General features: G+C 39.5%; 1 protein-coding gene and 1 long non-coding RNA gene across 24 annotated transcripts; one reads left to right on the top strand and one right to left on the bottom strand.

The window, feature by feature from the left end:
• Nucleotides 1-4,976: 4,976 nt before the first annotated feature.
• Nucleotides 4,977-441,774, bottom strand: ESR1 (estrogen receptor 1). Of its 23 annotated transcripts, XM_077999568.1 has the most exons (11): nucleotides 441,642-441,774; nucleotides 396,331-396,461; nucleotides 336,611-337,034; nucleotides 292,649-293,170; nucleotides 259,277-259,467; nucleotides 224,825-224,941; nucleotides 163,749-164,084; nucleotides 95,685-95,823; nucleotides 52,280-52,413; nucleotides 18,591-18,774; nucleotides 9,984-14,524 (listed from the first exon to the last, which is right to left on the bottom strand). In XM_077999568.1, the coding sequence occupies exons 4-11, from the start codon at nucleotides 293,098-293,100 to the stop codon at nucleotides 14,290-14,292; spliced, it is 1,788 nt and encodes a 595-aa protein (XP_077855694.1). In that variant the 5' UTR covers nucleotides 293,101-293,170; nucleotides 336,611-337,034; nucleotides 396,331-396,461; nucleotides 441,642-441,774; the 3' UTR covers nucleotides 9,984-14,289. The 23 variants fall into 23 exon arrangements, with proteins under 23 accessions (XP_077855697.1, XP_077855698.1, XP_077855696.1 ...); XM_015137107.3 differs by lacking the exon at nucleotides 336,611-337,034 and having other exon boundaries at nucleotides 259,271-259,467; XM_028847268.2 differs by lacking the exon at nucleotides 336,611-337,034.
• Nucleotides 135,735-153,410, top strand: LOC144340302 (uncharacterized). The gene is made up of 3 exons (XR_013416252.1): nucleotides 135,735-135,851; nucleotides 146,672-146,768; nucleotides 153,289-153,410. It is a non-coding gene; the product is annotated as an uncharacterized LOC144340302 (long non-coding RNA).
• Nucleotides 441,775-479,169: the final 37,395 nt, after the last annotated feature.

Below are 479,169 nucleotides of genomic sequence, written 5' to 3'. Positions count from 1 at the left end.
ATCTCCAGTGTCACAGAGTTGCTGGGGAAAGGAGGAACTCACTAGTCGGGGACTCTTGACTGGAAATGAGACACAGGAAATTTGAAAGGGCATCTATTTTATCTTTCTGCTTCTAAGCAATCACAGAAAATAGATGAAAAAAAATCTCCATATTGTTTCAAGCTCTCTGACGCTGCCTTTCCATTGTTTTTTAAACCTAGATCACAGTTTAGCTGCTTTTTCCATAGACAGAAGCCTGGAGCCACTTTGAGTTCGGTCCTTTTTGGGTTCAGGTCTTTCTGCTGCCTGGACCCAGGTTCTTGTGATGCTGGGCTAAAACCAGTGGGTACCAACGTTGCCAAGTAATTAAAATAAGCTTTTCCATCCAAACCTCCAGGCTTTTTATAAACCCACTTAATGTTTTTCTTTATCCACGTTTCTTTAGCATTCGGAATGGATTAGATTGTAGGGATTGTTAAAGGGTGTTTAAAAATATTTAGTAATAAATTCAAAGATGAATTGATGGAGTGTTTACTCTAGTTTATAATCCATTCTTAGGGAACCATCTGGCAGCTCCAATTTTGGCACCGTCAGCCCTTCCTTCCAATTGGAAGGAAATGCTTCCCTTGCTGGGGTTGAGCCCCAAAACTGGTCTGCGTCTGGCGTCCTCGAGGCACTGAGACCACATGTAAAGCAGCTACCAGAGACAGCGACACGGTTCCTGCTGCTGCCTGCACCCTCTCTCCGCCCTTCTCCCCTCCCTTCCAGCCTGTGGTCTGGGGCCCCGAGTATTGAAACATGTTCTTTCTGGTTGGAAATGTGGAAATACTCAGGAATCTTTACAACTTAAACTCCACTGAGTCTGGGGTGAACTTGAGAAGTTAATCGGCTTATAAAAATCTTAACCGGCTCACAAACCTTTCACTGGCCTTTCCCACAATGGCTGATTTCTCAATGAAAAGGCAGCTGATGGCAGGTTGCAGGTCTGCAGAAAGGCCTAGCAGCGCACTCAGTCTGGGAAGTCGCTCCGAGGGCTGTCTGTCCTGCAACGCTTGGGGCGACTGGCTCTTGGCAAAGGGCCTAGCGTCTGCCACTTTGGAGTACGTCCTGGGCACCCAGCCTGGCCTGGCCACTGAGGTCAGCCCACTCACTTTCGAAATCACTGTTTTAAATATTTGCCCAAAGGCTTCCTTGCTGCAGTTTTATCTTTTTTCACGTTCATTTAGTGAGGATGACCGTTCCTAGTTTGTCAGCTCTACATAGATGCCAAGTGCCTTTACGGTGGGCTGTGGTCCCTTCCTGGACCATGAGATGGTCTTGTGGCAATGGTGGGGGGCAGGTGAGCCTGCCCCAGAGACTGTCAGAAGCTGAAACAGGCCCTGCTGCTAGTGAGGATGCCACCGCTGTAGGCTTCAAGGTCTCAGGTCATCGGCTAGAAATAGAGCTCCTCCTGGTGCCAAGGTATAGAGGAAAATCACTCCTCAGCAGGAAGCAGATGCAGGAAGGGAGCCTGGTATGACCTCAGAAACCAAGAGCACTGGCACCACTAGGTGCCAGGAAGATGGTGGAAGTGCTCCTCAAGCTTCCCTACCCGACGGCTGCCCACCAAATAGATAGACGGGACACATTTCTCCAGGACTTGAGTGGCATAGCTTTCAGCATCCTGTCGAACGTGTCATATTTCTTTGATGAAATACTCCTTTTGCGTTAAAAGTTCATACGAGTTTTTATTTCTCCTCAGAAAATGTGAAAGCTTGTTTAAATGTGATTTTTTTTCAAAAAAAAAATTTATTTTGGCTTCAAGAGTACATGTGCAGGTTTGTTATGTAGGTAAACGTGTGTCATGGGGGTTTGGCGTACAGATTATTTTGTCACACAGGTATTAACCCATTCGTTATGTTTCCTGTTTGTCTCCCTCCTTCCACCCTGCACCCCCCAATAGGCCCCAGTGCGTGTTGTTCCCCTCTATGTGTCCCTATGTTCTCATCATTTAGCTCCCACTTACAAGTGAGAACATGCAATATTTGGTTTTCTGTTCCTGCATTAGTTTGCTAACGATAATGGCCTCCAGCTCCATCCATGTTCCTGCGGAGAACGTGGTCTCATTCTTTTTTATGGTGGCATAGTATCCCATGATATATATATACCACATTTTCTTTATCCAGTCTACCATTGATAGGCATTACATGCAAAACTAACATTCACTCTAGTCCTTGAGTAAAATTTCGTATGTACTCAGCAACTCTCAGTAATTCCTAGGAAGCTCAACCCTGGTCTAAGAAGTACCACTCTTACTGATGTTTAAAGTCAAGAAGACTAATTTCATGTCTGCCATTCACAAGATTTCTGACCTTTGAAAGTTGCTTAACTGTCTTAGGCCTCAGTTTCTTCATCTGTAAAATATAATAATTTATCCTTATATGGTAGCTGTGAGGATTACCTGAAAAAGTGGTGTAAAACTGGTACGTAGCTTTTGTGTGTATGAATGTGGGTGTGTATGCTGTCTCAGAGTAGAAAGAAAAATCAAAGATCATTCCATGTGCTGAGGGAAGCTTTTCAACAACATTGTAGCTTCATGGTTATGGATCCATTCAGAGGTGTTTCTTGTTGCAGGAAATTCTCCCCACCCTTCCCTTCAGCTGGCGCCCCAGGTTATCTATAGGCAGTTCTATTAGAAAGTGTATCTCTGTCTTGAATGAAGACCTTTTCTCTGGTCTCAGCTCCGCTCTTTTGGTGGTATTGACAAATATTGCAATTTTTTTTTTTTTTTTTTTTTTGGACAGAGTTTTGCTCTTGTTGCCCAGGCTGGAGTGCAATGGTGCGATCTCGGCTCACGGCAACCTCTGCCTCGTGGGTTCAAGTGATTCTCCTGACTCAGCCTCCCGAGAAGCTGGGATTACAGGCATGTGCCACCATGCCCAGCTAATTTTGTATGTACATATATTTTTTTTTAGTAGAGACGGGGTTTCTCCATGTTGCCCAGACTGGTCTCGAACTCCCGACCTCAGGTGATCCACCTGCCTCGGCCTCCCAAAGTGCTGGGATTACAGGCATGAGCCACTGCACCCAGCCCCAAATACTGCAATTGTAAGCCACCATGAATGTGAACTTAAAACTAGCTTCTTAATGCACATAGTCCAAATAATGAAAACTATGAAAATTTACTTCTTTAAGGCATATGATGTGGTTTGGATCTGTGTCCTCATCAAATCTCCTGTCAAATCGTAATCCCTAGAATCCCTAGTGTTGGAGGTGGGGCCTGGTGGGAGGTGATTGGATCATGGGGATGGAGTTCTCCTGAATGGGTTAGCACCATACCTTCTGGTGCTGTCCTTGTGATGGTAAGTGAGTTATTGTGAGATCTGGTTGTTGAAAAGTGTGTAGCACCTCCCCACCTCTCTCTGCCTTCTCCTTCCGGCAAAGTAGGAAGTGCCTGCTTCCCCTTCATCTTCTGCCATGATTGAAAGTTTCCTGAGGCCTCCCCAGAAGCCGAGCAGATGTTGCCATGCTTCCTGTACGGCCTGCAGAACTGTGAGCCAATTAAACCTCTTTTCTTTATAAATTACCCGGTCTCAGGTATTTCTTTGTAGCAGTGTGAGAATGGGCAAATAGGACATACATTCTGTATTTTTGGAGAAGCAAATCTAAACATGGTAAGTCTGCATTTAAATGTCCCCAATGGCTTAAGAATATCTAACATTGGAGAATGTGCTCTTTACCTAGTATGTAATCAAGCCCCAGTCAGACATTCCTACATTGACACACTCCAATGGGCACATTCAAAAGCTCCATAGATTGCTCAGTATTCTCTCAAAACCTTGCTGATCCCCAGAAATAACACATGGCATATGTAGACAAGTCTGCTCCTTGGTGTTCTGACAAGAGAAATAAAGGATGGACAGGGTATGTGGAGAGGTGAGACCCCTAGCTATGACTGAGAGTGTTGGTAAATCCTCACTCCAAAAAGAAACTATAAGGTTGAACAAAATTGACAAAAACAAGTATTTCAACACTCTGCAAGTTGACCAAAGATGTATAACAATCTGAGAAATGTTTATATTGAAAAATTGCTGAAATTTGCGTAAGTACAGTGCAGATTTGTGGTATTGTTGCCTGGGGGTGCTCCCACCCTTACCTTTCCCCTGTTTGTTCAGCACCAGAACAAGGCAGGTAGAAGGACTGACAGCTTTGTTGCTGCAATCACAGCAGAGCTCACTTGATTTGGTGGATGAGTGTGCAGGGCCAATGTCTTCACTAGCTTGAGGTTGTGGTTGTGGCAAGCATAGTCCTGGCTTAGGCTGCGAACATGCCTAGGGGAGATCAGAGCGTGCCCAGGCTAGCTAGCCCCCGAGTCCTGTCTGACTGTGAGGGCTGCATGCATGTGCAGAGGAGATGCAAAGGGGCCCAGCAAAAAATTGAGTCAGACTTGAAAACAGCCTGAAAATTGAATACATTCTCCAGCCACGTACAGATCCATTGGTGGAGGACAGAGGTCTTGCTGGATTAGGGTGTTTGAGCCTAGTCATTGGATGCACGCTCAGCTGTGGACATAGGGGCAACTCTGAGAAAGTCAGGGTTAAAAATAAAAACAGGAATAATAATTTAAGAACCTAGCAGAAACATCAGAGGCCAAACACAAGTAGAGGCAAGTCTCATATATTTAACTCAGGTGAGTTATTTAAAAAATGAATAAAAACAACAAAATCCAGCAGCAGCAACAAGCAGGGAAGAATAAGAATCCAGAGTTGCTACCATAGAGTATCTAAAATGTTCAGTTTTCAATAAAAATTAGATCATATGTAAAGAAACAGGGAAATGTGACTTCTACTCAGGAATAGCAGAGGTCAAAAGAAACTATGTGTTTCCCAGATGCTGGATTTAGCAAAGACTTCATGTAGCTATTATAAATATGCTTAAATATCTAATGGAAACCATGTTTAAAGAATTCAAGTATGACAACAATGCATCAACAAGTGGGAATTCTCAAGAGACAGAAATAAGTTTTAAAAACTTAATTTTTATTCTGTAGTGGAAATGTACAATAATGGAAATGAAAATTCACTAGAAGAGCTCAACCTCAGATTCAAGAAGGCAGAAGAAAAAAACCAGTCCCCTTGAAGATGAATGAATAGAAATTATGTAATTTGAAGAATAGAGAGGAAAAAAGGCAAAAGAAAATAAATAAATGCTCAGAAATTTGTGGGATGACATCAGACCTACCAACATATATGTAAAGAGAGTCTCAGCAAGGGAGGGGAGAGATAGAGGGGAAGAAAAAGTATTTGAACAAACAATGGCTGAAAACTTCCCAAGTTTGATGAAAAACATCACTTTACACATTCAAGAGGTTCAGTGACTCCCAAGTAGAATATATACAAAAAGATCTACACCTAAACACATTACAGTCATACTGTTCAAAGATAAAATCTTAAAAGCAATAAAGAAAATGTAACTTGTCAGATACAGGTAAGCATCAAAACACGGGTGGCTCTGATTCTGTATTGGAAGCAATGGAGGCTTGAAGGCAATGGGATGACATATACAAAGGCTGGGCAGGTCATGGTGGCTCACGCTTGTAATCTCAGCACCTTGGGAGGCCAAGGCGGGAGCGTTGCTTGAGCCCAGGAGTTCAAGATCAGCTTGGGCAACATAATGAGACCTCATCTCTGCAATAAATTAAAGAAACAAACAAAATTAGCTGGGTTTGGTGGGACATGCCTGTAGTTCCAGCTACTCGGGAGGCTGAGGTGGAAGGATCACTTGAGCCCGGAACATGGAGGCTGCAGTGAACTGAGACTGCGCCACTGCACTCCAGCCTGGGTGACAGAATGACATCCTGTCTCAAAAAAACAAAACAAAAGTGCTGAAAGAAACAAAAACATCAATGGCCATCAACCAGGAATTCCACATTCAGGAAAACTACAAACTGCTCTTCAAAAATGAAGGTAGAATTAATGTATTACCAGATAAACAAAGATCAAGATAATTCATTACTAGTAGACCTGCCTTACAAAAATGCTAAATGAATCCCTTCAGGCTAAAAGAAAATGACACCAGACAGTAACTCAAATCCACAGGAAGAAATGAGGCACACTGGAAATGGCAAATATGCAGATTCGTATTTCTAAAAAATAAATTTTTTCTGATTTCTTGTCAATTTTTTTTAAAAGATAGAAAGTAGTTTAAGGCAATAAATATAGTTGAGTTTATAGCATATATAGATATATATGGTAATAAGAGAATGGAGCTATGTTGGAGCAAAGATTTTTATGTCATCAGATTTAAATTACTATTAATTTGAAATATACTGTGATAGATTAAGATGCATACTGAGCAATCACTAAGAAAATAATTCAAAAAATAAATTGTCTGGGCACAGTGGCTCACACCTGTAATCCGAGCATTTTGGGAGGCTGAGGTGGGTGGATCACTTGAGGTCAGGAGTTCAAGACCAGCCTTTCCAACATGGTGAAACACTGTCTCTACTAAAAATATAAAAATTAGCCAGGTGTGGTGACACTCGCCTGTAATCTCAGCTACTCAGGAGGCTGAGGCAGGAGAATCGCTTGAACCCAGGAGGCAGAGGTTGCAGTGAGCCAAGATGGTGCCACTGCACTCCAGTCTGGGTGACAGAACAAAACTCCATGTCAAAAAAAAAAAAAAAAAAAAGATGAATTAAAATGACACCCTAAAAATATTTATTTAACAATTTGGGGGGAAAAGGTTAAAGGTTTTCTTTTAGATCCCACAAGTTAAGGGCTCAGTCCCACAAGACTGCCCTCCATCTCAGACACCAATTGCAAAGTAGTAAGTTGTCACCTATATCTCTGACCAGCCAGTTATAAATTGGAGTTTCCACAAACCCCTCCTTGGGCTTGATTCATTTGCTAGGGTGGCTCATAGAACTTAGGGAAACACTTATATTTATCTGTTTATTATCAAGGATAATGAAAAAGATAAAGATAGACAAATGAAAAGATGAAGAGAGCCAGGTATAGGGGAAGGTGCGAAGAGCCTCCGTGTCCTATCCAGGTGTGCGTCTTCCAGACACCTGCAAGTGTTCACCAATCTAGAAGCTCTCTCAACACTGTCCTCTTGGGTTTTTTATGGAGGCTTCATTACATAGACATGACTAATTACATCAGTGACCACTGATGATCTATTCAACCATCAGCCCCTCTCCAGAGCCTCTCAAGAGCCTCTCCAGAGGTCAAAGGGTAGAGCTGAAAGTCCCATCCCTTTAATCCCATGGCTGATTCCCCATCCTGACGTTATCCAGGAGCCCACCAGGAGCTGCCTCATTAGAACAAAAGAAGCTTCTATTGCCCAGGAAATTCCAAGGGATTTGGGAGCTCTGTGTTAGACACCAGGGTCAAAGACCAAATATTAGAAAAAAAGAGACTCCTAGCACCCCTGTCTATAAGAGTTTTAGAAATTGTCTCAGAAACTGGGGCCAGAGACCAAATGTATATTTCTTATTGTACCATAATATCACTAGAACAATGAAAGGCAGTAAGAAGAACAGAGGAACAAAGACAGGAGGCATGTACAAAATGATAATAAGGTGGAAAATGTAAATCTAACCATATCCATCATTCTATTAAATGTAGATGCTCAGACAGGGCAACAGTAATTGCGATAAAAATAGCTAACATGGACTGAGTGCTGACTATGTGCGGTACTATCCTGGGCACTTCACATGTCCACTCTTGTAATCTTCACAGTACCGCTATGGGGTATGTGCTATTCTTGTTTCTATTTTAGAAATGAGGAAACCAAAGAACACAAGGATTGAAGAACTTGCCAAGGGAATGCTTGGACAAGAAAATGAATTGGCTTCCCGGAATCCACGTGACTCAAACAATGTGAAGACCCTCAGCCCACCCTAATAAAGAAATGAGTCCTCCGTGCAGTTTTGGAAAACTCTGGAAAGGGCGAAGCAGTGTCAGCCACGGTCCTTCCATACTCTCCGTGAGCGAACCATGTGGTCTTCATAAGAACCCTTCCAGGCAGATGCATGTCATCTCTCTTTACAAGTGAAGAAACTGAGGCCCAGGGAAATTAACTTGCCCAAGGTGATGCCAAAAAAACAAAAAAAAAATGAGGATTCAAACAGTAATCTTGCTGCAGCGCCTGTGTGAATATTATGTTGCCTCTCAGTAAGTCCTATACCCAGCCCCTCCCAATTCATCAGTTAAATCAGAGAAAATGGATAAAGGAAGCATGCAGGTAGCTCTAAAAGGGAAGGGAGTCCTGAAATGGAAACCTGGGGTGGGGGTGGACCAATTGTTCCTGCTTTACCTTCAGGATGAGGGAGAGGTTTTTAAGCTAACTATATAGTTTCAGATCACTCATTCTTCCATTCACTCATTCATTCATAAATAACCACTCTCAGGCGTCCTTCTTCTCCCTCACAGGGAAGGAGTGGGGCCAGGCATTAGAAAATAGCAACTATGTTTAATGAGCATCTCAGTTAGTCCTCACCACCATCCTATGAATTAGGCATCATTATTATTATTATTTTGAGATGGAGTCTCCCTCTGTCGCCCAGGCTGGAGTGCAGTGACCAGATCTCAGCTCACTGCAAGCTCCGCCTCCTGGGTTTACGCCATTCTCCTGCCTCAGCCTCCCGAGTGGCTGGCACTACAGGCGCCCGCCACCTCGCCCGGCTATTTTTTTGTATTTTTTTTTTTTAACTTCTTTTTTTTTTTTTTTAATTTTATTTTTTTTTATTATTATACTTTAAGTTCTAGGGTACATGTGCATAACGTGCATGTTTGTTACATATGTATACTTGTGCCATGTTGGTGTGCTGCACCCATCAACTCGTCAGCACCCATCAACTCATCATTTACATCAGGTATAACTCCCAATGCAATCCCTCCCCCCTCCCCCCTCCCCATGATAGGCCCCGGTGTGTGATGTTCCCCTTCCCAAGTCCAAGTGATCTCATTGTTCAGTTCCCACCTATGAGTGAGAACATGCGGTGTTTGGTTTTCTGTTCTTGTGATAGTTTGCTAAGAATGATGGTTTCCAGCTGCATCCATGTCCCTACAAAGGACACAAACTCATCCTTTTTTATGGCTGCATAGTATTCCATGGTGTATATGTGCCACATTTTCTTAATCCAGTCTGCCACTGATGGACATTTGGGTTGATTCCAAGTCTTTGCTATTGTGAATAGTGCCACAATAATTTCGCAAAAGAAGACATTCATACAGCCAACAGACACATGAAAAAATGCTCATCATCACTGGCCATCGGAGAAATGCAAATCAAAACCACAATGAGATACCATCTGACACCAGTTAGAATGGCAATCATTAAAAAGTCAGGAAACAACAGGTGCTGGAGAGGATGTGGAGAAATAGGAACACTTTTACACTGTTGGTGGGATTGTAAACTAGTTCAACCATTATGGAAAACAGTATGGCGATTCCTCAAGGATCTAGAACTAGATGTACCATATGACCCAGCCATCCCGTTACTGGGTATATACCCAAGGGATTATAAATCATGCTGCTATAAAGACACATGCACACGTATGTTTATTGCGGCACTATTCACAATAGTTTTTTGTATTTTTTTAGTAGAGACGGGGTTTCACCATGTTAGTCAGGATGGTCTCGATCTCCTGACCTCGTGATCCGCCCATCTCGGCCTCCCAAAGTGCTGGGATTACAGGCTTGAGCCACCGCGCCTGGCCAGGCGTCATTATTTATCATCATATTGTTGATAAGGAAGTCGAAACTCTGAAAAATCAATTGCCAATGATCATAAAATTTGTAAAGGTGAAGCCAAGAATTGAGGCCAGGTCTGCCTGACCACAGTGTCCACACACTTCCTGATACACCTGAGGGTGTTGGGCAGAGGGAGTGAGGTGAGGAGAGGCCTTAGCATTCAGACTCGCTGTGTGTTACAGATTGTTTAACCACCTTGATTTTAGATGATCAGTGGCAAACTGCTAGCAAGAAGAGGAGCTTACAAAAAACAAACTTGTTGTCTTTAGTTTAATTCTTTATTTGAACATCAAATAGGTTGAGAAAATTGTTTACAGGTGCTCGAGCATCCCGCTGGATTCTTTTTCAAAGTGCAAAAGAGGTTTACAAGTGTGTTTCATTAAACAAAGCAAAGCTGCGACAAAACCGAGTCACGTCAGTAATAGTATGCATCAGCAAAAGGGCATATTAATCCATCAAACACAATTTGGCATTTGAGCCTTTTCCCATAAAACAAGAGCTCTACACTGAAGAGTATGAAGTGCACAAAAAGCATTGTTTATCACCTGTGAGAGAACAGAAACTGGCATAATGTCACTTATTAATTCAAGTCTCTATAACCAATGACCTCTCTGTGAATGCAAAGGGGTCTGTGTCTCAGGCACCTGCTCATGGGACAATATGTTGTTTCTAGGGTGCACAGCTCTAAACACACACACTGACGATGGGTTTGGAACATGGCAGCATTTACATATTTTAAAAGTTCAGGCACAATTGGATGCAAAAAAAGAATAGAAATTTTTCTTGAATCTCAAAAGACAGTGCAAAATTGAAGTGCCATAATAGAGGCAGCAATTACTTAGAAAACAATTTGAAATGACTAAAAACGAGGCCACACTTTAATTCAATTGGAAAGGAAATGCAGTTGGAAACAGAGCATAATAACGCTACTGAAAAGATGGATATTTGGGACCACAGTTCATTTGCTCCAGTTGAGAGTAACTTTTCAGGGGATTAACCTGGGAATGGTGCAGAGTCATCTAGATCACACTCCCAAGACCTGCACCAAACAGAATTATGGTTGCCTTTTGAGCTACTGTATGACTCTATTTGCCTTTCGCATAACTAGCTTCCCGAAGCAGATCTGCCTGTGAATATTAGACATTACTATGGTGTTAGTGATCATTCCCAGTACCCACGGTCCATCTCATAATTGGAAAGTATGAATAGGAAAGGATTTGTAATCAGTGTCATGCAGGGGAAGGAGTACTCTAAGCCAATGGCCCAAATCAATGGCCATTTCAATGTATCAGGTTTCAAGGTGAGAACACCTTAATGTGATCAAAAGTAAATTATCAGTAAGTCCCTCATTTGTTCAGCCCCCAAAAAGCATGGGATATGGCGTGGTTAAACATATCTGCAAGGTTACTAGGGAAATCAAATCAAAGACTGCACTTCCTTAGGGGTTAGATTTTACAACCTACGTTGATAGGGTCTTCTCTTTGGATGACCTAGTCTCTCATAATTGCTGCATGATGGCATTACAGAATCATTACGGCAAGCTAGGCAATGGGGAAAAGAAACACAGACCACTAGCTATTCCATGGACTTTACTGCTGATGTTGTTCTTTCTTCTCTAGAACTGAAGCTGCCATTTTAGAAATGGCTGTAAATGGAGCCAGTTGATGTGCGGTCTCCAGGGCAGAAGTGGACTACGGAACCCTGGTGCACACTCCAGGTGCCAGAATTAACAATTTTCCTCCAAATACTTTCAATACTTTTCTTCATATATTTGCCATTCCCCAAATTCCTGAATCTACTTCCCCACCATACCTGAGCCCCCAGATAAATCACATCTTTCAAATTTTAACTTGCCTCAGAGTGGGAGAAAGCAGAGGTAAGAGGTTTTTTTTGTCATGTCCCTACACCCAATACCAACATCAGCCAGAAAATATCTGCTGTCCATTAGTGGCACTTCAAGTAAGAATACAAAGAGATTTCCAAAGTTGCTGGAGACCCCTGGGCAAACATTTCAATCACTGATGTTCTCTGCCCATTTCAAATGTAGTAGTATCTTAACATGAATACAAACACATTGGATGAATAATGTAAAACCTTCCGCTGTATAATTGTTTGGCTTTAGCTGGTATTACATCATCTAGTCCTAGAAATTTTTTTTGTTTTATTTTAATTTTTTTAAAAGAAAATCTAAGTATAAACATTAAAAAGAACCCACTGACCCATTAACTACTGTCCAAAAATATTACTACTGATATTTTGGTAAAAGCAAAATTAGCTGCCCTGAATAATTTTCCTTTTCAGGCATAATCTTTGCTACATAAGATTGTCTGTCATTCAATATCCAACAATAGGCATCTGGATTAGTGCTATTTTGTCTACTGTGGATACAAAAGTTGATATGAAATGTGATCTTCATTTAAATGAATAATCACCAGGCTTTAGGCATAAATGACTGTATACATGACAAGGTAGCTTGAAAAGTATACAAAAAAAAAAAAAACAACTAAATATTTTTCCTTGGTTTTTGCATGTTAACCCAGTCAAATTAAATCCAGAACAGAAGTACTACATTCAATTGTCTGATAAACAAGCAATGTAATTTCAAAAAAATATATATTATACTATATAAGGTGCTTCTTAAACAAACTAAGGTGCTTCTTAAACAAACAGCAACAAAAGAATTATGTTCTTCAACATATCCTTAACACAGATACATAAAATTGTCCCCAAATTTAAGTGCACATAAAAACTTTTTTTTTTTTTTTTAATTCCCTCCCAGATTCTCAGTCCTTTGGTGATCACTTAACTGGACAATCAGAAATTAATGAAATCCACTTTTCCAAACAAGACATACCAAGGGAAGCCTGAGCAGCTCACCTGGGTCATTGGCTAACACAGACATCACCTCTCAGTAGGGTTTCAATTATAGACAATAAGGTCACCCAGAGGAAATCAAACATTCTTTTTTGTTAAGAAAAAGGAAGTAACCCATACTTGTGCTAGAGAAGCAAAGGCCCAGGGAAGGCTGCCCTGTGGCTGGAATGAGCCTTTCCTTTTTAGCCTATAAGTCAAAGGAAATTGAAGGAAATGAGCTGGCAGGAGTGGAGGCGATGGGAGTGGGGGAGGAAGGGGGAGGATTTTCTTCCCCAAACCAAACCCTGATTTTGGATTAGCTCTAAACAACCAAGGGCATATGTAATCTGACCAGGCCCCAGTCGGCCTGAGTAGTGACAGCAACGGTCCCCACCCTCCTCCCGTGCCCCAGGGTGCTGGGCCAGTTGTAGGAACACAGCTGTCTACGGCAGCTGTGACAGCTGCTTCTTCCAGCCAGGGCCACGCTGGGAAATGAAGAAGAGCTGGACTACCCCAGGGATCCCAGGGCACCCCCAAAGGGCAATGCGGGGTCTGCAAGGAATGTTCCTAGGTAGCTGCAGCCTGTGGCAGGGCCACCCTGAGCAAGTCTGACTGTGCCTCAGAACTGTATCCAGTTTCTGCCCTACTTTCCCTCTTGTTCTCTAGTAGCCACAACAATCCTGCACAAGCGCTGTTCAGCTCCATGCCCCAGGGCTAAATGCATCACTAGGGCCCCTGCTCCTTTCAACAACCCTTCACCCTTATCATGCATCACCACAGTGAACAGTTCACCCCTGTGTAAGGCACACACACGCCGGGAAGATCCAAGTACAGCACCCACCGAAACAGGTCCTGAAGCTGACCTAACTGCAAGTTCAGGGAGAGAGGGCTTTCTTTTGTAACACAAAAATAAAAACAAAAATCAAGAACTTATCCCTCATATAGGGAGACTTAACTAAGATCAACTTGCTGCTTTCCATAGGTCCATGGGAGGCACGAATGAACTGGAACCCATGACCGGAAAGCCAGAGGCAGAGCTCTCAGCACATCTGAAGCTGCAGTGTATCAAGTTAAAATAGTCTTGCCAACTAGAGGATCCACCTTCCTTGTGTGCCCCTTGTATTCCTATAGGGGAAATGAATTGACAGTCACCAGATATTCTGCTGCAGTCATATAAAAGCTTTAAGGTATACCACTTTCATAAAAGGATGCATTGCCATAGGAATACAAGAGGGTGCTATAATAAACCCTTGACCTAGCTTTCTCCAAGTCCCCAATTAAAGGAGCCACTTTAAATTCTTTGCTGTGGCTTATTCTTAAAGCCATTTAAAAAGTGCTTATCAGAGGTGAAATGTTTACTCTCCAGGCCTGGGTCTCTACAAGTAGCTTAAATGCACAGAGTCGTCTGAGCCCCAACCCGTAGACTGAGTTCAGCTGTGAAGAGCTACAGGAATCCTCACGCTTAGTAACATAGCACAGGGGGAACGAGAGCTGTTACAAAGATTTCGCCCTGGAATCCCTTTGGCTGTTCCCAACAGAAGACAGAAGATGTGCCACTAAGAACTGAGCAAGCAAATGAATGGCCACTCATCTAGAAAGCCATTGGTGGTGGATGCATGCCGGAGTGTATGCAGGAGACAGAATTTGGCTAAAGTGGTGCATGATGAGGGTAAAATGCAGCAGGGATTATCTGAACCGTGGGGGAGCCGGGGAGCTCTCAGACTGTGGCGGGGAAACCCTCTGCGTCCCCCGTGATGTAATACTTTTGCAAGGAATGCGATGAAGTAGAGCCCGCGGTGGCCAAGTGGCTTTGGTCCGTCTCCTCCATGGGCGCCCCTCCACGGCTAGTGGGCGCATGTAGGCGGTGGGCGTCCAGCATCTCCAGCAGCAGGTCGTAGAGGGGCACCACATTCTTGCACTTCATGCTGTACAGATGCTCCATGCCTTTGTTACTGTGGGTGGGAAGACACAGAGAGGACCACTTTAGAGCCAGCCCGAGCCCCAGGAGTGCTGAAATCCCTAGAAGGGGAAGGAAGAGGAACTCCAAAGACACACGGCAGCCAATCTTTCTTGCTGTTTAAAGACCCACTTTAGGATGGGAGCTGGGAAAGCTGAGGGCTTTCAGAGGCCCTAATCTGGAACTCATGGCTGTGAGGTTTTCATTTTCCACCTCCTACGTGGGTGGTCCCACCCTCACACTCTCCCTGCAGCCACTTTCAGGGTATTTGCTATGCAGGTGACTTCCACGGCCCTCCGCGGCCTCAAATGAGATCCTATTCCCTTCCAATAGGATCTAAATGCATTCAAATAGGATCGCCAGTGCATCTAAAAAGAGAACAGGAGATATTCAGCCATGAAGGAGCCGGTATTTTAAATGCGTAAAGCAGTTCAAGACGCTCCACTGTTAAATCTCTCACGTCACTTCCCATTTCACTCAGAATACAATCTAAATGTCTTTCCATGCTCTACAAGGCCCAACTGGCCCAGCTTCCATCCACATCTCCAAGCTCTTCCTGCCTGTCTCCCCTAACCCACTCTCCCTAGCCACACTGATTTTTGTGCTGCCCTTAAAGGAACTAAGCTCCCCCCAAGACTTAGGGGACCCACACTTGCTGTTCCTACTTCCTGGGATGCACCTTCCTCCAGTCTTCAAATGCCGCCTGCTCGGAAAGGTCTACCGCTACCCAGTGGCAGCGGCCTCAAGCCTCTGCAGTCTCAGCCTTCCTCTTTCACACTGGTCTGTTTCTCTTAGCATACTTATCACTACCTGAAATTCTCCTTTTTATTTATTTGTGTTTATTCTCTCCGCCTCCAAACACACACATGCACACACTCACACACTCAGGGCGAATTCCTAGAGAAGCAGGCTTTATCCTGTCCCCTGCTAGGCCTAAAACAGTGCCCAGAGCTCAGTTCATGTTCAGGAAAACAAGGGGGGAAATGGGCAGAGGGAAATGTAGGCACATGGCATTCTCCTTTCCCTACTCTCCTCCTCTGCTCTCCTCCACCAGCCACAACTCTGCTGCCCCACCACACTACTGGTGGCGGGGGTAGGGAGGAGAACAACTATTATCTAGTTTGAAATTTCTTTTAAAAGAAATATGTATCATGAGTAGCGAGGCCAAGAGAATGTCTTAGAAAACTTTGCATTTTTAGTAGGGGAAAATTCAGCTCAAGTTGGAGACCTGCCATGAAAACACAACATCAAAGCTATTCAGGGCCTACAACATGGTCTAAATTACTTGTTTAAGTGTTACTTTTTTTTCCCTCCCCCTCATTTAAAATGCTATAAAAGTTAAATGCCCCCTGGATCTGCCACTGTGTTCCTCGTGCAACCTGATGATTCACATTTACAGTCAGATGAAATCTGATATTGAATTCTCTGAGTAGCAACATATGGCTGGGGCCAAGCTTACTTAACAACATAGACTTCTGTGATTTAGATTGGCTGTAGTGAGGAACCAAAATATTATTATTATTACAATCGTGTGTGTGTGTGTGTGAGAGAGAGAGAGAGAGAGAAGCAACCTCTCTCCAGCTTTTCACACGATTCTAACAGAAACTACAGCACTTTCACCTTGCTGCTGCCCTCTGCCAGATGTGGCCAGTAAAATCAGCCAGGGTTGTATATTCAGTGCAAATTTACTTAGTATTAACTAATTAGGCTTGCTAATGCTGACAAGCAGTTAATGGATTTGAAAATTCAGCAATTCCTTTCAACAAATAGAAACACCCAACTGCAATGCATTGAATCTACAACATCACTGACATTCCCAGCTCAGAGTCAAAGCTAAGATGTTTTCCTCCAGGGTAAGGTTATTCTCTCAGCCAGGGATTTTGGCATCTAATCCACTCACGGCTTCCCTCTCTCTAATACTCATCAAAAGAAAAAGACAGGGAAGACTGGAAATGTATACTCTGAATGCAGTCACCTTCTCTACCTGACAGATGTGATTCCTCCGTCTGTTACACAGGGATCCTTGGGGAACCCTGAGAACAGAGACTGCAATCACCTTACCTACTGCAATTACCAAGTAGAAGCCGAATTCACAGGGCAGGGAAAAGCCTGCCATGAGTCATTTGTTCATTCATTCATTCCCTCATTTCTTCGTTCACTCACTCAGTAATAACGTTGTGGGCCTTTACCATATGTAAGTCTTCATATACGGCACTGTGAGGGATGCAAAGAAAATCAGATACATCTATTTTCCCAGGAGCTAATAATTTTTTAAGGTTGTCTCTGGAAAGGGTGGTGCCTGGGACTTTAATGAAGCAAACTTCTTGCCATTTGAATCATGGTCTCAGGATTTGAAGGTCCCTTAAAAATGATAGAATCCAACCTTCTTAAGACATCATAGGCCTTCCCTCACAGCCACTAAGAGAAGGAATCTCTTTCATTCCTAGGGGCCTGGTGTAAGCTCAAGGTCGTGTAGGCTTCATCACCCATGAGTACCTGTCCTAGTGTCATCACTTTGAATCATCGCTGTGGTCCTGCTGGAGTCTGCAATACATAACCCGGCAGTCTCCCCATCTCTTCCCTGCAGATAAGGTCTGCTCATGAGAATGGTATCCACTAAGCTTTTGGCCAAATTGCAGGACGATGGAATGGAAATGAGGCCACTTTCACCTTTTGGCATAGAAAGACTCTATTTTCTCTGCTGATATCCTTCCTTAGCTCTTACAGAAAACATTTGTTGAGTACTTACTATGTGCTCTGCACCGTGCTAGGTGATATTGGGTAAGCAAGCCATGGCTCACAGAGTTGTCAATCTAAACGGGCAGAAAAATAGTAAAATGGGCAGTAACCATAGGGAAGAACAGAGTATAAGTTCCAACTAGGTCTTAAGGGTTAGGAGATGCTTCCTTCAAGGAGTGAGATCTGAGCTATGACAGGTTAGATTATTGCTCAGAAATATTCATGCCCCTGGCAACATGTCCATCTTTGACTCTGGACTCCTCACATGCTTGCTTGGCCAATGAAATGTCAGTGGACATGAGTGAAAGAAAATAGTAAAATGCACTTGCCCAAACAGGATCGCTTTCTCATGCCTCTGCAGTTGCTATGAGAACATGTCCCAGCTAACATGTGGGTACAAGGAGGATAGGAGACATGAGACACAGAGCAGAGTCACCCTGGCCTCAGGCAGCTGCCTCCCAGATGTGTGAGTGAGCCCAGCTGAGGTCAGGAGGGCTGCCCGCCAATCTGCAGCCTGAAGAAGAACCTCCCCCAGATGACTCATCCAACAGTCAGCTATTATGGCTAGAGCTCAGACATGAGGAAGTCCTCGTAAGCTAAGTAAGGGCTGAATCATAAGGAGTAATAAAAACAAAGTGAAACGGTTTATACTTTTATCTAAAAGCAATGAGAAGCCACTGAAGGGTTTTAAGCAGGAGGATGACATCAGATTTGCTTCTAGAATGATCACTCTGGACACATCATGGAGAATGATCTAGAAAGGATCTAGATTACAGGCAGGCATACATGTTCAGTGACTGGCCCAGAAGTCCAACAGAAAATGATGGTGGCTTAGACTAGGGTAATGGCAGTGGGGGTGACAAGAAGGGGTTCAACAGGTATGAAGGAATCAACATTGACTCTCTGTGAGGCATCTGGCCCCAGGGTCTCTCATTTAGGATATCCAGGTGTGCACAGGGACCATAACAGATGTGCCCAGTGTCTTCAGGGGATGTGTACGCTCACAGGCTTCTCTTGATTGGCCCCCTCCTCCTATTTGCACACTGCACCCAATCTCTAAACCCCTGCCCCAAAGCACATGCTTTAAACCAAGCATAAGTATCGCTTCCTCTCTGCCTTCTCTGACACTTGCCCTGTGACCCATGCAGATTTAAAACATATCTCTCCTGTCCTCCCATAGCATTTATGCTTATTCTGTGCCAGGAACTCTCACAAGTGCGCTCTCCATATGCAGGCACCAGTCCTTCCTGGCCAGCTGTCACATAGGTTTGGGGGCGTGTTTTCTTTATGTCTCTCCTGTAGGAAGCCCACAGATGCCTCACCTCATGTGCCTGATGTGGGAGAGGATGAGGAGGAGCTGGGCCAGCCGCCGGTGCTGCTGCTGCAGGGTCAGGCCTGCCTTGGCCATCAGGTGGATCAAAGTGTCTGTGATCTTGTCCAGGACTCGGTGGATATGGTCCTTCTCTTCCAGAGACTTCAGGGTGCTGGACAGAAATGTGTACACTCCTGAATGTGCAGAGAGAGAGTGAGAGAGAGAAGCTCAAAGAGGATGAGGTCTAGGAGACCCAGAGTGTCCTTGGGATGTAATAACGAGCCAGTGGCCTTCCCCAGCACAGTAGTCTAGCATTGGGGATGCTCCAGACCCATTTGAAACCGAGTTACAATGTAAAATTCCTAAGGCATATGCAAGTTTCAGAGCACCAGCAAACCAGGGGGGGGCCCTTTATGTGAGCCATGACCCAGAAAGGGGCTGTTGGCCTTGGGGCCTGTCATGGTAACATGGGCCATCTTTTCTCAGACAGGTCTGACACCAACATGAATTGTCCATGTAATGTAATTGACCGTGTAATTGACAACCCTGTGAGCAGCCACTGCTGTTCCTTTTCACATCAAGAAACTAAAGGGCAGAGAAAGTCACTAAAGCCACTAACCTGCTAGGGAACTCGGATATAGGCAGGCAGAGCTTAGATGAAACCCAATCTGCTGACTCCACAGGTGGTAATGATAAAGGAGACGCTCTCTCGGGAGATGTGTGAAACTCGTGGTGAGATTCAGAGACAGAGAGTGATGAGCGATTGGCTAAGTGATTGGAAGGTGATGTTTCCAAGTAGGATTTCTGTTTTAGATCAAGTCTGAAGCCTAAGCACTTTTAATCAAGTTTGCACTTTAGATCAAGTTTGAAGTCTAAGCACTAAGCCTCAGCACAAAAGTTTAGGATGTGGATGGGTATAGGCCACCTTGAAAACCACTGGTTTTTTATGGCCACGTAAGTTTTTCCTCTCTGGCATATTTTCTGAAATAGATCCTGCTCTCTGGGCCCCACAGACAGATCCAGGACAGAAAGTGAGACCATCACGGCACCTGGTGTTTCTGGACAGCATTAGCCTCGAGCCAGAAAATAAGAGCCTATTTCTGAGATTGTATGTGAGGTTGTGAGACAAAAGTTCTTTCCTCTAGCATTGCTAAACTGGGAGGATGAGAATACAGGGCTCTGAATGGCCCTCTTCCCAGCACATGGAACTCCTGTCTGCAGAAAGGAAACTACTGACAACAAGCAGAGGTGATAGTGTGGGGGTGAAAGAGAGAAAGAAAGAGAGAGAGAGAGAGAGAGATCCAGGTAGTAGTCACAAGGTCTTAGTTTTTTCTTTTTCTTTCTTTTTTTTTTTTTTTGAGACAGAGTCTCCACTTTGTCACCCAGGCTGGAGTGCAGTGGCACGATCTCGACTCACTGCAACCTCTGCCTCCAGGGTTTAAACAGTTCTCTGCCTCAGCCTCCCAAGTAGCTGGAATTACAGGTGCCCGCCACCACACCCAGCTAATTTTTGTATTTTTAGTAGAGACAGGGCTTCACCATCTTTGGCAGGCTGGTCTTGAACTCCTGACCTCGTGATCCACCCACCTTGGCCTCCCAAAGTGCTGGGATTGCAGGCGTGAGCCACTGCACCTGGCCAAGTTCTTAGTTCTTACATTTTTTTCACTTGACCTTTGAGCTTTCATATATCCTTCCTAACAGTGTATCAGTGAATCCCCTTTTAGCTTAAGATAGTCAGAGTTGGATTTTTGTCGCTTGTAACTGAAAAAATTCTATTACAAGAAGTTGAGACCTCAACCCAAGGACAGGAAGAAAATGAGTGACAGTGGACTGAGAAGTATTGAGAACAAGAGATGGGCAGGATGGAACAGGCTTTTTGGGGACTACAAGGATGCATTTTCTAACACTGCAGAAATAAGCTCCATCCTGCCTAATCACACCACTTTGCAGGGAGCAGATGACAGTGTTTTGGTTTTTTTTCCCAGATTATGTGTATTTATAGCAACACTTATCGGTCATCCCACTATTCAGCCCACTGACCATCTCACAAACATATTCCTCCTCCTCTCCTCTCCCCTTCCTCATCAGCACCTTCAAGAGCTAAAGGCTCCCAAGTTTATCCATCCCTGACTTTATGCGGAAAACATGGTGACAAGTTACTGCTCACGTAGCAGCTTGTAGGTTGGAAATGGGAGAAACATCTACACAGAGGAACTCATAGTAAACAGAGTTGTAATTGCCCAGAATGGAAAATGGCTAAGGTTTAAAACTAGCATAACAATAACAACAAAACCAGAATGGTCGGGATCTTGGTTTCCACGCAGTTGAATAGGATAATGTAGCTTTTGGTACCCTGGGGCACTTTGATCTAAAGCAAACAGCACAGAAGAAGTAAGCAGCAGAGAGACAGCAGGTTAAGAAGGAAATTGCTGAATTACTTCACTTATGTTCCATGTGGGCTGCTGGTAGAGAAAGAATGTGTCTATCAGAAAAATAGGCAAATGTCCCATGGCCGTGGTGTTGGCCTGGAGGCGGCAGATAACAGAGGGTGTGAGCTGGGGGATTAGGGCTAGGAGGGCCTCAGTTTACCTCCCTTGTCTCCGCCTCTCACAGTCCTCTGTGACATCATACACAGTGCAGCCTCACATCCCCTAGAGCCCCTGCCTCCAGCTGGATATCCTAGGAACCCACCCAAGCCACAGAACTGAGTTAGACCAACTTGGATGATGTACTTTCTACCAATTTCCTTTTTTGTTCCCACCCAGGATGCCGGTCTCATTCTCCAATAATCCCTTTCTTGTTGAAGGAAACCACAGAATGGAGACTCAAACAGCTTGAATGTCCCTGCCTGGAAAGGTGACACGTGTGCATCACTTCTCTTGTTATTGTTTCCACGGCGAGAAAGCACGCTGTGCTGGGACCTCAGCAACCCCAAGAGCCAGCATTTCACCATGACCTTGTCAATGGAGGTCAAAGACACGGCACTCAGCCTCTGGGGAGTGACTTTTTTCTTGGGCTGCCAGTGTTCCATCCTCCTTAAGGTGCGTGTGGCTTCCTTTATCCAGCACGCACTTATTGAGAACCTAGTATGTGCATGACTATGCTAAGGATTCCAAGCCTTACTTCCTTTCAAGTGTTAATGTTTTAAGAGCAGATATTGCCTGCAGAGAGAGAATGTTCTTAACACGGACTCTCAGGATACAGGCCATTTGCAGAACAAGCCTGTTTTTCTAGTCCTGTTTTGGCATCAATACAGCTTATCATCTCATCCTTGTCAGCAGATGCTTCCTAGCTGTGCAAATATATTGAGAAATAAAAATAGGGTCCTGTTGAAATGCCAATAGTTGACAACAGAAGCCATCTTCTTTCTGGACTTCTCTGGCAAAATGTCGTCCATGTTTGCTGCCTGTTGCCCTTCAGGGGCCATTTGGGAGAAACAACAGAAATTCAGATTCCCAGAATGCTTCATGTGCTTTGGCAACCACCGCCAATAAGCAAGAGCAAAACAGGGCTGCTGGTAGTTTCCATATCCCAGGTGGTCTCTCCCACCCTGGATGGCCACACCACTGTGCCCAGCAGCACAAAGCAACTGAGCAGACAGTGTGGACCCGCAGAAATATTCTTGCAACAAGGTAGGCTTTTGCAACTCTGGAGATTGCTCCAAATCCCAATGATGGAAACAAACAAACAAAATCTATATGTCATTATCCAGTCTTGAGATGCTGCCAGCAAATCTGAGCTTCTAGGCATCCTGAATCTTATAGCCAATAAGGAGATATCTAGGAAGAGTCTGGGGAAACTGAGTGGTACAAACGAAAGGGGAGCGAAGCCACGAGGATACCCCTATGTACAAGACATCGCAATTTAGTCTCTTGCTCTCTCCCTCACTCTCAATTCTGCTGTCCCTCACCTTCTCTCATTTTGCTAGGACATTCTCTCTTCCTTTTCCTCTTTCCATCTCCACCCCAGAGGAACCCCGTTATCCGTTTCTCAGCACTTTTCTAGATAACGGAGTCTTCCGAAAGCTGGAGGAGGTGTGTCGTACACTGCAGTACCCGTGCGGTGTGGCTGTGCCCAGAAGGAAGCTCTAGTACAACCAGGGGTCCCCTTGCCATGGCCTCCATGGAGATGGGGGGCACATCTAAATGTCCCTGGAGAAGTAAGAGATGCTGATGCCTATGGCTTACCAGATGCTTGAGGACAAACTCTTCAAGCCAGGCCAGATTTTCTTTCTGTTCCCAAAGGAAGGATGTGACAGCAGACCCTAAGAGAGTCCTTCATTCTATTGCAGCTTGATCAAAAACAGAATGACTCAAAGGAAAAAGTGAAGAAAATTCCTCAAGTCACAGTTTAAGTAGTCTGGACCAGAAAGCTGCCACTCAGCTTGGAGAAGGAGGAGCTTTCAGCACTCACAGAGAGGTCCTAGGGATGAGTCACACATCAGCCTTTCGGGTGCCCCGCTGGGGACTCATTCTACAACCAAATAGCGTGCTTGCTCAAAAGTGCCACCGAAGCTGACCGTCTGATAAACACGTTTGTTGTATGCTTCTCCTATGATTGTGGTTCATTTGTGGTTCTGGGAGTGGCACTGTCCCTAACAGGGTGTTTGGACAGCCTGAGGCTGCTGTTGCCACTTCTTGGAAGGGACTATACTGGATGTCCTACAATGTGCAAGACAGTCCCTAACAATGAAGGATTTGTTCCAGTTCCTATGCCTCTCAAATGCCCTACTGAACTAAATCTACTACAAATAAAAATCTAGAGTGGCTGGATGCAGTGGCTCATGCCTGTAACCCCAGCACTCTGGGAGGCCGAGGCAGGCGAATCACTTGAGGTGAGGGGTTCAAGACCAGCCCGGCCAACATGGTGAAATCCTTTCTCTACTAAAAATACAAAAGTTAGTCACGCATGGTGTCAGGTGCCTGTAATCCCAACTACTCGGGAGGCTGAGGCAGGAGAATCGCTTGGACCTGGGAGGTGGAGGTTGCAGTGAGCCGAGATCGCACCACTGCACTCCAGCCTGGGTGACAGAGTGAGACTCCATCTCAAAAAAAAAAAAAAAAAAAAAAACAAGTAGTGAAAAGTTTCGAAAAGCTTTCACATGGCTGTGCCCAAAAGTTCCAGTATATTAATTGGTTATAGAGAAGGAAGTTTAAATGGAATAAAATTTCCCCAAATTATTAAATAATTTATTCACTTTATTTAGTTTGGCAATTGAATATATTATGTCAGCTTTTCAACCATGCATTTAATTGAAATGATTTCAGTGCAGTTGAACAGGTACCACAAAAACAATACAAATGGATGTAAATATGTAGACAGGAGCTGTAAGACTCTACTAAATAAAATTAGAGCCAACAATTATAAAATAGTGCACATCAATGAAATATTGTTATTGCCTCCTATATGTTTTAAAATAAATATGTAACATGATAAGAAATCCATTTTTGTGGGTACATATTAAAATCATTTTGAGGTTTGTATCTTTTTGTTTTACATTGACATCATCTCCAGAGTTTTTGTACACGCTTCCTGATAGCCTCTTACATGTTTTATTGTTCCTTTTTCCAATCCATCTTGTCTTCTCCACTGCTTATCCAAAGGATATAATCTCCAAGGCCTTGTTAAGTTCCAGAGACTGACTGAATATTTGCCTTGAATGTAGTGGGATATTAAGATAGGATAAATGTTTCTATCCACTTTGGCTCTTTTTCATCTTATAACAAAGGGAATCACTTTGACAATACACTTATAATAAAGCCAGACTCATTTGCAAAATTATTTCTTCATTTTTTATTCTTCTTTCACTTCCACAGTCTTTGAATTTTCTTGGCATGTGTTTTAGCCCATTTTCTGTTGTTTATAACAGAATACCTGAAACTGGGTAACTTACAAAGAAAAGGAATTCATTTCTTACAGTTGTGGAGGTTGGGAAGTCCTAGGCCAAGGGGACACCTTGGGTGAGGGCCTTCTTTCTGGTGGGGACTCTGCAGGATCCCGAGGTGGCTCCTATGGCAAGGGGGCTGAGTGTGCCAGTGCAGGTCTCTCTTCCTTCTCTTATAAAGCTACCAGTCCCACTTCTGGGATATTCCTTGATCCACCAGCGCGTTATTCGGTGAATGGTTTCAACCACTCATGAGTGCAGAACCTTCACGAACCAATCATCTCGTAAAGGTCCTACTTCTCAATACTGCCACATTGGGGATTAAATTTCAACATGAGTTTTGGAAGGGACAAATATTCAGACCACACAGTAGCATATTTTTACTAATCGATTTATTTTTTTTTCTCCTTTTATCATACACAAATAGGTTGGTTAGTTTTTAGTTTTCTCAATCTAGTGTCCATGTCTTTTTCTGCTTTTTCATATGCCTGTACTTCTTGGATAAAAAGCCTCTGATCATCTTCTCATATCCAAACATTCATTATAAGTATATATAAGCATTTTATTACTGTATTATGTTTCCTACTTTAGTCAAGCTTGGGCATCTGCATTGAAATATATATCATTTTATTTTAGTATAGTTTAATATTATTTCTCCTTTATATGATGGTTATAAAATACACTAAATTTTTAATTATATGTACAGGTAAATTATTACCTAGTTGTTTCATTTAAGAGTAGTCAAAGGAATATGTATGTTTTATTAGACTGGTAGTTTGTTACTGGCAATTGAAGGAGATTTTTCTCTTAAGGTTTGTGAATCTCAAACTTGGCTGTCTCTCAGAATCTCCTGTGGAGTTTTACAAGATGCAGCTGTCAGGTTCCATCAAAACCTCATGATTGGAAGCTGAGGGTGGAGCCCTGATATCTGTGCTTTTAAAAAAACTCTCCATTAACAGCCAGGATGACGAATCACAAGACTATCTTAGCTTCTTTGTATTGTGGCTACTGAAATGTAAAATCTTGAAAACATGGACTGAATCTTTGTTTTGTGAAAAGAGCCCTATCACGATGCTACGATGACTTTAAGAGGATGACTTATCCATGGATAGCCTTGCTCCTCCATGCCTGTTCTGCCTTTCTGCCTGGACTGGTTATAATGGAGATAACTCTTAGGATGACCTTGGAAGCCACCCATTCATGATGGCAGAGCCCTCAACAGCCTGACTCCCTGAGTGACCACATCAGAGAGGGTTATGATACTAACCTGTTCATGGACCCAGCATTGTTAAGTAAACAAGAAATAAACTTCTAGGTGTTTGAGCCATTATACATTTTGTAGCCTATTTGTTACAGTAGGTGTCCTACTCTGATGCAAGATGAGAAGTATTTTATGACTTACTGATGGGAAAGTGAATACATTTGTGAAAAGAGGAATAAAGCCAGAGGAATATTTTGTATGCCTCTTTTTGTTGCCATTTCCTACATTCTTAAGGCTTTAGGTTGCAAAGTTTACTTAGAAATCATTCTATTGCCTAATACCAATACTGCCACACTTCGTTATGGAAACCACAGTCTAAATTCTAGAACCAGCTAGACATCCCCCATCATGCCATCCATTCATTCTGAATACTAACATACTTCGTAGCAACCAATTTGTTCAAAGAACTAATGGGCAAGCCTAAGACACTTGAATGTCTAGTTTGTTATGATTTAAAGCCCTCAACATTACTAAAGACTTCAAAGAGATTGCTCTATGGCGTAGAGGAACTAACTTCTCATTATGTGAATTGAATAAAGAGATTACTGCTGTGGGAAATATTTGTTCATAGATAGGAAACTTCCATCCTTCTACTGATGTGTAATGTTTACCTGAAAGGTGAAGAGCGTGCTCATAACCCAATCCTTGAGCAAATGTGTATTGTTAGACTAGTGTGTATAAGACCATACACTTATCGAAGTCCTCTCTAAGAGGTCTCAAAGGGAGATGACAGTGAAGATGAGTGTTTTTGCTGGAACCCAGCAAGGGAACATGGCAGTCCTGTTCATTTGGTATTGCTATATACCCACTTGGCACAGATACTACATAACCAACCATATGCTTCTGATTCAGTGACATTTTTCAACTTGTATAATTTTTTATTGAAATCTACTAGATGTTCTAGAAAGTAAATACTTGGTGTATCAACACATTCACAGTGAAACTGATGAACTGATTCAGTTGACTTGAGAAAAAAAATCTTAAATGTGCACTTTTTAAGAAGAATTTAATATCTCACTTTTAAATGTAAAGTCCTAGTTTTTAATTTTTATAAGAAACATTGTATTTATTTAAATATTTAAGTATTAATTATTGATAATAAAATAAATATTAATTATTTAAATAAATATTAAATATTTATTTAAATAAATTTTGTAATAAATATTATAACCTTTGTAATAAAATATTATAGCCTTATACCTTTTAGGACAAAGCCATTACGTATCTATATTTTCCTTAGGAGCCTTCTTTTCATTAGTTGTATCTGTAATGTATTTTTAAACAGCCAGGGTTCTGGATTTCGTACTCCACAGTCAGTTACTATCTTTCCAAGGTCAGAAAAGATGCCCTAAAGACACACTTGGAAAATGCACAGTCCATCTATTGCAGAGGAGTTTGCAGAAAGTTCCATGTGGAACTTCTAGTCCCACTGGGATGACCTGGTCTCAGAGGCTTTGAGGGTTTCCTTTTTTCCCAGAAAAGGCAGACCAAAACATCCTGGGTATATTTGTTTCCCTGGATCCCACTCTTTCTTGCCTGGTACTTCAGTAATAACTAAGCCACAACGCAGAGCAGGAAGCCGCTCTTACACACTGGGGAAGATTGTGTTTTCCAAGGATGACCACACCAGTATCTCCTATCCACAAGTTTTTCTACAAGGTGTTCTTGGCACCCTTCCCATGAAGATATGGGATCTGGGCCCTCTCCCTTGAAACTGAGTGGACTCATGACTCACTTCTAATCAATAGAATGGGCTGGAAGTGACACATTACCACTTCTAAGTGCATTTCATAGAAGGCTATGAAACTTTTGTTTTGTCAGCTGGGACAGTTGCTTCTGGAGCCCTTGCCACTTTGTGAGAGGTCTAGTGTCCCATGCTGTGATATCAGACAGGTCTCCCATTTGACAGGTCCAGTTGATGTCCCAGCCAACAGCCAATATCAATTGCTAGCCTATGAATAAAGATACCTCAAGGTGGCTCCAGCCCATAACTCTCAAATTACCCCTGGTTGACAACTCTCCCCATCTAAGACTTCAGACATTGTGAACATGAGACAAGCCATTCCCTCTGTGTCTTATCCAAATTTATGATCTATAGAGTCCAAACATTTTTTTTCTAGCTGTTAAATTTAGCAGTCAGCAGCAGTAACCAGAACACGCCTGGACATCTTTTTTTCTTTTTCTTTTTCATTTTTTTTTAGAAAGAGAGACAGGGTCTTGCTCTCTCACCCAGGCTGGAGTGCAGTGGTGCAATCATGGCTCACTGCAGCCTCAAACTCCTGCGCTCAACCAATCCTCCCGCCTCAGCCTCTCAAGTAACTGGGTCTATAGGCACAAGCCACAATGCCCAGCTATACCTAGACATCTAAGCCAGATGCTTCAGGAGGAAAGTGATCCAGAAGAGGAAGATAGGAGATTTCACTCCTGACCTGATACATCAAGAGGTGGAATAGAATTTCAATGCTTCCTGCCCCATGTTATAAACTCTGACCTAGCCCTCATCCATGCAGTGATAAGGGCTTCGGTGCCCTGACCTAGCCCTCATCCATGCAGTGATAAGGGCTTCGGTGCATCCTATGAAGTGTGAAGTTAGTGGTTTTCATAGGAGACCTTTAGCCTAATCACCACCAAGGTGATTATCAAAACACATGGATCATCCCCTAACTGGTAACCCAAAAGATCTGTACTCCGGTTTCTCACCACGGAATAAATGACTTCGAGTTGTCAGTTGCACAGTCCTTGCCAAAGTCCTACTTGTGAGAAATAGACTTTGTAGAACTTTGTCTGAAAAGGAATTCTTATGTTGAATAACTGGTCTATTTTTTTTTAATTAAAAGCCTCTGAACCTTATAATAAAATGTGTTCTTTTTGTTTTGGCCAGGCAAACGAAATTTACAGCCAAACTGTAAAGATATACTTCTGTGTGTGTGCATCATTTTCATGCTGCTGTTAAAGACATACCCAAGACTGGGAAGAAAAAGAGGTGTCATTGGACTTACAGTTCTAAGGCTAGGAATGCCTTAGAATCATGGCGGGAGGTGAAAGGCACTTTTTTTTTCTTTTTATTATACTTTAAGTTCTAGGGTACATGTGCACAATGTGCAGGTTTGTTACATAGGTACACATGTGCCATGCTGGTTTGCTGCACCCATCAACTTGTCATTTACATTAGGTATTTCTCCTAATGCTATCCCTCCCCCACTCCCCCAACCCCCTGACAAGCCCCAGTATGTGATATTCCTCGCCCTGTGTCCATGTGTTCTCACTGTTCAACGCCCACCTGTGAGTGAGAACATGTGGTGTTTGGTTTCATGTCCTTGTGATAGTTTGCTTAGAATGATGGTTTCCAGCTTCATCCACGTCCCTGCAAAGGACATGAACTCATCCTTTTTTATTGGCTGCATAGTATTCCATGGTGTATATGTACCACATTTTCTTAATCCAGTCTATCATTGATGGACATTTGGGTTGGTTCTAAGTCTTTGCTATTGTAAATAGTGCTGCAATAAGCATACGTGTGCATGTGTCTTTATAGTAGCATGATTTATAATCCTTTGGGTATATACCCACTAATGAGATCGCTGGGTCAAATGGTATTTCTAGTTCTAGATCCTTGAGGAATTGCCACACTGTCTTCCACAATGGTTGAACTAATTTACACTCCCACCAACAGTGTAGAGGCATTCCTATTTCTCCACATCCTCTCCAGCATCTGTTGTTTGCTGACTTTTTAATGATTGCCATTCTAACTGGCATGAGATGGTATCTCATTGTGGTTTTGATTTGCATTTCTCTGATGACCAGTGATGATGAGTATTTTTTCATATGTCTGTTGGCTGCATAAATGTCTTGAGAAGTGTCTGTTCATATCTTTGCCCACTTTTTTGATGGATTTGTTTTTTTCCTGTAAATTTGTTTAAGTTTTTTGTAGATTCTACAAAGATATTACCCCTCTGTCAGATGGGTGGATTGCAAAAATTTTCTCCCATTCTGTAGGTTGCCTGTTCACTCTGATGATAGTTTCCTTTGCTGTGCAGAAGCTCTTTAGTTTAATTAGATCCAATTTGTCTATTTTGGCTTTTGTTGCCATTGCTTTTGGTGTTTTAGTCATGAAGTCTTTGCCCATGCCTATATCCTGAATGGTATTGTATAGGTTTTCTTCTATGTGTTAGGTCTTACATTTAAGCCTTTAGTCCTTCTTGAGTGAATTTTTGTATACAGTGTAAGGAAGGAATCCAGTTTCAGCTTTCTACATATGGCTAGCCAGTTTTCCCAGCACCATTTATTAAATAGGGAATCCTTTTCCCATTGCTTGTTTTTGTCAGGTTTGCCAAAGATCAGATGTGTGGTGCTATTTCTGAGGCCTCTGTTCTGTTCCATTGGTCTATATATCTGTTTTGGTACCAGTACCATGCTGTTTTCATTACTGTAGCCTTGTAGTATAGTTTGAAGTCAGGTAACGTGATGCCTCCAGCTTTGTTCTTTTTGCTTAGGATTGTCTTGGCTTTGCAGGCTGTTTTTTGGTTTCATGTGAACTTTAGTTTTTTTCAAGTCTGTGAAGAAAGTCAGTGGTAGCTTGATGGGGATAGCATTGAATCTATAAATTACTTTGGGCAGTATGACCATTTTCACAATATTGATTCTTCCTATCCATGAGCATGGAATGTTTTTCCATTTGTTTGTGTCCTCTTTTATTTTGTTGAGCAGTGGTTTGTAGTTCTCCTTGAAGAGGTCCTTCACATCCCTTGTAAGTTGGATTCCTAGGTATTTTATTCTCTTTGTAGTAATTGTGAATGGGAGTTCACTCATGATTTGGCTCTCTGTTTGTCTATTATTGGTGTACAGGAATGCCTGTGATTTTTGCACATTGATTTTGTATCCTTAGACTTTGCTGAAGTTGCTTATCAACTTAAGGAGATTTTGGGCTGAGACGATGGGGTTTTCTAAATATACAATCTTGTCATCTGCAAACAGAGACAATTTGACTTCCTCTTTTCCTAATTGAATATCCTTTATTTCTTTCTCTTGCCTGATTGCCCTAGCCAGAACTTCCAACACTATGTTGAATAGGAGTGGTGAGAGAGGGCGTTCTTATCTTGTGCTGGTTTTCAAAGGGAATGTTTCCAATTTTTGCCCATTCAGTATGATATTGGCTGTGGGTTTGTCATAAATAGCTCTTACTGTTTTGAGTTACGTTCCATCAATACCTAGTTTATTGAGAGTTTTTAGCATGAAGGCTCTTGGATTTTGTCAAAGACCTTTTCTGCATCTATTGACATAATCATGTGTTTTGGTTCTGTTTATGTGATGGATTACGTTTATTTATTTGCATATGTTGAACCAGCCTTGCATCCCAGGGATGAAGCTGACTTGGTTTTGGTGGATAAGCTTTTTGATGTGCTGTTGGGTTTGGTTTGCCAGTATTTTATTGAGGATTTTCACATGGATGTTCCTCAGGGATATTAGCCTAAAATTCTCTTTTTTGTTGTGTCTCTGCCAGGTTTTGGTATCCGGATGATGCTGGCCTCATAAAATGAGTTGGGGAGGATTCCCTCTTTTTCTGTTGATTGGAATAGTTTCAGAAGGAATGGTACCAGCTCCTCTTTGTACCTCTGGTAGAATTCGGCTGTGAATCTCTCTGGTCCTGGACATTTTTGGTTGGTAGGCTATTAATTATTGCCTCAATTTCAGAACCTGTTATTGGTCTATTCAGAGATTCAACTTCTTCCTGGTTGGGTCTTGGGAGGGTGTATGTGTCCAGGAATTTATCCATTTCTTCTAGATTTTCTAGTTTATTTGCATAGAGGAGTTTATAGTATTCTATGATGGTAGTTTGTATTTCTGTGGGATCGGTGGTGATATCCCCTTTATCATTTTTTATTGCGTCTATTTGATTCTTCTGTCTTTTCTTTATTAGTCTTGCTAGCGGTCTATCAATTTTGTTGATCTTTTCAAAAAACCAGCTCCTAGATTCATTGATTTTTTGAAGGGTTTTTTGTGTCTCTATTTCCTTCAGTTCTGCTCTGATCTTAGTTATTTCTTGCCTTCTGCTTGCTTTTGAATTTGTTTGCTCTTGCTTCTCTAGTTCTTTTAATTGTGATGTTAGGGTGTCAATTTTAGATCTTTCCTGCTTTCTCTTGTGAGCATTTAGTGCTATACGTTTCCCTCTACACACTGCTTTAAATGTGTCCCAGAAATTCTGGTACATTGTGTCTTTGTTCTCATTGGTTTCAAAGAACATCTTTATTTCTGCCTTCATTTCATTATGTACCCAGTAGTCATTCAGGAGCAGGTTGCTCAGTTGCCGTGTAGTTGTGTGGATTTGAGTGAATTTCTTAATTCTGAGTTCTAATTTGATTGCCCTGTGGTTTGAGAGACAGTTTGTTGTGACTTCTGTTCTTTTACATTTGCTGACGACTGTTTTACTTTCAATTATGTGGTCAATTTTAAAATAAGTGTGATGTGGTCCTGAGAAGAATGTATATTCTGTTGATTAGGGTGTAGAGTTCTGTAGATGTCTATTAGGTCTACTTGGTCCAGAGCTGAGTTCAAGTCCTGTATATCCTTGTTAACCTTCTGTCTTGTTGATCTGTTTAATATTGACAGTGGGGTTTTGAAGTCTCCCATTATTATTATGTGGGAGTCTGTCTCTTTGTAGATCTCTAAGGACTTGCTGTATGAATCTGGGTGCTCCTGTACTGGGTGCATATATATTTAGGGTAGTTAGCTCTTCTTGTTGAATTGATTTCTTTACCATTATGTAGTGGCTGTCTTTGTCTCTTTTGATCTTTGTTGGTTTAAATGCTGTTTTATCAGAGACTAGGATTGCAACCCCTGCTTTTTTTTTTTTTCTTTTTGCTTTCCATTTGCTTGGTAGATCTTCCTTCATCCCTTTATTTTGATCCTATGTGCATGTGAGATGGGTCTCCCGAGTACGGCGCACCAAAGGGTCTTGACTCTTTATCCAGTTTGCCAGTCTGTGTCTTTTAATTGGAGCATTTAGCCCATTTACATTTAAGGTTAATATTGTTGTGTTTGAATCTGATCCTGTCATTATTATGTCAGCTGGTTATTTTGCCCATTAATTGATGCAGTTTCTTCATAGCATCGATGGTCTTTACAATTTGGCATGTTCTTGCAGTGGCTGGGTACCAGTTGTTCCTTTCCATGTTTAGTGCTTCCTTCAGGAGCTCCTGTAAGGCAGGCCTGGTGGTGACAAAATCTCTCAGCATTTGCTTGTCTGTAAAGGGTTCTATTTCTCCTTCACTTATGACGCTTAGCTTGGCTGGATATAAGATTCTGGGTTGAAAATTCTAACAAACCTGCACGTTATGCACATGTACCCTACAACTTAAAGTATAATAATAATAAATAAATTAAAAAAAAAAAAAGATTTTTTAAGAATGTTGAATATTGGCCCCCACTCTCTTCTGGCTTGTAGGGTTTCTGCTGAGAGATCCCCCTGTTAGTCTGATGGGCTTCCCTTTATGGGTAACCTGACCCTTCTCTCTGGCTGCCCTTAACGTCTTTTTGCTTCATTTCAAACTTGTTTAATCTGAAAATTATGTGTCTTGGGGTTGCTCTTCTTGAGGAGTATCTTTGTGGTGTTCTCTGTATTTCCTGAATTTGAATGTTGGCCTGCCTTGCTAGGTTAGGGAAGTTATCCTGGATAATATCCTGAAGAGTGTTTTCTAACTTGGTTCCATTCTCCCCATCACTTTCCAGTACACCAATCAAACATGTATTTGGTTTCTTCACATAGTCCCATATTTCTTGGAGGCTTTGTTCATTTCTTTTCATTCCTTTTTTTCTCTCGTCTTGTCTTCTCACTTTATTTCATTAATTTGATTTTCAACCACTGATATCCTTTCTTCCACTTGATCAAATCAGCTATTGAAGTTTGTGCATATGTCACAAAGTTCTCATGCTGTGGTTTTCAGCTCCATCAAGTCATTTAAGGTCTTCTCTACACTGTTTATTCTAGTTAGACTTTCATCTAACCTTTTTTTCAAGGTTTTTAGCCTCCTTATGATGTGTTAGAACATGCTCCTTTAGCTTGGAGAAGTTCGTTATTACCGACCTTCTGAAGCCTACTTCTGTCAACTCACCAAAGTCATTCTCCATCCAGTTTTGTTCCCTTGCTGGTGAGGAGCTGCGATCCTTTGGAGGAGAAGAGGCACTCTGGTTTTTGGAATTTTCTGCTTTTCTGCTCTGGTTTCTCCCCATCTTTGTGGTTTTATCCACCTTTGATCTTTGATGTTGGTGACCTACAGATGGGGTTTTGGTGTGGATGTTCTGACTGTTGATGTTGATGCTCTTCCTTTCTGTTTATTAGTTTTCCTTCTAACAGTCAGGCCCCTCAGCTGCAGGTCTGTTGGAGTTTGCTGGAGGTCCACTCCAGACCCTGTTTGCCTGGGTATCACCTGTGGAGGCTGCAGAACAACAAATATTGCTGCCTGATCCTTCCTCTGGAAGCTTCGTCCCAGAGGGGCACCTGCCTGTTTGAGGTGTCTCCCAGTCAGGCTACATGGGGGTCAGGGACCTGCTTGAGGAGGCAGTCTCTCAGTTCTCAAAGCTCGAGCACTGTGCTGAGAGAACTACTGCTCTTTTCAGAGCTGTCAGACAGGGATGTTTAAGTCTGCAGAAGCTGTCTGCTGCCTTTTGTTCTGCTATGTGCTGCCCCCAGAGGTGGAATCTAGAGAGGCAGTAGGCCTTGCTGAGCTGCGGTGGGCTCTGCCCAGTTCGAGCTTCCCCACTGCTTTGTTTACACGATGAGCTACTCAAACCTCAGCAATGACAGACGCCCCTTCCCCCATCAAGCAGTAGCATTGCAGGTTGATCTCAGACTGCTGCGCTAGCAGTGAGCAAGGCTCCATGGGTGTGGGACCCACTGAGCCAAGCAAAGGAGGGTATCTCCTGGTCTTCCAGTTGCCAAGACTGTGGGGAAAAGTGCAGTATTTGGTCAGGAGTGTACTGTTTCTCCAGGTACAGTCTGTCATGGTTTCCCGTGGCTAAGAAAGGGAAATCCCCTGACCTCTTGCACTTTGTGGGTGAGGTGACACCCTGCCCTGCTTTGGCTCACCCTCTGTGGGCTGCACCCACTTTCCAACCAGTCCCAGTGAGATGAACCAGGTGCCTCAGTTGGAAATGCAGAAATCACCTGCCCTCTGCTTCTATCTCACTGGGAGCTGCAGACTGGAGCTATTCCTATATGGCCATCTTGGAAGTGACCAAAAGATTGGTTTTTAAATGGAAAAAAATATGTTTTCCTGACAGAGTATAAAAGAGCATCTAACCCACTGCAAAGAGAGGTCTTATGAAATTCAAGGGGTGTACCATGGCTTTCTGTGAAAAGAAAGGCCGTCTTGGTCAAAGTAAACATAGGCACTTGCAGTCCATATTGTCAGAAGAAGGACAGCCTGCAGGTCCAGCAAGGATACTTCTTCCCTATGCTTGTGAAAGGCACTTCTTACATGGCAGCAGCAAGAGAAAATGAGGAAGATGCAAAAGTAGAAACTGATAAAACCATCAGATCTCATGAGACTTACTACCACAAGATAGGGAAAACTGGCCTCATGATTCAAATTGTTTCCCACCAGGTCCCTCTCACAACACTTAGGAATTATGAGAGTATAATTCAAGATGAGATTTGGGTGGGGACACAGAGCCAAACCATAACATTCCACCCCTGGCCCCTCCAAATCTCATGTCCTCACATTTCAAAAGCAATCATGCCTTCCCAACAGTCCCCCAAAGTCTTCATTCATTTCAGAATTTATCAAAGTCCACAGTCCAAAGTCTCGTCTGAGACAAGGCAAGTCCCTTCTGCCTATGAGCCTGTAAAATCAAAAGCAAGCTAGTTACTTCTTAGATACAATGGGGGTTTAGGCATTGGGTAAATACAGCAGTTCCAAACGGGAGAAATTGGCCAAAACAAAGGGGTTACAGGGCCCATGCAAGTCTAAAATCCACCAGGGCAGTCAAATTCTAAAGCTTCAAAATATCTCCTTTGACTGAATGTCTCACATCCAGGTCATGCTGATGCAAGAGGTAGGTTCCCATAGTCTTGGGCAGCTCCGAACCTGTGGCTTTATAGGGTATAGCCAACACCACCTCCAACCATGATGGCTTTCACAGGCTGGCATTGAGTGTCTGTGGCTTTTCCAGTCACATGGTGCAAGCTGTCAGTGGATCTACCATTCTGGGGTCTGGAGGACAGTGGTCCTCCTCTCACAACTCCACTAGGCAGTGCCCTAGTGGGGACTCTGTGTGGGGGTTCCAACCCCACATTTCCCTTCCTCATTGCCCTAGCAAAGGTTCTCCATGAGGGCCCCATCCCTGCAGCAAATGTTTGCCTGGGTATCCAGGCATTTCCATACATCTTCTGAAATCTAAGTGGAGGTTCCCAAACCTAAATTCTTGACCTCTGTGTACCCACAGACTCAACACCACATGAAAACTGCCAAGGTTTTGGGCTTGCACCCTCTGAAACCATAGGCTGAGCTGTACCTTAGCCTCTTTTAGCAACAGCTGGAGTGGCTAAGATGCAGGACACCATGTTCCTAGGCGGCACACAGCATGGGGACCCTGGGACCAGCCAACAAAATTGTTTCTTTTCCTCGTAGGCTTCTGGGTCTGTGATGGGAGGGGCGTCCATGAAGACCTATGACATGCTCTGGAGACATTTTCCCCACTGTCTTGGGGATTAACATTGGCTCCTTGTTACTTATGCAAATTTCTGCAGCCAGCTTGAATTTCTCCTCAAAAAAATGGGTTTTTCTTTTCTACTGCATCGTCAGTCTGCAAATTTTTTGAACTTTTATGCTGCTTCCCTTTTAAAACAGAATGCTTTTAACAACACCCAAGTCACCTTTTGAATGTTTTGCTGCTTAGAAATTTCTTTTGCCAGATACCCCAAATCATTTCTCTCAAGTTCAAAGTTCCACAAATCTCCAGGGGAGGGGCAAAATGCCATTAGTCTCTTTGCTAAGACATAACAAGAGTCACCTTTGCTCCACTTCCCAACAATTTCTTCATCTCCATCTGAGACCACCTCAGCCTGGACCTTATTGTTCATATCATTATCAGCATTCTTCTCAAGGTCATTCAACAAGTCTCTAGGAGGTTCCAAACTTTCCCACATTTTCCTGTCCTCTTTTGAGCACTCCAAACTGCTCCAACCTCTCCTTGATATCCAGTTCCAAGATTGCTTCCACATTTTGGGGTATTTTTTTCAGCAACACCCCACTCCTGGAACCAATTTACTGTATTAGTCCATTTTCATGCTGCTGATAAAGACAGATCCGAGACTGGGAAGAAAAAGAGGTTTACTTGGATTTACAGTTCCCCATGGCTGGGGAGGGCTCCGAATCATAGTGGGAGGTAAAAGGCACTTCTTACATGGTGGTGGCAAGAGAAAAAATGAGGAAGATATAAAAGCGGAAACCCCTGATAAAACCATCAGATCTCATGAGACTTATTCACTACAGTGAGAACAGTCTGGAGGAAACCACTCCCATGATTCAAATTATCTTCCACTAGGTCCCTCCCACAACACATGGAAATTATGGGAGTACAATTCAAGATGAAATTTGGGTGGGGACACAGAGCCAAACCATATCAGTGTGCTAATCTGACTCCTGGATTTATTATTTTCTTCAGATTATCCTCAATTTATAATGATTGTGTCAAATATTGGTTTACCCCTTTACACTGCATAAAATTTGGTAAGGCATTTCAAATCTGCTGTGGAATAGTTAATATACAAATAAAATCATGAAAATGACACCCCTTCATTCCTTGCCAAATCAATGAACAATGTTAATATGAACAGAAGTGTTTATAAAACATCACGAAACACCTATCTGACACTTAGACTAAAATGCAGAAAAAAATGACATACAATCTGAGCATATATGATTGGCCAATGTGTGCATGTCCATATCACTCTGAACTGAACCGCCTGTTTAATAGCCTGCAATGCTTTGCACTAGTCACTAATAAATGACGGTCATATCATCTTGGTTCCGGTCTGCAAATTTATCACATGAACCAGAAACCTTCAAATATATTTTCCCTCTTTTTCCTAGGCTAGAATTGAAATGGCTGAGAGTTCTCTCTGATTATTGTGAAAAAGATACCTAGTGTTGAAAGTTCCTATTTTTGAGAGATGAGTGGGCATGTGAATGGTGCATATTCTTTAGGTGTATTGTTTCTATCTAAGTGAGCACTACGTGGATGAAAACTGTATTGAAAAAAATGTCACATGATTGTTTATAACAGGTTTATCTCATTTTTTTCTTAAGGAGAGGAAGGTTATATTACATTGCAAAAATAGAGCCACAGAATTCCAGAATCATAAATCTTAAAAGGGCCTTAAGATGATCATCAAGTTCAGTGGTATTTAAAACATTTTGAGAGTAAAAACCACATTTAAAACAAACAAAAAGGTGAACCTCATGTAAAGTCCTCAAATGCAATCTGGATGAAGTCAAACTTCTCTGATTAAAGCAAGAGAAATGTTGCGGGGTGGGGGCACCAGAGCCCATTCACTCCAACTTTCCCTCACTACCCTGTGCACCTATCCCCTGGTGACCCCATGGCTTCTTCCATAATATTTGGCTTCAGCAGAAGAAAGTGTAAAAACCACTGATCTCCAGAGAATGAGAAGACAAGCCACAGACTGGGAGAAAATATTTGCAAAAGACATACCTGCTAAATGACTGTTATCCAAAATATACAAAGAGCTTTTAAAACTCAACAATAAGAACACAAACAACCTGATTAAAAAATGGACCAAAGACTTTAACAGACACCTCACCACAGAAAATATGCAGATGGCAAATAAGCTTACTGAAAGATGCTCCGTGTGATATTATCTGAGAAATGCAAATTAAAACAAAATGAGATACCACAATACACCTGTCAGAATGGCCGAAATCCAGAATACTGACAACACCAAACACTGATGAGGATGTGGAGCAACAGGGACTCTCACTCATTGTTGGTGGAAATGGAAAATGGTACAGCCACTTGGGAAGATGGTTTGGCAGTTTCCTACAAAACTAAACATACTATACAATCCAGCAATTGTGCTCCTGAGTGTTTATTCAAAAGCATTAAAAACGTATATCTACACAATTACCTGCACATGGGTGTTTATAGCAACTTCATTCATAATTGCCAAAACTTGAATGCAATCAACACATCCTTCAGTAGGTGAATGTGTGTATAATAAAGTGTGTATAATCCAGACAATGGAGTAGTATTCAGTGATAAAAAGAAATGAGTTATCAAGCCATAAAAAGACATGGAGGAACCTTAAATGCATATCACTAAGTGAAAGAAGCCAATCTGAAAAGACTACAAACCTTATGATTCCAAGCATATGGCATTCTGAAGAAGGCAAAACTACGGAGACAGTAAAAATATCAGTATTGCCAGGAGTGGGGTGGAGGGAGGAATGAGTAGGAGGAGCACGGAGGATTTTTAGGGCAATGAAATTATTCTGTATGATATTACAATGGTGCATAAATGTGTCAAAAACCCTAAAATGCCCAACACCAGTGCAAACTATGCACTTTGGGTGATAATGATGTGTCAATGTAGGTTCATCGGCTGTAACCAATGTACCTCTCCGGTTGGGGATGCTGATAGTGAGGAAGACTGTGTATGTGTGGGGGCAGGGACTATATGGGAACTTTCTGTGCTTGCCATTCAGTTTCATTGCAAATCTAAATCTGTTATAAAAAATAAAGTCTTTAAAAACAAAGTAAAATTTAAAAATAAATAAATTTTAATGTAAAAAATGAAAAACACTGATTCAGTACAATTACTAGGAAATTATTAGGAAACTGAGGCAAAAGGAAGTGAAGGAAGTGGGGTTGCAGAGGTGACATCTGGAGGGGCTTGAGGCAGGGCCGCCAGCCTGGACTTGCCTGAGGTCGGCCAGTTGGTAAATAAGTGGTAGAGCTGGAACTAGAACCCAAATATCCCTCACTTCTGGCCCAGTGCTCAAAAGCTACACAAATAATTTCCTAACTTCAAGGTTTGTGAGAAACTAGAAATGACTGCCAATAGACTCGCCTCCAGAGATATTTGAGAAAACTAATAATTTTCCTGGAATGATTTAGAAACAATTCTGCATTTCAAAACAGGGTGCAGGATGGTGTGGAGAAAGGAAGAAGTGGCAGTGAACTGGCATCTTCTAAGAGTCTCTTTAATTAAGGATTTTCACCAAAATGTTGACAATGGTTACTTTTGTGTGGTGAAATTATGATTTCTTGGGAGATTATTTTGCTTGGTGGCTTTTCTGTATTTTCCAAGTTCTCTGCCTTGGTCATGCATTACTTTCGTAATTTGGTGGAGGAAAATGCTATTAAAAATACAAAATCAAAGTCCCTTTGATTCCTATTATTTCACGATCTTCGTCAACACCCGGACTGTTGAGAGGGAAAATATGGCTGATGAACAGATACTCCAAAGAAAAAGGAGTTTGCTGTACGGGTATGACTTATTACTATTTTCATAATATTTCTATCATCCTTAAGGCTGCTCCCATTTCTGAAACTCTTCAAGGCTGGTCGTTTTAGCAGGAAGTGGAGCTAACAAATTTGTAACCAAAGCGTCTGTGAATAACGTTCTTAGTTGGAAATACCTCTAGCGTGTCATCACTAGCCTGAGCTACACATGCAAGTACAAAAGATCAGCTTCAAAGATGAACAACACATCATCCTCAGAGGACTTGCAAGATGCTAAGAAAGCATGGCACTAAGATTTTTCTAGAAGGTGCTGAGTGTTTGGCTTTCACTGAATGTGAAGGCTACAATATCGAACTCAATGATTAATACTTGCTATTCCAGGAGAAAGGACAGAAGCGTTGCTTATCAAGATGAAAGTGAATTTCGCATTCTGGGTTTCATCCATCACTGTTGCTTCCAATTTTAAAGAATAAATAAATGTTCCCCTGCCAGTCCCCTCCTGACATTCATGCATAGCTGTCCTCAAAGCTAACTACCTGTTCCAACCTGGACCATGAAGCCCAAGTGTCTGCTTTCTGTTGCAGAGAATCTGGAGAGTAGACTGCACTTGGTCCTTCGGGCCTTAGTGGGATTAGACAGGGCACTGTCTGAACCAGCAGCTCCTTGATCACCAGAGAAAGGCACGGCTAGGTGATAGCACAGCCCCATGTTCAGTGCCGGGTCCAGCAGCTTCTTTCAAGCTCATTACTGACCAGGGACTGTCAATCATAGAAAGCAAAAGAAGTATTTGGAAGAGGTTATCCTTCCCTAGAAAAGTTTTTAAAGAGAGATACACTCACAACAAATCAACCCTCCTCTTTCTTAAAATATCACTTTAAAAAAAATCAGTGGCAAAGAGTCCAAAACAGAGGATAAGACATAAAATGCAAATGCTTGGGGAGCTTAGACTGGCTGAAATAAGCAGTTCATCAGCACTGTGTCCGTGCAAGTCACAAAATTTAAAATGAACATAGCAAGCAGCTATATAGATACTAAAATGAAGAAAATTCTCTGAGAGAAGATAATTTGTTTCACAAGGAGATGTTTATAATAGGATCTATGTAGAAATTCCTACTGTGGCTCTTTTAGAGCAGAGGGCAGTGGCTGAGCAGCCGGGAAGCTGTCTGCCCTCTGTAACTCTCCTCTGTCTCATGGCCCACATTGCATGATAAGGTTACACTCATGTGAATGCTTTCATACACTCTTGGTAAAAGAGAAATTGATAAAGTTTCCTGGGCCAGTAAGCAATATCTATCAAGAGCAGGCAGTATGTATCAAGAGCAGTAAAAATGTTTATACCCTTTTCACCAGCAAATCAATTTCTAGCAACATATACAAAGTAGCAATGAAAAGTGAGCAGAAAAGAATGCAAAACAAATGTTATTTATAATCCTGAAAGAGAAATCACTTATGTGTTTAACAGCATCAGATTTGTTGAATAAATCATGTTGTATCCTCATGACTGATTATATAGTTATTTAAAACCTTATTTTAAAAGAAAGTAGGGGTATATAATCCTAATTAGAATACATAAATATAAATATGAATATATGCATACACAGTATGGATGGAAAATAAAAGAGTACCTAATACAAATCGTTAGTTTAAGTAGGTATTGTTCTAAGAGCTAACTTGTATTAAAAATAGCCCTATGAGGTAGGCACTATTATAATCTCCATCTCATGGGCAAGCAAACAGAGGCACAATGGGTTTAAGCAACTTGTCCAAAGTCAGACAGCTAAGAAACAGCAGAAAGGGATTTGATCTTGGAATCAAAGTCCCTCGTTCTTAACCCTACACTCTTTCGCAGTAAGATAATCAGAACATCAACATGGTTGGCTAACGTCAGGTCGTTTTGTATTTCCTTAATTTATTATTTTCTTTCTATAAATTTGGTAAAAATCCAATTTAGTGAAAACTATTTTTATATCACAATTTTATATTTAAAAAGAACAATTTTCTTGTTATATCTGCCTTTATCATCAGATGATGAGGTCTCTGAGGTAGGAGCTGCCTTCCTAATTGTTACTACTATTGATATGAGCACAGGGTCACTATTATGGAGTTGTCCCTAGGTTCCAGGGAGCAGTCCCTATGCCTCACATAAACCACACCGTAGGAACTACTACTCTCTCTGTTTTACAGATGAAGCAAGTAAAGGTAACTTTGTATTTCTACCACTTAGCACAATGCCTGGAAAGTAGTAAACACTCAATAAATGGTGATCAGGCTAACAAACAACAGTTGACAAAGCCACAGACATCACTCAGTTCCATGGAATATTGCTGTCTTTCTTATATGCCAGAAGAAAAACACAACCTAAAAAGCACATCTAAAGTAAAAACTCAGAGGAAATGGAGCTGAATCCACCTCAATCAATTTCAATCTGCAAAAGCAGCCATGGGCCCTCTGGGAGAAAGTGCTGGAAGAGGTGGAAGCTGGTGGAGAGCTCAATGACCCCATGGGGCAGGCCATGCAGGGCAAGATGGAACTCAATGCAGGGAGTTTGCTTTTCCATCCTTCAGCCCAAGAGAAGCAGTTGGAGGGAGCAATGGGGCCATCAGTGGCAGATGCAGACGTACATATTCTCGCTTACTGCTGTGATTTTGGTCTAGACTCAAAACTTTACAGAACAGTTTGATGTTCCATTTCAATTTTTCAGGAAAGCATACATATTCTATTATGTATGAAAGCATACATATTCTATTATGTATGCTTTGAATACCCATTGAACAATTCATAGTATCTTGCGGGGAAAGAAAAATTCATTAAAAAACAATTATTTTACTTTTGGGCTCAGGAAATAAGTGGAATTTTGTTGTTTCCTTAAGGTTTTCTTTAGTTCAAGTTTTAAAGTCTTTTAGACTATATAGTTCAGTATGCTGGGAACAAGGACAGAGGGAGAGCATCTATGGCCTTTCCAAATATATGGCCTGATTGCAGCTCTAGTTCTTTGATTAGAGCAGGGAGGCCTTGACTTCAAAATTTTGGTAGGATATTAGACTGCTGAAGACTTTTTCCTTTGAAATAGAGAGTACAACAGAAATGATGATATTAACTTAGGTTTTTGCACTGTCTTATACATCACAACACTATCTCATACATCATAACTATAAGGTTGACAGTACTGCTTAGAAGTAGTTAGAGGTCCAGTGGCTTGATGAGACATTCACTAGTAGTTTAACGTTGTTGTCAGAAATTCCCTTGTGTCCTTCTGACTCCAGCTAATCCTACTCATCCTTGAAATCATCTTCATAAAATCAGTAAAACCAAATTACTAGGTTTTAAACAAAAACATAAGCTTTGAATAGAAACACAACTAAGCATTAACCAGCCTGCCCTATAGCCCAGAGGTCCTCAACCCCCTGGGTTGCAGACTGGTATCAGTCCGTGATCCATCAGGAACTGAGCCGCACAGCAAGAGGTAAGTGGTGGGCAAGTCAGCATCACTACCGGAGCTCTGCCATCTGTCAGATCAGCGGTGGCATTAGATTCTCATAGGAGTGTGAACTGCCCATGTGAGGGATCTAGGCTGTGTGCCCCTCATGAGAATCCAGATGCCTGATGATCTGAGGTGGATCAGTTTCATCCTGAAGCTATCCCCCACCCCACCCCACCCCATCTGTGGAAAAATTTTCTTCCATGAAACTGGTCCCTGGTACCAAAAAGGTTGAGGACTGCTGCTATAGCTCACTTTCTTATAGCCACTCACCACTTCGAAGTCACGTAGCCCCATCACAAAGTCCTAACTTCTATAGATAACATCTTTGATGTTTAAAAAAACAAACAAACAAACAAAAAACCCTCAAGTTTGCCGTTTTGAGATATTTTTCAGATCCTGCATTCCAATGAGTTCACTGCTGCCAGCCAGAGTGAGGACTCCCTCAAAAGGAACTGACCCAGTGCAAGAACGGAGTTTCTATATCGTTATTATCTCCTCCCCTATGTCCTAACCAATCAGTTACCCCCAGCTCCTCAGCCTCCTTCTTGCCAGAACTGCCTTAAAAAGCCAAGTCCCAGGCTTTTTCGAGAGGTGGATTTGAGGTTTCCTTGACTCCTTATTTGGCGGCCACACAATTATTAAACTCTTTCTCTGCTGCAACTCCTGCTGTTTGCTGTATTGGTCTGTTACCGTGCAACATGCCATCAAGCCTTGTGGTCCGATAATGTCCTCGTCACTCAGCAAAGGATCAGTCCTTAGCTAAGGACTCCTTTGTTGGGTCTCTGCAGCACTCAATGCTTACTTTCATTACAACCCTGAACTCATAATATTAAAATAATTGTTTAACTATCTTTGCCTCCTACCCAATCCAGTCCAGGGAGGAAGTGGACCTTACTCATTTTTACACGGGCTTGCCTGGCACAGTTCCAAGCATGATCAGTGGCTCCCCTGCAGTTTGCAGAATGGGTACTTTTCTAATATACTAGAGACTTATTTTATTTTATTGGAAATTCAATTATCTATGCCAGTAGTTTTCAAACTAGGTTCCACACGCTCCTGAGAATTAAAGATGGATTCTCATAGGTCTTTAAATTGTCTTTAAGAATTTTAAAATTGTATGCTTTTGTCTTAATGATATTCCAAAAGACACGAAGACATTAATATCAGAGTGCTCTGCATCAGTTAAGACAATGGTTCTAAATCCTGGTCACAAATTTTAGTCTTGGGGGATGGTTTTAAACAAATGTTGATATTAAGGCACCACTCCGGGATAATTACATAGGAATCTCTGGGTGTGGGTGCTCATACAGAGATTTTTCACAGAGTTCCCCTCCCCCATGCCCCCATTTGAATTGTGTGGTCAGTCTTAAGACACACCAATCTAGATAATCCATGGAACCCTGAACTGTTTCCTAAGTAACACATTTTTCACAGGTGCTTATGAATGCCTTAGAATCTAGCAGTTATATTTTAAGTATCTCAAATAAATACAGAACAGAAGCAAACAAAATGCATAAATGATGTGTTGCTGCCAAATCCAAATGACGGACGTTGCAGCACACTGGGCGAGCAAAGGTTTTGGCACCGTTCTGAGTGCAAGCAAGTGCTGCGAGAGCCCAGTTGGGGCCACATGCTGTGCAGCCTCCAATGTCAGATGCAAAGAGGCCAGGAGTCTGCCCCAGGCATGTTGCAAACAGCAACTTAATTACACAAAACATTGTTAGTATCAGTTTTCCTTTTAGTTTATATTTAATTTATGAAGTTGTTTTGCTTTTATACTTACATAAGAGCTATAAACATTTGCAGTTTATATTTGGTGCAGTTGTCAATTTAAGTAGAAGATACAATCATTCATATTTCAGCAACATTGGCATACTAAGAACATTTTAAGTCAGCACTGCGGGAATCAGGTGAGCATTTTTTCCTTTTGTCTTAAAATTTTTTTGAGATGGAGTTTTGCTCTTGTCACCCAGGCTGGAGCGCAACGATCTTGGCTCACTGCAACCTCTGCCTCCCAGGTTCAGGTGATTTTCCTGCCTTAGCCTCCCGAGTAGCTGGTATTACAGGTGCCTACCACCATGCCCAGCTAACTTTTTGTATTTTCAGTAGAGATGGGGTTTCACTATGTTGGCCAGGCTGGTCTGGAACTCCTGACCTCAGGCGATGCACCTGCCTCAGCCTCCCAAAGCATTTTTTTCCTTTTAACTGGGTCCATACATTATTCAAACTTAATGCCAATTTACATAATGTCTGGACCCTAGAGAAGGTAGGACAAAATGGTCATCAAATCGAGTATCTGGGAGATGGCATTCCCCTTTGTTGGTTCTCTTGAGGACACAAAATGATAGGCAGCTTCTCCTCCTGAGGTTCTGAATGTGAATGGAAAATGGCTGCTAACATCCAGAACAGTGCAAGGATTTCCCGTCTTTCAACACCTGCTGTCTTTTTTCACCTCCCATGAATTCACGCTAAAACTCCCTACATTTGCCCCAGGCTGCAGGCATTTGGCTGGTTTTCCTGGGTTTCAGAAGCTCCAAGAGAGCTCTGCAGCAAGATGCAGGACCAAATCCACACCATTTGGGACCTGAGATGATTCTATTCACAAGAACATCTTCATCATAAGAATGCAATCTTTTAACCCATAAGGGCAGGAGTGAAATTCTCCCACAGAATTTCCACGCACGACTTGATGTATTACCTGCTAAGAAGAGCAGAGTAATTTATTTCATAGTGACAAAAACTAAGGCTTTGTATTTGGAGGGCATAACATAAAAAGCTCAGTTACACTCATGTGCATCTACTGTATGCTAGGCACAGTGCAAGATGCTTTACTAACTGGTCATTCTTTCAATTGTCACAACAATTCTGTGAGTTAAGTGTCATTATTTCTATTTTTTAATTAGGCTCAGGGAAGCAGCTCATCAAAGGACATCGGTCATCCCCCTTCTGCCAAGGAAGTGGCAGAGTTGCCTCTCTTGAATTCAGTCCTCTCTCATGACAAAGTCCATGCCATAGCATGTTGTCAGGAAACTAACAGGGGACATGAGGCTTGCTTAAGGCAACACCAAAAGTTAGTAGCAGAGAAAGGCTCCAAAGTTGAGTGGCTGCCTACAGAATACAGTCAGCCAGAGAAGAGACAATGAACCACTTAATACTATGAAGTGCCATTTCTCTCAAAATAATGACAATAAGCAAGCTCCCTGGAGAGGAAGCTTGGCATTACAAAGGACTCCAGAGAGAATAGAATCCAATCTCCAATGTGACAACAATGGGCATACCTGACAATGTGTCCATTTACAATTTCCAAGGGCTGTTCCTGTCAGAAACCTTCGACTGTTGAGAATTAATGATTTTCAATGTTTACAGTCAATGTGTTTAAAAAATATTCTTTCGTCTAAATACAGGGACTCTCTGAATCATTGTGTTATTTCTAAACTTAAAAACATAAACGCTCCGAGTAATTGTCTAATAATATAAAGTGAGTGCAAATAATCCAGATCTGGAGAGAGAAAATAATCTTTGTGATGAGAACTTGTTATAATTAACTATGAAACAAATACTTCCTTGACCAGAGAGTGGCTTCTGATCAAAGCAAACAGAATGGCATCGGCTTCAGCATCCTTCGTTTCACGAGGGCACCATCATGGCAAGACATGCCACGTTAACAAAGCATGACTAGATGGCAGACAGCAGCTGGCACTGCTTCGTGTTTATGTTTAACATATATGTTCCTGTTTGACATTCCATAGTCCCATTTTTGCTAAACACTAAAGTACACATTTTAGAGATGTTGCCATAATTCTTTCTCCTATCTTGTTTTCCCTTAACTTTTCACGTGGGGTATTTAAATGTCTATGAATTTTGACCCGTATTCCCCTTTATTATTCCATCAATTGAAAGAGAAACGTTGTCTGAGGATCAGTTTTGGATGAACAGATGAGCAAGGCTATAGCACTTCAAGAGCATAAGACATACCCAGGGGAACAAGTGGCCCTGCTAACAGTGATGCAGAAGCTAGCAGCACACAGAGGGCACCTGGGTAACTGGAGGTTTGTGGAGTCGGGAGAGAAAAAGAGGAACTGCGGTTGAAGAGAGGACAGAGGGCTGGAATCACGGTCTGGCTGGTTCTCCAGGGAGAGAAATAGATAAAGTTACCAGGGCGAGATGTGCATGAGGCTCTTCAGAATTAAATATATAGAACTGTGGTCAAAGGGGTTCGGAAAAGAGGTAGAAATCATTATTAAATTGAATGTGAAGGCCAAACCAAATATTTATTAGAGAGTATAGATTTTTACATAGAAAGCTTTGACATATGAATTTTTCTGAGCCTTGAGGAACATTCACTGAAAGGGTGGTTTTCTGATAGAAGTGGGTTCTGAGGGGTTATGAGGTTAAGCAAAACCACAGCCCACTGATGAATGATGTGCCTACCTATGAGACGCCACAGCAGTTCACCAGAGAGTTTTCATCAAGGTCTCTCAACAGTAAGTTCCAATCACAATCAATTCTTTTCCACAAGATAAATGTTGCTCTCAATTTTCTCTAAATCTAATTACGTGGCATAATTAACAGTCTCAGGATAACAGCTATGGTGGTCTCTATTGTTGGTGTTGCACTGGAGTCCCCACATTTTTGTATTGTAAGCCTTGCTAAAGGCCTTTAAGCTAAAACACTTCATTACACTGAAAAAAAGGCATGAACCTACTCCATTTAAGCCAGAGATTCTCATCGGTGATGATGATAGCTGTTGTTGACTAAGGGCCTAATGTGGTCCATGAACTGCAACACACGCTTCATACACAATTTCCCCCTTATCCACAATAACCCAAGGAGATGGGTCTTGCTTTTTCCATTTAATAATTTGATATCATCTAGATCTGTGGAGCACTCAAGAGCATGATACATTTCAGAATGGTAAGAACAGATGGGAAAAATGAGGACTTTCCAGGTCCTCCTGGCCATGTCTAGCAAATAAGCATCTATTAAATGACTGAATGATGTAACATCTGTTGACAGTCCACAGGCTAAATAGACTGTGAGGAATCAAAAAAAAATACAAATAGTTTATAGGGAGATTAGGAAATATGTGCATAAAGAGTGAGAGAAAAATCCAGGTTAACATAAAAAATGCAAAGAAAAAAATTCCACACAACAGTAACATTCTTTTTTGTGTATGTGGCACAAAGTCCATAGTAGGAACTCAATAAACATTGAATTATTTAATAAATGAATGAAATCAACCAACTAACCAAATGCTAGATTGTGGGGTAGTGACTCTAAGAATTGAAATAGTCTAGAGAGGAAATTTATTATGGACTGGAGTAGTGAGCTGGGCCTAGAAAAATGAGAAACATTTGAATGATATACAGGAAAACTGAATTCCCACTGGGTACAAGAGATACCGTGGGGAGGCCCAGACCCTGTACCATGGCCCGCTTTGCAGCTCCAGCTCCCATCCTTTCTCTACAGCTGCTGCTTCGTGGGCTTTTGCCTTGAGCCCATCGCTTCTGTTCCGATTTGCCCTACACTTGAGCTCTGCCCAGCTAGTTCTCAGAATGTCTTGAAGTTGGCATCTTTGGATTAACCAGGAATGCCTCTGTCCTTTGGTGTGGAGTGGAAAAATAAACAATGTGTGTCCTATGGATGATTCTGGGTTTTTGCAAGCAAAGTAATAAATTATTCTAAATGGGGCAGAAATGATGACGAATATCTCCCACTCCCAAGCAGCTGTGAAGATGGCTTCCCATGGAAATTTTGGCATTGGAGAGACCCTCTCCAAACTTCCAGAAAGACATTCCGAGCAGGTCCTCACAACAACCTTTCAATTCCCCTTGTGCCTCGGCCACAAAATCGGGGCCAATATAAACCCAGCCTACTCAGACCTTGGCGACTGGGGCTCAACACAAAACCTTGGGTTCCTCCATACACTGAGGTTTTGTTTCCCAGGCGTCAGAAAGGCATCTTCTAGCTCAGGTTTCCTGAACTGTTTCCAGCTTGGCTTCTGTCAGAGATTCCTGGAGTCAGAGCCACTTGGTAATTGGTCTCATGATAGGTAAAGCTGCCCCATATCAGAGCCATGAATTGGTTGGACTTTTAGAAAAATACTTATCTCCAGTTGTGGGGAAAAATTGTTGATTGTGGTATGACCACATGCTTCATATGACCCGTTGCTTTTTTTATTTGAAAAAGGCTCCTAATGCTACAGCATTGTGTGTCAGAGTCTTGCCCTCTTTGATGCTGTTTTTCAGGAACAATAGGAGACACAAGGAGCCCTGCTCAGCAGCAGATCCACTTTTCTGCGGCACAGCTCACTTTTATAGGGAAGAGAGTGGTTTCGCTTTGTACAGGGTTGAGAAACAGCTTCTGTTTGCTTACGGCTCTCCTGAGCCAGCAGTACCGTCCTTGATAGAAAAGAGGAGCTGCCAGCCGCTGTGTTATCTCATGAAAAAGACAACTGTAAACTATGTCAGCATACAGTGCCTTGTATTTCTGCAACAGCGTTTCTGCCCTTCAAGAGCAAAGAAGTGCACAGAAGATCCTAAGAAATAAGTGAAGGAACAAGGACGGAGTATGAAACTTTAACTAGTCTGAGAAGGAGGCAGACAGGGGCCAAATCCTGCAGTGGGAAATACAGTCTTGAGGTTTGGGTGCCAGTCTTTAATAAAATACTTTCTTGTGAGGGCTGAAAGTTTTTCCCCCTGGGTTGTAAAAACCCTGGGTCTATGAATCCAATGTTTTGATGGCCAAAATCCTGATTTTTTTTGTATAATAGTTAAAAAAATTCACTCTGTCATAGGAGCAGAAACAAAACAATAATGCAGGAAAAGTCTATATGGATGTGGAGGAAATATTTTTTATTATCGAGATCAGAGCATCCACTATCTGGATCATACAACTCTGGCTAATTTTACTTCCTGTCTGGGGTACTTTTTCTTAGTAAAAGTGCGGGGTGGGGAGTCTTAACACTTAATAGGCCTGCCTTCCCTGAAGTTCCCAGATTGCCCACATGAAAGCTGTCAGCACGCGCCAGCCCTCCACCGAAGAAGGCACAGGTTCAGGACCTGGCACCATGTAGCCGAGTGGCACTGCTCCCAGAACTCTCATCCAATAAAGAGCCATTGTGGGATCTGGACCCTACAATGTACAGGACAAATGACCGAAATGAAAAGCACAATGCACTTGAGTGGAACCAGAAACTTGAATGGAGTGGTAATCACTTCCTTAGTGTGGATCACATCATTTATCATGGGACTTCATTCTGTAATTCAGTCCTTGCCTAGTGTAATAGTACAGATTTCCATTTATCAGTTGATAAGTGAGAATGATTACTGTGATAACCATTAAGCAACACAGGTTACTAGTGGTGGTGGGGAAGAGAAGTGGAAAATTGTCATGGGAGGTGGGAAGGGATCAGCACTCATCAGAAAGAGACAAAAACATCAGAAAAGAGAAGGAAGGGCTGATTCCATTAAGCAGCACCATTCCTAGCAGTGGTGGGGAAGAAAAATGAAAAATTGTTAGGGCAAGTGGGAAGGGATTGGCACTCATCAGAAAGAGACAAAAACACGTGCAAAGACAAGGAAGTGCTGATTCTCTATATATGTGATCAATACAAGCTGCAGTTGAGCTATTGAAGAATTTGAGACTATGTCTAATGGCATAAGAAACTAAGTCAGGCCCAGGGCTTCAAAATGGCTGTGATTTCTATGTGAGAATGAGGAATGAGGCACAAAGTGGAGTTAGAGCCAGGGGGAAAGGTGGAGCTTAAGGGGAGCTGCTGTACAGCTGATACCCAATGTGAGCTTTAGGTCCCAGAGGCTGTAGAGCTAGAGCTTAGATCCAAATACCAAGAGGCTGGGAGGAGTCAGTGCACTAAATCAGGCTGAACCATAGTTTCCATCTGGGTGACATAGAGTGACTCTTTCTTTATACAACAGCCAACCTCACTACATTAAAAAACAAAACAAACAAACAAAAAAAACCAGATGTTGCTCTTAGCTAAGCTTTCTCAAGTAAATAAATACGAAGGGGCAGTAGAATTAGACTTCATAGAGCAAATGGAAAATGCTCTGTCAGCTGGACAATTTATTGCATTCCACATTCTTCTGTTTTAGAAACAGGTTTTTCTATCTCTAAGCCAACTATATTTTTAGCTAATCAGTTTCGACCAGAAACATGGTCTGTCTCAAATAACCCTCTTTCTTTACTATCTGGAGCCTGGAATTGGTCACAATTTCTTAGCAGAGTTACTTGGTCTACTTATTTTCAGACATAATATAACTATCAACTAACATATGTCTATATACATGTACCATTTGAACAAAAACATCCTCATATCTGTGAAAGCATACAAAAATTTCAGCTCAAAGGCCATTTGATTTAATGCCAAATTACAATTTTTCATGCATCTATTCGGCTAGCATGGTTCTACCTCTATAAGGAATCTGCAATGTTGGTAAGTTATTTTAAATGTGTGTCAGTAGTTTCTTTCTATTTATGACATTATGCCTTTGGAGTGGGTAGATTGTATCTGGTTGAAAAATACAAATAAATGTTTAATCCAGCATTGAGTTCTCTCATGTTATCAACTCACCAGAATTAAGCAAAATAATAGATTTGAGGCACACAAACTCCTCTCCCTGCAGATTCATCATGCGGAACCGAGATGATGTGGCCAGTAACATGTCGAAGATCTCCACCATGCCCTCTACACATTTTCCCTGGTTCCTGTGAAAACATAGCAAAAACAAATAAAAAGATTAAAAAATAGAAAATCTTCCACAAGACATGAAAGGGTTCACATTCATAAAAATCCACTGGTTCTAAATCTTTAACAAAAAACTATCAGCCATTGTCTTCATGGAGTATGAACATTCATTTGAATTCCAGAAGGCAAAACAAAAATATAATTTCCCATCAATAAAACATTCTCATTTCAACTTCTTAGAAGAGGTAGATAGTTCAGTCCTCAAGTCTGCCATGTTAAATATGGAATTCTTCAACCTATGGGTAATTGAAAATGATGAAGATTTGGATAAATGATTTATCTAATACACATATATTGATCTGCTACTATATTCTAGACAATGCGGTAGTTCTGGGAATAAAAACATGGCCTCGGCTCAAGATGCTCATGGCCTTCAACTAATATAACAAGTCCTGATAGATGTGTTTCGTGGTACTTTTGAAGTACAAGAACAACTACAATAACTATGGGCTATGGTTGGGCTGAGTCCCTTGGTGTTGCAGGGGATGGTATGTAAGGATTCGCCTAATAGGTGGCATTCAAGTGGACGCTTTAAGATAATGTAGGGTTTCATCAAGCAGAGGTGCGAATGCCTCCTTGGAAGAGGGTCCTAAACATGTGAGGAGGAGCATGAAAGAACATAGAGCAGTGTGTTGGAAGTCAGGAGGTGGCAGATTAATCTGGGAAAACAGAAAAATGTCAGATCATGACATTTTTAGAAGTCCAGGCTTTTAACCTTGGCATCAAGAATTTAACATTAGTAGTTGCAACTATTAAATAAGCAAACCAAAGGTTCATAACATGCAGTACTTAAAAACATGTGTCTATATCTTTTCCATAGGGTTGTTGAAGAATTTGAATGAGATACTACACACGAAAGGAATTCATTCATTTTTTTTTTTTTTTTAATCACAGGTTGAATTTTGGCATGATGTGTTTGAGGGGGTTAGAAAGAAGTTAAAATATTTTATGCATGCACAGATATAGATTTGTGAAATATATAAACAATTAAAATAAATAAATTAAAACTAAACACATTGTTTAGCACCTTGTTTTGTTTCTAGTTAATAGATCTTGGAGTTCTCCATCAACTTTTTTTGACAGCTCAGTATGTTTTCACTGAACAGAATGCTAAACTTTCCTTAATCACTTCTTTCTTGGGTGACATTTCTTTCTTTTCAAGTATTTTGTCGTTAAAAACATTTCATTCAATGACTATCCTTGTGTTTATGTCTTTGGATACGTGTACAGATAGCTATAGAATAAATTCTTAGAAATAGAATTGCTAGATAAAAGGGCTTATGAATTTTAAATTTTGATAGTTCAAACATTGCTTTCAAATAGCTTATACAATAGACTGTTGATAAGAGAATATATTCGTATAGGCTTTCTCTAAACTGCCTGCTCTTGTCCTTTGCACATATTTTTCTGTTATATGTCATTGTCACATAGATTTTTAAGAGTTCTTTAAATACTATAGTAATAGGCCATTTGTCATATGTATTTTTAATTGTTTTTCTTAGGGTTTTTTTTGTTTTGTTTTTTCTTCTGTTTTTTTTTTCTGGTATTTTCTTCTGCAAAACATTTAATAGAGAATTAAATTTACCGAATGTTTCATTTATGGCTCTAGAACATTACATCTTGCTTTTAAAAGCAAAGACAAATAAAAAATTTACATATAAATATATATAACATAACATATAAAAATTATCTTATATTTCCTTCTAGTATACTTCCATGTTTTCATGTTTAAATTTTTGATCTTCTGGGGTTTATTCATTTGTATAACAATTTTATTGAAAGATAACCACATAACATATCATTTGCCCATTTAAAGAGTGTGAATCAATGGATTTCAGTATATTCACAATGTTGCGCAACCATTTTGGGGGATTTATTTTGGTGTAAGGTATGAGAAAAAGATCCAATTAATATTTTTTCAAGTAGCTCATTAGTTTTCCATCTTTTCCACAGATGTTCTTTTCTTTGACTTAAAAAATGTTGATTACTTCTGATATATTCATATACTTCTTACGAGTGACCTCTAAGATTAGCATTATTATTTCCATTTTCCAAATGAGGGGATTAGGACTCGAGATTGTTACGTCAAATCACATTGCTTACCAACCCAAAGAAAGAATTCCAACAAGAAGATCTTCTCTGTCTTTAATTCTTGCTCTACTTTAATTCATTCAACAAGATTTACTGAGAGCCTATTACATACTAGTCCTTATGCTCAACATTAGAGTACCGAGAAGAAAGCCATGGGCACTGTCAATAAAGAGATCTAGAATGGGAACAAGACAGACAAGGAGAAAGCCAGGTGCAAGACACAGGAAAAGGTCTAGAAAGAGAGCTTTTTGCATCTAACATCAGTCTCCCCAGATTCAACCCATCTCAATATTGAAGCAATTGTCATCCTGTTCCCAAATAAAGTGAAATGAGGTTTTTTATGTAAAGTTCATGGAATGGAGTGTGGCACACAGTAAGGACCACCTTTAAGTATTACCTATAGATATACTGATAAATACATGGATATGTCAAGGGAGAGGCTGGCCTTTTAACTTGAAGGAGTCAGAAAAAACTGCCATGTGCATTTTGCTTTGACTATGAAAATCTGGATGCATGGAAGCTCCATAGAAGCAGAGCAGGAACTTCGAGAGGTATGCTGCCCAACGTGGGGCCGACAGAGTGCTCACACCAAAGGCTCCACTGGCATTGAGTGGGGAGAACATACTACAAGTGGGTTCTTCTTGTCATGGAGTTGAATTTTTTTTAAAGTAGTTCATCTTCTTTCTAGTGAAAAAATAAACAAGGATAGGGGAAAATGTTTGGAGGATGAAGCTTTAAAAATAACAACTCATAGCCAAAATAGAGAAATGTTCCTTTCTCAGTATAAAGTCTCTGTTTACTTAACAGACTGCACACCGGCAGGGGAGGAAGTCTCAGTGTGGGAGGGAGCCTGTATTCACCTGCTGTGAGCAAAAGTTCAGTTCAGAAACTGAGAAAGTGGAGACTTAACAATTCTCCTTTCTTCTTGTCCTTTTTCAATCGTCTCCCATAGTTTCCCATGAAGAGCTCGTTCTTGACTCTTCCAGCAAGAGTGTATTTTTCTGAGCCTCTTCTCGTTGGATACCCTGTTATTCCTAACCAGCAATTATTACTTGTCAACAATATAACGCTTGCTCTACGGCACGCATTAGGAGCTGTAGACTGTACCCTCAGGGATGGTGTATACCCCAAACTCTCAATTCAGTTCTCACACACGTGTGTGTGTGTGTGTGTGTGTGTGTGTGTGTGTGTGTGTATGTTCCTTTAGGGGATGTGGAGAGGGCATATGTTGACTATTAATCATAGACATATTATGATAGGAAGACCCCAGAGCCTACCTTCCATGCAAACACATGTGTTTCATGTTTTGGTGGTGTGCATCTGAACTGCGAGGACTTCTGGGAGGATATTCAAAGCAATGAAGCTGCACTTTTCTAAGCAGTGCTGTTTAGAGGCTACAAGAAGTTTATCTTGATATACTCTTATGAATAAAATCACTCTGTTTTTCAATGGGAGCAACTTAGTTGGTCTAAGCACTTTAGCGAATCCACTATTTGTATAATAAGTAAAAATTATGTACTTTGATGACTCTGATGATAGTTTTGTTAAATTATCCAAATGTTGCCTGAGTCTCAATGACTGGCCAATTATGTGGTAACTATGGGTCTCTCACTAGTATTTTTACAAGGTGAAAAGGCTTGCCACGTGAGCTAGTGAAAAAGTGATTTGTCAACCTACAATCTGGCACAAATCTATGTGGACTTTGAAAATGAGATAGATACTTGTCACCTGCCTGATGCAAAGAAACTCTTCAGTGTCTACTGAGGTCATTATGCATTGTGGTCAGGGCTTCATTTTCAAAGTCTAGCCAAAATACTCTATACTAACTTCAAGGAGCAAGTCAGACTAGAGCTCAGTTTCAGTGGGTATGGATGGATCGCTGGCATCAGAAATGGGGTGATTACTACAAATCTGGAGGTAACATGACTGTAAAAGACAAAATTAGTCTAAATCCATGAAGTGCTCCTGAGGCTGAGAAGCACGTGGGGTATGGAAAAACAAGATTTATTTTTAAAGGAAGCACACAGCTCCAGTTATAGATCAGGAGTAGTTTATCAAGCAGACCAGCCTATGACTCCCGCTGTGAGACGTGACAGCCTGCGGTGATGAACTTCTCTACGGATTATGTCAGTCTGGTTTTCAGAGCACCTCAAAATCCCCTTGTGGGGAGCGTTGTTCTGCTACTTATCCTCTTCAAATGTGGTCCATTTGCACTTAAGTAATGGGGGAAAGAACTAGACTTGACAGAGCATTTGCTCGTGGCATGTTCTGGAAGTTTCTTCTCTATAAAAATAAAAGCCTGTTTTTTCAGAAGCTCTAAGGCATCTCTTCCTCCACATGGAAAATAAAGAGCTCTAATGAGGGTGTGCAGACCAAACTCTCACTTGTATATCTTCAAAAATATGCCTTACAAAATGTAAGGTTACCCATTAGCATCTCTTCATATAAAAGGAAACTGATAAATGGAAACTGAGAAAACCCAGGGGATCAACATAAGACATTTAATTTAGCTGTCCTGAAAAAAAGTACAATATGGTTTTTAAAAGGTAACAAATTAAGATGCTATTCAAAATCAATAGTGGCAAGATTGGATGTATTTAAAGAGCTTCTTTGTCTTCAACACTACAAAATCTCTCAGCATGTGCTCAAAATGCTGAGAATCCATAAATATTTATATGATCAAGAGGTTTACATATGCAGCTCTGAAGTATGGAAGAAAGTGATGAAGATGGAAACTGTAAGTGATATATCTTGAAAGATGCAAAATTTAAAATGAAAGTTGTTTAGACTCTTGAGTCCAGCTGCCTGGGTTCAAACCTTGATGCCGCTATTTACTAACTTTGTGACCTTGAACCAATTACTTAAACTCTGTGTGTCTGAATGAGTATATAGACAGAAACACCACATTGTACTGTCAGTTGCAATTAAGCCATTGGGATTTGATGGTTGTTTGATATAGCAGTTAGCCCATGTAAATTAAAAAAGAAATTGGTACTGGAAGTGAATACTGCCATGAAAAATGTTTATTCCTAATACCAGGTAGGAAGAAAACATAGCAAGCTAGGGAGCCCTGTTACAACATTGCAAACTATCTGCTCTGAAAGAACTTGGCAGGTAGACTACATGCCTGGGGAGGTGGTCAGAATGAGACCAATAGTGTGTAGTGGACACTCTGGCAGCCATTGGTAAGGTGTTGCAAGAAAGATGTGAGATTGGGCAAGAATTGAATGGTTCTCAAGCAAAAATGGAAGGGAATGGAGCAAGATCAAAGATAAATGGCCTTATAAGATTGGAAGAACCAACAGTTTTTGGCCATGAAATATTAAGAGATGAAATGTAAAAGGGTCTTGAGCATGGAAGACCAAGTAAAACTTCTTTGTTTACTAAGTGACTCCATCTTGTGGCAAAGGGTGACAGCAGAAGGGTATGTCCTCACCATCCCAACTAATTATTTCAAGTAGTCTCAAGCGAGTCACCATTAAGTCATGAGGGAAAAGCCGAAGCACTAAGAGGCAAATAAGAATATCAGGCTCGTTGGCGAGGACATGAGGAAAAGCAAACCCTGGCACATTGTTGTTGAATATGTAAATTACTAAAACCATTATGGAAGTACTACAGAGGACCCCGCCCAAAATTAGAAATATAATTATCATTTGATCCAATAATCCCACTACTGTGTATATATCCAAAGAAGATGAAATCAACATGTTGAAGAGATATCTGCACTCCCAAGTTCATTGTAGCATTATTCACAATAGCCAAGATATGGAATCAACCTGGGTGACCATCAACAGATGAATAGAAAAAAGAAAATGTGGAATATATGTACAACGGAATGCTATTCACCCTTTAACAAGAAGGAAATCCTGTCATTTGCAACAACATGGATGAACTTGGAGGACATTATGTTAGACATTGCTCCCAAATGACCAAAGGGCTATAAGAAATGTAATTCTATAGCACCCTGCTTTACAGATTTGAATCATTTCCAACTGGCATGATTAGTAAAGGAACAAATAGTATGTAGCATTTAATGTGGGTCTCAAAACGTTGACTGAGTGAGAAGGAAAGAAATTTGAGGAATTTCCAGAAAGATTAAATGGTATCAGAAAGGCCAAGAGGTGGGAGAAGAGAAGGCCTGTTCAGGGAATCTTGAGTGATCTAGTTGGTAGAGTTCGCTATTTGTAAAGACAGAAACTGGCAAAGAGGGCTGAGTCAGACTGTGAAGAGTGGTTAATAAAAGGCTCCTGAGATGAAACGGGAGATAATGTGTAAGGGAAGACCATTAAGAGCTTACCAGTGGGTGAAACGATCATGTAAACACTTTTGTTGTGACTAATTTGGCATCAGTGCACAAAGGAGAGTGGGGGAGAGAGAAGAGTCTGGAAGAGATGGCAGGTAGGAGGAAGGGGAGAGAAGACATGAGACAGCACCGTGGTGATAAAGAGAAATCAGGGCTGTTCTGAAAATCCTTTGTTGATCTGAAGGAAAAATCAACAGATTTTGGTGAATGATCCTGGGTGTTGGCAATGAGGAAGGATTTAAAGACTCCTCTGGAACTGTATGTTAGGATGGATGAAAAGATGATAAAAGAAAGCGAGAAATTAGCAGAAAGAGGGAAATTCAGAGATTTGTCATTTGCTAGTAGAAGAAAACAACTTCCCTTAAAAATGATTGAGCTAAAATTTCACGAGACTAAGTCAAGACAACAGAAAATTGATAACGTGGGTCTGAAACTTGAGAGAGGGACAGTGCTAAATATATCAATTTGATGAGTTTTTTTTTTCCCCACTTACTAAGAGTGGGCATCTTTTCAAATAAATTTGTTAAAATATACCTCATCCTTTAAATGGGTGCCTGGTATTTCACTGTGTTCACATGTATTTAAGGACTCTTATTATAGGCATTTATATTATTTCTAATTTTCAGCTACAACAAACAATGTGCAATTATTCCTATACATATATTTTCTACACTTACAAAAGTATGCAGAAAAAAAATCCTTACACATACAATAGCAGAATCAAGGGGTATAAACATTTAACCATTTACTAAGTATTGCCAAAACGCCTTCCAAAAAGGTTATACCAATTTACACTGCCCCCATGAAAGCATAAAATATCCAGAAATACAGATTTTGGAGATATCTGAATAGAAATCATTGAAACTGGAAAAGCGAGTGAGTTCACTAGGGAAGAAAGAGAGAGACAGAGACAGAGAGAAAGAAGGAGAGAGAAAGAGAGATGAGAGAAACAGATTGAGAGAGAGAAAGAGGGAGAGATTGAGAGAAAGAGAGGGTAAGAGAGAGAGGAAGAGAGATTAAGAGAAAGAGAATGGGAGAGAGACTGAGGAAGAGAAAGATTGAGAGAAGGGGAAAGAGAAAGAGAGATTGAGGGAGAGAAACATTGAAAGAGAGAGGGAGAGAGCAAAGGAGGAAGGGGTGAGAAACTGTCAGAGGGAGGCAATTTGGGAGCGACAGCATCTCCAGCATGAGAGGACGAGGTGAAATGGCCCAATCAAGAGGACAAATGGTTGAACGGTCAGAGGTGTGGCTGGACAGGAGCAACCAAGATGTTAAATGTCAGAAGGTCTAAAGGAATAGATGGTAGAATGAGACAGACTAAGGGAGGGACTGAGGGAGGGAGGGAAGGAGAGAGTAATGAAAACAGATGAATGCAGAATCAATATCATCACAGGACAGAAATACCTTTTTCTAACTCAAGGATATGAGAAGAAATAAATGTGAATGCAGAAATTCTGAGAGGTTAATTCTTTAGTAAACAAATGTGATATTATTTGCAGAGAATATGGGAAGGTAGCCTGAGGCTGGAGCCTCTAGGAACTCAGAAGCATCGGTGAAAGCTGCTAGGGCCCTGGATGGGCTAAGGCACAAACTCCTTAGCAATGCCCTTGGGTTTCTGGCCCTTGTCCAATCTCTTCAAGAGTCCATTTCTTACTTCCCACCTTGCAGTTTATACTGCAGGATACTTGTGAACAAAGGCAAGTTTTTCAGAACACCTGCCCGTGCTGTCTGCTTGGATCACCACTGCCCACCCCACCTCACCCACATCCTGCCCTTGGATGTGTCCTTCTCATCCTTCATGGCACAGACTGGGTCCAGGGAAACTTCTTTGCAGTTCCACTATGCTCTACTCTTCCCTCCTTTGGGTTATATGCTTTTTCTCTGTGCTGTGCGACTGTCCTTTATATCAGACTTTTTCTGTAAAAGACCACAGGACAACTATTTTAGGCTTTGTGGGGCCATTACAGTCTCTGTGGCATCTACTCAAGTCTGATGTGTGTTTTTTTTTGTTTGTTTGTTTTTGTTTGTTTGTTTTGAGATGGAGTCTCGCTCTGATGTTTTCATGCAAAAGCAGCTGTGAACAAAATGTAACCAATGATTACGACTGTATTTATTTATTTATTTTGTAAATAAATAAATTTACAAATTTATTTATTTGCCTAACTTGCCCCCCCGCCCCCACCTTCTATCACTGTTCTACATTCAGTGAGTTTATTGAGCACTGATAAAGTGTAGATGTGTGTCCCCTCCAAATCTCACATTGAAATTTGATGGCAGTGCTGGAGGTGGGGCCTGGTGGGAGGTGTTCGGGGTGGATCCCTCACAACTGGTTTGGTGCCATCTTTCCATAATGAGTGAGTTCTTCCTCTTTCAGTTCATGGGAGAGCAGGTTGTTTAAGGAGCCTGGCGTCTCTCTTGCTCTCTCCTTTGCCATGTGAAACGCCTGCTGTCTCTTTGCCTTCCACCATGAGTAAAAGCTTCCTCAGGCCTCACCAGAAGTAGATGCTGGCGCCACGCTTCTTGCACAGCTTGCAAAACCCTGAGCCAAATAAAACCTCTTTTCTTTATAAATTACCTGGTGTCAGGTATTCCTTTATAGCAGCACAAAATGGACTAACACAAGCCCCGACCACAGCCCCTACTCGTTGATAAGAATATAGTAATGACCAGGACAGCAATGTGTCTTTCTCAAAAGGAGCTTACAACATAGGCGGGCAGAAGATACTTTTTAAAACACAAAATAAAAAAAAGAAACAAAGTTGTAATTAGGGTATGAAGGGAAATGCATGGTATTTTAATATGCTATGGTAGTGAAAACCAGGGACTCTCTGTGGAAGGGAAGTTTGAAATGGTGAGGGACATCCACATGGACCTTAGCGAATTGTGGACCTGGAGCTCAGAGAAACACTGGGGTCTGGAGAAGCAGCTTTGGGGGTTGACAAGGGAGCCTGCCTGAGTGCACAGAGGGAGAGGAGAGATGGCATCTTGGGGGAAGACAGCCTAAGAGAAAGATGAGCCTGTAAAAGACACACAGAGCAGGGGGAGGTAGAAGAAAGCACTGAGGAGGAGGGGTGTCCCAGGTCAAGAGGAGGCATCAATTGTGTTGATGTCTAAAGAAGTCAAGGAAGAGAAGCATGGATTTGAAGACCAGACTGAGATCGTATCCAGTTTTTTGTTTTTGTTTTTGTTTGTTTCTTTGTTTTTGTTTTGTTTTCAGCAGGGTTGGGCAGCCTGGGGATCAAAGTGAAGAAAGTAGACAGTGGATGTGGCTCAAGGTGGATGACTGACTCTCTAAGTATGGAGAAAACTTGAGGGCATAGAAATTCTAGAAGGTAGTCTTGCAGTGACTTATTATGGGGCTTAGGATGAAACCAGAGGAAAATGAAATCAGAAAACTGTTTATGATAAAAGAATAGAAAGTATTATAGTAAGTATCAAAGATCAAGTAGGCTCAGAAAGAACAAGGGGTGGGAGAAGTGGAGGTTACAGAAATTATAGTCCTAAAGAGGGAGCTTCTAATCTAAGATACTGCTGGTAGTAGAGTTCCTGGAGGTGGCATCTACTCTACTCTACATCTATTCTACTAATGTAGAGGTAAAACTAAATAATGGAAATGTAAAAGCTTAAGAACGCTGAGACCACAGTGCCTATCCTTATAACAAAGCACAATATTAAACAAACAGTTGACTAACAATTGACAAAAGGCCTATTTTGAAAAATTACCCAGGACTCATTTGTTTCTGACTCTTCAACGACCTCCCAACTTTGAGGTGTTTCCCTCTGCCGATGATTCTGAACAAATGCAATGATCTGAAGGTTACAAGAATGGGATTGATGATCTCACCAGAAGGACAGCATGTCTCTCTCATGCCCAACCTTCCTTCTGCCCACCTGTCAACATGCAAAGCCAATGGCCTTGGGCAAAACTCTACAATTATATGTTAGTGTTCTTTAACTGTTGCGAGCTATGGGTCAAGGCAAATGGGCTAAAAATATATCATGATAACCCGCAAAAATGTCATTCCTCTTAGAGAAGGCAGTGTTTAGATAGAAAATGAAAGAAAAAATGGAAGAAAATTAAAAAAAATAGGAGAAATTTTTAAGATATGGCCAGAGGATCATCATCTCAGAGTTATTCTGAAAAAATGGAGATAAAAACCAGGTTGGATGATTCATTTAGAGGGATTGTATTTCAAGTGGAAATGACTTTTGGTCCATTAACTTGAGAACGGTTGGTATGAGACTGAAAGCCAGTCTATCTTCCCTGAGAGTTTGAGGAATAAATGCACGGAGCAATTTAGCAGCAGTTTAGAAATGTAAAGTTCTCAGAAGCCATGTTCCCAGTCAAGCAGACCTTGCTGAAGAAGCTGGGAAGTATGATTGCAGGAAAAAAGTTTCAGTTCCCCGCTTTTCCTAGCTAAAATCCATATTTCACTTTGTTGCTATTACTGTCTTTTTAAAATGTGGAACATAAAGGAATCTACGAAAGGAAGCCGACCAACAGTGGTGCCCAGTGGATAGACTTCCAGTGAAATGGGGGGACAAAAGCAAAAAGGATTCTTTTTGTGTAAAGAAGTCCATACTTGTTGAACACAAAGAAAGGAGAGAGTATTTCTCTCAGGCAGTATCATCAGGGTTTTTTAAGATTGAGACAGAAAAGTCATTCTCCTTCAGAGACCTGCCTTGTGGAGGCATTAAATCCCTTACTACTACGGGGTGGAAGTGGCTGTTACACATCAGCAGGTCATCCATACACATCTATTTCCACTTCCAACCCCTCGTAGGATGAAGGCCCTCCCAGAGTCCTCTAATCACATCCCTGGCACAAAGCCAAGAGGAACCTCACTTTCTCTTCCTCCCTCTTTTTTTGCAGCCTCCACAGGTGAACCTCAGCTTTACAAGAGTCACCATGAGCCTGCCTCCAAATCCTGGTGACAGAGGACAGTTAATTGATACACCCTTTACTCACCCAGAAGAATTCACACCCTCTCCATTTATGCTGGTGCAAATGGTTATTGCGGAAATTACAGAGGAAATGTTAGATCGGCCTATGGAAAAGATGTGTCTGGACTTCAGTTTGAATCATGTAGTCATATTATGTCCAATTGTCTTTCTTAAGCTGTCTGTCACACAAGAGTAAGACTCCATGCTACCCCTTGCTATTTACTTTTTTCACATCAGGGAGCTGATAGCCAAAAGAGTTCTTAAGCCAAGAACTCTTTATATATTTTCTTTTATATATTTTCTAATAAATAGAACAAGCCTTAACATGTCCTCTTTTCATATACTTTTGGGTGCTAAAGTGGTAAGAAAGGAGGTTAGAGTTGGTTATTACAGATGCTTCTGTCAGAATGTGTAAAACACACTTCTGGGTTTGAATGGTTTGCCAAAGGGAGATGAAATTCTACACTTCTATAGATAATGATCCACTTAAGTTTGCTTGTTCAGTTTATACAGTTTAAGAGCTAAAGTAAGTCCCTAGAGGAAAATTCTCTAATGGTTGTGTCTACTCAAATATCCAGCTGAAAGGAGATTCGATCAATCTTTTAAAATGCCCACATCAAGTATATACCATTGGGAAGAATATCACAGTTATTCACTTTTTGTTTAAATGTTTTGGAATTACACAGACACAGCAATTACAAAGTTTGTCTCCGCTCTTCTTAGATGAACAGATTCTGTTAACTGAAATGAAGGTAAATGAATGAAGAGAGTTCTGTGTTACGTATCTGAGAGCAGAGTCTCTGTTTTTGATACACCGACCATTGTTTCTCTGTAAAAAAATACAATTAATACTTCATCTGCTCATTAACTCAGTTCTAGTTGAATACTATTTTTTAGTCCATTGTATATGGCAGACTTTATGTTAGGCACGAAGGACATAAAGATTCACTGATTCCTTCACGCAGTAAATATTGAGTTGGAATCTCCTATGTTCCAGGCACTGAGTTAAGTGCTGAAGGTTTAACAGTGAGCCACACAGACACAGTTTTGCCTTCCTGCAGGGTACAGTTTAGTCAGGAAGCAGATATTAAACACACATATACACTCACAATGATAAAATAAAATAAAGCTGTTAATTTGATAAATGCCGAGAAGAAAAAGAATGGGGCTTATGAGAGAGTACAACAAGGGGTGCAACTTAAACCAGGGGGCAGGAGGGTATCTGAGAAGCCCGCTGGGAGGGAGTGATTTTTTTTTTTTTTTTTTTGAGATGGAATCTCGCTCTGTCTCTAGACTGGAGTGCAGTGGCACGATCTCAGCTCACTGCAATATCCGCCTCCCCGGTTCAAGCGATTCCCCTGCCTCAGCCTCCCGAGTAATTGGTACCTCAGGCATATGCCATCATGCCTGGCTAATATTTTTTGTACTTTTAGTAGAGACAGGGTTTCACTATGTTGGCCAGGATGGTCTTGATCTCTTGACCACGTGATCCGCCCACCTCAGCCTCCCAAAGTGCTGGGATTATAGGTGTGAGCCACTGAGCCCAGCCGAGGGACTGACATTTAATCTCAAACTAAATAACTAGGAATTAGCCAGGAAAAAAGTTGAGGAGAGTGTGCCAAGAAGAGAGACATGCATGTGGGCCTTGGAAGCCAAAAATAATAATAATAATAATAATAACAACAATAATAATAATGCTTGAGGAGTCGGAGAAGCTGAAAGAAGGCTGACATCCTGGAACCCTGTGACCCCAGGCACAGTGGCCCTGGATGAGGCTGGAGAGCTGGGAGCACACAATGGCCACAGGCCACAGCAAGAGGTCTTAATTCCCCCAGTCAAGTGACATCAGAGCAGTTTTCAGAGAGGAGTGACCAAGATTTGTGTTTCTCTTATTCTTTTCTTAAAATGTTTATAAATGTATAGGGTACAAATGCAGTGTTGTTACATGCATAGATTGCTTAGGGGTCAAATCAGGGCTTTCATGTATTCATGGATTTGTATTTTTCTCTGCCCTCAAGGAACTCACAGGGGAAATTTCCTTAAGTCTCTATAGCAGGATGAAAAGAAAATTCACATTTCTTAACCTGGCAAAGCCTTGTGCACACAAAACCAAAACAAAATGCGCCATACAATGTTTAGGGTCTATCATGGCCATTGAAATGCCTGAAGTAAAGACAATGCCTTTCTTTCCCTCTTCCTCTTATAAATAACCTTAATCCACTTACTATCCTTTCAGTGACACTTTTCCAATACAGAGTGTTGGAATTCCAATAACTAAACTAATGACCTAGGAATTTTCCTGTTGACTTCTCACAGGAATTCCAATCATTCACTTGTTAGAACTGTTAGATCAAGTTCTTACTAGGTCCTAAACACTTTGCTACTTAGTGAAGGTCCCTTACTTTCCATGAGCTTTCAGTCAAGCAGAGGCAAATATGAGACAAGAGACATGGACAAGGTAATCTCCAATTGTAGTATGTTCTACTAGAAAATAAAACAGAGAGTAGCAAGTAGGGGGCAATTTTAGTTTCCTTGTGGTTAAGGGTGTAGCATTGAAATGAAGGCCTGAGTGACAAGATGCTTGGAGATACTCCAGACTTCATTTTTAAAAGAGAAAATTTTAAAGTGTTCTTCATGAGGGTAAGAGGTGGTTATTTTCATGGTTGGTTCCAAGGTTAGGAAAAAGTGTCCTAGTTTTGAAATCCAGTAAGGGAGACCAACAGATGCAAAGCATTGTGCCAAGCAATGCAAGAAACTTGCAATGAAAAAGTAGAATTAAAAGTGGCCTAAACACTCCCTTCCTCTTAGAATCACCAGCCTTTTCATGCTGAATTTGGAGTTGCAGCTGTTAGGAGAGTAATGCTACCCGTGGAAGCCAGTTCACAAACGAGGTCTGTGAGCAGAGTCAATGGAAGATGGCAGGACTTCTCAGCCCACATTCAAAACAATCAATCCTGTTTTATTAAATACACCCTTCTTTTAAGATTACAACTCACTGGCAGTTCTTTTGTCTCTTTCTTTCTTATTTTGTCTTCTTTTACTTGGACAGTCTTTACCTTGAGTTCACCATATAATTTCTACTTTCTAACATCATTTCATGCTTCTCAATCTCTTCTAACCTCACTCAATAAAATACGGTGAATATGTAACCACGAAGTTAAATACCAGTTTGTTTCTTGAAACTCTTACATATAAGTACTGATTTAGAAGTGCACTTTAATTTTTTTCTTTTGATTATGCTAAAATCTGAAAAGTGCAATGATTTTGCACTGTACAGCAATAGGTAGCATTCATTGTGTAACTAGTAACAGGCACTGGACCAGCAAGGAGCAGGCTTTTGTTCCTGACCCCACTCTGTTAATATATGGTCTGCAACCTTGGAAAAATCACCTAACCTTTCCGTAATTCCATTTCCTCATATGCAAACAGAGAGGTTGGATCAAATCACTGGTTTTCAACCTATTTTTAGAAGTGGGATCCTCTTAATAAATGAAATTATATGTGATGCTGCAATTATAAAACAGAATCAATGTCCTCTGCTCTAGAAGAATTGGAAGGGTGTCCAAAGACCCACTCCCTTTGCCTTCTTTCAAGGCAACTCCTCAGCCGCTTCCACGAAAAGTCCCACAAGGCACAACTTGAAAACTACTGGCCTAAGTTTCAGATGTGATTCCAGTTCTAAAATAATGATTCAGTGACTTTTTAAGTGCAAATAGGACAATAAGAGCCTCCCAAATGAAATGCAGAATTAACATTTTGTAGACTTACTAACTTCAACAAGAAGGTAAAAGTGTTCACTCTTTTACTTTAATTACTAAGATCCGCTTCTGGTGACCAGACTTCTTAAAATACTGTTATTTTTTTCTTCATCTCAGCACCAACCTCATAGGTTAGGCGATTCAACTCCACCACCAACACTAAGAACAGTAATATAGTACCAACGAAAGCTAACCTTTATTGAGTTCTTACTCGGTGCTAACAAGCATAGTCTTGGTACTAGATATCTAATCACTACAACTCCATGAGAAAGGTACTGTTGTAATAGAAAAAAAAAATTGAGGCCCAGAGAGATTACGTGACTATGCAAAATCACACTGTAATTGGTGGCAGACCTCCACACTTCTAATAGTGTAGAGAACACTGACAGTCTGGCTGCAGAGTCTCGTGTCTCCAGTCTCTGCTATGCCTGATTCCATGTTGCCCAACCCTCTAAGAGGCCTCTCTGGGACTCCCCTAACTCCAGTGGATATGAAGACAGTGTGGAGTACCATGCCCTGGTTGATTCTCACGTTGTTCCTACACTGAGCCTTTGAAAGTTGCTACAACTCTTTATTCCACAGGTTGCAAAGTCTTTTCAATGCCCAAGTGCATGGTACCAATCCTGGGATGAAGACTTGGCAGCTTGGTACCAGGTTCATCAATTAAAGACTCCACTGCTCTTGCATCTTCTTCCTATGCCCCTGTAGTGAGCCATTCATCTGCTCACAGTTAAGTATCCCTTCTGTTTCTCCATGTACCATTCCACACTGCCACTTCTTCCGAGATTAAGACGGGGTTAACATGCACCCACAGACAGCGCTTATTACCTCTACCTCTCTCACTTGGCAGTTATCTAATTTATACTGATATAAGCCTTACATGTTTATGTAACTGTTTTCCTTTCTTCCAATAGATTACATACTCTCAGATAACAGCACTGAGTCATGTTTTACCCTATATCCCTAAAGCCTAGGGCGATGGTTAATATTGAATGTCAACTTGATTGAATTGAAGGATGCAAAGTATTATTCCTGGGTGTGTCTGTGAGGGTGTTGTCAAAGGAGATTATCATTTGAGTCAATGGACTGGAAGATGGAGATCCATCCTCAATCTGGATGGGCACCATCTAATCAGCTGCCAGCATGGTTAGGACAAAAGCAGGCACAGGAACATGGAAGGACTAGACTGGCTAAGTCTTCTGGCCTCCATCTTTCTCCTGTGCTGGATGCTTCCTGCCCTCGAACATTAGACTCCAAGTTCTTCAGTTTTTAGACTCATAGACCTACACCAGTGGTTTTCCAGGGGCTCTCAGGCCATTAGCCACAGACTGAAGGTTGCACTGTCAGCTTCCCTACTTTTGAGGTTTTTGCACTTGGACTGGCTTCCTTGCTCCTCAGCTTGCAGATGGCCTATTGTGGGACTTCACCTTGTGATAGTGTGAGTCAATTCTTAATAAACTGCCTTTTATATATACATCTCACTTATTAGTCCTGTCCCTCTAGAGAATCCTGACTAATACAGATTTTAGTACCAGGAGTGGAACAGAATTTTAAGGATGTATTTCTTTAGATGGTTTTGGGGTTTCTGGAGTTGCCTGCTTAATATGATTAGACCCCAAAATGCTAGGGACTCTACTTCTAAGAGTGTGGAGAACATTGATAGTCCTTGCCGTGAACTGCATACAGAGTTATGCAAAGTGAATGTATCTGATACTTCTGATTCACTGCTCATGAGAGGCAAGGAGTTTAGTGACTTTATGCCTAATACCTTTGACTATATGTGGAGAACCAAGGAATATAATGAAGCTAGTTGGTTGCTCCTAAGTTCACTAATCAAAGTGATGAAAAAAAATGATGAACTCAGGGATTCTATCTCCCAGCTCCAGAAGCACATTCTGAGCCTCAAATTTTCTAAGATTGCCCTGAGTTCGAGTCTTATCTCCTGTATAGAAAGAGCTGAAATTGTGGAAAATCAGACACAAGCTCTTATCACGTGAGTGGCTGACCTGCAACAAAAGGTGCATGCACAGCCTCACCAGGTGTTTACTGTTAAAGTGAGGGCATTGATTGAAAAAGAATGGGATCCTGCAACTTGGAATGGGGATGTGTGGGAGGACCCTGATGAGGCTGGGGGCATTGAGCTTCTAAATTCTGATGACCTTTTTGCCAGAGGAAACAGGCAACAGAGGGAAGGCAACATCCCCTCCTCCACCTGTGCTGCCATCAGGCTTTTCACCTTTGTCTGAAGAGTTTAACCCTGCACTGCCTAAGGCATCAGTGATGACCTCCCTTGAGGCAGTTGCCAGGCAAGACAATGTTGATTCTCCTAAGGACCCACCCTCAACACCCCTGCTTCTAGTTCTATAACTAGACTAAAGTCCCGGCAGGCCCCTAGAGATGAGGTTCAGAGTGTGACCCACAAGGAGGTGTGCTACACTCCAAAAGAACTGCTTGAGTTTTCTAATTTATATAAGCAGAAATCTGGAGAACAGGCATGGGAATGGGTATTAAGGGTGTGGAATAATGGTGGAAGGAACATAAAGTTGGATCAGGCTGAATTTATTGATTTGGGCCCACTAAGCAGGAATTCTGCATTTAATATTGCAGCTCAGAGAGTTAAAAAGGGTTATAATAGTTTATTTGATTGGTTAGCTGAAATATGGATCAAAAGGTGGTCCACTGTGAGCAAGCTGAAAATGCCTGATCTCCCTTGGTTTAACGTAGAGGAAGGGATCCAAAGGCTTAGGGAGATTGGAATGGTGGAGTGGATTAGTCATTTTAGACCTACTCATCCCAGCTGGGAGAGTCCAGAAGATATACCTTTCACCAATACTTTGTGAAATAGATTTGTGAGGGCAGCACCTGCATCCTTGAAGAGCTCTGTGATTGCTCTTCTCTGTATGCTAGATCCTATAGTGGGAACCACAGTCATTCAACTACAAAATTTAAATACAATGGGAATAACTGGATCCTGAGGTGGCATGGGCCAAGTGGTGGAACTCAACTATCAAAGGCAAGGTAGGTGCAATTACCATAATGGACAGCAGAGGCAAGGCAACCATCAGAATAGTCTGACTTGTGTAGAGCTCTGTCATTGGCTAAGTAATCCCAGTGTTCCTAAAAAGTGAAATTGACAAGAAGCCTACTGCATTCTTGCTTAATTTATATAAGCAGAAAACGTCCAGGTCAAGTAGACAGAAGACCAATTTAAACTAAAAATTATAAAAACAGAGAATCATGGTCCCTCAATCAATTTCCAGACTTGAACCAGTTTATAGACCCAGAACCTCTTGAATAAAGGGGAGGCTGGGTCCCCTTGAATGAAAGGGAGGCTGGGTCCCCTTGAGGAAGGACCCCACTACATTACTGACAATTTATGCAGTGAATCTTTCTCTCATCCTTCCCCAAGGAGACCTCTGGTCTTTTACCAGAGTAACAGTGCATTGGGGAAAGGGAAATGATCAGATATTTCAGAGACAACTAGACACTGGCTCTAAGCTGACGTTGAGTCCAGGGGTCCCAAAACATCATGTGGTCCTCCAGTTAAAGTAGGGGCTTTTGGAGGTCAGGTAATTAATAGAATTTTAGCTCAGGTCCAACTTACAGTGGGTCCAGTGGGTCCCCAGACTCATCCTGTGGTCATTTCCCTAGTGCCAGAATACATAATTGGCATAGACATACTTAGCAGCTGGCAGAACCCCCATATTGGCTCCCTGACTGGTAGGGTGAGGGCTATTATGGTGGGAAAGGTCAAATGGAAGCCATTACAGCTGCCTCTACCTAGAAAAATAGTAAATCAAACACAATATTGCATCCCTGGAGGGATTGCAGAGGTTAGTGCCACCATCAAGGGCTTGAAAGAAGCGGGAGTGGTGATTCCCACCACATCCCCACTCAACTCTCCTGTTTGGCCTGCGCAGAAGACAGATGGATCTTGTAAAATGACAGTGGATTATTGTAAGCTTAACCGAGCGGTGATTCCAATTGCAGCTGCTGTACCAGATGTGGTTTCATTGCTTGAGTAAATTAACACATCTCCTGGTGCCTGGTGTGCAGTCATCGACTTGGCAAATGCCTTTTTCTCCATTCCTGTCCATAAGGCCCACTAGAAGCAATTTGCCTTCAGCTGGCAAGGCCAGCAATATACCTTTACTGTCCTACCTCAGGGCTATATCAATTCTCCAGCTTTGTGTCATAATCTTGTTGGAGAGATCTTGATCGTTTTTCCCTTCCACAAGATATCACACTGGTCCATTACATTGATGACATTATGCTGATTGGATCCAATGAGCAAGAAGTAGCAAACATACTGGATTTATTGGTGAGACATTTGTGTGCCGGAGGATGGGAAATAAAATCGACTAAAATTTAGGGAACTTCTACCTTAGTAAAACTTCTACGGGTCCAGTTGTTTGGGGCCTGTCAAGATATTCCTTCTAAGATGAAGGATAAGTTGCTGCCTTTGGCCCCTCCGACAACTAAGAAAGAGGCACAATGCCTAGTGGGCCTATTTGGATTCCGGAGGCAACACATTCCTCATCTGGGTGAGTTACTCCAGCCCATTTATCAAGTGACCTGAAAGGCTGCCAGTTTTGAGTGGGATCCAGAACAGGAGAAGGCTCTGCAACAGGTCCAGGCTGCTGTGCAAGCTGCTTTGCCACTTGGGCCATATGACCCAGGAGATCCAATGGTGCTTGAGGTGTCAGTGGCAGACAGGGATCTGTTTGGAGCCTTTGGCAGGCCCCCATAGGTCAATCACAGGGGAGACCTCTAAGAATTTGGAGCGAGGCCCTGCATCTCCTACAGATAACTACTCTCATTTTGAGAGACAACTCTTGGCCTGGGCCTGTTACTGTGCTTTGGTAGAAACTGAATGTTTGACTATGGGTCATCAAATCGCCAAGCAACCTGAACTGCCTATCATGAACTAGGTGCTTTCTGACCCATCTAGCCATAAAGTGGGTTGTGCACAGCAGCATTCCATCATCAAATGGAAGTGGTATATACGTGATCAGGCTCAAGCAGGTCCCAAGGGAACAAGTACTTTACATGAGGAAGTAGCTCAAACGCCCATGGTCCCCACTCCTGCCTTCTCTCCCCCAGCCTGCACTGATGGCCTCATGAGGAGTTCCCTATGATCAACTGACTGACGAAGAGAAGACGAGCCTGGTTTACAGATGGCTCTGCATGATGCAGGCACCACCCAAAAGTGGATAGCTGCAGCACTACAGCCCCTTTCTAGGACATCCCTGAAGGACAGTGTTGAAGGGAAATCTTCCCAATACACAGAACTTTGAGCAGTGCACCTGGCTGTGCACTTTGCTTGGAAGGAGAAATGTCCAGATGTGTGATTATATACTGATTCATGGGAGGTAGCCAATGGTTTGGCTGGATGGTCAGGGACTTGAAAGAAGCATGATTGGAAAATTGATGACAATGAAATTTGGGGAAGAGGTATGTGGTTGCATGGACCTCTCTGAGTGGTCAAAAACTGTGAAGATATTTGTATCTTATGTTAGTGCTCACCAAAGGATGACCTCAGTAGAGGAGGATTTTAATAATCAAGTGGATAGGATGACTCGTTCTGTGGATACCACTCAGCCTCTTTCCCCAGCCACCACTATTATCACCCAATAGGCCCATGAACAAAGTGGCTGTGGTGGCAGGGATGAAGGTTATGCATGGGCTCAGCAACATGGACTTCCACGTACCAAGGCTGACCTGGCTACAGCCACCACTGAGTGCCCAATTTGCCAGCAGCAGAGACAAACACTGAGGCCGCAATATGGCACCATTCCTTGGGGTGATCAGCCAGCTATTTGGTGACAGGGATTATATCGAACCTCTTCCATCATGGAAAGAACAGCGGTTTGTCCTCACTGGAACGGACATTCACTCTAGATATGGGTTTGCCTATCCTGTAGGCAATGCTTCTGCCAAGACTATCACCCATGGACTTATGGAATGCTTTATCCACTGTCATGGTATTCCACACAGCATTGCCTCTGACCAAGGCACTCACTTTACGGCTAAAGAAGTGCGGCAGTGGGCTCATGCTCTTGGAATTCACTGGTTTTACCATGTTCCCCATCATCCTGAAGCAGCTGGATTGACAGAACGGTGGAATGGCCTTTCGAAGTCACAATTACAATGCCACCTAGGTGACAATACTTTGCAGGGCTGGGGCAAAGTTCTCCAGCAAGGCCGTGTATGCTCCAAATCAGTGCCCAGTATACGGTGCTGTTTCTCCCGTAGCCAGGATTCATGGGTCCAGGAATAAAGGGGTGCAAATGGAAGTGGCACCACTCACCATCACCCCTAGTGACCTGCTAGTAAAGTTTTTGCTTCTTGTTCCACAGCATTGTGTTCTGCTGGCCTAGAAGTCTCAGTTCCAGGGGACGAATGCTGCCACCAGGAGACACAACAATGATTTTATTAAACTGGAAATTAAGATTGCCATCTGGGGCTCCTCCTACCTCTAAGTCAACAGGCTAAGAAAGGAGTTACAGTGTTGGCTGGGGGACTTACTCAGCCTATCAAGATGAAATCAGTCTACTACTCCATAATGAAGGTAAGGAAGAATATGTGTGGAACACAGGAAATTCCTTAGGGTGTCTCTTAGTATTACCATGCCCTGTGATTAAGGTCAATAAGAAACGACAACAACCCAATCCAGGCAGGTCTACAATTGGCCCAGACCCTTCAGGAATGAAGGTTTGGGTCACTCCACCAGGTAAAAACCCATGACCTGCTGAGGTACTTGCTAGAGGCAAAGGGAAAACAGAATGGGTTATAGAAGAAAGTAGTCATCAGTACCAGCTACGACCATGTGATGAATTGCAGAAACCAGGTTACTGTAATTGTCATGAGTATTTCCTCCTTATTTTGTTAAGAACATGTTTCTGCATGTATACACTTGTACTAAGAAAATACCTTCATTTTACTTCCTTTCTTTCTCCTTTATCATGTGACATAAGATTTAGTGGCTCACACCTCGGAGGCTGAGGTGGGTGGATCACTTTGGGATCCACCACTTTGGGAGGCCGAGATGGGTGGATCACAAGGTCAGGAGTTCAAGACCAGCCTGGCCAAGATGGTGAAACCCCGTCTCTACTAAAAATACAAAAATTAGCCGGGTGTGGTGGTGGGTGCCTGTAATCCCAGCTACTCGGAAGGCTGAGGCAGAGAATTGCTTGAACTCGGGAGGCCGAGGTTGCAATAAGCCAAGATCGCACCACTGCACTCCAGCCTGGGTGACAGAGCAAGAATCCATCTTAAAAAAAAAAAAATTATTGACTTCATATCAGCATTTAAGTGTTGTTAACTTTATGTAATAACATTTGGTTTGGGAATTGGTGCATTTCCGGTTGTATGGACGATAGTTGTATTATGTTCGGTGTAATTATGACATGATTGTCTTTATTTGGAGATTATGTATGATTTAAGGAGATGTGTATGGGTTCAAGTTGACAAGGTGTGGACTTGTGATGGTTATTATTGAGTGTCAACTTGATTGTATTGAAGGAGGCAAAGTACTGTTCTTGGGTGTATCTGTGAGGCTGCTGCCAAAGATTAACATTTGTGTCAGTGGACTGGAAGATGAGAGACCCATCCTCAATCTGGGCAGGCACCATGCCAGCATGGCTAGGATAAAAGCAGGCAGAGGAACATGGAAGGACTAGACTGGCTAAGTCTTCTGGCCTCCATCTTTCTCCCATGCTGGATGCTTCCTGCCCTCGAACATTGGACTCCAAGCCCTTCAGCTTTTGGACTCTTGGAACTAACTAGTGGTTTGCCAGGAGTTCTTGGGCCTTTGGCCACAGGCTGAAGGCTGTACTGTCAGCTTCCCTACTTTTGAGGTTTTGGGATTCATACTGGCTTCCTGGCTCCTCAGCTTGCAGAGGGCCTATTGTGGGACTTCACCTTGTGATGGTGTGAGTCAATTCTCCTTAATAAACTCCCTTTCATATATACATCTATCCTATTAGTCCTGTCCCTCTAGATGACCCTGACTAATACACCTAGGAAAGTGTTGATATTAATTATCAACAATAATTATTAATAGTGGAGTGAAAAAGCACTGAAATTAGAGTGAAGAGTCTTGATTCTGCCACTCTCTAGCCTTGTGATCGTAACCAGCTAAACTTAACCACTATAAACGTCATTTTTCCAGCAGAAAGATGTGCTTTGTAAGGTCTATCTTCATGTCCTTAAAAAGCTGTTCTAGGATAATTGAGAAAATGTGTAGGGTAACACATTATGAACCACAAGCATGACACATACTACCAAATTATCACCACTTAACTCTTACCTTTATTTTCTAGAAGGAATGCCTCTAAGGCTTTTTAAAAAACAATGCAATATAGGGAAGGGAAGGGTAATAGCTCATAAATGCTTAGTAGAAACTGAAATGAAAAATGCACCGAGCTTCATTAACAGCAAAGTGCAACATCATCCATGTGATTTCAGAGGCCTGGTGAACCCTTTTTACTCCATCCAGAGGATATTTTATCTTTGCAGGCATTTGTACTTGCATTTTCAAGAAATAAATAAGAGAATGATCTTGGTATCTTGTATGGCTAAATATGTTTTCCTCATCATTCTTACTATAAAGGGCAATGTCTTGGTTTTTGTTTTGTTATTTGTTTGTATCTCTCTCTTTTGCATGCTCACTCTCTCCCCCTCCCTTCCTTCATTAAATATTTCCCAGGCTTTAGGCCCGTCCATACAGGTAGAACTGATATCCTTAGTCCAACAGAACAACATGAAACTAAGTCGATGCTATTGCTCTAATTTACCAGAAGCTTCTTAAAGAAATAAACGTGAAGTAGGGACTGAAGTATAATCCTACCATCTCATCCACAATTGGCGCGCTGCAATACATTATCCTGGAAACAACTGGTAAACACAGTGAGCCCATATGTGGGCTTTTAGAAAAACATTGCTCTCTTTTCTTTTCCCACCCAGTGTATTCCCAAGGACTTAATGCTGCACTCTGACCTAGCCCTCAATGATGGTTAAAATTGATTCACAACCAAAGTAAACAGGTTTCCTCCCCACGGCTTGGAGAGCTCCAGTCTGCAGAAAGCTAATGAAGCCCTTGAAGCAGTATCTTGCCTTCCACCCACACTTTATTGAAATGTTTTTGAGTCTTATTGTGTTGTAATTACATACTATAGAAAACTCCACCAACCTCTATTTCAAGGATTGGGCCCATGACTCTCACTAAAACATTTCAATTCCATTTTCCAGAACATACCATTTCTAAATGCATCTGTGAGGGCCCTCCACAAGTATTTTCAGTCCACATTTCAGAAAACTTGAAAGTGAGGCAGGTTCCTGACTTAGTTGATGGTGAGTAAAGGGAATGCCATTATGAGTGGTAGAGGTTGTTTTCTTTTTTCTTGCCATATTCTCAGTGTAATATTTGAGTCTTACAAAAGAAGTTTGATAATATAAACTGCATATTTTTAAAAGCATAATAAAAATAAGTATTTTTCCAGCAACCTGTTTTTTTGTTTGTTTGTTTCTTTGTTTTTTTGAGATGAGTCTCACTCTGTCGCCCAGGCTGGAGTGCAGTGGTGCCCTCTCAGCTCACTGCAAGCTCCGCCTCCCAGGTTCACGCCATTCTCCTGCCTCAGCCTCCCCAGTAGCTGGGACTACAGGCGCCCGCCACCTCGCCCGGCTAGTTTTTTGTATTTTTAGTAGAGATGGGGTTTCACTGTGTTAGCCAGGATGATCTCAATCTCCTGACCTCGTGACCCGCCTGCCTCGGCCTCCCAAAGTGCTGGGATTACAGGCATGAGCCACCACGCCTGGCCCTGTTTTTTTATTTTTATTTATTTATTTATTTATTTATTTATTTATTTATTTATTTATTTTGAGACAGAGTCTTGCTCTATCGCCCAGGCTGGAGTGCAGTGGCCAGATCTCAGCTCACTGCAAGCTCCGCCTCCCGGGTTCACGCCATTCTCCTGCCTCAGCCTCCTGAGTAGCTGGGACTACAGGCGCCCGCCACCTCGCCCGGCTAGTTTTTTGTATTTTTTAGTAGAGACGGGGTTTCACCGTGTTAGCCAGGATGGTCTCGATCTCCTGACCTCGTGATCCGCCCGTCTCGGCCTCCCAAAGTGCTGGGATTACAGGCTTGAGCCACCGCGTCCGGCCTGGCCCTGTTTTTTTAATTAAAGTTGTTGATTTTAAAAAGGTTGACTTCATTAATATTTCTTTTGTGGTTAGTGCTTTTGGTGCCATATTTGAAGACCTAATTCCCGACCCTGAGATAGGTATTTTTCTATATTTTCCCATAAAAGTTTTAGTTTTGGCTCTCAATTAAGTCCTACATTCATCTGGAATTAATTGTTTTTACATAGAATAAAGAAGGATTAAGGTTTTTTTTCTATGTAGATATCAATTGTGTCAGCACCATTAACTTACTAGTTCCTTTGTTCTCTTGTAGTCTCAATGCTCGTTCTGATATTGGTCAGTTTTTCATAAATGTAGAGGTTGGTTTCTTAACTGTATTTTCCATTTATTTAGTCAATGTGCTTATTTCTATGCCAATGCCATACTGTATTAATTATTATAGCTTTATGACTTTAGAACTGAATTATAGTTTGTTTGTTTTTTTACCCCATCTCTCAACTTTAATTTTCATCTTCAAAGAGCATTTGATTATCTTTGGTACTTAGCCTTTTACATATACATTTTAAATGAGCTAAATATTTTGATTGGATATGCACTGAATTTATAGGCCAATTTGTCAAGAATTGATGTATTTTCAATAGTGAATCTCTCTAACCATAAACATGGTATAGGTTTCTTTTTAATGTTTTATGATCTTACTGTCTTCCAATAGAGGTTCATACTTGTTTCTATAGAGGTCCTATTTCTTTATTAAATTCATCCCAAAATGCATGATAGTTTTGATTGCTACTATAAAATGTATATAATTATAAATTAAATTATATAAAATTATATATGTATAATTATGTTTTGTATATAAATAGATTTGATCTTTGGTATATTGATTAACTAGCCCTTCTTGTAGACATTTGGTGGGATTGCGTATTAGCAAATTAACAAAGGAAGTTCTTATCTAAGAATGTTTTAAATAGGGTATATTAAATCTGACTAAATTGCTCATGGTTTAATAAAAACTGGAATTTTTAATTTTATGGGATGCAGCTGCTAAAAGAAGGGGAAGTAATCTCACAGGCTTTCTATCTCATGACTAACAAAATACAAAGTTGTGTAGCATCAAACCTAACATGGCTTCCTCTAAGCAAATTTTTGTCACGTGCATAGTTTGCAAACATCTATCACTCCAAAAATCAAAATACATTGCAGAAAAGAGGGAGAATCCTTCTGAAGTTCCATGTGATAGTTCAGAATCTTTCCAGTGATGGATGATGCTGTGTTTGTTTGTACCCATTTTTAGCTTGTATGCTTTGCTAGTCGTTAGTAAAAACTTGGTTAAGATCTACAATTCATGGGGGTCTGCTTTGACAATTCGGCTCTTTGTGGCACTTCTGTCCACAAAGCAGATGAAACTAGCCCAGTTATTTCAGAATGAATTAAAAAGACTGAAGAATATGGTCAATGCTTTGAAATAGTTAGTTGCATATTTCAGAAACAGAAAACTCAGAAATCATATGGTCAGGCAACAGAAAAAAAAAATACAAGAAAAGAAACATTTTAGAACTGAATTTCTAAAAAAGGAAAAACATTCAGAACATAGACTTAATTATACAGGACACACAGCAGACAGACTCCATGGACAGCACAGTGACAGAAATAAAGGATGTGAAGATAAAAAGTAAAACAAAAGAATGAAAGGATTTAAGAGAAAGTCATATAGAAGACAGGTAAAGGGTATCCTTTGTATGGATGAACAGGCCCCTAAAGAAGAAAATCAAAGCAATGCAGCCAAACAAATATTTAAAACTATAAATCAAGAGAATCAAGAAGTCTGATTCGAGTCTACATATTCAAAAGACATTCTATGGACTTAGGAAAACAAACCTAAAATGTTTAATGCTGTGACATACCTTAATAAAAGCATTGCAATTTAAGTTTATACTTAAAAGTTGGACATTCAGACAAAAAGTCCAAATCACTAATGAGGGAAAGGAAATCAGACTGGAATCCAGCTTCTTGACAGCAATATTTTATACTACAAAACAATGAAGCAATCACTTAAAAATACTTGAGAAAAAATATAAGCCAGAGATTTTGTATGCAGCCAAATTTCTCAGCATAAAGGTCAGAGAAAAATAATTATAAACATTTTTAAACCAAAGAAAGAAGAGTTCTCATGAGCTTTTCCTGAAAATAAACAGAAAAAAAGTTCCAGACAACCAAAAACGATTAGAGAATCATCAGCATATAATCTGAAGGTGGACATTAAATATATTTAATAACAGAGCTAATGTCAAAAAATGGGGTTAGGGACTAAAGAAATGAGCGTATAAGTATTATAAGCTCTAACAATGTAAAAAAATATAAATAATAAAAATAAGATAAGAGGCTGGGCGCTGTGGTTTACACTCGTTAATTCCAGCACTTTGGGAAGCTGATGGGGGTGGATCACTTAGGTCAGGAGTTCGAGACCAGCTTGGCCAACATGGTGAAACTCTGTCTCTACTAAAAATACAAAATTAGCTGGGTGTGGTGGCTGGTGCCTGTAATCCCAGCTACTTGGGAGGCTGAGGCAGGAGAATTGCTTGAACCCAGGAGGCAGAGGTTGCAGTGAGCCAAGATCGTGCCACTGCACTCCAGCCTGGCAACAAGAGCGAAACTCCATCTCAAAAAAAAAAAAAAAGAGAGAAAAGAATAGTCATGGAAGTTATTATTAGCTCACAATTGCCTCATAGGTATGTGCTGGAAGTAAATTGATATCATTTGATTCTGACAAACCAAGTAATAGAGGCTTAAGTATAATTAATATTACAAAGTTTAACACTGCATTATTACTAGTGACTAGGATTGAAGAGTGCTCAGGAATTGGTAAGTTACTAGCTAATTTTACTACTGCTCATAGTAGAAAATGAATGCTTTATAAAGGAAGAGTTGGCTAAGTATGCATAAACCTAACAACCAGAACAAAAATACAAAATACCTGAAAGCAAAAGAAATTCAATAAACCAATAGCAAATAAAGAAGACAATTTAATATATTATAAACATAAAATAGTAGAACAGATCTTGAATTAAACAGTGTTGGTATCAATAAATATGTATTTGTATAACTCATCTTTTAAAAGTATTCTTAGATTGATTAATAAGTAAAATCCAATTGTAGACTATGTAAAATAGAGACCTAAAGCAAAACTCTTCTTGTGTTTAAAATAAAGATAGAAGAAAGATATGTTAAGTAAGTGAAAATAAAAAGGAATCAAGAGTCATGATCTTGATATTAGATAGGGTAAAATTCAGTCCTCCCAAAATATTAAATAAACCAATAGCTTTTTAACACAAAAGCCATAAGGCATAATAAAGACAAAGCAAACATAAATATGTAGGTAGCAGAAATTAGTTTTCAATAAGCAAAAATTATAAGAAGATAAATAAACAGGGGCATAGCTAATATTTTACCTTCTATCTTTATAAGGGTAAATAAACTTTCATTTCAAGTACACATGGAACATTTTTAAAAGCTGAAATTATATTAGACTACAAAAATATTCAATAATAATTGTAATACAAGCAGTATTCTCTGATCCCAAGGCCAAAAGTATTTATAAACAGTAGAACAAAAAACAAACAAACAAAAAATGCCCATCCAACCTGGAAATTAAACTGTCTATTAAACAACTATTGAATGACAGACAAAATAAAACGTGAAATTGCTGAATTTTTAGGGAATAATGATAATGAAAGTAAGATGTATTAGAATCTGTGGAGCCCAGCTAAAACAGTGCTTTGAGAAAATTCTGAGCATCAGTTACCTATATCATGAAACAAAAATAAATTCAGTATCAACTCAAAAAGCTAGAAAATGAACTAAAACATTAACCGACAGCAGAATGAAGGATTTAATAAAGCTAAAGGCATAACTTAATGAGTTAGAAAGCAGAAAACTAGTAGAACTAATAAAATAAACTCAAACTAGTTCTTTGAGGAAAAGAATCAAAATAGAGGAACCACTAGCTGACCTAAGTTTCTAAACGAAGCATAAATACACAAAATAAATTATAAGGTCAAAGTAACCATCAAACCAGAGAAAATTTTTAAACATCATCAGAAATCATTTTTCCAACTCAATAAGACAAATTAGAATACCCAGAAGAAATGGATAACCTTAACAGAAGATCTGCTATACAATATCTGACTCCAGAAGAAATAGAAAGTCTAAGGAGACCAATTACTACAGAAGAAATAAAGTTTCCAGAGAGCTCACCTATAAGAAGTCACCATGTCCAGGTGCTTCCAAAGGGGGAATTCCACCAATATTTTACATCTTAAAGATCAAATAATCCCAATGCTACTTACACCTTCCAGGACATAGAAAAAAAAAAAAAGAAAGAAAAACTTTCAAACCATTTTTGTAATGAATGTTTAACACTGGTTTAAAAATAAAAACAAACAAACAAAATAAACAAAAAAAAAACGTGATGAAGACTACACAAAGCACAAATTTGACACCAAACTTTCTTATCAATTTTGATGCAATAATGACAATAGCCTTCATTCCTATTAAAAGTACTTAGTAATTCAGAAATTCCTGTAAACTTTGTAACATGAATGAATATACAAGAATAAGAAAATGGTGCCTATGACTGCTACTATTTTTAGAAGATATTATAGGTGTCATCCAATGCCACTAGCTAAGAAAAAATCTTTTAGACACTTAGGGATAGAAAAGAAAAGGTACAACAATCTCTATTTGCAGACAATATGATTGTATACTAGGAAACCCCATGGACTTCCTAGTATATTTATATATGCATTTATATGTGTATAAACATACATATAATGTGTATATATGTATATATGTATACATAGATGTATATTTATAGATACACATATAAATACATATATAAATACAACTAATACATGTATATATTATATAATATATTAAAATATATGTATAACTACTTATATCATATATATTTTATATACTTATATAATATATATCTATACAAAAAGGTATAATCATTTTTTAACACTGCACGTGGCATCCAATAGGCACAATTATAAACATTTGTGCAAAATATACATAAGGATACTTGAAAACACTTCTGAAAGACACAAAGAATATTTAACAAATGAAAAGGCACACTTTGGTCTTACATATGAAGACAGCATCATAAAGATGTCAGTACTTCCTAAGCCAATTTATATTTTATGTAATTTCAATAAAATTATCAATAAATTTCCCTATGGAATTAAACAAGTTAATTCTAAAGGTCACATAGAAAAAGAAACAAGGAAGAATCCGTGGTAAAACTCTGAAAAATCAAAGGGCAATACTTGGTGGGATAGTGTGGCCAGAATTAAAACAATGTGCACCTTCTATAAACAAAGCTACGTGATATTGATCCATTAACAGATAAACAAATCTTAGTAGAGAATTAACATATTAGAAAAAGACAAGACTATAGAGAAATTTAGTGTGTAATTAAGGATACATCTCAAATCACTTGAGAAATACTGACTTTTTAATAAATGGTGTTGAGACAACTGAATATCCATTTGAAAAAATAGTTGAAAAATATCCTTTTGAAAAAATATAAAAGCCATTCTTTATTGCATACTGCATATGAAGAGAAATTCCAAATGGACCCCTAATATGTAAGAGTAAAACTTACTAGAAGAAAACAAGTGAATGTAATTATAACTTGGGGACAGGGAAACTCTTTCTATGACCCCAATATACGTAACAGTATTCCAGTAAGATTTTATTTACAAAAATGTAAGGGAGCCATATTTGGTAAGCAGGCTAAAGTATGCCAACCCCTGCTATGAGGCTAACTTCCACTTGCAGAAACACTGAGGATAGAGGAACAAGTTAAATGACACCACAAGGAAGCAGTCAGATACATCTAGACAGCTACAAAACAACTGACCTAATCTCCACAGAAGCTGGAGAAAATAAATTAAGGGGAAATTTTTATAAATTCAAATAGACAGACATTAATGACCTAATGTCTAATATATGGAACTTGTTTGGACTCTGAATTGAAAAAATCAACTATAAACAGGCATTTTTGATGTAGAAAAGAACTGGTTTTCAGATGATATCAAGGAATTATTATAAGTTTATTTGGTATGAGAATGGCATTGTGATTATCAAGACTTTTTTTGTAAATGCATACTGATGTGTGATATTTAGGATTTGTCTTTAAAATGTTTTAGCCAAAAATAAAGAAAAAGGACAAAATGAGATTAATGAATTAAGCAATGGGGCAAAATTTTAATAACTACTGAATTTGGATTATGGGGAGATGAGATTTCTTTGTATTATTCTCTTATTATTTCAGTTTGAAAAATTCATATTTTGGTTTAAAAAGTTCCATTTGATGCTGTTGCTATCAAAAACTAGAGCCCACTCTTTTCCTCACTGACAAATATCTCAAAGAGCTGGTTTACAATTCCTTTTTTCTAATATTCCACCCCCATTTTCTCTTTTATAAATTATACTTACATTTAACATATTATATGCATTCTATTCCTCCTTCATCTTTACTAAAAATGTTCCTTTTAGAAACAATGGGCTCCTTATGAGCAAATCTTTAGTCCTTTTCTTCTTACTCCTGTCCACCTCTCTGGTATTTGGCCTGATTCACCATCCTTTTTCTTTTTCTTTCTTTCTTTTCTTTTTTTTTTTTTTTGAGACAAATTTTCAGGTGCAATGGTGACAGCTCGGCTCACTGCAACCTCTGTCTCCCAGGTTCAAGTGATTCTCCTGCCTCAGTCTCCTGAGTAGCTGGGATTACAGGCATGCACCACCAAGCCTGGCTAATTTTGTATTTTTGAATTTGTAGTAGAGACAGCGTTTCTCCATGTTGGTCAGGCTGGTCTCGAATCCCTGACCTCAAGTGATTCATCAGCCTCGGCCTCCCAAAGTGCTGGGTTTACATGCCTGAGCCACCGCACCCGGCCCATCCTTTTTCTTTTGAAAGACACGCTTCCTTTGGAACAAGGAACTTTGTACCTCTACTTCTCAAAAACTGCCTTAACCCCAGGCTGGGACTCTTTTTCTACCTAAAACCCTGAAAAGCCAGTCTTTTAAGAGGTATTTCCTCAGCCCTTTGGACACCTTTCTCTTATTATCTTGTCTAGTCATCACATTTGTTCCACACTTTTAACAATGGAGCTGGCTCTCAAATTTTTTATCTTCAGCTCTGATGTCTCTTCTGAGCTCCAACTTTCTGCCTGGAATAACATTCAGGATATCTTCCCTGCACTTTAAACCCAACATGTATAAGGAAAATCTCCTTGGAGTAGCTCAACATCTACCTCTCTCCTGTCTTCCTAATCTCCATCAATAGCATTGCCATCCTTTCAGTTGCCAATATTGCAAATCTGGAAATCTTCCTTTCCACACTCCAAGTCACACACACTCTGAATTAAGCACGCTCTCAGGTTCTGCTTTCCTCAGAGGCTAAGGTGGCTCAATCCACAGGCTCAACTGCACACAGCAGTGATGCTTGTCATGACCACACTTGGAGATACATAACCCTTTTCTCTCGGGGGTCCGAAGTAGAAATCTAGTTTCCAAAGTGCCTGAGTATCCTGAGCATGCAGTGTATTAGTCCGTTTTCATGCTGCTGATAAAGACATACATGAGACTGGGTAATTTACAAAGAAAAGAGGTTTAATGGACTTACAGTTCCATATGGCTGGGGAGGCCTCACAATCATGGCAGAAGATGAAGGAGGAGCAAAGGGATGTCTTGCGTGGCAGCAGGCAAGAGAGAATGAGAGCCAAGTGAACGGGAAAACCCCTTATAAAACCATCAGGTCTTGTGAGACTTATGCGCTACCAGGAGAACAGGATGGGAGAAATCACCCCCATGATTGAATCACCTCCCACCGGGTCCCTCCCACAACATGTGGGAAGTATGGGGGCTACAATTCAGGATGAGATTTGGGTGGGGACACAGCCAAACCATATCATGCGGTAAGCAGCCTTCCGGTAACATCTAATCATGTTTGTTGCATCCCCTTTTCCAATGAGAAAGTCATGATGGATCTTAGAAATGGCACCATTGGAGAATGGTAAATAAGGAAGCAGGTTAAGAAACTGAATCTCTGCTGTGGTGTAACAAAGACATGGACAATGTGTTTTCTATATCTCCTTTCTATTTGATAAAAGAACACACTGGGTATATTAGTCAGGTTCTCTAGAGGGACAGAACTAATAGGATATATACAAAGGGGAGCTTATTAAGCATTAACTTACATGATCAGAAGGTCCCACAACAGACTGTCTGCAAGCTGAGCAGCAAGGAGAGCCAGTCCGAGTCCCAAAACTGAAGATCTTGGAGTCCAATGTTCAAGGGCAGGAAGCATCCAGCACGGGAGAAAGATGCAGGCTGGGAGGCTAGGCCAGTCTCCCCTTTCACGTTTTTCTGCCTGCCTTATATTCGCTGGCAGATAATTAGATCGAGCCCACCAGATTAACGGTGGGTGTGCCTTCCACAGCCCACTGACTCAAATGTTAATCTCCTTTGGCAACACCCTCACAGACACACCCAGGATTATTACTTTGTATCCTTCAGTCCAATCAAGTTGACACTCAGTCTTAACCATCACACTGGGAAATAGCAAATAAGAATATTAAATGACTTAATGAAGGTCTCTAAAAGCATTAAAAGAAAAACTTCATCTCTCTTTTTACATTAGGAGCCCACAGGGAGAAATCAGTTATACCAGCATAGAGATTAGAACTTAATTCTAGATCATTAAAGGCACATACCATGACACTAAAAATAAAAATTGCAAATTTTAAAAGAAACAGATATTCACAGACTAACTCCATTTATTTGAAACCAAACCTCTATCCACTCATCAAATTAAGAACCGATGGGCCGGGTGCGGTGGCTCACACCTGTAATCCCAGCACTTTGGGAGGCCAAGGCAGGCAGATCACTTGTGGCCAGGAGTTCCAGACCAGCCTGGCCAACATGGCAAAACCCCGTCTCTACTAAAAATGCAAAAATTAGCCAGGTGTGATGGCGCATGCCTGTAATCCCAGCTACTCTGTAGGCTGAGGCACAAGAATTGCTTGAACCCAGGAGGCAGAAATTGCAGTGAGCCGGGATTATACCACTGCACTCCTGTCTAGGTGACAGAGCAAGATCCTGTCTCAAAAAACAAAAGAAAAAAAAAAGGAAAAAGGAAAAAATAAGAACTGTTGTCATAGGAAGAGATCCAAGCAGTACTAACACATTGGCATTGGTAATATTTCAAAGATGTACAAACTGAGCTCATCTACCCTGATAGACCCCTGCCAACATACTCTGATTTCCCCCTGCCAGTTCAAAAGGACCAACATATGGAATGATCTTGCTTTTAGAGTTGTGTATATTACAGTATGCTTCTAGGCAGGATAAATGTATAATGAGTCTAGTTATACTAAATACTCCGCATGGCAATGTCAAGAATGAATTCATATATGCATACATGTATAAACCAGGAATTGGTTTTCACTCAGAATCCATAGCCTTTAGAAGGTGATGGAGGAGGATACACTAGATGTGAATGATGAGAGAGGCTGGTGAGGGCCTGCTTAGAATGCCCTGCTTTTGAGAACATTCATTTGTTTATTTGTATTACACTACCAGTCAATAGTAAACTCCTTGAGGGCAGGCGTGGCTCTTACACATCTTTTCTGTGTGTCCTCCAGTATCATACGGTGCCCTATGGATATGCTGGTACTTAGTAAATACCTACTGAGCTGGGTTAAACTGAATCCTAACTAACACAAACCTGAAAGTGGCCAACCCTCCCCTTTAAAGCTGGATTTTAGGGGCACCCATTAAAACAAATGAGGATCTTTCTAATACCATCATGGAGAGGTGGCAGTAATAAATACAGATGTCAGAGTGGAATTACTTGACTGTCCCTGCATAGTATACGTAACTTAAATATTATAAGAATTTTTAAAACTGTCAAAAATATTATTTTGATTATACTTTAATAAATTCAGTTAATAATAAATGGTGAATAAAACATAATGTGGTGTATAAAAATGTTAAGAAGAGTCAAATTAACCTCCTACACAGGACTAATACTTTGGTTGGGCTCATGCCTTTCCCTCTGGAGTAACTTTACATTAAGTGGATCCTTACTGCTTACAGGCTTAAGTCTCTTAAGAATTTTGACTTGTGGCTTAGCACATTTTATAATATAGTGCTGCTTAATTGCTTTTGTTTTTAAGGAGAAACTTTACTTTGATTTTTTTTTACCTTTATTCCAACAGAACCCTTCCAGGCACTTTGAAGACTGATAATCTTGTTGATCAAAGTGACTTTTCCTGGAATTTCAATATGTGTGTGTATGTGTGTGCCTGTGTTTAACACCTTTTTTGAGATATAGTTCAGGTATTGGCCCATTTAAAGTGCGTAATTCAATTGATATCTAGTCGAATGGATATTTTGACTCATCTTCAATATGAAGTAGCAATCATAATGGCAGTTTGGCTCACTTCCCCTATCTTTTGGTCTCAGTTTTTCTCCTTTACAGCTTTACAGTTTCATATTGCCAGAATTGGGCAATAAACCAAAGACTTTTAATAGTCAGTCAAGTGGCATCTGCAGCTGAGCAATTAAAGGCTCAGAACCAGAAAGAATCAACGGATCCACGGTCAAAATATAAACTAGCAAAACTCTTTCTTATCTGCATTCTCACACATTGAATGAAATACAGTTTAGAAGACAACACTGAACAGGGTCGTATACATTAAAGCAGTTAAGTAAGTGTTGGCTTCCTTTTTTTTTTTTTCTTTTTTCACTCAATTCCATATGATAGAGTGAAAAACAAAAATACTGTGCACAAAGTTCTTGAGGTATGAATGGAACCAAGATGCATGCAAATCCTTCAAGGGCCCAGGGCCTAAGCAGTCCTGGAAAGCGATGGTGGAATCCAGTAAGGCTGACAGTATTCCTAAAACCATCTCCTGCCCAGAACTGACTTTACTGAAAGGATCACTCACCGCTCCTCCCACCTCCAAAACCTGCTCCTCCTACCCCCATAACCCACTCCCCCAGCTACTACAATGTGTGCGGTCCTCCTTTGAGTGTAGCACACATTTTTCAGAGGGGAGAATTTGAAGAGGGAACATAAAGGGAGGTCCTTCTCTTCATGCCCCAAAAACATATGTGGATGAATTCAACTCATTTCAGAACTTTTTTGTTTTATTTTTCCAAGGAAAAAATCTGCCAAGAGGGCACCTGTAGTCCCAGCTACTCAGGAGGCTGAGGCAGGAGAATGGCGTGAACCCGGGAGGCGGAGCTTGCAGTGAGCTGAGATCTGGCCACTGCACTCCAGCCTGGGCGACAGAGCGAGACTCCGTCTCAAAAAAAAAAAAAAAAAAAAATCTGCCAAGAATTTACCTTAAGTTTTACATGGAGAAAAAGATAGCTGACAAATATGTTACTGGAAGCATTTATTATATTTTGGGGGGCATATTTTTATTTGCATGTTTTTTTCTGAAATATTTACAATAAACAACCTAAAATGAAAACGTTCTTGTTTGTAAAGAATGACTTTTTTTCTATTTAAAATGAGTTTATCATCAGAAAACAGTCTGCTATTTAGTAGAAGAGGCAAATGTTCTTTCTGATACAGCAACCTGTTTTTCTCTTAAGGAGGAGAATTTATTCCTATTTTATGCCTACAAGTAAAAGAACTTTCTGTTGTCCAATACTATTTCCTGCAGGCAGAGCCTCCTCATGCAGGAGTGATGGAAAGAACTAGAGCAACAACTCTCTGGCCAAAGGCTTAGTAGAGGGAATATTCTGCTTGTTGAATTGGTCCCTGCTTTTCAAATGGATGAATAGTTTTTTTCTCTGAGAGTAAATAGGAGTCAAAAGAGAGTGCTTTGGCTTCACTGAGAAATCCGCAAATATTTCTCAGAATTTGTTAGCATGGATGGCGCCAGTAAAACAGCTCCTTAGAAACTGAATCGTCTCACCAAACTGACAATTTGCATTGTTTCTTCTAACACCATTTACTAACATCTCTAACATCTCTTTGAAAGCAGAGACCCCACAAGGAATGAGTAGGATGAACACTTTTGCTCCTGTTTTCAGTCTATATTTTTCCATCATAAGCATTCAAGCAGGGCTAAATGAAGAGAGGCATTCCTAGTAGACACAGAGGACATATTTTGTGTTTTCTAGTGCCAAAACACACCAAAGGATTAGGTGCTAGAATGGAAAACAAGTTTTCTCCATTTCCTGATTACTTTCACAGGCATTCTTAGTATCTTTAACTTTCCTCTTGTAAAATATACACACACATGGACACACACACCCCAAGAGAAATCACTGGGTTCTTTATTTATACCTTATAATAACCTTTATTTCTTGGTTTTGACAGGAAGAGATGACTACATTAAGTGTTTGGAACTCAGTGCTGCAGGATACAGAGAAGAACTGGAAACTGTGAGTAGGCTAAGCATGGCAAGGATAAAATTGGCGTATAAGTATATGACTACTAGGAAAGTTACAAACTAACAGAATCAATGTATCATGGGTTGTCATCAGGAAGCCAATCAAGCAATCATCCTTTTAAATGGACACAAGACAGGAAATATATCCTCTGCTCACAAATGTGGGATGGCAGCAGGTTTTTTTTACTCCTATAATCACCAAACCCCATTTGCCAATACTAACATTTAAGCAATTACAAGGAAAGACTAGGGTAAATTCTAGCATCCTCATGGTATTGTAAGGGACTTACAAGATAGTCTTATAAATGCCTAGATTTGCAAAGATTTGAGAGAACAAGACATCATTACAACAACTGAAGATGAAATCCAGGCTCCAGTTAGCAACATTGGTAATCCATTGGTTGCAGGGCTCCTACTGACTTCAAGCTATCTTTCTCCCCTATTTCTACGCATATGAAAATAGCCTATGGAGGCAGTTGATCTTGCAGACCTTCCAGAGGTAGCATCACAATGCCTGAGATATGAGAAAAATGATGAAATTACCATCATCTGCCTCTCAGCTGTCAATCACTTAGCTTTGAAAGTTACAAGTATCTACCATTTGTTACTAAAATGTTTACTATGTACAATGTGATGGGACAAGAGCAAAAGGAAGACCCATGTGTCATGTGCATCAGAGAGCTATATTTTATTAAAGGGGTTAGGAACCTGTAGGGCAAAGACATAAATAGTGTTTTCAGCTGTCACTCAGAAGCTATCTTCTACATGTATAAAATCTCAGATGGGCTGTTGGTCACAATGTTTTACTGTTAATGCATCTATCAATGCCATCAAAAGTGGCTATCCTCAAACACCAAGATGGTAATTAAATAATATTGAAATTTAATAATATTTAGTGCATGTTAATGATTAGAAAAGTAGATAATTTTTAAAATTATAGATCATATTTTAATATCTTATGTTATTTGTAAATATCAATTATATTTAAATATAAATGTATATGTATTTATACACATTCCTTATCATTAACATATACCTAACATATTAGTTTGTTCTCATGCTGCTAATAAAGCCATACTTGAGACTGGGTAATATATAAAAGAAAGAGGTTTAATTGACTCAGAGTTTCACATGGCTGGGGAGGCCTCATAATCATGGCAGAAGGCAAGGAGGAGCAAAGTCACATCTTACATGGCGGCAGGCAAAAGAGCTTGTGCAGGGGGACTCCCATTTATAAAACCATCAGATCTCATAAAACTTATTCACTACCACACTAACAGTATGGGGAAAACATGATTTAATTATCTCCACCTGGCCCCACCCTTGACACCTGGGGATTATTACAATTCAAGGTGAGATTTGGGTAGGAACACAACCAAATCATATCATCTAATTATTCTAACCTGTAGTGAGACCTTAAGGATTTTGCTTCATAAAGGGTTTGGTTATGGTAAAGATAAGAGTCTTTGCTTTTCCCCATTTCAAAGTTGCATAACAAGTCGGTGGCATATAAGCAGACATATAAGCACATGCCAAATGCACTTATAGATTAAGAAAATCTTTCCAAAACACATAGATATGTATTTCTGCAATGTTTTTAAAGGAATAAGCCAGAAATTGATGAGTAGCAATGCACAAGAAGTGAGTTGGATGGAAGTAACAGCTGCCATGACTATCAGAAGATGTAGATTATTTTGATTTGACCACAAGCCACCTGGGTGACCTTGACCTGTGCAATTAACAAACATTCGTTGGGTATCGTGCAAGACTTTGTAAACTGGAGATCACATAAGATGAGCAAGATCTGGTTTTTGACCACAAGAAGTTTATGAGCTAGTAGGGAAGATAAGACATCCAATCATAACTAATATGGTGGAATGAAAATAATAAAGAGAAAAGAAAACCAACTACAATAGGAACTTGGAAAAGAAAGAAAAGCCTTTTGTATATAAAGGCTGAAGAGGAGAAAGTTTGAAGGAAGATTTTATAAAAAGACGGCACGTGAAATGAGCCTTATAGGTAGATATGATTCTGATAAGGAACCGCAATGGTGGAGGGTCTCTAGGAAGCAATGGAAGAGAAATTCAAATGTGTGAAGTTCTGAATTCAGCCACCAGGTGTTTTTAGCCTGGACAAGAGCTCACTGGGTCACCTATAACTCTTCAGAAATTTGTGTTTGAGACACTTGTTATAGAGATTCATGATTATTAGGATAAGAAGTCTACACAGACAGTATTTTCTTTTTTTCTTTTTTTTTTTTTTTTTTTTTTTGAGATGGAGTTTCATCCAGGCTGGAGGGCAATGGCACAATTTCAGCTCACCACAACCTCCGCCTCCCAGGTTCAAGTGATTCTCCTGCCTCAGCCTCTCAAGCAGCTGGAATTACAGGCATGCACCACCATGACCGGCTAATTTTGTATTTTTAGTAGAGACGGGGTTTCTCTGTGTTAAGAATTGAGCCACTGAAAGGTGAGTCAGGAAGTATCATGATCACAGCTGTGCCTTAGAAAGCTGTGCCTTCTCCAGCAGCACTATGGGAAATGGACGGAAAGAAGGAATAGCAGGACCAAGAAAGTGAGTCCGTGGTACAGAAGCAAGGAATCTGCAGCAGGGACAACCAGGACCTGTGCCATGCAGAGGAATGGGGATAGAGGGGAGGTCTGGATTTGGAAGCAGTTCATAGATAGTTAACTGGATAATTTGGTGAGGGAGAAGGTAGAATCCATGGGTAACTTAAAGCTTCTAGCTTTAGTGTCTAGGTGAGTGTTGATGTCACCAAGACAGAAAAGAAAAGAAAAGACAAAACAAACAGACTTGTTGCAGAAGATAAAGTGTTCAGTTTAGACTATAGTGTGTCTGAGGAGCCTATAGAACATTGAGTTGGGAAAGCATAGAGTGGTGATTCTCAACCAGGGACAATTTTACCTCTCCCACCCCTGACATAACAGAAGATAGTTAGAAATGATAGTTAGAAGATAGTTAGACATCGTTGGTTATTATAACTGGAGGAAGTGGATGTTGCTATTGGCAGCTAGCTGGTGAAGTCCAGGGATGCTGCTAAACATCCCAAAATGCACAATACAGCCTCTTGTATTAGTCTGTTCTCAAGCTGCTAATAAAGACATACCTGAGACTGGGTAATTTACAAAGAAAAAAGTTTAATGGACTCACAGTTCCTTGTGGCTGGGGAGGCCTCACAATCATGGTGGAAGGAGGAGCAAAGTCACATCTTACATGGCAACAGGCAAGAGAGAGAGCATGTGTAGGGGAACTCCCCTTTATAAAACCATCAGATATCATGAGAAATTCACCATCATGAGAACAGCAAGGGAAAGACCTTCCCTCATGTTTCAGTTACCTCCCACCAGGTCCCTCCCATGACACATGAAATTATGGGAGCTACAATTTGAGATTTGGATGAGAACACAGCCAAACAATATCAATGCCTCAACCAAGAAAGAATGAAAGAATGATCTGACCCAAAATGTCAATAGTAAAGAGATTGACAAATCCTGGTCTAGAGGGAATTAAAACTTCCAATCTGAAGTTTTAGTAAGTATGAATGAATAGAGATGAGAACTTTTAGTCAATCATACTTCTGTGAGAGATAGGAAAGAAAATTAGCTACCACTAGAGTGTAGAGAAAGGAAAGAGAAGGCTGTAGCTGATAAAATCCTAGGCCATATCACCTCATTGGGAATATGAGTGTGTTGGGTGCAGTAATGTCAAAAACCTTTACATATTCAAAATGCAATTATTTGATGACTGTCCTCAAGCAAGTGTGTACTTAAGAAGATAGGTATGACCACCACATATTATATGCATCAAAACATCACTATATACCCTATGAATCTGCACAATTGTGTCAATGTTATAAAAATTGAATTAAATTTTAAAAAAGAAGATAGATACAGATGAGGATGGGAATCAAGGAGCAAATGAGTTATGAATGTCCAGAAACCTAAACATGGTAGACACACTCCGGGCAGTAGGCAGGGAGATATTATGTGTGGTCTAAGATTTTCATCTGCAAACTTGATATCACCTGGTTACAAAACCACACTGCTATAGGACAAAAAAACTGAGAGGATAGGAGAAAGAAGGAAAGAGGAAAGCAAAGGAAAAGAGAGGAGAAATGAGATAGGAAAAAATGGAAAGGAAAACAAGAAATGGAAAGATAGAACACGGTAAAGACATCTTCTAGAAGGCTGACAGAATACATTGTGAGTACAGTTCTAAGGAACAAGACTAGTGGCCATTCTTGATAATTTTGTGAAACTGTGATATCAAAATATATTCCACAGACAGCAAAATCTGCTTCTTGAACTGTATCACCACTGTTTTTCAAAAGCTATGTTAACACAAAATGACAAAACAATAACCAACACCTTGTACAATTCTCCAGTACTTAAACAAATTTTGCTGCAACTCTGCTCCAGGCGCTTGGCAGGTGTAGAAATATAGTGAAATTCTCTGAAGTAAAGGACCATGCAGAGATGCACTGTGGGCAGCCTGGCAGCCTTAGACTGCTCGGCACAGAGGCAAAATAGGATTGCAAGAAACAACAAAATGGTTCTTTCTCATCCAAAATGTTATGTAGCCCACAAAGACAAGATTTACCTGGAAAACAGAATGCTGTGGCAGCAGACCAAAGGAGGCATCACTGAACAGGAAAGAGTGGGAAGACCATGTGCCCAGGACAGGAGGTAATAGAGCATACCAGAGCCAGAAAGATCTTGAATTTCAACTCTGTCTCCACCATTGGCGAGCTTTCTCCTTTTTGCAAGTAGCAGGATGTCTCTGAGAGTTAGTTTCCTTTCTGGTAAAACATGGACGATGGCATTCCTGTCTCCTGGGAGTCCAGTGATGATTAAATGAGATGATGTATGTAAAGTGTTTAGCATAGCAGCTGGTGCAGGGTGGAGACTCTGTCAGTGGCAGATGCTATTGAGTAATATCTAAATTCTATTACTCTAAGCAATGACTGAAAAAAAAAAAAAACAATGGGACCCACATTCCAAGGCAACCCCACAATGGTATGTTAATGAAGGTAACATATTTGAAAACGAAAATGAATTTGTCAACCTGGACGTGACCTTCAGAACTCTGGTCAAATTTTTTCATTTTACTGATGGGAAAATTGGAGAAGAAAATGAACAGACTATTGTGGTTTGGATGTACAAGAAGCAAAAATAGATTTTAATTAAAGAGAGATTATTATAATTTTTATATGACACAAGTTGAAGATGGAGTTAGAAAATTACCATTCATAATGAGTGTGTGTGTGTGTGTGTGTGTGTGTGTGTGTATGTGTTAGAAATATTAGAGTTCTTCTGAGGTGATGTCTAGAAGAAAGTTATCCTTAGCTTTCTGTGAATTTGACTAGCCTTCTTCACCCCCAGTGCACCCATAATAAAGTTCTCTGAAGCTTCACAGAGAGATGAATAAAATAGTTTCATGAATGAACTATGATCATAAAGAACATGCTTCTCCTAAGCTACAGCCAGGTCACTTACCTGTCCAAGAGCAAGTTAGGAGCAAACAGGAGCTTCCCTGGGTGCTCCATGGAGCGCCAGACGAGACCAATCATCAGGATCTCTAGCCAGGCACATTCTAGAAGGTGGACCTGATCATGGAGGGTCAAATCCACAAAGCCTGAAAACAAGCAAGAAAAACCCTGCTGACTCAAATGAAAAAGACTCATTACTGGTGAAATTAATGCAACAGGGATTTGAACTGACAAGGTCTATTTTCTACTAGACAGAGTAAATGCAATACGAACATACTTTATAGTGAAGTCAAGTAATTATTTTTAAAATCTAGCTATCTCAGTGAGTTTCAATGTGGCATTAAGTTCTTAGTGCCATAGTGTCACATCTACATAAATGTACCAACTTGAGTAACACACTTAGCTTTCTATAAAGTTATACTCAGTGTGAAAACTTGTGTGGATTCTATTTAGACTTATCATAGCACTCTGTGACTGTTCCTCATTTCTGTTTGAGTAGAAGATGCTAAGGTGCAAGAAATTTAAATTACTTGTCTTAGACCAAATAGGAATTGGAGCACAGGCAGAATGAAAGTCACCAAATTTCTATTTCTTTTCTACGTCCCTAAGTCACACTCATTTTTTGTAATATGTAAAAGAAAGACTCAGAAAACTCCACATTTAAATAAATCACTTGGGATAATGAGTCAGATGAAAAAAAAAAGGTGATACTATGATTACTTCAGGTAATAACCACCAAAATGTGTTCTTGTTTTCTAATGGTGAACTAGGAGATTAAAGCTTTTTCCAATCATTACTGATAGTATTGAGGTTACCTAATAATGTTAATGAGAAGGAGGAAGGAAGAAGGAAGGAGTAAAGGAAAAGGAAGAAGAGGAAGAGGAGAAGGAAGAAGAAGAAGAAGGAGGAGGAGGAGGAGAAGAGGAAGAAGAAGAAGGAAGTTTGTTGAGCCCTTAGAAGCAATCCTAATGTTTCTTATACACAATTATTTATGAATGCAACAACCTGAAGAGGTAGGAACTGATATTCCCATTGTACAGATGAGAAGACAGATGCTCAGAGAGCTTATTTGTCTGTTGAAGCCAAAACCTGTGTCCTTGACCACAATGGACACTATCTCTTCTGAGCTACACTTAATTAGAGAATTTGGATCAAGTGACTAAATAAATCACATACCATGCACACTAAGATATGCCAGTGACAGGGACATTAAATAAATCAAGTATCTATAAAGTTTGCTGCCTTCCAAATCAGTCCCCTATTCTTTTGCCCTAAGATATCCCATCGTAGTCTATTTCCCTCCCTTCTCTCTTTGCCCTCAACCCTTCCTTCCCTCTTATCCATGGGAATGGCTCTAGGAATCCCGTTGAGTATGTGTGTGTGTGTTCTTTTCTTTTTCTCTCACGAATATTACACTTTTATTAGCTAGCTATACTTGTGTTGATAAAAAAGACAAAATTGAATTTTGTTTTCCTTTAACAATCAAGTATGAATGGTCTGCTTACAGGATGTTTCTTCTTGGGGTTCTTGGAGGTAACAAAAGCTCAGCATTAAACAGGTAGCTTATCGTTTCTTACATGCTTAAGTACCATCTTTCAGATAATTGTTATATACAAAGAGATAATGATCCACATAGGGAAACCAAAGCTAGAGACAGACCTCAGAGTCTATGGCCCCCTCTCTTACCATCATTTCATAATCAAAGCTCATCAATTCTATCTTGAGGTAGCTATAATTTTCTCCTTTTTCATTGCCACTTTTAACACACTAATTCAGCTCCCTAACAGTCTCTTACCTTTTTGTCTGACTTCTTAACTCAGCATAATTAGTTTAAGACTTATCCATGTGGTTGCACGTATGATGAGGGGTTGATTCTTTTTATTGCCAAGTGGTATTCCATTGCATGGATATATCCCATAAATAAATACAATGTATGCTTTCATTGGACATTTGGGTTGTTTCTAGCTTTTGGCTATTACAAATAAAGCTACTACAAGCAATTTATATACAAGTTTTTGTATGTATATATGCTTTTATTCTCTTGATTAAATACATAAGAGTAGGATATCTGGATATAGTATGCCAGGTGGATGTTTTAACTTTTTAAGAAACTGTCAAACTGTTTTCAAAGTAGTTGTACCATTTACATTCTCACCAGCAATACATGAAAGCACGAGTTGGTCTACATCCTCACCAATGCTTGTTATGGTCAGTCTTTTTAGATTTTATACATTCTAATAGATGTACAGAGGCATCACTCAGGCATGGTGGTTTTATGTGCATTTTCCTAATGACTAATAATGTTGCACCTCTTCTCATGTGTTTTCTAACAGATCATTTTGCTACACTGTATTCAAATTAATCATGCATGTATCTGTAAATCCTGCTACAGCATATACTCATTGTAGGCACAAGATGCATGATTCCATCAAATATTGCTTTTTTAAAGTTTAAATTTATTGCACCTTCCACTACATCACTCAGCCATGCCAACGCTCATGACGGTGTAGCCTGTCTCAGAGCAGGTGTCTTTCCATTGAAAAGAGTGGATTCCACTCATGTAAAGAAGGACTTGGCATCAGGAAACATGAGAAAGTGGATGGCTTCGCTCATAAGAAAAAAGTAAAAGATGAAAAAGCAATGATTTGGTTTCAGATCCCCAGGAGGCTGGGGCAGGGAGGGAATAGGTATCTCCACAGTGTGCAGTGATTTACCTATGGGATGTTCTGGGTCAAAAGGAGCTGGCCTTGCTCTCGAGGAAACATCTCCTGATGCAGCAGTAAATGCTCCTCTTTCTCAAAACCCACGATCTAATCAGATAAGCCAAACCAGTTTTGGTTTAAGTCATCAGTACTTAAAATGAAAGCCCTCTGGGTTTCATTTCTTAATTTCATAATTCTTTAAGATTTCACCCCAATCTTTTAAGTCTCATAATAGTAATGTAAACTTATACTGTGAACTAAACTTACTTGCAGAAATGTTAACATTCAAAAGGGAGGCTTTTTCTCTCTTCTCATGACATTTGCTATATGTAGTATTGCCACCCATGATGAAACCTGCCCCAGATTATCTAACATCCTAAATAAACCTCAAAAAGAATCACACGGGATGAGATCTGGGGGTGTCTCATGAGTTAGAACTGCAGTTGACCATGTAACCAATCCATATGGAAAACCAAAGGCCCGCTTTCTGATGGCAACTTTACATGTTAAATGGAATTATAATTTTTAATTCCCACTTTACAATTCCAGTATTATTTAGGTCTGACAGTTTTAGTGGCCTTTTGGAAGACAAAGAAGCTCCTCATAAGCACTTGTGCCACATAAGTATGGTGATCATGGAATCTGTCTGAAGTATGTCTGTTGGTAATAGTTTTCAGTTGGAGGCCAGCAGGATTGCTCAATCCTTCTGTTGAAATGTTGTAGACCTCTCAAAAAGAGTCTATTTAATTATCTTTCCCAGCTGTGCATATTGCTTGCGGACAAGGGTTATTACATCTGTTGCACAGTGTGCTCTGCAAGTTCCTGGGTCAGGGTTGGGAGACAGTGTGCAGGAAAGGTTATCAACTAACCTTCTCAATGAATGTGAAGACTATGAAAGATTATTAGATGGAGTGTCTCTTTTCTTCCAATATACTGGTCTTGACTTTACCACACAACCTCTAACTACCTTTTCACCATTGAATAAATATACCATGAGATGCCTTCAGTTCATAGCCAATGGAGAAAAATAATGTAATAAATCCCAAGCAAAATTATATTGGGCCAACTATGGATAGACATTCAAGACCTTGGTTTATTTTCCTGATAAATAGGAAGAATGTTCTGATATGCAATTCCAAATGAACCTGCTATAATAACCTAGAGGCATTCAAAAAGTAAATCCCGTTCTCTCTTGAACACTAGAAATTGTCGCTAATAATAAAGTGGGAGTGTAGCAGCTGCTACGGGACATAAGGAGAGGTAACAGTGGTAGATATTCTCGCAAGTGGTAAGTGAGAGGTGAATCATCCCCTCATCACTTGAGGACCTCCATCTTAATGACATGGGGGCAGGTGCCCTGTGGCCTTCACACAGGAGGGACAGAATGCATATCGAAAAAGTAGTAACAATAGTTTGATAAGACTAGGTGAAATCAGTTGCTCAGAAATCTCATTTAATAAAACAAAACTTTTTTAAAAGCAAACTCAGGTTTTAATCCCTAGTCTATATTCACAAGTCCCAGTAATAGTGAATCCAGAAAGGATATATTGAAAACAGAGAGAAATGCCTTAGAATCCTCACTCCTCACCCCCTGTATGGGAAGTAATCTAGCTAATAAAATTGAGGCATGTCTCTTTTATGGCAAAATTTATCCCTCCATCATAAACCAGCTCACTACTTCCAGCTTCATCACCAAGCACAGACATTCCTGCCTTCTGCCTTCCATTATACAGTAATAGTTTTTCCTCCAAGATATGTTAACTTTGTGTTGACTGTGAAAGGAGCTCATGGGATGTCCACCTCCCTGCCCCAGTCCTCACGAGATCCTGAGCCCTCTTCTCCACTCTGCTTTGCTAGGGACTTCTTACAAATTGCCTAATTTGCCTTGGTACGCCAAGAGATTCTTGAAGCCTCACCCTCCTTTACTGGGTGTGGCAAGGCTCCTAGAAACGATGTTGAAAAGTGTACAGAGATCTCCAAGCAAAATGACTAACATAATCTAAATCCTGGTAAAGTTCCACACTACCTTGGAGGAAAAGATAAATCAGGGTGGCTCTTCAGTAGAGACATGAAAAGAAGTAAGTGCTATAGTCATTATATTCCTGCTTCCATGGGATACAGTCTATGAAGATTTAAAGCAGAAACACTACAAAAGAAAAAAGCAACATTTCCCTAAGGAGTGCTATTTACAAAAAGCTAGGTGGTTGGTTCCCTTCATAGATTCACTGGAGAAAATACTGGTTTCCTGACCTTCAAAAGAGATAATCATTTTCTCAGTCATATGATGACCCCAGTGTTCTCCAAAATGTCAGTCATGAAATTGCCTGTTGCATTTTTTTCTGTATTGGCTTTTTACTCAATAGAAGAAGAGTTGAATAATTCATCTCTTTCCTCTTCAATGCCAAAGACTCAGTGCAAGAGTACGGTATGGGAAAAAATAAATCATGGAAGGGAGACTGTGGCACAATGATGGCTATAAGCTAAATAAAACTTTGGATTTCTGGGAGAAAGCTTATAGAACATATAGTATCAGAAGAACTAGACTCCTATGTAAATACCAAGCAGTCTTCATGTCCTATATTTTGCAATTTATTCTCTAAAGAATAGTAACTTATTGCCACACCATGGATCATGGACCCTATCATACCTATAGTACAGTTGAAATGACCTTCCTTTTCTCCAAAAAAAAAATGTTTGGACTCTTTTATATGCAGACTCATTAAAGCTAGGATTCCCATTCTGTAACACTTTAAGCTGTCTTCAATAACAGGACAAACATTTTAAAAATTTCAGACAATGAGTTTAATCTATTTAAATAAAGAAAGTCACAAGCAACTCTTACCAAATATGTACTACTGTTAGAAAATAAAATAAATGCAATATCCATCACCAAAATAAATTGTAATGGAATAAATAATCACTTGTTTTGAAATATTGTGAGTCTCAATGCTAGAAGAACATGAGCTTTCTCTTGAACCTGCCCTCCATCACCATCACTGTGACTATTCTGGTTTTGCTCTGCTATAATAAGGGGGTGTGAGCAGCTCCCACCCTGACCCCCATCCCATATCATACCACCTGTCCAATGCTCTTATGCAGCTGCCATACTAAATAACCACCTTGCCAATACCAAGATGACTCTTTCTTTCTTGAAGCTACAATAGCCTTCGTCCTCTGGCCTGACGACTAGCTATTTCCAAATCACATCCCAACATGGGACTTTTTGATCATCTGAAGGGCACCCTCCCACCCATCTCCCAACAGAATGAGGAGGGCAGAAGTAATGAAGTCATGAGCTGAAAAGTCAAGAAGACCTGACTTTCAATTCTTCTGTGGTCTACAGCCAACTAATTAATATCTCTGAAAGCATTTCCTGTCTGTAAAATGCAGATGGACTGACCTACCACTTAGGGTTATTGTAAAAATTAAGGGGTTAGCAGATGTCCCAGAATGCCACGGTAGTTACTCAATAAATATTAGTTCTATTCTCTACTTCATCCCAACAGGCTGCAATTTCTGCCCAATAGAAGAAAGCAATGCTTTTGCAAAACACCAAGAGAAATGTTTTGTTTTAAAATATTTTAGGTTTATAACTTCAAACTTAAATTGGGCAGTTTGTGCTTGCCCTCATTCATGATGTCATATTGTGTTTTCTGTTTATGTTTTTCTTTTTATTAGGTTATTTTTATGTATAAATGAAAAGGATAAAAAGGCTTCCTGGACCTCGAATAGCCCTAAAAAACAACACTTTTCATGATTTAAAAGGAGAGGGAACAAGAGCATGTGGATTGTATTTTGCCTAAAATACATGTGCAAAGAAATGAGAAAGGAAAGCACGTTTTGGGTTTTATTACACTCCAAGCATTTCAAGAGGTTTAGCATGTCCAGAATGCAGCTGTCTTCATACACCCCCAATTAGAAATAGTTGATGGTTTTCTACTGAGCACAGCAGCCCTCCACACTATGTGTGCTGCTGTCTATTTGCCTTGGGATAGACAGAACAAAACTTGCCTTGTAGTGACTACTTGCCTTAGGAAACAAAGTGGTGTTCTTCGGGCAAACGCTACGCAGTAAAAATCAGTGGGGGAAAAAAAACCCAAAAAACTGAATTCATTAGAGAAAAAAAATTGAAGAATTTAGTCCAGAAGTTTTACGATAAACAAAGGTACTGCTTCTTCAAATAAATGGTGTATGCCTCAAATAAATACCCCATATTAAGATGACCATTTCTTGAAAGAAGTATGGATGATGAAAGTCATGATATCTATGTAAATCTGCAAACTTGCCAACTTTGACTATGCAATCTGATAACAGCACCGTGTATTACTTTATGTAATGTAATGAAGACATTTCTGACATTACCCATTCCTTCAGAACAGTGCAACAGAACTTACATCTTACTCTGAGAAGTTTTTTTTTTTTTTACGTATACAGATTCAAAGGTGATGTTTCTGTAGTATATCCCAACTAAAAGCCAATTGGATTGTTTGTGATAATTCTACTTCTTCCTCATTTTTATCTAAATGGAGGATAAAAACCAATAGAAGGCCTGCAGTATTTCCTGGACCTTTCTATTGTAATGCATACATGAGGTATAAACTACACGGTGAAGAAAGTCTCTCCTTTGCCAAGACCTTAAGTACAATGAGTGGCTAACTCATTGGAGACCAGTCGTTAAGAAAAGAAATCTAAAGACAAAACTGGTTTCAAGTCTGCTCAACCGTTGCTTGGTCTTTAACTCCAACCCAAGTAACCACACTCCTTATAATGCTCCTTTGAAAAATTATTGGTCTTAACCACAAAACTGTATTCTAACTTTACTTCAAAAATTCCTTAGCAGCTTTTCCCTGCTCTGGACATCAGCCCATGTGTACAGTTTAGTCATCCTGTGTGTTTGTGTGTGTAATATATTGTAGTTACATTCTACTCATCCACTAGTATTTGATTATTTTTACACATCAACATATAGGACATAAAAGCAGTGTATGAACTTCTTCTCTATTTAGAAAGAAAAATGAAGCATAAGCTTCTCAAGAAATTAAGGTTTTAGAATTTTATATTGTAAAATTTTACACATCAACATATAGGACATAAAAGCAGTGTATGAACTTCTTCTCTATTTAGAAATAAAAATGAAGCATAAGCCCCTCAAGAAATTAAGGTTTTAGAATTTTATATTGTAGCTTATACAGAATAACTATAATACAAAGAGAGAAATTATTCTTTACTTTAAATATAAATTTTATGAAATGTTTCCCATAACGTTTATTCATCAGTTTAGTTTACCACATACCTTTTAATGGCTAAATATATATATTTTTTCAAAAGCTGGATATATCTTAATTCTGATCATGATACATACAAACTTTTAAAATACCAGGTATATTCCTTTAAAAAGTTATGGGCCTCACTTTTTTGGAAGTTGATATGAGAAAATGTCACTTGTATCTTTGGCAAAGGGGAGTAAGAAGATATTAAGCAGTATCCCTCCTGTAAACATTCATTTCTTTGGCAAATTTCTCTCCAAATTTGGTAACAAGAAAAGGTCTTCCTCTCCTAAATAATTTACGCTCCTATTTGTTACCTAATAAGAATGATGAAACTACTTACAAGCTTCATGCAGCCCCACCATCAGGAAGCACAGGTGTTAATAAAATGTTCAAAAGCAATAACAATTGTACCTGTTTCATGGGAAAATGATCGCCTCATTCCTACTTGTTTCTGGATCTCATGCTTGACTGTATTATTGAATTACTAGGTACCTCACAGGAGACTTTGCAAAGTAGACAGATAAATAAATCATTAAAATATGTATATTTGTTTTCACACGCACACACATAATTACCCTTTTTCCCCTCCATTTAATAACAAGTAAGTTATTTGATTACAGGTGAGGAAGTAGTTTGTCAGAAGAAAAGAATTAGTCTCACAGCTCTATCTGACTCCAGAAACAAAAATAAGTCAAGACTGTCAGACTTGAGGATGAGACTTGGGGATCACAAAAAAAAAGTCCCTTAGAGAAAACAAAGCAGATGGCAATCCTACCTTGTTACCAGCCCCATCTGTATTACACTCAGAGCCTTGGTTTACGAAGAGATGGTTGTCATGACAATAAGCATTTGAGAAGAGTTCTGGAGAAGCTGATGGATTTAAGAGTATCTTCCAGCTTCCCAATTTTCCAAACACACACAAAAAAACCCATCCCCACCCTCATCCCCAAATAAACAATTCTATTACTTCTCATATTTGCTACAATTATTCTATGTAGATATCATGAAATTTTGCACTCTCTCTTATCAAAATCTCCTGGGAGTGACAGAGCAGATCCTTACTCTGATACTGCACAGCTTGAAGGTAAACTAGTCTTTTATTTTTGTTCAGCAAAGGCAATTGTATTAACCACAGCTTCTTCTTTTTTTTTTTTTTCTTACACGCTCAGAAAGAAATCAATTTCAGCCTAAATGAGAAAGAGGAAAATGGTAAAAGAAATTATTTTCCAGTTTCTGAGTAGATTGCAAACTAAAGAAGGAAAAAAAATTAATAAACTATGAAGTAAAGTACTTAAGACTGCCCTTTTAAGTGCTTGTCAAATGGACAGGAAGGACAGCCTCTGTGGAGTGATTCTGAGTTACCTGACAAAGAGCACAGACTGGCTGCATCCGAAAAGTCAACAAGCACTTGTACCTTGGAACATACATTCTTTCCATCAACCTAGAAGCAGACCTGCGAGCATTTCAAATACTATTGTCATCAGTCTGCATTTTCCAGATAACTGTATGCTCCTGGTAAACACTACAAATGTCATCAAAACAAAGACTAAAAGGAAAGTAGACAGTTTCTTTTTTAGAGCAAGTCTCCAAACCACATGGACAAGGATAGCTTCCTCCCATCTCCACTCAGCTCAAGACCCTCCATGAAGCCAAAATTGATGACAACACTGTCGTTTTAGTGAGATATTCCTCTCACACACACACACTCAATTTAAAATCTAGAGGAACACCTGTTGTTGCCAAGAACCCAGGGACTTATAGTTCTGGAATGGATTAAGAGCAAAAAAAGAGGCTTATATTTCCATTTTCTACTTAAGTTCAGAATGCCGAAATGGGAGTTTTATAAGGTAAAATTGCCATGAGGTCTCAGAAATGCTGAGCATCAAATCACATGACAATGCTTCAACTGGGAAGCCAGAGAAAAGCCCCACGGCTCCATGTACAGAAGGAGTGGGCCCAGCCAGTCAGGAGCCCTTTGGGGTCCAAGGGTCTCACAAGCACATGGGGTTTAATTTAGAAGAGACCTCTCCCTTCCTTCCAGTCTTTCTATAGTTCCCTATCTCCCACGTTCATTCCATTATTCTACACAAATTTCAGCAGCAAACAGAGAGAGCAACCAACCAAAGAAAGGAGAAAAATTTATTTCAGCCTCTTCCACCCCACCTTTGAAGTCGGTGATCACTGAACTTGTATATGCCATTCCAGAGAGAGGCCAAAAGGAGATTGGAAGCCAGAAACTATTTTTCTTTAACTCGTGGTGGATTCTTTTACAAGCACAGTGATCTTGCCAGGTCATTAAATAACCACTCTAAAAATAGAGTGGGTAGCTAGGTGCTACAGTTGGGATGTGGTTTGCCCCCACCAAAACTCATGTTGAAATTTAATTGCCTGTTACAATGTAACAGTGTACAGAGGTGAGGCCTTTAAGAAGTGATTCTGATGTTAAGATGTATTCATGTCTTTCTCATGAGAATAAATTAGTTCTCCAGGGAATGGATTAGTCTCGTCGTTACAAAGTGCATCAACCCCTTTTGTCCCCTCTCTTTCTCTTTGTGTGTGCCCATTTCTCCTTCCAATTCTCTGCTGTGTTCTGACACAGCATGGGGCCCTCATTAAAAGATGGCCAGATGTGGCTGTCTGATCTTGAACTTCCCAGCCTCTAGGATTGTGAGTCAAACAAATCCTTATAAGTTATACATTACCCGGTCTCAGGTGTTCTATTATAGCAACCGAAAATAGACTAAGACACCAGGCCACTCTATAAGAGAAACTCTCTAAATGCTAATTAGTTTGACAGTAAAAACTATCCTATTTCTTGCTAGCTCAACGTGGCCTCTAGCTTGGTACTGGGTCTCATCAACAATGTTGGCTCCCTAAGGATTACAACAGGAACTACAGCACTATCTCCTAATAAAGATAAAGAGTAACCGTACTAGTTTCCTAAGGTTGCCATAATCAAGCACTACAAATTGGGTGGCTCAAACCTGCCTTATATTTAGTAGTAAAAATGTATTCGGTCTTCAAGATTGCAAAGCCTCTTGTTCTAAGTATTTTAGGTCACAAATGAAAATAGTTTGGATTGGGGTTACTAAAAAAGACCAAAAAACAAACAAACAAACAAAAATAAACCCCTCCCACATACAAAACAATGGCACATACACCAAATTAAAGCAAAGTTTACAAATATTTAGCAAGGCAGAGAAGGAGGTATCTTTTCTTAGACACAAGGACATACAGGTGCCATCACTGAAATGACAGACTGTTGTTATTCCATCTCATGATGACAAGACTAGAGATTGTCCTAGAAGAGAATTTACTTATCTCAGGAAATCATTACCTGGGCTCTAATTTGCTAGAATTTTAAAAAGGCAGAATCACTCCTTTCCAGGAAAACCTAATTATATATCATATTTATATAAAGAGAAAAGTATCTGTTGACTACCTTCTTAGAGTTCCAAGTGTCTCAGCAGGACTGTTAAGTTTTTCTATATAGAATATATTATGAGGATGCAATGTGTGATAGAAAGGATAATGGGCTTTGTTGGGTTCAGCTTTGCCATTTATGAGTTAAGTGATTTGGGGTGAATTATTTAATTTCTGGTGCCTAGCAGAGTGCCTTCTCTTAGTGTATGCTCTATGGATATTTTTTGAATGAAAGAATGAATTGTTCTGGGTTTCAATTTCTTCATCTGCAAAATGAGAGTGGTAACACTATCCCTGCAGCATGTTATGGTGAAAACTAGAAAGAATATATAATTCCCTGGAAAATATGGGTGGTCAACAAATAAATGGTACCTATCATTGTATTATTTCCTTTTTCATTATAAAAAGTACCAAATATTATGCAGATAATAAGTTATCTACTTACCACCTAACCATGAGCTTCACATATAAAATTTATAGGTTGAAACACACACATAAGAGAGTTCTTAAATATTTTTATTCCATTTGGAAATCTGACATAGTCTACAGATGACTTCTCAGATTAAGGTTTTAAGTGCATAAAATAAACTATTTTTAAAAATCACAAAATGAAACAAGTTATACTGAAATCCAGTTCTTAAGAATGCCTGGGTACTTATGGACCCCAGGGTAAGAGCCCCTGATAGGATAAGGATCAAAGTCAATGACTTCCCAGATGATCAAAGGCTGCTGGAAGACTGACTGTCTCATTACATCTTTTCAGAAGACTGTAGGAAACGTTCTGATTCATTACATAGTTTCTCTCGAACCCCAAACACAACAGACTAAATAAGAATTTCATGCATCCTACAGTGCAAACAAGAAACCCCTTTCCCGATCTCCTGCTTTTCTTGCAATGCTCTCATAAAATGATTGAAGAGCTAAGAAAGTATTATTAACTATTGGAAATGCTTGTTATATATAAGACAAACAGATTTTTTAAAAAAGGTTTTAGTACAGATCTAGTAAAACAACTGCTATTTAAGAGCAGGTACAAGAGTTGGCCTTAATGACTCACTTTCAATGATGACTCACTTCATAAGCTATTAAAGGAAGTCATTAATATCCTTAACTAACTAAAGTCTGTGAAAATGCATCAAGATTTGAAGATTAAATGTAAATGGCAAGCCTTGAAATAGATTAATTCTTTGATAAATTATAAAATGATTTTGAGATATCAAAAACATTTCATTTACTTTTAAGTATAGCAAAATCTGTTAGTATGAAGCTATACATGAAATAAACAGGTAAAACCTCCAAAATACATGTTTCTTGTCTTTCAAATCTCTTGTAAAGATTTGCCTGAGCTATGAAGCTTTCTCTGGCACCTGAACAGACATGGCCAGCTGAGGACTGGTCAGAAGAACCAGGACAGCCACTCAGACATTGAGGCTGATACCACCATTACGAGGGTGTTTGGAACAGATGATGTAACTCTGTTGGACTGTCCACTCAGCCCATTCATTTTGCACAACTTCTGTGGGTTCTGTCCATGACATCTTAAATACCAATAAAAGTCCAAATTTAGGACTAGGAATCCATGGCAAAAAACAAATCATTCCAATGGCATGTAGCTACATGAAAGGATGCTGTTTTGGACAGCCAATGGAGGGGAAGGATACCTAAACTTTGGAATGTAAGTTAAGAGGAAGAAAACAGATCCTAAACATAAATACTTGAAAGGCCACCAAATATATGAGAATTAACTCCAGTTGTTTAAGAAAACAACTGATATAGTGATATAGTCTCTATCTGGGGTCTGCAAGATCATGCATGATTAATTAAATGCTTTCAGAAAAATGTAATTGGTTGAGTGAAAAAAGTTTCTGATCCTCTTCCTGAACCTTTCCCCAGTTCTAGAAGATACTCCTCCTCCAGTGCATGACTTCCTGAGTCATCTGTGTGCTGGACTCACTAGAAAGGAGGATGCATTTGTGCACTCGTCTTTACTTTTCCCAAAGAACCCAGCACGTTGCTTTTCACAAAATTAATATTCAAAAAGTATTCTGAGTGAATGTTTGCAAGAAGCTAAAAAAAGAACAGAAAAAAAAAAAAGAAATAATGCTGATTTTATTGGCAACTATAATATCCTCTTGGTATGGTCAGCTAGACTGGGCCTCATTATATTTGAAGATATGTGTAAATTGCATAATTACATGTAAATTTTACCTAACCATTGAATACCCCCACACTCCCACCCCAATTGGGATGCTTCAGAGAAATAACAAGGGTAAAGATAAAAAATTAATAATAGTCCTAACTGCACTGAAAATCTAAAGCCATAACATATGAGAGCAAATAATTTTATTAATAAGCCCAAGAAAAATATTTAATTTGTTAAGTGGGATATGAAACCAATGAGCTGATGTGAAATTTTAAAACAGAGATAACAAGCAACATGAAAGATTAACCAAAAGCTAACGTACAGAGGAACAAAATGCCAAGAAGTAACAAGAAGAGCTGGGGTTTCCCTCATCACTTCTGAAAGCTTTGGTGACACCTCTAAGTGCTCTTTCCCTCCCCGTGGCTTTTCTGGGCTTGCTTTCGAATCTTTTCAGGATGGTAGCATCTTTAAAGATTTTCCATTCTCCATTACTGCTTTTCTTTTATTTCTGTTTTTTCTCTTCTGCCACTCCATCCAGTGGAGTTTTAGCAAAGTGAACATGATTTAAAGTTTGAACTCTATCAGAAATTTCAGATAACTTTTGTCCTGCTAAAAACACAGTCAATGTCAAGAAAGAGGTGAAAGTGGAACCACGATATGCTGAAAAATAACTTAGGTTCATGGATCTATCTGCCTTCGTCAATCATATCTTTTCTGCACATTGCTTCTCAGGGCTTATTTTTCTCCCAATGCATCCATATTAACACTCATAATGTGTTATACTTGTCCATTTGAAGTACCTACAGCTACAATATTATCCTATGAGATACTTTGTATCTTCTGTCTCATTTTGCAACACTGGGGCTATGATCACAATTAAATGTTTATCAGAGTGTAGAAAGCATTCCAAGTTTCCTAAGGTTGCCACAAAAAGATTACAAGGGTTGGCTGGGTAATCCTAGCACTTTGGGAGGCTGAGGCGGGCGGATCACAAGGTCAGGAGATCGAGACCATCCTGGCTAACACGGTAAAACCCCGTCTCTACTAAAAACATAAAAAACTAGCTGGGCGTGGTGTAGTCCCAGCTACTTGGGAGGCTGAGGCAGGAGAATGGTGTGAACCCGGGAGGCGGAGCTTGCAGTGAGCCGAGATGCTGCCACTGCACTCCAGCCTGGGCAACAGAGCGAGACTCCATCTCAAAAAAAAAAAAAAAATAGATTACAAGGGTTGGGGTTTATAGTGACCTAATGTCTCAATTTCCATTTCTTGAAGGATCTACCATAGGGTCTTTCACTTATTTAGTAGTTGATTAGTAAATTTGGTGTTGATTGAATGGATTTAAAAATAAATAATTGTATTTTTGGAAAATTCAGAAGCCAGACATATGCCAGTACCAACTTCCTACAAACACTGATCAGATCCACTCCCATTAACTAGGTTTGCACACATCATCCAAAGCAATGAACGGTAAGATGCTCTTCACATTGTTTTTGTTTTGTGTTGCTTTGCGTTTTTGTTTTTGTTTTTGTTTTGGCCACGACTAGGAAGTCTACTTACATAGGGAGAGACAGTACCTGCTTTTTGGTGCTCATTGCCCCATTTTACTAGCTGGGATGAAGTAGTAGAATAACACCATTGGATGGTCTGGAACACATTTATCACTCAAATCTCTTTTGTTCTTAATAAATAGTGGATGGTCTCTACTTCTTTGAAATTACCCAAAAAATGGGATTCCCTGTACTTTAATCCAAGCATGGCACTTATGGATTTTCTCAGTCAAATCAATATATCAATAACAATTTCATTCCTCAAATAGTTACTGAAGACCTATTACATTCAATTTACTGTGTTAAGGATTGAAATTAGCATACTTTTACTTTTATTTTGTATATTGAGATGGACGAATCTCAAAGTTCTATTTTTACCCTGTACATGCATGCTTATCACTGTTTATTGCTAGAAAAGGAATGATATCTCAAGAGGCATATAACATGGTCTCATATTACTGGTATCAAAATAAGTCAGTGCAAGTCTTGGTACCCAATCCAGAGGCGCCATTTGCAAGCTAAGAAGAGCCCAGAGGAGAGGAGAATTGCTAGTGAATCAGTGGGGAGCCCACTAAGGCAGAGGGACTTTGGCACAGCCCAACAGACAGACAGAAATGAAGCTCTCAGGTCTCAAGAGGGGCTGCATTCCAGGCAGAAGAAGGATCATGGAAACCACACCAACAGGGACTTGCAGTCAGGAACAAACAGAACACATCTAGAGGACAGTGGGAAGTCCCCCTGGCTAAAGCACAGGGTGTATTGAGAGAAGGAAACCTTGCTCTCGATGGATCATAGGCAAACTGAGGAGGACTGTAACACCTTGCTGAGAAGTTGAATGTGATTCCTTGGTGACCACAGCAGGAGGTCCTGAAGTCCCTGTCCTTCGAGGCAAACAAGGAGGCTGTTCCATACAGACTATCAGGGAAAAAATGCACTGTTTATCAAAAGATATGAATGTTCTTGACAGGCAAAGCCCTCCTCAAATGAAATGGCAGTGCAGGGAGATGATATTCAGTGTGATGTAGCTGTGAGTAATTAAGAGTGTGGCCTGAACCCAGGACCTTGGATGAGATCCCAGCTCAGCTACTTCGTAGTGGAGACACTTTGAGAAAGATATGTAACTTCTCCGGGCCTTAGCTTCTTCATCTGAAAATGGAGCTTAACAAAAAAAGAGAGCACTTTCCTCATAGGGTTATCATGAAGAGGAAAGAAACCAGTAAGTATAAAGTGCTAGAACAGTGTCTGGTGCCTGGTCATTACTCATTAAGTGTTAGCGGCCTCTCTGGAGCAGTTGTTGTACTCATTGTGATTCAAGGTGATCCAATCAGTTGGTATAAATGCATTTTTAGGGCCCCACCTTCCTCTAAAATTCTTACCATTCTTGTGGAATAAATAAAATCAAGTAACAAAAATAATGATAACTCAAATGTTGAAGATTTGTAACTTCCAAAAAGTCTAACTAGAAAACAGAAATTAAGGACACGTTGTAGTTAGAATTTCAGTGTTGAACTTAAAAATACCTTTTTCAAACATCTGACGTATATCTTAAGTCATAATTTTACTTGAAGCAGGACTTCCCATATGGTATTTTTGCTAACCATTAGTTCATGTCCCTACAAGAACTGTGTAGAATTTTCTTTTGTGTCTCATACTTTCTGTCATGGAAGTGCTCAGTAAATCTTGGATGGATGGATGGAAGGATGGATGGATGAATAGACAAATGGATAGAAGGATGGATGGATGAGTGGATGGACAGATAGACTGATGGACAGATGTATGGAAAGATGGATAGGAGAAGGAAGAAAGGCAAACAGGCAGGCAAGCATGCCAGATGTCACTTGTTGTCCTGGAACAAGAAGTCAAAAGCCCTTTTATGGATTCAGGAGTTTTGGATCCAGGGCCACTACCCATGTTCCCAGGGGCTGCTTTTCATGCAGATTGTCAGCTTCCACAGGTAGCAAAGGGACTCATGACTTCACAGTGGCTGCTGAGTGTGTATTCCACATGGTCTCACCCTTCTTGTATCTTCCCTAAAACAGACTCCACAGCTGGGTTTAAGAAACACTAAAGACATGAGAAGGCATATGAAAGGCATTATGGTTTCCCCTTTGCATGTGGGAAAATGACATGATTTAATTATTATTTATAAAGATTGATTTATTAAGTCAAGATAAAATACCTGCCTTGGAAATTGATCTTTCCAATGATAATTTCTCAAATGAAAATACCCTAAGCACACATGTACAGGCTTGACTCTCTCCCTTGCTCATTCTTGCCCTCTTTATCAATGAGCATCTGTTTCTTGATATTTTTAAAATGAGATTTATAGGCACACTGCTAGCTAGCTGGAATGCGCTGTATTGCATTTTAGAGAAAAAGCAGCAAGGAAGACTCCTTACTTACTTTGATCCAGTTTCCTGGACTCACTTTTGATGAAGACACTCATTTGGGAGACTGCCCACTGTCACAGACGGAGCAACAAGTAGGACAGGGTTTGTCACCCACGGGTCCTAAGTCAGCAGCTGAGGAGCATATGAGGGCATCAGCTCACCCTTACAGTGTATCTGGAGGAATGTTTTACAATTTACTTCAGCAAGTTCTTAATGAGTATATATGTGCCTAGCATCGCTCATGCTCTGCGAGAGATACAAATGAGAGACCAGAGATTGTATTTGGACAGTTTACAGCAAATTTAGTAGAGGTTAGTTTTTTAAATGCCAAGCGTCAAGTCTTAAAGAGCCAGCATGAATGTCTTGCATATCATGTGGGCATAAAATACTCCCATCTTCAGGCTAGCAGGGACCTCAGAGTTGTATAGTGCTGTCCACTCGTTTTATACATGAGGAAACTGAGGTCTAGAAAGGAGAAAGGATTTGGCATAAACCATATCCATAGAACGTCTAAAATTCAAACTGAGAACTCTCAAACTTTTTTCACCAACCTGGCTGCTCTGTGACCTTGGGCAACTTATTTACCATCTCTATAACTCAGTTTCCCCACTTAAAACTGGTGATAATATTAGTAACTATCTTCTAGGGTTGTTAGGAGAATTAGGCAAGTTACTATAGATAAAGCAAATAATGCCGGGTGTAGAGACTGTATTCTAGAAGTATTCATTGTTATCATTATCATGATTTTGCAGTTTAAAAAAAGAGAGAGAGAGAGAGAGATCCATGGTAGAATTCCTCGTACTGCTTCATCTAGAAAGAAAAACTAAGTACCTTATTAAGTGGCAGTGTGACTAATGGAAGACATCGGTGCAGATCCTGGCTTTTCCACTAAGTAGCCGTGTGGCCTTGGGCAAGACACTCAACCTTTCTGAACCTCAATTTCATTATCTGTGCAAGGAGGACACTAACTAACACCCACTCTGCTTCCTGCCAGGTTGTTTAAAAGTTCTGTTGAGATATTGGATAATAAAGCAAGTTATAAATTGCCAGGTGCTGTACATGTCAGGAATAGTAGGGCAGAAAACTAGGATCAAAGCCAGAGAACTTGAAAAGAGTGGGATCTGCAAGGAGCCAGAGCTGGAGCTGGTCCCAGGGTCTGGGAATATGGCATGGGCCCTCGTGCTTCTCTGGTCCTTTCCTTAGCTTGTCTCCTTTGTGGTTTGAGTTGTACAATTTGGTAAGAAAGCTGTGACTTTTTTTTTTTTTTTTTTTTTTTTGAGATGGAGTCTCGCTCTGTCGGCCAGGCTGGAGTGCAGTGCCTGGATCTCAGCTCACTGCAAGCTCCGCCTCCCGGGTTTACATCATTCTCCTGCCTCAGCCTCCCGAGTAGCTGGGACTACAGGCGTCCACCACCTCGCCCGGCTAGTTTTTTGTATTTTTAGTAGAGACGGGGTTTCACCGTATTAGCCAGGATGGTCTCGATCTCCTGACCTCGTGATCCGCCCGCCTCGGCCTCCCAAAGTGCTGGGATTACAGGCTTGAGCCACCGCGCCCGGCCAAAGCTGTGACTTTTGAGAAGGGGATAGATAGGTCCTGTTCACTTGCTCTGGTCCAAGTCTGACCCAGAGAAGAGAAGTTAATATTAAGTAGATCAATACATCTAGCTCCACACCTTGCTGGCTGTAATGCAAAGGTGTTGGGTGTCCCATGGGACAGTAGGTCAGCAGCACTTTGGCAGCTGAATGTGGTTTTATTATCTCCACAGAGTTCAAGATGGTTTCTCTTTTATAGACTGGCAGTTTCCCAAGACAACTTTGTATTTTACGTATATATAAAAACCTTTAGATTACAGAAGAACCAGATGGCCTAATTTATAAATTAACCACTAAAACCACAACTCGTTTATTGTCATGAAGTATAGTTTACCAGAGAAAAAGATCCTTTTCCTCTTCATAATTTTATTTTTCAAACCTGTGAGTGGGGGAAGGTTGTCAGAGACTCCTCGTCTCCCTCATCAACATTTTGCAATTCAAGCCAAAATTATTGAAATTAGCGAGCTAGGTAGGCTTAACTAAACCAAAAAGCATGCTTCTGCACAGGCATTGTAAGTACTAGATAATATATGTTATAATAGACATATTTACAAAAAACTTGGCAGTCTCCATTTCCTCAGGTTCAGACCCCTTTTTAATCTGCTTCTCTTATCTACCACTGGGGTAGGTAACTAAGACAGGTAACTAAGACACATGAGTCACACACAAAAAAAATCATTCTATTAATAGATAAGGGTGCCCAGTGGTCCACCACTGCTTATGGAAGCAAATCCACACACTTCAAGAAACATATCACTTTTCCATCCTTTCCCCACCTACCTTGCCAACCTCGTCTTCCAAATTCCAAGCGATAGTGTCTCTGTCCTCAAGAAAGTGTCTTGAGTGTCCCTAGAATATGACATCCTATTTCTTTCTGGTCCTATGTTTTCACTCACAAAAACATTCATTGTCTTCTATATATTGGGTACTATCAAAGACAGAGAGATATAAAAACGCATAAGAAAACATAAAAGAACCTTGAAAACATTATGCCAAGTGAAACAAGCCAGGCACAAAAGGAAAAATGTTGGATGATTCCATCTACATGAGTAGTCAAATGCGTAGAAAGAGAAAGTAGATGAGAGGTTTCCTGAGGCTGAGGGCAGGAGGAAATGGAGAGCTATTGTGTCATGGGTACAGAGTTTGCCTGGGATGATGAGAAAGTTCTGGAGATGAATGGTGATAATGGTTGTACAACAATGTGAATGTACTTAACACCACTGAGCTATACACTTCAAGAGGTTAAAATGGTAAATTGTATGTTACTTCTATATTACCACAATACATTTTTAGGGCATAACAAGAAAAATGAATAAGACACAATATCTGCCCTCAAAGAGCTCACTGTTGAGTTGGAATGAGCAGAAACCCTTAAATCAAAATGGCAGATGCAGTAATACAGAAACCTTCCCTGACACCAGGGAGACTCCGCCTGGTGTCGGGGAAGTTTCCTGGAAGAGGTGATGCCTGCTCATGTCAGTTAAAAAGATGGAAGGACAAGTCAACCAGGAGTATGGGGATGTCTGGGACGAGATGAGTGGCCGGATAAGATGAGGAAGAGGATCCCTTGAGAAGGCACTCCTGTCTGACTGATGGAGCAGCCTGGAGGGGAAGAAAGCTCAGGGTTTGTGTGGGGAACTACACTCAACTTAGCGCTGCAGAAACAAGGGGAGAGGCAGAGTCCCAGACGTGAAGCAGAACTACTTCTAAGCTTTCGCTCATGGAATCATTTCCACCACTATGTCCTTTCCCATCTGGCCCCTGCTCCTCATGCCATTGAGACCAATCTGAATCATCTCCCCCAAATCAGTGTGGGGGCCATTTTCTCTGTGAAATTTTCTCTTCCCAGTTAACTCATTATTATCTCTCCTTTCTCTAAACTCTCATTTCTCTGCCACCGTTTTGCTCCTAATCATATACTATTTCTGGGTCTAATTTTCCCTCAACTGTATGTGGAGCCCCTTGAGGGCTCAAAATGTATTTTTTTTTTCCTTGCGGCACTTAGCAGGTGAGATTAGAAATTCTTTATAATAAATGTTTTTTTGGAGTCAAATTCTTCCTGAATTTCCAACTACCAGTGTCTAAGAAAATAAAAATGATATGCAAAACCAAATTCTACAGAAGAAATGTTTCTTCCTAAGAAGGAATTCATGTATGGTAAAGAAGTTCAGGAACATGAGGCTATTCAAGATCTTCAAATCTCAGAGTTACCCAAGTCAGGTCAGTATTTTCTCTGTCATCACAGAAAATCAAGAGTTATACATCCTGGAAATTAACTTACTATCATTATAGAGCCAAGTGAAATGGGCTTCTGGCTTAACATCCTCCTGTTAAACACCAGTCTCCTAAAGGATGTATTAGGCAAAAATTTAGTGCACTAAAGAAGTGTAGACCTGGATTTAGAAGGTATGGTTCCTAGACTTTCTCCTGGTGGTATTGTGTGGATTTGGGCAACTACATTCTTTCTTGTCATTTTTCTTTTTAGTATAGGAAACAAATTTATACATATGTTTATAGATAATCTCACCTATTCATATATGTATAATATGTGGCAGGTAAGCAAATTAAACTACAGAATTAAAAGTGGAAGGGAAAGGTGACCTAATTTTTCACTGACCTTTACTGATAATTATTCAAATACTTAAGTCGCAGGATGCTACATTGCCAAAGCTGAGAAGACGTCATTTCATTATCGTGTGGAGGATGGCTCTCACTGTCCACCGAAATTCAAGCTTCCCTTCCACAATGTACAGTAACCACTGGGAGGGGGCTTCTTATCCAGAGGCTACATTTCTCAGTCTCCCTTCTGCAACTATGGACCACCATGTCACTAGTTCTTCCCCATGGAATGGGAGCAAAAGAGATGTGTCAGGTCCAGGTCAAGGCAGTCAAGAGGGCTATATCCTCCACCTTCACTTTCCTCATCCTAAAGCTAGATGCAGAGGACTTCAAGGTTGCAAGGATTACACAGCCACAGAAGGAGGAAGACTGGTTCCCTGCATCACCATGTGGAATAGAGTCACCCATCAACAGGGAACACCAGCAATGGACTAAAAAATTTTTTTATGTACTGTGTTCAGCCAGTCAAATTTGAAGAATTTGGTAGGGTAGCTAACATTACTCTTTCTAACATAATATGCAGATATGTTTCTCTCCTTTCTCTTTGTACTACACACACACACACACACACACACACACACACACACACACACACACACATTCATTCCACAAAGGGAATATCACTGAAAAAAATTAAACAAGCAAAAAATACTGTACTAGTTATGGCTAATCATGATTTCTACTACATTTCAGAAGATGTTTAAATTATTGAAGTTCAGTAAACATATTTATTAACATCATGTTATTTATTATAATTTACATTTATTAACATTACTAATCAACCACTCATCTAACACTCTACTGAGGACTCATGAAGTGTATTTATATCAAAACATTGGAAGTCTACATGTTTTGTAGATGTAGATGATAGATGATGCATTTTTGTACATGGAAAGAAACACAAATTGGAGGACAGAAAGCATGTCATGTCACAGAAACAGATATGCTAACACAGAAAAAAATGTACATCTAACTCCCCCCTTAAGACATGTATACAAAGTATGGGTGAAAAACCAATTCTGATAGAAAGTTGATCCAAGTACTAAGTGTCAGTGTCATACATTAACATAAAGGTATATTCAAACTCATATAGATACTGGGAAAATGCACAGAATAATCCCTTTACTTACTTGCCATGAGATCCCAATGATCTGAGGACAACAATGTCATAATATGTTAATCGATTGTAGATGGAAGGTAACAGGATTCAATGCTATTTAGACCCTAAGCCAGTCTACACATATTTCAATTGCAGAAAAATATTAGTGACCAAATCTGATTCTGTGTTTATTACTACATTTCCTTTCATTGCCCTGTATGAACCATTTAAACATGAAATGGTTTTAAATATAATAATACTTTTGAAGTTGACTTTTTAGGTTCAGAGGTAACTATAAATGCCATAACATAAACACTACAATTTTGGGGGGAATTATTGAGCAAGACAGCATAAGAAAACTGTAGTAATGAGACGTGAATGTGCGATATTCACAAAACATTTCTTAAACTTGTGCTGGATCATCTTGTTTTTGATTAAGACATGTTTTTGACATTTTTTATCAACCAGACAATACTTACAAGAGAGAGAATATGTTGTTGATATTGGGTCTGCTTAACAGGCCTTAAATTTCATTTTTGAAGGCCTTAAGTGGGCAAGATCCAGTTAAAACAGTAATCAAATAAAAATATTCCCACTTAATTTACATGGACTAAATAACTCTCTCCACATTGACTTAATACATGAAGGCATGCATTCTAATTCAAGAATCTCATCTTATGAATTTTTCTGGAGCTGAAGATCCAGCTAGGAGATGCATCAGAATATTCAGGAACACATAGATCATCTTTATAAAGGTATTATTCCCCATGCCACTGTGTAATCTTTTAAAAAGTGCCTTTATCATCCAAGTCCTCAGTTTTGTAAAAAGTATTGGTGTAATTCCTAACCAATGTGCCTGACTTTAATGTTTGGAAAATAAAATGAAAAAAAAGATATATTCATTGGAAACTCATATACAAATATATTTATATATACAAATATATACTTATATACAAATATAACTCCAATGCAAATATATCCTTCTTGGGGGGAAATTTTTAACATTTATTTTAAGTTCTGGAGTACATGTGCAGGTTTCTCACATGGGTAAACTTGTGTCATGGGGGTTTGTTGTATAGATTACTTCAACACCCAGATATTAAGCCTAGTACACATTAGTTATTAATATTTTTTCTGATCATCTCCCTCCTCCCACCCTCCACCTTCCGAAAGGCCTCAGTGCCTATTGTTTCCCTCTATCAGTCCACAAACATATTCTTTAAAGCAGGGGTCCCCAACCCTGGTTAGGAACTGGGCTGCCCAACAGGAGGTGAGCAGGGGCAAGTGAAATTTCATCTGTATTTACAGCCGCTCCCCATTGCTCGCATTACTGCCTGAGCTCTGCCTCCTGTCAGATCAGTGGCAGCATTAGATTCTCATAGGAGCACGAATCCTATTGTGAACTGTGCACACAAGGGATCTAGGTTGCGCGCTCCTTATGAGAATCTAATGCCTGATAATCTGTCAGTGTTTCCCATCACCCCCAGCTGGGACCATCTAGTTGCAGGAAAAGAAGCTCAGGGCTCCACTGATTCTACATTATGGTAAGTTGTATAATTATTTCATTACGTATTGCAATGTAATAATAATAAAGTGCACAATTAATGTAATGTACTTGAATCATCTGGAACTACCCCCCAGCCCCTACACTGGTCCATGGAAAAATTGTCTTCCACAAAACCAGTCCCTGGTGCCAAAAGGGTTGGGGACTGCTGCTTTAAAACTATCTTAAGTTTAGACTTTTAATTCCACTGAATCCTGAATTAAACCCAAACAACAGGCAAGGGAGGTCATTATTTACACTCTTTGTCTTACTGGGGGAAGGATATACATATATATAAAGTCCAAGTAACAAAGCAGTAGATGCTTAAAAGTTAAAAGATAGACATGGCATACTCTTTAACACTAATAATCCAAAAGCCTTCTAAAAATAATGACAGCATACAAAAAGGAAAAATTCTTACAAGTGCCATCAACCAGAGGGATATGACATCAATCACCCAAAGACTTCGGTGAGCCGGGTGCAGTGGCTTACGTTTGTAATCCCAGCACTTTGGACCCAGGCTGCAGGATGAGAAATAATCTGTGAGGAAAGGTAAGTGATCTGCCTGGAAAAGACCCAGGTCTCAGAGGAGGAATCCTTCCCTGCAGGGGAGAGGGGTGGGGCAGCTGTTGTAACCAATCTTTCTAAAATAAAGTCTCCCATGCAAAATGGACCCCAGCAGATCACCTGAGGTCAGGAGTTCGAGATCAGCCTGACCAACATGGTGAAACCCTGTCTCTACTAAAAATACAAACATTATCTGGGTGTGGTGACACGTGCCTGTAGTCCCCACTACTCGGGAGGCTGAGGCAGGAGGATCACTTGAACCCGGGAGGTGGACGTTGCAGTGAGTCGAGACCATGCCACTGCACTCCAGCCTGGGCGACAGAGCGAGATTCTGTCTCAAAAAAAAAAAAAAAAAAAAAAAAAAAAAAAAAAAAAGACTTTGGTGAATTCCTGGAAGAGAAATGATTGCTGGGTGGGTGCAGTAGGAGGAGATGGAGCATCTCAACGAAACTCAGTCACAGCAAGCAGAGACCACAAGCCTGAGAGCCACTGTTCACAGCAAAGCCCATTTGGACCCAGGCTGCAGATGAGAAATAACCTGTGAGGAAATGTAAGTGATCCGCCTGGAAAAGACCCAGGTCTCAGAGAGGGAATCCTTCCCTGCAGAGGACATAGGTGGGGCAGCTGTCGTAACCAATTTTTCTAAAATAAAGACTGCCACGCAAAAATGGACCCATGGGCGCACACACACACACGCGCGCGCACACACACGCGCGCGCACACACGCTCACACACACACGTGCACACACATGCGCGCACACACGTTCACACACACATGCTCACACACGCGCGCGCGCACACACACACGCTCATATACATACTCCGTGGGCATACAACAAAAACAGAGAGGCAGAGAAAGAGGAAAGGAGAAGGGAGAGAGCAAATGATTCATATTCTTTAACTTTCATACCAAGATGTCAAGACATTCTGCGTGAAGTTGATAAAGCAAGAATTGGAGGCATCGGCAAATCATCAGAATTGTAAGAACTGGTCAAAAATTGTAAGAACTGGTCAAAAATGAAGACACAGAAGAGAATATGGGAGAAAGGGGACCTGACATTTTTTCATTTAATAGCCAACTGCACTTGAATTATTTTGCCTCATGCACATATCTAATGAGTTTTCAAAAATAGATCTAAAACGAGTTAGTCCACAAAATGTGCGTTATGCTCATTACATGTACAAACATGTACATTTCATTGCTCACTTTTATAATCTTACTAAGACAAATAAACTGCTTTCTCCATACCAAGGTACTCAGGGGATGCTCACAGGTGCAGGAGAACCAGAAGTTTAATTCAACATAAATGGTTATATTTGGGGAGGAGAAAAGTGAGAGCTTGTTTCTCCACTAAGTGATGGTGTGTTACCATACACCGAAAAAGAAAAGCAACAATGCCTTTATCTAACATTTTGACATTTTGCTCATCACAAATTTTTGCACTTAATTTTGATCTTTTTAAAATGTCATATTAAAATATTACCTCTTGAATTTGATTTTTCTTAAATTTTGTATCAAAACCAGTGCCTCATTCACCTCACAGACCTCACCCCAGTCCTGGTCCCGTTATGAGGATGAGGAAGGACCAGTTACATCCCTTCCGTACTATGCCTTCTCCACAGCAGCAGCACTGAGCCACTCACCGAGACCACACACATCAAAACACAACTGAAAATTAGGAAACGAAGAACCTTATCAACAGATTAACTGATTATGTCTAATGCCCGAGACAGTCATATACCCCACTTAAACAGCTACAACAATTGGGCCAGACACGGTGGCTCACGCCTGTAATCCCCGCCCTTTGGGAGGCTAAGGCAGATGGATCACCTGAGGTCAGGAGTTTGAGACCAGCCTGGACCAACATGGTGAAACTCTGTCTGTACTAAAAATACAAAAAATTAGCCAGTGATGGTGGTACACACCTGTAATCCCAGTTACTTGGGAGGCTGAGGCATGAGAATCGCTTGAACCCGGGAGGCAGTGGTTGCAGTGAGCCGAAAATGCACCACTGCACTCCAGCCTGGGGGACAGTGTGAGACACTGTCTCAAAACATAATTTTTTTAAAAAGTTATGACAATTGCCCTGTCCGACATAGTATAAGGCTGATACCTGACCTTACAACTCTTCACAAGATCCACTGACCTTGTCTATAGATCAGGCTTATTTTCTTTTTCTCTTTTTTTTTTTTTTTTCTTGAGACGGAGTCTCACTCTGTTGCCCAGGCTAGAGTGCAGTGGCACAATCTCAGCTCACTACAATCTTCACCTCCTGGGTTCAAGTGATTCTCCTGCCTCAGCCTCCCAAGTAGCTGGGATTACAGGCACATGCCACCATGCCCAGCTAACTTTTTTTATTTTTAGTAGAGACGGGGTTTCACCATGTTGGCCAAGCTGGTCTCAAACTCCTGACCTCAGGTGATCCGCCCATCTCAGCCTCCCAAAGTGCTGGGATTACAGGCATAAGCCACCATGCCTGGCCAGATCAGGCTTATTTTCAAAGATTGGTGTCCCATGAAGTCCAGTAGCACAGCCATCTCACCAGCATGAAATCCCGCTGGAGTGCAATCCAGTTGCAGGAAGCAGCACATACGTTATGCTGTGTGACACGTTTCATTTGTTTAGTACTCTGTGCGGGGCGACATTCATGCATACATTGATATGCTATTTCACTGCATATCAACTCCATGAAACAGGAATTGTTCTCTCCTATTTTAGTGATGATGAAATTAAGGATGAATGTGATTAAATTACTTGTGCAACATTAGAGAAGGGACTAGATCTTGAAATCAGGTTTCATGACCCCAGGATCAGTGCTGTTTCCTCCACAGTTGTCTCAAAATATCCAACTGTGGCAAACTAAAGTAGGGTAATATTTAGAATTCAAAGGAAAATTAAGTACTCTAAATATTTGTTAAAGCTGTCTGAGATTTCAGCATGAGTAGAGATTACGTTGTAAAAACAAGGGTCATAAAAGCAGAGTCTGTCTATAAGAAATTGAAGCAGCTTATTTAAGAAAGAAAGGCATTTCTAACACTGAGACAAAAAGAATCATAGAAGTAATATGTACAAATAACAGCCCATCAGTGCTCAGATTACACAGCCCAGGGTGGACTGCAGGTAGTGGAGCTGGACTATCTACTCAGACACAGCTAGTGTATAATAATAGAGGGAAAAATCACTGTGTGTAAAAAGTTCTGCATTTGTACATACAAGTGCCTTTACTCTTGATTTTAGCCTAACTTTGAGTCCCAACATTGATTACCGAGTTAGTTGTTGCTAGTGTTTGGTTCTCCAGGAAATCCTGCTTACATTATTTCCTCATAGTTGGGTTTAAATGGCATCTTACCCTTTTATGAAAGTCTCTGATTTCAGCTTAACCTATACATCTCAGAAGGTTAAAAAGAATTAAAATTGATGGGGAAGCAGCCTTAACATTAACAGCTGATGAGACAACAGATGTATGGATTAGATGACAGGAAAAGCCTCCGACAAATAGAAGGATGATGAGATACTGAAAACACAACCAAGGATAACAGCACAAATTTCCTTTACTGAATATTTTAAAAAGTAGACAATCATCTTGTAGCAAATTGTCTTGAGAATCTTTTGAGATGGGCCAGGCTGTTCTTGCCTGTGAGTTGTTCATTTGTGTGTGCGCCTCATCTTCAGGGAGAGTTGGTGGAAACAAATCAACAGGCAAAATCCATAGTCAACTGGATAGAAATCTGCAAATTGAGGAGTTTACTTGATCCTTACCAGGGACTTGAAATTTAAAAATAAGCGACCTGCTGAGGACTCTCTACTTAACTGGCAGAGGAATCAAGTGCTCTGACTTTAAATTTTCTATTTGTCTCAAGGACACGACTAACATCCTGGAAAGGTGACAAATAGCAACCACTTCTGCCATTGCCCCAGGTATTCAAGTAAAAGAGCTAAAGACAGGAATGGCATTTGACAGAATCCTGGTTGACAGCTGAAATGCCAACAAGCAAATGACAATAGACCTCAGAAGCCATCAAAAACTTTCTGTATGGGCCATGTCTTCTTGGCCAATCATAGGCAATAAGATGAGATCTATTTTTTTTTTTAAAAAAAAACCTTTCTTTCATTGGAAATAAATAGGCAAAGTAAATTTGTTTACAGCTCAAAAAAGTCCTATTCACAAGGTAACCTTGAAGGTGACAAGCTGGCAATCTAAGCTTCAGGAACCCACAGCATTTGGCACACCCACGATCACACACATATCCATCCTTTCTGAAAAATGGGCCCATGAATATTTAGACAGTAAGCTACTGGAGCTCAGGAACTATGTCTAACCAGCATCCAGACCCTGCATCTCCCAAAATTCATGTTCAATAAATTACTATTAAATAATCAAACAAGTCTACTGTTGCTCCTTCACGTGCTTTCAAAAGTTAGAATTGGAGCAGTCGCTCTCCTCCTCTCTACCTGGTGAATTTCTATTGGCTTTTCAAGACCCACTCCACTGATCCCATTCTTAACTTCCCGGAGCTCCCAGTTCATGTGTCTATTATAGCGCTCATTGCAGTGAACTGTCATTCTAAAGCTGTATTATCCAATATGACAGCCACTGGCCACCGGCGACTATTGCACACTGAAAATGTGGTCAGTGCAGCTCAGCAGCAGACTTTTTCCTTCAATGATGGTCATTAACTTACATTTTTAAATTGATAATTCAGTTATCAGAAACACTTTCAAGGATATCTGGAAGAACTTGGATATGTGAATTTACTTTTTCAACCCAAAAATATATGAAAGCTAAATAGAGATCAAATATCTCCAATGACAATTTAACATCAAAATTGAGATACACTGTCAGTATAAAATACAAATTGAAATTTAAAGATGATACAAAACAAAGAATGTGAAATAGGTGACTAATAATATATTCTATTGATGACATGTCGAAATGCTAATTTGTTTTATATAGGACTAAATGAATATATTATTAAATTAACGACCACACTGGCTAACACGGTGAAACCCCATCTCTACTAAAAATACAAAAAATTAGCCAGGCGTGGTGGTGGGCACCTGTAGTCCCAGCTACTCGGGAAGCTGAGGCAGGAGACAGGTTCGAACCCGGGAGGCGGAGCTTGCAGTGAGCCGAGATCACGCCACTGCACTCCAGCCTGGGCGACAGAGCGAGACTCCGTCTCAAAAAGAAAAGAAAAAAAAATTAACTTCGCCTGTTGCTTTTTACATTTTAATGTGGCTACTAGAAAATTTAAAATTACCTACATGACCTGAATTATACTTCTATTAGACAAGCACTGTTCTAGACATTCTATGAACACTTTCTAAAAGCTACTCACTGAAATAAGCATTTTGCATGTTAAACATACTTTATCAGTAAGGAAACGTAGGCGCCTTTAAAAAGTCATGGAATATACCCAGAAGCATATTAAAGTGAGCTTCGAGCCAGGTCGCCAGGGCTTCAGAGGCCCAGGTCTCATCCCTCTTTTTCCCTGGTGTTTAGGTGTGTCAGCCTGACCTTTAGGCTGTGAGCTCCTTCAGCACAGACGCTTGCCTTAATCATCTTTATATCTTCACCAACTTGCACACAGCAGGCAGCCAATATACATGTTTTTATTGAATGAATTAAACAGAGTGAATGAATAAAGTGAGATTGTCTATATAATTACATTGGTAACGTGTAAAGGAATCTGTGTGATCTTAAATTCAAGTTTAACACTACGTAGATGTTGATGAAATCGTAGGATGAAACGTAGGATGAAAATGAACCTTATTTGTCTAGACGCACAGCAGAACTCCTTAGCTTGATGTTTACATCTGACCCAAGAAATATGTCCCCTTTTGAGGAATACATGTTTATGAACGTGAAGAGTTTAGCCTAATGACAGACAGACAAACTGCTGGAAGCCAGGGGGGACAAAGAACTATGTCTACCAATGGAGTAAGTTGTACTAAAAGATTGCACACATTTGAATTTCTAAAGTTCAATATAGTTCCAATTTGCTCAAATTACAGCAGCAATAATTTATGTAAACAGACAATCTTACAGTCTTAGGTTTAATTTCAAAACAGAGTTTTTAACAGGCATCCTACACGTATTTCTCAAATCCATTCTACTGAATGTGATAGGCCATCAAACAATGCCTTATGTTTAAACGTGGATTTGTTTTTTAAGGAGAAAAACTCAGCATCCATCAGAAGAAAAAGAATATAGCAACGTTAGCCTTGATATTTCCCTTGGGTTGAAAGTTTCCATAATACTATTCTCTCTATTGTCATTTACTCTAAGGACAAATTCAATTCAATTCCACAAAAATTTCCAAATATCTGCTGGGGCACCACTCGCCGTTCTAGATGCTCTTATTAAAAAGTGAATAAGACCATGAATGAGAAACTCCTCCAGATCTCTGGTTTTATCATTTGTTTCCTTTCTGATCCACCCTTGAAAATGAGTCATTACTTTAGAAATGGCGATATAGGGGGAAAATAAAGCAAGGTGGTAAAGAAGCAAGGCAAGATAGAATACCTCCAAACCTTAAAATGCAAGATGAACAAGACTAGGACCACTGCACAGATACAAATAGAAACTTCTCAGAACATCCTGCACAGGATATGAGATGAAACATAACCCTAGAGTTCTCGGTCTGGTCATTTTCTCTAATCACTGGAAAATAAAATTAGTCTCCTACTAAGATACCTGCAGCCATTTTAAAACTTCAGATGGGCCAGGCGCAGTGGCTCACGCCTGTAATCCCAGCACTTTGGGAGGCCAAGACGGATGGATCACAAGGTCAGGAGTTTGAGACCAAACTAGCCAATATGCTGAAACCCTCTCGCTACTAAAAATACAAAAAGTATCTGGGTGTGGTGGCACGCGCCTGTAGTCCCAGCTGCTTGGGAGGCTGAGGCAAGAGAATCGCTTGAACCCAGGAGACAGAGGTTGCAATGAGCCGAGATCTTGCCACTGCACTCCAGCCTGGGTGACAGAGTGAGACTCTGTCTCAAAAAGAAAAACAAACTTCAGATGGCTCTGGTTTGCAAACTTCATCTATCTGAACTTCTTTTGGGAAAGGTAACCTAGACATGCTACATGACGCAGATGACTGATCTAATCCAGTCCTTAAGGGCTACTCCAAGCGAAAAGAATGCAGTGGTAGTTAACAACCAATGAGTCGTGTATCTTTTAGTCACCTATGCAGAAAAGAAAGTTTTAGATTTTTGTTTAAACAAACAAATAAGAAATGCCTCCTATTTAGGAAAAAACTTATGTTGTTTCCTTTATTGCTTCTCCCCCTCCTAAAATCCAGAAATTGTCCTTGAACAGACGCCAGACACTGAAAATTACTCAAAGCATTATAGTGACACATCAAAGAGAGAAGAGACTAGGAAATTAATTGCAACAATTTTTTGGACACTCTAACAAGCGCTTTAACTGGTGTGTAGGAGTGTCAAAATCCAAGAATGCAAACAGGGAGGACTTTAAAGAAGAATACGAATTGGAATGTAGCTGACCATTTGAATTTATTTTCTTTTCTGGTAAAATTAGTAAGTAACATGTTCCAAGAAAACCCATCACTTACCAGCCAACGAAACGGCTAATTTTTCCCTAAGAACCTTTTTGAAAAAGTGACAGCTAGAAGTACACTGTTTGTCTAAATCTTTCAACCTCAGGCAAGCAAATATGTAATGAAATGTCTTGTCATTAAAAAAAAAAAAAATACATGCAGATAGCTAGGCAATAGCATCATGCAATTTGGAAAATCTGTCCTGATTATTTTTAAGGTTCTTAATGACCACTCTGTAACAAAACAAAGTATTTCTTATTGAAAAACCATCAGCAAACAAAGACTCTGCTTGTTGAGATTACAGCAGTAAAAGCTCATTAAATTTTAATCTATGTGCAATTTGGTATTTACAAAGCAAACGTGTCTAAGATTTATGTTCCACTATCTAAGAAAAAGAGATTAATTTTTTTTAAAAAAAGCAACATTGCAAACATTTCTGAAAAGGAGGAATATTTACCCAGGTTAGAAGAGATTATTTTCAAGAACTTTAGAAGAATTATAGATAATTAATTTTTAATTGCCAATCATTCTTATCTATTCATTAAAGCAGGTTCCACACTCTGCCTTCCTAATTTGAGTTACTGTACATTCTCAAAAGTAAATTAAAATATGATTTTATGTGATTGTATTTCTTCAGAGGTCACAGTTTTACAGCATTAAAATAAGGGCATAACTCTTATGGTTATGAGACTAGTCATTTATTTTACTGAGTTTAAAAAAAAACATATCAAGTCATCAATAAAGTAATAAAGGAGGAAATGTGTATTTAATGCTCATTTTCTCCTAAAATCATCTTAGGATAAATAGCCACTTTGAATCCTTTAAACCAATTTCGTTCTTAAAAAAAAAAAAAGTAACTTTGTTCTCTACCTGTTCTGGAAGACGGGCTTTTGCTACAAAAGTTGTATTTATAATTGCTATCAGCTGGAATGTGTTCCCCCCCAAATTTATCTGTTGAAACTCTAGCCCCAAGTGGCTCAAAATGGGACCGTATTTGGAGATAGAACCTTTAAGAGGTATACAAGTTAAGTTAAAATGAGGTCATTAGGTGGACTCTAATTCTAATCTAACTGATGTCCTTGAAAGAAGAAAACATTTGGACACAAAAAAGACACCAGAGATGCAAGATGCATACGGCACTTCATCCTCCTCCTCCCAACTTACATACTATTATTGCTTCGTATTTTAGTTCTGCCTAATCATTTAACCTTCAAATTAGATAGTATCATTGCTTCATTGGTTATTCTTGTTTTTATTTCCTCACATATTTCTCAATATTTGACTTACCATTCTTTCTTGCATATCAGACATTCTTTCTAGAAACCTAAACTACATCCTCCAAAAGTTTCTTTAGTGATATTTGTTAGAAGAGATGGTTTTCATTGGATGTCATATACCACCCTCTTTTTTGAAATGTGATTTTACAATGTACACTATTTTAAGTTGAAAATTATATTCTCCCAACATACTGAAGGTGCACCACTGGCTTCTCATTTTCAGCTGGCATTGAGAACTCAGTCATCTGCTTGCCTCTTTGACTGTGACAGACTTTTTCTCTCTGGCTGCATTTTCAAGATAAGCTCTTCATCTCTTACGCTCTGCCAGTGCACAAAGATGGATCTTGTTGTGAATTTCTTTTTACTTTTTCTTGCAAATTGTAGGTTTCTGAATCTGAGGATTGGTGTCTTTCAATACTTCTGGAAGATTCTCAGCCACTACATTTTTTGAATTTTGTGTTTTTTCTTTCTCTTAACTATCTCCTCTTTAACTCCAGTTAGAATTTATTACACCTTCATACACTGTTCTCCATGTCTTTTAATGTTCATATTGACCATCTCTTTATCTCCCTAAGCTTAATTCTGGACCTATTCTTTGGATATATTTTTCATTTGACTAAATCTTTCTTCTGCTATATCCATTCTAGTAATTAACCCACCTAATAATTTTTTCACTATAATTATTATACTTTTTTATTTCCAGAAGCCCTCTATTGGGTTTTATTTTCAAATCTGCTTGGTCATTTTTTCAGCTGTTGACTTTGTGCATTTCAAGCACCCTTCTACATCTTAAACATATTTCACATACAACTTTTGTATAATGTATTTAAATCAAACTGTGAAGCCTCTGAGTCTGATCCATTTTATTTAATTTTTAAGTTTGGTAGGTATGAGTCTGATTCTATTCTCCCTCTCTTTCCTTGGTTTTTTTTTTTTTTTCTCTTTTTTTTTTTTTTTCCTGCTGTCTCACTCATGGTGGTTATTTTCGGAAGGGTCAGATGTTTTGTGATTTCTAAGGGTTGGTGCATATACTTGAAATTCTATTCCCCAGTAAAGATTTGTGTTTCCTCTTCCCAGTCCTCCGCAGTCACTTTTTTTTTTTTTTTTTCTCCCTGAGATGGAGTCTCACTCTGTTGCCCAGGCTAGAATGCAGTCGCGCAATTTTGGCTCACTGCAACCTCCGCCTCCTGGGTTCAAGCAATTCTTGTGCCTCAGCCTTCCAAGTAGCTGGGATTACAGGCACCCACCACCACTCTTGGCTAATTTTTATAGTTTTAGTAGATATAGGGTTTCACCATGTTGGCCAGGCTGGTCTCGAACTCCTGACCTCAGGTGATCCACCTGCCTCGGCCTCCCAAAGTACTGGGATTACAGGGGTGAGCCACTGCTTCTGGCTTTGCAGTCACTATTAGCCTGGGTCCACATTAAAGCACAAAATCTGGCTGTGGATTTTTTTTTTTTTCCCACTACACAGATAGCACCCATCCTAGCTGAAACATCTCATGAGGGCTAGCTTGTGGTTAACATTTCTCTAGGAAACTGTTTTCCTTTCCTCTACCCAGAGCCAAAGTTGTACGAGACAAGTGTTGTTACCGTTCCTTTCTGCACAGAGTTCATTTCTCAGTCACCCCAATGTCGCCATGGGTTTACCATTCAGAACCTCAGATTTCTGTGGGAATCTTTGACTGGACTACGTGCCAGTCAAAATGGAAACTTAAGGCCATCCAGTGTCATAAATATCTTCAGGCTCGCTTACCTCCTAGGATTCTGCCTTCACTTATTTTAACTCCACAATGGCATACTTTCTTGCCAGCTCAGTAACACATTTCCAAAGATATGTTTCAACATATAACCTGGTACTTACAGTTGTTTTCAGTGGGTTTTCCAGGGCATCTAGCCACCATACGTCCAACAAAAGAAGTCTCTAAATAAATTCTTGAAGTCTTCAAAAACCTCAGTTTAAAACTCCCTTACTATATTTAGTGGTAGATTTATTTTTTTAACTATATATTTTTATATTTACATATATTTCACACATATAGATGTATAGCAAATCTGTGAGTGCTAAAAGGGAGAGCATTATCAAAACTCTTTACTGCTAAGGGCATACCCAAGTAGAGAGGAAAACATTGCATAAAAGGTTAAATATTTAAGACATTAGGTCTTAAATAAACATAATTTAATCTCTATCAGTGGTTAAAGTTTTTTGAATTCTTATTAATTCTATGTTCTGTTTGTCTAAATAAGACAAATAATAACAAACAGCAAGAGAATTACAACTCTTATGATATTTCTCCATTAACCCATATCAGAACATATGAAATATTAATACTATTCTGATGAGATACTTCAGTGTACTTTCCAGACACTTAGAACCTCTAAAACCAAAAAAGTTTTATAGGCATGGTGTGAAAGCAAGCAGTTAAGTCAATTTGCTGCAAAAAAAAAAAAAAAAAAATAGTGAAATATCTGGCTTAGTGTTGTGTTAAATGCTCCCTCCCCACCAAAAGGTAACCAGAAGATGGATTCATTATTTTATTATTCAGTTAATATGGATAGTAGCTGAACTCAGCCCAAATCTCACATAAACAGAATAGAATCTCAGAGTCTTGGGTGAAAACAAGCTAACTCACGATGGTATCAAATAACAATCACACTTTTGTAGGCTATCCTCTTCTTCCCTGTTCTTCCGAGATTTGTTTTTTAATGAAAGAATAAAGCTTATTTTATTGAGCATTAAAAAAAAAACGGTCGAGCACGGTGGCTCATGCCTGTAATCCCAGCACTTTGGGAGGCCGAGGCAGGTGGATCACGAGGTCAGGAGATCACAACCATCCTGGCTAACACGGTGAAACCCCGTCTCTACTAAAAATACAAAAAAATTAGCCGGGTGTGGTGGCGGGTGCCTGTAATCCCAGCTACTCGGGAGGCTGAGGCAGGAGAATGGTGTGAACCCGGGAGGTGGAGCTTGCAGTGAACCAAGATCACGCCACTGCACTCCAGCCTGGGTGACAGAGCAAGACTCCTTCTAAAAAAAAAAAAAAAAAAAAAAAAATCTTGAAAGAGATGAGAACCACTTACAGTTCTGGGGCTGGTAAAAATAATATACACCATTACACCATCACCATCTCTATCCTTGGAAAACAATGCTCTTTGAAATTAGTCAATGTAATATTATATATATGAAGCCAAGCTGTAGGAACAGCGGCCAGTGGGTGAACAGTAAGGTCAAGCACACTGCAGATATTTCACACTGCCTACTGAGTTAAGGAGAGGCTCCTTGATCTCTGCATTCACAGGGAATTGTTCAGAATGACCAGCATTTCTCTAAACTGTAGGTTTATAGATAGCGTATAATGACAGAGTATGAATACCAAGTTTGCTGGCTAATTCTATATGCCAACCTGGCTAGACCATGGTGCCTAGTTGTTGGTCAAACACTAGTCTAAATGTTGCTGTGAAAGTACTTTTTAAATATAATTAATGTTTACAATCAGTAGACTTCAAGCAAAACAGATTATTCTCCATAATGTGTGTAGTCCTCATCCAATCAATCGAAAGCTTTAAGAATAAAGACTGAGGTTTCCCTAAGAAGAAGGAATTCTGCCTTGAGACTGTAGCACAGAAATCCTGCCTGAGCTTCCGGACAGTCAGCCTGCCCTACAGATTTCAGACTAGCCAATGACCACAATGGCATGGGTCAATTCCTTCCAAATAAATCTCTTTTTGTCTCGATAGATTGATTGATAGATCAATCAATTGATCCTACTGGTTCTGTTTCTCCAGAGAACCCTAACTACTACATCAAATTGATATAGAATTTTATTAGGAAAAAAATAAGCTAAGGGAAAAAAATAGTGAGGGGAGTTTACTAAGCACAATATTGTAAAGGGATTGCCTGAGTGAAAATGAGCAGTATTTAAAGTTGCCTCCATTCTTTTACTTTGTGTGAAGCACGGAGACAACCTTGTAGGAGATGTACGGCATTCCATCCTTAGAAGTGAGCTACTCATGTGTGGCCAGTGGTCAGGCCAAGGGGACTGAAGGGACTGAGAGAGAGGTGCCTCAAAACTGTGCCAGCCAGGTCAATCTTTAGCAAGATCTAGTTAAGTTCAGATCATAAATTTGAATTGTACAGTAACATCCCAGCCTCACGGCTACCGCATTTCCACCCAGTCTGAGTGATCTAGGAATATTTCAGGTGAAAAGAGTTTCATCTTGCTCAGCAAAGCAAAGGAAAGAGAAAAAATAGCTGACTTCCGCTGTGTAGTAGGGATGGGCCAAAATGCAGGAACAACAGCTCAAGCACGTAGAAAAGACTAGTGATGCTAGGCAGAGACAGAGCAAGTCAGAGAGGGAGCAAAATAGTGAAGATGGCTTTGGGGATCAACACCATCAAAAACCTGTTATAGTTTCAAGAATTTCACTGCTTGCCTTAAAATGTTTTATTTCACATAAGAAAAAAAAAAAAGACTAAGATGTATCCAAATGGCAGACTTATAATAAACATTTGTATGGTGTTTATAGTTTATAAAGCACATTCATATAGGCTTTTATCCTCACAGCAATCTCTAAGGTTGGGAGGGCAAGTCCTAGTATTATTCCTCTTTCACAGGTTGGAAAGCTGAGGCCCAGTTTTAACGTAATTTGGCATGGAATGGAGTTGGAATGTGAACCCAGATTTCTGATTGTAAGTCCTAGGCTCTTTCCTCTCAGGTCAGTATCACTATGATCTGTATAGGAGATCACGGATCCTGTAATCAGACCACGTGTTTCAATATATTGGTGACATGTGACCTCTGGCAGCCTCTGTAAGCTGGCTGTGACTTCGTTCCTTCCTCAGCAATAAACGAAGATAATAACAATATTTGCTTGATAAATCATAGAAAACATGTAAAGTGCTTAGCCCAGTGCCTGACACACAATACTCGAGAAGAGTTAGCACCACTCTTAACTCAATGATTAAATTAGATCGTTGTATCATCAGTGTGGTCATTTCCTGTTCAGTATATTTCAGAAATATATAGAAAACACAGAATCAAATGTAGTAGCATCTAATAGGCATAGCACATTTTGTTTTTGCTTTAAATCAGGGGTTGAAAAACTACAGCCCTGGCTGACCCCTCATTTTTAAATAAAGTTTTATCAGAACACAGCCATGCACATTCATTTACATATCAAATATGGCTGCTTTTGTGAGACCAAATACTCACAAAGGCTAAAATACTAACTACCTGGCCTTTACAGAAAAAGTTTATCAACTTCTGCTCTAAATCAATGATGAAAACTGAAAAACAACCCTTTTAGGTACCTGACATGAAGTAATAGCAATAACAGGGGCAGGAAGGGCCTCTGAGTCTGAATTATAAAAGCTGGGAAGCTATATTTTGCCAATCCTGCATCTATTCAGGAAGCATTTACTGAATGTCCACAGGACACAAATCTTCACTTTCTATCAAGGTGGCATTCATACTCATCGGCCCTTCTGTGAAATTGTGTTCTGCTTCTGGAAGCATTTGGAAAGTCGCGGTAACTTCTATAATGACTTTCTCAGTGCCTGCTGGAACACAAGAGGACAGAAAACGGGTAGACAGAGGTCCTGCAGAGGCTGGTGCTGGGAGCATAGTAGGCTCTCAGGAAATAACATCACTTTATAGCAGTGACAGCTTTGTGTTTCCAAAACACTCAGCCTGAGGAATTCCCTGGTATCTCCCAGAGTAAAATTGGTCACCTCTGCAGACTCTGTAGCACAGTTAGCCAAGTTATCAAAATAGGAGTAGACTGAACATCCAGTTGTATTCTTTAGCTTGTGTGCAATTCAGGAACAAATAAAGCAGCACACGCTTTGGAATGCAGACAGAACATAATGGCTCTACTATCTTCTACTATCTAGGTATTCTGGGCAAACTATTTAACCTGTCTAAGCCCACTTCCTCTTCACCAAAATGAAAATATATACCCACTACACAGAGCTGTTGTAAGGATTCAATGAGATAACCTTATGGTTGCTGTAATGATTAATATGGAATGTCAACTTGATTGGATTGAAGGATGCAAAGTATTGTTCCTGGGTGTATCTGTGAGGGTGTTGCCCAAGGAGATTAACATTTGAGTCAGTGAGCTGGGAGAGGCAGACCCACCCGCAATCTGGGTGGGCACCATCTAATCAGCTGCCAGCATGGCCAGGATAAAAGTAGGCAGAGGAACACGGAAGGATTAGACCGGTTTAGTCTTCTGGCCTCCATCTTTCTCCTGTGCTGGATGCTTCCTGCCCTCGAACTTCGGACTTGAAGTTCTTCAGCTTCGTGGACTCTTATACCACAGACTGAAGGCTGCACTGTCGGCTTCCCTACTTTCGAGGTTTCGGGACTCAGATTGGTTTCCTTGCTCTTCAGCTTGCAGATGGCCTATTGTGGGACCTCACCTTGTGATTCGTGTGAGTCAATACTTCTTAATAAACTCTCCTTTATATATATATATATTATCCTATTAGAGAGAGAGATATATATATCCTATTAGTTCTGTCCCTCTAGAGAACCCTAACTAATACAGGTGCCATTAACATCTACTTTTCCATGAAGACCATTCCACATATTTAAAAATTGTCATAATGGGATGCTGGATTTTGCCAAATGGCTTTTCTGCATCTATTGAGATGCTTATGTGATTTTTTAAAATTCTATTTATGTGGTGTATCACATTTATTGACTTGTGAAGGTTAAACCATCCCTGCATCACTGGTACAAAACCCCCCGAATAATGGCTGATTATCTTTTTGATATGCCATTGGATTCAGTTAGCTAGTATTTTGTTAAGGATTTTTGCATCTATATTTATCAGGGATATTGGGCTGTAGTTTCCTTTTTTGGTTATGTCCTTTCCTGATTTTGGTATTAGGGTGATACTGGCTTCATAAAATGATTTAGGGAGTATTACCTCTTTCTCTATCTTGTGCAATGGTTTCAATAGGATTGGTATCAATTTTTCTTTGAATGTCTGATAGAATTTAGCTGTGAATCTGTGTGGTCCTGGACTTTTTTTGTTGACAATTTTTTTATTACCATTTCAATCTTGCTACTTGCTATTGGTCAGTTCAGAGTTTCTAATTCTTCCTGGTTTAACCTAGGAGGGTTGTATATTTCCAGGAATTTACCCATCTCCTCTAAGCTTTCTAGTTTATGCGTGTAAAGATGTTCATAGTAGCTTCCAATGATCTTTGTTATTTCTGTGGTATTGGTTATAATAGCTCCTGTTTCGTTTCTCATTGAGCTTATTTGGATCTTCTCTCTTCCTAGTTAATTTCACTAGTGTTCCATCGATTTTATTTATCTTTTCAAAAAACCAGCTTTTTGTTTCATTCATCTTTGTATGTTTTTGTTGTTTGTTTCAATTTCATTTAGTTCTGCTCTGATCTTGGTTATGTCTTTCCTTCTGCTGGGTTTGGGTTTGATTTGTTCTTGTTTCCCTAGTTCTTTGAGGTGTGACCTTAGATTGTCTATTTCTGCTCTTTCAGACTTTTCGATGTAGGTATTTAATGCTATGAACTTGCCTCTTAGAACTGCTTTTGCTGTATCCCAGAAGTTTAGGTAAGTTGTATCGCTATTATCATTCAGTTCAAAGAATTTTTGAATTTCCATCCTGATATCATTGTTGACTTAATGATCATTCAGGAGCAGGCTGCTTCGTTTCCATAGTGCATGGTTTTGAGGGTTCTGGATGGAATTGGAGACCACTATTCTAAGTGAAGTAACTCGGGAATGAAAAACCATACCATATGTTCTCACTCATAAGTGGGAGCTAAGCTATAAGTATGTAAAGGCATAAGAATGATACAATGGACTTTGGGGACTCAGGAGAAAGGGAGGGAAAGGAGTGAGGGATAAAAAACTACAAACTGGATACAGTGTACACTGCTCATGTGATGGATGCACCAAAATCTCAGAATCACCACTAAAGAACTTATTCATGTAACCAAACACCACCTGTTCCTCAAACACGTATGGGAATAAAAAATAAATAAATAAGTAAAAATCCATTATCATTATGTCCCCCCAAGTCTCTACTAGCCAGGACAAGTAAATGGTAAAAGTTTAATACAAATGCAGCCAACAAGCATCTATTTATTATCTGTGGTGTATGAGGTGCTATGCTAGGCACTCATGGAGTACAAAAATGAATCAAATATGCCTACAGCCTGAAGGAAATCAGGCATGTCCACAAACAACTCCGGTATGGGTGAAATATAACAGAGTAAAGATACAAACAGCAAGATGAAATCAAAGGTTTTTATTGGGATAGAAGTGGAGAATGTCATAGACAAAATAGCATTTAAGCTTGGCCTTGCGGGATTTGAAACACAGAAATGGGCACTCTGAAGGGGAGAGAATGAGGTGGGGAAAGGCACAGAAGAGGTAAATGAGTGAATTCAACAGAATTGGAAGTTGTCTTGAACAGGAGTTTGGAGAGAGTGAGGAGAACAAAAAGCACTGTGCTAAACCGAGAAGAGGCTGACTGCTCTGCTGAAAAGCAGAGGCTTTGTTTCAAGCACAGGAGTCCTGGTCAGCTGTCTGGTGTTCCCCCATGTAATCTGTTATTAACAATGAAGTGTGAATAATTCCCTGCACAGCATAAATTAGAGGAGATTCAAGGTACTCTGTGCCATAGCATTTCTTTAGTTAACTGAGATCTGTCCTCAAATGGCGAAGTTCCATAAGCACTAGGGCCGTGACTACCCCATCACCAAGGTTACCTTCTGGAAGCCCAGGAAGACTCAACCTTGAAGGGATTTGCTTCCCTACCAATTTTTGTCTGTTCCCATAAAATTTGTATATGCTTGTGGGAGGGTTTCTCACCTGGAAGTTGCAACAGAAAGACAGAGATGCTGACTTGTATGCTACGACAGAAAGGCAGAGATGCTGAGGTCCTGGAGGAGAGGAACCTGTGACAGAAAGCACGCCTTCATTAACTGCTGTTTTCTACTAGCTGTACATCACTGGCCTTCCTTAACCTTATTTACTGAACGCTGAGCACTGTGCTAAGCAATTATGAGATCAAGGAATCATACGGGGATTCTATCTTGGAAAAGAGTCAGCTGCCATCATCATCAGAGCCACGGGAAGGGCCTTTCCAGGGCAGAGGGAAGAAAAAACGGGAAAGTGAAGCATCTAGAAGGCAGAATGTCAGCAAAGAGTCTTGTGCAAGAGTCCAGGACAGCTGGGAATGAACAACAGCAATATCACTAGAAAGGAGGGGACACACAAGGGAGGCAGCGAATAAGTTCATTTAAAATTAAAGAAAACAATTTGTTGTGTTTTAAAAGGAAAGCCAAGTGGAGAGAGAAACACACCACAAACAACAACAACAAAAGCATTGAATAGGATTGGAGATTTGGGGGAGACAATGAGTATAGTTGAATTTCATCAAGTTCCAGCATCCTGAAATGAAAAAATGTCTAAGGTGTTTATGGCTCACAATGGAAACAGGCTAAGCAAGCCAGCTAAAGCTGCCCCCACTGCTGTCTGCTACAAGAAGACAGGTAAGTGGGAGGGAAAAGTGCTTCCTGCTGACTCCATATTCTCTTCCTACTGTTGCCAAGGTTGCCTCCTGTTCAGATCCCCACCACAGCCACAGCACTGCACATGGAGAAGTTATGCCACCACCTGCCGCTGGCCCACTGTCTACTGGAATAATTGAAGGATGGGAGACATGGGGAAATGCCCTTGCATGTGTGTGCACACACACTCATTCCCACAAAGGGGCACTTGCTTGCTCTATATCTCAATGACTTATTTAGAAAAACATTTTACAGCATTTCAAAACACAGAACTCCATTTTGGTCTGCTACTTCCTTCTACATGAAAATAAAGGCCAATTTTTGATTATAGGGTTATAAAAGTTTGACTCTGGACCCAAGCACTAATATGGTATAATAATCAAGTTCATGAATCTATATAAATATACAATCTTTTAAAAAAATAAACCAATGGTGGGAAACGGAAGAGATGGATTGGCACAGAATTTAGAGCAGAGGGAACCACAACCCAACACATCAGAGATAACCAGGTTCTTCCTAGAAGCCAGAAGTTCATGAATGCAAAGAACCCTGGAGCAACTGTGTAGACAGTTTATTAATGCACTGCATTCAGAACAGCGTGGAGAACTGTGTCCTTCCCTACCACCCAATACTCCTGCCCTCCACTCAAAACCGAAGCTCTGCTTGCTAAAAGTGTGGGTGATCTGAGTGAGGAAGTTTCCTGCTGTGGGTTTTGAGGCCAGAGAGAGCTTAAGAACCTCCAGATCTTCACCACAGACAGAAAGAGGGATACAAATAAATCAAGATGGCAGCTCTGACCAGGACCTGGCACAGAGGAAGTCTTCTCCATTGACATGGTTTCAGTCCATGGCCCACATTGCTCCCACCAGCCTGAAAGAGTGCCTGCAAGAGGAAATGCTCCATCCACTGACCCGGAACCAGATCAGCTCGCCCAGTGTAGGGAGAAGCATGGCAAGGAAACTTATTCACATAACTGTAGTGGAGTCACCTTGACTCCCATTTGTAAATATGAACCCTACAAATAGACCACCATGGACCACTGGAAAATCGAGAGAAAGAAAGAGAGGACACAAGAGAACAAACATGATTAATATGTCATAAAAAATAAAATAGAGATCATTCTGGATATTAGCCATTTGTCAGATGGATAGATTGCAAAAATTTTCTCCCATTCTGTAGGTTGCCTGTTCACCCCGATGATAGTTTCTTTTGCTGTGCAGAAGCTCTTTAGTTTAATTAGATCCCATTTGTCAATTTTGACTTTTGTTGCCATTACTTTTTGGTGTTTTAGTCATGAAGTGTCTGCCCATGCCTATGTTCTGAATTGTACTGCCTAGGTTTTCTTCTAGGGTTTTTACGGTTTTAGGTCTTACATTTAAGTCTTTAATCCATCTTGAGTTGTATAACGTGTAAGGAAGGGGTCCAGTTTCAGTTTTCTGCATATGGCCAGTCAGTTTTCTAAAAACCATTTATTAAATAGGGAATCCTTTCCCCATTGTTTGTTTTTGTCAAGTTTGTCGAAGATCAGATGGTTGTAGATGTGTGGCATTATTTCTGAGGCCTCTGTTCTGTTCCATCAGTCTATGTATCTGTTTTGGTACTTAAACAAATTTACAAGAAAAAACAAACAAACAACCCCATCAAAAAGTGGGTGAAGTATATGAACAGACACTTCTCAAAAGAAGACATTTTTGTGGCCAAAAACATGTGAAAAAAAGCTGATCATCCCTGGTCATTAGAGAAATGCAAATCAAAACCACAATGACAAGCCATCTTACGCCAGTTAGAATGGCAATCACTAAAAAGTCAGCAAACAACAGATGCTGAGAGGATGTGGAGAAATAGGAATGCCTTTACACTGTTGACGGGAGTGTAAATTAGTTCAACCATTGTGGAAGACAGTGTGGCGATTCCTCAAGGATCTAGAACCAGAGATACAATTTGACCCAGCAATTCAATTACTGGGTATATACCCAAATAATTATAAATCATTCTACTATAAAGACACATGCACACGCATGTTTATTGTGGCACTATTCACAATAGTAAAGACTTGGAACCAACCCAAATGCCCATCAATGATAGGCTGGATAAAGAAAATGTGGCACATATACACAATGGAATACTATGCAGCCATAAAAAATGATGAGTTCATGTCCTTTCCAGGGACATGGATGAAGCTGGAAACCATCATTCTCAGCAAACTAACTCAGGAACAGAAAACCAAACACCACATGTTCTCACTCATAAGTGGGAGTTGAATAATGAGAACACATGGACACAGGGAGGGAAACATCACACACCGGGCCTGTCAAGGGGTGAGGGGCTAGGCGAGGGATAGCATTAGGAGAAATACCTAATGTAAATGATGGGTTTGTGGGTGCAGCAAACCACCATGGCACGTATATACCTATGTAACAAACCTGCATGTTCTGCACATGTATCCCAGAAGTTAAAGTATAATTTAAAAAAAAGAGATCATTCTGGCAGTAGAGTAGTTTTAAAATGTCCTTTTCCATCCTGAGCGATTGCAACAGCTTATTGCATCCATAAAACAGGAGAAAACCACAATGAAAAAGGAGGATGGTGGGAACAGATTCTTCCCCTTTCATAGCCTTTATTTTCCATCCCACTCTAAATAAGGGAATGTACAGCAGGATTGTCAATAGAGGTTTGAGCAATGATCACATGAAATAGGGATTTGCTTGTCTCACTACAGTGACAGCAAAGATGAAGCTGGAACTTCATTTAGAAGTGAGGCATAGAACAAAAGAGAAGAAGGGTTTCTGACGGAGGCAATAACTTCTGGGCATGGAGGCTTGAGGAGGACAGTAACAAAATGTTTGCCCATCGTGCCCTGCATTCAGAGTGTACTCCTAATCAGCTGTGGATAAGGGTGTGCTCTTTCTAAATATTGCAGAATATAAAAAGGTTTCAGGACAAAAGTACTATTAGCAAAATAGATTCTTAGAAATTAAAAATATGGTTGCAAAATTGAAAATTAAAAACTCACAGACTGAATAATAAAAAGGATATGACTGAAGATCTAGTAAGTGGTGTCTTATGTGTAAGAGAATTCTAAACATGGCAGAAAAAGAAAACAAAGAGAAAAATGTGGGATAATCTAAAAGACATGATAGATAATGGGAATTCTATATCTATCAGAAAGACATTCAAGGAGAAAATAGAGACAACAAAGGAGAAAAAGAAGCCAAAACATAACAAAAAATTTCACACAGCCCGAATAAAAGGAGACTTTAATTAAAAAGCCTATTGAGGATCTACAGGATTCAATGAAAGAAGCCCTAACACCTAGAGACATGATAGAGAAGGTTCATCATTCGGAAGATAAGTAATATTTTCCCAGAAGAAAATGCCAAGCGATATGAAAGAAATAAGAGTGAGACTGACACCAGAATTTCTCATTAGCAGCAATAGATTTTAGAATATATAATGGGGCAGTATCTTCAAAGCCATGAGGGGGAAAGAATTTGAAAGTAGAATTTGACACTCTGTCATACTATTAGCAAATGTGAAAGCAAATTTTTTGTGTACAAGAGAGTTCAGACAGTACATATTCATTCTGAAAAACTACTCGAGGATATACTGCAATCAAAAGAAAAGGAATCCAAGAAAGATGAGGTAAGGCATAGAAAAGGACTGCTGAGTTTGATCCAGAAGGAATGATCTGTATGCTTAGTAAATTCCTCCTTGAGCTTCACTGTGTGATAACAGTAACTAATATTTACATAATAATGTTGTGAATGCTAGTTGTATAATCAAATTTTACATAAATATGAAACAAATTTTATAACCACAGAACAGTAGCTATTATAAACCTTACCAACCTAAAAGCAATCATTTAACCAAAAAGGGGAGAATGGGTAGGGGAAAAGAACGGGAAAGAAAGGTAAATGTGCAAATTATTTCATCTCTCATCACAAGTCACCAATAGATATGTCTAAAGTTGGTAAGTCAAAAATATAGGTTTATTATAGATATATTATAAATATAGGTATATTATAAATATAGGCATATTATTTAACAGTGGGTGAACTGAAAAACTATAATCAAAATCATTAAGTAGGTAGAGGGTAGGAAAGTGAAAGGGAAGCTGTATATACTAAATTCCTTACTCACAATATTTGGAAGGCAATAAAATGATCTAAACTTCAGGGATGTATTATATAATGTTCTAAGGATAACCCTTTAGGTAATGAGACCGAGTGGATGAGAAGAGAGACTTGTACTTTTTCTATATATCCTTCCACATGAAATTTTTTTACCATTTGTACTCATTTATGTAATTCCAAAGCTAGACAAATATATTCAAAGAAATAAGCAAATAAGTAACTTATACACATATGTATATAACAATAAATATGTTTAAAAACTATAGCAGATTTGAAACATCCTTAGAGATATATACCATGGTTTGGAAAGACAGTCACTGCATATGAACTGAAAAATAGCGAGTTTTGGATCAGATGATACATGATCGCAACTGGGTAAAAACAAATTATGTGTATATGCGTATGAACATGCCTAGAAAATATCTGGAAGCAGATTCACAAAACTGTTTAACAATGTTCACCTACTAAGAAGTGGTTTTAGAGGAGTTGAGCATCATAGCTTTTGCCTCTTAATATATAAACTTCTTTATCATTTCCATGTTTTTCAACAAGCCCGTATATATCGCGTGATTAAGAAAATAGGGGCCGGGCGCGGTGGCTCACGCCTGTAATCCCAGCACTTTGCAAGGCTGAGGTGGGAGGATCAGGAGGTCAGGAGATCGAGATCATCCTGGCTAACATGGTGAAACCCTGTCTCTACTAAAAATACAAAAAAATTAGCCGGGCGTGGTGGGGAGGCGCCTGTAGTCAGTCCCAGCTACTCGGGAGGCTGAGGCAGGAGAATGGCGTGAACCCGGGAGGCGGAACTTGCAGTGAGCCAAGATCGGGTCACTGCACTCCAGCCTGGGCCACAGAGCCATCTCAAAAAACAAAAAACAAAAAAAAAAAAAAAAGGAAAGAAAATAGGGAAGTGAAATTTTCTCTGTTTGCTGATGACATATATACAGAAAGCACCAAAAATTTCATCTAAAAACTGATAAACAAATGTGGTAAATTTGCAGGATACAAAATCAACATGCAAAAATCAGTAGCTTTTCTATATAATAATAAAGAATTATCCAAAAAGGAAATTGAGAAAACAATTCCATTTACAATACCAAAACAGCAAAATACTTGGGGTAAATATAACCAAGGAGGTGAAACACCTGACTACCAAAAACTACAGAACACAGATAAAAGAAATGGAGGAAAACACAAATAAATGAAAAAAGTATACCTCTTCATGGAGTGGAAAAATTAATATTGTTAAAAAATCTATGCTATCCAAAGTGATCTACAGATTCAAGGCACTGCCTATCAAAATTCCAATGCCATTTTTCACAGAAATAGAAAAAATAATCTTTAAATCTGTATGGAACCAAAAAGACCCCAATTAACCAAAACAATCTTGAGCAAAAAGAACAAAGCTAGAGGCATCAAACTCTCTGATTTCAAGATATATTATAAAGCTACTGTAATCAAAGCAGTATGATACAGGCATAAAAACAGACACATAAATTAATGGAACAGAATAGAAGGCCCAGAAATAAACCCACATATGTAAGATCAATTTATTTATAACAAAAGTGCCAAGAATACACAATAGGGAAAGGACAGCCTCTTTAATAAATGGTGTTGGGAAAACTGGATATCCACGTATAAAAAAATGGAAGTGACACTTATGCCATATTAAAAATCCACTCAAAATGGATTAAAATTTTTAAAAAATAGCTGAAACTATATAACTACTAGAAGAAAATATAGGAGAAATGCTCGATGACATTGGTTTGGGAAATGAGTTTTTTGGATACAATCTTGAATGCACAGGCAACAAAAGCAAAAATAGTTTGATAGCATGAAACCAAAAAGCTTTCTGCACAGCAAAGTAAACAATTGACAAAGTGAAAAGACAACCCACAGAGTGGGGGAAAATATTTGCAACCATAAATCTAATAAGGGGTTAATATTCAAAATATATAAGGAATTCAAACAATTCAAAAGGAAGAAAACAAATAAGCTAATCAAAAATGGCCAAAGGACATGAATATCTGGAGTTTGATTTTCTTGAGAAAGATAATCTAAGGAGTTTCACACTTTGGAATACCAGCTGTGGTGAGGGTGGGTGAAGTCCCAGGACTGAAAACAAGCGACTACTAAGCTACTAAGTCTGCATTCTGAATGGTGGGATCACTCTTACCCACATTGTAACTTTCATGAAACAGACAACCAAGCTTTTACCCCCTGGAAAGAGACTGAAAAATTATAGATCTGGAGAAATCAATCCATTACAGAGAAAACATTGCAATGAAGCTCATTAATCCAAACACTCTGTTCAAGGAGCACACAGGGCTCCAATTAACATTTTTAGTTCCTTATGTAGAAAACGAATGGATGGTCAAATATTTATGACAAGCCTTCAAAATCAAGAGCAAGAGCAAAGGAAGGCAGGGAGGGAGGAAGGAAGGCAGGAATGGAGGAAGTCTAGAGAGAAGAGATAATTCGGGGACCAGAAAAAGTGTTTTTTAAAAAGCCTATAATGAATATCCTCAGAGAAATAAGGGAGCACTGTAACAACGAACCCAAATCTATGCAAATATATATATTTTCATTATTCATTTTATATATATTTATAAGAAACATTTAGAGGACAAAAAATATCTCTTGAAAATTAAAAACAGGACGGGCACAATTTTTAAAAATTCATTAGAACAACTGGAAGACAAAGTTGAAGAAATCTTTAAAAATAGTCCTGCCTACCCCTATCCCATAAAAGAAAACCAACTTGAAAGGGTCCATTAAGTATGTGCCCAGCATAATAAATGAAAAAGAGCACATGATTATGCAATTTCAGAACACCAAAATCAAAGAGCCACAAGGCTTGGGTGAGGTAGGAGGCTGTGGTAAGAAGCCACATACTTTTGTTTGTTTGGTTGGTTTGGTTTGGTTTTTCCCTTGGTCGTGGTTGTGGTTTGTAAGGGAAAGAAAACTCTATCACTATTTAATTTGTTGCCGGATTGCTGTAGTAAAAGATCCCATTTGAAAAGGAATGACATCAACCAGGGGCCCAACACTACATCCGGGATACATGTAGATGGCTGAGGTCAACACCCAAACAGGCAAGTGAGGGATGGCAGAGTGGAAACCCCATTTCAGGGTGCTGCCATGGTCCTCTCAGGGAACAGGGGGCAGAACTGGGATGGCTTAGGTAACCCACTTGGGTTTGAAGAAACCACAAAAATTCTTCCATCTGAGCCTCCTAAAGGGCCTCAGGATAAGAATAAAGGGAAAGCAGGTCTCTGGCAGTACTCCAAACACACCTAGGTGCATGTTTCAATACATCTATGCAGAACCCAACCTCAGAGACTCCCTTGAAGCAGCAGAATGCCTAGAAGATTCCAGAAGCTCTTGAGCCTAAATAAGAGACAAGCAATATACTAGTGGATCCTACTCCCTTTTCACTGTCCCCTACCCACTCAACATCTGCTCCCTCCTCACCTCCATTGCTTTCCACGGTCATTCATTAGCATCACTGCCTCACACACAGTTTCCACTTCCTGGTCCCTTTCTTGACTTATCATACTCATTTTTCAGAACTGCTGCCTTGTCAGATTCAACTGTCTGCCAGCCGCCCATGCAGATGATCCGACTGAAGAAGAATCCACAACTACACCTCACAACCCAACACCAGGTAGGCTAGTAACACAGCTCAGCAGCCATGTTATTTACTTTCCCTCCCTATTCTATTTACTTTCCCTCTCTCCTAAAAGACTGCTGCAACTACTCTTGCCACTTTGACCTCTCACACTGTCTGCCCCACATTCACTCTCAGCTGATGAACTTGCTCCGAATTCCCTGAAGAATCGAGGCTGTCAAAAGACAACATCCACAGAACCACATGTGCCCAGAGCAGCCCACTCTCCCTTCCTTCCTGTCCTCCTCTGTGAAGACATTCCCTCCTCCAGTGCACAGGGTTCCACCGTCCTATCTATGTGATGGCATCCCAGTAGCCATTCCCCATCTCCCTCCTTTGAAAGAGCTGCTTATACGGAAGGATGTTTCCAATACCTTCCGTCCCATTTTCTCATGAACTCATTCCAAGTATACCTCCACCCCCTCCCTCTATCACGGCTGCTGTTGACAAGATGGAAAATTATCAATTCTCACCCTACTTGACCCAATAGCAGCATTTGATACAGCTGATCACTTTTTCATTTTACACCATCTTCATTTGTCTTTCATGATGCCACAGTGAGATGGACTCCATTTCAATCTCCTTTGCTGGTTCCCTCTCTTTTTTCTGAGTGTTCCAAGGCTCAACCTTTGGTCTCCTTCCCTTTCCTTTTCACACTCACTACTGTGCTAATCTCATTCATCATCTCCATGCTGAGGACCCATAACATTATATCAAGTCCAGACTCTCTACCAAACTCCAGACATCTCCACTCAGATGGTCTAAAAACATCTCAAATTCAACATAGCCAACACTGAACTGATTTCCCTCCTCAAAAACTTATTCCACCTGTAGACTTCCCCATATCAGTTGTTGACTCAACTTTATCATTGATCAGGACAAAATAATCATCCATAACTGAATTCCTTCTCTCACTTACTACACCCAGACCATTGGGAAAATCCTGTCAGTTCTACCTCAAGATATATTTGAAACATGATCACTCCTCACCGTGTCTTCATTTCCACCCTTGTCAGAGTCACCATCGGTCTTCATTTCTCACCTAGATTGCTGGAACCTGTCCTACCTGCTCTCCCTGGCTCAATCTTTGGCTCCCTTTGGATGTCTTCTTAACCCAGCAGACAAAGAGAACACTTGTGACAAGTCAGATCGTGCTCTCAAAGTCCTGCAATGAGTTCTCATTTCCTTCAGAATAAAAGCCAAAATCTTAGTTGCCACAGGGACCCCCTTACTTTCCTGATCACATTTTCTCCCACTCCTGCTTCACTCTGCTCTAGCCACATTGGTCTTCTTCCTGTTTCTAGAATATTCCAGAACTGCTCTTGCTGTCAGGACTCTGCACTTGCTGGGTCATTTGCCCGGAATGCTGTTCCCTCCACATGGCTAACTTTCTCACCTCCTCCTTCAGGTGTTGCTCAAAGGATCTCTCAATGAGGCTTACTCTAACCTGACCCTCACCCTGCTCTGGCACTCCTAAACTGCTATCTCCAGCTCTTGTTTTCTTTTGTCCACAGTTCTTGTCAACTTTCAAAAATAGATAATTAAGTTGTCCACCATGTTTGCTTTCTTTCTGTCTCCCCCACTAGAACGTTAAGCACCAGTGAGGCAGGGCTTGGTGTATCCCAAAAACCAGAACACTGCTGGGCTCATAGCCTGTCCGGTGAAAAGTGCCGAATGAACAAAGTAATCAATGAACCTGGAGCTGCCATTTCCAACCAGACTATGGACACATTAAAGCAGTTTTTCTCTAAGCTTTTTTAAGTGTGGAGATTCCATTTGATTAATAAAATCTGAAGACCTACCCCTAATACCAGTATGTTTCAGGTACTGTTCTAGGAACAAAATGGATTAAAATTTCTGCCCTCATAGAACTTACATTTTATTGGCTCCATGGATTTATAAACATTTGAACACATAGTACATACATGTGTAAAACATATTATTTAATGTTTGGTGATCATATAGAGTAGTGAACATCTTACTTTAATGCATGCATTCTCAACAGGAGCAATTATTGTCTTTGATAGGACAAATGTTAGTTCTGGAGGTCAAGAAATCTTAAATATTACAGTGGCTTGTAGTCTCCCAAAGCTCAACCAACCTCAGTTTATTTTTGCTCTCACCAAATGCAGTTTGATACAAATTTTCTAATTTAAAAAAAAAAGAATTGAGACACCACAATAATGTGTCAGGCTTCCTGGGTTCATAGGTCTTAGCACCATCCATGCTCCAGAAAGACCCCCAGCTTGGCTGTGGAACCTCTAAGGTTTCAGGACTACAACCCCCTCAAAAGCTGATGGAGGTAGGAGCCTCCCACAGCACAGCGTTGGCACAGGGATGCTTCACTGAAATATAGGAATATAAAGATTAAGAAAAAGATGAGACTGGGGGCAAGGGAGAGACAAAGAAAAAGGCTGTGATTATTTATCCTAAGAAACTTTTTTAAAAAAGAAAAAATAAAAGCTCATGAGAAAATAAGCATTTGAGTCTGTTCATGGATAGAAAAAGATGTGTGCCGCACCAGTGATTCCTAACAATTAAGAACTTATGCTGTCACAAATGACTAAGTGATCTTTCACTAAGGTTGATTAATGACATGATTCAAACAAAGATGAAAGAGACAACCCAACCTCTACACCTGAGAAGGCAAGGGTTGAATAGGGGGCATTTCCTGCTAAATACTTAGTCTTGACATGGCCAGTTCACACATCAGGGAGTGTTTACACTTGCACACTTAGGTGGAGAGTTCTGGAGCTCGTCAGAGATGCCCATCCTGGCCTCCCAAGCCCTTCATCCCACTTTGCCCTCCTTGTTGATGGCAGCACCCCCTGCAGATGCATAGAACATCTCTCCGTAACCACACACACACACACACACACACACACACACACACACACACGGGAAGTTTTTCTCTTCCAATGGAAGCGGTAGAACTCGACTTCAAATTTATCATCTTTGAATCCCAAAGACGGGCAAAAGAGAAGTGATGCAAAAACTTCAGGTCATCAAAGCTGTTGGCTCGCAACCGGCACTGAGGCTGGGTTCTGAGGTACAGGGGAGTGATGCTTTCTGAAAACAGCTATTCAGTGTCTGTTCACCACTTGTACTCAAAACCACATTGTTCTCTCACGTACAGGTAATTTCCCTTCAATATAAGAACTGTTCTTAGAGGTAAATGAGTGTGTGCATTTTGACCTATAACATACATTTTTAGAAACATGCACACAGTACAATGTTATGTGCACAGAATCTCAACAGTCAAATTGTTTGAATGGCCAGAACTTTTCACAAAGCCACAAGATAACAATGAAATTCACAATGACCAACTGCCACATCCTGGAACACCTTCTGAATTACAAGATGAAGCAGCATTGTGCAATGGCCTTATGGGCGCACAGGAACCACACTGCCCAGAGCTCCACCTCTCTTTAGTCAAGCTACTTATCATCTCGATGCCTCTGTTTCTTTATCTGCAAAATGCCCACAAAAATAGTCCCTAACTCATAGGGATGTTGTGAAGATAATAAACACTCAATAAATGGTAGAGATTTTTTTTTCCCCCAAAAGAGCCTTAGTGTGAATTTTATATTACTGTGTTCTAATTCCTTTTCAAATTTATAATCTATCTATGGTATAAGTTGACACTCACCAAGTCAAAATATTCATTAAACAGGATACCTCATTCTAAAATTATGAAGTTTATTATTGTAGCAGAGACTGCTCTTTGCCCACCAAATATCCATTCAACTCTTTTTATTAAAAGAACTCATTTATTCCAGGTACAATGTGCACAGCTTAAAGACTGTATTTCCAGCATTCCTTTTAGACAGATGTATCTAAAGTTCTGACCAGTGGATATAACAGGAAGCACAGAGTGTGATGGCTGAAGCTCCAGTAGCCCCATTAGGCCAGGAGTCCACCTTGAGAATGGAAGCCTGTGCCAGGATAAGGGAACTGAAGGTCAGATGGGCTTGGGTCCCTTTGACTGTGGAGTTGCCATACCACTGGTAAAATATGTCTAGATTAATTTTATGTAAGGGAAAAAATAAACTGTGTCTTGGTTATGCCAAGGCTTTATCTTGAGGTTTTCTGTAATATGTGGTTGATTCAAATCCTAAAAGAGTCACATTTGAAATAGGATTTATTCTATAATAGATTCTATTTCTTACCTCTGTATTCTTGTACCTAATTCATTTAAGTATTTGCATGTATAAATACTTTAAGCTTGTAGGATAACTTAAAGCATTTAAATGTAGCCCCAAATCTAGTTAATATTAACTCCCAAAACTGGCAGGGGTCAATAGCTAGAATTTTTTTTTCTTAATTGTAACAACATGTAAAAACAAAACAATCAAATTTTAATCACTTTTGGTTAGTTGTAATAAGATTGTTAGAAAATAAAGGCATGAAAGCATGAAGGCAGATCACAAAACACATGTAAAAAGAAATACACAAGCTGAATGTTTAAAATGCTTTTTAGAAACTGGTTTCTATCCCAGTTTTGCAAAATTCCAGGTTCTCTCATGATTTTCTGTTCAGCTACGTAACAGTCTTAAAAACTTAGGCTCAAATTAATTATATTGAAATCCTCAAAACCACCAACAATGATAATAGCGAATATTTTTGAATCTTACTAGGGGACTGGGTTGCCCTATGGCAAAAGCTGTGTCCTTCAATGGCTGTAATATACAGACATGTATTTGTCACATGGAAGACAGAGAAAGGAGAAAGGTTTTTTTTTTTTTTTTTTTGGAAAAGAGCCAAATAATGATAAAATGATACAACTCTTTAAACATGCACAGTCACTTCTTTAGCCTATGCTAAGAGTTTCAATAAAAATGTCCTAGAATTCAAATTGTTTCCCTAATACTAAACTATTCTGTTATTAACCTTTCTCTACCTCAGTGGTGTCATCCATAAGTTGGCAATAAAATGGGGAAAATAAAAGCACTCGGCTGAGTTAATAGGGGTAAAATGCTTGAAACAGCACCTGGCACACAATTAGCTGCTATCTGCAACAGATAAATTAGTAAACTCTGCTCCATTTCTGCTCCTTCATGTGTGAAATGGGCAGATATTAATAACAGTATTCATATTCCTCATGAAATAACTGGTGCAGTAGAATGAAAGTTCCATGAAGGCAGAGATTTGGTCAATTTTGCTCTCTGGTGTATTTTCACACACAGAACTCAAAGAACTAAAAACAGAAGTACCATTCAACCAAGGAATCCCACTACTGGGTACATACTCAAAGGATTATATATCATTCTACCATAAAGACACATGCACGTGTATGTTCATTACAGCACTATTCACAATAGTAATGACATGGAAGCAACATAAATGTCCACCAATGGTAGACTGGAGGAAGAAAACGTGGTACATATACACCATGGAATACTCTGCAGCCATAAAGAGAAAGAAAGAGATCATGTCCTTTGCAGAAACATGGATGGAATTGGAGACCATTATCCTTAGCAAACTAACACAGAAGCAGAAAACCTGATAATGCATATTCTCACTTAGAAGTGGGAGCTAAATAATGAGAACACATGGGCAAAAAGAGGGGAGCAACAGACCCTGGGGCCTATATCAGGGAGGGTGAGAGGAGGAGAGGTTCAGAAAAAAAATACTGTTGGGTACTATGCTTAGTACCTGGGTGACAAATAATCTGTACGCCAAGCCCCAAGTCACGAGTTTGCCTATATAAAAAACTTGCACATGTACCCATGAATCTAAAATAAAAATTAAATATTTTTTAAAATAACAGTTCCTAGCACACAGGAGTTCATCAAAGAACTGTTAAATGAAATGAAACTGTTTGTACTATTATTATCAGATGCTGTCAGAGCCGCAAGTATCACCTATTTCTATTTATTTATTCTACCTTACTTCATTGGCTTATTGATTTATCTTCTTGCAATGTGTTTATATTCTTATCCAAGAATCAAATCTAAAGTTTTAGATAAGAGAAATCCCCTATGAATTTAATATTATTTTTATTCTATTTTTGCTATGAAATGTCTGTTTCTTTTTTATATATGCTACGAAAAGTCATATAACTTCATTTTGGTAAAATGTATATAACATAAGATTTACCATTTCAACCCTTTTTATGTATACAGTTTAATGGTAGTAAGTACATTCACACTGTTGCACAACCAACACCACTATCTAGCTCTAGAATATACCCTCTTTTTAAAAAATACCGCTTCTGTGATATGTGAAGTTTAGTTTATTAAAAGTAATCAAGGCAAAGCAAATAAAAAATTACTTAACTGGGCAATAATAACCATTTACCCATTTTGACAATCACTGTCATGCTAAAGATTCCGTCAAAGTGGTCTTGCTATTTGTTAGGCAAACAAATCTATTTAGGTAGATCTCTCTGATTTTACGAGATTGGGGCTACGTGTTTTGACATGTATATGTTAGATACCAATTGACTATTTGATTTTATTTGATTATACATCTACATATTTGTGAATCTTTTTAATTTGAAACCTCTCCTAACCAGGTTCAGTGGACCCTCCCACTTCCACAGACCCAGTGAAAAGGCAGCATTGGTCTGGATCGCGGTTCAGGGAGTTACAAGATCTACTTGGGAAGAGACAACATATTTTTCAGGCTATATCTCTGAATTGTAGACAGCAATAAAGAAAAAACCAAACCTGACTGTATTCCATTCTGCCTTATTGATGCAAAAAGAAAAACGCTGACAGATAGAACTTGAATGCATGTTTTGGAAGAAATTCTTCTATAGCTCAGGGCCTTGAATGAATTTTTATATTTAAACCATTCATCTACCTAGTTTTAAAATATGCATTTCAAATGCCATAAGCAAACATCTTGACCAGGTAAAAAGAACCAAATGTTATGATGTGCCATGTTATTCTATGAAGAGACACTTTTAACACCTCCAGAGAGGGAACTGCCCACCGTTTTATTGGGATCTGTATTTATGAAAGTCACATAATGAATACATGTAACACTACAAAAAGAAACTTTAATTCCCCCTAAGAAAAGGGTACTTCCATCGTTTTATTACATTTCCCCTTCATTTAGCAATCACACTTCTGCTTTTTCCTACTATTGTATTAGGGGCTCTGCTAGATGCAGCTAAGTGATGAATCCTAGACTAAAAGGACAAGGCCACTTGTTTTTAAAACTAAATCATGGTGAATTTGTCTCAAGAATTTTAAAACAGAACTTAGATTTTAACACGTCAAGCAATTTACTTACAAGGGAGAATGATCCTTAGAAGTACCCATTCGAAGTTGAGTAAACTGCATGGACCAGTTTAGTAACCAAGGCAACAGAATTGAAACCCTAAGATTCCCTGGAACTAGGGGTTCCCAATCAGGAATAGTTAATTTCGTCATGAATTAACATTCTATTTCAATGTGCAACCATGTTCTTGAGACAACCATGTTCTTGAGACAGGGGATTTAGTTCACGCTAGCAAGAAAAATGCCTAATGGGGGTAATTAAGAAAGGGCGGGGTAAGAGGAGAGAAGTAATAATTGTGCCAAAAATAAACAGTCAGTTTAGACTGTAGTCTAAAGTAAAGACAACCATGCAAATCTACAGGTTAGAGCTCTCTGGTTCCTGTGAAAGAAGGCAATAACATAAAAGTGGTATGAAACAAATTTCAAATATATTCAGTGAGCTTTCTCTAGGGAGTTATATAGGAAACAGGTGAATTCTTCTCTTTTAATTCTGCTCCACTGTAAGATTCCCTCCAAGGTCCTCACTGTATTCTTTTTTTTTTTAGGACGGAGTCTCACTCTGTCGCCCAGGCTGGAGTGCGGTGGCGCCATCTCAGCTCACTGCAAGCTCCGCCTCCCGGGTTCACGCCATTCTCCTGCCTCAGCCTCCCGAGTAGCTGGGACTACAGGCGCCTGCCACCACGCCTGGCTAATTTTTTGTATTTTTAGTAGAGACGGAGTTTCACCGTGTTGGCCAGGATGATCTTGATCTCTTGACCTTGTGATCCGCCCGCCTCTGCCTCCCAAAGTGCTGGGATTACAGGCGTGAGCCACCGCGCCCGGCCGGTCCTCACTGTTTTCTATTCTCTCACTCACTCACCTCTAATTAGAGGCCACACCTATTTTCTCCCCTTTTTGCAGTTCTCTGGTCTTCAACTCCTAAAGAAAATTAACCTCTTTCATCACTAAGATGTAACCTCCCTTGTAGGCAGTAAAGTTGGAACTTTGGCTTAGCTATGTTGATACTTAGGGACAGAGAGAGGTTAGCACACAATGGGTCTAAATATACACCACTGTGGGGGATAAATGGCTTCCAGGGATCTGGATGCAGAATAAATTAAGCCAGAAGGATTCAATGCAGTCACCTCAGAAAGTCCGTCACATGTATCTTGGAGAAGCCACATGGTTTCAGGGTCATTCTAAGAACGCAGCTATACTATAGTCAGCCCAAGTGGCCATCACATTAAGGAATCTCAATTTGTGAAAAATAATATTTCAATAAAAAAGGAGAACACTTGTTTTGTTAAAGAAGTGGTAACTTCACGTGGTTATTTGTCATAGGTTTTATTTAAATGAATGCTACCCTGACTACATTAAAATATGATTTATTTAATTTAAATTTATTTTGCACATATACAACTTTTAAAGAACAAGTTCACGGCTTAAGCAAATTAAACTCAGATTGTAGAAATACTTCTCATTTGCAAAGTCTTCTGGATAAAAATAGATACCCAGCCAATAAAGACTATTCACCTTTTCATTTCAAAAAGGAAATTCAACCATAATATAAACTCATCATCCAGCAACAAATATATCATGAAAGAAAGAAGAAAATAATTAAGAGTTATTATTGTGTCTTAGACCCCAGTGGATTCAGTCCTGCAAGATACTCTGGACCAAGGACTAGTTGTTCTGTAACAGCAAACTCAATTCAAAATTGTATTTGCTAAGCAGTTTGAAGTTTCAGAAAGGAGGTAGGAAGTCAGATGTCTCATTAGGGGAAAAAATGAGTAGAGAATCCGAATAGAGAGAAGGGAGTTCAGGGAATAAAACAAGGGAAAAATAAAATTAAGACATTATGTGAAGGGGAGAATGGCAGGGAAAAGGGTGGGCCAAGGAGATTGTCTGACTTAAGCAGATAATATTGGAAAGTAGAAATCAAATAAAATGGTCACCAGCCTTTTTACAAAGGTCTTTCCCAAGACTCTGTTGAAGAAAAGTTAACCTAGGGGTTAGGTACCCTGAGGCATAATCTGATTCTGCATTTTAAACTTTAGGGGATACTATTATTTACCTGTTAAAGCAATTACTAAGCTAAATAATAAAGTCCTAATGCCAAACTGTTAATTGAAGTGTTGTCTCTTCTAATATTCACGTCCACCTGAACCTTTACTTGTGATTGTATTTGGAGATCGGGTCTTTGCAGATGTAATCAAGTTAAGATGAAGTCATACCAGATTAGGGTGGGACCTAAATCCAAATGATAAAGTAGGATGTAGACCAAGCTGGTGACAGTGGAACAGGAAAGAAGCATAAATTTAGAGATGGTGAAGAGGAGGAGCCAGTGGTACACAGTAAAGAGGAGTCAGGCACAAAGATGATTCCACTGTCGAATAAGGAACAAGGATGGAGACCCTGGCAGAAGGGAGAGGAGTAGGAGAAGCAACTGAGTTTGATGGTAAAGGGACAAAGAGGGAAACAGCTAGTTTGTTTGCAGAGGCTAAAAGTTAACAGCTGAGGCTCTGAGTGGACTAACTTTTCAAGTTGGTTCAAAGCGGTAGGAAGAATGAAAGAATTTGGGAGGACAGATGGGAAAAGTGAGAATGGAACATCCTTTACTCTTGGGGAACAATTTTGATGTCCTATTACAAACAAATGGTACTTCACCGGATTACCTATCAGTACTGGTCTTATTTAAATGTCTCAAGTCTCATGGATTTCTATCTTTTATTTCTAAGATTAATTAAAAGTTACTAAATACGTCCAAGCAGGACACATGAATCACACTATCTATGCAGTTAATATAAATTAAGTGAAACTATAATTTTGAATAAATAAGTTTTTTTTAATTTTTGATTTCAGAATTGGAAAAAATAATCAAACAAGTAGGCCAATGGGTCATATCTTTCCCCCTACTTGGAAGCTCTTAACCAATAGTAAACTTGGAAGTCAAGTATAAAAGAAGTCTGAAAAATACTTCTGTAGGAGGCTGTTCAACAAATGAAATTGAAACAATGGTGGAGTCATCTGTATGAAAACCATGTTGGAGCCCCACCTCACATAGCATACCAGAATGAATTCAAATGCATCAAAGATGCAAAAAAAAGGATAAACTACTAAAGTACCAGAGGAAAACATTATTCTGAAGGTTAAAATCTTTTACAAGGTATTTATGAGGTAGATGCATGAAACTGTTACAATTATAAATCAACTTCTGATGCGTGAAACTCTTACAATTATAAATCAACTTCTAAGCCAGTTCAGTGAACCACTTGGGTGGCCAGAAAAGAAATACATGAGAGTAAATGATTAGCCAAGTCTCTACTAGATGAGCTAAACCTTCTTCCTTAAATCAATAGCTCCTTATTTCTTTTGCTTCAAAAATACAATAGAAGAAAATTCTATTTTTAATACACTTTGTATTAATTTCCAAGGGCTCCCATACAAAGTATCAAAAACTAGGTGGCTTCAAAAACAACAGAAATGTATGCCTCACAGTTCTGGAGGCTAGACATCTGAAATCAAGGCCATGCTCTCTCTCAAGGTTTCAGGGGAGATCCACTCTGGCCCCTTCTAGTTTCCAATGTTGGCCAGTAAACCTTGGCATTCCTCAGCTTGCAGACCCAGCACTCCAGTCACATGACTGTCCTCTCCCTGTGTCTCTTCATGTCATCTTCCTCTGTGCATGTCTATTTCTGTGTCTAAATTTCCACTTTCATTAGAATGCCGGTCCTTACTGGATTAGGGCTGGTGCTAATGACCTCACTTGAACTTGATTACCTATATAAAGGCACTATTTCCAAAGAAGGTCGGATTCTGAGATACTGGGGGTTAGGGCTTTAACATGCCTTTTTGAGGAGATGCAATTCAGCCTGTAACACACTTCAATCATAATATATCTATTACTTAAAACACACATTCTCCATGTCAAACCCCCTGGAAGTAGCAAAGCCACAGGCCAACCTTCCCCACAGGGTGCCCTGGGGACACCAAGCACCACGAGTCCACCATGTTCAACATAAACACAACCTGACCGAGACTCACTGTATTAGCCTGTTTTCACATTGCTCATAAAGACATATCCCAGGCCAGGCAATTTACAAAAGAAAGAGGTTTAATGGACATACAGTTCCATGTGGCTGGGGAAGCCTCACAATCATGGCCGAAGGTGGAAGGCACATCTCACATGGAGGCAGCCAAGAGAAGAAGAGCTTGTGCAGAAAAACTCCCCTTTTTCAAACCATCAGATCTCTTGAGACTTACTCACTATCACAGGAACACAGGAAAGACCTGCCCCCACGATTCAATTACCTACCACAGATCCCTCCCACAACAGATGGGAATTCAAGATGAAATTTGGGTGGGGACACAGGAAAACCATATCACCCAATGACACAGAACCTGGAGGAGGGTGGGCAAAATGCCCCTGACATGTTTCTCAAATACTGTCAAGATGAAAAAAGGATTTTTTAAGGTTTAATAGCATCTAGGCCAATAAGCATCTATGAGGCTTCAAAGTTTCATGTGAAAGAAAAATCCAGTCAGCAACAGCTGCTTTCCTTGAGTTTCACCAGAGCTTCCACAGGAGCAGTAGAAAGCTGGGTGGGGTGACTTGGACATGGAACACTTGCAAAAAAGCTGCATATTGCCAGTCCAGAGGGGTTGCTATCATGCCTGCTAGGGCGATTCCAGCCCAATCCTAAGGCTCTTATTATACAGTGGGTGCAAAATCTAAATGGCAAATCTTGTCCTTAAACAGAGGCTTCTGTCATCTCTCCAGGATGTCTCCCATACGTCCATGTCATGTTATCTTTCATTACCTTGCCAAAGCATGCTGCTGGACACCACAACAGCCTGACAGCAGGGTCTACTGGTCCAATGACAGGTTGGGAAGCAGAGTCCTGGGAAGCCCTCCTAAATCTCTGGAATCTACAGGGACCTCCCAGAATTGAGTGTGTGCCTTTGAAGATGCTCCCAATTCCCAGATTGAGGTGTTACATCCTCTCCCAGAACCCTCATCCCTACCCACTTTAAGTTTCCAATTTCATTCACTAAGTGAAACTCACTTGTAAATAGACAGTTGAAGCCTGCTAAAGTCCTCAGAGTGCATGGCTCCATATTCCTCTAGCTATTTCTCTGTCCCTTACAAAAGAGAGGTTGGAAATGGAATGGAGTCTCACTAAGGTGACTGTCCGGGAGATATCAGAACAACAGGTAGATTTTGAGGAGAAGAAAAAGGAGAAATGTCACAGCCTTAGAGAGCAGCTCTAGTTTATGGGAAAATTGAGCTGTAACAGGGCTCAGAGACTTCTGAAACTCAAGACTTTCAAAAATCACCTGTCATTTGTTCATTTATTCATTGATTCAAGCATTTCCTGAGCTCAAATCTGCTAATTTTAATGATGAGGATGAGGATGAGAGGCAGAGAAGCAAATTCCTGGATTCCTGGGGAACACAGACACAGAACGGGCCTTGAGCCCTGGAATAACTCACACAACCATGCATCCTCCAGACAACATAGAAACTGCCAAGAAACCTGAACTTGGGGCTGCTGGGAGGCATGTCCAGAAAGAGTAGATTGTCTACCCCTGGGGCCAAAACGGAGCAAGGAGGCCACCTGAAGTCAATGACAGGGAGTCAGGACTGAGGAGGAAGAGGGGCCTTCTAGAGTGTTGAGTAGAGGGGGACTCGGCAGGAAAGAGGAAGGAGAAGGTCACCTAGTTTGCCACTAAAAGAATGAGGAAGTGGTTAAGGTGGCATGTTTCACACAAAGCCAAGCTGCCACTGAACTGCCCCTTGTCCTCTCTTCCTCTTCCTGGGCCAACACTCTCAGTGTACTCTCTCAGATCTGTGCCCAGCAGCAGCTCATGAGGCTGTCACACTTTTGGTTATAAGTATTTAACAGGCAATAAAAAACTCAGGGCTAGACATCTATCAAAATCTTCATAAAATATGTAGAATTATAACACAAACTTGAAGTATAACATTGCTTTTGAGACATGTAAAATTATGGTGAATTTTGGAAAAGGCTTAACTTTTAATAAATCAAAAGGACACTGTGGTGACACAATTCAAGCTTCTGGGGAAAAAAATCTCAGATGTATTTCATTAACACCAAAACTAAGAATGAACCACTGAACGATGCAATTGAGTGTGATGCTGAAATCAAAAATACAACCACTCTTTCAGTCAGTCATATTTTTTCCTTTTTAACCTTCAGCTCAATGATATTACAGTTATTGACTAGTTTTACCATGTGTAGAATAATAGCAAATTAAGATTTAGTAATCTACTTTTTAAAAAACTGAATTTCTACCCAGGGATAAGGCTATAAAATTCCTATTAAAGATAAACAAATTTCAGCAAACAATAAGGAGAAAATCTTCTCTATAGATAAATATCAAAAAGTAGATTGTGTTATAAAAAAGCATCTTTTATCAGAGCTGGCTTTGTAGGTTTTATCATTCCTATTGCTACTGTTGTTTTTAAACTGCAAAGAGAAAAAAAAATCATTTCTTAAGGTCATCTTTATCCGGGTCTACTAGAAGTACTTTACAGATGGGAACTTGACTCTCACACTTTTATGATGCATTTTATCCTAAAGCTCTGCACATCTTAATTCTGAGTAGAGAAATGTATCAAGTCAAAAAATAAGCCCCAGGTATTAATGAAAAGGAAAATTCAATTTATAATCATCAACATTTGAAAAGTTTGATAATATTCTGTTAATTAAAAAGAAGAAGAAGAAAGCACTTCTAGAACTATTAAGATAGCCCAAAGTATGGACTATTTTTGTTAAAAATTCATCATTCAAAATGAAGTCAATTCATAGTTTTTGTTATATTGACAGATATTCTGAGGATTATCCAAATGATCCATGAGGGTTTTTGTATCATATAGCTAATTCTGGGTATTTCCAGAACTGAACTGTTTGCTATTCTTCTTACTAATGATGTTTACTATTTCCTTCTTTATTTATTTATTTAGAGACAGAGTCTCGTTGTTGCCCAGGCTGGAGTGCAGTTGTGGGATCTCGGCTCACTGCAGTCTCTGCCTCCCAGGTTCAAGCAATTCTCCCACCTCAACATCCCAAGTACCTGGGACTACAGATGTGTGCCACCAAGCCCACCTAATTTTTATATTTTTTTTGTAGAGACAGGGTTTTGCCATTTTAAAAGCCAGGCTGGTCTTGAACTCCTAACCTTAGGTAATTCACCCACCCACGCCTCCTGGGATTACAGGTGTGAGCCACTGTGCCCAGCCTATTTTCTCTTTTTAAAAATTACTATTATCATTGTCATTCTCAAGCTATTATCTCATAAACGTTATATTGTCTATATTAGATTTTCAGTGTGGGCTATATTTTTTAAATAACAGATGGTATTTGAATATATAAAAGATATAAATCCTTTTCAAAATGTTGCTTTGTGTATTTTTCTGAAAAGCTTGACAACCATCTGTAGAACTTTTGCAGAAGACTTTTTTCTTCCCTCATTTTTCATCTCTTTAAAATCAATGACTATTTTTATTCTGCTTGGTCAGACAAGTAGGCCTTTGATTTACAACAGCTGTATTCCCATGGAACACACACAAACACACACATATATAATTTCATTTTGCCTTTATAATTTTTTTTAATTATCCAGTAAGAAGACATAGTTTATTGGTCTAAGGATTTTGGAATCATGCAGGTCTTTTAAACTAACATGATGAAGTTATAGAGTGGTTTTATTACATATCTTATTGCCATAAGTTTGTCTAACTCTGGCTTTAATAATTATATTTTAACAATTGCTAGCCTGTGTATAATATTTTCCTTTCCTTGACTTCTCCATTTTATTCCTAAATTCAGAAGATTATTGATGTGAATTCTTCAACCGCTGGTAATGTATTTGAGCTTGATTCCAGTTGTTACTAATGCTCTTCGATAGTTTATTATTATAAAAATGCCATGACGAGAATCTACTGATATGTAAGAAAATGTCTATACTTCAGTTCAGCAGTACTCCAGAGCTAACATTACCAAGATTTCATGAGGGAAAATAAAACTGAATAGCAACCAAGAGTTGGCTCTCAAATATATGACCATTAGTTTCTTTGTTTGTTTCTCTTTCCCTAAAATATATGAACAAGGCAATAACAAATATAAAGAAAAAACTTACAGCCACATTACATTTATATTCCAACAATTAACTTATAATGTATCTGCTTCATATAAAAATGCCAAAATATGTAGGTACTCAAGAAAACTTTTCATTCTGAAGATGATCAGGAATTTTTGTTTGCCAGTTCGACTGACATTGAAAACCTACATTTGCCTATTATTCTCCATGCTTCCATGTAACCTAATAACCACCCAAACCACCAAAATGGTGGCCTCTAACAAGGCTGGGTTCTCGTACTGCTGGCTTCTTATTCTACAGCCCACATGTTTATATGCTGATAGATGCAAATACATGTAAGATTCTCTAAGGCCAGACATAAGTTCACTTGGCCTGTAACACAGCAGTGACCCTTGAAATGCAAGTACAAACTCCACATTTTTTAGTTTCATATTAAACATTTCATGCTTCGTAGGAAACAATTAATTTCATCTATTAAAAGAAACCAAATGAGAAAAACTCCAACTAAATCTATCACTCATTGAGTCTATAAGCCCAGAAAAAAATTTAACTTCCTCTTGCCTTGGTTCATCTACATTAGCTCCTGAATGGATACACTGGGGCAGGGAGAAAGCCATTTTCTAGTCTTGTTTCCATACAGACTTGAGTTCTTCTCCCTGAACAACAGGAGTAACAGTCCAATTTTACTATAACACCAGTTCTGAGAGAATCAGCTGAAGGAACAAGATATCACTTCAGCCACTGCGTCTTTCTAAAAGTTTCTTTCAGGGATGATACCTTAATTTATTTTTCCACTGCCTTTCTCTTTCTGCTAAAATACTAAGCATACACCAGGTTGGATAAATAATTGGCATTCAGTAAGTAAACTTATTATTATCTCTTTAATCCATAAAGATCTTTCTTAACTTTTTTTTTTGGTGTTTATTTTTTGAGACATGGTCTTGCTCTGTCACCCAGGCTGGGGTGCAGTGGCACTCCACAGAAACACGGTTCACTGTAGCTCCAACCTCCTGGACTCAAGCCATCCTCTCACCTCAGCCTCCCCAGTAGCTGGGACCACAGGTGTCTGCCACTGCACCCAGGTAATTTTTAAAAATTTTTTGTAGAGACAGGGTTTCGCCACATTGCCCTGGCTGGCCTCAAGTTCCTGGGCTCAAGCAATCCTCCCACTTCAGCCCCAAAAAGTGCTAGGATTACAGGCATGAGCCACCACACCCAATCTTAACAATCTTTTTAAGATAACATTGTTTTATTAATAATTGAGATGTTTTGAACAAAGGTCATTAATATTAAGAACTTTTGTAGATCATTTAGTGTTACAAGTTTCTGCGAATGTGAACATATACTATCAAATAGTTTTATCATGTAGTGTCCACCCTAAATCTTTCTGGTAAATAAGATGGGTTAAAAATAAATTATGTCAATTTAAAAATTTTAGTCTTCTGGATTTTTATTTTAAAATATTATTTCCTAATCTCCAGAAAAATTACAGTGTATTGATACTGAAAATGAACACATCTCCTATAACCTTGAAACCTATTACATAACGTGTTATTGCTTCTTTTTTCCCCACTATTTCTCCCATGACATCACAACCAGTTCTTGAAAAGCTATTGACTCTTAAAAGTTGAGCTTCGCATTCTTACCTGGCACCCTCTTTGCCCAGTTGATCATGTGAACCAGCTCCCTGTCTGCCAGGTTGGTCAGTAAGCCCATCATCGAAGCTTCACTGAAGGGTCTGGTAGGATCATACTCGGAATAGAGTATAGGGGGCTCAGCATCCAGCAAGGCACTGACCATCTGGTCGGCCGTCAGGGACAAGGCCGGGCTGTTCTTCTTAGAGTGCTTGATCATGAGCGGGCTTGGCCAAAGGTTGGCAGCTCTCATGTCTCCAGCGGACCCCACTTCACCCCTGCCCTCCCCATCATCTCTCTGGCGCTTGTGTTTCAACATTCTCCCTCCTCTTCGGTCTTTTCGTATCCCTGAAAACACAGGGGGAAGAAAAAACAATTAGTTTATTTTTTTCCCATGTAAACTTTTATACAAAAAATTTTCAAAGCTAACCGTCTTTCATTTTATTTGAAGAAATACTTTCAAGCACAGGTGAGCTGGTAAGTGTTTAACAAGTGGCTCTCCAAGAGAAGAAGAAAAAGACTTCTATTTGTAGCAGTTGCCAATTTTCATGGTGTAAATACTGCCACCATAACAAACTTCAGGCCACTTGTCTGACATCAAATGGCTTACAAAACTCCTGAAAATTGAACAGTAGGCTTTGGTGAGCCCGTACAAACTGACTCTGACACACCAGGTAGGGGTGTGTGTAGGTAATGAGTGTTATAAAAAGAACAAAATTCTAATTTTAGTTATTCTTAAAATATGATTTAGCATCAAAGACTACTTCTGCTAGGAATATTCTTTTAATAGTAAATTAAAAGGGCATTTTTAAAAGCATTTAGTCCAAGTAGACTTCTTAATGGGCAAGACTAAATAAGAATGACTTGCTCGTAAGGTATATTACAGCCTCTGGCCCCCTGGGGTGCTAAGTCCTTCACTGCTGCTAACCTGCTCCTCATCACCCTAGGATTACCACAAGTCCCTCAAGTCGTTTACTGGATTTTAAGCTTTTCACAAATGTGTTTGTTTTTTCCTAACATAAAAGTTGTAAACTTCTAAAAAGAGTTTGTTTTATTTGATAATTTCCCCCCAAAGGTTTACCCAGCTGTGGTTCTCACTAACTAAATTATGAAATGGGGTGAAGAGGGGTGATCCAATCTTTTTGCAGTGATTCTTTGAGGTTTGGGCTCAGCACCTTAACCTGAAAAAGGCCATACTGTGCTGCCGAAATGTATTAACATCTGCCAAAAACAACTATTTTAAAAAGACAAAGAGCTTCTATATTTTCAAAACAGTTAATCTCTCCAATATTTATCAGACAGCAATAATTCTTAGATTTAAATGAAGGAAGCAATCATTTTGATACAAAGTTAATACAACTATTTTTAATACCAAAGACATGAGAAATAAATGCTCTTTATAACATATCACTTGTTCTATCACTTTATAACAAATAACTAGTGTGAGAACTTTGTCTTGTTTTGTTTTAATTTGTAAACGTATTTGGACAAATGTGTAACTGAAATATATATATATATGTTTTATACATATAAATATATATATATAATATATTAAATGACACTTCAAAAACATAGAGAAGCCATGAACTCTTCCTATTTGCTCAGTATTAAAATAAGCATTTCTCATGAAATAGTAAACATTATAATAAAGATTATTATTAGTAATATGCATTCAGAACTTACTACATATTTTAAGCATTTACATACACTTTACATGGAAACACTTTAGAACTAATTTAGTTCTCACAATAATCTTGTAAGTTTGAGAAACCGTTACTTAAAGAGATGATCCAACTTGTACAAGATCATTCTCTATTAAGTATGATTCCAGATTCTGGCTCTGAAAAGAAGTTTGCTTTTGTTTTCAGTTAAGCAGAGATTTTGAATTTAATCTATTATGTAGGTACAAATTGAACAAGTTTCAGGACACTATGTAGGTACTAACTTAACAAACTGAGGGACATCTAAAAGTAAAAGATGAGAACAATGGCACCTGACCAGCCATTGTCCTTGGTCAGGCATTTCAACTTTTATTGCCAGATTTGCCAATGAGATCACAATATCTGAAGTAAGGGAGATGATATGTCCACTCTACTCTCAACTCATCAGAGCATACCTGATGTATCACACTCATTGCTGGATCCTGAAACTATAAGAAAAATAAGCCTACTCAAGTTAGAGTAACTAGACGGGTAAGGAGACATGAAATCAGGTCATATAGTGAGCAAATGAGGAACAAAGAAGGGTTAGCCTAGAGAAAGGAAAACATGGAGGAAACCTGAGCATCTCCTGTACATGAGTTGTTCTGCAGAAGACGGGTTCAACTTGTTCTTTATGAGCCCAAAGGCTAAAACAGAAGCAGGGTGTGGAAACTTTTTAGTTAGTTACAGCTCAATGTAAGGAAGCAGTTTGAAATAGTCAGAGCTGATGACAAAGATAGAAGCTCCCATCATAGGAAATGATGAGGGGGATCACTGGGGGTTTCCAAGAATAGGCTAGATGAAGACTTTCAAGGGATGTTCCCAAAGGATTCCATTATCCAGAAAGCATTTGCACTAGTTGACCTCCAGTAGCCTCTCCAATGCTGAGATTGTTCTATACGACTCTACCATCCTCTATTTGAAACACTAGAAAAAAAAATGTAAGAGCAAGAGACTTGCGGTGGAAACCAGGGAAAAAATGTCAAAAGCAAAGAATCTTTCTCGGTTCAGATTTCTCAGGAAATTCTGAGGTCAGAGTTTTGAGATGAGTTTTAACTTGTATTTCCCTACTTTGTGTGAGGGCTGGGGTAAGAAAATGCCTGGTTCTTCAGTATTAGTCAGTGTATTACCCAAGTACTATTTATACCCCTATTCTACAAGTTTACAAAGAAATTAATAATGTGATCAAGTCTTACAGGAAAGATGCAGCAGTGATTACAATCTTTCAATAGCAGATCTACAGAAAGAAATAAAAGCAAGTGATTTGACTAAAAAAGAAATGGTTAGAAGGTGATATTGTTTTTCCTAAGGTGAAATCAAGAGTTACCAAATTATAACTACACAAGCATTTTACCTTTTAAAACTAAAGTACTTTAAAAATAATATGCTTCTTTCATAAATGTAATTTATCTTCCTTTAAAAAGATTCCAAAGAAAAGCACTTAGGTTAATAAAGCAAACAAAATGTAGTGTTATCACCCACTTTAAAAGGCTTCAGCAGTCATACTAAAGCTAATCCACTTTCCAGCAGAAGAATTTTAGAATCAATTCAGAAACTGATATTGGCAGTTATCAAAAATATTTCATCAAAGTATTTCTTCATTTAGTAAAAATCCGTTCAATACTTACAATGTATATTCACGGAAGACGCAGTAGTAAACAAAGACAGATCATGTTACCCTCCATCAAGTTTTCAGCTTGGAGGGAGGAAGACATTGATCAAAAGTTATTCAATGTTCGTTGAATGAGTTAATGAATGAATGAACTGCCGAAAGCACAGTGGATGAGAGGAAGTGACTGGGGAAGAAGGAGACAAAGAAAACGTCTCTAAGAAAGGATGTCACATTTAAATCAAATCATGATATTTCCCTTCTTGGAGGAATTTAGGAGCAAACTACTTAGATGGCTTAGTTGTAGTACTATGTGAAGAAGTAAGTGGAACCACCACACCCATTTACATCTCACAACTGTATGATTCAGGTTGTTGAACACAAGACACACAGGTTTGGGCTTTAGAACAACAAAATGCAATTGGAAAGATGAGGAAAGAGATGACTATTTATAAAATCATCAAATAATCAAGTAGGTGAAAGTAGATTCACTTAGCACTAACAAATATTTTCTTTAATATACTGATATGCTTTGGCTGTGTCCCCATCCAAATCTCATCTGGAATTGTAGTTCCCATAGTCCCCACATGTTGTGGGAGGGGCTCAGTGGGAGGTAATTGAATCATGGGGGCACGTTTTTCCTGTGCTGTTCTCATGATAGTGAATAAGTCTCACGAGATCTGATGGTTTCATAAAGGGCAGTTCCCTTGCACATGCTCTCTTGCCTGCTGCCATATAAGACGTGCCTTTGCTTCCCCTTCACCTTCTGCCATGATTGTGAGGCCTCCCCAGCCATGTGGAACTGTGAGTTCATTATGCCTGTTTTTCTTTATAAATTACCCAGTCTCAGGTATTTCTTTATAGCAGTATGAAAATGGACTAATACATATACCCAAAATGTACTATATTTTCCAAATTCCAAAGTCCCTACAAAGTGTACAAACAAAAAAAAAATTAGAAAATTATACATAGTATATGATCAACTGCATGTGATAGGATCCCAAGGGTATGGTTGAATAAAGAATGGATACTCTTCTACATGGGAGTAGTAATTTTACACATTATTGGTGATAATATTGCACAGACATTTTATAGAAGTTCAAAAATATTTAACTAGAATTGAGTGGAAGAAGGTAAAAAAAAAAAAAAAAAATGACCTGACTTCTATTTCAGTTTTACCGCAGGTTAAGTGAAAACTGCAAATCAGAAACAACAGGTTGTGTCACTATGGAACATACAGCTTATTCTTAATTATATAGAATGGTGGACCACAGGAGTGGCATGGATAATTGAAATTCAAAGATCAAATTTAAAACTCATTCCTTGCTTCCTACCAAGACATTGTCTTGAATTGTTAGTAGACCAGTAACATAGAGTGATATGGATTTTACTTAAGTTCACCCCCCAACTGTCTAACTTTTGTTAACTCTCAGGGAAAAAGCCAAAAGGTCAAACTACCAGTTCATAAAGCAGAGGAAAAAACAAAAGAAACAATTCGTTTAGATCATGCAAATATTAAACAGGCAGCCTCTTGACGATCAAGAAGTTTACTTGCAGTGACCAACATGTTGGCTTGGAGTGCCATACACACAAGATACATTGTCATTCACACACGAGCATGCCATTTTCCAGAATGGTTGAGCAGTATATTCAATTGCACAACAGAGATATTGTGCCCTGGATAGCTAGTGTACACTGTCATTATCTCTCAAGTTACATAACTGACTAGACAATATTTGCATCAAAGCAAATTTCTTTGTACCTCTTTTCTAAATTTTAACCTTAAAAATGATTGAAGGATTTTTCTAACAAGACCCACCTGTTTTATATAAGGGATCAAGATACCAAGCTCTCTTTCATCCTGCAAGCCCACTGTAAGTGTGAAATGCCACCAGTTTGAATTTCATCTCCTTGGGTTAAAGCAACTGTAATATCCTCATCACATTGTTGTAAGGATTTAGAAAGGCTGAGTATAAAATTTCCACTTAGCAGAAATCAAGGTGGATTTGAATGATTCTAATCCACCTAGGAGGTATTAACTTAGGGGAATTTATTAAAGCAATAAACACCGGCAACAGGAATGAGGAGGAAAAGGAAAGAGATAGTACGGAGGGCACTCTCTAGGGGAGGTGAGCCCTAAGGAATCTCTTCAAAGTCTGCCTGGACTTGGAAGCTAGGTAGAAAGGCGGTATAGGGGACAACTTGTGACAAGGTGAAAGGAGCTGAAGACACATCAACTGCTTAAACAATTATGTCCTGGCCCTAAAATCAAAAGATCTGTCCTAATGAGTCAAATGCCTAATGAGGCATTTTCAAAGACTACCTCTAATTACTTCAGTTTGTTTAATCATCTGTTTTTTTTCATTCTTTAAATTTTTTGGCTTGGCTATTGTATCTCAGAAAAAGTTAACATACTGCCTGAGTATTCATTAGGAATAGAATTCATTGGATTATGCTTCTAATGCACTCTAATTTTTACATTTTCTTTCGTTGAAATGAGCTTTTTTCTTAATATGCTATGCTTCCAGAAAAAAACTAGTATAATATCAGTAAAGTTATTTCTCTCCAGTTTCCCATGACTACTTTCATGTATTATTAGATATTTTGAACATTTGCATAATCACTTTCTTTTGTTTCTCAATAATTCATGAGGTATTAAGAGGCAAGACAAAGAAATACACTGAGCTTTTAAATTCAACATGTTAAAGAAAACAGGAGTGCTGATTAATTAAGAATTAAATAAAGACAATAACTAATAAAACTTTCTCTGGAGAGACTCCCCAGTATCAATTCTAACACTCTCCCTTCAAATACTATAAGGTAAGTACTGTCATTGTCCCCCATTTAACAGAAAAGAAAGAAGTTCAGATTAACTACCATGCTCAAGGTCATACCACGGGCAGCACAGAGGTTTGAATCAAGGTCTGTCTGCCTCCAAAGCCTCAGTACCACAATGTCATTGATTGTAAAGCATTGGTAAGACCATTATATCATGATGTATCATTACACTATGTAATTCATGCAATTACAGATTATTATTATTATTAGTGTTATCACAGCCTCTAAATGTTTCAGGTCAAGGAACTATAAATTATCTGGTTCACTTAAAGCTACTTAATGTTCTTTCCTTCTCTCCTTTCATATCTACAAACTCACCTTAACCCACTGAGCATTTCCTTACATGTCCCTGCCTATAGTCCCCTCCTTGCTGTCTTTAAGCCTCCCTCCTAGTTCATAGGTTCTTTCTTGCCTAGATCATTGCAGCAGTTCCTAATTTGTCTTCTTGCCTATCTTCAGTCTTCCCTCCAACCCAATTAACTGATCTCACCTATCTTCAATCTTCTCTGCAACAATGACTGCCTTAGCCATCAGCAGGAATTAACTATACTCTGAAAACTCTTGGCAGTTCTACGGTGCTACTAGAGGTGGTGCTGTTGAGGTTTCTGGTCATCTCGTACCCCCCATTTTGTCTAAAGCAGCTATGCTTTTATATGTATTTTTTATGCTGGGATTAGGGGAAGAACTTATTTTAGATAGAGTTTACTGGTTTTATTTTACATTTTAAAAGCTACTGATCTCCTGAATAAAATCAAACTCTAAGATTCATGAATTTCCACAAATAGTCTCAAAGTACTTTTAAACCTATCTTTACAAATCCCCTCCAAAAGCCTTTGTTTTTTATAAAACAAGGATGAGCCTGTGCCTCTTTTTATAATACTTCCCAACACCACCTTGTTCTTTTTCTATGCCTCCTCTTGCATTGGCCTTGAAAACCCAATTAACACCCCGTTTCATCCATAGTGAATCTTAGACCCCACTCTAGTTTTATGGCTCTACTTCCCCTGTTCTTGTAGTTTTTCTTTCCTGTGCCATTCATTTGGCAACTATGATGTTCTACCCTATATATATACTTACACCTAGGTTCCTCCCAACTTGCTGTGGCCTGAAACTTCTCTCCAGGCTGGAAGCAATCAGAAGGCTCACCCCAATTTTTTTCCCTTTCTTATGAAATACCATCCTGCACTGATTGATGTCCAAGGTTTAAAGACAGCAGTGTCATGTCCAGTGTTTTGTCCAGGTTTTGTTTGCTTATTATATTTTCTGGTGGGAAGGTAAATGTAGCCTTTGTTACTCCACCTTGTCCAGAACCAGAAGTTTCCAGTAATTATTTTGGTCATCTGTTTAACAAAATCCTTTAACCTCGTCTTTTCTCATGAACAAACTGCCAATTTGAACTTCTTAGTTTCTTCTTCTAGAGTTTTGCTGGCATGGACCTTATTAGGATTTCCCTTTCTTTTCCCATAAAGTGTAACAAGTAAAAACAATTTCAAGCCCAACTGAGAAAAATTGGAGGGTGGGAAAGTGAAGATTACATTTAGTAGATAAAGGATGCCCGATTTACCATCCCCCAAATTCCCCCACATGGCAAGTTTAGGGGCCCCATTTCCTCAAAGCTGCTCTCCCCAAGTCTTAGAATGAACTAGGTTTCATTGATTCGGAGGAGCAAGTCCTGCCTTCCCCACCTGCTGACCATGGGAACATTTCCGTCTTCATTCATCTAATGATGCACTCTGATACAGATTACAATGACTGGGAGAGGGAGACAAGGTTGTTGTCTATCCCTTTACAGTGCAGCTAGGGAGTACAGCACGGTCCCGATGACCTCAGATGAGGGGTCACAGTGCAAATATAACTCTTCCTTTATTAAATGGGATGACACACCCTGTTGTAGGAGCAGGTTCCCAAGGTAAGTTGGAAAGGTCTTTCTGTTTCATGTTACATAATGAAAAAGGGCACGGACTGATGTGACTGTCAGGATTTGAATACATCCCAAAGTAAGACTCTTCAGTTTCAGAATCTTCTAGAAGTTCAGAATCACTAAGAAATTCAGAATCACCTAAAGTTACAGAAATTTAGAAAAGCTGATGACCAAGGAGAGATTTCATCATTTGTTGGAGTATATTAAAGTGAGCTGTTCTTTGTAGGATGTTTTTTGGAAAATATTGAAATCTGTAATGAATTAACTAATTGGTGTAACACTCACTTGTGAATTCTTGGTTTCCCAGCATCTTAGTTGCCTTCCTACATTTGGCGAATTCCCCAGTACCTGAGTTGGTGGTTGCCAGGACTTGCTTTCCATCACAAAAGCTATAAGGACAATTACTGTTGTCTGTGGCTCCGGACTCTAGGGTGAAGGTAGGTGACCTGGGCCCCACCTGCATGCAGCCTGTTCCCCTGCGACTGTGAAGTCTGGACACAGGACAATTCAGCCTGCTGTCCTGTGGTGGATCTGCAGTCCAGGAGTGAAGGCAGTGCCTCCTGCCAGGCTGCCCCCAAGGCATCACACTGATGAAGTGCTGGCTGCTATGCCATGCTGACTGCCTCTTGGTTTCTACCTGTTTTCCGAGCCTGGTTATTCATCCTTCACATTAAATCTGTGATCAAACCAAAATTACTTCAATAATTTCTTTTTCTGCTGAAGTGAGAAGCAGTTTGTCTTGCTTGCAATCAGTAATAATAATAATTATTATTATGATAAACTAACATTTATTGAGCACTTGCCAGATCCCAATTGCTCATCTAAGCTCTTGACTAAGTTACACCATGTAATTTTCAAAGCCACAATGTAAGGTAGGTGCTATTAGTATTCCTTTCTATAGCCAAGGAAACTGACACATGAAGATGGGGTTTGAACCCAGGCAGGCTGATTTCAGAGCCCATAATTTTAATTACCATGGCACAACTGCCTTAGGAAACACTGACTGGCACGATCTGTAGAAACCTACATGCACTGTCAATCAATATAAATCTGTTCTGTGTTTACATATGGGGTTCTAGAATCCTTAGAGGGCAAATTATTATATAAGCCAGGGCCTCTATTGATCCAGTATGGATACAATCATGATTCTGTAATTGCTGGAATTATCAGCTATAACATTTCTTATTAGAGATTTCAAAAATGCACACATTTTTGAAAAATAATTTCAAAAATAATTTCCCTGTTTTCCTCCTGATGCTTTTATTTTTGGAAATTATTTACCTGTTAATAGACTCTAGTGCTTAAATATCAGATGTAGTAAAATAGGTTATTATTCTGCACATGGAGCAGATAGACTAAAACTGCTATCTCCTGCCAAAATTAGTTCTCAAAATCATCTTCATGATGATTTTTTAAAGGTACTACAACTGGCTGAGAATGGTTAAGAGCCCCCAAGGAATGGAAGAATGTCATGTATCACTTATGTAAAATGTACACATGCTCATTCACTTTGAATCAGCTTTAATTTTATTCATTCACTTAATACAACAAAGTTATTGAGAGTCAGGCACTGCTCTGGGGCAAAAAGACAAATCCCTACCCTCACAACGTCATATTTTTATGAGGAAGATAGACAATAAACAAATAAACATATGATGTCTGATAATGGTAAGTGCTAGGAGAAAAAAACAAAGTGGAAAGCAGGGGAAGAGGATGTTTAGATCAGGGACTACCTCTCTGTGCTGTAGAAACCAGAATGAAGTGAGGAAGGTAAACGAGCAACACACAAATGCTGACACTGGGAAGGAAATGGGCTCGAAGGTTTCTAGCAAGAGCCAAAGACCAGGGAAGGTCACAGCAGCCTGAACAAGGGAAAAGTAAGACAAGGGAGGCCAATCCCACAGGGCCATGCCAGCTAAGGTGAGAGCTTGCATTGTACTCTAAAAGAGATGAGAAGCCACTGCTTTCCACAGAGCAGAGGAGTGCCAATGATAGAGTTTATAGTTTTGGAAGAACTCTTGGCTGTTGGAAGAACTCAAAGATCAAAAGTTACAAAATAAGTTAGGAAGTCATTGCAGTTGATGAGGTAACAGGGGTTTGTATTAGGGTTATTTCAAAAGTGGTGAGAAGTGCCTGAGTTTAATTTATTTTGAAAGTAAAGCCAATAAGACATGCTGATGGATTGGATGTGGAATGTCAGGAGAGAGATAAACAATTGTGATTAAGAGTTCAAGGGCTCTAATGGAAAAAGAAGACAACACACAATAAAAGATGGGTAATACGAGCAGAAAGATAGAAATTTTAAGAAAGAATCAAAAGCAAATGCTAGAAATGTAAAAATGGTATAATCAGTGAGCTGAAAGATAAGTCAACAGAAACGTCCCAAACTGAAACGTAAAGAGTCAAAAGAATGAAAAAGCAAAAAGTATAACAAACATATGCATAATTGGAATACCATAAAGAAAAAAAAAGAAAGGAGAAGAGAAAATATTTGAGGTAATGTTGACTGATAACTTTTCAAAATTAATGACAGACACCAAACCACAGATCCAGGAAGCTCAGAGAATATCAAGAAGATAAATACATGCCACTCCTTACAAAAAACAATAGAAACAACACCTAGGCATATTGTATTCAAACTGCAAAAAAAAACCAAAGACAAGGAGAAAATCTTGAAAAAGCCAGAGTCGGGGCAGGGAAACACCTAACTATAGAGAACAGGATGAAATACAGCAGATTTCTCTTCAGAAACCACACATTAATAAAGAAAGTGAAGTAAAATATATAAAATGTTGAAAAAAGTGACCAATCTAGAATTCTAGATGCAGGGAAATTATCCTTCAAAAGTGAAGATTAAAAAAAAAATCATGCAAAAATTCAGAGAATTCATCACCAGCAGACTTGCCCTGCAGAGTATGTTAAAAAATGTTCTTCAAGCAAGAGGAAGGTGATATAAGTCAGAAACTTGGATCTACATAAATCATGGAAGATAATCACAGAATGTGTAAATTAAGGTAAAATAAAAGGAAATTTATTTTAGAAAGGATTCTAAATTCTTTCCAAATTCTTAATTGATGTAAACAATAGGATTATAAGTCATGCTGCTATAAAGACATATGCACATGTATGTTTATTGCAGCACTATTCACAATAGCAAAGATTTGGAATCAACACAAATGTCCATCAGTGACAGACTGGATTAAGAAAATGTGGCACATATACACCATGGAATACTATGCAGCCACAAAAAAAGGATGAGTTTGTGTCCTTTGTAGGGACATGGATGCAGCTGGAAACCATCATTCTCATCAAACTATCGCAAGAACAGAAAACCAAATACCGCATGTTCTCACTCATAGGTGGAAATTGAACAATGAGATCACTTGGACACAAGAAGGGGAACATCACACACCGGGTCCTATTGTGGGGAGTGGGGAAGGCGGAGGGATAGCATTAGGAGATATACCTAATGTAAATGACGAGTTAATGGGTGCAGCACACCAATATGGCACATGTATACATATGTAACAAATCTGCACATTGTGCACATGTACCCTAGAACTTAAAGTATAATAATAAAAAAATTCATTGAATATTAAACACATAGTATAAGAAAACATATCATACTTAATTAAAATTTTTCATATTGATTACATGTGGAAATGATATTTTAGATATACTTGACTAAATAAAATATAATCTTAAAAAAAACAATAACTGCCTGTTTAAAATCATAATAGTAACAATGTATAGGTGATTATAGTATATAGGTAAGCAAAATGAATGACAGCTACATCACAAGGGACAGTAGGGAGGAACTGAGAATACTATGTTATAATATTCTTATATTTCATGCAAAGAGAAATAGTGTTATTTGAAGGTGTATTTAGAATAGTTAAAAATGTATACTGTGAACTTTAGGGGCACCAGTACAAAAATTCTTTAAAGAAGTATAGTTAGGCTGGGCGTGGTGGCTCACTCCTATAATCCCAGCACTTTGGGAGGCCAAGGCCGGTGGATCACCTGGGGTCAGGAGTTTGAGACCAGCCTTACCAACATGGAGAAACTCAGTCTCTACTAAAAATACAAAATTAGCCGGGCATGGCGGTACATGCCTGTAATTCCAGCTACTTGGGAGGCTGAGGCAGGAGAATCGCTTGAACCCAGGAGACAGAGTTTGCGGTGAGCCAAGATCACACCATTGCACTCCCACCTGAGCAACAAGAGCAAAACTCTGTCTCAAAAAAAAAAAGAAGTATAGTTAATACTCTAAGAGAAAAGATAAAATGGTATTACATACATTGCTCAAATAAAACTACGAAAGACCAAAAAGAAGCCTTTGACAACAAATATGAAACAGTTAACAAACATAGGTTTATTTTTATTCAAATATATCAATACTTGCTTTAAATATAAATTGTTTAAATATACCAATTAAAAGATGGAAGTTGTCAGATTGAATTTTAAGGAAGACCAAACTATACGTTGTCTACAACAAGCCCCATTTATTTATTTATTTATTTATTTATTTATTTATTTATTTTAATTCTCCTGCCTCAGCCTCCTGAGTAGCTGGGACTACAGGTGGCTGCCTCCACACCCAGCTAATTTATTTTTAATTTTTTATTTATTTTTATTTATTTCTTTTTTATTTTACTTTAAGTTCCAGGACACCTGTGCAGAATGTGCAGTTTTGTTACATATGTATACAAGTGCCATGGTGGTTTGCTGCACCTATTAACATAGGTTTATTTTTAAACCTGTCATCTAGGTTTTAAGCCCAGCATGCAAAATACTTTATTTGGTATTTGTTCTAATAACAATGCCCACTTTAAATATAATAACTCTGATATGTTAAAAGTAAAGGAATGGAGAAAGATATACCATGCTAACATTCATAAAAATAAAGCTGAAGTGGTTATATTAATTTCATGCAAAGCAGACTACCAAAGAAGGAAAAGTATCAAGGATAAAGATTATGATAAAGGGGTCAACTGTTCAAGATGATATAACAATGGTAAATATGTGTATATATGTGTGTACCTAACAAAAGTGAATCAAAACACATGAAGCAAAATGGTTGAAACTAAAAGGGGAAATAGACAAGTCCAAACCATTATTATACTTAGAAACTTCACCATTCCCCTGTCAGTAATTGCTAGTGTGAGCAGGCAGAAAATTAATACAGATATAGTTGACCTAAACGGTATGATTAATCAACATGATCTAATTAATATTTACAGAATACTCCATCAAACCACAACTGAATACACATTCTTCTCAAGCTCTGATGGAATACACACCAAGATAGACCACATTCTGGGTCACAAAACATCCTTAACACATTTAAAAGAATAGAAATTGTACAAAGTAGGCCTCACACCAAAGTGGAAATAAATTAGAAATCAACAGAAAGATAGCTGGAAAATTTCAAAATATTTAGAGATTAAACAACACACTTTTAAAGAACGTATGAGTCAAAGAAAAAGCCTCAAAAGGAATTGTAAACTATTTTGAACTAAATGAAAATAAAAATAGAACATCAAAATTTGTGGGACGCAGGAAAAGCAGTGCTTAGAGAAAAATTCATAGCATTAAGTAAATATATTAGATAAGAAAATTATATAATATCAAAAACCAACCTAAGCCACCGCCTTGGAAAACTAGAGAAGAAAAAACTAGATAAGCTTAAAGCAAGCAGAAGAGAAAGAATAATACAGACAGTTCCCAACTTAAGATGGTTTCATTTATGATTATTTTGACTTCACAATGGTGCAAAAGCAATATGCATGCATTCAGTAGAAACTGTATTTTGAATTTGCAATTTAGATCTTCCCCTGTGCTAGCAATATGTGGGACAATACTCTCAATTAATGCTGGGCAGCAGCAGCAAGCCACAGCTCTCAGTCAGCTATGTGATCCTCACGGTAAACCATCAATACTCCATAGTGTGTTTTGTTGCCAGATCATTTTGCTCAACTATAGGTTAATGTATGTGTTCTGAGCACATTTAAGGGAGGCTAGGCTAACCAATAATGTTCGGTAGGTCAGGTGCTTTAAATGCATTTTTGATTTATGATATTTTCAAATTACAATGGATTTATTGGGACACAAGCCTATCATAAGTCAAGGAGCATCTGAAATTAGAGCAGAAGGCAATAAAATTGAAAACAGAAACATAATAAAGAAACTCAGTGAAACAAAAACTGGTTCTTTTAAAAGATCAGTAAAATTGATAAACTTCTATTCAGGCTAATTAAGAAAAAGAAGCCGGGCACGGTGGCTCACGCCTGTAATCCCAGCACTTCGGGAGGCCGAGACAGGCAAAGCACTTGAGGCCGGGAGTTCAAAACCAACCTGGCCAAAATGGCGAAACCTCATCTCTACTAAAAATACAAAAAAAATTAGCCAAGTGTATTGGAGCATGCCTGTAATACCAGCTACTCGGGAGGCTGAGACATGAGAATCACTTGAACCCAAGAGGCAGAGGTTGCAGTGAGCAGAGATCACACCATTGCACTCCAGCCTGGGTGGCAGAGTAAGACACTGGCAAAAAAAAAGAGAGACAGAAAACATAAATTACCAATATCTTAAATGAAAAGAAGTCACCATGACACTGGTCTCTTGGAGATTAAAAGGCTAATAAAGGAATATTATGAACAACTCTACGCTCACAAATTTGATAATTTGGAGGAAATGGACCAATTCGTTGAAATACACAAACTACCAAAACTCACACATGGAGAAATAAATAACCTAAATGTCTCCATATATATTAAATATATTGATTCAATTACTAATTACCTTCCAATAAAGAAATCATCTGGCTCAGATGGTGGCAAGATTATTTCTAACAAATTTTCAAGAAAGAAATTGTGCCAATTCTCTACAATCTCTTTTAGTAAACAGAGGCAGAGGAAACACATCCTAACTCATTCTGAGTCTAGAATTATCCTAATACCAAAATCAGATAAAGATATTACAAGAAAGTAAAACTAGAGACCAATATCTCTCCTGAGCACTGGCACAAAATCTCAACAAAATATTAGCAAGACAGAACAAACAATGCATCAAATAAATTATACATCATGAACAAATGGGATTTATTCCATGTTTGAAGGCAAATTCAACATTTGAAAATAAATCAGTATAATCTGTCACATTAAGAGTGAAAATGGGAAAAGTCATATGATCATATTAATTGACACAGGAAAAGTATTTGACAAAATTCAACTGCTATTTATGATAAAAACTCAGCAAATTCAGAATAGACAAAAATTTCCTCAATTTCACAAAGGAAATTTTAAAAACCAATAGCTAACATTATCCTTAATGGTGAAAAACTAAACACTTTCCCCTGAAGATGAGGATAAGTCTAAGATATCTTATCTCATTCCTCCTATAATACATTATACTAGAAATACTAGCAAGTGCAATAAGGCAAAAAAATAAAAAATAAAAAAAATAAAAGATATATAGATTGGGAAGGAAGAAATAAAACATCTTTATTCACAGATGGCATGATTATCTATGCAGATAATTCCAACGAATTAACAACAACAAAAAACTCCACTGGAACTAATGAGTAATGATGCCAAGGTTAAAGGATCTAACGTCAATGTACAACAGTCAATTTCTTTCCTACATCTCATAATGAATAATAGGAATTCAAAGTTTAGAAAACAATACCATTTACCATAGTACATTCAATACAAAGATATATATTAACAAAGTATGTACAAGGCCTATATGTAAAAAACTATAAAACAATGAAAAATCAAAGAAGATCTTAAAAAGATGAAGAGATAATTAATAGTCAGAAATTGAAAGCTCAATATTGTTACATGTTCATATTATTCAATATTGATAAAATGTCAATTCTTCCCAACTTAACAGAGAGTAATCTAAATCCAAATCCCAATCATCTATTTTGTAGAAATTGACAATTGATTCTAACATGTTTAAAGAAAGGCAAAAGACCTAGAATAGCCTTTAATACTGAAGAAGAACTAAAATTCTGAAGAAGGTGGAGCACTTGCACTATTTCATTTCAAGACTTACCATAAAGGCTATAGTAATAAAGGTAGTATGGTAAAGGTTAAAGTATAGACAGATGGACCAGTGAAACAGAATAACAAGTCCAGAAATAGATCGACACAAATAAGGTCAACTGATCTTTGACAAAGAAGAAGAGCCAATTAAATGGGAAAAAGGTCATGTTTTCAGAAAATATTGCATTGATTATCCTTAAGATATACATAAAAAGAAAATGTTGCTGAAGCAACTGGACATCAATGTGGAAAAAGAAAAACTTATTCACAAACCTTACACCTTAAACAAAACTTAAAGCGAATCATTGATCTAAATATATAATGCAAAATTACAAAACTACTTCTTGAAGAAAACAGAAAAAATTCTATATGATATTGAATTTGGTGATAAGTTTGCATATACAACACCAATAGTACAATCTACAGAAGAAAAAAATTAATAAGTTGGACTTCATTAAAATTTAAATTTCTACTCTGAAAAAAAACAATTAAGAGAATAAAAAGATAAGCCACAAACTGGGAGAAATTATTTGTGAAATACATGGCTGATAAAAGACTTGTCATCGAAATATACAAAGAAAAAACTCCTCAAACTCAACAAAAAGAAAACAAAAAGCCGATTTTATGTATGTATGTATTTTGAGACGGAGTTTCGTTCTTGTTGCCCAGGCTGAAGTGCAATGGTTCAGTCTCGGCTCACGGCAACCTCTGCCTCCCGGGTTCCAGCGATTCTCCTGCCTCCGCCTCCCAAGTAACTGGGATTACAAGTGTCCGACACCATGCCTGACTAATTTTTGTGTTTTTAGTAGAGACGGGGTTTCACCATGTTGGCCAGAATGGTCTCGAACTCCTGACCTCAGGTGATCTGCCTGCCTTGGCTTCTCAAAGTGCTGGGATTACAGGCGTGAGCCACTGTGCCCAGCCCAAAACCCCACTTTTAAAATGGGCAAAAAAATCTGACATACACCTCATTGAAGAATATATACAGTTGGCAACAAATGAAAAAATGCTAAGTATCACTAATCATTAGAGAAATGTAAATTAAAGCCATGATGAGATACCATCTCACACCAGTCAGAATGGCTACTATTAAAAATTAAAAAAAAAAAAAAAAAAAAAAAAAAAAAGAAGACAGATGCTGGGGAAGTTATGGAGAAAAGGGAACACTCATACACTGCTGGTGGGAGTGTGAATTAGTTCACCCATTGTGGAAAGCAGTGTGGAAATTCCTCAAAGACCTAAAAGGAGAAGTACCATTAAACCCAGTAATCCCATTACTGTGTATATGCCCAGTGGAATATAAATTGTTCTACCATAAAGACACATACACATGTATGTTCATTGCAACACCATTCACAATAGCAAAAACATGGAACCAACCTAAATGTCCATCAATGGTAGGCAGGATTAAAAAAAAAAAATGAAGTACATAGACACCATGGAATACTATGCAGCCATTAAAAAACAAACAAACAACAAAAACAAAAAGAAAAACACGAGAGCATGTCCTGTACAGGAACAAGGATGGAGCTAGAGGACATTATCCTTAGCAAACTAACGCAGAAATGGAAAACCAAATACTGCATGTTCTCACTTTTAAGTGAGAGATAAATAATGAGAACCAATGGTCATAAAGAGGGGAACAAGAGACATTGGGGCCTATGTGAGGGAAGAGAGTGGAAGGAGCGAGAGGATCAGGAAAAAGAACTATCAAGAACTGTGCTTAGTACCTGGGTGAGAAGATGATCTGTACACCAAACACCTGTGACACAAATTTGCCTGTATTAACAAATGTACATACGTACCCCAAACCTAAAATAAAAGTTACAAAATAAAATAAAAAGAAAAATTAATTTTAAAAATATATAGTTGGCAAAAAAAACCTTGTGAAAATATCCTCAATATTTTTTGTCATTAAGAAATTGCAGGCCAGACTCGGTGGCTCATGCCGATAATCCCAGCACTTTGGGAGGCCGGGATGGGTAGATCACAAGGTCAGGTGTTCAAGACCAGCCTGGCCAGTATGGTGAAACCCCGTCTCTACTAAAAATACAAAAATTAGCCGGGCGCGGTGGCAGCCACCTGTAATCCCACCTACTCAGGAGGCTGAGGCAGAGAATTGCTTGAACCTGGGAGGCGGAGGTTGCCGTGAGCCAAGATCGCGGCACTGCACTCCAGCCTGGGCAATAGAGTGAGACTCCATCTCAAAAAAAAAAAAAAAAAAAAAAGAACTGCAAATTAAAACAATCAAATACTGCTACACATCTATTACAATAGTTAAAATCCAAAACACTGACAAAAATCAAATGCTGACAAGGATGTGGAGCATCAAGAACTCTCATTCATTGCTGGTGGGAATGCAAAATGGTACACCTATTTTGGAAGATAGGGGGGCAGTTTCTTAGGAAGCTAAACATGTTATTATCACAATGATGTAGAAATTGAATTGCTAGATATTTACCCAACTAATTCGAAAATACACGTGCACACGAAAACCTGCACAAAAATGTTTAGAGTAGTTTCATTCATAATTGCCATAAATTTAGAAGCAATCAAGAGGTCCTTCATCAGAGTGGATAAATAAAAGTATTATTCAGTGATGAAAAAGAAATGAGCTATCAGTCCATGAAAATATAAGGATGAAACTTACATGAATATTGCTAAGTGAAAGTGGCCAGTCTGAAAAAGCTACGTATTGTATGATTTCAATTAGGTGAAATTCTAGAAGAGACAAAAGAAAGGTATTAAACAGACCAGGGGTTGTCAGGAGTTCAAGGTGCGAAGGAGGGGTTGAATTAGTGAAACACAGGATATTTTATAGAGTAGAGAAACTATTCTATGCTACAGCAATAGAAACTATTCTATTCCACAGGAATTGTATTACTATAATGGTGATATGACACATTAAATACTTGTCAAAATCCATAAAGCTTTACAGAACAACGAATAGACCACAATGTATCCAAACTTTAAAAGTTAATTTAGGAGGTCAGGGGAAACTGGGATGGAATGCAAAATATTACAAAAGAATTTAAATGTATGACAAATATATGAAACAAACTCACTAAAAGACTTAGAAAAATAAGGCGCTAACCTAAGTAACTTGGAAAATGAGTAAGTGGACTCTGTCAGAATAAAGGCAAAGGAACTGTATATAAACACTATACTCCAGTTGATAAAGTTGTTTCTTACCTGAGTACAGATTAACAATTCTGAAACTTCCATACAAGTATACTGGAATTAAATAATTAAGTAAACAAATAGCAGGTGGTAGGAGCCAGGTTTCTCACTGTTGGTGTAGGAAGTGACAGATGAGTAAGAGGAGAAGGCTAGAATGTTCCATGATGTTGCAGGTTAGAGTTGGAGACATCAGTAAGTACTTAGGTTTAGCCTAAGACAGATACAGATGGTTACAAGTTGAAGTATTTTTATATGTGTGTAGATATATAGGTTGGTACACACACATACATCTTTTTGCACTATCAGCTTAGTGGATCTAGAAGTAACAACACCCAATAACAACAAGTACACCAACTGCCCATATCTTGGTTTTCATTGAAGGAAATTATTGCTCCTTGGAGAAGTGGCTGATCGTAGAACTGGGGCAAGAAATACAGAAGATAAGTCTGAACTATCTTGTAGTGACAGAAAGTAAGAAAAGGCTTTAAAAAAAACCTACAATGATATGTAAGAAGCCAAAGAGATATAGGAGCCAACTGAAAAAGCTCCCAATGGCCAAAGCTGGAACAAGATGAGTTATAAAATAAAATAGTATTGGACTGTACCCAAAGCATAAATATTCATGAGTTCTAGATGACTGACACTACTTGTTGACTAAACAAGTTAATGGAGGAGAATAGACACTTTCAAATAATTTATAGAGCTACTCCACCCTTAAAGAGGTAGAGCATATCTTCTCACTCCTTAAATATGAGCTCCATTTAAGTCTTTAATCCATCTTGAGCTAATTTTTGTATAAGGTGTAAGGAAGGGGTCCAGTTTCAATTTTCTGTATATGACTAGCCAGTTCTCCCAGCACCATTTATTAAATAGGCAATCCTTTCCCCATTGCTTGTTTTGGTCAGGTTCCTCGAAGATCAAATGATTGTAGATGTGCGGTCTTATTTCTGAGTTCTCTATTCTGTTCCTTTGGTCTATGTGTCTGTATTTGTACCAGTACCATGCTGTTTTGGTTATTGAAGCCTTGTACTATAGTTTGAGCCCCCTAGAAGAAAATCTAGGCAATAAATACCATTCAGGATATAGGCACAGGCAAAGATTTCATGACAAAACTGCCAAAAGCAATTGCAAAACAAGCCAAAATTGACAAATGAGATCTAATTAAACTAAAGATCTTCTGCACAGCAGAAGAAACTACCATCAGAGAAAACACGCAACCAAATAAGTGAGGGAAATTTTTTGCAATCTATCCATCTGACAAAGGTCCAATATCCAGAATCTACAGGGAAATTAGACAAATTTGCAAGAAAAAACAAACAACCCTATTAAAAAGTGGGCAGAGGACATGAACAGACACTTCTCAAAAAAAGACATTCATGAGGCCAACAAACATATGAAAAAAGCTCAACATCACTGATCATTAGAGAAACGCAAATCAAAACCACAATGAGATACCATCTCACACCAGTCAGAATGATGATTATTAAAAAGCCAAGAAACAACAGATGCTGACGAGATTGCAAAGAAATAGGAACACTTTTACACTGTTGGTTGGAACGTAAATTAATTAGTTCAACCATTGAGGAAGATGGTGTAGCGATTCCTCAAAGATCTAGCACTAGAAATACCATTCAATCTGGCAATCCCATTACTGGGTATATACCCAGTGAAATATAAATCACTCTATTACAAAGATACACGTATGCGTATGTTCACTGTAGCACTATTCACAATAGCAAAGGCATGGAATCAAATCAAATGCCTACCAGTGATAGACCGGATAAAGAAAATGTGGTACATATATACCATGGAATACTATGCAGCTATAAAAGGGAAGGAGATCATGTCCTTTGCAGGGACATGGATGGAGCCGGAAGCCATTATCCTCAGCAATCTAATGCAGGAACAGAGAACCAAATACCACATGTTCTCACTTATAAGTGGGAGCTGAACAATGAGAACACATGGACACAGGGAGGGAAACAACACACACTGGGACCCATCAGGTTGGTGTGGGGGGAGGGAGAGCATTAGGAAAAATAATGCATGTTGGGTTTAATACCTAGGTGATGGGTTGATAGGTGCAGCAAACCATCATGGCACACGTTTAACTATGTAACAAACCTACACGTGCTGCACATGTACCCCACAACTTAAAATAAAAAAAAATGAGCTGCACAAAATGGCTTCTTCCAAAAAGTACTGTATGGACAAGGAGAAGAAAAGAGTAACTGTATAATAAAGAAACCTAACAAATAGTATCTCAAGCCAGATGATCAAGGTTAACATCCACAGTGATAAGTCATAGGGACGGCATGTACCCTCGATACGATGTGATGACAATCACACTTAACCTCTGTGGTCTTCCTCCCCAAAACACATTAAACCCAGTCAAACCATGAGGAAAACATCAGACAAATTCAGACTGAGAGGCATTCTACAAAATGCCTAAACTACCTGGGTCATCAAAAACAGTGGAAGTCTCAGAAACTGTCACAACCATAGACAGCCTGGGAAGACAGGACAACTACGCATACCATATCCTGACGGGGTCCTGGGACAGAAAAAGAACATGAAATGAAAACTTAGAAAATCTGAATAAAGTATAGATTTAGTTACTAATAATGAAACAATATTGGTTCATTAGTTATGATAGATGTACCATACAATATAAGACATCAATAATAGAGGAAACTGGGTGAGGCATATATGAGAACTCTCTTACTATCCTTGCAATAATTCTATAAATCTAAAACTAACTTTTAAAGTTTATTTTCTTTAAAAAAAAAAAGGCAGTCAAGGGCAAGAAGTACTTTTATATAATATTAAAATTAGTTTTATGTTGCCCCTTCACTGTTGGGAATGACTAGTCTCTGCCATTCATGCTGCTATGTTGATGGCGCACAGCTGAATCATCCTACCTGAGAGTTTGAGTCAAAATATAATTTTATAATAATGATTGCATTGTATGTGTAGAAGACCATGACGTTGGTAAAGAGGAAAAATCAAAGTTGTCAGAAGAACCAGCCTATACATAAAAACTACAAAGATTCTATCCTTGCTGCTTAAAAAGCCTTTATCTCCATCTTTATGGTGCAAAATAAGCTTTGGTAATTGGGTATATAAGTTCAATCATGTTGCAGCTGTCTTTTTTTTTCTAAGGAAGACATATGCATATACATATACCTGTGTGTGTGTTTCTAGAACATTCTTCCTCCTTCATGTGTCCTCTTTTCCTCCTTGCCTACTTAACTCCTACTCATCTCTTTGAGTCCAGTCAAATGTTCCTTCCTCAAGTAAGTGTTCTCAGATCCTCTCTAATAATCAATCAACCAAATACTGCTTTCCCAACACCCACTGTTTTCTCCTTCAGAGTACTTATCAAAATTACAACTAAAATATCCACTGACACTTTAATGTTTAAATGACTGTGTAATGTCAAACGGATTATACTGATGGGGTCAACATGTTCGACATGGGGTCAACAATTTGTAACCTCAAAATCTAACACAATGCTGTAATGGGCCTCAATTAACATTTATTGGATGATAGATGTATGTGTGAATATATTACAGTGTTATCATTTTCAGAGCTACCACCTCTGAAAAGTTCTAAGACCACTAAAAACCTATTGTAATAAAATTGGTTCCCAGGTCGTCAATTACTTGATTTCAAAAATTCTAGCCTATTTTGGGCACTAAATTTTTCCTTAAATGAAAAAGGAAAACCCAGAAGTGTTACTGAGTCTCAGAAATGCACATTACATTTTTGTTCCTTTACACTGAACATAACACAAATTTAAATTAAAAGATTCTCCAATTAAGTAACTAAAACAATCACAATAAAATGTCAAAGACCATTCATTTGCAAATTGCATGAATGCAGGGACTGCATCTGTCTTGTTTACCATTGCTCGTGTCCAGAATATCTGTTACACTTCAACAGGTATGCGTCTGTTGAATACATAAATAAGCCTGAGCAGGACTTCATATTAAGGGACACATTAATGTTAATGACACAACTTTGATATATTTAAAATATCTTGCCTACTATCAGTTATCAAAATTTTATTATAGTTGTCTTCAAAATAGTCCTTTCTAATAAGGCAACTCATTTTAAATAATCAATGTAAGTAACAAATCTTATTGCTAAATAAAAGAAAGAAGTTAGGATCAGTCTTTCTGCATTAAATCCTTTGATCCAGTGGTATATCTTAATTTGCCTGTGATGTAATTTATGGCTTTATCCCTCCATCCCTTCTCCATATTGCCAAGCTTTATTTTCACTGTCTCATATAAGTTTGGAACAAATCTGTTAATAGTGAGAAGGAGGCTATACACATAGCGCAAGCAGGATTGGTTCATTAGTTCAGTTTTCTTAAAAGTTATTAATTGCCAATCTTTCCACCATGCTACTGTCACAACCACCAGTTAACCGAACTGTTGCAGATGCTGTTTACTAACTGCCTTTGTCCTTCCCTCTCATCCACTAGCATGTCTACCACCTTGTCAATAAACTAGCATATTTGTGTGTAACCATAACACCCCATGATGTCATCTGTCAGCACCCAAATTCAAATACACTGGCAAGTTCTCATAACACTATAGTCCTTTGGGGTGATACACCATTGTGAACCAACTGCCTTTGATAAGTCTCCTTAGGCACAGATGAACACTGATTTCTCCTGGGGGTGCAAATTATCCCCTTTCTTCCTTAATTAGAACTCCCCCACACCCTCTCTCATTGCTACACTTGCATGAGATGAAACTAGGGCCTACCAGGGTGGCAGATCAAGTTCCCCAAGCCCAGTCTGGATTCTCCTTCATCCCAGGCCCCAGAGTTAGGTTCCTACTTGCTGTGGCAGACTCAGCAGTGAGGGAAGGGAGCAGCTGCAACAGCATGACTGAAGAAAACTCAATTCGCATGCTGTCAGCCTTGCCTGCTTATGTCTGCCCCATCACTGGGCATCTGCCTACAAGTTTACAACAGCCCAAGCCTCTGCCCTGCTGAGCTGGAATGGACTGACCGAAAAGCACTTGACAAACACAAATTGCAGAATAATCACATGGATTCCCCTCTGCAATTAGCATGTGTTTGTATTTACAATTCATTTAAAAATATATGTTATTATTTTTAAAATTAATTCTCCTGCAAAGCAAATACATGGGGAGTGTTAATCTTCATCTTTTTGCTCAATGATATTGGCAAATTATCATTTACTTTGATGACACTTGTTTCCAACTTAATTTTAAAAAGTTACCACAACGTTCTTTTCCCAACTTGTTGCTCAGCACTGTTTAACAGAAGCAACTAAGGAGGTAGCCCTCATAAAGGAATGAATTGTTTTGGAATTTTCCGAGAAGTCCAGGCAGGGAGCATCAAGAATGGGAAATCAATCACAGGTTACCACACCTTTAACCGCATGTTAAATCATGTGACCTTATTCAACAACAAACAAGCAAGAGTCAAGGCCCAGATCAAGTAACTGGCAAGTAACATCCACATGTGTTCTACATGATACCTCTTATGACCTAAAACTATAATGTTCACTCTTAAAACTACTGTGTATTTTATTTTAATAAAAACATTTCTAGAGACAGCTGTGGCAGGCTGTTCTATAAGAATCTGATTTATTAATAACAAAATTTATGGGCTGAGAAGAAAGGGAATACATATTTTTCTTGCCTGGCTTCATTTCCCTGTAATATCTCAGTGATGAATCTCCTGCTGGCTGGCATTCTGTAGCCAAGAGGAATAACTAAGACACCAAGGTTCAGCCTGTGAAGTTCTCTATTCTGCCATTTCTTAGCAGTTTTGCAGCTCAGGAACTGCACTTTTCCTTCTCTAGCTTGTAAAAGAAACAGTAGTCTCCCCACTTTGCCATGGATCTCTTCTGTGTCTCATGCTGATTGGTGCAGAGCTGAGCACAAACCAAGTCCCTGTTGTCTTTAATTTGGTCATGGAGGAGTCTTCCCAGGATTGCTTGAGTCACCAACATCCAATTACATTCTCTTGGACAAGAAGTGCCTGCCAGTGGGATAGTCATCATACAACAATTCTACAATTGGGTCACAAACAAGTTCATGCTCGCTGGCGATTTAATAAAGCCTCAAGCGGGTGCACATCATACTTCTTGAGACTTAAAAACGGATATTCATTTTCATAAAGTCTCATTTGTGAACTCTGTCACCTTAAATATATTAGACATCTTTGACACACCCTAGATTATCAAGGCCAAGAGTACCAAAGTCCAGTGCTGGGCAAATTATGGACTCAATAAATACTTGTTACATGACAAAATTATGTCTTATCTAGTGGTTAATAGAAATCCCTGGGTTTAGCAAGCATGACTCTTTCCTAAAATATTGATCTGGGCAAGTCCTGGTATTAAATGATGATAAAATTAAGAATTATGAAGAGCCTGAATCATCAAAACGTTTTACCACTCAAATTTTAATAGAGAGGTCATCAAAATAAAATATCTCACTCTTCTCACTCATCTGCCACTCATCTGCCAGAAGCAATTCTTTCTCACCATGCTTATTCCAAAGGAGGTCCCTGTTGCCCCAAGTAGAGAATTTATCTCTGAAATATGCCACCTAAATTTAAAAATTTCTTAATAATAAGCACTGTGTCTAGTTCTCTGTATTTTCACTACGTAACTCTGAGTCTTGCCAATAGATTAGCTTTTCTAAATAATAATCAATGAATGTTTCATGTATTTAATTGAACCAGTGTCTTCAGAAAAGACAACATTCCACCAAGGACAGTAGTATTACCCCAGGGCCAGCCTCTCCTCTGTAGAATTTCCACGTTCCTTTTCTCTGACTATATTTCAGCATTAGCAACTCCCCATTAAAACCAAACAAAGTAGCAGATCTATTATACTGTGATTTGTTCCTGAATATCAAATATCTCACCCCATCTGATTTGAATTCCATTATTCATCCTCACAAGATCTTTTCCACTTTTCAGAAAAATTAACGCATCTTGATGCAGGCAGCATGTCCACATCTGTTCATTTCACCAATTACCAACTGGATCCTTTGCTTACAATTGCCAAAGCTGAAACTGTATTGAAAATATCTCAAACGAGCTTGTTTATCAAATGTCAAATGCTAAATATATGCTGCTCCAGAATACTTGTCCTTCAGTGGGAAGACACTAAGCAATCTGACATAACTACTGGTTTCCTATAAAGAGAGAGAGAGAGAGAGGAGCCTCCAGTCAAAATGCAAAGGCTGATGTCAGTGATATCTATAACAGGATAGCAGAAAAAATCCAAAATTAGTCATCCAGTCTTAAACCCAGATAAGATAGATACATAATATTTTCTTTAAATCTATAAAAACAGTTGTAGTCTTAGGTAACTTATCAGACATGGTTAATAGTCCAGTGATAAGTAGAACATACTAAAGCTAGCTCCATTTCATCATTTGATTTTTCGGAAGTCCTAGTACTTTGTAAAGATAATTAAGTGGTTCCCTGGCCCAATATGTATTGCATCTGTTTCCATTTCTAGAAGCCATTCATTCTGTTCATGGTTAGTAGAAGTCAGAAGTTACGATAAAGTCAGAAGTCAGAAGTTATGGTAAGAATCAGAATGAGAAGACTGTGGCCCAAATAAGGGGGAGATGCTCCTATTGCTATAATTTCAGAGAAAACTTAGACCTTATTCATAGCTTACAAAATTGAAAATAATTAGTATATTTCACAGAGAGACATAGATGGAGAAATTACTAAGCAGATTCCATGCATTCTTGGTAATGAAAGGGCTTTCCCAACAGCATAAAGGGAGAATGTAGAGGAATTTCACCCTTTTTTGTTTTGTTTTGTTTTTTGTTTTTCATTTCACTTTTGTTTTCTTTTGTTTTGTTTGAGACGGAATCTCACTCTGTCCCCAGGTTGGAGTGCAATGGCACGATCTCGGCTCACTGCAACCTCTGACTCCCTGGTTCAAGCGATTTTCCTGCCTCAGCCTCCTGAGTAGCTGGGATTACAGGCACACGCCACCACGCCCAGCTAATTTTTGTATTTTTAGTAGAGACAGCGGTTCACCATGTTAACCAGGATGGTCTTGAACTCCTGAACTTGTGATCCGCCCGCCTCAGCCTCCCAAAGTGCTGGGATTACAGGCGTCAGCCACTGCTCCTGGCCTCATCTCACTTTTAATTAACAAACAGTAATTATATATATTATATATTTATGGGGTACAACAGGATTTAACATTGTGGAATGATTAAATCAAGCTAATTAATAAATCCATCACCTCACATACTTCTCATTTTTTGTGGTAAAAACAATTAAAATCTACTCACTTAGCAATTTGGAAATACACAATTCATTATTATGTGTTGTAGTCACCATTCTGTGCAATACAACACTAAAGCTTATTCCTCCTATCTAACTAAAATTGTGTACTCTTTGATCAACATCTTCCTTTTCCCTACATACTCCCCTCCTTCAGCCTCTGTAACCACCATTCTGCATCTCTACTTCCATGAGTTCAACTGTTTTAGATTATACATATAAGATCATGCAGCATTTGTCTTTCTGTGCCTGCAATTGCTCCCTTTTTTCATGAGGGCTAGTGTCACACAGGCAGCTTCATCAAATTTTTTTGGTACTTGACAATTGGTAAGTGTATACCTTTTGCAAGATTACTATATTTTCGGAAGTAGTTATGGTATATTAAGTATTCTTTCATTGTGACTCTAGGTCTCCCATAAGCAATCTGAAAATCTGCTGTTTAAATTGGCAGAACTTTGATTCAATAAGAAAGATGCTATTACAGTTGAACCCATGGATTTTCAGGTGTATTCCTGGGATACCTCAGTGTCTGAGGCCTCGAGCCTTCCAGAAAAGCCCATGTAATTGCATGAAGCTAACGAAAACAGCCTGAATGCTTCAATTCAATAAAAGGAGGTAGAAGAGACCATTTCAAGTCAGGTAATAGACCTGTTTAATAACTGAATTAGAAATATTTTAAAAGCCAGAAACAATAGCTAGTTGAGATTTAATCAGATGGGATATTCAATCTAATGCTTTCGTTAGATTTGTTACCAACCTTGCAGTTGGTATAGGAAGTGAAAGGCAAGTTAACTACTCATGTTGTACACTTATCAAAAATGATTAAAACCTTCTCTTAATACATGGTTACAACTACGTTACAGTTTACCTGTCCTGAACTCAAAAGTGTACACTTTTTAAAAGGACAAGAATTACCTTATGGAGTGCTTATGGTATTATGTACTATGGAGGATGCTTTATATGTTACAACACTGAAACATCTGAGATGTTTACCCCCATTTTATAAACAAACAGCTCAGGGAGATAACAATGACTCAACCCAAAAGCATGTCATTAGGGACTGACAAAAGATTAGCAAGGCAGCTAATCCCAATGTCCATGCCCCTTTTTTCTACTACACTTCCTCCAGTACTAGTATGATTTGTTAAATCTCTAATAAAATGGTGATTTGCCTTTTGAACTTGTTAATCCAGTATATGATATACGCAGATTCTCATTATTATTATTTCTTGGTATTATGTCCATTATAAGCGATTTTTCTTCAACTTCATTGCTTACAATGCAGTCACCTGAATATGATAGAAAATTCTCTCACATTATGTGATGATTTTTAAGTCATTCAGAAGTTATACATTCAGTATGATGAAGTAAGGTGAAAAGTTTGGTTCAATCAATAAGCAGATGGGTTTTAAATATGGCAATATAAAGATGATAAAGTCAAAATAAGACCAAAGTCTTTTTTTTTAATGAAAAAGCAGACACAAGTACAAAGGATAATCTGAGAAGCTCAAAGAAATTGTGAGCCCTGAATTGCAGAGAATAGAGCAGAGTAAAAAGTTCCTTACAGTAGACAGAAGAAAAGGAAGAAAATTGGCTTGCAGAAAATGATGGGGGAATTGGAGACAGAGATAAGGAAATGATAGTTATTTTTCCTATGATTTTAAACTGAAGGAATAGAACACAGAGATCCTGAAACTAAAGATTTTATTTTGCAAGGAGAAAGCACATCAAGACCACGTACTGTAGAGGGAAGAAAAATCTAAGTTCTGATTAAATGGACTGAATGAAAACAAGAATAATTTTTTTTAATTTCTAAAATGATACTTTGAAAATTATAAGATTATCACAACTCTTTAACAGGAATCATTTTTAACTAAGAAGCAGAGTGTTAAAAGAATTTTCTAGTAATTTGATGGTGCTTATAATTGGTAGCCCAGTACTTAAAAAAAAATCTGATGCATGCTATTCTTCTTCATCATATTTTTGCAAAATCTGAAGTATCACACTGGACAAGACTCAGAGTTCTTTGGAAGAAGGAAATTAAAACTGAAGATGTATGGACTAAAATGGGAAAAAAGATCATTTTGGTAACCAAGTCCTATAGAATAAGTTGGCCTAATTAATCTCATAGGTATTCTAATAATCACAATTATGGACTACAATAACTGGCTTACCTGTCAAGGATATCAGTTAAATTGTCATTTTAATAATTCTTCCTTGCACCAGTGAATGCCACTATTCAAAATGGGGTGACACTTAACAGGATGAACTTGTTAAAAATAAAGTGTATGCATGTACAAAATCTTAATTATAATTACAGAGTCATTTGTGATCATTTTCAATAGTTCTTGGCAAAGACAGATGAGCATAATGAGGTCCATTCACAGACCTGTGTGTTCTGTTTACGTGTGGGGGAGGAACGTAATACAAGTGCCCTAAAGAGCAGAAGGCATGTGAAGTGACAAAGTAGGTGGAGGGGAAAATCGGCACGTGGCAAGAGTAAAGGCCGAGGGCCGTGAAGTTTCTAGTAATCTGAGAAAGTGATTTTCACCAAAAGTCAGTAAATACTCAACTGGTAAAATGGCTACTTTTGTTCTTTATTTTATTATTTTTTATTTCTTTTTTATTTTATTTTACTTTAAGTTCTGGGATGTATGTGCAGAACGCGTAGGTTTGTTACATAGGTATACATGTGCCATGGTGGTCTGCTGCACCTATCAGCCTGTCATCTAGGTTTTAAGCCCCGCATGCATTAGGTATTCGTCCTAATGCTCTCCCTCCCCTTGCCCCCACAACCCCGGACAGGCCCCGGTGTGTGATGTTCCCCTCCCTGTGTCCATGCGTTCTCATTGTTCAACTCCCACTTATGAGTGCGAACACGTGGTGTTTGGTTTTCTGTTCCTGTGTTAGTTTGCTGAGAATGATGGCTTCTGGCTTCATCCATGTCCCTGCAAAGGACATGAACTCATTCTGTGTTATGGCTGCCTTTTCACTTTTTAATAAGTGAAAAGAGTATTAAGGTCGATATTCTCCCACTCTTATTGTTCCTGATATCCTAAGACTCTTCTGTGGTGCCCTATTGAGATGTTTATACGGATGTATCATTAGAGCCTGAGATCCAGTCCTCTCTTGGATTTCACAAATATCATAGTACAAGGCAATTACTGACACCATATTTTCCTTTGGTGGGATTAGAAACCTTGAGGCTATTGTCACCAGCTGTTCACCTGTTCCACAAAACAATATGGATTGCAAAGGAGATAACCTCTATGATCAAATTGTTTTTAAATGGTCCATGCGCCAAAAAGAAGTTAGGGATTGAGTTAGATGCTGCTACGAACACTGTAACAAGGGAGACACATTAAACAAAGGTAAGCTATGCAAATTAAAGCAGGCATACTCCTTCACTTCAATGGACCAAAATCTGTTTCAACCGAATTTGAAAATTCAGAAATTCAAAAACTATGCTCCAAATATAATGTAACATAATGCTCCAAACATAATGTAAGCATTCAGCACCTGTCAGCCATGCTGAATGCTTCGGAGTTTCTCTTATATTCTGCCTTCTCTCCTTCACCTCTCCATTTCAGTGTTTCCAGTTGCTAGTACTATTATTCATCAGCACTCTCTGTGGTGATACAATATTGTGTAGTAGCACTGTCCAAAATGGTAGGCACCAACCTGTGGCTACTGAGCACTTGAATACAGAGAGTGCAACTGAGGAGTTGAACTTATAATACTATTTAATTTAAATTCATTTACATCTAAATGGCCGCATGTGGCTAGTGGCTACCTACTGGACCGTGCAGTAGACTAATGTGCAACAATCAAACAATATCCGACGCTGCTTTGCAGAGCTCGAGGATAACAAACAGCAGCCATGTCTGTGGTGCTCAACGCCCGGTGTGCGTCAGAATCACCTGGAGCTATGGGAACAATTCTGATCACTGGGAACTTCCTGCACAGAGTCTCAGCTAATTGGTTTTTTTTGGTGGGGTGGGCACTGGAAGTAGAATGGCCATTTCTAAAATCAGAACAATAAAGAAACTAAGTAAGGAAGAGGTTCCAAGGACCAGTCTTTCTGGCACTGTATTCATTTTACGTCATGCAGGAAGGCAGCTGTGAGTGGGGAGGGAGGCCTCCCAGAGACGAGTCAGAGCAGGTTATAAAGTGAGGCTGCCCAGTTTTGAAGTCTCTGATTGATTTGAGAGAATGTTCCAGGGAGCTGTAAAGATTCAGGGAAACGAACCATAGTAAAGAAATGGGAAGAAACAGGAAGGAAACTAACCATAGGAAAGAAATGGGAAGACTCATTGAGCATAAAACAGAATTATAAAACTAGTAACAACTGAACCCATTAATATAGTTATTGAAAACACAGTAAAGAAAAGCCATCCAATAACCATAACTTCCCGGTTATTATGTTATCAAAATATCTGAGACTAAAATGAACATTTAATCACATTGGTTAGCACAAAGGATAGCCTTTTCGATAAAATATGCTACTGACTAGAGAGTTCCATACTTCCTAAATTATATGTCTCTATTAGGAAAAAATATTTGAACAAACACTCTCAAGAAATGTACATATTTTAATTTTATTAATGCAGGGGTCCCCAACCCCCAGGCCACAGACTGGTATCACCAGTTCATGGCCTGTTAGGAACCAGGCCACACAGCAGGAGGTGAGCAGTGAGCAAGCATTACTGCCTGAGCCCCATCTCCTGTCAGATCAGCGGCAGCATTAAATTCTCATAAGTGCGCGGACCCTATTGTGAACTGCATTTGCAAGGGATCGAGGGTGTGTGCTCCTTATGAGAATCTAATAATGCCTGATGATCTGAGGTGGGTCAGTTTCATTCTGAAACCCTCCCCCCTGCAATCCATGGAAATACTGTCTTGCAGGAAACCAGTCCCTGGTGACAAAAAGTTTGGGGACCGCTGCATTAATATATTCATGTATTAATATATTATATGCATCTAAGACACACAGACTGAAATACAATTTTCATAATGAGACTTTAAAAAGTAAGAGATTCTATTATTTTCTTCCTGCACTTTAATAGATTGTGTTGCCAATGGCCTACTTCCAAAACCACTTTGAAAACAACGGCTATACAATTTGACAGGAATATTTAGAAACTGGCCCATTAACTACAGCTTGAGACAGATACTGATAAAATTTTCATCACCATTTTATAGATGGACAAACTGTGACACAATCCAAGTCTCAAAAATGAGTTCCTGGCTATCTCTGTGTTGAAACTCAACGATAACCTGATCACAAGCAAATGAGTTTGCATTTTATAAATTTCAAAATGAGTGCTATTTATGGTTGAATATATAGCCAACACTAAGAGTGCAGGCCCATTTGGGCTTTGTCCTGATAGTACGTTTATAATTGTTAATTTACATTGGATTTGCTGCTACCACCTACTCTAGTATCTAGATCTGTTCTGTTCAATCCAGTAACCACTAGCCACATGTTGCTACTTAAATTTAAATTAAAGTTAATTTAAATTGAATTAAAAATTTAGTTCCTCAGTCACACCAACAACAAATCAAGTGCCCAGTAGCCACTTGTGGCTAGTGGCTATCAAAATGGGTAACCACAGAACACTTCCGTCATTTCAGACAGTTCTATCAGACAGTGTCACACTAGATACATAGTATATCCTTCTGGAACTATGTCAGAGATAAAAAGGGTGGTACTGCCAATTGAATGTAATCTCTACACAGTTTTTCAATAATGATAATTGGTTACAGCATCCCTTCTTTGGTCCTTCTGTCTCCACGCTCGTAGATTCTTATGATTAGATTTGTTGGGGGTCCCCACCTACAGTTCAGTCCCTCCCTGACCCCAAGCCAGGTATGTCAACATTCCTAGCTTGGCGACCTGGTGAAGCTTATAATTCAGTCTGCCCACAGACACAGCAGACTCTACTTCCACAACCAAGGCCTGGGCAGACAGCTGGGTGGTTCACTACACATCTACTACTCCTCACCCACACCACTCCCTGATGGCTCAGTTGGTCAAGTTCCAGGGGTCATGCTTCTGCCCAAGCTTTCCCAGGTGCACCTCAGCCCTGAACGCAGTGGTGGCTGGGAGAACCTTTGATGACATTTACCCACGCTTCTTGCAGGAGCAGACCCCACCTCCAGCGCCCTCACCTGATGGAGGGTGTCCCATCCTTTATAGTCAGACATCCTGACACTGGTTTATGCAGCCACTGCCATCTGAAAACTTTCCTGGCGTCAGAAGCTCATTCTTTGCTATATGTATTGAATACAGTGCCTTAGGCTGACACCTACTTTCTGAAGCCAGTTCTGTTATTCTCATCCTCTGCTGTGCTGTGGCCTAAGGTGCTCTAGGGTCTCTCTACCCAGCCTCAGCGGATTCTCTTCCTTGGTCCCGCAACCAGATTCCAGGTGGAGACTCCCTAAGTCATGGCATAGTTCACTAAAACATCTCTACTCTTTTGCCTCGCTGTAAATGGCTAGCAGGCCAGGGAAGCTGAGCCAAAGAACAGGGTTTTTCCCTTGAGCTTGACTGCCCTGTAATGGGATAGAAACCATGACCTTGGTGTTATTAGCAGCAAGCTCTCACCGGCTAAGCTAACCGTCTCTAAGTTTCAGTGGAAGTTTAAGGTCACAGAGATTGAGTTGCCCTTTTCCATTTTACTCTCCAAAGATAGGGTGAATTACCTTGATTGCAAAGTTGCCCAAATAAAAATATTTCAACTTTGAGATTTTTCGGAACAGTATGAACTCGTAGTGAACGTGGAGCAAGCCGTCAGAGTGAGTTACCCCGTGTCAGTTACAGAATCTGTCTGAAAACAAACCCTGATGGCAGTGGGACGCTTTGCTATGAAAAAAAAAAATTGCTTTAAACATAAATCATCAAATCTTTGCCAGTTGTGGCCTTAAGAAAACACATTCAAATAAAAGGATAGGGCACAAGTTTTTGTTTCAGAACAAGTTTTTTTCTCAATTGTTTAGAAAGATTTCACGACTCATAGAAACTCTGTTCCTTAAATAGTGTTTTCCCAGTTACCTTCAAAAGAAACTTTGATATAGGGATAGAAAAGTTAACTTATTTCTCTACCGCATCATGAATTAACTTTTTAGGGAATGCACACCAATTATTCGTGCTTCAATTTTAAGCAAGGAGTGAGAAGAATATGCAGTTAGAGGCTTAGCTGTATTCTTGCTGTTTGCCTCAGTGGCTTCCTTGCATCACCAAAAAACACAAATGTAACCAACAAGCATATTAACACCCAAGAAACAAGTCATCTGCTATTGACATTTCAATATCATGATGATGACATAAAATGAACTCATTCAATAATATTTGTGAACTTGCCTAAAATAGAGTTAAGTATGAAATGGGGAATACAAAAATTAACAGTTGTGAATTTATCAGCAAGATACAATAATGATAATGCACGCAGGTGTTAAAAGTAGCCAGTCAATCTCACTCCTCAAGGAGAGAAATAAACATTAAAAAAAAAAAAAAAAAAAAAAAAGAACTTCCAAGAAGAAAGATTTCTAAAAATGAAACAAATGAAAGAGAAATGTTATGCTACTAAACCTATATAAGAATATCAAAGATTTTTATTCGTAAACGATTCATGTACATTGTTAAGAATATAAGAGTCAGGGAAGAAAAAAAGAAGAAAATAAAAGTCATACATAATTCCCTTCCCACAAGAAGAAAGATTTCTAAAAATGAAAGAAATGAAGGAGAAATGTTATCCTACTAAACCTATACAAGAATACCAAAGTTTTTCATTTTATTCGTAAACGATTCATGTACATTGTTAAAAAATATAAGAGGCAGGGAAGAAAAAAAGAAGAAAATAAAAGTCACACATAATTCCCTCCCCCAGGGCTAACCACTGTCAACCTTTTGCTACATACCCTTTCAGAATCACCTATTCATTCATTTATTCACCCTCTTTGTTATTGCTCAGTATAAGCCTATGTAACTTAAACTGCTGAAATACCATTTGTAATCGCTTTCTTCATGATATATTTCATGTCAATAAACACATTTCTATATGTCATAGTTTGTGATGCTTGTAGAGTAATCTTTTTATATGATGTACCACGATTTCTGAACAAATCACCATTGGTTCCAATAAAAAGTCATGAAAAAGTACATACCTTTTGACCCAGTGAAATAATTACTGCGGTGTGCAAGGATTTAGCAAGAAAGCTGTTCCCAGTCATGTTTAAAACTGTGTAGTCAGAAACAAAAATATACAATTTGGGAAATAATTAAATAAATTATAGTATGTCCATGAATATTAATGCAGCTCCTCTAATAATTTTGGCTTGAAGGATCTCCGACAGCATGGGAAAATGTTGAATGAAGAGGCAATGTAATCCCAAATTTGTAAAACTTCAAAAAAATATGACATACCTGAAACAATTTAATAATATAATTTTTAAAAAGATATGTCTTTAAAATACCAGTAAGATGAGATAGCTATGAGTAAATATTAATATGTAAGATATTTTGGAGAAAATTGAAAGACTTTATTAAAAGTCATTTAAAAAGACCTAAAATAAATGGAGAGTTATATAATGTTAATGGGTAGGAAGACTAAATATCATGAAGATGTCAATCCTCCCCAAATTAATTTATAAGTTTAATACAATCTCATTAAACTTTGATTTAAAAACTCATTTGAAAGCAAAAGTAGCCATAAATAGCCCAAACAATTTTGAAGAGGAACAAAGTCCCTTTCAAGAAGGATTATAAAGTCAAAGTAATTATAGAGACACAGAAATTAAAACTGGTTTTAGTGTAGACATGGACAAATAAAGAAATAGAAAAGAGAGCTCAGAATCAGATTCCCTTTCTACAGGAGAACTTCATGCCTAACTGAGGTAGCTTCACAGATCAACAGGGAAAGAATATAGTGCTTAATTGCTCTGGGAATATTTGGTTGTTCAAATGGAAAAAAATAAAGCTATCTTCCTACCTCACATAATACACAAAATTCTCTTTCGGGTGAAATTAGTAACACAATGTGAAAAAAAAGCAAAGCTTTATTCCTTTTAACAGAATACAGACAAATAACTTCATAGTATCCAGGCAAGGAAAGATTTATTAGACAGGCCTTAAAACACGAACTGTAAAGAAAAAATACCATAAATTCCACAACTTAAAATTTTCTGTGAAACAGATGATACCATAAAACAAAGTCAAGCTGCATACTAGATTACTACATTTATAATACATAAAATAAATTAAAAGTTAGAATTCAGAATATATAAATATCTCTAAAAAATTACTAAGAAGAGACTACCCAATGTTTCTGTGCATTTTTCTTGCCAGTATTTTGTTGCTATAGTATTTGGAAACAAAAATTCAGGCTGTTATATACGTCTCATTGAGGGATCATTTTTCTAAACCCAGGCAACTATTTTTTGATAATTGTTTAGTTCATTTTCATTAAATATTAAAAATGTTTTAAGAATCCTAGGTAAAATTCACTATCAACTTATTTTGAATGGTAATTACGTATTTTTCATTTCCATTTCAAGATTTTAAACTATTTCTTTCCTAACTAGGTCAAAATTAACCTTAACTAATACACTTAAAAAAAAAAAGCCTTCTGTTTTAACAAAAAAGGTATACTTTTAGTTTCCCGAATTGACTAAGTAAACTAATGTCATTTATAGGGTGGGGAGGAGATACAGTTGATTGTTAGAATTTGTCCTTCTCTACCTGTCCTACTACTTCTGTGGGTGGCTTTTTAAATATCTCATAGTTCTTAACCTCTTATAATTTAAAAAATATGGTGTGTCTTATTTAGTAGTTTATTTTACTTTCCAGCATTAACTTTTTGTTAACCCATTTATGCCGAGGTTGCAATTTTATGAATTTTTGCATGAGTGAAAACTCAGACCTTGGAGATGACCTTGAGCAGTAGGATATAAATAACTCCCACATGCTTAGCGTTCCAATAATGGAACATAAGGCATAAGTAGGCATAAGTAGGTTTAACATATTAATCTATTGCCCTTGAACTGTCTCACATCTGTCTTCAATCACTATTTCGGGCATGGTTGTGGGACATGCCAGTGAAAACTGATTTAGGTTTTTACATGTTAAGATAGTATTTTTCTGCTTTCAAACAGAAAAGGTTGTCTTGCCTATAAACTATGCTTGTGATTCTCATGAAATCTTTCTTATAGTTCTATATTTTTCCTTAAATTCTAATATGCCCCAAATATGGAGAAATAAACTCTAAGAGTAGTTAAACATCTTACTTTTAACGAAAGGTTCCTTTTTTTAATCAAAAAATACATTCTATTAGCCTGTCTTTCAGGATTATGCCCCAAATCTCAGACTTCTGTTAGAGGAATATTTCCTTTTATTAAGCAGCTTCGTTATTCTTTCTTAGATGACCTCTTCTCTGAGTTTAAATTGATTTTTTTTCTATTGTTAGGTCTACCAGTCCTGCCTCAGTTATCATCAGCTCTTCATGTAATTTACAATCAACCAAGTTTTAAGCCAAACATTTACTTGCATTTGCACACGGTCCTGATATTGTATCCTCTTCCAGTGTGTTTACTGCCTCTCACATTCTGAGGATATTCTAAGCATAACGCACTACATCAGTAATCTACCACTTTCCTTTTGTCAGCCCATACCTCTTTTTGTCCTTTCTGTTTTTAAAAGCAGTTTCAGGTCACTCGCACCTCCTTCCTAGGTTGTTTCACATCTGGGCAGTTGCTGGCTTTCCTTCACCAGCTCTGCCTTCTGCTGTCTGAGTTCTCTTTAATAAAACTGGGTGGTTCATTGGAGTGTTTTCATTTTTTAAATATTCTCAATGTTTTAAAAATTAATCTCACTGGAGTTTGCTGTTCTGCTTTTGTTTCTGTTCTTAGTTCTTTGGCCTTGTATCAGACAACTCTCTAATTTTTTAATTGGGTTTAGCTCAAAGAAATCACCCCACATTGTTGCTACTTTCCCATTGTCCCAGGGGATGCAAGTGCAAAATGCAATCAGTGAATAACAATAAATATAGATGAGCACTTTCCTGGCCCATTACCAGTACTAACTGCTAAAACCCAACATCTTCGGAGTAAATAATACATCCACATGAAACGAATCAATTCCACATGTACAATATTAAATTTGGGGAAGGACTTAACTGAATAAATGGTGAATTACAGCCCTAGAGTAAACATAATAACTTATTCCCAAATCCATTATTATTAAAATGCTTAGCGCATTTTAAATCTTTCATTTAATAAATTAAAACCATATTTATTGAGAGAGAAAGAATGTGCATGAACGTGTTAAAAACCGAAATCAGCTATTATCTGCTTGCACAAAAGAATACCTGGAAAATTCATGATGGAACTGTCATATTACAACTAATAATTTATAGGGAATCCCCAACTATGGCATAAAATGCATATTTTTGAATCCCCCACAAAACAAAATAATAAACATAAAAGTCTAATCTAAAGAAAGAAACACAGTAAAGATGTTATACCAAGAACTTCGCAGGATGAATATCTATATAGCAGTGTCATCCGCTAACAAAATAATTCATCTTACTTGTGATAGTGCATGTCATGAAAATATCTCAATAATAAGGGAATCTTACTTTGACTTAATTTTGGAAATGGCTTTACTACTCCCTAAAGGAGTGTACAGTTTTATTTATTTGTTATAACAGTTGCAATATTTGGTATTATTACATTTTATGCTTCAGATTACATCATAAATTTCCCACAGGTCTATGCACCATGCACAAACGAAAGCAAGAAATTGACAGAGACAGCAAGAGAGATCATTATGATATCATGGTTGTGATATTACTTCAGCCAAGCTTATGTGACCTGAATAATAGACTTATGTCAAGGTAATAGGTTAGCCAAGCACTGACATAAATCACCACTTCTCCTTTTTCCTTTATAATTTAAACTCACCACCAATAATAAATATTGACCAAAATATTGCTGTGCTGGAATTCAATAACACTGTGACTGTCTCTACCTCTAGACATTAAAAATTTAATTGGACAAATAGGAGATAAATATATTTTTTTCATACTGAGTTGTCAACTTGGCTCAACTTGATCTGGAACATGGAATATAATCCTATATCCCATTCAATTAAGTGTTCAATAAACAAACATACTTCACACGCAGTGCCAAGCAGTCAGCTGGGTGCTGGTGGGACAGCATAATCCAAGGGCCAGGGGCTCACTAGCAGGGGTGCTCTACTCAGTGAGAGGCCAGGTTGGCATGAGCCTCAATGAAGTATTGGGGTCAGAGCTGAGTGGCTGTCATATGCATGGATGATTAAGTCTAGCATTGAAAGAAAATAAGCAGTCAAGTAAATGACTTAAGTTCAAAATCAAAGCCTAGAGTAGATGGGGATCTCTGGCATGGCCAAGATTAGAACTGGAGGTGAGGTGGAGGGCAGAGGCTAAAATATATGTTAAAACCAGAATGAGGTCAAGCAGGTGTTTAGAACCAAAAGCTGTCACTTGTTGATGGAAACTGCTCTCTCACAGTTGCAAATCACTACACACCAACGCATCCAAGTTGTCCTCAAGCTGGCAGGGTACAAAGAGCTCGGTACCTGGATTAACACGGGAGCTGTGACGGCAGCTCACCTAACTTTCTGATTAGACACAGAGACAGAATATTATAGCAATTCAGAAGGAAAACGTGACAACTTCCAGGGAATTCTAAATGAGCTAAAGGGAAAGGCATTAGTAAATGCGGAAAGTCACTACTAATAAAAAAAATATTTAAAATGAGCTTCAGATGGAAGGGAGGCATACAGGACAAAATACATTCTGTAGTCAATGAAGACAACTGTTTCCTGGAGCCAAAGTCTTGCTAGGAAAGTGGGAGACAGTGCCTGAAAAAACAGGTGTAATTCAGAAGGTAGAGAACTTTGAATGCCAGGACTAGAGGGAGGCTAACTTGTAGGTTCCTTGGGGCAAGGTACTACATTTTATATATCACTAATTATCCAAATGGAACCAAAGTAATTAATTACTTAAGAATTATTGTTTCATTATAATGATGACAGTAAAGTGAAACTGCATTTTATTTGGAGATTAGATTAAATCCTTGTGGGAAAAATTGAACGTACTTTTCATTACCCATTGTAACCAATTTATATGAAGAACTCACTTTAAGCCAAATACAATAGAAACTTTACATGCCTCCTTATACATACTTATTAAGTTACTATTATTATTATCGTTATTTGACAAATAAAGAGACTAAGGTCTGAAGAGGTTAAGTATCTTGTTCAAGGTTACACACCTATCAAGAGAGCTAAAATTTGAATCCAAGTGGTCTGATTCCAACAGCTAAAACTTAAACCACAATGCTACATAACATATCAATGATATCTGACATCTGTATATCAATTTGTAATTATCAAAATATAGTTCATGTCTTTGAGTCTCAGAACAGCTTTATGGGGTAGTTGGTGTTTTCACACAGTTATGTTTTCTATGAGACTGTAACCCACAAAGAGAGAGAAATAGATCTAGGATGGGTACGACTTTAACCTGACAATAGAATATACCTCCAAGAACACGAGCCAGAAGTTGAAACCACAAATACCAAGGGCCAGCAACCTTGAGCTTCCTTGATCCCTGGGAGCAAGATCAAAACTGGGGGGTGAGGTGAAACAGCAGGAACTTTTAGGCCAACTCCAATCCTAGGTCCCTTGAGGAATGGAAGAAGTTTGGTCCTATTTTTTTGTGAATGGCCTCTTTTCACTTTTAGGTTGCCTGGATGTGGTGGTCAGTGATCACATCTTAAATTCCCTGTGTCAACAACACCTTCATGTAGTAAATGCTCAGTACAGGTTACCTGTAAACGATTTAGGCCAAGAAGTTTGGATTTGGCTCGGCATTTGTTACATCAAATTTTCAAAATAAAACCACCGAAACTTCAAACATAAAATAAATGTAATAGGTCAAGGCCTAAAAAATGGCAGATAGGAGGCAGGACTAGACTGCAGCTCTGACTCGGATGGACAGAGCAGTGTGTGGAAACTCACACCGTAAACTTCTGCTCCAGAACTACTGCAGGAATATACTAGGAAAGCCAAGATAATCCACAGACCCCGTGAAGAAAGCAGTTTGTTCCTGCAAGACCCAGGAGACACCCCAAATACTGTGAGTGTCCGAGCTGTGAAAGTAGGAAAGGCGGATTCCTCACTCCTGAACACACACCCTCACTGGAGAATCTGAAGCTCTAGATCACGGGAGAAGGATATGACCTTACCTGGAGCTGATTTAATTAGAAAGCTGAGTGAAATAAAGGGTAGAGAAAGCAAGGGGAAAAGCCCTGTGGGCTCTCTGGGTCCCCTAATAAGCCATTTCTGCTCTGTCTCACAGGGATCCTTGGGGAGGGCTGCCAGAGGAACCGGGAAAAGACCACAGGGAGAAGGAAACCTCCAGATGAACTCTGTAACAATTCCAAACATGAAGCCGCCTGGCCAGAACTTGGGGGAAGGAGTGAATCTGGTGTACAGATTCAACAGGCAGGGAGGCATGAAAACCCTACTTGCTTTCTTTGCTGGGAGGCTGGTAGCCTGGGGCAAGTTCTCAGCCTTGCTTGTCCTCTGCCTGGAAACAAACTTGATGCTGTTGATGGGGCACAGTAGGAGTGAGACTGGTTTTGGGGGTTGCAAGGGAGCTGGGTGACGCCTGTAACTGCCGGCTTTCCCCTACATTCCTGACAGCCTGTATGACACAGCAGAGGCAGCCATAATCCTCTGGGAACATAACTCCATTAACATGGGAACCTCACCCCCCTGCCCCACAGAAGCCTCAGCAAGACTCACCCAAGGAGAGTCTGAGCTCAGACAGGCCTAGCCTTGCCCCCACTTGATGGTCCTTCCCTATCCACCCTGGTAGCTGAAGGCAAAGGTCATACACTCTTGGGCGTTCTAAGGCTCTGCCCACTGCCTGATCCTCCCTATACTGCCACAGTGACGCTCTCTTGAAAGTGCCACCTACTGGCTGGATGCCAACCAGCACAAAAATAGTGCATTAAACAACAAAAGCTAAGGACCCCTGCAGAGTCCATTTCACTCCCCTGCCACCTCTATCCGAGCAGGTGCTGGAATCCAAGGCTGTGAGACCTGAAGACAGTCCACAGCACAGGACCCTGAGCAGACAACCCCCAATACCAGCTTGGAACCTGGTAGCCCTGCTGAATGGCTAGATCCAGAACAGAAATAACAATCAATACAGCTCGGCTCCCAGGAAGCCACATGTCTAAGAAAAGGGGGAGAGTACAACATCAAGAAAACAACCCGTGAAACAAAAGAATCTGAACAGCAGCCTTGAGCCTAGTACCTCCCTCTGACATAGCCTACCCAAATGAGAAGGAACCAGAAAAACAATCCTGGTAATACGACAAAACAAGGTTCTTTAATACCCCCCAAAAAATCACACTAGCTCACCAGCAATGGATCCAAACCAAGAAGAAATCCCCGATTTACCTAAAAAAGAATTCAGAAGGTGGATTGTTAAGCTAATCAAGGAGGCATCAGAGAAAGGTGAAGTCCAATTTAAGGAAGTCAAAAAAGTGATACAAGAAATGAGGGGAGAAATCTTCAGTGAAATAGTTAGTATAAATAAAAAACAATCACAACTTCAGGAAATGAAGGACACACTTAGAGAAATGCAAAATGTTCTTGAAAGTCTCCACAATAGAATAAAACAAGCATAAGAAAGAACTTCAGAGCTTGTCAAATTAACTCAATCCAACAAAGACAAAGAAAAAATAATTTAATAAATGAACAAAACCTCCAAGAAGTTTGGGATTGAATTAAACAACCAAACCTAAGAATAATCGTTGTTCCTGAGAAAGAAGAGAAATCTAAAAGTTTGGAAAAGATATTTGGGGGGATAATTGAGGAAAACTTCCTTAGCCTTGTTAGAGACCTAGATATCCAAAGACAAGAAGCTCAAATAACACCTGCAAAATTCATCACAAAGAGATCATTGCCTAGGCACATTGCCATAAGGTTATCTAAAGTTAAGATAAGAGAAAGAATCTGAAGAGCTATGAGGCAAAAGCAGCAGGTAACCTATAAAGGAAAACCTATCGGGTTAACAGATTTCTCAGCAGAAACCCTATAAACTAGAAGGGATTGGGGCCCTATCTTCAGCCTCCTTAAAGAAAACAATTAGCAGCCAAGAATTTTGTATCCAGCAAAACTAAGCTTCTTAAATGAAAGAGATAAAATCTGTTTCAGATTAAAAAAAAAATGCTGAGAGAATTCACCACTACCAAGCCAGCACTACATGACTACACGAACTGCTAAAAGGAGCTCCAAATCTTTAAACAAATGCTGGAAACACATCAAAACAGAACCTCCTTAATGTGTAAATCTCATAGGAGGTATAAAGCAAAAATACAATTAAAAAAAAAAAAAAAGCTAAGGTATACAGGCAACCACCAGCATGATGAATAGAATAGTACCTCACATCTCAATACTAATGTTGAATGTAAATAGCCTAAATGCTCTACTTAAAAGATACAGAATTGCAGAATGGATAAGAAATCACCAACCAAGTATCTGCCGCTTTCAATAGACTCACCTAACACATAAGGACTCACATAAAGTTAAGGTAAAGGTGTGGAAAAAGACATTCCATGCAATTGGACATCAAAAGCAAGTAGGAGTAGCTATTCTTATATCAGACGAAACAAACTTTAAAACAATAGCAATTAAAAAAGACAAATAAGAACATTATATAATGATGAAAGGCCTTGTCCAAAAGGAAAATATCATAATCCTAAATATATATGCACCTAACACTGGAACTCCCAAATATATAGAACAATTACTACTACACCTAAGTAATGAGACAGACAGCAATACAATAATAGAGGGGGACTTACATACTCCACTGACAATACTAGACAGGTCATCAAGACAGAAAATCAACAAAGAAACGATGGATTTAAATTATACCCTGGAACAAATGGACTTAACAGATCCTTACATAACATTCTACCCAACAATCACAGAATATACATTCTATTCATCAGCATATGCAAATTTCTCCAGGATAGACCCTATGATATGCCACAAACAAGTGTCAAAAAAATTAAGAAAATTACAATTATGTCAACTACTCTCTCAGTCCACAGTGGAATAAAACTGGAAATCAACTCCAAAAGGAAACTTCAAAAACACGCAAATACATGGAAGTTAAATAACCTGCTCCTGAATGATCACTGGGTCAACAAGGAAATGAAGACAAAAATTTTAAAATTCTTCAAATTGAACAATAATAGTGACACAACCATCCAAACCTCTGGGCTAGAGCAAAGGCAATCAAGAGGAAAGTTCATAGCCTTAAATGCCTACTCAAAAACTCTGACAGAGCACAAATAGACAATCTAAGGACACACCTCAAGGAACTAGAGAAATAAGAACAAATGAAACCCATACCCAGCAGAAGAAAGAAAATAACCAAGATCAGAGCAGAGATAAATGAAATTGAAAAAAAAAATACAAAAGATAAATGAAACAAAAAGCTGGTTATTTGAAAAGATAAATGAAATTGATAGACCATTAGCAAGATTAACCAAGAAAAGAAGAGAGAAGATCCAAATAAGCTCAATTAGAAATAAACAGGAGATATTACAACCAACACCACAGAAATACAAAAGATCATTCAAGGCTACTATGAAAACCTGTACACCCACAAACTAGAAAACCTAGAAGAGATAGGTAAATTTCTGGAAAGATACAACTCTCCTAGCTTAAATCAGGAAGAATTAGAAATCCTGAACAGGCCAATAACAAGCAGCAAGATTAAAATGGTAATTTTAAAATTACCAATGCAAAAAAGTCCAGGACCAGATGAATTCACAGCTGTATTCCACCAGACACTCAAAGAAGAATTGATATCAATCCTATTGACACTATTCCACAAGATGGAGAAAGAGGGAATCCTCCCTAAATCATTCTGTGAAGCCAGTATCACCCTTATAACAAAACCAAGAAAGAACATAACAAAGAAAGAAAACTACAGGCCAATATTCCTAATGAACATAGATGTAAAACTCTGGCCGGGCACTGTGGCTCACACCTGTAACCCCAACACTTTCGGAGGCCAAGGCGGGTAGATCACGAGGTCAGGAGTTTGAGACCAGCCTGGCCAACATGGTGAAACCCTGTCTCTACTAAAAATACAAAAATTAGCTGGGTGTGGTGGCGGGTGCCTGCAATCCTAGCTACTCAGGGAGCTGAGGCAGGAGAATTGCTTGAAACCAGAGTGGAGGTTGCAGTGCCACTGCACTCCAGCTTGGGCAACAAGAGCAAAACTCCACCTCAAAAAAAAAAAAAAAAAAAAATCCTTAACAAAACACTAGCTAACCAAATCCAACAGCATATCAAAAAGATAATCCACAATGATCAAGTGGGTTTCATATCAGGGATGCAGGGATGGTTTAACATATGCAAGTCAGTAAATGTGATACACCACCTAAACAAAATTAAAAACAAAAATTCCATGACCATCGCAATAATCGCAATAGATACAGAAAAAGCATTTGACAAAATCCAGCATCCCTTTATTATTGAAACCCTCAGCAAAATCAGTATACAAGGGACATACCTCATTGTAATAAAAGGCATTTATGATAAACCCACAGCCAACATAATATTGAATGGGGAAAAGTTGAAAGCATTTCCTCTGAGAATTGGAACAAAACAAAGATGCCCACTCTCACCACTTCTATTCAACATAGTACCAGAAGTCCTAGCTGGAGCAGACAAGAGAAAGAAATAAAGGGCATCCAAATCGGTAAAGAGGAAGTCAAACTGTTGCTGTTTCCTGATTATATGATTTTAAAACTAGAAAACCCGAAAGACTCCCCCAAAAAGCTCCTAGAACTGATTAATGAATTCAGCAGCGTTTCAGGATACAAAATTAATGTACACAAATCAGTAGCTCTGCTACACACCAACAGCAACCAAGGTACGAATCAAATCAAGAACTCACCCCCTTTTACAATAGCTGCAAAAAAAAAAAGAAAAAGAAAAAAAAAAAAAACCTAACCAAGAAGGTGAAGGACCTCTACAAAGAAAACTACAAAACACCTCTCAAAGACAGAAACCATAGATGACACAAACAAATGGAAACACATCTCATGCTCATGGATGAGTAGAATCAGTATTATGAAAATGACTATACTGCCAAAAGCAATCTACAAATTCAGTGCAATTCCCATCAAAATACCACCATCATACTTCACAGAACTAGAAAAAACAATCCTAAAATTCATATGGAACCAAAAAAGAGCTCGCATAGCCAAAGCAAGACTAAGCAAACAGAACAAATCTGGAGGCATCACATTACCTGATTTCAAACTATACTATAAGGCCATAGTCACCAAAACAGCATGCTACTGATATAAAAATAGGCACGTAGACCAAAGGAACAGAGTAGAGAACCCAGAAATAAACCCACTTACAGCCAACTGCTCTTTGCCAAAGCCAACAAAAACATAAAGCAGGGAAAGGACACCCTATTCAACAAATGGTACTGGGATAATTGCCAAACCACATGTAGGAGAATACAACTGGATCTTCATATCTTACTTTACACAAAAAATCAACTCAAGATGGATCAAGGACTTAAATCTAAGACCTGAAACTATAAAATTTTAGAAGTTAATGTCAGAAAAACCCTTCTAGACACGGGCTTAGGCAAAGATTTTATTACCAAAAACCCAAAAGCAAATGCAACAAAAACAAAATTAAATAAGCGGGACATAGTTAAACTAAAGAGCTTTTGCACAAAAGGAACAGCAGCAGAGTAAACAGACAACCCACAGAGATGGAAAAAATTTTCATAATCTATACATCTAACAAAGGATTAATATCCAGAATCTACAAGGAACTCAAACAAATTAGCAAGAAAAAAACAAACAATTCCATCAAAAAGTGGGCCAAGGACATGAACAGACAATTCTCAAAAGAAGATATACAAATGACCAACAAACATATGAAAAAATGCTCAACATCACTAATGATCAGGGAAATGCAAATCAAAACCACAATGCGATACCACCTTACTCCCACAAAGTGGCCATTTTCAAAAAATCAAAAAATAATAGACATTGGTGTGGATGTAGTGAAAAGTGAACATTTCTATTCTGCTGGTGGGAATGTAAACTAGTACAACTACTATGGAAAACAATGTGGAGCCAACTTCTTGCTTGATCCCTCACTCCTAAGTCTCTCTCCTCTAATCTGTGAGAACACCAGGATAGGTTCAAAATTAAGAAAGTCACTTCTCTGCTTAAGATCCTTTATGGCTCCCATATCCCTCAGGGATCTCAAACTCCTGGTTTGACAGATAAAGACTTCTATGTTGGTACTGCAGCCCAGCCTCAGCTCCAGCTGCCTCCTTAACCACAGCTCACATGGCCAAATGAGCATTGAAATATGGCTGGTCCAAATTGAGATGTAAGTGTGAAACACCTGGAGGATGTGGAAGTCTTAGTGAAAAAAAAAAAAACCATGCATAATAAATCAATACTTTTTAAATGTTGACTCCATATTGAAATACTATTTGGGGTATATTGGTTAAATGAAATATATCACAAAACTAAAAAAAAAGTAATGATGATTAGTCTTGTAAAGCAAGCCTTTAAAAATACAATCACCTAAAATATAAAAAATATAAATTTTATATATAAAATATAAAAAATATAATCACCTAAATATAATTCTGTATGTTCTTCACCAATTTTTATTTGCTGAATCAAGCACAAACTAAACCAAGTATTATCTCCAGGCATAACTAGAACATTTCTTTACTTTTTTTGAGATGGAGTTTCGCTCTGTTACCCAGGCTGGAGTGCAGTGGTGCCATCTTAACTCACTATAATCTCCACCTCCTGGGTTCAAGTGATTCCCTTGCCTCAGCCTCCCGAGTAGCTGGGATTACAGGCGCCCGCTGCCATGCCTGGCTAATTTTTTTTTTTTTTTTTGAGACGGAGTCTTGCTCTGTTGCCCAGTCTGGAGTGCAGCGGCGTGATCTTGGCTCACTGCAAGCTCCGCCTCTCAGGTTCATGCCATTCTCCTGCCTCAGCATCCCGAGTAGCTGGGACTACAGGTGCCCGTCACCACGCCCGGCTAATTTTTTAACATTTTTAGTAGAGATGGGGTTCACCGTGTTAGCCAGGCTGCTCTGGAACTTCTGACCTCAAATGATCCACCCAGCTCAGCCTCTCAAAGTGCTGGGATTACAGGCGTGAGCCATCACGCCCAGCCAACGAGAACATTTCTTTATAAATGACTCCCTCTGCTCTTCATCTTAGGATACCTCTTAAGGCTGGCATATATTCATGTAATTTCCAAAAAGACTGGCCTCAAGTGTGTTGGTTTATACCTACTGGATAAGTTTTCAAGCAAACATAACCAGACTAGCCTATGCGATATTTAATCAGGAACTTTCCAACATTCACTATCTTTTTTGGCTTCTTCCTTTCTCTTTCCACAAGGCAGAAACTAGAAAGTCTAACCAGCTCTTGGGATTCAAGTATGAGTCATGATTATTACATCTCTAACAGGAGAAAAAAAAAAAAAAAAAAAAAGCTTAGTTATCTTTTCAGAGTCCTGCCTCAACAAACTTGATTCTTGAATTTTTTCTTTTATGTTGCTGGAGATTCGTAGCAATATATGACCATCTTCTCATTTCACTATCATGAAAGCATCAAACTCATTTTTGTGACTCTCTCCGTTCAGAAGAGATTCACTTTCCACAATGCCTAGTGAAGAGAGTAACTTTGTCCATTCCTACCGGTTTTTACAGTTGCTAGCAGTTGTTCTAAATTGAGCTTGAAATGTAAATATGATAGCTGCAGCAGTTGCTTTCAACCACCAATATACACTTGCATATACTACCTTTAGCTTTGGATTCTAACCTTTCCATTATTAATCTGAACTTAGATCATAAAACATAAAATTTAAGATTTGAAAGATACTTTAGCTGGCATTTTTCAGAAGTAAAAACTGAGGGAAGAAAAATCATGTGATTTGCCCAAGGTTCCTAGGTAGTAGGTAGAGTCAAGCTTAATTGCATACTTGACCCTTAGCTGGGACTCCTATTTCACAAAATGATGTTTTTATATACCAGAATAGTCATTTTAAAACAAAATCAGACATTAAAAAATAGAATTATCTAAAAACAATGAAAACCTTGGCTGAAAGATAAAAATGCCCCTTTTAGATTATATTAAATATTAAATAATATTAGGTAATTAAATCTTAAGTAGGTCTTTTTAAAGTATCTGTGACACCATCCATAAAAATTTATTTTGGTACTTCTGTTGTGCAACTAAGCCGAATTCATTGATAGATGTTTTTGTTGAAGAGGAGTAAAAGCCCGTGCCCACCATAGTATTTCCTAAGTCACAGTTTTGGTTTATGGGATATTAATATCTTACTTATGCATGTGTCTATCTCTGATGACACTGTGTGTTACCAACAGGTCAGCCAGGCAGACGCGTAACAATGAAAGGAGCACTGAAGGAGACTTGATTTCCTGTCTGAGCAGTTAACTTAGCTTAGTGATTTGGACAAGAACAACTCAACTGAAAAACAAAAAGGTCCACTAGATGATCTCTAAAAGTTCGTTTCAGCTCTAAAAACTACTCATTAGCCTGATCGCAGCCATGGAAACAAAAAAACAAAAAAGCATATGGAAAGTCCTAGGGACTTACAGAATTTTAAAGTAGCAATTCTTTCATGGAATTACTGCCCCCACAGTTCTGCATTATATAGGTTCTATCTATGGAAAAAGTCCTTACATCATATCAAGAATCATTTATTTTTGCAAAAGAAAATTATAGGAACAAGATAAACCCTTTCTGAAATTTTTTTCCTGGCCTTGAATCACCGCCAGCATTTCTTCTAACATTCAAGGTGAGCTGAGTCATTCCTGAAAAGGTACACAAAGATGTACCTTTGGTCATTCCTGAAAAGGTACACAAAGATTCCTCATTTTTCTTCCAATAGAAATCAAAATGATCTCTTAATAAGCAATCAAATAAATTGAGTATTAAAAAATTAATCAAAGTTATGTTGTAAACAGTTGAACATAGCCTGGTATAACTATAAGATCTATTATGTAAGCCTTATGGCAATCACGAAGCAAAATCCTGTAGCAAATATACAAAAGGCAGAAAGTAAGAATTCAAAGCATACCACTATAGGAAATCACCTAATCACAAAGGAAGACAGCAAGATAGGAAGAAAGAGATACAGTGAGTAAATGGATTTAAAAATACAACACCCTGTTATATGATGTCTAGAAGAGATTCAATGCATGGTTAAGAAAACACAGAGAATGAAGGTGAACGGACCAAAAAAGACATTCTATGCAAATAGAAGCCAAAGGAAAGCAGAGGCAGCTATATTTATATCGGATAAAACAGGCTTTAAGTCACAAACTATAAAATAAGACAAAGAAGGCCATTAAATAATGAAAAGAGGGTCAATTCATTAAGAGGATATAACAGTTGAACATATATATGCACCCAACATCGGAGCACCTAAATGAATGAAGCAAATATTAATTGATATGAAAGGGAAGATAGACTGTAATACAATAATATTGGGGAAACTCAATACCACACTTTCAGCAATGGACAGATTATTCAGACAAAAAATCAATAAAAATGAAAGTTCAAACTTAAACTATACTTTAGCACAGATGGGCTTAACAGATATATACAGAATATTTCATCCAACAACAATAGAACACACATTCTTCTCAAATACACATGGAACATTATCCATTGAGTGTTAGGTAAAACAGTATAGATCATGGCCGGGTGCGATGGTTCACATCTGTAATCCCAGCACTTTGGGAGGTGAAGGTGGGTGAATCATTTGAGGTCAGGAGTTGGAGACCAGCCTGACCAACACGGTGAAACCCCGTCTCCACTAAAAAATACAAAAAGTTAGCCAGGCATGGTGATGTGCTCCTGTATTCCCAGCTACTCAGGAGGCTGAGGCATAAGAATAGCTTGAACCCAGGAGGTGGAGGTTGCAATGAATCAAGATTGAGCCACGGCACTCCAGCCTGGGCAACACAGCGAAACTCTGTCCCAAAAAAATGAAAAACAAAAAACAAAACAAAAAAAACAGTATAGCTCATATGTTAGGACACAAAATAAGTCTTAACAAATTTAAGAACATTGAAATCATGTCAAGTATTTTTTCCAACCATAAATAATGTGAAACTATAAATCAACAAGAATAATTTTGGAAAATTCACAAATATGTGAAAATAAAACAACATACTCAGAACCAACAAGTGGGTCAAAGCAGAAATAAAAAGGAAAGTTGAAAAATATCTTGAAACAAATGAAAATGGACACACAACATACCAAAATTTGTGGGATGCAGCAAGAGTACTTTCAAGAGGGAAGTTTATAGCAATAAATGTCTGCATCAAAGAAGAAGATCTCAAACAACCTAATGTTATACCTCAAATAACTAGAAAAATAAAAACAAAACCCCAAGTTAGTAGAAGGAAGAAAATAATAAAGATCAGAGGAAAAATAAATGAAATGGAGACTAGAAAAACAAAACAAAAAAAATCAATGAAACTATGAATTGGTTTTTTAAAAAGATAAACAAAATTGATTAACCTTTAACTAGACTAAGAAAAAAAGCAAGAAGACACAAATAAACTGAATCTGAAATCAAAGAGGAGACATTACAACTGATAGCACAGAAATGCAAAAAAATTATGAGTACTAGGATGAATTACATACCAACAACTTGGATAATCTAGAATAAATGGATAAAGTCTCAGACACATAAACCTAGCAAGTCTGAATCATGAAGAAATAGAAAGTCTGACCAGACCGGTAAGTAGAAAGAAGACTGAATCAGTAATAAAAAGTCCCCCATGGAAGAAAAGCCCAGGACCTAAAGGACTTTATTGCTGAACTCTGCCAAACATTTAAGGAACTAATACCAATCCTCAAACTCTTCCCAAAAATGGGAGAGGAGGAAATACTTCCAAACCTATTTTACAAGGCCAGCATCACTATGATACTAAAGCCAGACAAGAGTATTACAAGAAAATTAAATCTCATGCCAATATCCCTGATGAATATAGATGCAAAAATCCACAACAAAATACTAGCAAAATTGATTGTCACAACACATAAAATAATCATTCACCATGATCAAGTGGGATTTACCCAGGGATGCAACGATGGTTCAACATATGCAAATCTATAAATGTAGTACACACATTAACAGAATGAAGAACGAAAACCATATAGTCATCTCAATAGAGGGAAAAAAACGCATTTGACACAATTCAAAATCCTTTCATACCAAAAACTCTCAACAAATTAAATATAGAAGGAATGTACCTCAACACAATAAAGATCATATATGACAAGCCTACAGCTAACATCATACTCAATGGTGAAAATTTGAAAAGTCTTCCCCTAAGATCAATAACAAGACAAGGATGCCCACTCTCACCACTTCTATTCAACGTAGTACTGAGAACTCCTGCCAGAGCAATTATGCAAGAAAAAAAAATAAAGGCATGCCAATTGAAAAAGAAGAAGTTAAATTACCCCTGTTTGCTGATGACATGATTTTACATATAGAAAGCCCCAAAGACTTCACACAAAAAACTGTTAGAACTAATAAACAAATTCAGTAAAGTTTCAGAAGAGAAAATCAACATAAAGAAATCAGTAGTGTTTCTATACACTAACCACAAATTATCCAAAAAAAGAAATCCCATTTGTAATAGCTATAAAAATAAAACAAAATATTTGGGAATAAATTTAACCAAGGAAGTAAAGCAAGTGTATGCTGAAAGCTATAGACATCAATAAAAGAAACTGAAGAAGACACAAATAAATGGAAAGATATACCATGCATAGACTGGAAGAATTAATATTGTTGAAAATGTCCATATGACCCAAATCAATCTACAGATTCAATGCAATGCCTATCAAAATTGCAATGACATATTTTACAGAAGTGGAAAAACAATCAAAAAAATTGTATGGAACCACAAAAAAACCCTGAATAACCAAAGCAATCTGGAGCAAGAAGAAGAAAGGTAAAGGCATAATACTACCGGACTCAAAATATACTACAAAGCTATAGTAATTAAAACAGCATGGCACTGACATAGAAACAGACGTATTGACCAATGGAACAGAATAGAGAACCCAGAAATAAATTCTTTCATTTAGAGTCAATCAATTTTTGACAAAGTTGCTAAAAGCACACAATGGAAAAAGGATACTCTCTTTGATACATGTTTCTAGAGAAACTGGATATCTGCACACCGAAGAATGAAATTAGACACTTACCTCATTCCATATACAAAAATCAACTCAACCTGGATGAAAGACTTAAATGTTAGACCTGAAACTGTAAAAACTACTAGGAAAAAAAAAAAAAAAAAAAAACATAAGAAGAACATGGTCATTACAGGCATCATTGTGCTGCCTACACTCATGCTTCCTCCAGCTGAACTGACAGTCACAGAGGCTGACCTGCCTTCATCCCTAATAGGTAACAGAGGACCTTGATTTTCTTACCTAGAGGATGAAGGAGTTAGATTAGATCAGTGGCTTGCCAACTGTGTTCCTTGGAGCCCTAGGGTTCTAAGAAGGTTTCTCATGAACATCATACTGAATAAAGAAGGGGTATGCCAAATCAACTTTTATCTGTTTCATAGATGACTATCTGCTTCTGCTTGTGGAAATAAGAGCTTGATTGCTTTAAAATATTGTGAAACACTGGATTCATTAGTCTTTAAGGTCCACATGTGATTCACTTACTTGATTCAGTATATTTCTTTGTTTGCAAATAAAAATTACAATATGGGAACTTTTGAATAAATATCTATGTATGAATTAATAAAATAATATTTTCAATATCATAAATATATAGATTGCTGCTTAAAACAACCAGTCTCTCTTTGGTAAAGAGAAGTTAGCTTTTCTTTAACATTTTTCTTAAATTCAATCCTAAATACGAGCACCCCAACCTACCTTTTGAGGAAACCTAGATTCACATGCAGCTACAAATCTTCCACAATTATTGGGCAATCCAAAGAAAGTAATTCACATCTACATTTTTAACTTATTAATTTGATTCTATCATCATATACATTAATAATTGGTTGTATACTCTTTTATTTTTATTTTTATTTTAGATGGAGTCTCGCTCTGTCACCCAAACTGGAATGCAGTGGCAACCTCTATCTCCTGGGTTCAAGCAGTTCTCCTGCCTCAGGCTCCCAAATAGCTGGGATTACAGGTGGGCGCCGCTACACCCAACTAATTTTTTATTCTTAGTAGAGACAAGGTTCTGCCATGTTGTTCAGGCTGGTCTCAAACTCCTGACCTCAGGTGATCCACTTGCCTCGGCCTCCCAAAATGCTGTGATTACAGGTGTGAGCCACCACAGCCAGCCAGTTGTTTACTTTTGATGAAGGATAGCCAATGTAGGATTAAAGAGGATTCCAAACACAGTCACCAGGCTGGAAGTTTATCCATCAACAAAGCAAATGACAATAACTCATGGTGATAAATATTAAATCCAAGCAACAAGAAAATATTTTATTTTCCGGTATTTCTTTGGGCTTCTGAATCATTCTGGACACATGTATATTTCCCTATCTATATTAGTAGTATGTTATTTTCTCACTTTAAAATTATCCCATTAATTTTTGGATTTATTTGTTATTTTGGAATATTTCTAAAAATTACACTGAAACATTTGTTATTAAAATAAATAAAGACTAGTTGACAATTACTACTTTATCTCAAATTTCTTCTTAATGTGTTATAAGGAAACACAACCAGAATGGTCAGTGCAAGAGTCCTGCACATCAATTAATTTCCATGTCCCAATTTCCTCACTGCACAATGAAAACCTTGCCTCAAACACACCTCTGAGTCTATGGTAAGAAAAAACCTTTCACAAATTTGTGTAAATCTCTGGCATCATAAAAAGATAAATAACACATCGCATTCTTCATTCAGCTATATTCAGCATATGAGATCAGAAAACAAAAAAAAGCTTAGGTGTTTAAGCCAAGTTTTTATTCTCCACAAAGAAATTAGAAACTTTTATCTTGTAGAAGTGATGAGATTGCCATTCTCTTTCTTTCAGCTGAAAAAAAACCCAGCAGTGCTCGTATATGATGAAATTTTCAACTAAGATAGTAATTATTTTAAGACAAAAAAAAGATATGTAATAACTAACACTTGTGTGGCTCTTTAGATTTATATTTTCCCATGTTACGATTTGTCATCTTCATGACAAACTCATTAAGTAAAATTTATTTACTTATTTATTTATTTATTTATTTATTTATTTATTTTTGAGACAGAGTCTCGCTTTGTTGCCCAGGCTGGAGTGCAGTGGTGCAATCTTGGCTCACTGCAACCTCTGCCTCCCGTGTTCAAGTGATTCTCCTGCCTCATCCTCCTGAGTAGCTGGGATTATAGGTGCCTGCCATCACACCTGGCTAATTTTGTAGAGACGAGATTTCACTTTGTTGACCAGACTGGTCTTGAACTCCTGACATCAGGTGATCCACCCACCTTGGCCTCCCAAAGTGCTGGGATTACAGGCGTAAACCACCATGCTTGGACAGTAGAATTTATTTCTCTCCATTTCATATTCGAAATCAGTGAAGCTCATAAAAGTAACTAACAAGGTTGCTTAGCAAGTTTGAGGAGGAGCCAGCATTTGAACAGATTTATCTTGGGAAGAGTTCCTCTTTCTACCAAACTCAGCAAGAAGGCCAAATTCTTGAGTAATAGTATATGTCCTGGATGTCAGATGTCTGAGTAATATTCTGAGTTGGACTAAACCTGGGAGTGGCTGGTTAAAGCTCTAGACTCCTATTCTGATCATTCAATATTTGACATCTTGCAACCCTGTCTCCACTTGCTGTTGAGATTTTTATTTGCCACTTCCCATGCAAATGTTCTTTTTATACTGTGAGGACATTGAGGGAAGGGACTAGAATCTTATTCATATTTGCTTTATTCCCAAGGGTTTGCATATAAGAAGCCCTACACAAATAACTATTTAAATGAATTTAATCAATTTATTAATTAGTGCAAAAAAAGATACTTCTTGAACATCTGCCTTATGACTGATTTCATGTGAGATCAGTAAACGAGACACAGAGACCCCCCTGCCATCGTGGAGTTTATGGACCGTATATAAAGACAGACATTGAACGACTAATAATAATGGTGATGAGAGCTAAGAGAAGAGCTGTTTGCCATTAAAGATAGAACATGAATTTTCCAGCATCTTCATTTTGAACTTCGAGCCTCAGGAACTGTCAGGGAACTGTGTAGGCCTTCCTGAAGAAGAGACATGTAATCTACAATCTAAAGTTCAAGTGGAAGGAGACAAATGAAGAGGAAAAAGCAATGCAGAGAAACCAGCACACGTACTAGGATAGAAAAGCACATTCCCGAAAGTGCAATTCAAATCCTGCATCTTATAGAACTACCAAGATTCGAACCAAATCTAATAATGATGCTGGGATTTTCAGAGGCAATAAGTATTGTAACAGATTAAAATTGTTACTTCATGGAGATAAATCATGCACTCTTTTGAATCTTTACGACAGATCTTCAGTAAATTTTTTCAGCCTTGCTATAAAAGTAGGGAGTAGGTCTGTGGTTCTCTTTTAACTGAAACTAAACTTTTTGTTTCATAGTTAGAGTTTCAGTATCCTAATTGGTAACCAGCCCAGTTAAAGTGGATTGTTGTGAACCCTAATGGTTGAAAACACGTTGTAAAGATTTATTCCATCACAGCTGGTCTTTGCCATGTGACTGCACATTTTATAGTTAGTTATCATTGTACTTCCAGTTGTAAATTAAGTCTTTATTCAACGGGATTTTTCAAGTTGTTGTTATAGAAAGTATCCTGTGGCCATGTGTGGTATTCCATGTAGTAGAAAATACAATATATTATATTGCTTTATGGCAAGCACTTTATACATATCATTAAAATAAGATGTTCTCACGGGCTATAATTTTATGAATTTAAAGCTTCACTTAAAACTAATGTACATATAAAAACTGCCAGAAAGATACATGTTTTCATTACAGGTAGAGAAATACTGAACAATCGCTGAGTAATCCCTATGGGATATTTCCACATATGTTGAAACCTTACCCCCCGGGCCTCAGAATGTGACTGTATTTGGATATTGTACCTTAAGTGAGGTAATTAAGATTCAATGAGGTCTTGTGTGTGGGGTCCTAATCCGATATGACTGGTGTCTTTGTAAGAAGAGGAAGAAGCTGTGGACGCACGGAGAAAAGGCCGTGTGGGGACACAGAGAGAAGGCAGCCATCTGCAAGCCAAGGAGAGAGGCCTCAGGAAAAACCCAAACCTGCCAGCACCTTGGTCTCAGACTTCAGCCTCCAAAGCTGTGAGGCAATTGACTTCTGTTACTTAAGCCACCCAGTCTATGGTATTTTGGGAGGGCAGCCTGTTATGAACTGTGTCCCCAAAAAACTTGTATGTTGAAGCCCTAGCCCCTGGTATGACTACATTTGGAAATAGGGCCTTTTTGGAGGTAACTAAGGTTAAATGAGGTCATAAGGGTGGACCCCTAATCCAACAGGGCGTATGAGAAGAGGAAGAGATGCCAAGAGTGCTTGGACACAGAGGAAAGGCCATGTGAGGACACAGGGAGAAGACAGCTAGCCACAAGCCTAGAAGAGAGGCCTCACAAGCCAGGCCTGGTGGCTCACGCCTGTAATCCCAGCACTTTGGGAGGCCAAGGCGGGCGGATCACCAGAGGTCAGGAGTTCAAGACCAGCCTGGCCAACATATAGTGAAACTCCATCTCTACAAAAAAATACAAAAATTAGTTGGGTATGGTGGCATGCACCTGTAGTCCCAGCTACTTGGGAAGCTGAGGCAGGAGAATCGCCTGAACCTGGGAGGCAGAGGTTTCAGTGAGCCGAGATTGCACCACTGCACTCCATCCTGGCCAACAGAGCAAGACTCCGTCTCTCAAAAAAAAAAAAAAAAAAAGAGGGGGCTTACTAGAAACCAAATATTCCAGCACTTTGATTTTGTATGTCCAGCTTCCAGAATTGGGAGAAAATTAATTTCCATTGTTTAAGCCACCCAGCCTGTGGTATTTCATTATGGCAGCCCTAGAAAACTAATACGGATATATATATTTACAGTCATCAATATATATGTGCGAGTGTGTATGGATCTATCCACAGTCTGTCGTGTGCAGTCAAATTATCTAGATTTCTAGGTGAAAACAGTGGGGAGACTTTTATTATGTCTTTGCATATTCGAGTTTTTGTTAGATTAAAAATGAGAAGGCATAATTTATATTCATGTAGCCAAACCATATCTGGATATTAATTACAATAAAAACAGAATTGGTTTTATGAAGTGGGGTCAATGCGTGGGTACCCTCACATTTTAAAAATTGTTTTGGACATATTCACAACTTGATTATTTCAGCTTTCCAGGAGAATGTATATAAGAGCCTGTGCTTAACCTACCTATAATCGCCAAAGAAGAATATTAAACTTTGACTACACTGTTTCAAATTAAGCTTTTCTTATGCAGCTGTTATATTCCTGTCACTTATCAAGTTACCTTAAGAAGCATTTTGTGAGTTTAATTAAGCCTGACTAATTCTCCAACAGTACAAAGAAAGATGAATTCCTTAAATATTTAATCCATTTATGACTCAAGTGTCATTTTCTGAATGTACCTGTTAAATTCTTAGAATTAATTAGCCTTTGAATTAAAGCTGCTTTTTCAGATGTTCAAGATGTATAGTCAGTCACAGCTCACAGAATCTGCAAATTCAACATCGCATCTCTTCACCAGGAGAATTTATTCCAAATGCTGCATTCCAAACCTCAGCCTGTCCGGCTTGTTTATGAGCCCGGGACTAAGAAACCTGTCACTGTAAGCTTGTTAACCATCAAGCTTGCCTTCATAATAATCTCCATTCTTGGTCTTTCCTCTCCTTCCTCCTGCATCCAAGTAAGAATGATTTAAAGGTTAGCTGCCCACTACTTGCAAAATCACTATTCCTTTTCATTGAAATTTTGTTCTCCTTAAATCACCCCAAGCTTCACCTCCTTCAGAAAAGAAATGGGCTTTTCCCTATTATAATGAGCAGGTAGCACCATCATCAGCCCTGCCCTCCCCTCAGTATCCTTCTGAAACACTAAATGAATCCATGGCTGGCTTTATTTATTTATTTATTTATTTATTTATTTATTTATTTATTGAGACAGAGTCTCACTCTATCATCCAGGCTGGAGTGCAGTGGCACCATCTTGGTTCACTGCAACCTCCATCTCCCAGGTTCAAGCGATTCTCCTGCCTCTGCCTCCGGAGTAGCTGGGCCTACTGGCGCTCGTCACCATACCCAGCTAATTTTTGTATTTTCAGTAGAAATGGGGTTTCGCCATGTTGGCCAGGCTGGTCTCTAACTCCTGACCTCAGGTGATTTGCCCAACTCAGCCTTGTGACTTTATTTTAATTACACATTTTCTACGTGTTCTCTTCCACTACACTGAAGGCTATTGAAGACTAGAAGCAATATTCCTCAAGATGAGACTCCCAAGAATACAATGAGGTCGATCAGGCAACCACATTTATGGGGCTCCTAATATTCCCAGAACTGGGATTCAGTTTCCAGATTCCTGTATGAGAAAACTGGAGGACGGGATACATGAGAAGACAGAAAACCACACACACACACACACACACACACACACACAGCCACAAAGACACAAGCCCATAGTCACAAACCCTGCGTGCTTTGGTACTCGTTAGTGTAGTGCTCAGTAATCAACTATGCCAGCACCATGCTAGACACTGAGGTTAAGAAAATGGCTGGTTGACTCAGGTTCTGAAGGAGAAAACTGCCTTTTGATTGAAATTCACATTCCTTAAGGGATGATAAGAGACTAGAAGGCTATAAATTAGTTAGTTAGCTTTCACATTTACAAGTCTCAATTTGGGGAAAGTTTATCCTCAGATATCATTTTCTAGCATTTGCAATATAAACAGTAACTGAAAAATATTTCTGGAATAATTCACTAAGCACTCTTCATTTCCTTCCATCACTGCCTCCCACACACCTTTGATTTAAAATATAATTATTTACATTGAAAATCCAAACCACAAAATGCCATGTTAGAATTTCCAGTTCCAGACACTTCCACCTTTTTAAAATCAAATGGGTTATGAAAATACTTTTGTTGCAAAGAAAAATAAGAACAGAAAAAAAAATTAAAAGAAAAAAAACACAAAATTATCATGGTTGTATTCGAATGGGAAGAGCCAGCACTGGGCAGTGGCCAGGGCCGTCCCCAAGGGCCCCTGGGAGAGATGTACCTACCACCTTTCATCATTCCCACTTCGTAGCATTTGCGGAGCCGGCAGGCCTGGCAGCTCTTCCTCCTGTTCTTATCAATGGTGCACTGGTTGGTGGCTGGACACATATAGTCGTTATGTCCTGTTAAAAGCAAGAGGACAGAATTAATATTATTTCAGGAAACTTAGCCAGTCAGAATCCACAGGGAAACCTTTGGGAGGCTGTTTCCCTATCAATTCCTCAGCCTTACTATGGGGCTCCTCAGCCTGCCTGCCTTTTTCTGTCCTTCTTGAAGTGCAAACAAAACCCCTCATGGGCCAGGCACGCTGGCTCAAGCCTGTAATCCCAGCACTTTGGGAGGCCGAGGTGGGTGGATCACGAGGTCAGGAGTTTGAGACCAGCCTGACCAACATGGTGAAACTCCCGTCTCTACTAAAAATACAAAAATTATCCGGGTGTGGTGGTGCGTGCCTATAATCCCAGCTACTCAGGAAGCTGGGGCAGGAGAATCGCTTGAACTCAGGAGGCGGAGGTTGCAGTGAGCCAAATTGCGCCACTACACTCCAGCCTAGGCAACAGAGTGAGACTCCTCTCTCAAAAAAAAAAAAAAAAATCCTCTCGTGGACTTAATTTCTACAGCAGCTAATTGCTTCAGGAGTCCTTTGGGCAAGTCACCTTTAGTTCACACAGTCTGTATTTTGTAGCACCATATTTTATATGGTTATATTTTCTCAGCAGATAAGGTTTTTTGGGTTTGGTTTGGTTTGGTTTGGTTTGATCAAGGCTGCTTACCAAAATCGTTGTCAGGGTAGAGATATTAGAAATAGAATTTTCAGAGAGCGAGTTTCAAAGTAGCCCTTCTTAAAATATAATTTAATTAAGTCGGTAGTCACATGCAGCACAGAATACCCAAATTCAAGCCGGCTTGGTGGGCTGCGTGGTGACAAAGTTCAGTCCTTCAGTTCGTAAGTTAGTCCATCACTGACTGCCTGGAGAACTCTGAACAAGCTACCTTATGTTTCTAAGTCTCTCTTTCCTCCTCACTAACCTAGAGACAATCATGGAATCCACCACATCCAAAGATTCTAAGAATTGAACGTGAGAATGCAGGTCAGGAGTTTACCATCATTCTCTGGATATGGAAAACACTCAAAAGATGTTTGTTGTTGTTACTGTTATTTTATGATTAACCTTCTTTGTTTTCTCTCTTGTTGATTGACTCTCTCTCCCTCAAATGCTCCTTACTCATTGGCTTTGATCACATGCAAGACTGTCCTGTAAAACAGTCACCCTTGCCCCACATGCTCTCTAACTTCCATCTTCTATCTTGCCCCTCGTTCCTAGCTGAACTCAGAAATGTCTGCACATGAAATCTCCTTTTCTTCACCTCTCTTGCGGGGTCAACCCACGCCAATCTGTTTTCCACCTTAGTTGCCCCAAAAAAGCAACTTCCCTAAGATTATCAATGAATCCTGTTGCCAAATTTTATAGATATTTTTCGGTCCACATCCTACATAACCTATCTGAAGCAGCCTACAATGTTGATACCTCCCCTTCCCCCTTGAAAGAGGCTTTTTCCCTAGGCTTCCATAATCCTAAACACCCCAGTTGCTTCTGCCTCCAGGCTGCAGCCTCCAGGTCTTGTCTACAGATTCAATTTCCTCCATCCACCATTAAGCCAGAGCTGCTCAAGGCTCAGTCTTAGGTCTTCTTCTTCTCTTACTACTCCATATTCTCCCACAAGAGAATCTAGTGCATGTCCATGGCTTCCATCATCACCAAATGCAGATCACTCAGAATGTATGCTTCCAACCCAACCTTCTTCTCTGAGCTCCTGGTATATATATCCAGCTGCCCACAGGAAGTTTCTGCTCTAAGATTTAGAAGTCACCTCCATCCCTTTATCCCTCAAAAGAAATCTGATTTATAGGGAGCAGAATATTAAAATTCACAAACTAATAAATATTGGCATGTTTTTATAAAGTCTGTTTGCCTAAGTGTAAATTCTTACATATCTTGGGGAAATGTCCTGAATTTAGACTAAGGAAGTGATGTCTACTATGGTAAAACATGTTTCTCATTCTCCCACCCCAAATTTGAATATATATTTCACACTCTAATTCAGATTCTCTGCTTAAGTCTCTATTTTTTCCATTTACTAAGGGCAAGATGCAACAGGCAGTGAAATGTTTTAACTACAGAGCTCTTTGTTCTTTATTCAACTAAAGGGTCAGGCCCAATTAGAAGAGGGTGGAGTGAGGACTTGACCAGAAATGCTGCTCTCATAAAACTTGGCTTTCCATCTTTAAATATACATTATAAAAGTCACTGTATAAACGGGCTTCAGATCAAATTAACATTTGCACTCTTCTATTGCATAACAGAAACCAGCAAACTAGTCAGAGAGTTATAAACCGTAACTTCAGTAAAAGACCACACACTGACTCAGATATCCAGACATCGTTGTTATTTTTAGAATTGTCCTTATTAAGAGGGTCAAACTGAAGAAGTAATAGAACCAGAAACAAAACTTATCTGTGCAGATGCTAACTGCAAGCAAAAAGAGTATTCTTCTGATACCCTAAAGAAACTTTCAGTGTTTAGTCTCCTGTGGTATTTATGCAGTATATGCTGATATATTTCAGTTTTTAAAAAAAATGAGTATATGGCCAGGTGTGGCAGCTCATGCCTATAATTCCAGTACTTCAGGAAGCTGAGGTGGGAGGACAGCTTGAGACCAAGAGTTTTAGACCAGCTTGGGCAACATAACAATATCTTGTCTCTACAAAAAAAAAAAAAAAATTAAATTAAATATTAGCCTGGCATGATGGCACATGCCTGTAGTCCTAGCTACTCGGGAGGCTGAGACAGGAGATCGCTTGAGCCCAGGAGGTCAAGGCTGCAGTGAGCTGTGATTGCACCACTACACTCCAGCATAGACAACAGAGCGAGACCCTATCTCTCAAAAAAAAAAAAAAAAAAAGAATAAAATAAAAAATAAATTAGTATACATTAAGTTTCAGAGGAAAATAGTCAATAACCATTCAAACCAAATATTACTTTGACTCACTGTATCCCCAGAGTCAGTTACTTTGTAAGCCAGAAGAAGATAGGAGAACTGAATTGGGTCAGAGGCCAGTTGGCTGAGTCTCATGTTTGGATTGGCCATCCACTGTAGATAGGTTTCTTTGTAGAACCAAGTGAAATTCCTGAACTAACATGTTTAATGCATAAAATATACTAGATTTTTATAATTGAATTCATCTCTTAACAAAAATGGAAATAGACGTACAACAGAATCATGTTCATATTGCAAACCTTTTGTGACAAAGCTAGAATTGATAAACTGGCAAAAAGAAAAATTTAATAAATACATATTTGATATATGCAATTAAAACAAATTCTTCTTAAACAAACACCATTAACAACTATTTCTAAGTCTTCAGCTCATGTCAGAAGAAGAAAAACAACAAAGTAGTTTTTTTTCTTTTCTTTAACAAGTATAACTTGGTCAATATGTGTTATTAAAGCAATTGATTTAAGTTGCATTAAGAAGAAATTCTTTTTAAATTTTATTATCTGGTCTTCTCAAGATAATGCATGAGAAAATCTTACTGAAGTAGAGTTGATTTTCTAAAAAACAACTCACACCAATTGTCTTAGTGAAACAGCAGTGTGATTTTTTTTTTTTAACTGAAAACACAGGACTTGATGTACGTGACCAGATTGGCCCCAAAGTCCTTCTGTGCAGGCCCAGATGAACCAAGCCCAAAGGCCCAAAGCCATGATGTTCAGGTGAAGGTTTGGAAAAATAATCAGCACTATTTCCTTGCCCGCCAAAAGATAAAAATAAAAAGCCTCTGGAGGAATCTAAGGTTTGACTGGTAGGAAGTGGAGGTGACAGGTGGTGAATGAGATGGAACCAGAAAGACAGGAACAAGAAGAGAAAATGCCTCTCAGTAGGAATCACCAGGCCCACCCCAGGCCCTGCAGCAACAGAAAGACCCACATTCAGCTTTTCCCCAAGCTTCCCTTTTTCTTTTTCTTTTTCCTTCTCTTCTTATTTTCCCTCCTTTGGTAGCAGCTGGTTTAGCTTTGTTGTCATTACATAGAAAGTCTATATTTGTTAATTATGAAAATAAATAATGGCCCATACATATGCAGAGATTCAAAAGGAATATGAAGACAGGCCAAGCAGTTGCCTGAGAGAAAGCCAATATAATATTGCAGGTCTCTCTTTTTTCACCACTATTCCCTCAGTATTTTCTGGCGGTCACTTCAGACCAAATCTCTTTCCTGAGCTTCTGAATGTCCACCTGCCCCCGTCCATCAGGACTTGACTCTTTCACACTCGTCAAGATGGATGTGCCCCAGACAGAATGGATGACTCTCTTCTTTCCTTGCCAGTGTGTTCCTACTCACTTCCCAGCTGAACCAAGAAATGTCTGCACGTGAAGCCTGAAACATGGGCATTATTCTAGATTCGACCTTCTTCCTCACTTGACCCTCCCTCCCCACCTCCCACCACAGGCACACAGATCAAAACAAATATTTTCTGGTGATTTTTCAAAGCAAAACCAATTTTGCCTCGGGCATCACCATAGTCCCTACCTTCTCCAGCCCAGATGGTTACCACAGCCCACTGTGGGACCCTCTGCCTCCAGCCTTCCCCCACCAATCCTTCCCCACAGTGTGGCCACAGCGATTTTCCTAAAATCATATGCCATCCGGCCACTATCCTGCCTCAATGTTCTGAGGCTCCTCCAAGCTCTAAAAATGAAATCTAAATGCAATGCCTTCACACAGTTTGCAAAGCTCTTAATGTTTTTCCTTGCCTTCTCTCCCCCACTCTAACTCCCATCCAAGTTCCAGCCATGTCTTTCTGTTGACACATGCCATGCTTCTCACCCCCAGGACTTTGCACATGCTCTTCTTCCTCGTGGAAACACACTTTTTCTCCTCTTAGCCCAGCTGACTCCTACTAGGTCTAGGCATGGCAAGGGACGGACCATATCTGTCTCGTTTATTGCTATTGATCCTGAGCCCAGTGCATTCTCACACACATAGCGGAGCTCAACAAGTATCCAATATCTGAACAAAACTGAGATGCTAAAGCTCCCCTTACCCCCAACTTCATCTGTGGAGCACGGGCCTCTTGAGAGGAATGATTAGGGTTCTACAAAGGAAGTAATGAGTGGGAAGGTGAGGACCCTGAACAATATGATGGCCATTCTACCTCAGGACCCCAAAACTCAAATCCACAAGAACAAGGCTTGGTTCTAAGCAGGGGCAGTCTGCTCTTCAGCACTGGGGGGCGGAGGGGGGGTGGCAGACATGCACATAAAACAGATATTCATAGATGAAGAGGGCCAGGAAGGGATCCATGAAGCCATGCATTGCCCATGAATTATCCTACTCTTTCCATTTTGAGGCCTTGCCGCTTTCCTAATATGAGTGTATTTCATGATTGCCCCAAAGAAAAATCAATATATTCTAATTATTCCAAAGCTTGTTCTATATAGAAATGTTCTTCTGAATTAAAATGCTATTTTCCCCACTATAATATGTTGGTTATGTAGATATTTTAATATGGTTCATTTTACTAATAATGATTTGTTTTCATAGTGTGTTTTAACTTTTTAAAATTTCTATTCCAAGATTTTACTAAACTCTACAAGATTAGCAGTTTCCTTGAATCATCTCCCCATTCACCATCATCATCAGGAAACGCTTTAGCTTTAAATAAAGTAGGTCTATGGTATTATTTTCCTAGAAATAAAAATCCTTATAAATGAATTATTAACAAGACTGAAGAAAAAGCATATCTTGATCAAAGGGTTTCTTACATATAAACTACATAAACTGTCCTGTAACTGACTCATTTTATGAGAAGCTGAAGTTCAGAGTACTCCTCTCCTGGCTTCACAATTGAATAAGATACTAAAAATATTTGCTTCCATCACAGCCTACAAATTTGAAGATCCATTGTCCCAATAAGGCAATTCTATGCCATAAGTATGTGGTGTAGTTATTTCTCCTTTATCATAACTTCCTAACTTTATGGAGTCAGAAATCATACTTGAATGGTCCTTTCCCGTTATTTCCATCTTGAATTGATGCATTTCAAAGCGCTCCACAAACTTACAACACATCTAGGGATTTAATTTGTGACTAGAAAACTTCAAAACACAACACATCTATTCTTGCTTTATAATTTTTTAAATAAGTGCATTCCCTAAAGAGATACACAGTACTCTGAAAAAAAAAAATTAAAGTCAAGGAGACTTTCATAAGGTTAGATTAAAAGTCAAGTTATGTAAACTGGGAAAACGTGTTGTCTCATTAAGGAATAAACACTTAGCATTTCTTATCAACATATAATAGCATTTAGCTAACTGTTCATATTTTAAGGCTCAGAAATGAAAATGAATTCTAAAAGAAAAATGAACTCTCCAATGTTTAAGCACTCACACATCAAATAAGAGCCAGTTTTAGCTAATCCTGTCAACAAGCCTCATTGGAGGAGTCCAACAAAATGATATTTTATTTTCAAAGTCCTATTTTTTATACCCGATTGCCCCATAAATTTAGCTAACATATGTAAAGCTTGGCTACCTTTACAGTCTCCTTATTAAAGGCACTCATCAAATATTTACATAAAATTAACGATGATTTATCACATTTTGAAGCATCCAGGAAGTATAAATAGTTTAAGCTGACAAATAAGATGTCAAAATCTGAATTCCTTTCTACTTCTAAGCATCAATATGTTTTCACAGAGTGTTAAATACAGCTTTAAATCTGATGTGAAATCACAAGTTTCTATACATATTTGGCCAAAGGAAAACCTATGATATTTTAGTTTTATCAGTGAAAGACTATATTATCCTTTCAGTGTTGAGGTACAGAGAACATAGTTTTGAGCTGTAACATTTGGGAAAATAGTAAGAATCTGCACATGAATTTTCAAAGCACTGTTATATAAACCAGCAACTGCCCAGGCCTGAGTAGGCACTTGTAGGAGCTGTTCCTGCTCTGGCTTGTTCATTTCACACTTGTGCTCACTTCCTATCTGGGGGTAATTCCATAGGCTTGCCTGGCCAAACATTCTCTCTACCAAGGAAACTGAGTCTTCTAGATACTGAACATCACATGCCAGGAAGTGTGTTATACATTGATTGTTTCATTTAACCCCCTAGCAACTTTATGAGGGAGGAATTATATTAATCCTATTATACAGATGCAAAATTATAATCAAAGTTTAAAAGCCTGATCCAAGCCAGACAGCAAGCAGGTGGCAAGTGGGTTTTGAACCAAGGTCGCCTTTCATTCCAGAAGCTGAACTCTTACGCATTCTAACAACCTTCATATATGGAAAACCCAGCTTCTCCAAAGGGCAAGCTCTTCACTCAAGAATAGTATCTGCTTTCCAGATTGCAATCATGCAAGGAATCTCTGCAACTGTCTGACCACCAAGCGTTCTGCTTCCTAGGAAGCTCATGTATAAGAAAGAAAAAGTGAGGAATTGACACAGCCAACCCAATGTTACTGTCTTCTATTTAACATATCTACGAGACAAATACTTACTAAGACCACGCTAATATTAAATCATTTGGGCAATACGCTTTGACTTAATATGACAAGGATGAAATGCACAGTCCAACTCCCCAGCCACGATGATACAGAGAAACAGAAGTCTTTTCCTGCCTTACACTCTGAGAAAGATATTGACTTCCTGCAGTACCTAGTATCTGTATCTACCCCAACCCTTGACTCTTGAGTGATACTTTGCCTTGGTAGGGCCACCCACATTATCTACTGTAACCAAAGCAAAGAGGGGTTATGGGAATCGCAGCATAGAATTAGAAAACAGGTTCAAACAATGATATTGTTGGAACTCACTAGCAAAAAGGAAAGGAAGACTGGCAAGGAATTTGTTATAGAAAGAATTCAAAATGTTTTTACATGAAAGTGGGAATGTATGATTGTCATAAAACATGAAGGAGTAAAACTATTCACAGTTATGCCAAGGAAAAAAAATCATACCAAAACACCTACTAATCATCTTTGAGTAGTAAAATAGAAGAGGCAGAGAGAAGACGTGAAGAAGTTTTCAACAGCTTTGCCAAAGAGTTACTGCTAAAGGGAGGAGGAGGAGAAAGTCAAATATCCTAATAGTTTGTGCCAGGATGTTTTGAAAATTGTTCATACCATTAATCAAAAAAAGAGATCTGAATTGGGACAGAGGTGGCAATAAGTCGTATGGAACAATTTAAAACCTATTGATACGAGATTTCCATCATAAACTCAAAGCAACCGCCCAGCAGGCTACTGCAAATACAGTTCTGAAGCTTGGAAGTTGTGTCAAAATGAAGTGGGAGACCATGTTCCACTTGCAACAAGTGGAAGCGATACCACCTCCAACAATTCCGCTTTGGGGTGTAGATCCAAAATAATTGAAAACAGAAATTCAAATAGATATTTTTACACCCATGTTCACAGCAACATTACCCAGTATACCCACAGGGTGGAAATCATCCAAATGTCCATCGACAGACAAATGGATAAACAAAGTGTGGTCTATCCATACAGTGGATGATTATTCAGCCTTAAAAAGGAAGGAAACTGACACACGCTACAACATGAATGAATCATGAAGACATTATGCTAAGTGAAATAAGCCAGACACGAAAGGACAAATATCACCTAGGCGCACTTATATGACATACCTAGAATAGTTAAACTCACAGAGACAGAAAGTAGAAGAAGGGTTACCAGGAGGTGTGGGGAAGGGGAACTTGGAGTCATTGTTTAATGAGCACAGAGCTGGCTGGGCACAGTGGCTCACGCCTGTAATCTCAGCACTTTGGGAGGTGTAGGCAGGTGGATCACCTGAGGTCAGGAGTTAGAGATCAGCCTGCCGAACACAGCAAAACCCCATCTCTACTAAAAATACAAAAACTTGGCTGGGTGTGGTGGCGGGCACCTGTAATCTCAGCTACTTGGGAGGCTGAGGCAGGAGAATCTCTTGAACACAGGAAGATGAGGTTGCAGTGAGCCGAGATCGCACCACTGCACTCCAGGCTGGGAGACAAGAGTGAAACTCCGTCTCAAAAAATAAAATAAAATAAAAAATAAGTACAGAGCTTCAGTTTGGGAGGATGAAAAGTTCTGGTTGCACAAAAATGTGAATGTACTTAATGCCACTGAACCATACACTTAAAAATGATTAAAATAGTAAATTTCATATTACGTATATCTTATCACAATTTTATTTTTATTTTCAATATATATATTTTTAAATTTCAATAGCTTTTGGGGTACAAGTGGTTTCTGGTTACATGGATGAATTTTATAGTTTACCACAATTTTTTAAAATGGAGTTGAAGGCTGGGTGCAGAGGCCTATCATCCCAGCACTTTGGGAGGTTGAAGCGAGGGGATCACTTGAGTCCAGCAGTTTGAGAGCAGACAGGGCAACATAGTAAGACCCCAGCTCTACAAAAGTTTTTTAATTAGCCAGGCGTGGTAGTGTGAGCCTGTCATCCCAGTTACTCGGGAGGCTGAGGTGGGAGGATCACTTGAGCCTCGGAGGTTAAGGTTGCCCTGAGCTGTGGTTGTGCCACTGCACTTCAGCCTGGGGGACAGAGTGAGACCCTGTCGAGGAGGAGGAGGAAAAAGAAGAAGAAGAAGAAGAAGAAGAAGAAGAAGAAGAAGAAGAAGAAGAAGAAGAAGAAGAAGAAGAAGAAGAAGAAGAAGAAGAAGAAAAAGAAGGGGAGGAGGAGGAGGAGGAGGGAGGGAGGGGGAGGGGGAGGGGGAAGAGGGTGTAGGAAGCATCTACATGGGGTGGGTCAAGAACAGGAAGAAAGTTGGCCTGTTCAGATTCCCTTCTGTGCAACATGCACTGGGCCAAGGACTGGGTAGTAGCAGACCCCATGTGCTTCCCATGAACTGGGCGCTGGGCTAGGTGAACTCAGCATTTTGCCTCATCTAATCATCACAAGCAATGTGTTAGATTACCCCAGTTCCCATGTCACAGAAGCAGAAACTGAGACTCCAAGAGGTTGACTCACTTGTTCAAGTTCTCTTGGCTAGCAGGTGGCAAAGCCATGATTAAATCCAGGTCTGCCTCATTGACATCTTTCAGGAGTACCATGGTAGGGTTGGTGAGATAAAAAGAACTTGATGATGACTGAACAAGAACACCTAAATATTGTTATATTTTAAACTATAATAAAACTATTATTCCCTGATGGAATTACTATATGGTATCATTGGGAGGGCATTTCAGAAGCAGTAATAAAACTATTTCCAGAACCCATGATTCCTAACACTTCCACAGCTATATCTCCCAAAATATGGAAGAGTAACCACATAAAAAGTATTCATCCGTAAATTATGACATATGCAAATCTTTCTGGAAAACCTTTCCAATACTCAGAATAAAATAAAGAAAAAAAAGAAAAAGTAGAAAGCAAAGTATTAAGGAAATAAATAAGAAATTTATATTCTGTGACAGAACAACTGCAGTATTATGTTTGGAAATAAATTGTGACTCACATATTAAAGCGAATTTCTCCAATTTACAGCCGATGCAATGAGCCAAAGAAAATGAAATAGGATTTGGCTGTCTCAGTGAACACATTCCTAAAAATCCAGTGAGGACATTCAATGTGCCATGATTTGAACTATTTCACAACCACATCTGTACACAATGGCATGCAAATAAAAACGGCATGCCTTAATAATGCATCCCAAATTATATTTTTACAGCTAGTTAATTCTAGTTAATCTTGTCAGTGACAACCACCACCTTCCAGAGACATCTTACTTTTATTATTTAAGAGGAACAAAAATATATTATTTGCATCTAAGTAAATTTTCAAAGAAAAAAATATTTTTAAAAAGAAAATTCTAGAAAGAAAATTGTCCTGGAAAGTTTCTTTTTCTAAGTAATACAAAGTGAAGAGGAAAGCCTCTATCTATTTGCCCTCACTAGACCCCAGTCTGTTGAAATTTTGGCCAGGGCAGTGACATGATCCCTTTTTCCGTCCAGCCTCTAACTTACCATCTGCAAAACCACAATTGTTTTAAGCACCTGGCAAAGGATCAAACCAACAGCTGCAATAAAGGAAAACATAATGAAATCAGTGACCACCATCTTATTGTAATACCTCAGGGACAGTGAACCGCCTTCAGTAATGCTTCTCAGGGCTCAACAAATCAGCAAGTGCTATTCTACGGCCCAGGAAAGGACTTTCTGAAATTGTTCCCTTCTGGGACAATAGATAACCATCAAAGAGGAGAGAATTGTGACGATTGGTGTGATTACTTCAATGCCATGCAGCATTCAGCTCACCTGTAGACCCCTCTCATTCATTCTGTTCAATTATTTCCAGAGAATTATCCAAGCTTTCCTCCCACTTGCACTTATTTGAAATCTAAACTTTGGTGTCCAAAGTAGTAGAAACAATTTCAAAACTGTTCTTGTCCTAAGCTGAAGAAGCAAGGAAGAGGAAAATGGTCTCGCAATCAGAGCAAGAGGGTAAAACTCAGAAACCCTGAACAGGATTGTGCTTACTGCCCTGGCTTCCCACACTCGTAAAAAAGTCCATTCTCCGTCTTCCAATTCTGGGCCATTTTGGTGCTTTGGGAGAAAATAGAAAAGATAGTTCACTAAGCTCTGGTAGGGGGTGGAATATACATGTCTCTCAAGCTGTCACACCTGAGCGTTCCCTTGTACACTTTTGACCCTCTAAGTGCTTAATAAGGGGTTTCACTCATCTTCAGGAGCCCCCCCAAATTAACTTCCTAGGAGAAGTTCCTCCCAAGTATCCTGGTAAGAGTAATGAAAATAAATTGTTCTATTGAAAAGACACCTGCACCCATATGGTCATCAGAGCACTACTCAAAATAACAAAGTCATGGAATCAACCCGATTGCCCATCAGTTATCCTAGATAAAGAATATATGGGCCGGGCATGGCGGCTCACGCCTGTAATCCCAGCACTTTGGGAGGCCGAGGCGGGTGGATCACGAGGTCAGGAGCTCGAGACCATCCTGGCTAACACGGTGAAACCCCATCTCTACTAAAAGTACAAAAAATTAGCCGGGCATGGTGGCGGGTGCCTGTAGTCCCAGCTACTTGGGAGGCTGAGGCAGGAGAATGGCGGGAACGTGGGAGGCAGAGCCTGTAGTGAGCCGAGATCGCGCCACCGCACTCCAGCCTGGGCGACAGAGCGAAAATCCATCTCAAAAAAAAAAAAAATATATATGGTACATCTACACCATGGAATACTACACAGCCATAAAAAAAAAGAATGCAATCATGTCATTTGCAGCAACGAGGATGCAGTTGGAGGTCTATCTAAGCAAACTAGCATAGAAACAGAAAACCAAATACCACGTGTTCTCACTTATAAGTGGGAGCTAAACATTTAGTACACATGGACATAAAGACAGAAACAATAGACACTGGTGAGGATTAGAGGCAGGAAGGAGGAAGGGGCAAAGACTGCAAAACTATTATTGGGGGCCAGGCACGGTGGCTCACACCTGTAATCCCACCAATTTGGGAGGCGGAGGTGAGCAGATCATCTGAGGTCAGGAGTTCGAGACCAGCTTGGCCAATATGGTGAAACTCTGTCTCTACTAAAACTACAAAAATTAGAGAGGAATGGTGGTATGCGCCTGTAGTCCCAGCTACTTGGGAGGCTGAGGTAGGAGAATCGCTGGAATCCGGGAGGCGGAGGTTGCATTGAGCCGAGATCACACCACTGCACTCCAGCCTGGGTGACACAGCAAGACTCCAACTCAAAGAAAAAAAACAAAAAACAAAAAGCTATCTATTAGGTACTATGCTCATTACCTGGGTGACAGATTCATCCACATTCCAAACCTCAGCATCACTCAATATACCTTTGTAACATACCTGCATATGTACCACTGATTTTTAAAATAAAAGTTGAAAAATAAATTTTAAAAAATGCAAAAATAAAAAAGGAGTAATGAATGAACATTTGGGTGCTTCTGAATCAATGTCAAAGGGTTCCTCTAGCACACGATTAACACACAAGTTCAATCGTCCCTGTTTTTAAAATTGGTTTAAGTCCACTTCAGAAATAAGAAAACAAACTAAAAGATAGCCTGTCAGACCTAGAAATAACTACTAGTCATAGGTCCTTGAGGAATCGCCACACTGTCTTCCACAGTGGTTGAACTAATTTACACTCCCACCAACAGTATAAAAGCGCTCCTATTTCTCCACATCCTCTCCAGCATCTGTTGTTTCCTGACTTTTTAACGATCGCCATTCTAACTGGTGTGAGATAGTATGTCATTGTGGTTTTGATTTGCATTTCTCTTGACCAGTGATGATGAGCTTTTTTACATATGTTTGTTGGCAGCATATTTAGGTTGTTGGCAGCATAAATGTCTTCTTTTGAGAACTGTCTGTTCATATCCTTCACCCACTTTTTGATGGGGTTCTTTGTTTTTTTTTTTCTTTTTTTTCATGTAAATTTGTTTAAGTTCCTTCTACATTCTGGATATTAGCCCTTTGTTAGATGGATAGATTGCAAAAATTTTCTCCCATTCTATAGGTTGCCTGTTCACTCTGATGACAGTTTCTTTTGCTGTGCAGAAGTTCTTTAGTTTAATTCGATCCCATTTGTCAATTATAGCTTTTGTTGTCGTTGCTTTTGGTGTTTTAGTCATGAAGTCTTTGCCCATGCCTATGTTTTGAATTGTATTGCCTAGGTTTTCTTCTAGGGTTTTTATGGTTTTAGGTCTTACGTTTAAGTCTTTAATCCATCTTGAGTTAATTTTGTTACAAGGTGTAAGGAAGGGGTCCAGTTTCAGTTTTCTGCATATGGCTAGTCAGTTTTCCCAACACCCTTTATTAAATAGGGAATCCTTTCCTATTGCTTGTTTTGTCATGTTTGTCAAAGATCAGAGTGTTGTAGATGTTTGGCGTTATTTCTGAGCCCTCTGTTCTGTTCCAATGGTCTATATATCTGTTTCAGTACCAGTATCATGCTTTTTGGTTACTGTAGCCTTGTAGTATTTGACCCAGCAATCCCATTACTGGGTATATACCCAAAGGATTATAAATCATTCTACTCTAAAGACACATGCACATGTATGTTTACTGCAGCACTACTCACAATAGCAAAGACTTGGAACCAACCCAAATGCCCATCAAAGATAGACTGGATAAAGAAAATGTGGCTCATATACACGATGGAATACTATGCAACCATAAAAAAAGGATGTAATCATGTTCTTTATAGGGACATGGATGAAGCTGGAAACCATCATTCTCAGCAAACTAACACAGGAACAGAAAACCAAACACTGCATGTTCTCACACATAAGTAGGAGCTGAACAATGAGAACACATGGCCACAGGGAGGGGAACATCACACACTGGGGCCTGTCAGGGGGTGGGGGACTGGGGAGGGATAGCGTTAGCAGAAATACCTAATTTAGATGACAGGTTGATGGGTGCAGCAAACCACCATGGCATGTGTATATCTATGTAACAAACCTGCACGTTCTGCACATGTATCCCAGAACTTAAAGTATAATAAAAAAAAAAAAAAGAAAGAACTACTAGTCTACTTTCTTAGCTTAAATAACAATTTCTCCTAACAAACCAAAATAAATGAATGAATAAAACCTTTACAGGTTTGTTTGATGAACAAATACAATCTATGCATAAGAAGAAATGCTCTATATATACTTGCATGGTAAATTTAACCCAAACTAGCGTGGAAAATCTGGCGCACTTTATAGTTCTTCTGGTTGGGCACAGCTTCTTCGTTATTTGCTGTTTTGGCCTTGCACTCAGACAAAGAACTGAGTAAATATTAGATGTTCAGTAAACAAAAACAAGAGTAGTTTTAAGGTCTATACCACCTGGGCACCCAGACAGCTCGAGTCGCAGTGGTCATACTGCACTGGCAGGAGAGTTATCTCAGATGGGACGCATCCCACATCAGAAAGCAGAGTTCTCATTTCTCAAGGGTGTTTGGCTTCTCAAGCTGCATTCCATCCACATCCCACTCTAGCTGATGAGAAAAGAGAGCCCAGTAAATCTAGCATCTCCGTTTTCTCCCCTCTCCAGAGCTAGCCTCAGGAAAGAAAACGATCCAGCTGTGCGTCCTAAACATGCTACTTAAGGCCTGCAGGGCACACCCAGGTCCTCACTGGTGAAAGGAAAGAGATGTATCTGTTGTTCGTTAGTGACCATTCAGTTCTAAACTTCAATTATTCTCTTTTCTCACTCTCCTGAGGTCTATGTCTCCTTGTGGTCTGGCTTCTTGATGTTCCAGATTGGTGATCTTTTTACTGCTTTCAAAGAGTTTACCTAAATGTTGTGGTGGCTGCACCAAGTTGCAGGAATATGGGCCTGTTTAGGGAATGTTAGTTGTTGGATTCCCAAGCTCCATGGGATTCCTGATACGTCCATTGATGACTGCTATACAACCCAATGAAACAACATATGCAAACCCTCTGTCAACTGCAAAACTTTGCACCAATAAAAGGTATTATCACTCCATACTATGGACTTACATACAGCCATTAAAAATGAATGAGACCAGTATGTACTTATATGTGAAGATCTCTAATACACATCATTCGATGAGAAAAGCTAGGCACAGAATAATGTGTAGCACATAAGGCAGTGTATATTAACAAAATATCTATGTGTGGGGTGTGTGTGTGCGTGTGTGTGTACATATGTAATTTTCAGAAGAAATTCTTAATAGTGTTTACCTATTGAGAAAGGGACTGTAGACTTTTGAATGAGACCAGAGAAAGACTTTAACCTTTCATCATGTACAATGTTGTACTGCTTAACATTTAACCTTGTGTATTCATTTGCTGTTTTTGTTAATAATCCATAAAGAAGAACTGTATACTTAAAAAATTTCAAGCCAACACCAGCCCGGCATCTACAACCTTCTTTTATTTCCTTGTTCTGCTACCATCCCATCCTGTGGTTATTCCCCTACAATTCACAGACTAAGCAATGAACTTCACCACTAGAACCTTGTTAAGCAAGAGAAAGTTACCACAGTTCTTTCACACAGAATAGGAAAAAGGCTAAGTGTGAGCTGTGTTTTCAGTCTTCATACACCCCAGCAAAGAACAAGCAGCAGGTACCCAAACTGCAGATGAACACTGCAGTCTCTGTTTGTGGTCTGATCAGTCACAAATGTATTTATGACTCTCCTCCCCAAGCTGGGCCAATTGCCCTTGGCTTTTAGCTCACCCAAACCTTTATTCCTACAGGGCCTTAGTCTCCTCTCCAAATAGAGGATGGAGTCATCCTTAACCTTCATCCTACACCTGGTAGGATATAAGGAGACATACAGGAGCATCCTAGCATCTATCCATTGCACCGTAACAGCCCCGTTTCCCCTTGGCAATCAGAACTAACTGCGGCCAACTCTGTGGCCCCCTTCTGATGCCTGTTAACTTGGTGGGACGAGGAGCCAACTATGATGAGGTGACACTCCTCACTTCTAATGGCCTTTCTGGAAGCACTCCTTTCCCTTGGGGAAGGCAACAGAACACAATAGTTAAGAGTCAGGCTTTGCAGTCCGATTAGTCAGATTCAACACTGGTTTTGTTTCTTACACAACTTGGTTTCCTCATCTGAAAAGTGAGATTAATTACAATGCTGACTTCCTCAAATTTTATGGAGGATTAAATAAGATGATGCATCCAGGACACGTACCATAGAGTCCGGGGCAGGGCAAGTATTCATTAGACATTAACCATTATCATTACATACTAAATCTCCAAACCAACAGAGCTCAGATTCGTAAGGACAGCATCTAAACCACAATACTCTCAAACCAGTTTATAATAACATCATTTTCTCAGTAAACAATCCATTTTTACCCTTAAGTAATTTTCTTCACATCGTATAACTTGTTAGGCTACATTTATGCAGTCCATTGTAAATCATGCAAAACAGTTGGTCTTATGCAAAAAATCCACTCCAGTCAGCATAAGGCTAATTGTCAGGGCTGAAAACTATTCTAATGCTGGAAAAAGCAGGCAAAAAAAAAAAAAAAAAAAAAAAGTAAGAATAACAGTCATTTACTCAAGCCTCTGAACAAAATACATTCAAACACCTTTTTAAACAACCAGGAATTACAGTCTAAACTGTCCAGGAATGTGGGAAAGTCATAATAGGCCTCTTCCTGAGACTCTAACCCAGATGAACAACTCACTTCTGGGCTTTACCGTGAACGTGGTTGCCTCTGCTGCCCAGGAAGTTAAAGGACAATGCTCATCTACAGTTTGAAGTGAGCCCAAAACGATTAAGCCAATCTGCAGAACAGAAAAGTACTCTGATTCACGATTCATGTTACCTGAATTGTCCTCATTGCTTACAAATGAGAACAGGGAAGAGGAACTCTATTTTATTTAACAGAATATATTTCAAGAAGTGTTCAATTTGATATAATTACCTTTTTGCAATCTATTCTCCTTCTACTGATTAATAATTTGGTGCCATTCCAAACTCCATTTTGAAGTAGCAATTATAAAGGTTATTATGAAATTTAGCTTTTTAAAATTTACTACAAAATGCTCGGCTTGTTTGGAAGCAGGGTTCCAGTCCTTGGGACGGTTCTCATGGAAAGAGACACGGCAGGCTGAACGGACGATGCAGACTTACGCAGCCATAAGAGAAACGACATTTTAATAATTGATACATCCAACCAAATTTAACTTAAAGTTGTTTATCTTTAATTCCATACTGTGCAAATTAAACACCACCTTTGTTATTTTTTAAAGTATATTTTAAGTCAGGGAAGGCCAGTGAAAAACACAAAAACAGGCAATGTGGTAATCAAAGATAATATAGAAAATTCATTCAAGGAATTTTCTAAATCTCCCTATAGCTCAGAAACTGTATATTTGAGCCCAAGGATACAGGACCTCTGCTATCTAAAGCTTGGTGTTCATAAGGTTTAAAAACAAAAAAAGAACAAAGCTTAGGTAAGAGGTAGAAATCCACAGGGAAGTTTTTAAATGTTCTGATCTCTTCTTTCGATTTTATAGCAGAAATGGTAACACAGCATATAACCGGCTATGCTACATTTATACAGTCAATTGCAAATCATGCAAAACACGTGGCCCTATTATCAGGTGCTGGCTATGAGAAAGAAATTTGTGTCTAAGAAGTAAGGGACATGTTTATTTTGTGTCCAGCTTGTTTCACTTAATATAATGTCATCCAGGTTCATCCATGTTGTTGCAAACGGCAAGATCTCCTTTTTCAAAGCTGAATAATACCCCCTTGTGTATGTGTGCATGTATATACATATGTACATGTGTGTATGTGTGTGTAGATATACATACATATATATCACACAATTTATATGTGTATATATCACACTATATATATATCACACACACTATATATCTCTATCACACAATTTCAGGCATGGCATAGTGGAGAAAATGGAGAGATATTGGTCAAAGGGTACAGACTTGCAGTTATGTAGCACGAACAAGTCTAGAAATCCAATGTACAACATGATGACTATGTTTAACAATACTGTATTCCACACTGGAAATTTGCTGAGAGAGATTTCAGGTGCTCTCACTCCATGCCCCCCAAAATGATAAGTATGTGAGGAGATTGATAGGTTAATTAGCTTGATTGCAGTAATCATTTCACTACGTATATGTATATCAAAACATCTTGTATGCCTTAAATATATACAATTTTATTTTTTTAAATAATTAAAAGAATAAAAAGTAAAAAAGAAGAGGTAAGAGTGGATTTAGAAGCACGATAATTAAATGTGAAATTATTCTCTCTGCTTAGTCTCAGAGCAGAAAGATATCTACAGGGAATGGGATAGAGCCAACAGGAGGTAATGATGCCAATGACTCTTTATAGAGCACCTACTGTAGGTTAGGCATGAACTCTAATCACTACATCAATCCAGCAAGGTAGGAACCAGGGTGCCATTCACAACTGAGGAAACGGAAGTTCAGAGACATGAAACATAGTAGACATCAATGTTGGGGAGGGAGGTAGTGATTGGCTCACAATGATTTCACAGGGCGAGCCCCAGGGATCACCTCTGCACATGTTACTGCCTCCTGAGAACAACTCACTGGTCCAGAGGTGTGTCCCAAAGCTGGGCCAAGCAGAGTCCTTCCCTAATATTTGCTAACTGGAAGAATGTCACAGGAAGTAAATCCTGGCAGCTGTTGTCAACTCTGCTTCCCACCTCAGGGAAAACGCATATCTGCAGACAGAGAACGCGAAGTTGACACATGGAGAAGAATGGCGGTAAGGCTAAGGTCCTCACAGGGTCTGAGTCCCTGGGTCTGTGATCACTGAGGTCTGGTTGCACCCCACCATGTTTGCAATTAGCCAACACACCCAAGTAAACCTTTCACTGAAATCCACTCCTTTTCTTTTACCCCCACCTCTACCCAAAGCTAGTTTGAATTGGATGTTGCTCACTCAAAACTAAAAGCCCTAACTAATACATAAAATAATTTTTCTAAGACTAAACAGACAAATCATAACTATTTTTGTATAGTGATATAATAATTTGTATAAAAATGTGATCTGTAATTTGTAAAGCAAGCTCTCATGTAATAACCATTTTTATCAGCTACATTTTACAAATGGTGACAAAATACATTCTGGATTAAAAATTCAAAAATACATTGAAGGTAAAGAATAGGCATGCTGTCTTGCATATAAGACATGAAAGTTGAAAAAAATAGGTGAAAGAAAGGAAAAAGGAAAAGTTAAAGAACACGAAGGCCTGTTTTTCTGACCCTTCCATATCTACTGCCATAGTGGCAGGTACAAAGCAGATAGCTGCACAGTGACTACTCCTGTAGTTTTTCTTAGAAGAATACTACTGTAACCTTACCCATAGCCTTTTTATAACAGTTTACCCCACTTAACTGGTAACTGAAACAATGCCACTTATAAAGAAGGGAACAGCCTCTACTAAATCTTACAGAAGTAAATCGGCCTCCTCTGTTATTTCTTAGCATATGATTCAGTCTTTAATTTCTACACTTTTCATTTCAACTATACTATCAAGTATTTAAATAACTTCATACTGCACACTCTAAATCACAGTGATCCCTAATCCAGTTATAGTTTTAAGCAAAAGAGGAGTCCTAAACAAGATTGCACCAGACCAGTAATGATTGTGGTCTTGTTTCTAATTAAACAAAGCTAAACTCCTTAGGGAAAAAAAAAAAAATGAAGCAATGGAAAGTACTATTTTAATTCACAAAAAAAAAAACAGGAAAGGATCCAGAGGCAAGGTAGTGGGTCAGGACACACTGAAACAATGAAAATGAGGGGCAGGCACTGTTTCCAGGCTGATGAGTCAGTGGATCTAGTCTATGTGTGTAGCATGGTCTTCATATGTGTGTAGATCTGATGGCCAATATATGTGCAACTGCAATCAATGATCGATCACAACCCAAGAAGGCTAGCTCTTCCTCTCTGGAATATATAGCTAGGGTTAATAATCACTGGCTGCTGACTGAAACATTTTACCCTTGCCGGTGAGGCCAGCAGCTGTAAACACTTAGGTTCCTGGTGGTGCTCTATTATCAACACAGGCTTTCCTCTGCTATGATTTCTCAACAACCTAGAGGAATAATATTGTACTCGCCTCAGCTACCTAATGTCCACCTGACACAATTTCACTTGGGCTCATGGGTAATGAATGAAAGCTGAACTTCAGTGCAGATTTGATCTCTTATAAACAGACAGTAAAAATAATTTGCAAATAAAGTGTAAAGATTTGGTAAATACAGAATAATCTTTCTGTACTGAGGGAAGAGTAAAACAAATGCTAGTATACGATTAATCAATTTCAGCATGGATTTTTAAAATAAAGTTTTTATTACATAAGTAAAAGATGTTTACTATGGAAAAATAAAAATATAGATATGCAAAAAGAACAAAATTTATCCATAATCCTATCATTCAGAGATAGTCACTGCTAATATTTTGTAATACATATTTCAAAAGTCTATACACATTGTAACTGGGTGTGGTGGCTTACATCTGTAATCCCAGCAGTTTGGGAGACCCAGGTGGGCAGATCACTTGAGATCAGGAGTTCGAGACTAGCCTGGCCAACACGGTGAAACCCTGCCTCTACTAAAACTACAAAAATTAGCCAGGCATGGTGGCAGGCGCCTGTAATCCCAGCTACTTGGGAGGCTGAAGCAGGAGAATCACTTGAACCCAGAGGCGGACATGATGCTGAGCCAAGTTTGAGCCACTGCACTCCAGCCTGGGCGACAGAGTGAGACTTGGTCTCAAATTAAAAAAAAGAAAAAAAGTACATACACATTGGGGTGTGTGTGTGTGTGTGTGTGTGTGTGTGTGTGTGTGTGTGTGTATGAATATATATACAATGGCCCCTCAGGATCTGTGGGGGATTTGTTCCGAGACTCCCCAGATACCAAAATCCATAGATGCCACTTATATAAAATGGCATAACATTCGCATATAACCTATGCACATCCTCCCATATAGTTTAAAACATGTCTAGGTTACTAATAATACCTAATACAATGTCAATTCTATGTAAATAGTTGTTCTATTGCTTAGGGAATAACGACAAGGAAAAACTCTGTATATGTTCAGTACAGACACTACCATCCATTTTTTTCAAACATTTTTGATTCGCATTCGGTTGAATCCATGGGTATCGAACCCACAAACATGGGCAGTGGACTGTACTTATGTACAGACTTATGTACGTGTGCAGCTATATGTGAACACACACACACACAAAGTGTTTACAAGAAACTCTTGAATCAAACTTTTATCTTGCCTTATATTCAGAAACAAAGTAGCCACCAAAAAAGCACTTTATAAGTGATAAATGTTACTCAGAGCCCTTCAGAGTAGGGCCAAATATATCTTCAATCAGGAAGTCTGACACTGATGCCCTTACATGTTCAGTAAGGAGATATGGGAACAAAATCAGAAAAATAGAAGGGTACTTCATCCCCAAAGTTATGCTAGCACACACCTTACTCTTCCAGCTCCTCCCCGGGATTTACAGAAAGTCAGGAGAAATGTAGTCAGAACAGGTGGCAGAGTGAAAGAAGCCCATTGCTGGGACCTAGATTCATATTGTGCTATTATCTCATGTGTTTACAGCAAGTGCATCAATAGTACCAACCTTAAGAATATTATATAGGGAGAAAGAAGAAGAGAGGAACTGAAATCTTTCAAACATGCTGTATATAATTGATAAAAGCTGGCCAAAGAATTTTCTTCCTTCTCTGAGATCAGTTTTACTGCCACAATTTTAAAAATTCAAGAGTGTATCTAAGTTTATTATCTACTAACTGTTCATGTTGTGGAAAAGTTTATGTCAACTCTTAGAAGCAAAAGTCTCTAAGCATTTTTAAAAACATCCTCTAAGCATTTTAAAAAACATTTTTAAAAACATCTCTAAGCATTTTTAAAAACAAACTTCTCATAGAAGTAAAGCCAGAGGAAGAAAATCAAGGAAGTTGGAAACATAAAAATTATGGCATATAAGCTAAGCCTACCTAAATAAATCGTAGCTTGGGACTAGTTGTCTTCCTTCATATCATAATTAAAAAATCAAATACACTTACCTCTATAATAGCTACATTATCTATTGCTGCTCTTTAGGAGCAACTTTAGATTTTATTAATATCACTCCCATGTCAAACTTCAAAAGTAAGTTAAAATAGTACGTTACCCACATCCTAGAAGCAAAATATTATTCAATCTCTGGATACAAAACAGATTTACTGCTAATGACGATGAAACAGATACATATAAGAAATATGTTTGAATATATTACAAATAGTTTTTTTAAACCCACACTATTCTATTAGGTTGCTGCAAAAGTAATTGCGATTTGCCATAAAAATACACAGTTATTACACATGCAGAACTGGGCACGCAATGACTAACGACAAATCACAGGCCACTTACAGTTAAGTAGAACCCTCTTCATGGTTCTGTGGAAAGGTATCTGTTTAAACCACCTCCTCCCTAAAGTCTTTGCGCTTAACCTAGAGCATTCTGTCTTCTCTTGCCTCTGAACTCACTCCATTTTTTTTCCGAAATACCCCTTTGTCCCATTATGCTGCTTTGAGGCATCACTTGTAGTGCTGAATTTAACTCTTCTGTGGTTTAATGTGCATTATCACAACCTTTCACCTTGTGTATGAGCAGAACCCTTAGTTGGATTTCAGGGTCTATGGATGATATATCTTGGCATTTCTCCTAGAGCTAAAATAAAATAGTCATTCAACACATATCTGCTACATTTTATTTTAAATGTAAGTCTCTGAGCTCAACAAGTTAACCCTCTCTAGGGAAGAGAATGTGACAAACTTCAAAGGGAGGTCTCTAGATATGTACAGAGTACAAATATGCTCTGAAGAGTGAAACGGGGAGAAATGAAAAATGAAGTGAAGAGGGCAAAAATGGAGCTGGCCTGCAGGCACTTGTAGAATAGGAAGAGTAATCAGCATGCTAGCAATCAGAAAACAAACAAAATAAAATAAAGAGAAAAACCATCTCCATGGTGATTATAGTATACCATCATGGCTTAACTGGTTAATGGTGGTGGCAAAATATACTTTTAAATTATTTTAAAACAAGCCAGGCACAGTGGCTCATGCCTGTAATCCCAGCACTTTGGGAGGTCGAGGCGGGAGGACCATTTGAAGTCAGGAGTGCAAGACTAGTGTGGCCAACACAGTGAAACCTCATCCCCACTAAAAATACAAAAATTGGTCGGGTGTGGTGGCCCATGTCTGTGGTCCCAGCTACTCTGGAGGCTGAGGCAGGAGAAGCGCTTGAACCTGGGAGGCAGGGATTGCAATGAGCCAAGATCACACCACTGCACTCCAACCTGGGCAATAGAGCAAGACTGCGTCTCTAAATCAATAAATAAATATCATTTTAAAATGAAATCCCTTATTAGTAACTCTGAGGTGTCAAACGCATAAAATAATTAGGAATTTATACTATTTTATGAACTATAATTTATCTTTTATGATGTATAAGGAAAAATATTGTGCACAGCACTTAATGAAATGCCCTAAAGTGATGCAGCCATTCTTTTCAATCATTGCACTTAATACAAAACTCCTTATTTTTAAACATAATCTAGCCACCCACCATTGGCTGATAATTTAGAAATTCTCTACTCATTCACTCTGTACTTCCTAATACATAATTTTGAAACTGCCACACTAATCAGAGATAGATGATGCTTATTTGGATAAAATTGAAAATCCACATACTCTTTCTCAAGGAAAACAGAGAGAACAAGTGCGTATTACAGAAATAAATTGTAATTTAATAATTAAGCTGTTTTTTCTTTTGTTCCTTCATTTCTTAGCAACTGAAAAACTGAAATGTCTTTTTATTTCTGCTAAAGGAAAATGGAAACATGAGGAAAATAATAGGAGTGCTTTCCCCACTATATTCTTTTCTCAAGTAAGGCATATCTTTCACTTAAAAAAAAAAAATCAAATCTGCTCTCTAACCCACACATGAGTGGAAAATTAACAGAGTACCCAGAACAAGTTTTACAAAGCAAATGACAGATTTATGAAATAGATTTTCCTTACATGTTGTTATCTTTCAGCCAAAGAGCCAGGCAAGCAGGTTACAAGATAACCTATATAGTTCTGAAATAGGATAGTATATAGCTTATCATTAGCAACCTACATCTAAAATACTCATTTCTCTCAATGAGTATCAGAGATACAGGTCATTCTCTTTAAAAGGATATAAAGCTACTGACAGCAGTTCTCTATGGAGAAGAGAGAAGTTTGGTAGAATTAGGCCATGAACCACCATTGTAAGAACAGTGTCAGCACATAATTTTGAGGACTAGTTGATGCCTTTTGAAAATGTGCCCATTAAAACCTATCTATAATTTTTATGGGAAATTATTGCCACTGATAAACGAAGCTTTCTAATGGAACTGTTGATGAGCTTAACAACCATATGTGGGCACAAACTCTACTACTTTAATGGAAATAGTCAATGGCATGACCAGGACAGAACCACTTAGTAGGGAAATTGGAAATTTAATTTCAATCAGATGAACAAAAAATGAAGAAGAATGCTTGAAGTGGTAGCATAAAAAACACCAGCGATTAAAAACATTTGGAACCTTTGCTTACCCTTCAAAGGCATTTGTTGCCATGGTTTTTCAAGACCTCTGAAAGCTTCAGCTGTGTCCACAAAAGCTGCCAAGAAATAGGGGTTCTATACTGATTTTATTTGTCAGAGGCATTTTTGTCTTAATTATCTCCAAGATAAAGATTACTTTGGCCAAAGGGAAAGGAAAAAAGAAGAACTACCGTCATTTCACAGGTTGAAAGGCCATGATTTAACTCTTCTGAGCTCTTCTTCAAATGCATGCGTGCACGTGTGCACAAACACATCTAAGTTTCGCAGCATCACATTAACCACTAACAAGCACTTAACACTGGTAATGGGGATGTCATTCTTACATGGAATGAGGTTTTCAGGCCTTGACTTTCATGGTGTGTCCTTCTATTTCTCTGATGAGAAATAGGAGCCAAACACCAAGCAAATTTACCAATACCTGGAGTTAATGCCTTTCTTTCTTTCTTTCCTTCCTTCCTTCCTTCTCGCTCTCTCTCTCTTTTTTTTTTTTTTTTTTTTTTTTTTTTTGAGACAAGTCTCACTCTGTTGCCAGGCTGGAGTGCACTGGTGCAATCTCGGCTCACTACAACCTCCACCTCCCAGGTTCAAGCGATTCTCCTGCCTCCGCCTCCTGAGTAGCTGGGACTACAGGTGTGCACCACCACGCCTAGCTAATTTTTGTATTTTTAGTAGAGACAGGGTTTCATCATGTTGGCCAGGATGGTCTCAGTCTCTTGACCTCGTGATCTGCCTGCCTCGGCCTCCCAAAGTGCCGGGATTACAGGCGTGAGCCACCGCGCCCGACCATGCCTTTCTTTTAAAAAGTTTCATTGCAAAGGCTTTCACTTGAAAATTACATGAGAGTTCATATGTGTACACACTAAACCTATGCTGCCCTCAGCCTCCATAGTCATTTCTGTTGCATAATATGTATGTTAACACATGATGGAGAGTAAAAAATGTAAGTAGAAATAAGGGAAGGATTAAGCAAGCTCTGGGTCAGAAAAGGCTATGAACTCCCACAGTATAAATAATCTGCAAAAAAAAAAAAAAAAAAAAAAAACCAAAAACAACAAAAACAAAAAAACACCCACTTGGTTCTTGTTTGGACATCATAAAAATGCTTATATTTGTTTCTGCGGTTTACTATTTGTACAGCTTAATGTGCTGGTAGCAGCATGTTCTTTCTAAATTGTAGGCTCCCAGAGAGCAGCATTTGGCACTGTAGGACTAACTTATGATTTTCCTGTTTAGAAAGGGCCTTGCACATACACTTTTTATAATAAGAGTGTTTCCTACAAGGTTTGGTAAGATTCAGGGAATGCTTATATTATTATGAAAATCAAGAGGAAGGTTTTAGTTACTTCTCCATTATTAATAATGTGCAACCTTCAAGAAGTATTCAGCAGGGAAGTTTCTTTAAAATTAATTGAGGAAATTAATTCAAATCCCCAACCCTGGAATATCTGCAGAGAGCTGATTCTGTTTCTGTGGCTGCTGGATAATTCCATCTGGACATCCAGCTATCGTCTCAAACGCAGCATGTCTAGAATTGAACTTATCCTACTCCCCGATGACTGGTCTTCCTCTTTGTGTCCAAGTCATTCATTTCTCAGTTCATTCAGTCTATGTCTGAACCTCTTTAACTCCTTTCTCTCCTGGATAACCCATATTTAATCATCTTCAAGCAATGTATACCCTTTCATTATAATATCCTTTATTCTATTCCCTTTTCCATTTCACAAATACCAAAAAGTCCAGATTTTTAGTACATCTAAACTAGTTGAATATCAGCCAAATTGGTCTTCATGCTTTGATTCCCTCCCTTCTCTGGTCCCTTCTATATGTCTCTGCCAGATTAATCTGCATTAAAGACTCTTTCATCATTCCTCTCCCATGTTGAAAAAGTATAATGTTTTCATGTTGCTAAAGCACACAAACTGATCCTAATTTCCATTTAGTCTTTTATTTATTTATTGAGTGACTCTGAGAATATTGGGCCCTTACCTTTAAGGAGTTTAGAGTCAGTATGGGACCGAACATGGACAATCAAATATATGCAATATGATGGAATAAAGTAATACTGAGGTCCCAGGAGAGAGAGAACTTCTGCATTATCTTCAGAGGTTTAACAGCAGTCGCTTTTGATTAGGATTAGAAGAATTTTCACAGGTAAATCTGGAAAGAAATTCCCAGCAAAGAAATGGAATCATCATATTTGTAGAAGAACAAGTAATTCAGTGTGTCTGGAGTGCCTATTTCAGAAGTAGAAACAGTGACTTTAAAATGACTAGAAAAATAGGCTAGAACAAGATTGTGGCAGTCCTTGAATGCTTGTTTAAGGATCATTCCACGGGCTATGGAGGTCATTAAACGATCTTGTACCGAGTATTGACATGATCAGTGATTTGCTTTATGACCACTAATAGAGTGGCAATGTGCAGAATGTCTCGCAAGAAGAAAAAAGAAATAAACAAACGGCTTAGATGAAGGAGAAGGCAAATGGAAACAATAAATTATTGCAAGCATCCTGGTGAAAGGTAACGCAGCTAACTCAGCAATGGTAAGTGGATGAAAATGCATTTAAGAGATAGACTCAACAGAGCTATGCAAGAGCTCTGGAAATGTCAGAGGCAGAGGCTGCAATAAGAAACGATGGAAATAACTAACTCCCTGGTTTGAAGTATGGATGCCGGAGGGAGTGGCGAGGGAACTGACACATACAGCAGGCAGAAGGAGGGGCTGGTGGCAGAGGGAAACACAGGGGAGTCACTGAGAAATCAGGCTGGGGCAGGAGTCAGGAGCAAGGTTTGGGAGATATTAGTGCAGCTGTAACACTTTAGGCCCCAAATATTATGTTATTATATTAGTTTCCTAGGCACAAGCAATCTTTAGTGTTTCTCTTCTCTCTCCTCTCTCTCTCTCCCTCCCGCTCTCTCTCTCTTCTCTCTCTCTCTCTCTCTCCTCTCTCTCCTATCTCTCTCTCTCTGTCATCATATGACATTCTCTTCTCTGTGTCTGTGTCCAAATTTTCTTATTATTCTAAGGATATCAGTCACATTAGATTAAGGGTCCATATACTGAAGTATATACTGGAAATATACTCTAGGTTACACCACAGTATAACTTCATCTTAATTAATTACACCTGCAATGATGTTATTTCCAAATAGGGTCACATTCTGAGGCACTGAGGGTTAGGACTTCCACATATCTTTCTGGGAGACTCAATTCAGACACACATATATATCAGACACACATATATATGTGTGTGTGTGTGTGTGTGTGTGTGTGTGTGTATATATATATATATATATGATTCCCTAGGAAACAAGGTGGAAAAAGAAGGATGAAGGTGGAAAAAGAAGGATCTCAGCTTGATTGAAGACAGGAACCTGGAAAATGCCCACTTTAGAGGACTGAAGAGCGAAACAGAAGGAGAGGACAACAAGCCATGTGTTCTCTCAAGGCTGGCTTACTCAATTTCTCAATACTATTTCACATTTCTGGAATTCTCTTCCAAACTACTATTTATTTGCATGCTTATATCAGATGTACCACTTGCATTAACACTTCTCTTACCAGCCTAACCCACTGACATTTCTTCCTTCTCTGAGAGTCTCTAGCAGTTTTTATCTATTATTATTATTATTATTATTATTATTATTACTATTACTATTACTACTTTTGAGATGAAGTCAAGTCTCACTCTGTCGCCCAGGCTGGAGTGCAGTAGCGGAATCTCGGCTCACTGTAACCTCTGCCTCCCGGGTTCAAGTAATTCTCCTGCCTCAGCCTCCTGAGTGGCTGGGATTACAGGCGCACGCCATCACACCTGTCTAGTTTTTGTAGTTTTAGTAGAGACAGGGTTTCACCATGTTGGTCAGGCTGCTCTTGAATTCCTGACCTCGTAATCCACCCAGCTCGGCCTCCCAAAGTGTTGGGATTACAGGCATGAGCCAACACGCCTGGCCATCTATCATGATTTTGACCCTTTGCCATATTCTACTAATTAGCAGAGATGTGCCCAACATGACTAAAAGCACTGGAACTATAGCAACAAACAATTCTGACCAGAAATCAGTTGTCACTGAGTTTACATCCAAGTTTGTGTGGTACCTAATGCAGACAGACAATAATCAAACAAATGAATAAATAGAAAAACTTCAAAAGATTTTGAGAGCCGTAAAGAGAAGTAAGAGTAGTATTACTCATGGAAGGGTAATTGGAGAAGGCCTCTCTGAGAAAGTGACTTTGGGCAGAGTCTGAATGACAAGAAACCAGCCAAGTAAAGATCTGGGTATTCCAAGCAAAGAAAAAAAAAGCCAGTGTGCCTGGAATACAGTGAGTAGGGGAGAAGGAACAAGAGTGAGAATGTGTCAAATGTTTCCACCTGCAGAAGGAAAATTTTTCTCTTGAGAGTAAGATTTACACTAAGAGCTGTAAACTCCAGACCATAGGATCGGATTAATATATCTAAAATATCTCCCCTGATGTTGTATGGAAACTGAATTGTAGAAGAGCAAGTGTGGAAATACAGAGGCCAAAGGGTTAGGATCCCAACTGTATCTCTGAAAAGATAAAACAGCTATGTGATGGAAGGGCAGCCTCCACTTCTACCCCGTTCTCTAACCTTTTCCAGACATAGGGGCACACATCAAGCCAGAAGGTGACCAGACACAAATGTGAAAATAAATGTAAGAACTAATCTACTTTGAGTGAACAAGAGTGAGTCCCCAAGCCCAAAAGAACTAAGATCTCTTTTAACAGAGCTCTACAAAGCAGATGAAGCCAGCCAAATGGGCGAGTTCTTTAGCAAATAAGTGCCTGCTTACCGGCCGCAGCTGTTAAAGGAGCTATCCAGGGTGCTGGACTGTCTCACCCTGAAGCTTTCTAAGGCCTGGTGGATCAGGCTCTCAGTTATACTTGTAGGACTTAAGGTCCCCGCTGCACTGACCCATAACCAGACTCTACCCTGATACCATGTCTTACTGGCCAAAGATCACCTGTAAGTCAACACCCGCCTGGGCCACGTCTGTCTGATCCGATGAGCAGCTTCTGTTGGCACCTTATAAAAATAATATAAAATGGCAACATAGCTAGTGGTATATAGGTAGGCCTGAGCCCCCTCTGTGCCACACAACCTTCTGAAATAATAATGAAAGAGAAGCAGTGAGCTCAGTGGAGTCCTTTTTCCTTGAAATAATACTCAAAGGTAGTATCTGGCTGCTGAAGCTACAACCAGATCTGCTTATATAACTCATCCCAGAGACTCTGTCTAAAGCACATCTTAAGGAACACTACTTCTCTGCCTGCAATGATTAATAAATTCATAAAATATCCAATTTCGCCGCTTCTGACTTAAATAGCATCCTTCACTTTGCTTTTTAAAAAGAATGCGTTTCACTGGAGGCCATTACTCAATCTCTTAAGTAATCAAGTTTGTACACTAAGTAGTGGATGAAAATTTGTATGCTTTCAAGCCAAACACTTTACCTCTTCAACCAAAACACTTAGAACACGAGAATAATCTGATGTACACTCATTTCTAGCTCTCTTCTTAAGTAACAAGGAAAACAGGGAGAGCTGCGGCATCTTCAGAACTTCCCACCTACGTGTCAGACCCTTCACCATCCTTAAATGTGTTTGAGGGGCAGTGTGATTTATAAAGAGTCACAGACAATTTCAGCAAAAACTTTTTAGATCCAAGTTATCAAGACTATGATGAGAAAGCAGAACTAGAAACCCTTAAACTCGCTCTGGTATTTCCCTTTTATACATACAAACAAATCAAATACATGGAAATGCTTTTAAAGTATAAAGGAAATCAATTACTTGGTTTTTACACAGTCTAGAATTAAATCCATGGCCCAGAAATGTCTTTGTTTAACAGTACATTAATTATGTTAATTTTTATGCAAAGAATTCCCCAGGCTCTGCCTTTCTTCCTGGTCTTCACTCATGGACTCATTCACATGGCTGAACATGCATTCCCTCCTTCTTCACCATGCTCCCTTGACTCACCCTCCAGATTTAATCAGGAAACCTCTGAGAGCCAGACTCAACAACCACCAGGACTGAGTGGAGTTTGGATCCTATAAGATGCTGCCTTCACCTCTATCTTGGCACCATCATCTAATTGCTGGTTCATTAGTCTGTATCCCCCTTTACCTCACTAGTTTTATGAGGATAGGCCCAGGTTTTTCTATCATTGCATTTCCAGTGTCTTGCACAGGGCTTTGCTAGTAATGCTAGTCAATGAATAAATGAATGAATGAAGAACTGAATGGTTTTAAATTTCCTCCCTATATCTAAAAGTTAATAAGTCTGCCTTCTTTTTAGACTTCTTCCAGAACTTTGGACTCAACATTCATTCCATTTTAAAAACCTAAGATAAGTGACTTCACACTATGACATGAGAAGTTTCTGAAACCAAGTGGGAATTGCATTTTTATATGCTAAAGTTTCAGTAAAATTCTACTAGCTGGTCTGTGTATACAAGACGGAGATAAGAGTTTGTTATTGTTGTTTTTGTTTTGTTTGTTTTTTGAGACGGAGTCTCACTCTGTCACCAGACTGGAATGCAGTGGTGCGATCTTGGCTCACTGCAACCTCCGCCTCCCAGGTTCAAGCAATTATCCTGCCTCAGCCTCCCAAGTAGCTGGGACTACAGGTGTGCACCATCACGCTCAGCTAATTTTTGTATTTTTAGTAGAGATGGGATTTCACCACGTTGGCCAGGATGGTCTTGATCTCCTGACCTTGTGATCTGCTCACCGCAGCCTCACAAAGTGCTGGGATTACAAGCCTGAGCCACTAAGCCAGCCGAGATATTTGTTTTTAACTATGAAAGAGTAAGCAGAAATTTTTCAAAATATTTGAACTTGAGATAATGCCATACCAATGAAATATCTCACATTATATTCATTGATTTTTATAAATATATGCTGAATAAAAACGATGCAAAAAAATTGTGAGAGTATTGCCATTGTTTCTCGGAGGAAGATCATTTCCACTTTCAATCTTAATAATTTTAATTTATAACTGATATTTTCATTTCTTACATCCCTCTATTGTTTTCCTTATCTTTGTCATACAGGTAGGACTTTATCAATACTGACGTACTTTCTGATTGTATCATGAGAACAAGTACATTTACTTCCCCAAATAAATTTCCTAAATAAATTCTAAATTTTGTGGGATTATGGATTATGTCTTACACTTTTTTTATTATTTCTCTCAGAACATCTAATCAGGTGTAGAGTAAGTTCTCAGTAAAACGTGAATAATCAAAACTTTAGATTTAAAAATCCCCTATTCTCTTCCATAAATAAAGGTATTTAGATCAGAAAAATAAACATTAAAATCAGGGACCAGCCATGGGCTAGGGCTGGTCTGTTACCTATTTTGATAAATAAAGTTTTATTAGCACATAATCACTTCCATGTGTTTACAGGTTCCCTTACAGGCTATAATCCAGTTAAGTAGCTGCAACAGAGACTGTATGGCCCTTGTAAAGCCTAAAATAGTTATTATCTGGCTCTGTACAGAAAAACTTTGCCCACCACTGCTTCAAATCATTTTTACTGATGAGGAAACAGTCTCAGATCAATCCATCCAATTGTGCAGTTAGACCTATCTACTAACCATACCTCTGTCAGATGCTTTTTCACTGCCAAATTAAATGCTTGGTAAAAACAATGATAGTTTAGATTATATAAAATCAAATAAACAGTAAAACCACAAATTAAGAGAGTTGTCAAAAGACCTCTAAGGGCTTATACTAACCTAAATCAAAATATAAATGTCATTTTTTCTGAATTAAAATAGCATCATCTAATAGAAGTAAATAGACTGTGTGCATATATATATTTATTTATTTATGTTTAGAAAAATAGTAATAAATATATTAACTTACATTTAGAATTTATGTATATATACACACCCAGACAAAGATTACTATTGAGAATATCATTAATTTTATAAAAATACCAACAAAAAAGTTCATGTGTCTTAGAGCAGAGTTCTAAAAGATGTTAAAAGCAATGTGTTGAAGAAAATGCTTTTAAAACAGACCATGCTGACCTCACATGCTACTCGATTAAGATATGAACAGCTTTTTTTAAAAAAAAAAAAAAAAGAGTCCCACTGGCAATGGAAGGAAAAATAAATATTATGTACCATCCCCCAGCTTTCATCCCATATCAGGGCAGGAAAGAGCTATCACAGAAAGTCCATGAGAATAATTTCTTTGATCAATGCTTATTAACTTAGCGGACTCTGGTTTTCAACAAGTTACTTAAATCTGGGTTTTTATAGAAGGAATCACATGAAAACCCCAACAGAAATATTCTTAGTGTTTATATACTAACCTTCACTTAAGCTGAAAAGGTAAAGAATAAGAAGAGAGAAAAATGGCCCACACTTAAGATAAAAAAATGAATTTGGTTAGCCTAAGCTGCTGTCAGATCTCTGTTCCTGTCAGATAAAAGATATTTAGCATAGGTATTTTAGGCAGTAAAAATGAGTAGTGTTTCCCCAGGGTATCCTATTATAATGCAATAATAGAGACACTTCTGGAGTAGAAATAATGTATAGCTGACAGTATATTAGCTACAATTGGTAAACTATAGACAAGAAAAGATGGAGGCAGGCAGGAAAATGAAACGCTACAGGTAGATACTTAATAACTGTTTGGTAAAGATGATATCTCTCCCATTACAAGACACCAGGCACTGAGTCAGCTCATAGCAAAACGTCCTGCCATCCATTGAGACAAGAAAGAGATGGAAGAGAGGAAGGGGAGAACAAGCCAAACTAGAACAAAACAGAATATTTGCCTGGACAAGGCCAGAGTAGAGAGATAATTATGCATGGACAACTAGCAGCATATACCAGATCATACAGGCCAGGTTGCCTACCAAACATGAATGTCCATCTGGCATTCCCCAATCAGGGCACAGACATTTCTTTTTTCCTCAGAGATCCAGCTAGTGGAATTCCTCTGTAGAGTTGCTCAAGACTGTTTGAGTTTTGCCAAAAGAAGGAAGCAGAATTACACAGCCTCAGCTGCCCTGGCATGTGTCAACTCCTTCTCCTGAGATCCTGTCTCTTCTCCACGTTTCCACCAAAGATAGTAGTGGACCTACTAGGGATTCGTGTTTTGTACAAATGGCTGACTCTATGTCTTCCTTCCTCAGTCGCTTTGGCTCTTAGGATCTGCTCATAGGATCAAAAATAGAAGTCGTTTTCAACACACTATTACCTTGAATACTTCTCTTGAAGAAGGCCTTGCAGCCCTCACAGGACCAGACTCCATAATGGTAGCCTGAAGCATAGTCATTGCACACTGCACAGTAGCGAGTCTCCTTGGCAGATTCCATAGCCATACTTCCCTTGTCATTGGTACTGGCCAATCTCTCTCTGCCACCCTGGCGTCGATTATCTGAATTTGGCCTGGGGGGGAAAAAAACAGTAAATCCATTAACATTAGAAAAGCAAAACATGCACTCTCTGGGAGATGCAGCAGATCCACTTTATCCTGACATTTTGAAATAATGAATCATAATGTAAGCTAATCTTTCATTACCTCTTGCCGTCTGTTGCAACAAAAGGTGTTGCCTATTATATTAACCTTGAGGGGAAATTGTTTATTGCAAACTTGCTTTAAAAACATACTACCTGCACCAGAATATGTTATCTAGAAAAATGACAAAATGAAATTAGCTGGTCTCTAATAGACTTAATGTTTTTGCAGGAATTTACAATTATTTCAGAACCATTAGGGACCAGTGCTCATTCCAACTCTAGACCACACTCAGGGTCTTTTGGAAACAGAGACAAAGCATAAAACGGCTGGGACATTTGGAACTCAGGTGAACTGATGAACAACACGGAACACGTGTCAAAAAAAAAAAACAATTCAAATTTTTATGTCATTGCCACATAACCCTGGATATCAGTTTTTATAACTTGAATCTGTAATTTGAAAATACTGTTCTTCGATATTCAAAACTCCTCTTTAGGAACATGTAGAGACTGAGCATGGTGGTTCGTGCCTGGAATCCCAGCACTTTGGGAGGCCAAAGCAGGAGAATTGCTTAAGGCCTGGAGTTTGAGCCCAGCCTGCACGATATAGCAAGACTCCATCTCTATATAAATGCTTTTTAAAAAAATTAGCTGAGAATGGTGATATGCGACTGTAATCCTAGGTACTTGGAAGGCTGAGGTGGGAGGATCACTTGAGCCCAGGATGTCGAGGCTGCAGTAGGCTATGATCGATCATGCCAACTTCAGCCTGCGTGACAATCAGAGGAACACAGAAAAAAAAAATGTAGAAAGAGAGACAATCAGAGGAACACAGAAAGGAAACTGAAAATGAGCGGCAAGAAAATTCTAGGAAAACCAAGAAAATAAGGAAGTAAAATGCTTTAAGAAAGTAGAAAACTTTACGGAGAGGATGATCAAGGATGGCAAATAGGGCAGAGAAGTCCAACAAAGCAAAGACTGGTTAAGTGAATTCAGACCTGACAAAGCAGACTCTTAGCAGGGAGTTTCCTTAGACAGGTACAGGCACAAGCCAAACTCCAGCAGACGGAATGTAAGGAGATGAAAATGAGGGAAGGCATTCCTTTGAGAACTTGGAGAATAGGAAAGATACAGATAGGGTGGCAGCTGAAGAATATAAGACCCAAGAAAATGAATTGTTTAGAATGAAGAGACTTGAGAAGGCCTTGTGTAGACTGAAGGGCATGGGCCAGGAGAAAGGGAATGGTTGAAAGCACAAAGAAGAAGATAAAAGAATAAAGCCAAGAAGGAAACTAGAGCAATTGGGATTAAAAACACAGGTAAAAGAAACTGCCTCAATGAAGACAACTTGAAGAAGACCGGAAGGAAGGAGGTTAGGAAACTAGAGGAAGATGAGTTTGCATCTCTCACCTGACCAGGCATAGGAGTAGATGTTATATTGGCCCAGGACTTGGCAGGCATGTGCAATCAAATAAAGGTGGGATAAGAGCCTAGCACAGCGCCTGGTATGTAGTTGGCACTCCACAATATATTTAAATGAATGGAGAGAGTGTTCAAAGTTGTATAAGAAAGAAAGGTAAGCAGACATTGAAAGTATAGATGGAGCGGAGGTTCTTGTGAAAATTTTCAAAAACATGAAAATCCTAAGATGAGCTAAAGTCAATTGATGTTAGCCCTTCCAGGGTCTCTTGACAAAGGAAGCTCAAGCTTCCTGCTACCATTCCCCACCCAAATACCCAGACCACACTGACTTTCACTGGTCCTCTCTTCACAAGTCCTATCTTTCCTTTTAGCCCAAATAGTATAACCTCTCCCTGCCTTCTCGCTCATTATTATGGTTCACAATTTTGTGGTAGTGGTTCTCAAACTACATTTGCCATAATATTCACAAAATATTGGCTCCTTGGGCTGAGTACGTCTGACTTTGCCAATTTTTTTCCGTTCTAAATAACTTAGTTCTGAGGTTGGCAGCCTCAAATAGGAATTCTTTATTTTTTAATGTTCTTTAGAGAGCACTGGCTCACAGTTTTCAATTCTAGTTCGTATTCTGTTACCCATCTCTTTCCATTTCACCACCATGCTGTCGAACCCACCCTCATCAGCCTCAAATCTTTTTATTGTTTGTTTACTAATAACTTATGCATGATTCAAGTCAGTAGGAAGCAGCTATGAATACCTAACTGTAGAAGCTTAGTGCCTTTGGGGGTGGGAGTAGATATTTAGCAAGTATGAAACTGATGGATTCAATGTCTTATAAGCCTTATTAATTGTTGTATCTAGCTCAGTGCCCAGCACATAGCAAGCATTCAATACGTTTGTTGAAGGAATGAAGGAATGAGTGAGTCAACAGTATATGCATGGCCAGAAGTTCCAATGTGTCAAGTATCTTCCCACTCAGCCCTACATAATAAAATGCTATATTTTTTAAATCGTGGTAAGATATATATAACACAAAATTTACCATCATAACCACGTCTAAGTGTTCATCAATTCAATCGTGTTAGATATACTCACATCATCATGCAACCAATCTTCAGAACACTTTCATTTCACAAAACTGAAACTCCATACCCATTAAACAGTAATTCCCCATTTTCTCCTTTCCCTGTCTCCTTCTACTTTTGTTCTCTGTGAATCTGGCAATTCTAGATACCTCATTAAGTAGAACCCTACTTTTGCTTTTTGTGTCTGGCATATTTCAATTAGGATAATGTCCTGAAGGTCCATGAAGTGACTAATATGCCATTGTCTGTATATACTACACAGATTGTTTATCCGTTCATCCATCTAGAGGCATCTGGATTGTTTCTACTTTTTCGCTATTGTGAATAATGTTGCTATAACTATGGGTATAAAAATATTTCTTTAAGACCCAGATTTTTAATTCTTTTAGATATATATCCAGAAGTAGACTTACTGGATCATATGATAATTCTATTTTGATTTTTTGAGGAACCACCAGTGTTCCCACAGTGGCGGCACCATTTTACTTTCTCATCAACAAGGCATAAGGTTTCTATTTGCTCTATATCCTCTCCAATACTTACTCTCTTCTTGTTCTAATTTAGTAGCCTTCCTTATGAGTGTGAGGGGAATACTGCATTTTTATGTCACCTTTTGTCTGAAAACCTCTCTTACCAGCCACTCCTAATCCGCATAAACTTGAATTAACATCCCTGTTCTGAACTCTCTAGAAGGATTTTTTTACTTCTCTTCTGCTACTTACTATATTAATCTTCAATTGATTAATTCTCATTTCCATTACTACCTGCAAAGTTCCTTGTGTCTTATTCATCTTTAAAATGCCATATGCTTAGAGCATAGTGCCTCACTTGGAATAGGGACTGAACAATATTGATATCAAATAAATTAATCAATGACTGAATCATAAATTTATAGTTTTCACAATGGAGGTAGAATATGTAAATATTATTTTCATAAATATTGGCAAAAGATTTAACAGCGAGAGCCCATTTTCCTCAGAAATAGCAAAGATGTATGCTGTCAGCAAAATGCCATTCATCTACATTTTATCTCTAAGATGACCCCCAGCTTACTGAAAATCAACTGCAGACTTTGGGCATGGAAATAGAAGGCATCTAAAGAAGATGGGGAAACCACACGGGCTGCATTGACTACCCATAAAGCAACTTTTTTAGCCAACTTAGAAATCCACGTAAATAGTGTTGTCAATTATCATTTTGGCCCAGACTTACTCCATAAAGACTCTCAAAATGTTATTTAAAAAAAAAAAAAAAAATATATATATATATATATATATATATATATATATATATATATATGTAAACTAGATCAAGCTAAAAGGCAAGTGCCATCTTCCTCTGGGCTCCAAGACCCTGTGGCACGCTGAGATAATATTCACATTGAGTATCCATCAGACCAAGATACCATAACTTCCTCTAGACAGAGAGCTGTGTCCTCAGAATACAGACTAACACAGCCCAACCATGGACAGCAGGAAGGAACAGACTGGGAGGTGTCCATGTCTGGGCTCAAACCTGGCCATAAGAGTGGGTCAGCCACCAACCTGGGCTTCTCTGAGTACCTATGGCTAGATCAGTCCCAGCGGATAGGCCTAGGTACAGGTCCCCACCTTATCTCTTCCTGCTGCTCTCTACCTGGCCTTGGCCCACTGCACCTGTCATAGACCTGGCATTTTTAGCCTCACAGCTCTTTAGTAGAAAGTGCCTATACCATGACTAAGTCCATCCTTCTTCTGTTCCCTCAGCCTCAAAGGCCCTTTGTTTTTCTGTATTATCATAGAACCAAAATGAATGTCTCTCACTGGGCACATTGGCTCATGCCTGCAGTCCCAGCTACTCAGGAGGCTGGGACAGAAGGACCGCTTGAGCCCAGGCATTCAAGGCTGCAATGAGCTATGAATGCACCACTGCATTCCAGCCTGGGAGACAGAGTGAGAGTCTGTCTCTAAAAAATACATAAAATAAATTTTAAAAATTTATTTAAAAGACTCTTATTTTCCTTTTTTAAAAGACTCAAATGTTTCAGGGTCTGCCTTCCCAAGGGGAGACTTCACAAATCTTAACTGAGCCTTACCCCTTTATTATAAGTGAAGGTTTATCTACTTCTTTAGCAAAATCACTAAGCTACCTCCTTCCTTGTAAAATTCTTATCTTTTTCTCATTGACTTGTCACCAAACCTGTACCGTTTCTCATCTTGGGCACTTTCTCTTAAGACTCAGATAGGAAGCTGACTGGTTTACCAAGCTACACATTAAGACATTAGATGTCCTTCAGCCTAACAGATGCCTGTAAAGATTCTCTGGAAAGAAGTGGGGCTGAAGCTCGAATGAGAAATGAATGCATCTATGACAATGCATTATAGCCATGAAGCACCACGTGTAGCTAAGGAACGAAGAATAGCAGAAAAAAGGATGCCCAGAAGCATAAGAGATCATATAAAAAAGACACAAGACCACTGCATCTATGGAAATAGGAAGCTTAACTGCCTTGATCTAGTTCTGTTTTCATTACCTCAATTGACTACTAAATATTTTTAAATGAAAGCACCATTGATATTACATATTCAACATAATTAAGAGGGATGTCTGGGCTAGGCGTAGTGGCTCACGTCTGTAATCCCAGCACTTGGGGAGGCCGAAGCAGGTGAATCATGAGGTCAGGAGTTCAAGACCAGCCTGGCTGAGATGGTGAAGCCCTGTCTCTGGTAAAAATACAAAAATAAGCCAGGCATGGTGGCAGGCACCTGTAATCCCAGCTACTCGAGAGGCTGAGGCAGACAATTGCTTGGACTCAGGAGGCGGAGGTTGCAGTGAGCCTCGATCATGCCACTGCACTCCAGCCTGGGTGAAAAAAAAAAAGAGGGATGTCTGAAGGTATTCATATTGGGTCCAGAGAATAGACCCTCTTGGACCAAGTAGAAACAGAGCATAATAAAAACTATTGGCCAATAAAATTTTCATTAATCAAAGGAAAAGTTTAAAGCTCAATGTAATCAAATACTGTTGTTTTTCCAACCACAAATAATGATACCAGCTATCCAAAAGCATTATTCCCCTGATTAGCCAAGCAGTTTTAAAAATTCAAGAAGCCTTGGTTTTTAAAGGAAATATTTTTGTAAAGCCAAATTTAAAGAACCAACAGATAGATGTCCACTCCCTAGAAACGTGGTTTAATTCAGTTCTAGTGCAACACTTCATAAGGCTCCCTCACGAAATCAAGTCCCCAAAGCTATGTACACTCAAAATTCCCTATACTTGTTTTTCATGGCACATACTACAATTTCCAGTCCTGTATTTGGGTGATTATTAACAAACGTATGTTCCCCCAGTAAACAGTAAACTCCAAGAAGGCGAGAATCATGTCTCATTTGCTCCCAATTTTAACCATACACAGTAGGTTCTTGATATAGTTTGGCTGTGTCCCCACCTAAATCTTATCTTGAATTGCAGCTTCCATAATTCCCACATGTCCTGGGGGGACCTAGTGGGAGGTAACTAAATCATGGTGGCAGGTTTTTTCTGTGCTATTCTCACAATAGTGAATAACTCTCATGAGATCAAATGGTTTTATAAGGGCAGTTCCCTTGCACACACTCTCTTGCCTGCCACCATGTAAGACGTGACTTCGCTCCTCCTTTGCTTTATGCCATGATTGTGAGAGCTCCCCAGCCACGTGGAATTGTGAGTCCATTAAATCTCTTTTTCTTTATAATTTACCCAGTCTTGGGTATGTCTTTATTAGCAGCAGGAGAACAGATTAATACAGTCCTTAATAAATATTTGCTAAATACACCTCGTACATCTAACTCATTACCAAATTTCATCAAGTATTTCTTCAAAGCACTCTGCCTACCCTTCTTTGAATTCCTTGTTTTTTCATTTGTGTCTGAGAGACCAATAATACTCCATATTTGAATTACTAGAATTACTCTCTTGTCTCCAGTCATTCCTCAAACTCATCCTGCAAGCCACTGCCCAAAGAATTGTCACAAAGTACAACGTTCTCCTTTGAATACCTTGTCATTTCATGTATGTGTGACCACTGTCTTTTCTTTGGATCATAAACCTGTTTGAGAATGTAACAAAAACACTGAAACTATCTTTTCCAGAAAATACACATAAAACTCTCAAACTTCTGCCTATAGTCTGGGAGAGATAAACCGGGAGACTCAGGTTTTTTTTAAAAAATCAACATTATACAGACTTAAGTCCAAATTCTTGAATTCCTTGCACCAACTAGCATTGGTCTCTTTGTAGTTCCCTAAGCAAAATGTTATGGAATTCACCTCTGAGAAACTGCTCACACTACACTTGCCCACATATTCATTGCTTCCTGTCACCTTCACACATTTCATCTCTCCTGGAAAACCAAGCTCTAGCTCCACACAATTTATACGACTTATCTTAAGTATTACAGTTCACAGGGCTTCGACTTCGCATTCTTAGATCACGTAACACCTTCCCCACATCTCATGACATCTAGTTAGACACTAGCTTCTATGTGTGGCAACCACTCCATTTCCGTTCCCTTTGCAGTATTATCTTTCCCCAGCAGGCTCCTAAAAGCCAGTGTTCCTCAGGGCTCTGTCTTCAGCCTCTGCCATTCTCAGATGACATTTGCCCTTTGTGGAATCTCTGCCACACCCAACTCCTATCCCACACCCCTCCCCTGGACTTCAGACCTATGTGCTAAATACCCACTCTGCACCTCCACATGAAGAAACCAAAGAACCCTCAAACTCAATGCATGCAAAACTAAAATAAATATCTTTCCCAGAAAGCCCACTCCTACTCCTGCACTCCCATTATGCCCCTATGATCCAGCAGAGGCATTCCAGCATGCTGTTCCCTGTGCCTAGAACACCCTTCCTCTCCCCTGAAAAATTCCTGTTTATCCTCCCATTCTCAGCTTAAACTGCATTTCCTCCAGGGAGCTTTGCTGGCTCCTGGGGTTAAGTCACAGATCCCAAACTCTCCCTATTATAGTAGAGATCTTTTCACTCCCCTAACTCAAAGCCCTCAGCAGCTTCTCACCACAACAAGAGTAAAGCTCAAGTCCTTCCGTGACCTGGAAAGCCCCGCACGACTGCCTGCACCTTCACCCTCACCTGCCCACCCTCCTTCCCTTGCTCCCCAAGTTCCAGGTGCTACTACAGCTGTCCGGCTTTCTCACGCCCTGTCTGGCTTTCTCACACCATTCTAAACGAGTCTATTACTTTCCCTACTCTTACACTGGTTTGTTTTCTTTCTTTCTTTTTTTTTTTTAATTATACTTTAAGTTCTTGGATACCTGTGCAGAACGTACAGGTTTGTTACATAGGTGTATACATGTACCATGGTGGTTTGCTGCACCCATCAACCCGTCATCTACATTAGGTATTTCTCCTAATGCTATCACTCCCCTAGCCCTCAACCCCCCGACGGTCCCAGGTGTGTGATGTTCACCTCCCTGTGTCCATGTGTTCTCATTATTCAACTTCCACTTATGAGTGAGAACATGTGGTGTGTAGTTTTCTGTTCCTGTGTTAGTTTGCTGAGAATGATGGTTTCCAGCTTCACCCATGTCCCTGCAAAGGACATGAACTCATCCTTTTTTATGGCTACATAGTATTCCATGGTATTTATGTGCCACATTTTCGTTATCCAGTCTACCATTGATGGGTATTTGGGTTGGTTCCAAGTCTTTGCTATTGTGAACAATGCTGCAATAAACATACCATGCGCACGTGTCTTTTTAGTAGAATGATTTATAATCCTTTGGGTATATACCCAGTAATGGGATTGCTGGATCAAATGGTATGTCTGGTTCTAGATCCTTGAGGAATCGTCACACTGTCTTCCACAATGGTTGAACTAATTTACACTCCTGCCAACAGTGTAAAAGCGTTCCCATTTCTCCACATCCTCTCCAGCATCAGTGGTTTCCTGACTTTTTAATGATCACCATTCTAACTGGCGTGAGATGGTATGTCACTGTGGTTTTGATTTGCATTTCTCTAATGACCAGTGATGATGAGCTTTTTTTCATATGTTTGTTGGCTGCATAAATGGTTTGTTTTCTTTACAGCACTCACCACTCCCCAACATCAAGCCAAGCCAGATTTTAATGTGTTTATTATTGTCTGTCTTGCCCAGTGAAATGTAGGCTTCATTTCCTCCAGCACCTTGAAGACAGCTTGGCATAGAAATAATTGTTGAATCAACATATGCATAAGTAAATGATTGATGCAATGGGCAAATCCTTTGCAGTGCTCTTCTCTGCCTTACCTATATACCATGGCCTCCACTGTGGCAGGGACTGTGGTGACCTCACTTGTCATGGCCTCCCAGCTTATTCTTAGTGTCTGATACACAGTTCGATGATTAATAAATATTTGCCATCTAAGTGAGTGTGCGGACATGGTGAGTCCTCTGCCAATCCTCCCAACTCCATCCCTGCCACACCTCCACATTGCAAACCTCCCACACTGCAGCAAGAGCCAAGCAGGGTTCTACCATGAAAAATGGACCTTCGTGTCTCCTCCACGGCTACCCTAAGGCTTCAGAATCTTCTTTAGATGGTGGGCCCCAGAAAAGTAGCTTTAGCTTTGGTTATAGACTACAGATTTTGCTTATAATCTTAGGGCATTCACAGGTCTCTTGAAGTCCATGAATGTCCCACCCAAAAGACTTCAGAGTAAGACTCACTGGCCTACAGGATAAATGCAGTCTCCTTAGCATCAGCCCATTGTGACCTGGCCACGGTCTGCCTCTCCAGCCCTGCCCTTCCCTGTGATGGGTAATCTTATGTGTCACCCTGCCCTGACCAAGTTAGTACATCTCTAGCCTTCACTCATGCTCCTTTCTATATTGGTCGAAAGGCAAAAACCTCCTAAGTGACAATTACCCCTTCTCAGGTAGCAGCCAAAAAGAAAGTTAATTGTTTCTCATCAGAATGTGCATGTGGCCCCAGAGCATCGTGCATAGAACTATTCTGGAGTCCTTATCATCATCATATAACTATGTGTCCACTGTGCATCTCCAGAAAAGAGATCCTATTGTAGCCATCTTTGCTTCTCAGTTTCCACCACGATACTAACAATAGCAGTCATTCAACAGATGGTTGTGGAATGACTAAAATTCTGTGTTCTGTATGCCTTGCCTTCCCAACTAAGCTTTTCAAGAGTAAGGATGCTGTATTATAAGTATTTATATAACACCCACACACAGAGACGCATAAAGCACCTGGAATCGCACTTTTCAGACAGAAAATACCCAATAAATACTTACCGAATAAATTAATCAATAGAGAATTAAGAACCATTTTGCAAGAAGCATAGCTGAGTCTGTTGCTCTGACAAAATAATGTATTCAGGTAATGAGAAGCCAGTTATCAATGCTTGTGTGTGTGCCAACATCTGAGTCAATCTACATGTTGTTTCCTGTGTACCTCTCTCTGCTTTAAATATCACTATGGATGGACAGAAGTTGGAGGCAATTTGTGTCTGTGACCAGAACATGCCTCCTGGATATTTCTAATTGCTATGCAATTTTGTATTTATTTCTTTTGTATCTATTTATTTTCCACAAAAGTAAATGTATGTTCTTAAAAAGAATTGACAAGAAGGACTCTATTTAAAATGATAGAGTCTGGAGAGGAAAATCTTGATCCTCCTTTTTACAAAAGTTCAAGGTAAATGAGCCTGGGCCAGGTCTGGGCAAACCCTAACCACGAGGTAGCTACGTTCTGGGATAGGCAGGTCAAAAATTGTTTCCTGCACGAAAAAACAGATCCTCCCAACTTTTCGTGAATTACTCTAGCTCTTTTATATTGTTTATCTGAAAACTTAACATATCTATCTCTTATCTCATATTATCTACTTAGTAATACAATATTTATTTAATTTTCTTTGTAATCATTGTGTCTTTTAGTTAATAAGCCAAGGCAGGTAATGCTTGTCCCTCAAAAGTACAGAAGAAAATTTCTTCCAAAAAATGATTGGTGATATATGCGGTTCAAAGAAGCTCCACGAAATCATCTAGGGAGAAGTTATGGCTGCTATTTCAGCTTCTGTGCAAAGATTACACCACAACTTCGACTTCTGGAAAACCCGGCACGACCTTTGGTCTAATAAAGTAAAAGGGGCTGGCCAAGCAGGTGAGCAGGTTTTCATACTGAATTGATGGTTGTGGCAGGCACTATTTTAAGCGTTTTACATGGATTAATTCATTTAACCCTTGAAAGTATTCCACGCAGTACTATTACAACACCCGTTGTTTCAGAAATAGTAACCAAGGTAACCAAGGCACAGAGGAATTAGGCCACTCACCAAAGTTGTAAAATCAGAAAACAGGGAGTCAAGGATCCAGGCAGTCTGACCCCAGAGCCCAGGCTCCCAGAAGAGAGCAGCATCCTTGGGAGCTCACCCAAAGGGCTCACAAACCAAGGGCAAAGTATTTCACATCTGGAAACAAAGTCATTACCTCAGATCTCATCCTTAAACCCAGAAATACTAAATCCCATTAGAAATCACCTGCAATTATCCGGGCATGGTAGCTCACACCTGTAAGCTCACTGCTTTGGAAGGCTGAGGTGGGAGGAATGCTTCAGCCCAAGAGTTAGAGACCAGCCTGGGCAACATAGTGAGACCCCAACTCCACAAAAAAATTAAAAATTAGCCAGGTCTGGTGTGCACCTATAATTCTAGCTACTCAGGAGGTTGAGGTGGGAGGACTGCTTGAGCCCAGGAGGTCGAGGCTGCAGTGAGCTGTGACTGTGCCACTGCACTCCAGCCTGGGTGACAGAGAGAGAACCTGTCTCAAAAAAAAAAAAAAAGAGAGAGAGAGAGATTGTCTGCAATTATTTATTGTAAGGACAGCAATACTTTTTTGAGGGAAAATGCTAATTTAACTTGTAATGCAAAGGTTGAGAACTCTGCTGAGTTCCATGAAAACAGAGTTAATGGAGCCGACAGTCATACAAGAGAATGGCTTGATGAAAGTTTGAATGTTTCCTAAAAATATGATTACAGATAATACCTAGTTTAACTCACAAATAGAAAATGATGCATCATTAATGCTCTTATATACAAGTTCTGAAATTCTTTATGCACAAAGAACATTAGCATTCACCATTCAAAATTTAAGGCTCTCTGTAAAATGTCAAGAGGCTTTCCCACTCACTTAAGAAAAATGTCTTCACCCCAAAATACAAGCAAGTGTTGATTTTTCATGCTAATGGGAAACAAGAATAGCCTGGCAAAAGTTCCCTAAAAACCCATTTAGTCTGTACCTTTTTATCTTTTGTCAGTTACTAATGTGTAACCAAATGACCTAAGCTGAGTTTCATCACCTCTCCTTTCTTTATTCTTACCAATCTGTTCCAAGTGCTAATGAATGGTGAGGTCTGGGAGCCCAAAGATACAAGAGAGAAGGTATATGGATGATAGAAAAAAGGTAAGTCAAGAGAGAGAGAGAGAGCTGCAGTTTGACACCACATCTTTTTTTAAAAGCCTGGCTTCCAGTCTGATTTCCACAGAAAGCATGCCACTGTATTAGGAGATAATAACTTGATTTACCTGCAGAATTACTAAGAAATTCATTCATTTATTCAACAGCATTGAGTGAGCATCTAACTGAGACCACCCAGGGAAAGTACTGGGAAAAGGGACAGATACAAACGGAGGAGAAGAAAAGGGGGAAGCCTAAAAGAAAGGAGCCCAGAAGGAAGAGAAGGCATCCAACCTCCGCCTTGGAAAGCTGACAGCTCAAGGCAGAAGAGTTTGGCCCTTGGGAAATGCACTACAAGAGTCGTAAACCGCTGACTAACACAAAGGCACAGAACTCCAAATATAAAAACACACCTGCTTGCACACTGGTCCCTGGCCTGCTTTTGAATGTGATCTATAAATCATTTCATTTATGATCTATCCAAAAGATAGGACCAATATGTCATCACATAAAATTCCACACACACATGTCCAGAATTGCAAATGGAAATTTTTACTACAAAAATTATTTGGGAATCTGTGTGTCATTAGGGATCACATTGCTGTCAATGTGATAAATTTCAGGAAAAAGTAAGAGGAGCAGAGTATTGTAATGAAAGATCTAGACTGAGTCATACTCTTAAGTTCTGAACAGAAAGCCACCAATAACAATTGCATGCTTTAAACAAGTCACTAAACCTCTCTGGACCTCAGTATCTTCATCCGTAAAATGAGAAATTACAACTATGTTTGCTACATTCCCCATCTGGCTCTACAACTGTGTGACCATGATTCTAGCCCTTGCCTCCAACCAACAATAACATCTGTAGCCAGCTAGAATTTCTTCACTGCATCCAAGAGGGCACAGCCCATTTTTCAAACTCTTTCCTTAGAGAAATAAAATGGATAAAAGACGAGATGGGAAGGGGTGGTAGCCCTGCATTTAAGTCTTCTTAGCACTCGCATGACCAAGTAATGATGACAAATGGCCATTTCATCAGAGGAAGCTGTCAGTGATAAAAATCACTTTTCTAAAACGAGGCATGAGAAAACAGACAGAGAAAGGAAACTAAAGGAAAGGAAGGAACAGAGAGACAAAGAAAAGGGGGGAAACACTTCTGTATACCTAACATATTTCTAAGTTCAATGAACTCTATCAATAATGATGGAGGTGGGAACTTGACTAGAAGAAAAAAGAGCTGAGATATCAAAGACAAAGTAAACATAATTCATCTATTATGACATCGCCCAGGTTAGCACACATGGTTGGAAAGAGTCCCATAGCAAATGAGTGATTCTGGAATAAAAGAGACGTTGGATATGATGTAAAATTAAGAGAGGTTCTTTTTTCCACAGAATAACTCCAACAGTGGCAAGGCCGAATTCTTCAACATAATCACCCACCAGAAATTGTGACACCTCTGATTAGGTGCTAAGGGATCTCTTTGATGTGAAAATTCAAACTAAATCTTCTGGGTTACTCTTCCTTGACTTTCCTATCCACCCTACAGTGAGGTCAAAGAGCACCCTATCCTTTTGCTGCTCAAGTAACAAAGGAAAACAGTCTTGCTTACTTTTTTTTTTTTTTTTTTTTTGAGACGGAGTCTCGCTCTGTCCCCCTGACTGGAGCGCAGTGGTGCCATCTCAGCTCACTGCAAGCTCCGCCTCCCGGGTTCCCGCCATTCTCCTGCCTCAGCCTCCTGAGTAGCTGGGACTACAGGCGCCTGCCACTGCGCCCGGCTAATTTTTTGTATTTTTAGTAGAGACGGGGTTTCACTGTGGTCTCGATCTCCTGACCTTGTGATCCGCCCGCCTCGGCCTCCCAAAGTGCTGGGATTACAGGCATAAGCCACCGCGCCTGGCCTTGCTTACTTTTAAGAAGACATAGCAGAGCCTTCTGCAGTGCAGTTTGCAGACAAAGTCATCTGGAGACTCCAGGAACACATGCTGGGAAATGTACAGAGTTGCAGTTACACGGATGTCATGGTGAGAGAAGATTGGGTTGATATGTGTGATATGCCTTACCAAGGCAGTGATTCTATGATTTGTTTGGAGTTTTGGAGTTTGGACATGCTATTACGACCTCTTTGACTTAGAGTAATACCTACAAATTGTTCTCTGGAACACTTTAACCTCTTCCTCCAGATTCATCTCCTTCTGCTCCTTCACCCTCCTTCCATGTACTTTGCAGTCCAGCAACGAATTACATGACATTCCCAAATCTGCCATGCCTGTGCTTATCCTTAAGCCTTGGCTCATGTTTCTTTCCCTGCCAAGAATAACCTTTTCTAGCCCTTTCAAGTCTAGAGAAATCTTCATCACGTTGACTTAACTTTCATTCTGCTACCTCTTCTTTGTACCTCTACCTTCTCAGCCCTCATCACACTGCAATAAAACCTAAGTTACACAGGTTTTATACTTGTTAGACTATGCTGTTATACCTGTGAGCAGCATCTAATAAATAGGAGGCAGCCAATACATCATTTGAATGTACTTAAGTTGAATTTGATTCAAATGAATTATGTGGAACTCATTCCGTGATATCCCCGAAAATAATTAAAAATACCTTGAGAGGTCAGTAAATCAGTCCTAATATGTGCCCAGTTACCTGCACAAAGTTCCCATAGGCAACAAAAGACAATAGAGCAAAATGAATTTCAATTTTGGATAAGTCCCTTCCAGTTTACTAGGATTTTCTAAACCAGTATCTAAGGGACTTGAGACCAAGTTACATAATATGCAAATAATTCTGTGTCATTTTCCTCATTTGAAAATAAGAATAACAGCATTTTCTCTATCTGGAGAGATGATGACATTGTATAACATTTACGAAAAGAAGTTAAAACTCATGAAGCCAGACGCTTGATGTTAATCTTTAACACCGGCTTTGAAGTGCATCCATAGTAGTCTTTCAGTAAATGGACTATGCTGCAAAGGCTCTTAATTACCATGCAATACTTGACTCCTCTCTCATGTCACATCCAACCCGTCAGGAAATCTCATCAGCTCAACCTTCAAAGTGCGAATCAATACAAACTCTTGATATTTAAAGACATAGTGTTAACTTTTAAAATATAATGGTATTATAGTTGGGCTTTTAAAAATAGTCCTCATCCTTTGGAAGTGTATACGGAAATATTTACAAATGAAACATCATAGTTGAAGCTGCGCGATGTGTACATGAAGGATCATCATGCTCTTCCACTTCTGTAAAAGTTTGAAAATGTTCACAATAGAATGTCAGATCAGGTCATTCCTCTTTCAAACCTTTAACTCGATTTTCGACTCACTCAGAGTAAAAGCCAGAGTCCTGAGGATGCTGTCCCCCACGTTCGTCTTCTTAGCCATCTCCAACTTCTTTTTCTTCATTCTTTTTTCTTTCTTTCTTTTTTTGAGACAGGGTCTCACTCTGTCACCGTGATATGATCTCAGCTCACTGCAACCTCCAACTCCTGGACTCAAGTGATCCTCCCATCTCAGCCTCCCAAGTAATTGGGACTACAGATGCACACTACCACATCCGACTGATTTTCTTTGTATTTTTTTGGAGAGATGGGGTCTCACCATGTTGCCCAGGCTGGTCTCAAGCTCCTGGGCTCAGGTTATCCATCTGCCTCACCCTCCCAAAGTGTTGGAATTACAGGTGTGAGTCACCACGCTCGGCACCTCCAACTTCTTACTCCGTTCCAGCCATGCTGGCCTCTGTACCTCAAAGACACCAGGGATGTTCCCACATCAGGGCCTTTTCCCTGCTATGCCCTCAGCCTAAAATGCTTTTCACCAGGATATCCTCATGGTACTATTCCCTCCCCTATTCAAGACTGCTTAAATGTCACCTGTGTAATGGAAACTTTCCTAATTTGTCCCATCAGACAAATTGATCAATTGTTCACTGATCTATTCCCAGTTCTGATAACAGTACCTGGCATAGAATAGATGGTCAATGAATCTGTATTGAATGAATAAATGAGCAAACTGGGTCAGCCACCCCATGAAGCTAGCTGGAGGTTTTACAACATCAACAGAGAGATGTAAGAGCACGGGAGATGAGCCACCGTGATCACTGTAAACCAGGCTGCCAAACTGATTTCAATTACTGCTTACAAGGAGGAAGGACGAGGACCCCATGTGGTGCCTAGGAAGTCAACAAAGTTAATACAGCAGAGTTTTCTAGAGCCTGAGGATCAAGTATCCGTAGGAAAGCTGCCCTTTTACGCTTCAGAAACGTCTATCCCAAGTCTCGCAGCACAGGCTGACACATTCTAGCCTCTGCACTGGAAGAGCGTCCTCTCATTTCTAGACGCTATCCTCTCATGGTTTTGTCTAGACAGTGGAATCAGAAGCAACCTAAAATCTCTGAATACAAGGCTCAAATTCCCAGCCTGTACCTCATTCACTCTTATCTTCCTACAAGATTTGGCCTTGCACAGAAGAAAATCAACTATACATCTTTATTACCCTTATAGGTGGTATTTATAACTTTTTGTTTTGAGCTCAGAAATCCACTTCCTGATGCTCCTGCTGTAGTCTAAGCATGCTATGTGAAGCAAGGTGTGAGCATGCCATGAAGCCAAAGATAAACCACATGACCAACTTTCAATTCCTTCCCTCCCCCATCCCAGGGCTCTCTGCTCAACCTGGCTCATGTCCAACTGGGGCAAAATCACTCAGCTGTTACCTAGTTACCTCGACTCCCACCTGCAAAAGCAAACAATTTCCTAAGTACCCCAGAACCCTGGAGAACACATTTCTTTCTTTCTTTCTTTTCTTTTTCTTTTTTTTTTTTTTTAGACGGAGTCTTGCTCTGTCACCCAGGCTGCAGTGCAGTGGCATGATCTCGGCTCACTGCAACCTCCACCTCCACCTCCTGGGTCCAAGTGATTCTCCTGTCTCAGCCTCCTGAAGAGCTGGGATAACAGGTGTGTGCCACCACACTCGGCTAACTTTTGTATTTTTGGTAGAGACGAGGGTCCTCCATTTTGGCCGGGCTGATCTCAAACCCTGACCTCAGGTGATCCACCCACCTTGGCCTCCCAAAGTGCCTGGGATTACAGGCATGAGCCATCGTACCTGGCCAATAACACATTTCTAACCCTCACTCTGGCACTTACTCCCAAACATGCCTTCCATCATGACTCTGGGAATTCTTTAATGGCCTCAGGTTAGGACTGAGTAAAAGGAAATATTTTGAGGACCTGAGAATTCTCACTTCCATTCCTTTCCCAAAAAGACTTCGGAGAATTTTCCCCCAGAAAATGACACAAGTACAGTTAGTTATCTGACCTATATTCCAATAATTTCTGGAGCATTTCCTTGTCGCACTGTCTCTCACGCATATCCTTGTTCACACCATAGCCCTGATTTATTTACAAACCCAACCACATATTGGAGAACCCCAGTCCCACAAGCCCGGCTGTAGCCAGGAATCCCTCGTGCAGCACGCCATCTCCCAAGCCACCAGAGTCAAGGTCAAGCTCTACCAAGGCAGCCACCCCCAAAGTGTTGCAACCTGAATAGGTAGAGGAGGGGGAGTACAGATCTCTTTAATGTTTATCTAGATAGGAGGTTTGCTTTTGTCTTCTAAATGTTTCACACTTCAGAAAGCATTTCAGAGATTTATTTCTCTGAAATATTCTTCTCTGAAATCCAATTAGAAAATAGGATAATTTCCCCAAGACAACAAAGAAAGGTGTTATTTTTATAATACTTATGATCTTATGATCTTACTCATTCACAAAAGTTACCTAATCCATAGTTCTGAAAGCAAGAACTCTTTTTTTCTTTTTTTTTTCGAGACAGAGTCTTGCTCTCTTGCCCAGGCTGGAGTGCAGTGGTGCGATCTCAGCTCACTGCAACCTATGCCTCCTGGGTTCAAGAGGTTCTCCTGCCTCAGCCTCCCAAGCAGCTGGGACTGCAGGCATGTGCCACCATGCCTGGCTAATTTTTTGTATTTTTAGTAGAGATGAGGTTTCATCATGTTAGCCAGGATGGTCTCAATCTCCTGACCTTGTGATCCACCCGCCTTGGCCTCTGAAAAGCAAGAACTCTTTTTACCAGATGCTATTTCTTGATGTTCCCTTCATACATTGTACCATTTTCCCTTATATTTTAATTATCCTTCTTTACAATTAGCAATAATTATAATTATCTGAATGATAGCAATGTCATTGTATGTTTAGTCTAAACCTATGTCTTCTATTATAATCAATAATAATGACAAAAATAGGCATGCAAATTCTACATGCCTCCTCTCCTGGTAGGAAAGCAGGTAGAAATGGGCACCATAACAGAAAACCTCCAGGCTTCAAAACATTAAGCCCATTAAGCAGAGAGGCAACATGGCTAGGGCTGCCAGATTTAACCCACAAAAACACAGGACATTCAATTAAATTTGAATTTCAGTTAAACAACAAATAATATTTTAGTATAATATTGCATAGGACATGCTAAAATGTTATTTGCTGTTTAACTGAAATTCCAGTTTACCTGGGCATCCTATGTTTTATCTGACAACTCTACATATGGTTCTTCTAAGAAAAGGCAGCAGAGATGCACAAATCCGGCCACAATGACAGATCTGAGTTCAGGATGACAGAAAATCATCACACGTTTAACCATGCTTTTCTCATCAAGAGACAAAAGTCTGTTTCGGACATAATTAGGTGACTTTGAAGATGCACTAAATCTTGGGCCAGTGGGTATCACGTTAGGTTACTGTTCCTGTTTACTAAAATTATGTAGGAGTTTACGAAAAAGAAAAAGAAAAAAACTAATGACCCTTCTGATTCACGTAGCTTAGGTCACCAAAAAGAAACTCCCTCACCTTTAAGAACTCCCTGGCACAGCATCATGAGGCGTGCAGCTTTCATTTCTCTTTCTCACTTCCTCTCCACCTGCTGGAGCTCTCCTTCATGTAGATTCAAGTAGAAAGGGTTAGGCTGGACTTCGGGAAGATTTAAAATGATCATCTTCCAAGGAGAAGAAATACTGACTTAGAAAAAGTTCCCATTGACCTAATCTCCCTGTGTTTTAGCATCATCTGTCTCCAAGGAATCACCAGAATGCAGGATGCTGAGCAAAGCCTCTCAGAGTATCATGAGGGGAATGAGCTTTGTTTTCAGCTCCTTAGTGGAACTCATTTTGCTGCAAGGATCTTAATAGTACTTTCAAAACCAGAAGAAAATACATTTTGGCCTTCAGTTTTTCACAGAAAGGAAAAGAAATGTGAAGGACAATCTCAAGACGTCCACACTAACTTCTCCTACCTCAAATTGTTTTGCTTCTACATGTATAAAAGTCATAAACTATTGATATCAAGAACATATTAATTCCTACATTCTCTCTTTACAGCATTGTGAATTGTAAGATTTTTCATATCTCCTTTTAAAATTTTTTAACTGGCAATTCTAACAGTTCTTTGATTCATTTAAAAAAAATCAACGTGAAAAAACTGCTATAGTTTTGTTTAGTTATAAATTCTATCCTGATAAATATATATCTCTAAAGAACAAGTTGTGGCAAATCATCTTGGTGTCACACAGTTACAACCCACCAGCCATGCCTTTCTTTAACACATGTAACAGGGATATTAGTTATACTTCCGACATATGGGTCCATCAATTGCCATTCTTATTAAACTTTCATTTCATTTCCTGGAACAGTATTAAACTACAAGGGGAAAATTTAATAGTAAACAGTGTATAACCAACATCAGGCTTAGTCATTAGTCTTAGAGAAGACACATGTTTTTCACCATGTGGACCAGGTAACTAAAAATGTCTATCGTAACCTGGCTGCTAGATCAAGCACAGATCAAATTATGTTTTAAATTCTGTCAATACTAAAGTGAAATATCTATAATGAAATAATGCAAGTTCCATTTTCACATTGGTGATAGTGGACTAAAAATAGCACCCAACTGCTTCAGAAATCTGAAAGGAGACAGCGTAAGTCTCCAGGGAAATCTGGCAAGGTCACGCCTAACCTTTAAGCCCTGGAAACAGAAAAAAAAAAAAAAGAAAAACAAGGAAATCTCCAGTCCCAAAGTAAACAAGGTATAGTTATTAAATTGAGAGTAAATAATCGAAATAGAAGTATAGGAAATAAGTCATCACTAGAGAACTAACACTGACATGACAAACAGAGGTTAAAAATTCTCACATGAACCATATACCAATTAAACAGATGGCCTGTCTAGACAGGCATGGTTGGGGCATTCACTTTAGCCATCATTATAATGTTGTAGTGACCAGAATTAGGTATTCTGTGATCCTGCTTTGCTTGAGCTTCTACTATAAATGCTAGAACAGTAACAATGAGTATGGCATGGTCTGATGCCCTTGGTGAACAGGAACTGGCCATGCCTCCATCTATTAGGTGTGAGGTAGTGGTCAGGAGTCAGAATAGAGGATCTAGGACTACCTGGTTCTTTCTCTACCAGCTGGGAAACCTTGGGGGAAGTTCCTTCACCTTTCTGGACTTTGATTTCTTCACCTGGAAAATATAAAAGGTAGGATTCCATCATGTCTAAGGCCCCTCCTAGATGATAATACTGTGATTTTATGATTTTATTTATACAAAGAGAGGATTGCACCAAATTACACTATAATTTTATCCAGATTTTAAGTTCTCAGATGGGTTTCACATGCGAAGAAATTCCTAAGGTTGCTATCAGCAAGTCTTTGTAGAATTTCATTTATTGGCTCCTGATATTAGAAGGAAAAACATCCCCCTGCTTAATGGAAAATTGTTTAAACATGCTTTTAGCAAGGATCATAAAAATAGTCATTTCCCATAAAAAGAAAAGCAGCAGCCTCGGGACACAGTCTAAGATGAAAGCATTGTGACAACTAAAATAAAGACAAGGAATTAACAAACCAACTGCCAAGTAAATTGATCAGCAACAGAAAAATCCTGTCAATTTCTCTGCATAATGGAGTGGGTTAAAAGTTTAAGCTCCAGAGTCCAAATTCTAGATCTAGAATCCCTAATTCTCCAGTACTGGTTGTATGACCTTGGACAAGTCACTTCCCCTCTCCAAGTCTTAGTTTCTACATCCCATAAAATGAGAATAACAATAATACCAGCCTCTTATGAGCAATGTAAGGTTTAAACAAGATGATCATTAAGGTTTTCGGCAAGGCGCCTGGTACATTGTGTTCAAAAACTACTAGCTATCTGTGTTCTTCAAGTTATTTCTCTGATTCTTAACAATTTACCCTTATTTTATTAATTCAATATTTGGCTCTATAAGTTAGTAAGCATTTATTCTGTCCAAGGAACTGGGCTGGAGCTCTGAAGAGTACCACTCAGTTCCTCTTCACAACCTCGCCTGCCCTTCTTTGTCTGGCTAAATCCTCATTCTTAAAAAACTCAGTTGAAAGGGTCATTTGCTCTATTAAACCGTTTTGACCTCCATATCAATGGACCGAGATCCTCCATCTGGTTAAGTGCCTCTCCTCAATGCTCCTGGCTGTCTCTTTTCTATCACCTACTGTTTTTTCATTGTCTATCCACTTGTCATCTCTCTCACTCAACCATAAAATCCTTGATGACAATGTTCCCAATCTCTGTACCTACCACCAAAGCCAGTACACAGTCAACATCCCGTAATGCTTGCTGAGTGAATGAATATGATAAATGAATTAGTAAATTTATGAAATTACTCTAATAGGCTTTATAAGAGTGGTCCCCAACATTTTTGGCACCAGTTCCATGACCGGTTTCATGGAAGGCAATTTCTCCACAGACAGAACCAAGGATGGTTTTGGGATGATTCAAGTGCATCACATTTATTGTGTACTTTATTTCTATTAGTATTACATTGTAATATGTAATGAAATAATTATGCAACTCACCATAATGTAGAATCAGTGGGAACCCTGAGCTTGTTTTCCTGCCACTAGACAGTCCCATCTGGGGGTGATGGGACACAATGGCAGATCATCAAGAATTAGATTCTCCTAAGGAGAACCCGGATCCCTCACATGTGCAGTTCACAATAGGGTTCGCATTCCTATGAAAATCTAACGCTACCGCTGATCTGACAGGAGGCGGAGCTCAGGCAGTAATGAAAGCAATGGGGAGCAGCTGTAAATACAGAAGAAACTTCACTTGCATGCCCACTGCTCACCTCCTGCTGTGCGACCCAGTTCCTAACAGGCCCCAAACCAGTACCAGTCCACGGTCCAGAGGTTGGGGACCGCTGCTCTATACATTAATAAAATCTATTCCATAGACGGGGGAGACAACTCTATTTACAACTAAAATGAAAGGAATTCTCTGGTGATTACAACAAAAGTACCGGGAAAAGGTGCTATATGCACACAATGCACACTGAACAAACACCAGGTGGAAAATTCACCTGATAGGGATAGCATTTGAGCTGAACCTTGACTTCTGGGTAGAATCAGTCTAACAGAGATGGAACAAGAAGAAAGAAGGGTACATGGTACAGATGAAGATCACTATCAAGAACAGAAGTAGGAACATGCCATTTAAACATGGCTCTTTCAACAAGAGCTTCTTGGAGTAATAGCAGGAGATTGATTGGAATCAAAGTACAAGGGCTTGATTGCCACACCATGGAATATGCATGTTTTCTCTGACTAGCCTGAGGTCTTCTACACAGAGGAAGAACCAGATATATATATATATATAAATATCTGTGTGTGTGTGTGTGTGTACATACACACACTTCAGGTAGTACACTCTAGTAGCTTACGATTAATTACAGTTTGAAAGTTCAAAAGCTGAAAAACCAGTGAGGAACTCCTAACAGCGATAATAGAAAACTGACCCTGTGTAGAGAAAGGCGAGAATGACATGACAGACATATGAGAGGAAATTTCTCATCAGTGTTTTTAAGATGTCCTAGAAAATGACCGGTACTGCACTGTTGTCAACTACAGTCATTCAATATAAGAACTCTAGCAACAGAATGTTTCTACAAGTTACTTGATAACTTTGCTAGCTATTCCCTTATATCAAACACAGACTTCTTAGAAAAGGGTTGGACTTTTGATAGAAAAGCAACATTGGTTTCATTGATCATAATTGCTGAGCATCAAAAACAAAGAACCAAGACCCAGAGAGCCCTGGGCCAGGGGTTGATAATCCCTCATTGTGTGGAGCCCAGAACCTGATAGTCAAGTAGGGTGGGCACTAGAGGAGACCCACGTTCACTTCTCACCCAAACACTTGCATTTATCCATATTTCTGAGATTTCAAAGACTTGCTTTCAGCTGCTTATTCTGAGTTCACATGAGGAAATGAGCAGGCTTGAGGACTGAGGACCAGACAACCATGGGCTTCTATACCAAGCTGGAGTGCCTGAATGCCACTTCCCTCATCCATAAATTCATCTTCTACAATGCAGAAATTGGACTGGGGAAGCATTAAAAACCGCAGTCTATTTGTGGAAAGGATTTTGCAAATACATCAGAGGGAGGACACGAGGAGAGCTTTAGTTGAGTCCTCTTCCACATTTAAGACTGGTTCAAGGATTCAAACTTATAGAACTTTCCAACCATGCAACTGGAAATCTTATGCAATCAATAACTGTACTGATATTTGGGATTTTATAGTTGTATCAACAATGCTAGAGGTTATGTGTACCACTAATAGCCTGAATTGGTGGCAACTCTCTGATGAACCACAAGGAAAAAGAACCCTATGGAGGGAAGATATGAGGGCTTAAATTACCTTCAGTTATCTAAACACTTAACAAAAATCGAATTATGCAGGCTAACTGGCACAGGTGTGCATTTGTGTCCACATTTTAGATTGCTTCCTAATTTTATCTTCATACCTGGTATCAAAAATCTGCATCTTCATACTCTTCAGTCTACCTTCTTTGTATTTATTCCATATCAAATGCAACAGCGAGTCTTGAAACTTCTTTTGGAAAGCTGAGGAGTAGATTGAAAGCTACTGTGTTGGTTCTCCTCAGCACTCCTTTTACCCTCTGCTTCTGAAATCCAAGAGGCCCAAGGAAATGAAGACTTGGAAATCTAGGAGACCTGGGTTTGAATAGTGCTTCTCATGGTTAGAACACAGCAAAACCATGAGGCACATCGCTAGTCTCACTTCCCTCCATGTCTCCATCCTGAAGACTTAGATGGAAACATCCTCCGTCTAAAGTCGTAGGAAGAATAAATGAGCTACCACCTAGAGATATGCTGAGAAAATGCAAATCAGTGAGAAAAGCCCCAAAAGTTCTTTTGTTTGTTGTTTTTCTTAACTACTGACTCAAGCTTCAACCCAGAGCAATCGTCAGAACTGCTGAAATATGGCCTGGGTCTCGGGAGTTTTTTAATCATCTGGGTGATTCTGAAATCATCTTTGATTTGGATGTTCCAACCAAGGTGAAAAAGACATCCTTGTAGATGCTCTCTAAGCACAAGCTTCCAACTCTTTCTTTCTCCCAGTTCCCGTTTTTCCAAATCACAGAAAAATTCTCTCCTTGCCCTCTGTACATCACAGCTTCTCCGTAAGCTGCTTACCTCAGCTTCAACTACTTCCCTCTCTGGGATTGCTTCAGTCCACAATACTTAATGCCCCTCACTCTTTTTATTGATTGATTAATTTTTACTGATTTGGAGTCTTTGGTTTTTTTGTAGAGATAGGGTCTCATTGTGTTGCCCAGGCTGGTCTGGAACTCCTGGGCTCAAGCAATCCTCCCTTCAGCTCCTCAAAGTGCTGGGATTACAGGCATGAGCAGCTGCACACAGCCAAATTTGAAGGTTTTTTTACAGTTGTTTTGTTTTGTTTTTCTAGCACAGTACCTGGCATGTAATAAGCACTGCAAGAAATACTAGCTTCCTGCTTCCTTTTGGTTGCAGAAGTTTAACTTCTAATCACAATAGGGTATTAAAGTTAGTCACTTGAAGGCAAAATAAACAAATATAGGGACATTCCAGACTCATAGAAAATTCCCATACTCACCTTCTTCAGGGTATAGTTCTCAATTCCCTTCTGAAGCAGTAATAAAAAATAATGGCTTGCTATGTGCCAGGAATGTTATAAGCCCTAGACATCTATGAATTTGTTTAATCCTCACATCATCCAAACAATGTAGCATTTACAGATGAGAAAACTGAGGCACACAGTTAAGCAATTTGCCAGCAATGACAACTACACAGGAGTCATGCCAGAATAGAAATGTAGCTGCTGGCTCCCAGACCTGTGCTTTCATCACTCTATTATATAGAATCGATTCTCATTATTCATGGTACTCATATTCTATAAAGTCGCCTCAAACACTGAATGAGCAAATACCGAACCACTGCATTGAGGGGAAAACAGGGTAGGTTCCTGGCAGCCCATGGTCACAGCTTTTTTGCCAAATCATTAATACATACCCTTGTTGTCTATGTTTTTCTGTTCAAAAACACTTTATTAAATATATACTGTTGATTCTCTATCATTGAACTCATGGCCAACAGCATTGTAACTCATGCCTAAGCAAAGCTTATCAAACACATATTTTCTCTTAAGACACGTCAGAGCCTTGTTGCACTTAGAGTCCCTAGACAGTACTTCAGGACTATGCTTAGGGGCCATTTTAAACAGCAAAATCATCAACCGGAATTATGAAAATGCAAAAATCATGACGCTAAGTAGATCGCAAAAGGGACACTTGTTTATAGTCTGGGAGCTGCAAGAAGTCAGCCTTGCTCAGCCTCAGCTGGGAATGTATACGTCAGATAACTCAAATTTTTTTGCCATTGCGCACATGTCTGCAAAGGACTGAGAAAGCACCATGAGTATTGACTCGAAGGTTACAAATTAAATGTCAGTAAGTCAGCGAATTTGCAAATACAGAATCCAGGAATAATGAGGGCCGACTGTACTTGGAATGCTGTGTGGAGTCCTTTTTCTACTTTTGTTCCTGAGAAAGAGAGATTCACAGACTTCCCACATTCTTCCAGTGGCATCTAAGGATCCCTTCCTAAATGACCTTTCTCCCAGCCAATAGACTGAAGCAAACCATGTCCCTGATGCTTCCTGCCCACCACCGTCCATTCATTCAACCAACAGCTTCTCCCGGCTTTCACGTGGCATGCACTTTGCTAAGAGCTTGAGGGAAATACAGCAATGTAGAAGACATGGTATCTGTTTGGGCCAGCACTCAGGGATTCCTCCTATTAGAAATCAAAGAGGCTTCCGAAAGCCCTACAATTTTTTTTCCCTGTAACTAAAGAAAATAGCTTCTCAATGTAACTAAATTGTATCTCATATGCAAATTGGAATGTACGTCCTTTCACTCTGAATTGCTTGAAATATTCCAGGAGAAATAAATACAACTGTATGTAAGGTCTTCCAAAAAAGCAGAAGTCAAAGTCACCAGAAAGAACCTTTAAAATCAACTATGTTTCTGACAATGTTACTTTCGAAACTGTTACCCTCCCCCAGCAAAATCACCTTTGAAAACCACCTTTGTGATGTAAGTAAGATTAATCATGAATGCACTGAATGTTCAGAAATGAGTGTTTTTGTTGATTAAGTGGGAAATTACAGTTAGCAAAAATGCCTTGTACACGTTCACATGGATCTAAAACTCCTGACACCAAGTATACTGGGAGACAACAGTCAAGACTACACTGTTAGTTTACACATGCAGGAGATTCTCATATTAGAATCAATCTCACCCATTCATGCTATAAGACTTCCCAGCTGCTAGGTGCAATGCTGTTGCATGAACTGCTGGGAATGCAAAATCACATTTTATATAGTCTAAGCCCTCAGTGAATGACTCAATTTGGAATAAGGTAGCCAAATGAATGAATGAACAAGCTTTCAAAGAAATTCTACTAATTGAAAATTTCTTCTTTATGTTGTTGAAGTTTCTATCCTCAGAGACAAGAAAAACATCACTTTCTGAAACTTTTAATCTAGTTAATACCATTCTGAGTTATTAAGGCATATTCTTATATGGCTGAGGTAGGAACTCTGTTTAGCCCTGTTCCAAATTTCATTAAAATAACAGATGAGACAGGTCAATAAAGAAATAAACCAGAAAAGGTGAAAGAAAAATATCTGAGAATACACAGATGGAACAACTAAAACAGAAAAGAAAAAAGAAAGCTTAATAGGGTAAAATAGGCCAAAAACTCTTTAAATGCAGTTTAAACTTCTATGTATTAGAAAATAAAGCAAATGAAACAAGAAAATATGAGAATGGACTCAAAATTCTAAAAGACCTGCAGGAGAAAGAAGAAGTATGCCAATGCAAAGATGACTATTTCTAACATCATTTAATTGCAGGAAACTAAAAGAGAACATTGTCTTTTGCTTTCAGGGCCATAAAAGAAATCCCAAGCCGCCCAACAAGTCAAGGAGCCAAGAAAACTGCCCAGGAAGTAGTGCCAGGTATGCACAAGTTGGCTGCTGGGGCCCCTCACTTGCCACTGTTTAGGAACAGGCAGAATGAGCCCGGGACGGAAGGATGGAAGATGGAACTGGAACCAAGGATGGTGGACCTTAGGGCCTGGCCAGTTCTACGGCTTCGGAGCTGGAGATGAGAATCTGAATGATAAAACTGCAGAGGTCTTCATTCCTCCTGGGGTTGACAACATTTGGGGAGCTCTCAAAAATAACCCACCTGAGCTTTTCAAGGGCTCATTAGGAAACGTCTACTTCTGAACATTACTTAACGGATTTTATTAACTTTAAGTGAACTTTTAAAATGTTCGCAAGTGTAACTCATAGGATCTCCAAAAAATAGAACATTACCAAAGAAGTCTACTATCTTATTAAAGATGACACGTTTATTTAAAGTGGATGTTATAAGAACAAACTAATTTGTCCCTCTAAATAGTTCAGAGGAGAGACAAAAAATTTTCAGTCTTGCTTGGAATTTTGGGTTCTTTTAAATTTTTTTGTAGCAATTATAGGTACTTAAGTTTATAATATTATTGTAATAATATTGATAATATCATTATTAAAATTTTCAGACTATCAAATTAGAATTATACAACAATGAGCCAAGTAGATTTAAAGGATTGGATTTCTGCATAGGATGAACATCTCCAGGGTCCACAGGAGGCATCCAGAAATACTACCTACCCAAACTGATACGAAAACTTCATTTCCATCATCATCGTCATCATCAAAATCGTGGATCATTACCACTACCGTATCACTTACAAGTGGGTTGTAAGAAAGTCATACTCTTTCTTATTTGCCCACGTTTCTTGAAATTATTACTTTATTAAACTACATAAAATTTCGTCAGTTGAGACCAGAATAGTTGTCTTTCTATGCTTCCCATTTTTAATAGGGTCTAAAAATATACACATAATTTAAAACATTGTTGATTAATGCAAAACTTTCTTTAGAGTCCCTCATGATATTATCCAAGGCAGAGAACTGAGCAATTATGGTTTCTTCCCTCATAAGATTAAGGATACTATAAAGGTGCTTCCCGTAACCTCCAGCCCACTTAAGTCCTGGGATTTCAGAGATCACTGTGAGGATATTTTAGAGACGAAGTAGGAAACAGCTCAGACATACTTTTTTTTTTTTTTTTTTAAGTGACATTACACATCAAGTCATTGGCAGAGTTTAAAATATAAAACCCCTCAATAACTTTGATGAACTGCCTCCTTTCCATCAAATCCCTTACACTTTCGCTTTGGCTGGTTTGCATTCAAGTGGCTGTATTTTTTGGATTAATATAGCATCTTTCTCTGGAGTACGCATTTGGTTCGAAACAATTGTAGCCACTCTGTTTTCCTTTTTTTTAGATAAGCAAACTGAGACAGAATTAAACCAAAAGACTAATTTGCTCCTCTCCATTCAAAGTTGTCTGGAAAAGAAAGAAACGCACTTAGCACGCTGCTCTCTCTACTGGGTTCTTCTAAAGTTACATTAAAAATAATAATGAAGTCACAGGGAGGGGGTAAGATGTATTAATTTCATGCTGAGTATGGATTTTAGAAAATTTTAATTAAAATTCATATATTTCCTTATGTAAAATTGTTTACACATAATCAGGGTTTTGACATTTTTTCAATATATCTGTAAAATCAATGTTCTTTATGATAACCCAGTAAGCCAGGCTGCAGAAAAATGTTGCAGATGGTGATAAAGATTTTACTTAAATTTGACTTTCACAGGAAAAGATTTCATATAATCATCATTCCATATTTATAACAAAATTACTGACCACTTAAATCTGTTTTTTCCTTGCTTTTTAGCCTGTGAAAGCACCAAAACAAATATTAACATGTGAGTAAAATAATAAAAACACCTAATGTTTGTTTAGTTTCTGTACCACTTTAACATATACAATCTCACTTAACAAAGTTACTATTGTCTCACCATTAATGGTAAGTCTGGCATCTTTTCTAGTTTTTCCTGATATCTATGGTTCCTCCCCTTGGCAGTTTCTTACACCTGTCTTGCATATCCTTAAAACTACAAGAAACCAAAATTCTCAAACCTGAGAATTTTCCCAAATTATGAATGTCATAGCCTAAATATATTCACAAAGTAAATAACAACTATAGCCAGGGATCCAAATTAAATGAGTGTGAGAAAGAAGATTAGAATAAGTGGCAATTATCCTTCAGGAGCTTTCTTCCAAACAGGTACAAGCCACATGGAGGAGGTGAAAATGAAATGGAGATTGAAGATGTGATTCCGTTTTCATCCGAAAATACGCTCATTCACGAGGGAATATGTAACTCTTTGGACTATTCTTAGACCAGCACAAAGTGTCAGGTAATCAGTAATAATTTAAATTAATAAAAAAGTAAGATCAGAAAGGAAGGGGGCTGAAATGTTATCTAAGTAAAAGGAAAAATGTATCGGAAACTTGAAAGTTAGTCACTTAAATCTCACTTTGGAGATCAGTCTCTATTCAAACTTGAGAAAGAGTTTTAAATGATCGCCAGTGGACAAATGAGTTGCCCAAAATATGCAGATGGCCAGGATAATAAATTAGCAGGGCATTGATTTTGATGCAAAAGGTTTACACATTTGCCAAGTTTTTTGGAGAAGTGAGTGATGTCTAACTTTTAAGAATACTGAGTAATAAAACTGAAATAAGCATGCAGCATTAATTTAAATTCCTAATTTGAACTTTAAAAAGGATAGTTGATATAATTAAGCTTCATCTTTAGTTTTATTCAGAGTTCCTAAATTGTTTGAAACCTAAAAAGGAACCCAGGATAAGATGACTCCCCGTTTCCTTCATCATGAAATTTTGAGTAACATCTTGCAAAATCTCAGCTTGCCAAGTAACAAATTTATATTAATAACAATTTGCTGGGACATGTGACAATCTTTCTCACATTATTATGTGCCCAGAGAAATTTTATCTAATACATTTCTTCACACATAGATGTGGCTGCATATTATGGAAGAAATGGAAGAAAGTAACCACAGTGTCTCAATGCTAAATGATATGACCTTCACATAAATTCTCTGAACATCCAGTGGGACACTCATGAGGACAGTCCACATGACAGCACCATTCTATAACAGAAAAGTTAAGAATCAGACAGTAAAACTTAGCCTAACTGACTAAAGACACCAACCTAATTTATAAGGGAAAAATGAAGACAATCAAAATAGCATTTTGATTTGTATAGGTAAAAACAACCAGCCACTTGTCTGAATTTTTTGTTTTCTACTGAACATATAATATTTTAGGCCATTAGCTTTCTAATTTTTTCTTTGAGTTCAATCCACAGTAAGAAATACATTTTACATCACAATCAGCACACAGAAGCATATATAATTAAAACAGATTTTCAGGAAACAAAACTTATCCTTACTAAATGCCATGCACTCTGATATTTTCTATTATATTCCTTTCTGTTTTATTCCTTTTTAAAAATATTCTAGACTCATTAAACTGATTTCACGACCTTCTGGGTCACAACAAGCAGTTTGAAAACACTGCTTTCAGCCCTAAAACCTTTTGAGAACTACTTAAGAAACTTGAAGTTTCCTAAAAGAGTCCAATCAATCCTTTCCTTTATACCCAGAGTTATTTAAGCAGAAAAACTGAGAGGGCAAAAATACTAAATAGCATCTGTCCATATGAAGAACTTGCATAGATGCTTCTCTTCCTTGCTGGATAATAAGAGGCAGAATTCTAACAAAAGAGGAAAGATAATCCAGGAAATAAAACACAGGAAAAATCATTCTAAAACTGAATTTCCAAACAGAGTCCCATTTGTGCAAGTTTTTTTTTTAATTTTTAAGTTCTTTGTATCTTTTTTTATTATTCTAAGTATTTGAATATCATTTAATGCAAAAAGTGTAAGATAGGGCACATGACACTGATACTACTTATCGCTGGGATGATGAACAATTTTGAATAAGATGCGATCCCCTCTGTATTTGACCAGGTTCACTTTGTAATTATTAGCAAGGCAGTAAATAATCTACCAAGGAGCAGTCTCATTAGTGCCCATTGAAATTCAGTGGCATTAATTTGCAATAAAAGAACTGAAAATTAAATAGGAAGGAAAATGGTTTCTGGAGTCCATCATAAGGTTATGGAATTCACATCATACCAATGCCTTCCTTCACATCAAGGAGTTTTTAATGTTGTGTGGAATTAGACTTAATTGCTGTATTTTGTTCTTCCATTTAAAAAAAAAAAAAAGTGGGCAGAAGAAATCCTTTTTCTCTGTTTTAACCCTAAATTAAAACAAGTAAAATTAATTTGAAATATGCCAACTTTTAAAAGTTTTGTTCATTGTTTGTCTTTTAAGTAAAGACAGCTTGGACCTGCGTGGCTGTGGGATGCTGTAAATTTCTCTAAGGCGGCTGAAGAGGCACGCTGGATACCCCCAGAATCTGCCCTTCCGTATCCTCTGGGGCCAAACTGCACCTTATTCCCTTCCTTCTGCTATAAATATCCCTGGAAACAGAATACTTAACAGAAACTGGTCCACGGCTTACAAGGCAGAAAGATAATGGAGACACCAGTCCAGATACCAGTGTACAGTTAGGAAATGCCTAATTCAGCACCCAGCCATGTGGCGCCCTGAAGCTCCCAAACCCAGTCCAGAGTACACCTGTCCTGTGGCCACCTAGGCAGGTGTTCACCAGAAGCGCCCACCTAATCCCTCTGCAGGCCCATCAGGAAAAAAAAAAAGGTGGGGGGGGGGGGAGAAACTGGGCAAGGGAAAATGGGAGGAAAGGGAGAGGGAGAAAGAATAAATCTTGTCGGAAAAAAAATAAAAATGAGGACACACAACCTTCGCCATTGAAGTCACGAAGTGGTCTCCTGTGTCTTGGACCGGCCGCGCTCGTTCCACAGTGGCTGCGAGGCGCAGACCCCGGCGGACCCGCACGCCACTCCGGGGCATTCTCCCCGGGTGGGACAGGCTCGCCACTGGGCTGGCGGGAGATTATTTTTAAGCACTCGTGCTTCCATATGGCTTGTTTTAAACTCGCGGGACACCTACAAATTTCCGGCTGTCAGAAGTCACATGCCAGCAATCCGCTCCAGCGCGGACTCAGCCAGCTAACTCCGAAATCAGACCCATTCAACTCCCAATCGCTCTCTAAAGCCCCAGGACGTGGGGTGGGGAGGAGGGGAAAGAGGGTGACAGGAATCGCTTCCCAGAAAGTCATCATCATAGCCGACATATTTCCAATCAAATAGTCTAGATGAAAGGAAATTTGGGGAGCACATTAAACAAAAACATTGAAAGGATAAATAAAATTCTGCCGAGCTCCGCTAACTCCAAACACCCCCAACTTTAAATGCCAAGAGCGGGACCTTCTCGAGTGACTCAAAGCGCTTCGTGTTTATTTGCCTGGAGGTGTTTCCTCCCGCAAATAACTGCTGCTTTGTCTGGTTTTCCAACGTGTGTTTAGTTAGGAAGCCCCGGGCTTTCGGGTCTGCCTGTCGCACGGACCCTAAGTGGGTGGAGAGCACGTTTTTCTCAGCTGCCCGGCGAGAGAACTTGACTCTGAACGCAACGCGGGCTGCACGCAGAACCCCCGGGCTGGGCCGCGCGCACCGAGCTCCCTGCGCGCACCCTCGGGTCGCGCGTCCCGCGGCTCCCGCTGCTCCCTCGGCTCCCCCTTCTCCCTCCCTCCCTTCCTCCCTTCCTCCCTCTCGCCGGGCGCGGCGGCCACCCCGACGGGCGGCGCGGGCGCGGGTACCTGTAGAATGCCGGAGGGCCGGCCTCGCGCACCGTGTAGCCGCTGGGCTCGTTCTCCAGGTAGTAGGGCACCTGCTGGCCGTGGGGCTGCAGGAAAGGCGACAGCTGCGGCGGCGGGTGCAGCAGCATCAGCGGGCTCGGAGACACGCTGTTGAGTGGGGGGAAACCCCCCAGGCCGTTGGAGCCGAACGCCGCAGCCTCAGACCCGGGGCCGTACGGGAGGCCAGTCTGGCCGTAGACCTGCGCGTTGGCGGCGGCCGCGGCGTTGAACTCGTAGGCGGCGCCCTCGGGGTAGTTGTACACGGCGGGCTTGCTGCTGTCCACGTACACCTCGCCCAGGGGCCGCTCCAGGGGGATCTTGAGCTGCGGACGGTTCAGGGGCTCCAGCTCGTTCCCTTGGATCTGATGCAGTAGGGCCATCCCGGATGCTTTGGTGTGGAGGGTCATGGTCATGGTCCGTGGCCGTGGGCAGGGCGCAGACCGTGTCCCCGCAGGGCAGAAGGCTCAGAAGCCGGCGGGCCACCTGGAAAAAGAGCACAGCCCGAGGTTAGAGGCGACGCAGCGCATGTCCCGCCGAGACGCGAGCTCTGGCCCCGGCCCTGACCCGGGAGCCTGCGGGTCCGGTGAAGCCTGGCGACCCGACGGGAGCAAGTGCAGTCCCGGGACGAACGCCCTCCGCCAGCTCCCGGGCTCCCGGGCCTCCAACTTTAAGTACTGGTCTCCCGAGCTCATATGCATTACAAAGGTGCTGGAGGAAGGCCAGGGACTGTTGCCTTGCCCTGACATTGGCTTAAACATCACTCCAGGCACAACTCGATTTGGAGCGATCCCAAAGAGCAGCTTCCCTGAACTTTACTTTACTTGTCGTCGCTGCTGGATAGAGGCTGAGTTTCACGGCCAGGGGGCGGGGGCGCACGAGGATCTGCTAAAGGTGGCCCAGGGAAGAACCGGCTTAAAATAAACGCGAAAGACGAATCCAGGGGCCGGCTTTCTCTAATGTGCTGCCTTATGTGCCCCGTGCCAGACTCCAATATATCTCTGTTTATCTCTCTTTCTGTTTGATTCCCCCTCCTCGTTGGCTAGAAATACGTAGTGTGTACATAGGATGACCCTGGGGAGGACTACACTGTAACCGAGATAGGGCAGATAGAATGGGGTGTGTGGTTGCATACGCAGCCAGCCACAGACAGCTATATTTAGCAGCTGGGGGAACTGACAGGGGGCATCTGAGGGGAAGGGGGGCGGAGATTCAGGGTATACATATAGGAAGAGCTGCATTTTGCCATCAGGAGAATGCAAACTGCCAGGACCTCAGTTTCTTCCTCTGCAAAATGCTCCCAAAGTGGACCCCTTCCACAACCTTCTGAGATTCTCTCAGCTGGACTTGTGTGTTTATGTTGGACCACAGTACTGTACTTGGTCCCATTAGGAATTCTCATGTGAAGGATGATTCAGAAAAACCTTTGGTTAGGGCGCACATGGGTGTTCATGCCTTCCACAGGTTAGTTATGCAACCAAAACTTCAGAAAACTGAATATAAAATGTGACCTTTTCATACCCAACATAACCTCAGGTCATAAACCAAAGCTTTGGCAATTATGTGACATTGTCGGTCTGGTTCAGCTAACAGATTTTTAAAATGCATTTCTGCATGTCTATTCTTTAGTCCTACAACTCGATCTTCTCGGTTCACTTGGGCTAGGATATGCAGAATCAAATATCCAGATGAAAAACAAATAGAAAAAAGTTTTTAACTGAATTAAAAGTTAAGCATGCACACACACATACGCACACACACACACATACATATACATATTAAGGACACAAAAAATACGGAAAGTATGTCATGCATCTATAATCTTGGAGAGTTTATACTTTTTAATAAACTTCCTTTGCTGCAGCCTAATAGACTCTGGTACAACTATCAATACTTTATTTTAATTGCTATCCCAAACACCCAACAGAGTACCTGACAAAGTGTTCATGGTATATCTAAATGCCAAGCTTACTGTTACTAATAGTTACATTTTTGAATATTTTATATCAAGTATACATTTTATCTAATTCCTACAAAAACAGACCATTGTCGGACAATATACAGATTAGCTGATTTAATATGAAGCCAAAATCGAGTTTAGCATTAATGACTATAGATTGTCAGCAACTAAAGGGTTAAAAACACATTAGGTACATCACAGATATTTCCCTTTATGGCCAGCAATCATTACTTTCCAAAGCAATTTTTCACAGATGATTTAGTTTCCATAAATCACACTTTCAATTTTCAAATGCCTTTTTAAAACACACGCAAAAAGCACTTCATAGGGCTCTTAAAAAATCTGAACCTGCCAAATTATATGCAAATGGCACAAAGAATCCTACAAGTCATGAAAGAAAAAGGAGACACACACGTACCCCCATGGAGAACAGCAATCCTCATCTCCCTGCTAGGATACAGACACTAGCCAGAAAGGTAAGTTGCTTTCTCAAAATGCTAAAGCTACAGAGAGAGAAATCAAAACAAGCCTACCCTGCTGGATCAAGAACGTCTTTCCAGAAATGTTCCATGGGCTTGTAGAAGTCAAGGGCCGAGACAGTGAGAAGGAAGGAAGGAATGTGCTCGCATGTGCGAGTGGCTCAGTGTGTGAACTAGGCAGAGAGCGTGTGTGGATGTGTTTGTGCGTGGAATGGCAGGGATTCGGGAAGCAGCCAGTAGGCAGGGCACTTGGCAGCCCCTCCCGGCAGACACGCAGCTGGGCTACTGCACGGCGCTGGATGAATGGCAGTGGGGAGTGAGGGGAGACTTGCTGTCTGCTCACAGGGAGCAGCGTGGCACAGCCAGAGAAAGCTGTACTGGGGAGGAGAAACCCCAGCCCCTTTGCCCCTTACCCTTGGAGGCTGGAAAGTACCCTATGCTTTCCGCTGCCACCCCAAGCAAGAGGAAAAACAGGCTTGCTGTGAATCATACTCTTACGGCTAAAATAGAATGCCAGTCAAAAGTGTATGGATATCAAGTTTACAAAATAGGACATGGGTGGTTTTTCCGAAAGAATATAATTTAACAATAAAAGCCTTCTGGGATACATGTGGATCAAATGCCTTACTGGCCCTAGACCCCAGTCTCTGAACAGAGGCATTGCCATGCCTCCGATTGCACCAGGAAACCAGACTTTGGAATAAATGTTTTGGCATTCTAGGGATGTGTTTCCAGCTGAAATGTAATACTCCTCCACTTCGTTAACCAAACCCACAAACCTTTCCACGAATAGCTCAGTTGACTGCTTTCTGTAAACATGTGAAAAATACATATTATCAAAAGCCTAGGATATGAACATAAGATAAAGGTAGATACCTTTGTTTTCAACTGATTTTAGGCTTTCGAGTTGCACTGACAGTGATCGGGAAAGAGGTCTCTCGTTTTCCAGTGGCGTTCACATGGATCCACCTCTTGACCACTTTCTCAACGTTTCTCTTGGCCATAGTACTAACATGCAATAATGAGGTGCTCCTAGAGTGCCCACGCTCAGGGCCCCAGGACACATGACACCCAATGGAGCCTCTGTTGCCAGACATTAGTCACCACCTTGGATATTAAATGACTCTAATCACAATGCCAGGAGTGGCCGGTCTCTGGCCCTGGGACACTATGCAGTTACTGAGAGATTTATGAGTGGCTCTTGAGACCAGCACAAAGAAAGAAGTAGAAAGTCATAAAAATGTTAATGATGCCAGATGCAAATATATATCTTGGTGCTTTGAAAGACCCCCGATATTGCAGTGTTGGAGCACAGGAGAGCTCTCTCCATAGTCAGTATTGAAAATAAATATTGGATAGAAATAAATATTGAAAAGAAAGATTGTTACCCTTTGTTGGTGACAGTGGTCCCTCCTGTAGGTCAACAATGGCCACCCATGTTCTAGACCAAGTCCAAAAAAAAACCAAGAGCATTCAGGGAGGGAGGAGAGAGGAAGAGGGGAAAGGAGAAAAAAAGGAAAGGAGATCTGCAATTGTTCACTATTGACATAGGAAGAATAAGAAGGTTGGCTGTCTCCTCATAGGCTTTGATTGTTCAGAGATTTACAATCAAAGTTAGTCCAAGAAGTTCAATAAAGTCAGTTTTCTTTCCAGCATTCTCTTCCAGACTCATCTCGGTGAGCCTTGTCCCTGAGCAGGTGAGCTTGGGTGGGAAAGTATACTGTGCTACGCCGACTTTTCTCTCATGCCTTTGGCAAAAACTTCACTCTTAGGTTCCCAGCTCTCTTTGCTTCCCTCCCCAACCTCTCTTGCTGGATACACACACTCCAGCCATGACTTACTGGTTCTCCCAGGTAAAGAAGGATAAAGATTGCTCTGGCTCTGCCATTGAATATATCTTCAGCCCCACTTTTCCAGCAGTCTGCTGGGCATTGCTGGATTGTTCAAATATGAGTCACCATTCTCAAACATGGTGTTCCTCTCAACTTCCCTCTGTCTGTGCCCAGCATTACTGTCTCTCCAGTCATCCAGATTAAAATCTCACTGTCTTCTTCGAGGGCTGATTTTCCCTTGCCTTTCACACCTAACCAAGAGGCAGTTCCTGGGCCTTCTAGCTTTACAATCTCTCTTTTTCCATTTCATTTCTGCCACTCCCTTTGAGACCTATTACCTTACCTGTCCTAAGAGCCTCCTAAGGATCTCTCTGCCCTTTCCTCCCAGACTTCTTCCTAAACCCTGCGACCGGTTTACTTTCTTGGACTTTTTTACTGCTTCAGGATCCATCTTGACATGACCCAGCTCTGCCTTGAACCCAAATTATAGCTTCCCCCATGAGTTCAGGGCTTCCTCTCCGCCCGTAATGATCCTTCCTAGTCCATCTCCTCCAACTGTAACCTATGCTTCAGCCAAGCAAAATTTTAATACTCAAAGAACTCAGAGCTTTTCTTTCCTTCTACCTTGAATCCCCACTTTCTTGGCTTGTCAGGGGAGAGCATGACTCTTGCAATAGGTCCAGCCCAAATGCTACCACATTCATTATTCCTTCCTTTAGTCTCTATTCAAAGAAAATTTCCTCTCCTCAGAATTCTAGTGGTAGTTATCATGCATTTATCACATTCTTCCTGAATTAGAGTTATTTATCTGGTTTTTATCCCTTCACCCTGCTCATAAGCTCCTTGAGGACAAGGTCTGGCTAGAATTATTCGGGAATTATGAGCACCCAGCCCTGTCCCTGGCCATGTTAGGTCATCAAATGTTGGTTAATTTATTGATATAGATACTTAAAAGGACAACATAATATTATAGGTGTCTGGATTACTATCTCTAAAAGTTAACTTTCCATGTGACATTCTACCTTTTTTTTTTTTTTTTTTTTTTTTTTTTGAGAGAGAGTTTCACTTTTGTCACCCAGGCTGGAGTGTACTGGTGCAATCTCGGCTCACTGCAACATCTGCCTCCCGGGTTCAAGCAATTCTCCTGCCTCTGCCTCCTGAAGTAGCTGGGATTACAGGTGTCTGCCACCATGCTCAGCTAATTTTTTTGTATGTTTAGTTGAGACGGAATTTTACCATGTTGACCAGGCTGGTCTTGAACTCCTGACCTCAGGTGATCCACCTGCCTCAGCCTCCCAAAGTGCTGGGATTATAGGCATGAGCCGTCGCGCCCGGCCCATTCCAACATTTTCAAAACTGTTTTTGATGGAAGATTATCTTTGTATCTTTATGCTGACTGAGGTCATAAAGTCAAAATTTAAATTCGTACAATCTCGAGGCTTAAGTCTGCAATTCTTGGCAGCATGATTCACAAGAGAGCTCTGAATTTTTAGTTCGTAAGCAGATAATACTATGACCAAACATAGCTTCTTCTCTAGCTCCTTTAAAAGCTTTTTACATTTACAACAACATTATTCCTCCAAAAGAAACATGAAAGAAAATAAATGTGGAACTATCTCCATAATAGCTTATACCATAAAAGAAATGGTTCCTTTACTCTGAGACATGAAGGTTTGGCTGTGTTCAAACTTATTATTGTACTGATTATAAATGCTCTGGAAGTTTATTTTTGAGCATTTATCTGATACCATCAATTTTCCTCTAATGTGGAAAAATAACGAAGAATTTCCCTTTAAGTTTCTGCTCATTTTCACAAATAGTTTGGTCACTTATTTTAAGGGTTTTTGATTAGTTCCTAGACTTTTTTCACCTGACCTTGAGTTTTTGTTTTTTGAGGCAAAATTTATATACAATGAAATACATGTATCTAAAGCATACCATTTGATGAATGTGACAGATGGATATGTCCATGTAACAACTATCCCAATGAAAGTATAGAGTATTTCCATCACCGCAGAAATTTCCCTTTGTGTCCCATTCCAATAAACTCCCAACCCCTATAGGCAACCATTGTCCGAAGTTCTATCACCCTCTGGGCCAGATGGCAAAATAAATCTATGATCTCTTTGGACCATGATCTCTTACAAATTGAAGTGTATATACTGCATTTCCTACCAATGGCACAGCCAGCAAGGTGCTGGGCATGCAGGTTACTGGGCATCAAAGGACAGAGCTATCCTCTTCTCAGTCAGACTCCTCTTGCTGCAATGGGACCCTCAAGGCCACAGAATTGTCCTAACACTCTAGTCATGAATCTTTTTAAGTACAATGACTTTTAACAGGATCAGGTTTTACCCAAGTCTGCAAGGGCACACGTTAACAAGAAGCCAAGTGGAATCAGTATTCTTTAACATGTTTTGAAACAGCCTTTTCTTTCCCACTATCTCTCCAAGGAAAAAAAGGCATGATTTGTGACCAAGAGTCAAGCCAAAGACCCTGACTCTCACAAAGCCTGTGATCTCAGATCCCATTTCCTGGCTTCCCACCCAGGACTTGATGAAGACAGTTTGAATTTTTTGGTTGTCAGGCAGCAAGACTGTTCTTGATTATGAGTCAATGAATGATTTGGAGTTAACTTGCAAGCTTAATAGAATTTAGTTAACTTTTATCTTACATTTTCTGGGAAAATTTTTTTTTAACAATATTTTAGGATCTTTTTATATAATGTACCTATGTTGCATGTAATAGAAGACAATTTAAAAAGTACTTTCACTGTAAGTGCCATGAGTGATACAAGAATTCCAATTATTTCAATTATTATTACACTGTGTCCCTCTCCTTCCCTTTATCTGTTGTTTACTTGAGGAATTTCATTGCCAGCTTAGAGTATTATTTCTCTATGAAGAGCAATATCTAGATTGTGCCTAAATTCACTTAGATTCCGATAGTCCTATCTAATGTTAAGAAGGGCCTTTACACACACACACACACACACACACACACACACACACACACACACTACATAATCAACCAAGAACCATCCCCAATTTCAGAGCCAGCCTAGCCAAATTATTTAAAAAAGAGAGAGAGAGAGAGAGAGAGGAGATTTGAGCAGTTTAGCATTTTCAACCTTTTCAGCCTTTTCAGCTCTTTCTTCCAATTTTGTGTCCACAGCACCCTCCCATTCTCCCTAAGCACCCAGGACTTCCATGCTTGCAAGAGCTCCTCCCTTCTCCCAACCTGCTCAATGACAATCACACTGCGGAGGGAGGAATGCATTCATAAGCATGCCAATGAATGACTCATTCATTCAATTCACTCAAAAAAAATATTGATTAGCTGTATTTACCAGGACCATTCCTAAGTGTCGAGAACTGTTTTGGTCAGCTCAGGCTACTATAGCAAAACCCCATACTGGGTGACTTAAACAACAGTGATTTATTTTCTCAGTGTGGGGTGGGGGTGGACCCTGGAGGGGGTAGAAGGAGGAGGACAGAAAGAGAGAGAGCGCTTCTTATAAGGCCACAGTCCTATCAGTGTAGGGTCCCACCCTTATAACCTCGTTTAACCGTAATTACCTCCCAAAGACCCTGTCTCCAGATACAGTTACATTGAGGGTTAGGGCTTCAATATGTGAATGTGGGTGGGTCTGGGGGCATAATCTGGTCAACAGCAGGCATCCCAAAATAAACAAAACAAAAACCTCTGCCCCCAGAGAGCTGACTTCTAGGGCTTTAGTGTTTAGTCCTATTACAATGGCCCTTCCTGCTCAGGCTCTTCTGAGAGCCCCTCTTCCTCTTCCTCTTCTCAGGTGTGGGTGCCCCAGGATTCAGCCCCTAGACCCTCTTTCCTCCTCTGCATACCTTCTCCTGGATGATCACAACCACTCCTTGTGTTTTTACTTTCATATATACGTTGAAAACTTCAAAATAGAAATCTCCATCCAACCTCTCTTTCCTGACTAGGAAGTCCACATTTCCAGGTACCTATTAGACATTTTACTTACATGTTCATTCATTCAATAAATATTTATTAAGCTCCTACTATGTACTAGCTACCTGAAGCTCAACTTGTCCCAAAGTAACTCAAGAGCCAAAGAACTTGAATTATTATCCTGCTTTATCAAGAGTCCCCACCCTCCCCAACAGGTACTATACTCCTCCCATACTGGATTTCTTTTAAGTTCCTCAGTCCCTCTGGACTGTCTCTGGGTCTAAATGTTCATGTATGCAAGTTACTCTACCTGAAATCTTCCTCCCCTTCCTTTTCATCTGACACACTCCTACTCATGCTTCAAGTCTCCCTTGAGACATCACAGCCACCAGGAAACCTTCCTCGATATCCTGTTGAGTGCTCATGTCTCCCTAAACATTCCCATTGTACTACTTATCATGCTGTTGGATTTCCTATTTGTCTCTCTGCTTCCCGAAGTTGGCCTGTAAATTCAAAAAGGACACACAAGGACTGTGTTTTCCAAAGACACTAGTCCAATGTGAGCACAATCCCTGATGTGTAGTTTTAGTTGGCCCCCAACAAATACTATTTGAACAACAAACTTGTAAACTCCTTCCAGACATCATCTCTGCATTAACTGACTTCCTCAATGATTGACCTCAAAAGAAGTAACTACAATAACTGAAATTTAGAACCAGAGCTTGGAGTACAATCGGGGAGCAGATTCATATTTTCTAGAACAACTCACATTCTTTTCACATAATAGACCATTAGAATGAATATTTCTTTATAAGTTGTTGAGTCCAAACTCTTCATTGCACTTATAAAGAAACTGTGGCCCCGAACAACATGGGAGACTTGCTGAAGGTCATGCAGCTTAAGGAACTGGACTAGAATCTGTGTCTCCAAACTTGGAGTGCCTCCTTCTTTCTATCCCACCCTCAGCCTCTCTGGGTAGATGCTGCATTCTTCTGACTTGAAAGAAGTCAGATGGGCCTTGCTCAGCTTAAATAAAATTAAGGGACAAATTGGTGGCTCAAGGAACTATTCTTAGAGTCTCAAAAATGCCTAAATCTTTGGAAACTACAACAAGACTGCCTCCACATTTCCCAATTCACTGATAAAGAAATGGGAAGAGTTTGAGACTGTAAGTTAAAAACATTGAAACAACTGTGTTCAGAGACATAATTTGTCTTTTGAACATGAAGAAATGAGTAATCTACCTTCCATTCATTAGTCCTCAGAAGAGAGTTCATTTAGGTCTCAGGCTTATATCTGTATAATTTGAACTGAACATTCTAGCTAAAGAAACAATTTAAACCCTTCCTGTATCTGCTAAATTGTACAAACCTGCAAATATAATAATACCTTTAACAACAACAACAAAAAAACCCTACTTGTTTTATTTTATTTGATATAGTTCAATTTCCAAAAGAATCTAATTTGAAAGATATTGAAGCTATCATACTTATCGGGGAAACTATTTTGTGATCAAAAAGTGCTAGCCTTCCTAAAAATCAGCCTTTTAAAAGAATTGGAAAGATTATTGGGAATAATATAAACATTCAAAGATTCAAAAGAATTTAGTGTAAAACTTTTGGTTGACAATTGAATAAAAACATCACTTTTGGTGACACTAGCCAGTAGGTTTTTGTACCTTAAATCCAGACGAAAACAGTAAGTCCACAAATTCTTATACCAAATTTTAATAAATGGCTAATGGCACAAATTGTAAATTTGTTCCCTTTTCTCACCCTGTCCTTCTCCATTTCCTGTCCTGAATTCACATCTACTTGCTTATCATACTGTCGAGCTCATCTCTTCACTGAGGGCTTTCCAAGCCAGCTCTACCCAACCTCTATTCAACATGGGTCACTTAATGAGACCCAAAATTCTAATCGAAACTCACAGCAGAAAAAAAACACCTGACCAATCAATGTGTTCTCCCTTACATATGTGTCCTCAACTCTCTCAGCCTCCGTTTCCAACAGGCTCAGTCACTGACACTCCTTCCTCAACACAACCTTCTCAGGCCTCGCTTTCGGCAGTGTACCCAGAGTTCAAATGTACAACTGTCCCACCCGCTGAATCCTCATCTCATCAAAATGCCAGCTTGCTCAAGGACTTAATTTGAGTCTGCAGGTTATAGGAATGCTTCTGATTAATTTCCACTCCCACCTCATATGTAGGTATTTGAATTTTAAAAATGGAAATTATATTAAACTAAGAAAATCCCTACTTAGAGAACTGACAAAATACAAAAAAGAAAACATAGGACCTGGGAGGACATAGCACCATGCAAAGCATTTTCTGCTCCTTTCTTTCTCAAGAGGCATGAAAATTCAAAACAAGAATGAGCTGTATCAAACCATCCCTTGTTAGCGCCTGGAATGCCTAAGTAAGCTGTTCTTCACATCCCTCCTCCCCTCTGCAGGGTTCATCATTGTTCTTATGCAAGCAATTAATCATATGTAATACACAAGCACATGCAATGCCTGAAGGTAGACTTATGGATGTCATGGAATATATTCAGTAGCAGTCAAATCAGATAGGCTAATGATTTTCCCAAAGGAAAAATGAGGAGAGAGTATTCCAAATACCAAAAATTCACCTTCTTGCTACTTGCAATGCTAGAGACAGAAAATACAAAAAGGAATAAAGTCATTTCTAAGTCCTAGTGTAAAATACCCGAAAGTTTAAGTCTAACAGTCCCAGTTCCATTGGCCTTTCTTTCATGCAAAACGTGATCTTTGACCCCTTCTGGCATGCTGGTTTAGCTTTCTCAAAATGGACATAAGAACGACTGAACTAAATATAACTCTTGCTCAATCAGTCTGGACATGCTTATTCTTGGAAATAAATGCTACATTCATTCAAACAAATGTTTTCCAATCAGCCCAGATTCATCCTTCACTATGTGCTTAACAGATTTTCCCACCTCTGCCCATGAGACTTGGTTACTTTTTTGGGTAATCTAGCACTAGCTAAGTAGTCGGTAACACTTGTAACCCCAGTGGTGTACTCTTCACTTTGTTGAAAGGAATTTCAGTAGAAACTCTGAACTATAACCTCATGAGTCCTAGCTATGCTCCCTTCAGATCTCACTCACAATGACTGTAGTAGCATTGTGTATATTCTTGAGAGCTTTGTAGTGGATCACCCCAACGTATAGATTGGGAGGAAGGTGGTTGGCGAAGGGAACCAGATTGGCTTGGCCTCTTTCGGAGCTAGGTTGATGGTGAAGATGATTTCTGTTCACTCCAAACTACTGCTATATGAACATAATCATCAGTTCTGGAGACTTTTCATTTAGACTGGTTTGACAACCACCAGTTTTAAAAAGGGAAATAATATTAAACATCCTTTCTAGTGTTCTTTACTCGTGATCTCTCTTCTGAGAGATGCCCTCACCAGAAGCATAAGGTATTTGGTTGGTGCACAAGTAATTGTGGTTTTTGTCATTAAAACTAATGGCAAAACCATTACTTTTAAAATTACTTTTAATGACAAAAACCACAATTACTAATAAATCCTGATGGCTGTTAACTGAACATCTATCAAGTGTTTTACAGATGTCATTTCATTTTAAAATTTTATTTTGTTTACTTTCGATATATAATGCAGTTGGTGCTTTAAACTTGAAAAGATATTTTCAAAGCCATAGTGGGAAAATCTTTCACCTCTGCCTGCAACCCACCAATTTTCCCTCTCTGGAGACAACTGAGGTCACCAGTTTTTAATTTCCTTCTAGAGATATTCTACGCATATTGAAGAAAATACACACACACACATTCTTCCACACCCCCTTTTTAAAAGACCCAGATAGTAACATGCACCTTATTTGTGCCACGTTTTTTGTTTTCATTAGCAATATATCTTGGATATCTTTCTATTTCACTACATAAATATCTTCCTCATTTTTGATGACTGCATAGTATTCCATGACACAGAGGACTTCTACTTTATTTTACCAGTTCCTCATTAATGGCAATTAGGTGTGTTCCTAATCTTTTACGATTATCAACAATGCTACAATTAGTGAATTTGTACATAAGTCAATTTACACGTGAGTAAATATGTGCAATGTTAATTTTGGTAGATGTAGCCAAATGCCTTCATAATGCCTGTACAATTTAAACTCCCATATCCTTGCAAATATGATGGATCTTTGAACTTTTTGACGCTTTTCAAAATAGTATCTCTCCATGCATTTTTAACTGACACTTTTTTACTATGAGTGAGGCCAAGTAATCTATCTTTTCAGATTTTTTTTTTTTTTTTTTTTTTTTGAGATGGAGTCTCACTCTGCCACCCACGCTGGAGTGCAGCAATGTGATCTCAGCTCACTGCAACCTCTGCCTCACAGGGTTCAAGTGATTCTCATGCCTCAGTCTCCCGAGTAGCTGAGATTACAGGCATGCACCACCACACCCAGCTAATTTTTCTATTTTTAGTAGAGACAGGGTTTCACCATGTTGCCCAAGCTGGTTTCAAACTCCTGACCTCAGGTGATCCGCCCATCTCGGCCTCCCAATGTGATAGGATTACAGGCGTGAGCCACCACACCCAGTCTTTTTCAGACATTTTTGTTTGAACATTATACCTCCTAGTGGTTGTGTGATCTTGGACAAATCAAGGTCTTTAAGCTGAATCTATAAAATTGGGACAATTTCCACATCAAAGAGTTGGTGCAAAGATTAAATGCAATGATGTAGGAACTGCAGGTTCTTCTTGCTATTTTGCTCCATTATTTTGTCAGTAGTTGACAGTTCCTGGGGCTCCAGGAGCACAAGCTGATAATGAATGACAGGTACTGAAAGTGTGATAAAGATCAGAATCGTGCGGCCCAAAGGTTTTGGACGAAATAAAGCGCTGTTGTTGAAGGAGTGCTTACTGTCATTCCAAAATGACAGTTTGCTTGACACATCATTGAAATTTGGTACAAATCAGCAATGTTTCTCTGGGGACGAAGAGTAGCCATGCATGTTGGCACCTTAGGTGTGGAGAACATTAACACCAGAAGCAAGCTATATAAACTTAAAAACCAAAACTCACGAGTCTAGTGTGTTTTTGGAAATGAATTGCTGCAATGCCAGTTTTGACTATTTCGCAACATTTTCAGACCCATTGTAAACCACTATTGCTCCCACTGAGACATTGTATAGTCCAGGTAAATATCTATTATCAGATTTTAAACCTTTGTAAATAAGTGGTAGATTGTTGACAAAATTGTGACTGTCATGTTGAGAAAAGGACTTTGGCTTTCACAAAAATAAAAAGAAATATTTGGAAGTAATCTGTCAACTATCAGGCATTAAGATCTTTTGATCTATGGCTAAAATGATTGGAATTCAAATGGCAAATGTGTATACAGTCTAATTTAGAATCCCTTTATATACAAAATTATCAGTAGAGTTGAAACCATAAACCACTGAATTTTTCTTAACTTTATCTTTTAGTCTTTCCATTTATGTCATCAATAAATACAACTACTAGATCTGAAGATTATGGAAACCCATTTGGACTCCAATAAGAGGAAAAGAATGATTGTGCCCTAGTTTTAGTGGAAAGAAGAAGTTATATATTTTTGATTAACTTTTCACATTTGCAAAAGAAGCCAAATAGTTGTTTTCATATTAGGAGAAAATCCAATTGTTGACATATTTATGAGTTTTCTGATCCACAGCATAGACATCAAAGAAGAGTTTACGCTAACCCTCCCTTCCCCATTTTGTTACACTCTATCCCAATTTTTTAGAACTCAATGAAGAGAACATTAAATAGCCTATCACTACAGATAACATCCTATACTCCTAATATGTTTTAAAGTATGTTTTTATACTGCAAGTACATGAATATAAAATTAATAAGTTAAGCAAGCAGGTTTAATTTCTCTCTGGGGAGTAGGTAGGCAACCAGCTATTACAGGACACGTCACTTTGAATCACACATATTGTTTTAGTGTTGTGGTTTTTTTACTAGACTTTGAGGTCCCTTCCAGTCCCTAGCACACTGCCTGGGCACATATTTGGTGCTCAGTAAATATGGTCATGCACCACGTAATGATGTTTTATACTGCACATATGACGGTGGTCCTGTAAGGTTATAATGGAGCTGGAAAATTCCTATCACCTACTGACAATGTAGCTGCCCTAATGTCACAGCACAACACATTCCTCATGTGTGTGGTGATGCTGGCGTAAGCAAACCTATCGTGCCACCAGTTGTAGAAAAGTCTAGCACATACAATTATGTACAGTACATAATCATTGATTATGATAATAAATGACTATATGACTGGTTTATAGATTTACTTTACTACAGTTTTTATCATTATTTTAGTGTACTCCTTCTACTATAAAAAAATATTAGCTGTAAAACAGCATTAGGCAGGAGGCAGGTCCTTCTGGAGTCTTCCAGAAGCCCATATTGTTATCAGAGGAGATGACAGCTCCATGGGTGTTACTGCCTCTGAGGACCTTCCCGTAAGACAAGATGTGGAAGCGGAAGACAGTGACACTGATGAGCCTGACCCTCGGTAGGCCTAGGCTAATGCATGTGTTTGTGACTTTGATTTTTAAAAAAAGTTTAAAACTTTTTTTTTTTTTTTTTTTGAGACAGAGTCTCGCTCTGTTGCCCAGGCTGGAGTGCAGTGGTGTGATCTTGGCTCACTGCAAGCTCCGCCTCCTGGGTTCACGCCATTCTCTTGCCTCAGTCTCCCGAGTAGCTGGGACTACAGGTGCCCACCATCACATCCGGCTAATTTTTTAATATTTTTAGTAGAGACGGGGTTTCACCGTGTTAGCCAAGATGGTCTTGATCTCCTGACCTAGTGATCCGCCTGCCTCGGCCCCCCAAAGTGCTGGGATTATAGGCATGAGCCACCGCGCTCGGCCTAAAATGTTTTTAAAAACCTAAACAGAAAAAAAGCGTGTAGAATAAGGATGTAAAGAAAGAAAACATTTTTTTACAGCTGTACAATGTGTTTGTGTTTTAAACTAAGTGTTATTATAAAACAGTCAAGAAGATTTTAAAAATTAAAGTTTAGGCCAAGGGCAGTAGCTCACACCTATAATCCCAGCACTCTGGGAGGCCGAGGCAGGAGGATTGCTTGAGTCAGGAGTTCAAGACCAGCCTGGTCAATATAGCAGAACCCAGTCACTACAAAAAATTTTAAAACTAGCTGGGCGCAGTAGTGTGCATCTGCAGTACTAGCTACTCAGGAGGCTGAGGTGTGAGGATTGCTTAAGCCTAGGAGTTCAATGTTGTAGTGAACTATGATTGTGTCACTGCACTCCAGCCTGACCAACAGAGCAAGACCCTATCTCTAAAAAAAAATTAAAGTTTATAAAGTTAAAAAAAATACAGTAAGCTAATGTTAATTTATTATTGATTGAAGAAAGAAGAATTTTTAATAAATTTAGTGTATCCTAAGTGCACAGTGTTTATAAAGCTTACAGTAGCATACAATAATGCCCTAGGCCTTCACATGCACTCATCACCCATTCGCTGACTCACCCAGAGCAACTTCCAGTCCTGCAAGCTCCATTCCGGCAAGTGCCTTGTACAGGTGGACCATTTCTTATCTCTCATACCATATTTTCACTGTGCCTTTTCTATGTTGAAGTATGTTTAGATACACAAATACTTACCATTATATTATAGTCGCCTGCAGTATTCAGGATAGTAACATGCTGTGCAGGTTTATAGTCTAGGAACAATAGGCTGTATATACAAGCCTAGATGTGTAGTAGGCTATACCACTGAGGTTGGCATAAGTATACTTGAGGATGTTTGCACCATGACAAAATCTCCTAACAACTCCTTCCTCCGAACTCATCCCCATCATTAAATGATACATGATTGTATTGGAAGAGAATGAATAAATGGATAAGATTATTTGAACTTGTTGTCTAACTTCGTGTAGATAAAAGGGTTTTTTGACATTTTACCTGTTGTTTGGGGTCATATAGTATTTTCCAGGTGCTTATTATTATACTATCTGAAAATAGAACAATATCCATTCCTCAAGAATTATAGGAGGAAAACACAAGTGCTCACTGGATTACCTGAAAGTCACATGTCTCCATAAGACCCAGCCCTGCCCTGCCTTAGGAGCTCAAGATGGGCCCTTCGTGATGATTGCACTGAGTTGCCTTTGAGATTCTTGAGTCCCAGCTCAGCCCACGGCATGGACTTCTCCTCTTAATGACCTTCAGAAACTCTATAACAATGTGGTTCACATATTAACCCATTCTCACGCTGCTAATAAAGGCATATCCAAGACTGGGTAATTTATAAAGCAAAGAGGTTTAATGGACTCACAGTTCCACATGGCTGGGAAGGCCTCACAATCATGGCAGAAGACAAAGGAAGAGCAAAGGGTCCTCTTACATGGCAGCAGGCAAGAGAGCTTGTGAAGGAGAATTCCCATTTATAAAACCATCGGATCTCGTGAGACTTATTCATCACCACAAGAACAGCACAGGAGAGACCCACCCCCATGATTCAATTACCCCCCACTGGGTATCTCCCATGACACGTGGGAATTATGGGAGCTACAATTCAAGATGAGATTTGAGTGAGGTCACAGCCAAACCACATCAGCCTGTAACCACAGATATACCACACAGCTGATAAAGTCAAGAGATGTGAATAGAATGGGTCTGGGGACCCCTAAAGCTGCACTCCTGGCAGCAGACCAGCTGTCTGGGAGGTGCTTTTTCTATTCATGACCAGATGCAATGATTCTACTCAATCACTGTAAACAATTCATGATCAGTTACAGCATTTACTGCTTATACTGGTACTTTTGGGAAAACTCATGCTATCCAACATTATATAGTTAGGATAAACAAAATAACAACTCACGCCAATATTCCTTAGTTCTCTCCCCACCTCCTGACCCACCCGCTTCAACCTTGTAGGGAGCAGAAATTCAAGCTGGCTTTAAGATGTACAAAGACAAATAAATGGGAGGGAAGGAAAAAGAAACCATCTTCCTCCATCCTACTGCAGGCAGCGGGCTTGTATGGGGCCAGAACTGGGAAAGGGGAGGAGTTGTGAGATGAAATGAAACTCACACATTTGGTATTGACATTGGGCTGGTTATATAAATTAGTCGCCCTTTATGACTTGGAAATGACCAGAAAGTCTTGAGACTTGTTTTACATTTCCTCCAGGGAAACAAATGTAAAGGCACAGTGAATACTCTATTTATATTCCATGGGGCCTGCTTTTTAGCATAGTAGTCACATTTCTATTCCTTCAAGGAATTCAAGTCTATCATTCACCCTCCTCACCCCCCGCAACAGTGCCTTCAATATTTAGAACAAATGGATCCCATAACTGATAGTTTAGACTAACTGGGGTCAGCCAGGAAAGTGAACATATCTTATTTTTCCCATATTTGTTTACTTATAAAATTCATAGTGTGCTATTGTATTGATACGTGTTCATTATGAAACTCAAAATCAGAAAGTAAAAAGATGAGGTTTGAAAATGTAAAGAGAACTTCTGCTATTCAGGACACCCCACTTTGGAAGCTATTGCTGTAAGGTAGCATCATCTGACTCAATAAAACATTTTCCTTGGCTATTTTCCAAAATGGCTGTACTAATTTACATTCCCACATCCTCACCAACACTTCACCTTTTGGGTTTTTTTTTAACTTTTATTTTAAGTTCAGGGGTACATGTGCAGGTTTGTTACACAGGTAAACTTGTGTCGTGGCGGTTTGTTGTACAGATTATTTCATCACCCAGGTATTAAGCCTAGCACCCATTAGTTATTTTTCCTGATCCTCTCCCTCCTCCTACCCTCCACCCTCTGATAGGCCCCAGTGTCTGTTATTCCTCTCTATGTGTCCATGAATTCTAATCATTTAGCTCTCACTTACAAGTAAGAACATGCAGTATTAGGTTTTCTGTTCCTGCATTAGTTTGCTAAGGATAATGGCTTCCAGCACCATCCATGTTCCTGAAAAGGACATTATCTCATTCTTTTTGGTGGCTGCATAGTATTCTATCATGTATATGTACCACATTTTCTTTATCCAGTCTACCATCAATGGGCATTTAGATTGATTCCATGTCTTTGCTATTGTGAATAGTGCTGCAATGAACATACGCAGGTATGTGTCCTTATGACAGAACAATTTATATCCATTTGGGTATATACCCAGTCATGGAATTGCTGGGTTGAATGGTAGTTCTGTTTTTAGGTCTTTGAGGAATCATCACACTGTTTCTCACAATGATTGAACTAGTTTACACTCCCACCAACAGTATATAAGTGTTCCTATTTTTCTGCAACTTCACCAGCACCTATTATATTTTGACTTTTTAATAACAACCATTCTGATTAGTGTGAGATGGTATCTCATTGTGGTTTTGATTTGCATTTCTCTAGTGATCAGTGATGTTAGGCTTTTTTCATATGCTTGTTGGTCACATGTACGTCTTCTGTTGAAAAGTGTCTGTTTATGCCCTTTGCCTGCTTTTTAATGAGGTTGTTTTTTCTTGTAAATTTAAGTTCCTTATAGATGCTGGATAGTAGACCTTGGTTAGATGCATAATTTGGAAAAATTTTCTCCCATTCTGTAGGTTGTCTGTTTACTCTGTTGATAGTTTTATTTGCTATGCAGAAGCTCTTTAGTATAATTAGATCCATTTCTCAATTTTTGCTTTTGTTGCAACTGCTTTTAGCATCTTCATTGTGAAATTTTTGCCCATTCCTATGTCTAAGATGGTATTGCCCAGGCAGTCTTCCAGGGTTCTTGGAGTTTTACACTTTTCGTTTACGTCTTTAATCCATCTTGAGTTAATTTTTATATATGAAGTAAGGAGGGGGTCCAGTTACAAAACAAAGATGCCCTCTCTCACCACTCCTATTCAACATAGAATTAGAAGTCCTGGCCAGAGCAATCAGGCAAGAGAAAGAAATAAAGGGCATCCAAATAGAAAGAGAGGTAGTCAAACTATCCCTGTTTGCAGATGACATGTTCCTATACTTGGAAAACCCCATAGTCTTGGCCCAAAAGCTCCTTCAGCTGATAAACAACTTCAGCAAAGTCTCAGGACACAAAATCAATGTTCAAAAATCACTTAGCCTTCCTACACACAAAAAATAGTCAAGCAAAGAGCCAAATCAGGAACACAATCCCATTCACAATTGCCACAAAAGGAATAAAATACCTGGGAATACAGCTAATCAGGGAGGTGAAAGTTCTCTACAAGGAGAACTACAAAACACTGCTCAAAGAAATCAGAGATGACACAAACAAATGGAAAAAACATTCCATGCTCATGAATAGAAAGAATCAATATCATTAAAAGAGCCATAATGCTCAAAGCAACTTATAGATTCAATGCTATTCCTATGAAACTACCAATGACATACTTCATAGAAGTAGAAAAAAACTATTTTAAAATTCATATGGAACCAAAAAAAAGATCCCAAATAGCCAAGACAATACTAAGCAAAAAGAACAAAGCTGGAAGCATCCTGTTACCCAACTTCAAACCATACTACAGTGCTACAATAACCAAAACAACATGGCACTGATAAACACACCGACACATAGACCAATGGAACAGAATAGAGAGCCCAGAAATAAGACCACACACCTACAACTATCTGATCTTTGCAAAGCTGACAAAAATAAGCAATGAAGCCGGGCATGGTGGCTCATGCCTGTAATCCCAGTACTTTGGGAGGCCAAGTGGGGTGGATCAACTGAGGTCAGGAGTTCACGACCAGCCTGGCCAACATGGTGAAACCCTGTCTCTATCAAAATACAAAAATTAGCCAGGTGTGGTGGTGCACATGCGTAATCCGAGCTACTTGGGAGACTGAGGCAGGGGAATCACTTGAAGCTGGGAGGCAGAGGTTGCAGTGAGCCAAAATCATGCCACTGCACTCCAGCCTGGGCGACAGAGCAAGACCCCGTCTCAAAAAGTAAAATAAAATAAGCAATGGGGAAAGGATTCCCTATTCAATAACTAGGGCTGGGATAACTGGCTACCCATAGACAGAAGATTGAAACTGAACATATCTTTTTACTTTCCAAGGACACATTCAATGCCTACCAAAAAAAAGTAGTCTTAATAATTCTTCGTATGTCAAATTACAGATTTTTAAATAAATCAACCAAAGTCACACTAAGAGGTTCAGTTTTTATCCTTGTCTAAAGCCAAAAGTTTCCTTCAGCAACATTTGTGTATATAAATGCTTGTTTGTTGTTGACATTTAAAAGTGCAAAATTGGAAGAAAATGGCATGTTTGTTTCATCAATGACTCTCTAGATTAAGTACAGGGAGGATGAAATTAAAAAGGGTCAGTTAAAAAAGCTTTAGGCTATGCCAGGTCTCCAGCTCACCTTTGCCAGCACAGTGAGTTCCTGCCCTGCAGCACGCTTGGAACTGGGGTGGGGCAGGAGAGCAGCCTCTCGCTAGAGGCTAGAGGTGCCAGGAGGCTCGCAGCAGTTGCAAAGACCTCTTATTTTGGAGGTTGATCCTGGCCCCACTAGAATCAGAAAAAGTCTCTTGGGAAACAAACTCCACTACCATCTCTTCTCCAGCAGTTGTGATCCAGGGTATCCTTGTGACTTCAATGTTAAAATTATGTCAAAGTCAGGAATACTGTGAGCACCCTGTGCAGACAAACCAGGCAGCCCTCAGATGTTGGGGCAGGGAGGGCCTTGGAGGTCATCTGGTTTAATGGGGTTCAGTCTCTTCCCCACTCACCTGAACGGTGACACTTACCAAGCTTGGCACACTCCTCTGTCTGACCCCAGGGTGGCTGTGATCTTTACCTTACCAAGATTTTCCTCCCATGTAAGAAACTTTGAGAATAGAGAGGACATGAATAGAGGAATAATAAACCCCTCCTTCACACTCAACACACAGGTCTCAGATAACGAAGTGCCTGTACTTGAATCACACCTCCTTCCTGACAAATATCATTGCTTGATGGCACTACCACAATGCAGTCCAGGATTGCTTATCCGTTATCACCTCGTTTTGAACAGATGGGAAAACGGAGGTTCTAATGAGTTCAGTGGCTTGCCCAGAGTGAGGACCCAGAGTCATGGCCTCATGTCTCATAAAATGGATGGGATTTGTGTTTTGAGCCACCTCCAAGTAAACCTAGACTTTACCTGTGGTAGTATGTTGTCTTCACTTTGTCCTGGAATCATTCGAAGCCTCCCTCTTGAGATTTTACCTTCCCAAAAAAGCTGCCAGCCCCTCAGAGCATGTGAGATAGGAATTTTGAGAAAAAATGGTCACACAGCGATATTAATGGGCTTTCTCAGGATTCATTGGATAATAACAGAGGTGTACCCTTACTCTGTGGTTTTCAGAGTATAGGCTTCAGGGCAACAGCATTAATATCATCTGGGAAATTGTAGAAGTGCAAATTCTTGGCAGAACTGGTTCCTTCCCTTCTTTTATATCTTTTCACATCTCGGCTCAAATACCACCTCTCTTGACCATTCCATCTAAATTACTCTTCCCACTCCCCATCTCCAGGCTCGTCTTTCACTGTCCTGTCACTGGGGTGCTTTCCTGCTCATTACACTTTCTGTCTTGGTCACTGTGATGGTGAATTTCAGGTGTCAACTTGGCAAGGTTATGGCACCCAGTTATTTAATCAAACATGAGTCTAGATGTTGTTGTGAAGCTATTCTGAAGATATGGTTGACACCAACAATTAGTTGACTGATTGGGTTAAATGTCAACTGATTGTACAGTTCCCCTTCATAAGATGGGTGGGTCTTGCCCAATCAGTTGAAAAGCTTGTCAGTAAAAACTGAAGTTTCCAGAGAAGAAAAAATTACCCCCAGAATGTAGCATTAACTCCTGCCTGAGTTTCCAGCCCACTGGCCTGCCCTACAAATTTGAGACTTGCCAACCTCTGCAATTGCACTAGCCAACCAATAAATATTATAAAGACATGAATAAAAGGCACAAGTTGGGGTGGGGGGAGCACTCATGGGGAAATTGTTCAAAAAACTTCTCTTTGGTGGGAAGGATATGTTAAAAGAACTAAAATAAGTCCTGGCAACGGGAACACAGGAGGGGAAGTTACACCGGTCTCTTGTGTAACTGTAACACTGGTTACAATGCAGGAATGGGAAGGGTGTTCCTCATAACTCTGAGTTACATGTTGTCTAACTCAGTCTGGGAAACTTGTGACTTTCTTTCTGATCTTAGCGCTTAAAATACAAACACTAATTTTTAGATTTCAGACAATCAGAATGTTATTTGATGGAAACATGGTACAAAGAATACCCATTAAGGAAAATTTAAAAATATTTTATCCTTTTGACTTAGTTTTTTTTAAGTGTTTTTATATTTAAAAACAAATTTTCTCTATAAAAATATAACTTCTAGAAGCTGGAACAATTTGAACAATAAAATAAAGTAGTATTGTTTTTTAACCTAAAGTCTAAAATAAATATCCATGAAGCTATACTGATATAAATAATTCAATAAATAAATAAATGGGGGAGAAGAGACAAATCTCCCATGCAAAAGAATTCCAAATAATTTGTGTACATGCACAACCCTCGAAGAGGAGAAGCATAGCTCCCCACTCCTTCATTGTGAGCTGTGCAGAGTGACTTCCTTCAAAGAGCACCATGTGGAAAGGGGGTAAAGAAGGACCTCACAAAGGAGAAACTAGACAAATACTACCCCAGCCAGTTGGCCAAAGTCAACGTTAGTTGTCATCAATCATATTGTTAGAATATACGTCTGATATGATGTAATAAGAATGGCATTTCATCTCTGTGGTCTTCCTCTTGAAACACGTGTAATACCAAGCTAATCATGAGAAAAACATGAGGCAAACCTCAATTGAGGTACATTCCACAAAACGCTTGACCAGTATTCCTCAAAACTGTCAGGGTCATCAAAAACGTGGAAAATCTGAGAAACTCAAGACAACAAAATGTAATGTGGCATCCTGGATAGGATACTGGAATAGAAAATGGACATTGGGTAGAAACTAAGGGAATTGGAATAAAGCATGAATTTAGTTAATAATAAAATATCAGTATTGGTTCATTAATTGTAATATACCATACTAATGCAAGATGTTACTAATATGGGAGCTGGGTGTGGGTTAGACAGGAAATCTCTACTGTCTTCCCAATTTAAATCTAAAATCTAAAACTGTTCTAAAATAAAAGGTGTATTTAATACACATATCTTTTATGTAAAGTGAAGAATTAAATATGAAGTTATTTTCTAAATAGGCACATAGAGAGATTCTAGCACCACTCTGTATTAGACTACTATGAAATCAACCCATTTCAATTATCGTCTACACCAGGGCTTATGAAGCGCCTGTAGTCATGAGAGATTCCCTCTGCCTATCTTGCCCGACACTTACCAATGGCATTTAAGAACCCGTCTCCTGACAACAAACTGCATGCCCTTCTCCAGCTGGCAAAATAGCCAACATCTCCCCAGGAGAAGAAGAGATAGACATAGGGCTGGTGCTAATCCCTCATGGGGATCAATCTCCCCAAAGTAAACCACCTTTACACATAGACACCGTGTAAAGGTGGTTTGGTTTGGGGAGCTGACTGGGGCTGGATTTCAGCCACCACTTGCCCCTCAACCCAGCACAAGTCACTGTGAAAGTCACTGCAGTGTCCTTGGGGGACACAGAATGACACGTGGCTGCTGAAAGTATGGAAGTATGTATCAAGAATATTACATATACCATACCTTTAAATATTTATCTTGAGGAATTAATCTAAGATACATACATGAAGGTGATGGTGTTAGAGTGGTGGGGTCAGTCAGTGTTTCAATAAAACTCACCTAAACACACTAGTAAGTCAGACATTTCTGGTTCATTACAGTTTATTTCCAATATTAGTGAGCAGATGTGGAGTATGGGAAAGAGCATGGATGTAGCGGAGGAATGGAAGGTGTATTTAACGTTTCAGTTGCCTTTGATTCACACTTAACATTTTTCCACATTTGGCCAGCACTTAATTGTTCATTCACACATTCACTTCCTGTGTTTAAATGATTAGATTTCTGGAGGAGAGCCATAATACCAGGGTAACTTGATTTATAGAAGGCAGCCAGAATAATGAGGAGTGCTAAAATGTGCACCTCCACACATATTTAAATAGGTGCACACATTTCTGGAGGGAAATATGGAAGTATGTATCAAGAATATTACATATACCATACCTTTAAATATTTATCTTGAGGAATTAATCTAAGATACATACTAAGATAACAAACAGAGATATCCGTTGAAGCATCATTTACCGAAAACTTGAAAACAAACTTAAAAAATCCAAACACTTATTAAAGGGGACAGGGTTAAATACATCTTTATCTAACATTGAATTATAATGCTATTCTTAAAAATAATTAATTCCAAAATAGACTTACCATCTTATGTAAAGTAAGAAAATGAGGTTATGAAAACACATACAATTCTTATTTCTTTATAATTTTTAACACTTTCTATTTCATATTTTTACATGACGATACATTAGTTTCACAAGTAAAAAAAAAAAAAAAAACCTCATAAATTTCTTCCTTTTTTTCATATCCCAAACAAGGATGGAGAATCAGATTCAAATTTCCAACTCCAACAGGTTGTTGATTGATCTGTAGTCAATCAAAATTTGAAGTCTTCAATTTTAAAACTAAGGGTTTGAACTCAACAATCCAAGATCCCAACTTTTTCTAATTCTATGATTGACCTGTCTAGAACATACATTTCTCCACCACATTACAGTTAATGAAGAACTTTGCCAATATGCATCTCATCCTTAGTATTTTAGTTATTATTTCCTCAGTACTACTCACCTCTGCTTCATACACTTCTTTTTCAAAAAAGCAGAGTAACAATAAAATCAGTTATACCAGACACTCTAAATAGCTCTGTGGTTCCCACTGTAAATTTATTTTGTAAAATATAGCCTATGCTGAAAGCAGTTTTTTCTTTTTTTTTTTTTTTTTTTTTTTTTTTTTTTTTTTGCACAATACTTTTCTTTAAAACAAACACTTGTCACTGTTTAGTAGAAAGATATTTTATTCTGCTCCATTAAATAAAGTGTTAGAGTCATTCTGACCTGCCTGGTATACAATTTGGGTGTGTAGCAGTTAGCAAATATCTTGCCCTCTTGGTGAAAATAGATGAAAACAGGAGAAAGGAATGGAAACAGCAAAGCGGTGGGATTTAGGGGATCAAACATTCTGGATTGGGAGTCAAAACATCAGGGTTTCAGTCTCAGGTTCTCTCTTCTTAACTAGTTGTGTAACTTCAGTGCTATGGTTTGAATTTTTGTCTCCTCCAAAGGTCTTGCTGAAATGTAATTGCCATTGTAACAGTATTAAGAGGTGGGGCCTGTAAGAAATGATTAGGCCTGGCTGGGTGCAGTGGCTCACGCCTGTAATCCCAGCACTTTGGGAGGCCGAGGTGGGTGGATCACAAGGTCAGGAGATCGAGACCATCCTGGCTAACATGGTGAAACCCCGCCTCTACTAAAAATGCAAAAAAAATTTGCCGCACATGGTGGTGGGCGCCTGTAGTCCCAGCTACTCCGGAGGCTGAGGCAGGAGAATAGCGTGAACCCCGGGACGTGGAGCTTACAGTGAGCTGAGATCGTGCTACTGCACTCCAGCCCGGGTGACAGAGGGAGACTCCATCTCAAAAAAACAAAAAAAAGAAGAAATGATTAGGCCATGAGGCCTAATCTAAATGCAAAAAAAATTAGCCGCACATGGTGGTGGGCGCCTGTAGTCCCAGCTACTCCAGAGGCTGAGGCAGGAGAATAGCGTGAACCCCGGGACGTGGAGCTTACAGTGAGCTGAGATCGTGCTACTGCACTCCAGCCCGGGTGACAGAGGGAGACTCCATCTCAAAAAAACAAAAAAAAGAAGAAATGATTAGGCCATGAGGCCTCCACCTTCATGGATGGGATTCATGCCATAATAGAAGCACAAATTCAGCCACATTTTACCTCTTGGCCCTTCCGCCTTCCACCATGTAGACACATCCAGAAGGCCCTTGCCAGATGACAGCACCTTGATATCAGACTTTCCAACCTCCAGAATCGTGAGCCAATAAATTTCTGTTCAATATAAATTACCCTGTCTCAAGTATGCTCTCATAGCAGCACAAAATGGACTAAGACATTTAGATAAATTAATTAATGTAGGGGTCTCAGTTTCCTCATCTGTAAAATTAAGGAATTCTATTAAAATAATCTTCAAGGATTCTTCCACTTATAAAATTCTACCTTGAAAGAAGTTTAAGAAGAAATGTATAGTTTGAAAGCAAACAAAAAATTTAGTTTCATTAGTACTTGCATCCTACATAAAACATGACCAAAATCTCAATGTCTTAAAGCCCATTATATTTAATAATTTTGTACTATATTTTGATTTAAAATTAGGTATAAAAAGTTTGAGACAATGTTTAGCTGGAAATTTCTACAACACTATGATTATATGGACAGGGTGACCAAAACAGTTTTAGGACTGAAGAGAGTTAGATGCTGAACTAGGGTAGCGGTTTTGGTGTGTGATTTTGACACCAAATGCTCTCCTGAGAACGAGGAGAATCAATGGACTGAACTTTAGGAATCAGTGACATCAAACATAAGCCTAACTCTCATTTGAATTCTTCCCAAGTCAGGGCTTCACCTTTTTGGAAGAAAAGAAAGAAAAAAACTTGAACATCCAGCATTTTTCAACCCTGGCTACCTAGAATCATGAGAGGAGTTTTAAAATCATATTCATGCCCAGGCCCTACCCCATACCAAGGAAATCAGAATCTTGGGGGAGTCAGCCATAGGTGTTTTTTGAACTCTCCTAAGTAATTCTCGTGCTGTCAACTGAGTTAAATAAGAAAACATGAGAAGATGGAAGGAATGAGGACTGCCAAAGCAAAAGGCAGGTTTTTTGGGTTTTTTTTTTTTTGTTTATTTGTTTGTTTTTTAATACATTAAGTTCCAGGATACATATGCAGAATGTGCAGGTTTGTTACATAGGTATACATGTGTCATGGTGGTTTGCTGCACCCATCAACTTGTCATCTACATTAGGTATTTCTCTTAATGCTATCCTTCCCCTTGACCCCCAACCCCTAGACAGGCCCCGGTGTGTGATGTTCCCCTCCCTGTGCATATATGTTCTCATTATAGAACTCCCACTTGTGAGTGAGAACATGCAGTGTTCAGTTTTCTGTTCCTGTGTTAGTTTGCTGAGAATGATGGTTTCCAGCTTCATCCATGTCCCTGCAAAGGATATAAACTCATTCTTTTTTATGGCTGCATAGTATTCCATGCTGTATATGTGCCACATTTTCTTAATCCAGTCTAACATTGATGGACATTTGGGGTGGTTCCAAGTATTTGCTATTGTGAACAGTGCTGCAATAAACATAGTGTGCATGAGTCTTTATAGTTGAATGATTTATAATCCTTTGGGTATATACCCAGTAATGGGATTGCTGGGTCAAACAGTATTTCTAGTACTAGATCCTTGAAGAATCGCCACACTGTCTTCCACAATAGTTGAACTAATTTACACTCCCACCAACAGTGTATGTGTTTCTATTTCTCTGCAACTTCACCAGTACCTGTTATATTTTACTTTTTTAATAACAACCATTCTGACTAGTGTGTGATGGTATCTCATTGTGGTTTTGATTTGCATTTCTCTAATGACCAGTGATGATGAGCTTTTATTCATGTTTGTTGGCTGCATAAATGTCTTCTTTTGAAAAGTGTCTGTTTATATCCTTATGGGGAAAGGATTCCCTATTTTTAAAATGGTGTTGGGAAAACTGGCTAACCATATGCAGAAAACTGAAACTGGACCCCTTCCTTACACCTTATACAGAAATTAACTCAAGATGGATTAAGGATTTAAATGTTAAGACCCAAAACCATAAAAACCTTAGAAGAAAACCTAGGCAATACCATTCAGGACATAGGCATGGGCAAAGACTTCATGACTAAAACACCAAAAGCAAGGGCAACAAAACCAAACTTGGCAAAGGGATCTAATTAAACTAAAGAGTTTCTGCACAGCAAAAGAAACTAGCATCAAAGTGAACAGGCAACCTATAGAATGGGAGAAAAATTTTGCAATCCATCGATCTGACAAAGGGTCAATATCCAGAATCCACAAGGAACTTAAAGAAATTTACAAGAAAAAAATAGACTTTCTTTAGCAATATACGATTGCTGCTCTGTACACTGTGCACAAAACAAGACTGAAGGTGCTTACCCAGGAGAACTTGCATGACAATAAAAACAGGTTTTTTTGCAAAAAAGTTATCTTCTTTAATCACATAAAGAAATTTCCACAAATCATAATCTCACAGTTGTCAAAGCATTAGTGGTTTCTTTCTTATTATTTAAAAGTTGTAAATATGGCAGGGCACGGTGGCTCATACCTGTAATCCCAGCACTTTGGGAGGCTGAGGTGGGCAGATCACTTGAGGTTAGGAGTTCAAGACCAGCCTGGCCAACATGGAGAAACCCCGTCTCTACCCAAAACACAAAAATTAGCTGGGCATGGTGGCTCACACCTGTAATCCCAGCTACCTGGGAAGCTGAGGCAGGAGAATTGCTAGAACCTGGGAGGTGGAGGTTGCAATGAGCCAAGATCATACTGCCGCACTCCAGCCTGGGTGACAGAGCAAGACGCTGTCTCAAAAAAAGAAAAAAATGTTGTAAATATACATAACATAAAATGCATGATTTTTAGCCATTTTTAAGTATATTATTTACTGGCATTAAGCACATTCCCAGTGCTGTTCAGCCATCACCACTGTCCATTTCCAGAACTTCCTCATCCCAAACAGAAATGTTGTACCCGTTGAACAATTCTCCTTCCTTTCCACCTTTGGTCACCTCCATTCCACTTTTCTATCCCTGTGAATTTACCTATTCTTGGTAGTTTATATAAGTGAAATCATACAACATTTCTCTTCTTAAAAACAAAGAAATTGAGAACAAGGACTGTCGTGATTTTCTGAGGAAAGTGGAAACTTCTTTTAAAAATCAGACGAGGAACCAATTGCGTTTTGGGTAGTTAAGTGTCAAGATGTACATTTCCTGGTTTTGCACAGTCTATTTTACATTTTATTTTTTTGTTTATTTATTTATTTATTCATTTATTTATTTTTGAGATGGAGTTTCGCTCTTGTTCCCCAGGCTGGAGTTCAGTGGTGCAATCTCGGCTCACCGCAACCTCTGCCTCCCGGGTTCAAGTGATTCTCCTGCCTCAGCCTCCCAAGTAGCTGGGATTAGAGGCATGTACCACCATGCCCAGCTAATTTTGTATTTTTAGTAGAGACAGGGTTTCCCCATGTTGGCTAGGCTGGTCTAAAACTCCTGACCTCACGTGATCCAACTGCCTCAGTCCCCCAAAGTGCTAGGATTACAGGCATGAGCCACCATGCTCAGCCCTATTGTACATTTTATTCACTCATGGTCACCCACTTCCTATGAGTTCAGCATTCTGGCCTCTGTTTCCCTATTGTGATTTCCAGTCCCCACATGACCCTTCTTACATTAACCTTTTTAACCACAACTCCCTCTGCATTAAATCACCAGCATTCTCCATATGTGTCCAGTGAAATACCTAACTCACCGTTTCTTTCACATTTCCATTGCCTCAACCCTAACCAATACCCTTACTTGGTACTGGTTAAAAAACAGAAAATAGGCCAGGTGCGGTGGCTCACCCCTGTAATCTCAGCACTTTGGGAGGCTGAGGTGGGCAGATCACTTGAGGTCAGGAGTTCAAGACCAGCCTGGGCAACATGGTGAAACCCCATCTTTACTAAAAATACAAAAAATTAGCTGGGTGTGGTGGCGGGCACCTGTAATCCCAGCTAATCAGGAGGGTGGGCAGGAGAATCGCTTGAACCAGGGAGGTGGAGGTTGCAGTGAGCCGAGATCACACTACTGCACTCTAGCATGGGCAAGAGCAAGACTCCGTCTCAAAAAAAAAAAAGGAAGAAAAGAAAGAAAGAAAGAAAAGAAAGAAAGAAAGAAAGAAAGAAAGAAAGAGAAAGAAAGATGAAAGAAAGAGAGGAAAGAAAGAGAGAAAAGAAAGGAAAGAAAGAGAGAAAGAAAGAAAGAAAGAAGGAAGGAAGGAAAAAGAAAGAAAGATGAAAGAGAGGAAAAAAAGAAAGAAAGAGAGAAAAGAAAGGAAAGAAAGAAAGAAAGAAGGAAGGAAGGAAGGAGAAAGAAAGATGAAAGAAAGAAAAGAAAGGAAAGAAAGAGAGAGAGAGAGAAAAGAAAGGAAAGAAAGAGAGAAAGAAAGAGAGAAATAAAGAAAGAAAAAGAAAGAAAGAAAGGAGAGAGAGAGAGAGAAAGGAAGGAAGGAGAGAGAGAGAGAGAAAGGAAGGAAGGGAAAAGACTTCACAGTTATACAAGCCTTTCTCTGGCATTTTATGCTCAGAGCCAGCTTCCACACAAGCCTGGATCAACCTTTCTCAGATGCCATGCACATCCCCCAAAATACCATTTTGTACCTTTTTGCCTATCCCATAAAACCTGAATGTCCGCCTGTTAGCCCATCCCGTCAAACCCACTTATGTCTCCCTGTAAAAAATGCCTTCTCCAACCAAACTAATCTGTGGCCAGTCTTCTTTTCTTTTCTTCTTCTTCTTTTTTTTTTTTTTTTTTTTTTTTTTTTTTTTTGAGACAGAGTTTCACTCTTTGTTGCCCAGGCTGGAGGAGTACAGTGGTGTGATCTCAGCTCTCTGCAACCTCTGCCTCCGGGGTTCAAGCAATTCTCCTGTCTCATCCTCTCGAGTAGCTGGGATTACAGGCACCTGCCACCAAGCCTGGCTAATTTTTGTATTTTTAGTAGAGGCGAGGTTTCACCATGTTGACCAGGCTGATCTCGAACTCCTGACCTCAGATGATCCTCCTGCCTTGGTCTCCCAAAGTGCTGGGATTACAGGCATGAGCCACCCCACCAGGCCTCCATGGCCAGTCTTCTGAATGCAACATTCTATCTCTGCCGCTGCCTGAGGACTCATTCAGCAGTGCTAATTCCCCGGTAGTTAATAGCCGCTAGCACCCACAGCTCCTTAACTGCCTTGAGCTGCCAAGCACTCCTGTCAGCCCTTTTCTTCTCACACCGAGGGCAGAGAACAGACAGCCTCTGCTTTCATATCTCTGAGAAAATGTCTGGAAGAACCACTGGTCTTGCCTCACAAATCCCTCCTATACTGAATTCCTGGGTCTCCTTTTCCTAATATTTCAGCCTGTGGTTTCGGACTCGAGCCAGCTTCTTTCCACCCAGGCACTATTTCTCCAGTCTATTCACTGCCCATTTATGTTCTCCAGGCCTCCAGTGGATGTTTCCGACTCCTGCTTTCAGATCCCCTCTGATCCAGCCTCTTTCCTCGAATTTGCTTTACCGGCTCTTCCTGCCTCCGAAGTCCTGAACATTTTTACTCGCAACAAAAACTGTCCACCCGTTTTCTATATTCTTCTCTCTGCCTCCTTTCAGGGATTTAAGATCCACTCACGTTCATTCTTATATGAAACTGACTTCCTGACCACAACCCTTGCTTTCAGATCCTAAAATTCAGCACCTCTTCTGGTTAAACCAGACCCCCGGGCCTGACTTTTCTTGCCCTGCCCAGTTCTGGTGCTCTCTGAGACCTAGCACAGCAGGCCTTGAACAACATCTTCTGTAGATTTTGCACCTCTTTGCCCACTGCTCTAGGCTGTAGCCTCTAGGGCTGTTTTAACATGCTAGTACAGGTTGAGTATCACTAATCCAAAAATCCAGAATTCAAAATGCTCCAAAATCCAAAACTTTTTGAGGGCCAACATGACACTGAAAGGAAATACTCATTGAAGCATTTCAGATTTTGGATTTTCAGATTAGGGATGCTGAGCGGGTATAATGAAAATATTCCAAAATCTGAAATCATCCCAAAGCCAAGATAATCTGGTCACAAGCATTTTGGATAAGGGATACTCAACTTGTATTGCGCTCCATTGTGGAGCTCTTCTGTTCCTTTGGGTACTTCCTCTCCATGGGACAGACTGTTTTCCTTTTAGCATCTACTTTTTGTCCTGATTCCTTCTTTCACCTCTCCTGCCACTTCAGTCCTTGCCCAGAGAGGAGTCATGCAGATAAATTTTGAAGTTTGATCTTTCCCCAAATCAAAGGGCTACATTGGACTAGACATTGGCTCAAGATCCACCTCAACTCATTATCTTCTTAAGGTAAGATGAGGGATAAGTCAACTAAAATTATATTAAAAATGAAATCCGACAAATGCAGTGAAAAGCAGTTTGAATGTATAGTTCTTTATTTACAATTAGTTATTTATATAACAGTGTTATAGTTATTGATTTAAAGTATGGTTATGTATAGTTATTTATTTAATGGTAACTTTGAGTCCCAAGCTTTTTCTACATACCTAATCAGCTAATTCTGTTAATGTACCAATAAAGATCTATAAAGGTTTTGGCTTCTTTCATTTTAATCCTACAAATGTTCAACACCATAGATGAAGGATACTTTTCCTAAATATGAGCTATCTAAATTGATCATCTCTAACTACTGTGATCATCCTAGACTTCTACAGTTGGAAGTTGGTGGACAAAAGCAACAATAACCCAGCCCTACCAATACTGTGCGAGGGCCAAGGTAAGAATTTGTCACAAGCTGCTTACAGCTTTCAGTATTGAAGGAAGACCACAATGTAGTGCCACTAACCATCCATAACTAATGAGTCCCCAGTGATCCAGAAACGGTTACCTGTTCTTGGCATATGATGCCTTGTTCAGGGACAGAAAAGTTCAAACAACATAACTTAACTTCAAACAAAATGTCAAAGTTATTCATTATCACAAAACCACCATTTGTTCCCCCACTTCCAAACTCCATTGTTTTCTGTGATATGCTATACTTCAGCAAATGGAAACTTTCAATGTGACCAAAGCAAGTTTTTGAAAGTAGAACAAGTGAGATTGAGTGGCATTCCCCATCTTTGGTTGCTAGTACCTTTTACAAACTAGTGAAATGGTTATTATAGTCCAAATGTATTGCAAGGTAAGTCAAAACTGACCAAAGCCTTCCAGAAGCCCTCTCTAACTCCCTAATGATAATGTTACGTACAATAGCCCTGTTTAATCTAACTTCTTCCAACTCTACAAGTATTTATTGCACACCTACTTCATGCAAAGCATCATGTCCCAGTCTGTCCCTCACTCTTATTTTAGAAAGCTTTCTCTTGACGAAGGATGTTAGGTGTGTTTATTTCTTTAAATGCCACCGAACACCATAACATTATTGATAACAATTCAAAGAGAAATTCACCCTAGGGATCAATTTTCCAACTATAACCGCCACATCCCAATCCTTCGCCACCAGAGGAGATGAGAGATTATTCTTTTAAGGTAATCAGATTCCATTCTTAAGTTCTGCCATTTACTCTACAACAAACAGGGTCTCATAATCAAGTGAAAAAGAGAAGATGCCAGGGTTCCTACTTGCACAGAGATCCTCGGAGTAAGCAAACAACCTGAGTCACTGGGTTACCAGCCAAGAAGGCTCCCTGCCTCCACCTATAGACTTCCTCTCCACTAGGACCAGGGTAAAGTCTCCAGTTGCCTCCCAGCAGCTGCCTTCAAACATATGCATTAGCCAAGGCAATTATCCTTGTCCATAGGCTTTCAGCTTTCTATAGAAGGAATGAGTGAAGATTGTGGCAAGGCCTGACTGTGATCACAGATGAGAAAGTGGAATCATTTCCCAAGGTTACCGGAACAAAGCACTGCGAAGTGGGTGGCTTAAACATCAAAAATGAATTGTCTCACAGTTCCGGAGGGTAAAAGTCCAAAATCAAAGCATTGCCTGGGTTGGTTCTGTTTGAGGGCTGTGACAGAAAATCTGTTGCATGCTTCTCTGTAGCTTCTGGGACTTTGCTGCAATCTTTGGGGTTCGTTGGCTTATAGAAGCATCACCTCCACTCTGCCTCCATCATCACATGTCTTTCTCCCTATGTGTGTGACTCTGTCCAAATTTTCCCTTTTTATAAGGACATCAGTCATACTGGAGTCCTTATAAAAAGGACTGGCCAACACTAATGGCCTCATTTTAACTCCATTACCCCTGTAAAGACCCCACCTCCAAATAAGGCCACATTCTAGGATACTGGGGTTTAAGACCTCAACATATCATTTTTGAGGGGGACACAATTCAACTTATAACAGAGAGATTTTAAGATCCTGGAGGAAAAGAGTGTTTAGTAATCTAAGAAGCAGTAGATTTGAGGCGTAGTCAAATGAAGAGGAGGACTTTTTTATGAGCCGAGAGGAAGGGTAAGCCTACTAGTAAGGCTTTACAATTTGTCCACTTTACAACCACCCAGAGCTTTTCTCTTTGCAGCCTCCCTGTGGAGCAGCCCATTAGCATTTACGAATATGTTATAAAGGCTGCACATCTGATAAGAACATAAAATCTGTGATAGTTGATTTGCTAACCTGAATTTTCCAGTCAGCAGAATCCAGCTTTGAATTGCTCACTAGCACACAGCTGCTCCCATCCTTCTTGGCCCTTCTGCCTCTCTGGCCTCACTGCACTCAAAGCTCCACTCAAAAAGGGCCTCAATCATAAATCTCCAGAAAAGTAGACAATGTCTGTTTGACAAATAGTACAAGAATCTGCCATAGCTTTTGCTAAATTTTGCCTTAAAATCTAAAGGAGGACTGAGTCTAGCCACCACCCCCTTCTTTTGGACATGCCCATGACCACACAAAGTGCCACCCACCAACCTTTGTAATATGATGCAAAAGTTATTACTAAAGTTCTTGGCAATGCTGTTCTCTTCATTGTTTTATGGTGGAATCAAGAAAGTTTGGAGAGATTCAGATTGGTGCATATGTTGGAAGGGCCACTCTTGCATGACATTTGGGTGCCATGTCACAGTGCCCAGGACAATTGAGACCCCTACAGGTACCTCACTTCCTGTTGTTCCAAATCTCCGTTCCTGCTCCAATTCGATAAGTCCACCATTACTAAAGCACAGTTCCCCAGCAACTACGGGTGTGTACTGCCCTGTTAGAAACCCACATGGCTTGCTTTACCATAAAGCCTTGCGTGTAGCATTTGTTAGTAACAAAACCAAAATGAGGCATTTAGGCAGGAGGTGGGAAGGTTGAGCTGTTCATTTCATTAGAAACATTTACCCTTCTTTTCAAAACAACCTCCTGAGAAAAGCAGGGGAGTTTTGATTTAGCAAAAGAAATAATAGTCAAGCAGTGTATCAACAAATTAATTATTTAAACATATTCCATTCCAAGTAATTTCTTACTCCCCATAGTTATTTGTCAGTTGTTTTTTTTTTTTAAATTACAAAATAACACTTGCTCATTTTAAAGATTCAAACAATACAGAAGTGGGTAAAGTAAAAAGTATAATGTAAAAAGTGAAAATCTCACTTTACTTTTCCTAACCTCACTCCCCAGAGGTAACTGCTGCTCATAATTAAGCAAATATCTAAACATATATATTTAAATGATAGATATGCAGTTGCTTATTTTTAAAAAATCTGATCCATTTGACGTTTGCCTGGTAACTTGCTTTTTTCCACTCCATGATATATTAAGGACTTTCTTCATGTCATTCCATGTTTCTTTTGAAAAAATACAATTTTATTTTTTGATCAGTGGTGAAATAACAACAAAAGGTGTAACTACATGAACACCGGCGGCCAGCCTGCCACAAGAAATTCCAGCCGTATTTCTCGTGCAGGACTAAATTTTCAACAGGTTCCACTGGGAAAAGTAGAAACTTTAGAACAAAGCAGACTGAAGAGTATTTCCTGTGCTGTGGACAAAGGTGGGGGATTTTCATTACCTCCAAGTGCCCAATTTTTCTACTAAGAGAGGATAAATGCTTTCAATTACATGAATTCCCATCAGGCAGACAACAATAGGCATGGAGACAATTCTATAGCTCTTGAGCAATAAAAAGTATATCACAGGCTGGAGAACGGGACAAAGAGAAACAGCTCTGCCTCCATAATAAGGGGAGAGTGAGAGTCGTTGTCTACAGAATGCTGCTGGAGCACATTAACTGAAAATTTTAAGCAAATAAGTTGGACACTATTTTCCAGTGATTTACAATACTTCTGCAGAAAACTCTACTGTAATCCACCATGCCGCTGGTGCATAGCTGTGGCGTCTCACTGGTTTAGGTACTTTCTTTATATTTCTGCTGTTTCCTTTTTCTTTTTGTTCTTCTTTCTCCCCTCTTCAAACTTTTTTCTCTCTCATCTGAACACTTTTAGTGTCTTATTTTTTTGCTCAGAGACAACTGAAATTGTCAAACTAATTTGATAGATTAGATAGATTTCTAGAAAGAGTCTTCATCTGTCTAAACTTCTTTTGCCTCCCATTGTGACAAAATCTTTGAAAAAAATAGACTCAGCCATATTTATAACGGTAAAATTACATATGTAACCATTTAACGATACCATAAACACTTTTTGCCTAAAATTCTAAATCTTGGCTTAGTTCTCCTTTGCTTTGTATGTATAGACCAAATCACATATCCCCTTTACCTCTTGGAAAGAAGTGGCCGATTTTAAGATTCTTCTTCATCATTTAACCAGCTTCAGATGGTTAAGCATTGAATTAGGGTTATATTAAATTACATATTAGTTACAGTTATAAATCAATTATATATAATAACTGATGTGTTATGAAATAGTTGGAATTATGCCTGCCTTTATTAGTGATGACAGCATTTTAAATTCTATATAATAAATATTTCTAGAGCCTTTTCATTTAAGAAATGTTTATAACAAAATATCTTCTAAGCAAAATAGCTTTTCCATTTTAATTTCATTAACATTCAGCTTTTAGAAAGTATGGCAAGTATTGCATAATATTTTCTTATTTATAAATGAAAAATTAAGAGTACATAATGTTGAAGTGAATTATCCCAGACGTCCTAGAATGTCAACACATAATTTAGATTCACAAAGCATCTGAGTTGGTTGCTGAGGCAAAGAATTTCCTTCTTAACTCACCTATCACGCCTCTCTCTCCACTCCTCTATTCCATTCAGGCTAATATAGCTGGAGTTTTCCTCATCCCTCTTCATCCCTTTTTTTTTTTTTTTTATGAGATGGAGTCTCACTCTGTCGCCCAGGCTGTAATGCAGTGGTGCAATCTTGGCTCACTGCAGCCTCCACCTCCCGGGTTCAAGCGATTCTCCTGCCTCAGTTTCCTGAGTAGCTGGGACTACAGGCGCATGCCACCATGCCCAACTAACTTTTATTTAAAACTCTTCCATATACCATTATGCCATCATATCTTACTACAGTCTTCCTTTCCTGTTGTTCAAAAAAAATCTTACAATCTTATTTCCTCTAAAGCTTATTGATTGATGGGAATGGAAACATAAATAAATATCCAACTCAAAATTGGACATCTTCACGTGAACATTTTATAGAAACCTCAAACTTAGTATATTCCAGACCGAACACATGATCTAGCCCCTGCATAGCCCAGTCTATCCTCCTGCTAGTGTTATCTATCTCACTACATCATCCACATTTAATTACTTTAGCCTAGAAATTCAGTGTTCATTCAGTCAATCACCAACCCTGTCAGTTACAGACCCTAAATGCTCTCTGCCATTCCACTACTCACCATTCACCCCACTTCAACTTTCCCCTTGCCATAATCACACTTACGGGATTGGGAGAGGGTGTGTGTGCATGTGATTAGAGGCTACTGAGAATCAGAATAAGTTTAACACCAAGTCATCACTTCGAACTGGTATAAGAAGACTATAATAGTTGCTCCTTGGTCAGAAATAAAAGTGAACATTTTCTTAGATTCCTGGAAGCTGCTATTCAATATTATAAGTCTTTGTTAATAAATGAGTTTGATTAGATCTTTTCTTCTGTGGGCCCAGAAGCCAGCGTGGAGAGATGCCTGGCAGAAGTAGACTTCCAAGTCCAGATTTCCCAGTGAGGTCTTGGTGAAACCACTGACAATTCTGCTATTCAGATCTACCTAAAGACGTAAGTCAATATCAAGATAATAAAATGTTCCAGAATCTGCAGGACTGGTGTGCACATTACTAGGCAGCATGCATACATAAAAGCACAGAAACGTGCTGTCAGGAAAATGAATTAATATATGAAGAGCTATATTTTTCCACATAGCCCAGGAAGTTATATTCTGAATTTACTAGAACATCAGTGACCAACTCAGATTGTCACTACCAAAGGTTCTTTGACCAACAGGAAAACACAAGGCATAGGAAGGGATGGACCATTTTCCTTAGTTTTATAAGAGCCAGGGTTACTATTTTTCTTTTAAATAATTTACAACTTAAAGGAAAGGTTGAGAAAATGGTACAAGACATTCCCGTATACTTTTACCCACATTCCCCAAATGCTACATTTTATCACACTTGCTTATTATCCTGTCATCCAGCTCTCTATCTAGGAACCTATCTATTTTTCTTCTGAGATGTTTGAGAGTAAGTTGCATATATCAGCATGTATTTCCAAAAACAAGGTCTTATATTTTACCTTAATCCCAGTGCTTTGATCAAAATCAGGAAATTCACACAGGTAGTATTATTTTCAAATGCATTGACCTTATTCAAATTTTGCCAATTGTCTTACTAAGGCCGACTATCTGACCCAAGACCCAATTCAGGATTGTACTTGCATGGAAGCATCATGTCTCTTTAGCCTCCTTTGGTCTGGAACAGTTCATGACCTTGACAATTTTGAAGAGTTCTAGCCAGCTATTTTGTGGAATGCCCCTCAATTGGGGATTTTGTGATGTCTCTTTCAGGTTATGGATTTTTGGCAGGAACATCACAAGAATGAGGTTGCTTCTCCTTTGTGCATCATATCAGAAGCACATGATGTTAATGTGTCCCACTACTGATTCACCTTTGATCACTTGGATATGGTAGTGTCTGCCAGATTGCTTCCTCTCTGTAAAGTTACTATTTGCCCTTTGCAATTAATAAGTATCCTATGTGGAGGAACTTTGAGGCTTTCAAAATACCCTGTTTCTGGTCCTGTTTTCCCTCAGTAATTTTAGCATCCACTGATGATTCTTGCTTCAAACAATTATTGCTCCGCATTCCCCATACCTTACCTTCTTCCTGGACACACAGCTGAAGTACAGTTCCTAGTCCCCTCATATCTAGGAGGGATGATATAACTTATTCTAGTGCACAGAGCTATAATTGTAAGGGGTATATGCCCCTTCTAGGTTTGCTCCCCCAACCCAACAAATGTATCCTATTATTCTGCAAGTTCTTTGCTGGTCAGTCAATTGGATGCACAAGCTCCAGCAGAGAACGCTAAGAAGGCTTTGGTAGTTGTGGAGCCACTAGACCTTAGCGTCTGTACCATTCAGGAAGTCCTATGAACTTGGATGAAGAAATCTTTCTTTTAACTGGAATTTGACATCTCCCTTTGTGAATACAGACGGCAGCTATAATAGTGTTAGCAATATCAATGTCTTTGTCACCAAGATAAATCACATGCATTACATATCACGTTGTATTCAGTGCAGACATCTTGAAATATATTTACCTATCGCTAATTTGAAATTAACTTTGAATTTTAATTATTAGATCTATCACTATATCTGTTTTTTCTTTTATCACATTTAGAAACTGTCCTGAGAGGAGATTTATTGGCTTCACCAGACTGCTAAAGGGGTCTAAGACCTAAAATAGGTTAAGATAGAAGGATTAGTTCCCTGAGTCACTGCATTGTGAGGACCACCTGGGGAAGGAGGTAGGGAATATCCGCAATAGAATTTGCATGAGAGAGAAATAAACTTTTACTCTCTTAAGCTGAGATATATGCTGTTATTTGTTCAGCAATTATCCTATCCTGACTAATCAAGAGAATAAAGCTGTAAATGTGGAAATTATATGCATGGGAAGATGGCTGAGGCCATGGGATTGGATGTGATTGTTAAGAAGGGAGACAAGTACTGAATCTGGGGCAATTGCTACATTTTGGAAAAGAAGACAAAAGAAACAGATGAAAGAATGGTCTGAATAGAAGAAAGAGAACCAGAAATACATGGTGTAAAAGATTCTATGAACCTGAAACCATATTTTCATTTATCAGATGTCTTCATATAGAATAAGTCCTTATATGTTGTCTGGCAAGATAAGAAGCGAAACCATTTCAGTAGATTTTCTCAACTATATCTGTCATTTACAAGATGACAGGTATTATACTTCTCTAAGTCTAGGTTTCCTTGTCTATGAAAAAATTGCAATGCAGATTAGAGAAGGTAATGTAAGTAAACACATGCAAAAGAACCTACTACAGCTTCTGACATGTACCTATCGCTAGATAAGTTAGCTCTCTTTCTCCCCAGTCTTTCCCCTTCCTACCTTTATTAGCAATGCATTTCATGTATTAGAGTTTAAAAGAACTAAAGAGTATATTAAGAAAACTGTAAATTTTTTTCTTAAGTCAAAATCACAGCATTTTAGACATTATACTTGCTATAGTATTCAAGCTATAAAACTAAGCAAAATCATTATTAAAATTCAAATAGAACCTTGATTTTTTACTTGGAAAACAGATTGAGTAAAAAAAGAGGTGGGTGGTGTTTATTTTTTTTTAATTTTTTATTTTTTTGTTTTGTTTTGAGACAGGGTCTCACTGTGTCACCAAGTTTGGAGTGCAATGGTGCTATCTTGGCTCACTGCAACCTCCACCTCCCAGGCTCAAGCAATCCTCCCACCTCAGTCTCCTGGGTAGCTGAGATTTCGAGTGTCTATCACCATGCCTGGCTAACTTTCGTATTTTTAGTAGAGACAGGTTTCACCGTGTTGGCCAGGCTGGTCTCGAACTCCTAAGTTCAGGCAATCTGTGAGGCCTGGGCCTCCCAAAGTATTGGGATTATAGGCACCAGCCATAGTGCCTGGCCCAGCTGTAATTTTTTTTTTTTTTTTTTTTTTTTTTTTGAGACGGAGTCTGGCTCTGTCGCCCAGGCTGGAGTGCAGTGGCGTGATCTTGGCTCACTGCAAGCTCTGCCTCTCAGGTTCACGCCATTCTCCTGCCTCAGCCTCCCAAGTAACTGGGACTAAAGGCGCCTGCCACCACGCCTGGCTAATTTTTTGTATATTTAGGAGAGACGGGGTTTCACCGTGTTAGCCAGGATGGTCTCAATCTCCTGACCTTGTGATCTGCCCGCCTCGGCCTCCCAAAGTGCTGGGATTACAGGCCTGAGCCACCGCGCCCAGCCTCCCACCTATAATTTTTAAATGTCAATCAAAAGCAATCAAGACATCAAACCACCATTTATTAGAGTTGAGTATCAAAGAGTCCTCATGAGCTACGCCAAAATGTACGTTGGTCCTCAGGAAATCCACCTCTGAATCGCTCCTTCTTTGTCCTTAGTACCTTGTTCCTTATCTCATGTTTTCCTACCACAAACGCAGTGCGAAGGGGAAGAGAGGGGTGCTTCAAAAATCACAAATTTTATACAGGTAAATATTTTTATTGTTAATGTCTTCAACACTGGATATGGATATCTTATATATAAATATGAAGCCATATATGCATTCCTTAAAATTCAATTACAAAGTCCAGTGGAAAATGAAAACATAGATTAATATTGCCACAGCATGCGAGGGAAAAACTGTCTCTCATCTACTTTGAAAAGTTTTACTAAGTGTCTCTTGGAGTCACCATTTCCAAAACATGGATATGCATAAACCAATGCATTTTGATAACAGTTCTGTAATTGAACCCCTTTCTCCTGTCATTCTAGAGTTTCTTGAACTGAGGAATGAGTAATATCCTGGACTAGAGGCTGAGAGATTGTTTTCATAATCAACAGCCATCTGTGCAGAATAACAATAGAGCTGAAAAGATTCTGACCTATGCTACCAAAGAATTTTCCAGATAATTCAGACTCTTTCTATGAAAAGTGCCAGAATCTGAGTGACAAGCCCAGGCAACTCCTCCTCCTTGCAGTTTTAGGAAGAAAGTGCTGCCATCTACAGGGAGGACACGGAACTAATGCTTTAAAAAAAGGTGGAGAACCTACTGGATCCTAAGGTTGTAATTAGCTATAGGAAAAAAAATAGCAATAGCATGGCTAACGAGAGTAACACAATGTGTCCACTTTTAAATTTTTACTCCAAATATATTCTACTTCTTTGCTGTCCAATACAGCTGCCACCAGCCACATGTGGCTATGAAGCACCTGAAATGTAGCTAGTGTGACTGAGGAATAGAGTTTCTAAATTTTCATTTCATTTTAATTAATTTCATTGATTTAAATTTTAAAACTGACACTCAAGTCAGTCATTGAAAACTTTTAAGTATGCTTGTAACAACTTACGTGTCCGAATCTATTTTTCAAATGTAAATTTTAAGATATCTATCTACAGATTAAATATTCCTAATAAAAATGTAACATCTGAATTGCATATGCTATAAGTGAAAAACGTATACCACATTTCAAATGTTTAGTACAAAGCCAAAAGAATGTAATATTTTTCATTAATAACTATTATATTTAGACCATGTTGAAATCGATATTTGGATATATTATGTCAAACAAAATATATTATTAAAATTACTTTTATTGGCTTCTTTTTACTATTTTAATATGATTACTAGAAAATTTTAAATGACACGTGTGACTGACAGATTTCTATTGTACAGCACTGTTTTAATTGATTCAAAGGCACAAAAAAAAGAAGTAAATATGTTTAGTTGTTTAGTGCTTATAGAATCACATGAAGTGCTAGTTTTACAAATGTCGTATTTGACCTCAAAATTAAAGCAAACATGTAACAGACACTGATGCCAGTATGGGTTAATGTAACATAATTTTTAGAGGAAATGATCTCTTCGGTCTTCAGTGATCATCATTGTGACTGCCAGACATCTTAAAATGGTAGATAATTTGGATCTTGATGAATATAACAACATAACCGTTTTTATCATGGTTAATGAACTGGTGACAGGAAGCACACATTGTAAAGAAACTCCACTAAATTTGTGTCCTGTTCCACTTCTTCCATCGATTTCCGGCATTATCTCCCCCCGACTATATCTTCATTGTGAGGACTGACTCCCTGGGCTCAGCAGTCCCCCACTGGCCGTCCTCACAAGCGCAGTGCAGACTTCTCCCTGTGGTGCCACCCCTTGGCTTTCGCGGCTGAAGCAGTCTTTCTCCAAAGTAAAAACACCTCCTTCATCAAGGGTGTCTTCTTCCAATCTATAACATAAAAATCCTATCTCCTCTCTTTCTATTTTTCCATATGCCATATGTTTAACATATACTTCTGTTTCTCAGGCAGAAAAATAAATAAATAAATAAACCAGACAGGCCCATGACTCAGTTGGCAGATGCCCACACAAAGATAGGGTGGCCAACCGTCCTGATTTGTTTGCCCAGGACTGTCCCAGTTTTAGTATTGAAAGTCCCACCTTCCAGGAAACCCCAATCCTGAGCAAACCAGGCCGGTTGGTCGCCCTACTTGCCAATCTCGCCTGTTGACAGCAAAGCCAGAGACAGGAGAGCCACACCCCCGCGCTTTGCTCCAGCAACAGGGACTGTTTCCCTGCTGAGTTTAGCCTCCTTCCCTTTACCCACATGGCCGCCCTTTCCCTTCCTGGCCCCCTAACTTACCTGTCGCCCTGCCATCCTCCAGGCATCACTCCCATCAAAGGCCTTCCGTCACTCCTCTGGCACAGGTAAGTTGTACCTAACCACGTTGTATTTTAATTCTCTGTCCAGTCCCCAAGCTTCCCATCAGCTGTAAGCTCAAGTCAGGAGTTTTGTTCATTCTTGTGTTTCTGTCACATATTAGCTGAACTTGTGAGTGAATGTTGGTTCGTCTTAGAAAGGCACCTGGGCTCTGGGTATATTTTGTGGGATTTCTTCCGAGAATACGCTCCTCTTCCGACATAAGGACCAACCACAAACTGTTTTTCAAGACTGGACGTCTGCATTTCCCAGCGTTGGAGAATCTTTCCCAGTCTTAGTCTCTCCACCACAGTAGGGAACACTGTTCTGTCAGTAACCCCTGACTAACGCCACCCCCATTTCACCCCTAGAGGGGGAAAAAAAAAAAGACGCACATATGTACGCACGTCAAAAAGTTACAGCAGCAATAACCAAAAACTTCCTTGCTTTCACTTTCTACACTGGCTAGTGATTTTTGCCTTTAGGGGTTGGAATGGCTCAATATGCATATTTCTTTCCAACGTGGGAGAAAAGAATGCACAGAAGAATGCAGCCAAGTGGAGAGAACGCGCAGAAATAATGAAAGAAGTGTACCTAGAGGTGATTACATACAGAAAGACAACAAGTGATCTCAGAGTGACAGGTAGTGACGAAGATGCAAAAAAAAAATCAGATATAGTCCTGCTTGTCCAGGAGCCACGGTGGTTATAATTTGGGAGTTACATAGGCATGCTTTCTAGATATTACATCACACAGAAGGCAATAAATTGCTCTTAGTAATACAGAGAAAAATGTAAACATTCAGTGAACATTTTAACATTAATTTTATGTATTTACTTTATGTATTTCAAACTTATCTATTTTAATATATTTAAAATAAAAATTACGTATCTTTATATATTGAAATACGTTCAAAGTGTTTAAACTATTAATTTTTGTTTGTTTGTTTGTTTGTTTCTGAGATGGAGTCTCACTCTGTCACCCTGGCTAGAGTGCAGTGGCGTGATCTCGGCGCACTGCAACCTCCGCCTCCTGGGTTCAAGCGATTTTCCTGCCTCAGCCTCCTGAATAGCTGGGACTACAGACACACACCACCACGCCCGGCTAGTTTTAGTAGAGACAGGGTTTAGCCATGTTGGCCAGGCTGGTTTTGAACTCCTGACCTCAAGTGATCCACCCACTTCAGTCTCCCAAAGTGCTAGAATTACAGGTGTGAGCCACTGCATCTAGCCTATTCATATATTTTAAAACATTAGATTATTAATGGTCACTTTTGAGTGCTAATTACGTAAAATAACTTTACCTGTATGATTCTCAAAGTTCTACGAAGTAGGTTCTATAATTATCTCCATTTTACTGAGAACTTGTGGCACAGAAAAGTGAAGAAACTCATCCAAGGTCATAGAATTTGTAAATGAAAGAGCTGGGATTTAAAGAGGCCCGTTAAAGGTGATAGCAACCCCCTGGGATGCATAGAAACATGTTCACACCACTCTCCAATAATCAAACAGCACACCATCAAAACTAATTTATAAAAAATAACCTGCAAAGTCTCTAACAGTTTCAGCATGCACCATGCTGTTTTACTACAAGCTGTACAACATGCTTCCCAATGGATGCTCTACAAACACGCATACACCTTAGTAAATGTTTATTTCTCATGGGATAAGCCCATGCATGAACGAGTAGATAATGGTGTCAGAATCACGAATTCATTTTCTCCTTCATTTAAGTTAGAATGATAGTTCTTTTTCACCTGAAAGCGGTCTCGGAAGTGTTGTCAACCTCAGCTGCTCAATGGAAGCACCTGGAGAACTTTAAAAGCCACTGAGATCTGGTTACCATCTGCAGAGGTTGTGATTTCATTGGGACTTTTAACCTCCCCAGAGGGTTCTGACATGCGCTCAAGATAAAGAAGCACTGTTTTGTTTAGAGTAAGCAGAGGAATTTCAAGGTGTGTCTCCAGGTCAGCCATCAACTTCACCTGGGAGCTTTTAGGAAATGCAAAATATTGCGCTCCCTCCTGGATCTACTGAGTAAGAAATTCTGAGGGTGGGGCCCAGCCTTCAGCGTCATAACACAGCTTCCAGGTGATTGTGATACTCACTTGAGTTTGAGAACCACTGATGGAGCCTAACTCCTTCATTAGAGATAACTGAAATCCAGAGAATTTAAATTTGCTTCAGGTCACATGACCCATCCATGGTGGGGCTGGCTATGAAATGACAATGATAGCTAGCATTTATGGAGGGCTTACTGTTTTGCATCTACTAATTCGTGTGATCACTGCAACGTTAGAGGCATGTGTTCTATTATTATCCTATTTTACAGATGAGGAAAGTGAGCCACAGAAATTGCTCAGGGTCACAGGGCTGAGGAGTAGAAAAGCAGGGATTTGAACACCTCCTCAGTCAGGAATGCAATGGGAATATGCCCAAAAACCTGTGAATCTTATTTTAAGAAAGAGAGGTGGGTGAATCTAAATTTCCTATGTAAATGGTTAAGAATAAGAATGACAGAGTCTAGAGTAATATAGGCCTAATCTTCAATTCTATTCATGATTGTTTCTACTATTTTAAAGTATTCCATGAAAATGATTATTATTTTCTTTAGTTAAATAGTTAATTAATATGAAATTAATTAATATGAAATTAATTATATGAAAAGAAATTATATGAAAATTATATGATAAAATTTTTTTTTAATTTTTTATAATAAAAAATTATATGAAAATTAATATGAAAAAGAAGTATTAAAAAATAAGGCTAAAACATAAATATTTTAAATGAACATCTGACAACCACCAACGTATTGCTGTTCTAGTTTTTTTTTTAATGCTTTGACCTACATTTCCATGTGTTAAATAATTAGCAGTGGGAAAATGGTATTAGATGAGATATTAAGAAACGTTCGCATACCCTTTGTCCAGCCACTATTTCTCAAGAACAGAACAGCGTGCTAGTATAGAGTGATGTATAGTTATCTTCTTGAAAGTAACATCCTTAACCACAAATCCATGAAATGTGTACTGAAACATATCAGTATGCTAATAAGCATACATAAATATTTTCCAGTATTCCATAAAGGTCTCAGTCATAGAGTTTTATATCTTTTAATAGATAAGTGAAACTTTAATCGATCCATTATTTTCTGAACATCTTATCATAATAACAGTGTCTACCAGTTTCTCTAGCACTTTACCAAGAGCTTGTAGCTTTGCACATAGCCTCCATCTAGTTCTCACAGCAGTCTGTGGAATAAGTATGTGCAGTGTGTTTACTGTTATGGGGAAGAGCAAGTGCTGGGGGGCAGCAACTTGCCTCAGAGAACTCAAAGAAGTGTCTCACCAGAGAGCATTAAGGGAGCAGGCTGGGGAATGCAAAAGCCTATTTGCAAATTCCACATTTACCATAATAGGTCCAGGAAGGAGAGAACAAAACAAAGGATAAGCCAAAATATTCTTCATAAGACAACAAAGACAGGACACAGAGAATAGGACTGCTCTCAAGATGGAAATACAGAGAAAAGAAGACAGGAGAATACATTATGCTGAAGTCTGAATTGGACAATGGATTTTTAAGAGGAGGGATATTTAATATTCTATTTCTAGATGCTTGTTTGTTGCAATATAGACCCTTTCTTCAGTGGAGTTTTCCACCAACTACAATGCCTTGTTGGGTGGTCTTGTGTGGGATTCAAAGAAAGGCAATGAGTTCTATCTCTGGACCCACCCAGTGTGGAACAGGATTGTGACCCAAGGGAGGTTAAAATGACCCACCAGTTACTAATTCAGAAAGGAAGAGCTGAGAGTCAAAGAGAGCCCTGAAGAAACAAGTCTCCTGCGAATATGTATATATGGACGCGGTAGGGGAATTGGTCTTCACAAATTGAAACTTGAGCTAACCTTCCCTAGATTTTCCATGGTAAGGTGATCCCTGATGTCAGCTTACTCACACATATGCATGTGTGTTTCAGTTAAGCTGTTTAATACTATGCATAGACTAATCTGTAGGATATAGACAAATTTGATTAAGCTTTTACTGATTTTACAATATTCTGAATTTTACCAACCCTTCCAGGTGCTAACAAAGAAAGGTATTAGGTTGACGCAAAAGTGACTGCGGTTTTTGCCATTCAAAGTAATTCAAAGTAATGGCAAAAACCGTGTTTACTTTTGCACCAACCTAATACCTGAAGGATCCAATTCTGATGATCAGAGAAGCAAAGCTCCACTTTCCTAAGAATGACCCCTGAGGAAGTTCTGTTCCTTCTTAGGTGTGCCACCTGATATACATCAGCAAAAATATTTGTAAAATGTAACCATAGTGCCATGTCATTTTATCAAAAATGAAAATGTGTCCAAGATTTCCGTTATCTAAATATCAGCCACCAACCGGTGTTCTGCAGCGTTAAAGCTGCCGGGCATGGTGGGGAAGGCCAAGGAGATATTAACCTACCTTCATTTGTTTGAGCACCTTAAATACAGTAAAGAGCCTCTAATTTATAAACCTAATTTTAATAGATCAGCAGGACCATATTGTCCTATGTAATGGAACTCACAGGAATGTTCTGCTTTTATGTTTGGTTTTATTTTTTTTTGAAATGGAGTTTTGCTCTGTTGCCAGGCTGGAGTGCAGTGGCATAATCTTGGCTCACTGCAACCTCTGCCTCCTGTGTTCAAGCAATTCTCCTGCCTCAGCCTCTCGAGTAGCTGGGACTACAGGCGCCCGCCACCACACCCAGCTAATTTTTTGTATTTTTAGTAGAGATGGAGTTTCACCATGTTGGCCAGGATGGTCTCGATCTCTTGACCTCCTGATCCGCCCTCCTCGGCCTCCCAAAGTGCTGGGATTACAGGCGTGAGCCACTGCACCCGGCCTTATGTTTGGTTTTCTAGACCATGTAGTAGATTTTGAGAAGTTTATCATTATTACTCCCAAGTTGCTAGTAATTTTTATTTTAACGCATTGTGATGACAAGAACACTGGAAAGAGATTAGAAAAGGCACCTTTTAATGCTTAACTCTGCCAGCAAATCAGTGTGAGACCCTGGGTGAGTCACTGCCTGTCTTCACCGCCAGCTCTTTTTTTTTTTTTTTTTTTTTTCTGAGACAGAGTCTCACTCTGCTGCCTAGGCTGGAGTGCAGTGGCACGATCTTGGCTCACTGCAAGCTCTGCCAGGTTCAAGCAATTCTCCTGCCTCAGCTTCCTGAGTAGCTGGGATTACAGGCGCCCACCACCAGGCCTAGCAAATGTTTGTAGTTTTAGTGGAGATGGGGTTTCACCATGTTGGCCAGGCTGGTCTCGAACTCCTGACCCTCAGGTGAGCCGCCCACTTCAGCCTCCCAAAGTGCTGGGATTACAGGCATGAGCCACCATGCCTGGCCTTCCTCTTCTATAAAATGAAAGGCTGGGTTAGATATTCTCTAAAGTCTAAAGGAACTCACACATGCTATATTTTTCTGATCCTAAATGCATCATTATCATGGCTTCTCTTGAAGTATTATAGAACAGCTAATGAAGAACAAATTGGTTGAAGACTATTAAATAAATACATAAAAAGGAACTGAGGAGACGAGTATATTTTAAGTTGCATTATGACAGTATGTCCTCTGAGGCATCTAAAATAGTAAAAGTAATTTGCTTCTTAGCATCCATTTTGCTACCTATGTTTGGGAAAACAAACAAACCAGCCCATAAGTACCCAAATTCCTACTAAATTTCTACCATGCTGGTGACTCTAAAGAATGCTGAACAGCAAGACATGAAACTACAAAGACTTCATATGGCCTGCACATTTACAACTCCCAGGGATTTTGGAGACTTTGCCAAACTTTACATTCCTAAAGTTGTATAAGCCACTTTACAGTTTATAAAATACCTTGCTTCAGAAAACAGTCAAAGGTAAACACTCCCCTACATTCAGCCTCGAAATGGCCTCTGTTTAGAAGCACACTCTAATAGGTTCCTCAAGGTCAGACCGTCGCCTTATTACAGGAAATGGATGAAGTCATTCCTGGCTCTCAGTTTTTCTGAAAAACTACCTGCTTTCTCAGTTTCACACACCACACCCCTCTATAGCTCTTGTTTTGTCTCCACAGTCGTGGCACCTGTTCTGAGAACTGAAGCTTTCGTCTTGGTTCTAGTAGCACATGAGAAAACACATTTACAAAAGCACAAACAAGCAAAGGGGTCCAAGCGAGAATTTCAACTTTTGGGTGAAACAACAGCTAAATTTGTTCACAGTAATAATAAACATGCATGAGCTCACTCTTTCAGAGAGCAGTAATTTGAGCAGCAATTCTGAGGTCAGGATCCAAGGTTCTAGGCCAGCTCCAGCTCAGTCTGCTCTGACCAGAATATATTTCTTCCAGACTCTCAGGGTCTTGCTTTCAGCCATTTGGGGTACAAGAAAGGAAGATGAGAAGAAAGGCAAGAGACAAGAGTGATGGAAACTTTTTAATATGTCCTTAAAAGCCTCTTTATAGAGATGAGTAATAAAAAGATTGGGGCCAGCAAACATTTCCACATTTTCTCTAAACAGTTATAAAACTGAGAGTCTTCTAAGGTCAGAGTTAAAGTAGTACAGCCTTGTTTTTGTATTTTAAATGTTTTCTTTTTTTTTTTTAATAGAACGTTAAAATAGCCTCAGTACCAGTAAAAGGTGTGCACAAGAGTATTATTGGATTCAGGAGAGAGGTAACGGGACCCAGCAAGTAGGGAGGCGAGACAGTTCTGATGTGAACCCTCACTAATGCAAAGGGTATCTCTCTGTCCCCTCACACATACACATTTTTCTCTCCTCCTCCAATCAAAACATGATATCCTGTGAGATCATTTATTTTCTTTTTTATTTTTATTTTATTTATTTATTTTGAGACAGAGTCTTGCTCTGTCACCCAGGCTGGAGTGCAGTGGCACGATGCCGGCTCACTGCAACCTTCGCCTCCAGGGTTCAAGCGATTCTCGTGCCTCAGCCTCCCGAGTAGCTGGAATTACAGGCGTGCACCACCACACCCAACTAATTTTTGTATTTTTAGTAGAGGCAGGGGTTTCGCCATGTTGGCCAGGCTGGTCTCGAACTCTTGACCTCAAGTGATCCACCCGCCTCGGCCTCCCAAAGTGCTGGGATTACAGGCGCCAGCCACCATGCCCGGCCCATTTAATTTATTTTCACCAGTTAGAATTTGGTACTCTCAATTTATTCAAAAACCATTAATTGACAGTACCTACTGGCCAGTACTGTTGTAAATATTGGAAATACAGCATTGGACAAAACAAAGAAGTCTACCCTCATAGAGCTTATATTCTAGTGTAGAGAGACAGACAAATAAATAGGTAGCATATACACGAGCTTAGGAGCAGGGAAACCAGCTCTGTGACTGCTCCAACACTCCAGGGAACTCTGGCGATAACTAAGAGCAGGTGGGTAGAGATGGCAGTGGTAGCAAGTGGTTACATTCCAGATAGCCAACAGGATACTCTGATGTTTAGATGAGCCTATGGAAGAGAGGAGTCAAGAATGACCTCATGGTGTTTGGCTTGAGAACTGGAAGGAAGGATCTGCCATAAATCAAGACAGGACTCATTGTAAGAAGAGGAGGTTTAAAGGGGAGATTTGGAATCTGTTTTTTGGGTTTTGCTTTTATTTATTTATTTATTTATTTTTGAGACAGGGTCTCACTCTGTCAACCAGGCTGGAGTATAGTGGTATAATCATAGCTAACTACAGCCTCAACTTCTCAGGCTCAAGCAATCCTCCCGCCTCAGCCTCGCCAGTAACTGGGACTACAAGCGTGCACCATCATGTCCGGCTAAGTTTTGTATTTTTTGTGGAGACAGGGTTTCTCTATTGCCCAGACTGGTCTCGAACTCCTGGGCTCAAGTAATCTGCCTGCCTCAGCCTCCTAAAGTGCTGAGATTACAGGCATGAGCCACCACCCCCAGCCCAGAATTTGGTTTTAGACATGTTAAGTTTGGGAAAGTTCTTAGAAATCCCAGTGGAGATGTCAAGTAGCAGCTGGATGGACCCGTCTAGAGTTCAAGGAGAACGGGAGTGATAGGTGGTGTTTAAAGCCATGACTCCAGATGTCAATCTGAGAAAGGAGAGAAGTCCAAGGACTGAATCTGAGGAGCTCCAGTTTTGAGAGATTGTAGGAAAATGGAGCAACCAGCAGGAGACTGAGAAGGTGAGCCAATAGAAAAGGAGAAAAACCAGGAGGGCAAAGTATGTCGGAAGCCGGGTCGAGGGAGGTTTCAAGATGGAAGGAATGATCAACCAGGTGAAATGCGGCTAAATGGTCACCTAATATAAAAACTGAAAAGTGACATCGGATTTAGCAATGGTCCCAGGTAAGATAAATGAAGGCTGACTGCTACTGTAATATGGACACTAGCCTGAGAGAAATCAATCAAGGTTTTGCTAAATAATTAGAAATTAGGAAAAAACCTTATCATTTCCGGTTGTCCTTTGTTTCATAAATCTCACTTTATAGGCCAAAGGCTAAATAAAATAAACACTCTTTTATCTATCCCTTATGCAAAAAAAATAAATAAATAACAATAGATAGAGACTTTTATGTTCTCTCCAGTGACAAACTTATAATAATAGACACTTCTTAGCTAATAACAAGAGGTTTAACTGTTTTTCACTTTTCTAGACTTCAGGAAATTATAAGTGACTTTTTTCTTAATTTAAAACAAATTTTTGTTTCTTTTCCAAATTATAACTGGAATTCAAAAGTGTTTCTTTCCATTGACTATTTTGACTTGAGTTTTTGTTCTCCATTTACTCTCTCCTTCCTGCTGCTTCTGAAGTTTTTCTCTGTTTGTGGGAGCATCTCTGATTTCTCTCTTTTGATCCCCTGCAATCTCTGACTCCTCTCCAGGTCCTCATTCTGCATCATCATAGTCGATTTTACCTTGGGCACCATAAAATTCTACTTCTTCCCACAGTAGCAGGCTGATGTCACCCACAGAACATAATGGATTCTAGGAACAGGCCCACAAGAGGAAAAGTGGGCAAGTACAAAGATAGGTAAGAGGAAGAGAGAAGCTGGAGGCTGGGGGACTTAACCATGTGTTTCCATTCGTTTCCACATAAACCAGTTAAACCAGAAACTGGAGGATATAGAAATTCCATGTCAACAAAGTTGAGCCAAACTTTTACCTAAATAATTTGACACGTTGAATAGAAACACTCTGACAATATCTGTACACCCAGACTGTTGCTACTGGTTGGGAGCCAATACATTAAAATGCAATCAGGCTGGGCACGGTGGCTCACGCCTGTAATCCCAGCACTTCGGGAGGCCAAGGCGGGTGGATCACTTGAGGCCAGGAGTTTGAGACCACCCTGGTCAACACAGTGAAACCCTGTCTCTACTAAAAATACAAAAATTAGCCAGGAGTGGTGGCATGCACCTGTACTCCCAGCTACTTGGGAGACTGAGGCAGGAGAATCGCTTAAACTAGCGAGGTGAAGGTTGCAGTGAGCCAAGATCACGCCACTGCACTCCAGGCTGGGTGAGAGTGAGACCTTGTCTCACAAAAAAAATGCAATCAACCCATTTTGAGAATAACTTCCTATTTGCATAAATTTTCCAAACTGGTTTGTGTATATAGAAATTGTCTACTTCTCAAGGGCTGGCAGGACAAACCAAAATAGTGATAGTTTGTAGGATCTTTCTGGCAGGATACCATAATCCTAACTTTAAAGCACGTCAACAGTTGAAGAAGCTGTGTAGTTGGTGACTGTGTTACTATGCTAGCAGTGTAGTGGGTATGTTAAAAAGTTGAAATTTTAATACTTATGATTTATTCATTATGGTGAATCTCAGAGTATGATCAGCAAATAAAAGTTACTACATGTTCAACATTAGATTTGATGATTTGGTGTTCTTGGCTCTTTTAAAAAATTATGACTGAGAATAAAGGAAAAGTACACTCTCCAGTTGCAATGAAATGAATTATTGTATTAGTCTATTGGTCTTGTTAGAACCTAGTAGCTCCGGAAATTGCTTAACAAATGTTTTTCTCCTATAATATCCTCTAAAAGAGAAAAAGCAGTGAAGCACAGAAAGAAACATCATACTGCTCAGAACCCTCATAAATAGTTTCTGAATGTAAGCATTTTTAGAAAAGAATATTAAATATTTTTAAATGCTGAGCACACGTTAAAATAAGTACTATCTGTTGAAAATAACATTTTAATGCTATAGTGTAGTCCTTTCCATTGTGGTGAATTTGACACATTGGAAATAAATCAAAGAGAATATTTTTTCTACAGTTTTGCAATTTTAAACTGTAATTTTTTTTATTCTGGTGAAAACCTTTTGCAGAAAATTATGGAAACATACATAGGGAGCCTGCAGCAATATTATAGATGTCTAAAAAAAAAAACAGTTGCAATATAGATATGAAAATTGAATTCAAAATTAGGAAGTAAACTGATAAAACAGTATTTTTAAATTATGCCAATTAAATGTGTCATTGACTCTACATTTCCCCCATATTCTAAATCAATATTAATAATACATTTCAGAGTGCGTCCATTTTGCCATTGCTAATTTTTCTTTATTATCTCAGAGTATGAGTAAGATTTTTGCTATTTTTTTTAAAAGGCTACATTAAGATTCAGCCTCAAAAGAGGTTCAATTCCTAGTAACTGCAGGTGCATGGCACTTACTGCTAATTGGACATGGCTGCTTTTAGCAAATCTGGTAGCTGCTAAAAGCCACTATTGCTATGGGGCTGCCTCACCAGCACGCAGGGCATGGTACTATTACCTCTCCACTACCAAAGCTACACGTCTGCAAAATTTGCCAACTAAAATACCCAACCAACTCCTTCACTTAAATGCACAGAGACAGAAATCTCAAAGAGCTACCTACAAGGTCTCTGCAAGAAAATGCGGATCTCTCAATGCATACTAAATATTCTCATTAAAATATTTTGGTAATGTATCTTCCTGTTAGAATATGTTGTTTTGAGCCCTGTAACCATGTAGAGTGGTTTCAGAATAAAATGCTGCTATTAGCACATTAATAATGATCTTCTCTCCTGTGTGCTGAACCAACTGGCTGGTACACTATAGTTTTGGAAAATATTGTGAACCAAGTTATATCTATGCCTCATATCATCTTTTGTGTTTATGTAGGATGTTTGTTCTGAGAAAACTAAAAATACTTTGTTTAAATTGGATCACATTTTACCAGTTAAGTGAACCTTACCAGGTAAGTCTCCAGGTTTGGATATTAACTCTTTCTATTTGGGTTTTTTTCCTCACTAAATTTCTACCTGCAGTAGAAGGTGTTCACTTTTATCAACAGTGATTTCATAAAACATTCAAAGTCTGACAAAACTGCCATCGGAGCACTATTGCTGTCATTCGTTTTCCAAGACCCTGTGTCTGATTCTCGGCATTACATGCATTCTATGATGATAATCTGGGTTATCAGAAAGGAGTCACTGGGAACATGTGAGAAGAGAAAAAACCAGAAGTAGTAACATTAAAATAATCAAACTTTTACTCTCAAACAGATGATGAATGAATTGCCTAGCTATACAATTATGGACCAAATATATGTAAAAATTATACAAATGAGCATGTGTTTCTTCCTGTTTTATAGCTTGACCCCACAAATCATAGGCCTCAAAAAACTCCCAGTACAGAGCCTTTCCCTAAAGAGGTTAATATCACCAATTTTAGGCAAATTTGTCCAGGATCATATGGCAAAGTCAGGCTCAGCCAAAAATTGAAGCCACTAATGCTGATGCCAAGCTGATTAATGTTTCCTTAAGTATCTAAATTGTCTATCAAATGCTGTTTTAAGTGTCTGAAGACTAGTACTCAGACTCTTACACTATTTAAGCTTCAGTTCTCCAAGGCTGTCTGCTTTTGATGCATTTCACATAAAAGGCATTTTTTCCCTCTATTTGAGTTAATTTTCCATGTTCTCCGCAAATAATTCTTGGGTTTCTGGAACAAAAGCTTACAGAAACAGGATAAACAGTTTGAACTCTGACTTTTGTTTTCCATTTGTGAGAACGTGATTTTTTTTCAACTTTCTAATCACAGTCATAAAATTAAGCCTGATTTTCAGAACGAAGTTTACCTGATTGTCAATAACTTCCCAAGTCCCCTATCTTCAAAAATTGCACATTTGATGGCAAAATACAAAATCTGTCTGAAAAGGTCTTGTTTTACTGTTAGCATTTGAGAAGAGACTTCTACTTCAAGAAAATCAAAGGATTGTTTCTCACCCTAAAGGAAAACCAGGTTGGAAAGCTTGGCAAAATTATACCTGGTCATTTATAATTTTTCATTAGACACCTGGGAAATGTTCTTCACTAAAAGAAACCTTTTAAAATTCCTAAAGAATTAGGCTCCTTGCTCACCAGGATTGTGAGAACATTGACCCAAATCTGGGACTGAGGAACCAAATACCACTTCTCCCCCTCGCCCACCGTCCCACTAAACATACTCTACAAACTCCCAGTCACCAACTCTCCATCACTGTCCAAACTGCCATTGCTGAGAGCGATTTATGACACAGTATCGGTTACCAGGGACAGTAACACAGATAACTTTTGGTTTCTGGAAAACGTTTGCCATAGGAAAAAATATACTCACAAGTGTACAAAAAGAAAAATTCAATTCCTGTAAATGTGGATGTACATAACCAGAGCTGAATTTTTTTTGCATGAAGAGTTTGAATATATAAAACTCTTGAATCTACCTTAAAAACTAAACCATGAATATCCCAAGAAGTAGGTATTAGTTTACATGACACAATATGAAATGTATCTAAGTGTCTTTCTCTGATAACACCCGTCTATATTCATGTCTCCCTCCCTCGTTCCTTTTGTATTTAAAACCTGACATGTCAATTAGCATCTTACATAAATCATATTTCATAGCATTTATTAGCTGAGTGTTGAAATCATATTGATTATGTCACCATAAGATGTTCTATAGAATAATCTTATTTACTAATCACTTGAGGTCTCTGTAACTTGTTTCTTTTTTTTTTTTTTGAGATGGAGTCTTGCTGTCTCCCAGCCTGGAGTGCGGTGGCGCGATCTTGGCTCACTGCAAGCTCCACCTCCTGGGTTCACGCCATTCTCCTACCTCAGCCTCTTGAGTAGTTGGGACTACAGGTGCCCGCCACCACGCCGGCTAATTTTTTTTTTGTATTTTTAGTAGAGACGGGGTTTCACCGTGTTAGCCAGGATGGTCTCGATCTCCTGACCTCAGCCTCCCAAAGTGCTGGGATTACATGCGTGAGCCACCACCACACCCGGTCTGTAACTTGTTTCTGAATGAGATTGTCAGATCTGTGTTGATAGAGCTCTATCTAGTAGTTCTTTTCCCCCCATGGAGCTAAAAATATCACAGTGGCACAGCAAGCTGCCTCTCTACCTGCCTCCCAGACTGGGGACCCTAGCTCCATGGTCCCCTTCCTCCAGAATAATATGGAGGCACAGAGTCACCCAGCTAGACTTCATTTTCCAAGTCTACCCTGCAACTAGAAGTGGCTTGCCAATGTATTTTGAGAAGTAATGTGTACAATTTCCATGTTTCTTGCTGAAGAGGAAATGGCTATGGGGAAAGGTTGATCAACAGGTACAAAGTTGCAGTTAGATGGGAGGAATCAGTTCCGGTGTTCCATTGCACAGCAGGGTGACTGTGGCTAACAATAATGCACTGTATATTTCAAACTAACTAGAAGAGAGGATTTTGAATGCTTTACTACAAAGAAATGATAAATGTTTGAGATGATGGATTTACTAATTACTCTAATTTCATCATTACACAATGCACATGTGTCAAAACCTCTCATTTTATCCCATGAATATGTGCACTTACTATGTCAATTAAAGTTAAAATAAAATTTTATTTTAAAAATGGCTTACCCTCCTTACTCTCATGTCCACTGTCACCCTCTTCCACAAGCTTTTTTTTTTTTTTTTTTTGTCTTTTCCCAAGTAATTGAGGGTCCTTTTTTTTCCCCACAGTATCTTAGTCTATGGCCTAATATACACACAGCTTATTGGATAATACTTGCCTCTATTTCATGTCCATTATGCTTATTGATTTATATATGTGTCCCCCCATTAGACCATATATTACTTGTGAGCAATGTGTGTGTCTTATTCATCCTTCTTCTTTCTAGCACTTAAAGTTCACCTAGCATACGATAAATGCTGAATAAATGCCAGCTGAATAAATAAACGAACCAATCACCTTCTTTAGTTAGCAAATGGACATGCTATGTATGAAGGCAAATTTAGACACAATCTCTATGCCTGCATATTTCTCAGAAATTTGAAAGCTTTAACCATATCATCTGGAGTTCAACTTCAACGTTGAACTGCAAGCTTTATAACATAAACTTGATTTGTCCCTTATAGGTCAAGTCGACTTTTACTGAGCTATTTTTTACCTACCACATTGGCCAAGATGGGAAAGGCTGATAACACACAGTGTTAAGTTGGAAAGACTGTGGGCTAATAGGCACTCTCATCCCCTGTTAGTGGTAGTATATAGCAGTATAACTTATTTTTTCCTGTGAATATCTTCGCAAATGTACTCAAGAACAATTGTATGTGGATGTTTATGGCATTACTTATAGGAGCAAAACCAACCAAAATGCCCTTCATTAGAAAAGCTGTTTATGCGAATGGTGGTACATCCTCACAAAAAGACTCTGCTAAGAGTAAAAAGAATGAGGCAGGTCAACCTGTTCTATAGCAATTGCTCTTAGGTATATTATTAAGTGAGAAAGAATGATACAAAATAACATACTCCTACATGTGTTTTTAAAAATGCATATCTAGGGATACATCATATGTGCATAGACAATTTTCAGGGACTCTAGAAAAAAATTGTAATTCTGGGAGACTGTCTGGGCCTGGAGAATACTTTCTGCATATTTCAATTTTACTTTTACTCTATGAATATATTACTTTTTTCAGTAGTTTTACCACTTCATACCCATTATGACAAAAGAGATAATAACAAGTGTACATGACAATGTAGAGAAATTGGAGCCCTCACACATTGCTGGTTGGAATGTAAAATCGTACAGCCATTTGGCAGTTCCTGGAAGTGCTAAATACAGGGTTACCATATGACTCAGAAATTTCTCTAATAGGCATATACTCAAGAGAATCAAAGACGTGTATCCACATAAAACTTGCACACAAACGTTCATAGCAATTTTATTTGTAATAGCCAAAAAGTGGAAACCCAAATGTTCATCAACTCATGAATGAGAAAATAAAATGTAGTATACACCCATACAATGAAGTCTTATTTGGCAATAAAAAGAATGAGGTACTGATACATGCGGCAACATAACTGACCCTTGAAAACACTATATGGCCGGGCGCGGTGGCTCAAGCCTGTAATCCCAGCACTTTGGAAGGCCGAGGGAAGGCCGAGAGGGGCGGATCACGAGGTCAGGAGATCGAGACCATCCTGGCTAACACGGTGAAACCCCGTCTCTACTAAAAAATACAAAAAACTAGCCGGGCAAGGTGGCAGGCGCCTGTAGTTCCAGCTACTTGGGAGGCTGAGGCAGGAGAATGGCGTGAACCCGGGAGGCGGAGGTCACAGTGAGCTGAGATCTGGCCACTGCACTCCAGCCTGCGCGACAGCGCGAGACTCCTTGTCAAAAAAAAAAAAAAAGAAAGAAAAGAAAACACTATACTACATGAAATAAGCCAGACACAAAAGACCACATATTGTATTGTTCCATTTATATAAAATGTCCAAAATTAGATTCCATGGAGACAGAAAGGAATTAATTGTGGCAATGATTGCACGACTCTGTGAATGTACTGAAAACCACTGAGCTTTGTACTTTAAATGGGTGGATTTTATATTTTTATGCAAAATATATCTCAATAAAACTGTAAGAAAAATAGTTTTAGAAGCATTATCACATACGTGGTTGCACCTGATCTTCATACCCATTCTGAGAGGGAATGTTTGCAAAGAGCAGATGAGACTGTGTAGGCAACGAAACCCAGAAAAAAAAAATAGCATGACTTTAACATTAAAGAAAGTCTATCATCATAAACCTGGGTATTTACCTTTTGGAAATATTTCTGTAGTAAAAGAAAAAATTTACTCATGGTTTGCCTCCCACAACCCATCTGCCTATTCAGTGATTCATTCATTAGAAACTCTTCCAGTCACCTAGAATGTATCTGTGCTGCACTCACTGAATCTCCCAGTGTTTTCTCAGCAGTACAACCTAAGAGCTTTCTGGGTACAAAGTGATCCCATCACACTTTCAATTTATGAGCTACTAATTGACTAAAAGGAAAGGGGATTTTAGATCGTCGATTAGTCCTCATTTTAAAACCATTCAGTTAAAAGAGACATACTTGTGTACTTTTTGCAGATGACAATATTGATGTGTGGGACAACACAAGGAAGATAGAACAACCTAAGAATGGATAGCTTGTGCTAGAAAATCAGTTACAAAATCTTATATGGCTTTTCCTCCCTGCCAGGCGTCATTCCAGCATGTTGCATATATTAATTCATGTAATGCCACCACAATCCATTATTAACCATATTTTACAGATGAGAAATCTGGGACTGTGAGGAGCTTGCCCAGTGGCACTCATCCAGCTAGCAATGGCCAGAGCCAGCACTGGCACCAAACACTTGACTCCAGAATCCCTGCTCTTGACCACTATTCTACCCACTCCATACCTAAACCCCAGTTCATTATGTAAAAGAGTTGTGACATAGTATGTTTTCTCTCATAATACTTTAAAGTTAAATCAAATTCATATTGTCACCCTAATTAGTGCCCTTTTTTCACCTCAATCAGACTCAGTTAAGATAATCTTTATATTACAAATAGCATTTCAGTCTCAACTACCATATCACATGTAATCACAATCGTATTAGCTGTTAAGCAGCTTTGATTGATGCCTTTTCTCTGTTTTGTGATGTAAAATACACCTGAGGTGTTAAAAAGGTTTGACTTTTGTGTTCAGATGCATAGGGTTGGTTATAAAACACAAAAGTAATCATGACTCATTTACGACAATCACTGAAGCCCATCATCGTTGTTGCAGGGACAATGTAAAGTTATCTTCTTCATGAGATATATCTAAAATGACACAAACCCCACAAATTTAATTTAGTGTTCTCATTAGAGAAGATAAGTTGAAAAATTAAAACAATAATTATCATCTGATCCTGCAATCCTAATCCCACTTCTGTGTATATATCCAAAAGAACTGAAAGCAGAGTCCTCAAAGAGATTTGCACACCTGCGTTCACAGCAGCATTATTTACAATAGCCAAGAAGTGGAAACAACACAAATGTCTACCAACAGATGAATGGATAAACCAAAAAAAATTGATATAGACATAAAATGGAGTATTATTCAGCCCTGAAAAGGAAGAAAAGGAAGAAAACCCTGTCACGTGCTGCAACATGGATGAACCTTGAGGACATTGTGCTAAATGAAATTAGCCAGTTGCAAAAAGACAAATACCATATGACTCCATTTATATGAGGTATCTAAAGTAGTAAAATTAACAGAAACAGAAAGAATAATGGTGGTTGCCAGGCTTTGGAAGGAGAGGGAAATGGGGAGGGAGTTGTTGGTAAATGGGTTACAGTTTCAGTTTTACAAGATGAAAAAGCTCTGGAGATCTGTTGAATATACTTAATGCTAGTAAACTGCTTAACAAAATCAAGATGGTAAAACTTATATTCTATGTTTTTACTATAAACTTATATTCTATGTTTTTACCACAACTAAAATTAATATAATTTTTAAAATAATAACTTCTAGTTTTATCTCGATGAAAGTCTCTGGTAAAGTTTAAGGCCTTGAATGTAGGTGTCAGAATGTGAAAAATATGAACCTGTGACATACAAAACTTACTAACAAAGTCTTAGAGTTTGGGATGATGGATGGTTGATTATTTAAAATATAACAATGATTATGATTATATGATATATGTCATAGTTTGTTTATGTTAGTCTACCCATAAAATGAAGGTTTGTTTTCTTCCAAATTATTCTAAAATAGATTGCTAGTCCTGAAAACCGGTTCCTCAAGTCATTTCAATAGGATAAATGTGCTGATAACACCCCATTAATTAAAGTCAGTGGATATCCCATAAGCACCAATGCCACAGTAAGCAACCAAAGCCATACAATGTATATATATCCAGGCCAAATGTCTCCCTCGGGCCAGAAAGAGACCAGCTGAGAAGGCAGGGATGGCTGGGATGGGGTAGCAAGTGGGAGGGGAGAAGGAATACAATAAAATTAGAAGGTAGATTGAGGTCAGGCTAGATAGGATCTGAAATTTTATGTTGAACATCTGAACTCTTTTATAGAAACTAAGGAAAGAATAAAGTTTTTTTTATTAAGGAAAGGACATAATCATATCTGTGTATAAGACGAATAACTGGTAGTATGGTGGGAGGTGAACTCTGGTAGAGAAGAGCTAAGAGCAGGGAGAGCTGTGAGGAGGCTACTTCAACAGCCTGGACAAGAAAAAATGGAAGGATGAAAATGGACTAAACATTTAGTGCTCAGACAACTGGATAGCCACACATAAAAGAATGAATTTGAACCTCTACCTCACACTATATACAAACCATTAATTCTAAATGAATCAGACCTAAATATAAGAGCTGAAACTATAAAACTCTTAGAAGAAAACATAGGTGTAAGTCTCCTGACCCAGGATTAGAAACAGTTTCTTAGATATCCACATAAAGCACAAGTAATCAAAGGAAAAGATACACAAATTGTTCTTCAATACAACTAAAAACTTTTGTGCATCCAAGGACACTACCAAGAAAGGGAAAAGATTCACAAAATGGGAGAAAATATTTGCAAATCATGTATTTGATAAGGGTCTACTATCCAGAATATATAAAGAATCCTTACAACTCAACAATAAAATTTAAAATCATCAAATTTTTAAATAGAAAAAAATTGAACATACGTTTTCTCAAGGAAGATATGCAAATGGCCAATATGCCTGAAAAGATGCTTAACGTCATTCATCATTAGGGAAATGCAAATCAAAACTATAGCGAGATACTACTTCGCACACACTGGGATGACTATAATCAAAGACAATAACAAATGTCGGTGAGGATGTGGAGAAATTGAACCCTCATGCATTGCTGGTAGGCATATAAAATAGTGCAGCCTCTTTGGGAACTATTTTGAAGGTTTCTCAAAAAGTTAGATAAATACAGTTACCACATGTCCCAGGAATTTCAGTCCTAAGTAGGTACCCAAGAGAAATGAGAACATACATGCATACAGAAACTTTGTACATGGCCAAAAAGTGGAAATCCAGTTGTGTACAAGCTAATGAATGGATAAAGAAAATGAAGTATATTTATACAGTAGAATAGTATTCAGCCACAAAAAGAAATGAGGTGCTGACACATGCTGCAATACAGATGAACCTCCATAACATATGCTAAGCAAAAGAAGCCAGTCACAAAAGGCCACATGTTGTATTGTTCCATTTATATGAAATTTCCAGAATAGCACTCCATAGAGACAGAAAGTAGATGAGTGATTGTCAGGGGCCGGGCAAATGGGAAGTGACTAAAGGTAGGGATGGGTGGCTCTGGGGTGATGAAAATATTCTACAATTAATTTGTGGTGAAAGCTGCAGAATTCTGAATATATTAAAAACTACCAGACTGTATATTTTAGATGGGTGATTTTGTGGTATATTAATTGTATATCAAATCTGTTTGCTTATTTTAATAAATGACACATTGGGAGAGTCTTTGTGTGGAACTATTTGGTGACTACCTGTTCTAATGAGAGATGCCACCATTGAGAAGTTAGGAATTCTGGAGATACGGTAAACTGTTACTGAGATCTCTGTAACATCAGAGACCAAGTTCTATGAAGTACATAAAACCTGAAAATAAAATGTGATGTTTGAGCTCATTTTTAGGACACTAATTACTGAGTCAGAGGGCCAAGTTCAGGATGCTTTGAGTGGTATTTCTGCTCCATATCCACACACTTGTTTATTTGCTTGATAATTTGTTTCAGATTTATAAGTGCAAGTAAAGCACTCAGTAAATAGAGTAATTTAGGTACTTTCCAACAAATTGCTCTTGTGTACTTTGTACATGAATTTGCTGGGGCACATCAGGAGACAGAAGGAGCTGATGGGTGGGCAAATGTGACCAGAATGTCTCTACTGCAGTCTAATCCCCCACGATCAAGTCAACCCCATGCTGGTTCCCATGCCCAAGCCCTACATCCCTTGCAGGTATCTCCTCTCCCACCAGGCCTTTCCAACAGCTTCCGCCCCCAGAGCTCTCCCTCGTCTCATCTCCTGTATCATTTACTGCCTGGCCTGCGATCCCAATCCTGGCTGTTCTTGGGAATTCATTGGAAGCCCCTGGGGAGCTTTTTGGCAATGTAGATTTTTGGACCCACGTCCAGATCTATGGAACTGAGATCGATGAAGGTTTGGCTAGAAAATCTGCAATTTTAATAAGCCTCCTAAATGATTCTGAAAGAGGCAGCCTTGAAGTGCTTTATATTAAGCACCATTCAATTTTCATCTTATCTACATCTTGTATTCTCAACCATCTGTGAGACCTGAAGGAAAGAAATTAGACATGTTTCTTTGTATATATAACATCTAGCCCATTCATTAATTCATTCCCTCAAAAACATTGATTGAATGCCTCTTATATCCCCAGCCTTATTCTAAGTGTAATGACGATCAATGAATAAAACACACACCGTCACTCAATAAATCGCCGGTGATCCTGATGATGATTCTATTAAACTGAATTCAACACATAATAGCAAACACTTAATAGCACTTTTTATATGGCAGTAACTGTTCTAAGTATTATTTTTATCATCTCCAAGTAACAAAGGAAGGCACAGAGAGGCAACTTGCCCAAGGTTCCACAGTTAGGAACTGGTAGGGACAAGAGATGAACATGAGTGAGCCAGTTCCAGAGTTAGCGCTGGTAACTGCTCTGCTGTGTTTGTTCAGCACATGTAACAATGTCCTGCCCTTCTATTACCAAAAAGACAAGAAATAACAAGTGCTGGTGAGCACGTGGGGAGAAGGGAGTCCTGTACACTGTTGGTGGCAGTGTAGACTGCTGCAGCCATTATGGAAACAGTATGAAATTTTCTCAAAAAATTAAAAATAGAATTACCCTGTGATCCAGCAAACCCTCTTCTGAATATATATCCAAAGGAATGAAATCACCTCATAAAGATATCTGCACCCCCATGTTCATTGCAGCACTATTCACAGCAGCCAAGATACAGAAACAACCCAAGTGACAACATGTGGACAAATGCACAAATGCAGTATTATTCAGCCTTAAAAACGAATGAGATCTTGCCATTTGCCACAACATGGATGAGCCTGGTGGAGGTTATTATGCTAAGCGAAACAAACAAAGACACAGAAAAAAAATGGCATAATCTCATTTATATATGGAATCTTTTATTAAGTCAAATATACAGAGATAGAACATAACACAGTGGTTATGGGGAGGGTTGGGGGAAGGGAAGAAAATGAGGAGATGTAGATCAAAGGCTATAAAGTAGCAGATATAGGATGAACAAGTCTGGAGATGTAATCTACAACATGAGGACTATAGTTAATCATATTGTACTGTATTCCGCAATTTTGCTCCTTGCATAGATTTTAGCGTTGGATGACGACGTGAGATGATGGATACATTAGTTTGCCTCACTGTAGTAATAATTTTATTATCTATATGTATCTCTTCACAGCATGTTGTACACCTTAAGTATACACAATAAAATTTACTTCAAAAAAATAATTTTGAAAAAATCAAGTTGTACATCTTAAACATATACAATGTTATTTGTAAGTTATACCTCAATAAAGCTGGAAAAAAATACACCAAAAAACAGAGCGCATATTCATAACCCAACCATCTCTAACTACTGGGCAATTTTTCTGCACTTAAAATTTCCTAAAATATAAATCATGGAAATAAACTATGCTTGAAGCTATACCAATAAAAATGACTATTATTTTTCAGGCTCAAAAAATAATAATACTCTGCCCTTATCCTGTTTGAGCTCCTCGGTAGAGAGCTATACTATGAAATAAAAAGTGCTATAACAAAGAAATAAGCTTAGGCATACACAGGGTTGAATGAATATTTTTAAAATATGAAGCCTTTATAGTGCAAAGCATTTAAGCTAAGCCTTGATACAGGAGTGAGGAGGAGAAGGAGGAAGAAGAAAAGAAGCAGGAAGAGGAGACAGGGAAGGGGAGGAGAAGACAATTATGATACCAGAAAGATTACCATCAGGGCACAAAGGATAGAAAATGGCCATGGCTATGGGTGCTAGGGAGCAGCAGTGACTGACGGGCCTGCCTCTCACACCCCAGTGAGAAGCAGAAGCATTTCTTTCCTATAAAGGAAGCTGGCTGGCCAGGAGGCAGACACACCCACCACCAGGAGCCACGTCTCTGCTGACGGCAGCCACAGTGGGATGTCACAGGTGCCCACAGCAAGCAGAATATAGAAACGGCTGCTGCTGCTTAAACACTAGTGGTCTTTGAACCATGTTCACCAATCTGAAGAACAGAACATCAGTCCCAACACTTTTGAAAGAAAATCCTAGGGTTTAAGGAGAAGAGGTAGAAATGCTAAACCAATGACTAAAAATAAATTTTCAGAATCAACAGAATCAAATAGAATATTGGGCATCAGATTCAAAGAACGGTTAACATAGACATAGGCAGATAGACGAGACAGACACACGCATGCCAGAAACAAGTTCTGAAAGTATTTTGCTCAGTTACAAAAAACTATGTAAAAAATATTGATCAAAAAATAACTAAAGAAGCTCCAAGAAAGTAAGAGGACTATTCCCAGAGAACAAAAGAAAAGCTCAAGACAGAGGAAAAAATGCTGAGGTGAGAGTTTCCTGGAGGTGAGAGCCATTTTGTCAGCTGTGGGATGGCACAGTGGCCCAGGACACCTCAGATACACAGCCCAATCAGAAGAGGCAGAAAATGGCCAGGTGTGGTGGCTCACGCCTGTAATCCTAGAACTTTAGGAGGCAGAGGCAGGTTGATCACTTGAGGTCAGGAGTTTGGGACCAGCTTGGTCAACATGAGGAAAACCTGTATATACTAAAAATAAAAAATTAAAAGATTAAAAAAGCAGCCAGGCATGGTGGTGCACTCCTGTAATCCCAGCTACTCAGGAGGCTGAGGCAGGAGAATCGCTTGAACCCAGGAAGCACAGGTTGCAGTGAGTAGAGTTCGCACCACTGCACTCCAGGCTGGGTGACAGAGCTAGTAAGACTCCGTCTCAAAAAAAAAAAAAAAAGAAAGAAAAGAAAAGAAAAGAAAAAAATCAGTGGCAGAAAACGGAAAGATCCCCAGAGAACGTTTGTTTCAATATACATAGGGGAACCCTGGCGATAATACAGGCATAAATCTAAAGTGATCCATTAAATTTGCAGTGACAGAGCAAGCCAAGACAATGTCCAGTGTGCTGGTAGGTTCTCACATGGTAGGTTCTCAATAAATATTGCTGGATGAATAATGGAAAAAAAGGGATGGAGAGAGGAAGAAAGGGAAGAGATGGCAAATGAGGACCATGTGGTAGAAGACTGTGGCCAGAATGCTAAGAAATGCAACTAAAAGGTATGAAGGAAGGGGCTTCTGTCAGAAAGAAATAGAAATTGCTATTGGTAAAGACAGAAGTCCAAAATGAACTTAGAGCATACACAATGGGGCCAACAAGATGAAATAAAACCATCTGCCTTCATCTATGGCATGGCCCTATTTTGGAAATGGGATCAAAGGGGTTTGGGGTCATGATCTACAAACCCTCACTTGTCATTTGAGAGTCGAGGAGAATGGCTTAGTGAAAAACCAATCCTTGAGGTTTATTACACACAGGACTTTGAAGATGGTTATAGTCATAGCTCGGCTGGCCACAGCTGTTTTTCACTTTGACAATACACAGTCAGAACTGGACTTGGAATCCCTTGGTGTCAATGAGAAGAAATGAGGAAAAGCCATCCACTCGGAAGATAAACAGAAAATACCTGGTGCTAGAAAAATTCCCCAGAAAAGAACATGATATAAATCTGATTGACTGAGATTATTACAATGGTTACAAGACATAACATAAAGAAACACCATGCTTATTTAGCATGTACTTGTCAGGGACCTTGCTAAATGCTTTTCATGCCTTAGCTCATTTGGTCCTTGCAACTCTATGACATAGGTACTCCATGACATTATCCCTACTTTAAAGACTAGAAATCTGAAAATTACCAAGATTAAGAAACTTAACCTTGATCCCCTAGTGGTCAAGACAGGACAGTCCTACTTAGTGAAGCCCCTTCCTATGAATAAGATAAAGCATGAAATATTAGAAGGGACTCAAGATAGAGAAGTCTTCACCAATCATCCCTATTCCATGGTTTGAAAATGGCTGCAAGTATGCTGCTGTCTTCAGATACTAGAAATTCCTGCTGGATGCTGAATGCAGTACTAATATTTTAAGCTAACAGAAGTAGGAACAGAGGTAAACAAAGTCTCAACATTGTCCCAATTCCTTCCTTAGGGGACTAGCCATCAAAAACTCCCAAGTCAATATAAAGCCAATTAGTCCTTTCATTTTAATAAACTCCAATTCGAAATTAAGCCTACTTTGACCACAGGCATTGAATTTCAGCTCATGCACATTCAAAATCATTTTACAAACGAGGCATGTGTCAAATGTAACTAACCCACAGAAAACAAACGTCTTCCAACTACAAGTTCTCATAGACGGCTTCTAATCTATGATATTGCTCTTATAGAATATGTGGAGCTGGAGGGATGTCATTTTGGAAACTTTTTTAAAATCCTGACAGAAATGTTATATTCAGAACAATTGATCCTCATGCCTATTAGGATGGGCTACTGTCAAAAATAACACCCAAAAAATATCGAGCATTGGTGAGGGTGTGGAGCAATTGGATTCCTTCTGCACTGTTGGTAGGATTGTGAAATGGTGCAGCTGTTATGAGAAAGAGTATGGCAGTTTCCAAGAAAATTAAAAATAGAACTACCATATGATCCAACAATTCCACTTCTGGATATATACCCAAAATAATTGAAAGCAGGGTCTCGAAGAGATATTTGCACACCCATGTTCATAGTAGCACTATTCACAATAGCCAAAGTCCTCGTCAAAAGAATCTAAGTAAACAAAGAGACAACAGTAGCCTCTGATCATCCAGGAAAATCATTCACAAATCAAATCAAAAGATTGATAGATTTGATTACCCAAAAAGACTTTTCCATATCCACACCAAAACAAAACAAACAACAACCAAAAAATAAGCCTACCAGCCGGGTGCAATGGCTCACACCTATAATCCCAGCACTTTGGGAGGCCAAGGTGGGTAGATCACGAGGTCAGGAGATCGAGACCATCCTGGCTAACACGGTGAAACCCCATCTCTATTAAAAAAAAAAAAATACAAAAAATTAGCCAGGTGTGGTGGCGGGTGCTTGTAGTCCCAGCTATTCAGGAGGCTGAGGCAGGAGAATGGCGTGAACCCAGGAGGCAGAGCTTGCAGTGAGCCAAGATCACGCCACTGCACTCCAGCCTGGGTGACAGAGCAAGACTCTGTCTCAAAAAAATAAAAAAATAAAAAATAAGCCTACCACCATAAAACAAAATTGAAAAGCCAACAATGAAATGTGAAATAAAATTTACATAATTTAATACAAATGGTCGGTCATCTTATTTCACAGCAAAGACTTACAATTCATCATCAATAACAAAGCATTAAAACCACAATTTTAAGAATGCTCAAAGAACACTGGCAAGCATTTGCAAAAGAAGAAATATCCAAAGCTAATTAACAGATGTTAATATTTGCAACCCTTCCCTTATAATTCCCTTATAATGCAATAGTAGGTAGGCATAAAAAAAAATAATCTCATTATTTGATTATTGGTATGGAATAATTTCCAAAATATATTGTCGGGTGAAAAAAGCAAGGGCCAAAACAATATATACAGTATGCTTCTTTTTGTGTGTGCCCTTATACCCTTCTTTGCTTGTATATGCATAATTATTTTAGGAAGGCTAGTTAAGGAAATCGTAACAGTGGTCACCTCCTGAGAGGGTTACTGACGGATGTCTGGGAGGCAGGTGCTGAAGGCGCTCTCCTTTTCCACTGCACAATACTTTGTATCTTTGACATCTTGAACCACGCACATTTACTCAAGGAATAGATAAATTTTGTTAATTTTTGAACTTTTTGCAAATCACAAAAAATGCATATTGAAATGAGAAACTTGTCATTTTGTTTTGTCTATTAAAGAAACAGAATAGAAAGAAAAATAAGCCAGAGGCATCCAGTATCCAGAGAAATAAAAACTTTTGTTCATTGCTTGCATTAATGGAACTTGAAACAATCTTTCTTGAGGACAATTGGCAAGATGAATAAAGAGACTTCAAATGTGCATCTCCTTTGCCTCAGCCAGTGATTCTAGGAATCTATCGTAAAGAAATAACCAAACATACGTCTAAAAATAACACGCACATTTGTTGCAGATTTGCAAATAATATGTCTCAATAAGAAATTTAATTATGGAAATTACGTACTTCCATAAAATAGAACATTATGTAGCCAAAAAAAATAATGGTGAAGAATAATAATTTTTGACCTGGGAAAGTACCAAATGGAGGCTACCAAACAGTATGTATGAAAAAAAACTAGCATTTTAATTTTTATAAGTTTATACGTACATACAAATTCAGAAAGTATATATAGCTAAGTTTTTAATTTTTCCTTTTAACAGATATCTTTGAATGAAGGGAAAATGAGTGTTATTCTTCTCTTATTTTTTATCGCATGTTTTTGAAATTCTCTGCATTAAATAGAGCACAATTTTTAGGAGAATGGACTCAAGAGCCAGGGTGCTGAAATTCAAATGCCTACGATGCTACTTGCACAAAGTCACAGAGCCTCTCTCTGCCCCAGTCACTGTGCCTCTTTCCTATCTGTAAAGTGAGGATAATAATAGTTACTACAACAAGGGTTATTGTGAGTTCCGTGAATTAATGGAAGCATGCCCCTTAGAACACTACCTGGGCCAGGCGCGGTGGCCCACGCCTATAATACCAGCATTTTAGGAGGCTGAGGTGGGTGCATCACCTGAGCTCAGGAGTTCAAGATCACCCTGGGCAACATGGGGAAACCCCATCTCTACTAAAATACAAAACAATTAGCCGGGCTTGGTGGCATGTGCCTGTAGTCCCAGCAACTCATGAGGCTGAGTCAGGAGAATCACTTGAGCCTGGGAGGCAGAAGTTGCAGTGAGCCAAGATCATGCTACCACACTACAGCTTGGGCTACAGAGTGAAACTCTGTCTCAAAAAAAAAAAAAAAAAAAAAAAAACAAAAACAAAAACAAAAACTATCTGGAATTCAGTAAGTATTTATTGTTTTTATTACTTTTAAAATTAGGAGAAAAATCTTTTTAAAACTCAAGTTTATGATCCATAATACAACTTCAATGTTTACTTTATACATGTAACTAAGAGTAAAAAAGCAAATGTCTGGGGGATAATGAATGAAAAAATATTTAATCTGCAAATTCTTATAATGGTAAGGACAGTATTAATTTGGACTTCCAAATTTAAAAAGGTAAAGAGCCTTCTATTATATGCTAGTCTGTTTTCACACTGCTATAAAGAAATACCTGAGACTGGGTAATTTATAAAGGAAAGAGGTTTAATTGACTCACAGTTCCACATGGCTGGGGAGGCCTGAGGAAACTTACAATCCTGGCACAAGGGGAAGAGGCATGTCTTACATGGCGGGAGGTGAGAGTGACAGCGTGCGAAGGTGGAATTGTCAAACACTTATAAAAACATCAGATGTCATGAGAACTCATTCACTATTATGACAACAGCATGGGGGAAACTGCCCCCATGATCCAATCACCTCCCACCAGGTCCCTCCCTTGACGTGTGGGGATTATGGCGATTACAATTTGAGATAAGATTTGGGTGGGGACACAGAGCCAAACCATATCATATTATTCTTATCTTAACATAAAAGCAAACAAAAACAAGCCCATAAAATCCAAGGACCCTGGGTACAGTGTACACTACTGGAGTGATGGGCACACTAAAATCCCGGACTTCACCACTATACAATTCATCCATGTAACCAAAAGCCACTTATACCCCTAAAGCTATTGAAATGAAAAAAAAAAAAAAGACAAACAACCAAGTACCTCCCACTGAGGTGAGACTTCTGAAATATTATCTTCTAGGAGGGGACCATCTCATTTGGATACCTGATTGTGTATTCACAAGCAAGGTGCATTTTTCTACTAAACTTACAGGTGAGCAGGCACAACAAAAAATGTTCCAGGGATGTTCTGTGGGTGATAAGAAGCACAAAACTTTTTACCCACTCTCTGTGGGAGACTGGTGATCAGGACCATCCTACTTAAATGAGAAATCTGTTGCTAGGATTCCAATGCTTCAGAAATCTGCAGGACAACAGGGGATTGATGAAACAAGGTTGGCAAGAGAGAATCACAGACCATGAGGACCACAACAACGCATTATGCTAAGAAACCTAATCCAGAACTATAAAAAAAATCTGGGGATGTTAGATTGGTTCTGTGAGCTACCAGCCATCCCCAAAATAACACAGCTATGAAAGATAGCATTCTTGTCTAATGAAGAAATGGCCAAAGAATATAATTTATTTACTTATAGTCTGCTTTATTAATGTTTGATTTTAATAGATTTTTGTTAAGTCAAAATGACTTAAGGAAGTCATAATGAGTCCAATGACTCATTAGTATCTAGTCTTCATTTCAGTTTACACGTTTTTTTATCTTTTGAAGGTTGGAGGTGGGGTGGTGTCTCATGCCAGTAATCCCAGCACTTTGGAAGGCCAAGGCAGGCAGATTCCTTGAGGTCAGGAGTTCAAGACCAGCCTGGCCAACATGATGAAACCCCATCTCTACTAAAATATACAAATTAACCTGGGATTACGCCTGTAATCCCAGCTACTCAGGAGGCTGAGGCAGGAGAATCAATTGAACCCTGGAGGCAGAGGCTGCAGTGAGCCTAGATCGCACCACAGCATTCCAGCCTGGGTGACAGAGTGAGACTGTCTCAATAAAAAGAAAAAAGAAGGTTAGTTTTACCCTTATACAGGGAGCAGCAAGATGCCAAAAAGTGCAGCAAGAGGCCCTAATCTTGTCAGCCAGGTGGTGAGTCCCTCTCCCCATGGAGGGCAGGAGCAATGAAGTGGGGCTGAGCAAGGCACAGGTGGGGCCTTGTCAGCTAGATGCTGGGAAGCGGCTCTGAAGCACTCGTAACCATAGTTTATAGCAACTGAGGTGGCCAAGACCCGGCATTTGAAGCCAGTGGCACAGGCTCCAAAAACAACTCAGGGAAAAATGCCCTTTGGTGACCTTCAGAATCATGGCTGCCACAAAGAAGATGGAACTTGACTCAGATTGTGTCCACTTCTTTGGCAGCCTCTTCTTGTACTTGATCACCCTTCTCATTTTCTCACAAGCAGCCAGGCCTCTGGCAGGGCCCACTGGCTAACCTAAAAAACCCAGGGAGAGAGTATTCATCATTTAAATAAAACTTTGCCTTTCTTAAAATACCACCATGCACCAAACCAACCCTTCAATCCTACAGCCAATTAAAGCCTCCATTTCTGCACTGGTGTGAGCTGAGGTGTCACGAGCAAAACAATCTGACTCAAGAGCTTCATACGCAGTTGGAAATTGAGTGAACTCTCTCACAGTTTCAGAGTAGGAGGGACAACCCAGTTATCACAAGTGAGTATGTAATCAACCAAATCTGTAAAGGAAAATAATTGTGTAAGATAGAAGCATCTGGTGGAGGGCAGAAGTATATCTGTGACTCCAGGAAAATCAGGGTGAACAGTGACCCTTCCCTTCGGAGAGAAGCTCCACAGGATCTGGGCCCTCTAGAGCCTAACAAGAAGAAGAAAAAAAAAATCCTAATACCAGGGGCAGCAAAATTCATCACATCATTGTTTTTTCTCACCTATTCATTTCTTTTTTTCTTAATTTATTAAGCATATAGTGTACAGTGGTTAGGAGGAAGGATTCTGGAACCAAATGGCAGGGTCGCAAATTCCCATTTTACCACTTCCTAAATGCAAGTTCTTTTCACCTATAAACTGGGGACAATGCAAACTTCATAAGATTGTTGCGAGAATTAAATCTAATTTATGTGAAGTGTGCCTGACCCCCAAATTAGCCTTATATGTAGTAGATTATGATGAGGAGGAAGAGGAAGATAAGAATGACGATGACAATGATGACAGTTATAGGGCACCTGCTATGTGTGGCCCCAGGCATTGGAGATGGCTTATGTTCCTCATCACAAGAAACATACAATTAAGCAGAGGGGATGGACATGACACTGATTTATTTTACTATGTGATGGTGCTGTGTATATTTGATCTGGGTTTGAGGTGCTATAGAGTATGGTGGCCAATAACACGGGTTCTTGAGTTAGACAGTCTGGGTCCAAATACTAGCTCAACTATTTACTCTGTGGTCCCAGACAAGTCATTTCACTCCTTAGTGCCTCCGTTTCCTCAACTGTAAAATGGGAGTATGAGAAGAACCTATTTCGTTGTGTAATTGCAAAGATTAAAGGAATCAATATGGTTAAAGTACTTAGAAAATGACACTGTCTACAGTAAATGTTCCATAAATAAACATCACCTGTTACTGTTATCTGGGCTTTTCACAGGTTCATAGTTGATAACTTCAGGATAAAGGAGCAAGAGAAACAAAGAGTGGCGGCGGAGACAGAAACCATGAGAGGGACTGGAGCACAGGGTATGTGGACAGCAGCCCTGGGGGATGCAGCTGGAGAGGTTAGATTCACAAAGTTAAAAACCTCTAGTTCTCTTCCTGTCCAAAAGGCAGCCATCTCTCTCAATTTCAATATCATGATTTGTACTACCCTTCATGGGGCATGGTCACAGTACTCACAGTCTGCAAGATGAGACCTGATGACTGGTAAAAAGATTCCTTGCCTGTATAACCCCTATTAGCCTCTCTGACAACCCAAAAAGTCTTTTTATCATAGAAGTTAATTCTGGGTTAAGGGACTATATCCAAAAATGCTCTTAAAAAGCAATAGGTCAACTGAAAAGGCAATCCAACTAATCAACACTCACTAGCATAGAAGAATGAGACAGATCTCATAAAATCACACACACACACACACACACACACACATATATATAAGGAACCCTATTTACCGATATGTAAGTCCTTTCTGGTTTTAATCAAAGAAATAATGTTGCTTGCTCATAAACAGAATAACTTCAATTAGCAATAATCACTAAGTCCTTAGTTCTTTGGAATTATATTGGCAAGGTTATGAAATCACTTTTTACCATGGAAGTAAAAGGGATCACATACAGTATGTGACCACAGATACTGGTTGCTTTTTTAGTTTAGTTAAATAACTCATACTTTTTTATATAATGTAAATTAACTGCCTAATAAGACTCATCCCCTTTGAACTTGACTGGCTATTTATAGTGGCAATTTTATAATTGAAATAAAAATGTTCTCCTAGAAGAGAAAAGAAGCATGGCTTTCTAAAACTCTATTATAAAAATTACCATTTCTAACTTGAAGAAACTGCATTTTCAGATTTTATCTCTCAAAAAATGACAGATTTTCAAAGTAAACAGCAGGCAGTTAATGAGGGTGATCTAAGATGCAGGGTGCCAAGGGCAATTCTGGGCATTCTCTCATTGCTCCCAATTCCACATCCTGCTCTGTTTCTTGTCTTCTACTTCACAGTGGACCCATATCATTATGGCTAGCACTTTCTTTCTCTGATTAGTGGGAAAACAGCACTTTCTACTGATGCAGAAATCTGCCGCAGTCTATCAAGACATAACTGTAGATTTAACCTCGATCTTATTCCTGCAAAATGAAGGTAGTCATAATGTAAACACCTTATTCTGTCTCCCTGATGAGGGAGAAAATTATGAAGGTTATTAGAAACCAAAGACCCTGCAACTCAAATCTCAAAGTGATTACATGTCTATTATTCCATGTGGCCAGGATAAAATATGATCCGTATTCCATCGTGAGTAAGCCACGGCCAAGACACCGGGTTAGCATAAACTCTCTGAGGGTTTATATGTGTCTTGTACAAAGGCTTATGTTGGGAACTGACCTGGCACGAGGCAGTGAGAACCTGGCACCATTTCTAACTATCCCTCTTGTGACTCTGTCCCTGGCATCCCTGGGACAAGCAGCTGCCCATGTCCACATTGCTCTAGGTGCCCAGCCAGCCAAGCTCAGTCCTTCCAAAGAACTAAAAGCAAACCCCCCAAAAAACTTATCTGCACTCAAGTTTCTTTTTTCTTTCTTTTTTTTTTTTTTTTGTTTTTATTTCTTGAGAGACGGAGTCTTACTCTGTCACCCAGGCTAGTGTACAGTGGCGCGATCTCGGCTCACTGCAACCTCCACCTCCCGGGTTCAAGCGATTCTCCTGCCTCAGCTTCCCAAGTAGCTGGGACTACAGGCATGCGCCACCGCACCTGGCTAATTTTATGTTTTTAGTAGAGACAGGGGTTTCACTATATGTTGGCCAAGCTGGTCTTGAACTCCTGACCTCAAGTGATCCACCGTCTCAGCCTCCCAAACTGCTGGGATTACAGGCATGAGGCACTGCGCCCAGCCTGCACCCACATTTCTATCTGCTAATCAATAATCCCCTGAGCAGATGAACAAGGCACAAAAGAATGAGTGTGCCCCTCACTCTTGAGTGACACAGACTCTTTCCAGAGAAAAGAGGCAAGAAGAATGTCTTTTTTATGATTAGTTTTATGCAAAGATTCTTCTAACAGCAGTTTGGCTAGACAGAGAAAATTATGTCTATTTAATTTAATGACATATTAAAAATTATGCAACAGTGGTCTCAGAGCTAAAAGGAAAACTTAGGATGAATGTTTCACCAGGGAAGACTGGTAAGAATGTCTTCAGGGATACTCTTTATTCTTGCGACCTCAGCATGCCCAGGAAGCACAAGCAGTCTAATTTCTAGTGATGTCAAGACATTCAATACAAGATGTTGTTCCCTCTCCATCCTCCTGGACTACAGCGAACACCAAATGGAAACAATTAATTGTGAAGACACATACTTACGTGTTAATGATTCATGCAGCAAGGCCAAAGTTAGACCCCAAAAAAGAAAGAACTGTCAAAAAGGAGCTAGTGAGGAACTCTAATGGGAGAGATAAGACAGGTGTTGGCCATGGCACCAGCCAGACCTGGAAAAGCTGGAACTCAAGACCCTCTGAGAAGCAGGACACACATGGAGACAGATCAGCTCTGGAAAATGGGAGGCCAGACCAGGGTACAGGATGGTCAGAAAGGGCAGGACCCATGAAGGGACAAGACCAGTCCAACAGGTGGAGGCAGGGAGTTCCCCTCAAGAGTAAAGGGCAAGCAGAGCTTGAGACAGGGGATGTGAAAGCTCGCAGGATGCAGGGATAGAGCAGCAGATGGTCAGCCCCAGGGAGTCAAAGGCAGCAGGAAGAGAAGCCCCAGTGCCAGGGCAAGGACTAGGATGCCTGGTCCTGGGAAGACAAACAGGGACTAAGCAGAAGCCCACCCTCTAGGATCTCAGAAATCCAGGGATTGATGTGCATAACAGGAACAGGAACCCCAGAACTGGGCCAGTGGGAGAGGCAGAGACTTGCAGCAGAAACCAAGAAGGAAGTAATGACTAGGGTTAGGGCACAATTCAGAGTGGAGGCAGACCAAGACTAAGGTGATGCTGAGTCACAGGAGGAACAATCCCAAGCTCTTTTTTTTTTTTTTTCTTTTTTTCTGCAGAGACGAGGTCTCACTATGTTGTCCAGGCTGATCTCAAACTCCTGGGCTCAACTGATCCTCCCACCTCGGCCTCCCAAAATGCTGGGATTACAGATGTGAGCCACTGCACCCACGCTCTCTTAATTCCTCCTGACTAGAAAGAGCCCTTTGCCACTTTCAGCTTTGTTGCTGATAATTCTATAACCTTGGGCAAGTTACTTAACCTCTCTGAGCTTCAATTTCCCCATCTGTAAATAGGTGAATAGGATCCACCGCACAGGTTTGCCGTGAGGTTCAAATAAGATAATGCGGGTAAACACTTTAGCACAGTCTCTAACACGTGGCAGGGCTCAACAAAAGTCACTTACTTTCCTTTACCCTACTACTTCCAGTTGATTACTACTAAACTCTAGGTGTTTTAAAGATAGGCCCAAGCATTATTAATTCCCCTGTGTACTCTGCTCAGTTCCTGCCACAGTGCCAGGGACACATAGGCCACATATGCTCCATGGTGAATAGAACTCACAATAAATAATGCCTTAGTCCATTCGGACTGATAAAACAAAACACACTATAGACTAGGTGGCTTATAAACAACAGAAATTTACTTCTCATGGTTCTGGAGGCAGGGAAGTCCAAGGCCAAGGCATTGGCAAATTTGGTATCCGGTGAGGGCCTGCTTTCTAGTTCACAGACAGCACCCTCTTGCTGTGTCCCTACGTGCTGGGAAGAGCAAACTAGCTCTCCTAGGCCTCTTTGCTGAGGGCACTAATCTTTTTCTTGAGGGTTCCACTCTCATGGACTAATCACCTCTCAACAGCCCCACCTCCTAATACCATCATCTTGAGAGTTAGCATTTCAACATACAAATTTGGAAGGGACATAAACATTCCATTTATTGCAAACGAACACCAAAAGGAGAGCACAGTGGTTGTGGAATATAAAAGTGTTCATGTGTCATGGCATCCTAATAATTTTTCATTTTGGTGTCTGAAAAACAAATAAGTTTTTATCTACATGCACTTTTAGCATCACCTTTTCTAGATCAAATCCTGTATTTTAGTACTGGTTTATGTGGTTCACACTAATCTATGTCCATTAAAATCAAGCAGAACTCCAGAGTGGGAAAGCACTTTTGCTGTCTTTTTCTATGGTGTTTTCTAGGCAGAGTGGGCCCAGGGCACCATCAGACATTCTTTTTGGTAGACAGCGAGGGGTGGAAGGTAGGAAAGAGAATTTTAAAAGGAGGCATATCAAATGTGTGGGTGGGGGGCAGGTATGTTCCTTATGTTATTGTGGTAGTGGTTTAATGATTGTATACATATATCAAAACTTATAAAACTGTACATTTTGAACATCTGCGATTCCTTGTATGTCAACTATACCTCAATAAAGCTGCTAAAAAATCAAAGGTTATAAGTCATTGTACATTTAAGATATCATAAATGAGTTTTGAAAATTATTCAAGGTTTTGGATCAAGCTAAAACACCAAACTACTCAGTGTTTTCTTTTGATGAAAAACTTTCTGATAGACAGATTTAAACATTTTTCAATGTTCAGTTGAACTTTCCATTTACAGGATGTCAGAGTGAACTTTCTTCTTTCTCATATTCACAAATAACAATAATAATAGCTGGAATTATCATTACTTCTATGGGCTGAGAGTGATCTGACCTGTGCACTTTAATGTATTGGATCATTTAATCCTTAGAATCGTACTGTGTAAATAGAACATCATCCTCATTTATAGAGAAGGACACTCAGAGCTAAGGTCCCATGCCACATAAGAGGGAGGACTGGCACTTCAAACCAGGCAGCCTGAGTCCAGAGCCCAAGATTTTAAACACAAAGCTGTAAGAGTGTCCTGATTTGGCTGTGGGAAAAAAATCTCCTCTCCCATTGGATACACCCAGTCAAGGTGCTCAGCTTTCCCCCGCCATGGTTGCTGTATTAGTTAGTTTTCACACTGCTATAAAGAACTGCCCAAGACTGGGTAATTTATAAAGAAAAGAGGTTTAATTGACTCACAGTTTCAAATGGCTGGGGAGGTCTCAGACAATTATGGTGGATGGCGAAGGAGTAGCCAAGGCACATCTTACGTGGTGGCAGGTGAGAGACAGAGTGAGTAGCGAAGGGGGACGAGCCCCTTATAAAACTATCAGATCTCATGAGAATTCACTCACTATCACAAGAACAGCAAGGGGGAAACTGCCACCATGATCCCATCACCTCCCACCAGATGTCTCCCTAGATAGGTGGGGATTATGGAGATTATAATTCAAGATGAGATTTGGGTGGGGATATAGACAAACCATATCAGTTGCTATTCTGGCTCCTCTTTTTCTTGAGTCTGATTCATCTACTTTTCCCTTTAAAAAAGATACTATATTATAATCAAGTTGGATTTAGTTCGGAAATTTTAAAATGCATTTGAAAATTAATGAATCCAGCCGGGCATAGTGGCTCACACCTATAATCCCAGCACTTTGGGAGGCTGAGGCAGGCAGATAACCTGAAGTCAGGAGTTCGAGACCAGCCTGGCCAACATGGGGAAACCCCCTCTACTAAAAATATAAAAATTAGCTGGGCATGGTGGTGTGCACCTGTAATCCCAGCTACTCGGGAGACTGAGGCAGGAGAATCACTTGGACCCAGGAGGTGAACGTTGCAGTGAACTGAGACTGCACCACTGCACTCCAGTCTGGGTGACAGAGCAAGACTCCATCTCAAAAAAAAACAAAGAAAATTAATGAATGCAATTCACCATATTAAATAAGGGACAATATTCATATGATCATCTCAATAGATATAGAAAAACTGATATATTTACGTAACTTAACTATATATCATTAGCAGCATGTTAATTTCTTAATTTTTATATTACTTCATTTTTCAAAAATTGCTGTTAGCCAAGTTAGGATTAACTACCTGAATCTGATAAATGGTTCTACAAAAATCTGTAGAGCAAACATCATTCATAATGGTGAAAAGTTGAATGTTGCCCTGTGATCAGAAACGAGAAAAGAATACCCACCATCACTTTCTCCTCCCACTGTAGTAAAGGATCCCAGTCAATGCAATAGGTCAAGAAAAAGGAATAAAGTTATGGAGCTGGGAAGAAGAAATAAAAATGTCACTACTCATACATGGCATGTTGTATATTTGGAAAATCCAAAAGAATCCATAGATAAAATTATTATAATTAATAAGTTAAATTAGCAAGTTTGCCAGATACATGGACAATATGCAAAAATCTATTGTATTTCTATGTAGCATCGACAGTTTCTGGGCATGGTGGCTGGCGCCTGTAATCCCAGCACTTTGGGAGGCCGAGGCGGTCAGATCATGAGGTCAGGAGATCGAGACCATCCTGACTAACATGATGAAACCCCGTCTCTACTAAAAACACACACAAAAAATTAGCCGGGCGTAGTGGTGGGCACCTGTAGTCCCAGCGACGCAGGAGGCTGAGGCAGGAGAATGGCGTGAACCCGAGAGGCGGAGCTTGCAGTGAGCTGAGATCCGGCCACTGCACTCCAGCCTGGGCGACAGAGAGAGACTCCGTCTCAAAAAAAAAAAAAAAAATTTAATAATAACATAAAAGTGTCAAATACTTAAGAACAAATGTAACCAAAGATTTGCAAGTCCTCTGCATAGAAAACTACACAAACTATAAAAAATAAAGAAAAGTTAAAGGGGGATTAAATAGATGGCGGGATATATTGTAGTCATGGATTGTATGTTCTTTCTCTGCCTAAGTGAGCCAGAATTGGTTTCAGCTCCTTACCACTCAAGCACCCTAACTGGTACAGAGGTTTTAAGTTGAAGGTACCCCCCCACCATACAGCTGATTTCCTTGCCCTCCGTTCATCAAACACCCCTGTGGTTTTCCACCTCTTTATTTTTGCTCCAGTCTTTCTTTATCTGCCCAAATCCACTCATCCAGCACAAGCTCATCTTTTTATGAGTTCTTCCTGTGCAACTCAGTTTAAATTCACTTCTTTTGCCTTGAACTCAATAGCAATTTTTCACATGCAATTAATCTTAATAATATTTGCAAGCGCCTATGTTGATCGTCTGTAAATATTTGTTATTTAACCTTTCTCAATTCATCTCTCCCAGTAGAATGTTCCCTCCAAGAGGACAAAATTCAGACCTTATATTTCTGTTTCACTCTCTGGTAATGCCTTTCATGTGGGAAATCCTCAATATGCATTTACAAATGTGATTTGTTTTGGAAGCAATATGTTGCTGCAATTACTGGATTAAAAATTAGATGACACTTTGGCTCAAGCCAAGTAGATGCAATAGTCCCAGATCTAAGACATCTAAGATTTATATGCTTTTTTCCTATTAATTAGAACAGGGTGACAAACAATGATCCTGGGAGCCTCACCAATTCTCAAGAATTTACTCAGAAAACCAATAATTGGAGACTTTACCAAGAAACTCTATAGGCTCAAATCAAAGAACATAGACTTAAGATTTCCTAGAAAAACAAACAAAAAGATTTAAGATTTTTAAAAATAAATCCTATGTCCTTGAAGTATTACAATACTAGAGGGACACTATTACATTTATAACCACCCTCCACCCCCCACAACCACATGACCTCAAAACACATCAATGATGTTTGGCAAACACAAAAGCTAAGCTCCAATCAACAAATATCACTAAAAGTAGATCAACCACTGTGGGAGGAATAATGGGTTTAATGAGTTGTCATAGAGAATACTCTGCAATTCCTTAATCAGAGGCCAGAGGTGGGAGAATGTTAACAAATGTATAGTAGAAAGGCTTCCATGGGATCACACACAAAATGAAAGATCTTATCTTTTTAAATACTTGACTGTGACTTTGAAATACAAAGGAAAATACATAGAATGTCAACGAATGTGTTCCCTAATTTAATGTGCTGACAATACAGGATAAAATACCTGAAATGCAGAAACTTAACTCTTAAAATGACCAAATAAAAGCATATTTTATAGGTTACCTGAGATTCCTGGCAGGTGAATTATGAAAAAGATCCATAAATTGGCATTGGATGTTACCATCTGTAATAACTCTGGATTTAAATATGAAAATAAAAAAGCAGGAATACAGACCAGGATGGACCCAGGACAACCACTAACACTACTAATGCTGGGCGGATTTTCCCCACCTCACAAAAATCTGTCTTCAGGATGGAGTTGGCTTAGCCAAGAGCACATGCAACCATTCGTTTCACAGACAGTGGCCCAAAAGAGATACAAGAGGTTCTTCATCTTGTAAATTCCTCCAGCAGAAGCAGAAGTGAAGTAAGAGTGTGTGTGCGTGTGTGTGTGTGTGTGTGTGTGTGTGTGTAATTACAGGAATGCACCACCACGCCCGGCTAATTTTTGTATATTTATTAGAGACGGGGTTTCACTATCTTGGCCAGGCTGGTCTCGAACTCCTAACCTCAGGTGATCCGTCTACCTCGGCCTCCCAAGTTGCTGGGATTATAGGTGTGAGCCACGGTAACCCAGCCACAAGCGCTGTTTTGTTACATGGATATATAGTAGAGTGGTGAAGGAGCCATTAGATCCATAGATACCGTCCTAGTTTCCAAGTCTTTTACCGTTTAGTGGAGAGGGGTATATGTCTCCCTGAGAAGACAGAAATGAAATGAAGGCTATCAGGTTCAATGGGGGAAATTCCCTGACCCCTCCTGCCTCAAGACGACAGCAAGGCTTGTACCACCCACGCAGGAGTTTGGAGGAGTGGCAACTGAGGAAACTAAATTTCCTCTCAGTTTCCGAAGAGGAAGCAGAGCGAAATTATCACAGGAATAATGTACATTGTACCCATCAACTAATTTGTCATCCCTCACCTCCCTCTTCCCTTCCCACCCCTCAGAGTCTCCAGTGTTTATTATTCCACCGTCTATGTCCATGTGTACACACTATTGATTAATAGCTCCCACTTGTGAGGACAGGTCTTTGTGGTCATTTTAGTAATGTTTTCAAAGAAGTAGATTTTAGAAGTCTAAACAGGAGCTTCTGGTTATATTTTATAGTAATGTAAAGGGCATCTCTCTAATTAAACAATTCCATATGCTCAATGCCCACCACACCATTATCCCCTTCCAAATACGTAGATCAAAACATATGATATGTTGCTTTTATGTACATTGAAAACAAAACAATATCTTTCAGATGAATAATGAAGTTTTTTATAAACCCTGAACCTCTCTAACCTTTCAGGTATTATACATTGTTTCTACTTCAGTACGATGACCTGTAGCCTACATTACAGCCACATTTATACGCGTTTTCTGGAAGTAGAGAAAGGCTTCTAATAAATATTATGACATTTAGTTAGCTTACAAGTTCTGATCATCTGCCTCCCAAAACTCCTTTACATCACATTATCATGCACTGGCTCAGAAAATGAATTAGCTTTAAATAGGATTTTGCCCCAGTGGCTATATGCAAAGCTGTAAGCCACTTGTGATCATTACTGTTTTAAGGAAAGACAGTGGTTTTGGAGACTCTCAGCCATGTCGGTGCACATGTTCTTGCTTCCTCTTTCACGCCAGCAGCACCAGTTTTCCCACACAAGAACAAAGCTTTGGGCAGTTTTTCCTCTTCTTCCACTATCTTTGCCCCTATCTACCTTTTTCTGATTGTCACTGCTCCCTCCCCAAGCCAGGCTCTTTCCAATCTAATCCTCTTCTTCCATGAGGGACTTCTCAATGAAATCCTTGCTTTCACCATGTTTCTTCCTTGTTCAAGGACTTCTAATGACTGTCTCTCACCTACAGAGAGAAGCCAAAGCTTCTGAGCAGGCAGGTATGTTCCCCCATCGGTGCACACAATCAGTGCTGAAGCACAAGCCTTCTCTCCTCCCAGGCACCTGAATACTCCGTGCTCACTCCAAAAGGACTGATCCCGCGCTCAGGGGCTGTCTCCATCCACCTAGGTATACCCTTCCTGACCTCAATTATTCCCAACAATGTTCCAAGGTCCTGACTATAATCTGCCTCCGTAACAAGACTTTCCCAGTACCTCTGGGGCAGATCAATCTCTTAGGAAATTAATCTGTCACCATCTGTTGGAAAGCAAATCACACTTTGCCTGGTATCACTTGACTAGTTTACTTGTCTGTGGACTTGCTTCAAATAAAATGAAACAAATTGGCAGGTACATCCAGCTCCCTGAGGAACCACTACAATGCAATGTACATTTGTTTAACAAATATTTGGTGGACGAATGAATTGTTTTTGAAAAAGAATGAAATCTTGTTGAATGGCTATGCCAAAAGCCCATGGTTGCAACTGTAAATCAATTTGTCTGATACACTGAATTTCTGGAAAGGAGAGGTGGGGATCTTCCCAGCATCTCTTACAGTATCTTATTCTCCCAGCTTTGGGCACACTGCCTAGGCTCAAGAGGACACTCAACATAGGTGATAAACAGATGAATGAAAATCTTTAGCATCTTCCTTTCCAAACATTCTAGTCCCATGATTTGCAAAGAGTTGGAGGGTCTGTTCTGCTTTTGCTACCAAAAATTTCTTTTTCTAATTTTAAAATACCAGCAGATGTACTTACAAGGCCCTATCCTCTTCTATCTCCCCAGGAATCTCGCTCCATCAATTATCCATCATGTTCTGTATCACAGCCAAAATGCTCTTTCTAAACCCACATCTGATTTTTGTTATTTCTGTCTTGGTAGCCTGACAGGTCATTCCAAACCCTTGAGTGATCTGTGTACTCCCAGTCTCTCCAGAGAGCCCTGGATTCTAGCCATAACGAACCACTTACAATGCCCCAAACTTGCCAAGTCCTATCTTGTTACCCAAATGGTTCTTGTTGCCTCTTTCCTGAAGACTCACCTCCAACATGTTGCATTAGTCCTTCAAATAAACATCTATGAATCCTTTAAAATTCAGCTCCAATATCACCTCCTCCTGAAAGACTTCGTTGGACAGAGTTAAATTCTTGTGCCTTTGTTTCCATAGTACTTTAATGATGTGGCAAATGTAAGACTTACTTCAATCCTATAAATTATTTGTTTGTGTCTCTCACTATACTGTAAGCCCATACTAGGAGATATGTTGCATTGATGTTTACATGTTCTCTTTATATTACCAGCACCTACCATAGTGTCTGACACTTAATAAATGGTTTCATTGATTAAATAATTACCTTTATAAAGTAACATGAAATTCAAAAGAAAGCAAAGAATGCAAACCACTAAAAGTTCATTATGTCCTTACAAGGACAAAAGTAAATTATGTCCTCACGTCCTTCATGTCTTGGCTCAAATGTATGTTAAACAGCCTAAAAACAAAATTGGTGTTTTATTCCAAAAACTTATTAAAGAATTCTTCCTATATTTAAATTTATCCAATTATATCTTTTCATGTAACACTTCTCCAAGTGTATCCCAAAGAATACTATAAAAGCAATCATACTAGTTGTTTTTTAAAGGGTTGCATGATCAAAAAGCTTGGAAAAAATTGGGGTAAATAAGTTAATAAAGGTTTTTCTAATACAAACTTCCCAAAGGCTTTAATGTGCTAATCTGCACTGTAAATCTCTTAAGAAGCACAAAATTTGCAGCATTTTTCTAAACTTATTTGAACTTTTGCAATGGAGCATCTTGTGGAATTCATTTAGAAAATACTACTTGCTATATACCTGTTTAAACATAAGTCCTTTGCTCATTTAAACATAGAGTGACAGCAAAGCATGAAGGCAAAAGAGGGAATATTAAAGTATAGTACTTACTGGCTATGCAGATGATCCTAAACTTATTTAACCTCTCTGGGCCTCAATTTTCTTACCTTAGGAAATGAAGTTCATGATACTTGTTTCAGCAGGCAGATTGCACAGTTTGAATAAAATGCTAGAGGTAGAAAACTCAGCATATTGCCAGACACATGATAAGGGAAAAGTAAATGGTAGATATAGAAAATTAGCAACTTAATTTATCACCTTGTAACCTTACACTGACAAAAAAAAAAAAAAAAAAGAGCCAATAGATTACCCAGATCATAAAATTTCGTAATACTCTGCCCTTTCTTTATTATTATCAAGCACTAAGTTTTGACCTTGCATTCTGTCTGAAAGCTGCTAGTTTAGTCATGTAGCTAGTTGAATCATGTTTCTAAACAGACTAGTATCCTAAGTCAAATATTCCTGCCCTTTCAAACCTTAAAGGAAAATACATAAATATACTCAGTTGCTAACGTGAACATCTTCCTATCTCAGTAGCTCAGTAGTAGGGAGAAATCTACTATAATTTTCTGTGGCTCCTTTACAACTCTTTTCTCTACTGGTTAATGAAAAGGGAAGAAAAGTTCATAAAACAAAATTTTCCTAGTGATCTAAGGGAAGATCACCATATTAATCTGCTCGCCAATTAAGTTTTCACATGAAAGTGAATTGTAGAGATAGTATGAAAACACTTCTGAGAAAGTTTTCAGTTGCATTCATCCGAAGCATTACCCTTTGAACTCCCCAGTCAAAAAGCAGTTTACCTGCCCCAGCACCTCCTGAGTCCTCCAATCTTTTCTCCCTTGCTGGGCTCCAAGCACAATGGACTCCAGTGATTCTCCATTCTCTCAGAAATGCTCCCACCTTAAGGCTTAGCACTGGCTCTTTCTTCTGCCTGGAAATTCCTTCCCTGGATAGTGACTGTCTCACTTCCTCATGTCCTTCATGTCCTGGCTCAAATGTTCTCAGGAAGGCTTATCTTGACAGTACTCTTGCACCCTTCCTCCACACCCACACAGCCAATCTGCCTTGCCTGGCTCGACCTTTGCTCTTTCCTGTAGCATTTACCACCTTTTGACACCTAGACCTACTTAAGTTTATTGTTAATCATCTGCCTGCCTCCACCACAAGATGTAAATTCTAGACCACAAGGTGTAAACTCTACACGGCAAGATGTAAACAATGGCAAGATGTTGGTCTAGGTTGTTTACTGATGGAGCTGAGCATCCAGAACACTACTTTGACATAGTAAAAGCTCAGTATTTTTTTGGTTGAATGGATACTATAAATTGGATTGTATCTAGATTGCAGATGAAGGCAGAGCTTGATGAAAGGGACGTGATGAAGGGAAGAATGAGGAACTACCAAGATTGGGGTGCTTTTCTTCTTTCCTCACCTCCAACTGATTTAGGGTGTTTCTCCCACTCCCTAAGAAGTGGAGGAAGAAAAGAACAGCTAAGATAAGAGAGAAGAGGGGAGTGTAATGGTAAGAGGAGAAAGAGAAAAGGTACAGCCACAAATGGGCACTCATCTGAAAACAGGGAGAACAAAGTTGAAGGTTTCCAACCGGACTCTGAGCAGCATTCCACTCTGCCCTGCTCTCCTTTTCCCTTGTTGAAATTGAAACTAACTAAAAGATATTTTTAAGGCCTAATAAAACTGCATGATTTAAACAGACATCACTAATTGTCAGCAAACAACAAGGATTTTCTGGGGCACCATAACCTATTTTTCAGTCATTTAGATAGTAAAACCACTCCTTCACCTCTACATTCAGCCCATTGTCAAAGACAGATGTGATTTCTTTTTATCTCAGTCCTTGTATAATTTTTCACACTAATATAATATTTTAGTAAAAGGTGGAAAGGGAAAAATCTCATGCGTGGTTTCAAAATGAGAAGCCCAACTCCTTGGTCACCAAAAATAATTCATTATTTAATTAACTTGCCAAGACTTCTTATTTGCTTAGTAAATGTTAGTCTCTGTGCCTGTGCTGAAGCATTAAAATGGTAAGTTGTGACTCTTGGTTATAATTTAGTGCAGTGTTTTTCACTTATGTTCCTTCTCCAGAGAGAACCTTCCAGATGTGGTTGACTTCCTCAAGACAATTTCTTATTACTAATTCATAGACAAGAAGGTATATCTTTTGTATATTCTCACCAAACAAGATTTTTAATTGAATTTTATTTTCCCATTTTATATTTTGAATAGACTTTCGTATATTTTTCAAATACAAAGCGTTATACCATTTTGTCACAATGTTTTCGTTCACTTATTCATTCATTCATCAGATGTCTATTGAGTGCTACTAGATGCTGGCTAGGTGATATGGTTAAAATGGTGAGGAATAAGGAAAATGTTGTCTTAAATTGTATGTGCAACACCAACAAAGAGCTCCTCCACACTCCCCAGCACCTTTGCTCCTTGAGAATTACTAATTTAGTATAACATATAAATTTAGTATTGAATTCCATCTAAAACTCTTGTGTATATGATTTTTCAAAACACAGTTATTCCTATTCTCATTCTTAAATTTTATTAATTCAATCAGTTATCCAATTCAATTATCTAATTCTTAAATTTAATTTCTTATTATTATAAAAATCATACATGATTAATATGGAAAATTTGGAAAATATAAAAAAGTAGAAGAAGCAAAGATGTTTCATTCATAACCCTACCACCAGGGTCAACCAATAATAATGGTTTAAGACATTTTTTCCTTCCAGTTTTATTCCTTTTGCTGGATTAGCTTTACACTAAAAAGAAACATAGCAAGAAAGCCAATATGAAGAAAATTAATCCTATGGAAAAACCTAACACAAGATCTAAATAATGTAGAAATATATCATGTACTTGGATTACAAGATACTATTGCAAAACTGTCAAATCATTAGGACATACCTATAACTTCATTACAACCATAAACCAACTATGCTTTACTCTTACTTGTTTATAGTCTTTTTTAATAAAGCTGAAGAAAATTAATTTAAAATAAATATGGAAGACTGAAGGTTGAAAACCAGACCAAGGGGCAAGATGACCAAATAGGAACAGCTCCAGTCTGCAGCTCCCAGTGAGATCAATGCAGAAGACAGGTGATTTCTGCATTTCCAACTGAGGTACTCAGCTCATCTCACTGGGACTGGTTAGACAGTGGGTGCAGCCCACGGAGGGCGAGCCGAAGCAGGGTGGGGCATTGCCTTACCCGGGAAGCCCAAGGAGTCAGGGAACTCCCTCCCCTAACCAAGGGAAGCCCGTGAGGGACCGTGCCCTAAGGAACAGTGCACTCTGGCCCAGATACTACTCTTTTCCCATGGTCTTTGCAACCCACAAACCAGGAGATTCCCTTGGGTGCAGACCAGGAGATTCCCTTGGGTGCCTACACCTCCAAGGTCTTGGGTTTCAAGCAAAAACTGGGCAGGCATTTGGTCAGACACTGAGCTAGCTGCAGGATTTTTTGTTTTTCATACCCCAGTGGCTCCTGGAATGCCAGCGAGAGAGAACCATTCACTCCCCAGGAAAGGGGGCTGAAGCCAGGGAGCCAAATGGTCTAGCTCAGTGGATCCCACCCCCACAGAGCTCAGCAAGCTAAGATACACGAGCGTGAAATTCTTGTTGCCAGCACAGCAGTCTGAACTTGACCTGGGACACTCAAGCTTTGTCGGGGGAGGGGCATCCACCATTACTGAGGCTTGAGTAGGCAGTTTTCCCCTCACGGTGTAAACAAAGCCACCAGGAAGTTCGAACTCAGCAAAACCACTGTAGCCAGACTGTCTCTCTAGATTCCTGCTCACTGGGAAGGGCATCTCAAAAGAAAGGCAGCAGTCCCAGTCAGGGGCTTATAGATAAAACTCCCATCTTCCTGGGACAGGGCACCTGGGGGAAGGGACAGCTGTGAGCACAACTTCACCAGATTTAAACATTCCTGCCTGCTGGCTCTGAAGAGAGCAATGGATCCCCCAGCACAACATTTGAGCTCTGCTAAGGGACAGACTACCTGCTCAAGTGGGTCCCAGACTCCCATGCCTCCTGACTGGGAGACACCTTCCAGCAGGGGTGGACAGACACCTCATACTGGAGAGCTCTGGCTGGCATCTGGCAGGTGCCCCTCTGGGACAAAGCTTCCAGGGGAAGGAATAGGCAGCAATCTTTGCTGTTTTGCAGTCTCCGTTAGTGATACCCAGGCAAACGGGGTCTGGAGTAGACCTCCAGCAAACTCCAGCAGACCTGCAGTAGAGGGGCCTGACTGTTAGAAGAAAAACTAACAAACAGAAAGGAATAGCATTAACATCAACAAAAAGGACATACACACAGAAACCCCATCCAAAGGTGACCAATATCAAAGACCAAAGGTAGATAAATCCACAAAGATGAGGAAAAACCAGTGTAAAAAGGCTGACAATTCCAAAAACCAGAACACCTCTTCTCCTCCAAAGGATGACAACTCCTCGCCAGCAAGGGAACAAAACTGGATGGAGAATAAGTTTGATGAGTTGACAGAAGTAGGCTTCAGAAGGTGGGTAATAACAAACTCCTCTGAGCTGAAGAAGCATGTTCTAACCCAAGGCAAGGAAGCTAAGAACCTTGAAAAAAGGATAGAGGAATTGCTAACTACAATAACAAGTTTAGAGAAGAACATAAATGACCTGAAATGATGGAACTGAAAAACACAGCACAAGAACTTTATGAAGCATACACAAGTATCAATAACTGAATCAATTAATCAGAAGAAAGGATATCAGAGATTGAAGATCAACTTAATGAAATAAAGCATGAAGACAAGGTTAGAGAAAAAAGAGTGAAAAGGAATGAACAAAGCCTCCAAGAAATATGGGACTATGTGAAAAGACCAAACCTACATTTGATTGATGTACCTGAAAGTGACAGAGAGAATGGAACCAAGCTGGAAAACACTCCTCAGGATATCATCCAGGAGAATTTCCCCAACCCAAGACAGGCCAACATTCAAATTCAGGAAATACAGAGAACATCACAAAGATACTCCTCGAGAAGAGCAACCCCAAGACACATAATCATCAGATTCACCAAGGTTGAAATGAAGGAAAAAATGTTAAGTGCAGCCAGAGAGAAAGGTCGTGTTACCCACAAAAGGAAATCCATCAGACTAACAGCAGATCTCTCTGCAGAAACCTTGCAAGCCAGAAGAGAGTGGGAGTCAATATTCAACATTCTTAAAGAAGAGAATTTTTAACCCAGAATTTCATATCCAGCCAAACTAAGCTTCATAAGTGAAAGAGAAATGAGATCCTTTACAGACAAGCAAATGCTGAGAGATTTTGTCACCACCAGGCCTGCCTTACAAGAACTCCTAAAAGAAGCACTAAATATGGAAAGGTAAAACCGGTACCAGCCACTGCAAAAACATACCAAATTGTAAAGACTATCAACACTATGAAGAAACTGCACCAACTAACGGGCAAAATAACCAGCTAGCACCATAATGGCAGGATCAAATTAACACATAACAATATTAATCTTAAATGTAAATGGATTAAATGCCCCAATTAAAAGACACAGACTGGCAAACTGGATAGAGTCAAGACCCATTGGTGTGCTGTATTCAAGAGACCCATATCACATGCAAAGACACACATAGGCTCAAAATAAAGGAATGGAGGAAGATTTACCAAGCAAATGGAAAGCAAAAAAAAAAAGCAGGGGTTGCAATCCTAGTCTCCGATAAAATAGACTTTAAACCAACAAAGATCAAGAAAGACAAAGAAGGGGATTACATAATGGTAAAGGAATCAATGCAACAAGAAGAGCTAACTATCCTAAATATATATGCACCCAATATAGCAGCACCCAGATTCATAAAGCAATTTCTTAGAGACGTACAAAGAGACTTAGACTCCCACACAATAATAGTGGGAGACTTTAACACCCCACTGTCAATATTAGACAGATCAATGAGACAGAAAATTAACAAGGATATTCAGGTCTTGTACTCACCTCTGGACCAAGCAGACCTAATAGACATCTACAGAACTCTCCACTCCAAATCAACAGAATATACATTCTTCTTAGCACCACATCACACTTATTCTAAAACTGACCACATAATTGGAAGTAAAACACTCCTCAGCAAATGCAAAAAAACCAGAAATCATAACAAACCGTCTGTCAGACCACACTGCAATCAAATTAGAACTCAGGATTAAGAAACTCACCCAAAACCACACAACTACATGGAAACTAAACAACCTTCTCCTGAATGACTACTGAGTAAACAACAAAATTAAGGCAGAAATAAATAAGTTATTTGAAACCAATAAGAACAAAGACACAATATACCAGAATCTCTGGGACACAGCTAAAGCAGTGTTTAGAGGGAAATTTATAGCACTAAATGCCCACAAGAGAAAGTAGGAAAGATCTCAAATTGACACTCTAACATCACAATGAGAAGAACTAGAGAAGCAAGAGGAAACAAATTCAAAAGCTAGCCGAAGATAAGAAATAACTAAGATCAGAGCAGAACTGAAGAAGATACAGACACAAAAAAACTTCAAAAAAATCAGTGAACCTAGGAGCTGGTTTTTTGAAAAGATTAACAAAACAAACAGACAAACAGAGAGCTAAATCATGAGTGAACTTCCATTCACAATTGCTACAAAGAGAATAAAATACGTAGGAATACAACTTACAAGGGAAGTGAAGGACCTCTTCAAGGAGAACTATAAACCACTGTTCAAGGAAATAAGAGAAGACACAAAGAAATGGAAAAACATTCCATGCTCTTGGATAGGAAGAATCAATATCGTGAAAATGGCCATACTACCCAAAGTAATTAATAGATTCAATGTTATCCCCATCAAGCTACCATTGACTTTCTTCACAGAATTAGAAAAAACTACTTTAAATTTCATATGGAACCAAAAAGAACCAAATTTCACATAGAACCAAAAAAGAGCCCATATAGCCAAGAAAATCCTAAGCAAAAAGAAAGCTGGAGGGATGATGCTACCTAACTTCAAACTATACTACAAGACTACAGTAACAAAAACAGCATAGTACTGGTACCAAAACAGATATATAGACCAATGGAACAGAACAGAGGCCTCAGAAATAATGCCACACATTACAACCATCTGATCTTTGGCAAATCTGACAAAAACAAGCAATGGTGAAAGGATTCCCTATTTAATAAATGGTGTTGGGAAAACTGGCTAACCATATGCAGAAAACTGAAACTGGATCCCTTCCTTACACCTTATACAAGAATTAACTCAAGATTAAAAACTTAAATGTAAGAACCAAAACCATAAAAACCCTAGAAGAAAACCAAGGCAATACCATTTAGGACACAAGCACGGACAAAGACTTAATGACTAAAACATCAAAAGCAATGGCAACAAAAGGCAAAATTGACAAATGCGATCTAATTAAACTAAAGAGCTCCTGCACAGTAAAAGAAATTATCATCAGCATGAACAGGCAACCTACAGAATGGGAGAAAATTTTTGTAATCTTTCCATCTGACAAAGGGCTAATATCCAGAATCTACAAGGAACTTAAACAAATTTACAAGAACACAAAAAAAACAATCCCATCAAAAAGTGGGTGAGGGATATGAACAGACACTTCTCACAGGAAGACATTTGTGCGGCCAACAAACATATGAAAAAAAGCTCATCATCACTGGTCATTAGAGAAAGGCAAATCAAAACCACAAATAGATACCATCTCATGCCAGTTAGAATGGTGATCATTAAAAAGTCGGGAAACAACAGATGCTGGGGAGGATGTGGAGAAATAGGAATGCTTTTACACTGTTGGTGGGAGTGTAAATTAGTTCAACCATTGTGGAAGACAGTGTGGTGATTCCTCAAGGATCTAGAACTAGAAATACCATTTGACCCAGCAATCCCATTAGTAGGTATATACCCAAAGGATTATAAACCATTCTACTCTAAAGACACATGCACATGTATGTTTATTGCAGCACTATTCACAATAGCAAAGACTTGGAACCAACCCAAATGTCCATCAATGATAGACTGGATAAAGAAAATGTGGCACATATACACCATGGAATACTATGCAGCCATAAAAAATGATGAGTTCATGTCCTTTGTAGGAACATGGATGCAGCTGGAAACCATCATTCTCAGCAAACTAACATAGGAACATCAAACCACACACCGCACTCATAAGTGGGAGTTGAACAATGAGAACATATGGACACAGGGAGGGGAACATCACACACCAGGGCCTGTCAGGGGGTGGGGAGCTAGGGGAGGGATAGCATTACGAGAAATACCTAATGTAGATGACGGGTTGATGGGTGCAGCAAACCACCATAGCATGTTTATACCTATACTGTAACAAACCTGAACATTCTGCACATGTATCACAGAACTCCAAGTGTAATAATTTTTTAAAAAATTCAATTTACCATAATTTTATTGACCTTTTCTTTATAGAAATTTTTGCTTTTGTGGTCAAAAAGTGGTCAACTCTTGGCAATTTCATATGGTTCGAGCTAATATTTTGCAGCTATGTTGCTGATGGTTGTTGGTTCAGGTTTGTTACATTTTTCTGATATATTGTGTGATAAACATTTTTTACTTTAAAGTCTATTTCACCTGCCATTTATATGGTTAGAGCATCTTTATTTTGATCAGTATTTTTAAAATGTAATCCATATATCTTTCTTCTGATTAAATCCTATTTGGACTGAAAAAAAAAAGGAAAACCAGGTCAGTATTATAAATAATATTAATGAGTGGGGAGCATCAAACTTGCCAAATGTTAAAATGGACTATACAGCTATTATAATCAAAGCAATATGTCTCAGGCCTGGCAACAAATAAATAGATTAGTGGATTAGAGAAAAGAATTTTTAAAATTGATGCTAATGTAATTTAATTTATTGGAGAAAAGATTATTTAACATGTGATGTTCAAACAATTGGTTCTTTATATAAAAAGAGATGCAGTTGAGCCTTCCACTTTTGTATAAAAAAATTCCAGATGTAAAAAACACTAAATGTTAAAAATAATAAAATAAAAAATAGAAATTTTTAGAAGAAAATTTTAGAAAATAGGAGGTGGGAAGACTTTTTGAAGTAAGATAGGAAATTCAGAATATGTATAGGAAGAAAAATTTTATTTCATACAATTATTTTTTAATTTTGTAGCAGAAAATTACAAAAGTAAAATCAAAGGAGAAATTATTGATGGGGTAAGATTTAGCAATTCACTGACCAAAAAAAAAAAAAAAAAAAAAAAAAAAACTACAGAAAAAATGCTCAGCATCACTATAATCATCAGAAAATGGAAATTAAAACCGCAATGAGATATCATCTCATATCTGTTAGAATGGCTGTTATGAAAATGACAAAAGATTAAAAGTGTTAGCAAGGATGGGGAGTAAAGAGAACCTTTGCACACTCTTGGTGGGAAGGTATGTTAGTACAGCCGCTATGGAAAACAGTATGGAGTAATCACACAATTACCGAATGATTCAGCAATCCCACTACTGGGTATACGCCCAAAGGGAATGTCTTCAGTATATCAAAGCCATATCTGCACTCCCATATTTATTATAGCATTATTCATAATAGTTAAGAAGCAGAATCAATCTAAGTATCCATCAACAGATGAATGGATAAAGAAAATATCGTATATGTTCACAGTGGAATACCATTCAGACTTAAAAATAGAGAAAAATATTGTCATTTGCAACAACATGGATGAACCTAGAGCACATTATGAGCACATTATATTAAGCGAAATAAGCCAGGCACAGAAAGACAAATACCAAATGACCTCATTATATGTAGAATCTAAAAAAGTTGATCTCATAGATGTAGAGAGTAGAATGGTGGTTACCAGGGCTGGGGCAGTGGGGGGCAGATGGGTGGGAGGCAAGGGTTGGAAAGACGTTGGCCAAAGGATGCAAAACTTCAGTTAAATAGGAAGAGTAAGTGTAAGGATCCACTGTACAACATGGTGACTATAGTTAATAACAATATATTATAGTCTTGAAAAATGCTGAGAGGTTTTAAGTGTTCTCACCATAAAAATGATAACTTCATGAGGTAATGCATATGTTAATTAGCTATATTTAGCCATTCCACAATGTGTGTATATATATATCTCGATATGATATATTGAGATATACGTATACCTCAAAACATCATATTATACACAATAAATACATACAACTTTATCTGCCAAGTTTTAAAATCTATAATATTCAAAGAACTTTTACAAATTTTTGATAAGAGAAAAGCAACTATATAAGGGAGAAATAGGTCAAGGATATCCATTGGTAATTGACAGATAAGAAAATCCAAAGGAACAACAATAATGTGAAAAGATGCTTAAGCTCATTAGAAGTCAAGAAAATGAAAAGAAAATTAACAATGCTTACTCATTAGATCAGCAAGGATTAGAAAGCAGGGTAATAGGAGTACTAGTGAGGAAAATGATGCTCTCAAACATCACTAGTGGGACTGTGATTTGCTATATTATTTTTAGAAAATAATATGAAAAAACCATAAAAATGTAAAGATACACATGCCTTTTAAACCAGCAATTCTACTCCTGGGACTTAAACACCATAAAAATAAAACCCCCAATTACTAAGAATATGTATCTAAGAATATTTGTAATGACAGCATTTTTTTATATGTTGAAAACTTTTCACAACAGAGTATCAGTTGAAAGCAGATTACTTGAATAAATTATAGTAAATTCATGCTGCACGCAACTACTGAAAAGAATGAGATAGAGCTATAAGATTTATCAGAATCTTTAAGATATATTGCAAAGTGAGAAAACCAAGATACAGAGTAATACACACACACGTATATATTATGTATATAACCTTATCCCACAATTTATGATAAAGAGGGACCATTGCCCTGAAAATCAGTGCATGTGTAAATATTGGGTTGAGTGAGCATGGAGCAAAGAATAGAGGATACACATCAACCTGTATTTATTGGTTTCTCTGAAGGGGTACAGAACAAGAAAAGAGAAAGGAAAAAGGGAGGGAAAAAAAACCCCAAAATCTCTGTAACATAATAGAAAATATGCATTGCACAATAACAAGAGAAAATGTAAAAAATAAAATTCTATCTGTTAAATTAATGGAAATTACCTATTATATTTAATAATAGAATAAGTTCATAGACAAGGACTATAAGGGGCATAGCCAAATAAAATCATGATTTGATTTCTAGACGTGATTTTGAAAATTTTTGCTTGGAATTTTTAAATAGAACTTCTACAATATAATCATGTTTTAAAAGGAAGTAAAAAAAAAAATCTGGCAATACTTCTTAAGGACTTTATAAAGAACTTTGCCCCTTGACATTCTATTTCCACTTTTTGGAATTACTCTTAAGGAAATAAACAGATGTGGACCACAATCCTTGTTAAAACACCTAAGTAGTGTAAATAAATTCTAATGTTAAATAAAATCTATAACATACAACAATATTTCAATTTGCAAAATATATACCTGTGTGTGTATCTATTTTATGCATATATTTTATGTATAAATATAATGTGTATATATACATATATACAATAGATATTACAAACAGAAATTGTGTGGTATCTTGGATTTTTATTAATTATATTGTGGGAATATTTTCTGTTTTTTAATTTTCATATATACTCAAATATGTATACCTATACACATACATATTGCTAACAAAAAGATGAAAAGAAAATGTACTAAAATATTGTTAGTGATTGTCTATAGCTGATGAGAATAAGTGATTTATGTATGTCTTAATGCTTATCTCTTTTCTAAACTTGCTGAAATTAATATGCATTCAACAATATGCAAAATGCAATAATCATTTTAAATGGAAGCATAAGAAAGCTAGTGATTTCATTTTGAAATGAACATTGGCATTTCTAGTCAATTCTACATGTTCAGAGGCATAGCCTGCCTCCAGTGCTCCTTCAACATTAGAGCTTTGTGCTAGACGCTCAGTAACCTCAACACACAGCTTACATCCCTTGGATAAAGTTCGAAGCACAGCCCTCTAGATTAGCCAACTATCCTGCCAGTATCATATAAACCCTGGAACACTACAAATCCTCACGTTTTGAGGACAAATCCTTCCAGTAGGCAGCTCTCAGAGAGGCTACACAGAAAGCCTTCCTATGACTCCTAATCAGTAAAGCTGTTTTTTTTATTTTACCTCTACTGAATAGCAGTCATGATTGATTTCTTCAGGTTTCCAGGTAGAACAGATTTCTATAGTTTGGTCTAAAGTCTTAACACTGGAAACACTTCCTCCATGTTTTCTCTGGTTTCTCCTCCTGAGTGGAAAGGATATCAGCCGAAACCCTAGGCAAGGGCAGGCTGTGGGAAGGCAAGCGAGGCTGCTGGGGTGACCTGGTGTGCTCTCATGGCACAGCAAGGAAAACCAATAAGCTTTGCTCTTATCCCAGAAAACCCACCCTGAGAGGACCTGACTGGCCAACAAGGTAAACAATGGCCCTGTGGAGCATGCTTCTTCCCTCCCACCTCCCTCCTGCCCCGCCCTGGGATGGCCTTGTGCTTCCTGGTTGAGGCAAATAAGAATGCCTGCTACCTCTTCTTCCCATGGCCCAGTAGGATTGAAGAAAGATAAACAGAAACAGCAGTGGATCACTTTGAAGCACATTAGTCAATCTCTCCTGTTGCCAAAGTAAGTTGAAGAAATGGGTCTTTCATGTTGGAGCTGAGTCAAACTCACAAAACTATGAAGAGCGTTTCAATACTCAACTAGTAACAGAACATTATTTCCACTTTGATGAGCAGTAATATATTATTGAAATAGTTGCCAAAGCAATGGCTGAATGTTGCAATAGGAAGAAAATGCAAACATCTGTATGTGCATGCAGGGTCTTAGGTCTTAGCTGATTCCAGCTCCTGGTGTCTGGCTTTCTCTGGCATCATGGAACCCAAAAGTCCAAATAATTAAGATTTTTCACTTGTCGTTGTACACACACAGCTTCAGACTGCACAGAAAATTCTGGTACCTCTTATTTGATATCATGTGTCAGGCCAACAATATGACACACAGAAAACTGCTATAATCAACTATGTGACCTTGTTATGCAGACAGACCAAAATAAATGGAAGAAACCAGCTGAATCTTTTAGACCCAATCTACCATAATCAAAGCGTGTACTAAGGCTCTTCTTAGCACACACCCAGACTGATAAACTAATAAAACAAGTCCCTTCCTTTTGCCACCTGACATAAAGGCAGGAATTACAATAAACAATACTGGAATATATTTACTGGGTTGCAATTTACTTAGAGACAAGATTAAAGCAACAAGATAAAGCCAAAACTGAGAAAAATCACAGCAGATAGGTACCTGTAAGAATGGAAATACAGCAGAGAAGTAATTTGTCCCAAATAGAGAATGAGGAGACATAATGGCAGCTTATTCATTAGTGGAAATGAACACGTATTATTATATTGTAGTCAGTTCTTGATTATTCATGTGTGATTTACCAATTTTTTGGCTTATCCTTCTCTCTGCAAGCCTTTGTACATCTGAGTCATCTCTTTCCATCTTTTCCATCATCTTTTCCGTCTTTAGTTCATATGTGTTTAGAAACCCCCAAAATAATGATGTAGATCATTAATCCATATCAAACTTAACTAGGAAAGCAAAACTGATGGCATGGCTATTATACTGGTCAAAGGATCCTTTCACCTCTCCAGTTTGGTACCAAGTCTGATGACACATTTTCACTAGTGGAAGAGAAGTCAGCATGGGAATTGAGCTTGATAAATAAAATTACTAGTCAGCTAATCCTAGCCTGTTGTCTTTCTGCTAAGTAAAAGTGTTCCAGATACATATAATCTGCCAGCTCTATTAAGCATCATTTATAGGCAGGAAAAATGTGCTTTTATGATGATCAGAGTCCCCATATCTCTCACACAATGGGGATACAAATATCATTTCACAGTGGAAATCTGAGTTCCTCATTCAATGGATGACAAGCTTCCTATGGGAAGAGATCCTTCCTTTTTATACTGCTTCTGTATTTCCTTCAGGATCTAAGCCCTCTGCCTGCATACATAACCTGGAAACCCATATTTACAGGGACCAAGATCTTGAGTTATTGTCCTAAGTTCAACTCCTGTCATATCATTACCAGCTGGGTAGTCTTTAGCAAATTACTTGATTTTTCTAAGCCTTAGTTCGCTTTCCTAGAAAGTGGGTTTAATGAAACCCGCTCCTAGAGCTATTGTAATGACTGAATAAACTGTTTTCTATAAAGCACCATGGAGAGCAGAAAATAATCTGGTGGATAAACGAATAGGTATCACAACTGTCATTCTACAAACCACTTGACTGAGCTCACTGACTCCAGACATGACTAAGTAGACCATAAAAGAAATGGAACTTTTATGTTTTAAGTTCAGAATTGACTTTTGTGGCCAGGGGCGTTGGCTCATGCCTGTAATCCCAACAGTTTGGGAGGCCGAGGCAGGTGGATCACCTGAGGTCAGGAGTTCAAGAGCAGCCTGGTCAACGTGGTGAAATCCCATCTCTACTGAAAATACAAAATTAGCCGGACATGGTGGCGGGCGCCTGTAATCCCAGCTACTCAGGAGGCTGAGGCAGGAGAATCGCTTGAACCCGGGAGGCAGAGGTTGCAGTGAGCTGAGATTGCACCACTGCACTTCACCCTGGGTGACACAGTGAGACTCAGTCTCCAAAAAAAAAAAAATAGACTTTTGTAATTTGAGTGTTGGATCTTAAAAAAAATGAAAGAGTGGGAGTGGAGAAAACCCCGTGTGTGGCTTCTACACTAACCTATCAACATACATTTTACATCTTTTACTTTTTAGCCCTTAGAATCTTTCTACTCAAGACCAAATTTTAATATTAATAGAGCCAAATATATTTGATTATGGGAGAACCACTGATGTTCAGTGTTGTTTATGAATTGGAAGGGCAGCAAAAATGAAGGAGAATTATTCTGGTGACCAACCTAAGTGACACAGTTACTCAGGCAGATGCACAATGGCATCTAGAATCCAAACAGTTTGCTTCAGGTCTCTTTCAAAGTCTCAGCAATGGCACCTTAGACCCTTCTGGAATCATCGGTTTTGAATCTAAGACTTCAAAGTGGGAAAAGCAATGCAAGACTACTCAGGGACTGACATGTGTAGAAACAAAAAGAGAGAAAGGGAGGTGCATGCTGAAAATGGTATGAGATCCATACCCCCAGTGACTTGCACTGGTTCTCCTACTTTGTTCAACCTCAGCTAGATGCAAGACTCATTTATATATTAAAATCTTTGTTTCCCCTCCTTCTTCACTATCTCTCCCTGCTGCCCAAAAGATGAATCGAACTCACTGTATCAAGCTGGCAAAGAGTTACAAGGCACCTTCTACTTGGAAGTAAGAAGCTAGAGCAGCTCACCCATGAACATTTCCGTGATTCACAGGAGAGCTCATTGACAGCTGCTCAGACTCTGAGCAGAGAGATTAGAACTAGAACTGTTTAAAATTCCTAAGCCAGAGGAGTTTCACGGGGCAGGGTGCTTCTAAACAGCCTGCAGTCAGCCATGCCCTTGCAGACAAGGCTCTGGGGGTTCCACATGCACCTCCAGCCTCAGAAGACTGGCCTGACCAGTCTTGCAGCACTTTTGAGGACAGTAGCTAAGCCTGGAACTGGTGACTTTATTTACCATTTTTGGTTAGTCACTAAGTAAAGTCTTTGCCTAGAAACCTTCATTTCCTATGCAGTAGGGTAGAAAAGGTCCAGTTAAAAATTTTCCTGAAATACTTCACCAAACAGGCCAGTTCTACAATTAGGAAATTACCACGCTGAGTAATAGTTGCCAGTCTGGTTTTTAGTGAAGTCAGGTTTAGTCCACTGGCATCTCAAGCTGATTGGCAGACAGACCTAGGTCCTACACCCAACCCCTCCCTTGCAATTTGGGCAGGTTATATTTTTAAAAGTCCAGACTTCCTGTGCTTTTGAACATTTTGAAGGCTAGGGTAGTATTCACAAATCAGGGGTGCATTTAATCTTTCCTATCACGTGGCTGCTACTGGATTTGCAAAATGCTACATAGATACACAGCCCCTCAAGTTGACTTCTAGGCAATGGTGACAATTTGCACTTTCATTGTAATAGAGACATGACTTTTCAAGAGGTTTGTGAACTAGTTTTAAAATGTTCTATGGAGGAAATGAGAAATGGACTTGACAGTAAGTTATTTTATCTTAATTTTAAATAAAAAATAATGTCATTACTTGGTGACCACAAATACAAGTGGTAAGGCTTTTCTTTTCTCTTGTGAAACTGCTACCTGTTGCTTTGAATAATTAAATTCAATAGAAATGTTTCTTAATGATTGAGAAGGTTAGAATTATGTCTCTATTTTCAGGTAGGTCACTGAATATATAAAGTCTGTATTCTGAAGATGTTCTCCTATTTTAGGGTTAAATTAAATGCACACTCACATTATGCTTCCTATTAGCACCACACAACTGGCAAGAGGAGAAGGAGGTTGTGAAATTCAAATCAAGAAATGTTTTCACTTGCTGGAAACCATGGTAAAGCTCTGAGGGAAAAAGAATGAAATAAAAACTCCTTCTTAAGAAAAAAAAAAAAAAAAACTTGGGTTTTCCGTACTTAGAGTGGACTACGGAGTATGTAAATAAATTGGTTAACCTCTCTGATAATATGCAAAGAAACCTCACCCACACAGTAGGCGTCAGGGATTTTTTTAAACGGTGGTAGTGCATAGATTGTATCCTTAATTTCAACCTAAGCAACACACGTAGAGTGCACATCAGATAGTAGGTGTACTGCTAAGCGCCTGACAATACATACTTGATCATGAAAGAAATTAAATGAAAAATCGTTCTCCAAACTGATGACCAAATTAGATCCTATGAGTTCATGGACAAAGTCGGGAGAGAGAAAGAGGAAACTAGTATGTTCACACATACCTCAATGACGGTTCAAAGTTCAGATTAAAATCTACATCCTTTTTCAAGAAGCGCCGTGCTGCTATTTGCTACTACAGTTCCGGAGAACGTGAAGAGATCTTTGTGCTTACTCCTTCCTAGTTTTCTTCTCCCTTTTGTTTTTTTTAACAGAGAAGGAAAGGGACAGGTGAATGATTTCTACAGATTTCCTTAATTAAAGCTAGTTTGATTCCCCACTTAAGTGAAATGAGGCTGTAAAAAGAAAAGTAGTCTCACTTATCAATAGGCACTGAAGAATCAATGTTTGGCTTACCTGTTCAGATCAAATTCCTTGATTACATTATTTCACAAAGCTGAGTAGGGCTTAAGCTAGTTACTGTTGACGCCACTGGCAAGCATTTCTTCATTTATGTACAGGCCATAATCCACTACACCAACTCAGGCCCATGGGATGACTTCCATTTCTTCTATTTTTTTTGAGACGTAGTTTCGCTCTTGCTACCCAGACTGGAGTGCAAGGCAATGGTGCAGTCTCAGCTCACTGCAACCTCCGCCTCCTGGGTTCAAGCAATTCTTCTGCCTCAGCCTCCCAAGTACCTGGGACTACAGGCACACACCACCACGCCTGCCAGCTAATTTTTTATCTTTTTAGTAGAGACGGAGTTTCACCATGTTGGCAGGGTTGGTCTCGAACTCCTGACTTCAGGTGATCCACCCGCCTCAGCCTCTCAAAGTGCTGGGATTACAGATGACTTCCATTTCTATAGATCCATTTTACCATTAGAAATTAAAAAAAAAAAAAATCTCCCAACCCACAGTATCTCAAATCACATGTGCAGCAGCAGAACAAAACCTGCTGTGGCTGTGGTAGGTATGATTTCACCACGAAGATTCAGACGTTGTTACATGGTCAAAAAAGTAGTCACTGCACAGAGCAAGTGAGAAATTGAGCAATGCAACTTAATACAGCTTTTCCCTATTGCTTATAAAACAACGTTCTTAATTTTTACTTGTATGTAAAATTCTTCTGAATTTTTCCTTTATTGTAAATTATTTCAGTAGACTCCCTTGGGGTGCTTTAAGAATATTCCATGGGGCATGTTTTTACTGTGGGTCATCAGCTAAGCTATTGGAAAAAGGCCCTGGGTTTTTTTGGTTTGTTTTTAAAATGTTGTATAACAGCTTTAAATGTACAAGACATGATAGAGTGAGGGGGAAAAACTTGTTAAATTCGTAGCTTTGTTTTTCCATCTGAAATATTAGTATGCCTGGGTTTTTATTTTTGTTTTTTTCCTAATTCCAAGCAACAGTGAACCTAATTTACAATTTCTTTCCTCAAAAAAAAAAAGAAAAGGAAAGTTTAACATTGTATTAGGGAGGCTTCAGAATTAGCAGGTGCACTCCGACAGATTTACAGGGGACAGTGGACAGATAGCTATGTTTTAGGAGTGGGAAACGTCTGCTCAAAGTAGGTAGTTTATGGTTTCCATATCAAATAGAAGAAAAAAGTACCACACTGGTCCTGAGACTTTGGTAGTTGTGTTTTTAGAAAATCAAAATTCACCCAAATTCTATTATAGGGAACTTGTATATTTCATTGCTATGTTCTACTAAAGTTAAGGAGATACAGAAATTGCTCCATGAGGAAATGATAAAGGTCAGAGGTTCAGAATTTTAAGGGGAAAATTCATAAGCATGCGTTATGGAGGGAAAAGAAGGCTAATTAAATATAACACTGAACTAAACTATAAAAAAGACCTGTTTTCTCCATGTAAGTCAGATTATATGGGCTTCCTCCACCACTTCAACCCACTAATCTAAAGTAATGAAACGCAATCCCTGGAAGTACTCAGAATTAGACATGTAACAGATAATAATAGAGATTTGAAGAAATTTTGCACAAACATGCAACAACCTTAGTAATGAACTCTTTTTTTTTTTTTTCACTCTAGTCTTTTAGTCTTGCTCTAAATAACCACATGAAGTAAGGAATTGGCTGTTATTCAGTAAATCTGGACTGTGGACACTGACCAAATGGCTTGACATTCTACCTCCACCCCTTATCCTATTTTCAGTCCACATTTTCCCTCCATGGTGACTTTCTGGTTATATATTATCTGGTTTGGCCGTCTCCACTGCCCACTTCAGATAATTGCTCAATTCTCAACTTGGCTTCTTGCTGGGTAGGCCTGACCTAAGAGAATGGATGAAGAAAGAGCCAGCATTTTCCTTTGATCTCTCAGAACTCAGGATTCCATTATATAATCTACCATAAATCTTGGTAGTCAAGATTGACACCAACATTGAAACTTGCCATAATATGACACTCCTCATTGATTCATTATGTATTCTGACATTTCCTAATTAACACGAACTCAATACTGCAGTCTGTCAGTGATAAGAAATTTTTCTTAGTTGCCTTCTCAGTATTTTTGAGGGTTGCCTTGATTAATTTTTCTCCTCTGCTATCTAAGCTTCATATGCCAAATGTTCTAACTGGCTATCTGCCTCTAAGGTTTAAGCTCACAGATGTTTCCTTGTGACCACAGAAAATACTACTCCACTGAGAATAGGTTTGATAAATAAAATTGGCAATAAATTTAGAACCAAAGAGCTGGATAAAGAAGTCAAGTGCAACCCATGCTTTCCACACTTTTGTAAATCTACAAACTTGTCTAGTGTACCCAGTGGTAGTAGATTCTAGGAATCCCATCAACAAAATAAAGCCTTAAATAATCGCAAAACCTCCTTCCATGTAGCAGTACAAATCTTTTCCCCTACTAAACATTACCATGGCTTCTAACAAGTAGAGAATTGGCACAACAAATTTCGCTTCCATTCCAAGTGCAGAGGGAGGAGTAAAATGGACAGAATCCAAATGGTGAGAAAGAAGTGAAGAAAGGACCCTGCAGAGCCCAGATAGGAATAATACGTGAACTCTTCTAAGTGATTAATACCCCACTACATTAATACTGCTTGTGCAACACGGATGCTGTAGCAAGCAGGAGACCTTTCCTTTCTGCTTTTTTCCCTTTCCTAGAAAACATTTTCCTAGGAGTCTTTCCCTCCACAAATGACATGTGAAGGAGCTATGTGCTTGATTGGTGAAGACTGAGTGATCTGGAGGAATAGGACCGTCAAACAGACAAGAGCAGTGTTCTTCCTGCTGAATGTTATCATGTCACCCTCTCCTGGTACTTCCCTGCTCAAACTTCAAAGCCCAGGCATTTCCACCATGGAACATTCTCAGGAGTGTAGCATCATCATTTGAGATTTACTGTAACTGAAGTGAAATTGTTTAGTGGGTTTGGCCTTTTTCCCTCCCAACTCTGCCCCTAGTAGCTCCTTGCCTTTTCTTTTTAAATTGTTGCCCTAGCCTTTTAGTTCCCCTTGGAAGAGAAGGAAAAAGAGGAAATCAGAAAGGACACTCGTCCTCCTTCCCTCTACCCACAAATCACAGAGTTCAGCTTTTCCATTCCCATAACTATAAAGCATTTTAGGCAACTGCGGGAGAGATCTCAGTTTTCCTTTCCAACCAGAGTTCTAAATCAGTGCAATGAAAACACGTCTGTCTTTTATTCCCAGCACAGATGCCCATGGGTTTGGTTGCGCTTATACTGTCAGTATCTTAAGTCACTATTTTTTATTTTTTAGACAAAGTCTTGCTGTGTTGCCCAGTCTGGAATGCAGTGTGCAGTGGCACTATGTCAGCTCACTGCAGCCTGGATCTCCTGGGCTCAAGTCATCCTCTCACCTCAGCCTCTCAAGTAGCTGGGACTACAGACGTGCACCACCACAACCAGCTAATTTTTGTATTTTTTATAGAGATGGGGTTTCGCCAGGTTGCCCAGACTGGTCTCAAAATCCTGAGCAAAAGCAATTCACCCACCTCAGCCTCTCAAAGTGCTAGCATTACAGGTGTGAGCCACCGGGCTTAAATGCTCTGTCGCCCAGGCTGGAGTGCGGTGGTACAATCTCAGCTCACTGCAACATCCACCTCCCAGGTTCAAGTGATTCTCTTGCCTCAGCCTCCCTAGTAGCTGGGACTACAGGTGCATGCCACCACACTGGGCTAATTTTTTATTTTTAGTAGAGACGGGGTTTCACCATGTTGGCCAGGCTGGTCTCAAATGCCTGATCTCAGGTGATCTGCCCTCCTCGGCCTCCCAAAGTGCTGGGATTACAGGTGTGAGCCACCACGCCCAGCCCTTAAATCACGATTCTAAGAGAAGGTTGCTGAAGGCAAAAGCTATAGAATCATAAAATACTACAGCTGCAGGGACCATACATTTCCCCTAGTCCAAAGATTCCATCCATTTTGTAAAGGAAATGAGGTGTTAAAAATAAGACTTATTCAGTACCCAACATAAAGTAGCTATTTAATAAATATAAAAAGTTCTGCTGGGCAAGGTGGCAAAAGCCTGTAATCCCATCACTTTGGGAGGCCGAGACGGGCGGATCACGAGGTCAGGAGATCAAGACCATCCTGGCTAACACAGTGAAACCCCGTCTCTACTAAAAAAATACAAAAAACTAGCCTGGCGAGGTGGCGGGCGCCTGTAGTCCCAGCTACTCGGGAGGCTGAGGCAGGAGAATGGCGTGAACCCGGGAGGCGGAGCTTGCAGTGAGCTGAGATCCGGCCACTGCACTCCAACCTGGGCGACACAGCAAGACTCTGTCTCAAAAAAAAAAAAAAAAGTTCTAATGGTCTGAATCCTAATCTCATAGAAATATGATCATTTTCTTCTGAATCTATATCTTGTCCAAAGAAAATAATTTTACTACAAAAATATTCCAAGTAAATAGCATTTTACACATATGAGGCATGCTGCCTTTTAAAGTTCTATCACTTAGTCTTCATCGTATCGCTAGCGTAATGTTTTGATGGAAGTCTGGTAGTTGTTATGCCCATTTTACAGTTGGGAAGACGGGGCACCGTCTTGCAGCTTTTCGCTGTGCCCATCAGTGGCATAGTCCCATCTTTTGACTCTCAATACACTTCTTTCTCCACCAGTCATTTCTGAAACAAAATCTTTACAACCATAAACAATCATGATTTCAAAAAGCAAGTCCTAAAAGATTTTTTAAATGGTGTGACACCTCTCTTGAACTATTTCTATCACCTAAAATTGATGTACCCACTCTTCATCTGAAAACTTCAATCCACACAGTATTTTTCTAAGATTAAGTCATTATTTCATTCCAATCCTACACCAACATCTTTAATGCCTACAAGACAAAGTCCAAGCTCCTTAATAGGACATCTGACTCTCTACTTCCAAATTACCTCCTACCACCACCCTGCACTTTTCTTAACTATGTTTCTGTCAGACTGATGGTTTCCCAAAACCTTCTCCCCTATGCCTTTCATTATGCGCCTCCTTTTCCTTGTATCTTCCCGTGTAAACATTACCTATCCTTTAAGGTCATGATCAAGAGTCATTTCCTACCCAAAGCTATCCCTAACCATCCTGCACCAACCCAGAAATACCTTCTTCTCTTTATGCTTTCTCACCACGGTGCTCATCACTCTGCAAGCGCTCTTCACATTCTACTCTGCTGAATTATATTAGTTGACGTTATGGCTTTAGGCACATGTTATAGTGCACTACTATGTAATAGTCCTATATCATATTATGTGCCTTACTGATCATACCTGATAGAGATTGTCTAGGGATCAAGGAACATGTCAGGCTCAATCTCACACTACAATTATGTGCCAAACACCAGTGTGTACCAGGCACTTCCCAAGGCACAGGGTGCAATCCTAAAGAACCCCATCTATGCACCTGAGGCACTTTTTATTTTTATTTATTTATTATTTATTTATTTCTTATTTATTTATTTGAGATGGTGTCTCTCTGTGTCACCCAGGCTGCAATGCAGTGGTGTTATCTCAGCTCACTGCAACCTCCACCTCCCAGGTTCAAGTGAATCTCCTGCCTCAGCCTCCCAAGTAGCTGGGATTACAGGCATGCACCGCCATGTCCGGCTAATTTTTTGTATTTTTAGTAGAGACAGGGTTTCACCATGTTGGCCAGCTGGTCTCAATCTCCTGGCCTCAAATGATTCACTGGCCTCAGCCTCCCAAAATGCTGGGATTACAGGCATGAGCCACCACGCCCAGCCCTGAGGCACTTTTAATCTAGCTGGGAATAGAGACTCCAGGACAGGCCGTAATAAACCACAGCAAGGCCCTTGTCAACATTACTCATTTCTTAAATAAAATTAGAAAAAGAATTTAACAATATGAGTTAAATTAAACTATTCATATATTGGATTCTAAGTAACATTAATCTTTAAATGTTCTTTCGGAAAACTTGACGCAGGTAGGTACAAAATCTTAAATTTTGTAAATTTTCTAAAATTTGGAATTTCACAATAAGGAATTTCCAAAATTGCTTATTGGAAAGGAAGAGCAATTTGTGTCTTTATTTGTCACATAGTTTTAAGGTGAAAGATACTAAAACGGATACTATATGTGATGCGATTATCTTTATTAAGCAGCTTTCTTTACATGGTTTTAAGCAAATAAATTCTGACCAGTTATTACATCTAATAAATAATTATTAGAGTACAAAAGCCAAATTTCTTCTGTCAGATACACTCAAATTTTCTTGTGGATTTCTTGGTGTCCTTAGTAATATTCCAAAAGGGACTATTCCAATGAGACCATTTCTATGAACAGCAGAGGAAAGAAGGATCTCAAAACTGCAGATCATCCATTTGCAAAAGGACCTTGATGGCTTCCTCTGAACCAATCTAGGGAAGGACGTATGTTTAGGGAGCTGAGTTGCTGGTCATTTTGACAAGGAAACAGTTGAGAAAAGAAATGTCTAGAAGCCAGTGGTACTCTTCTATTCCGGCAAAAGTCAGGAACCTCAGCAAGTCTACTCACACTAAGCTCTCTAGGACTGTCAACTTGTTGGGGCCTGTCTCTTCCTCCTTGTGATTGGCCTGTGTGTTGTCTTCCAGGCAGCAAGAAAGGAGAACTGAAAGACTGCCCATGTTATACTCATTCTTAGCAGGAAAACCCAAAAAATTGAGAGTGGGTGGCAGCTTTAAATAGGAGACTAAAGCCAGATGAAGTTCTTAAAGGCTGTGCTTAGGGAAACCAAGCTCCAGGTATGCATTCAACAAGGATCTTGATGGTTTTTACAACAGAAAGGCTAGGGAAGCTCCTAACCACTTGTCTTCTCAAAAGAAATCAGAGAACATCCCTGAATACTGGAGGGGTGACCCCCAAAACAGGATTACCACCATACCCCCAAAACCCCATCCATCCTGCTGCCGTACTCTCTTACATTCCAGCTTTGCCACATGCCAGGAAGGCCCAGACTCCCCACCCACACTTCCACCCCTGCACATTTTCTGTTTTTGAGAAGCATAAACCAATCTGCCCCCATATCTATCTCATAGTACTACAGCCAGGTGAACCCTCATTCACTTGGTGGGAAGATTTTACACGTAACTAAGTAATAATTTATGCATTGCATATAACAACTTGCTTTATTTTCTTTCTTTTTTTTTTTTTAGATGCAGTTTCATCTTGTTGCCCAGGTGGGAGTGCAATGGCGCAATCTTGGCTCACTGCAACCTCCACTTCCCAGGTTCAAGCGATTCTCCTGCCTCAGCCTCCCAAGTAGCTGAGATTACAGGCCCATGCCAACATACCCAGCTAATTTTTGTATTTTTAGTAGAGACAGGTTTCACCATATTGGCCAGGTTGATCACGAACTCCTGACCTCAGGTTATCCACCCACGTCAGCCCCCCAAAGTGCTGGGATTACAGGCCTGAGCCACGGAGCCTGGCCACAACTTGCATTTTATAAAAGTGAGCTTTGTACAAAACTCTCTTACACGCATTACTTTATGTAATCCTCATGAAGAGCCACAAAACTTCTGTGACTCAGATGTAATTATTCCCATTTTACAGATGAAGATACTGAGGCTAAGAGAGGGTGTAATATTATCTCCCATCAGCCCCAGATGCTCAACTTGCTTTCCCAATGCCAAATTCTTATTGATTACAAACTTTAAAAGTTAATACTGTCTCAAGTAATGGCTAAAAGCATGAGCTTTGGAATTCGATGAGTTTGTCTTCAAGTCCTAGGGCTGTCGCCTTTGAAGCTGTGTAATATTGGGCATGTTACCTAGCTTTGCAAAGCCTTGGTTTCCTCATTTGTACAACAGGAATCATAACATTGTTCACTACCTGGGGTTGCTGTGAGAATTGCACGTGATAATACTATAAAAAGCATTGCACAAAATAAGAGCCCCCCTCCAACCTTAGGTGCTACTATAGTTGTTATTATTACCACCTCATGGGCATATATTATGGGGCCAGTGAGGGAGAGACTATCTCAGGTCTTTGGTATCACACTGAATTAGAACATCAGCATGCAGCCGGGTGTGGTGGCTCACATCTGTAATCCTAGCATTTTAGGAGGCCAAGGCGAGTGGATCACTTGAGGTCAGGAGTTTGAGACCAGCCTCACCAACATGGTAAAACCCCGTCTCTACTAAAAATATGAAAATTAGCCGGGCATGGTGGCACATGCCTGTAATCCCAGCTACTCTGGAGGCTGAGGCAGGAGAATTGCTTGAACCTGGGAGGTAGAGGTTGCAGTGAGCTGAGATCACGCCACTGCACTCCAGCCTGGGCGAAAGAGTGAGACTCCGCCTCAAAAAAAAAAATCAGCATACAGCTCTATGTGTGCATAGACTAAGACATTGCCCAACAATGAAGCAACATGCTTCTGTTGATGTGAAAGGGAATGTGAAGCATTTGTAACACATTTTTGACATGCTCATCTCAGCAAGATTTTTTTGCTACCCTTCTCATCACAAAGATACTCACAAAGGAGAGGAATGATGGAAGAAAGGATGATGGAGGTTTCTGGACTTTCTCTTCTAACACTTTATTTTCATTACGGAAGCAGCAGCATTTCAACAGATGGCATGCTCAGTTGATTGGATTGACTGCCCTTTGTTTTTTAGATCAAGTTTCCAGTTATGATCAGATGTTCATAAACTCCTAGCAGCTTTGGTGCTGTCCTTGAATTATTTCATTGATTCAACCAACATCTGTTGAGTACCAGGCACTGTGCTAGGCTTAGAATAGAAATAACTTCCTCATACTGAGTTTCTAATGCTTGGAAACTGCAAGGAGTTTAATGAGTGGCTTAATCTCATTTATTCCATATAATCATAGCTGGTAGCTACTTTTAGTACTCCCACTTTGCAGATGAGAAATTCAAGGCAGGAGGCGAAATAATCTGCCTCTAATTGCACAGCTAGAGAGTGGTGGGAGCTATGGCTGATACTCAGTCATTTTCCATGGGTTTGAATTACACTACTTAATATCAGAATTCTTACTGAAGAGTGATGTGCTGTGGAAAACCTGAGCAGACGTATCAGCTTTCTAGCAGAATATTTTTAGGGGCGGATGGATAGCGTAAGCTCCTTTATTCTCTGAAGGAATCACAGACTCTCAGAGAGAAAAATGTTATACACCCTAGATAGAACCATAAAATTCAATGATGTGTACGTTTTTGCTGTTGTGTCCAGTGGGAATGATTCAGAGGAAGTCTAACGAGATGTTGCCCAGAAGGCAGGCACACCACTCTTACCTGTACAGTGTATGCCTTTGAAAATAGCACTTCATTAGACAATATGCAGTAGGTTTCACAGATGGCGCCTCTTTCTCAGAAATTAACAATGGAAACCCTCTCCTGATAGAGGCGGGTGGACAGGACCATCAATATCTCCACTGCCATAGGTGAAGACTATGCTATGAGTTTTTTTTTACAAACAGTGTGGATGGTCTACCCAGAGTCACTCTCTTCCTTGCTCTTTTTTCCAAATAGCCAATCGGCCGTCACGGAGCACAGCTGTTCCCTATTCAAAGCAAAGTAAACTCAACCACCAGGCCCTCAGCCCAAGTGATTGTTCTGACCAGCTAGGATAAATGAATGCAGATAGACTCAGAGAAGACCGCAGATAACCATGTGAAAATATTTAGCAGATGCCTGATGTAAACACTTATACTGTGTGGAGGTGTAGAGTGCGTGTTTGAAGGGAAGGTAGATGGTAGCTAGCTCTAAACCCAATATTGAACAAAAAGACACAGAGTTCTCAGAAACAAAAGATAGTTGGACTTTGTTCTTCCTGCAAGTTTAAGACACAAGAGCTTTATTCCTTTCCTTGATTGTCACAAGCAATAGAACAAAACAAGTATCTCCAAGTGTCTAAGAAAAATCTTCTACTCGTAAATACGACCCTCGTATTCTTAAGGAAAATTTTGCTTTTTTCCTACATGTCATATCTTTTACCTACATTGTGTTTATTTCTAATTTCCTTGAAAATCTGACATTCTAGAGTATTTTATCCAACTGCTACAGCATTATCTGCATGCATTCCAAGGCCTACTGGGCAGTCATCACAGGATATTAACAAAATCAAAGAAAACATTTGCATTTGAGAAATAGGAAGGGATTTTATGGTACACAAATGGACCCTGAACCATCCATGGTTCTCCAACATTCTCATCCAATTTAAGTTCTCTGTACATTTCAGAATTCAATTCAAATACTTCTACCTGGTCTTCCTAAGTTTACTCTCAACATTAAAATATGTATATACCACATTCAAAACCAGATGAGTTTCCCAGCAACCTCATATACATGGAGTTGCTCTGTAAGCCTATTAGATCTGGCACATAAAGGCATTAAAAATCTGGCATCTTTAAGCAGGAATCGTTGTCATGATCACAAGTCCTCATAAAGTCCAACCCTTCTATCGAGTAAACTGCTTTAAAATCTTTTAATCATGTTGGCTCCTACGGACTTGTTTGAGAGAATACTGCCTATCTTGACAAAGCATGAAACTTACAGTTCAACGAGCGTTTCCTAAGACATGTGGCATTCCTCTAACCAAAATGAAAGTATTCTGCCCTGCCTTGTGACTGCCACATCATTACCCGAGTAGCCCACTGCTATATGTGGTGGAATCATTATGTATGTGCCATCGTGAGGCAAAAAGGAACTGAGAAAATGGGACACCAGGACTCAAAAGACCTTGCTTAAAATCAGAGGCCAGTTTCAAGACAGAGGGGCTCGTTCTTGTGCTGCTAAATGTGTAGCTTTTCAGAAAACTTGACTGCCTTTAGGAAACAAATAATGGCTTATTCACATCGCTTAGTTCAAACTCACATAAGTTATGGCTCCAAAGATTAAGAAAACAGGTAGTGTGTTCATGCTAGTCTGAGATTTGTCCAATTAAGAACTTTTAAAATTCTAACACAGTTCAACAATATAGTGTCTCCTAGCTAGTGCTAGATTCAATAAATATATGTTATCTGGAACAGACAGGCAGCCTGTGTGTGCTGTACTAAGAAAAGGGTAGTCGGATTGCCCTCTGCCTCAGCCAAATATTATTCTAGAAGTGAATTTCCACGGTACCAAGTTTAGATTTCACATTATATCATCCCAGGAATACTTGCCAGTAACTTTGCAAAATATCCTTGGAGCAGAAAGACAAAAAAATGAACATTTTTTAAAGATGAGAGGTAAGCTCTGAAGTTACAATATGCTTGTAAACAGTAGCACATTATATCAAAAAGGAAAAAATAAATTGAGAAGAAATAGGAGTACCTACTTGAAGAGAAGATTATCACTCAGAGACTGTCTTCTTATGCTATAGAATGGGCAGGAGAAAGGAGCATGGACCTTTCGAGCCTGTTAAAGAGCTTCTGAGCATGGAGCCTGCATTTTCAGTTTTGGTAAAATCCGTTCTGAGTCGGTAGACAGGAGGCTGTTATGACCATGAAATTAGGAAATGCAGTAACTCAAAAATAAAGAACTAGCACCACCATTTGACTAGGATTGGAAAATCTCATTGAAAAAATAGAGGAGGGGGTGGCCTTGCTTTTGCCAAGCCAGGCCCGAATCTAACTTTCTTAGCACTTCCATTAAGATGGATGTTCAAGAAGAGGTAAATCGTGTGTTAATCTGCCTGAAAATTTTTTTATGCCATCCAGCCGATTTTCTCTTTATTCATAATAAAGCTTGAAGTCTAGACAGGCATGTGGAGTTGGAAAAAAAAATAAAACATTCATTCAGCACATAAATTTTGTTAATCCAAAGTTAGCTACAGCTAAACTAAAAGCAGGGGCAAGGAAATGTCCTTCTGCGAGTGTTTTTTGGGACTTTCTTACTCAGGCATGGACTCAAAAGCCCGCTCTGCACTTCTTGTTACTGATTAATGAGGTTCTTGACTTCGGTAACCTGCAGAGGTCTAGCTTCTCACACTCTTCAGCCCTTCCTTCTGTCATATGATCCTTCCATAAACTGTCCGGTATTTCCTGCAGCAATTTTTAAGTTTATGAGGTTATTGATTGTTTGTCTAACACTAAGATAAACATTTTCAAGTAGAAAAGGGGCTGTAAAATCATATTAAAAATTTTTAATAATATTGACAGTTTAATATCTCATTATGTCTGCTGTGGTTTATGCAGTAGGTACTTTAAATGACTTTTTAAAAATATTTTCGCTTTTTCTTCTCTACAAGCCTTGAAAAAGGCTGGTTTTCTGGCAGTGAGAATGGTAGAACGGGGCGGAGGAGGGATCTCTCTCTTGCTACTGTATTTCTCTCTGTCCCAGCACCCAGTACAGAGGGACACCTGCCAAGTAAGAGGTGCATCTCAAAACCAGCATGGGAAAGAAAGAAAACCAAAATAAATAATCAATGCTTTCAAACATTTTGAAATAAATGATCTTAACTGTCTTCAATCTTCTCTATACTTGTCAGTTAAGCCCATAAAATAATTTGAATATGTAAATTTGTCTGAGAGTAACTTCTCCAGAATACATAAAGCAGGACACATTTTAGTTAATATGTAAAGTATTTAATTTCAAGTGACTGAACATAAAATCTCAACAAGATTCTCTTACCCAAGGAATAATCATGTATACTAACGCATTGTGGGGGTTCTGTAAGCATTTTTATTGTTTTTATTATGATTTCTGATGAAAGGTACATTATTGAATAACATGCTCTGAACAGTCTAAGTGTTTTGAAAGTGAAATATTTTTTTCAAAATTAATTAAATCCTTCAATTATTTTATTTGCTAGAATGGGTGAAGTATGCTTTTCAAACAGCATTTAGCTACCTGTTAAAACCAGTTTTACACATCAATACAGAGATGAAAATTACATAGAGCAACAGTTCTCAAAATAGGACAGCTAATGAATTCTGAAATGAAGGTTATAGATTATTTCCTTTCCATTAGAAAATATAAATGTACAATGTAAATTGTATGTAAATTATAAATTAGATTAATTATCCTTTAAAAAACTATTATTGATATTCACTTGCATTCCAATATGTGCTTTCTTGAGTGCAAGAGAATAAAAATAACAGCAAACGTCTTCCAAGCATATATAGTCATCCCTTGGTATTAGAGTTGGGGTATTGGTTCCAGGACAAGTACCCGATATAAAATCACGTAGTATTTACATATATCCTATGCACATCCTCCTGTATACTTTAAATAACCCATAGATTATTTATAATACCTAAAACAATGTAAATGTGAGGTAAATACATGTTATACTATATTGTTTAGAGAATGTAAAGAGCAAAGTCTGTACATGTTCAGTACAGGCACAACTTTTTTTTCCTGGATATTTTTTTCTTTTTTTTTTTTTTTTTTCCTGGTATGCAGCTATTCTCCTGGATATTTTTTTATCCAACCAGATGTTGACTGAATCCTCAGATGTGGAACCCATAGATATGGAGGGTCGGCTGTACTAGATGTCAGGTACTATTTTAAGCACGTTTGCAGCAACCCAGTGAGGTAGGTACTACTAAAAACCCATTTTACAGTTGAGGAAACCGCAGGATACTGAGATTAAGTACCTATACCAGCTGGGGCCAGGGTTCAAACTCACATGGACCAACTCAAGCCCCCATGCTTTTAACGCTCCATTTCAGAATCTGAACCAGCACAAGGGATTACACACAAGGACACACTATGGGAACACACGTGCTTTGTATGTGTCATGAGAGGAAACTGTTGACAGGTTTATCAGTGAATGAGTAAAAACAGTTCCATCAAATCGATTCAGAAAGGTTGTTATGAATCATTTTGAAGTTTATCGTTCTAATGAAATCACTAAAAATAAAAATGTGTGCTTGGACTGATTTTTTTTAACTATTCTATGCTTTCTTATAGGGAAAATATATATATATCCTTTGAGGAAAAGTGTCTAATTAAATTGCATTAATCACTACTAGACAGGTTGAACAATAAAAAAATAAGAAAACAGCAATTTAAATGAAGCAGTATAATAGTGTAATTGAAACACAGGACAAATTTAATCTCATAAGTATAAGTCAAAGAGCAGTATCATGCCATTACACCTGACACCTGATTCCCTCACACACATTTTTCAAATGAAAAATAAAGCCTGACATTTCATCAAAATCATGCTATCCACTACATCTTTATTTTTTTAAAAAAAGAGGGTCAACACACATTCCTTGATAGTGTCACATTGTTTATTAAGAAGCACAGAACAATGAAATTCTAGAAATTTTTCAGGTTCTAACCTTTTTTTGATTCATTCTCCCATTCCAGAAGAAACCGCTAACAGCCTGGTTTCCACCAGCAAAGTAAAGCAGAAAATGGATGCAATCTGTCTGGGCTGTTCAAGCAGCGTCCTGCTGTGATCTGGGTGATTCAGGCTAAAATTAAAAATCAGGTTTTTTATTTGGACTATGTGTTTTTATCTGCCACCCCAGATGATAGCAGAGTCTGGAACTCAGTTACACAGTGAATTGCCAAAATTCTCCATTCGTTCTTCTCAGCAAAGATGTTCCCATTGAGCACTGCTGAAAACAGTCTCAGCTCTATCGCTCTAGCAAAACAGCTCTGGGCTTCAGACTTCCCTCATGAAGAACAACCAAAATTGAAACTCCGCTTATCTGGAGATATCAATCAGTACCTGACTACTCACTCGCTATTGTTCTAAGGAAAATTGCCATGCTCTCAGCTCTTGTTACTGGAACAACCAACTCAAGTTCACACAACCTCCCCACCCTAAGCCCACTTCAGATCACAGCTAACTGGACCATGGTGAGACACCCAACCAAACAACAGCCAAACTATAGACTGGCCAGTGACCTAGGACACGACCAAATGTGAAAAAGATCAACTGGACCAATCATTCAAGCTCTGAGGGTATGAATTTGGAAACCTGCACTGAGGTCATAAGTGCAAAAGAAAAGGGTGTGTCTCAGGGTGGCATGGAGGCCAAAGTAAGGCAAGGCTCCTAGCAAGTGAAGTTATGCAGGAACAGAGAAAGCCAATGAGCTGAGATGAACACACGTGGGGCTCTGGCTAGAGCTGCATGGGTCACTGACAGGGTCGCAGAATTTCCATAATTTCTTCTATAGCCCTTATTACCAGGTATCCAAGGGCACCTCTGGTGGTCTTTCCCATCAGAACAGCGTAACCCAAGAGTGTTTAGCTACCTAAACACTCATCCGAGGCCTAGGTGCTGGTTTATTTGTTTGTTTTGAGACGGAGTCTCACTCTGTCGCCCAGGCTGGAGTGCAGTGGCTCAATCTCGGCTCACTGCAAGCTCCGCCTCCCCGGTTCACGCCATTCTCCTGCCTCAGACTCCCGAGTAGCTGGGACTACAGGTGTCCGCCACTAGGTCCGGCTAATTTTTTTTGTATTTTTAGTAGAGACGGGGTTTCACCATGTTAGCCAGGATGGTCTCCATCTCCTGACCTCGCGATCCTCCCACCTCGGCCTCCCAAAATGCTGGGATTACAGGTGTGAGCCACTGCGTCCAGCCCCAGGTGCTGGTTTTTACAGCAGAGGCACAAAATCCATCAGTAATCCAGTTTTCAGTGTCCAGATCTAGAGTATTTGACAACAGAGCCATAATATGACCCATCCTCGATGACACTGTATACTGTCTTTTACTCAATATGAAAGCCCTAGTCCAAACTTATAGGGATAAAAAATAGTCTCCTTATTTAAATTTTTTAAAGCTGTCTTTCTTCAAATAACAATGTCAAGCAGAAAATGCTTTTGGAAGAAATCAAGAAATTTGAGCCTAGAATTCAAGACTAGCCTGAGCAACATAGAAAGACCCCATCTCTACAAAAAAAATCGTTTTTAATTAGCTGGATGTGATGGCACATGTCTGTGGTCCCAGCTACTCTGGAGGCTGTGGTGGGAGAATTGTTTGGGGCTGCAGTGAGCCATGTTCGTGCCACTGCACTTTAGCCTGGGTGACAGAGTAAGACCCATCTCCAAAAGAAAAAATGCAATTGAACCTTACATTTCATCTGTAGAAAGTCTTTTAAAATCTGCTTTCATAAATTACATGCCTCCTCTTTATATACACACATATATAAAGCCATAAACATCTCATGTGAGGAAATAATTACAAAAAATTTTCTATTAGAAGAATAAATGGGGCTTTCATATTTACAGGAGTGACAAAGGAAGCAACATTGAAGAAGACAATTATTTAAAACAAAAACATTACTGATACTGCTGAACCAAAATAGCTTTCTGACCCTTGTTGCTCCCCACCTGGCCCTCAGTCTTTCTTCTCCCCACTCTCCCAGCCATCTCGGTCCCCAGATACACAAATGCACACACTTCTCAGTGGGAAGCAAGGTCTCAAGTAGGATCCAGAGAAGTCTGGCCCTTCAGGTAGTTTACGTTTGTCAACTATTAAGTTGTACTTCTGAGCAGAAAGGAGAAATTCACATAGTTCCTCTAAGGACAAGAGGCCAGTGTCAGACAAAAATGATATTTAAATACAGCAGAGACTCCGTTGCTAAGTTTAACTTCCCAACTTGCACAAACACCGGAATTTTAGTGAGAGGAGCGGTTGCTTTACAGAAGAAAAATCTCTGTAAACCACTGAGAACAAACAAAGGGAAGCCTTGATTCCTGTACCAGGTACCGATTAGCAGAGGAAAGCACCCGCCTTGAGGCTTCCCATTTGCAATGAAGCTTAGTGGAAGAGGGTCCTGCCTATGGGTGCCTTTGATTGGCACCAGCAGCCGCAGCCTTGACCCCCCAACGCTGGGGGCTTCTGTGAGCCCAGCAGTGATACTCAGCATCTGCCTATTCACCTGGCCCCACAGGAAGGAAGAACCGGAAAGGATTGCAGGTGGCAAACAGTTGATAGAAAGCAGAGATAAAATATTATTGTGTTCTTGTTGTTTTCATCCTATTTTTATTCCTGGGCTGAGATACTCTGGGGAAGTTTGGATTACAAGAACTTCAGGCTGTATCTCCAAAATTCCTCCAGCCTCCATCCCTTCTTTTTCCTACTCCCTATCACAAGTCAGATCCTCTTCAGCTCTCAGCTGGACTTTTGCAATGGTGTCCTAATTGGTCTGATTGCCTACAGCCTCTACCATTTCTAATCCATCCAACACACCTTCACCAGATTATGTTCCTGCTTAATCATCCTCATTGTGTCACTACAAGATTAAATTAAGCACAAACCACTCACCATGTCCCTGATCACCAGGCCCCAGCCAACCTCTCCAGCCTTCGACTTCAGTCAGCGTCTCTTTCCCTGCTCCCAGCATCCTATGCTTGGGTTTCAGCCCCTTCTCTATCTAGGTCAGGTGTGATCCCACCACTTCCTCAGTGTTCATCTCAAAGAACACCTTCTCCATGGAGACCTTCCTGATGGCCCAACATCATCCTATTCTCACCCTCCTCTGAATCTCTACCACATGCCACTTGTACTTTTCTCCTCTAGCAATAAGCACTGCTGAAGCATCTCCTCTGTGCCAGCAAAGAACAGACGTGACCCTGAGGAGCTTGTGCCTAGGAAGGGAGACAGAAGAATTGTATTACACCCAGCCGGTTGTAGTGGCTCACGCCTATAATCCCAGAACTTTGGGAGGCAGAGGTGCCCTGATCACTTGATGTCAGGAGTTCAAGACCAGCCTGGCCACATGGTGAAACCCCATCTCTACTAAAATTACAAAAAAATAAATAAATAAATAGACGGACGTGGTGGTGCATGCTTGTAACCCCAGCTACTTAGGAGGCTGAGGTGAGAGAATTGCTTGAACCTGGGAGGTGGAGGTTGCAGTGAACTGAGATCATGCCTCTGTACTCCAGCCTGGATGATAGAGCGAGACTCAAAAAAAAAAAAGAAAAAAAAGTATGACAACCTGATAACTGATCAGAATTTACACATTTACAGAACACTTGATAACACTCTTAGATAAGTGGCCAGTTCAATCTAGTCCTGAGTTATTTCTGGATCTCCCATGCCTCCTACCACCAATGGATTGCAGTTGATTGCAGGCTACCTGGGAATACGGCTTACTCCACCTACATCCAAGGTGGTAATTCACGCAGGGCCTGGTGAATATACATGTTTTGTTTTGTTTTGTTTTGTCGATCAAATGAATCTCCATTTAAATTGAAGGGGCAAGAAGTCCTGTTCCTCTACAATCCACATCCCTCTATCATCCCCAATATCCAAGGAGACCTGCATTCACCTTGCTCTCCAAGTAATAGAAACAGCAGGCTCTGACCATTTACAGGGCTACTGAGTAGCCTCAGTCCCCAAGTACACCCACCTGGGTGTGTAAAGCTCTCTCTACAATACCAAAATCTTTACTGGAAAGGACATGTCCCCAAGTCCCAATACCTTCAAAGTCTTTGAAATAGGAACAAGAAGTAAAAGATAAAACATAGAAAACAAAGAACAAAACTAGCTAATAACATTGGAGACAGGACTTATTTAAGCTGCACAGTATTGGCATAAGGAACATAAGAGGATAAGAACAAAGAGCAGGCATTTGGATCGCTAGGTCACCATAAGCATAAAACATGCTTCAACCGGATAGTAATATGAGTCCAATTTTGTGTCGTCATTTAGAAAATAAATGCATTTAACGTCATTTTCCTCACAACTAAACTTTGGCTGGGTACCATATGTTCATGTTTCTATTTCATAAAATTTGTGTAGCCTTTCCTGTTTTTCTTACCCCATTCTGCATCACAAACATCCACATGGAGGGGGGGGCCCAGGGGATTTGGAATCCCCTGAGATCATATCCAAACATTTAGGTACATAAACACATGTGCATTTTTCTGAAGGAAGGTTCTGGAAACTTCATCAGATTCTTAAGGAAGTCTAAACAAGATTCAGAACCAAACGAATGGGTTTACCACTGCAAACGGAATGTCTAATACTCTTCCACGTATACTATTCTGGTATTTTTCACAATTTGTAAATATTGCCTATTAGTTTTCCTTTTCAAATTAGCCCCCTTTTACCAAATTCATGAAAGTTTACAAGCTGCACCTTTCTTCTAAAATAAATTGGGACAGTCATTTCTTATTTTTGAAATTTTACTTGTAAAACTCCAAAGAGATCTTGAATTTCAAAACTTTAGGTCTACTCAGCAATTATCAAGTTGTGCTGTGAACCAGCTCCGGGCAGCTCAGAATAAGAAACACATGAACCTCCCTCCAGGGAGATCCAATTCTGTCCTTCCCTTTATACCAATAAATCTTCCTACAGAAGGAAACCAAAGATGGGAAGGCCAACCTGAGCACCTGGAATAGCGTCAGCCTCTACCATGCAATTCAAGGGTGCCATTTATTTTTCTCATATAGGAAAGCAAAGGAAATAAAGACAAAGGTGTAACCAAATTAAACAACAGGCTATGAAAAGAGTGACTTGGGCATGGGAAGGTAATCAAACACTCCATGTGAAAATTAAAAACCTGTGCTAGGAAATAAAGGGTTGAATACTGAAGCATCCGATAAACAGTTTTCCTATGGGGACGCAGACAGCTGATACGCCTGTGAGTGTTTGTAACTCCAGATGTTTTGACTTTTCAGCTTCTCCGCGCCTTGTGTGGTGATTCTGCACTTAGGAGATTTATTTAAACTGCAGCCACCGGAGATTGCCAGCTGCAAACGACCCCAGCACCTCGTGGTGAGCAGGTCTTCCGGAATCACTGCAACTGTCGCAGGTGGGGCCTTGTTTGCTACTTGTTGAGACGTTTAAAAGACATTTTGGCAGAAAGCACGCCCCCACCAAGAAGGAAGTCCTGGCCCCGCGTCCAGCTGTGGGCCACCACGAAACCCACAAAGCGGCCGGATCCCTTGGAAGCGGCGGCCTGGAGGAAGCAGCCTGTCCCGGAGAATCTGTGCATTATTTATTCAGGCAAAGAGAGGATATTCATTTCAACCAGCACGGGAAATGTTCGATTATGTAACATTGGGGACGAAGAGAATGAGCCTTTTTTTTCCTTTTTCCTGGAGAAAAGTGTTGCGAAATAGTCCAAGAACAGCTTCCAGTTTCCACAGTCCCTGTGCTTCCAGAGGCTTCTAAATGACAAGATCAAGGCGCCTGGGAAGCTAGAGAATTGACTAGCACGGGACCCACAACAGCTCCCCCTGCGCCTCCCCCACCCCTGCGCACCGCCCTCCCCTGCCGCCATCAGGAGCGTGGAAAGCTCCTGCCGTAGGTTTCATCAGTCATCTCAAGAGTGTCCTGGTCTAATCGTCCGGAGGCATTTTCCCCACCTTCTCACACTCCAGCGCAACCCCAGAAACAATCATTATTTCTATAGTCTACTGCGCAGAGCCAGCCCGAAATATAATTAAGAATCATGCAAAGGGATGTGCAAACGAGACTGGGCTAGACCAATGCGTCCAAATTTCAGAAGCCGAGCTGGGGGCCACGGAGTGCTTCTTGAAGGGGAAAGTGAGAGGTGGGTTCACAGAAGAATGAGTGAAGGGTCCAAACCACGGCCCCACCTGGCTGACTGAGCAGGAACAAGGACGTGCCCGGCAGCCGTCCCAGGCAGCTGGCAGGGCTCTGAGTAGGCAGAACAGGTAAGGAGGCCAACCAGCCGGCCAGGAGAGCCTCGCGTCCTCCCAGAGACGGGAAGTCTACCCCTGGGAGACAAGGACGCCAAGCCAGGGCTTGATCCCAGTGGAGCAAGGCAAACCCGGCGACTCGAACAGGATTTCAGGGGTTAAGGAGGAGACCCGTTCATTTTTTTTCATCCAGTAATTATCTCCTGAGCACCTACAATGTGCCAGGCACTGTTCTAGGTGTTAGGAACATAGCTGTAAACAAAATAGACAAAGATCCCTGACCTCGGGAAGCTTATATTCTAGTGGAACGAGGGAGAAGCCAACTATGACTGTTATGGACTGAAAGATTTGTGTCCCCCCAAAATCTATGCGGAAATCCAAACCCCCAATATGATGGCAATAGGAAGTGGGGCCTTTGGAAGGCGATTAGGTCGTGAGGTCAGGGCCTTGTGATGGGATTAGTGCTCTTATAAAAGAAACAAAAGAGTTCTTTGATCTCTTTCTGCTACCTGAGGACACAGAAGGTGGCCATCTGGCCGGGTGTGGTGGCTCACGACCTCCCAGCACTTTGGGAGGTCGAGGCAGGTGGATCACTTGAGGTCAGGAGTTCAAGACCAGCCTGGCCAATGTGGCAAAACCCTGTCTGTACTAAAAATATAAAAATTAGCTGGGCGTGGTGGTGTGCAACTGTAGTCCCAGCTACTCAGGAGGCTGAGGCAGGAGAATCGCTTGAACCCGGAAGGTGGAGGTTGCAGTGAGTCGAGATGGCGCCACTGCACTCCAGCCTGGGTGACAGAGCGAGACTCCGTCTCAAAAAAAAAAAAAAAAAAAAAGAGAAAAGAAAAAAAGCAACGTGGCTGTCTGCACCTGGAAGAGGCCCTCACCAGAACCAGACCATGCTGGCACCCTGATCTTAGATCTCCACCCTCCAGAACTGTGGGAAATAAATGTCTGACTTTAAGCCACCCACTTTATGGTATTTATTGAAGCAACCGAGCTAACCAATAAATATATATAGAAAGAAAGTCAAATGGTGACAGTGCTAAGGTGATGATTAAGCAGCGATTAGAGATGGGAGTACAAGGGTAAGGACTGGACTTATAAGCCAGGTGATCAGACAGGGTGACTGAGAAGCTGATACTGAGCAGCTACCTGAAGACTCAGAGGAGACAAGTAGCTAACTGCTGGAAGAGCATTCTGGACAATAACAGCTCAGAACAATAGCAAGTGCAAATACTGGAGTGTCCCAGGCACAGCTGCCGTCACAAAAAGGACACTAGTGCAGCCAAATTGGCACCAGCGAAGGGCAGAGCTAGGAGAGGAGGTGGAAGAGGTAACAGGAATGCTAAGGTGTGTGGGGCCTCGTGGGCCAGCCAAAGGGGGTTGGCTTTTACTTTCAAAGCTAACGGGAGTTCTTGGGAGGCTGAGGCAGGCAAATCACCTGAGGTCAGGAGTTCGAGACCAGCCTGGCCAACATGGTGAAACCCTGTCTCTACTAAAAATACGAAAATTAGCTGGGTGTGGTGGAAGGCACCTGTAGTCCCAGCTACTTGAGGGGCTGAGGCAGGAGATTTGCTCCAACCTGGGAGACAGAGGTTGTGGTGAGCCGAGACTGCGCCATTCCACACCAGCCTGGGTGACAGAGCAAGGGTTCATCTCAAAAATAAATAAACAAAGCTAATGGGAGTTCAGTAAGGGACTTTTAGGCCATGTTAAGAGAAGGAAGCAGGCCACATGTGGGACACGTGGCATCCTTTGAATCACACAGAGGAGCTGGCTCTGAGGCATAGCCTTGGAGATATGAAACAGATGTGTCACCCACATTCAAGAAACAATTTTTCCACAACTGGGTCAGGACCTTTGGTAAGAAAAAGATCACTGCAATTTTAATGAAGGCAACTCATACTTCTGTTTAATGCCACTTCTCAACATTTTCTTAGTATCCTACACGTTCCTGGAGTTCAACTAAACAAAAATACTGTTTTTTGAATGTCAAGAAGGGTCAGATAGCATGGGACCAGGCCAGAAGAAGAGGCCTACTGAGAGTTTATAAAACCCAGTGGTGGCTGGGTGCGGTGGCTCATGCCTATAATCCCAGCACTTTAGGAGGCCGAGGCGGGTGGATCACGAGGTAAGGAGATCAAGACCATCCTGGCCAACAGGGTGAAACCCTGTCTCTACCAAAAATGCAAAAATTAGCCCGCTGTGGTACATGCGCCTGTGGTCCCAGCTGCTCTGGAGGCTGAGGCAGGGGAATCACTTGAACCCAGGAGGTGGAGATTGCAGTGAGCCGAGATCGCGCCACTGCACTCCAGCCTTGGTGACGGAGTGAGATTCCATCTCAAAAAGCAAAAAAACCCAGTGGTGTGTATTGAACCCAGACAGGTGTCTGATCCTAGGCTAGGACTCCTTCCCTGGAGATACTTCTAGAAGCATTTTTCTGTTGGTTGTCAGTGGTTCCTAACTCTGGCTTTGCAGCTAAGGAGATTTTACAAATGTCCATGCCGAACCCATACCCACAGATGTTCTGATTTCTGGGGAGAGACTCAGGCATCAACTTTTTTTTTTTTTTAATACGGAGGCTCGCTTTGTTGCCCAGGCTGCAGTGCAGTGGTGTGATCTCAGTTCAGTGCAACCTCTGTCTCCCGGGTTCAAGAGATTATCCTGCCTCAGCCTCCCAAGTAGCTGGGATTACAGGTGTGTGCCACCACACCTGGCTAATTTTTGTATTTTTAGTACAGACAGGGTTTCACCATGTTGGCCAGGCTGGTCTCATACTCCTGTTCTCAAGTGATCCACCTACCTCAGCTTCCCAAAGTGCTGGGATTATAGGCATGAGCCACCATGCCCAGCCAGCATCAATATATTTTTTTTAATTCTCCAGGTGATTCTCATGTGCAAGGAGAATTGAAAAGCACTAGGTTGGATTCATCTTTTTTTTTTTTTTTTTTTTTTTTTTTTTTTACCATTTCTATCCATCTGTTCCATGCAACACCATGCATATGCCTCACACACCTATAATCAAACCAAACCATGACAGCCAATTGCTCAGGCCACCATGTGTATACGCTTGCTTCCTGCTTCTTTCATTCCATTTGTTTAACATTTTTTTAGTAATTTTTTTACAGATTTAACATGTTTAACAGTACCACCTGAGAGAATGTGTGAGTTTTCATGAGTAAAGAAGAATAATCTCTGAGAAGTAGTTTCAGCATTTGAGAAAATAAATCTGAAACAATACAATCTTCCAAATTTATACCAAACCCTCCTCCCTTTGCAAACTCTGCTTCCCAGGGCGACTCTAGTATTGACAATGTGGGCAAAGGGGTAAACAGGAAAAAAAAAACCATGTTCATTTCAAGCCACCAAGAAGCACAGGCCAAAGGAAAAATAAAATCAATCAACTTTTGCCAAGTGGAAAAGAACAAACCAGTGGGGACCGGAGTCCTATAGTCAGTTTTTTAAAGAGTATTATGAACAATAGGGAACAAATGCTGTGTAATCACTCAAAAGATTTACAAACAGTGTGACAGAACAATGCAAACTGAGTGAATACTATTGGGTGGATGTTTACTCCTCCAAGAAAAACCAGACACCCTGAGCTTCATTAATAAAAGGCTCTGTGTGCATATTAATTCACAGTGATCCTCTCACCCAGAGAACCACAGGCCTGTCAGTAACATTCTCTCTTCTTGCCTTAAAAATCATTTGGAGATATTGTCATCAAGCACGTTAATTCCCATTTTACAGAAAGGGAAATAAAGGCAGGAAGAGGTAAATTAATGTGATCAACAAAGTGGCGGTCAAGCTGCCCCAGACATAGCTAAGAGTAGAAACCAGCTGTTCCTGGTGTCATCTCTAACCACAAATTTTCTATCCACTTTCTCAAGAAAATCCGAGATTTAGTTTGACGTTCTAAAGCCTAACTCAAATTTTTCTTCTTGCTCGGCTTGGTACCTGTAGTTGCAGCTACTGGAGAGGCTGAAGCAGGAAGATTCCTTCAGTTCCGGGGTTCGAGATCAGCCTGGGTAACATAGTGAGACCCCCATCTTTATAGATATATATGTATAAAGAACACATTTTTCTTCTTTTCCAAATACTCTTTTGGGTATTCTCCCTTTGATTTCTTTCTCCATACTCTGTCTCCATCTCCAAATTGCCTTACACAGTTTGAACATGTTATAATTAACTCTAAGGGACCATCCAAACACAGCTTTTTCTTCTGCTAGTATTTTGGTGAATATATGTGTCTTGAGATAAGCAGCCATCTGCTAGGACTTGTTGATGTTCTTTATCAGACAGCAGTTTCCCTGGTGAGGCAGCTTCCACGAGTGGGAAGGAGTAGATGGAGAGAGGGTGCAGAAAAGGGATCTCCAGGATGCCTTCCCACAAGGGGTGCTAAATGCAGCGAGCAAGGGTGCCAAGTCTGGCGAAGGAGGGCTGCCCATGTGTTGGGTCTGCTAATTAGCACCATTTGAAAATAATTTTGACAAGACCACACAGGGAGAGCATGATGTTTCAAGTGTAGCCGGCCGTTAAATAAACAGGAGCACTGAACTATATTTCCTTGTGAAAAATCTCCCAAAAGATGGACAGAGGCTGCTGAGGACCTTAGTCCTTTGCAGGAACCAGAAGGAAAAGCCCAGGCAACCTTCACTACCACACCCTGATTGCTACCAAATTCTTGAGTGTTCTCCATTCATTTCAGTATTTTTCATAGAGGAGGAAATTTCATTATTAATATCTCAGCTCAGGAGAGAGAGATGGCTGGTGTCTCTCACATCCCTGTCCCTTCATAGCCACTGCCCTTGGAAGACCAAACAGGACCAAGTATGGACCTGGCTCACCGAGTTGGGAAGGTACTGGAAGGTGCGTTAGTGAAGCAGGCTGGCCCCCTTCGGGCACTTCCTGTCTGCCCTCCCTGTGTCCAACCTGGCCTCCCTGTGTCCCCTGCACCTTTGCTCTTTGACTTACACCAGTTCTGTGTCCTACTTCCATTCTGGCTTCCTCTGCAGTCTGATCTTTATGGTGTTTCTAACTGTCTTGCTTTCCTCCCTTCTCAGATGCAGTCCAAACCTTGACCTACCTCGTAACTCATTACCACCTCCACCTGTGCTTTGGAATCTACAGGCAGGTGCTGGTCTTCCCTTGTGGAGACCACAGCCAGCTCTCTGCTGCCCCCACCTGGTCCATAGCAGAACCTGCAGACGGTAACCTGGCAAACTGGTCCTTAAATCTATCGCGGCTTCACCAGTTTCCGGCATCAACTCGAATTTTGCTAATTTTGTTTCACCATAGCCTAGCTTGACTTTCATTAACAATGTTTAATGTTTAATAACAAAATTATGCTAACAAGTAAATGATCAAACTTAGGGGAAGGACTTTATTTTCTAAGGTAAGTGCAAAACAGTGGTAGCATTGTGACCATTCTGAAAAATCTAGCCTAAAATGATGGCTTTTTTTTTTCTAATCACTAGAACACACTGTGTAAGTGTAGAGCTATTCCAAAAAGCGACCACTTTTGTAACACTGATTTTTTTTTTCATTTCAGTTCAAATTTCCTATAATAGTAGTAACAGACGGTGGGGAGGAGGGGAAGAAGGAGGAAGAGGAAGAGGAGGAAAAGGAGATGACTCAGCTATAGTTCCCCTAACCCTCTTGGTTTGTGAAGCAGCTCAGAAACTTATTAGAATAAATTTCAGCATCCAAGACCACTGAGCCTACCATCCAACCACTCACACCCAAAGAAATAGTAGGAACATAAGTTTGGACCTGATTCCTGCTCAGCTCTCCACCACAAGCCTCTGGCTAGACTCAGGTACACAGCAGACCCTCAGTGAGTGCTTAGTGAATAGATCAATGAATACGCATGTAATTAGTAGTGTTTTCTAAACCATACATTCATTCAGTGCACTATAAACACTTGTTATTTTATATAGTCTGGCAATATAACAGCACTTGCTTCTAATATGCAGATACTCAATAGTACAAGTGTTGTTCTCTCTCCTCCTTAGTTATTTCTATTAATAACTTCAACTCCATATTATACATTTAAAAGTAACCTAGGAGTGAGAAAAACATCTGTTTTCATAAACCATCAAAGAATTTCAGTGCTATGATTAAAAAATAAAAAGTCTGAAAATACATATCTACATTTTTTCACCTTTTGAAAACAAAGCATTTCTCAACAGAAATCCAATGAGGTTTTACAAATATTCTCTTGTCCATGAACTTGCACTGACATCCAGAAGGTATAATAATGGGGGAGTTGAGTTTGGTGGTCTTAGGCAGAATGGAACTGCAACTTAGGCTCAGTGGAAAATGATGCAATTTCCTTGCAAATCGAAACCACAATGAAATACCATCTCACACCAGTTAGAATGGCAATCACTAAAAAGTCAGGAAACAACAGATGCTGGAGAGGATGTGGAGAAATAGGAACACTTTTATACTGTTGGTGGGAGTGTAAACTAGTTCAACCATTATGGAAAACAGTATGGCGATTCCTCAAGGATCTAGAACTAGATGTACCATATGACCCAGCCATCCCAATACTGGGTATATACTCAAAGGATTATAAATTATTCTATAAATAATTTAAAGGATTATAAATTATAAAGACACATGCACACGTATGTTTACTGCAGCATTATTTACAATGGCAAAGACTTGGAACCAACCCAAATACCCATCAATGATAGACTCGATAAAGAAAACGTGGCACATATACACCACGGAATACTATGCAACCATAAAAAAGAATGAGTTCATATCATTTGCAAGGACATGAATGAAGCTGGAAACCATCATTCTGAGCAAACTAACACAAGAACAGAAAACCAACCACCGCATGTTCTCACTCATAAATGGGAGTTGAACAATGAGAACACATGGACACAGGGAGGGGAACATCACACACTGGGGCCTGTTGGGGGGTAGGGGATAAGGGGAGGGAGAGCATTAGGACAAATACCTAATGCATGTGGGGCTTAAAACCTAGATGACAGGTTGATGGGTGCAGCAAACCACCATGGCACATGTATACCTATGTAACAAACCTGCACGTTCTGCACATGTATCCCAGAACTTAAAGTAAAATTTAAAAAAAAAGAAAGAAAGTGATGCAATTTCTTTTATAATGGAGGAAAATCACTTGGTTGTAAATTCCAAATTAAGTACAATGTGAATAGATGTGTAAACACATACAAAATGGCAAAAAGTGATATGGAATGTCCTTTTATTTAATGACAAGCTCTCTCTCTATCACCCAACCTGGAGTACAATGCCATAATCATGGCTCACTGCAACCTCAATTTCCTGGGCTCAAGTGATCCTCCCACCTCAGCCTCCCGAGTAGCTGGCAATACATTTGCACACTACCACATCCAGTAGTTTTTTAATTTGTTGTTGAGTTAGGGTCTCGCTATGTCGCCCAAGCTGGTCTCAAACTTCTGGCCTCAAGTGGTTCTCCCACCTCGGCCTCCCAAAGTGCTGGAATTACAGGCATGAGCCACCATGCCTGGCTTCATTTGGAATTTTTTATAGATTATATTGATAAACTCAGGATTGAGGTCTACACTCTTAGAAAGATAAAACCCAAAGACCCAGGACTACATGATGAGAGCAAAATTGTCCACGCTACTTTGAAAAAGAGTCACATTAATACCAAGGCATTTTGATTAGTTGTGGAAAAATTGACCAAACAAGATAGAGATATTATGTACTACAAATGGTACACTCTTATAAAGGAGGTACAATAATTAATAATGTGAAGGGTCCAAACATGAAAGCAGCCAAATATATAAAGCAAAAACTATTTAGAAGTTCAAGAACTTGATTTAAATTTAATTATAGTGGGAGACATCAACATATTTCTTTTAGAAGTGAATCAATATTATATTCATGTATCTACATTTGCTGATCATATACTGATCCTTATGTCTTTCAGTTAGAGAATTTTTTCATCTATCAATCAACCATTTACAAAATTTGATCATGAAGCCGGGCACGGTGGCTCATGTCTGTAATCCCAGCACTTTGGGAGGCTAAGGCAGGCGGATCACGAGGTCAGGAGATCGAGACCATCCTGGCTAACATGGTGAAACCCCATCTCTACTAAAAACACACAAAAAATTAGCCGGGCGTGGTGGCGGGCGCTTGTAGTCCCAGCTACTCAGGAGGCTGAGGCAGGAGAATGGCATGAACCCGGGAGGCGGAGCTTGCAGTGAGCCGAGATCGCGCCAGTGGACTCCAGCCTGGGCAACAGAGCGAGACTCTGTCTCAAAAAAAAAAAAAAAAAAAAAAATTTGATCATGATTTTGAGCACAAAGAATGTTAAAACATATTTTTTTAAAAGGTTTAGGGCTGGGCATGGCAGCTCACGCCTGTAATCCCAGCACTTTGGAAGGCCAAGGCGGGTGGATCACCTGAGGTCAGGAGTTCGAGACCAGGCTGGCCAGCATAGTGAAACCTCGTCTCTATTAAAAATACAAAAAAACGGCCAGGCGTAGTGGCTCACACCTGTTATCCCAGCACTTTGGGAGGCCGAGGCAGGCAAATCACCTGAGGTGAAGAGTTTGAGACCAGCTTGGCCAACATGGCGAAACCCAGACTCTGCTAACAATACAAAAATTAGCTGGGCATGGTGGCGTGTGCCTGTAATCCCAGCTACCCAGGAGTCTGAGGCAGGAGAATCGCTGGAACCTGGAAGGCAGAGGCTACAGTGAACCAAGATGGTGCCACTGCACTCCAGCCTGGGCAACAGAGCAAGACTCTGTCTCAAAAAAATAAATAAATAAATACAAATACAAAAAAATTAGCCTGGCATGGTGGTGCATGCCTATAGTCCCCTCTCTTTTTTCTAATTGATAAATAAAAACTGCATCTATTTTTGGGTACAAGGTGGCATTTTGATACATACACACAATGTGAAATGATTAAATCAAGCTAATTAACATATCTACCACCTCACATACTTATCATTTTTTTGTGGTAAGAACTTTGAAGTTGTCCAGGTGCAGTGGCTCACGCCTGCAATCCCAGTGCTTTGGGAGGCCAAGGCGGGAGGATCGCTTGAGCCCAGGAGTCTGAGACCAGCCTGGGCAACATAGGGAGAACCTGTCTTTATTTATAAAAATTAAAATAATTTTTATTTTTGAGAGTCTCACTCTGTCACCCAGGCTGGAGTGCAGTGCCACAATCTAGGCTCACTGCAACCTCCACCTCCTGGGTTCAAGCAATTCTCCTGTCTCAGCCTCCTATGTAGCTGGGATTACAGGCACCCACCACCATGCCTGGCTAATTTTTGTATTTTTAGTAGAGACAAGGTTTCACTGTGTTGGCCAGGCTGATCTTGAACTTCTGATCTCAGGTGATCTGCCCACCTCGGCCCCCAAAGTGCTGGGATTATAGGCATGAACCACCACACCCAGCCTAAAATAAAAATTTTAAAAAGAACTTTTAAGTTCTACTCTCTCAGCAGTTTTTAGGTATACCGTACGTCATTATTAACTACAGTCACCACGCTGCACAATAGGTCTCCAGAACTTACTCCTCCTATCTAACTAAAACCTTGTGCCCTTTGACGAATATCTCCTCTTTCTGACCCATTCCATTTCCTCCCCAGCAACCCACCATTCTCCTCTCTGTGTCTATGAGTTCAACTTTTTTGGATTCCACATGTAAGTGAGATCATGCACGATTTGTCTTTCTGTGCCTGGCTCATTTCACTTAACACAATGTCCTCCAGGTTCATCTACATTGTCACAAATGATAGAATTTTCTTCTTGTTTAAGGCTAAATAGTATTCCACAGTGTAGACATACCACATTTGCTTTATCCATTCATCTGTTGATGGACACTCAGGTCGATTCCGTATCTTGACTATTGTGCATAATGCTACAGTGAACATGGGGGTGCAGAGATCTCTTTGACACTGATTTTATTTCCATTGAATACATACACCCAGAAGTTCACCCCCTGACTTTCTACATATTATTTTACTTCACGATTTTTCGATAAAATTAAGTATGACTCAATTTCCTCTAACTCCTTTCCACTTCAAAATCTCTCTTCTGGCCAGATTCAGTGGCTCATGCCTATAATCCCAGCACTTTTGGAGGCTGAGGCAGGCAGATCACTTGAGGCCGGGAGTTCGAGACCAGCCTGGCCAACATGGTGAGACCCCATCTCTATTAAAACTACAAAATTAGCCAGGTATGGTGGTGCATGCCTGTAATCCCAGCTACTCGGGGGGCTGAGGCAGGAGAATTGCTTGAACCTGGGCAGCGGATATTGCAGGTGAGTAGAGATAGCATGACTGCGCTCCAGCCTGGGCAACAAGAGTGAAACTCCATCTAAAAAAAAAAAAAACTTAGCCAGGTGTGATGGTGCATGCCTGTAATCCCAGCTACTCAGGAGACTGAGACATGAGAATCACTTGAATCCGGGAGGTGGAGACTTCAGTGAGCCGAGATCGCGCCACTGCACTCCAGTCTGGGTGACAGAGCAAGACTCTGTCTCAAAAAAAAATTTTTTTAAGTGCCTTCTTCACCTAGACTTGCCTCCCACTTTTCTCACATATTACAGAAAGATGTATTCATTTATTTATTCAACAAACATTTAACTGGGCCTCTACCATGTTCCAGGAGCCAAGGATACTGTGATGACCAGGCAAAAGGTCTCTGCTGTAATGAAGGTTATATGCTGGTGAAGAGAGACAGGCAGCACACAATTAAATAAATGAACAAGAATTCACCAAGTGATGACCAATGCAATGTAATGATGGAAAAACAGGTATTGTAATGAATGTTGAATGGCTACTTTGGACCGGATGGTTAGGGAAGGACTTCGGAATTTAAAGTGAGAGCTGGGTAAGACAACAGATTCAGCCAAGTAAGAAGCTGAGGGAAGGGCTCTGCAGGAAGACGGGCTAGTTAGAGGAAGGCCAGCCACACGACCATCTTAACAGCTCTGAGAAAATGCAAGATGTGCAAACGGCAGTGGGGGAGAATGGAGGAGTTACGGCAGAAGAAACAGGCCATAGGCTGGCCCTGGAGGGCTTTAGAGGACAAGGTAAAGAAAGTAGATGCTATTCCAAGTGCAAAGTGAGGCCATTTTTCCTCCCTCCAGTACTGAGTTTCCCCCACTTTTGTCCTGGATCTAAATTTGCCTCCAACAAATCTTCTGTGTCTTCCATTTCTTCCCTCTCCCATCTGGCCTTCTCCCCAATGCAAATATGTTTTACAATCTCTCATCCATTACAAGAACAACCTTGCGTTGATTCTGCTACTCACTCCACATCTCATTTATACTCATCTGCACTAAAGTTCTTAAAAAGTACCCTCGTGATAGCAAACATATAGACTGCTTATTACAGGCCAGGCTCTGTGCTGGCAGCTTTCTGTTTCTGAACTCCTTCCATCCTTCCAACAGCCCTACCAAGTGGTTATCATCATGATCTCCATTTTACAGAAACTAAGGCCACATAGTAACTTGTCCAAGGTCACCCAGCAAGCAAGTGCCGACCCCAAGATCCACATTGAAACACTCCAGCACCTGAGTCCCTGCCCTTCCCCTTTGGTTTGGACTTGATACCCCACCTCCCCGGGGCGTGCTGTTGCCCTCACACTTTGGAATCAGGCTTTTGCCTCCTCAGGTTTCTTGAGCAAGTTTCTTGAGTACATGATTGTCCTTTACTTCTGCACCTTCCTCAACTTCTCTATAGACTTGTTATTGAATGCCTTCTCCATGGTGAAATTCACCCCTCCTGTACTTCCTCAGAAGCTCACATTTAACCCCTCTCCCCACTCCCCCAACACTATCCCCTTTCCAGAAACCAGCAACCCCAGCCTGGGCCTCAATGCAGCTGCTTTCTCACTTGCTGTGTTCTCCCCTGGATTCCCAGCTCCCAAAGAGCTTCCCTACCACTGTTGTGAATCGCCCTGAAGCCCAGCTCTGGCCAGCAGCCTGCTCAGAAATCTGCAATGGTTTCACATTTCCTCTAGAGCAAAGTCCAGGTGCCTTTAGCCTGGTCACAACCTGCCTTTCCAAATTAATTTGTCATGAGTCAGCTTCATGTAACCTGACATGAACCCTCACTATTCTCATAAATGTCAAGTGTTCTCCATTCTCCTTGCTCTTCTCTCCACCTGGAATGCCATCTCCAATCTCTAAGTGGCCAAATACTGCCATGTTCAAAGGCCAAGTTCAAATACCCTTTCTCTAATGATGCAGCAGAAAGTAGTATTTCTGTTCTTTTAAATCTTTAACTAGGAAAACTAAATGGGGAGGACCCATAGGAAACCTGAGTGTCTGGCTTATCCCACTGCTATGGTTTGAATGTGTACCCTCCAAAACTCAAGAGTTGCCAGTGAGATAGTACTAAGAGGCAGGGCTTCAAGAGGTGATTAGGCATGAGGGCCCTTCCTTCATGAATGAAATTAGGTGCCCTTATAAAGGGAATTGATAAATAGAGTTTTTCCGGCCGGGCGTGGTGACTCATGCCTATAATCCCAGCACTTTGGGAGGCCGAGGCGGGTGGATCACCAGGTCAGGAGACCGAGACTATCCTGGCTAACACGGTGAAACCCCGTCTGTACTAAAAAATACAAAAAAATTAGCTGGGCATGGTGGCGGGTGCCTGTAGTCCCAGCTACTTAGGAGACTGAGGCAGGAGAATGGCATGAACCCAGGAGACTGGAGCTTGCAGTGAGCCAAGATTGTGCCACTGCACTCCAGCCTGGGAGACAGAGCGAGACTCTGTCTCAAAAAAAAAAAGGAGAGTTTTTCCTCTTTTGCCCTTCTACCTTCTGCCGTAGGAGGACACAGTGTTCCTCTCCTCTGGAGGCACCATGCATGAAGCAGAAACTGAAGTTTCATCTGACAACCAAATTGCTGGTGTCTTTATCTTGGACTTCCCAGTCACCAGAACCATGAGAAATAAATTGTTTTGTAAATTACCCAGTTTCAGGTAATTTTACTAGCAGCACAGAACAGACTAAGACACTCACTTAACATCTTTGCTACATTTTCATGATGAATATGCCTTTCTTCCACAATCAGATTATATGATCCTTGAAGTCTGATTTTTCTCTTCATCCCTTTGGCATTTTGCCCAAGAATGCACTTAATATTTGCTGACTGATTAAGATGTACATGCAGCAATATATGAAATGCACATAATTTCTCTCTTTCCTGAATGATTCTTCCTCCTCACTCTGAAGGAGCAGGCTTGTATCTGAAATCCCTTTGAAATGAACTTGCAATGGCTCATCAGCATATTTTGATGTCCACAGTAGATTTATGGGCAACTCCTTCTTTCCATAGAAATGATGTTGCTGCTTTCCTCTCCCTGCAAATGAGGACTGGGACTGCCGTCCATTGCACTCTCCTAGCCCAATTCAAGATCCTGTATAAACAGTCTCCAGGCAGTCACAGTTTGGATTACAAGATCTTCAGGGTCTTTACAGGCAACATTCCTGTCTTCTTGAGTTAAATCTTAAGTTCCTGGCATCAGACAGGAAGCCATGTAGATACAAAATTATAGAAGACCACTGCTGGAGGGGAGTCTTAGGTATCAAATAGCCCAGCTCCCTCACAAATGGGGATCCTGAAATCTGGAAAATTGAAATTATTTGCCCAGAGCTTTAGGCTTTCAACAAATATTTAGCAATGTATTATTGGCAACTTTCACTGTGCTAGGTGAGAGGGCTACTGTGATGAAAAAGATAGACCCTACAGTCCTGCATCCATGATGTTGACTGTCTAGTGGGAAAAGAAACTAATAAAAAACAATTTTTAATAAAATGACAAGTGTTCTGATATGTAAAGTATTGGTGTCTATGGGAAAACACAAACTGCATGTGGAAGTAAAAGATGGTCTACATAAAGAATGAGTAAAGACCATTCAACCCAAAGGAAGAAGGAAGGCTCTAGTTATCTAATGAGATCTGGGCCAGACAGAAAATCTATGAATTTCTGTCTCTCTCACTCTGTTTTTGACTCTAGCTCTGTTTTCTACTAACTCTCCTCTTCTAACTCTAATTTTCTATGACATTCCAACTACCCTTCCATTTTCCCCACCTCTCTCCTCTCCTGCCTTCCCTTTCTCCTTTCTTCTCCTTCTAGCCCTTCCCACTCAGCTTGCCTTATGACCTCCATCTACTCACTTGAGCACTTAAGAACCCTTCCACTATTTAACTCTGCTGGGTTTTGGTGCACTGAGAGTAAAAACAGAACCTTCATCCTCCAACATGCGCATTCATGCTTGCCTTCATTCATTCTGCAACACTTGCTGCCAGCTATATGTTCGGGGCGGGGGAGGGGGAAAGGAAGGGGAGGGGGAGGGGGAAGAGGTACCAATAGGGTGAGTAAGAACACAGCCAAGTAGGCCGGGCGTGGTGGCTCAAGCCTGTAATCCCAGCACTTTGGGAGGCCGAGACGGGTGGATCACAAGGTCAGGAGATCAAGACCATCCTGGCTAACCCGGTGAAACACCGTCTCTACTAAAAAATACAAAAAACTAGCCGGGCAAGGTGGCGGGTGCCTGTAGTCCCAGCTACTCAGGAGGCTGAGGCAGGAGAATGGCCTAAACCCGGGAGGCGGAGCTTGCAGTGAGCTGAGATCTGGCCACTGCACTCCAGCCTGGGCGACAGAGCAAGACTCCGTCTCAAAAAAAAAAAAAAAAAAAAAAAGAACACAACCAAGTAGAGGTCAGCTTCTCAGTGAAGGTGCTCTGGCTGCAGAAACAGATATACTAAGGCCAGAAGCTCCAGTACTTTGAAGGAACAGAGAGCTCATAGAGTTAAGTCAAGAAAACTGCAGTGGACCCAGCAAGGTCAGTGGAGGCTGGATGGAGGAGACCAGTGGCCCAGGAGCTGTGGGTACTTCTGTCATTCTTATTCACCAGGAACCTAATTTCCTTGGGTGGCCCTTCTCTACCAGAGAACAGGAACATGCACTTTTCCCTATAGAAATAGTTGGGATTATTAACAAGAAAATGTGCTGTAAAGGCCTTAGTAGGATGATGGCTAAAGGAAGTGTGTGTGTCTCTCTCTCCACACCAACCACACAACTTTTTCTCCCTCACCTCTAATAGCTGAAAAAGAGGGTCAGTGTCTGGACTCCTCTGGGCATGGAACTTGTTGAGTTTTTTAAAATATCTCCAAACCTAAGATTTAATTTTTTCAATTCCCCTCTACAGCTTTAAATCAATTTCAGAATGCCAGTTACTTATGGAAGACACATTTCAACAATTTTCTATGAAGAGCCCAAAGAAAAGACACTGAAATTAGCCAATTTCTTCTGATCATGATAGTTGTGCTAAGGGAATTTTTTTCCCAATAATTTCTTAGTTTTTCAATGTCATTCTTTAGGCCCTGCCCAAGTAAAATGTAATTTTTAAGTGATAGGAGGAAATAACTGTCTAAGAGATTTAGGCAAAATGAAATAAAATACCTAAAATGATTTGAGAACTAGAATCGTGCAAAATTCTTGTCTCTGTCTCTTTGAAGTAATAATTTGAGATAATGTCTCTATATTCCTAAGAGAAAATATAGATGAAAATAAAATCATTTCCTAATATGCCATTCTGCTTTGGGAAAATGTAATAAAACATTATATGTAAGTCATCTTGAGGTGATTTAGAAATAATTTATTTTTGAAGTATTTGAAACCTTTTAAATCTTGGCATGGGAAAGGCAGGGATGATGAATTCAGCGAAAAAAAAAAAGAAACAGAAGCTGTGGAGTGGAGTGGTGGAGAGAAAAGGGCTTGCCCAGATGGGAGGCTGTGCACACACGGTCAAAATGTGCGGCTCCAGATTGACAAGAGCTTCTCTTGCTGGGGTCTGGTGGCTTCCAGCTCCGGAGTTCTGGGCTTCTGAGTTCAGAGATCACAGTCCTCTAACTGCATTGTCTCTTTAAAACAAAATCTCTCTAAGGCCAGTTTAACGATGAAATTAACAATGATTTAGAGGTCGTGACAAACACTTCTAAAAAACAAACCACTTAAAAAATCTGCGGACTGCATGAAGCTCGGTTCGGGTCCAATTCCCCGTTACCCTGTGAATTCTCTGATCTTTCCCACCTCATTTTCTTGTTTAATGGAAGTCTCTCAAGCCAGGAAAATTAGAGCAGTCCCAGGGCTTGAAGGCGAACATGCTAGGTGCAGCCGTTTGCAAAGAATATTAATTCTACTAATCCTAAACCACCCTCCACACACAGGCAAATGGAATTTTGGTGTTCACAAACCTTGATTTGATTTTTATCACTGCTATTTCTGTTCAGGATACTGATAGTAATACTACAAAAAACATTTTAAGGATTACAGTTAAAGGACTGCAGTTAAAGTTGGCATGTTATCTACCTATTTAACATTTGGAGGCAGTAATTGGGAAAATACTTACTTCGTAAACCCAAACTTGTCATAATAATAAAATGATGATGAGAGTTACCATTTCAGTCTTTCATTCCTACCTCGTTCTCAATTCAGGAAGCGGAAAAAGTTCTTTTAGAGGTGTTTAAAAGAAAGCAAGAAAAACACAGACACAATACATTTTTCTCAATTGACTTTCAGCTAAAACATGGATCGCTGTTTAGTGTGAAAAAGAAAAAAGCAAAACTTTACTCATGGAATAGGGAAATTTAGATTATTGTTTTTAAAACTTTAAGAAAACAGTGCACTCCGGGTTGAGAAACACACTGCTAACTGTTTTCATCAGGCAGGTGCTGTGTGTATCAACGTGTTTGGGTGTTCAATCATTGACCTTTATCAGATGGGCTGGAAAGTAGGGACTCTGGCAGGTCACTCTGTCAAAGATATATCTGTGCCTGCTATTTTTCAGTCTAAACAGAAATTGCCTTTTTGTGTTATCTAAAGCTTCATCCTCATTATATCCTGATTTATTTTAAATAGTTATTTCTTAGTGATGTCTTTCGTGATAGTTTTTCAATAAGCTACTGGGTTCTGTCACAGATAATAAATAAAAATCATGTCAGTATCAATGTTCAGTTCTTAATTTGTATTGCTTGAAACTATGGTAATGGTATCCTTGTTTATTTGCTTTTACAGAAGGCTGACCTTCTCCTAGTAACCTGTAAAAGCAGAGTTCACTTCCAACAGGTGGCAATGTGAGTTTTCAGCATGTCTTGTGATTTAAATACAGTTTTCTCCATGGAATCTATAATTTCTCAAGTCTAAGTCACCACTTCAGTCTTTTCGTTTTGACTTCTAAGTATGCTTACCTTTACTCACCTAGCAAGAATGTGATGTACCTGGAATGGCATCAAAGTCTATATAACAAAGGGCAGTGGAAATGCTGCTAAAATGCATCCAAGATCCCTCATAGAAAGAATATCTTTAAACAACAAGGTCCGGGGCAGAGGGAATCAAAAACCACCACCACCAAAGGAAACCGATACCGAATAATAGCACTTCAATAGAAAAATGACATGCTCAATGTTCCCTTTCGGATTAACTCATTTCGCCTTTGTGTAATTATTATCCTATCCCTTCCCTCTCAGGAACAGCAGGTGCTTTGTTTCATAGCGCAGCCATAAAATAGGGACAACCAAAACTTGCGATGTGTGTTTCCCTTGCATTGTTCCCTATTTGTTCTGTGTGTAAGGTTTTTCCTCCAACAAGATTGTCATCTCCTTGAATATAAAGCTGTACTTTGTGGGGCCACTGTTAGGCACCAACCACAGTTCTGGGGACACAGTGAAAGCTCAAACCAAAAAATGCATGGAATTGAACGAAGCAAGAGAACACACCTAATTCCCATGTCTGTGATTGATTTGTTTCATAATCCAAAGAAAGTGCATTCATGCTTCAATTATTATGGGCAGTTAATGGTTAAAAAAATTGAAACAAAAGGTGCCAGCGCTTCTGAGAGAACTGTTTGAGTCAATGCTAGTCAAGTTCTTATTAAATGCACTGGGCAAAGTGCTGACAATAGGACTACTTTCTAGAAATCTCAGTTGATCTCAGCAGAAAAAGAGATTGTGAAACAAAAGTGATGAATAGATAAATATGAACATGATCAATATGAACGGGACTTTGAAGTACCAACCTACATGAAGATCTATAGGCCATTAATTAATAAATTAGCTAATTTCTAAACCATCTCCTTACTGTAGTGGAGACAATCTCAGTGCCATTCCAGGCATTATATGAAATGCCCTATTTTTGTTTTCACATGCAATTAAATAATCACCAAAAAGAAAGCTGAGGTTCAAAGAGGCGAGCAATGTATCCAAGAGCATTTAGCCAAATCCCACCTTACCAAGAAACCAGCCCAAGCCCTCCACGTAATAGACTAGAATAATGACACAGATAACTTAAGTAGCTTACAGTGAACTCGGGCTTAACTATTCCTAGAATCAGGTCTCCTGAGTTAGAGTTTAAGCATGCTTTCCACTACATAGAATAAACAGTGATTTAATTTACTAGCTGCACAAAAGTTTAACAAGAGTTTTCCAGACGAGCATGGGAACGATCCACAATTTTTTTGTAAACAAAATTCTTCGTTTAATACATGCTAAAGTCTTCTAAAACTCTTCTTTGCCACTAATTCTGAAGAGAAACTAAGAAGCTAAGAAGCAGTGCAGTTGTAACTCAGCTCTGTCTCTCCCCCATTCTCAGAAAGAGGGGCAGAACCTCCCAGAACTTCCTCATGGTACATCTTCTGTTGCTGCTGCCACTTTCTCGCCTGTGGGCCTCTCTTCTCTTCATCTCACCGTGTGGATTTGCTGGTGCAGGGTAGAGGGATGACGAGGTAGAAAGAATTGGCAGCAGGAGTCCCAGGCAGTAGAGCACAGATGTTGAGCTGGGCCCAAGACCCAGACAGATCTGGCTTTGTATCCTGATTCTTTCATTTCCCCACTACTGATTGGAGGCATGTTATTTAACCTCTGTTTCCTCCCCCATTTAATAATGGTACTACCCCAAGGGTTGGTATAAAGAGAAAAGGAAATGATCAGTTCTTGGTCAGTATTAACCATGATTATTTTCCGGAACTGGAAAATAAATCTATATCGTTGCACATAAACCAAATACAGGAAAAGAAATGATGAAACTTCGACTTCTGTGATAGGTGGCAAGAGAGTTTATAATCACCCGGTTTATACCAGCAAGGCCATATTGATTGTGAAAATATCTAAATATTTTCACCAGTTGATAGAGTCACTAAGTTGAGTCTCTTGAGTGCCCTCCTGTGTCATCCCAGTGGCGGTGGCCCCTCTGCAGGACTGCCTCCTTTCACCTCACTCCAGCAATAGTTAATACATTCACACCTGGCCGAGTGGTGGCTGAATGGTGGGGGAGACACCAGGACCCTGCTGTGTGCCACTGGCCAGCATCCCTTCTCATTGGTTTTGGCGCCTGATACTTGGTAATTTATAAAGAAGAGGTTTAATTGACCCATACTTCCACATGGCTGGGAAGGCCTCAGGAAACTTAATCATGGCAGAAGGCAAAGGGGAAACAAGGCATGTCTTATACAGCAGCAGGAGAGAGAGAGGGAGAGAAAGGGGAACTGCCAAAGACTTTTAAACCATCAGCTCTCGTGAGAACTCACTCAGTATCACGAGAACAGCATGGGGGAAACCACGCCCATGATCCAAACCCTTCCCATCAGGTCCCTCCCTGGACACATGGGGATTACAATCTGAGATAAGATTTGGGTAGGGACACAGAGCCAAACCATATCAGTGCCCAAACAGGCCATAGAGCCAAAACATATCACTGCTCAAATAGGTTGTGCACATAACTATTGTGAATATTTGTTTGTGCTGGGAATAATTATTTTGTGACATTCAGCAGTCTTCAGCACCAAAATAAAAGCTATGCTCTTGGGAACAAAGTGAGGGCTTGTGGAACCTGTGTGTGCATTAGGAAACAGGACATAGGACTTCTTCCTCTGATTAGAAGCCACCCCTCACCAGGAGATGTACCTTGGGGAATAGAATGCAGGCTAAACTCTACCCTCCACTTGCCTCTCATCTGGACACCCCAGTGCAAAGCATGGCCTTATAGGCAATTGTCCACTTCCCACCTGCATCTCCTGAATAAAATACTGCAAAATGGAGACGATACCAAACTGCAAATCTAACAAAGTTCTGGTTTTCCCCATGATATCCACATGGTGCTTTCAAAACACAAAATTGTAAGAATTTTCTAAATAATTGTATTACATTTTTTTAATTGTATTATAATTTTTAAAACAATTTTACCGTTTTTGAGACACATCGCCTCCTATTTTGTTTAGTGACTATTGCACTCGCTCTTTTAAAGTCATCCCAGTATTGGTCAATTTTAAGTTCACATTAGAATCATCTGGGAAGCTTTTATTTAAAAATACTGATGCCTGAGCCGAACCCCTAATCAATTAAATCAGAATGTGTGGAGGTGGAGCCCAAGCATCAGCATATATTTTCAAGCTCCCCAGAGTATCTAATGAGGGCCAAAGGTTTAAAACCACTGTCCTACAAATGTTAGAGTCATTTAGAAATGAGGCAGTGTATTGGGGCTTACCACTGTGTATGCATATGTATGTCATATCTTTCTTTGTATTTATAAATATTTATTGTGAGTTAAATATACATACTGAAGAGTCTACATAACATATATGTATGCTTTAAAAAAAAAATAAGAAAAAGAACACCTATATGTTGTCCACCCAACCAAAGATCTAGAAAATGCAAGTACTTCTAAACAAAATATTTTTGCTTCTGCCTGTTTCGAATTTTAATGGCTGGACTCCTACTATACGTATTGTGCTGAGACTTGGTATTTTGTGCTTAAAATTTTGATGAGTTTTACATATTTTTCATTTAACCCTCACAACATGAATAAAGTTTTGCAGATGGGGAAACTGAGGTTTGAAAGGGCCAATAGTTTGACAAGAGTCACTTTCTAACAAGTGGTAGAAGTTGAGTTAGAACATAGAACTGTACCTCTCAAAAGCTTAGCCACTGAACTGTACTGAAACTAACCGCTGTACTGAACTCACTGCAAAATCATGAAGAAGAAATAAAGTCACTGCCTCGCAAAGTTAAAAGTTTAGGAACACAATTGTACCCTTTCCCATTGCCCAAACTCTGCTGTATTCACTGAAGTTGCCAGCCCAAGTCATACAGTCCTGTGGAGTTATTAGGAATTTTACGTTTTCCTATAGAAAGGATTTGTTCAATTCTCCTGCCAGATGAGCACATGTAAAGAATGTCCATTCTGATTTCTCTGAAACTATTGAATTCTAAAGTGCTAATCTGATGACTATACCAGCATATCTATTTTAAGATGGACATAAAATGGACATACAGTAAGTGCCAGCAATTCCTGTGTTCTTTTTACCATATTAAATAAAGATATCTTTCACACAAGCAACTGTCAGTAGTAATGTTTTACTTTAAAGACTATTATGCCTGATAGTTCCTTTTGTTTTATACCTTTTGCCTCCTTAATTTGGCTTTAATGATCAGTCATAATCTGCTATGAATTTTAGGGATAAGAAGTTGAATGAATGTGTACATCACATACATTCATTTTCTATTCTTTTTTCAGTTTAGTTGAAAGTCACACTGTAGACCTTTAGATTGTTGTTTTGAATAGAAAGCTCTCAGTGAGACTGGAGCGTTATTACAGAAGACATTGCTTGGTGAATTACTCCTATTAAGGGTCTAATTCCCAGACGGTACCCACAGTGAGGGAGTGGAACCTTCTTTTAGAGGCTGACTCATGGAATCCTATAGATAAATGGGAACACCAATTCATTAGCATTCATTAGCCATGAGAAACTCAACGGTAAAAGGCCATGAGAAACTCAATGCTATAAAGGACTGGAGATTTGCATCATTGGACAATCAAATGGGAAACCACTTTATGAATGGAACTTTGCAGGAGGAACAACGGAACCAGAAAAGTGGGGAGCTCTTGGCTGACTCCCAGTAGGAAAGACCTGTCACTGGGACTAGTCATCTCTAATGGTTAATACTTACCTTAGCAGGCCAGGCGCAGTGGCTCATGCCTGTAATCCCAGCACTTTGGGAGGCTGAGGTGGGCGGATCAGCTGAGGTCAGGAGTTCGACACCAGCCTGGCCAACATAGTGAAACACCGTTTCTACTAAAAATACAAAATTAGCTGGGCATGGTGGTGCATGCCTATAATCCCAGCTACTCGGGAGGCTGAGGCAGGAGAATCACTTGAACCCAGGAGGCGGAGGTTGTGGTGAGCCAACATCATGCTACAGCACTCCAGCCTGGGCAACAAGATCGAAACTCGGTCTCAAAAACAAACAAGCAAACAAAAAAACTTGCCTTAGCATATCTTGGTTTAGTCTCCTTGAGCTTCCTTCTTCTAAGCCTTAGCCTGGCCATCTTCAGGAAAACCTGTTCTTGCTTATCTATGCCTACATGTAATATGATATTTAAAACCTGGATTTAGACTCAAACTTGGCTGATTTACCAGCTCTGTGATCTTAGTTAGACATATGAATCTTCTAAGCCTCAGCTTCCTTATCTGTAAAGCAAGACAAATACTCTCTTCCCACAGGTGTGTGGGAGGATTAAATGAGATAACTTTGATACATTTAGAACAGTTATGCACCAAACTCTATTCTAAAGACTGCTGTTTATCTTATGGAGTCAATATCATCATTTTGTTTTCCATCCCACATTGCCAATATGAAGTGTATATTTATAACTGAGAATCAACTATTTTTACTGAATGAGGAATATTAATGAGAATGATTTTAACCAAAACAGCAAACGGTGGCACTGGTGTGCTGTGTGTGAGAATAGCTCAGGAATACCAGAGGGGAAAAGGATTTCAGAATCAATAAGTACTTTTGTGAGCTATTTCACAAAAATGACATGAAAGAAAATATTTAGAGATACGGAAAAGGTCAAACTAACCTGAAACTCAGTTTTATTGACAAAAGTTTAAGTTACCTTTAGCATATTTCATCATCCCATAATCAGGACCATCAATAAATATTTACTGAGTGCCTACTGCAGTCAAGACACTGCAGTGTGGGCTGCAGTTAATGTCCAGGTGATGGGAGAATTGCTTAGAAGTACAAGCAATTGTACTTTCCTGGATGACTAAAATCTAATTGGAGAGTCAGGCATAGCATAAAAATAAATCTATAGAAGAAAAATCAGTAAACAAAAGTAGCCTACAAAATTTTCCCATGTTTTTTGGGATGCACTTATATGGCTTTAAATTTTAAAAATATTTTGAAATATAAAGCTTAAAAGAGTGAACAACTTGGGTCATCATACTTTTTTTTTTTTTTTTTTTTTGCCAGAACCTCACTAGAGGAAGATATTAGATTGGATGATATGAAAATGTCAATATTTAACCTTTTTTACATCCAAAAAAACCCCAAAATTTCATGTGGTTCAACCTTGATTTCAGTAAGCTATTTCTGAAAGCTGGATACATGTTGAAATATGAGTAACATTTGCAGTCCATCTACTCTGGACTCATGCTAATTCCTTCTGGGGCCTTTTCAGATTCAAGATAGATTCGCAGGAAAAAATGCATAATATTTAAACTGACGGACTGGAAAATTAGCATGAAAAGTTCACCAGTGTTATGGAAAATTTCACCCAACACATTTCGTAAAGAACAAAAACCTAAACACACATGGTAGATCCACTTCAGCAAATCATGTTAGTGCAGCAACATTATCCAACAACAAAATTTTAGAACAATTTTCTCCCCAAGGGACTCATTTTCCTTAGAAAATTATGCAAAGTGTGAACAACTGTGAAATACAATTGTCAACCAAAATATTCAACTTGACAACAGATTGAAAACTGTTACAATGTAATATAATTTACAATGACTAAAATTTTAATTTTAATGGGTAGTACCCATAAAAGTTGTCTAGTTTAATTAATTTCCCTTTTTCATTGGTGCTGTGGGTCTTAAATTTGTATTTTGCTACATCTTTATAAAACAACTTTAAATTCTCACACATTAAATTTCTCTACAACTGTCTATCTAAATCAGAGTTTTTAATGATAAAGACATGTGATGCCCCTGTATGAATAGACAGAGAAAAAATTAAAACGAACAAAAAATGTATTCCCCCTGTGTAAGATATAGACGTTTTTTATCATTGAAGACTTGTTTGGCTAACTTTACAGTCCAAAAATTCTCCTAATTTGAAAGATTGTCATTATAAATTAAAATCTCTGAAAACCTCCAGACTATGTATTAAGTCTTTGAAGATATCAACATTGTGCCCATATATATCCCATAGCCTTGCCTTGGTATCACCTTGTGAGACACAAATGTTCTTTCTATGGCATGTGCTTTTATCCTGATGTGTGAGGCCTTGGTCTGATAACCTCCTTACATAGTCATCTTAATATTCAGTTGCCCAAGAGAAAGTTAATAGAGTAGAAAAAATTAAAACTTACCTTCTTTGGTAGCTACAGAATATAATTCACAATCAAAGGGATTGGTATCAGATTTTGGAGATATTTGAGGCTCTGCGATTATTTCTCTGACTGCTTAGAACCTTAGAATCTACCAAAATAAAATCTATTAATCAAATATTTTTTTTGGACTAAGCTTACACAGTTTGTTCAGGCATTGTTAGCATGTCTGGAAGAGTCATCTCTGCTTTCGGGAAAATTACGTTGACTGAAAGAAAGCACAAAACAATCGTCTCAAAACCGTCAGTAATTTTTCTAAAGGATGTCAAATGTGCACTTCACAGCGAGGGAAAATGTTGACCAATACTGTTGTTTGTGATAAATACATCACATCCTAGTGAAAATGTGGTATAGCAGGTAACAAGTTTCCATTCTGTGCACTAGAACTGAAAAACTGTACCTAGAAAGGATATTCTGAAAAATACTAATTATAGGGACAAAGCCTTAATATTCTTAATACAAACAGCTCTTAAAAGTCTATTTTAAAAATGGAACATGTGAACAGAAAAACTAATAAAAATTTACAAAGGACAAAATAATGGAGACCAGTAAACATAATTTTTAAAGGTCACTGTTAATTGGAGAATTTCAAATTTTTAAAACTGTGTGCTATCAGGTTTTAAATATTTATGGTGGTTATAATGTAGGAAGTAAGCATTCTCAAACACTGCTGGCGAAGTATAAAATATTACAACCTTCCTAGAGCACTATGACTTTATTCAAAATCTTAAAATACTCAAAGGAAAAAAAAGAGCTTTCTTTCACCTACAGTTCAAAATAACATAACTTAAAACTATATTATTCCTAGGCCTATATATAACAAGACATCTTCAAAATGTTGCCTTCTTATGCATGAATATGATGTAATTCTACTTATTTAGATCTTCTTTAATATTTCTCAAGAAAATTTTGCCTCTAATAAGTTTTTCTACATCTTATGTTAGATTTATTTTCTAATGTTATTGTCTTTTTTCTGGTATAGTGAAATGACATTGACTTTTGTATATTAATTTTATATCCTGCCTTCTTGCTGAGCTCTCCTACAATTTCTAATAATTTATCTGAAGATTCTTTGGAGTTTTTTATGTAAATGTATATATCATCTGAAAATAATTAGTTTCATTTCTTCCTTTTCAATCCTTATATCTGACTCTACAATTCTCTAAATTTTTGTCATATATATTTTGAGGCAGCTTAATTGGGTATGTATACATGTTTAGAATGGATATTTCTTGGTGAATTGAAACTTTAACCTTTTGACTTCCTCTATTACTATAATGTTTTTTATCTAAACATGAGCTTTATCTGATACTAATACAAATGCACCAGCTTTCCTTTGTCACTCTCTGCAGATTTTTCCATCTTTTAATTTTCTGGTTACGTGTATATGCTTTAGGTATGTTCACACGAAAAGCATATATCCAAATTTTTTAAATCTCATTTAATAGTTCCTTTCTTTCAACTGGCAAATTTAACCTATTTATAGTTATTGTGATAGTGATACATTTACACATCTTTCTACTATTTTATTTTACTGTTTCAATTTGATTCAGGATTTCTATTTCTTTTTAATGCCTTCTAATTCTTAAAAGTTCTGTGTTGATACCTTTCCCCAGCAAGTCAAGAATTGAGCCCGATCTCACATCCCTTGGCCTTCTCCCATGTTTTCATCAACCCCCTTACTGTTGATACAATCTAGAATTTTAAGTTTGAATAATATTAATGAAGTTTTCCTTTCTATATTCTTTGGTATTTCCCATATTTTTATGTCAACAAACTTTACTAAGTCATTTGACTATCTTTATTTCAAAGCATCTCGTGTGTGTGTGAAGGTGGAAAGTCTTGGGTACCAAAAAAATTGCAGTTGATCATTCCCTTCCCCATTAAATACCCACTCCTGTTGGTGCTTCATTTCCAGCTCCCTGCAGCCTGGCAGCATTAGTGGAAGATTTTTTTTTTTTTCCCCAGGTCATTTTTTTTTTTCTTCAACTGCCTACTGGCAGACAGCTCCTCACTGCCTGGACTTCGCCTCTGAGGACAACCTTCTGGGCTGCAGCTCTGGGGACAGACACCAAATGTCCTGGGACAAAAGCCAAACTCCAAAAACTCTATTCAATCACTCCACAGCCACATCTGAGGCCTCTGCCCCAAGCTGCAGCCACCACCCCAACACACACACCTACACACTAATGCAAAACAATTCTCGCAGATTTTTCCAAATCTTGATGTTTTCCTTCTATAATTTTTCCAGATGTGACAGGTGAGAACCAGTAGTCTCAGCTAGTTCAGCATCTTGTAAGAACTCAAACCTTAAAAATGTGTATATATAAGAATATACCTCACTGGATCTTTATAATATTAAAACATCATTTTTATTTTTTTAAATTCCTGAGTAGGGTTTTCAAGAAATAGTTTGATATATTCATAGGATAGGAAAAAAATGTAGCCATTAAATTACACTGTAGAAAAAAATGTCAAATGATGTCGGAAAATAATCTTGATATACTGATAAAGGAAAAAAGTTAGTTTACAAAATAGGATTACAATATGACTTGAGTTCTCATTATAAATATACACAAACACATGTTCACACAAAAATCAATATTATAGAGCATGTATTTAAAAATGCCAAAACCAGGCCGGGCATGGTGGCTCACACCTGTAATCCTAGCACTTTGGGAGGCAGAGGTGGGTGGATCACTTGAGGTCAGGAGTTTGAGACCAGCCTGGCCAACATGGTGAAGCCCCATCTCTACTAAAAATACAGAAATCAGCCAGGCGTGGTGGTGGGCGCCTGTAATCCCAGCTACATGGGAAGCTGAGACAGGAGAATTGCTTGAACCCAGGAGGTAGAGGTTGAAATGGCGGGACTGCACTCCAACTTGGGTGACAGAGCAAGATTCTGTCTCAAAACATAAAAAAAATAATAAAATAAAAAGCCAAAAGTGTGTGGTTCTGTTAATAGTATTTTACCAATATCAGTGTCCTTATTTTAATAATGTACTAGAGTTACATAAGATGGTATCATTACAGGGAGCTGGGTAAAAGTTACAGGGCAATTCTCTATCGTTTTTGTAACTTCTTGTGAGTCTAATTTTATTTTAAAATAAAATGTTTAAAAGTATACATGGTAACAGACTTTCTTTGAGGAGAGGAGAGAGTTCTGCTTACCACACATTTCTCCTTTATGACACCACTTGATTCCTTCTGGAGAGGAAGAGAATAAAAATTGTCCCACTGTGAACAGAGACTTGAGGGGATTCGTATTTCCAAGCCAAATGCATCCACAGGGTCTATCGCAGACGACTTCAGCAAGGATACTCCTCTCATAGCCAAGGTATAGGGACAGACTCAAGCTGGTCCAAACAGACCCTCTCTCCAGGGACTTTCTATCTTGATAAGAGATGCAATGAAGGAAAGATGCTGGGAGGCGATTTGTTCCCACCTGGGCAGATAGCTTTTGTTGCCCCAATTCCATGGTATTTTTAATTGACAAATAAAAATGTATTTATGTATCAGGTACAACATGATGTTGGACTACATACACGTTGTGGAATGGCTAAATAGAGCTAACTAACATATGCATTATCTCACATACTGATTTTTTTAAGTGAGAACACTTAAAATCTACTCTCAGCAATTTTCAAGAATTCAATACAGTCACAAGGTTATTAACTATAGTCACCATGTTGTACAATAGATCTCTTGAACTTCTTCCTCCTGCCTAACTGAAATTTTGTGTGCTTTGACCAACGAGATATCTCCTCAACTTCTCCTTCCCCAGCCTCTGGTGACCACCGTTCCACTCTCTGCTTCTGTAAGTTCAACTTTTTTAGATTCCACGTGTAAGTGAGAATTTGCAGTATTTGTCTTTCTGTGCCTGGCTTATTTCACTTAATGTTCATTTTAACCTGATCTTCCAATTGTTTGTCATTCTATGATTTACTAAGCACCAGTCTGAAATATTCCCTTTTTGTTTGAGTTAACCAAAGCCAGAAACTAAAAACTATAACTGAATAAATGATGTCTTATCCATCCCAATTCCAAAACAAAGATTTAAGTGAACTTGTCCTACTGTGAACTCCCTTCAAGTAGGGAAAATGGGTGAATAGTTGGAATACATGTCCCCTCCAAATCTCATGTTGACATGTCATTCCTAGTGTTGGAGGTGGGCCTGGTGGGAGGTGTTTGGGTCATGGGGGCGGATCTCTCATGAAAGGGTTGGTGTCCTCCTCACGGTAATGATTCAGTTCTCACTCTATTAGTTCATGCAAGAGCTGGTTGCTTAAAGGAGCCCGGCACCTCCTCCCCTCTCTCTTGCTCCCTCTCATGTGACATACCTGCTCCATCTTCGCCTCTGCCATGAGCAAAGCCTTCCTGAAGTCTCCCCAGAAGCCAAGCAGATGCTGGTGCCATGCTTGTACAGCCCTCAGAACTCTGAGCCAAATACTCCTCTTTTCTTTATAAACTACCCAGCCTCAGGCATTCCTTTATAGCAACACAAAACACACTAATTGGTCACAGAGTCTTATCTCTTAGCGTGAAAGCTCAAATTAAAAAATTTCTCAACTCCGCCAAAATATAGTAGCAGATTCTTCTTATTTGTTTCTCTTGGGTCTCTATAATGATAACTTTACCAAGAAGTTTTGACTACCAGATCAATTTTGGTAGCCAGACAAGCTTTATGATTATCAGTTTTGCCTCAAGAAAATTCTCTATCAACACTGAAAATTTCTGCTGAAAATTCCCTAGAATTTTACCTAAGCAAATGAAGCTTTTTTTTTTTTTTTTTTTTTTTTTTTTTTTTTTTTTATAACAAATCAGGAAAGCTAATCACAGGTGAGACTATAGACTTTGGAATCAGAGAGATCAGACTGGAAGCCCATCTTCACTGTGTGCTGGGATTCAGAGCTTGTACAACTTACCTGATCTCTTTGAACTTCTCTTTCCTCCTTCAAGGTGCTCCAATTATCTTGTGGATTATTTGGAGTACAAAATAGGAGTTTCTTTACTGCTCCTGAGACTGTCAGCACAGAGCAGACAGTTATCAAACCCTTGGCTATGCATCAGACAGAAGAAGGATAAGGAGGAAAGAAAGAAGGGAAGGAGACAGAGAAAAGAAGGAAGAAGAAGAAGATGAAGACGAAGATGAACAAGAAGAAGAAGAGGAGGAGAAGGAGGAAGAAGAAGAGGAATAAAAGAACTGGGTGTGGTGGCTCACACCTGTAATCCCAGTACTTTGGGAGGCTGAGTCAGGTGGATCACTTGAAGTCAGGAGTTCAAGACCAGCCTGGCCAACATGGTGAAAGCCTGTCTCTACTAAAAACACAAAATTATCCAGGCATGGTGGTGCACGCCTGTAATCCCAGCTACTCAGGAGGCTGAGGCGGGGGAATTGCTTGAATCTGGGAGGTGGAGGTTGCATTGAGCCAAGATTGCACCACTGCACTCCAGCGTGGGTGACAAGAGTGAAACAGCGTCTCAAAAAAAAAAAATATATATATATATATATACACATACACACACACACACACACGTATATATATACACACACACACATATATATATATACACAAAAATTAGCCAGGTGTGGTGGTGCACACCTTTAATCTCAGCTACGAGGGAGGCTGAGGCATGAGAATCACTTGAATCTGGGAGGTGGAGGCTGCAGTGAGCCAAGATCATGCCACTGCACTCCAGCCTGGGTAACAGAGCAAGATTCCATCTCAAAAAAAAAAAAAAGGAAGAAGAAGAAGGCATGGATGAAGGAGGAGGAGAAGGAGAATGAAGGAGAAGGAGAAAAGAAGGAAGAAGAAGGAGAAGGGAAGAAGGGAGAAGAAGGAGAAGGATGGAGGAGGAAGAAGAAGGAGGAGAGGGAGGAGGAGAAAGAGAAGGAGAAAAAGAAGGAATGACAAAAAGAGGAGGAAAGGGGGAGGAGAAGAAGAAAAAGAAAAAGGAGAAAGAAATGATGGTCCTCCCTCCCATAAAGACAAAAGAACTTAAAATGCTTTAAGTTTTAAATTGTCTCATATACATTATCTTTGTTATCATCACAGCAGACACATGACATAAAGCAAGTATTATTTTTCCTGATGTAGTAGGAAGAAACTGAACCATCACGCCAAGTTAGGGGCAGAGTCAGGCCCAGAACCAAAGTTTCCACCCAGCCTCTGTAATTCTCTCTGCCTGGTTCACATTTTTTAGAACGTTGGTAGGTGACACTACAACTGTCCAGTTTAGAAACATCTCCCTCCCATGCCAAAAAAGCAGGATGACTGCAACTCGTACTATAACCTGAACAAACCTTTCACTATGTCTGCAAAAAAGTTAGGATGTTTTATTGATACACAATAGTTTTACATATTTTTGGAATACAATCAAATGTATAATACAAAATAGCCAGATCAGAAAAGAATTGGAGTGTTTCCAACATAAAAAATTAGCAGTTTTTAAAATATGTGCATGAAAGTAATCAATACTAAAATCATCTCCTTGTTTAGTCATAAAATAATGGCAGCTATACATAAAATATTTTCAGATTACTGTGGCTTTACCTAATGAACATAAGCTGCAATGTTGCTCAATGGAGACTGCATATTATATGATACTTCTGAGCTACACAAGCTTTCTAATCAGCACAGTCATTTGCTGGTGTGACAGTAATGTGCCAGGATGAAATCTGACTTCTTAGTGCTCTTCTGTTAGAGAAAATATGGCCTTGTAAAAAATTACCTCTCCAAGGTTCTGGTGCAGTGGTTCATGCCTATAATCCCAGCACTTTGGGAGGCCAAGGTGGGCAGATTGCTTGAGCCCAGGAGTTCGAGACCAGCCTGGCAAAATTGTGAAACCCTCTCACTATTAAAAACAATTTTAAACATTAGCTGGTGTGGTGGTGCACACCTGTAGTGGTGGTGCGCACCTGTAGTCCCAGCTGGGAATCTAAGGGGGTAGGATCATTTGAGCCCAGGAGGTCAAGGCCGCAGTGAGCTGTGATTGTCCCACTGCACTCAGCCTGGGCAACAGAACAAGACCCTGTCTCAAAAAACAAAGAAATTACCTCCCCATATTTGGGGGGTTTTTTTGTATTTCAGTTATATCCCGTTTGAGGTACGGAGAACAAATATTTCTTTTATTTTTATTTATTTATTTATTTTGAGATGGAGTCTCGCTCTGTCGCCCAGGCTGGAGTGCAGTGGCGCCATCTCAGCTCACTGCAAGCTCCGCCTCCCGGGTTCACGCCATTCTCCTGCCTCAGCCTCCCAAGTAACTGGGACTACAGGTGCCCGCCACCACTCCCGGCTAATTTTTTGTATTTTTAGTAGAGACGGGGTTTCACCGTGTTAGCCAGGATGGTCTGGATCTCCTGACCTCATGATCCACTCTCCTCGGCCTTCCAAAGTGCTGGGATTACAGGCGTGAGCCACCGCGCCCAGTCAGAGAGAACGAATATTTCTAGCAAATGTATCCTTGTAGAGATCATAGATCATCATCACCAATGAGAGGCAAAACTAGATTGCAGCTTCAACTCGGACAGGCAGAGCAGCGTGCAGAGGCTCACACTGTGAATTTCAGCTCCAGAACAATGGCAGGAATAAATCAGGAATCCCAGGAGGACCCATAGACCCTCTGAAGGAAGCGGACTGCTCCTGCAGGACCCAGGAGACACCCCAAATTCTGTGAGTGTCCAAACTGCGGAATTGGGAAAGGGAGATCCTCTGCCCTCCAACACACACCCGCCCTGGGGAAACTGAAGTACTAGTTTGCAGGAGAAGGTTCTGACCTTATCTGGAGCTGAGTCAATTTAGAGAGACAAGCAAAATACAGGGATAGAGGAAGCAGCAGGAAAGGCCCGGGGAGCTCGCTGGGTCCCCAAGCAGGTCACTCCTGCCTGGCATCACAAGGTTCCTTCAGGAGGGTGGCCAGAGGCACGGGGGAAACGCCACAGGAAGAAGGAAGTCTCCAGCTGAACTTTGTAACAATTTGATCCGGTCGAGAAGCCTCCTGGCCATAACATGGGGGAGGGTGTGAATCCTGTGTGCAGACTCCACAGGCTGGGGAAGAACTAAAGCCCTTTTCTTGTGCCACTGGGAGGTGGGTAGACTGGGGCAAGTTCTCAGCCGTGCTTGCCCCCTGCCTGGAAACAGACTCAGAGTTGTTAGTGGTGAGCGTGAGACCAGCCCTTTGGATTGCATAGGACCTGGGTGAGGCTGGTGACTGTCGTCTTTCTCCCACTTGCCTAACAACCTGCATGACTCCACAGAGGCAGCCATGATCCTCCTAGGTACACAACTCCATTGACCTGGGAACCTCACTCCCATCCCCTCACAGCAGCCACAGCAAGACCTGCCCAAGGAGAGTCTGAGCTCAGACAGGCCTAGCCCTGCCCCCACCTGATGGTCCTTCCCTACCCGCCCTGGTAGCTGAAGACAAAGGGCATATATTCTTGGGAGCTCTAGGACCCCACCCACTGCCAGTCCCTCTCCACACTACCATAGTCGATGCTGTCTGGAAAGTGCCACCTCCCTGCAGAAGGCCAAGCAGCACAAAAATAGAGCATTAAACCACCAAAGGTAAGAACCAGGGGTCCATTTCACCCCCCTGACACCTCCCCCATAACAGGTGCAAGTATCCACAGCTGAGAGACACACAGACAGTTCATATCACAGGACTCTGTGCCAACAACCCCCACTACCAGCTCAGAGCCTGATGGACTTGCTGGGTGGCTAGACCGAGAAGAGAGATAACAATTACTACAGCTCGGCTCTTAGGAAGCCACATCCATAGGAAAAGGGAAAAAGTACTGCATCAAGGGAACACCTCGTGGGACAAAAGAATATGAACAACAGCCTTCAGCCATAGACCTTCCCTCTGGCAGAGTCAATCCAAATGAGAAGGAACCAGAAAACCAAACCTGGTAATACGACAAAACAAGTCTCTTTAACACCTCCAAAAAAATCATACCAGCTCACCAGCAATGGATCCAAACTGAGAAGAAATCCCCGATTTACCTGAAAAAAGAATTCAGAAGGCTAGTTATTGAGCTAATCGGAGGCACCAGAGAAAGGGAAACCCCAGTGCAAGGAAATCCGAGAAACAATAGAAGAAGTGAAGAGAGAAATAGTCAAGGAAACGGATAGCATAAAGAAAAAACAATCAAAACTGCAGGAAACATTGGATACACTTATAGAAATGTAAAATGCTCTGGAAAGTCTCAGCAATAGAATTGAACAAGTAGAAGAAAGAAATTCAGAGCTCAAAGACAAGGTCTTCAAATTAACCCAATCCAACAAAGACAAAGGAAAGAGAATAAGAAAATATTAACAAAGCCTCCAAGAAGTCTGAGATTATGTTGAATGACCAAACCTAAGAAGAAGAGAATTCTAAAAGTTGGGAAAACATATTTGGGGGAATAATCGAGGAAAACTTCCCCAGCCTTGCTACAGACCTAGACATTCAAATACAAGAAGCACAAAGAACAACTGGGAAATTCATTGCAAAAAGATCATCACCTAGGCACACATTGTCATCAGGTTATCTAAAGTTAAGACAAAGGAAAGAATCTTAGGAGCTGTGAAACAAAAGCACCAGGTAATCTATACAGGAAAACCTATCAGATTAACAGCAGATATCTCTCTCAGCAGAAATCTTACAAACTAGAAGGGATTTGGGGCCCTATCTTTAGCTTCCTCAAACAAAACAATTATCAGTCAAGAATTTTGTATCTAGTGAAATCAGGCATCATATATGAAGGAAAGATACAGTCTTTCTCAAACAAAAAAATGATGAGAGAATTTGCCACTACCAAGCCACCACTACAAAAACTACTAAAAGGAGCTCTAAATCTTGAAACAATTACTGGAAACACATCAAAACAGAAACTCTTTAAAGCATAACACAGGACCTATGAAATAAAAATACAATTTTAAAAGCAAAAACAAAAACCAAGGTATACAGTCAACAAATAGCATGATCAATGCAATGGTACCTCACATTTCAATACTAACATTGAATGTAAATGGCCTAAATGCTCCACTTAAAAGATACAGAACTGCAGAATGGATAGGAATTCACCAACCAACTGTTACCTTCAAGAGAATCACCTAACGCATAAGGACTCACATAAACTTAAAGTAAGGGGTGGAAAAAGGCATTTCATGCAAATGGACACCAAAAGTGAGCTGGGGTAGTTATTTTTATATCAGACAAAACAAACTTTAAAGCAACAACAGTTAAAAAAGACAAAGAGGGACATTATATAATGGTAAAAGACCTTGTCCATCAGGAAAATATCACAATCTTAAACATATATGCATCTAACACTGGAGCTCCCAAATGTATATAACAATTACTAATAGACCTAAGAAATGAGATATATAGCAACACAATAATAGTGGAGGGCTGCAATATTCCACTGACAGCACCAGACAGGTCATGAAGATGGAAAGTCAACAAAGAAGCAATGGATTTAAACTATACCTTGGAACAAATGAACTTAACGGATATATACAGAACATTCCATCCAACAACCACAAAATACACATTCTATTCAACAGTGCATGGAACTTTCTTCAAGATAGACCACATGATATGTCACAAAACAAGCCTCAATAAATTTAACAAAATTGAAATTATATCAAGCACTCTGTCAGGCCAGAGTGGAATAAAACTGGAAATCGACTCTAAAGGAACCTTTAAAACCATGCAAAGACATGGAAATTAAATAACCTGCTCCTGAATGATCACTGGGTCAAAAACGAAATCAAGATGGAAATTAAAAAATTATTTGAACAGAATGACAATAGTGACACAACCTATCAAAACCTCTGGGATACAGCAAAGGCGGTGCTAAGAGGAAAGTTCATATCCTTAAACATCCACATCAAAAAGACTGAAAGAACACAAACTGACATTCTAAGGTCACACTTCAAGGAACTAGAGAAACAAGAACAAACTGAACCCAACCCCAGCAGAAGAAAGGAAATAACAAAGATTAGAGCAGAACTAAATGAAATTGAAACAACAACAACAAAAAAAATACAAAAGATAAGTGAAACAAAAAGCTGACTCCTTGAAAAGGTAAATAAAATTGATAGACGCTTAGCAAGATTAACCAAGAAAAGAAGAGAGAAAATCCAAACAACCTCAATAAGAAATGAAATGGGAGATATTACAACTGACACCACAGAAATACAAAAGATCATTCAAGGCTACTATGAACACCTTTATGCACATAAAGTAGAAAACCTAGAAGAGATGGATAAATTCCTGGAAAGATACAACCCTCCTAGCTTAAATCAGGAAGAATTAGGTACCCCGAACAGACCAATAACAAGCAGTGAGATTGAAATGGGAATTTAAAAATTACCAACAAAATCAAGTCCAGGACCAGACAGATTCACAGCAGAATTCTACCAGACATTCAAAGAAAAATTGGTAGCAATCCTATTGACACTATTCCACAAGATAGAGAAAAAAGAACCATCCCTAATTCATTCTATGAAGCCAGCATCACTTTAATACCAAAACCAGGAAAGGACATAACCAGAAAACTACAGACCAATATCCCTGATGAACATAGATGCTAAAATCCTTAACAAAATACTAGCTAACTGAATTCAACAACATATCAGAAAGATAATTCACCATGATCAAGTGGGTTTCATACCAGGGATGCAGGGATGGTTTAACATACACGAGTCAATAAATGTGATACACAACATAAACAGAATTAAAAACAAAAATCATATGATCATCTCAACAGATGCAGAAAAAACATTTGACAAAATCCAGTATCCTTTTATGATTAAAACTCTCAGTAAAATCATCATACAAGAGACATATCTCAATACAATAAAAGCCATCTATGACAAACCCACAGCCAACATAATACTGAATGGGGAAAAGTTGAAAGGATTCCCTCTGAGAACTGAAACAAGACAAGGATGGCCATTCTCACCACTCCTCTTCAGCATAGTAGTGGAAATCCTAGCCAGAGCAAACAGACAAGAGAAAGAAATAAAGGGCATCCAAATTGATAAAGCGGAAGTGAAATTGTCACTGTTTACTGACAATATGATTGTTTACCTCAAAAACCCTAACAACTCCTCCAGAAAGCTCCTAGAACTGATAAAAGAATTTACCAAAGTTTCGGATACAAGATTAATGTAAACAAATCAGTAGCTCTTCTATACACCAACAGTGACCAAGCTGAGAATCAAATCAAGAATTCAACCTCTTTTACAAAAGTTGCAAAAGATAAAATAAAATACTTAGGAATATACCTAACTAAGGAGGTTAAAGAATCTCTACAAGGAAAACTACAAAACACTGCTGAAAGAAACCATAGATGACACAAATGGAAACACATACCATGCTCATGCATGGGTAGATTCAATATTGTGAAAATGACCATACTGCCAAAAGCAATCTACAAATTCAATGCAATCCCCATTAAAGTACCACCATCATTCTTCACAGAACTTGAAGGAAATAATTCTAAAATTATTATGGAACCCCCAAAAAAAAGCCTGCATAGCCAAATCAAGACTAAGCAAAAAGAACAAATCTGGAGGCATCACACTACCAGATTTCACACTGTATTACAAGGCCATAGTCACCAAAACAGCATGGTACTGGTATAAAAATAGGCACATAGACGAATGGAATAGAATAGAAAAGCCAGAAACAAACCCAAATACTTACAGTCAACTGATCTTCAACAAAGCAAACGAAAACATAAAGAGGGGAAAGGACACCCTTTTCAACAAATGGTGCTGGGATAATTGGCTAGCCCCATGTAGGAGAATGAAACTGGATCCTCATTTCTCACCTTATACAAAAATCAACTCAAGACGGATTAAGGACTTTCAGACCTGAAACTCTGAAAATTCTGGAGGATAACATTTTCCATGGAAAAACCCTCTAGACATTGGCTTAGGCAAGGATTTCATGACCAAGAACTCAAAAACAAATGCAATGAAAACAAAGATAAATAGCTGGGACCTAATTAAACTAAAGAGCTTTTGCACTGAGAAAAGAACAGTCAGCAGAGTAAACAGACAACCCACAGAGTGGGAGAAAATCCTCACAATCTATACATCTGACAAAAGACTAATATCCAAAATACATAATTAATTCAAACAAATCAACAATAAAAAAAATCCCATCAGAAAGTGGGCTAAGGACATGAATAGACAATTCTTAAAAGAAGATACACAAATGACCAACAAACATACAAAAAAAAAATCTCAACATCACTAATGATCAGGGTAATGAAAATCACAACCACAATGCCATACCACCTTACTCCTGCAAAAATGGCCATAATCAAAAAATCAAGACACAGTAGATGTTGACATGGATGTGGTGATCAGGGAACAGTTCTACATTGCTGGTGGGAATGTAAAATAGTACAACCACTATGGAAAACAGTGTGGAGAGTCCTTAAAGAACTAAAAGTAGAACTACCATTTGATCCAGCAATCTGTATCTACCCAGAGAAAAAGAAGTCATTACACAAAAAAGATACTTGCACACACATGTTTATAGCAGCACAATTTGCAATTGCAAAATCGTGGAACCAACCCAAATGCCCATCAATCAATAAGTGGATAAAGATTCTGTAGTATATATATATGAGGGATTACTACTCAACCATAAAAAATAAAAAAGAAGTAACGGCACTCGCAGTGACCTGGATGAGCTTGGAGACTATTATTCTAAGTGAAGTAAGTCAAGAATAGAAAACCAAACATATGTTCCTACTGATGTATGGCAGCTAAGCTATGAGGATGCAAAGGCATAAGAGTGATACAAAGGAGTTGGGGATTTGGAGGGAAGGGTGGGAGAGGGCAAGGAATAAAAGACTACAAATAGGGTGCAGTGTATACTGCTCGGGTGATGGGTGCACCAAAATCTCACAAATCACCACTAAGGAACTTACTCATTTAACCAAACACTACCTGTACCCTAATAACCTATGGAAAAAGAAAAGAGGGGGAAAAAAGTATCCTTTTAGTAAAGAATGGCAATGAAAAGTGATATTTATGTTCTACTATAAAATAATAGCTGGTTGTCACCACAATTTTAATAATGTAATTAAGAGCCCATAGTGAATTTATCAAAACATTTAATCTATAAATGAAGATGAAATTCAAGGAAGGCTCATAACATGTTGAGTTTGAAGACACATTCGAAATGATCACTTAACCACGCCCCCGCAACCCTCCATTTTTAGATCATGAATCCAAAGATCAAAGAGGTTGAGTAACTCTAAGCTAACATGACACAGAGCAGTAAGATAGCGGGAAGATATCAAGATCTGGAACCTAGAATTTGAGTTGTGTCTCTACTTCCCGTCATTTCTGTCATCTTTCTTGTGTCATTATTTTTTTGAAATGGAATCTCTCACTGTCACCCAGGCTGGAGTGCAGTGGCATGATCTCAGCTCACGGCAATCTCTGCCTCCCAGGTTCAAGCGATTCTGCTGCCTCAGCCTCCCAAGTAGCTGGGATTACAGGTGCCCACCACCAGGCCTGGTGAATTTTTGTATTTTTAGTAGAAACAGGGTTTCACCATGTTGGCCAGGCTGGTCTCGAACTCCTGACCTCAAGTGATCCACCCACCTTGGCCTCCCACTGTGCTAGGATTACAGGCATGAGTCACTGCGCCCAGCTGCAGTATTTCTCTCTTACAAGTTTATCTCGTAACATCTGCTTGGCATGTCAGGGCTTTCTCTTATTTCTTGGACTGTCAAGGGTACCCCTTCTATTCTAGTGTGGTTATTGATTTTTTTTATTTCCTTTTTAGACCAGATCCAAAAATTCTAATATTTGAAAATATGAGTGCCTGGAGGAAAGAATAGAATGGAAGAAAGGCAGTACTCAAGGCAATAATAAAGAAATACTCCAGAACAAACAAAAATCCTCAGACTGAAAGCAAAAATATGAATAAAAAACAAATCACACAAAATAGCAATGTAAAAATTTCAGAACACTAAATATAAAGAGAAAATCTGAAAGTCTTGCAGAGAAAGAGATAAAATAAAAACCGATGATCAACTAAGAAAACAGAATGAGATCATCAGACTTTTCTTCGGTAACTCTGAAGCAAAGATGACAGTGAAACAGACATCTCAAAGGTTGTATTAGGCCATTCTTCCATTGCTATAAAACATATCTGAGGCTGGGTAATTTATCAAGAAAAGAAGTTTAATTGGCTTACAGTTCTGCAGGCTATATAGGAATCATGGCACCCGCATCTGCTAAGTTTCTGGTGAGGCCTCAGGGAGCTTTTACTCATCATGGAAGGTGAAGCAGAAGCAGGCACATCACTTGGCAAGAGCAGGAGCAAGAGAGAGAGGAAGGAGGTACCACTCACTTTTAAACAACCAGATCTCATGAGAACTCATTCACTATTGCAAGGACAGCACCACACCATGAGGGATCCGGCCCCATGACCCAAATACCTCCCATTAGGCCCACCCTCTAACATTAGTGATTACATTTCAACATGAGATTTGGAGGGGACAAACATCCAAACCATATCAAAGGTCAAAATACAAATATTTCTAAGCTCAGCCAAAGTGTAAGAGCAAATAAACACATTATCACACTATAGCATCACTAATCACAAACTTACGTAAAACATTACTGGAGATGTTCTACAGGGGGAAAAGTCTGAGACACAGAAAGAAGATCAAAACAATGGTGACTACTAGAATAAGGATAAACTTAGATCAATGGAATGGAATTGAGAATTCAGAAATAAACTCAGGAATTTATAGTCAACTGATATTGACAAGGGCAACAAGAAAATTCAATGGAGAAAAAGAGAGTCTTTTCAACAAATGGTGCTGGAGCAACTGGATAGCCACATGCAAAAGAAAGAAGTTGGACCTCACACTATACAAATGTTAACTCAAAACAGATCAAAGACCTAAGTGCAAAAGCTAAAATTATAAAACTCTTAATCCAGGCACAGTGTCATATGCCTGTAGTCCCAGCTACTCAGGAGGCTGAGATGAAAGGATCACTTGAGCCCAGGAGTTTATGACCCACCTGGGCAACAAAATAAGACCTTAACTAAAAAGAGAGAGAGAGAGGTAGAAGAAAGAAAGAGAGAGAGAGAAAGAAGAAAGAAAGTGAGAGAGAAAGAAGAAAGAGAGATGAAAGAAAAAGAAAGCAAAAGAAAGAAAGAGAAAGAAAGAAAAAGGAAAGAAGAAAAAGAAAGAAGAAAGAAGGAAGGAAGGAAGGAAGGAGGGAGGGAGGGAGGGAGGGAGGGAGGAAGGGAAGGAAGGAAGGAAGGAAGGAAGGAAGGAAGGAAGGAAGGAAGGAAGGAAGGAAGGAAGAAAGAAAGAAAGAAAGAAAGAAAGAAAGAAAGAAAGAAAGAAAGAAAGAAAGAAAGAAAGAAAGAAAGAGAGAGAGAGAAAGAATTGAAGGAAGGAAGGGAGAAAGGGACATAAATCTTCATGACATTGGATTAGGCAATTGTTTCTTAGCTATGACACCAAAAGTACAAACAACAAAACAAAGAATAATGATAATTTAGACTTCATCAAAATTAAAACTTCTGGCTTCACAAAATATTATTTAAAAAATGAAAGATAACACACAGAACCGTAGAAAATATTTGCAAAACATATATCTGATAAAAGATTTGCATCTAGAAGATATAAAGAGCTCTTACAATGCTATAATAAAAAGAAAAATAATACAACATTTAAAATGGGCAAAAGGGGTGAACAGATATATTTCCAAAGAAGATGTACAAATGGCCAGTGAGCACATGAAAGTACACTCAACATTATTAGTCATTAGAGACATGCAAATCAGAACTACAGTGAAATACCACTTTACACCCACTAGGCTGGCTCCAGACAGTAAGAAATGTTGACAGCGATGTGGAGAAAATGAATCCTCATGCATTGCTGGTGGGAATTTATAATGGTGCAGCTGCTTTGGAAAAAAGTTTTGTAATGTCTCAAAAGGTAAACATAGCATTACTATGTGACCTAACAATTCCACTCCTAGGTATATAAACAAGATAAATAAAAGCATACATTCACACAAGAACTTGTATACAATGTTTTTAGCAGCATTACTCATAATAACCAAAAAGTAGAAACAGCTCTAATGTTTACCGATAACAAATAGATTTTTTAAATATAGTATATCCATACAATGGAATTTTATTCCCCCATAACAAGGACTGAAGCACTACAATATGGATGAACTTCAAAAAATTATGCTAAGTGAAAGCAGCCAGTCACAAAAGGTGACATATTGTATGATTCCATTTATACAAAAATTCTAGAATAGGCAAATACATAAAGGTAGGGAAAGTTGTGGGAGGAAAAGGATGGGTTTCTTTTAGAGAGGACAAAAGCATTCTAAAATGAAATTGTGTTGATGGTTACAAACTTTTTTAATATACTTTTAAGAACATGAAAATGCACACTTTTAATTAATGAGTTGTAAGCAGTGTAAATTGTATCTCCATAATGATGTTGTTTTAAATTAGTTTTCAGCCAGGTATGGTAGCTGACACCTATAATACCAGCACTTTGGGAGGATGGCTTAAGCACAGGAGTTCAAGATCAGCATGGGCAACATGGTGAAACCTCATCTCTACAACAACAGTAACAACAAAAATACAAAAAAATATAAAAATTAGCCAGGCAAAGTGGCACATTTCTGTAGTCCCAGCTACTCTGGAGGCTGAGATGGGAGAATCACCTGAGGCCAGGGAATCAAGGCTGCAGTGAGCCATGATCACACCACTGCACTCCAGCCTGGGCAACGGAGCAAGACCCTGTCTCAAAAATAAACAAACAAAAAAAAGAAATTAGTTTTTAAAAAACTAATCTTCAAAACCATTTTAAAAACAATATGTAGACAGTGTTATAAGCATTGAATTATGTTGAAAAGGCTGTTGATAAACCAAAAACAAGGGGGTTTAAAAAAAAACTAGTGCAACACCACTAAAGCAGTATCCAGAGAAAAAATTCAGAGCCTTAAATATATTCATGAAAAACCACCAAGACTATAAATAAATGAGATAAACTTTCAACTCAAGAAATTAAAGAACCACAAAATAAGCCTCCCCCAAAAAGTGTAACAAAGGAACGAATAAATAGAAATGCAGAAACCAATAAATTTGAAAACACAACTAAAGAAAAATTCAAAAATTGTTGATCAATTAAACTTGAAGCTTTTCTTCGAAAAGGACAGTAAAATAGGCATAAACATAGCAGGAGGCACTCTTGACGACTTGCTTTTGTTTTCCATCCACTAACTACAACACTCTCCCCAAGTATTATGTTCATTCGAGATGCCCCTCCCTCAACTCTACAAAACTGATCCGAGAGAGGAGCCTCCCCTGTCTGCTTTTGCCACCAGGCTCGGTGGAGACCAATTCAGCCATTGTGAGAATTCTCCAACACTACGGTATCTTTTGTTTGTTTGTTTTCTCTTAACGTAGTAAGAACATTTAACATGAGATCTATCCACTTAATAAAGTTTTAAGTGCACCGTACATTGTCACCTCTAAGTAGAATGTTGTATACCAAACCTCTGAGTTTATTCATCTTGTTTAACTGGAACATTATGCCCATTTCTTAGTAACTCCCTGTTTCCCTTTGCCTCCAGCCCCTGGAAACCACCATTTCTCTCTTTGATTCTATGAATGTGACTATTTCAGGTATCTTATGTAAGTGGAATCATGCAGTATTTGTCTTTCTTTGACTGGCTTATTTCATTTAGCATAATGTCCTAAAGGTCCATCAACGTCATGCCATATTGCAGAATTCCTTTCTTTTTCAAGGCTGCATAATACTCCATTGTATGTATATACCACATTTCATATCTTGGCCACTGTGAATAGTGCTGCTATAAACATGGAAGTGCAGATATCCCTTACTACCCTGTAACCCAGCCTTCCCACTTCAGGATATGTATCCACAAGAATTGAAATCAAGATCACAATATCTTGATGATTGTAAAAGGACACAAAGAGATGGAGCCAAAGATGGTCACTGGGACAGTGGGTGTCATGGATGATTCCCTCATTGTTCAGCCTGCTTCTCCCAAGATTCTGAGGGTGAAGCAACAGATATCACAGTAATCTCTGGTGTTGACACAGTCAAGAACCATCATTTTCTGAACTTCACAAAAGAATCTTACAAAAAGTAAAGTGATTATATAAAATTCATCAGACAGACTCAAGGAAACCAAAGCACAAAGAGTAAAACCTTTACAACCAGAGCTACAGAACAAATCAAGCACATAAGCAAGTGACACTAAGAATACTTACACTAACAATTGGTAGCACTTATGTGCACTAGACACTATTGTAAGTTCTTCACTTAAATTAACTAATTTAATTGTCATAATATTGCACAGTAGGTACTATTATTGGCTCCATTTTCCGAATAAGGACATGGGGCAGAGCAGTTAGTTAATTTACTCTAGTTTACAATGCTAGTGTGTGTAGGATTTAAGATTGACATACAAGCCCTCTAGCTCCGGAATCTAGGTGCTTAGCCACTATTAGCAACCCCAGTAATCTAAACAACAACAAACATGAATCCAGATGGCAGAAGGATATTTTGACTCAGTAAATGACTTATTTATGTATGGCTTTTAAAAAGAAAAATATTCACAAATATGACTAACTATTGTAAACTGATCACATGTCATCATAGCTGGCATTGCTTTTCCTCATTCACAGAACATCAAGATTTAGACATACGAATTGATATAACCTTGAGTTCTATATATTTGTTTTATTTATGTTTATTTGTAATAGAGGCTTTTTAAAAAATTACATACATCATCCAAAATAAGCCATCAACATTTAAAATGTATGATTTAAAAAGGTGAAAAATACAGAGATTTTGAAAATAAGGGTAGACCAGGTAAAAATTGGTAGCAAGAAACATAAAATCTACATAATATGGTTGAATTTCTAAAAACAATATGAATTTCAATATTAGCACAAGAATAAATAAACTTAAATATACCAGTTAACCACAGAATAAGTTAGAATATTAGTCAAAGTCTAGCTCCTAAAAAAAAAAGCACAGGGTCCACATAATTTTGTAGGTAAATTCTACAACCAATTCTCAAGAGACAGGTGCTATAAACAGGCATCTCCTAGTCCCGGGGTCAGGAAACAACAGCATAGTTGGTTATTGCCTGCTTTTGTGAAGATTGGAACACACTCTCAGTCATCTGCATATACTCTATGGCTGCTTTACTGCTACAAGGGCAGAATTGAGTAGTTGTGACAGACCTGTAAAGCCTAAAATAATAACTATCTGTTAGTTTACAGAAGTTTGCCAACTCCTGTACTACAGAAGAAATACAATGATCAATGAATACAAGTGGTGGCCATAAAAATGCACCACTCAAGCCGGACACGGTGGCTCATGCCTGTAATCCCAGCACTTTGGGAGGCCAAGGCGGGTGGATCACGAGGTCAGGAGTTCAAGACCAGCCTGGCTAACATGGTGAAACCCTGTCTCTACTAAAAATACAAAAATTAGCCAGGTGTGGTGGCGCTCGCCTGTAATCCCAGCTACTCGAGAGCCTGAGGCAGGAGAATCGCTTGAACCTGGGAGGTGGAGATTGCAGTGAGCCAAGATTATGCCACTGTACTCCAGCCTGGGCGATAGAGCAAGACTCTGTCTCAGAAAAAAAAAAAGAAAAGAAAAGAAAGGAAGAAGGAAGGAAGGAAGGAAGGAAGGAAGGAAGGAAGGAAGGAAGGAAGGAAGGAAGAGAGAGAGAGAGAGACAGAGAGACAGAGAGAAACAGAGAGAGAGAGAGAATACACCACTCAGATCTTTTGCTGTAGGAGTATAATAGACAGACACCCTGACCATCGAAAGCACTCCTGTGTTCACCCCAAGGCCATGCTGCCCAGGGGCTGCTTCAAGCCAATGACTAAGCACAGCAAGGCTGTTCACATGGATCCATTCCTGCAAGACATAGGACTCCTCTGACAAGAGACTTCAGCTCCAGGGCTCCACAGCAGCCTGAGTGAAACATTTAACTGTTGATGTTTGATATCAATTGTTAGTAGAGAAACTAATTTTCTCACATGGATGGAAAATTGAATAAGGCTAGTGATTTCACTTTACCTCATTTTTTGTTAATATTCACAAGAAGAACCTATTCATATATCTTTTCCATGAAGTGTGTGTGTGTGTACATGTGTGTGCATGTGTGTTTTAAGTTGAAGTGGTAGTAACTCTCTTCTTCCTCCCTATGGTCTATTGGGTAATAAATATTTGAGGGTTCACAAATAGTGCACATCTTATGTATGCACAATCTATAAACTCCTTCAAAGATGAAGGTTGCAAAGAAATTGTATTATCTGGGTGTTCTTATTCTACTAATTCAACAGAAAATACCTGCTCAGTTATCAGAAAAGAATACATAGGCCAGGCACAGTGGCTAATGCTTGTAATCCCAGCACTTTGGGAGGCCCAGGCGAGTGGATCACCCGAGGTCAGGAGTTAGAGACCAGCCTGGACAACATGGTGAAACCCCGTCTCTACTAAAAATACAAAAATTAGCTGGGCGTGGTGGTGGGCACCTGTAGTCCCAGCTACTCAGGAGGCTGAGGCAGGCGAATCGCTTGAACCCAGGAAGCGGAGGTTGCAGTGAGTTGAGATTACACCATCGCACTCCAGCCTGGGCAACAAGAGCAAAACTCCATCTCAAAAAAAAAAAAAAAAAATTTTTTTTAAAGAATACATAGAGCACCTACTTCCAATAAACTTTCAATAATAAGAGATGGCTCAGTGAAGATAGACAGATAAATAGATGACAGATATAGATAGATAGATCGACGAGAAACCATATATATATATATATAATAAATATATATATATTTTTTTTTTCAGTATTTGTCCAGATGTATCAAAGTACACATTACACTATGGTTTGTAATTTGCTGTCAGTGTCACCCAGACTAAGCATCAGATAGAAGAATTTGCTGTGTTTTCCAAGCAAGTTTTACAAAAGGAAATGACTGGTCATGAGGAGTTGTGAGAACCGAGCTGTCATTCTTTGAATGTGGTAGATGTCTCTGTCCTTGAGACTCATAATTAGATAAAACATTATGAGAAGACCATGCCTAGAACAAAACCTCATCTAGGCCATATGACAATTCTTTTCTACTCAAGCAGCCTCACTTTCATGGGTCGCATTTACTGAAGATGAGATAGTTTATTTATCTGCCTTCACAATCCATCTGCTCCTGATATCTCTTTAGTGAAGGCTTTTAATATTATGAGGTGCACATCAATTCCTAATAGCAGCAAGAGTCCATGTTTTGACTTCCCCTGAAAACATTAATAACTCATAGTTAACATCTTGTCAGCCTTAGCACTCTCTTCCATATTAGACCATAGAGCAAACTTGGAGCAGGACTGAATCATGTAAGCAACAATGTTTTCTTAGTGTGTGGGTTTTATGGCTATAGCTAGCAAACTAAGAGCAAACTAAGAGATGGATCACTGATTTGAATCAATTCAAATGCCAGGAGTTGGTGATTTAGCTTCCACTGAAGCCTGGTGTAGGGTCTATAAGGAATAGTGGTCACTCCTACAGGTGGCCATCTGGGATTGAAGCCAACCCATAGTCTTGTTCCTTTACCCACCCTACCCTGGGTATGCTCAAAATATGCCTGTCCCACCAGGAACCCTTAAGTGCAAGTGTCCTTGGCCAAAGGCCAACCACAGTACAGAGAGAGAATATCAGCAGAAAGATACAGTAGCCCAGTGCACCTGGACCAAGGCATAGCTCACTCCTGTTTCTTAGCACCATAGTCTTACTCTAACAGTGCCTCTTGATTCCAAGGGTCAGTCCGTCTCTGCCAGGGAGAACTGGCATTCCTCCCTTGGTTTATGCAAACACGACTTTATTGTTTGTGCATTTGTTTGATGTAATACTGGCAAACATTTGTTGAACCCTTACCATAGCCAAGCAGTTTTCACTTGTATTTTTTTAACCCTTACAACTACTGTACCCCATGAGACAGGCATTATTTTGCTCCCATTTTACTGCTGATAAACAGGAGATTTAGAAAGCTACTTTGCCCAAGATCACACAGCTTGACAATGGTGAACCAGAACTTAGGGCTAAATCTCTCTGATTTCAAAGCCCAAGCTATTGACTGCTACGTAATATGGCCCCAAATGTGTTAGTGCCACGAGCTGGTCATCTAACAACACTTAAGATTGTGTCCGACAAATCCAATTGCATAGAAATTTGAGAATATTTTTAAATTGGTATGCAGCCATTCATATATTTATTCATTCAAGAAACATTTGTTGAGGGTCTACTATGTCTCATCCCAGGTGCAGCCAAGTTTCAAATATTAGGAAGACACTATATCTTAGGAACTCACAGGCTAGTAAGGAACAGATACACAAATAACCATAATACAGTAAGACAGAAGGACAACAATGGGAATCCATCAACAGGTTCCCCTCTCTACAGACTTTCCCTATTTCTCAGCCTTTATTTAGATTATGTATTCTTTGGTAATTTTCTTAACTACAATTTTGCAACTCACGAAGAAATTTTGTTATATTCTCTCCCTCACATAAAAAACAGATTTATTAAAGCATCGATAATTTAATAATTCTTTCTCAAACATTTGATCATGGTAGCTAATATATTTCTGTTTATTTTTTAAATTTGTTTTTTATTTACACAATGCTAAGATTAATTTAAATCTCTCAAACATTATTACCTAAAAAACTGTTCTAGGAGGAAATATTTGCAGAAGGCATATCTGATAATGGACCACTATCCAAAATATACAAAGAACTCTTAAAAGTCAACAATAAGAAAATGAACAATCTAATTTTAAAATGAGCAAAAGATCTGAACAGACACTTTGCCAGAGAAGATATACAGATGGCAGTTAAGCATATAGAAAGATGCTCAACGTCATATGTCATTAGGAAATTGAAAATTAAAGCAATAATGAGATACAAATACATACCTATTAGAATGATCAAAGTCGAAAGCAACACCAAATGCTGGCAAGGATGTGGAGCAACAAGAACTCTCATTCATTGCTGGCGGAAATGTCCCTTTAGGAGACTGTTCGGCAGTTTCTTACAAAACTAAATACACTCTTACCATACGATCCAGTAGTCATGCTTCTGTATTTACCCACATGAATTGAAAATTGTGTCCACACAAAAAAAGGAACAAAAATGTTTAAAGCAGTTTTATTTGTAATTGCCTAATTTTGGAAGCACCACGTAGGTTCCTCCATATCCTACGTGGGTAAACGGATAAATAAATGGCGGTGCATCCAGACAATTGAATACGATTCAGTCTTAAAAAGAAATGAGCATCCAAGCCATGAAAAGACATGGAGGAACCTTAAATGCGTCTTGCTAAGGGAAAGAAGTCAATGTGAAAAAGCCACATACTGTGGGATTCCAACTACATGACGTTCTTTAAAAGGCAAAACTGTGGAGAGTAAAAGGATCACTGGTTGCCAGGGGTAGGAGGGGGAGAAGGATGATGAGGCAGAGCACAAAGAATTTTTAGGGCAGTGACACTACTCTGTGTGATACTATAATGGTGGATACATGTTATGATACATTTGCCAAAACTCACAGAATGTCCAACATTACAAGTGAACCCTAATGTAAGCTACGCACTTCGGTGTGTCACTGTAGGTCCATCAGTTGTCACAAATGTGCCACTCTGGTGCAGGGTTTTGATAGGAGAGGCTGTGCATACGTGGAGGGAGGGAGTGTGAGGGAGATCTCTGTATTTCACTTGGTTTTGCTCTGAACCAAAATCTGCTCCAAGCTATAAAGTTTATTTTTTTTAAAACTGCTCATTCCAAATTGATTTTTTAATCTATTCTATCCTCTAATCATGTATTAAATGTATTTTTCCTTGAAGATTTATAATCCTCTCCAATGTCCAAACTACTCAATTCATTTCATCTAATGCAATGAACCAAAAGCGATTCAGGAAAGGGAAGTTGAGTCAGTGGGACACAGCAGTGCTGGTGCATGTACCAAAGCCATCCCACAAAGCAAGAAGATGCTTCATGTCACATGTATTCAGCAGCTACAGTGCAAACAGGCCCACATCCCTTCAAATACAATCCGGTTTAATAGTGTCTAGTCAAGCTCCTCAGAGCTCTCTTAAAATAACCTGAATCCCTACTCCACTCTTCTTACTAACCACATGTTTTGGAAAAAAAACACCATTAGGGTGCAACTGGCACTGACATTTTCCAAATAAAACATTTATTGCTAAAAATATAATTTGTCTTGTTTTTCTCTTGTAAACACTAGTTTTGCTGGCAAATAGAAGTAAGAGTTGCAATTATTGTGGTGAAGCGGTTGGAGTGCCTGTGGGTTCTTTCTGTCTCTTTCTTTCTTTCTTTCTTTTTCTTTCTTTCTTTTTCTTTCTTTTTCTTTCTTTCTTTCTCTTTCTTCCTTTCTTCCTTTCCTTCTTTCCTTCTTTCCTTTTCTTCTTTTCTTCTTTTTTTCTTTCTTTCTTTCTTTCTTTCTTTCTTTCTTTCTTTCTTTCTTTCTTTCTTTCTTTCTTTCTTTCTTTCTTTCTTTCTTTTCTGTCTTTCTTCACATTTCCACAGGCCAACAGCCACAGTGCTGGCTTTCCCACCAGCCAGGACTCCTGAAAACTCCCTAGGTTTCTTCTGACGGACTTCCTGGCAACAACGCATGGGCCTCTGATGCACATGTGCTACTCTGAGCTTTTGAAAAGCTCTGTTTTCCCACAACTGTTCATTTGCCATTGGGATGATAGCATCCATGCTTTCTTTTTATTTTGGTATAAAGTTATGTCTCACACTATTTTATGGAGGGTGTTTCAGCCATCTATTGCTACATAGCAAACCACCCCAAAAAGTCAGTGGCTTAAAACAACAATAATGCATTGTTTGTCATGATCCTGTGGGTTGACCAGGCAGTTCTGTTCGTAACTGGAGTCCCTTATGCGGTTGCATTCAGCTGAAAAATTGGCTCAGGGATGGGCTCCAATGGGATGCTGGGATGACCAGCCTCTTTCTGCATGTGGTCTTAGGATCTCTCTCCAAGAAGACTAGCCCGCTCTTCTCTTCTTGCATGGCATCTGCATCCCACAGGGCAAGCCCCAGTGTGCAAGGGCTTACCAAGCCTCTGCCTACAGCACATTTGCCAATGTCCCATTGCCCAATTGGCCAAGCCCAGAGTCGGTGTGGGTCAGGGAAGGATTGCAAAAGGTCATCAATACGGGAAGGTATGACTCACTGAAGACCATCCCAGAGGGAGGAAAAGATAAGTATTTGATTACAGTGATTTAGTCTAGAAGTAAAACCATTAAATATGAACACCGGATGATTGGACCTATTAAGGGCCTCATATTAATATTAATAATAACTTACACATATTGATATGATAATATGCTGGGCACAGGATGAAACTTCATATCTATGATTTACTTACCCCTCCGACCAACTATAGGAGATTAGGACCATTGTTAACCTTCATTTTCTAGATGAGAGAACCAAAGCCCAGGAGTAGAAGTAAACAGCCAAAGTGGGGTTCAGATTACAGACCAGTGAGTACACCTAGAAATTCCATGCCCTTAATACCTATGTTATCAGACTCCTAAGCAGAATGGCATAGAGATCCCCACTGTAGTGAAAGTGGCATGGCTTTAAAAATTCAGCTTTAACATTCAATTGAAGCCAATCAGCTTGATCCCCAAACCAGGAAGTCGGACTGAGCTCCCACAAACACAAAGCTATCTGCTTTGGCAGATGTCTTTCCTCCTCGGCCAACTCACCTGGACTTCTGAGTCAGTGGCGGACACCTAGGTACACAGCAGTTCCCACTCCCATGTAGGACAGGGCACAACCTGGTCAGATACCCAGTTTCAGGCCTGACAATGGGCCCCTCCAAAGAAGAGGCAGAATAGCACGGGAGAGAGAGCACAGCAGGGTCAGACCAGCCAGTGGTGAGTTGGCGGAAGATTCAATTACATAGAGCTTACAGTGTGCTCAACACAGCCTCTGGTGCATAAATAAATGGTAACTATTATCATTAAGATTATGGTTAGGGGAAGATTAAATTACCTAAAGCTTACAAAGTGCTCAACACAGTCCCTGGTGCATAAATAAATGTTAACTATTATCATGAAGATTATGACGAAGTGGTTTGCAGAACTGCTTTGGAAACTCTGCCACTTTCTTGTAACTCATCACACACCCTGAAAGAAGCACATAGAGGATTCTATCATCTCTGTGAAGGACACCATTGCCAGCTTTAAGGACTGTCAGCACAACCATGCAGACTATACACTGGCTTACATATAAGAAATCATCAAAAAACAACAAGATTTTCAATAAGCTACTTAGCCTTAAAAAAAGTGATTCTCAAAAGTATGCAACCATGTTCCCCAAAGTCACAAATTACATCCTGTCAGTAGGTACAAATGTCAGCTCAACCTCTGCACTGAGGGTAACCAGATTGCATGGGTAAAGAATCACAGTGAATTGGGTTCCTTTTAGTCCTAATATTTTACTTAATTTTGTGTATTTTTGCTAAAAGAGAAAAAATTCAAAAACAAGTATTAAGAGTCCAGTGTTTCAAGAGGCGTGAACGTTTTGCAGATCTTTTTCACGTATTTTGCAAGTTTGGCATTTTTCACATTGCTACAACCATACACAATCAAAGTGCCACAAACATGACAGTCCATTGGGTTAAGTTTACAGAGGTGTTTAGGGAAGTGTTTTATGTTACCGTCCTAGCTCAGGCTGCCATAACAAAATACTATAGAAAGAGTGGTTTAAACAACAGAAATTTTCTTCTTACTGTGTTGGAGGCTGGAAGTCGGAAGTCAAGGTGCCAGCGTGGTTGGGTTCTGGTACTCTCTCTTCCTGGTGTGCAGAGACATAGACGCCTTCTTGTTGTCTCCTCACAGTAGAGAGAGCGCAAGCTCTCTGGTCTCTTCCTCTTCTTATAAGGGCACTAATTCCATCATGTGGGCTCCTTCCTAACGACTTCCTCTAAACCTAATTACCTTCAAAAGGCCCCACCTTCCAATACCATCGCATCTAGGTTAGGACTTCAACATCTGAACTTTGGGGAAACGTATTCTACCCTTAACACAAATTCTTCCAGTTTCCTTAAACACAATCACAACCAAAAGAAAACCATAACAGATATGAAACCAAAATAATGCCCACAAATCAGCTGTTCCATTCTCTATTGCTTTTAGATATCAGGGTCCTAAAAAGAGGAAAATATGGCTAAGGAAGAGATGAAATGGGCAGCTGAAGGACCCATTAGGTCTCCTTTCTCCAAAAGATAAAAATTACCGTCTTGCTAATAAAGTTTGTGTTGAGGGATTTTGCTTTCACTTATATTCTCCTTGAACAAATAATGAAAGCAAGAGAGACATCCCGGAACAGTAGGAAAAGTAGGAGCTGTGAGTCATCCAAAATTGAATGTGAATTCTATGCTTTCACTTTCTAGTTTAATGACCTTGGGTGAATCCCTTTTAATCTCTGTAAGCCTTTCCCCCTCATCCGCAAAAAGGAAAATCAAAATTTCTTCATTAAGAACTATTGTAAGGATTACACGAGTGATTGTGTATGGAAATGCTTGGTGTACCATTTGGCACAGATGAGACATTTGTTAAACGTTCCTTTGTTCTGCCTGCCTGATGGGCTTTTCTTTTGTTAAAACCAATTACCTTCCAACCAGCACTGCATTAGGAAAAAAGTTCTCATTGAAGGCCCCCATCATTGGTAAACATAAGCTTTTATCTAAAAGCTCTATATGAAGAAATTAAATTCTTAACAAATGTTAACAGTGTAATTAACAATTGTTTTTCAAACACAGGGCAGGTGAACAAGTCATGCTTTTCACATTCAATATATACCCCCATGCTCTCAGAATGAATCATTAGTTTTACACCTACATGCAAAACCAGGAACTGGACTAAAGCCAACTGATATTTTTCAGGAGTACAACAGTTGTTTCTAAAGGCACACCATAGTACATTTGCCATCAAAACGCCATCGTGGGCTTAATCCATCCTCTAGTAAAAGGTACAAGGTACAGACTGGTCACCCTTTCCCTCAGTTTTCCTGCTAGGTAGGTGTCAATCCGGTCATTACAACACAGAACTATTCACAATGCTCTCATTTACAAATAAATAAACTGCTGCTCCATGGACTAGAAGCCACTTCTGATCCTCAGTTCACTATGCAGTTTATCGTTTCACTAAGTCCCTTCTGCGAGCAGCCTTGAATTCTTTCTGTCAATTCAGGACAGGGGAAGGAACAGTATAAAATAGTATTGTCGATATTGTGGATTGGCACTCAACATCCATTTCTCCCTTCTTGTCGTGAAGTGTTTTACCAAACTGCCAGTTATCATCCATTAGTCCATCATGAAACCAACTTAGTGGGTCAAGACCAGCATTTCTTAAGGGAATGAAATAGCATAGAATAGCATAGCACTCCTCAGCATAGACTATAATCAAAACCATCAGGGAGTCTCACACTGTCTTGTGAATCTTTTGTTTCAGGTAGACGTGTATGTGACTGTATGGATGTGTGAGGAAAATGAATTCTACAGTAGAATATGTCAGAACGTTTGGAAAACACTCTTGCAGCATGCCTTTCTGTACCTCCATCATTGGGAAGCTGAATGTTAAGATTCCAGGAATCCCTTGAGAAAGGATTCCAGATGTGATTTGGATTTAGCCATTCGATGCCTAAGTGTGAGACGTGGATGCTGGCAGTGGTCACACCTCTACTGCCACAGCTATTTCTGATGGATGCTCTTGATCTTCTGTGGCATCATTAGCAGAGGATGCAGAATATGGTCACTAGGTTTATGATTCCTGAGAGGCAGGGTAAAAGGCACACATTTTATGGTCCAGATAGCAGCAGGTGCAGTAGGGTTATAGCATTAGCAGTAGGAGGGAAGGCACCCTGAAAGTGGTGGCTTCAGGATTAGGGTCATATCAATGTAATTCTGCATCTACCTAGACATAGCAGCAGCAGCTGTCTTGATGGTTTAGTTCTGTGGTGGGCCTTTGGGAATTTCTATGGAAATCAATCTCAAGTTCATTTCTTCAGCCCTCACATGATTCTGTAAGCCACCTAGTACCCTATAATAAATCCCTTCTTAGGCCAGGTGAAATGGCTCATGCCTGTAATCCCAGCACTTTGGGAGGCTGAGGCAGGTGGGTCATCCGAGGTCAGCAGATTGAGACCAGCCTGACTAACATGGTGAAACCCTGTCTCTACTAAAAGTACAAAATTATCCAGGCATAGTGGTGTATGCCAGTAATCACAGCTACTTGGGAGGCTGAGGCAGGAGAATCACTTGAACCCAGAAGGTGGAGGCTGCAGTGAACCGCGATCGTGCCATTGCACTCCAGCCTGGGCAACAAGAGCGAAACTCCGTCTCAAAAAAAATTAAAAATAAAAATAAATAAATCCCTTATTGCTTAAGCTACTAGGAGTAGCACCTATTCTGGTACCGTACCCTGTTGCAATTAACAGGAAAGAAAAAACTGAATATTTTTCTGGTACTCAACATTATACTTGAGCTCAGTTATACATTTCTATTGGATAATTCTAAAAAGAAGCTGAAAACTGAACACAGATATTTTGGGGTTTGTTTTGTTGTGTTTGGTTTTTGTGACTCCTCTAGCACCAAGTGATCAAAAAATACTTATGACTGACAGATTGATAAAACCATACGACGGAAGTCACAAAAATGGCTGAGAAGTTGCTGTGGAGTAGAGAGAGGGATGTCTTTAAGATGAGAGAGATTTGAACATATTTAAATGCTGATGGAAATCACCAGTTGCAGGGAGAAGGAATGAATCTGTTGTAGGTCTTCTGGAAGACTCTGAGATGGAAATTTGGATGCAGAAGTGTAGTTGAATTGCACACTCAGGAGCTAAACCTGCAAGAAAGTAAGAGCAGGATGGGTAGACGGAGTGGCTGCCCTGACATGCAGTTGCAACAGAGGCCTGCACCAATCTTATGAGAAAGGAGGGGTTAGGAAGCTGAGATGACCCTTCAGAGTGGTCCTGCATGGAGGGAAAAGGGCCAGGTCTGTGTACCCCTTCACTGGCTAGCCACTGGATGAGAGTTGCCCTTGGAAAGGGTCTGCGACCCAGGATGAGATAGCGCCCTTCATCCAAGGGCAAGACCTTGGAAGGGACCCAGGTGTGGTTTGTCAGAGCCATTTGCTCTGGGCAGCTGGAGAACAAGTGCTTCAGTCCCACAGAAGGACTAGGGTACACCACGGCATCTGCTGCTGAGCCCAGACAAGCATTCCTCTTTATCATGTGCTTATAGCTTCCTAAATGCCTTGGGAAGACATTCACAGTCCTACAGGAAAACTGGAAAGGTGTATTCTGAGTATGTAAATGACTTTCAGCATGATAGCAACAACAAAACCCCTCTTCCACTTAGCTATAGTCCAGCTACGCGTGATTTTCTAATAAAACGTAGTGAGTCTGGAGCCAGAGAGCATGAGTCCAGGCTTTGTCCCTATTTTCAATTTCCAGATCAACAGTGGATGCAATCTCTCCGTTTATATTTATTGGTCATTACCACTTGAGTAGTGGCATTTTTTATACTACCTCTTCCCTACTTTCTGCTAGGTCAAGAATTAACCACAAGATTAACCAAGGGATTGCAGGGAAAATAGCTTTGTGAAATGGAAAGTTCATGGGACCAGGAGTTAGGAAACCTGGAGCCTAGTCTCAGTTCAGCTAATTCATTCTCTCTCTCTCTCTCTCTCTTTCTCTCTCTCTCTCTCTTTTTCTTTCTTTATTTCATAGGAGTAACCATGCCTGCCCTATCAGAATCATTGTGGAGATCAAAAAAATAATGTATGTGAAAACATTGTAGTAAGAGTTATAATACATCTGTAAGCTATTATCATTATTAGTCACCTGCCCCCTTTATAATTACATAAATTATGCATCGAGAATCCATTCAAATCTCTATACAGATAATGGTTAAAAGTTCTGGTCCATAAAGAGAGGAGGATCCAATCCACCAATTCAAACCCCATTCCATCAACTGATTGATTCAGTCAGACATTCACCAAATGCTCACCAACTATGGGCCAAGCACTAGACATATGATGAACAAGCCTACGGGAGGCAGCATGGCTCGGTGTGAATCATGTGAACGTTGAAGTAACACAGCGTAGATTTCTATTTTAGCTTAGATAGCTGTAACCTTCATTTCTCCAAGTCTCAAGGTTTCTTTGTCCACAAACGAGATGCTACTATGAGAAGTTGTTGTAAATGAGTGTTGGTCTAGCTACACACAAGATGCCATGGAAACCCCCAGTTGGGTTACCTACCCCAGCCTTAGGATATCAGAGAAAACCCTCTTGTGCCTTCAAACTGAGTCTCTTGTGTTATCACTCAGCTTCCATTTATAAGTGACAACATGAGTGTTTAGTTTTCTGTTTCTGTGTTAGTTTGCTGAGGATGACAGCTTCCAGCTCCACCCGTGTCCCTGCAAAGGACATGATCTCACTCCTTTTTATGGCTGCATAGTATTCCATGGTGTATATGTACCACATTTTCTTTATTTATCCAGTTTTTCACTGATGGGCATTTGGGTTGATACCATGTCTTTGAAGATAAGCACTTTAAAAGTAACAAAGATTTGCTCACAAAAATGAGAACACTGGAGGAACGAAGACAAAAGCCAGGTTGAACAGATGATGGCATGAGTAAAAGGTAAGACCAGAAAGACAGCATATACAGGACACTTCCAAGGGGCTCAACTGGGGAGAAGAAGATGGAGGTAGGGCTCGGAGGAGAAGTTGCTGTGGAGTAGAGAGAGGGATGTCTTTAAGATGAGAGAGATTTGAACATATTTAAATGCTGATGGAAATAAGTCATTTATGAAGATGAGGTTGACAACACTCGAAAGAGAGGAAAACAATTGATGGGGCTAAGTTGCTGACGATGCAAGTGCCCAGGTAGAGAAAATAGCTGAGACAGGGAGAGGCAAGGAGGTAAGGGGGGTGTGGACACATGTAAGGCTGTATTAGGATGTGATATTGAAGATGTTTCCTATAATGGCTTCTATTTGCTGGGTGAAATAGGAGATGAGATTGTCTGCTCAGGGTGAAGAGGGAAGACATAGGATAAGAGCCTCAAAGGAAAAAGGCATATTTGCAAAAATCATTTTGGAAAATGACAGAGACATGTAACAGGGAAAACAGTGCACCTTTACCAGTTACAACAGGAGGCTCAGATGAGATCAAAAACCATGAAATTTGGGATGCCACTTAGCTGTGATTTCATGTGATTTTCTCCAGCTTCATTCAGTGGGGCAGGAAAAGCAACAGAAACATTGGCAGTTGGGAGTAATTCAAAGTCGAGGACAGAAGGGCAAGGGAACAGGGAGTTAAAGGTGTTAGGAGGAGAATGATTGAAGAAATGAACGTTAATATCTAGGCTGGCTCCAGATGGAATGAGGATGGGCAAGACTGGGAGGGAGAAAATAGGAGGACCAGGGAAACGCAATGGCTCAATGGCTCAAAGGCGCAAAGCACAGCTATTTGGGAGTAAGAGATAAAGGTTTGGGATAAGAGGTTGTGGAGCTTTTTAATTATGATTTCAGAGGTGCATAAGTTCTAGGTATTAGACAGTCCTGACAGGCCACGTGTCACAGAAGTGTGTATGTGTGTGCGTGCGCGTGTGTCTGACCAGCTGCCCTTCCTTTGGGGAACTTTCCCTCTGTCATTATATGTGGTCCTGGTTGAACAGGTAATCCTAGAGCGTCACCCGACCCCAACCTCACTAACAGTGGTTGGCATGGGATGCAGGCTGGTGAGTGAGTTCATCCACCTGGCTACAGTGATTGGTTCAAGGATAGGTATATGACCTGGAAGAGATGATCAGGCTCTCCAGTAATATTTTTTGCATGGACACTTGGAGACAAGGGGTATCTCTTTTTCTCGGCTCGTGAGGGGTTTTTTCAGTTTTGTTTGTTTGTTTGTTTTGTTCTGATTTTTGCCCAGAATGGTCTCGAACTCCTGAGCTCAAGCATTCCACCCTTCTCAGCCTTCCAAAGTGCTGAGATTACAGGCGTGAGCCACGTGACCACATCAGTTGTAAAAATCATGCAACTGCTTGTGATTATCTCTTCTGGTAGCATAGAGGAACCTATATGTGGAAGGAAAAAGTCCAACATGCAAAGACAAGCAAAATCAAATCAACATGAGAGATGGATAGAAGCAGAAAGAATCCAGACACCAATTCTGAATCCCTGGATCTAACCAAGCTGAAGTTAGTCTATCCCTGAATCTTTCAAGCAAGCCCCCAAAATTCTCCTTTCAGTTTAAGGTAATCTAAATTGGATTACTATAAGCTGCAATCTAGGATGTGAGTGACTGAAACAAAAGGAGATAAAAGTATAAGCACTGAGAAGGCCAAGGAACTAAAGACATAGGCCGGGTATGGTGGCTTATGTCTGTAATTCCAGCACTTTGGGAGGCCAAGGCAGGTGAATCACAAAGTCAAGAGATCGAGACCATCCTGGCCAACATGGCGAAACTCCATCTCTACTAAAAATACAAAAATTAGCCAGGCATCGTGCCACGTGCCTACAGTCCCAGCTGCTGGGGAGGCTGAGGCAGGAGAATCAATTGAACCCAGGAGGAGGAGGTTGCAGTGAGCCGAGATCACACCACTGCACTCCAGTCTGGTGACAGACTGAGACTCGGTCTCAAAAAAAATAAAATGAAAAGATATGATGCTGCATGAGTTGGCCTTACAGGCATTAAAGCTACCCAAGATGAAGGCAGCACCCAGTGGGAGTAGTGAAGACACTTATGAACCACTTGCAAAAGTCTTAAGCAGGGAGAATAGATAGGTTTTTAGTAGGTAACCCCAAAGAGGTCTAGAAGAAAGTTATCTGTCTGTCAGCTAGCAGGAGCCTCAAATGAACCATGCTTTTATACAAAGGCAGAGGAATACGGTATGGAAGCACATAGCGGAAAGAGAAGCATACAGACCCCACTTGCTAATGAGAAGCGAAGTGAAGTGGATAAAATCACTACTGCATATGTCCAATAATGTGGATAAAATCACTACTGCATCAACTGGGTGAGACTTTCCAAGCCAAAGGCTGCATAGCCATGAAATGCTTCCCCAGTGAAAATGAGACTCCAATTCTGAGTCGTAAGTATTATCACAGTATCAGTAAAGTAGACTTCTTTAACAGCTCCAGCCTGCCACCCCTGAGCCTTGAATCAATTGCTGTTCATCTGTAAAATAGACCATAAGGTAAAACTGGAGATTTCAGATGGGTCAAGCTTAAATTGTTTTCCCTAATTGAGATAGTTTTATGCATCTATTTACATGTCACAGACAGTGACCAGAATAATCACCTCAGTAGCAAATATCACTGTCACTCAAGTGTATTTGATAGAAGAGTTAGTATTAAATATTTTAAAGCCTTATGTAAAAAGCATATCAAACTAGTGCATTTTATTGGACAACATAAAATATACATGGATATTATAGAAGAACAAAATCTAACCTAAAAATTCAAAGCTGGCCTGCCAACTCTGGAATGATTGCCACAAAGGGAAACCCAACAACCAATTGGCATTTTAACAAAGAAGCAAATGGCTTTATTAAAAGATTTTCAATTTGTCCAAATGAAAAGCAATGTGTATATGAACTGTATACATGTACAGAATTTATTTTTCCCATTTCATATACCCTTTTCACTAGAAGTCCCTAAAGATCATATACAAACATATTTCATATTTCTATGTATCTTAAAGATCACTGTAGATCACTTAAAGATCACTAGAGTCACACAGTGGAAATATTATATAAATATGTATTTGGACAAATGGAATGTAATTTCATGTAATAAACAGAAAGTACAGTACTAACCACTATGGATCATTTTTAGTCTCTTACATAAATCTTGATATATGATTAATGATACTAAATCAAAAATGAAAAAAATATATTTCATGTTTTGAAAATATTATTTAAAATATCTTTGAATAGTGTAGAAAATAAATTTCCCAAGAAAATCAAATTTATTAAAGATTATATTTGGAAAATGAAAACAAAGGGAAAGGACAAAAACAATCTCCACTCTCATACACCCACATCCACCCATAACTGCATTTATGGGTGCATGATTCAGGGTGGAGCAGAGCCACTCAAGCTCTGAGAGCCTCCAGAGACCCAGTGAAGTCACTTCCTCCACTCAAGGTGATTTTGGATCCAAAATAGCAGCCACGACTACATCTTTGGAGCATGTGAAAAGGGGTTGGTGGGGAAAACTGCCTGTCCTGCCTCTGGCCAGCCTAGCGACCTCAGTCAGGGCTGCGCAGATATGTTTACTCACATGCAAAATGCTACTCATACTGTCCGTGCACATAAAGGAGAAAGCCGGGCAGGGATGTCCGCTCCACAAGCAAAGCCTGGTCACTATCCCTCTATGTGGTCTGTCATCCAACCAGTAGGTGTCAAATTCATTTCTTTCTTTTAGATTTTTCCTTTTCTTTCTTTTATCTTTTTTTTTTTTTGAATCATCCATTCTACATTTATTGGCAGTTTTCCTAAAAGAAGTTCTTCACTATTTTTTCCCATTTTATCACTTATTTTCTGTAGCACTGTGGATTCCCAGATTTTTGGTTATTTAAAGTATAACAATCAGTGCGTTTGTCAAGCTTAAAAGATTAAAAATATTTTAATACAATCTAGGACTGAGTCCGCATTCAAATTTTTACAATTATTGCAAGAATATTTTATGCTCTTTTAAAATTCAAACCAAGATCCAATCTAGTTTCAGCCCTTGCAATTGATTGTTTCAACTCTTTAATTTCTTTTAGTCTAGAAGAAAGAAGCCAATAATTTGCTTATTATGACTTTGACTTTTTTTGTTTTGTTTTTTGAGACAAGGTCTCTCTCTCTCTCTCTTGCCCAGGCTGGAGTGCAGTGGCACGATCTCGGCTCATTGAAACCTCCGCCTCCTGGGTTCAAGCAATTCTCATGTCTCGGCCTCTTGAGTAGCTGGCATTACAGGCACACGCCACTATACCGAGCTTATTTTTGTAGAGATGGGGTTTTGCCATGTTGACCAGGCTGACTTTGACTTTTTGATGACTCACAAACGGTTGGCTGTATATTTTTCATTTTCTCCTAATGTTTGGGTGCACCAGATCTATTTTTTCCCCTTTCCTTTAATTTCATGCTAGAGCTTCTTTTAAGGTCAATAAAAAAAAAATACATTTTATATGATAGAAATAAGATAAATTGTCCAAAAGAGTAACACATTTTTCTCAGTGAAGAATATGATTCCCTGAAAAACTTGTAAAATAGAAATTTAAATGGAAAACAGAAAGTGACGGGAATTCATAATAAAATCCTGATCTTAAAAAGGTACCATTGCTGTGGGTGTATTGGATATATTGGTGAATAAG

The sequence above is a fragment of the Macaca mulatta genome, chromosome 4 (genome assembly GCF_049350105.2).
Source record: "Macaca mulatta isolate MMU2019108-1 chromosome 4, T2T-MMU8v2.0, whole genome shotgun sequence".
NCBI lineage: Eukaryota > Metazoa > Chordata > Mammalia > Primates > Cercopithecidae > Macaca > Macaca mulatta.
The sequence above is the reverse complement of the archived record's forward strand: the minus strand, read 5'-3'. Positions and strand labels throughout refer to the sequence as shown.

Bases quoted from the DNA above. Each gene is read 5' to 3' on its own strand.
- ESR1 (XM_015137107.3), bottom strand. From the start codon at position 293,100: ATGACCATGACCCTCCACACCAAAGCATCCGGGATGGCCCTACTGCAT. The intron at 164,085-224,824 runs GTAGGTACATCT...CTGTGTTTTCAG, and splicing joins AGTGGGAATGATGAAAGGTG to GGATACGAAAAGACCGAAGA. The intron at 52,414-95,684 runs GTAAGTGACCTG...ATGTTTTCACAG, and splicing joins CCTAACTTGCTCTTGGACAG to GAACCAGGGAAAATGTGTAG.